Raw genomic sequence first — 557,500 nt, 5'->3', positions numbered from 1 at the left:
TGAGCATTCTGTACAGCATCACACTCTGAAACAAGTAAGGGCGTATACATTTTCAAAGATGTTGTGAAATGTGTGCAGTATTTATTAAAAACCTTTCTAGAAGGTGGAAGTATATAATTGAAAATATTGGTTTGCATAGCTTTGAGTGATGTATATTTGCTTCTAACACCTTTTTAAAGAGCCCTACACCAATATCCCGTGGATTGTCGGGGACCACACGAGGTGTCCTGCATACGTTCCCAACTACGACCAAGCTGCCCAATGCAGCCACCATTGCCAACAGACAGGTTAAACCCGGAGAGCGTCCTCTGAACAAAACCAATCTTGCACCTGGAAACTGGAAAAAGACCTCAATGAATGCAGGTGAGCAATCCTGTATGGCCCCTTTATGCTTAATACTGACTTTATGTACAAGTGTAGTATACAGTCCTCCTCTTTGGAAATTCACATGACAGAGTCATGCTTTTTTTTTTTTTTAAATTACGATTGTAGCATTTTCTTTTTTTACTGTACTAGCCACTTTTTTTTTTTTTTTTTTTGATATTTCTGTTAAGTTTTCAAGAAAAGACAACACAATACACAGCACAGTGCCACGCAGGGCAACCACAAAACAAAGAAAAACAAGGGACAACATGTCACCCAAAAAAAAGAACCCCAAGCTCCAGCCAGTGGTCTTCATAAGTAAAAACAAAACAGGACAACCCCTTGAGGTTATTTCAACACAGCATCAAAAAGGCCCTTTAATGCAAAAAAACAGCTCAAAATAAACGAGCATGCGACAATAGCAGTCTTCAATCCCAAAGGAAAAGCAAGCTACTAGCCACCTTTAAAATTATTTCTCTTCATATTGCTTGTCTCCTGTCCCTTGGTGAAACATATTTAGAACCTACTTTCTCTCAACCTCTCCCCATATACATTTACATAAATGCCTTTTCTAGCTACATCAAACCATTTGGGAGATATTATAGAACTCTTGATCTCCTGTATAATTGTGCCTGAGGAAAGAACATTTTTGTTCTTAGTCTGGTCATTGCTGACAAGAACGGTTCTAGATTCAGACATTGCTGTGCATGGGGTCTGAAATGCTTAGAAATTTTTTTTTAATAAAGTTTTTCCCATCGTCCTGTAGACAGATATCTTTTCATGGAAAGGAATAGCAGTAAGAGAACACACACAGGTATTACAGGCAGGTCAACTTTTTCTGTCATATTTAATCAAAACAAGTGATTTTTAAAAAAAAAAAAAAAATATATATATATATATCTATATATAACTTTATTCCTGATTTCTAAGGATTTTTTTTTTATAACTGCATCAAATGGGTATAATTGTCTTCTATAGGGCAAACTACTAGTCAAAGAGTCATAGCGACACAACAATCAAAGAAACAATCAGTGGAGATGCACAGGGGTAAGCAAACAAGCAACTTCGTTGCTGCAACAAAGTTGCCTAAACATGTCGTGCAGCATTTGTGTCTTTTTATAAAAGAACGTTTTTAAATTTTATTGCTGAAAACAGGCCTACCCAGGGATCTGTTTGCAGTATGGGACAGGTAGGTGATTTTTACAAGGTTTTCTGGACACAGATATGGACCTCTGGTTATGGTAATCATTCAGTGTTTAAGTAAAGATTTTATAAACTTGATTAAAGATGTGGATGTTTGGAAGTTTTCAGTTCATCAGTCCTGAAAATGTAATGTGTCCTCTGTATAAGTAGATTTTTTTATTTTTTTTATTTGCAATCTCGGGCATGAATATTGGCACCTTTTTGTCCTTTTGATTTGATTAGGTTCAACTAAAATTACCCTTTTCTAATAGATAGGGAATGAATTTGTAGATCCTTCATGAAACTTGCATATCATTACAGCGCTAACACAGATAAGTTTACCTTACGTTTTTGTTTTTATCAATATCTAAAGGCATGCTATCAGCACTTTCTTTTAGTAACATTAAGAGGGATATAAAAATTTCGGCCCATGACAAGTTTGTGGTCATACAAACTTACCTCTAACATAAAATGTAAACACAGATACATTTCATACAATACAATCCCCCGAATATAATTCTGTTCTACTTTCATGAACATGGCAGTTTGGAATAAACTAAATACATTGCATAAACTAAATTTCATGATTTGAACTTGTGGGTACCCAATAAACTTAGTGGAACATTACCCATTGGAACTTGATAAAAATAAAGTATTTTAGCAAGGAACATACATTCCACATAAATAATTATTCTACTAAAGTTAGTGTGTGCTATATAAATTGCCTCCAGCATTGTTCCTGTTTCTTGTTGCTGCAGACTGCCATTTTGCTTACGTCCAGAGGTCCTGAACAGCAGTAAATCTTTAAGCTGCCAGCAGATGAGCCTTTACATATTCCGCACACTACCTAAACATAGAGAGCAACAGAGGGAGAGTGTATTACTGGATTTTATATCGTATAGGCACTTTTTTTTTTAATGTTTTAAATAGGTATGCCTCCAAAAGGGGCCAGCCTGAAGTCATCTAGCATAACCAGATTTTCTGATTAATATTCCTCTAAGTTTGAATAACTGCTTTCAGGTTGATGCATATACTAGGAACTTGTTTCTAATTTTTATGTGTATGTCGTGAGTTTTACCTAGACTGAAATTTGACCTTGCACATTGTGCTAAACCGCTGCAAGCAGAAGACTGTAGTAACATTTAGCCAGTCAAAGTGTCCGACTACACTCTTGATTCAGTGTTTCCACTGTTTAGCAACTAAATGTATTTTACATGCTTGCATATACAATAAATGTTTTCAGACATTTGGCCAGTATTTTTCTGTATTGTTGGAAGAAAATGTAGCAACTGAAATGCAAATAGTGCATTGCTTTGCAGAGGGATTTGTACCCAATGGCAAAGGCTAATCAACATTTGCCTAAATCTGACGATACTGTAGGTTTGCTTTTCAATATTTGGTACATTATCAGAAAGGATATACAGTTGTGCTCATAAGTTTAAATACCCTGGCAGAATTTGATTTCTTGGCCATTTTTCAGAGAATATGAATAACGCAAAATCTTTTCTTTCGTTCATGGTTAGTGTTTTTAGCTGAAGCCATTTATTAATCAACTGTGTTTTATTCTTTATAAATCATAATGATGACAAACTACCCAAATGACCCTGATCAAAAGTTATACATACCCCAGTTCTTAATACCGTGTATTGCCCCCTTTACCATCAATGACAGCTTGAAGTCTTTTTTTTTTTTTTTTGTGGATGAGGCTCTTTATCTTCTCAAATGGTAAAGCTGCCCATTATGGTAAAGCTGCCCATTATTCCTGGCAAAAAGCCTCCAGTTCCTGTAAATTCTTGAGCTGTCTTGCATGAACTGCATGTTTGAGATCTCCCCAGAGTGGCTTGATGATATTGAGGTCAGGAGATTGAGATGGCCATTCCAGGACCTTCATTTGATTCTGCTGTAGCCAATAACAGGTCGACTTGGCCTTGTGTTTAGGATCATTGGCATGTTGGACTGTCCAAGTACGTCCCATACGCAGCTTCCAGGCTGATGAATGCAAATTTTCCTCCAGTATTTTTTTAAAATGTACTGCATTCATCTTGCCATCAATTCTGACCAAATTTCCTGTGCCTTTTGTAGCTCACACATCACCCAAAACCTCAGTGATCCACCTCTGTATTTCACAGTGGGAATGGTGTACCTTTTTTCATTATAGGACTTGTTGACTCATCTTCAAATGTAGCGTTTATGGTTGTGGCCATAAAGCTCAATTTTGGTCTCATCACTCCAAATGACTTTGTGCCAGAAGGTTTGAGGCTTGTCTCTGTGCTGTTTGGCGTATTGTAAGTGGAATACTTTGTGGCATTTGCGTAGTAATGGCTTTCTTCTTGCAACTCGACCATGCAGCCCATCTTAAAGTGCCTCCTTCTTGTTATTTTATATTGAACACGTTTTCAGAGAGTCCTGTATTTCACCTGAATTTTTTTTGTGGGTTTTTCTTTGCTTCCCAAACAATTTTCTTGGCAGTTGTGGCTGAAATTTTAGTTAGTCTACCTGACCTGACTGTGGTTTGGTTTCAACAGAACCTCTCCTTTTCCACTTCTTGATTAGAGTTTGAACACTGCTGATTTGGTAATCTAAATTTCTTGGATATCTTTTTCTCTTTCCTGTTTTATACAGTTCAACTACCTTTTCCCACAGATCCTTTGACAATTCTTTTGCTTTACCCATGACTCAGAATCCAGAAACATCAGTGCAGCACTGGATGAAAGATGCAAGGGTCTGTCGGGAGTCCAGAAACTCATTGATTAAACACACACCCACACACAAACACACTAATTTACAAGCAAACAGATCACAGGTGAGGATGGTTACCTTTTAATAGCCATTCAAACCCCTTTGTGTCAACTTGTGTGCATGTTATCAGGCCGAAATCACCAGGGTATGTAAACTTTTGATCAGGGTCATTTGGGTAGTTTCTGTTGTCATTGTGATTTAAAAAGAGTAAACACAGTTGATTGATAATAAATGGTTTCAGCCAAACCCTAACCATAAGTGAGAGGTTTTTGTGTTATCCATCCTTCATATTCTTGGAAAAATGGCCAAGAAATCATAAATTCTGCTAGGGTATGTAAACTTGTGAGCACAACTGTATCTGCTTTCTAACTTCAGACAAGGCAATTTTATTCAGACTGACCATACTATATTTTGCACACGTCAAAAGTATTGGGACATCACTTCTGGATTTTTTACATGGAGACCGTGCCGATAATCGGACGATCCCTACTATGTATGTGTGTGTGTAAAATATATATATATATATATATATATATAATGTGTGTGTGTGTGTGTGTGTGTGTATGTATATATATATATATATATATATATATATATATATATATATATATATATATATATATATATATATATATATATATATAGTGGGTACGGAAAGTATTCAGACCCCCTTACATTTTTCACTCGTTATATTACAGCCATTTGCTAAAATCATTTAAGTTCATTCTTCTTCCTCATGAATGTACACATAGCACCCCATACTGACAGAAAAACACAGAATTGTTGCAGATTTATTAAAGAAAAACTGAAATATCACATGGTCCTAAGTATTCAGACCCTTTGCTGTTACACTCATATATTTAACTCAGGTGCTTTCCATTTCTTCTGATCATCCTTGAGATGGTTCTACGCCTTCATTTGAGTCCAGCTGTGTTTGATTATACTGATTGGACTTGATTAGGAAAGCCACACACTTGTCTATATAAGACCTTCCAGATCACAATGCATGTCAGAGCAAATGAGAATCATGAGGTCAAAGGAACTGCCTGAAGAGCTCAGAGACAGAATTGTGGCAAGGCACAGATCTGGCCAAGGTTACAAAAAGATTTCTGCTGCACTTAAGGTTCCTAAGAGCACAGTGGCCTCCATAATCCTCAAATGGAAGACGTTTGGGACGACCAGAACCCTTCCTAGAGCTGGCCGTCCGGCCAAACTGAGCTATCGGGGGAGAAGAGCCTTGGTGAGAGAGGTAAAGAAGAACCCAAAGATCACTGTGGCTGAGCTCCAGAGATGAAGTCAGGAGATGGGAGAAAGTTGTAGAAAGTCAACCATCACTGCAGCCCTCCACCAGTCGGGGTTTTATGGCAGAGTGGCCCGACGGAAGCCTCTCCTCGGTGTAAGACCCATGAAAGCCCGCATGGAGTTTGCTAAAAAACACCTGAAGGACTCCAAGATGGTGAGAAATAAGATTCTCTGGTCTGATGAGACCAAAATAGAACTTTTTGGCCTTAATTCTAAGCGGTATGTGTGGAGAAAACCAGGCACTGCTCATCACCTGTCCAATACAGTCCCAACAGTGAAGCATGGGGGTGGCAGCATCATGCTGTGGGGGTGTTTTTCAGCTGCAGCGACAGGACGACTGGTTGCAATCGAGGGAAAGATGAATGCGGCCAAGTACAGGGATATCCTGGACAAAAACCTTCTCCAGAGTGCTCTGGACCTCAGACTGGGCCGAAGGTTTACCTTCCAACAAGACAATGACCCTAAGCACACAGCTAAAATAACGAAGGAGTGGCTTCACAACAACTCAGTGACTGTTCTTGAATGGCCCAGCCAGAGCCCTGACTTAAACCCAATTGAGCATCTCTGGAGAGACCTAAAAATGGCTGTCCACCAACGTTTACCATCCAACCTGACAGAACTGGAGAGGATCTGCAAGGAGGAATGGCAGAGGATCCCCAAATCCAGGTGTGAAAGACTTTCCCAAAAAGACTCCAGGCTGTATTAGATCAAAAGGGGGCTTCTACTAAATACTGAGCAAAGGGTCTGAACACTTAGGACCAGTGTTAATTTTGGCAGCAAATTTCAATTTAGTTTTAGTCTTAGGACTAAAATGGCATTTTAGTTTTAGTCCTATTTTAGTCTTCTGCAAGTGTTTTAGTTTTAGTCGTATTTAGTCGACAAACTCCAGTATATTTTAGTCGACTAAAACGCCCTACATTTTAGTCTACTAAAACTCATTTTAGTCATCTATAATCAAATGGGTGTAGTTCAATTGTAATTTGTAATGCATTATTTAAGCATTTCTCTACAATTTCCAAACTCATTATATACTACTGCTGGTCCTGGAGTGAAAAATCTAATATGTTATTATTTAGGCTTTGAGCATGCACCAGTGTTAATTTTTGGCAGCAAATTTCGATTTAGTTTTAGTTAGTCTTTTGACTAAAATGCCATTTTAGTTTTAGTTGTATTTTAGTCATCTGAATTGTGTTAGTCGACGAAAACGTTTTAGTCGGTTTTAGTCGACGAAATTAACACTGCTTAGGACCATGTGATATTGTTGCAGATTTATTAAAAAAGAAAAACTGAAATGTCAACAATTCTGTGTTTTTCTGTCAGTATGGGGTGCTATGTGTACATTCATGAGGAAGAAGAATGAACTTAAATGATTTTAGCAAATGGCTGCAATATAACAGTGAAAAATTTAAGGGGGTCTGAATACTTTCTGTGTGTGTGTGTGTGTGTGTGTGTGTGTGTGTGTGTGTGTGTGTGTGTGTGTGTGTGTGTGTGCGCGCGCGCGTGCGCTTACAGACACCTGAAAAGTGTTTGGCCATATTGGATTGAGGAACCGTTCTATGCAGATAATCACAGATGGGAATATTTCTCTGCCCAGGCTTCTTTAGGGGTGAAGTTGATTAGTCAGGATCTCAGCCAATTTCTCTCTGGGGTTTTTGTCTTTGTTTAAAAAAAAAAACTCTTCCTGCCCTCTCTATGTAAACAGGTATGCACCTTCATACAATCTGAATATGCATGATTGTGGAATTACCTTTGATGGAAAAGGCAGTGTATCCATGGCTGGCCATTATTGAATATCTTTATGCATCTAGACTCTTCAATTCATCTTTCACAAATCTATTACAGTAGTTGTTAATGTTGCAGTGCAAGATACGTTTTAAAAAATGTTTGCTATATTTGAGAAGTGGTAACCAGTTTGTGTGGGGTGTAACTAAAAAAAATAAACATATTTAATCGAAGTGTCTGCTTTTTGTTACATTTTAGGAGGAACGTTAACCTTTGTTAACCCTGGCCTTGCTGTGCATAAGTCTACAGCTGTGGATCGCCAACGGGAATACCTCCTAGATATGATTCCTTCCCGCTCCATCACCCAGTCCTCTACGTGGAAATAATGAATACATCCTCCAGGAGTGAAAAAATAAAGACAAACATAAATTTAGTGAACATAAGACAAGAAAGGACTGTTTACCCATACTGTCCTTTCCCTCCATCCCACGCACAGAAGGATGAACTTGTTCCAACGCCTTTCCTTTACATTTTTACTACAAATACAAACCTTGATAGCAACCTGCAAGTAAGGTGTTGGGTGTGCTTTGGTCTAGAAAGGGGAGTTCACAGGAAAAAGAAAAGCCACTTTGTTTTTGTTAATTTTTAGGCTGGCTGGCAAGTGTCATGGATTTTTTTCATAACTTCCCTCATGCTCCCAAATTGTTTTTTTTTCCATTAATAAAAAAACTACTCTGACATAAAGAAGGCATCCGAGAGTTCTCGACAATGCAGTTGGAAGATTATAACTGGATTTTTGTTTCCCTATAAATTTGAGGCAGTATTTTTTTTTTTTTTTTCTTTTCGCTTGGCTGAATTGATCAGGTCCACTTCTGATTTTGGAGCAGAACAGATCCAGTCAGAACAAAAAGCATTTGTTAAATGCACCAAATATAGTTCTATTTAAATAGCTCTATTAAAAAAAATGTATGCCTCACAGAGTGTGTTGCTGTGGATGGCCCATTTGTATGACATTCATTATCTGAAGAAGGATATTTGAATACAGCTCTTTCTGCTCTAATCCAGTTTGCTTAGTTTTCACTGGACTTAAGCTTGTGAAGGGTTAGAGGACATTTTGTGGGGTTGATTCAGGCCTCTGTTTTAGGTAAACTGCTGCATTATTCTAGAATTGATTTTCAGGCTGTTTCAATGGCTGTCCTTTATTCCTGTCTACTGACTTTGCAAAAAATAAAAAAAAAAACTAGAAAAAAAAAATAATTGCAACAATAAAATGGAAAGCTGAATGGGACAGTCTTACGGTTTCCCTGTGTTCAGTTTCAGTGTAATCCAAGAAATGACCCCCCCTTTTTGCTGGTAAACCAGGTTTTATTTAAGACCATTGGAAGTGTCGGATTGGCAAAAAAGTAGTTTGTCAAATGCTAAATCCTCTCTTCCCTTTATTATGTTTATTTTAACCCTCTTTCTGTTGTGTGGATATCGGTTTAGATACTTTTTTGATATATGCAGTTGTTTAGTACTTTATTTTGTTTGTTTTTTTTTGGGGGGGGAGGGAATGGAAACCTATTTTTTTCCTTTTATTTGTATAAATGATAAACCATAGAATTTAAACTTGACTTTTTGTGTGTATGATGGATTAGTATGAGAGACTGATATATTTTTTTTCATTCCACAATGTAGGACTGTTTTCAGGGCAACTTCTCATTTTATCATGCTTTCCCCTCCCCACCATGTTTTGCTCCCACATAAAATCTAAGTAAAGAATAAGACACTCAGGTGTATTTGGGCAAACCTTTTTTAATATTCAAATAAACTGCAACTCCTGGGTGTTTTTTTTTTGGTGGGGGGGAGGGGGGGCTCTTATTTAAATTCAAATGCATAAACTTTGGAAATATTGCTTGTAAACCCATTCATTTGTCCTTAAAATGTTTCATGTTCAACTGTTGGATAAATGGCCTTCAAAGGAGAGAATCTTTTACACCACTTAGAGATCATCTGTTCTCCAAAGCTTCGACTCCTGATTTGAGGAGTACAAATCGTTTAACAAACAGTTTCTTGAATTTGTCAAATTAACAACCCCTCCTTTCATTTGCAATTTATTTTTTTTATATATATATATATATTATAATACTTCTAACCAAAACTATTTAAATTTGGGTGTTGTGTAATGAAGACAGTTGATGTGTGAATTTATACTTGCCATTGCAGCCCCAATATGAATTTCCAGGTCAGAAAGGTTTGCAGCAGATGCATTTTGCTGCACACATGCACTAGCTGCTTGCCAGCTGGCCCTGTTGGCAGTCCTGTGCCACCAGCAAAGGAAGCAAACCAAGATCGCTCAAAGAACTTTGTGCACTTGAGGTTCACATAAGGCTACAAAATAAAGTATAACTTTACATACAGGATGCCCTGCATCACCCTCCACCCAAAAAGGGATGGTTTTGGATGGAGGTTTTTTGTTAACACTGTTCTCCTAAAATTAGGAGTGCAGGTTTTTGACTTGTGGGAAAAGCATAGTGCGTGTGAGCCTTGCTAGAGTGTGTGGGATTTGGGGATGCCCCATCACTGATAGAACTAGCCGTTTCTATTTAATCACACTGGCCAGAACCGCATTTCTGAATAATATTAATAAATAACTAAGCCAACTCATTTTCTTTTTGTGTGGTTTTTCTTTTTACCATCATTTTATGGTCTCCATTTCTGAGTTAGTCCTGCATAAGAGATACTTTATTTTTAGGAAATATAAAGTTCTAGCCAAAAGAGATTTAGAATTTTTCATTCATTGACGGATACAGCTCCTCATCTTCATGACTATATGGGTTATACTGCCCTAATAAAGAAAAAGGACACTAGGCAGACAAACTTGGCTACGCCTATGGGGCAGTCCCAGAGGGTATACTCCTGCTCTCTGCTATAGGTATTCAGTTTTTTTTCTGCCTAGTCAGGAGTAAGGAGCTAGTTCCTTGCTGGAATCTCTGGTCCTGGCAATTTTTTCCTTTAGATTTAGTTTTTTCCTCTCTATTTATTTTGTTCATGTAAGATCTACAATTAAGTGCCGGACTGGAGCTACAAACCGGACAATCTAGATCCTTAAGGTCCCCCCAGCCCAAGCTAGGCTGGCCGCAGCATAGCCCCACTGGACAGGGGCTGGACTGCGAGTTAAATGGCTAACGAGGGCGCATACGAACTGGCTTCGGCCTGAGTCACAGCGTTTCCTCCTGGCCGACCGCACCCACATTATGATGGAGCGGTGGTTTGCCTCGGGCGGTGCCCACCCTGGTGTGGTAAGTAACTGTCCCCCCCTTCTATCCATGGAGGATTTTGGGGTGGACGTGGGCACCCTGGGAAGGTTAGAGCCCCAGGCTCCCCCCTTTTTCCAGTCAGTTTCCCCCTTTCTCGGTGGTCTAATACAGGCCTTTACCCCCCATCTGCCCCTCCCCCCGGGATGGACATACCTTTTTAGGTGGGGGGGGGTGTCCCGGTGGTGGTGCCCTCTTTTTAGGATCGTTTTTTTGGTGCTGCTGGGGTCCACCCTGGGCCGCCATTTTCTTGTAGCCTTTTAAGCTACAGATCGGCAGCCATGTTTGTGTAGCCTCAGGCACAAAAAATAGTGGCGGCCATGTTTTGGAGTCATATGGGTGGAGATTTGGCGGCCGGAGCCCTTCCTCTGCCCCTCAGCCTCAAGTACTGATCCATGGATTTTACTCTTCATGATCGTCGTATGGTGTGCAGTTCAGGTTGTGAGTACCTAGCCAGTGGTGGCGAGTCCTTTTGTGGAGTTTTCTCTTCCTCTCTCTGCTATTGCAGCGATAGTGCTCTGTGCTGTGCCTTGTGGTGTCGACAGCGCAGTGGGGTGTCCCTTGCAGTGCTTTACACTTCTTTTGTGTGGGTTCCCCTCTCCATTCACTACCTCATCCCTTCTCATAGGCTGTCGGGCCCTCCGGGTCCCAACAGCTGACTGCACTGACGGCGTTCCTGGAGTCCAAGGTAGATTTGGTCCTGGGCAAACGGGCCAGCAAGAAGCGTCTCCCACCTTCATCCATCTGTTTCCTCTGTCTCTTCACATCCAGATTTGGCTGCAGCGGATGCGAGTTACTCTTCGGGGTCTTTGTCCACACACCCTGCATGCTCTGATAGTGAAGAAGATTCCTCTGTTCCTCTAGCCGCACATGAAAGGGAGCTAGTGGATGCACTGATTGTATTTGTGTGGGAAACCTTAAAGATGGAGGATGTGTCTAATGCATCATCGGAGGTGCGGGTTACCTTTGGTACCCACAGGTCTTCAAAAGCGCAAAGGTGTTGCCCTTTCCCGTGACATTTTGACAATATGGACAGTTTCTCCTGTAGTGGACTCCTCGGTTTCCAGGTTGAAAAAAGCCACTGTCATCCCGGTCGAAGAGTCCCCGGTCTTCACAGACCCGACTGATGGGATGTAGGAGGCCTTCACCCGGTATATGTTCACTGTGGCTGGTTCGGCACTAAGACCGGTAATAACTATAGCCCTGGTGTTGCAAGCTATGACTAAGTGGGCAAAACTTCTACGCCGGGACCTGGAGGGGGTACAGCTCACCCCTGCCTTTACGGAGCTGGTGGCTCAGTTGGTCCAAGGGCTACAGTTTTGTCTGTGACACCTCTTTGGATTCTTTTTTGGCTCACAAGCGGCCTTTTCGTCCCTCAGGGTCTCAAGACAAGGGATCTAAGCCCTTCAGGGCCTCTGCCGGGGGTATTAACAGGTCTTGGTCCGGCAAGCCACGAGCGGGTTCTGCCAGACCTGCAGACACCCGCATATGGGGCAAAGGTACGTCTTTGCTGGTTCTTGGATCCATGCACCTCCCTGATCCAGGACAAGTGGGTCCAAAAAGTAATTTGCTCCGTTTACAAGATCGATTTTCGATCACATCCTCCGGAGAGGTTCTTCCCCACTTGTCCCCAGATCGTTTAGGGGATCTCGATGGGGCAGTGACAGACTTGCTACTTCAAAGGGTGATTGTTCCGGTTCCTGACTTTGGAACGTTTTCAGGATTTTTACTCAAAACTTTTCACAGTCCCCAGGAAGGAAGGCAAAGTGCGTCCAATCCTGGACCTTAAGGCGATAAACTGCTTTGTGCGGGTACTGAAGTTCCGAATGGATTCCATTCGCACGGTTGTGGCGTCCCTACATTAGGGGGATTTCCTCGTCTCCCATCAGCATCAAGGAGGCCTACCTTCACATCCATTATGTGCCGCCCACCAGCGCTTCCTCCGCTTTGCCGTGGGCGAGGAGCACTGTCATTTTGTGGTGTTACCCTTTTGGTCTCCCCTCTGCTCCTCGGGTTTTCACAAAGGTATTGTTCCCAGTGCTAGCATTGCTGCATCAGCGGGGGATAGCGGTACTGGGGTATCTGGATGATCTGCTTTTGTGAGCAGAGTCTTCTCCCTGCTCTGTTGGCCAACTTAGAGAATAATCTGAAAACTTGAGGGAATTTGTTTGGATTCTGAATCTTCAGGAATCTGCTCTGATTCCGTCCACAAGCCTGGACTATCTGGGTCTGACGCTGGACTCTGCCTCAGCCAGAGTTTCTTCCTCTGGAAAAGCTTCAGAAATTGCAGGAGGCAATTCAGCTTCTGCTGTCCAGCAGACGGTTATCTCTTCGGACTTGCATGCAGGTGCTGGGGCCTGATGGTGTCTACCTTCGAGGCGGTTCCGTTTGCACAGTTCCACATGAGATCTCTGCAAACTGAGATTCTGGTGAAATGGAACAAGGATCCTCAGTCTCTAGACAATCTGATGCTGTTGAGCCGAAATACGAGGGGGGGTCCCTGGTTTGGTGGCTTTGTTTTTCGGCATGTTGTCAGGGAAAATAATTTCTTCCCTTGTACTGGACTGTCCTTCCCATGGAAGCCAGCCTGTCTGCTTGGGGAATCTTCCTTAGCACAGTATGCTCAGATGGTGTGGACTCTGGAAGAGTCCAGGCTACCGATCAATGTACTGGAGCTGTGAGCAGTCTGGCTCATTGGACAAGTCGTCTCCAGGGGTGTCCGGTACAGATTCAATCAGACAATTCGACGGTCGTAGCCTAGAACAATTACCAAGGGGGCAGAAAAAGAGTCGTCTTGGTTCGGGAAGTAGCCAGCCTTCTCAGGTGGGCAGAACAAATTGTTCCAACACTCTCTGCTTTACACATTCCAGGGGTGAAAAATGGGCAAGCGGATTACCTCTGTCGACAGGTGTTGGACCAGGTGGAATGGTCACTTCACATCCGGAGGTGTTTCATCAGTTGTGTCTCCGGTGGGGTACTCCCGAGGTGGATCTGTTGGCCTCTCGCCTCAACAGGAAAGTGCAGAGGTTTGTGGCACGGTCTCGGGATCCTCTGGCCGAAGCCACAGACTCATTAGTGGCTTCTTGGAGACCTTCTGATTTACGCCTTTCCTCTTCTCAAGCTTCTGCCGAGGAAGAAGGCCTTACTGGTCTTGGTGCACTGATCTGGTATGGGTGGTTGCCAATGCCTCTTGGAAACTTCCGCTCGGGGAAGATCTGCTGTCCCAAGGGCTAATATTCCATCCTGCTTTACAGTTGCTGGTTTTGACGGCTTGGCTGTTGAAAGCCAGGTGCTGAAGGATAGAGATTTGTCTGAATCAGTGATTCCTACGCTGTTAAAGGCTAGAAAATCTACTAGTTTTACCGTCGTACTTGGAAGACGTGCATTCCTCAGAGTTAACCCTCACTAATTTTTGGTGACTCTGATCTTTGCTTTCCTCCAAAGAGGGGTTGAGCAGCACCTGGCCTGAGTACCATCAAGGGCTAGGTCTTGGTGGTTTTCTTTCAACTGCTGTTGTCACACATTCCCTGGTGTGTACCTTTTTTATCCAGGGAGTAAGACATTTGGTTCCTCCAGTGTGGTCTCCATTGCTGCCGTGGGACCTCAATTTGGTGTTGTCAGTTCTCCAGAAGCCTCCTTTTGAAGATATTCGGGACGTTCCCCTGCTTATAATATTCTAGAAGGTGGCCTTTTTGGTGGCTATCAATTCTGCGCGCAGGGAGTCTGAGCTGTCGGCGCAGTCTTGTCCACTTTACCTGGTGGTTCACAAGAATAAGGTGGTTCTTCGTCCATGTCAGTCTTTTCTTACGGAGGTAGTCTCTGATTTTTATTTGAATGAAGACATTGTGTTGCCTTCCCTGTGTCCCAGGCCTAAGCATCATAAGGAGGTTGCTTTGCATTCCCTGGATGTGGTTCTGGCAATAAGGGTGTACTTGGCAGCTACGGAGTCTTGTAGTAAGTCACTCACTATTTTTCCTCACGGATGGACCTCGCAAAGGGCTGGCTGCGACCATTTCCAGATGGATCAGACTGTGGTTCAGGCTTATTCCATTTAAGAGTCAGGTTCCTCCTTTCCCTCTTAAGGCACACTTTACTTGGGTGCTTAATGCCTCCTGGGCCTTCCATCATCGGGCATCAGTGCTGCAAGTATGCAAGGCGGCTACCTGACCGTCTGTGCCCACGTTCAAAATGTTTTATAAGGTGGCTGTGTTAACATCTGCAGATGCTTCCTTCGGCCGCAAAGTTTTGCAGGCTGCTGTTTAGAGGACTTGTCCTCTTTGAGGGTGTTTTTATATATTTTTTTTTTTTTTTGGGTAAGCTCCAGTTGTTGAGCTCCATGTTTTCGGGTTGTCTGTTTTGCCTTGGAAGGTTTTTTCTTACTGTTCCCACCCCTCATGTTTTGACTGCTTTGGGATGTCCCATATAGTCATGAAGATGAGGAGCTGTGTCCGTCAAACAAAAGAAAATGGGATTTTTGGCTTACCGTAAAATCAATTTCTCTGTTCATTGACGGACACAGCACCTGCCCCTCTATGGAGTTGGGTTTTTTTCTTCTGACACTGCTTGTAACAAAACTGAATACCTATAGCAGACAGTGGGAGTATAGCCCCTGGGACTGCCACATAGGCGTAGTTTTTGTCTGCCTAGTGTCCTACTCCTGTATGGGGCAGTATAACCTATATAGTCATGAAGAGGAGCTGTGTCCATCAATGAACATCATAGAAATGGATTTTACGGTAAGTCAAAAATCCAATTTTTCTTAACTGTACTTCAAAGGACACAGTTAATTTTTAGATCATGTTATGATCCACCTCCAGATGATTGCACACAGGCATATACCCACCCCTGCATGTGTGCACCCCTGGCTGTATGTGTGACTTAGTGCTATTTACTGCGTACAAGCTGTATGTGGGACTCGCATGCGCCTGAAATTTTCCCCACTGTGTGAGCCATGGTGTCCAGGTCTGTTGGCGCCCCTGGTTTGCATTGCAGGCCCAGTGAGATGGCGCTAGATGCTCCAATTCAGTGTGCAGACATACCTTGTTGCTCCTGCGCACGTGTGGTTTAGCCACGATGCTGTGAGTGATCTGTGATTCTGCCCTTTTTGCAACTGGACACCGATCAATGAGGGGCGTTTTTTTACACAACTCCACTCTTCTTGATACTGTCAGTAGTGCCTTTGTGAACATGGTAGATTTGGCATGAAATAACTCAGTTCTAGTTAGACTGTCTTCCCACCAACTCATTTCTGAGGTAACAGACAAGCTATGGCTCTGAATCGGCAACGTTTTTCATTTACCCCTTATTCATATTGGGAGGACGTAACTGTTCAAGTCGCCAACCGCACAGAAGTTAGAAAAGGAGAAAGTGTCCAAGGAAACAGAATCCTCCACAGCAAATGAATGCTCGAAGGAAAAAATCTTCATGCTCAAATATTCCCCAAATTTAAAGGGTCATGGTGGATTTACTCAGAGATGATCTGCAAGAATCTGAGGCAGTGTCTACTGACACAGACCAAGCGACTTGGGCCCTGTTCCCTCATCACAGCATTTGACAGCGGGACCCAATGGCTGCCGCTGCCATCAACCTGCCCAATGAGGAGGGAGACCGAGGCGAGAGCCGATGTTCTTGTCCACTTCGCTGGCTTGGATCGGGTATGAATAAGGGGGGCTCCTGCAGCACAGGTTTTTTACCTTTTAATGCAAAGAATACGTTAAGGTAAAAATCCTTGTGGCTTTAGAACCACTTTAACCACTTGCCGATTGCCTAACTGGTATAATACGTCATTACTTTGACGTTAAATACCAGGGTTATGGCTGCAGCTAGATGCCATAACCTCAGTATTTTGTCTTCTTTTAGGCACCGGTCTTTCAGATAAAAGTACTATCTGTGGCTGATTCGCTATGGTATCACTTTTTCAAAGCGACTGGAGATGTGCCTTCTCCTGCCGCTTTCCGGGCTTATGTTACCGATCGCTGAGCTTGGGGACCATCCGGCCCTGGCAGTGTCGCAGTGGATAAACGATGGCAAGATGGCCGCCACTCCTCTCAATGCCCTTGGAGGACCAGAGCGATATGACGTCCCTTACGGTTCTCAGACCATTTTTTCTTAAAGCAAAAGATGTGTGTGTGTGTGTGTATGAATGTATATATATATATATGTGTGTGTGTGTGTGTGTGTGTGTGTGTGTGTATATGTGTATATATATATATATATATATATATATATATATGTGTGTGTGTGTGTGTGTGTGTGTGTGTATATATATATATGTATCCCTAAAAAAAAATCCCCATAGGCGACACTTTTAAAAATTTTTACAGGTTACCAGTTTAGAGTTAGAAGTTCCAAGGCTCAAATTATTGCTCTCACTCTGTCGATCGCGGAGATACCTCATGTGTGGTTTGATCACTGTTTACAGATGTGGGTGCAACTTGTGTATGCGTTAGCGTCTGCGTGCGAGCTAACAGGGGATGGGGCGCTTAAATTTTCTTTCTTCTTCCTATTTATCTTTTATTTTTACACTGTCCTTTTTTAAAAAAAAAAAAATTTTTTTTGATCACTTTTATTTCTATTACAAGCAATGTAAACACCCCTTGTAATAGAAATAAGCATGATGGGATCAATTTAATGTGAGATCTGGGGTCAAAAAGACCTCAGATCTCACATCTACACAGTCATTTTTTTCATGATGGGGAAAAAATTGGCTCTTTAAATCCGTTGCTAGGAAGTGATGTATGACGTTTCTCTGGTCCTCCAAGGCCAGTCGAGTGAGGGCCATCTTTCCCTCACTCGACTTCTGCCTGAGGGGACAGTGGACTGGATTGTTTTTCCTGCTACCAACAGATCCGGTAAGCAGTAAAAAAAAAAAAAAAAAAAAAGAGGCGGGTGGGGGCATTTCTCCTGCTGCCCATAAAGTTGATCCTGTGGCGAATCCTCCGCTGGGACTACCCTTAAAGCAGACCGCCCACGTGTAAAAAAAAAAAAAAAAGCTGCTGCTATAATCCCAGTATTATCTGCTGCCGTAACCCTAGTATTAATGTCAAGTACTGATGTAGATACATGGTGGGCGGTCCCGGTCCATAAGTGGTAACGAGGTGTTGAGCAGAAATTAGCCTTGAGTACCATCTATGGCCAGGTGTTGGCCTTGGCGGTCTTCTTTTAGCGACCCCCTGGCCATGCACTTTATGGTGCGTTCCTTTATTCTAGGGCTTCATGGTCTGATTCCACCAGCGCGGATCTGAACTTAGTGCTTTCAGTTCTTCAGAAGCCTCCCTTTGAAAATATTCGGGAAATTCCCCTGCTTATGCTGTCCCAGAAGGTTACCTCCAGCTCACAGGGTGTCAGAGCTGGCGCCGGTTTCTTGTTGTACCCCCCTACTTGGTGGACCACAAGATAAGGTGGTTTTTCGCCAATGTCTGTTATTCCTTCCTATGTGAGTCTGATTTACCTTTGAATAAAGACATAGTGTTGCCTTCCCTGTGTCCCAGGCCTACGCATCCTGAGGAATTTTCGCTTTTTTTTTTTTTTTTTTACAGCACAAAAAAAAAAATTGCAGAGATGATCAAATACCACCAAAAAGCTTTATTTGTAGGGGGAAAAAAAGACATCAATTTTATTTGGGTACAGCGTTGCACGAACGTGCAGTTGTCAGTTAAAGTCATGCAATGCCGTATTGCAAAAACTGCCCTGGTCCTTAAGGAGGGGGATGAAACCTTCTGGTCCAGAAGTGGTTCAGGCAGATTGCTTCAGAGCAAAAGCTGTGGTCTCAGACCAAGATGGGTTCCTTTTGCTTATTTCAGAACGAAGCTTAAGCTAAAGGCATAATTTTAGGGAAAAAAAACCTGTACCCTCAAGCCCATTAAGACAGGCAACATGCTTCTGCAAAAGGTGGGACATCTGGTGCCTTGCTGGTTCCTGGATACTGCTGAGGTTTAGGTTGAAATTCTTGTATCCATAGACCACAAGCTGGCATTTCAAGTATTGCCACCTTTATTCTTCATAGCGTCAAACATGCTTATTTACGACAAGAGGAGCCTAGTTTTCTGCACTGGCCTTGTTCCACATTCAGGTACTCTTTGCCCTTGTTTTAAAACCAGAAAAGTTTAACAGTTACTAATACAACCTTTTCATGGTGCCCAAGCCAAATGGCAATGTGTGGCCTATTATACCCTGAAAGCACTTAAGTTTTTGCATGTTCTAAAGTTATGTATGGTTGGTGATTTACTTCCTGGTCTCTATGGCAATCAAGGATCTTCACCTCCCCATTTTTTCTGCCTCATCCAAATTTTGTGGTTGGGGAATATTTTCAGTTTGTGGCTGTACTCTTTGCCTTAGCAATGGTGCCATGAGTATTCAGGAAGGTGCTGGCCCAGGGAATCTCCATTCTTGGGTACCTGGTTCTGAGGCAGTAATCGTAGGGCCCTAAGAGGCCAATGTGCAACGCAGTGTAAGTCCTGTGGGACTTTGGCTGTGTCTTCTCTTCAAAATTCAACACTGGAATCTTTACAGTGCATGCCCCTTTGCTTCCTGAAAAGTTGGTTTTCTTTTTCATGTTGGTTCTCTTACATCCTTATGTTGGTATTTATTCTTTGCAGATGTGGTCTAATATTAGTAAGCTTTCAAAGGTGGAAACTGACATTCTGGTAGTCTAATATTAGTAAGCTTTCAAAGGTGGAAACTGACATTCTGGTAAAGTTTATAAAATTTATTGAAAGTCTCTAATTTTCTCATACATGAGGACAAAATATCCCCTAGTTAGATACTGGGATGTTGGAGGCTGTTCCAATCTTCACCTAATTTTCCTTAGGACCAGTCCATAGCTGAACGTGTTGGGGGGGGGGGGGGAACATGCCTGAACACTGAAGCACCTAAACGAGCTAAACTCCTTTTACAAATGCAGCTATTTGCAGGAAATTTTTCAGCTTTTTCCAGTGCAGATTACTGTTAGCTGCTGTCGGATACAAATGTTCATGTAAATGTAGCCTAATTCTGAAGGACTGGGTGCCAATGTGCCATGAGCATTGAGGAAGCACCTTCCTGCTACTGCTGATGGTTGCAAGTGTTTTGTGGAACTTGCCTTGGTTTGTGTCTGCTATTCTGGTGCTGCTCGCAGTATACTCACTGAGGTGCCCGACACTGAAGACCTGGAGATTAGTTCTCCACTAGAGTCTATGCTATTCCCCTGTCTTCCTATGCTCTGTTCGGTATGGCCATTTCTGCTTTGTCCCTGGTACATTCAGCTATGTGGGATTTTAATATGGTCAAAAAGCGTTACACTAGTTATAACTCAAAACATTAATAAACAAATACAGCATATTTGTGATCTACAAGTATTAACAAGTGCTCTAATCAGTGCAAATTATTATATGCCATAAAATTCTTTAACTAGCGGAGTTAGGGTTGTGTGGGGATATAGTTCTATATCATTTCATTGAGCATTTTATGGACCAAATAGAACATTTGATTGCTGACTCTGACCAAGAAGCCATAGGTACACTTCCAAGCCTTTCCTGACATCTAAATCAGATATTCCCACGGTCTCTGAGCTCTCAGCTGCTGAAACTGTTGATACCAAATCCTTAATGAACAAACCTACACTGAGAAAGAATTGTAATCTTTTGCCATTACTCCAAAATCTAAAGGCTGGTTTTGACTATCACTGTTGCAGTGGGCATCATCTTAAAATGTCAGCCTCTATCTTCTATTAGTGCTGTTCCCAGTCTTTGCTCTTTTAGGGGCCTCCAAGACTGTTCAGAGACCTTGCATGTGAAACTAATCTACCACACCCTAGCAGATTGGACCCAGACCATTAGAAGGGGCCTGATCAGTATTGGAGTTGATACCTTGATCATAGAGGGTTTTGAAGCTCACATCTGCAGCTTTAAACTACAATGTACTCATGTTTACTGACAGTAGACCTTTCGTAAACTGTGAAGGACAATTTGGATGGAGTGTTGGGCTGCATACTTGCTTGGTCTTTGAGGAAAAAGCATCTTGGAACTGTCCTGGGTATCTTCTTTAAAGTTGAACCAAACACACGGTTTAATTTACATTGTCCCTTCTATTTCTGTAGGTAGATAATGGCACTAATTATTTCAATAATGCAGGGAAACAGAAGCAGAAGGAGTTTATAGTCCTCTGCTGCTGGTCACAGGTTTAAAAAAAAAAAAAAAAAAAAGCCTTTGGAATACATAGTAAAAATAATAAACTGTTTTACATTGTCATACAAATATATTTTGGAAATCAATTCTTTATTATTTTGGCAATAACATGGTTTTGGATTTCTGACGGTTACAGACTCTCTTAGAATAAGAGGGAGGTGAAACCTCCAATCAAAATGCAATATCCCATGCCCGTTGTGTTTAGCTGGTTAGTGGGCATGGAGGAGGAGGAAGTGGGCTGTTATTTACAACTGTATATGCCCACATGTGACTTTGTAGTCACATGAGCTGCTCAGATGTGATGGGAAATGCTCAGCATGGAAACTTACTGAAAATTTAGCATGTGCAGAGCTGCCAGCACTCCTCGGCGAAAATCACTAGCTGAATTGGGGACTTGCCAATTATAAAGATTGTCCGTGTCACCATAGGATGATACTATGGACACTCAGAATACACCTGTGCCTAGTCCTATCATGTAAAGGATATTGGAAATAACAATTTCAAATGTACTGCGTTGGCATGACAGCACGACACCATGTCATAAGTTATATTTTTTATTCAAAAACATTATCAAGTTGTATTAAAGACATACACAAAGCATTGTTATAAAACTGTAACCTCAACCATTGTAAGTGAATCCCACCCTACCAAACATTTCAGAGTATCAGGTACATTCCAAAAACCGTGTGTTCTCAATAGAGAGCTTTATGGTAGAACTAGGTTTGGTAGTGTATTCCAACGGTGGTGGTGAGTTCACTTATCTACGCTAACATTCTCTACATGTTTCGCGCTATGGTGCTTCTTCTGGAGAGTATTGTTAATGTAAACGAATCACAATAGCAGAGGTCAGATACTTGTTGCACGATCTAATGGTTGATCCACATACATCAAAAATTATGCTACAGCGGTAGGTCAACGCGTGTCCACAGCCCAAAAACGGGTGCAGGTGGGGGGGATATTTGAGGTAAACTTTAAATCTTCAAGCCAAGGTGCTAATGTGAGGTTAGATAAATTGTATAAAGTATATAAACAGCGGAAGGTTTAGGCAAGGTACAGGCCTACAGACAATGTCTCCAGAGTCGGGTAAGGCAGTTCACTCTGTTTATAACTGGAAGAGAAAATCTTTCCCCTTTTTATATGCAACGGTGTAGAACTTGTAAGGCTTGCACTACTAAAGAGCTCCACCTTGTGGTGACCAGAGCAGGGGAAGTGCCAAGACAATATTCGCCTGAAATTTTTCCTGCCTAGTGCCCTACTCCTGTAGGGGGCAGTTTAACCCTACTGATATGCATCGGGGGACTGCGTGAGTCAATGAACGATTAGAGAAAAGGTGGATTCCCCCTATGGCAGGGGTCAGGAACCTTTTTGGCTGAGAGAGCCACGAACACCACATATTTTCAAATTGTAATTCCGTGAGAGCCATAAACTATATTTCAGGGGTCTGGAACCTTTATTTAACTAACGCAGTGACGAATTGTAGGGGGCAGTATAACCCTACTGATATGCATCAGAGTACTGTGTCCGTCAATGAACCTAAGAGAAAAGGATTTTACGGTAAGTTAAAAATCCAGTTATCTTACATCTCCAAGTCTTAAATATCTTGTTTCATCTCAGAAGTTCCAGCTAGATACCAACAGATCAGTTATAGCTTGCCTTCATCAGGGAGCCTTTCTGGTCTCTGTGGGCATTAAGGACATGTACAGCCTTTGCTTTGCTGTTAGCCTCCTTTCACTTCCAGTTTGCGGCCCTGCCTTTCAGCATTTCTTTTTCACCTTATATGCTTTGAAATAGTGAATACTTATCACCAGCAGACCATGGCTCTTCAAAAAAAAAAAAAAAAAAACAACAAAAAAAAAACCGTCCAAATGTGTATTAAAGCGATCATATCACCGTGTTAAAAGTGCAACAGTTTGGAGCAGCACAGTACCCCTTCATCAGGCATTATGATTAAGGGGTCCTGCATGGCTCTGAAAACTTTCACTTTTGCCATTGTTATATGATCGCTTCAATGAATAATTGGAAAATATTTTAAAGGTATATGGTGTGTTGGCAGTAGAGGCTTTGAGTATTGTTGATATCAGATTCCAGCTGGTAGTTGCTACATTAGCTTAGGGTTATGTCCAGAAACATATGTGACCTGAAAATTCTATGTGATCTGGGGTTCTTTAAGGTGCTGGCTCCTGAGCTATAAAAGTGATAATCCCCACACTAGATAAACTAAAATGTAATCCAAAAATTTACAATTCATGCTACTCCAATTATAGAAAGATAAAAAAAAAAATAGTGAACTACTGCCATGTGAAACCACATATACCTGTATCACCAGTAGAGCCACAAATCACTGAAATTAGTGATTCAAATATCAAACAACTCCCAAACTTAGTCTCTGTATAAAAATATACAAAATGCACAACATGAACAAGTGATCGTATGATTGTACCATAAATAATCCCTCTGGTGAAAAATAAGAGATCCAAAGAAATCAAAAAGAATCCAAAAAATAGCGAGTCTAGTGAAAACTTATTACATTTAAATCACCATAAAACTTCACCACCGTTGTGTGTCAGCACTTTCCACTCCTATTGGATGTTAACTCGCTAAATAATCCCCCCCCCCCTCCCCCAAACCATGCTCATAGTTTGGGCAAATACGCTTAAGTTAAGAACAGTATTGCAAAGTCCTTTTAGTAAGCCTGTTCGCTTCTCCACCCCTCTTGTGATAATTATCACTCTGTAAGGGTACATGGAAAAAAAAAAAAAAAAGAAAGGCTCCGCTAGTGTAACGTACTCAAGCATTTATTAAAATCCACTCACATGTTAAAACTTAATCATAGGCATTAAACATACAGTATCTCACAAAAGTGAGTACACTACTCACATTTTTGTAAATATTTTATTATATCTTTTCATGTGACAAGACTGAAGAAACTACACTTTGCTACAATGTAAAGCAGTGAGTGTAAAGCTTGTATAACAGTGTAAATGTGCTGTCCCCTCAAAATAACTCAACACACAGCCATTAATGTCTAAACCGCTGGGAACAAAAGTGAGTACACCCCTGAAATATGTCAAAATTGCGCCCAATCTGACGTTTTCCCTCCCTGGTGTCATGTGGATCATTGATGTTACAAGGTCTCTGGTGAGAATGGGGAGCAGGTGTGTTAAATTTGGTGTGATCGCTCTCTCTCTCTCATGCTGGTCACTGGAAGTTCAACATGACACCTCATGGCAAAGAACTCTCTGAGATACTGAAAAAAAAGAATTGTTGCTCTACCTAAAGATGGCCTAGGCTATAAGAAAATTGCTAAGACCCTGAAACTGAGCTGCAGCACGGTGGCCAAGACCATAGAGCGGTTTAAAAGGACAGGTTCCACTCAGGACAGGCCATGCCATGCCATGGTCGGCCAAAGAAGTGCATGTGCTCAGCATCATATCCAGGGGTTGTCTTTAGAAAATGGATATAGGAGTGCTGCCAGCATTGCTGCAGAGTTTGAAGGGATGGGGTGTCAGCCTGTCAGTGCTCAGACCATATACTGCATCAAATTGGTCTGCACGGCTGTTGTCCCAGAAGGAAGCTTCTTCTAAAGATGATGCACAAGAAAGCCCGCAAACCGTTTGCTGAAGAAAAGCAGATTAAGGACATGGATTGCTGTAACCATGTTCTGTGGTCTGATGAGACCAAGATAAACTTATTTGGTTCAGATGGTGTCAAGGGTGTGTGGCAGCAACCAGGCGAGTTCAAAGACAAGTGGGTCTTGCCTACATTCCAACATGATGGTGGGAGTTTCATGGTCTGGGGCTGCATGAGTGCTTCCTGCACTGGGGAGCTACAGTTCATTGAGGGAACCATGACTGCCAAGATGTACTGTGACTTACTGAAGCAGAGCGTGATCCCCTCCCTTCGGAGACTGGGCCGCAGGGCAGTATTCCAACATAACGACCCCAAACACACCTCCAAGATGACCACTGCCTTGCTAAAGAAGGTGATGGACCTACCAAGCATGTCTCCATACCTTAACCCTATTGAGCATCTGTGGGGCATCCTCAGATGGAAGGTGGAGGAGCGCAAGGTCTCTAACATCCGCCAGCCTGTGATGTCATCATGGAGAAGTGGAAGAGGACTCCAGTGGCAACCTGTGAAGCTCTGGTTAACTCCATGCCCAGGAGGGTTAAGGCAGTGCTGGAAAATAATGGTGGCCACACAAAATATTGACACTTTAGGCCCAATTTGGACATCTTCACTTAGGGTTGTACTCACTTTTTTTTTTTTTGCCAGCGGTTTAGACATTAATGGGTGTGTGTTGAGTTATTTTGAGGGGGACAGCAGATTTACACTGTTCTACAAGCTGTACACTCAATACTTTACATTGTAGCAAAGTGTCATTTATTCAGTATTGCAACATGAAAAGATATATAATAAAATATTTACAAAAATGTAAGGGGTGTACTCACTTTTGTGAGATACTGCATGTAATGGACATGCAATCTGGTCCCCATTGACCTCACCACCTCCAAGCTGGCTACAGATCATCATCCGGGAATCGTAACTGGCTCTCACTCTGCTAGTCTGGCTGCTGTACAGTCACGCCCCAATGCGTTTCGTCACTTCTGACTTTGGAACTAGCCTTGCTGCTCTCCCTGGGCAGCCCTGTTGTGGGTTACATAGATAACCTCCTATTGAGGGAACAGTGAACAAAGATTCTGGGGATAATGCACCCCTGATTGGCCCAGACCTTGCAGAGATTTGGCTGCTTCTTGAACCTTCAGAAAGCAGGGCTGCAATAGACTCACCTTTTTGGAGTATTAGGGTCTACTTTTAAACACTGCACAAGCAATTTTTCTTTCCCAGAAGAAATGTCAAACCACTCTGCTCCTAGCCTCAAACTCTTCAGTCTAGGTTCAATAGGTGGCAGATGAGTCAAAAATTCACCATTATTAGTGAGGGAAAAGCATTTGTTGTGGGCTTTATTTTGAATAGCTTGAATGCATGTTGAAATACATAAATGGGGCAGCAAAGAGAAGATTAGTTTAAAGCAGAACTACACTGCATCTATTTACCACAAACCAAAAACACAATTTAATTAATTTCTAATATATAAAAAGGCTTTATTTTGCTGAGAAATTACTTTAAAAAACATCCCTCTAGCATTTCTGGCTGTGGCTAAGAAAGTAAGGGCAAATGATTCATGTAGTATTTAATTCCTGGAATCCACATACCCTTAGCTCAGGCACATGGGCAGGAGCGTGTTCTTAGCTGACAAAACCCCTCTTCCCCTCTTGAAAACTCATGGGATGTATGACATATTTTGCATAGGAAAGAAACCAGAAAGTAACTAAAGAAATGGAGAAAAAAAAATAAGTTATAAGTAATACAATTCTATCTCTTTACTAGTTTTAGCAGCATAAGCAATACAAATAGTCAATTTTGATAGAGAGTGAAATTCGAATTAAATATTGCAGTATAATTGCAAGTAATGTCCATCTAGCAAAGTGGTTGGCTAGTGGAAACATGTTCTGCACATGTCATTAGGCGCTTCCCATGGACACCTGGAATATCAGCGTCATGTATCCCAGCAGTCCATGTGCGTCGTCTCATACCGAAATCTCGCGCTATTTCCCAACCGGAAATGACGCAAACAGGAGGAGTGCCGCGCGGTGGCATTAATGTGCAGGCGTGAGATTGGGAGTTGTATGCTGGGTAGCCAGCTGCACCTTAACCACTTTACCACCGGAGGATTTTGCTGTCTTCCGTCCAGGCCACTTTTTGCGATTCGGCGCTGTGCGACTTCAACTGACAATTGCACGGTCGTGCGACGCCGTACCCAAACAAAATTTACGTCCTTTTTTTCCCACAAACAGAGCTTTCTTTTGGTGGTATTTGATCACCTGTGCGATTTTTACTTTTTGCGCTATAAACAAAAAAAGAGCGTTTATTTTGAAAAAATAACAATATTTTTAACATTTTTTTATATGAAATTCCCCCCAAAAAAGATGTAAAAAACAATTTTTTAAAAATTTTTTGGCCAATTTGTTTTCTGCTACCTATGTTTGGTAAAAAAAATCGCTATAAGCGTATTTTGATTGGTTTTCGCAAAAGTTATTGCGTTTACTAACAAAGGGAAAGATTTCTGTCATTTTTGGTGTTTTTTTTTTTTAACGCGTAATGGCGGCGATCTGCGATTTTTTTTTTTTTTTTTTTTTTTTTTGCGGGACTGCGACATTGCGGCGGACAGATCGGACCCTTGACTGACATTTTTGACACTTTTGGGGGTACCAGTGACATTACTGCAGTAATCAGTGCTATATATATATATATATATATATATATATATATATATATATATATATATATATATATATATATATATATATATGCACTGTTACTGTAAAAATGACACTGGCAGGGAAGGGGTTAATTTTATTGGAGAGGGAGGGGTTAATGTATGCCTGGTGCTTACTGACGTGTGGGGGGGGAGGTGACTGAGTGAGTCAGGGACAGATCGCATGTCCAGCTATGCTGAACAGTCCGATCTGTCACTCCCTGTCACTATGGAGATCCGCCTGCTTGTGTTTACACAGGCGGGCGGATCTCCACACTAGATCCCTGGCGATCGGGGCAGAGCAGCGGCGATCGCCGCTGCTCCTCCCCTGGCCCGACTCCCGCTGTGAATGAAAACAGCGGAGCGAGCCTCCGGCGGCGCGCAAGCGCCGCCCAGAAGGGGGAGTGTCTGACGACGTAGTACTACGTCGTCAGACGATAACGAGCCCCTCTGCCGCAGTAATATTACTGTGGGCGGAGGTAAAGTGGTTAAGAGATACAGTAGGGCTCCAAATGCCCACAGTGGACATGGACCCTGCCAGCTTCCAAGATCAAGTTTATTTTTTTATTTAAATATAAATTGGAAGGACTACACTATATATATATATATATATATATATATATATATACTATGGTAATGTTACAGATAAAGTAACCAAAATTGCAGCAGAGTATTAAAAAAAAAATGACTTGAGGGAATAGGACTCTGCTGTAATAATTTCAAAGGGGCCTTAAATGTGCATCCACACTACAAACATGACTCTCAACGCACTGTGACGTACATACTAAGGGCCCTTTTACACAGCCGTTCCGCTCTGTGCACTCCGCTTTGCTCAGTGGGGGATCGCTCCGCTGATCCCCGTTGAGCAGGCGGATGACAGATCTGTTTCAGCTCACTGTGCAGAGATGGACCTGTCAGAGTCCCCCTGACCCCCCCCCCCCCTATGGGAGATCGGATGAAAATGGGCTGTCTGTCCTCATCATCCGATGCTCCAGATGGATGGAAAATAGTCACCATCCGTCTGGATTTGGCAGGCAGGATTGGATCAGATAGCGATGGTTGTCAGCGGACATGTCAATGGAGGGTCCGATCAGGTCCTCCTGAAAAAACTGCCAGGCGGACCTCATCAGAAGGCCCGTGTGAAAGAACCCTAATAGACAGTTGTGCTGTGTTGAGATGGAAAAAAAAAATAAATAGCTGGGACATATGTTTTTGGTATATGCACATATTTTGAGGGCTAATAAGCAAAGGGTGTGCACATGTAGAAATGCATGTGCAACACACTTGTCAAGTGACAGGAAAATACATGATACATGTATGCAATGCTCAAGCATAGGTGCAATAAAACCTAAAGTAACCTGTCAAGAGATAAATGCAGAGATTTGATTGCTTTTATCTTCATTGCCATTCATCTGTGTAAGTTGATAGGAAGGGCACTGAAGGACGTTACGTTATCCTACCTGAGCGCCAGCAGGAAGGAGATTGCTGAAACCGGAAGCAGGACTGTGTGCGTGCAGAGAGGAGAGGAGGAGGAGAAGGTGCTGCGGGGGAGCCGGTGCGGGAGATCTCCGGGAACCGAGGGGTCCGTTAACTGAAGGGGAGGATCATCTGAGCGGCGACAGAGGAGGACTAAAGGACTGAGTACCCCCCCACCCCTCAGAAGAGCGGCGGCGTCCGGGCTAGAACCCCCTCCCCCCCCTGTAAGGAAGCGGGCGGCGAGCGGACCGATAACCCCCCCCCCCCTTGTGCGGCGGCGGTGTCCGGTGCTAAGACCCCCCCCTTGTTGCGGGTGGCGTGCGGGAACCCCCCTCTCCCCACAGAGAGGAGCAGAGGAGACTAGCTGACAGGGATTGACCGAGGGAGGCGGGGTGCTGTGAGGAGACTGACTGACTCACCGTCAGGAACTGCTAGTGACACAGGCTTAAAGGGACACACACTAGGTAAGTAAGACTGGTGACTTAGATTAAACAGGGACTGAGGGGGTAGTGTAGTACCTGAGTATACTGTGAGTGGGTGCGTCTGACCGGGCTGCGACTGAGTGTTGTGCGTCTGACCGGGCTGCGACTTAGTGTTGTGCGTCTGACCGGGCTGTGCGACTGAGTGTTGTGCGTCTGACCGGGCTGCGACTTAGTGTTGTGCGTCTGACCGGGCTGTGCGACTCAGTGTTGTGCGTCTGACCGGGCTGTGCGACTTAGCGTTGTGCGTCTGACCGGGCTGTGCGACTAGTGTTGTGCGTCTGACCGGGCTGTGCGTCTTAGTGTTGTGCGTCTGACCGGGCTGTGTGACTTAGTGTTGTGCGTCTGACCGGGCTGTGCGACTCAGTGTTGTGCGTCTGAACGGGCTGTGCGACTTAGCGTTGTGCGTCTGACCGGGCTGTGCGACTTAGTGTTGTGCGTCTGACCGGGCTGTGCGACTTAGTGTTGTGCATCTGACTGGGCTGTGCGACTGTGTGCGTCTGACCGGGCTGTGCGACTTAGTGTTGTGCGTCTGACCGGGCTGTGCGACTCAGTGTTGTGCGTCTGACCGGGCTGTGCGACTTAGTGTTGTGCGACTTAGTGTTGTGCGTCTGACCGGGCTGTGAGATTGTGAGTGTTGTGCAACTGAATGTCAAGTGAGTGGAGCGGAATACCAGAGGGTGAGAAGGTAGCGTTAGGAAGCCAGGAAATAGCCACATAGGATAGACTTAAATCGCTGAATCCCCGTTAGATTAGATTAGTAGGTACAATGCCCGGCGGGTGTGGAGATGCGACTCGGTGTACATCTTGTGATATGTATGCGTTCCTCGGACATGTGATCGAGGGCGAATACAAATGCGCAAAATGTAAGCACGTTGCTTCCCTGGAAGCTCAGGTCCTGAATCTAGGGAAGCAGCTGGCAACACTGAGACGAATGTCCATACCGGAGGAGAGCCAGGATCGTACCAGTCAGGTGCAGACAGGGGTCTGCACAGAGGTGGGCGGAGTATCGGAGGTGCAGGCATCAGAGCAGAGTAGAGGGGTGACAGTTAGGAGGGGTAGAAGGGGACAAGGCAAGGAGGCTGATCCTGGGCTGGAGCACCCCAATAGATACGCCCCGTTGTGTGATGTTGGGGAAACCAGTCAGGGACCAGCATTGCTGGAGCAGAGGGACGCCCCTAGCTGCCAGGGGAAGAACACCTCCAGTGAGGCCGGGAGAAAGGGAAAGGAAAGACAGGTGCTGGTGGTAGGGGACTCAATTATTAGAAGGACAGATAGTGTAATCTGTGACAAAGACCGTGTGTCCCGAACAGTCTGTTGTTCGCCGGGCGCTCAGGTTCGGCACATCGCGGATCAGGTGGACAGATTATTGGGTGGGGCTGGGGAAGACCCAGCTGTCATGGTACACGTGGGTACCAATGAGATAGGCAGAGGAAGACGGAGAGTCCTAAACGATTTCAGGGACTTAGGCGCTAAGTTGAGGACTAGGACCTCCAAGGTAGTATTTTCCGAAATACTACCTGTACCTCGAGCCACACCAGAGAGGAAGCGGGAGATTAGGGAAGTTAACGAGTGGCTGAGGAGCTGGTGTAGTAAGGAGGGTTTCGGGTTCCTGGAGAACTGGGCCGACTTCTCAGTCGGTCACCGGCTCTTTGGTAGGGACGGATTGCACCTAAATGGGGTGGGTGCAGCCGTACTGGGTGCGAGGATGGCCAAAAAGTTAGAGGGGCTTTTAAACTAGGGAATGGGGGGAGGGTACAGATGTAGAATTAGCCAGTGGAAAGCAAGATTCAGAGGGCAGAAATGGGGGCATTAGCGGTAGGGTGTTCAGGGCTCCTAAACCCAGGGTGGGTATGGGGAAAAATCAAGAGAGCAGCCTAAAAACATCAAAAGAGGATAAATGTAACCGATCAAAATTACGAGGCTTGTATACCAATGCCAGAAGCCTGGCCAACAAGATGGGAGAGCTGGAGCTGCTGATGTTTGAGGAGGACTTAGATTTTGTTGGGATAACTGAGACTTGGTTTGACAGCTCCCATGACTGGATGGTGACCATTCAGGGGTATTCCCTTTATCGCAGAGATAAAGGTAAAAAAGGGGGAGGGGTATGTTTGTATATTAAGAACAGCGTACAGGTAAATATGAGGGATGATATTAATAATGGAGCTATGGACGAGGCAGAATCCCTATGGGTAGAGCTTCAAAGGGAAGGCACGGTGGGGAAGGTAATATTGGGCGTATGCTATAGGCCCCCCAACCAGAGGGAGGAGGGGGAGGCGGACCTCATGTTACAGATAGGATTGGCAGCAAGGATGGGAAATGTCATAATGGGGGACTTTAATTATCCAGATATAGACTGGGCAGAAGGAACTGCGCATTCAGCCAAGGCTCGGCAGTTCCTAAATATTTTGCAGGACAATTTCATGGGTCAGATGGTGAATGCACCGACAAGAAACAATGCGGTACTTTACCTACTGATTACCAACAATACAGACCTGCTCACGGATATAGAAATACGGGACAACTTAGGAAACTGTGACCATAGGTCAATTGGTTTCAGTATTAATTACAGTAATAGGAAACACAAGGGTAATATAAGGACACTGAATTTCAAAAGAGCCAATTTCCCTAAACTGTGCTCGCTGCTAGAAAATATCAAATGGGATAGAACCCTGGGGACAAAGAACACGGAGGAAAAATGGGAGTGCTTCAAGAGCATACTTAACAAGGGGATTGGCCAGTGCATTCCACAGGGAAATAAATTTAAAAGAGCAAAACTAAACCCTGGGTGGCTAAACTCCAACATAAAAATGTATATTAGAGCTAAAGAAAAGGCCTTCAAAAAATTCAAGACTGAGGGGTCATTGGCAGCATTTAAGCACTACAAAGAGTGTAATAAGAAATGTAAAGACGAAATCAGGGCGGCTAAAATAGAACATGAGAGACCTATAGCGGAGGAGAGTAAAAAGAACCCCAAGAAGTTCTTTAAGTATATAAACAGTAGGAAAGCGAGGCCAGAGCACATTGGCCCCATAAAAAATGATAAAGGAAAAATGGCCACAGAGGACAGAGAAAAGGCGGAAGTGTTAAATAATTTCTTTTCTTTTCTTTTTCAGTCTTCACAAAGGAATCGGGGGGGCTACACGAACCTTGCTTGTAAGGCCGAACTAAATAATACACCTCAGGAAGTGCCGCCATGGCTAACAGAGGATAGACTTAGAGCTAAACTAGAGAAACTTAACATAAATAAATCCCCGGGACCGGATGGCTTGCACCCGAGGGTTCTTAATGAGCTCAGCCAGGTGATTGCCAGACCATTATTCTTGATCTTTAAGGATAGTTTACAGACGGGTATGGTGCCAGCTGATTGGAAAAAAGCCAACGTGGTACCAATATTTAAAAAGGGGCCGAGATATATCCCGGGTAACTATAGGCCGGTCAGCCTAACATCAGTAGTCTGCAAAATTTTGGAGGGGATAAGGGACCACATACAAGACTTTAGTAATGAAAACGGTATTATAAGTAGTAATCAGCATGGATTCATGAAAAATCGTTCGTGCCAAACCAATCTATTAACCTTCTACGATGAAGTGAGCTGCCATCTAGAAGAAGGTAAGCCTGTGGATGTGGTGTATCTGGACTTTGCAAAGGCCTTTGACACCGTTCCCCACAAACGCTTACTGTACAAACTAAGGAAGGTAGGTATGGACCATAAGGTGAGTACCTGGATAGAGAACTGGCTCCAGGGGAGAGTACAGAGGGTGGTGATTAATGGGGAGTACTCGGACTGGGCGGGTGTGGAAAGTGGGGTCCCCCAGGGTTCTGTCCTGGGACCAATCCTGTTTAATTTATTCATAAATGATCTAGAGGAGGGGATATCTAGTACAATCTCAGTATTTGCAGATGATACTAAATTAGGCTTGCCAATATCTTCTATGCAGGATGTGGAAACCTTACAAGCGGACCTGAACAAAATAACGGGGTGGGCAACTACATGGCAGATGAGATTTAATGTTGAAAAATGTAAAGTAATGCACTTGGGGGCCAGAAACCAGAAAGCAAGCTACTCACTAGGGGGGAAACCTCTGGGTGAGTCTAGGATGGAAAAGGACTTGGGGGTACTGGTAGACAACAGGCTTGGCAGTGGCATGCAATGCCAAGCCGCCGCAAGCAAAGCCAACAGAATACTGGGATGTATAAAAAAGGGGATTCACTCCAGAAATAAAGAGATTATTCTTCCACTCTACAAGACTCTGGTCCGGCCACATCTGGAGTATGCTGTCCAGTTCTGGGCACCGGTCCTCAGGAAGGATGTGCTGGAACTGGAGAAAGTCCAAAGAAGGGCAACAAAAATAATTAGGGGAATGGAGGACATCAGCTATGAGGAAAGACTACAAGCACTGAACCTATTCTCTCTGGAGAAGAGACGATTGAGGGGGGATATGATATCAATGTACAAATACTGTACTGGCGACCCTAGCATAAGGAACAAACTATTCAGAGAGAGGAGATACAATAAGACACGTGGCCACTCACTAAAACTTGAGGAAAGGCGGTTTAACCTTAAAGTGCGTAAGGGGTTCTTCACTGTAAGAGCGGTAAGGATGTGGAATTCTCTTCCACAAGCAGTCGTATCAGCAGGGAGCATTGATAGTTTCAAAAAGCTATTAGATGGACACCTTAAAGACCACAACATACAGGGGTATACAATGTATGGTTAAAAGCAAACACACACACACACACATCATAGGTTGAACTGGATGGACTGATGTCTTTTTTCAACCTCACTACCTATGTAACTATGTAAGGGCCTTGTCCCTGCCAGTGCATTGCATTAACCCGCGCTTAGGGCTTGGTTACACCAGCCTGAACCTGCTATAATTCATATTATATTTCTTTCTCCACGTGCCCCTTCTCCTGAATTCTCTGTCAAGATCAATGGTCCAACTATCAGTCCTTCTACACATTCCAGGGTGCTAGGGGTAACCCTGGACTCTTGAACTGTCCTTTCAGGCCACATCCAATCCCTGTCCAAATCATGTCGCCTTAACCTCCGCAACATCTCTAGAATATGCCCCTTTTTAACCACTTTAGCCCCGGAGGATTTGGCTGCTCAATGACCATGCCATATTTTGCGATTCGGAACTGCGTGAATTTAACGGACAATTGCGCGGTCGTGCGACACTGTACCCAAATGAAATTGACATCCTCTTTTTCCCACAAACAGAGCTTTCTTTTGGTGATATTTGATCATTTATTTTGATCATTTATTTTTTGCGCTATAATTAAAAAAAGAGCAACAATTTTGAAAAAAAAAAACAATACGTTTCACATTTTTTTATATGAAATTCTCAAAAAAAGAAATTTATATATCACATTTTTTTAACATTTTAGGCCAATTTGTTTTCTACTACATATTTTTGGTAAAAAAAAAATCGCAATAAGCGTATTTTGATTGGTTTACGCAAAAGTTATTGCATTTACTAGCTACGGTAAAGATTTATGTAATATTTATTGTTTTTTTTTTATAGTAATGGTGGCAATCTGCGATTTTTTTTTTTTGGGGGGGGTCTGCGACATTGCGGCGGACAGATCGAACCCCTGACTGACATTTTTGACACTTTTGGGGGTACCAGTGACATTACTAGCTACGGTAAAGATTTATGTAATATTTATTGTTTTTTTTTTATAGTAATAATGTAAAGATGTTAACCGCGCTAAAGGAAAAGTACAGTGAAACAGCAGCAACTTCTAGTGTGACCATACCCTGTAGAATATTGTAAAAATAAGTTGCGCTATGATATGATCAATGGAGATGTAAAGTCCATACAGTCCAAACATAAAGTAAAGATGTAATCCGGAACCAGGAACCCCAAAGGGTATAAGCTTACCAGATTGAGGTAAGGTAAAGGCGGTTTCTTTGGATAAACTTGTCACCTTGATAGTAGATCCAGGTCCACGTGAACAATTAGCTCAATGGTCACAGGATCATGGAAGTAAAGGTAAAAGCGCAATAGCGTAAAACCTTACAAACTAATTTGATTAAACACCCCAGTGTTCGTGAAAAATGAATTATATTGTGTAAAAGAATAAACCTCCACCAATAAAATTGATCACTGATGACAGTGAAAAAAAACATGCAAAAATTAAAATAATGATGGGTACCCCTTACCAGAGGTGATAGAGGTATAAACCAAATTTATAAACGTGTTATAGCTGAAGTTGCCTCTTACCGGACAACATTGAAAGGAAGGCAAAAAGTGTGAGATTTGCGTGTTGAACCACCACCTTCTATGGCTAGATTCGCCTCTTACCATATGGAGTAAGGATTAAAGCAAAACGTGCAGATCACAATTCAGTTTGAACCCGGAGCCAATATCAAGATAAACCAATAGGGGTCACCTCTTACCAAATACAAGTAATGTTGAGCCTGTATGGTGATCAAGCATCCAAGGACCCGACTCTCAAACTGGGGTGCTGATTTCCTCAAATGGCGGAGGTATTGTCAGTGTTCACCCACGTAAAGAAAAGAAAGGCTCCCATAGCGTAAAACCATTAAAAATTTATTCTCAAATAAAATCAAAAAACTTACAGCAAGACCAGGAATGAGGAGCAATGTTTGTCAGCCGCCGGCCGGACGGCTTCGCTCGCCCGCACTCTCCGGTCGCAATCCGATGACGTCAGTACGCCGTGACCCGACGACGTTTCGTCACAGATGACGTTTTCAAAGGTTATTTTTTGCACTATAATTAAAAAAAGAGCAACAATTTTGAAAAAAAAAAACAATACGTTTCACATTTTTTTATATGAAATTCTCAAAAAAAGAAATTTATATATCACATTTTTTTAACATTTTAGGCCAATTTGTTTTCTACTACATATTTTTGGTAAAAAAAAAATCGCAATAAGCGTATTTTGATTGGTTTACGCAAAAGTTATTGCATTTACTAGCTATGGTAAAGATTTATGTAATATTTATTGTTTTTTTTTTATAGTAATGGTGGCAATCTGCGATTTTTTTTTTTTGGGGGGGGTCTGCGACATTGCGGCGGACAGATCGAACCCCTGACTGACATTTTTGACACTTTTGGGGGTACCAGTGACATTACTACAGTAATCAGTGCTATAAATATGCACTGTTACTGTAAAATGACACTGGCAGGGAAGGGGTTAACTTTATTGGTAATCAAGGGGTTAAGTGTGTCCCTAGGGGCGTGATTCTAACTGTCAGGGGGGCGTGGCTAGTGAAGTAAGCACAGAGACATGGATCCTATATAGCAGGATCGCATTGCCTCTGTGCTTACTTCAGGGAGAATGACAGACAGCTGTGTTTACATCAGCCGTCTGTCTTTCTCCCTCTCCTGTGGGAGATCGTGAGTGACCGGCGGCCATCGGAGCCGCCGGTCACACACGCTGGCTTCCCAGGGAACGAGCGGGGGCGGAAGCGCGCCGGCAGCGGCACGTGCTCACCCCCTACAGTCTTGTGGGCGAGCAACGTAGGTCTACGTCGCTTTGCCTGTAAGCAGCAGAGAGCCGCAGTAAATCTATGTTAGGCGGGGCGGAAGTAGTTAACCAACGACACCACCAAACTTCTAATTCACTCCCTGGTTATCTCTCGCCTCGTCTACTGTAACTCCCTCCTCATTGGATTACCTTTACATAGACTATTCCCCCTTCAGTCCATGATGAATGCTGCTGCAAGACTCATCCACCTTACCAACCATTCAGTGTCCTCCACCCCTCTCTGCCAATCCCTCCACTGGCTTCCTCTTACCCAACAAATAAAATTCAAAGTACTAACAATAGTTCTTCACCGCCATCCAAAACTCTGCCCCCAGCTACATCACTAACCTGACATCAAAATATCAACCATGCCATTCTCTTTGGTCCTCCCAAGACCTACTCTCTAGCTCCCATGCTCCCCTGCAGGATTGAGATGAGAGAGAGCTTCTCTCATCCTTTGGAACTCCCTACCCCAATCTGTCCGACTGTCTCCTAATCTATCCATCTTTAGACAATCCTTGAAAACCCTTCTCTTTAAACACTTGCCGACCAGCCGCTGTAGTTTTACAGCGGCAGGTCAGCTCTGTCCCGCGAAACCATGTACCTGTACTTCGCTTCGTGAGACAGCTAGTGGGGGCGCGCACATGTGCCGATTGGCCACAGAGGGAGACAATCAGCGGGTCCAGTGGGCACAATGTCTGCCAGGCACCCGCAATTGCTCCCCATGGAGAAAGAACGACGGACTGCTGAAGTAAACACAGCAGACCGCTGTTCTGTCAGTGATGAACACATTGATCCTGTGTTCCTCCTATTTAGGAAGCACCCCCTAGGCACACATTTAACCCTTTGATCACTCCTGGTGTTAACCCATTCCCTGCCAGTGTCAGTACAGTAACAGTGCATATTTTTAGCACTGATTACTGTAGTTATGTCACTGGTACCCTCAAAAGTGTCAGTTAGGTGTCCAATCTGTCCGCCGCAATGCCGCAGTCCCGCTAAAAATCACTAATCGCCGCCATTACTAGTAAAAAAAAAAAAAATAAACATACATAAATCTTTCCCCTAGTTTGTAGACACGATAATTTGTAAAAACAAATAGATTGATTTTTTTTTTTTTTTTTTTATACAGGCTTACCTGTAAAATACATTTCTTGAAGTATATCACGGGACACAGAGCCATAAATCATAACGTATGGGTTATATAGTCACCTTTAGGTGAAGGACACTGGCAACCAATCAGAATTGATGCCCCCCTATATGACCCCTCCCACAGGAAGTACCTCAGTTTTGTATCAAGCAAAGATCCCATAAAAGAGGGGAGGGACCTCTGTGTCCCATTATGTACTTCAAGAAATGGATTTTACAGGTAAGTCTGTATAAAAAAAAAAAAAGCAATTTTTCTTTTCATACATCACAGGGCACAGAGTCATAAATCATAATGCATGGGATGTCCCAAAGCAATGCATCTGAGGGGAGGGGGACACCAAAAATACCACCATCTGACCCCCCCAAAAAAAGGATTACACCGCTGCCTGCAGAACACTGCGGCCAAATGCAGATTCCTCCTGGGTCCCAACATCCACTCGATAGAAATGAGTGAACATATGCACCGACGACCAGGTTGCAGCCTTGCAAATCTGAGCCATGGAGGCTTGATGGCGATGTACCCAAGAGGTGCCTACTCCTCTGGTAGAATGTGCCTTTACAGAAAAAGGTGGAACTTTCCCTACTAAATCATACGCCTGAGTAATAACCTGGTGAATCCTAAATGAAATCAGATTTAGATGCTGCCAACCCTTTTCTGCGGCCTTCTGGTAGCACAAACAAGCTCTCGGTCTTACGAATCCAAGCTGTTTCCTGTAAGTAAAACTTAAGTGCACGCATTACATCAAGAGAATGCAATAACTGGAGGATCTGGAAAAATAGGAAGGTAGTATAATGTCCTAATTCAAATGAAAGGCGGACACCACCTTGGGCAAAAGACATAAAATTACCCCATCTTGATGAAATATCAAGAATGGCTCTTTACAAGAAAGACTTGCTAGTTCTGATACCCTTCTAGCTGAAGTTATTGCAATCAAAAAGACCAGTTTTCTGGTAAAAAGAATCAGGGGAACTTGCCCTAGAGGCTCAAAAGGCTGTTTTTGCAAAACTGGCAAAACCAAAATTTAAGTCCGAAGGAGATAATGGTGGCTTCGCAGGCGGAAGCAAACATAACATTCCCCGGACGATGGTCTGAACCAAAGAATGGGAAGTGATCGGTTCCTGGAAGACAACAGATAAGGCTGAAATCTTTAATTTGATAGTGCTCTACTTCTGTTTGAAGGAAAGCTAGGATTCTCCCGATTTATATAATTGCGGGGATGTAATTTCCTGGCCTCACACCAGGCAATGTAGGATTTCCAGACTGTATAAATGTTGCTAGAGACTGGTTTTCTAGCATTTATCAATGTATGAACTGCAGGTCCAGATACACCCCGCTCCTTCAAGATTAAGACTTCAATAACCAAGCTGTCAAATTTAGAGACTGTACAGCAGGGTGGAATATCAGACCTTGAGAGAGGAGGTCTGGACGCAGTGGAATGGCCCCAGGCCTCGTCACTGCCAATCTCTGGATTTGTGCAAACCAAACCCTCCTCAGCCATGCGGGAGCTACCAGAATCACTGGTTTGATTGTTGCTTTAAGCCACAGCAGTGGCAATGTCGAATTTTACCATGACAGGGTGACCCCGAAGCCTGGACGTCCAGAATTTGAAAGCCCGACTGACTGCTCGGATTTCCAAAATGTTGATGGGGAGACTTTTCTCTACCCAAGACCATTTCCCCTGGACAGTGGCTTCCTCCAGAATCTCTTCCCAGCCGGAGAGACTGGCATCTGTAGTGACTAATTTCCAAGTCACGGGAAGAAAGGATTTCCCTTTCTCTAGATTTCTGGTCAACAATCACCAATTTAGACTCTGACGTACTCTTAGTACCAGAGACATGGATCGGTCCACAGAATGAACCTTTCTGGTCCAGGCAGACAGAATGTTGTTCTGTAAGGGTCTGGCATTTAATTGAGCATAGGGAATTGCCTTGAATGCGGACACAATCTTTCCTAGTAACATCATGCAAAGGCGTATAGAAGGATATGTCAGCCTTACTATGGACCGAACCAGATCATTCAGGTCTGTGACCTTACTTGATGGCAAGAATATCTTTGCCTGTGCTGTGTCCACAAGAAGACCCAGATATTTCAGGCGCTGGACCGACTGTAATGCTAACTTTACCAAGCTTAGTATCTAACCCAGACGTTTGAGGAACTGCCCTGTCTGGAGGACATTTCGGCTTAGAGCCGAAGCCAATCGATCTATTAGTAATAGATCATCCAGATATCCTATTATAGATACCCCTCTGGACCTTAGAACAGCCAATACAGGAGCTAGGGTCTTTGTGAAAACTCTTGGAGCTGTGGCTAACCCGAAGGGCAGGGCCACAAACTGAAAATTACGGTTCTCTATTGCAAAGTGTAGGAACCTTTGATGAGCCTTGAATATAGGCACGTGAATATATGCATTCTTGATGTCTATGGATGCTAGAAATTTCCTCTCCCTGCAGGGAGGCTACAACTGAATGAATTGACTCCATACAGAAAGTACGAAAGTTCAGAAACTGGTTTAAAGCTTTGAGATCCAGAATAGGTCTTATATACCCGTTTGGTTTTGGGACTACGAACATGTTTGAGCAAAAACCTTTGAACTTTTCATCCTCTGGAACCTCTATTATTACTTTTTGAGCCTTCAGCTGGTCCAATGCCAGAAAGAGAGACCTTCTTTTTAGGGGACCTGTTGGTAAACCTGACCTTATAAACCGGGGATACGGTAACACCCGAAATTCCAATTTGTCAGCCTATGAAATTGTGGAGATAACCCAGTTGTCTTGGATCGATTTCAACCCAACCTTTGAGAACTTCCACAGCCTTCCCCCCACCCACGTGAGTGGGGGCGCCTCTTCACAGAGAGGGCTTAGTAGAATACTTGGCTGATTTCTGGGTCCAGGGCTTTTTCTGACCCTTCCCTGAAGTTGAAGTAGAAGCACTGGTATTATGAGTGCTGGGGATTTTGAAAGAAGGACGCTCGCTCTTCCTTTACGAGTAGCAACATACTCCCCCCCCCCCCCCGAGATCTTTTGGATATACTTATCCATATCATTATATAAAAGGCGTTCTCCCTGAAATTTTACATTGTAATTCCGAATACCAATTTTGTAACCAAATAATTCTGCGCATATGCACTGATATCAAACCAAATTGTGACATTGGCCTTATGGAGTCCATAAGAGCATCCACTGCAAAGCATACAGTGGGAGGTGACAGATCTTTCACAGACTCTCCTTGAGAAGGAACTGTCTTGGCCCCTCACTTAATACGGTCTTTCAAAGACTGACAAACTCCTATGGCTGCTACTGCTGGTTGTATCACAGAACCTGCAACCGCAAAAGAGGCTTTCAATAAAGATTCCATCTTCCTATCTGCTGCAAAGAATTTGCACAGAAATAGAAGCTTCCAGAGAGGGTATATTCTATTTCTTAGTAAACGTTTCCTCCATAGGATACAATAATGAAAACCTTTGGGAGGAACAGGAACAAAAATCCTATCAGGCTGGTCCCAATCTTCATACATTTCTTGCTCCAAAAGCGGATGTATGGGAAACGTCTGCAGACTATGAGTAGGGCGCAATGAGCCTAGAGAGGAAAAAGAGACTTCAGCTATCTCTAGGGGACGAAATTTGTATCCAGACCGGACCATTTCAGTAAGAGACTGAATAAAAAATCTCTGGGACTGTGAGGTAGACAGAGACTCCTCTGACCAAGACTTCTCGGGAAGTGGAAACCTCAGCTTGACCTTCCATAGGGTCACCATCAGCTACTTCTTCCACATTGTCTGCCCAATCCTGAACTGACCCAGGGGGTGGCTCAGGTGAGGGAGATCTATCACATTTCTTCCCTTGAGATGCTGCAATGATACCAGCAATCCTACCCTCAAGGCTGGCCAATGCCACAGCCAAATCGTCCTTAGGGAGGTAGGTTGCGGCAGAAGTACCAGGAGTAGCTACTATGCCTGACAACTGTAATGGCTCAGATTGGCAAGATGCCCCTGGCTCTTCAGGAGGAGTAGACACAGTAGAAACACGGCTAGGACCTTCAAGGCCTGGCGGTGGCATCACAGTGCCTTTTCCAACTGTGCCCCCCCCCCCCCATTGCTTTAAAGCAAGACAAACTTGAAACTTGAGGTACTATCTTGAAGTGTACTCAAGGCTAGTGCTAAGCTTATACAGCCTAATACACACAGCACTGATTATCCCCAGATACAGGACCTGTTTGTGCTAGTAACATAAACCCACAGTGACTCACGCAACCCAGCTGCTGCAGCTTTGTGTCCCTTTCAGCCTATGACAGAGGCTAGTGTGTTAGTGTGTTGAAGACAGTTCCTTACAGAACGCGCCCATTTATGCATGTGCAGCATGGTATGTGGCGTCCACATGCACGCCAATTGCGTTAGAACACGCCTTCCATGTGGTGTACTCCTGTACTTAAAGGCAAAGATTCCTGCGCACGTGCGAATAGGCCTGCACCATAGACTTCCGATCAAGGCAGAGACAAACGTGGACGCTTATGCGCCAGGGCAAACACAAAAACCATCTAGGGTAAGAGCAGGTTAGGCTGAATCTTGTTTGTCACAGCTGATACTATTGAAGTGGTCAGCTCAGGATAAAACACAATGTGAAACAATAGGCAAATAAATAATTATTTAAATCAAGCTTTGCAACGAGATGTAACTTGTAAGCATAACATCCACCTCATGGATGGATACATATGGCACATGGTCTCTGTTATCTTTTAAAAGGAACAGTGCATAAAATATTTACATTTTGCAATTATGCCAGCAAGTTTTACCTTTAAGGTTTGCTAAATAAGTATTTTAAAATGGACCTACCAGTCCTGCTGCAGGATTCTGTTTTGAAACAGGAATCCAATCTTCACCCATCACTGCGAGCTTTGTCTTGGCAACCTTCAAGGACTGGGTCCCCTATATAAGAGAGGCCATGGCCTTGGACCTGTAGAGCACCCTGCATGGAGCACCTTTGGGGTTTGGTATTCCAAGGGTCCGGATCCCAGGGTCCAGCGCCTAAAAAGAACAGCATTACAGGCAAAACCTCGTATCTGCTTTCGGAGGCTCAGGTACCATCTTTTTAGTCCATTGACTGTTTAGGATGGATCTGATAGCTTAACCCCTTAGATTCAATGATCTTTGATCGGGGTAAATAGCATAATATTCTGTGTTCTTTTGAAGAGAAAATAAAAAAAAATGTGGAGACTCTCCACAGTGACCATCACCTTTAGACACTGGCGAAAAAATGGAGGTACTTCCTGTGTGGGAGGGGTTATATGGGGGGCATCAATTCTGATTGGTTGCCAGTGTCCTTCACCTAAAGGTGGCTATATAACCCATATGTTATGATTAATGGCTCTGTATGAAAAGAAATACACTTTTTGGGATTTTTTTCCCCAAAGAATATGTATCAGAATACATATTGGCCTAAATTGATGAAAAAATTAGATTTTTATTTTTTTTATTGGAAATAAAAAATATTGTTTTTCAGACTTGTCGCACTTTTTTGTTTATAGCGCAAAAAATAAAAATCGCAGAGGTGATCAAATACCACCAAAAGAAAGCACTATTTCTGGGGAAAAAAGGACATACGTTTATTTAGGTACAGCGTCGCATTACTGCGCAATTGTCAGTTAAAATAATATACTGCTGTATCGCAAAAAATGGCCTGCCCATTAACCTCCCTAGCGGTAATCCCGAGTGTGGCTCGGGGTTAATTTTCAGTACCAAAAGCTGTAACCCTGAGCCACACTGGTTTACCCAGTAGTGAAACTTACCTTGTCCCTTTTGATCCCCTGAAGTCCTCCCGCTGTGTCCTCTGGCCGATGCTGCCATCCGTCTTCCAGTTTCCCTTCCCTGCGAGCACTGTGAGGCAGGGGGCGGAACCAGGTGGGAAATTCAAAAAAAGTACACAAAACATGACATGATACATTGTAATCTGTTCGGATTACATTACTGTATCAAACCATTTTACCTCAGTTTTGTCCCTAGTGCTTTGTCCAGTGCCCTGCCTGCCCTTTTACTGTTTTATTCCTTTTATTTTTATTAATAATTTTTTATTAATTTATGAATTTAATTTATTAATCCTTTCTATTCACTTTTACTATTTTTTTCCTAAGAATTACAGGCCTACAATATAAAACAACAGATTTCCATGAACAACAATGTACTGCTTTGACATTCAAAAATACTGACATAATCAGACAGCCAGGGAGGTTAGGGGGTAAAACCTTCCGGTCCTTAAGTGGTTAAAGAAGCCTATCCGATTTCTAACTAATACACTGTTTCACTTGTTCCATCAGCTCATCCCTCATATTACCTTTTTGTATCAACTGACCCTTCCCTTAGATTGTAAACTCTAACGAGCAGGGCCCTCTGATTCCTTTTGTACCAAGTGTATTCTAACTGTAATGTCTGCCTTCATTTTGTTAAGCGCTGCTCAAACTGTTGGTGCTATATAAATCCTGTATTATAATATAAATACCAATATAATGCACATATGCTGGTGTGCATTGTGTGAGGGTGGTGCAATTCATTGTTAAAACAAATTCCACTGTTTTCATTTTTGTTTTTTTATAGTTTTTATAATAGACTGACACTTCATTCAGCTCTATGCATAATAGCATGTTGCAACACATTGTGGTGCTTTCTAATTGCATTGTTATATCCTGTTTTCTCTGTGTCCCTTGCGCTGAGCCTGCATTGATCAATTGCTGATCAACAAAACTCAATGCACCTGGTGTGAATGAGCTCTAAGCCCACATTCACACTGAGGGCGGGTTTGAAATTGTGCGAGTTCAGCTGAATTTGCACGATTTCAAACCGGCATTTCAGTTTGATTTGAGAGACATCTGTGCCGGTTCATGCACAGTCTATTGAAATCGCCCCCCAAAGTCGCCAAAAGTAGTGCAGGAACTACTTTTGGGAATCGGTGCAGCGCCGCACCGATTCGGATGTTGCCGGCAATAGGCTCTGAATAGGCATGTGATTTCACATGTCAAATTGCATGTCAAATCTGCCCAATGCGAACGGGGTGTAAGGCTGGGTTCACATATATATGGAAATTGGATGTGTTTTACACTGCATCCAATTCGCATAATGTGAGTGTGACCGGCTTTCAATAGATCCGGTTCATACCTGGGAGGGCTGTAGTGCGAATTTGAAAAGCGTCCTGTGTGTTTTTGTGTCCGGTTCAAATGCAAATTCACTATTTTTGTTAACAGTATTGCACAATTTGCACTATTTTTTATTTATTTTTTTACAGGGTAGCAGTGGCGTAGCGTGGGGGGTGCTGGGGGGGCCAACCACACCGGGCGCAAAATCTGGGGGGGCGCAGTGTCACGCTGCCATTTAAGAGCCCACTCAGCCATCCTGAACAAGCCCTGCATGAACGGCAGGAGGCTGATATCAGAGCCAATGTACAGCTCCATATGGAGGGCAGGACTTTGTTAACCCGCAGGTGATTGGTTGCTAGCAACCAATCACAAGCTAGCTACCTGGAAAAGTTGTGCAGATCCCGCCCTCCTTCCAGAGATGTCCTGCTTCTGATGTCAACTTCATGCTTGCCGCCGTCCATGCAGAGCTGTCCAGCTGCTGTCCGCTCTGTGAGTAATGTGGATTGTGGAGGAAGCTGAGGGTGCTGCGAAGGGGGAGCTGAGGACTGGAACCTGAAGATGGAAGGGAGCTGAGGACAGGAATCTGAAGATGGGGTAAAGCTGAGGACAGGAATGTAAAGGGGTAGTGGGGGACAGGAATGTAAAGGGGTAGTGGGGACAGAAATGTAAAGGGGTAGGGTAGTGGGAGACAGGAATGTAAAGGGGTAGTGGGGTGAGGACAGGAATGTAAAGGGGTAGTGGGGGGACAGCAATGTAAAGGGGTAGTGAGGGTCAGGAATGTAAAGGGGTAGTGGGGGGACAGGAATGTAAAGGTGAATGGTGGACAGGAAAGTAAAGGGGTAGTGGGGGACAGGAATGTAAAGGGGTAGTGGGGATGAGGACAGGAATGTAAAAGGGTAGTGGGGATGAGGACAGAAATGTAAAGGGGTAGTGGGGATGAGGACAGGAATGTAAAGGGGTAGTGGGGGACAGGAATGTAAAGGTGTGGGGGGGGGGGGTGAGGACAGGAGTGTAAAGGGGTAGGGGGTGAGGACAGGAATGTAAAGGGGCAGGGGGTGAGGATAGGAATGTAAAGGGATAGGGGGTGAGTACAGGAATGTAAAGGGGTAGGGGGGTGAGTACAGCAATGTAAAGGGGTAGGGGGGTAAGGACAGGAATGTAAAGGGGTACTGGGGATGACAGGGATGTAAAGGGGTACTGGGGATGAGGACAGGAATGTAAAGGGGTGGGAGGGTGAGGACAGGAATGTAAAGGTGAAAGAGAGGTGATATAAAGGGGGCTAAGGACAGGAATGCAGAGGGGGGGCTGAGGACAGAAATGTGAAGGAGGAGGGGCATGATATAAAGGGGCATAAGGATAGGAATGTAAAGGGGGGGCATATGAAGGTGGGCTGCTGAGGACAGTAATGTGAAGGGGGGGAGGATATGAGGCTAGCTTTATAACATTGCTACCTGTATTCTGCATGTAGGCAGCCCATTCATTTCATTTTGTGCAATTGTCAGTATAGTAATTAGGTCGGTCAGTGTAGTGATCAGGTTGGTTAGTGCAGGAATAAGATTGGTCAGGTAGGTCTCTGTAGGTGTCAGTATAGTAATCAGGTAGGTCTGTGTAGTGGTCAGCTAGGTCAGTCAGGGCCGTCTTTACCGCAGGGCAAAAGGGGCATTTGCCCAGGGCCCTGTCATTGTTGGGGGCCCAAAAAGCTGCTGCCCCTGGAGCCTTGAATAGTTCTGCAGCGGTCAATTGAGCTGTCCCGTCCTCCCCCGTTTGCTGTTGCACAAGACAGGCACTGCGAGAGGAGGACAGTTGCGGGCTGTATGTGTAAGCTGTCTCGGCTGACAGGGAGTGAGGCAGAGCGTCTCTCCGTGCTTCCCCCCCCCCTCCTCCTCTTTTCAGAGAGTTACAGCGTGAAGTGTTGTGGCTGGTCTGATAGGCGGAGACTGCAATGTGTGTGTTTGGAAAAGAGCGCGAGCACACACATAACAGAACTGTGCAGAGCTGAAGAAGATTGAAGAAGAACACAACATTCCTCCTCAACTGTGAGTCAGACAGTGCAGTGCCTCAGCTGCCGGCAGATTTCTTTACAGACTCGATGTAATGGGGACAAGGAGAGAGCAGAGTGAGTCAGACTCACTGACTGTCAGTACTATTTGTAGAGTCAGTGGGGAAGAAAAAGACAGATTAGACTAGAGAAAATGAGGGGATGCCTGCCCTGGGATGCTAGAGAGGAGCAAATAGTCTCAGCAGTGCCATAAAACAAAAATTCTATCCGGAAGAGAGATAGGGAAGTAGCTGTCTCTGTATTTTCTCCCTGTTCCTTATCTTCCGCTGCAGGCAGCATCTGACTGCGAGGAGGAGAACTGTGAGTGGAATGGGGTGAATTTGTGAAAAGAGGTGAGAACTGTAGGGGGGGGGGGGGGGTGCAGAGACTGGGGGGAAGGGATACAGATGTGGCTGATGACATTTGGGGTACTAAAATGTTTTCACGCTGTGAATATTTCCCCAGATCTAGCTGCCTGCATGACATGGGACATCCTTTAGAACAGACAGGTTAGCTAACTAAAGTGAGAGAGTTTTATAATGGTTAAACTTCAGCTTTAAAACCATGTTGCCTCATATTAAAGGTTTAAAACTGCCATTTATTTTCCTGTAATCATTTATTCTCCTGAATATTTCCACGCAGAACTGTCTTGAGAAAGCCACACAATTTAGGAACCCATAAAAACATGATTTGGCTTTGTAGCATTCTATGTAAACTGGATAAACGAGTGTATTTATTCAAAATAGAAAAAAAAAGTGCAGATCTGTTTGATTTCCAATCCAATTCAACCCTGTGACACACTAAGCTAGTTCAATGGTTTTCATTTTCAGTGGCTGTGGACATGGGGTGTACAGAGGTGGCTGTGGATGGGGGGGGGGGGGGGGAGTGGAGGCAGCTTTGGACAGGGGGGGGTACAGAGGTGGCTGTGGAAAGGGGGGTGACAGTGGTGGCTGTGGACAGGAGGGGTACAGAGGTGGCTGTGAACAGGGGTGAGGCGGGTACAGAGGTGGCTGTGGACAGGGGGGAGGTGGCTTTGGACAGTGGGGTACAGAGGTGGCTTTGGACAGGGGGGTGAACAGAGGTGGCTGTGGATGGGGGGGTGGGTTCAGAGGTGGCTGTGGACGGGGGGGTACAGAGGTGGCTGTGAACAAGGGGGGAGTACAGAGGTGTCCGTGGACAGGGGAGGGATACAGAGGTGGACAGGGGGGGCACAGAGGTGGCTGTGGACAGGTGCGTGAACAGAGGTGGCTGTGAACAAGGGAGGTACAGAGGTGGCTGTGAACACGGGGGGAGTACAGAGGTGTCAGTGGACAGGGGAGGGATACAGAGGTGGACGGGGGGTACAGAGGTGGCTGTGGACAGGTGGGTGAACAGAGGTGGCTGTAGACAGGGGGGTACAGTGGAGGCTGTGGAAAGGGGAGGGGGTGAACAGAGGTGGCTGTGGACAGGGGGGTACAGAGGTGGATGGGGGGGTACAGTGGTGGTGTCTGTGGAAAGGGGGGGGTGGCTGTGGACAGGAGGGGTGGGTACAGTGGTGGTGGCTGTGGACAGGAGGGGTGGCTGTGGATGGGGGGTACAGAGGTGGCTGTGGATGGGGGGGATATAGAGGTGGCTGTGGACAGGAGAGAGGCAGTGGTGACTGTGGAAAGAGGGGGTGGCAGCGGTGGCTGTGGAAAGGGGGGGGGGTGACAGTGGTGGCTGTGAACAGGAGGGGTGGCTGTGGATGGGGGGGTACAGAGGTGGCTGTGGACGGGGGGGGGGGATACAGTGGTGGCTGTGAACAAGGAGGGTACAGAGGTGGCAGTGAACAAGGGGGGTACAGAGGTGTCCGTGGACAGGGGAGGGATACAGAGGTGGCTGTGGATAGGGGGGTACAGAGTATGTGGTTGTTTTTTGGGGTAGACAGCGAAATTGCATGGGGAGGAGGGCCCAAGATAATGCTTGCCCAGGGTCCAAACAATATTAAAGACGGCCCTGAGGTCAGTGTAGGTGTCAGTGTAGTGGTCTAGTAGATTTGTGTAGGGGGCGCAAATTACTTACCTTGCCCCGGGCGCTGACAACCCACGCTACGCCACTGCAGGGTAGTACTTTACAATGTATGGAAGTGATGTTACAGTGCATTGTGGTGTGCTGAGATGCATATGCAATTTTCCTTCCTCTCTTGCAGACAGGTAAGGTTTGGGTTGACATTATGATTCAAATGAATTGCTTATACTGTACCAGCCTCTCAACCAGGGTTCCTCCAGAGGTTGCTTGTGTAATGAGCGATTTATGCCTATCAGATAAGAAGCCTGTGTAACATTGATCTTTTTAGCTATCAGTGAGGGAGAGATTCTGAACAATCACCATAAACATAAGAAGCTTTCTTCCCACTGACCATCAGGCTAATGTAGTGTGAGCTGTAGATGTATAAAGCCTAGTACACACGCAACGATTATCGGCCGACCGATCGTCCGTCTTTTGTCCAGAGTGGTGTTTTGTTGGTTGGAATGTGCCTAGACTGCACACGAATTTTCTCGCCCGACAAAATTCCACTTCAGAAGTGATGTCATGTGTTGGTTTGCTTTCTTTGTGTTCTTTCTTCTCTGAGCATGCCCAGTCTTGCTCATTAGATTTTTCCCTGTCGAAATCTGTACTGACTGCACGAAAATCGGCCATGTTTTGACGGCGGCCAAAAATTTTATAGCCTGCACACCAGATTTTTTTTTCGGCCGAAAAGTCGGAGTCGGTTGTCGGAATCATCATACTAACAAGCTGAAAATCGGCAGATCGGTCGTCAGACAAAAATTCCCTGCCGATTTTCGACGCGTGTGTACGAGGCTTTAGCAGGGTATCGTTCACATATTGACATCCCGGATCACGGGCAGAATCACCGAGATTCCTGTCACTTCCAAATTACACCCCAAACGCACGATTTTGCTGCACTATGAATCGCGGTAAAATCGTGCAAACAGAATTGCGGGACGCCTGTCGCTCATAAAAAGTACAAGAACTTCTTTTGGGCGACAGGCGTCCTGCGATTCTGTTTGCGCGATTTTACCGCCATTCGTCGGGCAACAATCGTGGAAAAATCACGCCACGTTTGGGGTGCCATTGGAAGCGTCGGAAATTGCACGGGCGTCCCACAATTTGCCATGATTCAGAATTGCAGCGATTCTGCCTGTGATTCGGGACATCAATATGTGAAAGGAGCCTTAAGCCGGCCATACATGAATCAAAATTTGGCCAGTTCAGCAGGGACCGGACGAATTTGAATGGCCCCCTTAACCAGTTTACGACCGCTCGACGCCGATGTACTGCGGCAGACAGCCGCTCCAAGGCAAATCGCTGTACATGTATGGTGCTCGCTCTCGGGAGGCTAGGGGGCGAGCGCCGTACATCTCATCAGCGGGGAAGCCGATGCAGTGGGCAGACAGCTCCGATTGCCGCCTGACACCCACGATCGTTCCCCGCTGAGAGAGGACGGGCAGCTGTTGTAAACACAGCTGACCGTTCTTCTCCCTGAAATGATTATAGAGCCCATGTGATCCTTCTATATAGGATCACATGTCTCTATGGTCATTTCAGAAGCCACGCCCCCCCCCAGTTAGAATCACTCCCCTAGGCTCACATTTAACCCCTTGATCACCCATAATGTTAACTCCTTCCCTGCCAATGTCATTATTACAGTAACAGTGCATATTTTTAGCACTGAATGTCATACAGCAGAATGTGAAAAATGTATATATGTATTGTCGCTCTTTTTTTGTTTATAGTGCAAAAAATAAAAATTGCACAGGTGATCAAATACCAACAAAAGAAAGCTCTATTTGTGGGAAAAAAGGACATCAATTTCATTTGGGTAAAGTGTTGCATGACAGCGCAATTGTCCGTTAACGCAGTGCCAAATCGCAAAATAGGGCCTGGTCAGGAAGGGGGCAAATACTTCCAGTCTTAAAGTGGTTAAAGAAAAATTATACAGAAAAAATGGTCATGTAAACCCACAAGTGCTTTTTTTTTACCAATATTATAGCTTATTATTGGCTTTTGACATTTACAAATGCAGCAATTTAGAAATTAGATGAAATATTTAGCAGTATGAAACCCTTTTTGAAAGATAAATAGTGCATTTTATATACAACTATTAAGATCAGACAAAAATGAGAGACAAATGAGGTGAAAGAGGGACAGAGAGTCAGCATTCCAAATCAGGGACAGTCCCTTTAAATTAGGGACAGTTGGGAGCTATGTATTCTGGCACCAGTCAGTATCCCTGATCACCGCCACACCAATTACATGATAAGGTTGTACTGCATTGGTGAAAGTATGGAAAAAAAAAAAAAAAGGATTTTCAATACAGAAATGTTAGCTTACTGAAAAGTATGTGCATGTAAAGTTTGCACTCAATACTTGGGCGAGGCTCCTTTTGCATGAATGACTGCATCAATGCCACAGATTCTCTATGTTGTTTAAGTCAAGCGAGTTTGCTGGCCAATCAAGCACAGTGATACCATGATCTTTAAACCAGGTATTGGTACTTTTGGCAGGTGCCAAGTCCTGCTGGAAAATTAAATCAGCATATCCATAAAGCTGGTCATCAGAGGGAAGCATGAAGTACTCTAGAATTTCCTAGTAGAGGGCTGCACTGACTTAATAAAACACAGTGGACCAACACCAGCAGATGACATGGCTCCCCAAATCATCACGGATTGTGGAAAAATTTGCATTTCATTTGAAAACCAAGGTCCTAGACTCTGGAGGAAGAGTGGAGAGGCACATAATTGCATGAAGTCCAGTGTGAAGTTTCCACAATCAGTGATGATTTGGGGAGCCATGTCATCTGATGGTGTTGGTCCAAAACACAGTTTTGTGCGTTAGACAAAATGTCCATTTCTTTTGCACATTTAGGGTGCGATTAACCCAAACATTTGCTGCGATTTTACTGTGTTCCATAATCATGGGCAAAATCACGCAATCATGAACGCCCAGAGGTAAACGTTGTCTTCATATTATTTTTAGCCAATAGAAAGCCATTTACTAGGGGGGAAAAAAAACATGCATTTTTGTGTACTTTTCCACACATTCACACATTTTCTAGGCACTCCTGTTAAAGTCTATAGAGGTCAAAAACTGCTTGTAAATAAAAAGGAGCTCATATACTATTTTGCGCTTCAAACAATGCTACGTTTAGGAGCGGTGAACAGGCACAACTGAATGCCATGGGGATTTTGTATGTTGAGCATTTTTGGAGCTTTAAACTACAAAGCACTCAGCCTTAAACTACAAAGCACTCAGGTGCGAATGGGCACTTAAAGGTTGTGGATAAGTTGCTGTATTGCATCATTTTTTACAACCCACCTTCAAACAGATATGGTTCCACTCAAGTGGGAAAACATTTCTGTGGCCAATTTTTAACACGACATGCCAAGTTTGACAGGCTGCATTGCCTGTAAATGAATAGGACAAAACAAAAAGAAACTCTCCCATGTAAATGAATAGGACAAAACACCTTGCTCACAGTTGCGGCGTGGTTTTACAATGCAAAAATGCTGTTTAGCAGTTTAAAAAGACAAAAAAAAAAGGTGGCAGTATCCCTTCCCGAACGCCTGCTAACCTCTTTTCACTGTCCTCAGAAAAGTGATCAACCACAAACAGCTTTTCAGGGGGTGGTAAAGACTGCCAGTGTGAAAGGAGCCTTAAGCTGGCAATACATCAGGCTGAATGAGAAAAACTGAACCGACTGCCATGTTCACACAATGAAGGTGGATGAGGGAATCCTCCCTCCATTGCTGCGCTATTGTATTCTGAGAGTGGGGAGACTCCCCCACTCTCAGAGTACACAGATCAGTGCTCCATTTCTTTACTAAAAAAAACAAAAATATTGTATATACAGGTCCCTCTCAAAAAATTAGCATATTGTGATAAAGTTCATTATTTTCTGTAATGTACTGATAAACATTAGACTTTCATATATTTTAGATTCATTACACACAACTGAAGTAGTGCAAGCCTTTTATTGTTTTAATATTGATGATTTTGGCATACAGCTCATGAAAACCCAAAATTCCTATCTCAAAAAATTAGCATATCATGAAAAGGTTCTCTAAACGAGCTATTAACCTAATCATCTGAATCAACTAATTAACTCTAAACACCTGCAAAAGATTCCTGAGGCTTTTAAAAACTCCCAGCCTGGTTCATTACTCAAAACTGCAATCATGGGTAAGACTGCCGACCTGACTGCTGTCCAGAAGGCCATCATTGAAACCCTCAAGCAAGAGGGTAAGACACAGAAAGAAATTTCTGAACGAATAGGCTGTTTCCAGAGTGCTGTATCAAGGCACCTCAGTGGGAAGGAAAAAGTGTGGCAGAAAACGCTGCACAACGAGAAGAGGTGACCGGACCCTGAGGAAGACTGGGGAGAGGGAAATGCCAAAATGCCTGAAGTCCAGTGTCAAGTACCCACAGTCAGTGATGGTCTGGGGTGCCATGTCAGCTGCTGGTGTTGGTCCACTGTGTTTTATCAAGGGCAGGGTCAATGCAGCTAGCTATCAGGAGATTTTGGAGCATTTCATGCTTCCATCTGCTGAAAAGCTTTATGGAGATGAAGATTTAATTTTTCAGCACGACCTGGCACCTGCTCACAGTGCCAAAACCACTGGTAAATGGTTTACTGACCATGGTATTACTGTGCTCAATTGGCCTGCCAACTCTCCTGTCAGAATTAATTAATAATAATTAATAATATCTCGCTGTGCCTCCATTATGTCAGAATGTTTATACTGCTCTGAATATAACAGTGTCTATTTATGGTTAATAATAAGCAAAGATCTGTGTGAAAGGAGAATCTCAACTTATTCCATAAATCAATATGTAGCGAATTTTTTTTATTGATTAATTTCTTTTTAAAAGCATATACCAATCTTAGTGAAAACAGTCTACAGTATGGAATATATAAAAGTTTATTCACGAGACATGTAATCACGATAAATGATCAAACTTGAGATGACACCAAAAAAAAAAAAATAACTTCACAAAAATACAAACTTCAAACAATAACTGCAATATGATGTGTAGCTCAATAATGAAAGTGAAACTGAAACAAAGTTAAAGTGAAACGAAAGCAAGATTACCATTTCCCCAGATGTAGTAGAAACCATATTTAAGTATACTATACAATCAGACCACAATTGTCTGCGCAATCACACGGCCGAAAGTCATTCCACTGCAGATGGAGTGAGAATAAGCCATGCAAAACGGAAGACTAAATTCGCAATAATGCGCTAAATCTGATATTAATAAAAATGTTATAAAAACAAAAATCATCTCTTTAGAGCAAAATCTACATATGGTTTATACGGCTGGGATTGTACTTTCGTTACCTTTTAAATATGAAATGTAAAACATTTAAGGCAGTACATAAACAATATTGAATAATAATCAAATAAACAGCAAGGCATATTTACCATATTTAAAATAGCCGCTAGCTTAGAATAGTTGTTACCAGGTTCCTTAAGATGGCTGCTTTTCCAAGATGGTTGCCAATTAGGGAGGAGCTTCGTTTGGCGTCCCTCAAAGGTTCAGATACATGGTAGAACGAAATGGAATCTGTGTAGATGAGTCTACGCATAGCTGTAGTAGTGTGTATGTTGTATGTGTGATGTATATTGGGCAAAATGTGATGTGTCATGTGTCTCTCTCATTTGGGTTTTTATATGGTATAGAACAAAGGACTATTAAAATTACCATAAGTTAAACCCAGAGGGAGTAACATGATCATCATTGGTTGGAAGATCTTATTCATTAACTGGTGATGTCATAGGGTGACACCTCTTGGTGAACCAGTATATTAAAATTAAATAAGATTTCTCCATTTAAGACTATTATAAAACAACATGCTTTCATCTATGACATGTCCATTTCATATCCATTTAATATCCACCAGGTATCTGAATAAAGATTAATCTTGATAACACCATTCTAATATTTAATATATCTTATTTAAAATATATTGGATTTTACTTTTTAACCCAAGACTTCAATTAGTAGCAGTCAGCAAAAATGGCAGTATTGCATTGCTCTTTAGGTTCAGTATGTAGCAATATTTGCCTACAAATAAACTTCAAACCTTATATTGACCCAGAGCTTACAATCCAGACCTTCTAAATTAAACACCTGGCAAGGCCAGAAAAGTTTTATGATGCTTTCTACATCTTACAATTTACAAATGTTTACTGAAGTCTGTCTTGACATACAGAGATGAGTCATCAAAATCAGTGAAGTTAGAAGTTAGCAAAATATGAAACAATTATAATATATAACGGTCTTCTTCTATGTATGCTAGTTATATATATATTTCAGTGTTAATATTCCTTTACATATAAGATTATAATATATATCTTTAAATCTTATTTTAAAATGGATCTAAACACAGAAAAATACTGACTTGTTTTATGATCCCACACAAACAATATTACCTTGGAATAGTGTCTTAGACCTTATCTTAAAGAAAGTCAACAGACTATTTATTACCTTAGGTCAACACAGCATGTCTGGGGTAAACCTGTTTAAGAATTTCCTGAACAGGCACTTTTAAAGGAAATTTAACCTTTCAGTAACCTGACAAAAATGGATGTCATAGCTTCATATACAGAGCAAAATATAACATTTCATTTTCTTCTTATTAAATTTAACATCCCCAAATAACCCTGACACTCCTGACCTGAACCCCATAGAGAATCTGTGGGATGTTGTGAAGAGAAAGTTGAGAGACGCAAGACCCAACACTCTGGATGAGCTCAAGGCCGCTATCGAAGCATCCTGGGCCTCCATAACACCTCAACAGTGCCACAGGCTGATTGCCTCCATGCCACGCCGCATTGAAGCAGTCATTTCTGCAAAAGGATTCCCGACCAAGTATTGAGTGCATAACTGAACATAATTTTTTGAAGGTTGACTTTTTTTTTGTATTAAAAACACTTTTCTTTTATTGGTCGGATGAAATATGCTAATTTTTTGAGATAGGAATTTTGGTTTTTCATGAGCTGTATGCCAAAATCATCAATATTAAAACAATAAAAGGCTTGCACTACTTCAGTTGTGTGTAATGAATCTAAAATATATGAAAGTCTAATGTTTATCAGTACATTACAGAAAATAATGAACTTTATCACACTATGCTAATTTTTTGAGAGGGACCTGTGTGTATATATATATATATATATATATATATATATATATATATATATATATATATATATATATATATATATATATATATATATATACAGTATTTGAAAATTGATTAATCCTAATGTACTGAAGGATAATCTTATTTTCTTAGATACTGAATTTTGGGTTTTCACTAGCTATAAGCCATAATCATCAAAAATAAAATAAAGAAATGCTTGAAATATATCACTCTGTATGTACCGAATCTATATAATATGAGTTTCACTTTTTGAATTGAATTACTGAAATAAATTTACTTTTTGATGATATTCTAATTTTATGAGATGAATCTGGTATACATGTTGCGGTTTGCAAGTGGTTTACTGGGATTATGGCTGAAGATATCAGCCATAACCCCGGTATTGTTTTTTTTTCAGCCAGCGGCTGGATTTCTCATGAAAGCAGTCTGAGCAGCTCATGAGCCACTGGAACGCTTTCAGAAGTGGCAGGGGTGACGTCTCCCCCCTCCCCCTCCTGCCGATCTCTGGTGTTTCTTGGGCTTCCCATTTCTTCCAGTTCGCCTGAGGAACGATCTGACAGTGCCGCTGGGTGGCTACACAGGCACTTAACGAACAGATCTGCTTTGATTGCCTCTATGGCCTTGGAGGACTTGAGTGACGCCATGACGTCACTTCCGGTCCAGGCTAGAAACAAGTTTTTTTTTTTAAAGCAAAAGATCAATTTTTGTTTAACTTTTGCTTTTAAAAGTAAAAGAGATTTGGGGTCCTTTTTTTTTTTTTGTTCCAAACAATGATTTGGGGTCTTTTTACACACAGATCTCTCCATATAGAGGACCTGTCATCCCTATTTCTAATACAAGGGATGTTTACATTCCTTGTAATAGAAAAAAAATGATAAAAAAAAATCAAAAAATAAATGGACAGTGTAAAAATCAAAAAGCAAAACAAATACAAAAAAATGAAAACGCTCCTAATCCCTCAATGCTTGCTCGCAGAAGTGAACGTATATGGACGTTTCACATGCATATGTAAACGATGTTCACACCACACATGTGAGGTATTGCTGTGAACGTGAGAGCAATATTTATAGTGCTAGACCTCCTCTGTAACTCTACACAGGTAACCTGTAGAGGCGTTTAAAGCGTCACCTATGGAGATTTTTAAAGGGGATCTTCACAGCACCTAAGTAAGGCCCCTTTCACACGGGCTTTCTGATCGGGCACATCTGTCAGTTTTTCAGGCAGACCTGATCGGACGCTCCATGCACCCCAATGGAGCAGCGGCTATCAGCAGTGACATGTCTGCTGACACCCGCTGCTATCTGATCCAATCCTGTCCATGAAATCCAGACGGATTGAAACCCTATTTTCCATCCACCTGGAGGATCGGATAGGATAGGATCGAATGAAAATGGACAGGCTGTCCATTTTCATCTGATCTCCCATAGAGGAGAGCAGGGATCTGACAGGTCCATCTCTGCACAGTGAGCGGAGACGGACCTATCATCCGCCTGCTCAGAGGGGATCGGCGGATTGATCCCCCGCTGAGCAAAACGGAGTCTGCCGGGCAGAAAACCCCTGTGAAAGGACCCTACCACAAGCTAAAAATACTATTTAATTAATTTTTAATATTCACAGCCAACTCCTCCATCCATCCTTTTCTCCATTCTTTATTTTGGTGAGAAATCTCCTTGAAAAACACCCTCTAGCGTTTCTGGCCGTGATTCATGTAGCATTCAGTGGCAGCCTGTGCATAGGGGGCGCCAGGGCGCCGCCCCCCCTAAAAGAAAGGAAAAAAAAATTACAAAAAGAGCAATAAAGTTTAAAAAAAAAAAAATTGTGTTCGCCGGCCTATGTGGAGGCTGTGTGTGGGGGGGGGGGGGTGGGGTTTACGACCCAGAAGAGGCGCCGATTGGCTGCCTTCTGGGGCCGTAACCTGGGCGCAGGTCATAGCGCTAGGACACCCCCACTTTCGTGATATCCTGGCTGTGATTGGTCCAGTCTCCAGCCTGGACCAATCACAGAGGACATCCCGGGTGACGTTGCGTGGGCAGCGGGCGGCGGAGGAAGAACTGAAGAGGACGTCCGGTCTGGCGGAGCGCCAGGGAGTCGGGACGGTAACGGGCGGCGCGCATGGAGGACTCGGAAGACAGCACCAGAGGTAAGTGAAGTCTCAGGGAGGAGGGGCACGCACGCACCCACGCTGGTCTCTGCTGCATGAAGGGGGCATATATACTGGTCTCTGCTGCATTGAAGGGGGCATATATACTGGTTTCTGCTGCATTGAAGGGGGCATATATACTGGTCTCTACTGCATTGAAGGGGGCATATATACTGGTCTGCTGCATTGAAGGGGGCATATATACTGGTCTCTGCTGCATTGAAGGGGGCATATATACTGGTCTCTGCTGCATTGAAGGGGGCATATATACTGGTCTCTGCTGCATTGAAGGGGGCATATATACTGGTCTCTGCTGCATTGAAGGGGGCATATATACTGGTCTCTGCTGCATTGAAGGGGGTATATATATTGGTCTCTGCTGCATTGAAGGGGGCATATATACTGGTCTCTGAAGCATTGAAGGGGGCATATATACTGGTCTCTGCTGCATTAAAGTGGGCATATATACTAGTCTCTGCTGCATTGAAGTGGGCATATATACTGGTCACTGTGCATTGAAGGGGGCATATATACTGGTCACTGTGCATTGAAGGGGGCATATATACTGGTCACTGATCATTGAAGGGGGCATATATACTGGTCTCTGCTGCATTGAAGGGGGCATATATACTGGTCTCTGCTGCATTGAAGGGGGATATATATATACTGGTCTCTGCTGCATTGAAGGGGCATGTATACTGGTCACTGTGCATTGAAGGGGGCATATATACTTGTCTCTGCTGCATTGAAGGGGGCATATATACTGGTCACTGTTCATTGAATGGGGCATATATACTGGTGTCTGCTGCATTGAAGGGGGCATATATACTGGTCTCTGCTGCATTGAAGGGGGCATATATACTGGTCTCTGCTGCATTGAAGGGGGCATATATACTGGTCACTGTGCATTGAAGGGGGCATATATACTGGTCACTGTGCATTGAAGGGGGCATGTATACTGGTCACTGCATTGAAGGGGCATATATACTGGTCACTGCATTGAAGGGGGCATGTATACTGGTCACTGCATTGAAGGGGGCATGTATGTTGGTCACTACATTGAAGGGGGCATATATACTGGTCTCTGCTGCATTGAAGGGGGCATATATACTGGTCTCTGCTGCATTGAAGGGGGCATGTATACTGGTCTCTGCTGCATTGAAGGGGGCATATATACTGATCTCTGCTGCATTGAAGGGGGTATATATATTGGTCTCTGCTGCATTGAAGGGGGCATATATACTGGTCTCTGAAGCATTGAAGGGGGCATATATACTGGTCTCTGCTGCATTAAAGTGGGCATATATACTAGTCTCTGCTGCATTGAAGTGGGCATATATACTGGTCACTGTGCATTGAAGGGGGCATATATACTGGTCACTGTGCATTGAAGGGGGCATATATACTGGTCACTGATCATTGAAGGGGGCATATATACTGGTCTCTGCTGCATTGAAGGGGGCATATATACTGGTCTCTGCTGCATTGAAGGGGGCATATATACTGGTCTCTGCTGCATTGAAGGGGCATGTATACTGGTCACTGTGCATTGAAGGGGGCATATATACTTGTCTCTGCTGCATTGAAGGGGGCATATATACTGGTCACTGTGCATTGAATGGGGCATATATACTGGTCTCTGCTGCATTGAAGGGGGCATATATACTGGTCTCTGCTGCATTGAAGGGGGCATATATACTGGTCACTGTGCATTGAAGGGGGCATATATACTGGTCACTGTGCATTGAAGGGGGCATATATACTGGTCACTGTGCATTGAAGGGGGCATGTATACTGGTCACTGCATTGAAGGGGCATGTATACTGGTCACTGCATTGAAGGGGGCATGTATGTTGGTCACTACATTGAAGGGGGCATGTATACTGGTCACTACATTGAAGGGGGCATGTATACTGGTCACTACATTGAAGGGGGCATGTATACTGGTCACTGCATTGAAGGGGGCATGTACGCTGGTCACTGCATTGAAAGGGGGTCTGTACTGTGGGGTTTGTGCTAGGGGGCCTGTACTGTGGGGTTTGTGCTAGGGAGCCGTGCTGTGGGGTTTGTGCTAGGGGGTTTGTGCTTGAGGGATTTGTGCTGGGGGGGTCTGTACTGTGGGGTTTGTGCCACTCTCAGTCAGTGTATCCCATAATGGGGTGTCTCTCACAGTATATCCCATAATAGGGCCCCTGCTCCCTATTATGGGATATACTAGTACTGATGGACCCCTTAATATGTGATATATTGGGAGAATTTGTTCACGCAAGCAAAATACAGGGGACAAAATGGGTGAAGTCTATAAGGGGTGGGGCTTCTTAGAAATGGGATGGGTCAAAATGGAAGGGCGGGTCTTGCGCCCCACCATCCTAAAACTTCACCACCCGCCACTGGTAGCATTTACTTCCTGCCCTTAGCTCAATTATGCATGCAGGAGAGTGTGCTTAGCTGCGAAAACCCCTCCTCCTCTTCTCCTGAAGACTCCTGGGATGTATGACATCATTTGCCTAGGCAGGAAACCAGAAAGCAGACATCCCAAGTCCCCTGCATTTGGGCTGTGGCACCCTGACACCCGCGCGATATCCTGGCTGTCAGCCGCAGCAGCCTGAGGCCATATCCCCAAGCATTACTGAGAAGAACGGAGCCAATGCTTCCTGTATAGTTTCGGCTACAGTCACAGGCGGAATCAAATGCACTCGGTTCTGCTCTCTATTGCAGCTGAATGCTTCCTCCAGCGCCGCTCCTGTCACACTCTGTTTGTGTCTCAGAGGTGCCAGCATTACACACCATCAGTACCAGCCAGCTGTAATCGCCCTCAGTACCCACCATTAGTAGTAGCCAGCAGTACCCACCAGCTGTACCAGCCAGCGGTACCAGACAGCAGTACCCACCAGCAGTCCCAGCTAGCAGTACCAGCCCTGGAGGACAGCCAGCAGCAGCCACCAGCTATACTCACCTGTTTTTTAATAACTAGTTGTGTTCTATCATAATAAAATGTAATTTCCTTGTTCATACATATATGAACAAGGACATGACATTTTCTGGCTGCCTAATGGGCCATACACACTATACAACTGGCTTTAGATTTTTTCCTTTAGATTTACCAAAACCATATAATATGAGGTCACACCTAAACACTTTCAATTTGCAATCAGGCAGGCCCTTGCACTACATAGTTGAAGGTAATGCCTCGTACACACGCAACGATTGTTGGCTGTGAATTTTCGGCCACCCTCCGATCGGGCCGATTATCGGCTTGTTAGTATGATGCTTCCGACAACCGACTGCGACTTTTCGGCCGAACAAAATCTGGTGTGCGTGCTATAAAATTTTTGTTGGCCGTCAACAGAACGGCCGATTGTTCGTCAGTCAGTACAGATTTCGGCAGACAAAAATCAGATGAGCAAGACTGGGCATGCTCAGAGAAGAAAAAACACACGGGAAGTAAACCAGCACATGACATCACTTCTGAAGTTGGTTTTTGTTGGCCGATAAAATTCGTGTGCAGTCTAGAGCACATTTCAACCAACATAACAACACTGGACAAAAGACGGCCGATCGGTCGGTCGATAATCGTTGCGTGTGTATGAGGCTTAAATCTAAAGGCAATCTAACCACAAAAGTTGTATAGTGTGTATCCAGCTTTAGCCACATGTGCTAGGGGTGCAACTAGCCCTCAGCACATAATTGTAAGTATGCCAGCATGTGCAGTGTTTCTAAATCCTACCTCTATAACCACTTCAAATCACTGAAGTGGTAAATGTGTTTAGAGTGTTTCTTTAATATCTCTCAGAAGTAAACCTCTGTATACTGAAAAGAAAAGGGGGAAGAGATCTGTCACAAAATGTATGTCTGGTTGCCTCCATCCCTAAATGTGTATTGTGGAAAAGGGGGGAAAGTGGGACTTTAAATGAGTTTTGCAACCAGGCATATCTGTTTCCAAATGAGTATCATATAAAGCCCCTACACAAGGAGGGGAACCCAACAAGAGCTGACATAAATGTACAGATATGAAGAACCATATTTATTAATCACATATATAATTAATACAAAACTGGGGATAATGCACTCATTTCATGTACAATAAAATCCATAAAATTAATAGGTTACATCTGACATCAATTTCTCTATAGATACAGGGTCTGGAAACATGAGATACTTGAAAACGGCTGAGTAAATATAGGCTCTACGCGTTTCGTGGACCTCCGTCCACTCATCAGGAGCTTGAAGAAAAACAGTATCTAAAATACATAAAAAATCTCAATTATACCAAAAATATTAGGGAAAAAAAAAAAAAGAAAAATAGGGAAAGGAGAGGAAAAAAGGGGGAATACATTTGTATGGAATGGGCACTACCTGAGATGGTGTCACATATCCAGAAGTATTCCAATTGGGAAAAATGAAAAACGAAGTTTGATCCGAGAAATGCCTGACCCGGGGCTGAGGCACAGACAACATCCAGCACGCGGGGGAGAAAGAGCAGTAACGAGGTGAAGAGCCAGTGGGTGGTTGATAATGGATGTTTTGGAATCAAAAGAATCTACAAATATATAAACGCTTAATTTGTTTGTTATATGTTCCTTCAAAATAAGGAAACGAATTGATCTGAAAACCACCACCAGATCTTGTTGAGACATAATAAAAACCAAAGAATGTGGGAAACATTACCAGAAAAAGTGAACATACAAGGTAAAGAAGGGTGCAGAGAGAGCAGTAATACAAAGCTGCATGTCTCCAAGTGAGAAAAAAAGAAAAAAAAAAAAAAAGTGAAAAAAGTGGTGGAAAAGTAGCCTAACCACAAGAGGAAAAATAGAATAGGGAAAAGAGTGAGGGGACAAAGAAACAAGAGGGGTGCATGTCTGTCCCATAATGGAAGGGAATGCAAGAAAAGTGCATATTGAGAATGATATGAGTTAAACCAGAACCAGAAGGATACATACCAACAGGTGCACCTCCACAGTGGGAGGATAGGAAAAATTAGATGGCAATGTGAATTGAAATAACCCAGCTGCATGTCCCCGATGGGCGAGGATGAGTCCATGCCAACGCCATAATGGCGTCTGGTCTATATAGGCGGAAGTCAAACCTCCCACAACCGGTCAGCTGACCGGATGTTGGTCGGAGAGGAACCGCCACAGACGCAGATGAAAAAAGCGTAACCATGGAAATATGACGCCGACAGGCGCCAACTCCATGGTGAGCAAATTATGGCGCCGATGGTTGTAGCACAGCCCGACCCCCAACCTGGATGCGGGGAGGCAGAGGCAGGTGCAGGGGAGGAGCGGCTAACAACCATCGCAGCCCCGGAACCGGAACCCCGGACCAGTCCCCGTGATTCAGGTCCACTCTATAATGGGGACAAAAAATATAAGGAAGCTCAAAGGGCTATAAAAACAATTGTAAACAGGGAATGAAAGGTATAATGAGAAACAAAAATGGTATTGGACTGAAAAGCTTAAAGTGGCAGACCTCTTCAGTAAACGGGTGTCTTCCACCCAAAATATTTGCAAAAAAGAAAAGGGGGAAGAGATCTGTCACAAAATGTATGTCTGGTTGCCTCCATCCCTAAATGTGTATTGTGGAAAAGGGGGGAAAGTGGGACTTTAAATGAGTTTTGCAACCAGGCATATCTGTTTCCAAATGAGTATCATATAAAGCCCCTACACAAGGAGGGGAACCCAACAAGAGCTGACATAAATGTACAGATATGAAGAACCATATTTATTAATCACATATATAATTAATACAAAACTGGGGATAATTGTCACGGAACCATGAACCAGGCGTACAACAACAGATAAGTGAAAATAAGAAGGCTTTATTGAAAATCAAGCTGTAAAGCAAAAGTCCAAACGGATGGCAAAACCGAAGCAGAGTCTTTGCGAAGCCAGAGGTCAGGAGCCAGGAGGGTAGTCAGACGAAGCCGGGATCAGGAACCAGCAGGGTAGTCAGACGAAGCCAGGATCAGGAACCAGCAGGGTAGTCAGACGAAGCCAGGATCAGGAACCAGCAGGGTAATCAGACGAAGCCAGGATCAGGAACCAGAAGCAGCAGCAGTCTTAGAAGCATGTGAACACAGGAGGACCAAGCAAGGAACTGAAGCCACAGACCTCCTATATATAAGAGCTAGGCATCCAGCTCCTCCCAGTGGGAAGGAGGAGCCGCAGAGTGGGAGGCTACAAGAAACCCAGAAACCAAGATGGCCGCCAGCACATGTCAAACGAAGGAGAACAGCAAGAAGGTAAGACCATGACAGTACCTCCCCCTCAAGGGCCCCTCCTCCGCGGAGTAAAGAACGGTTTCTGAGGGAAGCGTGCGTGGAAGGCACGGAGCAAGGCAGGAGCATGGACATCTGCGGAGGGAACCCAGGAACGCTCCTCTGGACCATAACCACGCCAATGAACCAAAAACTGCACCCGACCACGGACCAGGCGTGAGTCCAGGATATTGCTCACCTCATACTCCTCAGATTGCCCACTTGGACCGGACGAGGCCGAGGAACCGAGGAAGTGAAACGATTACACACCAGTAGCTTCAACAGGGAGACATGAAACACGTTGGAGATCCGCATGCCAGGAGGAAGCGCAAGGGCATAGGCTACCGGGTTTACCCTGCGAAGCACTCGGAAGGGACCAACAAAGCGAGGCGCCAGCTTGGGAGTGGGCACTCGAAGGTTGAGGTTGCGGGTGGACAACCATACACGGTCTCCGGCCTGGTAGGAAGGAGCAGGCGCTCGTCTGCGATCAGCCTGGAGTTTCTGGCGCTGCGCAGAGACCTCAAGGGACTTCTGGATCTGTACCCAAGAAGCACGTAGGACGGAAAGGTGATCCTCCACAGCCGGAATATCCTGGGGAGAGAATACCTCCGGTAACACGGCAGGTTGGAACCCATAATTGGCCATGAAGGGAGACGTCCCAGAGGAAGAGTTCACCGCCGTGTTCCTGGCAAACTCAGCCCAAGGCAGGAGGTCAACCCAATTGTCTTGGTGATCAGAGACATAGCAACGAAGGAATTGCTCCAAGGCCTGATTGGATCGTTCTGCGGCCCCATTGGACTGAGGGTGGTAGGCCGAGGAGAAGGAGAGATGAATCCCCAACTGGGAGCAAAAGGCGCGCCAGAACCTGCACACAAACTGACTCCCCCGATCCGACACAATCTCCTTGGGCAAACCGTGCAACCGGAAAACCTCCCTGGCAAAAATTGTGGCCAACTCCTGTGCAGAGGGTAACTTCTTGAGAGGAACACAGTGGCACATTTTGGAAAACCGATCCACAATCATGAGAATGACCGTATGGCCTCGGGATGCAGGGAGGTCCACAATGAAATCCATCCCCAGGTGTGACCATGGGCGCTCCCCGGTAGCTATGGGTTGCAGAAGGCCCAACGGAAGGTGCCGAGGGGACTTACTCTGGGCACAAACGGAGCATGCCGCTACATATGCGGCGATGTCGGAACGTAGGGAAGGCCACCAGAACAGACGTGAAACAGCCCAGGACAGCTGATTCTTTCCAGGATGCCCCGCGGTCTTGGAGTTATGGTAGGTTCGCAACAACCGAGTGCGCAACTCCTCAGGCACAAAACATCTGCCGTTGGGTCTCCCAGAGGGAGCACCAGATTGAGCCGCCAAAATCTGCTCACCCAGGGGAGAGGTCAGGCTGGTGCGAATGGCGGCCAGGATCTGATTCGGAGGTATGACCGAAGTCGGAATCGACTCCTCCCTGGACAGGTCGGAGTACTGCCGTGATAAGGCATCCGCCCTGATGTTCTTGGAACCGGGTAGGTAGGAGACCACGTAATTAAAACGTGACAAGAACAGAGCCCATCTGGCCTGACGTGGTGTCAATCTCTTGGCCTCAGAAAGGTAGGTCAGATTCTTGTGGTCCGTCAGGATGAGGACCGGAACCACCGAACCCTCGAGCAAGTGCCTCCATTCTTTAAGAGCCTGCACGATGGCCAATAACTCCCTGTCACCAATCTGATAGTTGCACTCCGCGGAATACAGTTTCCGGGAGTAAAACCCACAAGGAAGCAGAGGACCCTCTGGTGTTCTACGCTGAGACAGAAGGGCGCCTACTCCCATCTCAGACGCGTCCACCTCGAGGACAAAGGGCAACCCAGGGTTGGGATGCGACAGAATCGGAGCCGACACAAAGGCGGACTTTAGAGCCTCAAAAGCTCGGATGGCCTCGAGCGGCCAGACCTGGGAATTACTGCCCTTCCTGGTCAGATCCGTGAGAGGCTTGGCTAGCATGGAAAAGTCCCCGATGAACTTCCGATAATAATTGGCGAAGCCCAAAAAGCGCTGCAGGGAGCGAAGACCACTGGGCTGGGGCCACTGTAAGACAGCCGAAACCTTCTCAGGATCCATGGAGAACCCCTCAGCGGAAATGATGTAACCTAAGAAGGTTACCTGGGATCGGTGAAATTCGCATTTCTCAAGCTTACCGAACAGCTTGTTCTCTCGTAACCGTTGCAACACTCGTCTGACATCCAGAATGTGGGTCTCCATGGATTCAGAATATACCAAGATGTCATCCAAATAGACCACCACACACTGCTGCAACAGGTCACGGAAAACATCGTTGATGAATTCCTGAAAGACTGCGGGCGCATTGCACAACCCAAAGGGCATAACTAAGGATTCATAATGACCGGTCCTGGTGTTAAACACGGTCTTCCACTCATCGCCCGCCTTGATCCTTACGAGGTTATATGCCGCCCTCAGGTCGAGTCTGGTAAAGACCGTGGCCCCTTTAAGGCGATCGAACAGCTCGGAAATCAAGGGTATCGGGTAAGCGTTCTTGATCGTGATGCGATTGAGACCCCTGTAATCGATGCAAGGCCTCAACTCACCGCCCTTCTTTTTCACAAAGAAAAATCCAGCCCCTGCCGGGGACGAGGATTTGCGAATGTGTCCGCGTGAAAGCGCCTCCTTCACGTACTCCTCCATGGCCTCATTCTCCGCTACCGACAGTGGATAGACCTTGCCACAAGGAGGAACGGCACCAGGTTGTAACTCGATGGCACAATCGTATGGGCGGTGCGGAGGGAGGGCAACCGCGCGCACCTTATCGAATACATCCCGGTACTCCTCGTATTCAGGAGGCAACAGAGAGTCCGAGGAAGTACACAGCAACTTGACAGGCCCATGGATGCAACTAGCCCCAAACTGTGGTGACCACGAGAGGATCTCGGCCGATCTCCAATCGAAAGTCGGATTATGCTTCTGGAGCCAGGGGTACCCCAAGACCACCGAGTAGTGTGGAGACGAAATAACCTGGAAGCAGACCGACTCTCTGTGAACGGCACCAATGGCTATCCCCACTGGAAGGGTCTCATGAGTCACGTGTGGGGGCAGAAGGGGTCTGCCGTCTATCACCTCAAGAGCCAGTGGAGAACCTCGGGCCTGCAGAGGAATGGAATTGGCGGCAGCGAACACACTATCAATGAACAAACCACCAGCACCAGAGTCCACCAACGCCTGGGTCGTCACTGAGCCCCCGACCCAGGAGAGGACAACAGTGATCAGTGGTTTGTCAACACGGGAAACCGGGGACGAGGAGACTCCACCCAAGATCTGCCCCCGACAGGATCTCAGGTGCGAGCGTTTCCCGGACGGTTCGGACATGCCAACCGAAAATGCCCACCGAGACCACAGTACATGCATCGGCCCTCGCGTCTCCGGAGTACCCTCTCCCCCTCGGACAGGCGAGCAAAGCCCAGCTGCATGGGTTCATCCCCAGCCAAGTCATCCCCAGGAGGAGTGGGAGGAGAGGGAGGCACGGGTGGGACAGCAAAGGTAGGCGCCAATCTGTTAGGAGGCCTCCGCAGACTCTCCTTAAAGGAAAGTCTCTCCCTGAGTCTGGTGTCAATCAAAATCAGGAAAGAAATAAGAGACTCGAGCTCCACTGGTAGGTCCTTAGCTGCAACCTCATCCTTCAAGGCATCCGAGAGACCATGAGAGAAAGCAGCGACCAGAGCCTCATTATTCCAGCCCACCTCTGCTGCCAGGGTACGAAACTCAATGGCGTATTCAGCTACGGATCGTGAACCCTGTCTGATGGACATAAGGAGCTTCGCAGCAGAGGCAGCACGAGCCGGCACATCGAATACCCTCCGAAGAGAAGCAACAAAACCGGAAAACTCGGCAACCACCGGATTGTTGTTCTCCCATAAAGGGCTGGCCCAGGCCAAGGCCTTGTCCGAGAGCAGCGAAATTAAGAAGCCCACCTTTGATCTCTCAGTAGGAAAGGCATGTGGCAGCAACTCGAAATAAATGCCCACCTGGTTGAGGAAACCTCGACACTGAGTTGGCTCTCCCCCAAAGTGCTGTGGAAGGGGGGCACAACCGGTCATACCCCGAAACACCGCAGGCGCAACAACAGGTGTCAGGGTAGACTCTGGCGCAACAACCGGAGCGGCAGTAGGAGCGGGTCCAGGAGCGACAACCGACCCATCGGCAACGGGAGCGAAATGAGCCGTGCGTTCAAGCAGGATTTGCAACGCCACGGCGAACTGACCCAACAGGTGATCCTGCTGATCAAGTCTGGCAACCAGCGTGGGTAGCGAGGATGGCCCTGTACCGTCAGAATTCATGGCTTGGTCCTAATGTCACGGAACCATGAACCAGACGTACAACAACAGATAAGTGAAAATAAGAAGGCTTTATTGAAAATCAAGCTGTAAAGCAAAAGTCCAAACGGATGGCAAAACCGAAGCAGAGTCTTTGCGAAGCCAGAGGTCAGGAGCCAGGAGGGTAGTCAGACGAAGCCGGGATCAGGAACCAGCAGGGTAGTCAGACGAAGCCAGGATCAGGAACCAGCAGGGTAGTCAGACGAAGCCAGGATCAGGAACCAGCAGGGTAATCAGACGAAGCCAGGATCAGGAACCAGAAGCAGCAGCAGTCTTAGAAGCATGTGAACACAGGAGGACCAAGCAAGGAACTGAAGCCACAGACCTCCTATATATAAGAGCTAGGCATCCAGCTCCTCCCAGTGGGAAGGAGGAGCCGCAGAGTGGGAGGCTACAAGAAACCCAGAAACCAAGATGGCCGCCAGCACATGTCAAACGAAGGAGAACAGCAAGAAGGTAAGACCATGACAATAATGCACTCATTTCATGTACAATAAAATCCATAAAATTAATAGGTTACATCTGACATCAATTTCTCTATAGATACAGGGTCTGGAAACATGAGATACTTGAAAACGGCTGAGTAAATATAGGCTCTACGCGTTTCGTGGACCTCCGTCCACTCATCAGGAGCTTGAAGAAAAACAGTATCTAAAATACATAAAAAATCTCAATTATACCAAAAATATTAGGAAAAAAAAAAAAAAAGAAAAATAGGGAAAGGAGAGGAAAAAAGGGGGAATACATTTGTATGGAATGGGCACTACCTGAGATGGTGTCACATATCCAGAAGTATTCCAATTGGGAAAAATGAAAAACGAAGGTTGATCCAAGAAATGCCTGACCCGGGGCTGAGGCACGGACAACATCCAGCACGCGGGGGAGAAAGAGCAGTAACGAGGTGAAGAGCCAGTGGGTGGTTGATAATGGATGTTTTGGAATCAAAAGAATCTACAAATATATAAACGCTTAATTTGTTATATGTTCCTTCAAAATAAGGAAACTAATTGATCTGAAAACCACCACCAGATCTTGTTGAGACATAATAAAAACCAAAGAATGTGAGAAACATTACCAGAAAAAGTGAACATACAAGGTAAAGAAGGGTGCAGAGAGAGCAGTGATACCAAGCTGCATGTCTCCAAGTGAGAAAAAAAGAAAAAAAAAAAAAAAGTGAAAAAAGTGGTGGAAAAGTAGCCTAACCACAAGAGGAAAAATAGAATAGGGAAAAGAGTGAGGGGACAAAGAAACAAGAGGGGTGCATGTCTGTCCCATAATGGAAGGGAATGCAAGAAAAGTGCATATTGAGAATGATATGAGTTAAACCAGAACCAGAAGGATACATACCAACAGGTGCACCTCCACAGTGGGAGGATAGGAAAAATTAGATGGCAATGTGAATTGAAATAACCCAGCTGCATGTCCCGATGGGCGAGGATGAGTCCATGCCAACGCCATAATGGCGTCTGGTCTATATAGGCGGAAGTCAAACCTCCCACAACCGGTCAGCTGACCGGATGTTGGTCGGAGAGGAACCGCCACAGACGCAGATGAAAAAAGCGTAACCATGGAAATATGACGCCGACAGGCGTATACAACCTCTGTATACTGATTGCATTTCATGTGATCATCCACTAGTTGTGTTAAATTGGTGGGGGTTGGGGGGGGGGGCGCAGAGTGCCACCTCCTTGAGATTAGTTTTTGCAATTTAGGATGTCGAAGGCCCCTTTCACACATGCGGACCGTTCAGATCCGCCTGTCAGTTTTTCAGGCGGATCTGAACAGATGCCTCATGCATCTCTATGGGGCAGCGGATGTCAGCAGAGACATGTCCGCTGACTTCCGATCCGATCCTGCCCGTCAAATCCGGACGGATGAAAACCCTATTTTCCATCCGTCTGGTGGATCGGATGAGAATGGACAGGCGGTCCGTTCTCATCCGATTCCCCCATAGGGGACAGCGGGGATCTGATACCTCCGTCTCTGCACACAGAGCGGAGACAGAGCTGTCATCCGCCCGCTCATCAGGAATTGGCGGATCGATCCCCCGCTGAGCAGAGCGGCTCCGTCGACAGAACGGAGCTGTGTGAAAGGGGCCTAAGGAAGTAACTGAGGAAATTAAAAAAAAAGTTTAAAACAAGTAAATATACTTGGACATTTTGAACAAAAAGGAGAGATTGTTTTTGATACCAAAATGTCCTCGTACACCTATAATTTATTATTTGCCCAAGATCCATAAGAGCCAAACTTCCCCCCCCCGGGGCGTCCCATAGTCAGTGTCATCGACTCTGTGACGTCCCGGGTGGGGAAGTATATAGACTTTTACCTGCAACCATTGGTTCAAAAAATGCCCTCTTATGTTCGGGACAGTAGACATATCATAAATTTACTGTCGGGTCTGGTTCCTACGGAGAACATGTGGATGGTCACTGCCGACGTATTGTCGCTTTATACTATCATCCCACATGATCTTGGTTTGGATGCTGTGTTCATGTTCTTAAGAAGGGATTCAGTGCTACCTTCGACACAGATTGACTTTATCATGGAGCTACTAAACTATGCGACCAAGCATAATTACTTTTGGTTCGGAGGCCAATTTTATAGGCAGGATACTGGCGTCGCCATGGGCGCCAAGTATGCTCCATCATTGGCCAATCTGTTCATGGCCCAATGGGAGGAGGATGTCATTTATGCCCATGCCAGGCCACATGTCCTGCTGTGGGCTAGATATATCGATGACATCCTCCTCCTGTGGGATGGGAATAAGGAGGATTTAATTTCTTTTTTAGATTCCCTAAATAATAACTGCAGAGGAATTGTTTTAAATTATGAGTTGAGCCAGACAGTCATCAACTTTTTAGATCTGTCCATCTCCATCAGTGAAGGCTCTTTTGTTACCTCTACGTTTTTCAAAACCACAGACCGCAATGCATATATACCAGTGGACAGCTGCCACCACAGCTCTTGGTTAAGAGCTGTACCCAAAGGTCAATATATGCGGATTTGTCGCAACTGCTCGAACGTGGCGGATTTTGATAGACAGGCCCAGGTTCTCACGGAGAGATTCGTTGCCAAGGGATATGATCCTGACTTTCTCCGTGGGTCCCTGGAGCAAGTTAGCTCAATGGACAGATCTCAATTGTTGATCACGCGTCCAGTTGTAGCACAGAATGACTATACATCTAGTCCCTCCTTTACAACTACTTACTCCAAACAAGCCATGGACATCAAAAGGTTGATTACACGACATTGGCACATTTTGGATAATGATCCAGTTTTACATCGAATTTTACCAGAAAAACCCAGAGTCATCTTTAATGGTACTCCTAATTTGTGGGATATGCTGGCCCCGAATGTTATAGAGGCCCCTGCGGCACGTTCCACCTTTCTAAATCATCTAAATGGTTTCTATAAATGCAATAGGTGTCAGGTATGCCGCTTAAACCATATCAAATGTAAAAATACTAAGACCTTTAGATCCACTAGCACTGGGAAATCTTTCAATATCAAACCTTTCATTTCCTGCACGAGCACTGGGGTAGTTTATCTCCTCCAGTGCTCGTGTGGATTCCAATATATAGGAAGGACCAAGCGTCCACTGTCAGTGCGTTTAAATGAACACATAACTAATATACGTAAGGGGTATGATAAACACTCGGTGTCCAAACATTTTTTGACCAATCATAATAAAAACCCTTCTAATGTTACATTCTTGGGCATCGACAAATTTAGTACTAAATGGCAAGGGGAGCCTTTTGTGAGGGGCCTTTCTAGGTTAGAAATGGCCTGGATATACAAAGTCAAGACGTATACGCCTTTTGGAATGAACGTCGACACTGATGTGAATGCATTCATTAATAATTCATAACATCTCTGATAAGCATTTGGTCCTCCTTTTTAGACCTTCTTAGATTTTTGGGATTTTTGGAACCTTGTTTTTTGAACTCTAGTTAAGAAGTTCACTTTAATGGAGATTGTAGGGGAGATACCATCTAGTACCCCACTTGTAACTGTGTATTTAATTGTTAGTTCAATACAGTTTTTTATCTAGGTTTTAAATTTGCACGTACATTTGACCTAGTACAGGATGTATCTTGAATTTATATTAATCACTATGTAAGGGGTGTTCTCCGTGAGACCTGAGAGCCTTGTTTGCCCACAGTAGTTCTGTTATGGTAATAACATTACTTTGACATTGATATGTGGTGCATAATCCCTTTACCCATATATATAATTGACAATGGGATATTACTCATTTGAAAATCCGGGTCTATTCATTTAAACCCTTTTGATTAGTTGAATATGGCGGTCTAGTAATTCCCAGACCTTAGTTAAGATGGCGACATGGGATTCAGCTCTTGAGTCGCGCGGGGAGGATCCTCTCCTCGGTGTGTTGTTATAAAAGAGGTGGCGTCAGTGCGCCGCCCGTACCTTGAGAACGTCAGTTTTTGACGAAACGTACGTCGGTCGCGGCGTGCTGACGTCACCTCTACGAGACGCTCAGGCGGGTGTTTGAAGCTGTCCGGCCGGCAGCTTTGATTCAGCGCTACTTTTCGTGCTTTCTTGTAAGTGCATTTCTTTTAATTTGTTCTTAAAATAAATGGTTTTACACTATGGGATTCTCCATTATCATTTATATGTGAACACCGAAGCCTTATTTGCGGGTCAGCCTCATTGAAAAAGGGACCGGACCATTCACAGGGGACAGTGTCATCCGGATGTGGGATATATGCATTTACATTGCCTATTTCTGGTAAGCGGGGATATATGGTGACGGTCCTAACGGGGTCACGAGTTCATTTGAGTTGGTTACCTTACACCTGATATACCTGCACAAATCCAGTAATTAGATTGTGATTATGGTGGTGGCTCATCTCACGGTTTAATATTCCATTCATATGGGATCTGCCTCATTTACTTTTTATTCTGGTAAGCTGCCTATGATGGTGGTGGTTTCTATCAGCACTTTCTTTTACTGACACACACGGGAGTGGTTATAGCATATTTTCAATATACAGTATCACGCTATGTTTTTGTATTTGTTTTTTACTCCAACATCCACATAATTGTGCTCCTGGGTCGGCTACCGTTGGTGAGGAATCCCCCACAGATCTTCATCCGGCTTGGCCATATATGCTCAAGGCTCACAATACTGCTGCATCTGGTAAGCAGTAATTACACTCATTGTTTGCACCTGTGGATTTTCGGTTGAAGTTTTGGACTTTTTCTGTTGATTCAGCAATATTTATAGATATTTTTGGGACTCTTTCTGGACATATTATCACATATGGTTCTTGTCACTCAGCGCAGCTTCCCTCACTTATTGTTTTCTTTGATGTTTGTCACATATTAAGTTGCTGCTATTCTTTTTCTTTGATATCTAGCGCAGTTTTCCCCTTTTTCCATACTTTCCTATCTATTTATTAATGCTAGCAGCATAAGGATTAAAAATAGTCAATGTTGACTTGGAGAGTGACTTTAAAGAGGTTGTAAACCCAAATTTCTTTTTTTTCAACCTGAAAGAGAAACACATAATGAGCTAGTATGCATCGCATACTAGCTCATTATGAAATACTTACCTTAGAACGAGCCCCCGCCGTGCCGCCCGCTTACCTCTATGACGGGCGACATGTTTAGTCGGCATCCAGGCATCTGATTGGCAGGAGCCGCGGTGACGTCACTCCCGCGCACGCGCGTGGGAGCTGACGGTCACGGCACGTGGCTCTGAAGGAGCGGCAACAGTGGCCGTTTCTTCAGAGCGCATGCGCCAGTGATGTCACTGGCTGCATGCAAAGTAAATATCTCCTAAACAGTACATGTTTAGGAGATATTTACAGTACCTATAGGTAAGCCTTATCATAGGCTTTCCTATAGGTACAACTTGCAGAGGAGGGTTTACTTCCTCTTTAAGTGCCATAGTTTGTCACCATTCCACAAGCGTGCACAATTTTAGAGTGTGACATGTTAGGTATGAATTTACTCGCCGTAACATTATCTTTCACATTTTACAAAAAAATTAGGATATTGTTTTTTTCTTTTCTTTTAATTCATTAAAGTGTATTTTTCCTGTTTGCAAAACCACTGCGTAAAACACCGTTTGACACAAAAAAAAATTGCAACAATCGCCACTTTAATTCTCTGCTAAAAAAAATGTATAATGTTTGGGGGTTTTAGGTAATTTTCTAACAAAAAATACTAATTTAAACATGTAACCAAAATGCCAGAAAAAGCCTGGTCTTCGAAGGGTGAATTTGTAAAGCCAAGCTTTGTGGTCTTTGTACATCTTCAAGATAATGTCATAAATGTATTAATAAATGTATTTATATATATTTATTATTATATATTTATATGTATTATTAATGTATTAATAAATGTATTTATAAATGTGTTTCACCTATTTCAGTTGAAATGATGTTCTAACGTTAGAGGAAAAGTGGTCGTCGGGTGAAGCGAGCAGTTCATTCAGAGAATAGCGCCGCGAAAGTCTGCCACAACAAATATGGCGTCGGAGCTCGGACGCCGGCGTGACGTCCTTTGGTCACGTGACAGCGTCAGGTTCCCGATAGGCTCGGCCTCGGTGCTGTGCGGTGGGGAAGATGGCTGCGTCCAAGGTGAAGCAGGACATGCCCCCTCAAGGGGGGTACGGCTCCGTGGATTATAAAAGGAACCTGCCTCGTCGGGGCTTTAGCGGTGGGTGTCTGGGAGCAGGGTGTGAGCCTAGAATAGAGCTGGTGGGAGGGTGGCATTGCCTGGCCTAGGGTCTCTCCTCTACTAAACTCAGGCTGGTTACTAAAGATAGGGTAAACACAACAACATGGCATAATCTTTCTGGTATTAGCTGTGCTTTTCTGTGCTGTATTTTGGTAATGGTGACTGTAATCTTCCATGGCACAGACACTTGTATGTCTTTCATTAGGCTGCTTCCACACCTGTAACCGAAATGTGTGTTTCTGTCTGCATGTTTGCGCATTTTGGCACTCCTTTCCTAAGTGTAAAAATCATATATATTTTTTTTTCCTAGAAAATTATTTAGATTCCCCAAATATATATATATTTTTGTTGCAGCAGAGACCCTAGGGAATAAAATGGCGGTCGTTGCAACTTTTTATGTTCCAAGGTATTTGCGCAGCAGATTTTTAAATGCAATTTTTTTTTTTTTTTTCATGGAAAAAAAAAAAAACCCCACTAAAGTAAGCCCCATTTTTTTGTATAATGTGATAGATGTTACACCGAGTAACGTGTCAAGCTTTAAACTGCGCACGCTTGTGGAATGGCACCAATCTTAAAGCGGAGTTCCACCCTAAATTTATACTTACCTCCATCTTCTCGCTCCGGGTCACCTGAAAAACAAATGGATAATCACAATTTTTTTTTTTTTACCTACCTGGTTTAGAAGAAAATATACTTACCTTATTTCCTCTTCCTCCCCTCGGCGGCCACGGCGATTCATCACTTCCTGGCTTGCAATGATTCCTGGGAGCTGAACGTCATCGCTCCCAGGAATCAATGCACCTGCACCGGCCCCGACGTCAGTTCCGGTGCAGGCGCCGTCATACCTTGCTAAACAGCTTCTGGGCATGCCCAGAAGCTGTGCAGGGATGACGCTGCCGCACCGGCAGTAACGGCGGGGCCGGTGCAGTGCATCGTGGGACCAAAGAAGAAGGAAGAGGACGCAGAAGAGGACGCGCTGCCTTCAGCTGCCCACACCTGAGATGGCAGCGCTGGACAATACATTTTCAAGGTAAGTATTTCTCCTAAAAGGTAAGTGCAACCCGGGACAGATCAGAGGCTAGCCATTGTGGAATGTACTAGCCCTGACTGTCCCGGGGGTATTTTTATTAAGAAAAAACTTTTCCCAGGGTGGAACTCCGCTTAAGTTTTTCCTAGACTATCCTAGACTATGCTTTAAAATGTATTTTTTTTTTTGCAGGTTAGCTGTTACAGAGAAGGTCTTGTGCTAGAATTGTTACTCTCACTCTAACATTCATGTCAATAATCATAGGGGTGGTTTGAACACTGTTTAAATATGTGGATGCGATTAATGTATGCGAGTGCTTATGCATGCGGGGATGGGGGGCGATTTACCTATTCATTTTTTTTTTTTTCTATTATTTTTATACTTTTCCTTTTAGTCTGTGTTCACACTGGGGGTGGCTTCAAAGTCACCCGACTCTGAAGCCGCCCATGCAGTGCGACTTCAGCAGGGCTTGCAAACGACTTCTCTAATAGAAGTCAATGCAAGTCACCCCCAAAGTAGTGCAGGAACCTTTTTTCTAAGTCGGAGCGACTTGAGTTGCTCCTATTAGAACGGTTCCATTGCACTGAATGGAGCACGACTTGTCAGACGGCTAAGTCGCCTGACAAGTTGCTCCAGTGTGAACCCAGGCTCAATGTTTTTAATCACTGTTATTCCAATTGCAAGGAATGTAAACCTCCCTTGTAATAGGAATAGGGTATGACAGGTCCTCTTTACAGAGAGATGTGGTGTATATAAGTCCCCACATCTCTCCTCCAGGCTGGAAAGCCTGAGATCTCCCCCAGAAAAAAAAACAATCTCCGGCTTTCCAGCTAAAAACCCGGCAGTGTTTATATCTGCTGGCGCTGGAAGTGACCTCTGAAGGTCAGAGATGGCCGGGGGACCATCTGGTCCTCAGTCAGCTCTATGGTAAATGGCCGATTCATTCTTCTACTTTCTGATCGCATTGGGCAGGCCAGTAGAAGCAGATGTCCCTCCTGCCGCCTGTAAAAACAATCAAGTAGCTGAACAGCCGCTATGATTGTTTTTACATTGCAGGGAATCGGCTGCAGAAAAGAAAACCTATCTGAATGATGCCTGCAGCTGCATCATTTAGATATCTCCACTCAAGTCCAGGATGTCATATGATGTCCTACGGGCGGGAAGTGGTTAAAAATCCCAGTTCCATTATATCTTAATGGTACCACAGCAGTTCAGTGCAAAAATGTACTTGAGCTTCTTTGATGTGGTTGCTGTGCAACAGGCAGACCATTGAAGTCATTTGGCTGTCATCATGCAGAACGGGACGTGTTGCTAAAATCAAATGTGAACATAGCCCTAAAAACTAAAATTATTGGGAACACCTTTGCTTACTAAAGTGTAACTTAGCCCCCCTTATACACTAGTGGGCTTTAAAGCCCAGTACACACGTGCTGAATGCCAGGCGACTTCAGCTGCTTTAGTAGCAACTGGCTGACATTCGGCCCGTGTGTACGGCAGCCGCCGGTCCCACAGGTCTGAAGGTTAATGACTGGAAAAGGTCTGCCTACCGAAGTGTTCTGGTGGGGGGGCATCCCTCATCCCTCTGTCAGAACACAAAAGCACAGCAGGGGGGGGGGTCGCTGTACTAACATCAGATTGCTAGTAAAGCAGCTCTGACCTGTACTGTCAGTTTTTTACAAACAAAAACTAGTAGTGTGTACCAGGCTGTACCGTTGGTTCCCAGCCATGCATTTTTTTTCCCAGTGCATTATGCAGAAACTCACTACAGTCCTAGGTTACCTATGGATCTAGTTTTAAGTGGGTGCATTTTTTTAAAAGGGTCAGGGACTTTTCTTACCGCAGCAGATTGCGTTTTGTGTGTAACAGACTTCAATGGACCCGCACCATAAACACAAAAGATTTGTGATGGGATTTTCTTTTTTTTTTCTTTTCGACAAAAAAAAGTATGAAGTTCTGTTCACTGAGTGCGATTTTACAAACTCTGGCACTCAAGTAACATCAAAGTAGTGCAGGAACCTGTGTCCAAAGTAACATGTTAGGAGTAAATGTTAAAAGAGAAGTATGGGGTTTAGCTTTTTTTTCCCCGGTTATACTTGCCTAGGTGGATGCAGCATTGGTGCGATGCTGCCTATTTTCCCCAACACCTCTAAACTGAGAACCAAGAGATCAAGCACCGCCGATCGCTCGGTTCTGACCGCTCCCTGAGCACAGAGCTGCTGACTGTCAGTTGGCAGTTCTGCTCTGCTCCCTCCTCGCTCACTGAAGCGCTGAGCTGTGGAGGGGTGGGGAGCGGCAGGTTCAGCCTCAGCGACTCTCTGAGAGGCTGAGCCCGGTGTCGGTCCAGGCACCTGGTGGATCCCAACTCCGTGGTCGTGATGATGCGGTGCCTGGACCAACATCTGTGACATCAGCAGCAAGCGGAAAATGGGTCACAGGAGTGCAGAACGTACTACACTCCTGTGACCCATACATGTGCAGCCAAACAAGCTCTGGCTGTACATCACCTTAAGGTTAAGGGCTAGGGTTAAAGTTACTAAAACCTTGTTTTTTTAACAAAAAAAATAAGAAATATGTTATGCTTGCCTGCTCTGTCCAAAGGTTTTGCACAGAGCAGCCCAGATCATTTTCTTCTGGGGTCCCCAGTTGGTGCTCCAGGCCCCTCCTCTTTAGCTTTCTGTGGGGGCACTTGTGCATGCTCACTTCATTGTCACAGACAGCAGGACTCGGCCCCTCTCCCCAGTCACATCTTTTGATTAATGACAGCAGGAGCCAATGGCTCCCGCTGCTATCAATCTGCCCGAGGAGAGAGACAGTGGTGGGAACTGCTGCTCTTGTGCACATTGCTGGATCTGATTGGGCTCAGGTATGAAAATTGGGGGGGGGGGGGCAGCAGCAGCCCAAAAGATTTTTCACCTTAATAAAAATAAAAAACCTTAATGCTTTAGAACCATTTTAAGGTTAAATGTTAGGCTTAAGGGCTAGGGTTAGCAGGAATTGTTAGGGTTAGAACTCTACACTTACTGCTAACCCTAATAATTACTCCTAACTCTAAAACTTAACCTTTAACTCAAACCAAAGCTCTTAACCGTAATATTTAATCATAACATGCGACTTTGGACCAAAAAAGGTTCCTACACTACGTTGATGGTACTTGAGTGTAAAGTCGCACTACATGAATAGAACTGTCATACTTTCCTGTTAGCCAAAAAAAAAAAAAGCAAAACGTGTGTTTAAAAAGGCATCAACCGTAGCCTGCCCTGCATAGATGTGAACCTAGCCCTATCATGCTTTTCCAGGTTGACCAAAGAGCATGAAAATGTTATAGAAGTACATGTAGTTAAATAAATGAAAACTGTTCCCCATTAAGTCATATGTAACAGTTCACACTGCAGGTGTGCTACACTTTCAAAAGTCCTGCATGCTGTATCTTTGCTACAGTTTTTCAAAAGTGCATCAAAAAGGCACCTTCCACTGTAAGTCAATGGGAATGCATCAAAAATGCATTAGTGTGAAAGGTCCCTGAAGGCAAAAAAGTTATTTGGATAGAGTGGAGAGGGATTAGAACATCTGTCAGGTTTTTATTGCTGTCTGTGCACCCGTTAGGAAGATTCACCTTCTCTACTTGTCCTGCTTACTGTTCTCACCAAAAGCAAAAGAAAATCCCACATTTTTGGCTGTCCCCAAACGGGAATATAGGGGAACACTAGTTCTGGTGACCTTGAGGACAATCAGCTTTTCCTTCACTTCCTGTTTTGGCTATGGGACAGGAAGTGAAGGGAAATCTTAATGGGACGCAGATGGCTACGAAGCAACTGACTGGAGTTATAGCTTTCTCTTACTCCATCCAAAATGGAAAAAAAAGGTTTTGCCCTTTGTCTCACGCTAAGGCTGGATTTACACCTGTGCGTTTTCAATCAAAATCAAGGTAAATGCATCAAAACACTCATTTTTAGGAGTTCTCATTGTCACGTTTTGAATGAAACATCAGTGCATGTCATAATGCATATTCATGTGCCAACAACCTGTGTCTTGATATGATTAATCCCTTGCCGACCAGCCGCCGCAGTTATACTGCGGCAGGTTCCCGCGAATCGCTGTACCTGTACGGGGGTCCGCGGAAGCGATCCCGGGGACAGGCTCACACTCGCCAGCGGGGAAGTCGATCCACGGGGCCAGCGGCCGCCATTGCCACCTGGCACCCGCAATCGCTCTCCGTGAAGAGAGAACGGCGGTCTGCTGTTGTAAACGCAGCAGACCACTGTTCTCTCAGGAATCAATGCAGTGCTCCTGTGTTCCTCCTATTTAGGTCTCTGTATTGATTTCACAAGCGCCCCCCCCCCACAGTTAGAAAACACCCCCTAGGGACACATTTAGCCCTTCGATCTCAACTGGGTTAACCCCTTCCCTGCCAGTGTCATTATTACAGTAACAGTGCATATTTTTAGCCCTGATTACTGTAGTAATGTCACTGGTCCCCCCAAAAAGTGTCACAAATGTCAGTTAGGGGTCCACACTGTCTGCCACAATGTTGAAAATATATATATTTTTTTTTGGGAATGGTGTATAACAGAAAGTGAAAAATATTATTTATTTATTTTTTTTCCAGAATTTTTGCTCCTTTTTTTTTTTGTTTTTCAAAAAAATAAAAATCCCACACGTGATCAGATACCACCAAACGTTCTATTTGTGGGCGAAAAAAAGGAAATCAATTTTATTTGGGTACAATGTCACACGACTGCGCAATTATCCATTAAAATAACACAGTGCCAAATCGCAAAAAATGGCCTGGTCATTAAGGGGGGAAATCTTCCCGTCCAGAAGAGGTTAATACATTGATACCTTTAAAAGACTTAGGCCCCTTTCACACAGGCGGACCGTTCAGATCCACCTGTTTGTTTTTCTGGCGGATCTGAACAGTCCCCCCATGCATTCCTATGGGGCATCGGATGGCAGCGGAGACATGTCCGCTGACATCCGACCCGATCCGTCAATCTGGACGGATGGAAAACCTACTTTCCATCCATCCAGCGGATCGGATGAGAACGAACCGACGGTCCGTTCCCATCCGATTTCCCCCATAGAGATGCATGGGGAACTGACAGCTGTGTCTCCGCACACAGCGCGGAGACACAGCTGTCCTCCTGCTGCTCAGCGGGGGATCGGCGGCACGATCCCCCGCTGAGAAAAACGGAATCCGTCTGATGGACGGATAGTGTGAAAGGGGCCTTAGGCCCCTTTCACACATACGGTCCGTTTGTCCGTTTTTCATCCATCCAATGACGGATGAAAAATGGACATTGTATCTCTACGTGAAAACGGATGACAACGGATGATCATCAGTTAACAACCATTTTCATCCACTTCCGTCAATGGCCGTTTTTTTGAACAGATGAATGCCCTATTTTTCATCCGTCAAAAAAAACTGATCGGATGAAAAATGGATGACAACTGACGAAAAACGGATGGAAAACTGATACATTTTGACGTGACTGAACTGATGAACTGAACGGACCGTATGTGTGAAAGGGGCCTAAAGCCCCGTACACACGTACCAATTGTCGGGCCGCAAATATTCGGCCGCCGAACGATCGGCCGATTGTCGGCTTGTTAGTATGATGCTTCCGACAGCGCATTTTCGGCCGAACAGAATGTGTCCTGCAGGCATTAAATTTTTTGTACGCCGACAACAGAACGGCCGATTGTTCGCCAGTCAGTACAGATTTCGGCCGACAATCAGCAGATTTGCAAGACTGGGCATGCTCAGAGAAGGAAACAGACAAGGAAAGTTAACCATCACATGACATCACTTCTGCAGTCGGCTGTTGTTGGCCGACAAAATTCGTGTGCAGTCTTTTACACTTTTCAGCGGACAGGACAGCACCGGACAAAAGACGGCCGATCGGTACGTGTGTACGGGGCTTAAGTCTAAATTTCTAAAGGAGAACTTCACCTAATTTTAAACAAGCAAAAAATTGGGGGAGCAAACCCTGAACATGTATATCTAAAGCTGGTGCAGCTATGGACCAAGCAACATGTATATTAAAAAAGAATAGCGCACACATGCAAAAGAAATGACTATCAAATATGGAGACAATCCATAAATAAAAATGGGGATTTAGTCCCACCATATGGCCATATCGTGCTCAAGCCCACCACTACGTCAAAGTACCCCATTATCAGTGGGTCCTACACTATCCATAAAAAAGGGGTGAATCCAGCCTCTCTAACCCTTGGAGACAACACACCTTACTGGGAAAGATGTGCTAATGCACTACAAGGGACTCCTCCTATATCTACTTGATAGTGGACTCTGATAGAGTACAGGTGTGTGTGGTGGGTGGGATGCTCAACCTTCACCTAATTTTACATGGTCCTCTCTCCTGGTTGCTATCCCCAACCTCTTTATCGCTTCCTCTTGCACATTGCAAAAAATAGTAAACCTTTTTTTTATATTTCTTGACTTTGGCCTAGAGGCCAAATTGACACCTAAGCCCCTCTTCATACGCATATACTGTGTGTGACATCTCACAATGTCTCCTGGAATGTGTGACAAAGCCATACCAGAAGCCGTTTGTGAGGTGTCACACGTGTGCATGCACAGGGGCCTCTGGTAAACAAACCAAATCCATCTCTGCCGAGTTCCATAGATCTGGCAGAGCCTCAAGGTGTGTGTCTGTGCATGCATCAGTTTTCAATTAAAGATGGTGGCACTGGAGAAGAGGGATGAAGAGAGAGCTGGACGCCCCGGTGCCTTATTGAAAAAGTCTACTAATTTATGCTGTATTTCACCCAGTATGCATGTTACAGGCCAAACTGTATATTTTTAAAAGTACAATAGTTCTTTATTTTTTACTTTCTTGCTCCCCTCTGGGCAGTAATTTTAATAACTTATTGCAGAGTTTTTGGCAGGGAAAAAAAAATAGAATAAGTTGACACTTCCATGTGTGTGGAGAGACCTTTCTTTCTAGCTGCTGTTTCTCAGCTAACTACTATGTCAGATGTAGTTTACAGCACTAAGGCTGCATTCACATGTCAGCGTTTGGATCGCGGGCAGAACCGCCGCGGTTCCGCCCGCGATCCGGAGATTATTGCTCTTGTACTTCTTTGGAGCGTATTCCGTCCCGCGATTTTGTTTGCGCGTTGTTGCCGCGATTCGGCAGGCGGAAATCGCGGCAACATCGCTCGGCGTTTGGGGGGCTATTGCAAATCAACGGGCAACGCTAGGCGTCCCGCGATTTGCAATAAATCTCCGGATCGCGGGCGGAACCGCGGCGGTTCTGCCCGCGATCCATACGCTCACATGTGAACGGAGCCTGAGGCTTTTTTTCCAGGAGAACTGCTACCAAATGCAAATTTAGTATATGGAAACAAAGAGCACCAAGGCTGTGATTGGGAGCTGCTTTCCTGCATACAACCTCAAGACATGTATAGTTACAGAACTGAGCCTGAATTTAGGGAGTGGTTTTCAAACACAGCCTCAACATACAGTGCATTGAAAAAGTATTCATACCCCTTGAAAATTTCCGCATTTTGTCATGTTACAACCAAAAACATAAATGTATTTTATTGGAATTTTATGTGATCGACCAAAACAAAGTGGCAAATAATTGTAAAGTGGAAGGAAAATTATAAAGGTTTTTCAAATAAATATCGGAAAAACGTAGTGTGCATTTGTATTCAGCATCCTTTACGCTGATACCCCTAACTAAATTCTAGTGGAACCAGTTCCAGTCACCTAATTAGTAAATCGAGTCCACCTGTGTGTAATTTCTAATCTCAAAAGAAGTACAGCTGTTCTGTGATGCCCTCAGAGGTTTGTTATAGAACCGTATTGAACAAACAGCATCATGAGGGCCAAGGAACACATCAGACAGGTAAGGGATAAAGTTGTGGAGAGGTATAAAGCAGGGTTAGGTTCTAAGAAAATATCCCAAGCTTTGAACACCTCACGGAGCACTGTTAAATCCATCACCTGAAAAAAGAGTATGGCACAACTGCAAACCTACCAAGACATGGCCGTCCACCTAAACTGACCGACCAGGCAAGGATAGCATTAGTCAGAGCAGCAGCCAAAAGACCTATGGTAACTCTGGAGGAGCTGCAGAGATCCACAGCCCAGGTGGGAGAATCTGTCCACAGGACAACTATTAGTCGTGCACTCCACAAATCTGGCCTTTATGGAAGAGTGGCAAGAAGAAAGCCAAAAGAAGTCCCATTTTCAGCTTGTGAGAAGCCATGTTGGGGACACAGAAAATGTGGAAGATGGTGCTCCGTTCAGATAAGACCAAAATTGAACTTTTTGGCCTAAAAGCAAAACCCTGTGAGATCCTGTGTGGTGGAAAATCAACACTGCACATCACTCTGAACACACCATCCCCACTGTGAAACATGGTGGCAGCAGCATGTTGAGGGGATTTTTTCACCAGGGACAGGGAAGCTAGACAGAGTTGCAGATAGATGGAGCCATATGCAGGGCAATCTTAGAAGAAAACCTGTAGAGTCTACAAAAGACAATGACCCTAAACCTACAGCTAGAGCTACAATGGAATGTGTCAGAATGGCCTAGTCGAAGTCCAGACCTAAATCCAATGCGATGCATACTAGCTCATTATGTGTTTCTCTTTCAGGTTGTAAAAAAAAAAAAAAATGAGTTTACAACCTCTTTAAGGCAGACATACCTTGCAAGCAGAGATGAGTTTGTACGTGCCCGATCCCGCCAGGAATTCGACACTGCACTCCGCTAATCACAGGCAGTGAGACATTTCCAGATCCGCAGCTGTACAGATCGGAAAATGTCTCACTGCCTGTGATTAGTGGAGTGCAGTGTCGACTCTCTGGCGGGATCGGGCACGTAGCAACTTGAACACGCCTGAGCGCATCTCTACTTGCAAGTAAGTCTCCCATCTTCTTCCAGTCTTCTACAGGGTTCAAAGTCTTTTGCCTCTTGACTGGCCATATGGGATGACATACCTCGTGCGCATGGGAATTACTTTGTCTCAGCACACTACCATTCTGAGATTATACATCCAGCTGCAGAAGGGGCAGCATTAAAACTTTGAGGGTCTGGTGGGAGGAGCAGCTGGCCGGACAAGAATCTTATACAGTGTTGGATTTTTCCTATGTTTACTCTGCCTTGAACACTGCAGTACTCAAAAGTAACTGTGTTGCTTGTCTAAAAAATACTAGCCAGTAGCCGTCCTATAATAGAAGATGCAGAATTTTTATCTCTCCAGTGTCCGAGAGTGAAATCTTTGCTCCCTTAGAGAACTAGGAGCACCTTTGCTATCTTGACACTTTTGAGTTTGTTGGACAGTGTGTCCCCTGCTGGGCACTGACTTTTATGTCATTGCTGTGGTCAGTAGTGACACAGGGGTGAGCGGGAGGCACCACTTTGCTCAGTGTCAGGTAGCAGCAGTACCTGTTCCTCTGAAAATGTGTAAATGTTTCTAAGCACCAGACAGATATGTATTTGGCTTATTCCATTACAGGTAATCATTCTCCAATAAAAAACATTTGGACCTGATATGAAGATCTGTGGTGTGCTGGCAAATATCTACAGTTATTCCATTACAGGGTGCTGCTTATTGATTTTCTTTTATATGAAATATTTCCAAGTCCATTGAAGTGTGCATAAACACATTTTGAGTGATCTAACCTCTGCATGCTCATATTCAGTTTGTTTTTCTGATTCTATCTGCACTTGCTTTTGTGTGAATTGTTTCATGTGCATACTTACTATTTTTAGCCCACTCCAGTTCGGCCACATGACCCCCCTATGTCAGGGGACAGTGACTGCAGGGGAGAGGAGAGATTGCTCGACTAGGCTATCTGGGAGCCGTGACCTCAATCATAGACTCCCATGCCCCCTCCTCCCCCCTGCAGCTGCTACTGACTGACACAAGGGAGATTTCTTTCTTTTTTTTTTTCTTTTTCTTCCTCTGCTAAAATACAGCCCATTAATTGTAATGTGCCTGTACACACAGGTGCGTAAATGAGCGTCGTGCATTCTTCAGTAAAAACAAAATAGAAAAATCAGCATTTTTTTTTCTGTAAATTACACCTCATGCGCTCAAATGTGCGCAAACGCCCATTTACATATAGTACAGAACAAGAACGTGAGAGTTTTCACGCATTTGCATGAAAATACATACCAAAAAAAGTAGACGCTAAAACAATAGTATCTTGTGCAGGAGGCCTAAATGTTAAGGTGGAATTTTTCTTGAAAGAAACAGCAATGTTAAATATGGGCACCAAAAAAGGTCTCTGTTCTTCAGATGAGTCTCTGCAGAGCCCCTTGGATTCTAGTTTCAGGCTGTTTAGAGAGCTTTAACTCTCACAAGTTAAAACTGGTCATCCATTTACTGTTTCTAGCAACTTGAAAAGGCATTTAGACCCGATGTACAAACGGCATAGGATTGAAGAAACTCTATGGGGGTTCATTTTAAGATTAACATACTGTACATGCAGTACTTTTTATATTCGCTATCTTGTTTGCTCTTAAAGTGGAAGCTCAACCATAACCTAACAAACTCTAAACTTACTCCTAGCCACCATAATCTAATCTATCTAATCCTGTAAAGAAATCGCTATACATACCTTTTCTGTAGCAAATCTGGTCCAGTCTCCAGCGAAAGATGCTGTGTGCAGGAGAGAACAGACAACGGCTGTTAAATGCCTGGGAAGTGACTCTACCCATAATTACTACGGGGCTTCTGTTGTCGGCTACCTCTTCTGCACATGCCTACACACTGAGGCCGCCACTGACAGCTCAGCATGGGACCGGAGTGGCTGCAGAACAGGTAAGTATAGTGATTTCTTCTTTACGGGGTTAGGATAGACTAGGTTTGGAATGTGGCCGCAAGTAGGTTTAGAATCAGGTAGTTTTGGCTGAACTTCTACTTTAGGCTTAAATGGCCATCCTAAAAATAATGCAAAAGAGTTCTGTCACTTGTATCACACGTATCTTTTCCTGAAACAATATATATAGCAGCTGGTTAGAGATTTTTCCTCTTAATGCCCAATATGGACACCTTATTGAGATCTTTGCTTATAGAATGCAAGCACATACTTTCATCAAGCAGTTCTTGCCTATGTGAGTGTAATATTTTGTCTAAAGCGTTATAGAGTATTGTAAATAATATCTCCCTTTTTTTAATTTTTTTCAGGTTATACTATGTTTGCTCTGGGCATAGGAGTCATGATGTTTGGATATTGGAGCATTGGCAAGTGGAATAGAGAAAGGAGGTATGTGAAATTCTGTAGACTGCTGAATCTTTAAACTAAAATGTATGCTTTATTATATGCTTCCTCTGAGTCGGTGTTAATTTCGTCGACTAAAACCGACTAAAACGTTTTCGTCGACTAACACAATTCAGATGACTAAAATACGACTAAAACTAAAATGGCATTTTAGTCAAAAGACTATAACTAAAACTAAATCGAAATTTGCTGCCAAAAATTAACACTGATGCATGCTCAAAGCATAAATAATAACATATTAGATTTTTCACTCCAGGACCAGCAGTAGTATATAATGAGTTTGGAAATTGTAGAGAAATGCTTAAATAATGCATTACAAATTACAATTGAACTACACCCATTTGATTATAGATGACTAAAATGAGTTTTAGTCGACTAAAATGTAGGGCATTTTAGTCGACTAAAATATACTGGAGTTTTAGTCGACTAAATACGACTAAAACTAAAACACTTGCAGAAGACTAAAATAGGACTAAAACTAAAATGCCATTTTAGTCCTAAGACTAAAACTAAATTGAAATTTGCTGCCAAAATTAACACTGCTCTGAGTCCTATTTACAGTCAGAAAACAAAAACAAATCAATAGAAATAGCACATAAAGGGGTACACAAAATACAATTATTTAAAAAATGAAATGCTTGGGAGACATTTGGGAAGAAAATGCAGAAACCAGGAGGGGTGTCCAAAGTGATGAAATGTGGATATGGGATAGCTGAATGAATTTGGGAGAGTCTAAGCACCATTCAGTAATGTGCTTTTATACGGCTGACTCAGTCACTGGATGTCATCTTATTTTTCATTTCCACGCTCATCTTCCAGGACAGTAAACTTAGAGATGATTTGGTTCCTCCCTCCTACAGGAAACACAAGCATAAAAAGACCATATCTCCTCCTTCCTTTTTTTTTTTTTTATATACATAGTAAAGCAGGTAGCCATTATATTTCCCTTTTGTAATAACTGTAATCTGACGTCTATTTTTTTTTCCTCTCTTTAAATCCAGACGACTATACATTGAAGATCTAGAGTCTCGAATAGCACTGATGCCTTTAATCCAGGCAGAAAATGATAGGAGGTAATTCCTTTATCTGTACTCTTTCCCAATATAGACATTCTATGCCTATCTGTGTACTACTTTAAAGAAAATGTTATATCAGTTAAACCTATGTTGGCAACCATTTCAGCCTCTAAACTATAATATGTGCATCAAAGGGTAAATGTGGATAGGTTTTTTTGTTGTGTGTCTGAGCCCTTCCTGCCTCCCGTTGCACTTGTTGAAACTCAAATGAAAGTTGGAATGACCTTCCCACTCTTTGAGACTTCATTAAACTTTATAAGCGTGTGATATCTGTAACAAAACAACTTTGTGATAATGCAGTTATGTGCCTTATACTAGACCTAGGAAAGGATTTGGTGAATAGCTTTAGAGGCACTGCCCCCGAACTAGGATGCAATACACATTAGGCAGGTAATTATGGCTTGCATCAGTGCTTTATCACATGGATGTTTTGCTTTGCAGCAAATTCTCTTTATGGTGAAGGATATCACTTGGAAAATCTGTGTTGCTACTTAACCTCTTGCCAACCACCCGCCGCAGATATAGGTAGCTTGGCTGCGCGAATCATCATACCCATACGTCGCTTCTTTGGAGCAAGAAGGTAATTCGCAAGAGAGGAAGCTAATCTGCGGGGCAGGCGGACACTCGCGATCACTTTCCGGGGAGACAGAACGGCGGTCTGCTGTCACCACAGGACTCCTGTGTTCCTCCTATTTAGGAACATAGGTCCCTGTGTTGATTCTATAAGCCCATACCTCTCACAGTTTAGAAAACACCTCCTAGGCATACATTTAACCCATTGATCGCTCCTGGTGTTAACCCCTTCCCTGCCAGTGTCATTAGTACAGTAACAATGCAAATTTTTAGCACTGATCACTGTAGATATGTCACTGGTCCCTCCCACAAAAGTGTAAAAAATTTCAGTTAGGTGTCCGATCTGTCCGCCGCAATGTTGCAATGTTGCAGTTCCACTAAAAATCGTTGATTGCTACCAATACTAGTAGAAAAAAATTAAATAAAAATGGCAAATCTTCCGCCTAGTTTGTAGACGCGAAAACTTTTGCGCAAACCAATCAATATATACTTCTTGGGATTTTTTTTTTTACCAAAAAATGAGGCAGAAATAACAAATTGGCCTAAAATGATGAAAACATTAGATTTTTTTTTTTTTTTTTTGGGAATGTTCTATAGCAGAAATTAAAATATATATATATATATATATATATATATATATATATATATATATATATATATATATATATATATATATATAATATTTTTTTTTTTTTTTTTAAATTTCCGCAGTTTTTTTTTTTTTTTGTTTTTGTTTTATAGCGCAATAAAAAAAAAAATCGCAAAGGTAATCAAATATCACCAAAAGAAAGCTCTGATTGTGGGGAAAAAGGGACCTACATTTTTTTCTGGGTACAGCGTCGCATGATGGCACAATTGTCAGTTAAAGTAACGCAGTGCTGAATCTTAAATAATGACCTGGTCATTAAGGGGGTTAAACCTTCCAGCCCTTAAGTGGTTAACTAAATACTGCTAATGTGTGAATGTGAGTGTGTCCCGTACATGGGATTCAGCTTTTATAAGAGCAGTGTGTAAAACAAGCTAGTAAAAGGCATTTGAAAAGCTTACAACAAGCTGCTTGTGGCTTTGTTTCAGTTTGGGAACGGTTTTAAGACAGATATTTGGAGTGCTGACGGTCACTTTAAACAGGCCGGTAACAAGAAGTGCTGAAATGTACTAAAAGCCTGTTAAACCCATCTAACAGCACTAATGTTAAGATCTGTGCTTACTTTATCCAAACTACAGCTGAAGATTTCTTTAAAGGGTTCAGGAAGGTCGGTTGAAGCATAAGAACTTTGCAAATGCTTTGTAAAAGACTGCTGTACAACCTGCTCCAGTAAATGCTGAAGCAAATCTGTATAAGGTCATAGATGTGAATCCTTTGCACAGTATACCTTAATGCTGGTCTGGAAAAATCCTGGTCACCATAGCAATGAAAAACACCTCTCTGGCAACCAGGGGTTAGAAGGGCTTTAAATGCAGTTTTGTTGACTGCAATTACACAAGCAGCCACTTGATGGCACCTAATAGAAATAGCATTTCATCCTAATAGAAATAGCATTTCATCACTGAACATTCCTAAAACGATAACCTGTCTTGCAGATTACCAAGGACCAATCTCCTATCTACACGTGTCAAACAGTGCAGAAAATGTATAAATGGAGAAATATAGAGCCCTTTCCTCAAGAAGGTTTATTTGTAACCAATCATTTATAATACTATGGTAATATAAAATAAAACCTCTTTAACCACTTCTCCTCCTTAGGTGGACGTCCTATGATGTCCTGAGTGGTTAAATCTGAATGATTCCTGCAGCTACAGGCATCATTCAGACATCTTTTTTTTTTTCTGCCGGCGATACCCTGTACTGTAAAAGCTGCTTGCTTGTTTTTACAGGAGGGGACTTCTACCGGCTCGCCCTTGCGATCAGCAAATCAGAGCCTGAATCAGCCCGCGGCAGCCGTAGGAATAGATCACCGGCAATCTCTGTGACCTTCGGAGGCCGGGCTCGACTTTTATATATCAAGCTTTCCAGCCTAGAGGAAAGATGTGGAGTCTTAAAGACCCCAGATCTCTCTGTAGAGATGACCTGTCATGCCCTATTCCTATTACAAGGGATGTTTCTGTTCCTTCCTATAGGACTAAGGGCCCTTTCACACGGGCGCTCCGTATGTCCGCAAATCATCCTATTTTTTTGCGGATGATTTACGGACATAATGTAAGTCAATGGCATTGCGGATGTCAGCGGAATACCATCCGCTGACATCCGATTTTCTTCCTTTCAGTTCTGTTCCGTTTTTTTGGAACGGAACAGAACCCTATTTTTCCTCCGTTCAAAAAATGGAAAGGAAGCAAAATCGGATGTCAGCGGTGTCATCCGCTGACATCCGCAGTGCCCATAGACTTACATACGGATGGGATGATATGCGGATATCCGCTCCGTGAAAAAAAAAAAAAGTGCCGGAGCGGATCGCAATGCGGTCCGCTCCGTGTGAAAGAGCCCTAAAAGTGATCAAATAAAAATTTAAAGGGGAAAGTATAAAAAAAAAAATGTAAAGCATCCCCATGTGCTCGCACGCAGAAGTGAACGCATACGTATGTTGCCCCCACATATGTAAACGCCGTTTAAACCACACGTGAGGTATTGCCGTGAACGTTAGAGTGAGAGCAACAATTCTAGCTCAAGACCTCTTCTGTAACTCTAAATTGGTAACCTGTAAAAACATTTTAAAGTGTCGCCTATGGTGATTATTAAGTACTGAAGTTTGGTGCCATTCCACAAGTGTGCGCAATTTTTAAAGTGTGACATGTTAGGTATTTATTTACTCGGCGGAACGTCATCTTCCATATTATACGAAAAAAAAAAAAACTAGTTAACTTTAGTGTGTTTTTATTTATTTATTTTTTTTTTTTGGTTAGAATTCATGAAACCCTTTTTCTCCCCAAAAAAAGTGTTCGAAAAATTGCTGCGCAAATACCGTGTGACATAAAAAGTTGCCAAGACCACCATTTTATTCTCTAGGTTATCTGCTAGAAATCATATATAATGTTTGGGGATTCTAAGTAATTTTCTAGCTGATTTCTACATCTGGTAGAGGAGTGCCAGAATTGGCTTGGGCTGGAGGTGGTTGATAAAAAAAAAAAATCACTTTGTGTCCCATTGCCCAGGAGACTTCTGTAGTTAAAAAAAATTTGCAGAATGTTAAATGATGCTTTGGTTTTAGATTTAATGGTCGGAACATTTACATAAGACATACATTTACGTTATTTGTTTTAGAGGTAAATAATATTTTTATTGGTTAAATGATTAGTGAGGCAAATGTTTGAAGATAATTCTGGACTTCTTAGGAATGACATCTGGGTTTCATGTGGTTTAGTATCCATATGGTAGATGGGCTGGTGTTCAGGCATCATCAAGTATGTACCCATTTCCCCCCACATATGCACACTGCAGACACAACATTTTTTTTTTTGCCTCCGATCTATATATGCATCTATACATGCACTGATACAGCCACCATATCGTGGCAATATGGCAGCAAGATCCTGCCCATGTTGGAGTTACTGGTCTGTAATCCCCAGGCATTTGTGGGATCTCCCTGCCATATTGGTTGCATCACAGCACATGCGTGGTAGTTGAAGGGGCCAACCCCGGCTGCCAATATCCTGTCATCCCCAGCCCTCACCCTCAACCCCAGCCTTGCCTTTCTGGAAGGGGTACACTTAAGCTAGTATGTACAGGTGCATCTCATAAAATTTAGAATATCATTAATCAGCAATTCAGTTCAAAAAGTATATAGATGCGTTACACAGTGATATATTTTAAGCATTTCTTTCTTTTTAATGCTTGATGTTTAAGGCTTGCAGCTAGTGAAAACCCAAAATTCTGTATCTCAGAGAATTGGCATACTACAGAAAACCAAAAGAAAAAAGGATTTTTAATACAGAAACATTAGCCTACTGAAAGGTATGTCCTTGTACAGTAAAGTATGCGCTCAATAATTGGTCAGGGCTCCTTTTGCATAAATTACTGCATCAATGCAGCGTGGCATTTAGGGCAGTTAGCCTGTTACTCTGCTGAGGTGTTATGGAAGCCCAGGTTGCTTTGATATCAGCCTTCAGCTTGTTTGCATTATTGGGTCTGGTGTGTCTCATCTTCTTGACAATACCCCACGGATTCTCTATGGGGTTTAGTTCAGACGAGTTTATTGGCCAATCAAGCACAGTCCAATATGTTTAAGCAACCAGGGATGGAGACGCCTTGCTTACAGCTTGGTGCCTCATATAAAGTCCCACCGTGCGATTTTCGTGCGTTTTTGGTGGATGCCGTTTTGATTTGACCTTAGTGTTTTCCGTATACAGGGATGGAGACCAATAGCATGACCTGCTTGTCTCACAAAAAGTCCCAAAAGGAAATTAGGGATTTCAAAGGCAGTGTGCTTTACAGGCCATGCCCCATACATAAAATCCCTTCCTATCTATATGCTGCATCCACCAAGGGGATGGAGGTGTAATGCTTTTCAGCTGGTCTTTTCCAGTTTGCACCATGGTTATAAACCTATTTATTTGAGTCTTTGAGACAACAGCCAGTTGTGGATGGGGATGGGTTGGGGGAGGTTGGGCTGTCTCCCTCTCACCTGTTCCCCCATCCATCCATTAGCGGCCATGTGCCTCCAGTGCGAGGACACTAAATTAAGAGTGTAGGACTGCAGATATAACAGGGTGCCGTGAAGTGGCTCTGCAGCTTTCACATGCGTTTGCAAATGTGTGTCAACTAAACCCCTGTTCTTTGTGCCAAGAGACAGGTCTATTTGGTTGGTGACAGACTGGAGGGTGAGTACATCAGACTGGGGGCTGGCTGACTTTCATGCACCTCTTACAATCCTTCAACCTCATTTTGTGTTTTGTTATAGGGATGGAGACGCCGGGCAACACCAGCTTGGGTCTCATATAAAGTCCCACCTAGTCCAATATGTTTAATCAAGCACAGTGAGACCATGATCATCAAACCAGGTATTGGTACTTTTGGCAGTGTGGGCAGGTTCCAAAACCTGCTGGAAAATGAAAATGAAATCAGCATCTCCATAAAGCTGGTCAGCAGAGGGAAGCATGAAGTACTCTAGAATATCCTGGTAGAGGGCTGTGCTTACTTTGGACTTGATAAAACAATGGACCAACACCAGCAGATGACATGGCTCCCTAAATCATCAGACTGTGGAGAATGTAGCATTTCATTTGGAAATCAAGATCCCAGAGTCTGGAGGAAGAGTGGAGAGGCACATAATCCAAGTCGCATGATGTCCAGTGTGAATTTACCACAGTTAGTAATGATTTTGGGAGCCATGTCATCTGCTGGTGTTGGTCCACTGTGTTTTATCAAGTCAGCGCAGCCCTCTATCAGGAAATCCTAGAAAATTTCATGCTTCCCTCTGCTGACCAGCTTTATGGAGATGCTAATTTTGTTTCCCAGTTGGACTTGGCACATTACCAAAAGTACCAATACCTGGTTTAACCATCATGGTATCCCTGTGTATGATTGGCCAGCAAACTCGCCTGACCTAAACCCCATAGAGAATCTGTGGGGTATTGTCAAGAGGAAGATGAGACACCAGATCTAACAATGCAGACGAGCTGAAGGCTGATATCAAAAGCAACCTGGGTTTCCATAACACCTCAGCGGTGCCACAGGCTGATCGCCTCCATGTCACATCGCATTGATGCAGTGTTTCATGCAAAAGGAGCCCTAAGTATTAAGTGCATACTATACTGTACATGGACATACTTTTTAGTAGGCCATTTCTGTATTAAAAATCTTTTTTTTTTTTTTCTTTTTTTAATTGGTCTTATGTAATATTCTAATTTTCTGATACACAGAATTTTGGGTTTTCACTAGCTGTAAGCCATAATCATCAAAATGTAAAAAGAAATGCTTGAAATATATCGCTCTGTGTGTAACGCATCTATATAAAATGAGTTTCACTCTTTTTTAAATGAATTATTGAAATTAACTTTTTGAGGATATTCTAATTTTATGAGATGCACCTGTATGTATTCCCTGCCTGTTTGGTGGCAACTCCCTTTTGGATAGTGTGAAAATTATAGTGAATAGGATTGTTTCGTCTGCACACAGTTTTGACCTCCTGTAACTGCTTTTCTTTTAAAAGGGTGCTACGGACTTTAAGAAAAAATTTGGAAGAAGAGGCAGTTATTATGAAAGATATCCCAGGCTGGAAGGTAGGAGTGAAATTTTCTGAGTTTATCTTGATTTCTTGACTGCGCCAAGCAGAAGTGGAAGGCCGCCTTGGGTGCTTCAGCAGAACAAGGGCACGAAATGGCAGCTCATGCAACTTATGCTGCTAAAGTAGCTCACAGCTCATGATGTGGGGGAGGAATACTTGCTGGCTTTTTTTCCTTGGGTGCTAAAGGATCCAGTCCCAGCATTGAGATTATGGGTTTGACTTGAAATTGAAATGTGAACAAGTAGTGTTCTCTTTAAAGGCAATGTGTTGCGTTACAGTGCACAGTGGTGACATGGGGATAAAAGGCTTAAAGCGCAGTTCCACCCAAAAGTGGAACTTCCGCTCTTTTGTCCTCCCCCCCTTCGGCACATTTGGCACCATTCAAGGGGGAGGGGGGTACGGGTACCTGTTTTTGACAGGTTCCCTTCCCCACTTCCGTGATACGGCGGCGCAGGCGCCAGCCCTCAGAAGTTCGGCTCCCTCCTCCGCCAATAGGAATGCGAAGCGCACTTCACGCATGCGCAGTAGGGACCCTGTAGGGTCTTTTTTTTTTTTTCAAATATTTTATTTTATTTTGAAAGGAGAAACGGAAGGCAAGGCAGCCAGAATGTACACGTGTCAATAAAGTGCAACAAGAACCAGTACAAAGAAAAAAAAAAACTGAGCATCGAAATAAAATATCGGGACAGTTAACATTTCAGTGCATATCGTGACCAACTAGCCCACCCCTGCAAACAGGGGAAGGTCCACCTCAGTCCCATAGTCCCACCAGTGGCTAAACATAGTATAGAACATATTGACAACCCATTACTGAAAAAGAGAGCCCTCCCGACCGTTCCTCCCTACCCGGAACCAGAGGTGGAAAAGGGAAAGCAAAGAGAGAGAAGGTAGGGGTAGGACCGAATTGGTAGAGTGGATGAAGAAAGAGACACAAAACAAAAAAAAAAAAAAAAAGGGGGGGGGGGAGAACCCCCTGCATGGACCATCTACCCGGTGGCCCCCGGCCTACAATTAGTCACACATCAGCGACTTCCCTTTAGGGTCTGTTTTTTTATCTTTTTGCATTGGTAGTGAATGTAAAAAAAAAAAAAAAAAACTGATGAGCAGCTAATGAAAAACTAATAGCACTTTATTCTGTTTTGACACCACTGAACTGTTGAAATGAATGGTCCGTATGTGTGAAAGAGGCCTAATGCTTTGTATTTATAGTGTTGCTATGAATAATAGAAAAACTTTGTACAATATATTCAGTTAACTTAAACCAGTAAATCGAGTACAGTGCTAAATGATTTATCAAAACAAAATTGGGTCTTCATATGCTTAAGTGTTTGTGTAAAATAACCCGGGGAGTTGGTTTTTCTTTACTTTTTTTTTTTTTTTTTGCCTTGTTATGACAAGGTCTGTTTTTTACATGTGATGTTTCTTTGACAGGTTGGCGAATCAGTTTTTTATACAGACCGCTGGGTGCCCCCCATTTTAGACGAGTTGTACAACCTGCGCTCCGAAGAAGATTTTGATAATGAAAAACATGGTTTCAAGTGGTATGTTTGAACCCCTCTATCTTGGCTGCAGTTGTAACAAAAAAATAAATCTTCAATTCAGATACTTGGCTCTCACATCTTTCATTGCATATTTACACATAAATGTTGGTGACTTCTTGGGGCTTATCATTTTTCTAGTTCTTCAGAGTCCAGCACTAATATATGCCAATATACTTCAACATAATGGATTTACCACTCCCAACAGAAGAAATTAGTGAAACCTCAGTAAGCTTCCCTCTGTGTCCGTGTCTGTTTATTAGAGCTGCACCGAAAGTGGTGTTTTCGGCATTTTGCCAATAGAGAAAAAGGTGCTCATAATAGGGCTGAAAACACATGTGATTTTTTTTCATAGGTCATGTAACTCAAAATCTGCATCTATAACGTAACACGTTTTGTGCATTTTTCCTGTGTTTTTAATGCATTTCAATGGGGAGGTGTGTTCTTGGTGCGCCCCGGTAAATTACTTGAGATGTACTAAATAAACACAGTAAATAAAGTATATGGCAATGAAGCCTACCAGCTGATCCTTAAGGTGTAAACAACACCCTTAGATGAACCAAAAAAACAGAAGAGCATTTAGTATGTATTAAAAAAAAATAAGCAACACTAGAGCACCAAATCACTCATGGGTTAAGTGACATACAATAAATGATGAATCTAACAATGCTGACTAATAGATAGTGAATCCCAACCACCACTTATTATGCACAGTGGATATAGTGGTGATTGGGATTCCCTCCTAGCAACTTTTTTTTATCTACTTATTCATAAGACACAGACTTTTGCATTACAGACTGGTTTAGTCATCTATTAGTCAGCATTGGTAAATTCATCAAGCTCTTTATTGTATGTCACTTAACCCATGAGTGATTTGGTGCTCCAGTGCTGGTTATTTTTTATTTTTTCTGTACATACTAAGCGCCCTTTCTGTTTTTTGATACATATAATTTAAAGGGTTGCATTTTTCTTGAGCTTTTCTTGCGCTAAATGTGCTGACAATAAATTCATATTTATTGAAATTAACAATATTAATTAAGTCAAATATAATCCAACTATATAAAAAAAAATATATAATATAATATATATATATATATATCTCTAAAAACTGTCATTTTCGGTTTCGTCCAAGTGCATCCTGAATTTTTGGTTTCTAGCCATGTGGGTGTATGTGTGTATATATGTATACATACATACATACATTTTTTTTTTTTTTAATTATTATTCACTAGCCACTTTATTAGGTACACCTTGCTGGTACTGGGTTTAACCCTCTTTTGCCTTCAGAACTGCCTTAATGCTTCGTGGCATAGATTCAACAAGGTAAGATTTTGGTCCATATTGAAAATGATAGCATTACGCAGTTGCTGCTAATTTGTCGGCTATACATTCATTATGCGAATTTCCCATTCCACCACTTCCCAAAGGTGCTCTATTGGACTGAGATCTGGTGACTGAAGGCTATTCAAGTACAGTGAACTCAATTGTCATGTTCAACAAACCAATTTGAGATGATTTAAGCTTTGTGACATGGTGCATTGTCTTGCTGGAAGTAGCCATCAGAAGATTGGTACACTGTAGTCCTAAAGGGATGGACATGGTCTGAAACCATACTCGCGTAGGCCGTGGCATTTAAACGATGCTCAATTGGTACGAAGGGGCCCAAAGTGTGCCAAGAAAATATCCCCCACACCATTACACCACCACCACGCGCCTGAACCGTTGAAACAAAGCAGGATGGATCCATGTTTTTGTGTTTATGCCAAGTTTTGACCCTACCACCTGAATGCCGCAGCTGAAATCGGAACTTATCAGACCAGGCAGTGTTTTTCCAATCTTCTATTGTCCAATTTAGGTGAGCCTGTGTGAATTGTAGCTTCAGTTTCCTGCTCTTGGCTGGCAGGAGTGGCACCCGGTGTGGTCTTCTGCTGCTGTAGCCCATCTGCTTCAAGGTTCGATGTTTTGTGCGTTGCATACCTTACAAAAAGGTAGAGCCAATGCGCTATCAATGGGAAAAGACTGTGATTGACGTAACAAATGTCAGATGAAAGGTGTAAAAAATCACCAATGATGAGAATATAAATAAAAATAGAAGAATGGAAAGGATGCTGCCAATTTTACAGTGTCACCACTATAAGAAAGATAAGGTAATAAGAAATAAATCTGCGCTCCTTTTACAGAGTGATGGACAAAAGAGTAAATGTCATATATCAAGGGTGCTAAAATGAGAAGCACACTAAGGATATCAAGATGCAAAGTGAAGGCAATATCTGTGCAGAGAGCACAAAATATGTGCAATGAAGCCAAACAGAAAGGCTAAATAAAATGTGACATCAGTGGCAACTTCAAATGTAGTAAAATAATGTTCAATAACATAAAAATATTCAGCAATAAATGCAAAAACGATAAAAGTGCTCAAGTGCAATAAATATTATATCACAGAAAAAAATTATATATGGGCCTAATAATGCTAGGTGAAATGTGCCACCGATGAATTGATATAAAAATATATGAATATATAGCAATAAATGCAAAGATGATAAAGGTGCTCAAGTGCAATAAATATTATATCGCAGAAATAAAGGTTTGAATCAAGGGTTTTCATGGATGGGACCAATTACACATCAGAGCACCAACATCCCCATTGATCAAAAAATGTTAGGGTGTATGGACTGTGGGACTTTTAGGGTGCTCATACATAATAACAGGAAAACAGAAGGCACAAGGATGGTACCAATATATATATATATATATATATATATATATATATATATATATATATAAAAGATTTAAACGTTAATTACAAAAATATACAAACATCTAACAAAAAGAAATATTCAATATATGTTTACTACACTTTAGTTTTCAACCGGTTTTGCCATGTCGGCTTCTTCAGGGAAACGCAGAAATTAGTCTAACTCAGTGGTTCTCAACTCCGGTCCTCGGGACCCACCAACAGGCCAGGTTTGCAAGATAACTAAATTACATCACAGGTGATCTCATTTGCTGCTCAGTGATTGCAGTATTCTAGCCTGCATCCCCCAAGGTAATACTTAAAATCTGGCCTGTTAGTGGGTCCCGAGGACCGGAATTGAGAACCACTGGTCTAACTGGTAAACAGATAAGAATGTGATAAGTACTGTGAAACATTATTATATACATAAATTAGTTTTACAACAGTCTCCATCAAAAGAAGTTATGTCTTAATGCTGCAGGTTATATTCATTCAATCAAACATGCAGAAACAAATAAAGGTGTCCATACCTGTGGCATTGAACACCGGGGTAACCATTGAACAATGTATGTGAATCTACTTCTGAGGGCCACTGGCATCAGCTGGGTGTGCAGAACAATTCCACCGTAATGGGTCTCCCGCAGAAAGGATATTTGGCCAGCAGGGTAAAAATTAAGCCTATCAACAGTAGTATTATATCAAAAAAATGAACCAACAAAACATATAATAAAGCAGCAGATGCCTGGTCCCCCATAAGTAGACCCATCGATGTATGAGATGCAAAAAACTACTTATGGAGAGTAAAATTAAACATTTCTGCATGAAGTTGAATATACAGTTGTGCTCAGAAGTATAAATGACTTGAGCCAAACACTAACCATGAGTGAAAGAAAAGTTTTTGGGTTATCATTCATATTCTCAGAAAAATGGCCAAGAAATCATAAATTCTGCCAGGGTATGTAAACTTATGAGCACATCTGTAGCTGCATTGATCACAGCAAAATATCTTACAGCAATAGAATACACTAACCTATTTATTTTTTATTTATTGTGGTTTACCATTGCAACATATGAATAAAATCAAAAGGTGATAATGTAAACATTTTTCTGCAGCATCAAAATATCACCACAGGGTACATACAGGGACACATAATATACAGCTTAAATACCGTGATACTCATTAAGGTTGGTGATAAAGCTGTCCTCTCACCAGAGAAGGGAAGGAGGGGAAAAAAAAAAGCTGAATCATATGCTCGGTTTGAACTTTGGCAAGTTGTCTTCACCATGTCTAAATGCCTATAGTTGCTGCCATGTGAATGGGTGATTAGCAATTTGTGTTACCAAGCAATTGAACAGGTGTACCTAATAAAGTGGCTGGTGTGTGTGTGTGTGTATATATATATATATATATATATATATATATATATATATATATATATATATATATATATACACACACACACAGTGCCTTGCAAAAGTATTCGGCCCCCTTTTGCCACATTTCAGGCTTCAAACATAAAGATATAAAACTGTAATTTTTTGTGAAGAATCAACAACAAGTGGGACACAATCATGAAGTGGAACAAAATTTATTGGATATTTCAAACTTTAACAAATAAAAAAACTGAAAAATTGGGCGTGCAAAATTATTCAGCCCCTTTTACTTTCAGTGCAGCAAACTCTCTCCAGAAGTTCAGTGAGGATCTCTGAATGATCCAATGTTGACCTAAATGACTAATGATGATAAATAGAATCCACCTGTGTGTAATCAAGTCTCTGTATAAATGCACCTGCACTGTGATAGTCTCAGAGATCTGTTTAAAGCGCAGAGAGCATCATGAAGAACAAGGAACACACCAGGCAGGTCCGAGATACTGTTGTGGAGAAGTTTAAAGCCAGATTTGGATACAAAAAGATTTCCCAAGCTTTAAACATCCCAAGGAGCACTGTGCAAGCGATAATATTGAAATGGAAGGAGTATCAGACCACTGCAAATCTACGAAGACCTGGCCGTCCCTCTAAACTTTCAGCTCATACAAGGAGAAGACTGTTCAGAGATGCAGCCAAGAGGCCATGATCACTCTGGATGAACTGCAGAGATCTACAGCTGAGGTGGGAGACTCTGTCCATAGGACAACAATCAGTCGTATACTGCACAAATCTGGCCTTTATGGAAGAGTGGCAAGAAGAAAGCCATTTCTTAAAGCTATCCATAAAAAGTGTCGTTTAAAGTTTGCCACAAGCCACCTTGGAGACTCACCAAACATGTGGAAGAAGGTGCTCTGGTCAGATGAAACCAAAATTTAACTTTTTGGCAACAATGCAAAACGTTATGTTTGGCGTAAAAGCAACACAGCTCATCACCCTGAACACACCGTCCCCACTCTCAAAAATGGTGGTGGCAGCATCATGGTTTGAGCCTGCTTTTCTTCAGCAGGGACAGGGAAGATGGTTAAAATTGATGGGAAGATGGATGGAGCCAAATACAGGACCATTCTGGAAGAAAACCTGATGGAGTCTGCAAAAGACCTGAGACTGGGACGGAAATTTGTCTTCCAACAAGACAATGATCCAAAACATAAAGCAAAATCTACAATGGAATGGTTCACAAATAAACATATCCAGGTGTTAGAATGGCCAAATCAAAGCCCAGACCTGAATCCAATCGAGAATCTGTGGAAAGAACTGAAAACTGCTGTTCACAAATGCTCTCCATCCAACCTCACTGAGCTCGAGTTGTTTTGCAAGGAGGAATGGGCAAAAATTTCAGTCTCTAGATGTGTAGTGTTGAGCGAACACGGACTGTATTATTCGTGTTCGTACCGAATAATTGGATTTTTTGTACCCGAACACGGACACGGACACTTTACTGTATGTTCGGGTAAAAATCCGTGTTCGGTCGTTTTATTTCCGGGTTTTGCATGCTTTGGCGCTCTTTTCATGGCGGGCTTTCAACAGCCAATCAACAATCGTTTAACTGGTGTGCCTTAAGCCATCCCAGCCATGCCTGCAAATGTCTCAGTAGCTGTGATTGGCCGTCTGAAGCATGTGACCAAGTCTTTATAAGTTCGAGGCAGCCGCAGCGGCGTCATTATGCTGCTTAGATTCAGGGACAGAGCACACATCAACGTGCTGGCTGCTGATTAGGGAAAGATAGGCAGGAAAAAACCATTTGTGTCCGGATAGAATTGAGGGACAGGTCGGAGTGTTTAGGCAGGGCGAGTTGTAGGCATTTTAGGGATAGAGTCTGCTGAATTATAGGGTCAGTGTCTTCTACAAACTACAATCGATATTGCTGTGTGGGGGGTGGGGTGAATCTGCACTCAATCCTGATCTACGATCTCTTCTCAATCCTGTTAGGGACAGAGTCTGCTGAATTTTAGGGAAACTGTGTTCTACAAACTACAATCGATATTGCTGTGTGGTGTGGGATTGGAGATAGGCAGGTGTCAGTGATCCACATCCATTTTTCTGTGTGTGAGCTGCAGTGAACACAATCTTTTTGGGCTGCAGTGAACACAATCTTTTTGGGCTGCAGTGAACACAATCTTTTTGGGGTGCAGTGAACAAAATCTTTTTGGGGTGCAGTGAACACAATCCTTTTTGGTGTGCAGTGAACACAATCTTTGTGGGGTGCAGTGAACAAAATCCTTTGTGTGGTGCAGTGAACACAATCTTTTTGGGGTGCAGTGAACAAAATCCTTTTTGGGGTGCAGTGAACAACATCCTTTTTGGGGTGCAGTGAACACAATCTTTTTGGGGTGGAGTGAACAACATCCTTTTTGGGGTGCAGTGAACAAAATCATTTTTGGGGTGCAGTGAACAAAATCATTTTTGGGGTGCAGTGAACACAATCTTTTTGGGGTGCAGTGAACACAATCTTTGTGGGGTGCAGTGAACACAATCTTTTTGGGGTGGAGTGAACAACATCCTTTTTGGGGTGCAGTGAACAACATCCTTTTTGGGGTGCAGTGAACACAATCTTTTTGGGGTGCAGTGAACACAATCTTTGTGGGGTGCAGTGAACAAAATCTTTTTGGGGTGCAGTGAACACAATCCTTTTTGGTGTGCAGTGAACACAATCCTTTTTGGTGTGCAGTGAACACAATCTTTGTGGGGTGCAGTGAACAAAATCCTTTGTGGGGTGCAGTGAACACAATCTTTTTGGGGTGCAGTGAACAACATCCTTTTTGGGGTGCAGTGAACACAATCTTTTTGGGGTGCAGTGAACACAATCTTTTTGGGGTGGAGTGAACAACATCCTTTTTGGGGTGCAGTGAACAAAATCCTTTTTGGGGTGCAGTGAACAAAATCATTTTTGGGGTGCAGTGAACACAATCTTTTTGGGGTGCAGTGAACACAATCTTTGTGGGGTGCAGTGAACACAATCTTTTTGGGGTGGAGTGAACAACATCCTTTTTGGGGTGCAGTGAACAACATCCTTTTTGGGGTGCAGTGAACACAATCTTTTTGGGGTGCAGTGAACACAATCTTTGTGGGGTACAGTGAACAGAATCTTTGTGGGGTGCAGTGAACACAATCTTTGGGGGGTACAGTGAACACAATCTTTGTGAGGTGCAGTGAACACAATCTTTGTGGGGTGCAGTGAACACAATCATTGTGGGGTGCAGTGAACTCAATCTTTGTGGGGTACAGTGAACACAATCTCATACTTCTGAAGGTTTGAGGGTGCTGCCTGTTCCATACTCCCCCTACTCCTCATCTAGCCTTTTAGGGGTACAAACAATAGTAATTGGGGCCTAGTGTGGTTGTGTACGTGTGATATACATACACTTTTTTGGGATCATATTTTCTATTCCGCTATTTAATCAAAAACCTTTGGGGATCAGTTAAATTGGGGGATAGTCTGTGTTGGTACGTGTGAGAGAGATCCACCTTTCCAAGTTGTTGGGGTTCATCTCATACTTCTGAAGGTTTGAGGGTGCTGCCTGTTCCATACTCCCCCTACTCCTAGCCTTTTAGGGGTACAAACAATAGTAATTGGGGCCTAGTGTGGTTGTGTACGTGTGATATACATACACTTTTTTGGGATCATATTTTCTATTCCGCTATTTAATCAAAAACCTTTGGGGATCAGTTAAATTGGGGGATAGTCTGTGTTGGTACGTGTGAGAGAGATCCACCTTTCCAAGTTGTTGGGGTTCATCTCATACTTCTGAAGGTTTGAGGGTGCTGCCTGTTCCATACTCCCCCTACTCCTAGCCTTTTAGGGGTACAAACAATAGTAATTGGGGCCTAGTGTGGTTGTGTACGTGTGATATACATACACTTTTTTGGGATCATATTTTCTATTCCGCTATTTAATCAAAAACCTTTGGGGATCAGTTAAATTGGGGGATAGTCTGTGTTGGTACGTGTGAGAGAGATCCACCTTTCCAAGTTGTTGGGGTTCATCTCATACTTCTGAAGGTTTGAGGGTGCTGCCTGTTCCATACTCCCCCTACTCCTAGCCTTTTAGGGGTACAAACAATAGTAATTGGGGCCTAGTGTGGTTGTGTACGTGTGATATACATACACTTTTTTGGGATCATATTTTCTATTCCGCTATTTAATCAAAAACCTTTGGGGATCAGTTAAATTGGGGGATAGTCTGTGTTGGTACGTGTGAGAGAGATCCACCTTTCCAAGTTGTTGGGGTTCATCTCATACTTCTGAAGGTTTGAGGGTGCTGCCTGTTCCATACTCCCCCTACTCCTAGCCTTTTAGGGGTACAAACAATAGTAATTGGGGCCTAGTGTGGTTGTGTACGTGTGATATACATACACTTTTTTGGGATCATATTTTCTATTCCGCTATTTAATCAAAAACCTTTGGGGATCAGTTAAATTGGGGGATAGTCTGTGTTGGTACGTGTGAGAGAGATCCACCTTTCCAAGTTGTTGGGGTTCATCTCATACTTCTGAAGGTTTGAGGGTGCTGCCTGTTCCATACTCCCCCCTACTCCTAGCCTTTTAGGGGTACAAACAATAGTAATTGGGGCCTAGTGTGGTTGTGTACGTGTGATATACATACACTTTTTTGGGATCATATTTTCTATTCCGCTATTTAATCAAAAACCTTTGGGGATCAGTTAAATTGGGGGATAGTCTGTGTTGGTACGTGTGAGAGAGATCCACCTTTCCAAGTTGTTGGGGTTCATCTCATACTTCTGAAGGTTTGAGGGTGCTGCCTGTTCCATACTCCCCCCTACTCCTAGCCTTTTAGGGGTACAAACAATAGTAATTGGGGCCTAGTGTGGTTGTGTACGTGTGATATACATACACTTTTTTGGGATCATATTTTCTATTCCGCTATTTAATCAAAAACCTTTGGGGATCAGTTAAATTGGGGGATAGTCTGTGTTGGTACGTGTGAGAGAGATCCACCTTTCCAAGTTGTTGGGGTTCATCTCATACTTCTGAAGGTTTGAGGGTGCTGCCTGTTCCATACTCCCCCTACTCCTAGCCTTTTAGGGGTACAAACAATAGTAATTGGGGCCTAGTGTGGTTGTGTACGTGTGATATACATACACTTTTTTGGGATCATATTTTCTATTCCGCTATTTAATCAAAAACCTTTGGGGATCAGTTAAATTGGGGGATAGTCTGTGTTGGTACGTGTGAGAGAGATCCACCTTTCCAAGTTGTTGGGGTTCATCTCATACTTCTGAAGGTTTGAGGGTGCTGCCTGTTCCATACTCCCCCTACTCCTAGCCTTTTAGGGGTACAAACAATAGTAATTGGGGCCTAGTGTGGTTGTGTACGTGTGATATACATACACTTTTTTGGGATCATATTTTCTATTCCGCTATTTAATCAAAAACCTTTGGGGATCAGTTAAATTGGGGGATAGTCTGTGTTGGTACGTGTGAGAGAGATCCACCTTTCCAAGTTGTTGGGGTTCATCTCATACTTCTGAAGGTTTGAGGGTGCTGCCTGTTCCATACTCCCCCTACTCCTAGCCTTTTAGGGGTACAAACAATAGTAATTGGGGCCTAGTGTGGTTGTGTACGTGTGATATACATACACTTTTTTTGGATCATATTTTCTATTCCGCTATTTAATCAAAAACCTTTGGGGATCAGTTAAATTGGGGGATAGTCTGTGTTGGTACGTGTGAGAGAGATCCACCTTTCCAAGTTGTTGGGGTTCATCTCATACTTCTGAAGGTTTGAGGGTGCTGCCTGTTCCATACTCCCCCTACTCCTAGCCTTTTAGGGGTACAAACAATAGTAATTGGGGCCTAGTGTGGTTGTGTACGTGTGATATACATACACTTTTTTTGGATCATATTTTCTATTCCGCTATTTAATCAAAAACCTTTGGGGATCAGTTAAATTGGGGGATAGTCTGTGTTGGTACGTGTGAGAGAGATCCACCTTTCCAAGTTGTTGGGGTTCATCTCATACTTCTGAAGGTTTGAGGGTGCTGCCTGTTCCATACTCCCCCTACTCCTCATCTAGCCTTTTAGGGGTACAAACAATAGTAATTGGGGCCCAGTGTGGTTGTGTACGTGTGATATACATACACTTTTTTGGGATCATATTTTCTATTCCGCTATTTAATCAAAAACCTTTGGGGATCAGTTAAATTGGGGGATAGTCTGTGTCGGTACGTGTGAGAGAGATCCACCTTTCCAAGTTGTTGGGGTTCATCTCATACTTCTGAAGGTTTGAGGGTGCTGCCTGTTCCATACCCCCCCTACTCCTCATCTAGCCTTTTAGGGGTACAAACAATAGTAATTGGGGCCTAGTGTGGTTGTGTACGTGCGAGATACATACACTTTTTTTGATCATATTTCCTATTCCGCTATTCAATAAAAACCTTTGAGGATCAATTGAATTGCGGGATAGTCTGTGTCGGTACGTGTGAGAGAGATCCACCTTTCCAAGTTGTTGGGGTTCATCTCATACTTCTGAAGGTTTGAGGGTGCTGCCTGTTCCATACTCCCCCTACTCCTCATCTAGCCTTTTAGGGGTACAAACAATAGTAATTGGGGCCCAGTGTGGTTGTGTACGTGTGATATACATACACTTTTTTTGGATCATATTTTCTATTCCGCTATTTAATTTAACTGGGCCTCCATGCGAGACCTGTGTGCCTTGTTGCGCTGTTTTGAGTACTCCACCAACATGGCCAGTGGCAATGACGCCGTTCTCAGCTTAACTATCCCACTTCTATGCCTCCTTGAAAAAACAATTCGGGCGATGATGGAAGAGGATGTGGCACAGGATGAGGAGGAGGAGGAGGATGAAGAGGTAACATTTCCAAGGCTTTCAGGGCAGTCATTCGCAAGGGGCTCCGAGGGTGGGTTCCTGCACACGCAAACGCCAGGGACGCAATTGTCCAGCAGGGGCACAGTTCTGGAGGATGAGGAGGATGAGGAGGAGGAGGAGCTGGAGGAGGAGATGGAACCATGTTCACAGCAGGGTGGCACCCAGGCCAGCTCATGGCCATCACTGGTGCGTGGCTGGGGGGATACAGAGGACACGGACGATACACCTCCCACAGAGGACAGCCTTTCGTTGCCTCTGGGCAGCCTGGCACACATGAGCGATTACATGCTGCAGTGTCTCCACAACGACCTCCGAGTTGCCCACATTCTAACTTGTGCTGATTACTGGGTGGCCACGCTGCTGGATCCCCGTTACAAGGACAACGTACCGTCCTTAATTCACTCACTGGAGCGCGATCGCAAGATGCGCGAGTACAAGCGCACGCTGGTAGACGCCATGCTGCTGGCATTCCCATCTGACAGCGGGGCCACAGTGGAAGCACAAGGCAGAGGAGGAGGAGGAGGAGGTCGCCAACGCAACCAGGGCACCGCCAGCACCTCAGAAGGCAGGGTTAGCATGGCCGAAATGTGGAAAAGCTTTGTCAGCACGCCACAACAAACAGCAGCACCAGCAGCTCAGATGGAACGTCTTAGCAGGAGGCAGCATTTTACCAACATGGTGGAGCAGTATGTGTGCACACGCCTACATGTAGTGAATGACGGGTCTGCCCCCTTCAACTTCTGGGTCTCCAAATTGGGCACATGGCTTGAGCTTGCCCTTTACGCCTTGGAGGTGCTGGCGTGCCCTGCAGCCAGTGTATTATCTGAACGGGTATTTAGCACGGCTGGGGGCGTTATAACAGACAAGCGCAGCCGCCTGTCCAGAGACAATGTGGACAAGCTCACGTTCATTAAAATGAACCAGGCATGGATCCCACGGGACTTTTCCGTACCTTATGCAGAATAGCAATGGATACCGACCTTACCCACCCATTGTTCCATTTTTGCTCTTTCTCACTCTTTTGGGGTGTACCCTCATTTAAAATTTTTGAAAAGAAGCAGTGTTGGCTACCTCGTCCTCCTCCTCAGGGCCAGATTAATGTAGGGGCTATTGGAGCTGCAGCTCCAGGCCCCTACCTTTTATATAGGCCCCGGGTTGGCCATATTCACTGTTACCGCTCTTCTGTCACTTGTAAACACAGAAGTCTGGCTTCTATGCTCGCTTCCCCAGGCAGCACCCTCAGAACCTCCCCACACAGCGTGAAGGCCGGACAAGGAGGGACAGTTGGCGATGCATGGATGTGTTTATGGGCTTCAGAGACAGCATCCCATGTTGAATTAGGCATGCATGGCTGCACCCTTCCTCCTCTGGGTGCATGGCAAGGCACGGCCCTTAAGGCCCTTCAAAATCCTCAGCACCAAGCCCATGATGCTGTTAATCCGGCCCTGGTCCTCCTCCACCGCCGCTTCCACCTACACCGCCCATAGGTGTGCGCAGCCTATTGCATTAAGGTGTGCACCCCAAAGTTGAAATACACATGCATGTGTTTGCCAGCAGGGAGAGTAATGTATCGGGGCCATGTACCTGTAGGCAAGGAGAAATAGAGCAGAGCAGGTCCCAGGGAGATCTTTCCCATCTCCTCACTGGCAATGCTATGTGCCCTAGGTGATTAGGGTGTGCCCAGGCACACCCAGCACACCCTGTGCGCACGCCTATGTCACCGCCACATCCACCACCACCTCAACCTCCCTCCTACTCCATATGGGCCTCGTCCTTCAGAGATGAAGAAGAACATTGTTTTATTTTTCTGTTTTTTTTTTGTTGTTTTAAGTTATTTCCCTATCCACATTTGTTTGCAGAGCACTTGCCATGCTCTTAATTACGTTTTGCTGCCATTTGCAGCACTCTAGCCCTTTCCTTTGGTGTTTTAGAGCCATTTTAGTGCCTTAAAGTTCGGGTCCCCATTGACTTCAATGGGGTTCGGTGTCCGGGAAAAGTTCGGTAAAAGTCCGGGACACGGACCCGGACTTTTTTTTAAAGTTCGGCCGAACCCGTCGAACACGGACATCTAGGTGTTCGCTCAACCCTATAGATGTGCAAAACTGATAGACATACCGCAAGCGACTTACAGCTGTAATCGCAGCAAAAGGTGGCGCTACAAAGTATTAACTTAAGGGGGCTGAATAATTTTGCATGCCCAATTTTTCAGTTTTTTATTTAACAAAGTTTGAAATATCCAATAAATTTCGTTCCACTTCATGATTGTGTCCCACTTGTTGATTCTTTACAAAAAATTACAGTTTTATATCTTTATGTTTGAAGCCTGAAATGTGGAAAAAGGTCGCAAAGTTCAAGGGGGCCGAATACTTTCGCAAAGCACTGTGTGTGTGTATATATATATATATATATAATATGTGTACACATTACTCTTTTTTGTACATGAAATTAAGCCATTTAAAATGTACTTTATAAGCCAACAACAAAAATTTAAACTTGGCGCTGCTTCCACAAATCGCATATAATATATATAATATATAAAGTGCCAGTGCATCAAATATAGTCCATTAGTTCAAACAAAGTGCCAGTGTTCATGAATTCTTCTAGTGAAATTCAAGGTGCCACTCCGTGCTCCCCTCCTGAAATCCCCACTTGCCAACAGTATGGTTCAAACAAGCATGGTGTATGTCTTTAAGCAAAGTATGTAGATATGGCTTTCAGCAAGGTTGTAGTATAAAATCTTTGGATGGCAAAAAAAAAACGAGGTTATTGCACCTTTCACTATAGCAGCAGCATTTTTTTTTTTTTTTTTTTTATATTTCGGTTCACGTAATGACACGTTTAATAGGTAGTTGTGATGTACAACCGTAGCGCGGGTATACCTACAACCTTTTTCAAAATTTACTTTATTGTAGTATACCCTCAAATCTGCTCCATCAACCATCGCATTTCAAATGCATTCTTCCTCAAAACATGGAGGCTAATCAGTAAATTTTCTGATGACCAAATTTTACTAAATTTGCTAAAAGCCAGCAGCTAACCACCCTCCTCCTTACTCTGACATGTGCAAGGAACTATGACATGACTTTAACAGGTAAGGCTGTGTAGGGTTTTTTTTTCTTTTTAATTGTGGTCTGTGATTAAAGACCTATTGATACAGAGGTTTCCATTTTTGATTTTTCACTGCGAAATATTGGGTCCACTTTTAAACTACCTCAGCTCTTTTCATTCATCCATGCATTCCAATAAACCTTGCAAATATAATCAGTGTAAACTAGGGGTTTTCAAACTCTCTAAGCAAAGGACGAGTTTACTGTCCTTCAGGGTTTGGGGCAGACTGGACTGTGGTCAGTGAAAGCATGCAATACCCCATCATTAGGAGGAATAGTCCCCTTTTTCTGATATCGGTGGGATGAGCGGTTGTTCATCGGTGTGAGAGGAGGAGGAGTAGTGCCCCAGGGTGCAGATAATGGCAAACAAAGGGCTACATCCAGCCCCCGGGGCCGCAGTTTGGAGATCAATGGTGTCAACATTGGTTGTCTACAGCTACAGTGCAGAGCCATAATAAAAAATTTGTAAAAAATACCAGTATAAAAAATGAAATAGTAAGTAAAAGGTAGAAAGAGAAACCAGAAAGGCATCTTTTCAACATTAATTCAATGTCTTCAGTTGCAGAAAGCATGCAAAATCTCACAAATAATCATAATTACTTCTGTAAACTGTTTGGTAATGTCAAGATCAGTCTAATTTTCTCATGGATGCATACAATCTTCAAATATATTATATCTGTGCCCAACATAGCTTACACAAAGCAAAACAACATGGAATTACTATTGCAGGTAGCAGCAAAAGTTTTTCTGCCGATTTATGTTATGCTGAGGAGAAAGACCTACATGATTCCTGGACAAATTAGAAATTCTCATAAAAATGACTTAAATCTATAAAGAAAAGCGCACGCAACCTCGGGCAATAACGCTTTAATAAATTACTGTCGGACCATTGTGAACAAAAATGTTCTTTAATTTGTTTTGCAATTACAGATCCTCCTTATATTTTCAAAAGTTACCACTAGATGACATCATCTGTGACATGAGGGGCGGGTCTCCTGATGAGGTCACCAGGCGGCCACGCCCACAATGGCTATATAACAAGCTGCAGAGACCGGCATAATCACCGGAGACATTGTCGGAGGAGGACTGGAGAAAGAAGAAGAGCAGAAGAGTAGACGGCAAAAGCGCAGAAGACCAGAAGAGCGGAGGGGGAGAACACCGGATGAAGATTTTTAATAAACTTTCCAAAACGTCTCCTGTCGTTATTTACATACACTGCCTTTTATGGGGTGATGGGTAGGGGTACAGTGTACCCCATACCCATTCACATAGGGAGAGGGATCTGGGGGGCCCCCCTTGTTAAAGGGGGCTTCCAGATACCGATAAGCCCCCTGGCTGCAGACCCCCACAACCACCGTCCAGGGTTGTGGGGATGAGGCCCTTGTCCTCATCAACATGGGGGCAAGGTGCTTTGTGGTGGGGGGTGCAGAGCTCCCCCTGCCCCAAAGCACCAACACCCCCCATGTTGAGGGCATGTCGCCTGGTATGGTGGGGGGGGGACGGTCGCTCGCTTGTCCCCTCCCCCTTCCTGCCCTACCGGGCTTGCATGCTCAGATAAGGGTCTGGTGTGGATTTGGGGGGAACCCCACGCAGTTTTTTTTTTCTGGCGTGGGGCTCTCCTCTAAATCCACACCAGACTCGAAGGGCCTGGTTTGGAACCTGGGGGGGCCCTACGCTGTTTTTTTCCCCCATTTTGGCGTGAAGTTCCCACTCAAGATTCTCAGAGTGCAAGTCGCACCGCAAGTTGGATCATCCGACTTGCGATGCGCCTTCCATTCAAATCAATAGGCTCCCATAGGGAACCATTGATTTTGAATGGAGGCAGAAATAACGCTGCTAAAAGCAACGTAGTCGAACGTGCAATAACACAAATGGAAAAAGCTACTAAAAGCACGTTTTTACAGCTGCTTTTTCCCGGTGTCAGAACTAGCTTTGCAGCACGTTTTTTCTAACGGGCCGTGTGCATGAGGCCTTAAAAAAAAAACTAACTATGCTTTCTAACAGGAGGTAAAGTAACATGTTTGACAGTACTTTTACTTTGAATAAAATAGTGCAACGACAAACACGGAGGCTTTTAATTTTAATTGAGCTTGTTTTATTAAATCTAAGTAAAGCACATATATCTGTAGTGTTTTCTTATCTCTATCCAAAGCTCTAGGTGTCGTTTCTCTCTGTCGTTTCTTCCTGTTATCAGCATGTGGCACTTCTGATAAGTTTACCAACGCACAACATAACTTTGTGAACAGGGAGGGAGCTCAGCGCAACAGCTTATCTAATCTGAACACAACTCTGCATGTTCGGTTATGCCTGTGTAGTGTGTGAAGGGGGGGGGGGGCTGAATGTGTCCCTTTCTTCCAATCAGCTCTTAGTGTATAGGAGCTGTAACTGCAACTCTCAACCCCCTGCTCTGTGATACTGACAGATGCATAAGGATTTTATCACAATTGTGCTCTTTTGAATGGATTTGTTTAATTTCTGTGTATCCCTTAAGGATTTCTGTGTATCCACTTCACTGGGTATATGAGAGGAATTACAACCACTTTAACTTGGTTATTTCCTGCCTCTGGCACCCACATGGTTAAGGCAGTTTCCAGTCCTGCTGTGTTCAGTTCCGTTGTTTAAATGCGTATGATGGGGCACAATATAGTTTTTTGCCTTTATTGACATTACATCATCTGGTCTTTGTAACACCAGTGGTTAGAGCGACTTCCAGTTCCAGCAAGTTACATCCAATCCAGTTCTTGGAGCGCAAATGGTGGGTTGGCAAGCCACTTTTCCAGTCTGATTATATGCAGGGCCGTCTTTACCGCAGGGTAAACCGGGGGCAACTGCCCAGGGCCCATTCTTTATTGAGGGGCCCAAAGCAGCTGCCGCTTGAACCCGCACATTGGATGATGCAGAGCGTACGGAGGCTGCATTCCCGAGCAAGCTAGCAGAGAGGGGGCGGGACTGGGAGCTCCACTGATGCTCTGATCCCCGCCCCATGCATCCTGTATGTTCGATCAGAGCGGCTGTAGGGAGAGCAGTGATCGGAGAGGGAGCCCCGCCCCCAGACCTTTGTATTCCCCTGCCAGTTTAGAGGGGGTCAGCATCAGTGGAGCTCCCAGTCCCGCTCCCTTGCTGTATCCTGTCTGGTAGGATTAGAAGCGGCCCAGTGGCGGAACTACCAGGATCACAGCAGTCGCACTTGCGACTGGGCCCTGGTGTTCCGCCAATGTGGGGGGGCCCTAAGACCCGGCATCTCCCCCTGTAGATTCGGCCGTTAGTTCACTATTCAGTAGGGGCGGAAGGGGGCAATCGGCAGCTCTGCGGTGCCCGTGAGCCGTGGGATCTCCCTCCGGCTAGCAGTTAACTTTCCTTTGTATGGAGAGGGGAGGGGCCTCTGTGGTTGCCAGCTGTCTCGATCTGCGGAGCAGAAGACTAGAACACTTGCTCCTACTTCTGCAGAACATCCCCGAGGTGGAGCCTGCTGAGGCATGCATTTTGATTGGGTTGGACTCTGGGAGGGGGTGTGGCCAGCCTCGAAGTTGATGGTGCCCAGTCCATGTTCTGGTGCAGGCTCAAGCTGCATGGAGAGAGAGACCCTGTGAGAGACTGCAGCGCACGGTGGAAGATTCCAGGTTGAAAATGTGCAGCAGGTGACGCTTCTCTAAGCAGCAAAATGTGACCATATGGAGACCCTGAGATTCCCTGGATTTCAGTTAAGAGCGAAGGTGTGCACACCTCCACCCTTAACCAAAATCCAGGGAACCTCAGTGTCTCCACCACCAGCCAATGTAAGGTTTTGTAGTCAGTAATCAACATTACAGATTTCATTGATTATTATTGTGACCTGGACTACAAATGGAGATGTTCCTAATATGTATAAAGATGTAAACAATTGCTAAAGTCACCATATATTGGACTGCTTTTTTTATTTATTGTTAATGTGAACGTGGATATTTATTTGGGTTTATTATGATAGTTTATAATAAGCTACAATAATAAATCAAAATAAATATCTGTATGTTCACATTACCATGAAAGTAATATAAAAGTACAGTCACAGTATATATGTTCACTTTAGCAATTTTTCACATCTTCATGCATGTTATGATAATATCTCAAATAGCATCCTAATGTCCTAGTGACAATAATAATACATGCAGTATAATCGCTAGCCCTGGGCACTCAGAAAATGTGCTCCAAATCTCTCATGGGGTGTCCTGGGACCCAAGTGATGTACATGTCACAAAATTTAAACAGTAAACTTTAGATACAAGGAAAGCTTCCCCCAACAAATAAATATGTTAATAGACGCTTCTTGTAGAACCACAGCGAAAATAAATGAATGCCCCGTCCCTAATTAAAGTACATACCCCGCCTACAATGGCTTTCTGGACATGCAGGAAACCAGGATGTCCCTAAAAAATATTTTTTAAGTGTTGGCAACTATAGGGGCCTCTGACCATGGCAGATATTGGCTTCAGAATACAAGTCGCTCTCCTTGTACACTGAAGCCAATACCTGCCCAGGTCAGAGGCCCCTACCCCTCTCCACTGTATAGACTCGGGAAGTGAACTGCTAGACAAAGAGAGATCCTGCAGCTTTTGGGCACCACAGAGCTGCTAATCGCCCCCCTCCACTGCATAGTGAACTGCAGCTAAAGTGAACTGAGATGCAGGGGGAGATGTTCAGGTGAGTGGCCATGGGATGAAAGTTGGGGGTGGGATACAGAGATGCACTGGGGGTTGGAGGTCCACGTCAAGTGGGTACAGAGCAGAGATGTGGCAGGCCCCTTTCACATTGACGGACTGATTAGGTCTGCCTGTTTGTTTTTCAGATGAATCCGATCCGTCTATCTGTTGCTCTCTGTGGAGCAGCGGATCTTAGCAGACATGTGTCTGCTGACACCCCCTGCCATTCAATCCAATCCTGTCTGCTAAAAAAAGATTGATGGGGGTCCATTCTCTATCCATCCGGTGGATCGGATCAAATGACAGGTGGCCTGTTTCTATCCAACAGCTCCATAGAGAGCAGCTGGCTGTCCGTGTCCACTCTGCATTAGCAGAGCAGACATGGACCTGTCATCCCTTTGCTCAGCGGGGATCTCTCCGCTGAGCAAGCAGATCCCACTGACGGGTGGGTGTGTGTGTTTGTGTGCTGGGGGTTACAAAGGCTTGCTGGGCATGTGGAGGCATACTGGGGGATAAAGAGGATTCTAGGAGGTGTGTGGGGGTACGGAGGATGCTGGGAGGTGCAGAGGTGTGTGGTAGGTGCAGCAGGTGTCCGCAGCCTCTGACATCTGTACCATGTCCGCAGCCTCTTACCCCTCTCCTGTACCATGTCCGCAGTCTCTGACCCTCTCCAGTACCATGTCCGCAGTCTCTGACCCCCCTCCTGTACCATGTCCGCAGTCTCTGACCCCCTCCTGTACTATGTCTGCAGTCTCTGACCCTCTCCTGTACCATGTCCGCAGTCTCTGACCCTCTCCTGTACCATGTCCGCAGCCTCTGACCCCCCTCCTGTACCATGTCCGCAGCCTCTGACTGTCGCTTGTACCATATCTGCAGTCCCTGACTGCCTCCTGTAGTATGTCTGCAGTCTCTGACCATCTTCTGTAGTATGTCTGCAGTCCCTGAGACTCTCCTGTAGTACGTTTACAATCTATGACCCTCTCCTGTAGTATGTGTATTAATGTGCCGCTTTACTTGCGCAATTATTTGGGATTGCTCAGTCAGTGGTAATATTGTGCAATTAGCTGTAGCAATCAATAATCAGTTGACAGTAGTGATCCGCTGTAATCTCTAGCAACCAATCAGTGCGCAGCAATAATGTGCAGTAACCTTTAGCAACCAATTGGCAAGCAGAAATAATGTATTGTAACCTCTAGCAACCCGCCTGTGAGCAGTAAGGATAGACTGTAACCTCTGGCAACCAAATGTAATCACTGCATGATCTGCTGCAGTAAACTGATTTTGAGTCTACCTGCTATTTTTATGTATGTCCCAAGTACGGAGGTGGGGGGGCCCAAGAAAATTTTTGCCCAGGATCCAATCAATATTAAAGATGGCCCTGATTATATGTATAGCATGGTGATGGTTACTGGCCACGCGCCTGATGTCACCATGTGATGAAACTCCGTTACGGAGTTACTTGATGTCATCACGCTAAAGACTGTGGCCATCATGTTGAGAATTTGTCTTGCACTATACTATATGCATATCAATTCTGCTATTATGGGCGTGTATTATTTTGTTTTATAAATGTTGAGTTTTTAAACTACACCATGAGCCTGTTCTGTTTGCCTTTTATAAGTGGATTTTATTATGGGAGTCAGATACCTTCAGACCGCTAGTGAGGAGCAAGTTCCAGGCACAAGCGAAAGTGATCCAATTGAACCTGTGTGGACGAATGAGGTCTGGCGGAACTGTGGAACCCTGGATGTGTTTGAGGTTGGAAGCCTCTAAATAATGCTATTTGACCATTCGATACATAGAGGGTCATACAGTGCCTTGCAAAAGTATTCGGCCCCTTGAACTTTTCAACCTTTTGCCACATTTCAGGCTTCAAACATAAAGATATAAAACTGTATTTTTTTTGTGAAGAATCAACAACAAGTGGGACACAATCATGAAGTGGAACGAAATTTATTGGATATTTCAAACTTTTTTAACAAATAAAAACTGAAAAATTGGGCGTGCAAAATTATTCAGCCCCTTTACTTTCAGTGCAGCAAACTCTCTCCAGAAGTTCAGTGAGGATCTCTGAATGATTCAATATTGACCTAAATGACTAATGATGATAAATAGAATCCACCTGTGTGTAATCAAGTCTCTGTATAAATGCACCTGCACTGTGATAGTCTCAGAGGTTCGTTTAAAGCGCAGAGAGCATCATGAAGAACAAGGAACACACCAGGCAGGTCCGAGATACTGTTGTGGAGAAGTTTAAAGCCAGATTTGGATACAAAAAGATTTCCCAAGCCTTAAACATCCCAAGGAGCTCTGTGCAAGCGATAATACTGAAATGGAAGGAGTATCAGACCACTGCAAATCTACGAAGACCTGGCCGTCCCTCTAAACTTTCAGCTCATACAAGGAGAAGACTGATCAGAGATGCAGCCAAGAAGCCCATGATCACTCTGGATGAACTGCAGAGATCTACAGCTGAGGTGGGAGACTCTGTCCATAGGACAACAATCAGTTGTATACTGCACAAATCTGGCCTTTATGGAAGCGTGGCAAGAAGAAAGCCATTTCTTAAAGATATCCATAAAAATTGTTGTTTAAAGTTTGCCACAAGCCACCTGGGAGACACACCAAACATGCAGCGCTGTATCTAGGCCGACAAGGCCCAGGCCTAGGGCGGCACTTTGCAGGGGGGCGGCAAAAAAGCCGCCCCCCCTGCACAAAACCCCCCCCAACCCGTTCTCACGGGACCCGGGTACCGGCGGCAACGTTCTGTATCCTTCCGCGGCCGCCGCCCGCCGCACACAAGCAGTCCCAGGCGGCCGGCGGCTTGAAGTAATCAGACTTGCGGCTTGTCTTTCACTGCAGCTGCTGAAGGGGCGGCGTCGCGGCGACGTACTTTGCCAGGGGGAGGGACAGTGTCACGGTCCCCATAGATGCTGCGGCCCTAACTTCACCTAATTTAGGTGGCGGGACGGAGCCTAATTCTCCGCCCACCCTCCTCCGCGCGGCGCCATCCCTGCCCTGGGGTGCCCTGCACAGTTTTGCACGAGAGGACGAGGAGAGAGAGAGACAGCAGGGGATAGAGAGCAGTCTCAGAGCACGGAGCAGAGGAGAACCCGGGAACCCCCAGGCAAGGACAGCAGGAGCAGCGAGCAGGTACTGTAAAATTAACTTAAATGTAACTGTGCTGCAGCTGTGCACTGACTGCAGTACATTTTAACAGAATGTGAACTGTTTAATGACGTTGCATTGTGATTTCATCAAGTGTTTCATGCATGCTGAAATCAATGAAAAATCATTAAACAGTTTACATTCTGTTAGGGTTCATGTACTGTAAAAAAAATGGAAAAAAAAAATGAAATCTAAAAAAAAAAAAAAAAATGTACTGCAAAATATGCTCTAATTACTATGCTGCCTGTATCTTGGCCTAGGCCAACAAGGCTGTTCTAGGGATTTTTTGCAGCCCCCCCCCCCCCGCACAAAAAAGCCCCTGCCCTCCCTGACCTGTCCCATGCTGCCTCCCACCGCCACAGGCTCCACATTACTTAAAATAACTGGATCTGATAAAATACACAAATATGAGATTATTAAAATCACATAAAATCACATCCATAAGAATCCATAAAGTCCATTAATAAAGTGCATAGAGCATTTCAAGGTGTATTCATGAGGAGTCCAAAGTGCAATCATGCATGATCAATGGTGTGAATTATAGGTCCACCCTTGCTTGCCACCACCTGTCCAGGCACTGAAGGTTTGGTGCCAGCTGATTGGAAAAAAGCCAACGTGGTACCAATATTTAAAAAGGGGCCGAGATATATCCCGGGTAACTATAGGCCGGTCAGCCTAACATCAGTAGTCTGCAAAATTTTGGAGGGGATGATAAGGGACCACATACAAGACTTTAGTAATGAAAATGGTATTATAAGTAGAAATCAGCATGGATTCATGAAAAATCGTTCGTGCCAAACCAATCTGTTAACCTTCTACGATGAAGTGAGCTGCCACCTAGATAAAGGTAAGCCTGTGGATGTGGTGTATCTGGACTTCGCAAAGGCCTTTGACACCGTTCCTCACAAACGCTTACTGTACAAACTAAGGAAGGTAGGTATGGATCATAAGGTGAGTACCTGGATAGAGACCTGGCTCCAGGGGAGAGTCCAGAGGGTGGTGATTAATGGGGAGTACTCGGATTGGGCGGGTGTGGAAAGTGGGGTCCCCCAGGGTTCTGTCCTGGGACCAATCCTGTTTAATTTATTCATAAATGATCTAGAGGAGGGGATATCTAGTACAATCTCAGTATTTGCAGATGATACTAAATTAGGCATGCCAATATCTTCTATGCAGGATGTGGAAATCTTGCAAGCAGACCTGAACAAAATAACGGGGTGGGCAACCACATGGCAGATGAAGTTTAATGTAGAAAAATGTAAAGTAATGCACTTGGGTGCCAGAAACCAGAAAGCAAGCTATTCACTAGGGGGTGAACCTCTGGGTGAGTCTAGGATGGAAAAGGACTTGGGGGTACTGGTAGACAACAGGCTTGGCAGTGGCATGCAATGCCAAGCCGCCGCAAGCAAAGCCAACAGAATACTGGGATGTATAAAAAGGGGGATTCACTCCAGAAATAAAGAGATTATTCTCCCGCTCTACAAGACTCTGGTCCGGCCACATCTGGAGTATGCTGTCCAGTTCTGGGCACCGGTCCGCAGGAAGGATGTGCTGGAACTGGAGAAAGTCCAGAGGAGGGCAACAAAAATAATTAGGGGAATGGAGGACATCGGCTATGAGGAAAGACTACAAGCACTGAACCTATTCTCTCTGGAGAAGAGACGATTGAGGGGGGATATGATATCAATGTACAAATACTGTACTGGCGACCCTAGCATAAGGAACAAACTATTCAGAGAAAGGGAATACAATAAGACACGTGGCCACTCACTAAAACTTGAGGAAAGGCGGTTTAACCTTAAAGTGCGTAAGGGGTTCTTCACTGTAAGAGCGGTAAGGATGTGGAATTCTCTTCCACAAGCAGTCGTATCAGCGGGGAGCATAGATAGTTTCAAAAAACTATTAGATGTACACCTTAAAGACCACAACATACAGGGGTACACAATGTACGGTTAAAAGCAAACACACACGCATCATGGGTTGAACTGGATGGACTTGTGTCTTTTTTCAACCTCACTAACTATGTAACTATGTAACTATGTAACCATTGATCATGCATGATTGCACTTTGGACTCCTCATGAATGCACCTTGAAATGCTCTATGCACTTTATTAATGGACTTTATGGACTCTTATGGATGTGATTTTATTTATTTATCTCATATTTATGCATCTTATCAGATCCAGTTATTTTGAGTAATCACATTGTATTGGCACTTGGCAGTGTTTTATATTGGGAGGTCATCACCATCCCTGTGCTACTGAAATTCCAGTTCTTTTTTGGTGAATTTTATTTTACATGCTGTGAAATTATTAGGCCCCTTTCACACTATCCGTCCGTCAGACGGATTCCGTTTTTCTCAGCGGGGGATCGAGCCGCCGATCCCCCGCTGAGCAGGAGAATGACAGCTGTTCTCCGCACTGTATGCGGAGACACAGCTGTCAGTTCCCCATGCATCTCTATGGGGGAAATCGGATGGGAACGGACCGTCTGTCCGTTCTCATCCGATCCGATCCGCTGGACGGATGGAAAATAGGGTTTCCATCCGTCCAGATTTGACAGATCGGATCGGATGTCAGCAGACATGTCTCCACTGCCATCCGATGCCCCATAGGGATGCATGGGGGGACCGTTCAGATCCGCCAAAAAACGAACAGGCGGATCTGAACGGTCCACTGTGTGAAAGGGGCCTTAAACTGATGAGGCTGTACTAATGGGCACTGATGACGGTGTGTGATGGGTACTGATATGCCATCAGTACTGATAGGAAGGGGTGTGGCCTTGACAGGAAGGGGTGGATCATAGTTAAATTAGGGGGTGCACGAGATTAGTCAGGCCTAGGGCAGCACAAAACCTAAATACACCACTGCAAACATGTGGAAGAAGGTGCTCTGGTCAGATGAGACCAAAATCAAACTTTTTGGCAACAATGCAAAACGTTGTTTGGCATAAAAGCAACACAGCTCATCACCCTGAACACACAATCCCCACTGTCAAACATGGTGGTGGCAGCATCATGGTTTGGGCCTGCTTTTCTTCAGCAAGGACAGGGAAGATGGTTAAAATTGATGGGAAGATGGATGGAGCCAAATACAGGACCATTCTGGAAGAAAACCTGATGGAGTCTGCAAAAGACCTGAGACTGGGACGGAGATTTGTCTTCCAACAAGACAATGATCCAAAACATAAAGCAAAATCTACAATGGAATGGTTCAAAAATAAACATATCCAGGTGTTAGAATGGCCAAGTCAAAGTCCAGACTTGAATACAATCGAGAATCTGTGGAAAGAACTGAAAACTGCTGTTCACAAACGCTCTCCATCCAACCTCACTGAGCTCGAGTTGTTTTGCAACGAGGAATGGGCAAAAATTTCAGTCTCTCGATGTGCAAAACTGATATAGACATACCCCATGCGACTTACAGCTGTAATCGCAGCAAAAGGTGGCGCTACAAAGTATTAACTTAAGGGGGCTGAATAATTTTGCACGCCCAATTTTTCAGTTTTTTATTTGTTAAAAAAGTTTGAAATATCCAATAAATTTCGTTCCACTGCATGATTGTGTCCTACTTGTTGTTGATTCTTCACAAAAAATTACAGTTTTATATCTTTATGTTTTAATCCTGAAATGTGGCAAAGGGTCAAAAAGTTCAAGGGGGCCGAATACTTTCGCAAGGCACTGTATTTTGGTAAGAGGGTTTGTGTGCTCACTAGTCGTGGGTGTGGGAGGATAACCCTAAAGTCTGTTTCTCTGGACACATCAGAGGTGGTTACGATACCTGGACTGTTTATGGGACTTTTTAAATATTTAACCTGTTCCCTACCGTACTATAGCCAAAAGACTGCTACATTGCAGCTCTCCAGTTCTGGCAGGATGGCCTCCTGCATGCCCCTTGGGGCATGCATCAGGCACGCTCTGTAACGACTGTGTCCTTGGGCCTTAGCTGATCACTGATCAGGCTAAAAGGCCAGTCACAGCAGGCCTTTATCATGTGATCAGCTGTGTCCAATCACAGCTGGTCACTTGTAAACAGACTTGCCAGTGTAACGTTAAAAAACCATACCCCGTGGAGAAACCATACCATCGTCACTTCCGGTCTGAAACAGCTGAGCAGCGCAGCAGTGCGCATGCTCAGAGCCCCGGATACGTAAATGAACATGAAAGAATTTGACAAGTGCGCATGCTCGGTGGGCATGAAATTCTCACGGCACTGTGTCTAATGTAATACTTGCGGCGGGTACATTAAAACACTTCGGCTGCAACATAAATCATCTCCTCTGCTATCGCTGTAACTTCCCTCATCTCCGGTAATAAATATAAAATTGTGTATGTACCTAGACAGTAATAATGTAGTATATATTCCTGACATGTTTCGCCACTAGGGGCTTTGAAGACCAGTACTGATATAACTGCTTTACCAAAAGACATAATATTCAATCAATGATATGGTAAGTTGTACAATATAATAAAATACAGTCATATACAAATAAGAAAATTGTTGGTTTTCACTCTGTTCAGCCATCTCATGCTTACCCAATAAGACCCCTGATTGCCACTGCACAGTGCTGGGAAGGAGGCGCTGTATGGCCACAGGATATACACCACGCTATAATAAACAAATATTCTTAAAATAAATATTAATACACAGCCAATGGCCTGGTATTATACTCACACAGTGTAATTATTAAAGTGATTGTAAGGTCTCTTTTTTTTTTTTCCCCTATAAAAATAACAAACATGGTATACTTACCTTTTTCCGTTGCAGGGGATTTGAACAGAGTAGCCTGGAACCTCCTCTTCTCAGGGTCCCTATTCTTCTCTCTGGCCCTTCCCTCCTGTCCAGTGCCCCTACAGCAAGCAGCTTGCTATGAGGACACCCGAGATGAGTCACAGAGCCCTGACCCAGCCCTGTCCTCTCTCTCTCCTGAATAGCTGGCTGACTTTTGACAGCAGCAGCAGCCAATGGCACCGCTGTTTTGTCTCAGCCAATCAGGAGGGAGAATCTCGGACGGCTGTGACACTCTTTGACATCGCTGGACAGAGAGGGACCTTAGGTAAGTGTTAGGGGGCCGAGGGGGGCTGCCGCACACAGAAGGTTTATTATCTTAATGCATTAAGATGAAAAAACTTCTGACTTTACAACTCCTTTAAAGGTTTAATCGTCTGATTTCTCAGCCAAGACTGATATCTGGTGCAAATAAACTGAAAGGAGGGATAAATAGGTTATATTGTAGGATGCCACATACACTATGTTACTAAAAGTATTGGGACAACTGCCTTTCCACACAGTAACTTGAACGGTATCCCAGTCTTAGTCGGTAGGGTTCAATTTTGAGTTGGCGTACCCTTTGCAGCTATAACTACTTCAACCCTTCTGGGAAGGCTGTCCACAAGGTTTAGAAGTGTGTTTTTGGGTACATAATGACATGGTTGAGCAAGTTTGGGGTGGAGGAACTTGACTGGCCTCAACCCGATAGAACATATTTGGTGTGAATTAGAGCGCAGACTGCGAGCCAGGCCTTCTCCCCCACATCAGTGCCTGACCTCACAAATGCACTTCTGGAACAATGGTCAAACAGTCCCATAGAAAAAAACTGAAACCTTGTGGACAGCCTTCCCAGAAGAGTTGAAGCTGTTATAGCCGCAAAGGGTGGGCCAACTCAATATTGAACCCTACGGACTAAGGCCCCTTTCACACATGCGGACCGTTCAGATCCGCCTGTCCGTTTTTTTGGCGGATCTGAACGGTCCCCCCATTTTCCATCCGTCCATCGGATCGGATGGGATCGGATGAGAATGAACCGACGGTCCGTTCCCATCCGATTTCCCCCATAGAGATGCATGGGGAACTGACAGCTGTGTCTCTGCACACAGCGCGGAGACACAGCTGTCCTCCTGCTGCTCAGCGGGGGATCGGCGGCTCGATCACCCGCTGAGAAAAACGGAATCCGTCCGACGGACGGCTAGTGTGAAAGGGGCCTAAGAATGCAAGGCCATTAAAGTTCATGTGCATGGAAAGGCAGTTGTTTCAATTCTTTTGGTAATAGTGTATAAAAGGACTTCGAGCATCTGCCACAGCTAGCTCTGCATAATAGTTGGAAAAGAAGGGCAATAATCTTCTAGATCTATTCTCATATATATCATTAGCACACTCTCTTATTTATTAGTTTTTGAACCCAGCAAAAATGCCTGGGTCCAGATAACCAAGTTACACATAAACTACTCTATCAAATTAAAGCCCCGTACACACGTACCGATGGTCGGCTTACAAATGTTCCTCTTTTCTCCCCGGGATGTCGGTGTCTGCTGAAAAGTGCAAAGACAGCACAAGGACAGCACAAGAATTTTGTCCGCCGACTGCAGAAGTGATGTCATGTAATGGTTAACTTTCCCTGTGTTTTCTATTTTCTGAGCATGCCCAGTCTTGCAAATCTGCGGTCTGTCGGCCGAATTGTGTACTGACAGGCGAACAATCGTCCGTTCTGGTGTCGGCATACAAATATTTTCATGTTTGCACGAAAGACTTTTGTCCGCGGATTGTGCGCAGACATCTGTCGGAGGCACCATACTAACACGCGTACAATCGGCAGATCCTTCGTCCACCGACGTTTGTATGCCGACGATCGGTACGTGTGTACGGGCCTTAAATATACCCAGTTCCAGGGACAGCTATCAACATCCACATCCTAATGGTATTGCATCCAAACAAAAAATAATAAAAATCTCTCAAGGGCCAAGAGGCACAGGACTTTTAAAGATGTGGAACTATCATTGAGTTGAGCACATGCATATCTCATAAAAGGTTATGCTTTAGGCCCCTTTCACACATGCTGTCCGTTTGTCCGTTTTTCATCCATCCGTTGACAGATGAAAAACGGACATCAATGCATCTCTATGTAAAAACGGATGACAACTGATGATCATCAGTTAACATCCGTTTTCATCCGCTTCCTTCAATGTCCGTTTTTTTGAACGGATGAATGCCCTATTTTTCATCCGTCAAAAAAACGGATCGGACGAAAAACGGATGACAACGGATGAAAAACTGATGTCAACTGATGACAACGGATGAAAAACTGATGTCAACTGATGACAACGGATGACAACGGATGAAAAACGGACGACAACGGATGAAAAACGGATAACAACTGATGAAAAACGGATGAAAAACGGATAACAACTGACGAAAAATGGATGAAAAACGGATAACAACTGACGAAAAATGGATGACAACTGACGAAAAACGGATGAAAAACGGATGAAAAACTGATACAATTGACGTGACTGAACTGATGAACTGAACGGACCGTATGTGTGAAAGGGGCCTTATTGTACACATAGTTAAAATACAAACAAATTGTAAAAGCATTAGGCCCCTTTCACACATCAGTTCAACCACGTCAAAATGTATCAGTTTTCCATCCGTTTTTCATCCATTTTTCGTCAGTTGCCATTCGTTTTTCGTCAGTTGTTATCCGTTTTTTCATCCGTTTTTCGTCAGTTGTTATCTGTTTTTCATCCGTTTTTCATCCGTTGTCATCAGTTGTCATCCGTTGTCATCCGTTTTTTGTCCGATCCGTTTTTTTGATGGATGAAAAAAAGGGCATTCATCCGTTCAAAAAAACAGACATTGACGGAAGCGGATGAAAACGGATGTTAACTGATGATCATCCGTTGTCATCCGTTTTTACATAGAGATACATTGATGTCCGTTTTTCATCCATCAACAGATGGATGAAAAACGGACAAACGGACAGCATGTGTGAAAGGGGCCTTATAGTTTATACAAACATACTGTATATTAGACAACGTGGCTCAATGTTACAACTTGAAAGTGTATCATGAGGCCAGTGTTTTGCTTCATATTAGACAATATTCCAACGTGTTTTGCAGAATATATTTGCTTCTTCGGGGAATCTTTTTATATATGATTATATACCTCTAAAGATTATCAAAGTTAAAAAAAAAATCAATTAGGTTGAGTAATTTTGTCTATCTACATGTCTATGTAGGGTAGCTATCTCTTTTGCTGAATTGATCAACTGACTAAATGATTGCATCACGCTATATTGTTGTAGATGGTTTTCTGGCATATTTAGTACTGTGGATTATGTATCCCTATTTATTGAGGCATGGGAGGATGGGTGCTGGCTATTGGTACCGGGTAAACATATAGGGCACCCAGGCTGCTGGGAGAACCTGTCATCTCTCTCCCAGTTTACTCGGTTAGAGGGGATTCCCACCTCCAACCACGAGTGGTACTGTGCACTGCTCCGGTGGCTCCGGGTGGAAGGCTCGTCGCTAAGATCGCTGGTATGCACCGGGCATAATACCTTTTTAATAATTTAATATATATCGCAAAAATATTTTTTTTATCAAAAAAGATTTAAAATAATTTTTAATTTTTTAATGTATTTTCCATAAGGAAGTAATATGGGGTTCACATCACCGCTTCTATATACCCCCTTTCTCTAAATCATTTAGTGTCTATTGGGGTTCACGTCTCGACCTTAATTAAATCTCTTCCCCTTTTCTATTTAATATATATTAATATAAAAAAAAATGTATATTTTCAATTTTTTTTTTTCCCAGAAGAAATCAATATAAGGATTGGTGTATTTATTTACCCTCTGATTTTATTAGCTAGTGTATTTTTTCTTTTCTTTTTAGGTTTGGATTTAATTTTAGATATCCATATGAAATATATCTAGGTATTCAATTTAGTTAGGTATGCCTAGTTTTTATGTATTTAAACAAATTTTAGATAAGCTTTGTGATTTTATTATTGTACAGAATTATAAAGTCTCAAGACTTCACTTCCGGGTTCTTATTTTAATATTTACATATAAACCTCTTATTAAAGGACAGATCAACATATATATTAATATTATTAAAGCTTGGACTACAGTAATATGGCTGCCGGGATGCCTGGTTCGTCCCATATTGAAGTATATATGATGTTGATTAATGGCAGGGCATAGTGTTGTCGGGTGAGGATTTCAAAGATGTCCGCTCGGCCATTTCCGTCTTACACACTATTTAAGATCCGTTACTACCTGCTCTTCCTCTGTATCTCCTGAGGAAGTCACGTGACCTGTGACGTAACGCGTAGGGTGGTTACAAGATACTGGAAGTGGCGTATCGGGACACGAATGGAGTGTCCTTTCTCTGAAATCGCTGGCTAACATACTAAAATGTGAGTGGTTTTAATGTTTTACAAATAAAGTTTATGATATGCTACACCATCATGGCCTTTCTTTTCATATGATCTGAAGCCATTAGGACCGTCTAAAGTCTAAAGTCTAAATGTTAATGGTTCTCCACTTCTCTACTAAACCCTGGGGAAAGAAAAACGGAGCATACACAGAAGGATTCCAAGCCATCCAGTTCCCAATACCTACAGGCTTTGCTGATTTTAGCTGGAGGTGAGCAGTTAGTGCACACATAGGTGTCATCACTGAAGAGCATCCCTGATCACTAAAATTCTGGTGGAGGATCTTAATAGATGATATAAAGGTTTCACTATTAAAAGAAACCCATTTTGAAGAGTTCACTGTTATTCTGGATTTGTTTGGACACTTAGCACAAACATTTGCAATTTATGTATCTTTCATTGTGTATTGATTTATTTATTGAGATAATAAATGAATACTGTATGATTGTATATTTGCACAGATCTGAATAAATGCACTTTATCCAAGTTTAAAAACATCCTTGGTATATAGTATTTGTCCAGCACATTATGCACTTTTGTTAATTATTCACCATCACACTGAAGCACCTTTTTATTGATACAATATTTGTTTATGTACGTTTTTTTTATTGATTTATACATGTGTGGGTAGTATGTATATTGGAGCACACTTGCTTAACCTCTGAAAATCCTAGGAGCGCAATACAATATTTTTTATTTATATTCATTTATACTGGTTGGGTAATCAGTTCAGTATTTGCAGCACCTGTGAAGGATTTAATTTCATTAGTTTTATTTATAATCCAATGGCGCAAGAGTCACCTATTTATATTATGCACCGGGCATGCACCTCAGCCTGAATGCCCACGCTGGATATGACAGATGGGGCCTTAGTGACCCAGTCATGTCGGGTGGGACTGCGCACATAAGCAGGGATGGAGAGCACAGCAGATGCACTTGGCTCCAGCGGCGGCTCCGACATACAGCTTTTCTGCAGTTAAAGGTAGGCTTCACAGGAAGCACTTAGTTTGGTTCTGCTGATGAACTGGAATGTGAGTTATTGGTCTGTATCAATATAAAGGGTATCCTGGCTGGGAGGTTTATGTGGATGGCAATTAGATTTGGATCGGTGGTGTATTATGGGGGTTGTTGCTTCTTCCTGGTTACTTGGTGGTGTCCCCTGGTCATTTATGGTGTTGTAGTGATCACGGATGGGGTCTTGAGTGGTAGGGATGGATGTGGTGGGGTGGGATTAGGACACTGCTAGAAGGATGCCAGTAATTATGATGTGGTGGATTTGTGGTTGTGTGGGGGGTATATGGTTAGGTATATGTGGTGAGTGAGGTTGGCTATGTAGTGGCTTTGGGGTAAGTTGGGTTAGGGTTGATTAGAGGGTAGTTGTGTAGTGGCTAAATCTGGGTCTAATTAGGTTTTATTTACCCATGGGGTGGGACAGGTCCATTGGATTGATTTTATTTTTGTGATAATGGGTTGAGTGGCTTCTGATGTGGTGTTGTGGTATGTTTTTGGGGGGTATGGGAGGATGGGGTGTGGAAAGGTATATGTAATTGCATGAGTGAAAGTGTGTGTGGGGGGCGAGGGTAGTGGGGCGGTTAGGATGATTGGTATAGATTTAAGTGAGAATGGTGTTCATCCGCATCCCCTTCCTTTCCTCTTGTTCTTTCAGTGTGTAGTTAGCAAACACCATAGATATACAGTACCTATTTTACATATCTTATATTATATTGTAGCACGTGGATGTTGCAGGCCGCAACAAATACATATTCCATTTGGTGTGCAGTCCGGGGTTCATCCAACCTAGCCCCGGTTCTTATCGGGGGGGAAGTGGTCATGCCACGATCCTCCTTTCCTTGTATTTTGGGAGATCCATATATACACTTTATTGTTACAATGGGTGAGCACACTATTTTATCAATTGGTTATGGTTCAAGGTATTGTAATGTATATAAAAACTGAGTGTAGTATCATTTTTTTTCTTTTTTTGATCTTTGATAATCTTTAGACGTATATAAAAAGATTCCCTGAAGAAGCAGAAATATTCTGCGAAACGCGTTGGAATATTGTCTAACATGAAGCAAACGCTGGCCTTATGACACACTTTCAGGTTGTAACGTCAAGTGTTACAATATGTTTATATGATGTCCAATATGTTTATATAAACTATAATGTTTTTACAATTTGTTTGTATTTTAACTATGTGTACAATGAAGCACAACTTTTTATGAGAATATCATGTGCTCACACATAAACTACTCATCATATAAACAGACAAAGCTGCCAAGCAAAAGTGTAATTCCTAGAATATGCTACAAAAGATGTTTGAGCAACACAAAGTGTTCAGTTAATACAATATTATCAAGGCCAGACTGCTGTCTATGTTACCCGTAAGGATGTGATTGTATGGTGTAGGTCGCCCTCGTGGCTCCAGCAGAATGGCGGAGCTCCCAACTCCCAGGATTCTCACCTCTTTCCATAGAAGTCGATGGGCTTGCTTTGCTTTAGCTCTCCCCATGTTGGCCGGAGGAGGATGGAACAGCATAACATCAGTATCTCAGTAGAGGGGGAGAAGAATCAAGGGCAATGTCTCCATCTCCATATTTTGCACCTACACAAGTTTTTTTTCTTATCCTTCTTTTGACCTGTTGTCACATGGGCCTGTTGGCATTTGTGGCTGTGTTGCCCACTGCTCAGTTGGATTGTTTTTGGACATCCCATGGGCTAAGCTACTGATCCTGTGTCCTGAAATATATGATTATTAAAATTTTTGTTTTTGTAGAAAAATAATTTTCTTTAATTAAATTACAGGACAAAGTTCCTTCCTTTCTGTTCCTTTTAATTCACTCCCTATTGCTTTATAGTGTAGCGCTACCCCCGCAGCCAATCAATGGGTATTATCACATCGCCAGGTGCACAAACTCTTCCACTGGTTATCTCCAGTGATCAGTCTAGGCAATTCGTTTTTTTGTTTTATTTGGAGAACTTGGATAGGGGAATTAGTAGAATACTCCAAATTAACTATTCACAGGTCAGGACAACTCTCTCAATAGAACTGTGTAGCAGATTATCAGTAGGACCATACAGTAACTGTACGGAATGAACAAGTCCCTTAGTAAACTTTGCCTCTTCAAGACACAAGCCAGTGTCCTCTTTAGCTTGCACCCAACAGCTGACTTCTAGCACCCAGAGTGGAATTTAGCAGCACAAGTCCCAGGAATCCCCTGTGTAGGGTCTGTACTCACAAGGCACCTGAAGCACCTGTGGCAGCCTTCCTCAGCAGTACCAGACAGGATCCGTAGACACATCCTCCCTCAGTCAGCTCTTACAAGAACTATGGATTGCAGCTTCAGTTTTTCAGGCTCTCAGGACGCCCACCTGAAGCAGCATGGCTGCCTGCGCTGAGGAGGGGCAGCAGACCCCTCCCCACCTGGATGTCTCTCTCTAGAGGAAGACCCAGAGTAGCACATGTGCTCTTCAGATATAAATACGGTCACCCAGCAGGCCTTGGGGCACATCCCCTTCTAATTGGCCAGGACTGTATAGACATCTATGCTCTCATCTGCAAGGTCTTCTCCCACTGTCCAGTACATCCCATAGCTACCAGACCAGTGTGAAACTTTCAAGACAGCATGACCCACACCAGAGCACACACTGAGCAGACTCTACCAATCAATCACAGCTCTCTGTTAAGCAGACAGCATATAAATTTGCCTAGCTGTCTCCTCTGTTAAGCAAAGAAGCCACAATTTATATACACTTACTCTAGCACCTACCTAGGAGGGCGCTACATCCGCCCACCCCCAATAATAGGTCATGTCCTAAGTGGCCTGGGCAGCCGACCCTACAATAATGCTTGTACCAAAAATCTAAGCGGAGTATGCCACAAACTTGGAAAGGGGAAAAGGGAAATAACAAATTAACAGGGTCATGGGGAATACCCCAAATGTGGCTAGTATGTACAAATAAGTTATAGTGAAAAAATATGACATCTGCTGTAAAAAAAAAAAAAAAAAAATATATATATATATATATATATATATATATATATATACACAAGTAAAGGCATAACTCTTCCTAGTGTACTTTGGTTTGTGCACTCCCCAGCAAACAAAACAAATGTTTGGTAGGGCAGGATAATCAACCACAACCTTACTAGCTATAATACAGTATGCTACAGTGGGATACCTCCGCTGAGGCATAGCAGCTCCTTACAATCCTGCAAAGGTAAAGAGAAAAATATGCACAGTATCTCACAAAAGTGAGTACACCCTCACATTTTTGTAAATATTTTATCATATCTTTTCATGTGACAACACTGAAGAAATTACGCTTTGCTACAATTTAAAGTAGTGAGTGTACAGCTTGTATAACTGTAAATTTGCTGTCCTCTTGAAATAACTCAATACACAGCTATTAATGTCTAAGCCACTAGCAACAGAAGTGAGTACACACCTGAGTGGAAATGTCCAAATTGGGCCCAAAGTGTCAATATTTTGTGTGCCCACTGGCCACCATTATTTTCCGGTACTGCCTTAACCCTCTTGGGCATGGAGTTAACCAGAGCTTCACAGGTTGCAACTGGAGTACTCTTCCACTCCTCCATGACGACATCACGGAACTGGTGGATGTTACAGACCTTGCACACCCTCCATTTGAGGATGCCCCGCAGATGCTCAATGGGGTTTAGATCTGGAGACATGTTTGGCAAGTCCATCACCTTTACCCTCAGCTTCTTTAGCAAGGCAGTGGTCGCCTCGGAGGTGTGTTTGAGGTCGTTATCATGTTGAAATATTGCCCTGCGGCCCAGTCTCCGAAAGGAGGGGATCGTGCTCTGCCTTAATGAACTGTAGCTCCCCAGTGTCGGCAGCACTCATGCAGCCCCAGACCATGACACTCCCACCACCATGCTTGACTGTAGGCAAGACACACTTGGCTTTGTACTCCTCACCTGGTTGCTGCCACACACGCTTGACACCATCTGAACCAAAAAGGTTAATTTGGTCTCATCAGACCATAGGACATGGTTCTAGTAATCCATGTCCCCTTAGTCTGCTTGTCTTCAGCAAACTGTTGCCGGCTTTCTTGTGAATTACCTTTAGAAGAGCCATGCAGACCAATTTGATGCAGTGTGCGGTGCATAGTCTGAGCACTGACAGCCTGACGCCCCTCCCTTTTAAACTCTGCAGCAATGCTGGCAGCACTCATACACCTATCTCCCAAAGACAATCTCTGGATATGACGCTGAGCATGTGCACTCCACTTCTTGGGTCGACCATGGTAAGGCCTGTTCTGAGTGGAACCTGTCCTGTTAAACCGCTGTATGGTCAGTTTCAGGGTTTTGGCAATCTTCCTATAGCCTAGGCCATCTTTATTTAGAGCTACAATTCTTTTTTTCATATCCTCAGAGAGTTCTTTGCCATGAAGTGCCATGTTGAACTTCCAGTGACCAGTATGAGAGAGTGAGAGGAATAACACCAAATTTAACACACCTGCTCCCTATTCCCACTGAGACCTTGTAACACTAAAGAGTCACATGACACTGGGGAGGGAAACTGGCTCATTGGGCCCAATTTGGACATTTTCACTTTTAGCGGTTTAGACATTAATGACTGTATTGGGTTATTTTGAGAGGACAACACATTTACACTGTTATACAAGCTGTGCACTCACTACTTTACATTGTAGCAAAGTGTAATTTCTTCAGTGTTGTCACATGAAAAGAATAATAATAAATAAAATATTTACAAAATATGAGGGGTGTACTCACTTTTGTGAGATACTGTACATGTTTTTATACATCCTAGACAACTAACAGTGGGAACATCATCCCCGCAGAGGCGATTCTGTGAATCCTGCCCCCTAAGGGCAACTCTTGAAACTTTGTCTTTTTGTGTTCCTGCAAAATACAAAGTAAACATCCTAACTAATCTGACTAGCTAGGCATGTTCAGCAACCATTTTGAACTATAGCATTTAAGGCAGAAATGCAAAAAGACCCTTATAACCTCTTCCGGACCGCCCCCCATGATTTTGCGTCAGCATCAGTAGCCGGGAAAAAGATCCGGTCCTCTGAGGTGCTGTGCAGGAGGTGGAGTGAAGGCAAGATGGCCCCCACTTGAGTCTCGGAGGACCGGAGCAACGTCATACGTTATTTCCGCCCAACGCTCTTAACCACTTATGGACCAGAAGGATTTGACTCCTTAATGAACAGGCCATTTTTTGCGATTCGGCATTGCAGTACTTTCACGGAAAATTTTGCGGTCGTGTGACACTGTACCGAAATAAAATTGATGTCCTTTTTCTCTATCGTTTATCGACAGACGCAGCTCCTTATCTTCATGACTCATAGGGTTATGCTCCTCCTTCTAGGAATAGGCACTAGGCAGGAAAAGAACGTAACCATGTCTATGGAGGCTGTCCCTACAGGCATAACCCCTCAGACTCTGCTATCATCAGTTTGTTCTGCCTAGTGTTAGGAATAGGACCCAGCTCCCTGCTGGGACTTCGGTCTTAGCTGTAACAGGGAAAGTTTGTGCTTTTTTATCTTTTAACAGCCAGCTGTGGTTTTGCACTGGATAATCTAGATCCTTAAGGTCTCCGAGCCTGGCCAACAAGCGTGAGCAGGTTATAGTCCAGAACTAGGCCTTGACACGACAGTGCCCCGATGGATGGGGGTGAGCCTGCGAATGAACAGTATCGACCTGGAACGCACTGAGTCGCAGCTTCCCCTTGGCTGACAGCACCCCCATCGCAGGTGGGAGGTAATCTGTTTCAAAGTCTCACCCACCTGGTACCATGGTATGGTGAGTAAAATTGTCCCCCCAAAAGCTTCTTCCTCAGTGTTCGTTTCCTTTTTACACTGATCAGGCTGCATTCTCTGTGGTCAGATACGCAGGTGTCTTTTGGCTCCCGCAAATGCCGTAAATTGGGCAAGATATGCCCTTGTCCAGAATTGTTTCATACTATTGTGGATAAACAATGGCGACGCATTAAACACATGTTGGTGGTGCCTAAGCGTTTTGCACGCCATTATCCTTTTGCAGAGCCGGTGTTTAACAGGTGTACTGTACCACCGAAAGTGGATTCTCTGGTGGCCAGGTTAAATAAAGCAACTCTGGTACCGGTGGAAGAGTCTCCAACCTTTCCGGAAAAATATGAATATGTGAATAGACGGGTGGAATCCTTGTACCCCCAATTACATGTAGTAGCAGGTAACATGTTAAAGGCTACCTTTATGAATGTTTTAGTAGCGCAGACTGCTACTGAATGGGTGAAGTTACTGAAAAGTAACTTGGAAATAGTACGACTGGAACTAATAGACCAGTTGACCCAAGCCCTGGTATTCATGTGTGATATGTCTCTGGACTCACCTTTGTTGGTGGTCAGGACGCCAGCAGTGGGGATTGCTATTAGGCGCATGGTAGGGCTAAAATGCTGGTTGGCTTACCAGGTCTCTAAGAAGGTTGTGCCTGATCTTCCTTTTACAGGGGAGAGGCTGTGTGGATCCTCCCTGGACGAGTTGATTAAAGGTATCACGGGGGGTAAGAGCACTGATCTGCCCCAATCCTCTAAGGGCAAAGCGTCGCGTACTAGGCGGGGGCCTTCCTTTACTGCTCACAAACTTCTTTTTCGTGCCTCCTGGTGGCAAGAAAAAGGTAAACCGTTTAGGTCTTCTGGGGGTTCCAAGAAGCCATGGTTGGAAAAATCTAAGTCCAGCCAATCTGGACCTGCAGACAAGTCCTCGGCTGCATGAAGGGGTGCCCTCACCCAAGTCTGGGGTAGGGGGAAATCTTCGATTCTTTCAGGAACCCTAGACCTCCTTTATCCAGGACAAATTGGTTTAAAAACTGATCCGATGTGGATGCAAGATCGAATTCCGGTCACCTCCATCGGACAGGTTCTTCCCGTCCAATCTTCAATTATCCCCAGTCCGGTTAAGGGACTTGCGAGGGGCGGTACATGACTTGCTGTCGCAAGGAGTGATTGTGCCGGTTCCCTCTAAGGGTGTCAAGGACGCATATCTACACATCCCTATCTATGCTGGACACCAGCGGTTTCTACGCTTTGCGGTAGCAGAGGAGCATTATCAAATTATGGCGTTACCCTTTGGTCTTGCCTCCGCTCCCAGAGTGTTTACCAAGGTACTAGCACCGGTATTAGCATTGCTGCACCGGTGGGGGATTGCAGTACTGGGGTACCTGGACGATCTCCCGTTGAGAGTGGACTCTCATTCAGCCTTGTTGGGGGATCTGACTCCGGTTCTCAGACTGGATTATCTGGACTTGACTCTGGATTCAGCCTTGGCAAGGGTTTTTCTTCCCCCAGACAAGCTGCAAAAGTTGCGGGGGGGGGGGGGGTTTAAATTGTTGTTGGACAACAATCAGTCCTCTCTATGAGTTTGCATGCGAGCCTGGGGCCTGATGGTTTCGACCTTCGAGGTGGTTCCCTTGCTCAGTCCCATACAAGGCCTTTGCAAAGGGAGATTCTTGTAAAATGGAACAAGGATCCAAAGTCCTTGGATTCTGTGATTCGGTTGAGCCACAACACAAAATCTGCTCTGTTGTGGTGGATTCAGTCTCCACCACTGTGCCAGGGCAAGTCCTTCCTTCCGTTGTTTTAGACGGTGGTAACCATGGATGCCAGCCTGTTGGGCTGGGGCAGGGTGCTGGAGAAGCTCTGTGCCCAGGGTAGCTGGACGATGGAAGAGTCAAAACTTCTGATAAATGTTTTGGAGCTCAGAGCGATAAAGCTTTGTCTGAGTCATTGGAGGACTCGTCTGCAACGTTGTCCTGTTCGGATTCAATCAGACAACGCAACCGCTGTGGCTTACACCAATCACTAGGGGGCACCAAGAATGTTTTGGCGGCCAAGGAGGTGGCCAAGATTCTGGCCTGGGCGGAAAGCTTTGTTCCAGCCCTCTCTGCTGTACACATTCCAGGTGTGGAAAACTGGCAGGCAGATTACCTGAGTCATCAGGTGTTGGATCAAGGGGAGTGGTCCCTACACCCTGTGTGTTCGGTGGGGGACTCCCAAGGTTGATCTGTTTGCCTCTCGTCTCAATAAGAAGGTGCAGAGATTCATAGCCAGGTCTCGAGATCCTCTGGCCGCCGCCACAGATGCACTGGTGGCTCCTTGGGGTCAGTATTGGCTGATTTATGCATTTCCCCCATTGAAACTCCTGCTGAGGCTTCTGGGCATGATAGAGGTGGAAAACATTCCGGTCATTCTGATGGCTCCATGGTGGCTCCAGACTGACTTCGCTGGTCTTGGTACACAGACCTGATAAGGCGGGTCGCCGATACCCCTTGGAGACTTCCTCTCAGGGAAGATCTGCTGTCTCAAGGTCCGATCTTCCATCCTACTTTACAGTTGCTGGCCTTAACAGCATCGCTGTTAAAAGTTAGGTGTTGAGAGATATGGGTCTTTTTTACTCTGTGATTCCTACACTCTTGAAGGCTAGTAAGTCAACTTCCAGGAAGATATACCATCGAACGTGGACATCGATGGTGTGAATCGCTGAAGGTGCACCCTTGCTTGTTTTCGATCGCTATGGTTTTGGCCTTTTTGCAGAAAGGGGTTGAACAGCGGTTGGCTTTGGGTACTATCAAAGGCCAAGTTTCCGCTTTGGCTATATATTTTCAACGCCCGGTAGCCACGCATGTCCTAATCTGGCCTTTTATCCAGGGAGTGCGCCATATGGGTCCTCCGAGGCGATCCCCGTTACCTCCTTGGTGTCTAAATCAAGTGTTATCTGTTCTTCAAAAGCCTCCTTTTGAAAAATGTCGGGAGATTTCACTGCTTTCTTTGTTTCAGAAGGTTGCCCTCTTGGTTTGCGATCACTTCTGCCCGCAGTGTATCTGAATTGGCAGGTTTGTCTTGCCGCTCACCTTATTTGATGGTACACAGGGATAAGGTGGTACTTCAACCTAATCAGTCGTTCCTTCCTAAGGTGGTTTCTGATTTTCATCTGAATGAAGACTTTGTGTTGACTTCACTTTGCCCTAAACCTCAGCATCCTAAGGAGTATGCCTTGCATTCTTTGGATGTGGTTCCGGCGATCAGGGTTTATTTAGAGATCACTGCGTCCTTTAGAAAATCAGACGCTCTTTTTGTCCTTACTGATGAACCTCATAAGGGATTGGCTGCATCTGCTGCAACCATTTCCAGATGGATTAGGCAGACGGTGGTACAGGCTATTCACTGAGGGGTCAGGTTCCTCCTTTCCTAGTAAAGGCTCATTCTACGAGAGTGCTGAGTGTCTCTTGGGCTTTTCGCCATCAGGCGTCGGTGCTGCAAGTTTGCAAGGTGGCAACTTGGTGGTCTGTGCATACGTTCACAAAATTCTACAAGGTAGATGTGTTGGCATCCGCAGATGCTTCCTTTGGCCGCAAGGTTTTGCAGGCTGCAGTTTAAAAGAGAACTCTGTTTAGTTTCTCTTTGAGGGTTCAATTTTTTCCAGATGAGCTCCAGTTGTTCCTAGTTGAGCTCCATGTTACCTGGTTGGCTAAGTTTAGCCATTGGGGGACTTACATTTTGTTTCTGCGTTGTTTGCCACCCCTCATGATTATACTGCTTTGGGACATCCCTATGAGTCATGAAGATAAGGAGCTGCGTCTGTCGATGAACGATGGAGAAAATTGGATTTTTGTAAGAACTTACCGTAAAATTATTTTCTCTGAAGTTAATCGACAGATGCAGCACCGCTCCTCTACTTCTGAGGTATGGGGTTTTTTGTCTTCTAAACACTGCTTGCAACTAAACTGTTTGATGATAGCAGAGTCTGAGGGGTTATGCCTGCAGAGACAGCCCCCATAGGCACGGTTACGTTTTTTTTCCTGCCTAGTGCCTATTCCTAGAAGGAGGAGCATAACCCTATGAGTCATGAAGATAAGGAGCTGCGTCTGTCGATGAACTTCAGAGAAAAGGATTTTACAGTTAGTTCTTACAAAAATCCAGTTTTTCCCCTAAAATAGAGCTTTCTTTTGGTGGTATTTGATCACCTGTGCGATTTTTATTTTTTGCTCTATAAACAAAAAAAGAGCGACAATTCTGGAAAAAAAAAACAAATATATACATTTTTCACATTCTGCTATATAACATTCCCAAAAAAAAAATTAAAATCAAAATTTTTCATCATTTTGGGCCAATTTGTATTCTGCTACATATTTTTGGTAAAAAAAAATCACAATAAGCGTATTTTGATTTGTTTGCACAAAAGTTATCACGTCTACAAACTAGGGGAAAGATTTATGTAATTTTTATTTATTTATTTTTTTACTAGTAATGGTGGCGATCTGCGATTTTTAGTGGGACTGCGACATTGCGGCGGACAAATTGGACTCCTAACTGACATTTTTGACACTTTTTGGGGGACCAGTGACATTACTACAGTAATCAGTGCTAAAAATATGCACTGTTACTGTAATAATAACATTGGCAGGCAAGGGGTTACCCTAATGGGTGATCAAAGGTTTAAATGGGAGCCTAGGTGAGTGTTTACTAACTGTGGGGGGAGGGGCTTGTGACATGATCATAGAGACCTGTGATCCTATTTAGAAGGATCACAGGCGCTCTGTGATCATTTCAGAGTGAAGAACAGTCAGCTGTGTCTCTCTCAGCGTGGAGCGATTGCGGATGCCCGGTGGCTATCTCGGCCGCAGCCCCATGCATCGGCATCTCCGCTGCCTAGTGAGGGGCACGCCCCCCAGCACCAAGCGCGCGACCGATGTAGGGCTATGTAGGTTCATGCAGGAGGGTCAGCCTGCTGCAGTAAATGTGCGGCGGGTGGTCCAGAAGCAGTTAAAGGGCCCATTTTTTTTTTGCTTTTAAGTGTAGATGTGAGACCTGAGGTCTTTTTGACCCCAGATCTCACATTAAAGATGACCTGTCCTGCTTATTTCCATTACAAGGGATGTTTTTTAAAGGGACAGTGTAAAACAAAAAATAAAAGGTGATATAAATAATAATAAAAAAAAATTGAAACGCTCCGTCCCTCCTAGCTCACGCGCAGAAGCAAACGCATACGCAAGTCGCGCCCACATATGTAAACTGTGTTCAAACCACACATGTGAGGTATCGCAGCAATCATTGTGAGAGCAATATTTCTAGCCCTAGACATAACTCTAAACTTTTAACCTGTAGAAATGTTTTAAGCGTCACCTATGGAGATTTTTAGGTATTAATGTTTGTTGCCATTCCGTACGCAGTTTTGAAGCATGACATGTTGGGTATCTATTTACTCAACGTAACATTATCTTTCACATTATAGAAAAAATTGGGCTAACTTTACTGTTTTCTTATTTTTTAATTTAAAAAAGTGTTATTTATCTTTCATTCATTGATGGACACAGCTCCTGATCTTCTTAACCATTGGGTTATACTGCCCCCTACAGGAGTTGGACACTAGGCAGAAAAAAGTCTGGCTATGCCTATGGGTAGTCCCAGAGGGTATACTCCCTCTCTCCGCTATAGGTACTATGTACTGTATAGATAGTTTTTTTTCTGCCTAGTCAGGAGTAAGGACCTAGTTCCTTGCTGGGATCTCTGGTCTGGCAATTTTTTATTTTTGATAGAATTTTTTCTCCCGTTTTTTTCCCGAGAGATCTACAATCAACTGCCGGACTGGGCAATGGGCTGGATTAACTAGATCCAGTGGTCACCTAAGTCTGGCCAGCGGGAACAAGTGTCTCCATTCTTTGAGAGCCAGGATAATGGCCAAGAGCTCTCTGTCTCCAATCTCGTGATTGCACTCAGCTGGAGACAGCTTCTTGGAGTAGAACCCACAAGGAAGTAAGGGTCCTTCACGTGTCCGATGCTGAGACAGGAGGGCACCTACTCTGCTTTTAGTTCCAGAGCTGTTGGCATTGTCTCTGCAATGCCCTGTCTTTAAAGAGTAGCTTTATGAATTAGCCATTTGGGCTGAGCACTGGGAGCTACCTCGTTATTTGCACTGCTGAGCACCTTTGATATTCTTGCTTCTGACAGTTTTACCACAGATGGTGTTAAGTCTGAGGGACTGGCATCATCCTCTGGGTGGAGTGTCACACCTGCTCCACATTCTTTTTTTTTTTCAGTGTGACTGACTTCAAAGGTTCTAAGAGTGCTCTGACTCCTTCTCTTGCAGAGTCGATTTCTGTTCCCCATGCGGCCTTAAAAGAGGTTGGGTTACCAGTTGCAGTCACCTACTTTGATTGTGACTTTTCTCTTTCAGACTGCATGGAGCCTTCATTGATGTAGTATGTATTACTGTGCATGTGAATAATCAGCTTACTGTCCTCGGTCTTTCAGAGCTCCTACAGCAGCCACCTGCTACACCTGCTCTCTAGACATTCCTCTTAGAATGAATTGATTGAAAACACCCCAAAGTGTTGTGGAACCTGAGCGCCTTCTGGATTTGTTCCTATTTGGAACGAAATTTAAAAAATGTTGGTTTAAACCCACTGTGGATCTGACAGTGACTCACCTTAACAGGATAAGGGTTAGACCAGTAGAGGGCAATCTTAACATAAAGGATTCTACTGAAAAACAGCTAAACTCTCTCTGCCTTTTGTCATATTCTAGCTGTGACCTTAGTTTGTCAAATTGAGGGGGATTGGTTAAAATCCCTCAAAAGAGTCAGTCTGACCATGAGAGTGAGGATAAAAAGCAGACGACAATCAATTGCCACACCTAAACCTGAGCAAAAGCTTTCCCAAAATTTTGAAGTAAACTGTCATCAGAAATTCTATTTAGTGTTTTTTTCCATACATTTTTTGTTTGAGAACCATTCAACCTCTAAATTCTTGGCCAGATACAAAACCTCAAAAAGAAGAAAGACTAATAGGAAGAAAACAAAACCCAAAAAGAGAGCACATACAAATCATGCAACCGTAGTTGCCTCCAGTAAATACAACAACCAAAGCTTTTTTGGATCTTTGTAACAGTGAACTGTATAATGCTAAAATCTGTTCTCTTTTAGAGGTTGAGGATAGGGTTTGGTTTAAGACCATAGGTGTGATATAGACTCACGGGGTCAGTTTGGCTTGTGAATGGATGGCGTGGTGTAATTGTAGTTATTGAAAAGCGCATTTATTGGGTAGACCAAATTCCTCTTTCAGAGATTTATAAACTTACAGTAATTGACAATGATATAGTTGTGGGATGTAAAGAAGGCCTTGCATGGACCATCTGTCAAAGCCCTGCAGTTTCAATAATTCAAGGTTAATTGTTCCATGTAGTTTAAAGACTTGTCAAACCATCAACTCTACAGTTTGCCATCTTAGTGAGACGGTCAACAACTACCAAGATATCGGTCATCTCTTCGGAGGGATTAAGATCAACCACAAAGTCCATAGAAATTGATTGTCCTGACGGAACAGAGAGTGTCTTACTGCATGCAAAGGTCAAACACAAGGTCTCATAGTTCTTAAAATCTTTCTTGTAACCAGGCCACCAAAAGGAATGTGATAAAAGTTCTTCTGTCTTAGAAACCTCAAAATGCCGAGTAACTTTAGAGTCGGGCTTCTACCAGTTCAAACCTGTTCTTGTATTCAAGGTTATTATCCTTAGGAGGTTGATTGGGAAGAAGGTCATTCTCATACCCCTCTTAATGTCTTGGAACTTGTGGCCCCTAGCAGGGCCGGACTGGCCTACCGGGATACCGAGAAATTTCCCAGTAGGCCGGCAAGTCCCTCCTGCCCTGGGGCTGTAAACACCTGAAAAAAAAAATGGCCGCGGCTGGCCCGAAATGCGCACTGTGCATGCGCCGCCACCGCTCGGGAAAGCCCGTACATGTTCGGCTATTCCCGTGCATGCGGCGCACGCGCGGTGATGTGTTGGCGCCGGGCGGCGACATTTTTAAATGTAAGGCTCCTTTGGTCCACAAGGTAAGCAAGACTTCTCCGTAGGAGATTCTCCTGTACCATGCCCGCAGCACTGCATCTCCTGCACTATGCCTGCAGCCCTGCATTTCCTGTACCATGTCCACAGCCCCTGCACCATGCCGGCAACCCTGCATCTCCTGTACTATGCCCACAGTCCTGCATCTCCTGTACCATGTCTGCAGCCCCTGCACCATTCCCACAGCCCCTGCATCTCCTGTACCATGCCCACAGCCCCTGCAACCCCTGCATCTCCTGCATCATGTCGGCAGCCCCTGCATCTCCAGTACCATGCCTGCAGCCACTGCATCTCCTGCACCATGCACGCAGCCCCTGCATCTCCTGCACCTTGCATGCAGCGCCTTCATCTCCTGCACCATGCCCACAGCCCCTGCATCTCCTACACCATGTCCGCAGCCCCTGCATCTCCAGTACCATGCCCGCAGCCCCTGCATCTCCAGTACCATGCCCGCAGCCCCTGCATCTCCTGTACCATGTCCGCAGCCTCTGACATCTCCTGCGCCATGCCCGCAGCCCCTGCATTTCCTGCACCATGCCTGCAGCCCCTGCATCTCCAGCACCATGCACACAGCCCCTGCTTTATCTGCACCATGCCAGCAGCCCCTGCATCTCTGCATCTCCACTACCATGTCCGCAGCCCCTGCATCTCCTGTACCATGTCCGCAGTCCCTGCATCTCCTGTACCATGCCCGCAGCCCCTGACATCTCCTGTACCATGTCCGCAGCCTCTGACATCTCCTGTACCATGTCCGCAGCCTCTGACATCTCCTGTACCATGCCCGCAGCCCCTGACATCTCCTGTACCATGTCTGCAGCCTCTGACATCTTCTGTATCATGTCCGCCGCCTCTGACATCTCCTGTACTATGCCCGCAGCCTCTACATCTCCTGTATCATGTCCACACTTTTACCACTTTTAACCGGAAATTGCTTATATATACATATATACAGTATATATGAAGCACTACATGCTTTCATATCTGTCTTATCTATATATAATACACTCTTCAAATGTGCTTTAAAAAGGGAAAACCATGCATTTATGAACAAGAAAATAATGCTGTTGGGTCGGTATAATAATGCTATGTGGCTGGTATGAAATTATTTCCAGGGCTGAATTTTATTCCCAGTCCGGACCTGGTCCCTAGGAAGTTTTTTTGAGGCAGGATTATACATTCAGAGTTGCCTTCCTGGAGAGGCCCAGACAACAGCCTTAATAAGATATTGGCCTTACCATTCCTTGACCCAGGTCGATGTAGGATAATAACATTGAACCTGGAAAAGAATATAGACCAATGTGCTTGTCTAGAAGACAATCTCTTGGCAGAATTAATGAATTCCAAATTTTTATGATCCGTGAGAGCAGTTACAGGATGATTAGCCTCTTCCAGCAGGTGGCTCAGAAAAGATTTCCTTAATTGCCAGCAACTCTTTATTCCCACTGTCATAATTCATTTTGGCTGAAGACAAATAGAGTTGTAAACTCTTTTTTAATATTTTTTTAAAAATAACAAACAGGTTTATACTTACCTGCTCTGTGCAATGGAATCACACAGAACGGCCTCTTCTCGAGTCCTCCGCTGGTGCTCCTGGCTCCTTCTCTTCTTGGTGTGCCACCATGGGAGACTGCTTCATATCGCGGCACACCTGCAGACTCAATCCTGAGCCACACTGTCTGCATCTATAGACACAGCGAAGCTTGACACCACCCCTCCCTCCCTTGTCACAGGATTGGGCTGACAGCGCCAAAATCCAATGGCTTCTGCTGTTCTCAGCCAAGCGTGTGAGAGAAGGGAGAGAGCTGCTTCAGACAGGCACAACACTGGATTGAGTAAGGGATCAGGTAAGTATAAGGGGGGAAGGTGGCATACTGCTACTGAAACATTTTTTTAACTTAATGCAAGGAATGCAATAAAGTAAAAAATGTTTAGGCTTTAGAACCACTTTAAACAAGAGAAATAAGTGCAAGGATGAAGCCTCATCTTTTTACTTCTCTGCTTAGAAAATATAGATCCCATGACAGAGTCCGAAGCATCTACTTCCATGAAAAAAGGAAGTTCAGGATGAAGATGTACCAATATTGGTGCAGAAGCGAAAAGAGTCTTTAGCTTACTAAAAGTAGTCTGTACCTCAAGTGACCACACAAAGGGTGTCCCTTTCTTTTTCAGCTGCATAATTGGTGCTGTCACCTTAGAGAAGTTTCTCATTCATTCTCTCTAGAAGTTGGCAAATGCAACAAATCGTATTTCCTTAGCATTTCTAGGGGGTAGGCCTATCCACCACTTCTTCTTAAGATCCATGGTCACCCCTGCAGAAATAATGTATCCCAAGAAGTAGATCTGGGTTCGTTCAAACTCGCATTTCTCCAGTTTTATGTAAAGTCAATTTTTCTTTAACCTTTCAAAGACAGTGCAAACACGCTTATGTTTCTCCTCCAGGTTATCAGAAAAGATGAGAAAATCATCTAGATAAGCAATCACAAACTAGTTCAACAGATCTCGAAAAAAAATTAATTGATGAAGTGTTGAAATTTTGCAGGGGTGTTACAAAGGCCAAAAGGCATAACCAAGGACTTGCATTGCATACAGTATCTGGATCTAAAGGAGGTTTTCTATTTGTCTCCTTGATGAATAGGAACAAGATTATATGCCCTACATAAGTTTAATTTTGTAAAGACAGAACTAAGTCTTTACAACATTTCAGTGATTAATGGATATGGATAACAGTTTTTAATAGTGATTTAATTCAAGTCCCTGTAATCGATGCACGGGCGCAAGGTGGAGTTCTTTTTTAAGAAAGAACAGGGCTATCCCTGCAGGAGACATTGAGTGTCTAATAAAACATTTTTCTAAATTCTCATTAAGCCAGTCCCTGAGCACCTCTAATTCAGGTTCTGACAGATTGAAAAGGGGTGACCAAAAGGTATTTCTGCCCCTAGAAGTAGTTCAGTTGGACAATCACATGGGCAATGAGAAAGTAGTTGATTGGCATTATTTTTATCATCACAGACATCTGGGAACTTATGGTATTATGGAGACAGGTTGTCATATGACGGCGTAGTTACAACATCAACTTGTGATTCTATGATTGGTGGAGAACTTGTTTGAAAAAGTTCTCTACAATGTTCCACGCAATAGGGGGATGTAAAATGTATAGTGCATGCTCCCCAGTTAATGGAGGGATTATGGGTACAAAATCCAAGGTATGCCCAGAAGGACAGGAATTTCTTCATATCGATAGGGGCAAATGTACTTCTTGTTTGAATATTATTGCTGTAAATTGAATTATACAGTATGTCCATAAAATTCCCCTGGCCCCGGAGTCCCGCATAGCGGAGCAAGGAATTTCAAGGCTCTCGGTGATAAGTTTGATAGGGATGGGAATTTACCTGGTATGTGCACGGTCATGCAACACTGTACACTGTATAAAACTAATTTTTTTTCACACAAATACAGCTTTCTTTTGGTGGCATTTGATCACCACTGGGTTTTTTATTTTTAATATATAAATGAAAAAATACTGAAAATTTTGAAAAAAAAAATCTTTTCTTTTGGCTATAAAACATATTTAATAGAAAAATTGAAAAAAACTCTAATTTCTTCATAAACTTGGGACAGAATGTATTCTGCTACAAACTATGTTATATATAAGTATTAAATAGGTGGGAGGAAGGAATCTCAAAGGAATCAGTAGTTATCCCAAAGGAATCAGTATTTAAGACACTATTCATGTCTGGTACCACATCCTATATGGGAATATATAAAAAAAAACAATTAAAGGACTTTAGTGGTACCAAAAGCGAGTAGAGTAAAATCTCAAGTTTTTATTTATACAAATATTAAAAAAATATGATAGTATTAAAAATCTACTAATTAAAATTTTTTTTCAACAAACTTTAGAAAAAAAACAAACAGATTTTTGGTTCACTTACAGCGGGTAAAATAAGTATTGAACGCGTCACCATTTTTCTAGGTAAATATATTTCTAAAGGTGTTATTGACATGAAAGTTTCACCACATGTTGGTAACAACCCATGCAATCCATACATACAAAGTAACCAAAACAATTAAGTTCACAAATTCAGTTATGTGTAATAAAATGGAGTGACACAGGAAAAAAAGTACTGAACAAATGAAGAAAGGGAGGTACAAAAGGTACAAAAGGGCGTGGAAAGAGAAGACACCAGCTGAAATCTATTAGTAATTAGAAAGCAATCTTGCCCCTTGTCAGTGCAAATGAATTTCAGGTGGTTCAGTCTCAACTAATGGCCTATAAAAAGGTGTCTCATTACCAAAGTGTAACACAAGAAACATCTCATGAGGGGTAAAAGCATAGAGCTCTCTTAAGACCTCTGCAACCTTATTATTGCAAAACATACTGATTGCATTGGTTACAGAAGGGTTTCTAAACTTCTGAATGTTCCAGTAAGCACTGTTTGGGCCATAATCTGAAAGTGCAAAGAACATAATTTCACCATAAACCTGCCATGACCAGGTGCTCCTCGCAAGATTTCTGACAGAGGAGTGAAATTAATTATCAGTAGAGTTGTCCAAGAGCCAAGGACCACGTGTGGAGAGCTTCAGAAAGACCTGGAATTAGCAGGTACAATTGTTTCAAAGAAACAAAAAAAAAGTAATGCACTCAGCCGCCATGGCCTGCATCCGCGCTCACCACACAAGACTCCATTGCTGAAGAAAAAGCATGCTGAAGCTCATTTAAAGTATGCTGCACAACATTTAGACAAGCCTTCGAAATACTGGGAGAATATAGTCTGATCAGAAAAGAACAAAATTTAACTCTTTGGATGCCACAATACACACCATGTTCGGAGGTCAAATGGCACTGGACATTACCCAAAAAACACCATACCAACAGTGAAGTTTGGAGGTGGGAACATCGTGGTGTGGGGCTGTTTTTCAGCATACGGTAATGGCAAACTTTATGTCATTAAAGAAAGGATGAATGGAAAAATGTACCAAGACATTCTTGATAAAAATCTGCTGCCATCTACCAGGATGATGAAGATGAAACGAGGGTGGACATTTTTGCAAAACAATGATCCAAACACAAAGCCAAGGAAACTCTCAATTGGTTTCAAAGAAAGAGAAAATACAGCTGCTAATGGCCCAGCCAATCACCTGACTTGAATCCAATAGAAAATCTATGGAAAGAACTAAGGATCAGAGTTCATAGAAGAGGCCCACAGACCCTTTAAGATTTGAAGACTGTTTGTGTGGAAGAATAGGTCAAAATCACACCTGAGCAATGCATGTGAATAGTTGTTCCATACAGGAGATGTCTTGAAGCTGTCATTACCAACAAAGGATTTTGTACGAAGTATTAAATACATTTCAGTTAGCGTGCTCAATACTTTTTCCCTATGTCATTCCATTTTATTACACATAACTTTATTTCAGAACTTACTTGTTTTGGTTTATTTGTATGTATGGATTGCATGGGTTGTTACCAACATGTGAAAATGTCTTGTCAGTTTGGTGACGTGACATGTTCAATACTGTTTTTACCTGCTATATATTGCAATATATGTTTAAACCTGCCAACTGTCAAAGTAATGCCTCTCTGGCCAATCACTACTCTTGTTTTTCTTTTTTTACTTTTCCAGAATAAAGTAGAATTATGAGCTCATTTTTATTTCCTATACATACAAAGAAAAGCTCAATTAAAAAAATTCCAAGCAAGTTTTAACCAGTCATTTTTATGCTATGCATTTCAATTTTTCTTGTGTTTGTGAGAGCTTGAAAACAAAATCAACTTGACCAAAATCACTCCTAATGCTCATTTCTAATGCTTATACTGATATTTTACGGGTAGGAAAAATTCCTCTTTAGTTTTTACTCATGATTGAGGTAGTACAGGAAGGACAAGTGTTGATGGACTTTTGTGCCTTTCCAAAACTGTGTCTCCCCCATACGAGTCAATAGGATGCTATTGAAGCTTGAAATGGGCAAATACGCTGGTTATGGATTCTGATTTGATATCACAAGTGTCTTAAACTGACAAAAGCACATTTGTCGTCATACCCTTATTTATCAGTACTGGTCTATACTGACCAATAGACTCCATTCACAGAGCTAACACATTGTAATGTTCTGGTACCTTTGGTACCCTAATTCCACTTTCCTTAGTGTATGCGCCCCACCATTCTCTTTTGGTAAGGTGCGCATACACCTTTAAGACCGATGCTGTCATCATTGAGCGCCGCAGGAGCGGCTATTTCAACCGCCGGCGGTCTCACTAACATTGTTCGTTCAACGCCGCATAACCTGCCTTGAAGCTCACATGCTTGCAAGCATACCTCGCTGTCGGAACCTCGCTGCTGATCCCTGTATCCCGCTACCGGATCACCCGCTCATACCGAACCTCTCTACTACTGCTTGCTACTAGTGATAAGTACCCCGCAGGGGAATCCTCCATAAACCTTCATACTAAAGCTTACACTATCTAGCTCTGCATACTAAGGACTGTTACTATCATCTGCACTATCTAGATTGCTAGCTCTTGAGCCTATTAACATCTATCCTTGCACTGGGTTAGTCTCTCCTGTATGTCATCTGCTATCCTATCATCTACTACCATACATGTTTGCTAACCTATCTGCATCCTACCTGTTACCATCTCATTCTCAAGAACATTCCTCTCAAGTGTCTGTCAACTATTGTCTCTACTTAAACCTGTCTCTTCAGCCTATCACCACTATACTACTATATACATAGATCACTCCAGGAACATCTTATTGAGTGTGTATATTTGTATGCTGAATCAGAGACTATCCACAGTGATGAGTCTTGGGAGTTGGGATTGGTATCTCAGCGTTTCTCTACATGACTACTGAGTGGAGTATTTCTGCAGCTGCAAATCCACATTGTTCAGAAAACGCAGGAGCGTTACACACATCAGGATAGGGCTTTCACTTGTCGTTCTTCCGACACTGAAAGCGTGATTTGGGCATCTCGTTCACCCCTAAACAGGTCGATAAGATCTTAAAACGTACTCACAAGGCCTCCATGGCTAACAAATATTAGGAAGTGGGCTATAAGATCCTAACTAGATGGTATAGAGTCCCATCTGTGCTGCACAAGATGGATGCCGGGACCCCAGACAGTTGCTGGAGGTGCGGGGGGGGGCGATGATACACATCTTCTGAGCCTGTCCCTTTCTCAGGGGCTTCTGGGACAAGGTTGGGTCGGTCGTTCGGCAGCTGACTTCGGTCGAGGTGGGAGACGACCCTGCGTTATGTTTACTACACTTGACAAAACGCCCGGTTCGAAAGTACAAGAAGTCTTTAACCATTCAGCTCCTCAATGCTGCATAGGCTTGTATCCCAGCTATGTGGAGGCAGACACAACCCCCCACGCGCTCTCTATGGTTCTCTAAAATCAATGAGATTCATCGCATGGAGGAACTGACGCCACCATCAAAAACACAGAAGAAACCACCTGGGACCTATGGAGACCATGGGTATATTTTACTGGCACTGACGCCTACCTGCAAGAACCCGGTTGATAATATAGTGTCCCTTGGCAATTCTCGGGGGCCCTGTCCTGGCTGCCTCGCCCTGGCCTCCCCCCCTCTCTGCTCCCTTTCCTCCCTTCTCTTGTCTCCCCTCCCCCCCTTCCTTCCCCTCCTCCTCTCCCCTGCTCTGCCTTACCTCTGTCCTACTGTTCTTTCCTTCTGCCTCATTTTCCCTCTGGGGGATTATCCCTCCCTCTGCCTAATGTTTCATATGTTACTCCCCTATGGTATGTCAGAGTGCGTCCCCCCTGGGACGCAGTGACGGGCCGCTTGGGCCCGCAACCTTCAGTCTCCACGGCACCTGACTCGCTTAACGTGCACCCCAAGTACGCCCGTTTATGTTTAGCCAATGTTCCTTTTATTGTATCTCCCATTCGAGTTTGCATTACATGTACCTTATGATGACCCAACCTGCTATCATTGTCTGACCCATATCTGTACATTACAATTGTTGTCATTGCTGGTTGCGTACTTGTCAATTATGGTTTTTGAACTGTTTGGTACTATTTCGTAAATAAAGAAATAAAAAAAAAAAAAACACATCAGGATAAGGGTCATTTTATATATTAAAAAAATAGCAGTTATTTTCAGATGAGCCCAATGCAATAAAAAAAATTACAGTTACACGGCTGAAAATAAAGATGCCTATCCTTGTGTAAAATGCTAGCAGTGTAAGTATCTGAATTTGAGTTTGTATCAGCCTCTTTCAATCCCTGTACAGCACAGCTAAGAGAGGTGGAGGGAGAGCCCATCGGTGTGTTGCAATGCAAGAAGCACACTGGTAGGAGGAGAGGGCTAAGAACCAAAGAGATGAGCTCATCAGCATGCTTCTTCCCCTTTCACTCTGCAGTCACAGGGCGGGAGTGGGGAGGAGACCTGTAAGTTAAAGTAATGCATTTGGTAAAGAAGGGCTGAACACTCCCTTGTTCGATTCGCACCAGAACTCCTGAACATAGAAAACGTTCTGACCCGAACTGCGAACCCTATTAAAATCTAGGGGACCTGAACTTGAAAAATCAAGAGTCCCCATTTTGAAGGCTTATATGCAAGTTATTGGCCATACACAAGATATGGGGGTCCGGGTACTACCCTGGGGGACATGTATCAAATGCAGAAACCTTTTTGAAAAAAGATCTTTTCAGAAGAAGATTTTTTCAGGAGCAGTGATTTTAATGATGCTTAAAGTAAAACAATAAAAAATGAAAAACGAATTTAAATATAGTGCCTGGGGGGGTCCCCTTAGTCTGCCTGTAAAGTGGTGCATCAGCACGTGGATAGAACCTGCTGCAGCAAAACTGACATTTCTAAAGAAAGAAAAGTTAATGAAATGACATTTAAATTGCTAGCAATAGAAAAATGTTTAAAAGAAACGGCTTGGAAGTGCCCCCCTCCCAATCCATACCAGGCCCTTCAGATCTGGTATAGATTTTAAGGTAAACCCCATGCCTAAATGAAAATAGGTTAATTAAAAAAATTTCCCAAAAGTTCCCCCAAATCCATACCAGATCTTTATCCGTGCATGCAGCCTGGCAGGTCAGGAAAGGGGGGGGGGAACAAGTGAGTGCCCCTCCTCCTGAACCGTACCAGGCCACATGCCCTCAACACTGGGGTTGCTTTGGGGTGGGGGGCTCTGGGGTCAAGGGCCTCTTCCTGAGAACCCTGGGCAGTGGTTGTGGGGGTCTGTGGGCAGGGGGCTTATCGGAATCTGGAAGCCCCCTTTAAAAAGTAGTACCCCCTACCCAATCACCTAAAAATAATTAATAAAAACAGGAGGCAGTTTTTGACAATTCCTTTATTAAAAATAAAAAAACAATGTCCCCGATGTAGATTCATTGTCAATCATGTTGCCGACGGCACCGCTGAACCCGAAAAAGAATAGAAAAATGTTCCACTGTCAACTAAGGCAAACTGCCAAATGACTGGCTTGCCGTTTGACAGTTCCTAAATAGGTAAGCGTGGGGCCACCTGGCGACATCATCTGGTGGCATTGCCCCCTTGTGACGTCACCGATCCAGAATTCACTGATCAGTGACGTCAGAAGGGGATGGTGCCACAGGGGACATTGCCAGGTGGCTCCATTCCTTACCTATATAAGAATTCATATATATAATGGCTTATTAAGCAATTGGCATTCAGCGTTTTGCCTTAGTTGATTGAAGATCTTTTTTTTTTTCTTTTTTCAGAGTAGGCGGCAGTGGCGTGTTTGACGATGGATCCACATCGGGGGCCATTTTTTTTTCTCTTTGTTTTTAAATACTTTTTGACAATTTTTTGGTGAATGGGTACCCCATACTCATTCACATGGGGGGGGGGGGCTGGATCTTGTTAAAGGGGCTTCCAGATTACGATAACCCTCACAACCACCACCCAAGGTTGTCGGTAAGAGGCCCATGTCTCCATCAACATGGGAACAAGGTGCATTATGGTGGGGGGGGGCAGAGCACCCCCCCTGCCCCAAAGCACCCCCCCATGGTGAGGGCATGTGGTCTCGTATGGTTCGAGTGGATGGCCCTCGCTCCTCTGTCCCCTTTCCTGGCCTGCCGGGCTGCATGCTCGGATAAGGGTCTGATATGGATCTTGGGTCTGATATGGAGCTGTTAGTAGGGAAGCCCATTGACAGCTTATGACTCATCGGTTGGTAAGGACCCCGTGGCCGGCCTCCTGGCCCCGCTCCTTAACAACCAACTTTTTACAAAGCTTTGCCTAATCAGGGCTTAGAATGCACTGTGCACCCGCCAAACGCCCTGCAAATTGGGGTGTTCACTGAATGGGCGAACAGGCAACCTGACCAGTACCATCTTCCTAATCATCTATTACTTTATCCAGATACTCTTTCTATGGGGTCGGCGAGACCCAATAGGCTGCTATGAACATTTACTGTCAATGACTTCTGAAAGAATGCAAAGGATTTACTACAGAAAGGTCATGAATGAGGTAGATAAACACACCCTTCAAAAAAAAAAAGTCCAAATGAATTTATTGATGTTGCTTCAAAGACAGCCAACGCATTTCAGGGGTCAAAGGAACTCCCCCTTCATCAGGGCTCTGCAGGGAATTGTGGGCACTTCTTCATCAGTGCAGATATTGGCAGATCCATGTACTTGTGTAAATCAGGGTTGCACCGATACCTGTATCAGTACTCTCACTCGTGAAAATGCTCTGATACCCAAAACCAATACTTTGCAGGGCCATTTGAGTGCATACAAAATGAATGGGCACAAATCGCAATGCAAAGAATCACATGCGGTTTGAACAGGAATGCGGTGTGATTCCTGTCCGAATCGCATGCAGTTTCCCGCACCACTCCTGTGTGAACCTAGCCTCATCATAGTGATTTTTGGGTTCACACAGGAGCGGTGGGGAAACCGCATGCGATTCGGACAGTAATCGTACCACATTCCTGTCAAATCGCATGCTATTCTTTGCAGTGCAGTTTAAGCCTATTAATTCTGTATGAATTGAAATCTCACCGCAAAGGTCTTGGAATCGGCGATAACCATCTGTTTTCGGTGCAACCCTAGTGTAAACATCCAAAAGCATTGATACTGCTGCTGGGCACCACCCACCATCTTGGATGTGATGTCAGCAGCCCCATCAGAATCATAGTTGACGCTCAACTGATACTATATAGCATTCCCCTTCCATCCCTTGGCTCATAGTAGTTCAAGTTGGACGGGGGAGGGGGGGGGGTGGGTGTAGGAGCTAGACACTCATAGATGAGGAGAGACCTCTGCTAGGGGATTGACTCTTTGGGCTATTTCACACAGTCAGCCAAAAAGACATGTCTTTACTGCCCCCTGACCTCCCAACTAAATTCTACTGTTGCAGCCTGATGTTCTGTACACATGCTACGACCCCTGCAGCTTTAACCTGGCATGGCACCACCTGTCAAATTCACTTAATAAAGTGTTACTAAACCCAGGACCCTGCATTCACTTAATCTGGTCTCCCACAGCACACAGAACATTAAAATGCAATTATTTTAGTAAATATAAATACTTTTCATATAGTATAAAGCAGTCTTGTGACTTCTATTAGTGTCTGTCCGAGCACTGGTTAAAGCTTGTAGGAGGAGTTTTCATTTTTCATACAAAAAAAAAAAAACACTCTAGCAGTACACACCAAACTGAGCTTGTGCAGAGTGCCTCCAAGGACTCTGTTCTATCAACAGATGGATTGGGGACAGTAAAAGAAGGGGATGATCAGAGAAGACAGGATCAAACAGCCTTTTTACACAATGCGGGGGATTAACCCCTTTGGTTCCACAGTGAGTATAACAAGCATTGATACATATAAAGCCTGATTTTACTGTAGTGAGTTTAGTAACACTTTTTCTGGTTCAAACATTTTATTGGAGAACAAAGTAAACAGGTAACAACAATTGGTAAACAGAGTGACAAGATAAATACAAGCCAGATGCGCTTAACAAAACAACGGCTACAATAACCATGGGTCAAACTTAGGAGTAGGTGGAGAAGAGGCAACCAGGGGGGCTGTGGCTAGGACTCTGCGACCAGCGTAGCCAACCCATAGGCACCCCATAAAGGGAACACTCTGTGCCCAGGTGGGGAGGCGCGGCCAAGCAGCAGACGAAGCAAGGGTGAACAAAGCCCAGTAGCTCAGTAGCACGTGAGAAGAAATAAATGGGTGCGATAATCCACATGGTAATGCAACTAGACGGGGGAAACAGAGGATACAATAAGTAAAACCAGGAAAAGCAGGCCAAACCAGGGAGCCTGCGGGGTGCACTCTGTAGTTCATGACAGGCTCAAACAGGTGTGTTGTTGGTGCCAGAACAAATCACGTAGGGAGGTGGAGTAGGAAGAAAAGGGGGGGGGGGGGGAAGGAAGGTTCGCTATTTCCTGCAATGAACAGGAAATAGTAGCCAATAAGCCTCAGGTTAACATCAGGGCAGTAGGAGGGAGGTGTCGAAATTGGAGGGAAGAAAATGGTCAACCCAAGGTTGCCAAAGTTTACTGTACTTGTCTATTTTATCTATTAGAACTGCCTCAATTTTCGCGTGTATCATGGCGGTGGTGACCCGCTGCTTGACCTCAGGCAAGGAGAGGTGCGGGGACTTCCATACTCTTGCAATGGTTTGTTTGGCTGCCGTGGTGACTTGGAGGAATAGTTTGTGCTGAGATTTAGATACAGGGTCTGGCTTCACATTGAGTAACGCAAAGAGGGGGTCAGGTGCGATTGATTCAGCCATCAAGGTAGAGAGGATTTGGAAGACAGCTTGCCAGAAGGTTTTTACTAGTCCACCAGATGTGCATGTGTGTGCCTGCCTCCAGGCAGCCTCGGAAGCATGTGGAAGAGTGGGAGGGTAGGAATTTCGCAATACGTGAGGGTACCAAGTACCACCGCATCAGCACTTTGTAATTGGTTTCCAAGGCAATTATATTTTGGGAGGCTGCTTTTGTCACTTGCCAGATCTTAGCCCAGTCCTCAGTATCTAAGGAGGACCCCAGATCTTGTTCCCATTTAGCAGTATAAGTGGGAGGGGTGTTGTCAGGGGAGTCTGTGAGATTAGAGTACAGTTGGGAAATGAGGCCCCGGGTGTGCGGGTCACGGTGGCAGGTATGTTCGAAGGCAGTCATGGTGGGCAGAGAAGAGTCAGTGCGGATGCAATTGGCGTAAAAGTGTTTTAGTTGGAGGTAGCAGAAAATCTCAGAGCTCTGTAGGTGGTGGGACTCACAAAGCGCAGAGAAAGGTTTAATGTTGTCGGATGCTATCAGAGTGTGTGCACGAAGTAGACCAGCTGACGTCCAGTGTCGGAAGGACGAGGGGGATTCCCAGGCCAGGAGAAAGGATGGGTTGTGTAGAAAAGAAAGCAGCGGGTTGTGTGGAGATTGTAGCTTGAATTTGAATTTTAGGGCGTCCCAGAGGCGTAGGGAGTGGCGCATGACGGGATTAGAGATGGACCTACGATCGGAGTGAGTAAGCCATAACAAGTTAGCTACAGAGAGGGGGTCGCATTCAACCGTTTCCAGGGATACCCGAAAAGGGACTTCACAGGTGGCATGCCACTTGGGCCAGCTGGGCTGCCTGGTAGTATTTGGTAAAGTGTGGGAGGCCAAGGCCACCTCTGAGTTTGTGGAGAAAGAGTGTTCTGCGGGGTATTCTAGGTCTAGACTTGCCCCAGACGTATGTGAAGGTGCGTCGCTGAAGCTGGCGAAGGTAGTAAGAGGGGACATTAATCGGGAGCACCCGGAAGAGATACAGAATCTTAGGCAGAATGGCCATCTTAGCGACAGTGATGCGCCCCATCCAGGCTAGGGGTATGGAGGACCAAGATGCCATCAAGTTCGTGAGATAAAGACATTTGTAGAAGCAAATAAAAGGGAAGGGGGAGACGGGAAGGGGGAGGAGGGAAACATAGACACTAGCTAGCAGAATATTAGCATGCATAAAGAAAGGGATGTATTCCAGAGATAAGACCATAATCCTTCCACTTTATAAAACTCTGGTCCGACCGCATCTGGAGATCTGGAGTATTCTGTCCAGTTCTGGTTGCCAGTCCTCAGAAGGGATGTGTTGGAGCTGGAGAAAGTCCAGATAAGGGCAACTAAACTAATTAGGGGGACCTTTATTATGAAGAGCGTCTACAATCACTTGATTTATTCTCCCTGGAGAAGAGACACCTGAGGGGGGACATGATAGCAATTTTTAAATATCTCAATGGGGATCTCAGCTTAGAAAAAAAGCTGTTTATTACAGTCACACACACCTACACAGGTTGAACTGGATGGACTATTGTCTTTATTCAACCTCACCTACTATGTAACTATGTAACTATGTTTAGTCGAAGGGATTGCATGAGGACTCGGGGGCATACAATGCGATTAGAGGAGAAGCGTTTTAACCTCAGGCAACGTGGGGGGTTCTTTACTGTTAGGGCTACAAGATTGTGGAATTCTCTACCACAAGAGGTGGTTTCTGCGGGTAGTATGGTGGCTTTCAAAAGACTATTGGATGTGCATCTCAAGGATCAGAACATTCAGGGGTATATGAGATGATTACAGCCACACACACCTACACAGGTTGAACTGGATGGACTATTGTCTTTATTCAACCTCACCTACTATGTAATTATGTAAGGGGTCCAGGAGGCATTCGATAGGCATAGATTCAGTCCATAGAATCAACAGGGGGTGGTAGCGGAGATGCATGGCGACTTCTCTTCGGGGTGGTGGAAGTGGAGGAGGTCGGCTTCAAAGGGCATCCGGAAGCCGAGCGTCTGCGTTGCGGGGGGGGGGGGTGCAGGAGTGGATGGTGGGGAAAGCAAATGGAGATCTTGAAGGAGACGCTGGAGTTCTGAAGTGGTCTTGCAGGTGTGTTTGCGGCCTTGGTGGGTAACGCGTACAGAGAATGGAAAACCCCAGGAATAAACAATATGGTGCTGTTGGAGGGTTTGCAGCAGGGGTTTAAATTCTCTGCGTTTAACGATGGTAGCTTTACAGAGATCTGTGAAGAGTTGGTAATCATAACCCTGAAATTGGAGTGATTCCTTATGCCTGGCTGCCTGCAGGAGCTGCTCCTTGGTTCTGTAATAGTGTAATTTCGCTATTATGTCCCTGGGCGGGCCATCATGTTTGCGCGGGGCCAGAGCCCGGTGGACCTGGTCCATTTCAAGGCGTTCCAGGGGGATTGAGGGAGAAAGCTCCTGGAAAAGAGCAGTGACAGTGGATTGGAGGTCCACCACCGTCTCAGGTATCCCTCTAATCCTGATATTAGAGCGTTGGGCCCTATTTTCTTGGTCCTCCAGTTGGAGCTGCAGGGTCTGATTCTCCTCCCGGAGGGCTTCCAATTCCTCAGAGTGATTGGAAACACATTTACCTCAAGGTCATCCGTTCTGAGTTCCAGCTCGGCCGTGCGTTGGCCCAGTTCTCTGATCTCCCTGGTGAGCTTATCAGTTATTTGGTCAGACGTTTGCTTCAGGGCCTTTTGAAGGATAAGCTCAAAGTGTTGGAGGAGACCGGGATGTTGGGGATCATACGGACCAACCCCTTGGGTATGTGGTATATCTGAGTCCGATTCACCTTCGTCAGGGTGGAGCTGGGAGAACCGGGCGATCTTGGAGGAGGCGGCGCGGGATACAAGTGGTGGCGCCATTTTGGAGGAGGCCCGTACTAGGACGTCCCGGATATTGCGGCTTTTAAGCTTAGATTTTGCGCCTCCAGAGACCATGCTCAGACTATGGGTGTTTATGGGAGTCGATGGGACAGGTGTGGGCAGGTTAGGATGCGGCTGGTCACCGATGCTAGCGGCGGGGTATTGCTGGTCAGAGTGGAGCTCAAACAGACATGTCCGCCCTGCAGAGTCCGCGCATGCGCACCCACGTGGTCACATATGTCATACTATTGTCCACAAGTGCTTAAAGTGATAGATGGTCTGTTAGGGCAGCAGGTGTTCTCTCTCCTTCCATGTAAAAGAAGACACTCCAAGCAGGCTATAATGTAGAGAAGTACGGATAGGAAGCTTGGTGACACTGTGGGAGGTGGCAGCTTCCCATGCAGAGCAGAGAGGTGTTTGTGGCTAGGGTCTGCAGAGTGTCAGCAGTGATGGAGCAGTCTGTGCAGGGAGAGGAAGGGCTGCCGTGACTGTGGATCGGGAGTAGTGAGTCACTGGGGGAGCTGGGAGCAAGCTGTGTGGAGAAAGGCTGGTTCTAAAATGGCGGCTGGCCGCAGTAGGCTCGAGCCAGGATGTGATCAAAAATGTAATTCCCTGGAGGCGTTGGGGTACAGTGGGGGACCCAGAGGGCCTAATCCGGCCAGATAGATGACAGATGGCAAGCACAGTCAGTCAGGCAGGCACTTACTAGGGCGTGGTGGCGGCGGTCCCCTTTATAGGCCGCGGGTCTCGCCGCGGGTCAATCCGGCCTCCTGCTGAGGAAATGGTGGCAGTGCCAGGGGCCTCCAGGGGTGCCCAGTCAGAGGGGATGGTGTGGCCCACAAATCAAGCCCTCAAGGGCGCGGATGGAGGCAGATGAGAGCTCCGGCGGTCCGGAGCGGTGGCGGCAGGTTCTGTGTAGGCTGCGGGTCCCGTCGCGGGTCAATCCGGCCTCCTGCTGCGGAAATGGTGGCAGTGATGGGTGCCTCCAGGGGTGCCCAGTCGGAGGGGATGGCTCAGCCGACATAGCAAGCCCTCAGTGGCGCGGATGGAGGCCGATGAGAGCTCCGGCGGTCCGGAGCGGTGGTGGCAGGCTCCGTGTAGGCCACGGGTCTCACCGCGGGTCAATCCGGCCTCCTGCTGCGGAAATGGTGGCAGTGCTGGGTGCCTCCAGGGGTGCCCAGTCGGAGGGGATGTTTTAGCCGACAAGGCAAGCCCTCAGTATCGTGGATGGAGGCAGATGATACCTCCGGCGGTCAGGAGCTCCAGGGAGAGCGTCTAGCGCGGTCTACTTCCGGGAGCGGGGTTGAGTTTAGTAACACTTTAAGGTGAATTACAGTAGTTGCAGAGCGGTACATTTGTACAAGATCCCCTTTGTGATTTAAGAAAAAAGCAGATATTCAGGAAGTGACAGGACCACCTTCTGAATGCCTGACAGTTGCTGCTCCACCGCTCTCTGAAAAGCCATCCAAAGCAGATTGCTTTTTAGAAGGTGGTAGACACCGAAACCATCTGAAAAGGCTCTTTTAACCGCTTGCCGACCGCCGCACGTCGTCAGTCAGCCCCTCACAGGCAAAGCGACGTAGGGCTACGTCGCTAGCCTGTGAGGCTCTAGGGAGCGAGCGTGCGCCGCCGGAGGCGCGCTCCCGCGCGCTCCCGCGCGCTCCCGCGCGGTCACGGATCCCCCCGCGCGGTCACGGATCCCCCCGCGCGTGTGCCTGGCAGACCCGATGTCCGCCTTACACTCGCGATCGTCCGTTATACCGTTACACAGTTAGAAACACGCCCCTAGGACACACTTAACCCCTCCCTCTCCAATACAGTTAACTCCTTCACTGCCAGTGTCATTTTTACAGTAACAGTGCATATGTATAGCACTGATTACTGCAGTAATGTCACTGGTAACCCCAAAAGTGTCAAAAATGTCAGTCAAGGGTCCGATCTGTCCGCTGCAATGTCGCAGTCCCGCAAAAAAAAACGCAGATCGCCGCCATTACTCGTTAAAAAAAAAAACAACAAAAATGACAAAAATCTTTCCCTTTGTTAGTAAACGCGATAACTTTTGCGCAAACCAATCAAAATACGCTTTTTGCATTTTTTTTATCAAACATATGTAGCAGAAAACAAATTGGCCGAAAATGTTAAAAAAATTTGATTTTTACATTTTTTTGGGGAATTTCATATAAAAAAATGTGAAAAATTATTGTTATTTTTGCAAAATTTACGCTCTTTTTTTGTTTATAGCGCATGATCAAAAAATTTGCACAGGTGATCAAATACCACCAAAAGAAAGCTCTGTTTGTGGGAAAAAAAGGACATCAAATTCGTTTAGGTACATCGTCGCACGACCGCGCAATTGTGCGTTAAAGTCACGCAGTGCCGAATCGCAAAATAGGCCCTGGTCAGGAAGGGGGTAAAATCTTCCGGGGCTTAAGTGGTTAAAGTAGTCAAATTTGCTAAATAGCTTAGAGCCATATTGCAAGTTGTTTAAAAATGATAGGAAAAACACTTCAAGTTAATGTTTTTAAGGCCTCTTGCACACAATACTCCTGTTTGAGCATCTCCTTTTTCAGCCGTTATTTTAGTCTTATTGAAAAGTGCGCATTTACGAGTATTTTCGCGCATACGCGTTTGCGCAAATTCGTGTAAATTTGTGCCTCTGAATATGCACATTTTTTTTTCAGATCAACAGTATTATATTGTGTGCGTTAATTTGATCGCATTTGCGCATATTTGCACGCAAATGCGCGCATTAGGCGTAAATTACTGTCCATTTTCTATTTTGTTCTTACTGAAGGATAAGCAGCGCTCATTTACGCGCCTGTGTGCATAGGCACATTAGAATGAATGGGCTCTATTTTAGCTCATAAAAAAAAAGCTGTACTGAGCATTTTTAAGCTGCAGTGTGCAAGGGGCCTAATACTTTATTTTTCTGTTCTTTTACCTGCAATGCGTTAAGGTTGGTGAGAGGGTCTTTTAAATCAGCGAAAGTGGTGTCACTGCTGGCTGTGCTGTCTGGCAAAGGAGTATAAATTAGCAGCTGGAAAGTTCACATTCACTATATTGTCAAAAGTATTGGGACGCCTGTCTTTACACACACATGAACCTTAATGGCATTCCAGTCTTAGACCCTTTTCACACATGTTCAGATCCGCCTGTCAGTTTTTTAGGCGGATCTGAATCTGCATCTGCATCTCTATGGAGCAGCGGAGACATGTCCGCTGACATCCGATACGATCCTGTCCGTCAAATCTGGAGGGATGGAAACCCTATTTTCCATCTGTCTGGCGGATCGGATTGGATGAGAACGGACAGGGGGTCTTTTCTTATTTGATTCCTCCATAGAGAACAGCGGGGATCTGACACCTCCGTCTCCGCACACAGATCAGAGACGGAGCTGTCATCCGCCTGCACGGAACGGAGCCGTGTGAAAGGGGCCTTAGTCAGTAGGGTTCGATATTGAGTTGGCCCATCCTTTGCAGCTATAACAGCTTCAACTCTTCTGGGAAGGCTGTACACAAGGTTTAGGAGTGGGTCTATGGGAATGTTTGACCATTCTTTCTAAAGCACATTTGTGAGGTCATGCACTGATGTTGGAGGAGAAGGCCTAGCTTGCAGTATCCGCTCTAATTCATCCCAAAGGTGTTCTATTGGGTTGAGATCAGGACTCTGTGCAGGCCAGTCAAGTTCCTCCACCCCAAACTCGCTCATTCATGTCTTTATGAACCTTGCTTTGTGCACTGGTCCAAATCATTTGGTGGAGCAGGGATTATGATGTGGGGTTGTTTTTCAGGGGTTGGGCTTGGCCCCTTACTTCCAGTGAAGGGAACCCTTAAGGTGTCAGCATACCAAGACATTTTTGACAATTTCATGCTCCCAACTTTGTGGGAACTGTTTGGGAATGACCCCTTCCTGTTCCAACATGACTGTACACCAGTGCACATAGCAAGGTCCATAAAGACATTGATGAGCGAGTTTGGGGTGGAGGAACTTGAGTGGCCTGCACAGAGTCCTGACCTCAACCTGAACACCTTTGGGATGAATTAGAGCAGGCCTTCTCATCCAACATCAGTGCCTGACCTCACAAATGCGCTTCTGGAAGAATGGTCAAACATTCCCGTAGACACACTCCTAAACCTTGTAGACAGCCTTCTCAGAAGAGTTGAAGCTGTTATAGCTGCAGGGTGAGCCAACTCAATTTTGACCCCTACAGACTAAGACTGGGATGCCATTTAAAGTTCATGCGCATTCAAGGCAGGCCTCACGATACTTTTGACAATTTAGTGTATATTTCTACTGTGAGTTTTGTTTTCTAAGCATATATTTAGCAAGCATGAAACTGATTACCACATCCATCAATGCTCAATTGGCAAAGAAAGCAAATATTTTTCAAGCTGTATGCAGTCTTCAGCGGGGGGTTCCCATTTACATTATCTGATGTCGGCAGGTCCACTACATTTATGAATATTAAAGAGAACCCAGTATGTTGCCATTACTCTGTATAGTGCCAAACAACGTATTCCAGCTCCAAAAGTTAATGATCCATCTGTCAGCTTTTGAGGCATTCGTTATTCTTATTTTGTCTATGACCAGTTGTAGCATATCACATATTCGTATTAAACTGCTGAAGGCTTACTGCAGAAGGCATGGAAGAGTCAGAGATTTTTTTTTTCTGAGGGGGTTAAATAATGATGAAGACTGGGTACCTGCAAAGAAGATCCAATCCGATGGAATTCATACACTGCCGCTAGCTGCTGACTGGCTGGTTTGTCTCCCCACTCACAGGCACACAGAGACACTCAGCTGTGTACAGCTAGAGCCAGAGAGACACCGAGGATAGCCACAAAGCAGGAAAATGAGCAACTCAGGGTTTGAAACCAAGGATGGACAAGAGCCTTTACGATATATCAGGTAAGGCAATTGCCATCTGCCATCTTAATATTTTATTATTCTGAAATCTAGGAAAGGTTGGCTGCTGGAAGCTAGGAAATAGGGTGTGGGTATAGAATACGTTCTAGAACAGTACTGTTGACTTTATGTAATATATTTACCAATCAACGTATGATTCTTTTGCATCTGAAATACACATAGATCCCATAGCTTTTGTTCTGGCCAACATGTTTCCTCTGCGTTGTATTTAATAATGTTTTTCTACTGTTTAAATTCAAAAGCATTAAGTATCATCGTCATGCTGAGCTGTCGTGGCGAAGGGAACAATACCACAATTACTATACAAGTGTCATGGAAATAAATAATTGAGCCGTGCACTCGGGGAGTTCATACTGAGATGATCTGGGAAATGATTGCAGAGCTTTTGTGTCAACTCGGCTGTGACTCTTTCGGGCTTTAGCGTAATGATCAACTTTTCTTTAGTAGAAATGAATCCATTTTACGCCTACCACTTGTCACAGCTCTCCCCAAAATACACGGAGTAAGAGATAATGTAAACCAACTTGTGCCAGGTACTCTTGTCAGGGGGAATGTGGGAATCTTACAGATGACGTCCTTAGAATATATAAGAAACTAGATGAAGATACATCCCACGAGGATTCGTTGATAACTCAAAAATATTTTGTTGGAAGGACTTATCCTTTTCTACTGTAATGGAAGTTATTTGCTAATTATCTTGTAGGGTTGGTTTTGATGTACTGACATGATAACTGGACAACAGAACAAAGAACACAGCATAAACTTTAATTGGCACCAAAGAATGACGAAAAAACCCTTGTTATTTTTATAAGGTAGCCTCTTAGATTGGCTGTCACCTGTCATAACTGAGGCTCCCATCTAGAAGAGGAGGATGCCATTGATAAATATCTGGGGAAGGTGCTAGTTTTGAAGAAATGTGCCTGCTGTGCGTAACGCTGTAGGGATCTGTTCCACCACAAGACTAGAAACTCTTCTGGCTGTGACAGGTTAAAGATATTCTGACAGGTTTCCAATAATTGGGATTGGAAATTTATGTCAGCTCCTTGGTGAAAAGATCTTTTGGAGGACTTCTAGTGAATGATCACTGTTCAGAATGTAATTTGTGGGATAATATAGTGTAATTATAAGAGCTTTTTTCCCTCTTCTGTTTTAAACATGGTTTAAAAATGCCCCAGTTTGGTTTCAGTAATCCCTCTTCTGTTTTTTAACCAGACAAAAAGATAATTTATATCAACTATAAATTAAGAGGATTAACATACAAATGGCTCAAAAAGTATCTCCAGGCAAACAGCTAAAAACAGCTGGGATACATATTTAGCAGTAATCTCTTATATACATACAGTATACAGTATTTCCTTTCAGTAATCTTGTCTGGTTAGTCCCAAGATTTACACAACCCTGCCAGACAAGACAGTCAGGTTGGCGCCCTCACATTTCTTTACTTAAGCTTAGTAGTACCTTTCAACACCAGCATGTCATTTGCCAATGCGGGCGAAGCAGCATATTGATAAAGTTATCTCTCTGCTTCCCTCAGCATGTATCCATGCAGCAGAGTCGATTGGCTCACAGGGTTGTCCCTCCCTTTTACAATCTTGTTGTTGCTGTTCAAAAAGTTATGATACATTTACACTGGTAATTAGGGTCAGAACGAATTGTAGCATCAGGAATCAGAGATCCCTTTTGCAGCGCTTAGCAACTAGGTGCTGCTGCCAGCCCCGTTCACTATAATGACAGGTCGCCAGAGGCTGCAGGTATTTGCGGCAGTCTGCACAGCCAGCATATAGTTACATAGTTTTTCTTTTTTTTTTTTTTTTTAAACAAGGTTTGGTGCCTCAAGCCAAGGGGGTGGGATTTTCAGGGCCCATTGAAAACGATAGAGTAAAATATTGGTAGTTTATTGGAGAAAAAACATAAGTAATAAACAATACTTTGGTTGTGTGTATGGGTTTGAGGGAGGATACCAAGGGAATCCTCGATATCCTCCCTCAACAGACCCTATGCTGTATGCAAAGCAAGGACTGACGGAGAGATATTTTTTGTCACCACATCACCTTGTCACTCTTTCTTACCTGACTTCACCACCACTTATGGGTCTATAACCCATACACACAACCAAAGTATTGTTTATTACTTATGTTTTTTCTCCAATAAACTACCAATATTTTACTCTATCGTTTTCAATGAGCCCTGAAAATCCCACCCCCTTGGCTTGAGGCACCAAACCTAGTTTAAAAATTTTCCCCAAAGATGTTGGCTACACCTACTATTAAGGCTTTCTGGGATCCCCACACAGCTCTATAGTTATATAGTTAGTCCGGTTAAAAAAAGACACAAGTTCATCTGGCTCAACCAATAAAAAACAAACAAACAGTAATGAAAACCCAGCCATACAATCCCATATACACAATCCTATACCCCCAGTTGATCCAGAGGAAGGTGAAAAAACCCCAGCAAAGCATGATCCAATTTGCTACAGCAGGGGAAACAAAATTCCTTCCTGATCCCCCAAGAGGCAATCAGATATTCCCTGGATCAACTTTACCTATAAATATTAGTACCCACTTATATTAAGTACACCCAGGAAAGAATCCAGGCCTTTTTAAAGCAATCTAGTGAGTTGGCCAGAACCACCTCTGGAGGGAGTCTATTCCACATTTTCACAGCTCTTACGGTGAAGAAACCTTTCCGTATTTGGAGCCGATATCTGTTTTCCTGTAGACGTAAAGAGTGCCCCTTGTCCTCTTTGTTGACCTTAAAGTGAACAACTCAACACCAAGTTCACTATATGGACCCCTTATGTATTTATACATGGTGATCATATCCCCCCTTAATCTCCTCTTCTCAAGAGAGAATAAATTCAGTTCCTCTAATCTTTTCTCATATCTGAGCTCCCCCATGCCTCTTATCAGTTTGATCGCCCTTCTCTGCACTTTCTCCAGTTCCCCGATATCCTTATTTAGAACTGGTGCCCAAAACGGAACTGCATATTCAAGATGAGGTCTTACTAATGATTTGTACAGGGGCATAATGATATCTCTCTCTCTGGAGTCCATGCCTCTGTTAATACAAGAAAGGACTTTGCTTGCTTTGGAAAGTGCAGCTTGGCATTGCATGCTATTATTAAGCTTATGACCTACCAGAACACCCAGATCCATCTCCGCTATGGATTCCCCAGTTCTACTCCACCTAGTATGTATGATGCATGCATATTCTTCCCCCCAGGTGCATAACTTTACATTTGTCAACATTAAATCTCATTTGCCACATAGTTGCCCAATGTAAAGTGCATTGAGGTCAGCTTGTAAATTGGAGACAAAAGTTATTCCACTGCAAAGCTTGGTGTCATCTGCAAAGACTGAAATGCTACTTTTAATCCCAGACCCTATATCATTTATAAAGATATTAAAAAGTAAGGGTCCCAACACTAAACCTTGGGGTACACCACTGATAACCTTAGACCATTCAGAGTAAGAATCATTAACCACCACTCTCTGAATTCTATCTTTTAGCCAATTTTCTATCCATTTACAAACTGATCTTTCCAAGCCTGTAGACTTTACCTTACATATTAGCTGTGTGTGGGGAACTGTGTCAAACGCTTTTGCAAAATCCAAGTATATTACGTCCACAGCCACCCCTCTGTCCAAGGTTTTACTTACCTCCTCATAAAAAGAAATCAGGTTTCACAACTTCTGTCTTTCATGAATCCATGCTGTCTGTTGCTTAAAATATTTTTTCCAGCAAGAACTCATCTATGTGGTCTTTTTTTAAACTCTCCAGTATCTTCCCGACTATAGAAGGTAGACTAATAGGTCTATAGTTACTTGGCAAAGACTTTGATCCCTTTTTAAATATAGGCACCACGTGGTACTATTCCAGTCCTTAACGAGTCCCTAAAAATTAGAAACAAAGGCTTTGAAATGACAGCGCTCAATTCTTTTAGAATGTGTGGGTGGATGCCATCTGGTCCAGGCGCTTTATCCATCCTTATTCTGTCAAAATATTTCTGGACCATATCACTTTTGAGCCATTGTGGATCATTTGGGGCTGTGTCAATACCATCCTCATTATGGTCATGAGCTCCCCCATGCTCCTTTGTATACACAGAGCTGAATAAAGTATTTAATCAATTTGCCCTCTCTTTGTCCCCTGTCTACCACTCCTGATTTTTTTGTAAAGGGCCTACATGCTCAGACCTAACCTTTTTACTATTATTATATTTGAAGAATTTTTTGGGGTTTGTCCTACTATCTTTTGCAATCTGTCATTAATTTTGAATTTTTGCATCCTTGATTTCCTTTTACATATTCTGTTATATTCTTTGTAACAATTAAACAATGATAGTGTTCTTTCATTTTTATATTTTTTAAAAGCTCTTTCCTTTTTATTTATAGCTTTTTTTAACTTTGGCCGTGAGCCACATAGGTTTTTTATTTTTTTAGTCTTTTAACCGTATTACCCATGGGAATATACTTTGCAGCAAGTTTGCATAAAGTCTTTTTGAAAATTTCCCATTTCTGTTCTGTGCTCATTGATGCCAATATTCCCTCCCAGTCTAAATCCTGGAGAGCAGCCCTCATCCTTGGAAAATTTGATCTCTTAAAGTTAAGTGTTTTTGTATTTCCTGTATGCGTTTTAAATGATTTATGATTAAATGTAATCATATTATTGTTACTGCTACCCAGATGTTCTTTTATATGAACATTATTAATAAGCTCTGCATGGTTTGAGATTACCAGGTCCAACAGAGCATCATTTCTAGTGGGGGCCTCAATAAACTGCACCATAAAATTGTCTTGTAAGAGGTTTATACATTTTTGCCCTTTAACAGTTCCAGCAGTGCCATTACTCCAGTCAATGTTTGAGTAGTTAAAATCCCCCATTATTATTACTGTCCCAGCCCTTTCAGCCCTTTCTATCTGTGCCAGAAGTCTCCACCTCCTCATTGATAGTGGGTCTATAACAAACTCCAATGATAATCTTTGTATTACGTTTACCCATGTACATTTCAACCCATACTACTTCAGACAGCACACTCTCCATCAACTAGGTCCTCTTTCACACTCACTTTGAGTGCAATCACCTCAGGTAATCACTGGTTGTGTAGAGAGCCGACCTGTCATTATAGGGCCAGCAGCCACACCTAGCCGATAAGAGTTGCAGCAGGAATCAGAAGATTCCTGCCGCTACAATACGCACCAGCCCCAATCATCAATGTGAATGTAGCCTTAAGCCTAGTAAACACAGGCCGAATGTAGGGCAGCATCGGCTGGTTTAATGGAATGGAATATTCAGCCCATGTGTACAACAAGCTTCTGTCAAAGGGGCATGACCAAAAAAGGTCTGCAGATCAGCTCCTGATCAGTGCTCTCATCCAATGGCTAACAGCGCTGACCGGAGTGTTCTAGCTGGGGGCCGTCCCCGTCAGAACACAATAGAACAGCAGTGGAGATCGATGTACTAACATCTGATAGTTAGTGCAGCGGCTCCTCCTGAGCTTTCAGTTTTTTTTTATTCAGCCCTGCAGGATTGAATGAAAAAAACTATTAGTTTGAATGAGGCTTTATGGTATGTTCACACCAGATGTGGTGGGACTGCGTTGGACATCTATTCCAGTCCCACTGTACGACAAGGCAGAAGCCCCTGTCTCCTTATCTGCCTAGTTCACACCAGTGTGTTGCGGTGGTGTGCAGGCAGTATGCACTGAACAAAAGTACTGCATGCAATCCACTGCCTCACCCCGCATGAAGGGCAATTGCACTGTATGAGATGTTTGTGTGATATTTCACTAAATTTCTTTATAAAAAAAAAAAAAAGGAAAACGGTGTGATGCTCCGAGATCAGCGCTGAATTGATCCAGCCTGGATACACCACGCATCAGCCGCTTTGTTTCAACATATCCTTAAAAAAGACTGATATGCACCAGGTCTTAGTTTAAATATTATACGTTTTTAAGTGATATATTAAGTGGCGAAAAGCAGACCTACAAAAGTTGAACAGTTAAAAATTCAAATGCTTCTGATCATTCCATTAAGAACAGTTGGATACTACGGAGATGCAATATTTAGCTATCATTTACACTGGACGGTAAATGTTGAGTGAACTCCCCATAAATGTGCAGTGTCTGCTTACCCTATCAGCAGAAAACAATGTTGATTCAGGCAAAATTTTCCAATCTATCTATTTGATGCAACACTATTTAAAGGCAACTATTATGTGATCATTTGTACCCATTGGTTGTCACAGGAAATGTTCCCATCATGTAACAGTATACACAATGTTTGGTGATTACCTTGATGCTCATGTAATACAATGTCATGGATGTTATTCCTTTGTCATATAACTGGACCCTGAAAATCTGTTATTTCATACTTCATTCTGTTTTAAATTAAAAAAAGTAGAACCAAACAGCAAATAATTCACTGTGTATTGCATAGTGGAGTAGGACATCCTACTACCATACATGCACAGACAACCAATTTTGCCTCTGGCTTCTCATTACAGTTACTCTCTTGCTTGCTCTAAGTAAATATGCACAAATGTTATGTTAAAGGAAAAAATTGGCATTTAACTGTGGCTCATGTTAAACAATACATGTTTGCAATCATCGTTAGTCATGCATACAGTAAAACTCCCTTTACCCATGTGCATCAAACATTAAAAAAAAGCAAAATCATATAAAAGTACTTAAGTGTGTTTAAAAACCTAAATGCAGAGATTTACCAGCACACTGTGAAGTCTAAAAAAGGCCAACTCCTCTACTTAGAGATTCATGTCATACAAACCTAACCAATCTGACATATTAGGGGCACACAGGTCCTCTTGATCAAGGTGACATCAAAGCGCATATACGGAACCTTTATAAAGGGGACTGCATGCCCCTGAAACATGACATTGGTTCTTTTTGTTTGTATGACAAACATCTACAAGTTAAAGAAATGTCTTTATTGGACTTTATGTTGTACTGGCTATTGTCCGCATTTCATTTTTACTTCATCCCCATGGCCCATGCACCAGAATACATCTTGGTATATAGATTAAAGTGGTTCTAAAGGCTAACTATTTTTAATGCATTCCATGCAATAAGATAAAAAACATCCCACTATTTCCCCTGTCCAAACTCTTATGTCTATCAATCCAATGCTGTCTGGGCTGCAGCTCCTCTCTTTTCACAGGCTACACTGGGAGCAGTGAGAGCCATTTGCTCCTGCTGCTGTCAGTTAAATCCTGTGAGAAGGGAGCAGGGGCGTGGCTAAGCTGCACTGTGTGTGTGTCTATAAACACACACAGCCCGGCTCAGGAGCATGCTCGCACAGGTCGCCTTTACCACATGGCTTGCTATGGGGGCACTTGTAAAAAGAAAGGGGGACAGCGCCGGTGGGGGACTGCCAAAGCAGAGGTAAGGGACCGGCTCTGTGCAATATTATTGTACAAAGCAGGTAAGTATAATCTCTTTATAATTTCAATAAAACAAATTGCCTTTACAACCACTTTAAGGTTGTGCGATGCACTTGTATTTAAGATTATTTAAAAATTTGACATAGACCTCCGCAATGTATATAATGAAAAAAGCTTAAACAGAGGATAGCTTCAGTGTAACCTGGTAGACCCAGAAATGTAGGCAGCTGAAATTACGAACATCTTTTATAATGGCTGGCTTCATTGACCAGTAGCCTCTTGACTACAAGTAGACCAGGGAAAAGTTGACTTTTTTAGGAAAAATTGAGATGCAAATATTTCTGAATGCACTGCTTTTTGACAACCTCTGCTTGTGCGTTGTCTCATTTGATACTCAGAATTGCCCAGGTTCGTAACATGTTTGTCCCCAAGTTGCTGTAGTCCTGTGAACCATAAGCACTAGCAGTCAGTACATACAGTAGTTTTTCAGCTCCTTCAGCTATTCAGAGAGATTTTATTGCACTGATTTCTAAAAAAAAAAAATATATGTTACCGATACTTATTTTACATTCACTGTTTCGCCGTGGCAGTAGCTATACTTGAAATCCAAATACTTAAAGAGGCACTTCACTCTCCCAATCAACATTTATTATTTTTAATCCTCATGCTACTAGCATTAGTAAATAGATAGGAAAGTATATAATATTTTATTGTTTTAAACTTTTATTTACATTTCTTTAGTTACTTCCTGGTTTCCTGCCTAGGCAAATTATGTCATACATCCCAGGAGTCTTCAGCAGGGCAGGAGAGGAGAAGGGGTTTCCCCAGCTAAGCACACTCTCCTGCATGAATACTTGAGCTATGGGCAGAAAGTAAATGCTGCATGAATCATTTGCCCTTACTTAAGATGGCCACAGCCAGAAATGCTAGGGGGTGTTTTTCAAAGTGATTTCTCACCAAAATAAAGACATAGATGGATGGGGGAGTTTGCTTTGAATATTAAAAATGAAATAGTATTTGAAAATTATAAATAGTGTTTTTAGTTTGTGGTACTCCGATGCAGTGAAGATCCACTTTAACCACTTTACCACCGGAGGATTTTGCTGTCTTACGTCTGGGCCACTTTTTGCGATTCGGCACTGTGCGAATTTAACTGACAATTGCGCGGTCGTGCGACGCTGTACCTAAACAAATTTGACGTCCTTTTTTTCCCACAAACAGAGCTTTCTTTTGGTGATATTTGATCACCTGTGCAATTTTTACTTTTTGCGCTATAAACAAAAAAAGAGCGTAAATTTTGCAAAAACAACAATATTTTTCACATTTTTTTATATGAAATTCCCCCAAAAAAATGTAAAAATCAAAATTTTTTAACATTTTTGGCCAATTTGTTTTCTGCTACATATGTTTGGTAAAAAAAATCGCAAAAAACATTTTTGGTGTTAACAAGTAATGGCAGTGATCTGCGATTTTTTTTTGCAGTACTGCGACATTGCGGCGGACAGATCGGACCCTAGACTGACATTTTTGACACTTTTGGGGTTACCAGTGACATTACTGCAGTAATCAGTGCTATACATATGCACTGTTACTGCAAAATGACACTGGCAGGGAAGGGGTTAACTTTATTGGGGAAGGAGGGGTTAAGTGTGTCCCTAGGGGCGTGCTTTTTACTGTGATTGGACATGGCTACTAGTGTAGGAACAGTGATCAACGGTCCTACATAGTAGAACCGTATGATCACCATTCCTACACAGGGGAGAATGACAGGCGGCTTGTTTACATCAGCCGCCTGCCTTTCTCCCTCTGCACCGACGATCGCCGAGTGACTTTGCTCTGAACAGTTTAACCATACATTTGTTTTTTTTGCTTTTGAAAACTGGCAAATTGATTTTTAGCACAAATAACGTTTACCTTGTGTACTATACACTCTATACATCAAAAAATAAATGTACTACACCTAAAAAATGAATTGATCAAAACATACAGTAAGTCTCTAACTTATCCCTAAACTTAGAGGAGGGCGGGGGGGGGGGGGGTAATTTTCCGTTTAGGCCAGTACAAATCATTTATTTTTGGCTGGTGACCATTGGAGGAGGTACTGCCCCATTCAGATATTAACAGTAATAGCTGTCAGGCATTCTATAGCTACAAAGAAAGTCAGTGCTAAATGAATGTAAACTGTGATATGTGCTGTTTTCATCTGTTAAAAAGATCTGAATGCCAAGAATTATTTGTGCTGATTACATGTTATTATTTCCAATGTTTTTTTTTTTTATGTGAGTTCCTATAATTTTATCTTGTTCAGTGCATAAAGTACTTATTTGTTACATCCATTACATGGTGTTACAATGACACATATTCTTTAGGACAATACCTACTTTTCACCATGGCCAGCAATCACTGCTGTACTCTGGCACTCTATTGGCACTTTTTCACTGCAAGTACTGGCTCGGCTCCACTCGGCCCTGCTTGGCTCTGCTTGGTTTTCCACTGCATGGTATCGCATGGTATGTTGTTGGAACGGTTCGGTACTGTTTGGTACGGTTTGCTTTTCCACTAAAGTAAAGTGGGTGGGATAACAACGATTCTCTGACCAATCAGTGGCTAGTAGTGACAAACAGTCAAGGCTGCATGCAAAGGATTGTGGGATATGGTACCGGTACAGCCCTCTTGGAACCACAACTGAGGTGGTACTGTTTAAGCGAGCCGTACCGTTCGGTTCCATGTAGTGGAAAAGGGCCGCCGTACGGTGCCGTACCAAATCGTTCCAACATGCGGTACCATGCAGTGCAAAAGCGAGCCAAACCATTCGGTTCCATGCAGTGGACGTAAAGTGGTTAAAGAAGCTATATCACCAGAAGAAAAAAAAAGCTTGTTAAGTCTCTCAGGGTCCCTGTGTGCATAGCACATAGTAGAAGATAAAATAAATCTTTCTTTCTGTCATTGCTAGCTGTAGCTCCAGCCCTCCTGAAGCTTGAAAATATTGGCATTCTCATGGGAAGATTTACAGCCAGCACCACCTCTCAGTTCTTCAGTGTCATGTCTTCTCATTTTTCCTCTTTAGTTTACACTGCATAGAAAAAGCATATAGGGTGTTCCCATATACGGCCCTTAGTCTGTATGGGTAGAGAATTCACTCAAGGGGTAAATCTCTTCCACAGGGTGACCGTTGATCAGGCTTAACAACGATATGGAAAAAAAAAAAAAAGCAGGTGCGTCATCTGCCCACAGTTCATGGACTTGTTACCTCTTTGACGTCCGGACTATCGCACGGCTGCCTCCTCTTTGCGCCCCCGCCTCCTATCTACTATACCGGACATGACGTCAGGCCGTACCCGATGGTACTGACCTCTAACCAGGAGGTACCCGGAGAGAAAACGAAGGGAGAGCGCTGCATGAGGGACGCCAATACCGGCATACCCGGTCATGTCGATATAGAGGTACAGATACCCCCGGACCTTTCCTGCATCCATAACTCCTTCATGGTAAACTAGAAGATTTACTACTTCTTGGCTTACATTTGTTACACTTTTCATGGCCTTGATTGGATGTTGCTGCTGATCTGAAGGCTGACTTCTCTGCCCCTCTACTTGTGCCATCTAACACCTGCAATCTATGGTTAAGTCCATCCCAACATCAGCTCTCCCTCAATGAGGCCTTTGAGTGCAATCTAATCACATCTTTGATGTTTTTTACATTTGGGACTTCTGCTGGATTTACCTGCTCTAGTCTTTAGTCATCGACTACTGGCATTTTGGGACTGCAATACCGAGCCTTACATGTCATCACAGGTCACTGTGTATCTTATACCAGCCTTTTGCAGTTAATCTGGTTGGAAGAGTGTCCATGTCATACTGTTTGTTTGTTTGTTTTTAAATCCTTTTATTGTTATCGATGTGCCAAATTTTTTCACATGTATATGATGTTTCAATTCTTTTGGCACAAGTGCCTAAATAAAGTTTCCACATAGAATTTTTTGAATACTATTCCAGTGGTGCCCTTTGTTGATCTCTTTACTGTGGAGGATCCTCTATCTTCCACAAATCTTTTTTTCCATACTATTCAGGAGAGACAGTGGAAACTGTCAGCTTGTGTATCTAATTATTGTACCTAGAGAAAAGGGCTTCCATTTACAAAAACACAATCAACAACAACACAAGCCAGGTACTATGCTAGGCTGTCGCTGAAAAATGTGGTAGCCACTGTGTGCTATTGTCAGCCTGTGTTTTTGTGAGTGAAAACCATTTTTTGCAGCTGTAACAGTGGCGGCCACTCCTTAGGGGCGTCGCCCCCTAATCCATGCGCCCAGCCCCTAATCTACATGTTGGATGCCCGACGCATGGATTTCAATGGGTTTTTTTTTTTTTTTTAAGTACATGATTAGAACCTGAGGCTCTAATTGGCTTAAAAAAAGGTGGGCTTGGGTCGCAGAGCATTGCTCTCTGAGCCCACCCAGTTGTGTGACTTTAGCAACTTATTATTCGCTAATGTCTTCCTGCTTCTCCTCCCGGCCAATTAGTCCTAAGACTCTCTGGCCATTTGGGTCTCAGGACCTACTTCTGTTTGGCGGAGAGGAGAAGCAGCAGCCCAGGTCTTTTCTCGGGAAGCGGGAGCGAGTAGCAGCAGGTGGAGGGGCAGCAACAGCCTCTTTAGGCTTCCAGGAGCCCTACCCCGGATCCAGCACTACCTCGTCATCAGCCTCCTAAGGTAAAGCCACTGATCGCTGCCTTCCTGTCCGTCGACTGCGGCGGAGGGGGGTGGTAGTGTGAGTGAGGGGGCCAGGTTTGTTTGCCACCCCCCAAATGTTGAGCACCAGCCGCCACTGAGCTGTAATCATTCGCAACACAAGCTGACAGAGTTTCCACTCTTGGTGCCCTGAATAGCAGGCTGCAGGTCCAGACTCTGTGAATATTAAACAGCAGAAATTAGTAGACAGCACGGCTGAGTAATGACTGGCAGCTTAGGAGGAAGGGTGCATGGGCTGCGTGGGCTCTGCATTCACTGCCTCTCACTCCTCCCTCCTCTTGAGCTGTCACTCAGAAGCCCATCTCTGTTAATCTTTGTTGTCAGATGACTAGATGGGTGGGCAGGGTTAGTTTTCCAAGAAAAAACAACAAAAGATTCCTCTTAAACCAGCACGCGGGGTGGATGGCTACAAACCACCTGAGGCATACCTCGGAAAAGTTATAAAAATGTCTATGCCACGGTTTGTGATAAAAATATTTATTGTAAAATCAGAGTCAAAGGATTCCAAAAATGGAAAGGTTTAAAAATATGGCTGACAGACAATCAATGTTAAACATCATGCTTAATATTTGTAGCACCCTACAGGTAGTTGCTAGGTAAAATATATAGTGGGCCTTGTCTGCCTAACAGCAGGGCTGTGATTTGTTAGGTAGGGTGTCAGGACTTTCAGATGTGCCTGCTGAGGGGAGAAGTATCCCCACTGGCTCCTGTGAGAGGCTTCTCATAGGGCAGTGTGGGAAGCCCAATAAGGGGACACATCCCAGCTTGTAACTACCCCAGAAGGCAGATTAGGCTGCAAAGGATTCTGGGAGTGGGTATAAGTTTGGGGGGAAGTGCGTGACAGGTTGTCTTTGGTGGAAGCAGAGTCCCAGGAAGGAGAGTGCGGCTGTCTCTCCTCCTGTCTGACTGTCTGAGGAAGGTGGATGTCTCGGGGTGTCGCCTGAGTATCCAGAGAGTGCTGAGTTGAGCTGAGGGGATCCGGTGTGCCGAGAGCCTGCGGAGAGAGAGAGGGGTCCAGTCCCAGGAAAGCCTACACAGGTCATGAGTACTGAGGATTGCCCCTGGGGTTCGCCTGAAGTGTTAGAAGGGACCGCTCCGTAAGAGGTTCTGGGATCCAGTGTCAGCTAACTGTAAAGGGGGTGCCTAGGTAGAGGACCCTGAAGTTGTAAAGGGGGTACCGGCAGTCTGGGCCCTGAATTGTACAGAGAGTGTCAGTGAAGCGACAGTTACACAGAGTTCTACAATATACTACATCAAGCTGTACCAAGCAGGGGACAGTATTTAGTGACTTCCACAGCACAGCAGTGTCAGGAGTTCTACAGCTTAGTCTTGGATCTACAGGACTATAGGTCGGGGATTCAACACTTCTTCAGCTACACAGAGAGTTCTCAGAGTCAGTGAGTGTTGGCTGGCGCCGGCTGGCATCAAGGTAGTGCCAACGGGCATTTTTCAGTAACAAAGTCCCATGTGTAATTAGTTGGAGCTGCAAGGAGTATCCCACTCATTCCCTTCTCCCATCCCCTTTAAATCAAATAAAAAACCACAAACAAAGATGCCGGAGTTGTCGCTACTTCAGTTGTCACACCCAGGGCCGCAGCTCACATGGGCTGGAGAGAGTACTGGTTCTAATGGCATACCCACATCAGGCCACAGGCCTGGATACCTTGCTACATATTAAACCTCCATCTCACCCAAACCTCAGCAGGCAGACTCAGGCATATCAGGGCCAAAAGGTGTGTAGGTGCCAAATGTCACATGGGCATCCACCCAATGGAAGGGATAACCCGTAAGGGTCAGTGATGTTGGGAGGCTCCCAACAGACCGGGCAGAGGACCCAAACTGACGGATGGTGCAGCTGGTGTAGACGGGCGGCGCACTGGATATGACGTTACCAACACAGAGCGATGTTGGACTGACTCACCACAACGAGGCTTGGGATGGAACGCAGATGCGGTGGTAGAGCAGATGGAAGGCTGTCAGCAGGCTGTAATCATGAAAATGATCGGGCATTCCCCTTTATCAAATCATAAAGGCCACGTCTGAAACACGTTGTCAGCCTTCTGAGGTTTGGGCGAGATCGAGGTTTATAATCAAGTATGATGTTTAAAATTGATTGTCTGTCAGCCATATTTCAACCCTTTCCATTCTTGGAATCCTTTGACTTTGATTTCACAATAAATCTTTTAATCACAAACCGTGCCATAGGCATTTTTTCCGAAGTATAGCTCAAGTGGTTTGTAGCCATCACCCCCCCAGCGCTGGATTAAGAGGAATCTTTTGTTGTTTGTTCTTTTGCACAACACCGTTTGGAGCCTTAAATAAGTGCCTCAAAAACGGCCCTCTTCATTGAAATGAATGGAACGCGCCTAAAAAGCACTTCCAAAGCGCCTCAAAATGGTCCTTGAAGCAGGTTTTGGGTCACGTGTCCTTAAAAAAGTGCACCACTAACACCTCCAAAGTGCCTTAAAAGCACCTGAAAAGCGCAGCAAAAGCACTGCAAAAGTGCTCAGCGTTTTATGGGCAGTTTTCATGCGCCCTCGTGTGAAAAGGTTTTTAGGGTTAGTATTCCAACACTACAGCTCAGTAGCCCCTGCATGAATTTAGATGTGGGCAAGTGTTTTGCTAACCTGATCACCTGGGAGGTTTAAAAAGCTTTATGTTCTTCTGGTGATAAATCTTTTTTAACCACTTTACCACCGGAGGATTTTGCTGTCTTACGTCCAGGCCACTTTTTGCGATTCGGCACTGTGCGAATTTAACTGACAATTGTGCAGTCATGCAATGCCCTACCCAAACGAAAATTACGTCCTTTTTTTCCCACAAACTGAGCTTTCTTTTGGTGGTATTTGATCACCTGTGCGATTTTTACTTTTTGCGCTATAAACAAAAAAAGAGAGAACGTTTTGAAAAAATAACAATATTTTTCACATTTTTTTATATGAAATTCCCCCCCCAAAAAATGTAAAAATCTAAATTTTTTATCATTTTTGGCCAATTTGTTTTCTGCTACATATTTTTGGTAAAAAAAATCACAATAAGCGTATTTTGATTGGTTTGCGCAAAAGTTATTGCGTTTACTAACTAAGGGAAAGATTTCTGTCATTTTTGGTGTTTTTTTTTAACGAGTAATGGCGGCGATCTGCGACTTTTTTTTGTGGGACTGCGACATTGCGGCGGACAGATCGGACCCTTGACTGACATTTTTGACACTTTTGGGGGTACCAGTGACATTACTACAGTAATCAGTGCTATAAATATGCACTGTTACTGTAAAAATTACACTGGCAGGGAAGGGGTTAATTTTATTGGAGAGGGAGGGGTTAATGTATGCCTGGTGCTTACTGATATGTGTGGGGGGAGGTGACTGAGTGACACAGGGACAGATCGCAGGTTCAACTATGCTGAACCCTGCAATCTGACCCTGCCTGTCACTTAGGAGATCCGCCCGCTTTGTTTACACAAGCGGGCGGATCTCCACACTCGATTCCCCGACGATCGGGGAAGAGCGGCAGTGATCACCACTGCTCCTCCCCTGGCCCGACTCCCGCTGTGACTGAAAACAGCGGGAGTGAGCCTCCGGCGGCGCGCGCGTGCCGCCCACAAGGGGAGGAGTCCAGCGACGTTGATCTACGTCGCTGGACGATAGCGAGCCACATTGCCGCAGTAGCAGCAATGTGAGCGGGGGTACAGTGGTTAAAGACTGTAATAATTTCCACTTGCTTTGTTTCTTCTGGCAGCCTCTGAACTTTAAGTGGCTTTAGGACATAGGGGATGCAGGAGATGCCGAGAGGAGTCAGAAGACTCACTACATTTTAAAGCTTAACTCCATGTATGGTTTTTATTGCATAGTTACTTGTTCCAGCTTGGACCGAATTAAGTATATACAGTATATTCCATACCTGTGGGACCACTGTGGAAGCAGAGAATCATTGTAATATTCAGCATTACTACAGTGATCGCAGTGGTCCTCTTTGTCCTGCTCGGCGTGGCCTCCATTCACAGAGCACCTTGTATTTTTTCAATGAATACAAGGCATTCTGTGATTGGAGGAGGTGGAGAGGCCAGACAGTGATGTCATAATCTCCAATTACAATTCACTAAAAAAAATACAAAGAATAAGGTAGACGCCAGCCTTGCTTTAGCAAATAACCCCATTTTTAATACGCAGAAGGGCAGCACCTGGAAGACATTGGCACAAACTATGATTCTCAGCTTTCACAGCAGTCTCAGAGTTATGAAATATGTATACCTACATTGATACAAGCTGGACCAATGTAATTATACAATAAAATCCTTACCAGGAATTTATCTTTAGGAAAAAGAAAAAAAGAAAAAAAAATTATTCTTTCTTGTTTGTTCATCTGTACGGCCAAAGAATTGCTGTGAATAAAAAGTAGTAGAGGGTCTTTTTCCTCCAACAGTACATTGTAGCATTTTTTTAAAATAAAATAATGACACAATACAAGGATTTGAACTTATTATAAATAGATGCATAATATCTAAATTTAGCCCTGACAATATGGCAACTGTCAAATCGCAATGTCCATTTCCTAATCAGCAATTTGGGAGTAAGCCTCTTGCTCATCAGTATGGTACCAGGCATGTAATTTCCTAGATAATTTCTTCTACTTGGTTTGATTGCAGATACACATTATATCCTAGACTATTGCACAGGGTAGATGCAAATAAGCAGAGCAGGAGGCACACATGAGGGAGACCTAGCTCTGATTATATGCATTGATACTGGTATCTTACAACAGGGGCTCTGTGGTTGTGGATCTTGTTTTATTCATATTGATCAGTTTCTGCTCAAAGTTCATGTCATAAACAGTGCCTTGAAAAAATTATTCATACCCATTGAAACTTTCCACATTTTGTCATGTTACAACCAAGAACGTAAATGTATTTTAATTGGATTTTATTTGATAGAATAACACATAGTGGCACATACTGGAATTGTGAAGTGGAAGAAAAATTATAAATGGTTTTCAAAATGTTTTACAAATAAATATCTGAAAAGTGTGGCGTGCATTTGTATTCAGCCCCCCTGAGTCAATACTTTGTAGATCCATCTTTCGCTGCAATTACAGCTGTAAGTCTTTTTGGGTATGTTTCTTCCAGCTTTGCACATCTAGAGAGTGAAATTGTTGCCACAGTCTTTTTGCAAAATAGCTCAAGCTCTGTCAGATTGGATGGAGAGTGTCTGTGAACAGCAATTTTCAAGTTTTGCCACAGATTCTCAATTGGATTTAGGTCTGGACTTTGACTCAGCCATTCTAACACATGAATATGCTTTGATCTAAACCATTCCATTGTAGCTCTGGCTGTATGTTTAGGGGTGTTGTCCTGCTTGAAGGTGAACCTCTGCCCCAGTCTCAAGTCTTTTTCAGACAAGTTTTCTTCTAAGATTGCTTTGTATTGCTCCAGGCATCTTCCCTTCAAGTCTGACCAGCTTCCCTCTCCCTGCTGATGAAAAGCAACCCCACAGCATGATGCTGCCACCACCATGTTTCACGGTGGGGATGGTGTGCTCAGGGTGATGTGCAGTGTTAATTTTCTCGGCACACGTGGAGTTTTGCTTTTAGGCCAAAAAGTAAAATTTTGATCTTATCTGACCAGAACACCTGAACATCTACTTCCACATGTTTGCTGTGTCCCCCACATGGCTTCTCGCAAATTGCAAATGGGACTTCTTATGGCTTTCTTTCAACAATGGCTTTCTTCTTGCCACTCTTCTATAAAGGCCAGATTTGTGGAGTGCACAACTAATAGTTGTCCTGTGTGCAGATTCTCCCACCTCAGCTGTGGTTCTCTGCAGCTCCTCCAGAGTTACCATGGACCTCCTGGCTGCTTCTCTGATAAATACTCTCCTTGCCCAGCCTGTAAGTTTAGGTGGGCGGCCATGTCTTAATAGGATTGCAGTTGTGCCATACTCTTTCCATTTTCAGATGATGGATTGATGTTCAAAGCTTGGGATATGTTTTTATAACATAAACCTGCTTTTAAAATTCTCCATAACTTTATCCTGACCTGTCTGGTGTGTTCCTTTGCCTTCATGACGCTATTTGTTCACTAAGGCTAGCCATACACTATACAATTTTCTTGTTCAACTTTCCTTTAGATTCACCAAAACCATGTAATATAGGGTCAAACCTAAACACTTTCAATTTGTATGCAGTCAGGTAGGCCCTTGCACTACATAGTTTAAGGTAAATCTAAAGGAAATTGAATAAGAAAATTGTATAGTGTATGGCCAGCCTTAGGTTCTCAAACAAACCTCTGAGGGCTTCATGGAACAACTGTTTTTATACTGAGATTAAATTACACACAGGTGGACTATATTTACTAAATAGGTGACTTCTAAAGGCAATTGGTTCCACTAGATTTTAGTTAGGGATATCAAAGTAAAGGGGTCTGAATACAAATGCACATCACACTTTTCAGATATTTATTTGTAAACATTTTTGAAAACCATTTATCAGTTTCCTTCCATTTCACAATTATGTGCAACTTTGTGTTGGTCTATCACATAAAATCCTATTAAAATACATTTACGATTTGGTTGTAACATTGAAAATCTCAAGGGGTATGAATACTTTTTAAGGCACTGTAAATGTGGATATAGCACCATGGTTATGACTTTGATGTTATGGCACTGTCACGGGTAGCATCTATTTGGCTCTGCCGGCATGACATGATATTTTTGCAGTGATGTAATGTAAAATGACAATCACAATTATAGTCCTCCTTCTAGAAATTTGAAGGGTATATTAAAATCACTCTCTGCAATACTAATTTCACACTTTCTAGTGGTATACTTCTAGCTTGTCTTCCAGCAGCTTTTCACCTCCAGGCATACCACACATTCCCTGGATTCATGAAGACTGGCACAGACAGATTTTGTTAGTGTCCTTCATACATTCTAAAAGTGGTGCAGCATGCACCAAATTCAAGTACCTGCACACCATAGATCTCTAGAATGGGTCCAAAGCTTTATTCAGCGATCACTATATTACAGCAGAAGCAATGTTTCGGAGCCTTGCAGGACCCCTTCATCAGGCATGTGACGATGCGGTCCTGCAAAGCTCCAAAATGTTGCTTCTGCTTTAATAATGTGATTGCTGAATAAAGCTTTGGACCCATTCTGGAGATCCATGGTGTGCTGGTGACATTTTCTCGCTCTGTCTTCAGTTCCAGCCGATGATCACTACGCCACCCGCCTTCACACAGCCATTTTTTCAGGAACGTGTGTTCGGAATTGTACATTGGACAACATTCATGTTCCTGTCTAGAGCTTATACTGTAATTTGGCCCATGATGCACCACTTTTAGAATGCACACGGGATGCTTTGGCAAAATCTGTCAGCGGTAGTTTCTCTCTCTTTATGCCAAAAGAGAATAGGTCTTAATTGGATATGAGATTTGCAAACAAGTGACCAAGGCGCTGGACCATGAATTCTTAAAGTTTATTTATTAAGCATTAGCTAAAACTTACATGGATGTCTTGGACCACAGTGGAGGAGGTGAGGGGGAATCCACAGACTGTCACAGCACAGATTAGGGGGAGACAGTGGCCTGGGTAGTGTTGACCACAATGCTCTGTGGATCTTCCCCAGATCTTTTATATCAAGAGCTGCGGATCATACACTGGAACTTGTGTTTTCCATTTTTAAGAAACTCTATGACAGTTGCTAATCCTCTGCAACCTTTTTACTGCTATTTTAAGAGTTAACAGTTGCTTATCCCTCGCAACCTTTTTGCAGCCACTCCATATTCATGAATAATTCCTTCCAGCAGTCCATTGTGAGCGCTTGAGTTAGTGTCTAATGGCACTTTTGTTTTTCAAAAGATATGAACTGTTGGTATTTCATTTTGACTTTGGTGCATTCATTGTGCCAAAATGTAAAAATTTAAAAGGTTAGGTGTCGCTTTTTCGAGTCACTGACAAAGCTAAAAGTGTCGCAAATGCTTCAAGAAATTGGTGCAATATAATATCAAGAGGGATTAACGCCAGAAAAGTGGTGCAGCAGCATTACTAACCCCCCCATTGTCTTCCACTCAATTCTGTCATCAGCCAGCTACATCAATATCCACCAAACATAACCAGGTATAAACCAGTGTTCAGCCCTATGAATTGTAAATTGCTGTTGTTCTGAACCTAGACCTTAGGTGGCAAAACAAAGAAACTAATTCTGTAACTTCTTCACTTTGGGATATGAAAAAATAATGGCTTAGGCTGGGTTCACACTGGTGCGAACACAGAAATTGCATGTGATTCGCACTGCATTGCTGTGCGGATCACATGTGATGTCTGTGCAATGCGAATTCAGCCATACACTTTGTATGGCTGAATTTGCATCACATTCAGACCAAAATGGTTCAGGACCCTTTTTTTGGTCCACACTGAAATTGGATCGCATTGATGTTCATCTGATTCCTGTAAAAGCAAACCTTACCAGTCCATGCGGAGATCCTGGATATCAATCGTAACATCCGGAGTGAGCCTTCTGCCTCGGAAAGACTGTGTGTAGTGCGCCTGCGCACGTTCCAGCCGTCGCCGCACACCCTCTGCAGGGCCGGATCGAGTAGCCGCTCAGTGTAGATGGCAATGTGGATGCACAGAGGGGAGATCCCCGATCGGGACCCTAAGCATGACACCACTGAGGTTGCCAAGGACAACGCATTTCGGAGGCGTGGCCTCCTTCTTCAGGTCTCGACCCCCTAAAAATTGCCCTTACACTTATATAACAATGTAGTGGCTCCTCCCCTCAACAATTCTTCAAGGGAAATGGCCGAAAATAACCCATTATCAGGGGCAATTAAAAGGAAGCAAGTATATGCAACCATAAAGACATATTCTAACTTCGATTATCATATCAGAACATGTGAATAAATATAAATATCAATTATAAAAATGAATAATAAAAATAAAAATAAAATATTATGCAATATAAAATTCATAACACTGTAGAAAAAGCCCCCCCCCCCCCCAAAAAAAAAGCCAGATGTAATATACCTCAAAATAGATCATAAAACAATTAATGTGCGTATATGTATCTCAACACGCACCTGCATATTTATACTAGGTGCGTGAAAGAATCACACACACACACATATGTTTAACAAAAAATTATTTAAAGATTCCTGTACCATTTCACGGTTCGCACTGTGTTTTGCAAACAGATCTGGGGTTTCATTAAGGTTACATTGACACCCACAGCAGTTTGCAGATGTCAGTGTGAACCATCTGCGATTCAGGTGTGATGAAGGAACCCGCACAGGATTCGCAAGGATTCCCGCATCGCACCAGTGTGAACCCAGCCTTAAGGTAGAATATATTTGCCAAACTAGTTTCTGGCATCTATTTTGCACAACTAATTTTTTAAAAAGGCAAAAATAGTTGTTTGCATTACCATCCTCCACAAAATCCTGTTCTATGTCACTTTTGTGTATAAGGAGGTCTATCCATAGATACTTCTGTGTGTAAGCCTAAATATGCAATTACTGTCAACCCTGGTCCTTCAGCTGGCTCAGAGAAAAATCTTTTAATTCTGAAAAATCTATGAAAAGCTTGAATATAAAGTGAAAGATAATCTAATTTTGTAGCATATAACCGAATAATGTTTCCAAGCAGGCAAGACTATATAAAGTATCCAGAAATGTCTACAGTACAGCAACAAATAGCAGCTAACCTTCCATTGGTCCAGCTGCCAGAAAATGCCACAGTTTTTTTTTTTGTTTGGCTGTTGTATGTTTACTGCTTATATCTGCTTTTTGTTAAATATGTACCCATGAGGAAAGATAGAAAAACAAGAATCCCCATTTCCTATGGTCCATGTGCCCTACAAACTAGGTTGTCATCTTCAATAACTTAATTTTGCAATCAAGTTGGCCTATGGGGGATCATAGACATTCTGTCAGCCGTCAAATGGCAGACATAGATTGATGGAGACTGATGTGCAGTAATGAGGTATTCTTCTCTCTTTAACATTGATCAGTGTTGCTCTGCTGGCATATCCCACATTGAAGAAAAATATATTTCCAATATATTTAGGGAAAAAATTTTAGAAGTATATTGACCATGGCCAAAATTGTAGCATTTCAAATATATTTCCAATATATTTGGGAAAAATAAATTAAAAATGTTTTTTTTAAAATATATTTTAAATATATTTTTCTTCCATGTGGGATATCTCTACTTTTTTAGTATCCCCTGTTGCACCATGCTCACTAAGGACTTGCATGGCACCTACCAGCTATTTGTAGCTGCTCCCAACTTGTTTTTCAGTGGTACAATAACACAATCTTATAAGCCATGGACAGAAGGTTTTGGTGATGAAGCTTTCAGTGCTCTCACTCCCCATCACTTATTACAGATTTTTTTTTTTAAATCAGGAAAAAGTTTATTGAAACAACATAATGTCATTCAGAGCATACATTCAAATTGGAAACGTGACTAGAGACCGCTTGTATACATCTCAGTGAGCAAAAACTGTACAAAGATGTCAGGATACGACATAAAATCAATCGGGCATATCCATAACAATACATATTGTACCACACTAATTAATTCCAACTTAACAAATCTCTTAAGGAGTCTTTCTATTACACGATTAGAGATAAGGGGATTAGAGAATAGGGGATAAGCCTGGTGCAGCTACCCAGTTGTCCCATACTTTATTAAACTTTGTGGCGCACCCTAGATGTTGAACGATGAATTTTTCTAAATGTGTGACCCATGCTGTCAATCCACTCCTAATGAGTTGGCGAATGTTCCAACTTCCAGTGCTGCAATATAGGATTTCTGGCTTGGAATATTGCTCTGCCTGTGGCAGCCTTAGAGTGATCTGTAAATTGGGGACTATCAAGTATGCCTAGTCAGCATATTTTGGGGTCTAAGGGCAGGTCTACTTGGAATACCATATTTACGGCATCTAGAAGAGTGGTCCAATACCTAAAGTTTTAGACAACACTAGAGCATATGTATAAGACTACCCAGGTCCCTACTGCATTTACAGCAAGTAGGAGAATCAAGCAGTCCCATAGTATGCAATTTGTTGTCGGTATAATGGACCCGTAAAATATTATAGAATTGTGAAAGCCTCTGGAACTCATTTAGGTAGCTTAGATGGACCGATTCTAAGACACTTTCCCATTGTTCCTCCTCAAATGTTCTGACATCTCTTTCCCATTTCTCCATGACTTTGCATTGATAGTCCTCCAGGTGGGCCACAAGAAACATCCTATAACATTGAGAGATGAGACATTTAAAAGTAGATGTATTTTGAATAAGATGGAAAATAGGGGTAGAAGACAGGTGCTAGTCGCAGGAGGGGCCCTTTACAGCTACTGCATGTTTAAGTTGTAAGTAATAGAAATACACTATATTACCAAAGTATTGGGACGCCTGCCTTTACATGCACATGAACTTTAATGGCATCCCAGTTGGCCCACCCTTTGCAGCTATAACAGCTTCAACTCTTCTGAGAAGGCTGTCCACAAGGTTTAGGAGTGTGTACATGGAAATGTTTGACCATTCTTCCAGAAGCGTATGTGTGAGGTCAGGCACTAATGTGGATGAGAAGGCGTGGCTTGCTGTCTCCACTATAATTAATTTCAAAGGTGTTCTATCGGGTTGAGGTCAGGACTCTGTGCAGGTCAGTCAAGTTCCTCCACCCCAAACTCGCTCATCCATGTCTTTATGGACCTTACTTTGCGCACTGGTGCGCAATCATGTTGGAACAGGAAGGGGCCATCTCCAAACTCCTCCCACAAAGTTGGGAACATGAAATTGTCCATAATGTCTTGGTATGCTGACGCCTTAAGAGTACCCTTTACTGGAACTAAGGGGCCAAGCCCAACCCCTGAAAAAAAAAACCCACACCATAATCCCTCCACCACCAAATGATGTGGACCAGTGCACAAAGCAAGGTCAATAAAGACAAGGATGTGTGAGTTTGGGATGGAGGAACATGACTGGCATGCACGTCCAGACCTCAACCTGATAGAACACCTTTGGGATGAATTAGAGCAGAGACTGCGAACCAGGCCTTCTTGTCCACATAAGTGTGTCACCTCACAAATGCGCTTCTGGAAGAATGGTCAAATATTCCCATAGACACACTCCTAAACCTTGTGGACAGTCTTCCCAGAAGAGTTGAAGCTGTTATAGCTGCAAAGGGTGGGCCAACTCATGATTGAATCCGTCAGACTAAGAATAGGATGCCATTAAAATTCATGTGCATATAAAGGCAGGCATCCCAATACTTTTGGTAATACAGTGTATATAGAATTTGTTAACTGGAACCTAGCCTGCAGCTCTTGGACGGGGAGCTGCACTTCAGGGATGGCTTCATTGTGTCAGATAGGGGCATAACTACTAAAGCCCTGCTTATACATATTTCTAACTGGTCCTAACACTTATCCCTATCTTCCACACTAGTTTTAACCCTAAAGAGCATGCAAACCCTAATAATGAACTTCTCTTATTTTGTCCCATTGGTCTGTTAAATATACCATTAAAAGCCATTTGTTAAAGCTGTTCAAGTTAAAAAAACAAATAGTTGATTCTGCCAGAAATCTTGTTAACTGAGCTCTCTTCATTGCATGGTTACCAGCTGTCTCTGAGGATTCAAGCAGTATTCCATAGCCTTGTTCAGGGGTGACAATGTTGTTTCTCCATAGATATAATGTGCTGAGTGAGTATACCCACCCTAAGAAAGGAAGTGTGTTGATGGCAGGATCAGCAGGTGAAAATAAAGGGGAAAAAATACTGGAAAAAACAAATGCAGCCACCACAGCTGCAATTTGTTACATTTTTTTGGGGGATGGAAAGTTAGACTCTCTGGAAAATCTCTACAATGCGAATTCAAGCAACAAAAAACATTATTTAATAAATCAAATGGGGAAACCAGCTCCTAGGAAGCTTATGTGTAAAAACAATTAATCACCAGAAATGCAGCCGCTGAACCATAGCAAAAGCTATGTGGCAAGTAAGGAAAATAAATTAGGCGCAATATCTGTGAAAAAATTGTATGACGAGAAAAAAAAAATTGTATGATGAGAAGAAAATGGTGGTGGTGAATAAATATGGGATGGTAGTGAAATTAATATAAAACAAAAAAAGGCTAAAGCAAATGTATGCTAATTATAAGTGCTAGTGCTTAAAGAGGTTGTAAACCCATTTTTTTTTTCTCACCCTGAAAGAGAAACACATAATGAGCTAGTATGCATCGCATACTAGCTCATTATGAAATACTTACCTTACAACGAGCCCCCGCCGCGCCGCCCGCTTACCTCTATGACGGGCGACATGTTCAGTCACCCAATTCTAAGGGTAGTGGTGCGCTTCAGGGATAGGCTCTAATGAATTTCTATTTGGGTTGATGGCAGTGATGTGTACAATTCTTACTATCAAAGTGCTCCGCGTAATAAATATAAAATATATATTTTTAAATAATTAGGTGATAAAAGTGCAAATGTATTAAATCAATCAATGTCGAAAATATCTTAAAATAAATAATTATGAGTACGGTGTGTATCAATACATAAATAAATAAATAACAATCGGAGTGTTACTTCTTTACCAGTGATATCAATAGATAAATAAATAAATTCAGTGTTGGTCTTAAATCTGATTCATAAATAAAAACACATATATATTGTGCTCAAAATAAAGTGCTCCATGCAATTTTCTCTTAAAATGGTGCTAGAAACAATATCTGTGAATACTTCAATTGCGATCCTTCAAATATAAATATTAAAATAAAATAGTCCAAACAAAATATATAAAGTAATCCAAAAGTGGCTTGTGTGAATACGTTCCTCTATTATATCCGTGCTTAGCTCATGCGATTTAGTGACTGTGATCTCCTTCACCTTGTGTATCACCTCTGAGTGCTCTAGCCTCTCACCTTATAGGCAAGATAAATTTGCCTTTTGGTATCTATCCAGGCTCAACGAAAGACGAAAGACTCACTTTCTCTCAATCCCGGTCCTTTCTTGCTCAATGGAGCTGCTTTCTTGTTTCGATCGTTTTTTATATACTATCCTCTATGTCCGGTCTTTGGTGTGCCTCAGAGACAAAGACTATTCATGGTGCAGTATATCCAACTCATTTATTAAAATATAAGAATTTACACTTACAATTTATGCATGTTGCTTCAGCATGTAAACAAAAAACCAGCCGCCGCTGTGGAGATCGGGCTCCGTTGTAACGTCACTTCCGGCTCCTCCTACGCGTTACGTCACGAGGTCACGTGACTTCATCAGGGAGTGGTTATCGCTGGAGTGACGTTCATTAAATAGCGGCGAAACCGGATATGCACCGGCCGCCATTTTTTAGTGTTCTATTGTATTGCTTATTGGCGGAAGTTCTCCTTCGGCCATTTTTTGTTTTTCTGCCCGCCCATTCAGTGTACTACTAGGAATAGCTTATTACCCACCCCTTCCTTAACTTGTGATGTTCACTAGCAGCCCGGAAGTGGGTTAGAACTTAGCTCAATTCCGTCATTTTAAAACTTCAATTTATATAAACAAATACATTAAAAACAAGTTAAAAACAAAGAGTCTCCATAAAAACTGAATTTTAATTGTATCTGGTAATAACTATGTGTTTGATCAATTTTGTTGATCAAAAAAAACATGACACAATCATGTTTTAATCAAACACATAGTTATTACCAGATACAATTAAAATTCAGTTTTTATGGAGACTCTTTGTTTTTAACTTGTTTTTAATGTATTTGTTTATATAAATTGAAGTTTTAAAATGACGGAATTGAGCTAAGTTCTAACCCACTTCCGGGCTGCTAGTGAACATCACAAGTTAAGGAAGGGGTGGGTAATAAGCTATTCCTAGTAGTACACTGAATGGGCGGGCAGAAAAACAAAAAATGGCCGAAGGAGAACTTCCGCCAATAAGCAATACAATAGAACACTAAAAAATGGCGGCCGGTGCATATCCGGTTTCGCCGCTATTTAATGAACGTCACTCCAGCGATAACCACTCCCTGATGAAGTCACGTGACCTCGTGACGTAACGCGTAGGAGGAGCCGGAAGTGACGTTACAACGGAGCCCGATCTCCACAGCGGCGGCTGGTTTTTTGTTTACATGCTGAAGCAACATGCATAAATTGTAAGTGTAAATTCTTATATTTTAATAAATGAGTTGGATATACTGCACCATGAATAGTCTTTGTCTCTGAGGCACACCAAAGACCGGACATAGAGGATAGTATATAAAAAACGATCGAAACAAGAAAGCAGCTCCATTGAGCAAGAAAGGACCGGGATTGAGAGAAAGTGAGTCTTTCGTCTTTCGTTGAGCCTGGATAGATACCAAAAGGCAAATTTATCTTGCCTATAAGGTGAGAGGCTAGAGCACTCAGAGGTGATACACAAGGTGAAGGAGATCACAGTCACTAAATCGCATGAGCTAAGCACGGATATAATAGAGGAACGTATTCACACAAGCCACTTTTGGATTACTTTATATATTTTGTTTGGACTATTTTATTTTAATATTTATATTTGAAGGATCGCAATTGAAGTATTCACAGATATTGTTTCTAGCACCATTTTAAGAGAAAATTGCATGGAGCACTTTATTTTGAGCACAATATATATGTGTTTTTATTTATGAATCAGATTTAAGACCAACACTGAATTTATTTATTTATCTATTGATATCACTGGTAAAGAAGTAACACTCCGATTGTTATTTATTTATTTATGTATTGATACACACCGTACTCATAATTATTTATTTTAAGATATTTTCGACATTGATTGATTTAATACATTTGCACTTTTATCACCTAATTATTTAAAAATATATATTTTATATTTATTACGCGGAGCACTTTGATAGTAAGAATTGTACACATCACTGCCATCAACCCAAATAGAAATTCATTAGAGCCTATCCCTGAAGCGCACCACTACCCTTAGAATTATATGATTTACTGCCTTAGTAACAGTCCCAGTGGCGCTGCAGCAGGGAGTCTCTAGCCATCTCAGACAGCGCAGGGATCACACACACCCCCCGATGTTCAGTCACCCGTCTTCCAGGATCGCGGCATCCGGCCATCTGATTGGCCAGGGCCGTGGTGACGTCACTCCCGCGCGGGAGCCGACGGTCACGGCACGGGGCTCTGAAGGAACGGCACCAGCGGCCGTTCCTTCAGAGCGCATGCGCCAGTGACGTCACTGGCTGCATGTAAGGTAAATATCTCCTAAATTGTACTATAGGTAAGCCTTATCATAGGCTTACCTATAAGCCTTATCATAGGCTTACCTATAGGCTTACCTACAACTTGCAGAGGAGGGTTTACTTCCTCTTTAAGTGCAAACATATATGCTAATAAGCACCTGAAACCAATTGCTTGGTTTGTATGCAAACTTAAGGTGCTGGTTCTTCAGTGCAATGGTGTATACTTATAAACAATAATATTCATAAACCCAAAAAATTACCAATCAGCAGAAAATAATTATATCACAAAAATATCTTTTGTGTACAAAAAGTGCAAGTGCAAAAAAGAAAAAATGCAAAAAATGCGAGCATTAGTAAAATACTAAAACATATTTCTCAAATTTAATAATCTCATATCAAACAATTAAAAATAAAGTCAATTGAATAAAGTTCATTATTATAATCCTCCCGTGCAGAAAAGTGCCAATAGTGCTGAAAAATAAATAAATTCCAAGGTGCTTGTGATGTGTCAGTGAGGATCCTTCCACCACAGTAATTAATGCCTGGGTAAACTCACCAGATATATTGATGGTAAAATTATAAACCAGCAATCAAGCTTTGTTCACACTTTAATGAATCCTTGACCTCCTCTCTCCTTGGTCACCGCAGCTCAGGTTTAAATTAGTGGAATCACATAGAGGGATAAAGAGGGATGCCACACATAGCGTTACACTGCATAATAAGACTATTTTATTTGTAAAAGATAAATTCCATAACACTCACAAGGATGGTGTCTACCAGACACTAGGGATCTGTGCTGTGTAACATTAATCCTCTGCTCAAGCCGTCCGTGAGCAGGGATATATGAAGCAGTTCCTTTCCAATGATTGAGCAGTGCTGTCTCAGTGTCCTGTAAGCCACGCCCTACCGGTTTCGTCACCTGACTTCTTCTCGGGGCGGTCAATCATTGGAAAGGAACTGCTTCATATATTCAGAGCACACAGGGTCCCTTCAAGACTGCTGCCACCGGGCAACTTCCCTCACCCATTCTTATTTAAAATGCTTAGTTACAAGGATTGAAATGCCATCCTCTCCAAAGCTAAAAATTTGGGAGACGCACTTGTGATTGACAACTCAAAGGTCTCACCGTTTCTGGACTTTTCTGCCGAGGTCCAAAAACAAAGAGCCCAGTTCACAGAGGTGAAGAAGTGTCTCCATGCTTTGGATTTACAATATGCTCTACCCTGCTCACCTCCGTATAGTGGCTAAAGGCCCACTTTTTTTGAAAAGCATGCTTTGGTGCCGCAATGACTGGATAGAGAGGAACACTCTCTCCAGGAGGAAGCAGCAAAATGTCAACAAGCCATCTAACTTTTTGCAGACATGCTGATGTTATCTTGCTCACCTACCTACGCTATGTTTCTGCCCATGGTTCTCCTAGTAAGGTAGACTCACCCAAGTGTCTGGTAAAATAATTCAACTTTTGTTACTGACTTCCACACACACTGTGCGACAGTAAGGTCGACTCTACTGTGCAGGTCAGTTTTTTCGGTTCCCCTGTTGATCGTCCCAAGTGGACGACTCATTTTTCAACTGTTGTGTTGGCGGACCCTGTTGGTCCATATGTTTTTTCAATATTCTGTCTAGAAGCCAGCAAGAGTCTGGCCACAGATCTTTTGTTGTTCTATGGGAAGACATGGATTATCAAACCTTAGACTTGGGATTCCATGGTGTGTAATGCTGAATCATTGCCGCACTATCTCTCTCACCTACCTATTTGCTTGTTTCCCATTTGCCCGAAGGGGTATTGCACACCACCACAATATATGTCCTTTTATGCAAAGCGTTTGCAGGAAACAGTTATGCTTGTGGTGGATTTTAATGGCACTAACATGAGACAGATTTTTTATATTTAAAAAATCATCTTTTATTTTACAACATTAAAACATAGTAGGCGCCCAAGACAACCACATTTGAAAGAACCACAGATTATGTGATAACAATGTCCTTATAGGGTTTATATGTGAACACCTATCTACATTCAATCCATTGATTGAGGCAAGTATATCCTTGTTGCTGGTTGGTCGACGCATTTTGCAATGTGCTTTGTGGACCAACAGCAGGTGTATCACATTCTGGTAATATGCATTGCAGTAAGCAGTAATCCACCGCAAGCAGGACTGTGTCCTGCAAACGCTTTTCATACATATTGATATATTAGGATGTGGCACCGGTAAAGGTCTGTTCCCCCTTTTTTTGTCATATGTCCTTTAATATTTTTCTGTCTAAATCTCACGTAATCTTTTGTTGGAATGTCGGGCAATAGAGTGAAAAGGTTGGCAGTATTCGATACGGCAAAATATTTGGGCTCCTGTGTGATTTGCTTACAGGTGGCCACCTCTCATCTGACCATATCTCTCAGTTTTCCTCACAACTGTTTAGCAATCAATTTCGCTCTACCTATTCCTCCTACCCTAGGGTTGAGAGTACGCTGATTCCTCAAGGAACTCCCTTTTCATGTGCACTCTCAGTCATTGATACTCATGGTCATTGTTTTTCTGCTTTGTAACCTACAAGGATTATTGGTGAATATCTACATCCCCCCTCTCTTCCCTGCAGAAGAAGTTCTTAAGACCCATGCGGGCTTCACGTAACTCATCACCCGAACATTTCAGCACTTATAGTGGGTGATTTGAACTAGATTTTGAGTTCGACAAATTTTCGGACATTTCTTCTAGAAAGCTGACTTTGAGGGATCAAACCTCTTTCGCTAGATTTCTAGTAGAGATGGGACTACAGGATTTATGGCGATTACAAAATCCTCATTTCAGAGCACATTCCTATCAATTGGCTTGCCAGGTCTCTCTAGGATTGATCTTGGTTTCAGTAATGAGGAAATGCTCCCCCTAATCTCTACGTCTCAATACCAGCCTATTTTTTGGTCCAGGTTACAATTTCTGGCCCCTCTAAATGGTACTATTGGAAAAACTTGACTATGTATTTGCACCTTCCAAGTCTATACAAAACAATAAACATTTTGGCAATATGACAATGCTTATAAACTAGCTTATGTACAAAAGCAGCAATATGATTTACTTCACAAATCAAAATCCAAAACATGCAGTCACTACTGCATGATTACACAAAAATTTAGATAATTTATCAGCAAATAACAGTGTCTAAATTAAAACATTATTAAATTTAACAAGTTTATAAATCACAACTTATAAAATAGAATTCTAACTGACAATAAATAAAATAGAAGTCACATTGTTGCTTTGATGTGCAATCTGGTTTTGTATTTGTAATACTGTATACCCTAATGACTAAGGATGCTAGTTTTAAAAGAATAAGCTTTTTGTTATACTTTTGTAGCACCCTCCAATGTAGGTGCTAGGTAAAATATAGTGGGCTTTGTCTGCTTATCAGCAAGGCCATGTTTTCAGCTAGGCTGGCATGTGTTCCCAGATGCGCCTGTTGTGTTGGGGAGTCTCTCCACTGTGTCCCAATGAGGGCTTTCATTGGGCAGTGGAGGAAACCTGACCAATAGCACACCAGGGCTTGTATCCATCCTGGAAGGGCAGATTCTGCCACACAGCATTCTGGGAGAGGGTATAAGTCTGTAGGGAGCACATGACAGATTGTCTTTGGCGGGAAGCAGAGTCCCAGGAGGGAGGTGACGGCTGTCTCTCCTCCTGTCAGGAAGAATCGGGTGTCCCAGGCGGCTTGCTTGAGTGGACACAGGGCTGAGCTGCAGAGAAGGATCCGGTGTGCTGAGGACCAGCGGAGCGTTGGGGTCGAGTTTAAGGAAAACATTCTGAGTCGTGAGTAGTGCAAACTGCCCCTGGGGGTCTGCCTAGCAGAGGGGACCACTCTGGAGTCGGTCAGAGGGATCCAGGAGCTAGCTAGCAGGTACAGGAATATAGTAAAGGGGGTTCCAGAGATTACCCTGAAGAGTAAAGGGGGTGCCAGCGGTTGGGCCCTGAATTGTAAAGTATTAAGTGTGTCAGCATCATTGCTAGTGGCTACTTCAGTCAGAGAAGACTACAGGGAGCAGTGCACAGGACTTTTGAGCTGTGAGGAAATATCAGAAGTCAAGTTTCAGTTCACAGACAGCAAGTCAGATTTACAAGCGCCAGTAAGGGTTGGTCGGCATTCAGCCGGCGCCAAGACAGCGCTAGATGGCAAGTGTCCCAATTCTGCACCTAGTTGAGCCAGGGGAGTATCCCACTCATTCCCTTCTACCATCCAAGTTCCTACAATAAACCTAAAAACCAAAGATGCCGGACTGTTCATCTTCTCAGATCTCACACTTGGGCAACAAGCTTAAATGTGCTGTTGGTGTTAACGGTAACCATGGCAGACCCATATCCAGCACTGATGCTGGAAATACTGCTACACTTTTAATGATCAAAATAAAGGTAGACTTTAAAGGGAACTATCTTGGTGCCAGAGGTTTCTACTAGTTCAGCACATGTGCAGGAGCTGTAAGCTGTGCACCCTGAAATGCTGCTAAAGGAGATAAGTGGTCCAGGTGCGGTGAGCTGTCTGGCCAGAAAGGGGAAGGAGGGGAAAGACCCAACAGTAGTCCTTAACCCTCAAAAGAAAAAAGAGGGAACAATCTGCGGTGTTCTCCTTAAGCAAACTTGATTCAAACAATTATGACAAAAATATGTAAAGGTATAAGCAATAGGCAGGTACTAAATGGTTCTAAAAATTGACAACGTTGTAAAATTCAAAACACATACCTAGGGATCTCACTACAACCGCACATCACAATCAGAATGAGTCAACCAACTGTGCAACAGTTGACCGTGAGGAGAAATACTGGGTCTGAGAGGGTCCTGGGAAAACCCTAGGGCAGTGATGGTGAACCTTGGCACCCCAGATGTTTTGGAACTACCTTTCCCATGATGCTCAACTACACTGCAGAGTGCATGAGCATCATGGGAAATGATTGTCATCCTAAGAGGGAACACCTTTCCCTCTTCTTTTCTCCATAACAAAGGGGGCTGTTCTGTAGTCCTTAGAGAATGCTTGGAAGAGTAACTAATAAGAGTGCAGCACAGGTTGAGTAAAAAGGAGTTTATCAGCTCACATGTTTTCTAGTAGGATCAACACATGGACTTACTGAACAGATACAGGCGCATCTCAAAAAATTAGAATATAATCAAAACAAATTCTCTATGGGGTTTAGGTCGGGCGAGTTTGCTGGCCAATCCATTACAGTGATAACCATGATCATTAAACCAGGTATTGGTACTTTTGGCAGTGTAGGCAAGTGCCAAGTCCTGCTGGAAAATGAAATCAGCATCTCCATAAAGCTGGTCAGCAGAGGGAAACATGAAGCGCTCTAGAATTTCCTGGTAGAGGGCTGTGCTGACTTTGGACTTGATAAAACACAGTGGACCAACACCAGCAGATGACATGGCTTCCCAAATCATCATTGACTGTGAAACTTCACACGGGACCTCATGCAACTTGGATTCTGTGCCTCTCCACTCTTCCTCCAGACTCCGGGACCTTGATTTCCAAATGAAATGCAAAATTTACTTTAATCCGAAAAGAGAACTTTGGACCCCTGAGCAGAAGTCCAGTACTTTTTGGCTTTTCACAAGGAATGCGACAGTTGTAGTCCATGTCCTGGATGCATCTGTATGTGGTGGCTCTTGAAGCACTGACACCAGCCGTAGTCCACTCCTTGTGAATCTCCCCAAAATTCTCGAATGGGCTGTGCTTCACAATCCTCTCAAGGCTGAGGTTATCCCAGTTGCTTGTGCACCTTTTTCTACCACCCTTTTTCCTTCCACTCAACTTTCCATTATATGCTTGGATACAGCACTCTGAGAACAGTCAGCTTCTTTAGCAATGACATTTTGTGACTTACCCTCCTTGTGGAGAGTATCAATGACTGTCTTCTGGACAACTGAACCAGACAATTTAAAGTCTCAGGAAACCTTTATAAGTGTTTTGAGTTAAATAGCTGATTAGAGTGTGACACAATCAGTCTACAATATTGCATTTTTTCACAATATTTTAATTTTTTGAGATACTGCATTTTGGGTTTTCACTAGCTGTAAATCATAATCATCTAAATTAAATGAAAGAAATTCTTTAAATATATCACTCAGTGTGTAATGAATTTTTAGAATATATGAGTTTCACTTTTTTAATTGATTTACTGAAATAAATTAACTTTTTGAGGATATTCATATTTTTGCAGATGCACCTGTATAATACTACTTTTAATGGTGTATTTAACGACCATGGTCTAGATTGCATTTGTGGTTGGAGGGCAGTAAACACAGGCAGTTGAGCTGCATCTTTAACCCCCTTTTGCCATAAGCTGCAGTCTTGCAATGTGTTGTGGCTAAAATGAACCCCTCTGTTTGCAGTATTGCCTGGCAAACGCAACTCATTCAAGTGAATAGGGCCACGGGCATATGCATAGAGTTTCTGTGGGGTTATGTGGCTTCTTATGTGTTAAAGCAGGCAGTGGGGAGATTACATAATTCTTCCTCATTGCTTGTAAAATTCCCTCTGAAATGCAATTCACTGCGGATTGCCATTCAGATGGCAAATGCAAGTGTAAATGAGCTCTAAAAGAGAGCAAATAAGGGAAGTTCATTGTTAGGGTTTGTTTACCCTTTAAAATAAAGGATATTGTCCTCTTTTTTTCTATCCTGCAAAGAGATTAATGAGAACTAATATCTGCCATCTGTGAACCATACCTCAATTACCTTTTAAATTAGATTGAGTAAGCTAAGTGGTAAGGAAGAATAGGAGAGCAGAGTCTATATTTCAGGTAGAAGTTTCTGGGTGGAGATGCATTTTGTACCTTTTGTAATCTACAACCTTTTTGGGGATATCAGTTTCTGAAAAGATCCTGAAGGTCTTGTATAAGCAAATAACAACATTTATTTCAGAGTAAAATTGTATATATAGACTTCATGCACCAAGCTCCTCTGCAGAGATATAGGGGGGGATTTACTAAAACTGCAGCATGCAAAATCTGATGTAGCTCTACATCGAAACCAATCAGCTTCTAGGTTGTATTGTCAAAGTCTAATTGAACAAGCTGAAGTTAGAAGCTGATTGGCTACCATACACAGCTTCATCAAATTCTGAGTGTTTCAGTTTTAGTAAATTTACCCCATAGCATCTCTATTTGTTATTGCATAGGGGATCACTCTTTTGTTGCTACTGCAATACTCTCATGACAGCAAACATGTACTTTAAAGGGTTGTACAGGCAAAATACAAAAAAACGCTATCAAGTGGTTGCAAAGGGTTAACAGTATGGGAGGAGATGTGTGTTTCGCTCATTAATGCTTGTTCTTATAATGTTGCTTTTTAGACCTGTCATTAACTGGGTTTGCATCCGGCCATTCTTGCTGCAGGCAATGATTCACTTGAAAAGTCATGAAGAAGAGGCTCCATTCTGTTGGGAATATTGAGTCACCCAGGCTGCATCAGTTAACCAATCAGGGACCAGATTACAAATCTATTTACTGTGTGCAGCACGGTCCAGTAAAGGTAGAAGTGCTGGTTTAAAAGCAACTTGACTTAAAATCCTGGCATTATACTGAAACTTGCTGTAAGATAAAGTATCATTGGTCAGAATTGAGTATTTAGCCTGCAACAGCTTCCTTAAAGCGGAGTTCCGGGCACGAAAAGTTTTTTCAATAAACATACCCTCGGGACAGTCAGGGCTAGTACATTCCACAATGGCTAGCCTCTGATCTGTCCCGGTTCGCACTTACCTGCAAGAAGAAATACTCACTTATAAAATTTCTTCTCCAGTGTTGCCATCTCTGTTGTGGGCAGCTGAAGCCGGTGCGATCCTCTTCTGCGTCCTCTTCCGTGTCTTCTTCTCCCAGAATGCGCCTGCACCGTCCCTCTCGTCACTTCCGGTGCGGCGCCGCATTCCTCCACAGCTTCTGTGCATGCCCAGAAGCTGTTTAGCAGGGAATGCGGCGTCGCCCCGGAAGTGACGAGCGGGGCCGGTGCCGTCGCATTGATTCCTGGGAGCGATGACGTTCAGCTCCCAGGAATCATCGCAAGACAGGAAGTGACGGCGGAGCCACGGCACAGAGGGAGGAAGTGGAGAATAGGTGAGTATTTTCTATCTACAATTACAGGTGAGTAAAAAAAAAAAAATATACCTAACTATCCAATTCCTTTTCAGGTGAAGAAGATCCAGCGGATGGGCACAAAATCGATTAGGTCGATTTTGTGCCCGGAACTCCGCTTTAATTTAAAAAAAAAGAAAGAAGAAAAAAAGACCCGTTATGATTAAAATAGTTCTTTTAACTTATGGGCTTTGTGCTACTGATTGATAACATCTTATCTTATGTAACCAATATTGAACGCTGAGATGGACCAAAGAAAATTATTATACTGTTTTGTACTTAACTGTTATTTTGAAAACTTAAAAAAAAAAATTATTGGAAAGAAATATAGTTCTTTAAGGCCCCTTTCACACTTGTGCGACCTGAAAGTTGCACGACTTTGCCATGACTTCAATGCGACTTGAAGCAATGCCTGTGTAAACTTGGTGTCAAGTTGACCTCAAGTTGCATCAAAGTCAGACCAAAGTAGTGCAGGGACTACTTTAAAGTGGCACAGATATAAACGGTACTTATTCATATATAATATATATATCATATATCATGGGGTACGACCTGCCATGTGACTTTGCAGTCCCAAGTTGCAGAACAAGTTGTAGAAGCGTGAAAGGGGCCTTAGGCCCCTTTCACACTTGGGAGTGCATCGGCGGACTCAGTTTTTCTCAGCGGGAGATCGATCCGCCGTGTGGAGAAAGAGTTGTCAGGTCCCCACTGTTCTCTATGGGGAATGGGATGAGAACGGACCGCCTGTCCGTTCTCATCCGATCCGCTGGACGGATGGAAAATAGGGTTTCCATCCGTCCAGATTTGATGGACCGGATCGGATGTCAGCGGATATGTCTCTGCTGACATCTGATGCCCCATAGAGATGCATGGGGGGACCGTTCAGATCCGCCTGAAAAACTGACAGGCAGATCTGAACGGTACGCTAGTGTGAAAGGGGCCTTAAAGCCTGCTCAGTCAAGGAAAAAAATCCCTTTGCTTGAATATTGCTTCCACTCACTCAGCCTATACTACGGGAAATAAAACATGGTCATTTTGTTTTCTTCTAGCATTTCCTGCAATAGTTACAGTATCAAGACAAAATATGTGAGCCCCTTGGAATTTACTGGTTTTCTGCAGGGATTTGCCATAAAATGCGATCTAATCCTCATCTAAGTCAACAATAGACAAACACAATGTGCTTAACCACTTCCAGACCGCCCACCGCGTATTTATGTCGCTACTTTGACGCTAAATACCGCTGGTATGGAAGCAGATAGCTGCCATACCCCGGTATTTCTCTACGTGGCCAGCGGCCCTCTTTCACATAAAAGTGGTCCCACCTGCAGATTAGCCGCAAGATCACTTTTATGGGCGGCAGGAGAGGGGCCCACACCTCTCCTGCCGCCCATAAAAGTGATCTTGCGGTGAATCCGCAGGATCACTTTTATGGGCGGCAGGAGAGGGGCCCACACCCCTCTCACTGCTTCCTGCTTGTTTTCCCTGCTTACCGGAGCTGTCCGTAGCAGGGAAAATGATCCGATCCTTCTGGGTCCCAGGCAGGAAGTCGAGTGAGGGCTAGATGGCCCCCCCCCCCACTCGACTCTATGGCCTTGGAGGACCGGAGCGACATCATACGTTGCTCCCGCCCAACGGCCTTTAACCACTTGCCGACTGCCTAACGCCGATCTACGTCGGCAGTCAGCCCCTCACAGGCAAGGTGACGTAGGGCTACGTCACTAGCTTGTGAGGGTCTAGGGAGCGAGCGCGCGCCCCCGGAGGCGCGCTCCCGCGTGGTCACGGACCCCCCCGCGCGTGTGACCGGCAGACCCGATGTCCGCCGGTCACTCGGCGATCGACGGGGGAGAGGGAGAATGTCAGGCAGCTTGTGTAAACAAGCCACCTGTCATTCTCCTTGCTGTTAAGACACTGATCACTCGGATCTAGTATGTAGATCCGTTGATCAGTGTCCTTACAGCTGAAGCCACAGCCAATCACAGTAGAAAGCACGCCCCTAGGGATACACACAGCCCCTCCCTCCCAAATAAAGTTAACCCCTTCACTACCAGTGTATTTTTACAGTAACAGTGCATATATATAGCACTGATTACTGTAGAAATGTCACTGGTAACCCCAAAAGTGTCAAAAATGTCAGTCAAGGGTCCGATCTGTCCGCCCCAATGTCGCAGTACCGCAAAAAAAATCGCAGATCGCCGCCATTACACGTTAAAAAAAAAAACAACAAAAATGACAAAAATCTTTCCCTTTGTTAGTAAACGCGATAACTTTTGCGCAAACCAATCAAAATACGCTTTTTGAGATTTTTTTTACCAAACATAGGTAGCATAAAACAAATTGGCCGAAAAAGTTAAAAAATTTTGATTTTTACATTTTTTTTTTGGGGAATTTCATATAAAAAAATGTGAAAAATATTGCTATTTTTGCAAAATTGGTGCTCTTTTTTTGTTTATAGCGCGTGATCAAAAAATCGCACAGGTGATCAAATACCACCAAAAGAAAGCTCTGTTTGTGGGAAAAAAAGGACGCCAAATTCGTTTAGGTACAGCGTCGCACGACCGCGCAATTGTCCGTTAAAGTAACGCAGTGCCGAATCGCAAAATACCCCCTGGTCGGAATGGGGGTAAAATCTTCCGGGGCTTAAGTGGTTAAGGGCCTATTATTTTTTTTTTGTGTTAAAAAAATTACTTTTGTTTTCTTGCTTTTTAAGGGTAGATGTGAGATCTGAGGTCTTTTTGACTCCAGATCTCACATTAACCACTTAAGGACCAGGTCTATTTCTGACACTTGATGTTTACAAGTTAAAATCAGTATTTTTTACTAGAAAATTACTTAGAACCCCCAAACATTATCTATTTTTTTTTTTTTTTTAGCAGAGACCCTAGAGAATAAAATGAAGATCGTTGCAATACTTTGTCACACTGTATTTGCGCATCGGTCTTACAAATGCTATTTATTTGGAAAAAATACACTTTTTTAAATAAACAAAATAAGAAAACAGTAAAGTTAGCCCAATGTTTTTCTATAATTTGAAAGATAATGTTACGCTTAGTAAATTGATACCTAACATGGCATGCTTCAAAATTGCGTGGAATGGCGACAAACATTGGTACTTAAAAATCTCCATAGGCGATGCTGTAAAAATGTCTACAGGCTACCAGTTTAGAGTTACAGAGTAGGTCTAGGGCTAGAACTATTTTTCTCACTTTAACGATCGCAGCGATATCTCACAAGTGTGGTTTGAACACTATTTACATATGTGGGGGGAACTTACATATGCATTCGCTTCTGTGCGCGAGCTCGGAGGGACAGGGCACTTTAGATTTTTTTTTCTTATTTATTTTACCTTTTATTTCTAATTTTTACACTGTCCCTTTAAAAAAAAAAAAAAATTTGGTCACTTTTATTCCTATTACATGGAATGTAAACAGTGCACCCCTTGTAAGAGAAATAAGCAGGACAGGTCCTCTTTAAAAAAATTCTACATCATTTTAAGATTGTTGTTCATAAGAAGCAACAGCTGACGTGAACCATAACTTGCAATAAGGAGGTCACTGAAAACATACGATCAAGAGTAGTTGATCTGCAAAAGGCTTGAAAGGGATACAAAGCAATCTCAAAGTGTTTAAGCATTCATCGCTCGACAGTTATACAAATTGTCTATAAATGCAGACAGTTTAGTACTGTGACTACTGTTCCTAGAAGTGGGCACCCAGCCAAGATGACTCCCAAGGCACAATGCAAGATGGTCAGTTAGGTAGAAGAATGCATCACTGGAACTGGCAAACATCCCTGCTCATGTGTCTACAATACCTAAGTCTTTGAACAGGCAGAGTGTCCATGGCAGAAAACCACAGAGGAAGCCACTGCTCTTAAAAAAACATTTCTGCATACTTGAAGTTTGCCAAAGAGCTACTTGGCAAACCACAACACTACCAGGAAAATGTTTTGTGGACTAATGAAACAAAAGTTCATTTGTTTGGAAAGAATACTCAGCATTATATATGTTACATAAAGGGCACAGCTTACCAACAATCAAAACACCATCCCAACAGTGAGGTATGGTGGAGGGAACATCATGATTTGGGCTTGCCTCAAGGCCTGGACCACTTGCCATTGTTAAAGGGAAAATAAATTCCCAAGTTTACCAAAGTTTCCTACAGGAGAGTGTCAGGGTGGCTGTCTGCCGGCTGAAGCTTAGTAGAAGTTGAGTAATGCAAAAGGATAATGACCCTAAGCAACAAAGTAAATCCACCCCAGACTGGCTTCAGAAAAAGAAAATGCACCTTTTGGAGTGGTCCAGTCAGAGCCCAGACCCTAACCCCAAAGAGATTCAGTGAATCTACCTCACGAGAGCCATTCACCAGACATCCTACAAATGTGTCTCATTTGTGGTTGCTTGAAGTCATTGCTGCCAAATGAACACCTACTAACTCCGGAGTTTCACTTATTTTTTCCTCCAGCACTGTGTGTGTTTAATGGATGTGTTGAATAAAAACTCTAGAAGTTAGAATTGTTTGTGTGTTATCAGTATAAGCATATTATGTTTGTTCATTGTTGTGGCTTAGTTGAAGATCAGATCTCATTTTATGGCAATTACTCCTGTAAACCTGTTAATTTAGTGGAGTTTCGCATACTTTTTCTTGCCACTGTATATGATGGCTAACACCTTATATAACATGATAAATCCATCTCCAGCTAGATAAAATCACTGAAAATGTATGCCCATGATAAAAACCACATTCAGCTCATCTCTACAATATACAGGTGCATCTCATAAACTTTGAATTTCATCAAAAAGATAATTTATTTCTGTAATTCAATTCAAAAAGTAAAATTCATATATCTTATATAGAAACTATATAAAAGTGCAGCGCTAAATAATATATATATATATATATATATAAAAAAATCGTGAAAAAATAATAGAGTTCATAAAGTCCACAAAATGACAGTAGGAAAATCCAAAAGAAAATCCACATTCCAACAAAGTGTTCAAGTGAAGGTACTGGAAAACTGATATGGAAACAAAGATGTCCAGATGACAGAAGTCACCAATGTGACAAACCCATCACCACGGATGAAGATATTGCACTTACCAGAGGTTATGGACCCAGGTACCATATAGTAAATGGGTCATACAGGTGGGGATGGTCAACAACGATATAGAGACCCCAATTGCTCAGGAATCTTCTAACGAGATATCCAAAATATGTCACCACACTTTGAGATCTGCAGGTAAACAGCATATGTAGCATGGAATGATTACAGTAGGAAAGAATACGCTGATGTGTTTTGTCATACATGACTTCCTCATAGGGCTGATATATATCTAATAGGGCTGCGGAATATAATCGAAAGATCGATGTATCGCGATTCGACCCTTCGCGATTCTGCATCTATGCGGGCTGCCGGCATAATCGATTAGGAAATGACGTCATCAGCCGCGGCCACGCCCTATCGCGCAAGGGAGAAAAAATCACAAGATCGGCAGCTGATTGGTGGGTTAGTGGCGGGAGCTTAATAAAAAGGCTCCGCCCCTCCCCTTCCGTCTCTTTGACCCGGGCCGAGGCGCAGCAAGACATCCCCCGCGTGTATCGGCGTCCCACCTGCGGCCTTGCAGCCAAGAAGCCAGCCAGCCAGCCAAGCCAGAAGCCAGTCCACACTCCACACACAGGAGCGAGGAGCCCCAAGTGCGTCCCTATCGCAGCCAGCCAGCGCCGCCAGCCTCACCTCACCGTAGCCAACAGGCCCAGCCGCCACACCACTGCCAGTGACCCCAGCCGCCCGCCACAGAGCCCAGAGAGCAGCACAGCACCTGTCCTCCTCTGCAATGCAGTGCACAACAACAACCCACACAGTCACACAGCAGGTATGTAGTCCGAACAAATAATTGTGTAATCATTCATGGGGGTCTCGTCTGTATCTCTGGGGGATGTCTGTGATGGGGGGGGGGGCCTGGGACAGGGGACGGTCGGTCGGGGCCCGGGGGTACTGTTCTGCTGCCTGTGGCAGTCTGGCAGCCAGGGAGCTCTCTCTGAGTGTCAGTGGGGGCCTGGGGGTCTCTGTCAGTGTCAGCTGTGGGGGTCTGGGCAAGGGGGGGACTCACTCAGTGTTTGTCAGTGCTGTGGGGGATTGGGGAAGGTGTGGGACATCCAGGTCTCTGTCAGTGTCAGCTGTGGGGGTCTGGGCAAGGGGGGGACTCACTCTCAGTCTCTGTCAGTGTGTCAGGCTGCAGTGTCAGCTCAGCTGTGGGGGGAGGGGGGTCTCTGTCAGTGTCACTGTCACAGGCAGCTGTGGGGTAAGGGGGGGCCCCGGGGGGTTTGGCTCAGTGCATGCATAAGGGAGTCTGACAGACAGACAGACAGTCATATTTTATGAAAGATGTTGCTTGGTTGACTTGTTGCGGCTTAGTTTACAAGTTTTTATTTTTTATTTTTTTTTAAACACTAACAGAGTTTGGCAACTTACGTCATCCGTCTCCGTCACATACGTGGTAGTATGGTGGTAATGGCAGAAGGAGAAAAAGATCGAGAGATAAAAAATGCACCTAGCGTTTTAAGAGCAAACATCCGGGCACATTTCGGATTTTACGAACACACAGGGAAGCGTGAGTTGGACAAGACACACGCCGTATGTAAAGCCTGTCACACAAAAATTAAATACCTAGGGAATACTACGAACTTGAGAAACCATGTTAGCCGTTTTCACTCTGAGTTAGTAACACCTGTCGCCACCAGCAGTGCCACCACTGCCAAGGAAAGACTGCTAGACCAAGATCAGCCAAGAATTGATGCCATACTGTCAACTTATCCGCCCAACTCAGAAAAAGGGAAGAAACTAACCAAAGCTGTGGCAGCTTTCATCGCCAAGGACCTACGGCCTTACTCAGTTGTGGACAACGCCGGGTTTCGCTACCTTGTGAAGACGCTAGAGCCACGTTATAAGATCCCATCACGCAGTCACTTTACAGAAAACGTTATACCTGCACTCTACCATGACACCAAAGCTTAGGTACTTGCGTCAATGAACCAAGCCAGTCGAGTCGCAATAACGTGTGATTCATGGACTTCAGTCACAACGGAGTCCTATGTTACAATAACAGCACATTACGTTACTAAGGACTGGCAGGTCTTGTCACATGTGTTGCAAACAAGAGCCATTTATGAGTCTGACACAGGTGCTCATCTGGCAGAGCTACTGTCTCATGTCGTGGAAGAATGGCAGCTATCTGATAAATCTGTAGTGCTTGTGACCGACAACGCGGCGAACATGATAGTTGCAGCTCAAGTTGGTAAATTTCCTCATGTTAAATGTTTTGCCCATACACTCAATCTTGCATGTCAGCGGGCACTGAAAGGGGCCACGCTCTCCAGGCTTCTCGCCAGAGTGCGACGAATATCCACATTCTTCCATCGCAGCACTAGAGCAAGCCACTGTCTAAAAGAGAAACAGAAATGTCTGGGCCTGAAGAATCATAAGCTAATAACTGATGTGCCAACGAGATGGAACAGCGCATATGACATGGTCGAGAGGTTCTTAGAACAACAACCTGCAGTTTGTGCCACCTTGCTGTCTCCAGAAGTCAGAAAAGGAGAGTCTGATCTCTGCACTCTCAATGAAACAGATGTGTCAAATGCAGAGGACGCTGTGAGTGCATTAAAGCCAATGAAGGATGAAACCTTGCTGCTGTCAGAAGAGCGCAACCCAACAGTGTCTCTCATTGCCCCTCTAAATGCACAACTGCTCCAGAGCATGACAGACACCATGGGAGACACAGCCATGACCCATGAGATCAAGAATGCCATCAAAACAGATCTCCTGAAGAGGTAGAGCAGTGAGGCAGAGAAGAAGATCCTTCATACAGCCTCTGCACTGGATCCTCGCTTTAAAGGACTGCCTTTTATTCTCACAGAGGAGGAGAGATCGGAGATATACAGAGGAGCAGTGGCGGAGCCAGAGGGCTAGCTGGGGTGGCAATTGACACCCCAGACAAAGTGCTTGCCACCCCTGTTGCCACCCCGCTCGCGCTCGCTGAAAATATACACTTATAAGTAGTATTAGAACGAGTGGGAGCCTGCAGCGCCTAGTTCTCCTGTCCTGACTGCAGAGTCGGTACAAGAGGTGGGCGGACCTGGGCGGAGTGTTGAGGGGGGGCGGGGAGCTTCAGCTCCTTCTGCATGTAAGTGACAGGCATGGTTGACACTTGACAGTGGTGATCTGGGCAAAGTTGTTGCCAACTGTCCCCGCCCACTGGTTTGCCCTCCACCTGCAGTGCTTGCTTCTGTATTCTTTCTTCATTCTGGGTCTGGTCTCGGCATTTTCCGACAGCTTCTGTGTTCGCCTGTAGCTCCGCCCACTATCTGTAGCACTTCCCTAGAGTTTGTGCTACGGGTCTGATAGGTGGTGGGCGGGCCGTGGGCGGGGACAGAAGCAGTCAGGAAATGGAGACCTGGAATGATGAAAGCATACAGAAGCAAGCACTGCAGATGGTGGGCGGGGACAGATGTCGTCATGCTGGGACTAGACCTGATGTGAGAACACTGACTGTAGTATTACAGGTAGAGTGCAATTTTGGTCTGCTATTTTTACCTGAAATGATTGGAGAATCAAGGAGTACTCAGTGGACCTTTTAATAGTTCTTAAAGTGACTTTGTGCTATTGGATTAGTTAGGATTAGTTATGTTGGAGGCACTGTGCTTTATTCATTTGCCTACTTACTATTAGGGCTCATTTACACTTGCAGGCATGCCGCATGGCTGAGCCTCATTTTCATTCTCACTCCCTTCCTCTCCCCTAGGCTGCAAAGTGTTCAGATGCCACAGTCATGATGCTTTATATTGAGGCTGCAGGAACAATGCCTGTATTTGCATTACAGCTGTGCTGCATTTAGAGGATTAAAACAGGTGATGAGGAGGTGACATATCACCTCCATATTTCCTGGCACACACCTCTAAAAAGTCATCTCAGCAGTCCTTGCCACATGTGTAAACAAGCTCTTACTGCTAATTCAGTTGTACTTGACAATATTTGAAACCTACTGTATTATCTTTTTTTTTAATAATGATGTCTTTTAACCACTTTACCCCCTTAATGACCAGGCCATTTTTGCGATACGGCACTGCATTGCTTTAACTGACAATTGTGCAGTCATGTGATGCTGTACCCAAATAAAATTGATCTCTTTTTTCCCCCCATAAATAGAGCTTTCTTTTGCATATATTTGATCACCTCTGCTGTTTTTATTTTTTGCGCTATAAACAAAACAAAAAAAAAACTATTTTGAAAAAAAAAATCATTATATTATCATTTTAGACCAATATGTATTCTGCTACATAATTTTGGTAAAAAAGATCCCAAAAAGCGTGTATTGATTGGTTTGTGTAAAAGTTATTGTTTCTACAAACTATGGGATAGATTTATGGACTTTTTCTTTTTTTTTTATTAGTAATAGCAGCGATTTTTAGTGGGACTGCGACAGTGCAGCGGACAAATCTGACACGAAGTGACACTTTTGGGGAACAGTGACACCAATACAGTGATCAGTGCCAAAAATATGCACTGTTACTGTACTAATGACACTGGTAGGGAAGGGGTTATCATCAGGGACGATCAAAGGGTTAAGTGTGCTATTATGGAGTGCTTTCTAACTGTGGGGGATGGACTGACTGAAAATGGGTGAGATCTGTGTTCCTGATTAGTAGGAACACAAGCTCTCTCTCAGTCTCTCAGTCATGCGTCCCCTGGAGCCCTTTTACAATAACCAGATTTTGCGCTTTAGGGCCGGTCTGCCTTAGTAAATGAATGTGGGGCAGCCCTTAAGTGGTTAACATACAGTATATACACAGTAAAATCACTATGCAATAAATGTATATCAATTCCAGATATGTGTAATGGAAGCTGCACTGTGGGGTGTTGCGTCTAAGACGCGCATCATCCTTAGTGCTGAGCAAGCAACTATATTGCTATATTGCACGGTGATTTTCTATGTATGCTATAGCACATTGTTCTCACTATTAGGCCTCATTCATACAGGGCATACTGCGGTCTGCGTTTGAGGCTATGCATGCATATCAAATTGAGAGCAGTGGCCTTATTTTAGTGTTTAAGCACTTTTTTTTATTATGTAGTCTATATCATTTGTCCTTTTAACATAGCAGCTAGAAATAATTTTATAAAAGACAGGAGCACAGACTTTAGTTTTTTTGCCTTTTTGTTTTGTGAAATGTATTGGCAAACAAGCTGGATTTTTAATATAGAAGAGGCATACTATGTCCCTTCCTTACCTTCCTGTACAACTTGAACTATGAGCTGAGCCCCTCAGTCACACCTCAGAGTGGGGCACAGACCACCCCTCTTTCTGTCTCCCCTTGTATGTGGACATATCAGATAACCAGAGAGGGGAAGACGGAGAAGCTGCCTCCATGCCCAGCGGGTGCCAGACTGAGATAGGAACTGTAGGTACACATCAGCACAGGGGGGGCGCAGTTTGCCATCTCTGCCCTGGGCACTGAATGACCTTGTCCCAGCACTGCCTGACTGACTCACTGAGACTGTCTGAGCGCGGTGAGCAGCAGCAGCGGGCGGGGCCGTGAGTCGCTGCACAGCTAACCAATCATGTATGCCGGCACACCTGTGCCGCTGCTCACGACGTGATTGGTTTGCCTGTGTGTGTGAGAACTAGCTGCGGGCCGGCATGTCACGTGGGATGGATGTGGCAGGCTGTGTTCTTCACTTCTTCTTCTACCTGAGTGTAACCGTTACCTTAGGTAAGTCTCTCTGGTGGTGGTCTCAGCGCCCTCTACAAATGGCAGTGATGTGGCCCTCAGAAATACCCAGCACAGCAAATAAAATCACAATGCCACATTCAATATACTGATTGCAGTTCTGTCACTTTCTAAAATTTGCAATGCTCAATTTTGCTTTTCCAAATAATCCAGGTGCAAAGTGCAAAGGCAGACAAAGCTGTTTGAGTTAGCTGGTGCTTCTGTGCCTGCTTTAACCCTCCCAAATACTGAGCACAGCAAATGGTATTAGTGCCCCAGCACCCCTTGTGCTATCGGTGCAGAAGCAACCTGCAGAGTTAGACAGGTAGCAGGCACTAGGGGGTACTCTGCAACATTACAAACCCCCCAGCACAACAGGTAGCTGGCACTTGGGGGTCCCCTGTAACCCTGCAAATACTCCAGTACAGCAGGTATCTGGCATTTTGGGGCCCACTGTAACCCTGTAAATACTCCAATACAGCAGGTATCTGGCATTTTGGGGCCCACTGTAATCCTGCAAACCCACCAGCACAGCAGGTAGCTGGCACTTGGGGTTCCCCTGTAACACTGCAAATCACTCAGTACAGCAAGTACCTGGCACTTGGTAGTCCCCTGTAATTGTACAAATACTTAATACTTAATACTTAATACATATATAATTGTGTACATTTTGGAAAATAAACAACTTTAATTTAATCTATATACATTTTGTGGAAAATAACTTATTTTTAGTGGAATCGAACACTTTGTATATTGACCCCCCAAAATAATACCTTGCCACCCCTTTGCCACCCCTGTTTTAAAAGTCTAGCTCCGCCACTGCAGAGGAGTGACTGAGGAGGCTGCATCTTTGGAGGTAATTAGAATTTCATCATGTTTCCTGCCAGACAGCTAGAAGCTCAGCTACATTGTGTTGTGTAATAACATGCCCTGATTCACTGATGTGGTGTGGGAAGTGGAACTGTATGGTATGGATTACCGTGCAGTTTTCCACACCTCATCAATGAATCACACTCTTAGTCAGTTCAGCTCTATACTATTATCTTTTGTTCAAACACACAGATTACATCTAATAGAAGGACAAATGTGGATGAAGTGCCTAGGGAAAAAGCAACTGTGGAAGAAGAAACAACACCCATTGAGGACAGCCATTCTCCTCCCAAAAAAAAGGCCACAACATCGCTGCTCATGACTTTGCTGGGGCAGTCTTTCACTGATGGTGCAATAGAACCTAAGACCCCCTATGCCAAGGCAGAAGACGAAATGGAAAAATATTGTAAAGCCCCACCTCTGCCTCTCACTGAGGACCCTTTAAAATGGTGGCGTGAGCATGAGGTCATATTCCCCCTCCTCTCTCAGCTGTCAAAGCACTACTTGTGTATCCCAAGAAAAGGGAACTTTGCCTGTATTACTTGTGTATCCCAGGTACAAGTGTATCTGCAGAGCGGGTTTTCTCTACTGCAGGAGATGTTATAACAGCGAAAATAAGCAGTCTTAAACCTGAGCATGTGGATCATCTAGTGTTCTTACAGAAAAACCTACATGTTCCCAAATGCTAAGCACTGAAATAATTACTAATTCATGTTTTTAATGAATTAGTAATTACTAATTCAGTCTGCCGCCAGTCACCAGTCAGTCACATCACCAGTCTTGTTTTATAGCTTTATAGCACTGATGGTTTGTTTTTGAAGATTGTCCTGTCCAATGTGTCCATTTCCAATCCATAATCCGTTCCGTTGCTTCACACTAAAAGTGTCTAGGCAAGTAGGCAGGGGTTCATTTAACCCTCAACCAAATAAATAATATTAAAGTGTATTTTCTTCTAGACAACTGACTGACACCAAGCCAGCCACGGTGCAGCATTATAGGAAGGAAAATCATTGAGAGAAATAACTTGTACATTTGAAGCTTAACCTCGAGTAAATCTTATCTTATTGGATCACAAATAAATACACCAATTGTGGATTCTTGTGTAATATACTATATTTGTGAGTTTGTGAATGTGACCCCCATAGGATTTCCTCAAGGTTAAGCTTCAGTTTACAATTTATTCTCTCAAGGATTTCCCTTCCTCTAATGGTGGCTTGTTGGCTAGCTTGGCTTCAGTTACAGATGTAATCGACATGGTAGAGTGCTGCTTAGTTCAGTGCAGGTAAAGTTTTCTTTCTGTAACGTGACTGACTGACTGTCGTGACAACTCAAGAGCTTATAACGCAGCTCTAGCATTAACTCAACACACACACACATAGTGTGTGTGTGTTGAGTTGATGCTGAGGCTGCGTATAAGCTTTTGAGTTGTCACGAGTCATGACACACACACACTGTGTTTAGTTGACTGGCAATGGCAGGGGCAAACACAATCGCAGTGAACCTGGAACATTTTATATTTTTTACAGCTTTTCTGGCACTGGAGAGATGGAGAATGGCTTGTTTTCAAAAATGGTCCATTCACATAAGTGAATTGATAATTATTTAAGCTTAAGCTTATATTTGTATAACTCCCCTCTAGCAGCCATCAACTCACTTCACTTGAGTTGACTGGCAGTTGCAGGGGGAAACAAACATCACAGTGAACATGGAAGTTATGCAGCAGTGCACTATTACCAGGTTCACCTTTGATATTTGCTACTAGTCAGGAAGTGCTCTGTTTTGTAGAGGACAGGTTATGGCACACACCTGGAATTTATTGCAACGCATGTCTGTCTGCTGGTCTGTTGTACTCTGTAGCAATAGCAACAGAGGCGGCTCTAGGCTTTAAGAGGCCTAAGGCAAAACTTGGACATGAGGCCCCACTCACGCCCATTAATTCAAGCACTAAAAATTAACTGTATAATTTGCATATATTAAGAGCCTTAACCTTTGTACTATAAATTCACAGTGTCTAGAATTTTCTCCCCCAGCCATCCAGGGGCCCTCTCCTCCTCCCTCAGCCACCCAGGGGCCCTCTCCTTCTCCCTCAGCCACCCAGGGGCCCTCTACTTCTCCTTCAGCCACCCAGGGGCCCTCTCCTCCCTTAGCCACCCAGGTGCCCTCTCCTTCTCCTTCAGCCACCCAGGGGCCCTCTACTTCTCCTTCAGCCACCCAGGGGCCCTCTCCTCCCTTAGCCACCCAGGTGCCCTCTCCTTCTCCTTCAGCCACCCAGGGGCCCTCTCCTCTTCCCTTAGCTACCCAGGGGCCCTCTCCTTTTCCCCTAGCCACCCAGGGGCCCTCTCCTTTTCCCCTAGCCACCCAGCGGACAACAGACACCTGGCAGCCGCAGTGAAGGGACTGTAGCACACTGCTGCAACTTTTATATCCGAGGATTTAAAACAATCTTTTACTTGGGAGATTTCCCTGACTGCGCCCTTCTAAATGTTGTCGCTCCGCCACTGGCCGCGAGGCCCCTGTAGGTGCGAGGCCTTAGGCGACCGCCTAATTTGCCTAATTAGAGAGCCGCCTATGAATAGCAAGTGTAGGGGGTTCCCTCAACCAAACAAATACTAAAGGTAAAAGTGTATCTAGACAACTGAAGGCAAGCCAGGCAGCCACGGTACAGGAAAGGACATCCTTGAAAGATTAAATCAATCATACATTGAAGCGTAAAACCTTGATTAAATCTTTACTGGATCACAAATACACACAAACCTGACCTAACCTATATGCCTTGAGTTGTACCAGTGTGCCAATGCCAAACCTTTCTTCAGTTCTCATGATTCTGATGCAGACAATCGTGTTGTGTGTTTTTTTGTGATCCCATGAAGATTTACTCAAGGTTTAAGCTTCAGTTGATGATTTACTCTGTCAAGGGTTTTCCTTCCTCTAATGGTGGCTTTGGCTTGGCTTCAGTTGGGTTTAATCGTGGTAGAGACAGAGACTGTCTGCAGGACAGGTAACGTTTTCTGTAAAGTAAGTGACATAAAAGTGACATAAGTGAATTGATAAGCTTAAAGCTTATATTTGTAACTCCCCTCTAGCAGCCAATCCATCAACTCACTTGAGTTGACTGGCAGTTGCAGAGGGAAACAAACATCACGGTGAACATGGAAGTTATGCAGCAGTGCACTATTGCCAGGTTCACCCTTGATGTTTGCTACTAGTCAGGAAGTGCTCTGTTTTGTAGAGGACAGGTTATGGCACACCTGGAATTTATTGCAATGCATATTCACATAAAAGGATTTATATATAATGTTTTGTGGGAATTTATGATGACCATTTTCACAAGAATATTAGCTTGGCTGGCTGGCTGGCTGGCTGGCTGGCTTCTTCTATCTTGGCTTGCCTTTAAAGTACAACTATAGGCAAAACTTTATCCAAAATCCAAAAAGTTTTGCCTTTAGTTGTACTTTAAATGGTGGTAGGCCTGGCTTATATTAATATTTTCTTTTATGAAGCAGTAAACTGCACTACTACAGTTTTTTACTAATTTTACTGTTACTTCTAGTAAAATACTAGTGTTGTTGTCTGTCTCTGCTATGCTGTTTGCATTTTCAGACCTTCCTATATGTTTGCAGTGCAAGTGCACTAAAGTATGCAGGGCTTGCAGGCCATGACAGGGTCCAGGAAAGTGTCCTTTGAAGCAAATGAAAATAAAAAGGATTCTTTTATTTGTGACTGCTTGATTGTTTGTTTTTTTTGACAAAGTTTTGAAAACCATTGGGCAGTGGGCTGGGCATGGGCATTGGGCAGTAATCGTGATGCATCGTGATGCGACCCTAATAATCGTAATCGCATCGAATCGTGAGGTAAGTGAAGATGCGCAGCCCTAATATCTAATATAAATGCGTTACACACGGAGTGATATATTTCAAGCATTTCTTTCTTTTAATTTTGATGATTACGGCTTACAGCTAGTGAAAACCAAATATTTAATATCTCAGAAAATCAGAATATTACATAAGACCAATAAAAAAAAGGATTTTTAATACAGAAATCTTGGTTTACTGAAAAGTATGTCCATGTACAGTATAGTATGCACTCACTACTTGGTCGGGACTCCTTTTGCATGAATTACTGCATCAATGCGATGTGGCATGGACGTGATCAGCCTTTGGCAATGCTGAGGTGTTATGTCGCAGTCCCGCAAAAAAATCGCAGATCGCCGCCATTACTAGTTAAAAAAACCCAATAAAAATGGCATAAATCTTTCCAGTAGTTAGTAAACGCAATAACTTTTGCGCAAACCAATCAAAATACGCTTATTGCGATTTTATTTTTTACCAAAAATATGAAGCAGAAAACAAATTGGCCTAAAATGTTAAAAAATTTTGATTTTTACATTTTTTTGGGGGAATTTCATATAAGAAAATGTGAAAAATATTGTTATTTTTTTTTTAAATTGTCGCTCTTTTTTTGTTTATAGTGCAAAAAGTAAAAATTGCACAGGTGATCAAATACCACCAAAAGAAAGCTCTGTTTGTGGGAAACAAAGGACATTAATTTAATTTGGGTACAGCGTCGCACGACCGCGCAATTGTCCGTTAAAATCATGCAGTGCCGAATATGCAGCTCGCAGCTCGTTCCCGCATCGCACAGGTGTAAATCGTCGATAGACGTCGTCAATCTCTGACGAAACGCGTCGGATGGAGCCTACGGCGACGCATGCCACACGAGGAAGACCATTTTGCTGGTGGGATACGCGAGCACCCAACCATAGAAAGGTGGATTTGCAACGCTCTCTATTAGCGGCTGTCTAGTAAGTGTAATTTTTATCCTTTGGGGCCAATAAACTTGAAAGCAGTATACACTATGAGGTGGTGTTTTGTTTCCTCCTATGGGGACCCCGTAAGGATTTGATGACTGCCTGCTTCATTGATATGATCGAGTGAGGAGGAGTGAAGGATCCCGGCTTCCCAGGGCTTGTGTATCTAGCGCTTTTGACCTTTGTGATAAGGGGCATTGGGATCTGGTAAGGATCAGTGTGTGCGGGTGCCCGGTGGTGGTTTCCCTCAATGAGGATCTTCACTTCTCTCCTTCTGAAGTTTTCATTATATATCCATGCGGAAGACTTAAGAACTGTTGCATGCTATCCACAATTGTTAAAGACGTTTTGTGCAGACAATAACAAGATTAGCGCCACATTTTGTATCCATTGCCATTGATCTTTCCATTTCTAAAGATTTGTGTTGGCTGCTTTTCGCATTTTATGATTTTTATGATAGTACACATTTTAGCGCAGCAATATCATGTTATAAGGTGTAAATCGGGACTAAATGACAAAATGATCCTTAACTTTTCTTTTTCAAGCCCTCCATGTTTATATATTTTATATGTTTATTTATCTCAACGAAGGTGAAAAGAGAGAATAATAGTATGAGCATAATAGCGATACAAGGGGGATGGGAAGGGTAAGGTTGATCATGGTGGTTGAGTGCCTCCCTTTGTCTATTGTTTTTCATTCTACTTTATTTATCTATTTATTTTTATTTCCCCGGTTCAATATGGAGATAAAATCATGTCACAGGGGGGAGAGAGAGAGAAACTTCTTTCCCTCCCCCCCCACCCCCTTTTTTTTTTTTCAAGGAGGGATGGGAATTGGGGGGCAGGTGGAGAGGAGGGGTAAGGAGAGGGGGATGATATAAGTTACAACAGAGAGATATGGAAAGGAAGGTATGGATAGTATCAATACTATAGTGACAGATTCAGTAATGAAGGAGTAAAGGAGAAAGGGAACAGTAGAGTGAAAAGGAAATAAACAGGAAGATAAGGGAAATGCTATGAATATGGGGGATTACCTAGAAAACCAAGCAACACTGGTGAATTTTTAATTTGAAATAGTGTTCTATTTCCCCTTCTCTTCATTTTTTTTTTGTCTGGCCTAGGGTCGGACTGAGAGTAAAGGGTCATATGCTGTGTACGATATTATTTGTATGAAAAAAGTGGGTCGGAGTGGAAAGTAGGGAGACGGACTCGCATTCGTCCCTCTCCTACGTACTCTCTCAAATAGGTTGCGCACTGCTGTGGCTTGCCCAGTACATTTTTTTTTTTTTGTGGCTTGCCCAGTGCGTTTTTTTTCTCGCAGATTATCTGCTATTTAGATTGAATCCCCTCCCCCTTTTTTTTTTCCTCCTTTTCTTTTGATTTTGTTCATCTATTTTCTCTTTTTTTTCTGATTAGTATTCTATTTTTCGTTTTTTTTTTTTTCTCTCTCTCTCTTGTTTCCATATGGAGACGCTGAAGATATTCCCCCTTAAAGCCAAAGGACTTAATATCCCTGAAAAGCTTAGGGTACTGTTGACTGATATTAAACGGCAAAACGTGGATATTGCTCTTATACTGGAGACTCACTTTAGAGAGGGCAGGCCTCCGGGACTTAAGAACCGATTTTACCCTGTAACCTATCACTCTACTAATATAACTGCAAAATCTAAAGGGTTGTCAATATTGGTTTCTGCTAGAGTCCCATGGACCCATCAGCAAACTTTGCAGACTGTGCATGGTAGGTTCCTGTTTGTAAAGGGCAAAGTAGGGGATGTCACAGTCACTATAGCTACAATATATAGTCCAAATGAGAATCAGGATAGCTTTATCAAACGAATCTTAACCAGATTAGAATCTTTCACAGAAGGACTGTTGATTGTAGGTGGTGACTTTAATATCCCATTGGCCCCTGTGGTAGATACATCAGCAGGGTGTTCATCAGTACCCCATAGTCTTCGTAAACGGGTTATTCAAGCACTACATGACTCTCAATTAATAGATGTGTGGCGATTGCAACACCCCAAGGAAAGAGATTATACTTTTTATTCTACACCACACGGTACCTATTCGTGAATCAATTTTTTTTTTATCCCACACCGCCAATTACATTTGGTTGAATCCACTGGTATTACATCAATTACATATTCAGATCATGCAGCCATCACATTAACTTATATCTTGTCCGATACTACTCGTTTTGGCACACGGTTTTGGCGATTAAATGAAAGCTTATCCCATCGGTAGTGGAAGAAGTAAATAAAGAGTTGAAGGCCTTCTTTGATACAAATATAATACCAGAATGGGATTTGGGAGTAGTGTGGGAAACGCATAAGGCAGTTATTAGAGGTATACTGATAAAACATGGGGCATATCTTAAGAAAATCCGATGTGAGACCCTTAAATGGCTCCTTACTAAGATACAGGAATTAGAGCAAACTCATAAGCAGGGAAGAGATTTAAGTGTAGAGCAGGAATTATTTTTAGCACGTAAACAGGTTACAGATTTATTATATTATAAAGCAAAGGCTGATCTACAAAAGTGCCGGCATTTTTCCTATATTTCTCCGAATAAATGTGGGAAGATCCTGGCGAAAACAGTAAAAGAGCAACAGCAAGCAACATACATTCCTACTATTTTATCAACAACTGGGCAGAAAGTTACACTCCCTAGGGATATTACTCGAGAATTTAATATCTTTTTTTCATCATTATTTAATTTGCCAGAGCAACAAATATCTTTATCTCAAATGGAAGAGTATGTCCGTTTATCATGTATCCCGCATATCCCAGCAGAAGCACGGGGAAATATAGATTCCCCTATTTCATTAGAGGAGTTAAGTATAGCATTAAACTCCTTTAAACATGGTAAAGCCCCAGGTCCTGATGGTTTTTCGATACAATATTATCATACTTTTTTTCCATTATTAGGTGAGCAAATGCTCAATTTCTTTAACAGACTGGGGCTTACAGCCTCATTACATAGGGATACCATGAAAGCTTATATATCCCTTGTTCCCAAGGAAGGTAAAGATCCAGGGCACTGTAACAGTTATAGGCCAATTTCACTTCCTAATACAGATTTGAAGGTGCTAACTAAGATACTAGCTCTACGCTTAGTTAGCACCTATTTTGAAACACTTGATACATCTGGCCTAAGTGGGTTTTATATCAACAAGAGAAGCTAGAGATAACACGACTAAAGTCTTAAACTTAATACATACTGTCTCCAAAACAGCTATACCTAGAATATTTCTCAGCACAGATGCTGAGAAAACATTTGATCGTATCAATTGGAGCTTTATGTTTACAGTATTGAGACAAATTGGGTTGGGAGATCAAATGCTATCATGGATATCCCAGATATACTCATACCCTATCGCACAAGTAAAAGCTAACGGTTTGTTGTCGGACTCATTTCAGATAAGGAATGGCACGAGACAGGGATGTCCACTGTCACCCTTACTATTTGTGTTATCATTAGAGCCCTTTTTGTGTCATGTACCGTCAAACCCAGATATCTCAGGGATACGTTTACAGGATGATGAGTACAAAGTATCGCATATGCAGATGACCTGCTTATTTCCTTGACTAATCCCCTTGATTTCAGCTCCGAATCTCATGCGAGAATTTGAAATTTATGAGAAGCTTTCCAATTTGAAAATTTATTTCACTAAATCGGAGGCCATGGGTATCCAGCTGTCAATTAAGATGTCGAGGCATCTACGACAGGTACTCCCATTTCAATGGTCTGACAAATCCCTCAAATATCTGGGTATATATATACCCGCGGTATTAGATATGACGTATGCAATTAATTTCCTCCCATTATTGTCACAAATACGGATACTTCTAGAAAAATGGAACAAGGGCTTACACTGCTGGTTTGGGAGATGTAATTCTTAAGATGTGTATTCTCCCAAAACTTTTATTTTTGTTTCAAGCATTACCGATTGTGGTTCCAGCAGCCTTTTTTAGGAAAGTCTATTCATTATTTATAAGATTTGTATGGTCCAACAGGAAATCTCGTATAGCTCGTAACCAACTTACACTGCCTAAGGAGTTAGGGGGAGTGGCACTCCTTGACGTCCTAAAATACTATCAGGCAGCCCATCTAAGCAGATGGATAGATTGGTGGCGACATACCTATCTTAAGTTGTGGATACAAATTGAGCAACAACAGAGTGATTGCAATCTAGGAGGTGCACCTTGGTGTCATAGGTATCTCCCCCGGGAAACTTTGAAGCATCCCACAATTGGGGCGACAGTACGGGTGGCATTTACTATTATAAAACAGACACAGTTGACTACTACTACGAATTCCCCGCTGCTCCCAGTTATAGGAAATCCTGCTTTCTCTCCAGGGATAACGTATCGCCCATTACGGGAATTGGGAAATAGAGGGCATTATCAAGTATCTCATTTTGTGTGAAAACAAGTGGCCTATCCTCATGCAACTGACTAATGAACAGGGGCAATTCAGTTTACCCTTTTGGAATGCAGTACAGTTGCTACATTTTTTAAGTACCTTACCACTCCCGGAAACATTTGATAGAAATCTTACGTGCTTTGAGGACTACTGTTCAGGTAGTGAGGTCTTAACCCACCCTCTATCTCGAGTCTATGACCTATTGTCAAGGACTTCAGAAAATGCACGGTTATCATGCTTAGATAAGTGGGAAAGGGATTTAAATCTTACATTTACACAGAAACAAGAGTAGGCTATGTATAATCTTGTATTAAAAATTCCTGTCTGTACCACAACCCAAGAAACCAATTATAAAATTTTGGTAAGATGGTACCGTGTCCCTTCTCTTCTCCATAAATACTATTCACATGTCTCAGATAGCTGCTGGAGATGTGGAGAAGAGTCGGGAACACTCCTACATATTTTTTGGTCTTGCCCCAAACTAAGAGAATTTTGGGAGGCTGTCCGAGAACTGGCACATGAATTTACAGGCCTTGAGATCCCAATGGACCCAGCTTTGTTTCTATTGCATGTTTCGGATACCCCTCTGAGAGGATATAAAACGTCAGTTGTATATCATATATTAAATGTAGCTAAATTGTGCATTCCACTGAGATGGAAATCTCAGTCACCACCTACTATTAGGGACTGTATATGTAAAATTGAAGATACTAACAAAATGGAAGATTTACGATTCACAAGACTACATAAAAAAGGAATGTATGAGAAGACTTGGGGCCCTTGGAACTCCTTCATCTTCTCAGAGAGAGGACGAAACATGCTTAGTCAGGGGAAGGCTCAAGTCTCAAAGCCATAGGCTGGTAAATGGGAGAATAACAATTTACATATCTATAACCCCCTTCCCCATTAAATGGGGTCCGGGGTGTCTCCTCTTTTTTTTTTTTTTTTTGTTATAAAGAGGAGGGGAGGAGGGGGAGGGAGGGGGGGAGGAGGGAAAAAAGAAAAGAAGAGAGAAAAAGGAAGGCATAATGAACAATATTATCAATGCAGGAATTGTATAACTTGTTTTATTATTTTTGAATGTTTGGTATGTCAGATTGCATAATGAAGGACAATATCTTAGTATCCTGCTGATATAGATATACTGTTTTTGAGCGTTTATATGCTTATCTTTTGTTTTTGTTTCTGAGAGAGACATGACTGATTGTTGATGACTATGTAGTGATGTAATTATTTTGATGTGAAATGTCAGTTTCTTTTTGTTTTTGTTTTTCTCTTTCTTGAATGAATAAATAAAATATTTGAAAAAAAAAAAAAAATCACGCAGTGCCGAATCGCAAATCAGGCCCTGGTCTTTGAGCAGCCAAATCCTCCGGGGCTTAAGTGGTTAAACACTTCCCACGAATCGACGTAGCTCTACGTCAGCTCGGAGAAGTGGTTGTACTGGGGTGATGCCTGCAGCTAGAGGCATCATCCCAGTACCATTTATTAGAGCCGCCAGTTGGCTTTCAGGTGGTAACGATGCAGCTCGGGAGCCGCTCGGCCGTTACCCCAGCGAGTGGGAGGGGACACCTCCCACCGCCTTCTGCGGCTCTGCCCGGGTCTCCCGTCCCACCGGGAGACCCGAGCAACCAGCCGGCATGTCTGCTGACCGGTTGGATGTCCGCCGGCCACTCGCGATCTCCCTGTGGAGAGGGAGAAAGGCAGGCGGCTAATGTAAACAAAGCCGCCTGTCATTCTCCCTGATGTAAGAACAGAGATCATATGATCCTGCTATTTAGGATCGCATGTCTCTGTGCTTACATCACTAGCCACACCCCTTTACAGTTAGAAGCACGCCCCTAGGGACACACTTAACCCCTGAATCACCAATAAAGTTAACCCCTTCCCTGCCAGTGTCATTTTTACAGTAACAGTGCATATGTATAGCACTGATTACTGTAGTAATGTCACTGGTACCCCCAAAAGTGTCAAAAATGTCAGTCAAGGGTCCGATCTGTCCGCCGCAATGTTGTAGTCCCGCAAATAAAATCGAAGATCGCCGCCATTACTCATTAAAAAAAAAACACCAAAAATGACATAAATCTTTCCCTTAGTTAGTAAACACAATAACTTTTGCGCCAACCAATCAAAATACGCTTATTGTGATTTTTTTTTACCAAACATATGTAGCAGAAAACAAATTGGCCAAAAATGTTAAAAAATTTTGATTTTTACTTTTTTTTCTCAGGAATTTCATATAAAAAAATGTGAAAAATATTGTTATTTTTTCAAAATTGTCGCTCTTTTTTTGTTTATATCGCAAAAAGTAAAAATCGCACAGGTGATCAAATACCACCAAAAGAAAGCTCTGTTTGTGGGAAAAAAAGGATGTCAATTTTATTTGGGTACAGCCTTGCATGACGGCGCAATTGTCCGTTAAAATCACGCAGTGCCGAATCGCAAAATAGGGCCTGGTCAGGAAGGGGGTAAAATCTTCCGGGGCTTAAGTGGTTAAAAAACTGTCAGTATTCAAAAATGCCAATTTCGGCATTTCTAATCGATCCCTCTATAAAGAGTACCTGTCAATGCCTATTACTGTCACAAGGGATGTTTACATTGCTTGTGACAGCAATAAAAGTGATCAGATTCTTTTTTTTAAAAAAACTGTGCTAAAATTAAAAAATAAAATAAATAGGAAAAAAAAAAATTATTAAAGCGCCCCCGTCGCCATGAGCTCGCGCACAAAAGAAAACACATACAGAAGTCGCGCCCGCAAATGAAAGCGCTGTTCAAACCACACGTGAGGTATCGCCGTGATCGCCAGAGCGATAGCAATAAAAAAAGAGCTACTCTGTAACTCTAAACTGGTGACCGTTAAAAAATATTAAATTGACGCGTATGGAGATTTTTATTGACCGTAGTTTGGTGCCATTCCGCGGGTGTGCACAATTTTAAAGCGTAACATGTTAGGTATCTCTTTACTCGGCGTGACATCATCTTTCACAATATAGAAAAAATGGGCTAACTTTACTGTTTAGTTCTTTTTAAATGCAGTAAAATTTATTTTTTCCAAAAAAATAACGTTTGCAAGACCGCTGCGCAAATACAGCATGACAAAAAATATTGCAACGACCGACATTTTATTCTCCAGAGTCTTTGCTAAATATATATATATATATATATATATAAATATATATATATATATATATAATGGTTGGGGGGTTCTAAGCAATTTTCTAGCTAAAAATACAGATTTTAAATTGTAAACAACATGTGTCAGAAATGGGCTAGGTCCAGAAGTGGTTAATGATCATGGTATCGCTGTGCTTGATTGGCCAGCAAACTTGCCTGACCTAAACCCCATAGAGAATCGGTGGGGTATTGTCAAGACGAAGATGAGAGACATCAGACCCAACAATACATATGAGCTGAAAGCTACTATGAAAGAAACCTGGGCTTCCATAACACCTCTGCAGTGCCACAGGCTGATCGCCTCCATGCCACGCCGCATTGATGCAGTAAATCTTGCCTAAGAAGCCCCGACCAAGTATTGAGTACATACTATACAAATTTTTTGAGATACTGAATTCTTGGTTTTCACGAGCTGCCTGGAAGCCATAATCATCAAAATTAAAAAAAAGAAATGCTTGAAATATATCACTCTGTGTGTAATAGAATCTATATAATTTTTGAGTTTCACTTTTTGGATTGAATTACTAAAATAAATGAGAACAGCCAGGTTTTTTTAATGCAGACGAGTCATCCTATGTCTCTTCTGCATAAAGTTTCTGTCCACATACGCATCTTGATGCACAATTTCGGCATTTGCCAAAAATAAAAAAAGAAGTATGGCCAAAGTTTTTTTTCCTTTAATCAATTCCCGTGCATGAGCCAACCAAAACGGGCAAAGATCGAAACCTAAAGAAGACCAGCCAAAGATGTCAGCAGTCATGGAGGGAGCTCTAGGACAATGCATCGCTGGAATGGAGGTAAGTATATAGGCTGCCCCTGGGTTACAAACAAGATTGGTTATGTAGGCTTGCTCTTAACATGTTACTAAACCCAGGACCCTGCATTCGCTATATCTGGTCTCCCTCAATACAGAGAACATGGAAATGCAATAGTAATTTTTTAGCAAATATAAACGGCTAAATACCTTTTCTCATCTGCAGTTAGAGCAGTCTTATGACTTTTGTCAGTGTCTGGTTAAAGCTTGGGGGAAGAGTTTTAATTATCCCCTGATTTAATTATCCCTCATATGAGGCAGCAGGACCCCTGACCCTCTGTCTGGACAGTGCTGATTGGCCCTGTGCTGGTCACATACACTCTACCAAGAAAAAAAAAACTCTCTAGCAATACACACCAAACTGAGCATGTGCAGCTTTCCCCCAAGGCTCTGTTCTATCAGAAGATGGATTAGGGACAGTGGAAGTAGGGTAGCATCAGAGAAGACAGAATCAAGCAGCCTTTATACACAATGCAGTGGATTAACCCCTTATAACCCCTGTGATTATAACAAGCATGCTTTACTTCATATACAGACTGATTTTACAGTTGTGGGTTTGGTAACACTTTAAGTTGAATTTGTATGTAAGTTGGAACAGGTCCATTTTTTTAAGTGTAACTCCAGCCCAAAAATTAATTTTTACATTTTTTAGGGAGGGGTTAACACCCCTGTAACGTTTGTTTTGCTGTCTGTGCCTCTGTTCAAAATATTTCACCCCACTTTCTGTCCCTATGACAACTGGATTATGAAAATGTTGGGTTGTGATGGAAACAAGGATCGTTGATAAAGCTTCAGTGGAGACACCTTTTTCCCATGAGAACTCATACAGGACTGAATTTCCCCTCCTAGGGGTAGATTTACTCTCACTTCCTGTTGTCTCCCTCCAGTAGTAAGTTTCGGATGGATGTTACTTGGGGACTGCCTGTAGTTTTTACTTCTAAAAGGATACCGCGCAGGTAAATGTGCACGTATTTCAGAAATTTACTGAATGTTGTTTTTTTTTTTTTTTTGTAGCCTATGCATGCACTTTAAGGTAAATCTGCCATAAAAAAAAAAAAAAAAAAACATTGGCCCCCATTGCAGTAATAATTTATGATGTTTGCCTTTGGACTTTATGAATTACAAACTCAAACAGACATGAAATGCTAGAAAGTATTGAAGTCAGTGCTTCGGTATGACAACCAAGAAACCAGCTTTCTCACAAAGAAAATCAGCAATGAGAGCTTCTCTGTTTCTCATGACATGTTTCCTCTACAGCTTCATACCTACAATTTATATATATATATATATATATATATATATATATATATATATATATATATATGACCCAAATTGTACCTCATAATGGGTTCATCGATCAATGCTATTACATTTTCTTAATAGCATACATAATGATTCAGATTTGCTTTTATACTTGATATTTGGTAAAATAACTGTTTCATTGTCAATTGTCATTAATTGTGACAAGAGTGACAGTGATGCACAGGTATGTTCAAGTAATTTATTTTCATAAAGAATTGAGCAGGTATATACTTTGCCTCTTAGATGTGATTGATGATACACTACATAGTTGTCATGCATGTTTATTGCTAGGATACCGCAGCAAGCCTGAAGGACAGTTCCGAATGGGGCATGCCACACAAAAGGGTGCCATGGCCAACAGTGATTGCCAAAATTCATAGTCCTTGCAAAGAAAAAGCAAAGCCCTTAAATGGCACCCAAATGTATCAAAATCTATAGTCATTATTGAATCATAAAATCGCTTAGTAACTACACCATGCAGGCATATTTACTAAGGAACAGCTGAAAGATATGTTTGTCACCAGCCATGCTGGTAAGATACGTGGATTTTTCAAAGTAGTAGTCTTAAAAAATACCTTTTCACAAAAAAAAATCAAAATAAATTGCAGGTAAAGGCAGAAAAAATCAAGTATTTTAAATGCATACTTGCACATTTTTTTCCTTTTCATAAATTATTTTTATATACTTGCAATGTGCCTTTGAACTTGTTAAAAAATTCCCTAGCACAGCCTCAGCAGAGCGGCCTGAAAATAGGTAAGTCCACATATCTTTTTTTACACAGGTAAGTCAGAATAGGTAAACATATTTAAAAAGTAAATCCGCGCAAACAGAGAAAACAAATCATTATGTGTTATGTTATACACTTGGGAGGATCCTTCATGCTTAACACGCCCCCTTAGAAGTTTTTATTTAATTATTTTAACATAATTTTTATAGAATGTTTACGGACATTCTGCCACAAGATGGCACTGGGAACAGGCCTCTCAGTGCTCTGGACAGGACTTTTATATTAACATATTCTGCGTTTGATACCTCCCCTTTGAGTGATTAGTTGTCCAATCATGGCGATCCTCCCGGGTCCCTTGGTGTATATATTAGCGTGGTAGTGGCATGCGTGTATGCCCCTGATTACGTCACGTATGATGAAATGCATTTGGCAGAGCTACGCACACCCGCTACCACGCATGTGCGGTCGATGTTGGCCATCTTGATTCTTGGACAAACAATTGTCGCCATTACATGCTTGTTTTAAGCCTCCATAAGTCAGTGTTATTTTTTGACTCTTTTTACTCAATAATAATTTTTTAAGCATTATAATGCTATGTTGGCCATTTCTTGTTTACATGAAACCTTGGTCTCCCTGGTGTATCCATCACAAAGGGAGGCCAATGTATATCTATACATTTTATGGTGCCATTCATCTGGCTGGAGGGAAGGATATCCCAGTGATCTGGATCTCGACTTTAACCATTGTAAATAAAGCGAATGAGACCGCTTTATAAAGAGTCACTTTATACATGGTAAGCACAGTGTGAGTTCATGGGCTGGGTGACACCTCTGCTATTTTTCCCATCACTATCCACGGAATGTGGGATTTCCCATCTTTATCTCTTTAAAAAACTTTAACGGGACTGGCATTATATGGACTTTAATAGGTTTAATATATCAACAATTGTTAGCACCGCACTTTTGTTTTTATTAGTCAGAATAGGTGATAGGAGGGGGAAAGGAGAATTTTTGCTAGACTAGGTAGGTTTATGCTAGAATTTAACTTTACTTTAACCTCAGAACATCACCTCTATTAAATCCTCTGCCAATATTTACATATGCAAGGAATCTGTGGGATGGGCTATTATTTCTAGAGTACCACATCCAGTTTATTGAGTTATTAGTACAAAATCTGATTACCATAGTGGAGTTTTAAGATATTCCCATGTTCCCCATGATTAAGCTCCAAGGGGCGGGGTGAAATAGTTTGGGGGCATGGCCTGGCTGGAGTCCCGCTATTCATCTCACTTCATGCACATAGGTTTGTTTCATGATGTGTGGCTTATGGAAATTTCCTTGGACTTTTAAGATACCCACACATTACACTGTTTAATATAAAAAAAAAAAACGAATAATATATTAAAATGTATTTTCTCTATCATTCATTGACAGACGCAGCTCCATATTCTTCTTGACCATTGGGTTATGCTGCCCCCTACAGGAGTAGGACACTAGGCAGGAAAAATCTTTACCATGCCTATGGGGCAGTCCCTGCAGGCATACACACACTCACTCTGCTAATGGATTCAGTTTGTTTCTGCCTAGTTTCGGAGTAGGACCTAGTTCCTGGCTGGAGCTTCAGTCTTAGCTTGTCTTTTTTATTTTAAAGAGAACCTTTGTTAAAAAATTTAATTTTTTAGCTAGTTATGTTCCTGAGAGAACTGCAATCAACAGCCAGACTGGGTTTCAGACTGAATAGCCTAGATCTTTAACCACTTTAAGACCGGAGGATTTTCCTGCTCTACGTCCAGACCACTTTTTGCAACTCGGCACTGCGTGACTTTAACTGACAATTGTGCGGTCATGCAATGTGGTACCCAAACTAAATTTACGTCCTTTTTTTCCCACAAACAGAGCTTTCTTTTGGTGGTATTTGATCACCTCTACGCTTTTTATTTTTTGCGATATTAATACAAAAAGAGCGAATATTTTGAGAAAAAATGACATTTTCAACTTTGTCTTTTCAAAAATATCCAATATACTCAATTTATGTCATATATTTTGGCCAAAATGTATTTAGCTACATGTCTTTGACAAAAAAAATCTCAATGAGCGTATTTTTATTGGTTTGTGCAAAAGTTATAGCGTCTACAAACTATGGTGTAAATACTGAAATTTAGCCAGCTTTAATTTCTTACTGCCTATCTCATTTCATGAAGTGCTAAAATCGCAGGGCAGTACAAAACCCCCCACATTACCACTTTTTGGAAAGTAGACATCATAAGGAATGTCCTGAGAGGCATGTTGAGCTCATTGAATATTTCATTTTTTTCGTCACAGGTGTTTAAAAAATGACTAAAAAAAACAAACATTTTTTTTTTTTTACACAAAGTTGTCATTGAAATGATATATTGCTCACACATGCCATGGGTATATGTGTAATTACACCCGAAAATATATTCTGCTGCTTCTCCTGAGTACAGAGATACCACATATGAGACTTTTTGGGAGCCTAGCTGTGTACGGGACCTCGGAAACCAATCCCCACCATCAGAATTTCAAAGGGCGTACATTTTTCATTGCATTTTCTCACTACCTATAACGGTTTAGGAGGCCCTGAAATGTCAAGATACCACAAAACCCCCAAATGACCCCATTTTGGAAAGTAGACACCCAAGCTGTTTGCTGAGAGGCATGGTGAGTCCATGGAATATTTTATATTTTGCCACAAGTTTTGGGAAAATTACAATTTTTTTTTAACACAAAGTTGTCACTAAAAGATACATTTCTCACACATGACATGGGTATATGTGGAATGACACCCCAAAATACATTCTGCCGCTTCTCCTGAGTATGGGGATACCCCATGTGTGAGACTTTTTGGGAGCCTAGCTGTGTACGGGACCCCGAAAATCAATCACCATCTTCAGGTTTTCTAATGGCGTAAATTTTTGCTTTTACTCCTCACTACCCATCACAGTTTCAGAGGCCCTGAAATTTCAAGATAGCACAAAACCCCCCCAAATGACCCCATTTTGGAAAGTAGACACCCCAAGCTGTTTGCTGAGAGGCATGGTGAGTCCATGGAATATTTTATATTTTGCCACAAGTTTCGGGAAATATATTATTATTTTTTTTGTTTTTTTACACAAAGTTTTCACTAAATGATATATTTCTCACACAAGCCATGGGTATATGTGAAATGATACCCCAAAATACATTCTGCTGCTTCTCCTGAGTACAGGGATACCCCATGTGTGAGACTTTTTTGCAGTCTAGCTGAGTACAGGACCCCGAAAATCAATCACCACTTTCAGGCTTTCCAAGGGCGTAAATTGTTGATTTCACTCCTGACTACCTATCACAGTTTCGGAGGCCATGAAATGCCAAGACAGCACAACCCCCCAGAAATGACCCCTTTTTGGAAAGTAGACACCCTAAGCTATTTTCAGAGAGGCATGTTGAGTGTTTTGCAGATCTCACTTTTTGTCACAAAGTTTTGGGAATTGAAAAAAGAGGAAAAAAAATGCATTTTCCTGTTTTTTCTTCATTTTCCAAAAAAAATTAGAGCAGCAAAATACTCACCATGCCTTTCAGCAAATAGCTTGGAGTGTCTACTTTGCAAAATGGGGTCATTTGGAGGGGGGGGGGGGGGGGTTGTGCCATCTTGGAATTTCATGGCCTTCAAAAGTGTGATAGGTAGTAAGAAGTGAGATCAACAATTTACGCCCTTAGAAAGCCTGAAGGTGGGGATTGGTTTTCCGGGTCCTGTACGCGGCTAGACTGCCAAAAAGTCTCACACATGGGGTATCCCTGTACTCAGGAGAAGCCGCAGAATGTATTTTGGGGTGTCATTTCACATATACACATGGCATGTGTGAGCATTATATCATTTACTGACAACTTTGTGTAAAAAAACAACAACAAAAAAAAATAATAATTTTCCCGAAACTTGTGGCAAAATAACGGAAAATTTATATCAATACTTACCGTAATTTTCCTTTCCTGATAGAACTCCATGGCAGCACACGTATGGGTAGGCTCCGCCTCCTCTCCTACCCTATAGGACCCCACTCCCATAAATTTTTGCTCCAAGCCAGGAGCCGTGTTCCATATATAGACTACTCCAGCAGATGGGAGGGAACTCCTGCTGCCATGGAGTTCTATCAGGAAAGGAAAATTACGGTAAGTATTGATATAAATTTTCCGTTTTCCTGACAGACTCCATGGCAGCACACGTATGGGAAATAACTAGCCATACACACCCGGGTGGGCAACTGCTGGTCAAACAGAAATAGGTTTAATTTGCACCGTCAACAGACAAAATTTTTAAACCAAAATCAACTGAGGATAAAGAAGCAGGTTCAACACAATAGTGTGACATGAAAGTGTTAATTGAGGCCGCTCTGCAAATGACATCTGGTGCAACATGAAGGGAAGCCGCCCAAGACGTAGAAATCCCTCTGGTGGAATGCGCCGTCACCACTTCCGGAGGAGCCAGTCCCTTGGCTCTATATGCCCACTGGATGGTCTGAACTATCCAGCTAGAAATTGTTCTGGAAGAAGCCCTCTTGCCTCTGTTCTTTCCATAAAAGAGAACAAATAGATAGTCTGACTTGCGAAAGGAAGCTGTGAACTTCAAGTATGTTTGAAGGACTTCGCCCACATCCAACGGATGGGTACTCTGGTCATCTTGAGACTTGAATGTAGGTAAAACAATCTCTTGGTTGACATGAAAAACTGAATTTACCTTCGGATTGGACCCTAGCATAGGGACCAGGACGACCCGATCAGGAAAAAATGTCAGAAAAGGTTCTTTGCAACCCAGGTCACTAATTTCAGAGACACGTTTAGCCGATGTGATGGCTACTAAAAAGGCCGTCTTCATAGACAGATTCTTAAGGAAGAAGGAATCTCCATGTTCCAAAACTGTTGCTGAGAGAAACTCAAGGACTAGTGGAAGGTCCCATTTGGGGAACCTGGGTTTCCTGGGAGGTCTCATTCTTGACGCACCTCTGAAAAACTGCCGGACCAGAGGATGTTTTGCCCATGAGGTCCCCGTGAAGGCAGAGATTGCTGAGATCTGTACTCTGAGAGAGCCAACAGCCAGAGATAGGTCTAAGCCTGTCTGGAGGAACCCCAGAATATGATGGATCTTAGGATTAGTGATGAAATCTGACTCATTAGACATGTAATCCTCAAACTTAGACCAGATCCTCTCGTAGACTTTGTTGGTGCCCGGTCTCCTGGCACTCATCATTGTGGACATTGCCGCACTTGGACAGCCAAGAGCTTTTAGTCTTTCCCTCTCAAGGACCATGCCATGAGATGTAACTGCGCTGGGCATGGATGCAGCACTGGACCCTGAGATAGAAGGTCCGACCTGAATGGCAGGGGAACAGGATCCCGAAAGCTCAGTTGGAGCAGCAGAGGAAACCAGGGCCTCCTTGGCCAAAACGGAAGAATTGCTATGACTTCTACCCTCTCTCTCCTGAGTCTCTGCAGGAACTTGAATATCACTGGGACCGGGGGAAAAGCATATGCTTTGTGGAACTTCCAGTGGTCCGTCAGAGCATCTACCCCGTAGGCTTGGGGGTAACGCCATCTCGAGTAGAATTTTGTCAGTTTGGCATTGTTTGGAGAGGCAAACAGGTCTACCTCCGGAAGAATCCCCAGAGAGATGACCCACTTGAAGGTTTCTGGATGAAGAGACCATTCGTTGTTGTCTAGATTGGTTCTTGACAGAAAATCTGCCTGAACGTTCTGGACTCCTGGAAGATAAGCAGCTGATAGATTGGAAAGATTCCGTTGGGCCCATGCCATGATCGGTTTCACTTCTTCCAGAAGGGAGGAACTGCGGGTGCCCCCTTGCCTCTTGATATATGCGACTGCCGTCGTATTGTCTAGCCGTAGAAGGACCGAGGACCCTTTCACCAAGTGACGGAAGGCCATGATGGCACGAAAAGCTGCCCGAAGCTCCAGGACATTTGAGACCAACCCGAGGGTGGGAAAGTCCCACCTGCCCTGGGCCACCTCTGACAGGCAGTGCGCACCCCAGCCCGTCTGGCTGGCATCCGATGTCACAACGATCCAAGGAACGGGAACGATCGAATGACAATTCAGGAGATTTTCCCGTTGTAGCCACCAAGACAGACTCGCCCTCATAGAGGATGTTATCCGTACAGGAGTGTCTGGATTCCCGGAGCTCCATTGGCGGAGGAAACCGATTTGAAAGGGCCTCATCCTCCACTGTGCCCACTTGACCATGGGGGCCGTGGAGACCATGGTCCCTATTATTTTCAGACACTGTGATGCCCGAAGATAAGGGGTTGACATTGCCGGTTGTATTCTGCTGCGGATCACCGGAATCTTCTCCACTGGAAGAGAGATGGTGCCTCTGGAGGTGTTGAAGAGTGCCCCCAGGAAGATCAAGGATTTTGTCGGATCCAGATGGCTTTTCTCCAGATTCAAGAGCCACCCGAATTCTTGAAGGGTGGAGATTACCTGAGATCTGTGTTGCAGAATCTGTGCTTGGTCTTGAGAAAGAAGAAGCAGATCGTCTAAGTAGTGAAACAGTCGGATCCCTTTCGATCTGATCAGAGCTACAATAGCCAGTAAGATCTTTGAAAAGACTCGAGGTGAGGTGGTAAGCCCGAAAGGGAGACAGGTAAACTGGAGATGCACTTGACCCACGGCAAAGCGAAGAAACTTTTGTAGTTCTGCTGCCACTGGGACATGGAAATAGGCATCTTTTAGATCTATGGAGATCATCCAATCTTCTGGTTGCACCACTTGGCGGATAGTGAAGAGTGTCTCCATCCTGAACCTCTCTTTCTTTATGAAAGAGTTCAGATGAGTCAGGTCTATGACCGGCCTCCAAGAACCGTTCTTCTTTAGAACCATGAATAGAGGTGAATAAAGGCCTTGAAACCTTTCTTCGGCCGGAACTGGGATGACAGCACCTTGAGAGATCAGGGAATCTACGTATGACTGAAGAATTGACTTCTTTTCTTCCACGCGAGGTAGAGCCATAGGGATGAACCGCAGAATTGGAGTTTCTTCGAAAGACCAAACGTGACCATGAGACACGGTCTTGACGGTCCACTGGTCTGTAATCGAGGCTGCCCAAACGTGCGCAAACTGACGTAGACGAGCGCCTACTCGCAACGCTTGAGCAGGCCTGATATCAAAAAGACTTTGTGGTCTCCCGACCACTGGAAGGTGTTCCCCTGTTGAACTTCTGACCTGTAGGTTGAGATCTTTTCCAATTCTTTCTGAACTCACGTCCAGGCCTGTAAGAGCGAGCTTCTCTGGATCGATCCGAACTTGGTTTGTGCTGAAATCTTCTGTGGTCAAGCAAACGGCGATCCTGAGGGAGGAAACCTGATTTACCACCAGTGGCACGGGTAATGGCACTGTCCAGTTTGTTGCCAAAAAGGGACGCACCCTCAAACGGAATCCTGCACCAGGCTTGTTTGGAAGCAGGATCGGCCAGCCAGGGACGTAACCATAAAGCACGTTTGGCCGTGACAGAAGAGAGCATGACCCGCGCCACCAGGCGAATGATATCAATGGAAGCCTCTCCCAAAAAGGCCGTTGCCAACCTTAGTTCATACACAGCCGAGCTTCTGGCTGCTTCCTCTGAGACACCTTGCAGTGTGGTCTCCACGTTATCTACCCAAGCCTCCATAGCTTTGGATGTGGCTGCAAGGGCTAGGGCTGGCTTGCAGGTCATACCAGCTAACAGATAGATCTTTTTGAGATCCGTATCAATTCGTCTATCCAGACCATCTTTAAATGAGACGGAATCTTCCAAAGGTAGGGTAACGTGTTTGACTAGCCTCATCAAGGCTGCGTCTATTGTAGGTGCAGAATCAAGATGCTTCACTTTGTCGGTCTTAAAAGGATATAACCTGGAAAATTTGGACGATAAGGAATTCTTTCTTTCAACTCCATGCCATTCGTCTGTAATGATTTCCCCCAGCTCACTCAGAAAAGGGAAATGATCCCGTTCTTTCTTGAGATGTTTAAAGTATTTCTTCTGTTTTGCTGGGGAGTCTGCTGGCTCTTCCCACTTTAACGCCTCTTTTACCGCTCTCACTAGCGGAGAGATCATGGCAAAATCAAAACCTGAACTTTGGTCTTCTAGGTCATCCTCACTTTCAGAGGAATCCGAGAAGCGACTAGGCTGGGAAGTGCCTGGCTCTACGTCTTCCCTCTGAGGGAGAACTGGAGTATCAGTTGTATGACCAGACAGCCGGTTGGGATCCCAATCCCTTAAGGATTCTTGCACGATCCGCCTGACCAGGGTTTCCACTGGTGGATCTGGGACTTGTTTTTCCTTGATTGCCCGAGAATAGCAGGCATCACACAAGGATCTATCCTCAGGGACTACAGCCCTACAACCCCAGCAAGATTTGTGTGCGGGGCGGTCAGCATGGCGGGAAGACCGGCTTGGACAATCATCATGGCGCCTAGACCTAGACCTGGATCTATGGTGCCTGGATTTGGATGATGCATGGTGATGGCCTGAAGGTGATCTATCCTTTGATCCCGATGCAGGACGTTGGTCAGACCTAAAAGGGCTGAAAACAAAGGAAAGAAAAGCTCAGGCTACAGTAAGCCAGCTGGCAGACAAGCGAGAGTTAAAAGCTAAAGCTCACCTGTTGCGCAGGGACTGGCCACCGGGGGGCGGTGAGGCATCCATTGCAAATCACAGCGAGATAACCTGCAATAGGAAGGATGTAAGAACTCAATCTTACCTTCCCATAGCCGCCTTTCCCCTCCCCCATTCAAGCAGGACTGACCCAGCACAGGACTTACCAAACACAGGCAGAGACACAGCGTGGGGAGGCCGCCGCAAAAGCCCACAGACATCCCAAGAATGACAGCTCCATCAGCTGTTTAAATTTCCCGGGAGCCGTAAAGCCACGCCCCCCCCGACGCCACCGCGTCATGGAGGACCGGAAGTGGCGTGCGCACATGCGCAGACCACTTAGGAACCAAGCCTCGCAATGAACACCCAACTGGGAATCAGGAGGCAGGGGAGGAGCCGAGAGCGACGGCCTGGAACGCAGGAGCGCTCCAGCCGCCATACTAACCAGGAAGCAAAACGATGTAAAATATAAAAGTAAGCAATACATTACCACCAATACCGACAGAAGGACCTGGAACGCTCCTCAACCGGAGACTAGCGTGTGCGTCAGGGCATAAGGGCCTCCCGCTAGTAGCAAGGATGTTTGGCCAAGCGATGCAGCCCACCTCTCATTCAGGATTTATGGCATCTTCCGGCATCATTTCAAATTGCCCGGGTCCACCCAGTAGTACTGAGATTGCTGGACTAAGGTAGAAAGGCATCATCCAGGAAAGCCACACGCCACCAGGTATGTAAGAAAACGCATCCTATAAGGTAAGACTTCTCTTGCGGAAGGAGGACAAAAAAGGAACACGGCTCCTGGCTTGGAGCAAAAATTTATGGGAGTGGGGTCCTATAGGGTAGGAGAGGAGGCGGAGCCTACCCATACGTGTGCTGCCATGGAGTCTGTCAGGAAATAAACTATTCCATGGACTCCTCATGCCTCTCAGCTAATAGCTTTGAGTGTCTACTTTGCAAAATGGGGTCATTTGGGGGGGTTTTGTGCTATCTTGAAATGTCAGGGCCTCTGAAACTGTGACAGGTAGTGCAGAGGTAAAATAAGCAATTTACGCCATTAGAAAACTTGAAGATGGGGATTGGTTTTTGGGGTCCTGTACGCGGCTAGACTGCCAAAAAGTCTCACACATGGGGTATTCCTGTACTCAGGAGAAGCAGCAGAATGTATTTTGGGGTGTCATTTCACATATACCCATGGCATGCGTGAGTAATATATCATTTAGTGACAATTTTGTGTAAAAAAAACAAACAAAAAAAAAGAAATAATAATTTTCCCGAAACTTGTGGCAAAATATAAACTATTCAATGGACTCACCATGCCTCTTAGCAAATAGCTTAGAGTGTCTACTTTGCAAAATGGGGTCATTTGGGGGGGGGGGGGGGGTTTGTGCTATCTTGAAATTTCAGGGCCTCTGAAACTGTGACAGGTAGTGCAGTGGTAAAATCAGCAATTTACGCCATTAGAAAACCTGAAGATGGGGATTGGATATTGGGGTCCCGTACATAGCAAGGCTCCCAAAAAGTCTCACACATCTCTGTACTCAGGAGAAGCAGCAGAATGTATTTTGGGGTGTCATTTCACATATACCCATGGCATGCGTGAGCAATATATCATTTAGTGACAACTTTGTTAAAAAAAAAAAACACTAATTGTCATTTTCCTGAAACTTAGGGCAAAATGTAAAATACTCCATGGACTCAATATGCCTCTCAGCAAATAGCTTTGGGTGTCTACTTTCCAAAAAGGGGTCATTTGGGGGGGGGGGTGTTTGAACAGTCCTGGCATTTTATGCTCAATCTTAGCAACACATCTCCCACTCTTATAACCACTTGAAAACCAAGCCTTTTCTGTGACTTTTTCTTTACATGAAAAAATATTTTTTTTTTACAAGAAAATTACTTTGAACCCCCAAACATTATATATTTTTTTTAAAGCAGAGGCCCTACAGAACAAAATGGTGGATGTTGCAATTTTTTCTTGTCACACGGTATTTGCGCACACATTTTCAATTTTTGCGTAAAAAAAAACACTTTTTTTATATTTAATGCAAAAATACACTATGTAATTACTAATTGTTTGGTAAAATTTAAAATATGATCTTATGCCAAGTACATAGACACCAAACATGACACGCTTTAAAAATTGCGCACGCCTGTGCAGCGGCAACAAGCTACGTACGGTTTTAAAAGCCTTTAAAAGTCTTTACAGGTTACCATTTTGGACTTACAGAGGAGGTCTACTGCAAGAATTACTGCCCTTGACCTGGCGTTCGCGGCGATACCTCACATGCATGGTGCAATTGTGGTTTACATATGACACTAGACCAACGCTTGTGTGCGCATTTGCGCGCAAGCACGGGGGGACAGGGGGGGCTTGATTTTTTTTTATTTGCTTTTTTATGTTATTTTGATACCTTTTAATTTCATTTTTTTTTTTTTTTTAATCATTTTTATTGTTATCACAGTGAATTTAAATTTCCCCTATGATAGCAATCTGTAGTGACAGGTACTCTTTTTAAAAAAAAATGGGGTCTTTTAGACTCTAGATCTCTCCTCTGACCTTAACGCATCTGACCACACCAAAATTGGTTTGATAAAATGCTTTCCCAATTTCCCAACGGCGCTGTTTATTTCTGGCGAAACAGAAGTCATGAATTGCTCGTAGCTTCCGATATCTTAGGCCATAGAGATGATTGGAGCCATTCTCATCTCCAATCAGCTCTATGGTTAGATAACTGAACCACCGACTGCACTCTCGGGTTAACCGGTGGGACAGGAGAGCCCGAGAAAAACCATGGAAGGCGGCGGAAGGCAGCAGGAGGGGGGGTCCCTCCCACTGCATGTAAAAGCAGTCTAGCGGACAATTATCTGCTAGGATTGCTTTTACATGTAAGCCAGCCGCTGGCTGTAAAAAACGATACCAAGATGATGCCTAAATCTGCAGACATCATCCTGGTATTACCACTCAAAGTCCAGCAACGTACCAGTACATTGCTGGTCCTTGTTTGGCATATAGTGTAGGTTTTTTTTTTTTCATGCAGCCTATGGGCTGAACGAAAAAAAAAAGAACCTAACAGAAATCAGCACAGGAATATTGTGTAGTATTACTCATCATTAACCGCCCAAACAACCACCCACTGAATTTAATGATGGGAATACATGACAGTATTCCACGTATACCTAAATAGTATTTTAACTGCAGTGCTGAAATCAGAAAATCACCACAGCTGTTGCCAGCAAAGGTATCCATATATGCTGAGCGCAAACGCTGTTTGTGTCAGAATATATAAAATCAATGTGGCAGCCGACGAGTACCTGCAAGAGAAACAGGTTAACAAAAGAATGAAAAACAAACAAAGTACAGTAAAAGTCCAGTAGGAAGTGTAGAAAAACATAAAAAATGACTGGCACGACAACTGTTTTTGGCTTTTTTATGTTTTTATGTATTTTTTTTTTTTTCAAACGTCGAGTTCCAGGTTCCAGGTTAGGGTCTCTCAAAATGACGATAGCCATCGAACATCTTTTGAGACCCTGTGTAAATGTTCCCTAAACTGTGCCGTGCTGTACCCTACGCTAATAATCCACTAGTGTGTGGTAGCGACGGAAACAGTCACCGTGGCAAAGACCAGGTCGGTCAGGACAGTCGGGACAATAATTCCAGGGGGCCACGCCTAAATCCGCGCTTGCTGCAGACACGGCATCTTTTTTGGGGGTATCGTTGGGTAGGGGTACTCGGGAGGAATTCCGGAAAATGCCTCTCATGCAGCCGGCTCATTGCATCTGGTTGGGTAATTTGGGCAGGAGCACCAGCTGGATACAGAAGGGCTCTGATTATCTCTTCTTGGAATTGAAAGAAGGATAATGTTCCGGCAGACGCTTTGTAGAAGACAAAAGCGTTGTAAATAGCCAACTGAAATAGGTATACAGACATTTTTTTGTACCAGCGTCTGGCCTTACGGGCAATTAAGTACGGTCCCATCATCTGGTCATTGAAGTCCACCTCTCCCATTTTACGGTTATAGTCGTGGACACAGAGGGGCTTCTCAACAACAACACCGGTGACCATAGTAATTTGGACTGCCGTGTCTGGGTGAATGGAGGACAGAACGAAAACGTTCCGTTTGTCCCTCCAATTCACTGCAAGCAATTCATCGCACCTCAAGCAGGCTCTCTCCCCCGAGCTCAGTGGGGCATTTACTAGCCGTTGGGGGAAGCCCCGGCGATTAGATCGCACGGTGCCAAAAGCGCCAATTTGCAATTGAAAGAGGTGTCTAAAAAGTGGCACGCTTGAATAAAAATTGTCCACGTACAAGTGGTACCCCTTTCCGAATAAGGGGGACACCAAGTCCCAAACTATCTGGCCGCTGCTCCCTATGTAGTCTGGGCAGTCGGAGGGCTCCACAGAGCTATCTTTTTCCTCGTAGACACGGAAATTAACTGTATAGCCTGTGGCCCTGTCACACAGCTTATACAACTTGACCCCGTATCTGGCACACTTGCTGGGGAGATACTGTTTTTTGTGGAGCCAATCATATTCAGGGTCTCCCCCCGAGGACGACAGAGTTCATTGTCGTTGAAATGTATGAACCGAAATATTTGTTCGTATCGAGCCCTGGACATAGCAGCAGAGAACACGTGCATTTGATGAATTGGGTCAGTGGACCAATATAACCGCAATTCATTCTTTTTTGTAATGCCCGTGTTGAGGGAAAGGCCCAGAAAGATTTTAAAATCGGGAATCGTAATAGGATTCCAGGCGAATGGTCTGGCAAGGGGTGAATTTGGGTTGGCGGCGATGAATTGTTGAGCGTAATTGGTCCACAATAGATCTGAAAAGATCTTCAGTGAAAAACAGCTCAAAAAAGTTAATGGGATTAAAACCAGCTGTTTCCACTTGGATTCCGGGTTGGGCAGTGAATGGGGGAAGTACTGGCGCTGTGGAATCTGTGGGCTGCCAATTAGGAAATGCCAGCGCTTCAGGGAGGACACTATGGGCTCTACGGGCCTGTCTTCTAATACACGGTGGCTGCGGGCCACTACTCGTGCTAGCCACCACACCAGCTTCAACTGCACTTATGGGACTCGCCACGTCACCAAGTGATACTGCAGTACTGGTTGTACTAGGTCCAGGGTGTACTAGGCCGCTCGTGCTTGCCAGATCACGAGAAGTGTGAGCGGCACTATTACTGGCACTCTGCTGCATACGAGAAACTTCCGGTTCTTGCATCTCAGCAACTCCAGAATGGGGTCGGGTACGCCTGACCTTAGCAGGGACCTCTCTGTCGCCGGAGCTCTCTGTCAGGGAGCCGCTGCTGTCATCAGGTTCGTATACTGACCCTGATTCTGCCAGTGAGGCTTCCCCATCGCTCTCATCTGACATGGCCAGTATACTAAAAGCCTCTGCACTATTGTACCAATGTTTGGACATTTTAGTAACTAAATTTACCGGTACAGTAGTGTGACTACTAGGACTTCTAGGACTATTTTGTCGCTACAACAAAAAACTGCTAGTGCTAGCAGAGATCAGGCCTGACTCTGCTAACTGTTTTGTGTGTTGTGTTTTTTGGAAGTGTCAGTAATCTATTGATTACTACACTTGCCTGGGTAGGGTGGGTTGGTCAGAGGGGCTAAACGCAGGTGCTAGCAGGAATCAGTGCTGATTGTGCAAACACTGCGTTTTGGGAACACTAAACTATGGGGACGCTAGTATAGTTCTGATCAGATCAGATATTGATCTGTTCAAACACTATACTAGTAATGGAGGTGTGTGAGTGTGTGTTAGTGTACTTGACTCTAACTGACGCTAAATAACGGTGGTGTAGTGGGACCCTGACGCTAACTAGCCTAAGTTGTGTCACCCGTGACACTAATACAGTGATCGGTAATCACTGTATATAGTGAACACTGTGAAAGGGCAGTGAAGGGGTTAACTGGGGGAGATCAAGGGGTTAAACCTTTATAGGGGATAGATGGCGGGTGGCCTAAACCTATTTGGGCTTAGCGCAAATTAGGGTCACAAGTGACACTAAATACAGTGATCAGTAGTTATCTGATATACTGTATATATTAGTGCACTGTGTGATAGGGAGTGAAGGGGTTAACTGGGGGAGATCAAGGGGTTAAAAGTTTATTAGGGGATAGATGGCGGGTGCCCTAACCCTATCTGGGCTTAGCGCAAGCGCAAATTAGGGTCACAAGTGACACTAAATACAGTGATCAGTATTTACCTATATACTGTATTTAGTGCACAGAGTGCTTTTTTTTCATTCTTCAGGTTTCATTTTTCTTCTAAACACTGCTTGCAACAAACTGAATCCTATAGCAGAGTGAGTGGGTGTATGCCTTTTCCTGCCTAGTGGCCTACTCCTGTAGGGGGCAGCATAACCCAATGGTCAAGAAGAATATGGAGCTGTGTCTGTCAATGAACTTCAGAGAAAAGGATTTTCCCTTAATTCAAAAATCCTGCTCTGTCCATGTACAGATACATATCCCCTTCCAACACCCATTAGCCCTCATAATATTCAAGATTAAATACATATGGTCAATTGACCCATTACATCACTATGTCCATAGAACCATAGAAATCTGCTAACAATGTGAAGTGGAGATTTTTTTTTGTTTTTTAACGCATTTCCGGGAAATTATTTGACTTTTCAGTAGCACAGTACAGGGAAACGCTATAACAAATATGAAAACTTATAATTACTGTACTGTATTTATACATAATAAACACCCATATTTTATGCATAATCTTGTTACATCTTTCTGTGCTTTTTAGTTTGTGCAGACATGTTATCGCCAAAAGAAACACCAAGGGTGAGTGCAGGGGAACAAAAGAGACATCTGGCATGAAGAGTTGTTTTTTATAGTGACCAGACTTCTGCACAATTACAGTTTTTCATCTTCTGATTGCTGCCTTAGGCAGAAAAAAATCTGGGAAGACTCTACCGCTCTAATGCTTTACAACAGTGCATGTTTAAGGTCAGCAGATCCCCATAATGAACAGCATTTAGTAAAGAGCTTTAGGGGATATTTTTCAGGTTAAAAAATGAATATTCCCCAAAGATAATAGTAAAACGAGGAGTATATTTTGTACCAACAGACGTGCATGCTTGTGTAGTGGAATCTGTATCTTCATAAACTACCTGGATTCTGTTTTAGGCTAATGGTCCTCCATACTACTTTTAAAATGTTTTATGAAGTGTCCAAATTAATATTCTGGGTCTGTCATGTATACCTACTCTTTTAATAGGAAGAATAATTTATATAGAAAACCAAATGGGTGCATGCAGTCCTTAGTGCAGCACCAACATAGGCAGTAGTGATTCAATGGTACGACACATGCTCCTCATTTTAAAAAAGAGACCAGAATCACTTCTTGTTAGTTAAAGAATTAAGGTCCTCTTTTAGCTAGGATGGTTGATGAAGGAAGTTAAATTTAGGGAAATATAATAGGCCTTTTGAACACCTGCTAGATAAAGACTGATGGAACTGTGAAGCTGCACTTAGCAGTTCCTCTCCTAAGTCTCCCGTGATTGAATCCTAATTTTTTAATTAGCGTTCAATGAATGTGTCGTAATTATCATTTCCAGATGCTAATGGAGAGATTTTATGCCTGTCAAATGGAAACATCCGCGACGCATCTGGAAACCGAAAGAGATACAGTATGGCAGGAATTAGGAGCTAACATGATGGAGGGCAGGGTAAATTCTCTTATTACAAAATCACAGTGTCGCAGCTGCTTTTCCTTATATATCTCGTTTCAGTTTATATATATATATCTATATCTATCTATTTATATATATCTATATATCTATATCTATCTATATAACAATGATAGTAAAAGATTCGGCGCTGAATGAATATAAAACTGGACCAGCAGCTAACACTCAAGTGTAATCCAACACCCTCAAAAAATAAATAAAATACTAGTGTAGCGCAGTCCGGTATCTGAAAATTATGACAATTAAATTAATTCTTAAAACGTCACAAACATTTTAAAATGTATAGCAGTAAAAAAAAGTTCATAAAGGTAAAATTCAAAGATGATAGGGAGAAAAACACACAGTCCACTGGTGATCCGGTGAAATAATTAATATGTGTGACTTGAGTGCTCATAAAATCCCATCACCCGGCATTCTCTGCCTCTCACCTCCAGAACTTGACCCCACAGGGTCTAAAAGCATAGATCAATCTCCACGAAGATCAGCCAAAATGATAATTAACAGGACCAGATCGATACCTCCAGCATACCGATGTCTCAAAACCACAGAGGATAATCTTTCCCAAAATGCTCCACAACATAAGGGTAAAAAGAAACAATCTAGTGCTCTCTGTTGCGATAATCACATATTTATTGCTCATAGTATGATATTGCACTTACATTGTGTCCCGGTTTGTTTAGCAAAATAATAGCAGAGTATGCAGCGTGCTGTGAGGTGTCTGGCTTCCGCGTTGTATGACCGTCAGACCGAGTGACCAATCCCCCGTACGCGTTACGTCTGTTGGGCATAGACTTCTTCAGCGGGGATGCTGATAGGTCAGTGGTCCGGCTCTTTAAGCTTGACTTGGGCGGCGCCTATTTCGTCATGTCCGGCGTTTCACCATCGCCATGGAGACCAAATGGTCTCTCAGGACAGGAAACGGAAAGGCGGGCACGGTCATAATGTAAACAATAGCAAAGCCACAAATATGTGTATTGCTATGGGAACAAGCGTTCTCCGAAAAAAACGATCTAAAATAAAAACGGCAGCAATCTACATAATGGGAAAAAAAGTTTAAACCACTTCCTCATGTAATTTACTGGCCAATTAAGGATTCACCTTATACTATCAATCTCTGATAATAATAATGGTCCATCGGACCTGGCGGCCATACTATTGACCAGGCACTAGATGGCAGCATACTGCATATTCTGAGGACAGCCTATATCAAATACAGTGATTTATGTGAAAAACCAATTAACATGGTTATTAAAAATACATATAAATACAATCAAATTTATTATAGGATAAAACTTTATGCTAAAAAATATTTAAATAACATACATATAACAGTTAATTGAATAAAATGACCATAAAACTCATCTGTCAGAAATAAAACAATTAAGATCAAAATCAACATTTAAGCCCCAAGGAGTTAAAACCTTCGTCTCATAGATCCAAAAGGATTCGCGGCGACTGAGTTGTCTAATAAAATTACCACCCCGCCAATGATAGCTGACTTTTTCGATGCCCCAAAATTTTAAGGTGCTAGGGTTCTTATGATGGTAATTTTTAAAATGTCTGGATACACTGTGGGTAGTGAGTCCCTTACGTATATTATTTACGTGTTCTCCAACTCTTACATGTAAGGCTCTTGAAGTGCGACCTATGTACTGTAGCCCACAGTCACACTCTAGCATGTAGACTACGCCAAGCGTAGCGCATGTTATCAAATTTTTAATGCTGTAACTTTTTTGTGTGACCGTGGATGTAAAACTTTTTCGTTTTTTAATGTTTTTTCTACAGCTTTTACACGTTGCGCACTTTCCACAGGCATAAAAACCTGCCAGAAAAGGAAAAATGCCATTGTTTTTTACCCGGGGTGGATTAATTACTCCTGGAGCCACTTTATCTCTTAACGAGGGGGCTTTTCTGTAAATAAACTTAGGCTGCTCAGATAGGACAGGACCCAAGATCCTGTCTTCTTTGAGAATAGCCCAATGTTTACGTACAATTTGTTCCACTTTTTTGTGTTGAATATTGAAATCTAAAACAAGTCGAGACTGTATATCAATTTCCTTAGATCCGGAATTCTCAAGGAGGCGGTCTCGATCTGTGTTCTTAACCCATTCAAGTTCTTTCTTTATATCATTTTTATCATATCCCTTTTCTAAAAACCTTCCGGTTAAAGTGTCTGATTGTGCAATAAAATCCTCCTCTGAGGTGCAGTTACGCCTTAGGCGTGTAAACTGTCCACGAGGTATGTTGCACAACCATTGTCTATGGTGACAACTATCCAAGGGGATAAAAGAGTTTCTGTCAGTGGGTTTAAAATAATTCTTAGTTTTAAAACCACCATCAACTTTATAAATTTCCAAGTCTAAAAACACAATATTTTCCTGTTGTATGTTCCACGTTAAAACAATGTTTTTTTCATTACTATTTAATCTGTTCATGAAGGCCTCCAAACTAATCATATCTCCTTGCCAAACCATGAACAGATCGTCGATGTAGCGACGATAACAAACCAGTTGGGGGGGTAAGTCAGCAAAAACAGCTTGTTCCTCCCAGTGGGCCATAAAGAGATTGGCCACACTGGGAGCAAACTTAGCCCCCATCGCAACACCTTTGACTTGTAAGTAAAAACTGTGGTCATACCAAAAGTAGTTTTTATTCAAACAAAACTTTAGACTTCTTTGAAGGAACCTAATTTGTTTCCTGGATAACTGTGTTTGTAATAAACCCCACTTCACTGCACAAAGAGCATCGGAGTGGTCTATTATTGTGTATAAGGATCCAACATCTGCTGTGATCAATATACACTCAGATGTGCTGGGCAACACGTTGAGTATTTGAATAATGTGTTTAGTGTCTTTAAGAAAGGACTTAGTCTTGCGTACAACAGGCTGAAGGAAAAAATCTATGTATTGTCCCAATCTGGCCGTGATGGAATCAATTCCATTAACTATAGGACGGCCAGGTGGGTTTTCCAATTGCTTGTGTATTTTGGGTAAAAAATATATTATAGGCCTCCTGCAAAATAAAGGGTCCAAAAATTGGGCTTCCTTGTGAGTAAGGACTCCACTTAGTTCACCTCTAGTCGTTAAATTGTGTAGTTCCTCTTTATATTCTAACATAGGGTCCTTTGATAGGATTTGATAGGTGGAGCGGTCACTCAGGAGTCTTAACATCTCTTTTTTATAATAACTACCACTGAGTACCACTAGCCCACCCCCTTTGTCTGCCGGGCGGATGACAATATCACTCCGGTTTTCTAAGGAGGCTATACCCCGTTTAACACATAATGGGTCATAGGCTTTTTTGTATCTCAATTTCTCAAGATCACTACACACCATATGTTTAAAGACCTCAAGGTGCTTTGTGTCCTGACCTGGTGGATTGAAAGTAGATTTATTACGCAGAGTGGAATGATGGAATGAGGAGGAGGATGAGTTTCGAGTAACAGGATTAGATAAAAAATATTTTTTAATGCTCAACTGTCTCGTGAATTTCTGTATATTTACGTAGGTCTGGAATTTATTTAAATTCCTAATGGGTGCAAATTTTAACCCCTTATCCAGGACTTTCAATTCATCATCTGTAAGGGGAATCCCACTCAGGTTGTAAATACCTGTCTATATATCTATCTATATATACTGTGTGTGTATATACTGTATACAGTATAGCATTTATTGTGATTTTAACATGATAAACTAGGCTTAATTTTAAAAGGAGATAAAAAAAAAGAATGCTTGCATGACTGTAAAAGGGCATGCATGGTTGCACCAATCGAGATCCACAATCTTTGACCCTATACAGCAAGTCATACATTGATGTTTATTGCATACTGTGTGGTCCCAGATTGAGGCGTGTGCTCAACATCCAAACAATGCTGCTTTGTACCTTCTGTTCTGGTAAGGTACACTGGCTGGAAAAAAATGTGACAAGCACAATGATTGCTCTCTAAGGAAAGAAATGCACATCTGCTAAGAAAACCAGGAGGTTAAAAATATGCTATGCTGCTCAACAAAGAAAAGGGCATAAAATGTAATTATAACTGGAAAGTCCATTGCAATGGGCAGTAATTTAAACTCTGCACTCATGCTTGCCATGTCCGCAGCATGCGTATCTTTGCATGTGCATTATGATTCCCCCGGTACACAGATTTTTATACATTTGTGGATTTCAGCATTTGACTGAAAAAACTCAAGTGAATTTTCTGCCTGCGTTCTGATGTGGTTTTTATAAGTACACAATAAATGCTGCACTATGTGAATACTAAATGACTGTATAATCACAATATAACAAAATAAAATATTTAAAAGTGCATACATATAGTGAAATATTGTCCAACATATAGTGAAATATTCAAGAAAAAAATGGGGGAGCAAACCCTGAACATGTATATCTAAAGCCAGTGCAGCTATGGACCAAGCAACATGTATATTAAAAAAGAATGGCGCACACATGCAAAAGAAATGACTATTAAATATGGAGACAATCCATAAATAAAAATGGGGATTTAGTCCCACCATATGGCCATATCGTGCTCAAGCCCACCACTGCGTCAAAGTACCCCATTATCAGTGGGTCCTACACTATCCATAAAAAAGGGGTGAATCCAGCCTCTCTAACCCTTGGAGACAACACTCCTTGCTAGGATAGATGTGCTAATGCACTACAAAGGACTCCTCCTATATCTACTTGATAGTGGACTCTGATAGAGTACAGGTGTGTGTGGGGGGTGGGATGCTCAACCTCAAAAGTCTGGTCAGACCGAATACATAATAAACAAGAAAAAAATGGGGGAGCAAACCCTGAACATGTATATCTAAAGCCAGTGCAGCTATGGACCAAGCAACATGTATATTAAAAAAAGAATAGCGCACACATGCAAAAGAAATGACTATTAAATATGGAGACAATCCATAAATAAAAATGGGGATTTAGTCCCACCATATGGCCATATCGTGCTCAAGCCCACCACTGCGTCAAAGTACCCCATTATCAGTGGGTCCTACACTATCCATAAAAAAGGGGTGAATCCAGCCTCTCTAACCCTTGGAGACAACACTCCTTGCTAGGATAGATGTGCTAATGCACTACAAAGGACTCCTCCTATATCTACTTGATAGTGGACTCTGATAGAGTACAGGTGTGTATATATAGTGAAATATTGTCCAACATAAATGTGCAATCACCATATAACAACTAAAGAGTCCATGCAAATGATTGCTTGCAAAGAAAATATAAAGCAAAAAAATCAATCAAAAAAACACACACTGCTTGATCCACCATGCAATTTCTTCACAGTTCAAAAAACCAATAGTGTGCCACCTCGATGTGCTCCCCCCACCAGGAGTATTCTCACCTGGGGTAATGTGATCACCGCAATTAAGCGTGATCCAAACCAGCTTTTTAGCCCACTATTGGCTATATCCAACTTTTCCAACCTCCTTCTAGGCTCTTCTTTTTTACGGATGGTAGTATCCCGATTATAATGAATGAAAGATAAAAAAAAAAACAATTGTGCTGATACCCTTTTAAAATTTGCATTTATTAAAAAAGATCACAGGGTACTCACTCTTTACAGGTACTTGCAGCACACCAAATCAACACAAGGGTTCACAATCTGAAGATACATAGTTTTTGGGACAATCAGTGTAAGCAGCAGTCTCACAGACAAACCTAGCCTCCAGCTCCATGTTGATTCCTAAGTGTCGTAACCGTCCTGGCCCCTCTCCTACGCATATCGACACAGGGTCACGAGTCTTCCTCAGGGGGAATTATCATGGCTCATTTTTGAGGAACCAAATTGCGGCATAAATTGATAAAAAATACCTTTTGATTTCCATTGCAACGGTTCTGATTGAGGGCAATCACAATTACAATCACTTGGTTGCTCAAAATTGGCAAATTGCTGTGGATAGTTCAATGCCACATTGTCATTATAGCCATGTGATAACTGACGGAAAGCTTTAAAATTAACCAAGCGTATGGCCAGTATATGAATGCATTTTCACAGAGAACGGGTTGTTGTTTCTCACACATTGCAGTGGGATTTTGTTAAGAGAGGTGCAGTTTAAGGTTGAATTTGAGGAATTCAGCTTCTTTCTAAAAAGTGAAGGCACACTGTAAGTTAAGTCCAAAGAGGAGCATGACATCTTCTGGACTTATCTCTATTATTTATATCTGACAGATTTATTGTACTACTGGAAGAAGGCTATTGCTGTGAGATCCTGATGCTGATACTTTTGATCTCTGCATCTTCAACAGTAGAGTCTCTGGTATGGTCGGGGTGGACATAGCTGCTCTGTGCGCTTCTCTCCTCTCAGATCCTAGAGTGTCTCTCCAGCAGAGAAAAAAACTTGTTAAAAGGAAATAATAGAGATAAGCCCAGGAGATGTCATACCCCTTCTTGGACTTAACTCATAATGTGCCTTCATGTTTTACAAAGTGGTTTTATTCCTGGAATTCAGCTTTAAATATATACTGTATAGTGCTCCCTGTAGTTTTCCATTAATATTCCAATACTTATTGAAAAGAGATTGAATTACATCTGAACAGAGAAGCATGAGGAAAAATTAGTTTTGTTTTCACGGGTACAAATTGCAGCTTCTAACGTTATTAGAATATTGGCAGGAAGTTTCACACATCTATTTTAGGTTAGCATTTAAAATGTCTATTTTAAACCATTCAATTTAGGATAAAAGCATAATACTCCTGATTGCTTATTTCAAATTTATAGAAAGTGCAACTCCAACTTTTTATTTTACCTCCTCCCTTCCTCCCTTAAAATATAACTAAAGGCAAAACTTTTTTTCTGTTTTGTTCATTGATGGACACAGCTCCTGATCTTCTTACCCATCGGGTTATACTGCCTTCTACAGGAGTAGGACACTAGGCAGAAAAAAAGTCTGGCTACGCCTATGGGCAGTCCCAGTGGGTGTACTCACTTTTTCTGCTATAGGTACTCAGTTTTGCCTAGTCAGGAGTAAAGACCTATTTCTGTGCTGGGATCTCTGGTCCTGGCAAATTTTTTCTTTTAGGTAGATTTTATTTCTCCTGTTTTTTCCTGTTAGATCTACAATCAACTGCTGGACTGGGCAACGAGCTGGATAATCTAGAACCAGTGGTCACCCCAGTCTGGTCAGTGAGTGCGCGCAGACCTCAGCTCTGCGCTAGGTCGGCCGTGACATAGCCCCACCGGACGGGGGCTGGCCTGCAGGTTAAATGCCTTATGAGGTTGCATACGAATGGGTCTTGGCACAGTGTCACAGTGTTCATTCTGGCCGACAGCCCCCCCATTTCGATGGCGAGGGGTTCTGTCTTGAGCGGTATCCATCTGGTTCCTGGTATGGTGAGTTGCTGTCCCCCCCTCTCCCCCTGGAGGGATTTGGGGTGGACATGGGCCTCTCCATGGGGCAGTCCGACCCCCGGGTTCCCCTCCTTCCCATCAGGCACCCCCTTCATCTGTCCCCCCCCCATGCTACCCCCCTACTCTTATGCTGGAACTGTGTGAGGGGTCTTTTCCACCTCCTGGGGTGGGGGCTATGCTGTTGATGAGGGCAGGGGGGTGCGCCGCTGGTGACCGGACGATCGGCTATGTGGGGGGGGGCTGTACCTGGTGGGGGCTCCAGCCAGGGCCCCCCCGTCCTGCCTGGGCCTGTCCTTGAGGCCTAGGGATCCCTCCTGGGTCCCTGGAAGCCTTATGGTGCCGCCATTTTCTTGTAGCCTGTGTGTTCAATGCATAGCAGCCATGTTTGTGTAGTCCGGCGGCCATTTTGTGGTGGTTTGCCATTAAAAATAGCAGCAGCCATGACAGTGGAGCCCTCTGAGTGGCAATTTCAGCAGTGGGAGCCCCCCCTCATCCCCTGGTGCTGACTCCTGGATCCTTTCGTTTCCTGATCGCTGCTCGTGCAGTGCAGATTCTCCTGGTAGCTGCAGTGCCTGGTTTATGCTGGGTGATGAGTCTGGGTCCTTTCCCTCTCTGCTGAGGATCGATTGGTGCTCTGTGACTGGCAATTGGTTGGTGCTGCCAGAGCGGTGGGGGTTGTCCCTTAGCAGTGTTTTTACACGTTTTTGTGGGGTCCCCCTGGTGACTCATGGAGTCTTTGGAGCACATCTCTCCACCTGATCCCCTCTCTAGGGCTAGGGAGCCCTCTGGGTCCCATCCATCCATCAATGCACTGACGGCAGTCCTGGAGTCCTTTGTGTCCCGGGTGGAAGTGGCTTTTGGGTGACAGGCTGGCATAAAGCTCCCCCTGCCTTCCCCTGCCTCATCAGATCCTGAATCTGATTTGGCGGCCACAGATGTGGGTCATTCTGCTGGGTCTCTCGACCATGCGGCCTAAATCCTTATATAGTGAGGAGGATTCCTCCACTTCTGCAACCGTGCATGAAAAGGCGCTGATGGATGCATGAATGTATCTGTGCTTGAGACTTAAAGTTGGGGGAAGCAGCTGCGGCTGCAATGGAGGAGCAGGTTCCCTTTGGCACTCACAAGCCATCCAGAGTGGCAAAGGTGTTCCCTTTCCCCTCCTATTTTGACAGAATTGTCACTAAAGAGTGGGGACAACAAAAGCGTCCCCTTGGGGTCCCTAAGCGAGTTGCTAAGCAATATCCATATAAGGAGTCCCTTCATAAGACCAGTGGTGGACTCTCCAGTTTCCAGATTAAACAAAGCAACCATGATTGCGATTCAAGAGTCCCCGGCCTTTAAGGACCTGGCTGACAAGAAGGCGGAGAATGTGGCCCGCAATTTGTACACCCTGGCTGGTTCGGCACTGAGGCCGATATTCCTCATTGCCCTGGTGTCGCAAACTCTGACCGAATGAACTAAGCATTTGCGCTGTGACCTGGAGGGGGAGTAGCTCCCCCCTGCCTTTGTTGAGCTGGTGGACCAGCTGGTCCGGGGGCTGCAGTTTATCTGTGATGCCTCTTTGGATGCGGCTCCCCTAGTGGCTCAGCTCTCTGTTTCGGCAGTGATCCTTCGGCGTGTCCTTTGGCTCAAATGCTGGTCTGCGGACCAGACTAAAAGGCCTAACTTTTCTTCCCTTTCAAGGCGATCGCCTGTTTGTGTGCCACCCTGGATGACATCATTAAAGGTCTCACAGGGGGGAAGAATACCTTTCTTCCGCAGGCTACTAAGGGCAAGGACCCTCATTGTAGATGTGGGTCCTTCTTCTTAGTTCATAAGAAGTTTATTCATCCTTCAGGGTCGACTGACAAGGGATCGAAGCTCTTCGGGGCCTCCTCTAGAGGATCCAAGCGAACTTGGTCTGGCAAGTCAAGAGCGGGCTTCTCTAGACTGCAGACAAGATTCCTTCAGCAGGAAGGTGCTCCCTCACCCGTATCTGGGGTGGGGGGACATCTTCGCTGGTTCCCGGACCCGTGGACTTCCCTGGTACAAGACAAGTGGGTCCATGAGGTCATACGGTCCAGTTGCAAGATCGAGTTTCGTTCTTTCCCTCCGGTAAGGTTCTTCCTTCCGATGTGTGACTGTCCCCGGTCTGCTTACAGGCTCTTTTTGGGGGGATGCAAGACCTTTTACTTCAAAGGGTGATTGTCACGGTTTCGACTTTAGAACTATTTCAGGGGTTTTTACTCAAACCTGTTTACAGTCCCCAGGAAGAAAGGCAAGGTGCATCCAACTCTGGACCTCAAGGCGCTGAACTGCTTTGTGTGGGTGCAGAAGTTCAGAATGGAGTCCATTCACATGGTGCTGGCTTCCCTGCATCAGGAGAGGAGCATTATCAGTTTGTGACATTAACATTTTTGTCTCGCCTCTGCTCCTCGGGTCTTCACGTAAGTGTTGGCCCCCAGTGCTAACATTGTTACGCCAATGGGGGTTTGCGGTACTGGACTATTTGGACAACCTCCTTCTGCGAGCAGAGTCTCCTACTGCTCTGGTGGAAAACCTGGAAATCACCATACAACCTTTGAGGGCATTTGGCTGGATTCTGAATTTTCAGAAGTCTGCTCTGGTTCCGTCCACAAAGCTGGACTATTTTGGTCTGACTCTGGACTCGGCTTTAGCCAGAGTACCTTTTCCTCTGGACAAACTCCAGAAACTGCAGACTGCAATTCGTCTCCTGCTGTCCAGTAGATGGTCATTCCTCCAGACTTACATGTGGGTGCTGGGCCTTATGGTGTCTACCTTCGAGGCGGTTCCTTTTGCACAGTTCAATACGAGGTCCCTGTAAGGGAGATTCTGGCCAAATGGGACAAGAATTTGCAGTCTCTAGACAATCATATATGGCTGTGCCGGGGAACATAAGAGTCCCTGACATGGTGGCTTCATTCTCTGGCACTTCGTCTGGGAGAAATCATCCCTCCCCTTGTATTGGACAGTGGTCACCACAGATGCCAGGCTGTCTGGCTGGGGAGGCGTCCCTGGCAAAAATTCTGTTTAGGGGATCTGGACACTGGAAGAGTCCAGACTATCGATCAATGTCTTGGAACTCCGAGCAATCAGACTGTGCCTGGAATATTGGACGAATCGTCTTCAGGGATGTTCAGTGCTCATTCAATCATACAATTCCATGGCCGTGGCTAATGTCAATCACCAGGGGGGCACAAGAAGTGTCCTGGCAGCTCTGGAGGTAGCTGTAATTCTAAGGTGGGCAGAACAGTTCGTTCCAGCCCTCTCTGCCATACACATTGCAGGGGTGGAAAACAGTTAGGCGGATTACCTCAGTCGGCAGGCGTTGGACCAAGGGGAGTGGTCCCTTTATCCAGAGAAGTTTCATCAGTTGTGTCTCTGGTGGGGCATCCCCAAGGTGGATCTTTTTGGTTTCTCGGCTCAACAGAAAGATGAAGAGGTTTGTGGCTCGGTCACGGGATCCTCTGGCGGACACCACAGATGCGCTGGTGGCCCAGTGGGGTCAGTATAGTCTGATTTATGCCTTCCCTCATCTCAAGCTTCTGCCAAGACTTCTACACAGGAACGAGGCAGAATGGATTCCAGTAATTTTAGTGGCCCCGGATTGGCCTCGCTGAGCTTGGTACGCCAATCTGGTGTGGCTGTTGCAGACGTTCCTTGGATGTCTCCTCTCAGGGAGGATCTGCTGTCCCAAGGGCCAATCTTCCATCCTGCTTTACAGTCACTGGCTTTGATGGCTTGGCTGTTAAATGCCAGGTACTGATGGATAGAGGTTTTGTCTGAGTCAGTAATTCCAACGCTGTTAAAAGCTAGGTGGTCTACATCTAGGAAGATCCACCATCTTACGTGGAAGACTTAAATTGCGTAGTGTGAGTCTCTTGGGATTCATCCTCGCTCTTTTTCAGTGGCTTGGATCTTGATCTTCCTTCAACGGGGGGTTGAGCAGAAACTGGCCTTGAGTACTATCAAGGGGCAGGTGTCGGCCTTAGCAGTCTTCTTTCAACGACCCTTGACCACATACTCCCTGGTGCATACTTTTCTTCAGGGAGTTAGGCACTTGACCCCTCTAGTGCAGTCTCTGCTGCCATCTTGGGACCTCAATTCGGTGCTCTCAGTCTTCCAGAAGCCTCCTTTTGTGAATCTTCAGGAGATTCCCCTGCTTGCGCTGTTGCAGAAGGTGCCCTTTTTTTCGTGGCTCACAGGATGTCAGAATTGGCGGGGTTATCCTACAGTTCACCTTACTTGGTGGTTCACAGAGATAAGGTGGTTTTTCGCCTCTGTCAGTCGTTCCTTCCTCAGGTTGTCTCTGATTTTCATTTGAACTAAGAAATTGTGTTGCCTTCCCAGGCCAAAAAATCCAAAGGAAATTGCTTGCATGTCTTGGATGTGATCTGGGCAATTAGGGTGTACCTGGCAGAGTATTTTAGGAAGTTAGACTCACTATTTGTGCTCACGGATAAACCTCGGAAAGGGTTGTCTGCTTCCTCTGTGACCATTTCCAGATGGATCAGACAGACAGTGGTTCAGGTCTATTCCATCAAGGGTCAGGTTCCTCCTTTCCCTGTCAAGGCACATTCTACTTGGGTGCTCAGTGCCTCACCAGCTCATTTTCCATTGGAGTACCAGGAAGAGAGGAAGGAGCACATCTCAGTAAGGGAATATCGACAGGCCCCAATTTTTTGACCATTTGGTAAGAGACTCACCCACCTCCTATTCAGGAGGTGTGGGAAGATATTCACCTATTCCTCTCCCTCACACGAGGTTCTTATCTTTGGATTTGGCTGTCTTTGTGCCCTTTTACAAGATAAAAAGAGTGGTTTCTGGCTGTCACCTGAAGCACTGTTTTTTGTTTCATTCACCTTTATCCACTTCAGAATTTCCCGGACACTTGTCACTTCAATTTGGACTTTATACTTATCTGGGACTTTTTCACTTTTGTGTTTTTGTGCACTATTATTATACAGTATTGTTTCAGTGTATCTGCACATTCATTTGGTTTATACACGCAACTGTTTGTTGCATATATATTATTTATTGTTGGCTGTTGATTCCAGCACATTATAGTGTTCCTTATTTGCAGAACACCATCACACTTGTTTAGCGCACCAGATTTCACTTTCACTAAATTAGGGTGTAGCTGGCAGAGTCTTTTAGGAAGTCAGACTCACTAGTTGTGCTCACGGATAAACCTCGGAAAGGGTTGTCTGCTTCCTCTGTGACCATTTCCAGATGGATCAGACAGACGGTGGTTCAGGTCTATTCCATCAAGGGTCAGGTTCCTCTTTTCCCTGTCAAGGCGCATTCTACTCGGGTGTTCAGTGCCTCCTAGGCCTTTCGTCATCAGGCGTCAGTGATGCAGGTTTGCCTCCATGTCGTCGGTGCACACTTTTACAAAGTTCTGTAAGTGGATTTGTTGGCATCTGCAGATGCTTCCTTTGGCCGCAAGGTTTTTGCAGGCTGCTGTTTAGAGGACATGGTCCTCTTTGAGGGTGTATTGTTTCAGGTGAGCTCCAGTTGTTTTGTTTGAGCTCCTATTTTACCTGGTTAAAACACGAAAAAAAGGGACCCCCCAATGGGACTTTTTAGGCAAAAAGAAAGGTAAGCATTTAAAATAAATATAATTATTTCACATATAAAACATTGTCAAAAATACAAAACACAATAATAAAAGCCATTGACCATTAGTGCATGTACACGTGTACCATAGATTCAGTCAGAGGAGCCATAGAAGTCAAGGGATGTATATATCCAACACCAAACTAGGTTCACACTGATGCATCTAATCCAACATGTTTCAAAAATTAAAAATTCCTTCTTCAAGGGAAAACTGGGAACACGGTACTTAGGTCTAAGTCTGCAAGAAAATATTCCTCGAATTAGACTTACAGATGCCCCATTGTGAACCGTTCACAGCCATATCCAATGTGAGGCCTGCAAAAGGAATGAGGAGCCCTATCATGTGCAAATAGATATATACACATGGGGGTGGGGAGGAGCACGAGGCACGCTTTTGTGGCAAATTGTATGTTAGTACTGTATCTAAATCATGCCTATGCTACCTAATTGAAAATTGGAGCACAGTGTGTAGTAATTAAATAGTTAGCGTTGATCACGTCCGTGCACTATTACCTGATGTTTCCTCATGACTAGGTTGCCCAAGTGATCCCCCAGCTTGGTGGCGTCAGGCGCCACCGCACACGCGCAGCGGCGTCCGACATCATTAGGCCGCCAACAGGCATAGAGAGGCTGGGTCACAGACTGATGGCGGGGGTCATTGAACGCGCATGCGGGCCGCACTGTCTGACAGCAGCGGTCCACGTAAGAGCAATGCGGCTATGATACCTTTCTTTCTGTCTAAAAAGTCCCATTGGGGATCCCTTTTTTCGTGTTTCATACTGACAGGGATGTGGCAGATAGTCATTGGGACAAATACAACACTGAGCTCTTTTTTTCTGTTTCTCTTTACCTGGTTGGCTATAGTTAGCCTTGGGAGTTTCTTTTTTCCCTGTTCCCACCCCTCATGTTTAACACTTATTTGGGACGTCCCAGTGGCTAAGAAGATCAGGAGCTGTGTCCATCAATGAACAAAAGAGAAAATGGGATTTTTGACTTACCGTAAAATCCATTTCTCTGATGTTCTTTGACGGACACAGCACCCACCCCTCTGTGGAGTTGTAATTCTTCTGACACTGCTTTTAACAAAGCTTAGTACATATAGCAGAGAGAGGGAGTATACCCTCTGGGACTGCCCATAGGCGTAGCAAAACTTTTTTTCTGCCGAGTGTCCTACTCCTGTAGGGTGCAGTATAACCCAATGGTTAAGAAGATCAGGAGCTGTGTCCCTCAATGAACATCACAGAAATGGATTTTATGGTAAATCAAAACTCCCATTTTTCAGTTTTAGATGGAATAGAACACCTGTCAGTTTTTATTTTTGTCTGTGCTCCTGTTAAGGAGATTCACCCTCTCTGTTTGTCCTGTTTACCATTATCATTGAAAGTGAAAGTAAAAGAAAATAATGAGGACATTTTTCAATGGGGATATTAGTTCTAGCAGGGGAGGACTGGGAAGGGGGGCAGGGTGGCAATTGCCCCCCGGGCCGCTCTGATTCTGAGTAAAAAGGCCGCACTAAGGGCTGGATTAATGTTGGGGCCAGACACTGAGTAAGAAATAGCAAGAAAGGGGGATATTTGGCGCAAGCAGAATGCCAGTGATCCTAGGGCAGTCTATGCTGGGCTGGGAGGAGGAGGGGAAGGAGGGTTTTTATAGTTCCAGTGAGAGTCCAAAAGGTTCTGGTCCACTTGGATGGCTGCTGGCGGTTGAAGAGAGAAGCAACTCTGTATGAAATACAAGGGGAGAGAGAGACCCAAAGCGCCGATCTAAGTGTAGCAGTTTAAAACCCTTAATGTAGGATAAAAGCAATATAACTCACAAGAGTGAAGTGGTAACAGGCATCAAGTTATATGTGGAGGTCCTGGGCATTTCACATCCAGGGGGTCCCTTGGAGTTCTTAGCAGAACTGGTCCTGGTGCAGGGGAGCAGCGGTCTCCTGTGGGGGACAGGAGACAGTCCTGGTACATAGCTGCAGTGGGTTGCTGTTCCGCGTGTGGAGGGGCCGTGACATCACTTCCTGGTGTGCAAAGCCTAGGACAATCGGCGATGCATTGCGGAGCATGTGCTCCTTTTTCAGGCCCCTCCACATGCGGAACAGCAACCCACTGCAGCTATGGACCAGGACTGTCTCCTGTCCCCCACAGGAGACCGCCGTTCCCCTGCACCAGGACCGGCTCTGCTAAGGACTCCAAGGGACCCGCTGGATGTGAATTGCCCAGGGCCTCCACATATAACTTGATGCCTGTTACCACTTCACTCTTGTGGGTTATATTGCTTTTATCCTACATTAAAGGTTTTAAACTGCTACACTTAGATCGGCGCTTTGGGTCTCTCTCTCCCCTTGCCAGACACTGAGTACAGCTGCTGGTCGCCGCTACACAATGTTATATTTGCAGAGCTGCAGCGGAGCGGTATGAGTGTGCAGAGTACTCCACTGCACCCAGTCGGCACAATACTAACACAGTCACTTCCCTGTCAGGCATAGTGATCTCTGCCTGACAGGAGCTTCCTAGGCCCTGGCGTAATGTCATATATTTTTTGGTAAACTTCCTTTGTTGCTATTAACATTTAATAATGTTACCACATTGCATCATGTTTGTCTTGCTTCATAACATCAATATCCATTATAAAACCAGATGGGCATGAATGGTGAGCTGATTCGATGGTTCAATGGGCCACTTGACTGGACTTGCCCTCTAGGCCTAAGGCTGCCAGCCCTCCCATGAGTTCTAGTGACCTGGGGGTTCTAAAGGAATTTCCCTAATTTGTAGGGGTTTCCTCTCACTTCCTGTTTGGCTATGGGGCAGGATGTGAAGGGAAATCTCCACAAGGGGGTTATAACCCTCCCTTACTCTATCCCCCAAAAAAAAAATGTGCATATAGTTCTGCTTTAAAGTGCAAGTAAACTTCCATACATAACTTTTACCTATAGGTAAGCCTATAATAAGGCTTACCTATAGGTATCGTGAATATGTCCTAAACATGCACCATTTAGGAGATATTTACATTACATGCAGCCACTGACAACACTGGCGCATGCGCTTTGAAGGAAAGGCCACCCATGCCATTCCTTCTGGGCCCTGTGCTATAATCGGTGGTTCCCGTGGACATGCGCAGGGAGTGACGTCATCGAGTCCACGAACCTGGAAACAAGAGGGGTGAAAATGGGAACACCTGCAGCTCTGGGATCTCGGCGCTGGAGGGCTTTGTTTTAAGGTAAGTTTAACATAATGTGCTAGTATGTGATGCATACTAGCACATCATGGCTTTACCTTGCAGGGTTAGAAAAAAAAAAAGTCTAGTGGTTTACAACCGCTTAAAGTCACCCTGGCATTTTTGTTAACCCAGGTATATAATCCAGGAGTTACTCTATATTACCTGCCTTTACAAGCACATGAAGTTTAATGGCATTCCAGTTTTAGCCTGAAGTGTTCAGTATTGAGTTGGCCCGCCCTTTCCAGCTATAACAGCTTAGACTCTTCTGGGAAGGCTGACCACAAGGTTTAGGAGTGTGTCTATGGGAATGTTTGATGATTCTTCCAGAAGTGCATTTGTGAGGTCAGGCACTTATGTGGACAAGAAGGCTTGGCTTGCAGTCTACACTCTAACTAATCCCAAAGGTGTTCTATCAGGTTAAGGCAGGCCAATCAAGTTCCTCCACCCCAAACTCGCTCAACCTTGTCTATATGGGCTTTGCTTTGTGCACTGGGCCAAATCATTTGGTGAAGGAGGGATTATGGTGTGGGGTTGTTTTTCAGGGGTTGGGCTTGGCCCCTTAGTTCCAGTGAAGGGAACTCTTAAGGCGCCAGCATACCAAGACAATTGGACAATTTCATGCTCCCAACTTTGTGGAAACATTTTTGAGATGGCCCCTTCCTGTTCCAACATGACTGCGCACCAGTGCACAAAGCAAGGCCCAGAACCGCTAGCAACCAATGATGCACTTGCAGCTGCACACAGCAGGAGGAAACCGCCTCTGTGTGGAGCTGCTCCATCACCTATGTTTTCCAGCTCTTCCAGCTTCTTATCTCGAGACTACTCCTGCTGGCCTACCGGGTAAGGTAAGAGAGTCTTCCTGCCACGAGACTGCTCCCACCTGGTATTATACAAATAACCACAGCATATTCATGGCTCTTGCAGAATACACAGTGCTCAGCGCCTGAGCTGCTTTAGTGTGTGTCCAGGTGTCCTCCTGTCACACTGCTCCCTTCCTTTCAAACTGTCCCCCTCCTGTCACACTACCCCACTCCTGTCACACTGCCCCCCACCTGTTACAGTGCCCTCTTCCTGTCACACTGCCCCCCTCTTGTCATACTGTCCCCCCCTGTCACCCCACCCCCATCCTGTCACACTGCCCCCCTCCTACTGCCCCCCTCCTGTCACACTGCCCCCTACCTGTCACACTGCCTCCCTCCTGTCACAATGCCCCCCTCCTGTCACAATGCCCCTCACCTGTCACCCTCCCTCCCTCCTGTCACAGTGCCCCTAGCTGTCACACTGTTCCCCCCCTGTCACACTGCCGCCCCCTCCTCTCACAGTGCCCTCCACCTGTCACACTGATGCCCCTCTGTCACAGTGCCCTCCACCTGTTACACTGCTGCCCTCCTGTCACACTGTCCCCCAGCTGTCACAGTGCCCCCCTCCTGTCACACTGCCCCCTTCTATCACACTGCTTCTAACCTGTCACACTGCCCCACTCCTGTCACACTGCCACCCTCCTGTCACACTGACACCCTACTGTTACACTGCCCCCCACCTGTCACACTGCCCCTCACCTGTCACACTGCCATCCTCTTATCACAGTGCCCCCCTTCTGTCACAGCGCCTCCTCCTATCATACTAACCTTCACCTGCCACACTTCCCCCCTCTTGTCACAGTGCCCCCCTCCTATCACACTGCCCCTCACTTGTCACATTGCTTCCCTCCTTTCTCAGTGCCCCACTCCTCTCAGACTATCCTTTCTCCTGTCACAGTGCCTCCCTCCTGTCACAGTGCCTCCCTCCTGTCACACGGCCCCTCTTTTGTCAAACTGCTGCCGTCCTGTCACAGTGTCCCCCACTTTTCACACTGATGCCCTCCTGTCACTGTGCCCTCCTCTTGTCACACTGCCCCCCTCTTGTCACACTGCCCCCCCCACCTGTCACAGTGCCCCCCTCCTTTAACACTGCCCCCCTTCTGTCACATTTCCCCCCACCTGTCTTACTGCTCCCCACCTGTAACTCTGCTCCTCTCCCATCACAGAACCACCCACCTTTCACTGTGCCCCCCATCTTGTCACACTGCCTCGCACCTGTCACAGTGCCCCCCTCCTGCCACACTGCCCCTCTTCTGTCACACTGCCCCCTTCCTATCACATTGCCCCCTCCTGCCACAAGGCCCCCTCCTGTCACACTTCCCTTCTCCTGTCACACTGCCACCCCACCTGCCACACTACCAACCACCTGTCACACTGCTCCTCTCTTGTCACACTGCCCCCCATCTTTCACAATGCTCCCCTCCTGTCACATTGCCCCCCTCCTGTCACAGTGCTCCCCCTCTTGTCACACTGCCCCTCTCCTGTCACTCTGCCCTCCCACCTATCAAAATCCTTGTATCCACCCTGTGCACATGGAAGGGCTTTGTACAGCACAGACAACACAAAAAATTCCCACGCACACTTAGGCCTTTTTCACACAGCTTTTAGCAAGTTCTGTTGAAGGTTTTAAAGTACCATTAAACTCCAGTTTGAAAATTCTGTTGACTGTCACTTTAAACAAGCTGCTAGCAGGCTTTCAACAAGCTTCAAGAAGTGCTAAAGCCTACTAGCAGCTTATTTCAAGTGGCTATTAACACTCTCATTAGGATCTGTGTTCAACATTTACAAACTGGAGCTGAATGGTGCTTCAAAAGCTTTAAAGAAGCTTGCTGAAAGCTCTGCAAATTCTTTGCCAAAGCTTGCTGTTTTCACTGCTCTTATACAAGCAGAAGCCCATGTGAAACAGGCCTTACCAGCTAGCCTGCAAAAAGAAAAAAAACATTGTCTAAAAATTTGCATTAAAAACAGAGATTTTAGTTTGTAAATGTAGTGTTTACCCCCAAAAGAGCTGCTTGTTATGACGGTTCTTTGTCCTCTGCCACAAACCTATAAACTGCTCCATCTCTTCCAAGTTATCTGGTTATATTACAGAGTGCTGCAAACACCTGTTTGATCTTAGGTATTAGTATACTACCACAACTACACTTCCCTGCCTAAATGAAAGTCGCCACAGAAAGAAAAAAGGTCACACACACTTTAATATTTCATTGGACCGACTTTAGCTTTGATTACGGCACGCATTCCCTGTGGCATTGTTTCGATAAGCTTCTGCAATGTCACAAGATTTATTTCCGTCCAGTGTTGCATTAATTTTTCACCAAATGATGGGAGAGTCGGACCACTGCACAAAGCCTTCTCCAGCACATCCAAAAAAGATTCTCAGTGGGGTTAAGTTCTGGACACTGTGGTGGCCAATCCATGTGTGAAAATTATGTCTCATGCTCCCTGATCCACTCTTTCACAATTTGAGCCCGATGAATCCTGGCATTGTCATTTTGGAATATGCCCATGCCATCAGGGAAGAAAAAATCCATTGATGGAAAAACCTGGTCATTCAGTATATTCAGGTAGTCAGCCGACCTCATTCTTTGGGCACATGCAGTAACTATCCAATAGGATAGTTACTGCGTGCTTAGTTTAGTTAGTTGCATAGTAAATTCCAGGTGGCGACTTTTTTTTGGCCTGGCAGTGTATATTAGCATATAGAATTAGACACCAGGCTACTTTATTGCAAATTGAAAAGTCTATTATTGCAAGGCAAAAATAAAAGGGCAATTCATGAAAGCAAAAAAGGTATAAAGAAAGCAAGAAAAAATGCCAGTGGCGCACAACCACAACCCAGTAATATCAATTGTTAGAGTTTAAGGGTTAAATAGGACAATAGAGTAAACACAGAGAAGAGGTGACAACATGGCTGGATGAATCAGCTTGAAGGGCTGGATGAGCTAAGCTCCATGTATAGCAGCGGATAAATTAGGGGCATATATGCCCAAGTGGGTGTCAATTTTTTGCCCATGCATATTTATTCTGCACATTCTATCTGCTAATGTTATTTATTCATAGGCTTGAATACTGTAGCTCCTGAAAAAAATTAATAGAAAGATTGCCGTGTTTCTGTCTTATTGATCTTATTAGCACAGCAGTGAATACTTTGTTCAGATATAAAAGACTGGTGTAAAACTTATATGTAGTTAAGTTTGTAAATTCTTTAGATCAGTGTTTCTCAACTCCGGTCCTCAAGGCACACTAACAGGCCAGGTTTGCAAGAAAACTGAAATACATCACAGGTGATATAATTTGCTGCTCAGTGATTGCAGTATTCTAGTCTGCATCTCCCCAAGGTAATACTTAAAATCTGGCCTGTTAGTGTGCCCTGAGGACCGGAGATGAGAAACACTGCTTTAGATCCTGTGTTGGTTCTGCAGCTGTCTGTGGTATATATTGATGTATTTAACTATGGATATTTGTGAAACAGAAAAAGTTCAATCTGCAACACCTTGTATATTTATTAAGAGGATAAAGAATTTCTCAAGGAGACATCAAAATGACAAGAATCACGTTTTGGATCTTTGGATAGTGGATATTTGTGATCATGTTATATATTAAAAAGCTGATTTTGGGGAAAGTGTTTCACTGCCCAGTAAATAGGACTGGCAGATATAATTTTAAAGGCACTTTTAGACATTTGAGCTTGAACTAATTATATTTATAGTTGGATACTGTCACTTTGGAAAGATATTTTACAGAGGTGGATTGTCCCATTGAGACTGCGGTCGGAAGTAGCACCCAAGGATTTTTGAATGACTTAGATTCAGATGGAAATGGGCTAAGTTTTTTAACCGCTGTGGAAGAGAACTCCTTGCAGTGTTACTTACTAGAAAAGGAAGAAAATTAGTTGAAGAAGGGATTAAAGAATTTTAAACCAAATTGAATCCTTTTAATCAATTACCAGAATATGGGGAATTATCTAAATCTCTACAGACTAAACTAGAGAAAATGGATCAGGAGATTAAATTTAAGAAACAAAATACATTTATATGTGATAGTATAGATTTTCAGTGAAAGCCGCTCTATAAACCTCAAAGTAAGAAAGGAGTAGTGACGTCGACCACAACCTGTTCAGAAAGAGAAAATAACAGTAAGTTCAATACAGTATCCCACTATTTGGGCTGCTAAAAGAACGGAGACAAGTGAAGAAATGAGTGAGGTTTTACAACCTCCAGAACACCCATCGATAGGTATTTAGTGATTTGGATAGCGATTTTTTTTAAAAATTCCTAATAGGACTATTGTAGGTATCTCCCCCAAAACACAAGTCCTCTAAATGGGGGCAAACAGTAAACTATACAGTCCACATTTTTAGGGAAAGATTACAACAGACCTCCACTAAAATCCCACCATCAGCATTGAGGGGAATTGGGGAGATTCCCACTAGGCATGAAAGAATCCAAAAAAGAAAGAAATAATTTTGGAAATGGAGTGTGGATTGGGTATAGGGTGGGTAGGCGTCAGAAAAAAAAGAACGATGTTTTAGCAGAAGGCGTTTTTAATTTAAGTGATGTCATTTTAAACATGGACAGAATTTAGGTTTACAATTTACTCCAATAAGTACGTTAAATAAGTTTAATATGTATATTAATGTTAAACATATTTGCAAATTGAACATCAAAATTATTATTTTTTTAGTGAGGGGATTCCTACCAGTAATGCCAATGATATCCCTGTGAATGAATCTTATATTTCTACTGGATGTAAAATCAATCAATTTTTAATGCACCTAATATTCCAAACCAGATTATAAACATTTGTGAATAAATGATGGAGGAAGATATATATATATATATATATATATATATATATATATATATATTTACACACACACATAATCTCACAAAAGTTCCATTATCCAACATCCAAAACTTACATTTGTCAATACACTCAGTATCTCACAAAAGTGAGTACACTCCTCGCATTTTTGTAAATATTTTATTATATTTTTTCATGTGACAACACTGAAGAAATGACACTTTGCTACAATGTAAAGCAGTGTTTCTCAACTCCGGTTCTCAGGGAACACTAACAGGCCAGATTTTAAGTATTACCTTGGAGAGATGCAGACTAGAATACTGCAATCACTGAGCAGCAAAATATCACCTGTTATTTCAGTTTTCTTGCAAACCTGGCCTGTTAGTGTGCCTTGAGGACCGGAGTAGAGAAATACTGATGTATGGTGAGTGTACAGTTTGTATAACAGTGTAAATTTTCTGGTAGCAATAGGTGTATAATGAGAATCTAAAGGAGGCTCACATAAGGCTCCCCCTTTCTTTTTCCCATACATGATCCGAGGTGTCTGGTGCTGCTTTTGCTGAATTGAAGTCCTGATTTTATATCAGAGTTTGGGCAATCCGGAGAGCGATTACCTGGGATTCGTTTACCACATTGTGGAATTATATCCCATTTAAGGCGTTTCTTTTCCCATCCCGTGGTGAGTTTTTACTACCTAGGGGGGCACGTTTTTTGAGGTGTGGTGACGGTGGTCCACCTAAACAGGAAGCGCCACTGGGTGTTCACGGGCTTGCACTCCAGGATCCTATTCAATATATGAACTTTATCATTCAGCATTTGCGGATATTACTCACTTTGAATGGACATTATTTTGCAGAGAATAATATTTGATGCATTGTTTCTATACACAAGTTATTTCAATTAGCGCTGCTAGTGTATGTGAGCCTCCTTTAGATTCTCATTATACACCTATTGCTACTATTTGATTTGTATAGCGGCTGCTTTGTATTTAGATTTTTTATTTTATATTAGCGCTGGGTTGAGTGGGTGTTTTTATACTTACTCCTATTATCTAAGTGTAAATTTTCTGTCCCCTCAAAATAACTCAACACACAGCCATTAATATCTAAGCCGATGGCAACAAAAGTGAGTACACCCCTAAGTGAAAATGTCCAAATTGGGCCCAATTAGTCATTTTCCCTCCCTGGTGTCATGTGACTCACTAGTGTTACAAGGTCTCAGGTGTGATCGGGTAGTGTGTTTTAAATTTGGTGTTATCACTCTCACTCTCTCATACTGGTCACTGGAAGTTCAACATGGCACCTCATGGCAAAGAACTCTCTGAGGATCTGAAAAAAAAAAAGAATTTTGCTCTACATATAGATGGCCTAGGCTATAAGAAGATTGCCAAGACCCTGAAACTGAGCTGCAGCACGGTGGCCAAGATCATACAGCGGTTTAACAGAACAGGCCTCGCCATGGTCGACCAAAGAAGTTGAGTGCACGTGCTCAGCGTCATATCCAGAGGTTGTCTTTGGGAAATAGAGGTATGAGTGCTGCCAGCATTGCTGCAGAGGTTAAAGGGGTGAGGGGGTCAGCCTGTCAGTGCTCAGACCATATGCCGCACACTGCATCAAATTGGTCTACATGGCTGTGGTCCCAGAAGGAAGCCCCCTATAAAGATGATGCACAAGAAAGCCTGCAAACAGTGTCATGGATATGCAATAATGTCTGGTGGCTTACCTGTTCCTCATGTCTGCATTAAGGGCCAGACTCTTCCTTCTGGCTGCTTTTATCATCTCTACTTCCTGTTCCTGACCCGCCCAGGTCATCACAGGAAGCCTATATTAACCAGCGCACTGCAGGCCTGCCTTGCTGTTCAACAGTATTAGTTTCCTGTTTCCTGTTTGCCGTGTGCTTGTAACTACTCCTCTGTGTACCGACTTTGGCTTGCCTCTGACTTTTCCTGCTTGCCTGTTACCCTGACCTTTGGCCTGTACCTTGACTACCCCTGTCTGCCTGTTACCCCGACCTCGGCTTACCCATCACCATTCTGTGTGTCCTGAGTGGCTGCTTCCCTTCACTCCCTACGGAGCGTGACCTGGGGGACCCCAGGGGCCGCGACCTGGGCCCAGTTGCAGCGAAGTCCATCCTCACCACTAGAGGCACTGGTGAACACCTGCTGGGTCTTAGACTCCGCGCCCTGGGGAATCTTGGGTTCACGTTCCGGTCCATCCGCAGCAGTCTGCTATAGGGTTCACTACCTTGCGCTGCGCCCCTGCCTCCAACAGGGTGCAGTTGTCACCTGGCCACAGGTGACCTGACAGTTTGAACAGCCATGAACCCGGCTGACGTGCCGCTGCCCCCAGATGATCCATTACAGAGCTTAGTTCACAGACTCGAGACGCATGAAACTAAATCAGACTCAGGTGATGCGATTCCTACAGGATCTGGCTTCCCGCTTTGAACAGCTTCAGACCTCGTTGGGGACCCCGAATCGGCAACCCCAAGAACAACCAGTAGCTGGGCCTGTCGCGCCAGTCACAGATTCGCATCCGCTGCAACTACCTCCTCCAATCCGTTTTTCTGGAGACTCCAAGGCCTGCAGGGGATTTCTTAGCCAATGTACCATCCATTTTGAGCTTCAGCCGCAAAACTTCCTGTCAGATCAGGCAAAGGTAGCCTATATTATTTCCCTCCTTTCCGGCGAAGCTCTAGCCTGGGCTGCCCCCCTATGGGAGAAGGATGATCCGGTAGTTTCCAACCTGCCCGACTTCTTGAAACTCTTTCGTAACATCCTTGAGGAGCCAGCTCGGGCCTCTTCAGCAGCTAGTGCTCTTTTACGTCTCCGCCAAGAATCCCGTTCACTGGGACAATATGCTCTCCAGTTCCGTATCCTCTCAGCTGAATTGAGCTGGAACAATGAGGCCCTGGTCGCTACCTTTTTGCATGGCCTCTCTGACCGAGTGAAGGACGAATTAGCGGGAAGAACCATCCCCGTCGGTCTGGACGATGTCATCTCTTTATGCAACCAGATCGATATTCGTTTTCAGGAGAGGTCCATAGAAAAAAGACGCCAACACTCCCTAGGTCTTAGCCAGTCTGAGCTCCCCTCACTCCGTCCCACGGAGCATCCTCTGCCTGTTGAGGAACCTATGCAGCTGGGCCGGACCAGACTTACCCCCGAAGAACGTTCTAGATGCAGAACTTTGGGCTTATGCCTCTATTGTGGAGGCAAGGGCCACCTTCGTGTCTCCTGTTTGCTTCGCCCGGGAGACGCTCGGGTAATACATTTAGAAGGTGGAATGTTGGACCCAGAAACATCACCTTCCCGTATTCTTCTTCCAGTGTGCCTCCACGTAAGCACTTATCCTCAGTCGACCCTTGCATATCTGGATTCCGGGGCTGCCGGCAAATTCATGGATTGGAGAACTGCTTGTTCTATGAAGCTCACCCTTTCACCCCTCTCTACGCCGCTGGTGGTCTCGGCAATTGTTGGCACTGTTCTCCCAGGGGGCCCTATTCGCTTCCAGACGCTACCCATTAGCATGTCAGTAGGGATTCTTCACCAGGAGTGGATATCCTTTCTTATCCTACCCAAAATCTCTAACCCCATTGTGTTGGGCCTTCCTTGGCTACGGCTTCACTCTCCCCATGTGGACTGGGCCTCTGGGCGGATCCTGGCTTGGGGCCCCTCATGTTTCTCATCATGTCTTTCCAAGGTGACCCCAAAGGAGAGAATTTCCGTTGCCACCACATCTGTATCTTCTGACCTTCCCGCTGCATACAGCGATTACCGAGAAGAAATCAGCTGACGTGCTTCCTCCCCACAGGTCTTTTGACTGTGCCATTGACCTTGTTCCCGGGGCAACGCTGCCCAGGGGTCGTACCTACCCATTGTCCATCCCAGAGACCCAGGCCATGTCTGAGTATGTCGCAGAGAATCTTGAGAAAGGTTTCATCCGGAAATCCTCATCACTTGCAGGAGCAGGGTTCTTTTTTGTCACCAAGAAGGATGGTACCTTGAGACCCTGCATCGATTATCGAGGCTTAAACGCTGTTACTATTAAGAACCGATACCCTTTACCCTTAATATCTGAACTATTCGATAGGTTGAAGGGTGCCTCCATTTTCACCAAGTTGGATCTCAGAGGGGCGTACAACCTAATTCGAATTCGAGAGGGTGATGAATGGAAGACTGCGTTTAACACTCGGGACGGTCACTACGAATACCTGGTCATGCCTTTTGGGCTGTGTAATGCCCCAGCTGTGTTTCAAAACTTTGTCAATGAGATCTTCAGGGACCTGCTGTACCAGTTTGTTGTCATCTATCTGGATGACATTCTGATCTTTTCGGAAAATCTGCATGTCCATAGAAACCATGTCCGCACTGTACTCCAGCGCCTTCGAGAGAATAATCTCTATGCCAAGCTGGAGAAATGTTCCTTTGAATGTTCTGAGGTCCTATTTCTAGGATGCTTTGTCTCAAGTTTGGGCCTTCATATGGATCCTGGGAAGGTCTTAGCCATTACCAACTGGCCCCTTCCTGCTAGTCTTAAGGCCACACAGCACTTTCTTGGCCTCACCAATTACTATAGGCAGTTCATAAGGAATTACTCTTCCATTGCTGCACCTATTATCGCCTTGACCAAGAAGGGTGCTAATGCCAAAGTCTGGCCCCCCGAAGCTGTCGCTGCTTTTCATGATCTGAAACAGGCCTTTGCCTCCGGGCCTCTCTTGAGGAGACCTAATCCTGGGGATGCTTTCTTTATTGAAGTGGACGCTTCTTCAGTGGGGGTGGGAGCTGTTCTTCTTCAACTCTTTGAGAAGAAACGTCAACCATGTGCGTTCTTTTCCAAAAAATTTTCTCAGGCAGAGAGAAATTATGCTATCGGTGACCGGGAACTTCTCGCAATCAAATTGACGCTGGAGGAGTGGCGTCATCTTTTGGAAGGTTCTCCTCACCCCATAACGATCTTCACAGATCACAAGAATTTACAGTACCTACAGAATCCTAAACGTTTGAATCCCAGACAGGCCAGGTGGAGTCTTTTCTTTTCCCGTTTTAATTTCACGATTACGTACAAACCTGGTTCCTGTAACGGTCGGGCTGATGCACTTTCTAGGTCCTTTGACACTTTGGACGAGGAGTCCACTCCTGAACCTGAGCCGATCATCCCCACGTCATGCATTATTGCCCATTCTACCACCCTGGACTCGAAGATTCCTCCTGGTAAGACCTTTGTCCCCACTGAGCTAAGAACTAAGATTCTTCGTTGGGGGCATGATTCCAAGGTGGCAGACCACGCAGGGGTTCTCCGCTCCTTCTTGCTCATCAGCCGTCACTACTGGTGGCCTAACCTCCGCTCAGAGGTCAAAGACTATGTCAAGGCTTGTCATGTCTGTGCTCAGTCTAAATCCTCCACACAAGCTCCTGCTGGTCTCCTCATGCCTTTGCCCATTCCTAAGGAACCCTGGGCTCATATTGCCATGGATTTTATCACGATTTCCCACTGTCGGACGGTAATACAGTCATTTGGGTGATAGTCGATCGGTTTTCCAAGATGGCTCATTTTGTTCCCCTTCCTGGTCTTCCTTCTGCTCCTGCTTTGGTTCCCATTTTTATTCGAGAAATTTTCCGCCTCCATGGGGTTCCTTCTCACATTGTTTCCGACAGGGGCATTCAATTTACATCTCGTTTCTGGAGAGCCTTTTGCAAATCCCTCAATATTGCCTTGGATTTTTCCTCTTCTTACCATCCTCAATCTAATGGGCAGACGGAGAGGGTTAATCAGGAGTTAGAGATTTTTCTTCGCACCTTAGTCTCCGCTCATCATGACGATTGGTCCTCTCTACTTCCGTGGGCGGAATTTTCCCATAACAATCATGTTAATACCAGTTCGCAGAAAACACCCTTCTTCGCAGTTTATGGAAGACATCCTCAACTTCCGCTTCCCATGGCCTGTTCTTCGGATATCCCAGCATTGGCTTCAGCTCAGGAGTCCTTCAATTCTATCTGGAGTGACGTTCATGATTCCCTCCGGGCAGCTGCCGACAAATTCAAAGGCTTTGCTGACCGCCGCAGGCGTAAACCACCTTCTCTTCAGCCAGGGGACAAAGTTTGGCTCTCCACTAGGAACATCAAGCTTCGAGTGCCTTCCCTGAAGTTTGCTCCAAGATTTATTGGTCCATATACCATAATTTCTAAACTGAATCCGGTTTGTTTCAAACTTCAGATCCCCAAAAGCCTCAGAATTGCTAATTCCTTCCATGTTTCCCTTCTGAAGCCTTTAGTCCTCAATAAGTTTTCTCGTCCTTTCCCTACCATGGCACCGGTCTCTGAGGATAATCAGGAATACGAGGTCAGTCAAGTTCTGGATTCCCGACTCTGTAGAGGCATTCTTCAGTACCTTGTTCATTGGAAAGGCTTTGGTCCTGAGGAGAGATCTTGGGTCCCTGCATCGGAGGTCTTTGCACCTCGTCTCTTAAAAAGATTTTATCTGAAGTTTCCCTCTAAACCCGGGTCCGGGCGGGGAAGGGGGAGGCCTCGTAAGAGGGAGGGTACTGTCATGGATATGCATTAATGTCTGGTGGCTTACCTGTTCCTCATGTCTGCATTAAGGGCCAGACTCTTCCTTCTGGCTGCTTTTATCATCTCTACTTCCTGTTCCTGCCCCGCCCAGGTCATCACAGGAAGCCTATATTAACCAGCGCACTGCAGGCCTGCCTTGCTGTTCAACAGTATTAGTTTCCTGTTTCCTGTTTGCCGTGTGCTTGTAACTACTCCTCTGTGTACCGACTTTGGCTTGCCTCTGACTATTCCTGCTTGCCTGTTACCCTGACCTTTGGCCTGTACCTTGACTACCCCTGTCTGCCTGTTACCCCGACCTCGGCTTACCCATCACCATTCTGTGTGTCCTGAGTGGCTGCTTCCCTTCACTCCCTACGGAGCGTGACCTGGGGGACCCCAGGGGCCGCGACCTGGGCCCAGTTGCAGCGAACTCCATCCTCACCACTAGAGGCACTGGTGAACACCTGCTGGGTCTTAGACTCTGCGCCCTGGGGAATCTTGGGTTCACGTTCCGGTCCATCCGCAGCAGTCTGCTATAGGGTTCACTACCTTGCGCTGCGCCCCTGCCTCCAACAGGGTGCAGTTGTCACCTGGCCACAGGTGACCTGACAAACAGTTTGCTGACGACAAGAAAACTAAGGACATGGATTACTGGAACCATGTCCTGTGGTCTGATGAGACCAAGATAAACTTATTTGGTTCAGATGGTGTCATACGTGTGTGGGGGCAACCAGGTGAGGAGTACAAAGACAAGTGTGTCTTGCCTACAGTCAAGCATTGTGGTGGGAGTTTCCTGGTCTGGGGCTGCATGAGTGCTGCCGGCACTTGGGGAGCTACAGTTCATTGAGGGAACCATGAATGCCAACATGTACTGTGACGTACTGAAGCAGAGCATGATCCCCTTGATTCAGAGACTTGGTGACAGGGCAGTATTTCAATATGATAACAACCCCAAACACACCTGCAAGATGATGCAAGATAAAGGTGATGGACTGGCCAAGCATATCTCCAGACCTAAAACCTATTGAGCATCTGTGGAGCATCCTCAAATGGAAGGTGGTGGAGCGCAAGGTCTCTAACATCCATCAGCATCGTGATTTCATCAAGGAGGAGTGGAAGAGGACTCCAGTAGCAACCTTTGAAGCTCTGGGGAACTCCATGCCCAAGAGGGTTAAGGCAGTGCTGGAAAATAATGGTGGCCACACAAAATATTGACCCTTTGGGCCCAATTTGGACATTTTCAATTTGGGGTGTATTCACTTTTGTTGCCAGCAGTTTAGACATTAATGGCTGTGTGTTGAGTTATTTTGAGGGGACAGCAAATTTACACTGTTATGCAAGCTGTGCACTCACTACTTTACATTGTAGCAAAGTGGCATTTCTTCAGTGTTGTCACATGAAAAGATATAATAAAATAATCACAAAAATGTGAGAGGTGTACTCACTTTTGTGAGATACTGAGTGTATTGACAAATGTAAGCCTTGGATGGTGGATAATGGAATCTAAGACCACTCTTCATGCAAAAAACGTTCCAGTTCTCGAAGAGATGTCAGAGGCGGAAAACAAGCTAGAACCTTGTTCTCCAAAATTCACCATGGTGGCTCTATGATATTGGGGTCCGGTGATGGCGGCTCTCAGAAAAGGTGCGAGACTTTGTCTGCAAGCTTGTCAACCACGATTTGATAACACACGCTGTGTGAATAAGAGCATTATGGTCTTAGAAAATAGCACTGTCTTAGGGAAACAATGTCTGCACCACGGGGGGGGGGGGATCACATAGCCGGCCATAATTTGTGCATAGTCGCTGGCAGTGACTCTACCTTTTAAGGTGATAATGGGGCCTCCAGATTACCAAGATATGGCTGCTCAAACCACTGGCACAAGACAGTCCTGGTCGTAAGCTTGGAATGTGGTGGCCACACATAAACCCATCTGGTGGTTGGGAACAGTGTGAAGCTCGATTCATTGGAACATATTACAGTCTTTCATTGATCAATAGTCCACAATTTTTGGGTGGTGCACCTCTCTCTCCTCTTCTGAGCATTAATATCGGTCACTAGTGGTTTAGCAATTGCAGCTCACCCATGAATGTTTTGCTCATGGAGTTCCCTCCATACAGTTTTTGTTGACATGGGCTTTGGAAGACAGAGCCTGAGCTCTGCAGTCACTTTTTCAGCAGTTGTTTTCTTATTCCAGGTCACAATCCTGAGCAATGTCCTTTTGTCTCTTTCGGTCAGTTGACTATGTCGACCGCGATTATGCATATCAGACAATGTTTTCTTGGAAACTGTATATGCCGTCATAACCTTTGATACTGTACCTCGCGACACTGCAAATAAATTGGGAAATCATTTATATTTATATTTATAGAGGCACTAGCTAAGCGTTCACTGACAATTTGACAATTTGCCCTCTTTGAAATTACTCTGTATTATGCATAGGGTGAATGATGAAAGTGAGGTTTCCCACCTGTTAGCTAAGTGTCTCATCATGCAGCGGAAGCAAAAGAATGTTTTTTTTTTTTTTAAATCAGAGAAAAGTTTATATGAAAAAAAAAAACAAAGAAAACAAGGTAAGATAGGTACAAAAACATGTACAACATAAAATAACACATCTCCAGTGCAGGCCATAATCAGGTATTTAGAAACATACCCCATAACAGCTTGCAATTAGGGCTGAGCGAACCCGGACTGTATTGTTCACGTTCGTAACGGACTTTTGGGTATTCGGTACCTGGACCCGAACCCGGACATTTCACTGTATGTTTGGGTACTGTCCGTTGTTCTGTAACGTTATTTTAATGTTTTGGCGCGGTTTTAATGGCGTGCTTTCAACAGCCAATCAGCAAGCGTTTAACTAGTGTACCCTAGAAGCCATCACAGCCATGTCTAGTAATGGCATGGCTGTGATAGGCTAGTGCAGCATGTGACCCAGACTCTATATAAGCTGGAGTCACACAGCGCCGCGCATCACTCTGCTAATACTACTGTAGGGAGAGGTTCCTGACTGCTGCTGCTGAGGGACAGATAGGACTTTACTATAGGTCGAGGCTGGAGAGATTGCTTGTAGGGAAAGCATAGGAGGAACAATTTTCTTTATCATACAGCGATCTACATTGATTTGATTTTGTGGGGTGCAGTGAATGATGTTTTTGCCAGGAGGGAGAGATAGCAGTTTACTGTAGGGCTAGGCTGGAGAGATTGCTTTTTAAGAAAGCATAGATAGGAGCAATCTGCTTTAATCAGACAGCGATCTACATTGATTGTATTGTGTGGGGGTGCAGTAGAACGATCTTTATGCCCTGACCTGTGCCAAGTGAGGAGGAGAAGGGAGAAACAAAAAAATGTTATCAGTCTGTTAGGCGTGCGGTGCTGCACATTTAATGCAACCTCAGTGCATATGTGTGTGCTTAATCTGCATTTAAAAAAGAAAAAACATTTTTCCTTCATATTTAACTTTAAAGACTGTATGTCAGACAGACATTGCTTTTCTAACCTCCTCTTCAAAAAGCACCAATGTGAGGGGTAAATAATTCTTTTACAGTATTAAGGTAAAAAAAAAATATTTTTCAGTTTTTCATTCAAATGGGTTTTTTGCTTTTTTATTCAATAGCGGAATAAAACAACAGTATTCAACCTGGCTGTTAGGCGTGCGGTGCTGCACATTTCATGCAACCTCAGTGCATATGTGTGTGCTTAACCACTTTACCACCGGAGGATTTTGCTGTCTTCCGTCCAGGCCACTTTTTGCGATTCGGCGCTGTGCGACTTTAACTGACAATTGCGCGGTCGTGCGACGCTGTACCCAAACGAAATTTACGTCCTTTTTTTCCCACAAACAGAGCTTTCTTTTGGTGGTATTTGATCACCTGTGCGATTTTTACTTTTTGCGCTATATACAAAAAAAGAGCGTTTATTTTGAAAAAATAACAATATTTTTCACATTTTTTTATATGAAATTCCCCCCCAAAAAAATGTAAAAATCTAATTTTTTTTAAATTTTTGGCCAATTTGTTTTATGCTACCTATGTTTAGTAAAAAAAAAATCGCAATAAGCGTATTTTGATTGGTTTGCGCAAAAGTTATTGCGTTTACTAACTAAGGGAAAGATTTCTGTCATTTTTGGTGTTTTTTTTTAACGCGTAATGGTGGTGATCTGCGATTTTTTTTGCGGGACTGCGACATTGCGGCGGACAGATCGGACCCTTGACTGACATTTTTGACACTTTTGGGGGTACCAGTGACATTACTGCAGTAATCAGTGCTATATATATATGCACTGTTACTGTAAAAATGACACTGGCAGGGAAGGGGTTAATTTTATTGGAGAGGGAGGGGTTAATGTATGCCTGGTGCTTACTGACGTGTGGGGGGGGAGGTGACTGTGTGACAGAAGGACAGATCGGATGTCCAGCTATGCTGAACACTCCGATTTGTCAGTCCCTGTCACTATGGAGATCCGCCCGCTGTGTTTACACACAGCGGGCGGATCTACAGACTCGATCCCCGACGATCGGGGCAGAGCAGCGGCAATCGCCGCTGCTCCTCCCCTGGCCCGACTCCCGCTGTGAATGAACACAGCGTGAGAGAGCCTCCGGCGGAGCGCGAGCGCCGCCCACAAGGGGCGGAGTCCAGCGACGTAGGTCTACGTCGCTGGACGGGATCGCGGCACTTTGCCGCAGTAGCCTCCATGTGAGCGGGGCTAAAGTGGTTAATCTGCATTTTAAAAAGAAAAAAAAATGTTTCCTTCATATTTAACTTTAAAGACTGTGTGTCAGACAGACATTGCTTTTCTAACCTCCTCTTCAAAAAGCACCAATGTGAGGGAAAAATAATTATTTTACAGTAATTAGGGTAAAAAAATTATTTTTCAGTTTTTAATTCATACATTACAGTGAGATACACCCATTGCATACTGTTGTATTGCGCCGTGCAATAAAAAAAACGATTTAGGGGACAAAAGAGTTTATTGGTGCCCTGTCCACATATGTTACAGTGACATACACCCATTGCATACTGATGAAAACGAATTTATGCAGCGCTAGCTCAAATAAAGTGTTAAGTGCTGTGATATAAATGCAATATTCGATATTCCATAAAGTGCACACTAAATAATCAGATGTAAAAAGTGCTAAGTGCTAAAAATATCTATGCAATAACAAATAAATATTATAGTGCATAATATACAAGTAGGTGGTTAGAAATAGTCCAAATAAATATTCAGTGCTTGAAAAAAGTCCTTAAAGTGATCCAATTAAGGTGCCAAGGTGCCAAATAATTAAGGTGCTTGCAGAGTGATAAGGTGCCCCTCAAGGTTCCCCACTCACCAGATTGCAGATAACTAAAGACCTTCAAGATTATTGCACATTGCCCGGGATCTTTAAAGGACCAGAACTTCTCCTATGTAGCCTTGAAACTTTTTGGGTCAGCTTCCGCTTCCACCGTTAAACAAAAGAATGGCCATACATGGTGAAGTAAGTATGAGCAATTTTATTCCCAAAAAATATTCAGATGGGTACTCACAAGCATGAATAGGAATCAGGCATATACAAGGAACTCGTGCGGCGCCGCTCTCGGCGTGCGTTCCACACACAGGAAGTTCCTGACCGGAAGTGACGTTCGTTTTGGTCCACAACCGGAAGTGCGTCAACGCGTTTCGCCGTCAATACAGCGTCTTCAAAGACATCACTTCCTGTTAGCGGAGGCTCTTTATATCGTAGCCTCTCGGTGCTAATTTCCGGAATCTTATTGTTTAAACTTTATCAATCGATCATAAACCATTAAACTTATCCAATGGCATTATTATAGTGGAATTACTCATCTATAACCTTTGTTATTTGATTAATATATCTATAATATTCATGAACGATTGATACGTCCGGGCATCACTTCCTGTACACAAAGCTTATTTAACCCATTAGTAATCCTGCTGTTTTACAATATTAAAAACATCAAAAACATAAATATTTTATTGTGTTAACCATTATATGATTATTCAATTTTATTACTAAGTTTATTGATAATAATAAAATCATTAAAATTAATCTTAAATTTAAAAAAATAAACATTAGAAAAATATATATGATATAGAAAAACCTGTAGAAAATATTATGATAATATAAAAAAACCTGTAATATAGGAATCATATTTCTATGAATATTGGGACAATTAATATTTTAATAATATGATATACATAAATCATTAAAACCATTATATAAAAAATTAATATATAATCTTGAGTTATAAAAAAATATAAATATATGTGGAGAGGAAATATGGTCATTGGAGGAATATAATATTATAATAGTATATGTAGTCAGATGTAAATTTCTATACTAAAACTAATGGATAGAGAGTTGATTAAAAACAGTTAAGAGGAAATTATATATATATATGCATTTTAACCTATTAAGGGAATAAGAAGTATTTTGGGAGGGCTACCAATTGGATAGGAAACAATTGACATCTAAGTCTACGTTCAATCCTTTGGGTTTGAGTGTCTCCAAGCGATGGATCCACTGGGTCTCATTTTGTGACACTGCTTTTTTTAGGTTGCCCCCCCTCCAGTGGGGTTCTATTTTGTCTATGGCACAAAAGGACAAAAGGGTGGGGTCACTATGATGGAACAATTTGAAATGGTAGGAAAGACTGTGGTTTTTAAACCCTTTCTTTATATTGGAGACATGTTCTCTCAATCTCACCTTCAGTTCCCTAGTGGTCCTACCCACATATTGTAGTCCACATGGACAAGAGAGAAGGTAAGTCACATGTGTGGATGAACAAGTTATAAATTTGTTGATTTTATACATTTTACCATTAGAAAATGATTTAAAATTCATATTTTTCCTTTTTCTAAACCTAGAGGTGCGGCAGATCATACACCTGCCGCAGCTAAAGAACCCATTTTGATCCCAGAATGTGCCTATTTTTTTAGGTGGATTAACCACATTATGTGCTAGTTGTAATCTGAGGGTTTTAGGCTTAGTATAAATGAACTGTGGTTTTGAGGGAAGTAAAGTTTTAAGAACATTATCTTTTAATAAAAGGTGCCAGTGCTTTTTTAAAATCTTCTCCATTTGGGTATGCTGTCTTGAAAAACTGGTGAGGAATGCCATACTATAATCTCTATTAGTCTTTTCTTTTTTCTTGAATAAATCCTTACGTTCAATATTTTTAACTTTTTTCTTGATTTTCTCCAAATCTCTTTTCTTATATCCCTTTTCATAGAATTTATTTATGATTACTTCTGCTTGTTCATCGTAATCACTTTCTTTGTCGCAATTCCTTCTTATCCTCATTAGTTGACTACTAGGAATTGTATTGAGCCATCTGGGATGGTGGCAGCTACCTATGGGGATATAGCCATTGGCATCCACTTCTTTAAAATAGGTTTTTGTAAAAAGTTTATTAGAATCTTTAAAAATACAAAGATCTAAAAAATTTATACCTTCCAAACTATTTGTGTGGGAAAAAGAGATGTCATATTTGTTGTTGTTCATAGATGATAAAAATTGATCTAATGTATTCTGGGTACCCCTCCATATAATAAAAATGTCATCTATGTATCTCTTATAGGTAATGAGTTCCTTAGGTCTGTTTTTAAAAATTTGTTCACTCTCCCATTTCCGCATAAATATGTTTGCTATGGAGGGAGCATATTTTGCTCCCATGGCAACTCCTTTCCTTTGTCTATAGTAATCTTTCTCATGCCAAAAAAAATTGTTGCTCATTGCGAGGTCAAGTCCTTGTAGTATAAATTCCTTTTGTTTCGTTTTTATTTCCGTCTGGTCCAGGGCCCATTTTGCTGCTTGTAATGCATGATCCTGCTTGATGTTTGTATAGAGGGAGTTGACATCTACTCCCACTAGAATGTCACTTTCCTCTATTTTGATATCTTTTATAATTTCCATAAGGTGTTTGCTATCTCGCAGGTAAGCCAATCCTTTCTGTGCTAGCGGCTGAAGAAAACAGTCCAGATATTCTCCCAGATGTGATAAAAGGGAATCCACCCCGCTCACAATGGGCCTGCCAGGTGGATGTTCCTTGTTTTTGTGTATTTTGGGCAGCTGGTATATTACCGGTACTCTGGGTGCATCTGGTACCAGGTACCTACTTTCCTTCTTGTTAATAATATTTTCTTGGCGTGCCCATTTTATAAGTCTGGTAAGTTTAGCTTTGTATTTCTTAGTAGGGTTCCCTTTTAATTTTTCATATGTCTCAGGATCATTAACCAGTCGGTTTAATTCATTCAAGTAGTCATTTTTATTTAGGATTACAAGGCCGCCTCCTTTGTCTGCGGCCCGTATTACTATATCTTTTCTTTTTTCCAATAATTTAAGACCTCTTTCTATGTCTTCTTTTTTCCTGGAATTTTTTATTTTCAGACTATCCAAATCATTTTCTACCATAGCTTTAAAAACATCTAAAAATTGATTGTTTAAAATTTTGGGGTTAAAAACAGATTTGTTTCTCAATTGGGTATAAGTGAACTCTCCTAAGGGTGCAGTGTTGGATGTATTCTTTCCTGCATAATATTTTTTGATATTTAATTTCCTCACAAATTTTTGGAGATCGATATAGGTATCGAATTTATTTAAATTTTTTTCTGGCGCATATTTTAATCCCAAACTTAAAACTTTGAGTTCATCCTCTGTAAAAGTGGCAGTGCTCTCCACATATATTTATATTTTTTTATAACTCAAGATTATATATTAATTTTTTATATAATGGTTTTAATGATTTATGTATATCATATTATTAAAATATTAATTGTCCCAATATTCATAGAAATATGATTCCTATATTACAGGTTTTTTTATATTATCATAATATTTTCTACAGGTTTTTCTATATCATATATATTTTTCTAATGTTTATTTTTTTAAATTTAAGATTAATTTTAATGATTTTATTATTATCAATAAACTTAGTAATAAAATTGAATAACCATATAATGGTTAACACAATAAAATATTTATGTTTTTGATGTTTTTAATATTGTAAAACAGCAGGATTACTAATGGGTTAAATAAGCTTTGTGTACAGGAAGTGATGCCCGGACGTATCAATCGTTCATGAATATTATAGATATATTAATCAAATAACAAAGGTTATAGATGAGTAATTCCACTATAATAATGCCATTGGATAAGTTTAATGGTTTATGATCGATTGATAAAGTTTAAACAATAAGATTCCGGAAATTAGCACCGAGAGGCTACGATATAAAGAGCCTCCGCTAACAGGAAGTGATGTCTTTGAAGACGCTGTATTGACGGCGAAACGCGTTGACGCACTTCCGGTTGCGGACCAAAACGAACGTCACTTCCGGTCAGGAACTTCCTGTGTGTGGAACGCACGCCGAGAGCGGCGCCGCACGAGTTCCTTGTATATGCCTGATTCCTATTCATGCTTGTGAGTACCCATCTGAATATTTTTTGGGAATAAAATTGCTCATACTTACTTCACCATGTATGGCCATTCTTTTGTTTAACGGTGGAAGCGGAAGCTGACCCAAAAAGTTTCAAGGCTACATAGGAGAAGTTCTGGTCCTTTAAAGATCCCGGGCAATGTGCAATAATCTTGAAGCTTCAGACCGGCACCTAATCCTAGCCTCACCTGGAGCGGTCTACCCTGTTTGGACTTTGCCAATAATCTTGAAGGTCTTTAGTTATCTGCAATCTGGTGAGTGGGGAACCTTGAGGGGCACCTTATCACTCTGCAAGCACCTTAATTATTTGGCACCTTGGCACCTTAATTGGATCACTTTAAGGACTTTTTTCAAGCACTGAATATTTATTTGGACTATTTCTAACCACCTACTTGTATATTATGCACTATAATATTTATTTGTTATTGCATAGATATTTTTAGCACTTAGCACTTTTTACATCTGATTATTTAGTGTGCACTTTATGGAATATCGAATATTGCATTTATATCACAGCACTTAACACTTTATTTGAGCTAGCGCTGCATAAATTCGTTTTCATCATATTTTCCTAACATTTTCTTAGTGTCTGCAGCAGCTGCGCATTATTGCATTCCTTCATATTTAATTTTCACGTTGTGTAGCGCGGGTTTAATTTTTGTTTTTTACATTTATACCCATTGCATACTGTTCTATTGCGCCTTGCAATAAAAAAAACTATTTAGGGGACAAAAAAAAGGTGGTTGCGGCCCTGTCTGCATATGTTACAGGGACATACACCCATTGCGTACTGTTGTATTGCGCCGTGCAATAAAAAAAAAACATTTAGGGGCAAAAAGGTTTATTGCGGCCCTGTCCGCTTATGTTACAGTGAGATACACCCATTGCGTACTGTTGAATTGCGCCTTGCAATAAAAAAACTATTTAGGAGACCAAAAGAGTTTATTCCTGCCCTGTCCGCATATGTTACAGTGACATTCACCCATTGCGTACTGTTCTATTGCGCCGTGCAATAAAAAAAACTATTTAGGGTACAAAAGAGTTTATTGCTGCCCTGTCCGCATATGTTACAGGGACATACACCCATTGCATACTGTTCTATTGCACCGTGCAAAAAAAAAAACTATTTAGGGGACAAAAGAGTTTATTGCTGCCCTGTCCGCATATGTTACAGTGACATAAACCCATTGCATACTGTTCTATTGCGCCGTGCAATAAAAAAAAAACATTTAGGGGCAAAAAAGTTTATTGCGGCCCTGTCCGTATATGTTACAGTGACATACACCCCTTGCGAACTGTTGAATTGCGCCTTGCAATAAAAATAACTATTTAGGGGACAAAAAAAGTTGATGGCGGCCCTGTCTGCAAATGTTACAGTGACATACACCGATTGCGTACTGTTGTAATGCGCCTTGTAATAAAAAAAAACATTTAGGGGCAAAAAAGTTTATTGCAACCCTGTCCGCATATGTTACAGTGAGATACACCCATTGCGTACTGTTGAATTGCGCCTTGCAATAAAAAAATATTTAGGGGACCAAAAGAGTTTATTGCTGCCCTGTCCGCATATGTTACAGTGACATTCACCCATTGCGTACTGTTCTATTGCCCCGTGCAATAAAAAAAACTATTTAGGGTACAAAAGAGTTTATTGCTGCCCTGTCCGCATATGTTACAGGGAAATACACCCATTGCATACTGTTCTATTGCACCGTGCAAAAAAAAAAACTATTTAGGGGACAAAAGAGTTTATTGCTGCCCTGTCCGCATATGTTACAGTGACATACTGTACACCCATTGTATACTGTTGTATTGCGCCGTGCAAAAAAAAAAAAAACATTTAGGGGCAAAAACGTTTATTGTGGCCCTGTCCACATATGTTACAGTAACATACACCCATTGCGTACTGTTGTATTGCGCCGTGCAATAAAAAAAACTATTTAGGGTACAAAAGAGTTTATTGCTGCCCTGTCCGCATATGTTACAGGGACATACACCCATTGCATACTGTTCTATTGCACCGTGCAAAAAAAAAAACTATTTAGGGGACAAAAGAGTTTATTGCTGCCCTGTCCGCATATGTTACAGTGACATAAACCCATTGCATACTGTTCTATTGCGCCGTGCAATAAAAAAAAAACATTTAGGGGCAAAAAAGTTTATTGCGGCCCTGTCCGTATATGTTACAGTGACATACACCCCTTGCGAACTGTTGAATTGCGCCTTGCAATAAAAATAACTATTTAGGGGACAAAAAAAGTTGATTGCGGCCCTGTCTGCAAATGTTACAGTGACATACACCGATTGCGTACTGTTGTAATGCGCCGTGCAATAAAAAAAAACATTTAGGGGCAAAAAAGTTTATTGCGGCCCTGTCCGCATATGTTACAGTGAGATACACCCATTGCGTACTGTTGAATTGCGCCTTGCAATGAAAAAATATTTAGGGGACCAAAAGAGTTTATTGCTGCCCTGTCCGCATATGTTACAGTGACATACACCCATTGCGTACTGTTCTATTGCGCCGTGCAATAAAAAACTATTTAGGGGACAAAAGAGTTTATTGCTGCCCTGTCCGCATATGTTACAGTGACATACTGTACACCCATTGTATACTGTTGTATTGCGCCGTGCAAAAAAAAAAAAACATTTAGGTGCAAAAACGTTTATTGTGGCCCTGTCCACATATGTTACAGTAACATACACCCATTGCGTACTGTTGTATTGCGCCGTGCAATAAAAAAAACATTTAGGGGCAAAAAAGTTTATTGCGGCAATGTCCGCATATATTACAGTGAGATACACCCATTGCATACTGTTCTATTGCGTCGTGCAATATAAAAAACTACTTAGGGGACCAAAAGAGTTTATTGCAGCCCTGTCCGCATATGTTAGTGACATACACCCATTGCATACTGTTCTATTGCGCCGTGCAATAAAAAAAACTATTTAGGGGACAAAAGAGTTTATTGCTGCCCTGTCCGCATATGTTACAGTGACATACACCCATTGCATACTGTTCTATTGCACCGTGCAATAAAAAAAAAACATTTAGGGGCAAAAACGTTTATTGTGGCCCTGTCCGCATATGTTACAGTGACATACACCCATTGCGTACTGTTGTATTGCGCCGTGCAATAAAAAAAAACATTTAGGGGCAAAAAAGTTTATTGCAGCCCTGTCCACATATGTTACAGTGAGATACACCCATTGCGTACTGTTCTATTGCGTCGTGCAATATAAAAAACTATTTAGGGGACAAAAGAGTTTATTGCTGCCCTGTCCACATATGTTACAGTGACATACACCCATTGCATACTGTTCTATTGCGCCTTGCAATAAAAAAACTATTTAGGGGACCAAAAGAGTTTATTGCAGCCCTGTCCGCATATGTTAGTGACATACACCCATTGCATACTGTTCTGTTGCGCCGTGCAATAAAAAAAACTATTTAGGGGACAAAAGAGTTTATTGCTGCCCTGTCCGCATATGTTACAGTGACATACTGTACACCCATTGTATACTGTTGTATTGCGCCGTGCAAAAAAAAAAAACATTTAGGGGCAAAAACGTTTATTGCAGCCCTGTCCGCATATGTTACAGTAACATACACCCATTGCGTACTGTTGTATTGCGCCGTGCAATAAAACCATTTAGGGGCAAAAAAGTTTATTGTGGCCCTGTCCGCATATGTTACAGTGAGATACACCCATTGCGTACTGTTGAATTGCGCCTTGCAATAAAAAAATATTTAGGGGACCAAAAGAGTTTATTGCTGCCCTGTCCGCATATGTTACAGTGACATACACCCATTGCGTACTGTTCTATTGCGCCGTGCAATAAAAAACTATTTAGGGGACAAAAGAGTTTATTGCTGCCCTGTCCGCATATGTTACAGTGACATACTGTACACCCATTGTATACTGTTGTATTGCGCCGTGCAAAAAAAAAAAAACATTTAGGGGCAAAAACGTTTATTGTGGCCCTGTCCGCATATGTTACAGTAACATACACCCATTGCGTACTGTTGTATTGCGCCGTGCAATAAAAAAAACATTTAGGGGCAAAAAAGTTTATTGCGGCCATGTCCACATATATTACAGTGAGATACACCCATTGCGTACTGTTCTATTGCGTCGTGCAATATAAAAAACTATTTAGGGGACCAAAAGAGTTTATTGCAGCCCTGTCCGCATATGTTAGTGACATACACCCATTGCATACTGTTCTATTGCGCCGTGCAATAAAAAAAACGATTTAGGGGACAAAAGAGTTTATTGCTGCCCTGTCCGCATATGTTACAGTGACATACACCCATTGCATACTGTTCTATTGCGCCGTGCAATAAAAAAAAAAACATTTAGGGGCAAAAACGTTTATTGTGGCCCTGTTCGCATATGTTACAGTCAGTGACATACACCCATTGCGTACTGTTGTATTGCGTCGTGCAATATAAAAAACTATTTAGGGGACAAAAGAGTTTATTGCTGCCCTGTCCGCATATGTTACAGTGACATACACCCATTGCATACTGTTCTATTGCGCCTTGCAATAAAAAAACTATTTAGGGGGGACCAAAAGAGTTTATTGCAGCCCTGTCCGCATATGTTAGTGACATACACCCATTGCATACTGTTCTATTGCGCCGTGCAATAAAAAAAACTATTTAGGGGACAAAAGAGTTTATTGCTGCCCTGTCCGCATATGTTACAGTGACATACACCCATTGCATACTGTTCTATTGCGCCGTGCAATAAAAAAAAAACATTTAGGGGCAAAAAAGTTTATTGCGGCCATGTCCACATATATTACAGTGACATACACCCATTGCGTACTGTTGTATTGCGTCGTGCAATATAAAAAACTATTTAGGGGACAAAAGAGTTTATTGCTGCCCTGTCCGCATATGTTACAGTGACATACACCCATTGCATACTGTTCTATTGCGCCTTGCAATAAAAAAACTATTTAGGGGACCAAAAGAGTTTATTGCAGCCCTGTCCGCATATGTTAGTGACATACACCTATTGCATACTGTTCTATTGCGCCGTGCAATAAAAAAAACTATTTAGGGGACAAAAGAGTTTATTGCTGCCCTGTCCGCATGTGTTACAGTGACATACACCCATTGCATACTGTTCTATTGCGTCGTGCAATAAAAAAAAACTATTTAGGGGACAAAAGAGTTTATTGCTGCCCTGTCCGCATATGTTACAGTGACATACACCCATTGCATACTGTTCAATTGCGCCGTGCAATAAAAAAAACTATTTAGGGGACAAAAGAGTTTATTGCTGCCCTCTCCGCATATGTTACAGTGACATACACCCATTGCATACTGTTCTATTGCGCCGTGCAATAAAAAACCATTTAGGGGCAAAAAAGTTTATTGCGCCCCTGTCCACATATGTTACAGTGACATACACCCATTGCGTACTGTTGAATTGCGCCTTGCAATAAAAAAACCTATTTAGGGGACAAAAAAAGTTGATTGCGGCCCTGTCTGCATATGTTACAATGACATACACCCATTGCGTACTGTTGTATTGCGCCATGCAATAAAACCATGTAGGGGCAAAAAAGTTTATTGCAGCCCTGTCCGCATATGTTACAGTGAGATACACCCATTGCGTACTGTTGAATTGCGCCTTGCAATAAAAAAAACTATTTAGGGGACAAAAGAGTTTATTGCTGCCCTGTCCACATATGTTACAGTGACATACACCCATTGCATACTGTTCTATTGCGCCGTGCAATAAAAAAACTATTTAGGGGACAGAAAGATATTAAATTGCGGCTTAGTCTGTATCTGTACGTGTGAGATACACTCGTTGGATACTGTTGTTCTAGTCCGCTATTCAATAAACACCCATTTAGGGAAAAAATATTACATTGCGGCTTAGTCTGCATATTTTACTGTGAGATACACTCGTTGTATACTGTTGTTCTAGTCCACTATTCAATAAACACCCATTTAGGGAAAAAATATTAAATTGTGGCCTAGTCTGTATCTGTACGTGTGAGATACACCCGTTGTATACTGTTGTTCTAGTCTGCTATTCAATAAACACCCATTTAGGGAAAAAATATTAAATTGCGGCCTAGTCTGTATCTGTACGTGTGAGATACACCCATTGTATACTGTTGTATTGCGTCTTGCAATAAAAACCCATTCCAGGGAAGATACAAAATTTCATAAATATGAGGAGAAGGTCAAATAAGGGATGTGGCCTGGGTCGTGGTGTTGCTGGTGGAGCTCCTGTTGCAAGGAGAGGATGTGGTTGATCTGTGCCAGCTACATGCACAGGTGAAAAACCTTCCTCAGCTGCGAGTAGAACCTACAGCAGTATTTGGCAGGGCCTAATGTGCCTCTACAAAGGTTGAGGCCAGAACAAGTACAGGCGATAGTAGATTGGGTTGCTGACGGTGCCTCCAGTTCCTTCACATCGTCTCCCACCCAGTCTTCTGCTGAAAGGTCAGAGTTGGCACCTGCAGCCGATGTCCATCAAACTGTCACCTTACCCCCTTGCAAATCAGCCAAGCAGTCTGAGCCTCAATTCATGCAGCAATCTCTTCTTCTTTTTGATGACTCTGTTAGCATGGTTTCCCAGGGCCATCCACCTAGCCCTGCCCCAGAAGTGGAAGAGATTGAGTGCACCGATGCCCAACCACTTATGTTTCCAGATGAGTACATGGGAGGACCATCGCAGCATGTCTCGGATGATGACAAACACAGGTGCCAACTTCTGTGGAATTCCGAATTGTGGAGACCGACAAGGGATGCAGGGGTGAAGACTGGGTGGAAGACGATGTGGAGGACGATGAGGTCCTCGACCCCACATGGAATGAACCGCATGCAGGTGACCTGAGTAGTTTGAAGGAAGAGACGGTGGTCGCACAGAGCCACCAGCACAGCAGAAGAGGGAGCAGGGTGCAAAAGCAGAGCGGCCGTGCCATAGACACTATGCCTGCTACTGCCCAATGCAGCAAGGGACCGAGCACACCAAAGCCAGCTCACAGGAGTTCCCTAGCATGGCAGTTCTTCAGACAATGTGATGATGACAGGACACGTTGTGCAATCAGAGCCTGAAGCGAGGCATAAACCTTCTCAACCTGAGCACAACCTGCTTGACCAGGCATCTAAGTGCAAAGCACGAGCTGCAGTGGAGTGCACACCTGAAAAACAAAGAAAGGTCTCTGGCTCCTCCTGCTTCCTCTTCTGCTGCTGCAGTCTCGACCTCTTCATCTACCTCTGTAGTGACAGTGGCACCTGCCACCCCGCAAACAGAGGATCCACCAGCAACACCACCACCTGGGTCACCAACAACCATCTCCACAATGTCCCGTGGAAGCGTTCGGCTTTCTATCTCCCAAACACTGGAGCGGAAGAGGAAGTACCCCCCTACCCACCCGCGATCCCTTGCCCTGAATGCCAGCATTTCAAAATTCCTGGCCGGCTGGTGGAGACGCAGAGTTTTAAGAGCCTTATGGCGGTGGCTGTCCAACAGTACTTCGTGCCCAGCCGCCACTACTTTTCCAGGCAAGCCATCCCTTCCCTGCACAACCAAGTGGGTGACAAAATCAGGTGCACTGCGCAACGCCATCTGTGGCAAGGTCCACCTAACTATGGATACGTGGACCAGTAAGCACGGTCAGGGACGTTATATCTCCCTAACAGCACACTGGGTAAATGCAGTGGCTGCTGGGCCTGAGGCAGATAGCAGTTTGGCGCATGTCCTTCCACCTCGAGGATTGCAGGGCGCTTCAGTTTGCCTCCTGTTCCTAACTCCTCCTACTCCGCTTCCTTATCCTCTACCGCCTGCTCTTCCGGTCAGCGTAACACCTTCACCACCAACTTCAGCACAGCCAGGGGTAAACGACAGCAGGCAGTTTTAAAACTTGCCTGTTTGGGTGAAAAACCACACACCGCGCAGGAGTTGTGGAGGGGCATTGAACTGCAGACCGATGAGTGGTTGCTGCCAGTGAGCCTCAAGCCCGGCCTGGTGGTGTGCGATAACGGGCAAAATCTCATAGCAGCTCTGGGCCTAGCCGATTTGACACACATCCCTTGCTTGACGCATGTGCTGAATTTGGTGGTGTAGAGGTTCCTTAGAAATTACCCCGATATGTCAGAGCTGCTGCACAAAGTGCGGGCCGTCTGTGCGCACTTTTGGCGTTCTCACCCTGCTGCTGCTCGCCTGTCAGCGCTGCAGCGTAACTTCGGCCTTCCCGCTCACCGCCTCATATGTGAGGTGCCCACAAGGTGGAACTCCACCTTGCACATGCTGGCCAGACTGTGCGAGCAGCAGCAGGCCATAGTGGAGTTTCAGCTGCAGCACGCACGCGTGAGTCGCTCTGTGGAACAGCACCACTTCACCACCAATAACTGGGCCACCATGCGAGACCTGTGTGCCTTGTTGCGCTGTTTTGAGTACTCCACCAACATGGCCAGTGCCGATGACGCCGTTCTCAGCTTAACTATCCCACTTCTATGCCTTCTTGAAAAAACACTTCGGGCGATGATGGAAGAGGATGTGGCACAGGATGAGGAGGAGGAGGAGGATGAAGAGGTAACATTTCCAAGGCTTTCAGGGCAGTCATTCGCAAGGGGCTCCGAGGGTGGGTTCCTGCACACACAAATGCCAGGGACACAATTGTCCAGCAGGGGCACAGTTCTGGAGGATGACGAGGATGAGGAGGAGGAGATGGAGGAGGATATGGAACCATGTTCACAGCAGGGTGGCTCCCAGGCCAGCTCATGGCCATCACTGGTGCGTGGCTGGGGGGATACGGAGGACACAGAGGATACACCTCCCCCAGAGGACAGCTTTTCTTTGCCTCTGGGCAGCCTGGCACACATGAGCGATTACATGCTGCAGTGTCTCCGCAACGACTGCTGAGTTTCCCACATAGTAACTTGTGCTGATTACTGGGTGGTCACCCTGCTTGATCCCCATTAATTCCCTCACTGGAGCGTGATCGGAAGATGCGCGAGTACAAGCGCACACTGGTAGACGCGCTTCTGGTGGCATTCCCACCTGACAGCGTGGGTACAGTGGAAGCACAAGGCCAAGGCAGGGGAGGAGGAGGAAGAGGTCGTCAACGCTACCAGCACCTCAGAAGGCACGGTTTGCATGGCCGACATGTTGAAAAGCTTTGTCAGCACGCCACAACAAGCATCAGCACCAGCAGCTGATATGGAATGTCTTAGCAGGAGGCAGCATTTCACTAACATGGTGGAGCAGTATGTGTGCACACGCCTAGACGTACTGAATGACGGGTCTACCCCCTTCAACGTCTGGGTCTCCAAGTTGGGCACAGGGCCTGAGCTTTCCCTTTACACCTTGGAGGTGCTGGCCTGCCCTGCAGCCAGTGTATTATCTGAACGGGTATTTAGCACGGCTGGGGGCGTTATCACAGACCGCCTGTCCAGAGCCAATGTGGACAAGCTCACATTCATTAAAATGAACCAGGCATGGATCCCACAGGACTTGTCCGTACGTTGTGCAGAATAGTCATGTATACCGGCCTTACCCAGCCATTGCTGGATTTGATCTTTCTTACCCTTTGGGGTGTACCCAAATTTAATTTTTTTTTATTAAAAACCAAAACCAGCGTTGGCTACCTCGTCCTCCTCCTCCACTGCCGCCGCCGCTTCCACCTACACCGCCATATCCACCGCCATATCCTCCGCCACCTCAACCTCCTACTCCATATGGGCCTCGTCCTCCTCTTACATCATTCAAGATGATTATTTTTTATTTTTCAGTTTTTTCTGTTCCACATTTGTTTGCAGGGCACTTGCCATGCTCTTAAGATGATTTTGCTGCCATTTGCAGCCCTCTAGCCCTTTCCATGTGTGTTTTAGAGGCATTTTAGTGCTCAAAAGTTTGGGTCTCCATTGACTTCAATGGGGTTCGGGATCGGGACAAAGTTCGGGTTAAAGCGGAGTTCCGGGCACGAAAATGTTTTTTCACTAAACATACCCCCGGGACAGTCAGGGCTAGTACATTCCACAATGGCTAGCCTCTGATCTGTCCCGGTTCGCACTTACCTGCAAGAAGAAATACTCACTTATAAAATTTCTTCTCCAGCGTTGCCATCTCTGTTGTGGGCAGCTGAAGCCGGCGCGATCCTCTTCTGCATCCTCTTCCGTGTCTTCTTCTCCCAGAATGCGCCTGCACCGGCCCTTCTCGTCACTTCCAGTGCTGCGCCGCATTCCTCCACAGCTTCTGGGCATGCCCAGAAGCTGTTTAGCAGGGAATGCGGCGTCGCCCCGGAAGTGACGAGCGGGGCCGGTACCGTCGCATTGATTCCTGGGAGCGATGACGTTCAGCTCCCAGGAATCCTCGCAAGACAGGAAGCCGCGGCACAGAGGGAGGAAGTGCAGAATAGGTGAGTATTTTCTATCTAGAATTACAAGGTGAGTAAAAAAAAAAAATATACCTAACTATCCAATTCCTTTTCAGGTGAAGAAGATCCAGCGGATGGGCACAAAATCGATTAGGTCGATTTTGTGCCCAGAACTCCGCTTTAAGTCCGGGTCACGAACCCGGACTTTTTTTTCAAGTTCGGCTTAACCCGCCAAACCCGAACATCCAGGTGTTCGCTCAACTCTACTTGTAATCCAACCAATACCCAGCTATATTCCCAACTTAACTGATAGATTAGTAGAGGATGAGGAGACATACTAAATTGAAACAAAAACTAATGAAGTTAGATTACAAACATTGTTAGATTTCTGTACCAAAATAAGCTAGCTACTTTGTACCATCTGTATGCAGAGTACCCACAACATACTACCTTCTTAAAATACATATTACATGCAGCTCCAGCCCTCATGTTCTTTGTGGTGTCTGTCAGAAATAGCAGAATTGAAAACGGATCACTCCCAATTAAAGCCTGGTACACACTAACAGTTACAATTGAACTGACCGCTCCGGTCAGAGCCGCTGTACTAACCATCCGACGTTAGTACAGCGATCTCCCCCACTGATCTATTGTGTTCTGACAGGGTGATCCCCCCCCCCCCCACTAGAACACTTCGATCAGCGCTCTCAGCCATTGGTTGTTGATTTTCCAGCATGCTAGTCCGACGGAAGCCGGCCAAAAACCTGGCTTCTGTCAGACCGACTGACATACACACGGGCCGAATCTCAGCTTGTTTTTTTTTTAACCGGCCGATGTCTCACCAACATTCGGCCTGTGTGTACGGGGCTTAACAAAAGGGCTTGCCCCTTTTGTTTAATAGGAGCAGTGTCTGCTCCATTTTTTTTTTATATTTAGAAGACTGATGCAAGCATGGTGTCTGCATCACTCTTCGTTAATTTCTCCAATGATGAATGGGATTGAATAGTTAACTGCTAGATTGGGTAAGTTTATTGACATGTTTTGCAATTCTTAGTTCTTACTACTTCAGCCTTTTTACTAAATACAGGCAGTCCTCGAGTTATGAACAACATAGGTTCTGTAGGTTTGTTCTTAAGTTCAATTTGCATGTCAGTTTTTAGCAGGTTCATTTTTTAAGTGTAACTCCAGCCAAAAAAGTTTTGGATACCATAGGGAAGGGTTAAATAGCCATGCAGTGATGTGGGATTGCTGACAGGTCTGCCAGACAGTAGGTGGCAGCAGGGTGGCAGCAAAATGGCTGCTCGGCAGTTTCTGGGATCAGTGGGACGCTGCCTCTGTTCTTAAGTACGAGTCATATGTAAGTCAGATGTTTGTAACTCAGGGACTGCCTGTACATGATTAAAAAAAAAATTATATGATCCAAACAGGATATTTGTGGAAGATGTACGTTCATTATATACAGTTATCAAGCATAAGGAAAGTATTGATTTGATTGGCTGGTGAATTATTAAAGGGATGTCATGACAACAAAGGAAATTTATTGTGGAATGTTTGGATTTTGCCTCACGCCATCATTTTTTGTTATAATCAAGCCTTTTTTTTTTAAATATTAAAGTTTATTAGGCTTTTAAAAAAATAACAGTATACAGAAAGGTAAATAAAGTAAAACACAAGACCATTTAGAAGGCACTTGGCATTAAAATAGCAGACGGTCACACTACAGCTGCACCCCTAATCAAGCACTTCTTTTTTCCTAAAGATGGGTGTGGTGATGGGGGCAAAATTTGTCCCCAGCATTGCAAACCTTTGTATGGGTCATTGGGAAAAAGAATACATTTTTGGTAGGCCTACTTTATTAATTTGAAGATGTTTTATAGATGATGTGTTTACAATCTGGAAAGGTGATAAATCACCTTTACATTTTTTGAACTTCATTAATGAAAATGATAAATATGATTAAAGATAACATTTACATGTGAATATGATAGAACTAGCATTCATTGCTTGAATTTCACCATTTATGATCATCACGATTGAAATAAATACTTATTTTAAAAAACAATTTGGAATTCATACATTCCACTAAAAATAGTTGTCACCCTCCGGTTTGGCTGTAGAGTTTCTCTAAAGGGGCAGTTAAAAAGTCTTAGAAGAAATTGTAACAGAATTTTTGATCCAAAAACTATTACAGAAAGGTTTTAATACAAAAGATATGATGATAAGATTAGGTAAGTAATGTGGCACAAATTGAAAGGAAGTTAGGAGTCAGAAATAAAGAAGAAAAAAAAGAACATAATTTAACTAATACCAATTGGGCATTTATTACTGATTTTATTGTCTAGAATATGTAAATAGAGGAAATCCTAAAGCGTGATTTGCCTATACTGAAAAAAAAATAGGATTTTAGGGCCATTAATACCTGAAAAGCTAAAAATAATATACAGGCAAGCTTCCTTCATAAGAGATAGGCTGGCTCCTAATTTATTAGATCCCCCTAGTGGGGAAAGACGTTCTGTTTCTTTTTCACAGTAATTCACATAAAATGCACAATACTTCTATTTTCTATGTATTTTTCATGAAATGTACATGTTACTATTTTACGTGTAAGGCTCGGTTCACACTATGGCGACACGACTCCTTTGGGGGCGACTTGTGCATTACCATGTACCACGACTTCGGAGAGACTTGCAGGGACTTCACATAATGGAAGTCTATGCAAGTCGCTCCGAGGTCACCCCGAAGTAGTACAGGACCCTTTTTATAAGTCGGAGCGACTTGTGTCGCTCCTATTAGAACGGGTCCTGTAGCGGTCAATGGACCGCGAGGGAGCGCGACTTGTCAGGCTGACAAGTCGCCTGACAAGTCGCGCTAGTGTGGACCGGCTCTTACTGTTCATTTTTCTAAAACATATTTTCTTGTAAATGTCCTTACAATACTGCTAGCAACATTTTAGCAAATAGCTCTGTGCAAAGGTCAAAATGAGAATTGTTCTATTAAAAAAACAAAAAACAAATTGCACCTAATTCATCAGCATTTTACCTGTGTTTTAAATGTACATTAAAATGTATGAAAACAAAGAACTGCGAATGCAGTGTGTTGTATAAGCTGATTTAACCCCAGACCTTATTTTATTTCAATAAAACATTCATGTACAAATGTTTGTTGGTTGTTGCAGCTGAATAAAGTGGCATGGGAGTGAGGAAAGGTGACTTTATCCGGCTTCAAAGTGTGGGAGTAAGAGAACCTTTTACTTTGCCCTGCAGGGGCAAAAAAAGACTAATGGTACTGACCTGTAATACAAATGGGGCACTCTTAGTATAATAATTTGAAATCTTGTGAACTTTTTGTATACTGGAACTCCAGTTGTCCCACAGATATCTACTAGAACTGTTCATCACCACATCTAAAGTTAAATCCTTAGTGCTACATCTTCTTGCATTATGGTAGCTATCCAAAATAGTTTATATATTTTCATATAGTCTATGGAAGTTCAAATATTATGTAAGACTCTTTCTCTTAGGTAGTTTAGGGTGACCCCCTAGAATCGGATAGTGTAGCAGTCTATAATTTAACAACTCAGGGCAGAAACCTTGGCTTATTGTAGGATGGTAAGAAAGTTGGGCACCAGTCAAATAATTTTCTTGAATTTATTTGCTCAATACATTCTGAAGAGAGGGTTAAGAATAGGGTTGAGCGAACCCGGACTGTATTGTTCGGGTTTGTACCGGACTTTTGGGTATTCGGTACCCAGACCCGAACCCGAACATTTCACTGTATGTTCTGGTACTGTCCGTTGTTCGGTAATGTTATTTGATGTTTTGGCGCGGTTTTCATGGCGCGGTTTCAACAGGTGCAAGGCAGCCAATCAGCAAGCGTTTACCTAGTGGGCCCTAGAAGCTATCACAGCCATGCCTACTAATGGCATGGCTGTGATTGGCCAGTACAGCATGTGACCCAGAGTCTATATAAGCTGGAGTCACATAGCGCCGCGCGTCACTCTGCGCAAACTATACTAGTTTGGTGTACAGCCACCTTTATTTACACAGAGCTTCAGCTCAGCTTGGGTGCCCCCATAGCAAGCTGCTTGCTGTGGGGGCACTCAACAGGAGGTAGAGGCCAGGAGCTCCAGCCAGGGACCTGAGAAGAGGAGGATCTGGGCTGCTCTACCACTTCACAGAGGAGGTAAGTATAAAATGTTTGTTATGTAAATGAAAAAAAAAAAAAAAAGACTATACAATCACTTAAGGCCAAGTCCCTACACATAAAACCCTAACCAGAGAAGTCCATGCCACACGCCTTCTCCAGTCTGGTACTTTTGCTTGCAATCTTCATCAATCAAGTGTAATAATAAACTCGAATACATTAGACCTCTATATTGTTTGACTAAAACTTTAAACTGATAATGAATTCATACATTAGATGAGAAAGCTTAGCCATTGATGTAGTGACTTTTTAGCCAATAAAATTATGATTTGTGTGGCTCCTCTGAAGTTTTTTTTCATGCATAAAGCATGCAAAAAGAACAATTATAAATCAGCTCTTTAGTTCAAGAAAAATCTGTTGAAGTAACTGCAGACTTAACAGCATTTGTCATTGATGAACTTGAGATCAGCTGTCACTGAAAAAATGTTTTTCATACAATCCTTTAACATTTAAATAGCACTTTAAAATATAAAATCTGGAAAACTATAGCATGACAAATCATATAGGTCGGCTGCAAGACACTGGCTTTCTTAAAGTGGAACTTCACTCTCTCAATCAACATGGACTATTTTTAATCCTTATGCTTTAAGCATTAGAAATAGATAGTATATCATTTACTTGTTTTAAACTTTAAAATTTCTTCAATTACTTCCTGGTTTCCATGCCTAGGCAAATGATGTTATGCATCCCAGGAGTCATCAAGAGAGGAGGGAGGGATCTCAGCTCAGTCTATGCCTGAGCTAAGAGCAGATGGATTCCAGGAAGTAAATGATACATGAGTCATCTGCCCTTACTCAAGATGGCCACAACCAGAAATGCTAGGGAGTGTTTCTCAAAACGATTTCTCAGCAAAATAAAGCATGGAGACATAGATGGATGGGGGAGATTGCTTTGAATAATAAAAATGAATTGAATAGTATTGTTGGTTTGTGGTGTTCAGATGCAGTGCAGTTCCACTTTAAGTAATGCAGAGAATGTCAGATGCTGACGATTCTACCCGATATACCTCTGCAAGAGACTGAAGATTTGAGGCACTGGTTACGGAACAGGTAAGTATAAAACTCCATTGTTTGCAAGGTATTTTATTTATATATTATTAGTGACCGAGCCACTTTAAAGGTCACTAGAGCAAAATGGATTCTATTGCTGACCACCTAAAAATGCCAGTTTCCTGGCTGTCATGCTGGCCTTCTGGCTTCAGTTGTTTTGTACCTCTGATCTGAAAAAATATTAATGACTTCTGACTTTTCTGAGAGTTTCCTGATTTTTTTTTGGGTTGCTGATTAAAAAGTACAGATTGGGGTCAGCAAAATAGTTAAGCAACTAGCATTTTCAGAAGGAGATCAACAATGGATGCCCACATAGTTCTGTCATAGCATACTATAATGACAAATTCCCTTTAAAGAAAAAAAAAAACAAAAAGGATAGCAGCTGTCTGAATTACAGTCCACTAAGCACTGTATGCTCATGAAGATGGCAGCTGCTACATTAGGCTTGTGACAGGTTCAGTTCATGGGCCATGGCTTTAACAGTCAAATATGTGGAAGAATAAAAAATCTAGGAGATCACGCCTTCTGCAAATATCATAGCTGTGAGAAGTGGGGGGTGTGAATAGACACATCATGGTTTGCAATGACTCCCAATGACAGGTTCACTTAAATCATTTCAGCTTCTGGACCAAAGCAATTTGTACATTACTACTATGGTCCTGCTTGCTTGGCCTTACGTTAGTTATTACTTATGGTAACAAAGTAATAAATACATTGACTTATTTGGGAAAAATAGTCTTTTGCAAAAATTATTTTATTTTCTATGGAAAGATTTATTAACAATGAAATAAACATACATAAAAATGAAAACCTGTTTTTTTTTTTTTCCTTTTTTCTAGTGTTAAGTGGGGTACACACTATAAGAAAATCGGGCGAACGATCATCCAATTTTACTCGTTGTTTCACAGCAAATCGGAACCGATGATCGAAAATTCGTATGAAAATTCTCGTACGACAAAGGCATTTTTTTTTTCGTTTATTGTCTCTGATCATGCGCAGTCTTTCTTTTCTGATTTTTCTTGTGCGAAAATTGTACGAAAATGGTACACATTAAATGAAAATCGTTTGTTTTTTCTGTAAGAGAAAAATTTGAGTTTGTCCCTTCGAGAATGTTCATACAAAAATCCAGAATCGGCTGTCGAAAGTTGTGTGCACACTACAAAAATCGTACGAAAACTCTTTGGACGAAAATGTTCTTATAGTGTGTACGAGGCTTTCGTTTTAAAAAGATTTTCTTAACCACCTGCTGACCACTCATAAAAATACACTGCAAGCGGGAGGGAGGTGCAGGCTCGGCAATGTACATTTACTTTGCCAGCTTTCTTCTGGGTTTGGAGTGCGTATGCGCACATTTCTGCTGACCCGTGCTATGATTTTGGACACAGCACGGGTTTGGCAGCAGATTTCAGCCAATGATTTTGTCTGACACCTCTTGATCGGCTGTGTCCAATAACAGCACAGAGTTCTGTGTTTACAAACACACAGAACTCTGTGTACAGAGAACAGCAATCTGGCTGTTTCTTCTGCCTGAAAAGCAGGAAGAAAAAACAGCCAGATCAGTAAGTATAAGCAGCATACATGAGACACAATACACTTTAGGCACACAGTTAACCCCTTGATTGCCCTTAGATGTTAAACTCTTCCCAGCCAGTCTCATTAATACAGTGTACAGTATTATCACTGATCACTGTATTAGTGTCACTAGTGAAGTCAGCATCAGTCATCAGTTACTGATTGTCCCAGCCACAATATCACAGTCACACTATAAGTTGCTGATCACCGCCATTACAAGTATAGCATTTTCAAAATGTTCAGTCTTTTTTTTTTTTTTAATATAATACAAAATAAATTACCCAGTGATGATAAAATACCACCAAAAGAAATCTCTATTTGTGTGAAAAAAAGAATATACTGTAAATTTCATTTGCATATAGTTTCGCATGACTGCGCAATTACCAGTTAAGTGGGTAAAATCTTCAGAAGGTTAAGTAGTTAAAATGGTTGTAAACCCTTACATATACCCAGTGAAATGACTTGCCTCAGGTGATACAAAGAGATGAAACAAAATACTCTTACATAAGTTGTACCTGTTTATCAGCTGTCTCCTCTTCTCACCAGCTGTTCAAAGTGTAGGTTTTTTCTTTACAGCTTGCCTGAGCTTTCAGGGGGCAGGGAGCTGAAGTCACACTCTGTAGAGCTCAGTGAGGAGAGCTGAGAACTGATTGGTTGGAAGGGACAAACCCGCCTTCACACAGCACACAGAAACAGAGCTTGCTGTCAATCACAGGCTGTGTGCTAGCTCTCCCTCCCTGTCACCTTTTTAACTGTCGGTGTCAGGAAAACCTGCCAGAAGTGATTTATGCAAATAGCTGAGGAACAAGACAACAGACAGAAAGGGATCTATGGTCTCTTTGGCTGGGCTCCATTGTGCAGTGTTCATACCTTCTGTTTTCTGATTTGCTAAGAACGTTATTGAACTTTTTATGACATTGTTGGTATGTTTGTAATGCAGTGCTCATTTACTCAAAGACCTGACAAGGCTTAGGTAGCTGGAAAAGTGATCTACAGCCAGGTGAGAGGCCCTTCACTGTCAGAACCAGTGTGTGGGAAACCAGGCAGGGGCCAAATAGCACAGAGCTTCTACAGAAGACCCAGCTACTGTGGGCAGCCCCTCTCCAATTGTTATCAGAGTGCTTCTTTTTCAGTGGTATGATCCTTTGTCCTTGGATCCACCTATGTTATCAGAGCTACCATGGACTTCACTGAGAGGGATGCTGTTTATGAGGACAATCACATGTTGAATCTAGTTCATTACATTTGACAAGAGACAATTGATTACATATCTGAAATTAACAATTGCAATGACAATCATCTTTAGCTGTGTTCAACTGTTTTACCGAAGTAGTGATTCTCTACTTGTCTCTCTGTTGTTATAGAGTCTTATATAGACTATGGTGTGATGCAGCAACCATGTTACCATGATTAAGTCACAGAGACATTGCTGTGAATGAGTCCATGTTTGTGCAGCTTTCATAATCAGATTCTTCAATGTATGCACATTTTTTCCCACGCTGAACCTGTTTTGCATTGTTGCTTCTACAAGTTTCTCTCTGTCTGATCATTAGCTGATTACATATTGTGCTAAGTACCAGGTAATTTATTGTCAGCAGGTCAAAGAAGCATTAGGCAAGCGAAGGTAAGATCATTATTTGCTGCTGGGGACCTGGAATCTAAGTAACCTTTTACCTTGTATGGGAAAACAGATTTGCTTTAAAAATAAGTACAGGCATAGAGAACAAATTATTCTTAGTATCTAAATTAGAAGATCTGCTAGTTGTCTTGCCAGTAGCCCCCTCCATGTTCAAATCTGTTAAAAATTTCTATTTCCAAATCCAACTAGCTCAATAGAGGCCAATAGCATGATTAATAACTAAAGAGATAATTATCTTGTTTAGGCTGGAGATGGCTGGTTGCTATGGGGCATTATCTGTTGTACATCATCACTCTTTCATACTGTCTGCCTTAGGGCCTATGTTTATGGGCTTTTGTCTATAGGGATGCAAAACCTACTTGAAGCAGGTCAACTGCAATTCAAATGCACCTCTCAAACAATTCTGAATGACCCCAGAAGCGTCTCAAACTGATGCCGTCGACACTAGCCCATCTTAATTAACATGCCCTAATATGGTGATGTGCAGTTGCTGAAAGAATGGTCACATATTAGAATTTCTTTTTTTTTTAAATATTTAAAGCGGTGTTGAAGCTGGTGAAAAAAAATTAAAAGTCAGCAGCTACAAATACTGTAGCTGCTGACTTTTAATATATAGACACTTACTTGTCCAGGGACCCCACAAGGTCCGCCCCCCAGACGATTTTCAGATCGGCTGCAAGGTGCTGCTGCCACAATTCTTTGTAAGGGAAACCGGCAGTGCCACTGGGCCGTATCCCGCAAGTAGGGAAGGGTAGCTGTCAAAAACAGGTACCCGTTCCCTTCTCCCCCCTGAAGGGCGCCAAATGTGGGACCTCAGGGGGGAGGAAGCAGATGAGCAGAAGTTCCACTTTTGGACGGAACTCTGATTTAAGGCTTTCTTCACACTTAGGCCTCTTTCACATGGCTGTCCGCTGTTCTTTGTCAACAGGGGATCTGTAAACAGATCTCTTGCTAGTTGAATTAGAATGGGACGAATGCCACTCTTGTGACATCTGTGTCCATTCTGATTTTTCATCTCTCTCTCATGATGGAGTAAATACAGACCCATGCAATCTCAATGGGTGAGCAGATAAGCATTGATGTGTGTTAGTTTGCATTGGTGGTCATCTGATCCATCCCATTTAGGTTTGCAAAAACGGAAAAGGACACAAATCTTTTTTCATCTATTTTTGCTGAAGTGAATGGCCCTGGATGTGGGCAAATGAAAACACATCTTTGTACATCCATGCATCTATAGTGATACATTCTAGTTAATCTAGAATCATATTAAAAAAATTGAACACTCATCTGAAAGAAGTTATAAGTGGCAATATCGCACAGTAAAACACGTTACTACAATGAATGGTAACACACAACACTTTGTGTGGTGTGTTGTGGTGCCATTAAAGTGTTTGTGATCTAAAAAAAAAAAAAAAAAAAAGGATCCTGTTCCTTTAATGCATGAATAACAACACAGTGCTTGTGCTGTGTAGTTAGCCTCCCCCCCCCGTATCACCTAAAATACCTGGCTGATCCTGCCTGGTTCTGCCCTCCCCTCTGTACACTGACCATGGTTTATCATGGCTGCTGAGCCCTGACACTGTGGTCAGTTTACGTTCCTCCGTCAGCCGCTGTATCTCCTTTGTCCTCTCCCCCCTCTCCCTGCCTGTCAGCTCTGTGTGTGAGCCGCCCCTCCTTTCCCCTTCTTGCACTGTTCTGAGCAGTATAAAAATGACTGCTCACAATCACTGCCAGCTCCTCTGCTAGGATAACATGCAGTAAATAATGTATGCCGTTTTTTTAAATTCTTCTTCTAAATACCTTATTTCTTGTCACCGATCAACGGTCACGTGACCGCCCATCGCTCTCTTCCTCCGATGTATGTGCTACAGAGGGTGGTCACATGACTGCACAGCAAATGTCAGAAGGAGATCTCGGCCCCTCCCTCTGTAGTACATACATTACAGGAAGAGAGCGACGGGGGGTCACGTGACCGCTGATCAGCGAGAAGAAATAAGATATTTAGGAGAAGAATTTGAAAAAACGGTATACACAATATACTACATATTATCTTAGCAGAGGGGCTGGCAGTGATTGTGAGCACAGCCTTAACAACACTTTATTTAGAATTTCTCCCCAAATCAATAAGTACAGTAAGTGCCAACAGCCCTATGATGCAGAGAATCACAAGGTCTGTTTTTTCAAAATGAAAGGGCTGCCTAGCACAGTGCATGTCCATACTAAATAAATTTACATATGCTGAATAAGCAGTAAGAGTACTTTAAATCAAGCTCTCATTTACCTCTGTAGCTGTAGGGCGTTGTGTATAAATTATTCTTCAAAGTTAACAACAGGGGCAGAGAAATGTTAGTTTTTTCCTAATACTTTCTATTGCAGCAGAATTTTGGTAGCCTTACAGACCTCCAATGTAAACATATGTGTGCAAAGAGCTGCGCATGACTGATCACTCAGCCAGTGATTACCTGTGTCCCACCACGAACATCTTTCCTTAGCTACAGGTAATCATTGGTTGTGTGAACAGCTGCGAACGGTAAAAGATAGTTGTGGCTGCCGATAGCCTGTCATTGCATTGTATGCAGCTCTTTGTACACACCTGAATCTTGCCCCTTGAATTCACAATGTGTGCCAATCGCATTGTGTAAATGAGGCCTAAAACTCACTTTAGAATCTTTATGTTCTTTGATAATCTTTGAGAATGAATTCATTCACAATAAAAGCAGCTAGAGAGGTGGGGATGGGGATCAGGGATTTAAAGCTCTTTTCCGTCTTGTTAGCAATATGTAAATAGTTTTTTGTTCATAGGCATAGGTGCAAATTAATGCACAAGCTGTAACACATTGCAATGAAATTCAAAAGTGTGAAGGGAGCCTAGAAAAACAAAATAACTCATTGCCATATGTCTGTACTTCTGAAACAAAAAACATGATTGATTTAATATGTAAGACATGTACAGAAAGAACTATAAATCATTAGTTCAGTGTTTTACTAGGTGAGCTAAGAAGCTGCTTTTCCATTTTCTGTGATGGAAAGAATTGGATCTCTCATGGCTGTTCACACTCACTTTGGACATTACTGTCATATTCAGATCACCAGCATCAGAAGAAACAAGAGAAAAATCTTTTCTTGTCTGATTCATCTTGGACTCTTATACAGGTATATTAGTCTTCCTTTCGGAAGTCTAAAAAAAGCCCAAAAACATTTTTCTAGCTTTGATCAGGCAGCAGGTGCCAAGAAGTCAGTATCCGTATAATAAGATATATGCATAGAGAAAGAGAGAGGGGGAAAGATGTGTGCTAATTATATATTCAATTTCCAGGCATCACATAGTGAAAGACGGAGAAAGGAAGCAGTTTCCATTCAGCTATCTCCGGCTAAGAGACAGGGCTCTGCATGTGAGCGGTGAAGGAGGGGGGTCCAGCTTCCCATGTATATTTAGAGGGAGAAAAGCCTGTTTAATATGCATACTATGTGACATCTGGTGCATCACAGTAGGCTTATTAGGTAACCTTGTGAAATACAGTATTGTCTTCTTAAACAGCAGGTATTTACATATCATCACTTCCTCCCAAATTTAAAAAAAGGGATAAGGGATTCATTTCTCAGTGAAAGAAAAAGCACACATTATACTGAACAACCATCCTAAATAGGAATGAGTAAATCGTGATTTGTGGTGAATCAAGTCTTATTTTGTTTCCAAAATCAATTTGAATTGCTCTGCCGTTGCATGCTTGTCAAGGTGACTGCCATGCTTACTCATATTGTCCAGATCTCTTCCTAACTAAGGAAGTGGATTTCCTGTCCACAGCTGCAAGCAGTCAGCATTGGTGATGTGACATTTATCAGCACTCCACTGTATAAAGGTTTGGCCACAAAACCTGGTTGGCAATTTAGGAGGAGGCAGAAAAATACCAACGATAGAGGCCTTGCTGTGGCAAAGCAACATGTGTATTTTAATATAGGCAGAGGTGGACAGCTGTGATACTGCATCTAAGGCCCTATTTACTAGGGCTGCACATCTTTACTTACCTCACGATTCGATTCGATTACGATTATTAGGGGAACAATTCGATACGATTTGATTCCACGATGCATCACGATTACTGCCCAATGCCCATGCCCACTGCCCAATGGTTTCCAAAACTTTATATAAAAAAACAAACAAGCAATCAAGCAGTCACAAATTAAAGAATCATTTTTATTTTCATTTGCTTTTAAAGGACAGATCCCTGGACCCTGGCATGGCCTGCAAGCCCTGCATAGTGCACTGCAAACATATAGGAGGTCTCCTCAGGGATGTGATAAATACATGGCGGTGTATGGAGGTCTCCTCAGGGATATCTGGGATGTGATATATACATGGCGGTGTATGGAGGTCTCCTCATGGATATCCGGGATGTGATATATACATGGCGGTGTATGGGGGTCTCCTCAGGGATGTGATATATACATGGCGGTGTATGGGGGTCTCCTCAGGGATGTGATATATACATGGCGGTGTATGGGGGTCTCCTCAGGGATGTGATATATACATGGCGGTGTGTGGGGGTCTCCTCAGGGATGTGATATATACATGGCGGTGTATGGGGGTCTCCTCAGGGATGTGATATATACATGGCGGTGTATGGGGGTCTCCTCAGGGATGTGATATATACATGGTGGTGTTGCACCACCATGTATATATCACATCCCTGAGGAGACCCCCATACACCGCCATGTATATAGCACATCCTGGATATCCCTGAGGTGACCCCCATACACCGCCATGTATATATATCACATCCCTAAGGAGACCCCCATACACCACCATGTATATATCACATCCCGGATATCCCTGAGGAGACCCCCATACACCGCCATGTATATATCAAATCCCTGAGGAGACCCCCATACACCGCCATTATATATATATATATATATATATATATATATATATATATATATACAGTGGGTACGGAAAGTATTCAGACCCCCTTAAATTTTTCACTCTTTGTTATATTGCAGCCATTTGCTAAAATCATTTAAGTTCATTCTTCTTCCTCATGAATGTACACATAGCTCCCCATACTGACAGAAAAACACAGAATTGTTGACATTGTTGCAGATTTATTAAAAAAGAAAAACTGAAATATCACATGGTCCTAAGTATTCAGACCCTTTGCTCAGTATTTAGTAGAAGCTCCCTTTTGATCTAATACAGCCAGGGGTCTTTTTGGGAAAGATGCAACAAGTCTTTCACACCTGGATTTGGGGATCCTCTGCCATTCCTCCTTGCAGATCCTCTCCAGTTCTGTCAGGTTGGATGGTAAACGTTGGTGGACAGCCATTTTTAGGTCTCTCCAGAGATGCTCAATTGGGTTTAAGTCAGGGCTCTGGCTGGGCCATTCAAGAACAGTCACGGAGTTGTTGTGAAGCCACTCCTTCGTTATTTTAGCTGTGTGCTTAGGGTCAATGTCTTGTTGGAAGGTAAACCTTCGGCCCAGTCTGAGGTCCAGAGCACTCTGGAGAAGGTTTTTGTCCAGGATATCCCTGTACTTGGCCGCATTCATCTTTCCCTCGATTGCAACCAGTCGTCCTGTCCCTGCAGCTGAAAAACACCCCCACAGCATGATGCTGCCACCACCATGCTTCACTGTTGGGACTGTATTGGACAGGTGATGAGCAGTGCCTGGTTTTCTCCACACATACCGCTTAGAATTAAGGCCAAAAAGTTCTATTTTGGTCTCATCAGACCAGAGAATCTTATTTCTCACCATCTTGGAGTCCTTCAGGTGTTTTTTTAGCAAACTCCATGCGGGCTTTCATGTGTCTTACACTGAGGAGAGGCTTCCGTCGGGCCACTCTGCCATAAAGCCCCGACTGGTGGAGGGCTGCAGTGATGTTGACTTTCTACAACTTTCTCCCATCTCCTGACTGCATCTCTGGAGCTCAGCCACAGTGATCTTTGGGTTCTTCTTTACCTATCTCACCAAGGCTCTTCTCCCCCGATAGCTCAGTTTGGCCAGACGGCCAGCTCTAGGAAGGGTTCTGGTCATCCCAAACGTCTTCCATTTGAGGATTATGGAGGCCACTGTGCTCTTAGGAACCTTAAGTGCAGCAGAAATCTTTTTGTAACCTTGGCCAGATCTGTGCCTTGCCACAATTCTGTCTCTGAGCTCTTCAGGCAGTTCCTTTGACCTCATGATTCTCATTTGCTCTGACATGCATTGTGATCTGGAAGGTCTTATATAGACAGGTGTGTGGCTTTCCTAATCAAGTCCAATCAGTATAATCAAACACAGCTGGACTCAAATGAAAGTGTAGAACCATCTCAAGGATGATCAGAAGAAATGGAAAGCACCTGAGTTAAATATATGAGTGTCACAGCAAAGGGTCTGAATACTTAGGACCATGTGATATTTCAGTTTTTCTTTTTTAATAAATCTGCAACAATGTCAACAATTCTGTGTTTTTCTGTCAGTATGGGGTGCTATGTGTACATTCATGAGGAAGAAGAATGAACTTAAATGATTTTAGCAAATGGCTGCAATATAACAAAGAGTGAAAAATTTAAGGGGGTCTGAATACTTTCCGTACCCACTGTATATATATATATATATATATATATATATATATATATATATATAAAATCACACAATAAACAGTCCAAATGTTGATCCCATGTGCAAATAAGAATAGCAGCCAAAAGGTGTGACTTCAAGATGTGCATACAGTGATGGTGGCACCCTCCAAACCCCGCAGTTGGCCTCACAGGATATGAAGAGGGAACTCCTCATTGTGTAGTAGGTTTCAAAAATCCAAATTCATTGAAGAGATTACAAATATTGCAAATACAAAAAACATTCAAGCTGTCAGGCTGTCTGCCGAGAACCGTGCCGCTACCAGAAGTGTACCGAGCGGCGTGCATTGCCATCAACTCTTTTGGGCTCTCTGGCTGGGAAGGCCGCGGCCGCCCCAAACCCTCCCGGGACCAGAGCACTGATTGCTCTGCTCTCCTCCTCTCCCGTGAGGAGGAGCTCCGGCCGCCGCCGCCACTCTCATCAAGCGCCAGCACCGCCATGACACTTCTGTACTGACAGACAACTCCCCCCACCCCCGGAACTGATGTCATTAGCTAATCGTTTTTGCAGTCACCCCGAATCGATGCAAAATCGCGAAGGGTCGCATCGCGAGGCATCAATTCGACGATTATATTCCGCAGGCCTACTATTTACACCTGAATCCTTTGAGGCTCGAATCTCAAAACACTTAACATCCAAAATCCCATAGTTTTCATTTGTTTCTGTTTGCACATGAGCATAGCTTGAGACTTTTGAGTTACAAGCATAAAATGTTACTAAACCCACAGCAGTAAAATCAGTCTGTGACTGCAGTAAAGCATGCTTGTTATGTTCACTGTGGAACCTAAGGAGTTAATCAGCCGCATTGTGTAAAAAGGCTGTTTGATCCTGTCTTCTCTGATCCTCCCCTTCTTTTACTGTCCCCAATCCATCTGCTAATAGTACAGAGCCCTAGAAGGCACTCTGCACATGCTCAGTCTGGTGTGTATTGCTAGAGAGTAATTTTTTTTTTTTGGGGGGGGGGGGGGATGTGATCAGCACATGGCCAATCAGCACTGTTCAGACAGAGAATCAGGGGTCATGAGGCTTCATAGGACAGTCAGAGGAGAATGAAAACTCCTCCTACAAGCTTTGACCAGTACTCGACAGGGCACTGAGAGAATTCACAAGACTTGTATATACTGCTGATGAGAAAAGGTATTTAGCAGTTTATATTTACTAGAATAATTGCATTTCCATGTTCTGTGTACTGTGAGAGACCAGATATAGTAAATGCAGGGTCCTGTGTTTAGTAACACTTTAAAGGATAACTCACCTTCAGTAATGTGACATGTTACACCCTTTTTTTAGAATGCAGCATATTTCTTGCCAAACATTTTTTATATGTTTATTAAAGAGGTTGTAAACCCCCCTTAATGACTTGTGCCTATAGGTAAGCATGTAATAAGGCTTACCTATAGGTACTGTAAATATCTCCTAAACTTGCACCGTTTAGGAGATATTTACATTGCATGCAGCCGATAACGTCATCGGTGCATGTGCTCTGAAGGAACAGCCACCCATGCTCCAGATTCTGTCAGCTCCCATTTTCGTAAATTCCACTTAATGAATTGAAAATGTCTGTCCATCCAAAAAGTTTTTTTTTCTTAGCTTTTGGATAGAGCGGTGATGGGCTAAAATTACCCTAAAAATGAATAAACCCATCCCATGGCATATGTGGGAAAAACATGGAGGAAAACTGGATGACCTGTTATTTTGTGGTTGGGAAAATGTGAAATTGGGATCTAGAAAAGGTGATTTAAATAACAGACTGTTAAAAAAGAAAGCGGAGTCGATTTTCCATCTAGGGACATTGAGTCCTAATGGATTGAATGAAGGCTTTACATTTTCTTTATTAAAGAAGGAAGAAGACAGAGAGGTAGTGATTTGGTTTGTAAGCTCCCCCTTAGAGTAGAGTCATAAATAAGTGTAAAAATCTGTATAAAAATTTGTATAGTGGAGTATTAGAAGAGAGGTAAAGTGGTTGCAGTTGTGGTAATATTCTCTAGAGGGCGCTAGAACAGTACTGTATATGGGTTTCCTAAGGGATGTATGGAAGTCAATAACGCAAAAACACAAAGAAAACACAAAAAACAAAACACTTTAGAGAATATGCACTGAGCACTTTTATTTTGGTGTATCCCTGATGATGCCGCAAAATAGGTGGTGAAACATGTTGGGTTTTGGGAAATCTCTTTTGCACTAAACACTTTTTTCATTTTTATTTTTTATTGGGGATTTGCCAGGACCTATGAACGAAAACTCCTACAGAATTTTGTGGATGGTGGAGGAGGAAAGGTTTTAGAGATTTGAACAGGCTGGAATCTGGAGCAGTGGCGTGTCGGGTTTCAGGGAGGTCAGCTAAGCCCCTCAGTATTCAATGACTTTGTTTAGAAATAGTCCAAGCCCCAGTAGACAGTTAAAGTATGCCAAAAACAGCAGTCATCCCCTATACCCCTACTGTAAGAGGTAAGGTTGTTCACCTTCTATAGGAGTATTTTCCTCTTCCAATATTGAAATAATGACCTGTTTATGATAACTATATGGCGTAATCCGATGATGAGATATTTCTATTTATATATATAATTACATAACTGTTTCTGTGGGATTCTGGCATATCCTTAAATTAAAAAATAAAGTATGTGAGACACTACACGACCAATATGCAGAATTTGATTGAAAATATCTGCATACTCTGAAAGGTGCAGACATGGCATAAAAAGGTGCAAGCTAGACACTATATGCATTAGTATGGGGTAGTACCCCTGGTTACAGAGTATATTAATTATTATGAGGTAAAAATCTTTACTAATTGCAATGTGTATTAGGCACTGAGGACACTAGCGTGGACCTTTTTGTGCTTTTTCAAATAATCCTAGTTTTGAAGATTCTAGGAATTGAGTTTAAAATGGCTTTTTAACAATCATTTACACAATTACCTAATCAATTCAGTTCCTTTAAAACCATTTAAAAATTAATTTATTACTCCTCCTCCCTTTGACCCCTCCCTTCCTCCCCCTTTCCTCCTCCTCCCTTCCTTTCCAATCTCCAACAAGTTAACTTCCTAGCCTTCATGCAACATAATGACTATCTCTTTACAGTGTTCAATTTCAGTATGACCTTATTTTGCAGCCTTACATCTTATGAACCTGCTTCCATCTATGTATCCATTTGAAGAGTATTCCTATGCTCCCTCTCTGTTATTCCTAAAAAAATTCAATAAAAACCCACTAAAACCCACTTTGCAGTGGATTGGTGAGAATTATGGGCCAGTTTAATCGTCACTAGTTATAAACAAGACGGACATTTACATCTGTATGACATATTAAAATAATAGAATAGAGCTTGTTTTTGCTTCTCTGGAATAACTTGAAATTTAAAATACGTATTTGGTAATTAACCAATGGTTTAAGAACCCATTACAGCATTAGTGGTCAGTTTTGTGATATATGGACCTTAAAGTGGTACTAACCCCCCCACCCCAATTTTATTTGTTTTCCTTTTACCTGTAGTGCTGCTGCATTCTCTTTAAAACACATACTTTCTTTGAGTCCAGTGTTTTCCCGCTGCAACCTGCTGTTTGGATCCTGCCATCTTGGTCCTCTTCAGCTGGCCACTTCCTCCAGGTACAGACAGCCAGCTACCGATGATTCGCCAGGTCTGTCCTCCACTACCCCCATCTGCTTTAAGTGCCCGATCCTGCAGCCTCCATGGAGATGTACTTACTCTAGACACAAAGGAAAAAACTGCATTGCTCTAAGTCCCTGCTGTATTCCTCTGGTCAGCCTCAACACTGGGTGCCGAATTTATGAGCTCATCTTGCTCAGCATAAATGGCAAATACAAAGCTACACTTTCATAAAGTCTTGGTATGAAGTTTAATGAAAGCAATTGGCTTCCAAAATAGTCCCTTCCCTAAGCCCCAGACCTCTAGCATATTTCACCCTAATTGTGCTTCTTTGTAGAGGCACTTGTATGAATGAGCCCAATTGGGGTGAAATACTATAGAGGGTGTGGCTTAGGTCAGGAACAATTTTGGAAGCCAACTGATTTGAATAAACTTCGTATACATAGCTACATAGTCTGGTTGAAAAAAAGTCCATCCAGTTAAACTAATAAAGGGAAAAATTGTCCAATTTGCTCCAGCAGGGCAAAAAATTCCTTCCTGATCCCCCGAGAACCAATTGGATATTCCCTGGATCAACTTTACCTATAAATGTTAGTATCCAGTTATATTATGTACATTTAGCCAGGCTTTTTTTAAAGCAATCTACTGAGCTGGCCAGAATAGGGAGTCTATTCCACTTTTTCAAGGCTCTTACTGTGCAGAAACCTTTCTGTTTTAGGAGATTACATCTCTTTTCCTCTAGACATAAAGAGTGACCCCTTGTACTCTGTGATAACCTTAAAGTGAGTACCTCAACACCAAGATCAATATATGGACCACTTATGCATTTATTCATATTGCTCATACCTCCCCCTAATCTTAATCTTCTCAAGAGAGAATAAATTCAGTTCCTCTAATCTTATCTCATAGCTGAGCTCCTCCATGCCTCTTATCAGTTTGGTTGCCCTTCTCTGCACTTTGTCAAGTTCCCTGATGTCCCTTTTGTGAACTGGTGCCCAAAACTGAACTGCATATTCCAGATGAGGTCTTACTAATAGTTTGTACAGGGGCAAAATGATATTGCTCTCTGTGGAGTATAGCCTGTGTGCCCGGAAGCCACGGTTATGGGCTGGTAGGCAGTCTGGGCAGGGAGCCACGGCTTGCGGCTGTCCCCACATGTCGGTCCTGACCAGCGAGTGGCGTCGTTCTGGGAGGTGGGACTTCCAGCGGCGGTGTAGCAGCATGGGTTCCGGCTGCTGGATCGCATGGGTCAGTGGGCGGGTCGAAGGTCAGTGTTTTCACTTCCGGTCACTGGAGCATAGGGACGCCGGAAAGCATCGATTTAAAGCACAGGGAGTTATTTTACATTCCACTGTGCACTCTGCATCTGCATAAAATAGAGGAGAGGGCTGCAGAATCGGTGGAAGCAAGGGCTACAAACCCCAGTTAGGCCCAGGTAAGAGGGGTACAGTGGTGCCTCTATTCTTTACTATTGGCCTTATTTGTTGTATTTTTTTCAGTAAAGCCTCCAGTGGAAACGTGCTCTGTGAGTGCTGTGATAAACTGTTCTCAGCCTTACAGTTTGAGCTAGGACTCTGTCTTTTGGTGCTGGCTGGTTTAGTGCCCAGGGGGTCTTTCGTTTTCTCTGAGGGTCAGTATCAGTTCACTTTGGGGGTTTTTTGTCCCAGCTGTTAGGTGATTGGTGGCCTTTCTTGTTTTTGTTTGGTTCCAGGGTTAAAGCCACAGTTAAATCTAAAGGATCTCCCTCAGTTTCAAGAAAGTGTCCTTCTTGCAAGGCCGAAACCATTGTGCAAAACCTGCATAGCAGATCATGTCAAAGAGGAATATTCACAGCAATGTAAAGATTTGTTTTCATCTGTGAAAGAGTTAACCGATACTTTAGGCTCAGTCCATTCCTTGTTAGTCAAAGTCCCAGCAACGCAGACAGATTCTCAGAAAAGTACTTTATCTAGCTCCTTGGCATCCACCTCAAAGTTGGCAGAGGCCAGCGACTCGGAGGGAGAAGGGGCAAGTACACTTACAGATGATGAGAAGGAAGACATTAGTAGAGCATCCGGATATAAGTTACCTTTAGAGGAAGTAGATGATTTGCTCAAAGCAATCTATACTACTCTCGAGATCCAGGAAAAGAAGGTTCAACTCTCCGTACATGACAGAATGTATCAGTGACTGGATGAATCCAAACACAGGGTATTCCCAGTTCATAAGGTTCTGTCAGAGACAATTAAAAAAAGAATGGAAAGATCCTGAGAGGGTCCATTTCTTCTCCAAGACCCTTAGGAGAAGGTTCCCTTTTGAAGATGATAAGGCCCAGGGTAGACTCAGCCTTTTCTCACGTTTCTCGTCGCACAGATTTGGCGTTTGAGGATATGGATGCCTTTAAGGGATGTAATGGACAAGAGGGCAGATTCACTCCTTAAAAATGCATGGGATTCCACCTCATCCAGCCTTAAGCTGACTATGGCATCCTCAGTGGTTGCCAGGAATTTGGAATGCTGGTTAGAACAGCTTAAAAGGCACGTAGAGTCAGGGACATCTAAGAAAGATTTACTCAAGTCCTTCCCAGTACTGTTAAAAGCAGTCAAATACAGTATATGGCTGATGCTTCTGCAGAATCAATCAAAATGTCTGCAAGATCTTCAGCTCTGGTCAACGCAGATGGGCCAGATTCACAATTTGGCTTAAAACATGGTCAGGTGACTCGGCTTCCAAGATCAAGTTGTGTGGATTACCGTTTTCTGGGGATTTCCTGTTTGGTGCAGATCTGAAAACAGTCCTAGATAGAACAGCCGAGAGGAAGAAAGCTTTTTCCTCTGAAAAGAAACAGTCTCCCAAGAAAAACTTTCATTCTGTTCTTCAGTCCCAGAGAGGTAGGGAACAGGACCAGAAGACCAGGTGGCCCTCTCAGAGGGGCAACGGAAGAGGTGGGGTTCTTTTCAGAACCCCAGATCAATCCACCAAAAGCAAATGACAGCCTCCGCCCGGTAGGAGGAAGGTTATCAGTTTTCCTCTCACAATGGGAGCAAATAACCTCAAGTCCCTTCGTCAGGAACATCGTCACCCAAGGATACAACCTGGAGTTCCCTGAAACATCCCCAAGCAGATTTTATCTCACCCCTCTCCCAAGGAACAAAGAAAAAGCTTCTGCAATGATGTCCCTTTTTTCAGACGCTGATCCGGAGAATCCACATTGACATTGGTCGTCTAACATTGACAGCTTGGTTTCTGAGGACGATCTCTTAAGGGCCAGGGGAAACTTATTACCACCCTCCTTTCTAGTAGAAAAAAGGTGACCAGGACTATCTACACTGAACTAAATTATAAATGCAACACTTTTGTTTTTGCCCCCATTTTTAATAAGCTGAACTCAAAGATCTAAGTCTTTTTCTATTTACACAAAAGGCCTCTTTGTCTCAAACATTGTTCACAAATCTGTTTAAATCTGTGTTAGTGGGCACATCTTCTTTGCCAAGATAATCCTGATTAGACAGCATGATTACTGCACAGGTGTGCCTTAGGCTGGCCGCAAAAATAAAAGGCCACTCTAAAATGTGCAGTTTTATCACACAGAACAATGCCACAGATGTTGCAAGTTTTGAGGGAGCGTGCAATTGGCATGCTGACTGCAGGAATGTCCACCAGAGCTGTAGCTCCTGAATTAAATGTTTATTTCTCTACCATAAGGTGTCTCCAAAGGTGTGTCAGAGAATTTGGCAGTACATCCAACCGGCCTCACAACCGCAGACCACACCAGCCACATCAAGCAGTTTCACCTCCAAGATCATCTGTGACCAGCCACCTGGACAGCTGCAGCAACAATCGGTTTGAATAACCAAAGAATTTCTGCACAAACTGTCAGAAACCATCTCAGGGAAGCTCATCTGCATGCTCGTCGTCCTCATCGGGGTCTTGACCTGACTGCAATTCTTCGCTGTAACCGACTTGAGTGGGCAAATGCTCACATTCGATGGTGTCTGGCACTTTGGAGAAGTGTTCTCTTCACGGATGAATCCCAGTTTTCTCTGTACAGGGCAGATGGTTTGCTGATGTCAACATTGTGAATCTAGTGGCCCATGGTGGCGGTGGGGTTATGGTATGGGCAGGCGTATGTTATGGACAAACAAACACAGGTGCATTTTATTGATTTGCATTTTAAATGCACAGAGATACTGCTATGAGATCCTGAGGCCCATTGTTGTGCCATTCATCCATGACCATCACCTCATGTTGCAAGGATCTGTACACAACTCCTGGAAGCTGAAAACATCCTAGTTCTTGCATGACCAGCATACTCACCAGACATGTCACCCATTGAGCATGTTAGGGATGCTCTGGATCGGCATTTACGACAGTGTGTTCCAGGTCATGCCAATATCCATCAACTTCGCACAGCCATTGAAGAGGAGTGTACCAACATTCCACAGGCCACAATCAACAACCTGATCAACTCTATGCGAAGGAGATGTGTTGCACTGTGTGAGGCAAATGGTGGTCACACCAGATACTGACTGGTTTTTGGACCTCCCCCCCCCCCCCCCCCAACACAGTAAAACTGCATATTTTAGAGTTACCTTTATTGTGGCCAGCCTAAGGCACACCTGTGCAATAATCACACTGTCTAATCAGCATCTTGATATGCCACACCAGTGAGTTGGATGGATTATCTCGGCAGAGAAGTGCTCACTAACACAGATTTAGACAGATTTGTGAACAATATTTGATAGAAATAGGCCTTTTTGTGTACAAAGAAAAGGTCTTAGATTTTTGAGTTCAGCTAATGAAAAATGGGGGGAAAAAACAAAAGTGTTGCGTTTATAATTTTGTTCAGTGTACATGAAGGTGTGGAAGAAATATAATTACTGGTGTTCTTTCAAGGGACTTCAAGTTAAAAAATATATTTTCAGTTTTTGAATTCCTCCATGAAGGAATGGAGAAGGGGCTGGCAGCCAGCACCCTAAGAAACCCTAGTGGCGGCTCTTTCAGTTTTTTTTTTTTTTTTTGAGAAAAGATTATCGCAAGAAGCTTTGATTATTAGATTTTTTTTTCAGGGCTTTAGCACAAAATAGGCCAGTACAGTAGCCCTTAAAGTTTTTCCCAAATGGGATTTGTCTCTTGGGTTACAAGGATTCACCAAAACTCCATTTGAACCTTAAGAGAAAACATCTCTGAATAATTTAGTTCTTAAGACAATTTTTCTGGTAGTGATCATGTCAGCCCAAAAAATCAGTGAAATTCAGGCCTAATTCTCAAAACGGATCCGGACTTTCTTCCTAAGATGTCTACGTATTTTCATCGTACTCAGGAAAAAGTTCGACCTACTTTTTCTTTGGCTCTCGCTAACGCTAAGGAAGAGGTCTTCCATACTTTAGGCTTGAGAAGATGCCTAATACTATGTCTATCCTTAACCAAAGAATTTAGGAAATCAAATGCATTCTTCATAATCTTCACAGGATCCCACTAAGATGAAAAGGCCTCTAAGAGTACTCTAGGAAGTGGCTTAGGTGGGCAATCAAAGAAGCCTATATAGCCCAGGGGAAAGAACTTCCTGAGGGTATTGCTGCTCATTCTACAAGGTCAGTGGCAGCTTCTTGGGCCAAAAAGGCCGGTGCTTCACCTGAACAAATCTGCAAGGCAGCTACCTGGTCCAGCTGTTCTACTTTCCTTAGCCACAATAACGACCGCCCACCGCAGATATACTGTGGCAGGCAGCCGCTGCTGGGCAAAGTGACGTAGGGGTAGGTCACTCGCTCGTTCCCTGGGGAGCTAGCAGAGGGATAAAGACAGACATCTGTCATTCTCCCTGATGTAAGCACAGAGGCTATACGATCCTGCTATGTAGGATCGTATGTCTCTGTTATTTTCTACTTTCCTTAGCCACAATAACGACTGCCCACCACAGATATACTGCGGCAGGCAGCCGCTGCTGGGCAAAGTGGCGTAGGGGTAGGTCACTCGCTCGTTCCCTGGGTAGCTAGCAGAGGGAGAAAGACAGACGTCTGTCATTCTCCCTGATGTAAGCACAGAGGCTATACGATCCTGCTATGTAGGATCGTATGTGTCTGTTATTACATCACAAGCCACGCCCCCCACAGTTATAATCCCACCTCTAGGGACACATTTAACCCCTTGATCACCAATAAAGTTAACCCCTTCCCTGCCAGTGTCATTTTGACAGTAACAGTGCATTTTTATAGCACTGATTACTGTAGTAATGTCACTGGTACTCCCAAAAGTGTCAAAAATGTCAGTCAGGGGTCCGATCTGTCCGCCGCAATGTCGCAGTCCCTCAAGCAAAAATCGCAGATCGCCGCCATTACTAGTAAAAAAAAAAAACAATAAAAATGACATAAATCTTTCCCGTAGTTAGTAAACGCAATAACTTTTGCGCAAACCAATCAAAATATGCTTATTGTGATTTTTTTTATCAAACATATGTAGCAGAAAACAAATTGGCCTAAGATGTTAAAAAATTTAGATTTTTACTTTTTTTTTTTTTGAGAATTTCATATAAAAGTATGTGAAAAATATTGTTATTTTTTCAAAATTGTCGCGCTTTTTTTGTTTATAGCGCAAAAAAAATAAAAAATCGCACAAGTGATCAAATACCACCAAAAGAAAGCTCTATTTGTGGGAAAAAAAGGACGTCAATTTTGTTTGGGTACAGCATTTCACGACCGCGCAATTGTCCGTTCAGTCCATCGGGTCCGCCGGTCACACGTGCGGAGATGTTAGGGAGCGAGCGGGGGCGGGAGCGCGCCTCCGGCAGGTGCGCTCGCCCCCTAGAGCCTCACAGGCAAGCAACGTAGATCTACGTCACTTTGCCTGTGAGGGGCTGACCGCCGACGTAGATAGTCGTGCGGCGGTCGGCAAGTGGTTAATAGGTTTCTGCTCAGCAATATGAATGAACTAAAAGGATTACTTTCTCCCAGAAATAGTAAAAACCATATAATCAAGAATATTTTATCAGGCAAAAACATCTGCGATTTGCGTACCCAACAGTTGCTCCTCTGCAGTTGGAGTGAGAGTTAAACTATGTAAAACGTAGAACTGGGTTGCTAATACAGCACCAAAGAATGGTAAAATTTAGAAAAATAAAAATAAAGTTAAAGGAAAATTTACAATGGCTGTTACAACTGGGGAATATATTCTAAATATCCTGAGCACACAATAATCAGAATACCAATAATCAAAAATCAATAAAACATATTTAGCCTTCCAAAATGGCTGCTGGCTCACAATGGTCATGACCAGAGTTTCCTAAGATGGCTGCCTTTCCCAAAATGGTGGCTGGTTAAAGAGGAGCTTGTGTCTTGCGTCCTTCAGGTTTTTCAGAGGCGTGATCATGAGGGTGTGAAATATGATGGAGTTTGATGGATGAAGTATGTGGATCTGTGTGTGTGAGTGTAAGTGTGAGTGTCTGTCAATGTAAGTATCCCTATGTCTTGTCTGGGTTCTCCTATATACTGTTTTAGGACAAAAAGACCATAAAAATTATAATAAGTCTAGCCCAGAAGGTGGAACTTCTTCCCATTGGTTGAGGTAGATAATAATTAACTTTTTGTGTGATCAGGCAGTTACCTCTTTTTTTACCACCATGTATGTCCTGGAGCAAAAATATGTGGTAAAAATTAGTATAACTAATTTGTAGTAAAAATGTCCATTTTCTCATGGTACAGCCATGGCCATTTGATATTTCTAATATATATCTCTGTAAGGTTCAGATCTGATAACGCCGTTTAATACAGTATATATATTGATTAGGAATAACTGATTTACCTATATACTATATATTTCACATTTTGTAGAACTATATGAATACATATACAGTTATAGTATATATATTGCTACACAATAACTTGTATATGTAAACTTTTCTACACATGGGATATTTCCAATCATAATATTATCTACTAGAGGATTATTATGCTAGCAAACAATGCAATCCTGATTTGGGATTGGATATAAAAAATGGGATATAGTCTGATCATCATACACTACTATATATTAGATATAATGTAATTTTCAATAGAATATCGTCCATATAACCATCATTTCCATATCCCCTCTTGGTATATGATGGACCATGGAAGTTGTAGATACTTATGATCATATTCCCAAATATTTTAAAATAATGTCTGAGTAGTATGAGTTGGTGACAAGAAAAGAAAAAAAAAATCTTTCTTTCTATTGAGGGCTCTCTGTATATAACTTTCCCAGAGTTGAGACAATGGTCTGGTAATTGGATAACCCATTTTACTGCTGTCTCTTTGAGGTCCGTTAGGAGATGTCCTTATATGTAAACCTTCCTCCAAGGTTGTCTCTTCTGGGATAAGCAATTCATTTGGCTGTGTTTTCCAGAGTATTATATTCAAGGCTCTTCAAATACAATCTCTTTCTTTATGTCAAGGATTATTAAACAACAGCTTACCAACCTTCAAAAAAAAGCAAACAAAACATGACGTTCTATCTGAGGAATCTCTGTGAATGCCTTGAGTCTAACCCTATTTTTGGGGCTTATTCAGTTCTTAACCACTTAAGCCCCGGAGGATTTGGCTGCTAAAAGACCAGGGGGTATTTTGCGATTTGGCACTGCGTGACTTTAACGGACAATTGCGATTGTACCTAAACAAATTTGACGTCCTTTTTTTCCCACAAACAGAGCTTTCTTTTGGTGGTATTTGATCACCTGTGCGATTTTTTGATCATGCGCTATAAACAAAAAAAGAGCGTAAATTTTGCAAAAATAACAATATTTTTCACATTTTTTTATATGAAATTCCCCAAAAAAAAAAGTAAAAATAAATTTTTTTTTAACATTTTCGGCCAATTTGTTTTATGCTACATATGTTTGGTAAAAAAAAAAACGCAAAAAGCGTATTTTTATTGGTTTGCGCAAAAGTTATCGCGTTTACTAACAAAGGGAAAGATTTTTGTCATTTTTGTTGTTTTTTTTTTAACGCGTAATGGCGGCGGACAGATCGGACCCTTGACTGACATTTTTGACACTTTTGGGGTTACCAGTGACATTTCTACAGTAATCAGTGCTATACATATGCACTGTTACTGTAAAAATACACTGGTAGTGAAGGGGTTAACTTTATTTGAGAGGGAGGGGCTGTGTGTGTCCCTAGGGGAGTGATTCTTACTGTGATTGGCTGTGGCTTGAACTGTAGGATCACTGATCAACGGTCCTACATTGTAGAACCGTGTGATCAGTGTTTCTACACCGGGGAGAATGACAGGTGGCTTTTGTTTACACAAGCTGCCTGACTTTCTCCCTCTCCCCCGACGATCGCCGAGTGACCGGCGGACATCGGGTCCGCCGGTCACACGCGCGGGGGGGTCCGTGACCGCGCAGGAGCGCGCCTCCGCGGGCGCGCGCGCGCTCCCCAGAGCCTCACAGGCTAGCGACGTAGACCTACGTCGCTCTGCCTGTGAGGGGCTGACTGCCGCAGTAAATATACTGTGAGCAGTCGGCAAGCTGTTAAATCTCCAAATGCAATTATGAAAAATATGTCTATTTCTTCACAATAGTTCTGACAGGACCCAGTGGGACCTCCCTCCTAGATTGTAAGCTCTGACGAGCAGGACCCTCTAATTCCTCCTGTATTGAATTGTATTGTAACTGTACTGTCTGCTCTCATGTTGTACAAACTGTTGCTGCACAAACTGTTGGCGCTATATAAATCCTGTATAATAATAAATAATAATAATATACTGTCATGTTTGAAGATTCAGTTTGATTTCAAACTAGTTTAGATTATCAAAACTAGCATTAACCCTATGACTGCTGTTATGACAGATCTGCTCTGCTGTACTGTAAGCACATTACTGTGTATGTTTTTTTTTTTTTTGTAGCTGTTCACTGAAAACCTGGATAATTTTTTCTATCTATTCTGGTAACACTCAACTCTGTTTATTTGGACCTAGCCTTAGATACCCCTACAGCTCGCATAGTATGTCAGTAAATCTAAGACACAACAGATACACATTGTTCCTCTTCATCTAACCTTTACATTGTAAGAGATGCTCTAAATAACTCTGGGTATCGGTGAGGCAGTTTCCCTGGTAACTCTGTAATTACCACATACAATCACGCAGATGACAATTGCAGTGGCGAGGGATAGCTCCCAGAGGTGTATTGCTACATCTGTATCTATATCTGTCAGTCTACATGTTATACTGTACAGACATGCATATGGTGCACATGGCCACATAGATAGGGAGCAGATGTGACAAACTGCCTAATTTGAGTGGATGCTCTGCGTCCCTGAAGTTACAGTTGATTGTACAATGTTACAGTGAAAAGACCTCAGCAGGAGAGAAGTATAGAGAAAATTAGGTCAGGCCATTAACACGGACATACTGACTTCACAGGTTTTTTTTTTTTTTTAAAAGAAATCTACGATGGATGGTAATACGTGTAGCCGTAATCACTTGAGATGAAAGTTAGAAATAATCAGTGGCCTGAAGCAAAAAAAAAGTGTTATCTAAAAACTACAAGTATTTGGTCTGTATGTATGTTTACTGGGGTTTTACTCCTGAGCATAGGTGTGCGTAGCCTATTGCAATAGGGTGGACTTTGAGGATTGACTTTAAAGCTCAAACACACATTCGTGTATATATACAGTGTATGTGTGTATATGTATATATATATATATATATATATATATATATATATATATACACACACACACGCGCAGAACCTGTGTGAAGGAGCCCTTCTGTTTTTTTTTATCTGTTTTACATTTTTCATTTTTTGTACATTTTTGTAAATTATTTGTTGCATTTTATTTGTTTTACATTTTTTCACAATGCTTTTTGGGGGGCCGTAGTGAAATATCAGGGGTCTAAATAGACAGAGACGGAGAATGGGACTAAGGAAACACATTCCCCAGTTCCTTTTTGCAGCCTCAGCTACACAGAAAGACCAGGAAAAGCTCTGCACAGCCTTCGTGTTCATTCATAAACTTAAAGCGTAACTCCACTTTTGTTGAGAAAAAAACATTCCCCTCTGGGTGATCTCTGTACATTGCAAGGATTTTAACAAACTTTGTTGCAGATTCCTACCTTTTGTTATTCTGAAGAAATCATTGTTTGGTCCTTTGTTCCTCTGTGCTGAGTGGTTCAAATGGGAGTGGTTTTATAATTATCTATCAGCTGTGGCACCTGCAGGGCTCTAATGAGGAAAGCTGCTAGGCCTGCATCCCTTTAGACGTGTTCCTATTGGGAGTAGCTCACCAAAAATGACATTTTTGTTGCATGTGATGCCAGAAATCTGACTGTATCCTTGGCAGATTTCTGGGAAAATTGGTGAGCCAATCACACAATTAGGAAATGATGTTTCTGGGGTGTGGTCAGTACACATTCTGTGTACAGAACACCTCCAGGTAGCCATATTGCAATGCAAATTCAAAAAATTACAACAGCTGCAGATTGAAAAGGAAAGGTAATTTTAATAACATTCAATTACAATATGATTTGTATCTCAATTGTATCACTATATTGTTTTTTCTTTATTTGCTATTTTTTTTTCCCCACAAAAGTGGAGTTACCCTTTAAGCATAGTAAAAACAGCTATGAATGATCACAGTGAGTGATCGGTACCAATAACTCACTGTGGTAATTCATAAAAAGAAGGGGTCATTTTTACTGGACCCTTCCCTGCTCTCCATCCTGAAGATCCCCCTGTGTGTCCGCAGCAGCTGGCAGGAGAGGAGGGAAACCGACAGCGCTGTGGGGGTGAGGGTTACTAGTTCTAATGCACACAAGATGAATAGGGTGTGCCCAGGCACACCCAGTACACCCTTACGCACACCTATGCTCCTGAGCAACATACTGAATAATGCATTATGCATACTTTTGCAGGACAGTTCCTTAATTTTGCTAATTGTTTGTCGCATACAGTACCTGTATGAGGAGCCTGAGATTATGAGGGTGGCCTCTTAGACAAGTCCCATCCAAACACTCCTGAAAGCTTGGACAGGGGCTGCAAGGGCAATGGAAGGGTGTTGGTGCCAGAAAGCTGGAAATGAAGACTTGAACTTGGAAGTGCTAATATCAAATAAGCCGAAGGACAGTGGAGAATGCACCCAAAATTTACCAATTCCAGTAGTGATCAGAGCCGGGCCACAAACTGAGTTCCATAACAGTCGAGCAGGAAGGCAGCAAATTAGAATAGGATCAAGACCAGGGATGAGCAGAGATTGGCAACGTGCTGGCAGTGAGCTACAGAATTGGTAGGCAAAATCTTGGTCAGGAATCCAGGTCAGGGGCGGATAGCCCACTGTCCTGTGTTTGTTCACCTAAGGGCTTCGATTTCCATATTGCTATTCTGGGTCACAGGGAACTAAGCTCATTTTGAAACCAAAAGGCAAAGCCTAATAAAATATATATAGAACAAAATTCCTTGCCTAGTAACTGACAGTGGATAGGAGAGTGGAGAGGGCACCTAGAATATACCAATTCCAGCAGTGAGCAGAGCTGGGTCACAAACCGAGTTCCAAAACAATCGAGCAGGGAGGCATCAAGTTCAGGGACGAGCAGAGATTGGCTACATGCTGGCAGTGAGCTACAGAATTGGTAGGCAAAATCTTGGTCGGAAGTCCAGGTCGGGGTCAGATAGTCAGCAAACATAGAAAGCCAGGAAAATAATAGGATTATACAGGTTCAGGGTAAAAAAAAAAAAAGAAACTCAGGTTGTAAAACCATTCTTAAATGATCTCATGCAGGGCCCAGTTGCAAAAGCCCACTAGGCACCAGTATCTATGGTGGACGTGCATGTCAATTTATGTGCATGCTGTGTGTCCCATGGTCCTCTGTGAATGCATGCGCGCACCATTGCATGTTTAGTTAGGTCCCTGTGCCTGAAAGCATGTGTGTGTTTATGTGCATGAACCTTATGGCTAACATGGCCTTTCTGATGGTTGCTATGATGTTCTTGACAAGATGACATTGTCCCATGTCCCATGTCCCATGGGATGTCATACTAGGGAGGGGGGCAACATACAAATTACCATTGCTGATGGCACAAAGGAATGCATCACCATTTCTTCCTATCAATAGAATATGTCCTTTCGATTTTGTCAGAATAAGACAAAATTTTGTCAGAGAATGACAGCTGTGACCAAGTGCATCTCTATTATAAGGAGCGAGAACATAAAAGAACATAATGGTATACTGTAGTCTAGAGCAGTGGTAATCAACCCTGGTCCTCAGGACCCACTAACAGGCCAGGTTTGCAAGATAACTGAAATACATCCCAGGTGATATAATTTGCTGCTCGGTGATTGCAGTACTCTAGTCTGCATCTCCCCAAGGTAATACTTAAAATCTGGCATGTTAGTGGGCCCTGAGTACCGGAGTTGAGGACCACTGGTCTAGAGCACTAAACTGTAACAGTAGTGTGGTCATAGGTGTGTGCAGCCTATTGCATTAGGGTGTGCACCTCAAATGTATTAAAACATGGACGGTGTTAGTTGGGCAATGAATGGAGTCAGTAGAGCAGTGGACTTGTCAGTAGGGCAGAGGTTGGTGTTAGTAGGGCAAAGGTTGGTGTCAGTAGGGCAGTGGACAGTGTCAGTAGTTTTTTATTTTTATTATTTTTTACAATTTAGGAGGGGGGGGGCTTTGGTGAAAAATCAGCAGGGGGAATCTGCGCCGTACGGGGTGATTAGGTTGTGGCCAGGCTGTGAAAGGAGTATACAGATGAGAGCCTATTTACAGAAGCAGTACAAATATGTGTGAGGTGATTTTATACGCAAGGCGCTTATACCAGGGGGATTTTAGTTAGTGAGCAAAAAAAAAAAAAATCCCGCTCTAACGTTATACATGGTATATCAACCCATGACAACTAACGGCGTGAGTCCCAGATTCCTAGGTCAGGTCCTTATTGTAATTCTACAATCTAGAATGAATTTGCATAGTATGAATGCATACAGTATTAATATTACCTGCAAATGATAGTGTGACTCTGGAATACTGATGTATCAGTTTTATCGAATAAATCAGTCGTGTTCATCTGAGAGGCATAAAAACTAATTTTTTTATTTTTCGAAATCTGATTTGCTGAATTATGGTATTTGCTTTCGGATGAATAACCTAGGGGAACAATCAGATTATGAGATGCACGTTCAGTGCAAACCCTGGCGTGTTTTTTGACATGTTGAGGCCCACTGACCTGTGTTTGATCACCTTAGGGCTTCCATTTCCATATTGCTATTCTGGGTCACAGGGAACTGAGCTCATTTTAAAGCCAAAAGGCAAAGCCTAATAAAAGATATATATATAGAAACAAAATTCTTTGCCTAGTAACTGATGTCAAATAGCTTTTCTGCTTTGCTGCTTCTGTTTCCCAGAGCCATTCTGTATCCAAGTGCTTATAATCAAGTTATGGTAGCTTCTGATATAAATTTTATTTTACGCTGCATGTAGTCTGTGAAGCCAGGCTTTGCTGCTACTAGCTTTCTTTTTCCAAGGGGTGGATATACTGACTGTGCATCGAAAAAGTAGTGGTGTATCTGTATGAAGGGTCTAGCAGCCAAATGTTGAGCCCTATTGTAGACAGAGCAGTCCATGTTTAATGTAGGCAAGCAGTGGCTAAGGCTCGATTCACACCTATGCATGTTGCTTTTGAGTGATTCTGCTGTGCTTTCTACGTTATTTTTTTACCGCGATTTTGCCCACATTTTACAGCAATTTTGCCACATTTTGCGTTCTTTATGCTTTTTTTTTTGGGGGGGGGGGGATTTGTTGTTGGGCAGATTTAAAAATGCAAAATGCAAATTGCAGCAAAATCGCAGTAAAAGCACACTACATGCTTTTCTGCAGCTTCTCCATTGAAGTCTATTGAACCAAAAAAAGCAAAAAAAAGCACTGTTTTGCATTTTAAAAAGTCCCCTGCACACTACTGCTCCATTAATACCAATGTATTTTTTCCTGCTTTTTGCAGAAATGCAGGACATTTTTTTAACATGGGTTCCTATGGAACACGTTCACATCGATGCATTTTGTTGCCTCTGCCCTTTTGGAAAGGGTAAGCCTGGGTTTACACTATTGCAAATACAGACATAGCATGTGATTCGCATTGCTGTGCAGATCACATGCGATGTCTGTTCAATGAAAATTCAGCCATACAGTTTGTATGGCTGAACTCGCATTGCATTCGCAAGAAAATGCTGCAGGAACCTTTTTTTCCCTGCACTGGAATCGGATCGCATGGGTGTTCACACCCATGCGATCTGATTCCTGTCCGAATTCACAGGTCGCTCTGCAATCTGCGAACCAATCTGACGGTGTCATTAACTTTGTATTGGCACCCACAGCGGTTTGCAGTGGGCAGTGTGAGCTGCCTGCAAGCGAGATGTGATGCGGGAACCCGCACTAGAATCGCGTTGGTTCCCGCATCGCAGTAGTGTGAACCCAGGCTTACCTGGAGGACAGCAGTAGCATTAGGTTGAATAAAAGGTGAAATCAGTGTTTTATTAAAAAAAAAAACATTGAGCAAAAACTATGCCTATGATTCTATAAACCAAAATAAATGACTGTACCGATGATAGTCATTACTACTCTGGATGAAAGTTCCCTGAACATTCTGTTGTGCTAAGCTTGGAACTGTCAGTCTAATGATAAAAAACATGTAATTTAAAAAATTTAATTAAAAGCTTCATACCCTCGAATAACCGAATACAGAATTTGATTATTCAGCCATGGTCCCTGCTGTGCGTGTGCATGTTTAGAATGAAACATGAATGTTTGCCCATAGCTGTCCTTAACTTGTAATCTGATTTATTTTATTTATACTTACTGTATTTAAGATGAATTAAGTGGCACAATGCAATATCATTATTCTATTTAATTACTGGCTTCTACAGTGTAGGATTCGGTTTGAAACTCCTACTTACTTCCTACCAATGTTTTCCTTTTTCTTTATTCCTACAGATATTTTCAATGCTTTTGTCACATAATTATTAAAACTAGTTTTGGCAGCGCCATTTGGATAAGAAGTCTAATGCTACATGAGGTTTAAGCCCCAGTTCACACTGCCGCGGCTTGTCATGTGACTTGAGAGTTCAAGTCGCGCCCCATTAACGGCATTGGAACCACTTTAATCGATGCGACTCAAGTCGCTCCGACTTAGAAAAAGGTTCCTGCTCTACTCTTGCATGACTTCAACATGATTTGCATTGACTTCTCTTAACCACTTAGTGACCGCCACTGGCGGCACGCTCCCGCCCCCGCTCGTTAGCTGGGGAGCCAGTGCGTGTGACCGGCAGCTCCGATGGCCACCGGCCACTCGCGATCTCCCTCCGCTGACAAGAGAAGGACAGACGGCTGATGTAAACACAGCCGTCTGTCATTCTCCCTTAGATGATCACAGAGGCTATGTGATCCTGCTATATAGGATCGCATGTCTCTGTGATGATCTCACAAGCCACGCCCCTCTACAGTTAGAATCACGCCCCTAGGGTCACATTTAATCCCTTGATCACTAGTACAGTTAACCCCTTCCCTGCCAGTGTCATTTTTACAGTAACCGTGCATATTTTTAACACTGATTACTGTAGTAATGTCCCTGGTACCCCCAAAAGTGTAAAAAATGTCAGGGGACCGATCTGTCCGCCACAATGTCGCAGTCCCGCAAAAAATCGCAGATCGCCGCCATTACTAGTAGAAAAAAAAAAACAATAAAAATGACATAAATCTTTCCCGTAGAAGAAACGATAATAACTTTTGCGCAAACCAATCAAAATACGCTTATTGCAATTTTTTTTACCAAAAATATGTAGCAGAAAACAAATTGGCCTAAAATGTGAACAAAATTAAAATTTTTACTTTTTTTTTTTTTTGAGAATTTCATATAAAAGAATGTGAAAAATATTGTTTTTTTTTTTTTTTTTTGTTGCTCTTTTTTTGTTTATAGCGCAAAAAATAAAAATCGCACAGGTGATCAAATACCACCAAAAGAACGTTCTATTTGTGGGAAAAAAGGACGTAAATTTTGTTTGGGTACAGCGTCGCACGACCGCGCAATTGTCAGTTAAAGTAACGCAGTGCCGAATCGCAAAATAGGGCCTGGTCATTGAACAGCCAAATCCTCCGGTCTTAAAGTGGTTAAAGAAGTCATATGCAAGCCGCGATGAAGTCACGCAGGTATGTTGGATTTGAAGTCGCAGCAGTGTGAACAAGGGCTCAGGCTGGTAATGGCTAATGGAGCCTCCTTGAGGCACTGATTTTCCCCTGTGTTTAAAAAAAAAATTAGCCATTAAACATTGATCTATCAGTGAAACCTGCTCTGTAAAAAATAGGCAGTGCTGGGTACTAATTTGAATCATTCAATGCAGATGAAGCTGCCCCTCCAAAGATGTATATACTGCATAGAAATAGCCTTAGGGCCAGTTCACACTGTAGTGATGCCAGACATTGCATGCGATTCCCCCTCGCATTGCTGTGCAAATCACATGCGATGTCTGTGCGATGCAAATTTAGCCATACAGATTATACGGCTGAATTTGCATCGCTTTCAGACCATACTCATGCAGGACCCTTTTTTTGGTCTGCACCAGGATCGGATCGCTTGGGTTGCATGTCCGAATTGACAGTTTGCACTGCGATATGTGTACTAACCTGGGGGTGTCATTAACTTTTTTATAGACACTCCCAGCTGTTCGCATATGGCAGTGTAAACTGCCTGCGAGTCGGGTGCAATGCGGGAATCCGCAGTGGATTCGCAGGGTTCCCGCATTGCACCAATGTGAACCGAGCCCCAAGCCTATGTTCGCATTGGTCTGTTTTCAGATTTTATTTCCATCATTGACACTTTCAAAATTACAGAAAACAAAAAAATGTCGTCTGGAAAAGTTTGGCCACCCTGCAGAATTTATAGCATGCACTGCCCCCTTTGCAAGGTGTAACGCTCTGACTATTTAGGTCAATGGACTGGATCTACAGCTGCAGAGTTCCACTCAGTAGTCTTGTAGAGAAATGTTAAATCACCTGATCCAACTCTCTTGACTCATCATAGTGGTTCAGCCTGGTTCAGTATGCACAGGTACAAACACTCAGTAAGTGATGTTATGAGAGTGATAGGTACTAAATGCAAGTAGCAGTGATATGATACACTGTCGGTATAGGTTCTGAGGAATGGTAACAAGTGGTGATGAATAGTAATCTCAAGAGCTAGCAATCTAGTACATTCAACAGGTGTAAATAGTAGTAGGCAAGATGTACAAGAGATGGTAAGCTAGTTCAGTAATGCAGGTTTAGGTATTAGCAAGCAAGATGTATGAGAGCTAGCAATCTAATTCAGCAATGCAGGTAGTAGATATTAAAGAGCAAGATGTATAAGAGCTAGCAATCAGTTCAATAATGCAGGTAATAGATAGCAAGCGTTGTTGATAAGGAGGGGTCCCCTGTGGGGTACTTATCAATAGCCAGGAAACAAATAGGAGTAGAGCGAGGTAGCGAGGCTCCGGTCAATCCAGGAATGGGGTGTGTCACTGGAAGATTCGGCAGCGTCAGGTTAGGCATCTATCAGGAGCGGTTGCACGAACGATGTGTGAGTGCAGACCGTCAGTTGAAATAGGCGCCCTATGCGGCGCCTGATGATGACGTCAGCGCTGTGAATCATTACCACACCCATATGCGTTCCACCTACCTGAGTAGTGGAACGCAACCCGGAAGTAAAGAGGCAGAAAGGCATTGAATATACCAAGGATCTTACAGTACCCCCACCGTAAGGCCGGCTCCAGAAGGCCTACAAAGCTGGCTTCTCAGGGTGTTTGATGTGAAACCTCTGAGTAAGTCTGGAAGCATGAACATCTGAAGCATCTAACCAGGTGTCATCTTGAGGTCCATAGTTTCTCCACCTGACTAGATATTGAAGTTTCCCTCTATGGATTCGAGAATCCAGAATCTCTCATACCTCATACTCTTCTCCTCCTTCTACTTGTACCGGAGGTGGAGGCAAGGTGGTAGATCTAATCTCCTGATTAGGTATGTGAGGTTTTAGTAGAGATACATGGAATATGGGGTGTATCTTTAAGTCCATCGGTAATGTAAGACGGACTGCAGATGTTCCAATGAGTTTTTCGATCGGGAAAGGCCCCAAAAACAAAGGTCCAAGTTTTTTGCTGGGGATTTTCAATCTCAGATTTTTTGTGGATAACCAAACAAGATCCCCAACAGTATATTGGGGAGAAGGTCTTCTACGGAGATCGTAGTACCGCTTCTGCTGGCTGTGGGCATGAGAGATGGTGGTGTTGAGTAAATCCAATGAATCCTTTATTTGTGTGAGGTAGTCAGTGGCTACCGGATTACTTGAAGGTAAAATACGTGGAGGAAGGAGTGTGGGATGAAACCCATAATTAAGGAAGAACGGACTTTGCTTGGTAGTACTGTGGGTTGCATTATTATAAGCAAATTCTGCTAGAGGAAGAAGATCCGCCCAATCATCCTGTAAATAAGAAGTGTAACAGCGCAGATACTGTTCGATACATTGGTTGACCCGTTCAGTTTGTCCATTAGTTTGTGGATGGTAAGGTGAAGTAAGCTTTCGCTCAATACGTAATATATGGCATAAGGATTGCCAAAACTTGGAAATAAATTGTGAACCCCTGTCTGATATAAGAGTGTTTGGGATTCCATGGAATTTGAATACATGTTTAACTAATAGTTCCGCTGTTTCCTTGGAAGAAGGTAGTCTGCGAATGGGAACAAAATGTGCCATTTTAGTCAGATGGTCCACTGACACTAAAATGGTGGTAAATCCCTTGGAAGGTGGTAATTCCACTATAAAGTCTAGGGACACAACTTCCCATGGAACTTTGGGTATGGGTAAACTGCAGAGTAATCCGAATGGTTTTGAAGTGTCGGATTTAAACCTAGCACAGGTGTCACATGAGGAGACGAACTTCTGTACGGATGTTTTCATTCCAGGCCACCAAAATTGCCTGGTGAGCAGATTTAATGTTTTGGTCATGCCCATATGTCCTGCCATAGGTACATCATGTGATAGTTCCAGGGTCTTAGAGCGAACATCAGGAGGTATGTAAAGTTTATCATCAAAGTAGAGAAAGCCTTCTGCATCGGAATGTAAATGAGGTGGTGGTGAGTCCAATCTTAGACTATGCAGAATCTCTTCCTTCAAGGAACGAACAACGCCCACGATACGATCTTGTGGTATTATAGGACGTGAGGGGATTTCTACACAGTTATCTTCAGTTAACCGTGATAATGCATCAGCCTTCTTGTTTTTCTCTGCTGGTTTGTAGGTCACTAAGAAATTAAATCTTAAAAAGAATAATGACCAACGAACTTGCCGATGGGAAAGTGTTTTATTGGTTTGAAGGTATTGGAGATTCTTGTGATCAGTATATATGAGTATTGGTAACCGAGTGCCTTCAAGCAAATGTCGCCAATTTTCAAGTGCCAATTTTATGGCAAGTAGCTCCTTTTCACCCACTGGATAGTTGAGTTCAGGGGCACTTAGTGCTTTGGAAAAGAAAGCAACTGGGTGTAGAGGAGACGTACTTGTTGGTCTTTGAGAGAGAACTGCTCCTACGGCCATATTGGATGCATCCACCTCTAAGATGTATTGTAAAGATGGGTCTGGATGACGTAATATGGGAGCAGATGTGAAACTTGTTTTTAATAGGCTGAAAGCTTGATTAGCGTCTTCAGACCATTTGTACGTATTTTTCACACTTGTGAGTTGAGTTAATGGTCTTACGATGGTAGAGAAGTTTTTTATGAATTTCCTATAGAAATTTGAAAATCCAAGAAATCGTTGTAATGCCTTACGAGTTGTTGGTATAGGCCAATCTAGAATACATGATATCTTGCTTTTATCCATCTGGATGCCGTTTTTTGATATGACGTATCCCAGGAATGGAACTTCTTCCATATGGAATAAGCATTTCTTCAATTTCACATATAAATTGTGTGAAAGTAATCTAGCAAGAACAAGTCGCACATGTCTTACATGTTCAGACAACGATTGTGAGTAGATAAGTATATCGTCCAGATATACCACAACACAAACATCAAGTAGATCCCTGAAAATATCGTTTATGAATCGTTGGAATGCTGCGGGAGCGTTGCATAATCCAAAGGGCATTACCAGGTATTCAAACAGTCCATACCTGGTTCTGAATGCCGTCTTCCACTCATCCCCTTTACGTATACGGATGAGGTTATATGCACCTTTTAAGTCCAACTTAGAAAAGTAAGTGGCTCCACGCACCTGTTCGATCAGTTCAGGGATTAAAGGTAAAGGATAGCGATCCTTTATTGTGATGTTGTTCAATTGCCTATAGTCAATGATAGGCCTAAGGCTTTGATCCTTGTTGCGGACAAAGAAAAGTCCTGCAGCTGTGGGAGAGGTAGAGGGCCTGATAAACCCCTTAGCTAAATTCTCATCCAAGTATTGCTTGAGATGAGAAAGTTCATCCTGAGATAGAGGGTATACATGTCCAAAGGGTAATTTACTGTTAGGGAGTAGATCGATGGAACAATCATAGTCCCTGTGTGGAGGCAACGCTTGAGCATTTTTTTCAAGAAAAACTTCAGACAGATCCTGATAACATGGTGGTGGGGTTTGATCGGACAGCATAGAAAGGACATTTTGGTAGGATTGGATTTTACACGTTGTTTCACAGTAGTGAGAAGGGAAAGTCAGTGTTCGTGTTTTCCAATCGATGTTAGGTTGATGCAAGTGTAACCAGGGAAGTCCCAGAATAATTGGGAAATGTGGTGAAGGTTAAGCCCCGTACACACGTACCGATGGTCGGCATACAAATGTTCCTCTTTTCTCCCCGGGATGTCGGTGTCTGCTGAAAAGTGCAAAGACAGCACAAGGACAGCACAAGAATTTTGTCCGCCGACTGCAGAAGTGATGTCATGTAATGGTTAACTTTCCCTGTGTTTTCTATTTTCTGAGCATGCCCAGTCTTGCAAATCTGCGGTCTGTCGGCCGAATTGTGTACTGACAGGCGAACAATCGTCCGTTCTGGTGTCGGCATACAAAAATTTTCATGTTTGCAAGAAAGACTTTTGTCCGCGGATTGTGCGCAGACATCTGTCGGAGGCACCATACTAACACGCGTACAATCGGCAGATCCTTCGTCCACCGACGTTTGTATGCCGACGATCGGTACGTGTGTACGGGCCTTAACACATCGAAAATGTTTGTCTCAACATGCATCTCATTTGCAGTAACTAGAAGTGCTTGAGTTTGTTTAGTAATTGGACCAGAAGATAATGGAACACCATTAATTAAACTAACGGAGACAGGTATGGATTTTGAAATAATAGGTATTTTATTTAAAGCAACAAAATTAGTGTCAATGTAGTTCCCACAAGATCCTGTGTCGATCATAGCCTTGGTAGTGATCCTATTTTGGTCCCACTGCAAAATCAATTGAATGAAAAGATAGGGATTAGATAAAGAAGTCGTTAACCCCCCTAATGATATATGTGAAAACTCACCCTCTTTTTTGCGGACAAGGGGACAGACGCTTATTAGATGATCAGCTGAAGCACAATACATGCAAAGATTCGAATATTTTCTCCTAGCTCGTTCAGCAGTTGATAGTGGAGAGCGTATGATCCCTACCTCCATAGGAGTAGGTTCAGAAGATGAAAAACGAGAAGGATTGGGTGGTGAGACTCCCGTTTTCTCAGCCTTCCTTTCTCGTAATCGTCTGTCAATGTTGATGTTAAGCTGTATTAAAGCATCCAAGGTGCCAGGTAAATCCACCCGGGCGAGCTCGTCCTTTATGGCTTTGGATAGACCAAGCCTGAACTGGGTTCGTAGAGATGCGTCATTCCACCCTGAATCAAGGGTCCATCTCTTGAACTCCACTACAAAGTCCTCAACAGGTCTCCTTCCCTGTTTTAAGGCTCTCAGTTGACTGTCAGCAGTACCTTGCCTTTTTGGATCTTCATAGAGGCGAGAGAATTCTGCTAGAAACGCAGGATATGAGTTGAGAATAGGGTCATCTTTCTCAAAAAAGGAATCTGCCCAGGCCCGTGGATCACCTGACATATAAGAGATAGTAGTACAGACTTTAATGCGGTCTGTATTATAAGTGCGAGGTTTTAAACTGAAAAGCAATTGACATGCGTTTGTAAACTCACAAAATTTTTTCCGGTCACCAGTGAACACTTGTGGAGGGTTTATCTTGGGTTCACGGGGTTGAGCAGCAGTAAGTTGTGATACACTGGCTACCTGTTGTTTTAAGGTATGATTTTCCTTTTGTACTTCAGTGATGGTATGAACTAATGTTTCTACCTTTTGAGTTAGGTGCATGACATGAGTGGCCATATCTGCTGGATCCATTTTTTGGGTTCGTGCAATCTGTAACGCTCTGACTATTTAGGTCAATGGACTGGATCTACAGCTGCAGAGTTCCACTCAGTAGTCTTGTAGAGAAATGTTAAATCACCTGATCCAACTCTCTTGACTCATCATAGTGGTTCAGCCTGGTTCAGTATGCACAGGTACAAACACTCAGTAAGTGATGTTATGAGAGTGATAGGTACTAAATGCAAGTAGCAGTGATATGATACACTGTCGGTATAGGTTCTGAGGAATGGTAACAAGTGGTGATGAATAGTAATCTCAAGAGCTAGCAATCTAGTACATTCAACAGGTGTAAATAGTAGTAGGCAAGATGTACAAGAGATGGTAAGCTAGTTCAGTAATGCAGGTTTAGGTATTAGCAAGCAAGATGTATGAGAGCTAGCAATCTAATTCAGCAATGCAGGTAGTAGATATTAAAGAGCAAGATGTATAAGAGCTAGCAATCAGTTCAATAATGCAGGTAATAGGTAGCAAGCGTTGTTGATAAGGAGGGGTCCCCTGTGGGGTACTTATCAATAGCCAGGAAACAAATAGGAGTAGAGCGAGGTAGCGAGGCTCCGGTCAATCCAGGAATGGGGTTTGTCACTGGAAGATTCGGCAGCGTCAGGTTAGGCATCTATCAGGAGCGGTTGCACGAACGATGTGTGAGTACAGACCGTCAGTTGAAATAGGCGCCCTATGCAGCGCCTGATGATGACGTCAGCGCTGTGAATCATTACCACACCCATATGTGTTCCACCTACCTGAGTAGTGGAACGCAACCCGGAAGTAAAGAGGCAGAAAGGCATTGAATATACCAAGGATCTTACACAAGGCTGAGACCTGCCAGTGTCATGGATTGTTCTCAATCATCTGGGAAGACCAGGTGAGCTCAATCTCAAAGGTTTTAAATGCCCAGACTCATCTGACCTTGCCCCAACAATCAGCACCATGGGATCTTCTAAGCAGGTGTCTAGAAAACTGAAACTGAAAATAGTTGACACTCACAAAGCTGGAGAAGGCTATAAGAAGATAGCAAAGCATTTTCAGATGTCAATATCCTCTGTTCGGAATGTAATTAGGAAATGGCAGTCATCAGGAACAGTGGAAGTTAAAGCAAGATCTGGAAGACCAAGAAAAATATCAGACAGAACAGCTCGCAGTATTGTTAGAATAACAATTCAAAACCCATGTTTGACTGCACGATCCCACCAGAAAGATCTGGCAGACACTGGAGTTGTGGTACACTATTCCACTATAAAGAGATACTTGTACAAATATGGTCTTCATGGATTAGTCATCAGAAGAAAACCTCTTCTACGTCCTCACCACAAAAATCAGCGTTTGAACTTTGCAAATTAACATATAGACAAGCCTGATGCATTTTGGAAACAAGTTCTGTGGACCGATGAGGTTAAAATTGAACTTTTTGGCCGGAATGAGCAAAGGTACATTTGGAGAAGAAGGGGCACAGAATTTAATGAAAAGAACCTCTGTCCAACTGTTAACCATAGGGGTGGATCAATCATGCTTTGGGGTTGTATTGCAGCCAGTGGCACAGGGAACATCTCACGAGTAGAAGGAAAAATGGATTCAATAAAATTTCAGCAAATTTTGGATGGTAACTTGATGCCATCTGTGAAAAAGCTGAAGTTAAAGAGAGGATGGCTTCTACAAATGGATAATGATCCTAAACAGCGTTTACAAGCTGTGATACTTGCCAAAGAGGGCAGTACAAGATATTAACTCTGCAGGGTGCCCAAACTTTTGCAGACACCATTTTTTTTGTTTTCTGTTATTTTTAAAGTGTAAATGATGGAAATAAAATCTAACTTTTGTTGACATATTATAAGAATGTCTAATCTGTAATTTTATGCCTTTTGGAGATTTTTCCATCTTTCCTTGGCTTCTTTATGCACATTAATACACATTTTTACCTGGGGTGCCCAAACTTTCGATCCCCACTGTATGTCACTTTTAAAAGGAGTTGTAGCAATGGCCCATTACAGGCAGGGACTCGCAGCCTCTATACTTGGAGATAGGGTGACACAGCAAAAACATTTCCAGCACTTCCTCCCGTGGTCACTGAGTCCAGCACCACCTCTTCAGGCACCGCCAGCCCACCTGGCTGAAGCTACCACATTCACTAGCCCTTCTGCCTAACTTATCCACAGTCCTCCCAGACTGAACACTCACCAGCCCACCCGGCTGACTTCTCAGAAGATCTCCCAAGCATCCTGACCTGCTCCTGCTGTCCTCTCACTTGCTCCCGAGCCTCCAGGAAAGGATTCCTCCACGTGTTGTAGAGGGTCCCTCCAGCATCCAGGCCCGAAGTCACCCCCCCAGACTAGGAGGCACTCTCAAGGGTCACAGACACCCCCCAGCACTCCATCTCCATCTTCCACCTGACTGCCCCTGCTTGCATGACTAATGTCTATTTATGAAGAGGCCTGCCCTCTTACAGCCCTTTTCTGCTGGCGATTGGCTGGGGCCCTCATAAATAATTTAAACAGCCCCTCCTAGCTTCCACCCACTGCATCTGGAAGCTTCACCAAGTTTCCAGAAAGCAGAGGGAGGCACCAGAAGAGCTGTCTGCTGAGTCATCCAGCCTCTATGAGTCACTTAACCCTGGCCCAGATTCAACCCAGGCCTGGCTCTAAGCCAAACCAATTTTCCTACACTAACAAACCTATTTACATCTAGCACACTAGAGGGTTATTACATGTATTAACCAAGAAAGGGGTCTCTGACAGTTTATCAAAATATGGTTCCCCAGAGTGCCCAAAGAGGCATCTAACTCTGCTTGGCACTTGCATAGCCATGTGACCCTCCTATTCTGCCTGCCCTGGTGGTCATTATCCTCTCTGAATGTTTTCAGTTTTGAATGTCCCATGACTCATCAAACAGAAGGCAGGATTTCTCCCATGAGAAAACAGTTTTTTCCTTTATGCCCAAATTCTTTTAGCACACCTTACCGTGACATGCCTAGTTGTTCTGTTGAGTCAGTCTTTTAGCCTTACTCCAAAGAAGACATTGTTTCTATACAGTACACTGATGATAGTCAACTGGCCTGAACCAGCTATATGCAGTTTGGAATAAATGGCTCTATAATATTAGTTTGTATCTGTACTTTAAACCAGCAAGTTCTTGATGTGCAGTTTGGCCTTGGGGGCAAAAAGAAATAATTTGAAAGCCTCTGCCCATTCCTTAAATGTAAATGTGTCTGCTATGGGACCTGGGGGTGGAAGGGGACCTCATTAGGGAGGCTGTTGAGGCTAATTAAACACAGAAAATATGTGTTCATATGACAAGAATGCAGTAATGTACTATATCATTAAGGGTTGGAGAGACTGCTGTTAATGCAGACCCTAAAGGTGACAGCCAAGAATGTCTTATGTAAGACAAACACACAGGAGGAGTCTTTAGGATGGTCATTAGTCCTGAATCTACAAAAAACACAATATGTCCCAAGCGCTGAGCTCTGTGGAGACACGCACCATGCACTGCCCAAGGGCCATTTCCATGCAGCCGTCAGAGAATGTACACACATTAACAGTGACCACAAGTCAACGAATCCTATTTGGATTGGTATGAATGTCCATAAACCCTGAAGGTATATAGCAAAATATGGAATGTAAGCCAGAAGTAAAGGCTAAAAAAATTGATTTATTGTTCATAGTATACAGTTAAAAACCATCATAGTCAATACAATAGCATGCTGGTGATTGTAGGTATAGGTGGGCTAACATCCACTGGGTCCGGTAGGCAGGGGAACGGAAGGGGTGCCTCATAGCATGTTGCAATGTACCGCGGGCCCCAAACACTCTACTTTGAGTCGTTGCTACTTAAAGTCGCACAGATATGAATGGTACTCTTGGAAATCATAGAGTACGACTTTTCAAGTTGTACAAGTGTGAAAGGGACCTAAAGGCAGACCTTTTAGCTAACTTAGGCCCCTTTCACACGGTTGGACCAATCAGGTCCGTCTGTCAGTTTTTTAGGCAGACCCGATTGGACCATCTATTGCCCTCTATGGAGTGGCGGACATAAACGGACTGATCCAATCTGATCCGCTAAAAACAGAGAGATGGGGGATCCGTTCCCCATCCATCTGGCAGATCACATCAGATGCTAGTCAGATGTAAATGGACAGGTGGTCTATTTACATCTGACCGGCTATAGAGGAGAGCAGGCTGAGCAGGTGGATCCGCTGGCAGAGTTTGCTCATGTGAAAGAGCTCTATAGTGCTGGGAAGCCTTTGTCTTGTATTAAATGTATTTTTAGGCCGTATGCACACCGGACATGATCTAAAAGCCAGTAGAAAGCTTTAGCTGTGGAAGGAGTTTTTCAGTTTTTTTACAGTTTTTAGCGTTTTTCAGCAGTTTTAGCTTTTTTTTTTTCAAAACCCACTAGTTCTGGGTTTTTTTCCAGCCAGAAAATGCCCCTGTCAAAAACTGCTAATAACAGCCTATGTGTGCATGGACACATAGGATAACATGCTGGGGAGTTTACTGGCTGTGGAAAAAAACGTCTGACGCCAAAAACAGCAGCTGTAAAAACGCCCAGTGTGCACGAGGCCTAATAGTGCTGGGAGGCCTTTGTCTTGTATTAAATGTATTCTTAGGCCTCATGCACACTGGGCGTTATCAAAACATCAGTAGAAAGCTGTAGCTGTAGAAGGAGTTTTTCAGCTTTTTTGCAGTGGCGTTTTTCCAGCGTTTTTTAGCTTTTTTCAGCTTAGCATTTTTTAGCTTTTTTTTAGCAAAACTATTCTCCCACAAAAGCTTATGGCTTAAGCCGCATTTTTCTGCGTTTAGTGGCTTTTTCAGCTTTCATCAGAGTTAGAGCGTTTTTACAGCTAAAAAAATCCTCTCAAAGCCCACTAGTTCTGGGGTTTTTTTTTTCCAGCCAGAAAATGCCCCTGCCAAAAACTTCTGATAACAGCCTATGTGTGCATGGACACGTAGGATAACATGCTGGGGAGTTTATTGGCTGCAAAAAAAAAAAACGTCTGACGCCAAAAACAGCAGCTGGAAGAACGTCCATTGTGCATGAGGCCTAACAGTGCTGGGAGGCCTTTGACCTATAGTAAAAACAAATATAAAACATCTGTGTAAAAATCTATAAAATAAAACAAATTGTTTCCAGACTGCAATACTTTTCTTTTAATAGATACTTTTCAGTCTTTCGTAGACTTATTACAAAAACTCCCGATACAAAAGCTTTCCTAGTTCAAGACCCCGTACACTGTAAAAGTGCTTGGGGACATGAACACAGACATAAATATAAATAAAATTGTTTTTCACTCAGGAGGGAGTTATGTGCGTAATCTGCTGAAACCTTGTTAAGGCGTGTGGGCAGTAATGTCATTAAAAGCTCATTTCGCAGACACTGTGACACTTTCTTAAATACATGGCTAACCACTGGCTTGTTTTAACCCCTAGGAACCCTCATTAATTCTGTTTGTCTCTTGTTCTTATGTAAATTATCTTTCTATTGCATTTTCAAAGGAGAAAGAGTAAACACAAAAGTTTTAAAGATAAAATAGGCAACATAATCTTATATAATATTACATAAAAAGGCAACAAAAAACAACCAAATGCCCATACTGTTGCGATGCCATAGTAACAGAAATATGTTGAGGCACAATTTTGTATTTCAGCATGTACTGTATTTTAGATACGAAATTAAAAAGATGGGGGAGGGGAGGAAATTGATCAAAACTGGAACAGACAGAATCTTGAGCAGCTGTGCATGTCAACCATTCAGCTTCTATCCTTAGCTTGTTCAGGTAAAGTGGTTGTTAACCATCACATATACCCCAGTGAAGTGACTAGCATTAGGTGATACACAGAGATCAAACAAATCCTCTTATATAAGTTGTAGCTGTGTATCTGCAGACATTTCTTTTGTAGATTGTTCTAAAAACACACAGAAGAAACAATTTCTCTTTTGTTCTACGAGCAGGGGGCAGGGATGCAGCTCTAAGCTCTGGAAACTGGAAGGAAGAGAAACACTCCCCTTCACACAGTATGGAGGACAACGCCCCCCCCCCCCCACAGGATACGGACGGGAAGGCGGCGATCAGAGGCCTCCTTACCTTAGGAGGCAGATGGTAGGGCTGCTGCTCCCCACTCCAGGGCCATTGCTTCCCCTCCTAAGACTCACTGGCCTAACGGGTCTCAGGACTCGCTTTCTGATTTGCCAGGATTGGACAGGAGGAGAATCAGGAAGACAATTGCGAATATTAATTCGCTATTGTCACACAAGTGGGTGGGTTTGGGGCGCAGTGCTCTGCACCCCGAGCCAACCCTTTTTTTTAAGCCAACTAGAGTCTTAGGCTCTAATCATGTGCTTAAAAAAATAAAAAAAAAACTCTTGTAAATCCATGCATCTGTAGATTAGGGGCAGGGCACATAGATTAGGGGGGCCCCTGCACCCTGTATGTTTGGGCTGCCTCTGGCCTAAAGTGAAAGAATAGCTGAGCGGGAGCACTGTTATTCTGAGAGGATGTCACAAGTCCTTTCTTTCATTCATGTGCCTTGTATGTGCCTTAGGGGGTGCACAGACACATGATCTGTGTCCCGCTGTATCCACTGGACACAGCGGAATACATATCATTGTACCGGGCTGCTGTGCATGGGCCTGGTACCATGTGATAGCTGTGATCATCACTGCAACAAAAACTAAATAAACTCTTATCCCCAGAGCAGCAAAGTGTGGTATGTGCTATGGTATGTGCTATGGTGACATTATACTGCTCTTGTGACAGTAATGTAAAAGAAAAAAAAAATGTACAAAAATAAAAGAAAATTACAAAATTCATCATTACCTTGGGTTGTCTGCTTTCCAAAAAGGGGTCATTTGGGGAGTATTTATCCAATCCTGGAATTTTAAGGCCTCAAGAAATTAGACCATCAGTACATCAGGATTAATACATTTTTAAATATATATACCATAGACTGTAGACTCTATAACTTTCACACATTGTAAATAATAAACACTGAAAGAAATGTAGCAGAATACATTTTGGCCTTAATTTATGATGAAAGATTATTTATTTGAAAAATTTTAATAACAGAAACTAAGAAAAACATGCTTTTTTTAAATGTTTAGTACGTTTTTGTTTATATTGGAAACGGATAAAGAACCCGGTGGGAATTCAATACCCCCAAAAGAAAACTCTATCTGTCCCAAAAAAAATGCAAAAAATGTAATTTGGGTACAGTGTTGCAATTCAGTCATTGTAAGTGTGACAGCATTGAAATTTGAACATTGGCCTGGGCAGGAAGGGGGTAAAAGTCTACGGTTTTGAAGTGGTTAAACAAGGTTATGAATTAAAATATCAATCCAGATTTTTTTAGTATGGGGGTAGCTTTCCTTGCTTGATTTTGTTTTATTTTTTTAAAGTAGACATAGAAATAAAGTTGAATTCTGGGTATATATATATATATATATATATATATATATATATATATATATATATATTTATAATAGAAAAATAATGCAGCCCTGTATTTTATACATCATCTGGGGTATGATGTCCAAGCAGATGAAACGCGTCGGGTTGACTCCAGTCTATGCTGCTGCCTATTGATGTTATATACAGATCCAGTCTGAAAGCGCTTTTTTATCTACTTCACTGTAAGTGTTCTGAACTTTTCATAAATACCTTCTGTTTATGGTTTTACACTATGTGGAGTTTTTTGTGATGACTGATGACTAATCCGTTATGGGAGATTATTCATCTTGAGGGCTATATTCTCTGCATATATCCGGATTAATGACAGTTAATAGAATTTTTCCAATCCATGAAAGTGTGAAGGGGATTGGTGTGAAGGGCCATATTGGGTATATATACACCAACGCATGAGTTGACTCAAAGTGAGTCCACTCACTCTGGTAAGCCTCCTTATATATATTGGTGGTGGATGGTGTCACATAAACGTTAGTTTATTCTTCTTTGGAGCACATCTTTGAAGAATTTTGGTTTCATACCCACTTCATTCAAAAGGACTTTTTGTTCATACTCACTTTTGCAATTTAAGTTATGATGATGTATCTTTATGTATACGTATTTTTCATAGTGTTATGAGTTTTTCACTAATTATCACATGTCAGTTATTTATTAGCGCTGCACATTATATCTATACCCATATATTGTTTGCACTGGTTCAAGTGTTGTGCCGGCTGCTGTCCTTCTTTTTTTGGACACTAACGCGGTCATTTCTCTATATTTCCTGCTATACTTAACCACTTGCCGACTGCCGTCAGTATATTTACTGCGGCAGTCAGCCGCTCCTGGGCAAACCGACGTTGTACTATGTTGCTCGCCCAGGAGCCTGTAGGGGGTGAGCGTGCACCGCCGGAGGCGCCCTTCTGCCCCTACTCGTCCACGGGCATCCTGGTCTTTGCCTGCCTCCAAAGACCCCAAAAAAATGCCCAAAAAAACCGCCTGCTGCAAAAACACACCTGGGCGTTTTTGTAGCTGGCGTTTTTTTGGGCATTTTTTTGGGGTCTTTGGAGGCAGGCAAAACATCTGAACTTCTGTGTAGGGTTATATGTACACACACGCTTATATGTATTTATACACATACACACATATAGGTGTTATAGCAGAGAAGCCATATGGGTGTTAATTATTTCATTAGCGCAAGCATAGTGTTCTGCTACTTTCACATCTATATATGTGTATGTGTATATATACATACATGTGTGTGTGTGTATATATATATACCCATACACAGAAGTTCTGATGTTATGCCTGTCTCCAAAGACGCCCAAAAAATGCCCAAAAAACGCCAGCTACAAAAACGCCCAGGTGTGTTTTTGCAGCAGGCGTTTTTTTTGGGCATTTTTTTGGGGTCTTTGGAGGCAGGCAAAACATCTGAACTTCTGTATAGGGGTATATATACACACACACTTGTATGTATTTATACACATACACACATATAGGTGTTATAGCAGAGAAGCCATATGGGTGTTAATTATTTCATTAGCGCAAGCATAGTGTTCTGCTACTTTCACACCTATATATGTGTATGTGTATATATACATACATGTGTGTGTGTATATATACCCCTACACAGAAGTTCTGCTGTTATGCGTGCCTCCAAAGACGCCCAAAAAATGCCAGCTACAAAAGCGCCCAGGTGTGTTTTTGCAGCAGGCGTTTTTTGGGCATTTTTTTGGGGTCTTTGGAGGCAGGCAAAACATCTGAACTTCTGTATAGGGGTATATATACACACACACTTATATGTATTTATACACATACACACATATAGGCATTATAGCAGAGAAGCCATATGGGTGTTTATTATTTCATTAGCGCAAGCATAGTGTTCTGCTACTTTCACACCTATATATGTGTATGTGTATATATACATACATGTGTGTGTGTATATATACCCCTACACAGAAGTTCTGATGTTATGCGTGCTTCCAAAGACCCCCAAAAAATGCCCAAAATAACACTTGCTACAAAACCGGCAAGGTGTGAAAATAGCGGAGCCATATCCCTGTTCTATATTAATTCTAATACAAAACAAACTTTTTTTTTCTGGTTCTGGACATGCTACAGAGCTGAAACTTCACAGGTACACTTTTTAGACCCCCCCAGACACTAAATCCAAAGAAATCTCATTTTTTTTTTCAATAATTTTTTCAATAATTGGCTCTCTATCAAAAATGACAATTTTTAAGAACTTTTTTTGTGTGATTAATAGTCCCTGGGGCATGACCCAGAACCCTAGGCACTTTTTAGGGGCATTTATTGGGTTTTAGGGCTTCAAAAATTGTGTTTTTTGATTACCAAAGTTCGGGTCCCATTGATTTCAATGGGGTTCTGAAATCCGGGCCGAACTTTCAGGAAGTTCGGGTGTTCTGGTCGAACTGAACTTTTGAAAAGTTCGATCATCCCTACTATTCACACCCCCCACAGTAAGAAACACGTCCCTAGGGATACAGTTAACCCATTGATCACCAATAAAGTTAACCCCTTCCCTGCCAGTGTAATTTTGACAGTAACAGTGCATATTTATAGCACTGGTTACTGTAGTAAGGTCCCTGGTACCCCCCAAAGTGTCAAAAATGTCAGGTAGGGGTCTGATCTGTCCACCGAAATGTCGCAGTCCCGCAAAAAAAATTGCAAATCGCCGCCATTACTAGTTAAAAAAAAAACAATAAAAATGACATAAATCTTTCCCGTAGTTAGTAAACGCAATAACTTTTGCGCAAACCAATCAACATACGCTTATTGAGATTTTTTTTACCAAAAATATGTAGCAGAAAACAAATTGGCCTAAAATGTTAAAAAATTTAGATTTTTACATTTTTTGGGGGGAATTTCATATAAAAAAATGTGAAAAATATTGTTATTTTTTCAAAATTGTCGCTCTTTTTTTATTTATAGCACAAAAAATAAAAATCGCACAGGTAATCAAATACCACCAAAAGAAAGCTCTGTTTGTGGGGAAAAAAAGGATATCAATTTCGTTTAGGTACAGCGTCGCACAACAGCCCGATTGTCCGTTAATATCACGCAGTGCCGAATCGCAAAATAGGGCCTGGTCTTTGAGCAGCCAAATCCTCCGGGGCTTAAGTGGTTAACACTGTGGGTGATGAGTCCACTGCTTTGACCAAAATCAATGGAACCACTCTAATCCATCCAGAAAGTCTTAAGCCCTGTACACACGATCAGATTATTGTACAAAAAATACCGCTTTTGAAGCGATCGTTAGTACATAGCTTTGGTCCAAAATTTCCCAAATGGAAAAAAAAAAACACGAAAATGTTTCTTGTACGATTTCAGATAATACGGTTTTTGTTTAATCAGTACAGTTTTCGTCCAAAAATACAATAAAAATACATACATCACTTCCGAATTTTTATTCTGTTCTAGAATTTTCACCACTTTAGTAACCCATTGGTTTTCAATATTGTGTGTACTAGGCTTTACAGACGAAAGAGGAACAGGGATTTTAAATTTACCGGCTGGGTGGGCAGGTGTTATTTCACCTTTTCTGTGAACTGAAACAAAACTGAAACTTTATTTTTTTTATGCAATCAGTACAAGTACCTAAATGTTATCTGGTATTGCAGTCCATATACATATAGTAGAGCTCTTACTGGGAAAGTGTCCAAGAGAGCTTTTCAGTCCAGTCCAAAAGTGCAGTATCAGTTTCTCCTTTCACTGTCCAGTCACAGGCTAGGGAGGAAGGAGAAGACCTGTAAGTGTTAAACTGGCCATACGTGGAAAGCAGGGACCAAGCAAGTTTTAATCCATGTATAGGCAGGGAGGTTGTACAAAAGTTGATCTACTGATTGACTTCTGTACAACCACCATGTCGTTTTTTCTCTACTCAATCAGCGCTGCTGGGTATAGCCTGAAATGCTTATCAGTGTATTCTGATGGCAGGGAAGTCCCCCTGCTGTCAGAATAGAATAGCTCAGCGGGCAGGATTCCCCCATCCACATCGAGTGTGTGGATGGGAGAATCAGGTCAGTTTTTTTCGTTCAACCCGTTGGTTGAACAAAAAAGAAAAAAAAAAAACTGATTCTGATCCATCTATGGGCTGCCTTACTGAACTACAGCAGACAAAAATCAGGTCTTCTGCCCTGCCAAACAGGGCCGAGCCATGTGGAAAAAATGTGTACATCTCAGAGCTGAGTGGACACAAAAACAAATAGGTTGGTTATACCGCCTTAATATATTGTATGTATTTAATTGTGTATTTAGCTGTTTGCTTGGAGTTCTGCTTTTGTTTTTAGACACTATTCTTTAACCAGTTCTGGACCGGAAGAATTTGCCTCTTTAATGACCAGGCCATTTTCTGCTTTATTTTAATGGAAAATTGCTCGGTGATGTCCTTTTCTTCCCACAAATAGAGCTTTCTTTTGGTGGTATTTGATTACTTCTGTGATTTTTATTTTTTGCTCAATAAGCAAAAAAATAGCGACAATTCTGAAAAAAAAAATATATATTTTTCACATTCTGCTATATAACACCCCCCCCCCAAAAAAAAAATAATATTTTTTTTTTTATTCTCTAAGGCCATTTTGTATTTTCCTGACAGACTCCATGGCAGCTGGAGTCACACGCACGTAAGCTGCCATGGAGTCCATCAGGAAAAGAAAATTACGGTAAGTATTTGATAGCAATTTTCCGTTTTCCTGACAGACTCCATGGCAGCTTCCGTGTAACTCCAGCTGCCATGGAGTCCATCAGGAAAGGAAAATTACGGTAAGTATTTGAAAACAATTTTCCGTTTTGCTACATATTTTTGGTAAAAAAAAATCGCAATAAGCATATTTTGATTGGTTTGCGCAAAAGTTATCGCGTCTACAAACTAGGGGAAAGATTTGTAATTTTTATTTATTTATTTCTACTAGTAATGGCGGCGATCTGTGATTTTTAGCGGGACTGCGACATTGTGGCGGACAGATCAGACACCTAACTGACATTTTTGACACTTTTGGGGGGATCAGTGACATTACTACAGTAATCAGTGCTAAAAATATGCACTGTTACTGTAATAATGACACTGACAGGGAAGGGGTTAACCTAGGGGTGATCAAAGGGTTAAGTGTGAGCCCAGGGGAGTGTTTACTAACTGTGGGGGGGATGGACTTGTGAAATGATCATAGAGACCTGTGGTGCTCTTTGATCATTTCAGAGAGAAGAACAGTCAGCTGTGTTTACAACAGCTGACCGTCCTTCTCTCTCAGCGGGGAGCGATCACCAGTGCCCGGCAGCAGTAGGGTCTACATCTAAGATGATCTAAATTACTTTTCCCAAGCTTTAACTCATGGTTATACTTACTTACCGTACTGATCTTTGTTTGATTTTTCTGTCCCTATTTTGTAACTTTATCCCTCTGTCTGTCTTTCTTCCGTAGTCGACCATATTTTGGCCTCAACTACTGTATGAGACATTTCCTTCCCCAAACAGGATATTGCTCTAATCCTGTGAGAATAGCTAGTTCATATGGGTTATTTGTTAACATTAAAGTGTTTGTTCAGGCTGAAGGTTTTTTTTATGCATGAAGGTAAAAAACCATCTCTGTGTAGCAGTCCCCCCTTAAAGCCTCATACACACGCAATGAATTTCCGCCGACCGGTCGTTCGTCTTTTGTCCAGAGTGGTGTCTGTTGGTTGGAATGTGCTCTAGACTGCACACGAATTTTGTCGTCCGACAGAATTCTACTTCAGAAGTGATGTCATGTGTTGGATTGCTTTCTTTCTGTTCTTTCATCTCTGAGCATGCCCAGTCTTGCTCATAAGATTTTTCCCTGTCGAAATCTGTACTGACTGCACGAAAATCGGCCGTATTTTGACGGTGGACACATTTTATAGCCTGCACACCAGAATTTTTTCAGCCGAAAAGTCGGAGTCGGTTGTCGAGAGCACCATATTAACAAGCCGAAAATCGGCAGATCGGTCGTCGGACGAAAATTCCCGGCCGAATTTCGACTCGTGTTTACGGGCCTTTATACTTACCAGAGCCCGATCTTCCTCCAGCCCTGTGCACGAGAGCTTTGGCTCTCCAGGGATTCTCCCTCCTCATTGGTTAAGACAGTGGCCAGTGGCTACTGCTGATCTCATTCACAGCCATGGCTCAGGAACGAGCCTGCTCAGGTGCCCCCATTGCAAGCTGGTTGCTATGGGGGCACTTGGCAGTAGGGAGATGCCAGGAGCACCGGCGGGAGACCCCAGAAGAGGAGGATCTGGGCTGCTCTGTGCAAAGTATGTTTTGCAGGTAAGTATGACATTTTTTTTTTCAAAAGTTTGACTTTAATATCACTTCAACTGGTAGAAAAATAAAGGGTAAGTCCCCCTATGCATCTTGGAGCAGGTTACACTCTTTAGGAGCAAGTTGAGGGTGCTACTCTGGGTTTTATTGCTCCTCCGTTCTGCTGTTAATACCACTTTGATCACAGCAGTGCCTCCAAATGTAGCCCTCTTTGGGGGGTTATGAGAGATGCCCCCCTCAAATAGGATATTGCACTAAACATATAGGTAAATAAGAGAACCAGAACTTTCAAAAGTTGTCAGTGCCTCCACCCAGGACAGGACCTCTATGAATGGAGGGGATTCTCTCCATGGGAAATGAATCAGTAATCTAATCAAAGTAATTGGAAGCAGAAGAACTACTGCGAACATTATATACCATTACCAAAATCATATAGATGCACATCATTATAAAAATAATACAAGCTTTTTATAAAAAAAAGATTCACAGTGCTTTTGTTATAATCTTTGTTTTTATCTCAATAAAAACCAATTGTTTAAAAAATAAAAAAAAATAAAAAAGATTAAGCATAGATTAACCACTTGCCTGCTGGGCACTTATACCCCCTTTCTATTCAGCTTTCAGCGCTGTCACATTTTAAATGACAATTACTCAGTCATGCAACACTGTACCTATATGAAATTATTGTCCTTTTTTTCACACAAATAGAGCTTTCTTTTGGTGGTATGAGGAAAGATGGTATGTGTTTAAAAGGAGTGGTCTGTCATGTCCAATGCATATTCAAAAAGCCAAGATTGTGTACAAAACTGCACTGGCTACCCCTCATGGACTTTAAAAACAGACCACAATTGTAAAAAATACCCTTCTATTATAAATAAAATGTAAAAAGGAAAAAAAAAAACATACAAACATTACAACAGTATACAAAATAGATACAGATAAAACAGCTGAGTACCCATTACATCACACCACTGGGTTTTTTATTTTTTGAACTATAATGAAAAAAAGATTGAACATTTTGTTTAAAAAAAATGCATTTCTCTTATAAAGTTTTGCAAATTAGTAATTTTTCTTCATAAATTTTGACCAAAATTTTTACTGCTACATTTCTTTGGTAAAAATAACCCACATCAGTGTATATTATTTGGTCTTTGTAAAGGTTATAGAGTCTACAAGCTATGGTGCCAATCATTGAAAAATGATCCCACCTGATGTACTGACGGCCTATCTACGTTTTTGAGATACTAACAAGCAAGGACAGTACAAATACCCTCCCCAAATGCCCCTTTTTTTTTAAAGTAGAAATTTCAAGGTATTTAGTAAGAGGCATTGCAAGTTTTTCGAAGTTGTCATTTTTTCCCACAATTCTTGCAAAATGAAGCTTTGTTTTTTTTCTTCTCAAAATTGTCATGTTAACAGGTTGTTTCTCTCAATTGGCATATACTTGCAACTACACCCCAAAATACATTCTGCTACTCCTCCTGAGTGTGGCAATACCACATGTGTGAGACTTTTTCACAGCCTAGTCACATAGAGAGGCCCAACATGCAGGGATTACCATCAGATGTTCTAGGAGAATAAATTACACATCTAATTTCTTAAAAAATGTTGTGTCTTTAAGGTAGGTTATACTACCGAGATAGAATAGAAAGAGTACCTACATCCCAATTAACAAATCAAAAAAAACAAGGACTAGAGGTGTCCTACCACATTGTTTTGAAACATGTTGGGCTTTTGTTGGTGGATCTAGCCACTACGGTGGGTCATTTGAGGTCTACTAGTAAATGAGCAAATTGATTTTAAAAAATAGTTCAATATCTGTAATGTCTGTGTATATTTGTCCGTTTTTTGTATAATGGATAAACTGGAATAAAGCTTGTAATTTTTTATATAACTGTTTGTCTAACCTGTTATTAAGTATCATAAAAATCCCCCTATGTAAGCCCTCAATTTGGCCACAATGTGGTAGGACACCTCTAGTCCTTGTTTTTTTTTACATCTAATTTCTTGACTAACTGTCACACTTTTGAAGGCCCTGGAGCACCAGGACAATTGAAACGCTCACAAAATGACCCCATTTTGGAAAGCAAACACCCGATGTATATTCTATGAGGCATAATGAGTATTTTGAACGTGTAATTTTTTTTCCAGTTTTTGGAAAATGTGGAATGAAAATGACAATGCATTTTTTATACACATTTTTGACGGGCGCTGATAAGGATCCACTGATAGGGTAACACTGATGAGCACTCACTGAAGGGTACTGATGTGCACTATTGGGCACTGACGAGAACTAATAGGGCACTGTAGTGGCACTGATGATCACTGTAGTGGCACTGATGAGCACTTACTGAAGGCACCTTAGGGCGCTGATGAGCACCGATAAGCACTCACTGATGGCACTGATAGACACTCACTGATGTGCACTGTAGGGTACTGATGAGCACTGTAGTGGCACTGATGAGCACTGTAGTGGCATTTTAGGGCATTTATGAGCACTGTAGTGGCACTGATGAGTAGTGTATGTATGTAAATAATGTCAGAATTGACCTGGGGTTCAAGTGGGTAATACTCTACATTCTTAGATGCATTATTCTACATATTTAGATTTATGAGCACTGTAGGGCACTGATGAGCACTGTAGTGGCACCATAGGGCACTGATGAATACTGTCGTGGCACTGTAGGGCACTGATGAGCAATGTAGATGCCCTCCCAGAACTATCCGGCCATACTGTAGCTGTCATTCGGCTATAGCGCGGTCAGTAAGTGGTTAAGAACAGTACATAACTCTCAATATACAAACAGATATTGTCAGCAAAGGGCACAATCCTGATGAAATTATGCACATATACCCGGGTAGATATAATTTTTTTTAAAGAACTACCTCCAGATAAATGTTGCAACAATTTCCCATTGCAGGGGCCCCTGAGCATGATGCAGCTTCTGTCTTTGTATAACAGACTTGAAGACAAGATCTGTGATGGTGAAGAGACCCTCCAGCCCTTATCCAACCAGTCTGAAGCGTATTCCTAGTCCTAGATAGCAGAACTCTATACTATCTTAAAGAGGTTGTAAACCCCAATTTTTTTTTTTCAACCTGCAAGAGAAACACATAATGAGCTAGTATGCATCGCATACTAGCTCATTATGCAATACTTACCTTAGAACGAGCCCCCGCCGTGCTGCCCGCTTACCTCTATGATGGTCGCCCGTCTTCCGGGATCGCGGCATCCGGCCATCTGATTGGCCGGAGCTGCGGTGACGTCACTCCCACGCACGTGCGTGGGAGCCGACGGTCACGGCACGGGGCTCTGAAGGAACGGCGCCAGCGGCCGTTCCTTCAGAGCGCATGCGCCAGTGATGTCACTGGCTGCATATAAGGTAAATATTTCCTAAACGGTACATGTTTAGGAGATATTTACAGTACCTGTAGGTAAGCCTTATCATAGGCTTACCTATAGGTAAAAGTTGCAGAGGAGGGTTTACTTCCTCTTTAAAAGCTTTCATCAATGCTCTATATTTTTTAAATGATGGCAGGAGTGTGTCCTATTTCTTTTTTACCACAGAAAGTTGAAATGATAATGTTCAGCTATTCTACCACTGATACGATCACAGTAGCCATGATGCATTGTTTATTTTGTGTGGTTGTTTTAACTGAAAATAATTCTATTTGTATGCTTAGAGGCCAACCACATAAAAAAAAATACTGTTTCAGTTGTGGTTGTTGGCAATTTGTACAACATGCCGGTTTCTTATATTTCTCATGATCTCCAGGGGTGAGACATCCACTCCAAAATTCCCATGTCTGTCCAGTTACTACAGCCATTACAAAGCTAAATTATGGTGCCACACGCCCTTGATTGATTCTCCATTATGTAGATTAAAGAAGCTGGGGACTCCAGCTGCTAGACACCCCTTTTCTTTTCAGAAGGGATGGGGATGTATACTAATGCAGGGACATGTCACCCCTGAAGCGTGAAATATTTAAGCCAGCAGACAAGGTAGAGTTTTTATAACATATGCTTCTTGCATTTAATTTCCGTGATAATATTTTATATATTCAGCACTGGTAAATAAATCTAAGAATGTAGAGTAATAATCACTAGAACCCCAGGTAAATTCCGGCATTCTTAGAACCCACAAACATTATATATATATATATATATATATATATATAGAAAAAGTCCACAGTTATTGCTGCACATAAGATTTATTGGAAAAAATTCCATAAAGTACAATTCAGTACATCTTAGAAGTATTTCACATAACAGTTTCGGGCTGGTAGGATAGCGCCCTTCTTCAGATAGAAATACACGTGTTAGTTATACACACACTTATATATGTTTCAACAGTAATTAGGCATCCATTCAGCCATCAATTAGCAATTAGGGCAACACAGACTTTTTCAATTCATTATTTAAAAGGCTAGGATGTGGCTACATATAGCGAGTCCATTCCTCAACACATTGTCAGTAGTATCCAATAATTAACCTATTAATAGAAGAACACATCCTTATAATGATAAATATGTGAACAATTACAAATAATTTGTCTCATTATATCCTCCCATGTCCAACATCATAATCCTACATAATACTAGGTTGCAGAAAGCAAGTATATATGCAAAAAAATATATAAAGAAAAAATATATATACAAACATACACGAGGGATAAAATATATCCAAACAAATACATATAAAAAAATAAAATATATAAAGAAATGTGCAGCTAGAAAATACATACAAAAAAACCTTATTATACAATTAAATATAAATCTAGTTCTGAGTTTAACCCTTTAGGCTGTAATGTATCCAAAGAGTGAATCCATTAAACTTCTCGTTTTCTGAGAAGCAATTCAGGATTACCACCCCTTCTAGTTTTTTGCACCCCATCAATAACCATAAATTTCAATTGGGCCACTGTATGTCCTTTTTCTATAAAGTGTCTAGGAGGGGTAATTGTACCAATTTATCCCTAATAGAGTATTTATATCTGGCAATGCGATCTTTCATTTTTTGGATTGTTTCACCAACATAAAGTAAGCCACATGGGCATTTAATAATATAGATGACTGACATGTATAATGCCTTTTATCTTAATATTGTGTCCTCTATGTGGGTGTGTGAAACGTTTCCCCTTAATCATCGAGTTGCATTGTATGCAGCTTAAGCATGGGTATGAGCCCATGTTTTGTAGCCCTAAGAATGTCCTTATGGGGCTAGGTGTATTTTGAGGGGACAGCAAATTTACACTGTTATACAAGCTGCACACTCACTACTTTACATTGTAGCAAAGTGTAATTTCTTCAGTGTTGTCACATGAAAAGATATAATAACAAATTTACAAAAATGTGAGGGGTGTACTCACTTTTGTGAGATATTGTATCTATATATATATTTTCTTTATATAATTTTTTTGCATATATACTTGCTTTCTGCAACCTAGTATTATATAGGATTATGATGTTGGACATGGGAGGATATAATGAAACAAATTATTTGTAATTATTCACATATATATCATTATAAAGATGTGTTCTTCTATTAATAGGTTAATTATTGGATACTACTGACAATGTGTTGAGGAATGGACTCGCTATATATGTAGCCACATCCTAGCCTTTTAAATAATGAATAGAAAAAGTCTGTGTTGCCCTAATTGCTAATTGATGACTGAATGGATTCCTAATTACTATTGAAACATATATAACTGTGTGTATACCGTAACTAACACGTGTTAGATGTATTTCTATCTGAAGAAGGTTGCTGTCATACCAGCCCGAAACTGTTATGTGAAATACTTCTGAGATGTACTGAATTGTACTTTATGAAATTTTTTCCAATAAATCTTATGTGCAGCAATCCCTGTGAACTTTTTCTATATATGGCCAGTGGGACGGCATAATTGCACTTGCACTGAAGCATTGAAACAAACACTGCCATGCTGTTCACCACTTCTGAGATTGAATTTATATATATATATATATATATATATATATATATATATATATATATATATATATATATATATATATATATATATATATATATATATATATATATATATATATACGGTATCTCACAAAAGTTAGTACACCACTCACATTTTTTAAAATATTTTATTATACAGTGCCTTGCGAAAGTATTCGGCCCCCTTGAACTTTGCGACCTTTTGCCACATTTCATTCTTCAAACATAAAGATATAAAACTGTAATTTTTGTGAAGAAACAAGAACAAGTGGGACACAATCATGAAGAGGAACTAAATTTATTGGATATTTCAAACTTTAACAAATAAAAAACTGAAAAATTGGGCGTGCAAAATTATTCAGCCCCATTACTTTCAGTGCCGCAAACTCTCTCCAGAAGTTCAGTGAGGATCTCTGAATGATCCAATGTTGACCTAAATGACTAATGATGATAAATAGAATCCACCTGTGTGTAATCAAGCCTCTGTATAAATGTACCTGCACTGTGATAGTCTCAGAGGTCCGTTTAAAGCGCAGAGAGCATCATGAAGAACAAGGAACACACCAGGCAGGTCCGAGATACTGTTGTGGAGAAGTTTAAAGCCGGATTTGGATACAAAAAGATTTCCCAATCTTTAAACATCCCAAGGAGCACTGTGCAAGCGATAATATTGAAACGGAAGGAGTATCAGACCACTGCAAATCTACGAAGACCTGGCCGTCCCTCTAAACTTTCAGCTCATACAAGGAGAAGACTAATCAGAGATGCAGCCAAGAGGCCATGATCACTCTGGATGAACTGCAGAGATCTACAGCTGAGGTGGGAGACTCTGTCCATAGGACAACAATCAGTCGTATACTGCACAAATCTGGCCTTTATGGAAGAGTGGCAAGAAGAAAGATATTTCTTAAAGATATCCATAAAAAGTGTTGTTTAAAGTTTGCCACAAGCCACCTGGGAGACACACCAAACATGTGGAAGAAGGAACTCTGGTCAGATGAAACCAAAATCGAACTTTTTGGCAACAATGCAAAACGTTATGTTTGGCGTAAAAGCAACACAGCTCATCACCCTGAAAACACCATCCCCACTGTCAAACATGGTGGTGGCAGCATCATGGTTTGAGCCTGCTTTTCTTCAGCAGGGACAGGGAAGATGGTTAAAATTGATGGGAAGATGGATGGAGCCAATTACAGGACCATTTTGGAAGAAAACCTGATGGAGTGTAATGTTCTGGTACCTTTGGGTACCCTAATTACTCTTTCATAAGTGTATGCGCCCCACCATTCTCTTTTGGTAAGGTGCGCATACACCTTTAAGACTGATGCTGTCATCACTGAGCGCCGGACTGGATGGCTATTTAGATCGCCGGCTCTCACTCACATGTGTTCGTTCAAACTGCTTTGTGCCTTGATGCTAACCTGTCTTGAAGCTCTCATGCTTGCAAGCATACCTCGCTGTCGGAACCACGCTGCGCTGATCCCTGTATCCCGCTACCAGATCATCCGCTTTTGCCGAACCTCTCCTCTGCTACATTGCTATTAGTGATAAGTACCCCACAGGGGAAACCTCTATAACTTTCATACTAAAGCTTACACTATCTAGCTCTGCATACTAAGGACTATTACTACATCTGCATTATCTAAGATTGCTAGCTCTTGAGCCTACTACCACCTGTTCTTGCACTGGGTTGATCTCTCTTGTATGTCCACCTGCTACTCTGTCATCTGCTACCATACATGATTGCTAAACCTATCTGCATCCCATCTGCTACTATCTTACTTTCAAGAACATTTCCTTTCAAGTGTCTGTCATCTACCATCTCTACCCAACCTGTCTCTTCAGCCTATCATCACTGTGTTACAATATACATAAGTCACTCTAGGAAACATCTTATTGAGTGTGTGTATTTACTTGCTGAATTGAGATCATCCACACATGATGAGTCATTGAGAGTTGGGAATGGTGTCTCAGCGTTTCTCTACATGACTACTGAAGTGGAATATTTCTGCAGCTGAAAATCCACATCATACATAAAACGCAGATTGAACGAACCACAAATGGATTCAGCAGAAATAACCAGATGACACAATTAAAACAGCAAGTACCTGCGTTAATACACGCACTTGCTGAATTAAAAGAAGACAATCAGGCTCTGTCGCAGCAGGTAATTAGACTGACACAACTTACCACTGCTCAGTCCCCTGAACCCAAAATAAATCCTCCTTTGGTATTTACAGGCGATCGCAAAAAATTTCGCGAATTTAAAAACGCATGTGAGTTACTTTTCTTTCTAAAACCCCGTACCTACCTTACTGATCACATTAAGGTTTGTACTATTATTTCTTACCTAACAGGCGATCCTCGGGCCTGGGCAGACTCTCTTTTTGAGAAAAGCGACCAGCTTCTCAACTCCTATGCCTTGTTCCTAGCAGAACTCACTGGCCTATATGATGATCCCAATAGGCAGAGTACTGCCGATCTTCAATTAAGATCCTTGAAACAAGGTGGGAGACCTGTAGAAGACTTTGTCGCAGAATTCAAGAGATGGACCCTTGATTCAGAATGGAATGATGCATCTCTGAAATCCCAATTTAGGCTTGGCCTATCAGAGGCCGTTAAAGACGAGCTCGCCCGAGCGGATCTGCCAAAAACCCTGGATGCATTGATACAACTCAGTATCACCATAGATAGAAGACTACGAGAAAGAAAGGCTGAGAAAATGGGAATGCCATTATCCAGTTCTTCTCGGATTTCGGCCGTTGACCCCGTTCCTATGGAGGTAGGAACCATACGCCCACCTCTATCAACTATGGAAAGAGCCAGAAGACGATCTGGTAATCTCTGCTTGTACTGTGCATCCCCGGATCACAAGATAAACGTCTGTCCCCTAGTCTACAAAAAGAAGGGTGAGTGTTCACATGTCCTCCTAGGGGGATTGACAACTTCAATCACTAACCCTTACCTTTCTGTTTGCTATAATTTCTTGTGGAAATTATATTGACATACGTTTTGCTGCTTTAAATAAAGTTCCTATTATTTCTAAACTTAAACCTGTCTCAGTGAGTCTTATTAACGGTGTTCCTTTATCCTCTGGTCCGATCACTGATCAGACACAGGCACTCCTAGTCACTACTAACGGGTCTCATATGGAGACCACTACCTTCGATCTAATACCTTCACCCCACTTTCCCATTGTTTTGGGACTTCCCTGGTTGCACACACATCAACCAACCATAGATTGGAAGGAACGGACCCTGACCTTCCTCTCTTGCTATTGCGAGGGTACGTGTAACCTCCCGTCTTTCGGGAAGATCCTGTCTGTGGTGACAGATGAGATTGCACCACTATGTTATCAGGATCTCTCTGAGGTTTTTCTTGAGAAAAATGCTCAAGCACTACCTCCCCATCGAGACTATGATTGTAGCATTGATCTACTCCCAAATAGCAAATTGCCGTTCGGTCATGTTTATCCTCTTTCACAGGATGAACTTTCCCATCTCAAAGACTATTTGGATGAGAATTTGGAAAAAGGTTTTATTAGACCTTCCACTTCTTCCACAGCAGCAGGACTCTTTTTTGTCCGCAATAAGGACTCAAGTCTCAGGCCTATCATCGACTATAGGCAATTGAATGCTATTACAATAAAAGATCGCTATCCTCTACCGCTTATCCCTGAGCTCATTGAGCAGGTGCGTGGAGCTACCTATTTTTCAAAATTGGACCTGAAAGGAGCATACAATCTCATTCGAATCCGTGATGGACATGAGTGGAAGACTGCATTCAGAACCAGATACGGATTGTTCGAATATCTTGTAATGCCATTCGGGCTATGCAACGCCCCTGCAGTTTTTCAACGATTTATAAACAATATTTTCAGAGACTTACTAGATGTCTGTGTTGTGGTATATCTGGACGATATACTTATATATTCACGATCCCTGTCTGAACACATAAGACATGTAAGACTAGTATTATCGAGATTGCTTGCACACAACCTTTATGTGAAACTGAAAAAATGCTTGTTTCATAAAGAAGAGGTACTGTTTCTAGGCTACATCATATCCAAAACAGGAATCGAGATGGACATGAGTAAGATATCCTGCATTCAGGATTGGCCTACCCCAACCACACGCAAGGCGCTACAGCTATTCCTTGGATTTTCGAATTTCTACAGGAAGTTCATTAGAAACTTCTCTGCCATTGTGAGACCCCTCACACAGCTCACTAGCATTAAAAAACCATTCAAATGGTCAGATGAAGCAAATAAAGCTTTTCACCTGTTAAAGACAAGGTTTACTTCTGCTCCCATACTACGCCATCCAGACCCATCCCTCCAATACATTCTGGAAGTAGATGCGTCAAACATGGCAGTAGGAGCAATACTCTCCCAACGACCAACTCACACTTCACCACTTCATCCAGTCGCCTTTTTTTCTAAATCCCTAAGAAGTCCAGAGATAAATTACCCCGTGGGTGAAAAGGAACTGCTTGCTATAAAATTGGCTCTGGAGAATTGGCGACATCTACTCGAAGGCACCCAATTACCAATACTTATATACACGGACCATAAAAATCTCCAATATCTTCAGACTAACAAAACTCTCTCGCACCGACAGGTACAATGGTCACTATTCTTTCTAAGGTTTAACTTCCTAGTGACCTACACACCTGCAGATAAGAACAAAAAGGCGGATGCACTATCACGACTAACTGAAGAAAACTACTTCGAAATCCCTTCCGTTCCTATAATACCTCACAAACGCATTATTGGAGTTGTCCGTTCCTTGAAGGAAGAGGTTTTGCATGGTATAAGTTTGGATTCACCCCCACCACAACTAAATACTGATGCAGAAGGCTTCCTCTACTACAACGACAAACTTTACATACCACCTACCATACGCACCAAGATCTTGGAATTATCGCATGATGTGCCTATGGCAGGACATATGGGTATGACAAAGACTCTTAATCTGATTACCAGGCAATTCTGGTGGCCTGACATGAAAACGTCTATACAAAAATTCGTCTCTTCATGCAATGTCTGTGCCAGGTCAAAAATTGACACTACGAGACCATCCGGTCTACTATGCAGTCTACCAATACCCCAAACTCCATGGGAAGTTGTGTCCTTGGACTTTATAGTGGAATTGCCTCCTTCCAAAGGATTTAATACCATCTTAGTGTCAGTGGACCATCTGACAAAAATGGCACATTTCATTGCTATTCGCAGACTACCTTCGTCCAAACAAACGGCAGAACTCCTGATGAAACATGTCTTTAAGTTACATGGTATCCCAAAAACTCTTCTGTCTGACCATGGATCACAATTTATTTCCAAGTTCTGGCAAGAACTATGTCACATACTACGGATCGAGCGGAAGCTCACTTCTCCTTACCATCCGCAGACCAACGGACAGACTGAAAGAGTCAACCAATGCATCGAGCAATATTTACGTCGTTACACTTCTTACCAACAGGATGATTGGGTGGATCTTCTCCCTCTGGCAGAATTTGCCTACAACAACGCAACCCACAGTACGACGAAGCAGAGTCCGTTCTACTTGAACTATGGGTTTCATCCCTCTATTCTTCCACCACGCATCCTTCCTTCAAATAACCCAGTAGCTTCAGACTATCTTACCCAAATAAAGGACTCTCTGGGTTTGCTTAATACTACCATTGCACACGCTCATAGTCAACAAAAGAAGTACTATGATCTTCGCAGAAGACCTTCTCCTCAGTACGCTATCGGGGACCTCGTTTGGCTCTCAACAAAAAATTTAAGACTGAAAATCCCTAGCAAAAAGCTTGGACCTCTGTTCTTGGGACCTTTCCCAATCAAGAAACTTATTGGAAAAGCTGCAGTACAGCTTACATTACCAATAGACCTCAAAATACATCCCATTTTCCATGTGTCACTACTGAAGCCCCATGTTCCTGACCAAGGAATAAGGCCTACTATCCCACCTCCTCCTCCTGTACAAGTTGAAGGTGGAGAAGAATATGAGATAAAAGAGATTCTGGATTCTCGTATCCACAGAGGAAGACTTCAGTACTTGGTTCGATGGAAGAACTATGGGCCCCAAGACGACACCTGGCTAAACACCTCTGACATACATGCCTCTAGATTAATCCGCAATTTTCATGCGAAGTACCCAGACAAACCAGCTCCAGAGGCCTTCAGGAGCCGGCCTTTAAGAGGGGGGGTACTGTAATGTTCTGGTACCTTTGTGTACCCTAATTACTCTTTCATAAGTGTATGCGCCCCACCATTCTCTTTTGGTAAGGTGCGCATACACCTTTAAGACTGATGCTGTCATCACTGAGCGCCGGACTGGATGGCTATTTAGATCGCCGGCTCTCACTCACATGTGTTCGTTCAAACTGCTTTGTGCCTTGATGCTAACCTGTCTTGAAGCTCTCATGCTTGCAAGCATACCTCGCTGTCGGAACCACGCTGCGCTGATCCCTGTATCCCGCTACCGGATCATCCGCTCTTGCCGAACCTCTCCTCTGCTACATTGCTATTAGTGATAAGTACCCCACAGGGGAAACCTCTATAACTTTCATACTAAAGCTTACACTATCTAGCTCTGCATACTAAGGACTATTACTACATCTGCATTATCTAAGATTGCTAGCTCTTGAGCCTACTACCACCTGTTCTTGCACTGGGTTGATCTCTCTTGTATGTCCACCTGCTACTCTGTCATCTGCTACCATACATGATTGCTAAACCTATCTGCATCCCATCTGCTACTATCTTACTTTCAAGAACATTTCCTTTCAAGTGTCTGTCATCTACCATCTCTACCCAACCTGTCTCTTCAGCCTATCATCACTGTGTTACAATATACATAAGTCACTCTAGGAAACATCTTATTGAGTGTGTGTATTTACTTGCTGAATTGAGATCATCCACGCATGATGAGTCATTGAGAGTTGGGAATGGTGTCTCAGCGTTTCTCTACATGACTACTGAAGTGGAATATTTCTGCAGCTGAAAATCCACATCATACATAAAACGCAGGAGCGTTACATGGAGTCTGCAAAAGACCTGAGACTGGGATGGAGATTTGTCTTCCAACAAGACAATGATCCAAAACATAAAGCAAAATCTACAATGGAATGGTTCACAAATAAACATATCCAGGTGTTAGAATGGCCAAGTCAAAGTCCAGACCTGAATCCAATCGAGAATCTGTGGAAAGAACTAAAAACTGCTGTTCACAAACGCTCTCCATCCAACCTCACTGAGCTCGAGCTGTTTTGCAAGGAGGAATGGGCAAAAATTTTAGTCTCTCGATGTGCAAAACTGATAGAGACATACCCCAAGCGACTTACAGCTGTAATCGCAGCAAAAGGTGGCGTTACAAAGTATTAACTTAAGGGGGTGAATAATTTTGCATGCCCAATTTTTCAGTTTTTTATTTATTAAAAAAGTTTGAAATATCCAATAAATTTCGTTCCACTTCATTATTGTGTCCCACTTGTTGTTGATTCTTCACAAAAAATTACAGTTTTATATCTTTATATTTGAAGCCTGAAATGTGGCAAAAGGTCGAAAAGTTCAAGGGGGCCGAATACTTCCGCAAAGTTCCATTAAAGGGAACTCTTAAGGTGTCAGCATACCAAGACATTTTGGACAATTTCATGGGAACAGTTTAGGGATGGCCCCTTCCTGCTCCATTATGAATGCCTTGCTCACAGTTTATGCTCAAATTCATCCCAAAGGTGTTCTATTGGGTTGAGGTCAGTCAAGTGCCTCCACCCCAAACTCACTCATCCATGTCTTTATGGACTTTGCTTTGTGAACTGGTCCAAATCATTTGATAGAGGAGGGATTATGGTGTGGGGGTGTTTTTCAGGGGTTGGGATTGGCCCCTTAGTTCCATTAAAGGGAACTCTTAAGGTGTCAGCATACCAAGACATTTTGGACAATTTCATGGGAACAGTTTGGGGATGGCCCCTTCCTGCTCCATCATGACTGCGCACCAGTGCACAAAGCAAAGACATGGATGAGCGAGTTTGGGCTGAAGGAACTTGACTGGCCTGCACAAAGTCCTGACCTCAACCCAATACAACACCTTTGTGATGAATCAGAGCGGAGACTGCGAGCCAGGCCTTCTGGTCCTACATCAATGTCTGACCTCACAAATGTGCTGTTATAGCAGCAAATTGTGGGCCAAGTCAATATTGAACACTACAGACTAAGACTGGGATGCCATTAAAGTTCATGTGCGGGTATAGGCCTCCCAATACTTGACAATATATATATATCAGTGGCGTACCTAGAGCATTTGGCACCCGGGGCGGATCCTATATCTGGCACCCCCCCCCCCCCCCCCCCGACTTTAAAATGTAAAAACACACACAAAAAAATGTAATGTTTTCAAGAATATTTTTTGCACAAATTTCACAGCCCCCCATCACAGTGCCCCTTGCAGTCTGCCCTCCATCTCTCTAATCACAGTTCCCCCTTTTGCACTCTCTGCCTCCCCTGCACAGTCCTACCTTCAGCATAGATAGATAGCTAATATTAGCAATGTGTTTAAGTTTGAGTAAGAGATTGGAGACTTGCTAAAGGAGATATTCAGAGACTACAGACAGGATACAGTAGATGGTCAGAGACTGCAGACGTGATACAGGAGATGGTCAGAGACTGCAGACATGATACAGGAGATGGTCAGAGACTGCAGACATGATACAGGAGATGGTCAGAGACTGCAGACATGATACAGGAGATGGTCAGAGACTGCAGACATGATACAGGAGATGGTCAGAGACTGCAGACATGAAACAGGAGATATTCAGAGACTACAGACAGGATACAGTAGATGGTCAGAGACTGCAGACGTGATACAGGAGATGGTCAGAGACTGCAGACATGATACAGGAGATGGTCAGAGACTGCAGACATGATACAGGAGATGGTCAGAGACTGCAGACATGAAACAGGAGATGGTCAGAGACTGAGGACATGATACAGTAGATGGTCAGAGACTACAGACATGATACAGGAGATGGTCAGAGACTGCAGACATGATACAGGAGATGGTCAGAGACTGCGGACATGATACAGGAGATGATCAGAGACTGCAGACATAGTACAGGAGATGGTCAGAGACTGCAGACATGATACAGTAGATGATCAGAGACTGCAGACATGATACAGGAGATGATCAGAGACTGCAGACATAGTACAGGAGATGGTCAGAGACTGCAGACATGATACAGTAGATGATCAGAGACTGCAGACATGATACAGGAGATGGTCAGAGACTGCAGACATGATACAGGAGATGGTCAGAGACTGAGGACATGATACAGTAGATGGTCAGAGACTACAGACGTGATACAGGAGATGGTCAGAGACTGCAGACATGATACAGGAGATGGTCAGAGACTGCAGACATGATACAGGAGATGGTCAGAGACTGCAGACATGATACAGGAGATGGTCAGAGACTACAGACATGATACAGGAGATGGTCAGAGACTACAGACATGATACAGTAGATGGTCAGAGACTACAGACGTGATACAGGAGATGGTCAGAGACTGCAGACATGATACAGGAGATGGTCAGAGACTGCAGACATGATACAGGAGATGGTCAGAGACTACAGACATGATACAGGAGATGGTCAGAGACTGCAGACATGATACAGGAGATGGTCAGAGACTATGGACATGATACAGGAGATGCTCAGAGACTGAGGACATGATACAGGAGATGCTCAGAGACTACAGACATGATACAGGAGATGCTCAGAGACTACAGACATGATAGAAGATAGAAGAGCACTAGGGGGGCCGGAGAGCACAGACGAAGCAGAGAGCACTGGAGGTGCTGAAGGGCACGGTGGGGGGGGGGGGAACTGGAGAGAATTAAGAGAGGGTTTGGAAAGCATTGTAGGGGGGTTGGAAGGTGCAGGGGGTGGATTGCACTGGGGGGGACAGGGAGCACTTGGGGGGGCGAGCAGGGAAAACCAGGGGGATGGAGAGCACTGGGGGGACAGGGAGCACTTAGGGGGGTGGGAGAAAGCACTGTGGGGAGTTGAAGAGCATGGGGGGGGCTAAAGAACAGGGGGGGTCTAGTGCACTGGGGGGAGAGGGGCTAAAAGCACTGAGGGAGGGATTAGGAGCACTGGAGGAGGTTAAGAACTTTGGGGGGCCAGCAAAAGAAGTTTTATAGGAGGGGGATGGGGCAGCTGCATATAGATGAATTGATCTTTCCCTATTCTTCCTGCAGGAGGAAGAGGAGGAGAATCAGTTATTCAGCAGGAAGCTGCAGGAAGAATAGAGAAAGATGAATTCCTCTATATGTAGCAGCCCCATCCCCCTCCTATCCAGCACACACTTTTGCAATGGGCACTCACCTTCTTCCCGCTGAGGCTCCGCCCCTTATTCCCGCCGTGGCTCCGCCCCCTTATTCCCGCCGCGGCTCCGCCCCCTTATTCCCGCCGTGGCTCCGCCCCCCACTAGCAGCACGGACTGAAGGAGCTGCCAGCCACTGCAGCTGCCTTCACACTGCGGGATCTGTCTGACTCTGAACACACCGGGCAGGACACCGGCTGACACCCCCCAGTGAGTGGCACCCGGGGCGGGCCACACCCCCGCCCCCCCCATTGATACGCCACTGATATATATATTTATATACATGTCACACTTTGAAATTGTGGATTGGCAACAAAGCACAGTACCTAAAAATCTCCATTGGCAATACTTTAAAAGCATTTACAGGTTAGCAGTTTAAAGTTACATAAGAGGTCTGGCACTAGAATTATTACTCCTATTTTGATGTTCTCGGTGTAGCACTGCCCCTTGGGGGTTGCTTGTAGTTGTATGTTGTTCTGTGCCGCTTTGACCCTGTGAACTGTTCAGCCCTCCTGACACTCTAGGTTCAGACATGTTGTTCAGACACCTTTAAATGACACACTGATACAATGCAGATCTGTTTTAACTCTTTAGATTTGCTTCTCTTAAAAAAAAAAAAAAGGCTTAAAGGAAGTATTAATCAACTAGGCCCTGGGTAAACAGCCAAAGCTCAGTTGAAATAACACTAAAGAACAGTTAAATAACCAGTTATAGTAACAATTACACCAATATACACAGTATCTTACAGTAAGTGAATTAATTTTCTCAGAAAGCTATACATTTCTATATGAAATACTCCTACTAAAGAGGAATCCCAGGCAGGCCTATAATACCTGTATCCTAATGAGAGATGAGGTAATCTAGATACCAGTAGCGTGTCCCCTTTAAAAGCAATAAGATAACAATGTTCAAAATGCAAGGCCTTGCTCCTATCTTCACCGGCAGTTGGAGCTCAAAGAACAAATTATTCCCAAGTGTAGTACACTGTGAGACAAGCAATGCAAGATAGCTGGTTCTGATTTATGATGATCCACTAACTGATCCAAGTGTAAGGTGTCTGTATACAGTGTTCAAGAGATGCTGTAGCAGTTGATAACTGGACTTTTAGCAAGTACTCTCTCACCAATCCTGATGACCCTCTTATAACTCCTGGAAGAACAAGCAAAATCAACTCCCCACGCTGTGAGAAACTGAGATGGCTGTACTCTGCTGATTCAGTGAGTCCCGCTGAATCTGATTCAATCAGCAATGCTGCAGGGATGTCTGCGATGTAGCGGATGTCATCTGTCCCGCCTGGGCTGAGTCTGCAGACAGCTGGGTGGCATGCAGTAGGCCGCAGTCCTCTCTCTCTGCGGCGGACCGATGCACACATGATGAATCCAGGGAAGCCTGAGTGCGTGGGCCTGGTCAGCAGATCCCTTTATAGTCTCTCCCACAACTCTCCCCTGGAGCAAATTGCCTGCTTGGAGGTGTGGTTCAAAAACAGTTCAGTAGTGCAGTAATATCCTTCCAGAAAACTATAGTTCCCACAATGCTTTTCTTCCAGTTTCAGGAGTATGATGCATGAAACCAGAGACACACACAGAGACAGTCTGAGGGAGCAGAGAATAAGTCTGCAATGTCAGAATTGTAGTCTGCTCCCGGCTACATTGGAGATACTTCAGGTGTGTGGTACGATCACCGTTTATAAAAGCATGCGGGATCTATGTGCGCATTCACCTTTCCACATGAGCAGGGGGGGACGGGGGCGCTTTAAACATTTTTGATTAACTTTTTTGCTATCACAAGGGATTAACAACATCTGTTTAGGTACCTTCTTTCCATGGTTCCTTTTCCTACCCCTCCTTTTTTTTTTACCAGTGTCCAATTTTGGTACACAGATCCACGTCTCTATTGACGCATTAATGTTTTTTGATGGTTTACATATGCCTCTGTGCTGAGTGGGTCTGATGGGAGTGGTTTCAAAATTATCTGTCAGTTGTGGCAGCTGCAGGGCTCTAATGAGGAAATCTGCTGGGCCTGCATCCCTTTAGACGTCTTCCTATTGGGAGTATCTCACCAAAAATGATATTTTTTGTTGCAGGGGATGCCTGAAATCTGACTTGTATCTTAGGCAAACTTCTGAGAAAATTGTTGAGCCAATCACACAAGCAGGAAATGATGTTTCTGGGGTGTAGTTAGTATACATTCTGTACAGAACAGCTCCAGGTAGCCATATTGCAATGCATCTTCAGAAAATTACAGTGGCTGCAGATTAAAAAGGAAAGGTCATTTTTAATAACATTCATTTACAATATGATTTGTGTCGCAATTGTATACGCTACATTGTTTTTTCTTTATTTGCTATTTTTTTCCCCCACAAAAGTAGAGTTACCCTTTAAGCCAAGTCACGATCTTGTTATGTCTCCCTTCTTAGGGGGCCCTGTATTTGTACTCAATTTGGGTGATTTATTTAAACTGTAATCTATTCTACAGATATGAGTATTAGGCAACCATTTATGATGTACATTATGGTGGCAATTAGAAGTAAATACATTGCTTACTCCATATTTGCTACCATATTTGATACAGTTAAGCAAGTAAACAATTCATTATAAGCTGGTAGAAATTAGAATCTTTTATAGCTGAGAATGTAATTTATTCTTATCAGTTTTGTAGCTCGTTTGACAGTCTTCAATGAATTTAACATTGCAGCTAAATTAATTTGTCTTTTTGATGTTATGTTGATCTAATATTCCCTCCCTCGAGTTTGGTAGAAAACATGATTCCTACTGCTGCAGAAAGAACGCTGGTTGGTCTCGCCAGGAAGGCTTTTGCATTTCTTATGAAAAAATAGACCCCCACCCATCTCTTTTTGGAAAGGATTAGTTGAAGCACAGTCTCCCCTCCCCCCCACTCCAAAAACTGTAGCTTTTTAATGTTAGGACCTTCCTAGAATCCAGCGATGTCTGCACCCCAGCCGATGTTTCTATCGGCTGTCAGGTGCTGCCACCACCATTGCCGGTAAGGGAACCCGGCAGTGAAGTCTTGCGGCTTCACAGCTGGTTCCCTAATGAGCATGCGTGAAGCGCGCTACTCTCTCTTACTAGCCTGGCAGCAGGCGAAGGAGGAGGAGAGGGGCCAAACTAGTGATGTACCTCACAGCGGCGAGGTCCGACGGAAGTGGGGACAGGGTACCTGTCAAATACAGGTACCTGCTCCCCCCTCCTCCCCCTAAAGGTGTCAAATGTGGCCACGGGGGGAGGAATCAGGTAAGTGGAGTTTCTACTTTTGGGTGAAACTCTGCTTTAATAGTCTTCTGCTTTATAAAGATACATACAGTATCTCACAAAAGTGTGTACACCCCTCACATTTTTGTGAATATTTTATTATATCTTTTCATGTGACAACACTGAAGAAATGACACTTTGCTACAATGTAAAGTAGTGAGTGTACAGCTTGTATAACAGTTTACATTTGCTGTCCCCTCAAAATAACTAAAGAAAAAGCCATTAATGTCTAAACCGCTGGCAACAAAAGTGAGTACACCCCTAAGTGAAAATGTCCAAATTGGGCACAATTAGCCATTTTCCCTCCCCGGTGTCATGTGACTCCTTAGTGTTACAAGGTCTCAGGTGTGAATGGGAAGCAGGTGTGTTAAATTTGGCATTATCACGTTCACTCTCTCTTACTGGTCACTGGATGTTTAACATGGCACCTCATGGCAAAGAACTCTCTGAGGCTCTGAAAAAAAGAATTGTTGCTCTACATAAAGATGGCCTAGGCTATAAGAAGATTGCCAAGACCCTGAAACTGATCTGTAGCCCGGTGGCAAAGACCGTACAGCAGTTTAACAGGACAGGTTCCACTCAAAACAGGCCTCGCCATGGTCGACCAAAGAGGTTGAGTGCACATGCTCAACGTCATATCCAGAGGTTGTCTTTGGGAAATAGACTTATGAGTGCTGCCAGCATTGCTGCAGAGGTTGAAGGGGTGGGGGGGGGTCAGCCTGTCAGTGCTCAGACCATACGCCGCACACTGCATCAAATTGGTCTGCATGGCTGTCGTCCCAGAAGGAAGCCTCTTCTAAAGATGATGCGCAAGAAAGCCCGCAAACTGTTTGCTGAAGATAAGCAGACTAAGGACATGGATTACTGGAACCATGTCCTGTGGTCTGATGAGACCAAGATAAACTTATTTGATTCAGATGATGTCAAGCGTGTGTGGCGGCAACCAGGTGAGGAGTACAAAGACAAGTGTGTCTTGTCTACAGTCAAGCATGGTGGTGGGAGTGTCATGGTCTGGGGCTGCACGGGGACAGGGGAGCTACAGTTCATTAATGAAACCATGAATGCCAACATGTACTGTGACATACTAAAGCAGAGCATGATCCCCTCCCTTTGGAGACTGAGCTGCAGGGCAGTATTCCAACATGATAACGACCCCAAACACACCTCCAAGACGACCACTGCCTTGCTAAAGTAGCTGAGGATAAAGGTGATGGACTGGCCAAGCATGTCTACAGACCTAAACCCTATTAAGCATCTGTGGGGCATCCTCAAATGGAAGGTGGAGGAAGGCAAGGGCTCTAGCATTCACCAGCCCTTGATGTCATCATGGAGGAGTGGAAGAGGATTCCAGTGGCAACCTGTGTAGCTCTGGTGAACTCCATGTCCAAGAGGTTTAAGGCAGTGCTGAAAAATAATGGTGGCCACACAAAATATTGACACTTTGAGTCTTATTTGGACATTTTCACTTAGGGGTGTACTTTTGTTGCCAGCGGTTTAGACATTAATTGGCTGTGTGTTGAGTTATTTTGAGGGGACAGCAAATTTATACAAGCTGTACACTCACTACTTTACATTGTAGCAAAGTGTAATTTCTTCAGTGTTGTCACATAAAAAGATATCATAAAATATTTACAAAAATGTGAGAGGTGTACTCACTTTTGTGAGATACTGTATGTAGCCTGGTCGCACGGCTGATATTGTTCAAACTGTTATTTGTTAATAAGGGTCTGCAAAGAGAGTGACTTTGGAATTATGGGAGATGTAGTTCTTGGAAGAGCCAGGATCATAGACTGCTAGAGAGAGGGAGACTCTTCTCCCAGGGAGCAGTGGGGCACCCGCAGCCTGCTGGGGGTGCCTTTATAAAGGGGGGCGGGATCGAGTTTCGCTCTCTTGCCTCGAGGACAATGTGCTGTAAAGAAGGGGAAGAGCTGCTGCTGATCGCAGAGGAGTAGGCCAGAGGCCTAGTAGTGGACACCGGAGCTGAAGCGGGTGGTGTGAGAGTGAGGAGAAGTCTCGGTAGTGTGACCGAGCGGAAGGTCACCCGACATGCTGAGGAAGACGCTGAGCAGAGTGGAGCCTGGTGGCAGCGGGGAGCGGAGTTCCCGGTTTGGGTGAGAGACATCTAGTATTTACATTTGCACAAATCACAGACCTAGGCTGAGTCAGGGCAGGACTGCCAAACTGTTTGCTTAGAAAAGGCCATATGGAAATATAGTTATACCACTGGACACTGCAGTCACGTATATAGTGCGAGGTGGGTGAACTAGGCCTTAAGCCCTCTGTCCTGTCCCAGGCTGTTAGTCTGTTGAGACACATCAACATCTGTTTTACATTTGTTTCTGTGGATTACAATTATTGACTACTCTGGGGATTACAGTTCATCATCATCATCACCTTTATTGGATTACAATTACTTTCCTTTTGTTTTGAGGATTGTTTGAGGATTCCTTACCGGTAAAGACTAGTGAGGCCTCACTCTTCAGGAGACTATTGCAGCTCAGTATAAAGGGGGCCCCCGTTAGTACACAGAGTGCACTCTGATAGTAGATCCAGTATTGTTACATTGTTTATTCTACATTAGTCATTAAGTGTAGTTATTATTTATCTGTGGTCACTCTCTAAGTATACTAAAACATTCACATACACATATATATGTGTGGCTTGTGTTCCAGATCCTGAGTGCTGAACTACACTCAAATCCTTGGTTGGGAACTCAGGATCTACTTCATTGTTAACCCTTGCATTATCTATAAGTCTGTCTGCATACTTTTGTTTATTCCTATTTCAAAAGCAGTAAACTTGTTCTACACTGCAATATTTGTGGTCTTAATTATTCATTATGACAGAACCAATAGTGTCAGTTGGGTTGGAACCAGCGCAGGGCGAAAGAAGTGAAGAGGATACCCATGCAATAAGCCACCCCCATGGGGGCAGATCTACATGTATGTGAATAGAGGTTGTTCTAAGAAATATGAAAGGGTTTGGTCTGAATGGTTAGTGGATCCCGCTACAGCATCATCATGACTGCTACCTACACAACCGTGGTCACGTCTTCCTTGAGTTTCTCCTTCCTCAATTGGGACCTAGCCTCTCATGGAGTATTGGCTCCTACCCAGTGACGGTGCTATTTTGTGTTTTACATCTCTATTTGTTGCAATAATCCTTCTACTAACCACACCTTCCTAATTCATGTGCTACTCATGCATGCATTTGTCATCTATGAGTTACTCTTGATTTAGCCCCCCTGCATGGGTAACATGCGCTTTTCATAACTTAGTTTGTTTTTGTATATTTTGATTGTTTTGATTTTGTTTCTTGTTCTCTTGTGTATGTGAAGAGAACTTCAATGAACACATTTTCAAAAAAGTTAAAAATTCCCTCCCTCCCTGAATCAGAGATTTTTACCACTGTAATGTGGCATACTTAGTATGAAAAACCCAAAACAATTGCACATATGTGGATCAGTGAAGTGATATCAGTGAAGTGTTTGCTTTTTTTTGTTTAAAATACTAATATTTCCATACTGTTTTTTTCGTTTGAGTGATAGTATCTTGGTGCTGCTCCTGTCCTGACCACTGGAGGGGAGTATTGCATTTAAAACATGACTACTAGTGATAGCCTTCAATCTGAAAAAAAAAATGGAACACCTGCAATAGTATAGAGAGCAAACTCCATTACAGTCATAGTTTAATCACAACTGTATCAAGTTTTTTTTTTTTTACTTGAAGCTGTTTCAAAATGATTTTTTTTGCACTTACATATTTGTTATTGTCAAATATCTGTATTCTTGTATGTATAAATCTGTGATGTCACTCTGTAGTTTAGGATCAGAATCAGATCCATGTAAACTATTTAACCACTTCAGCTCTGGAAGGTTTACCCCCCCCCCTTCATGACCAGGCCATTTTTTTGCGATACAATTGCGCGGTCGTGCGACGCTATGCCCCCAAAAAAAGTATGCCCTTTTCCCCCACAAATAGAGCTTTCTTTTGGTGGTATTTGATCACCTCTACGTTTTCTTTTTCTTTTTGCGCTATAAACAAAAAAAGGGCGTCAATTAAAAAAAAAAAAAAAGAAAAAGCAATATTTTTTACTTTCTGCTATAAAACACACCTAATAAAAATTTATAACAATTTAAATTCTTCATCAGTTTAGGCCAATATGTATTCTACATATTTTTGGTAAGAAAAATCCCAATAGGCATATGTTGATTTGCGCAAAAGTTATAGTATCTACAAACTATGGGATATTTTTATTTATTTATTTATTTTTACTAGTAATGGTGCCGATCAGAGACTGCGACATTGCAGGGGACAAATCAAACACTGACACTTTTTGGGGACCAGTGACACCAATACAGTGACCAGTGCTAAAAAAAAAAAAAATATGCAGTGTCACTGTACTAATGACACTGGCAGGGTAGGAGTTAACATCAGGGGTGATCAAAGGGTTAAATGTGTCCCTAGGGAGTGCTTGCTAACTGTGTGGGTGTGCTTGTAGTAGGGGAAGACAGAGATCGGTGTTCCTGCTTAGCAGAAGCACAGGATCTCTGTCTTCCCTTGTCACAGAACAGCGATCTGCCTTGTTTACATAGTCAGACCACCACTCTGCCCCTGTCAGGAGACCTGGCAGACATTGGGTCCTCAGGATCTCCCAATTGGCTCCCGCTGTGTCCAATCACAAACAAACCCGGAAGTACAGGTACATGATTCTGCCTGTAGGATAGTAGTGGGTAAAATGAAATGTTTGTGTAGCAGGATTCCCAGCCGTTGTGCTGGATATGGGTATACAAAAGTACCCTTATGTATGCTCCCTTTAAGTGCGAGTGCTGAGACAATGATCAGTCCAGTATCTTCGGGTTTTTTGGTTTATTTGAGAACTTGGATGGGAGAAGGGAATGAGTGGGATATTCCTCTGGCTCAACTATGCACAATTTTCTAGGGACAACTGGAAAAGCTTCTTGCCGTTGACTAGATGCGGGGCTTGCTGCCTGTTATCTCCAAACTGATTTTGGACTGCTTTCTCACTTACAGAAGTCTTTTCTTTAGCTCTCTAAGCACTCCTTGCTGAGGTAGCTACTTGTACTGCTGCGCTGCTAAACACTTCAGGGCCCACACCGGCACCCTCTTTCTCTCTATTTTCTTTAGGGCTTCAACACTGGCACCCCCTTTCTCTCTAAACCTTCTGCTCAGGTTAGCTGGCTCCTGGATCCCCTTGACCTTCTGGAATGGTCCCCTCTGCTAGGCAGAACCCTGTGCAGTTCCCTCAAAACTTCTGCCCAGCAGCTCCACTCGGTCCACAGCACTCTGGATCCCTCTCTGCAGCCCAGCTCAACCTTTGTCCTCTAGGCCGACCGCCCAGGACACTCTCTCACTTGTGCTGACAGGACGAGTGACAGCTGTGACCCTCCTCCTGGGACTCTGCTTCCCGCCAAAGACACTGCATCATGTGCTCCCCTCAGACTTATATCCTCTCCCAGGATGCTTTGTGGCAGATTCTGCCCTCTTAGAAGGATACAAGCCCTGGTGTACTATTGGCTAGGTTTCCTCCACTGTCCAATGAGAGTCCTCATTGGACATAGTGGGGAGACTCCCCAGACCCAACAGACACTCTGGGAAACACATGACAGCCTAACAAATTAATCAGGCCCTCCTGATATGCAGACAGGGCCACCCATATGCTTCTTCCTAGCACCTACCTAGGAGGGTGCTACATCTGAAAAAAAGGACTGATAAAAAAATGTAATATAAATTGCTCCAAGAGACATTGTCAAGTTAATATTAATATTGCTGCACTAAATAGGTTTAGAGCAATGGTATTGTTTAACAAAATTGAAAATGGGTTGGTTAATTCACCATTTTCTAGATACTATTCACAGTTCTTAGAATGAATTATAAATATTGAACTATTTCTGCTTTCTGCATAGATCCAGGGTATCAATAATATGGCAAACCGTAGTGCTGTATGTCAGGCATTGTGATCCTTGACGTCTCCTTGGGGCCTCATCCCCACATCCCCATACTGTCACTAAATGATAGATACCCAGGTTTGTTTACCAGCGGATATCTGTTATTTGGTCATGGTAGTGCTTCCTCAGTTAAATGACAGATCCCTGACTGCTATTTCTAAACATAAAATGTCACTTTTAAAGGAGTTCATTGTACTGCATCCATAGCTTCATAGGCAGGATTAAGGCATCCAAAAAGCATGATATTTAAAGACTTTGTATTTTTAAAGTTGACCTTTAAGCCACATTAAAAGACCCCCCTCCCTGTTATTTTAAAGTATAAGTTCACCTTTTATAAAATAATAATAATAATAATAATGTGAGTTTATTATTGTTTTTACACTGCAGCCTTTAAACTCACAATAAGCAGATTGTTGTTAAATGCCAAGGTTCTGCAGACTCTCAGTCAGCTGCCTGCCCGTACCTCCTGTACGGCAGACCGTTACTGGAAAGTAGGAAGAATCACTGAATTATGGAATCATTGGGAACTACAAGTTGTCTGCCGCAATGAAAGACATTAGTTGTAGTTCATTCAGTCATAGGAAACTGTGAATTAAGGATGCAGTTGTGTGGGTGCACAACCATGCTGGTTTCAAAAAGTCACAGCAGGTCTAGGAAGAGTCTAGATGTTTGCACTTGTTCTCCTTTTTTTTTTTTTTTCATTATCCACCATCCGAGACTTTAATATTTGTCAATTTCCAGGAGAAATCATGCCGTCTTGGATGCAAAAGACGGTCTAACACCATATTGGGTAACAATTTAGTTATTTTACCATACTTATTTCTATATTTTTGTCCAACCCCTGTACATCATTAGTCAGCTACCATATCCATGATAATACAAGCAAGTGGATCCTGATGAAGCAATTCAGCGAAGCAAAACTTGTTGATCCACCATGTGTCTTTAGCATGTTCATGTTTATCATACAGCTGACTGATGGATTTTGTGGGATATGGTTTTTCATTATTTTATTGTTCAAATAAAAAATTGTATTTTATCTACAGTGCCTTGCGAAAGTATTCGGCCCCCTTGAACTTTGCGACCTTTTGCCACATTTCAGGCTTCAAACATAAAGATATAAAACTGTAATTTTTTGTGAAGAATCAACAACAAGTGGGACACAATCATGAAGTGGAACGAAATTTATTGGATATTTCAAACTTTGTTAACAAATAAAAAACTGAAAAATTGAGCGTGCAAAATTATTCAACCCCTTTACTTTCAGTGCAGCAAACTCTCTCCAGAAGTTCAGTGAGGATCTCTGAATGATCCAATGTTGACCTAAATAACTAATGATGATAAATAGAATCCACCTGTGTGTAATCAAGTCTCCGTATAAATGCACCTGCACTGTGATAGTCTCAGAGGTCCATTTAAAGCGCAGAGAGCATCATGAAGAACAAGGAACACACCAGGCAGGTCCGAGATACTGTTGTGGAGAAGTTTAAAGCTGGATTTGGATACAAAAAATATTTCCCAAGCTTTAAACATCCCAAGGAGCACTGTGCAAGCGATAATGATTGTGTCCCATTTGTTGTTGATTCTTAACAAAACATTACAGTTTTATATCTTTGTTTGAAGCCTGAAATGTGGCAAAAGGTCGCAAAGTTCAAGGGGGCCGAATACTTTTGCAAGGCACTGTATATGTATATTAAATTTATTGACACATAAAAAATACCCATTTTCCCTTTCTTCTTAATGGATCGACTGGAAATTATTTTCTTTTATTATTATTCAATTGGGAATGGTGCCAAGATTGTCCCATTGAGTTTCTCTACCTCTTATATCAGGCCTGGGAATGTGATCCCCTGCCCACTGTCACAGAGTGGGGAGCAGTGGTGGCGGGAGGTGTGAGTATAGGAGCATGTCACACCCTAAATATGGGTGTAACATGTAACATGCTTCTAAAGGTGAACTTATCCTTTAAACAGCTTTCAAATTGGCCTTTAATGGCAAGGAGATGGCAGAATTAGGCTCTAATAAATTTCAGTGAGATTCAGCTCAATGTTTGAGTTTAGTACATTTTTTCCTGCAATCCCTGAACCTCAGATGAATCAAGCTTTGCCTTTTTCATGCTTTCCTTTTGGAGTCCAAGATAACGTTTTTTTGAATCTCCAGGATTTTTCTGCTCTTACACACTTCCCTAGTGGGGAAACTTGGTATTAATAATCCAGTTGGTGAAGGCTAAATGTTTTGTTTATTTTGGGTACACTCCTGGATTGTCTACTACTTATACATACACTGGGGTTGATTTACTAAAGGCAAATCCATTTTGCACTGTAAGTGCACTTGGAAGTGCAGTGTGTGTAGATCTGAGAGGAAGATCTGAAATGAGGGGAAGCTCTGCTGATTTTTATCATCCAATCATGTGCAAGCAAAGATGCTCTTTTTATTTTCCTTGCATGTCCCCCCCCCCCCCCAGATCTACAGCAGCTGCACTTCCAAGTGCACTTACTTGTAGTGCACAGTGGATTTGCCTTTAGTAAATCAACCCCAATGTGTAGCTTTACTGTATTATTGATGGTTTTACCTATGATGTGATCTGATTGGGACTGTAAAGAACAATCGTTTGATTCCATATTCGTGTGTAATACATAATATGCTATATGTTAGATATTTCAGCTCCACATATGTAAAAATTGTCATTCCTTCTATACTTCAACACTATGTCATATGCTGCACTGTAATTACCCAAAACTTAAAGTGGATGTAAACCCCATTCATGAAATCTGAGATATGCACATATACCTGTAGTGTTTACCTATCTCTCTCCAAAGCCCTAAGTCCTGTGTCTTTCTGCTGCTCCATTCCTCTGTTATCAGCATGATAACTTCTGACAAGTTCTCTGACACAGGAGATAAAAGCAGCTGGAAGTTTTGTGTCAGGGAGGTAACTTAGAGACAGATAAGCAGAGAGATTGTCTATTCACAGCACAGCTCTGCAAGTTTCCTTATTCCTCTGCCTATGTGGAGGGGGGGGGGGGGGCGGTGTGTGCCGGTCCTCCAAACAGCTCACACACAGTGTATGCCCAGACTCCGACACCACCCACTGCTGAAATAGAAAGAAACATTTCTAACACGAGCTGCACTTTTTAAAGAATATATAAAGCTGAAGACAGCAGATATACATGAAAACATTATGTAGGGAGATTTGTTTCATTTCGATGTGTCATTTGAGGCTGTTCACTTTACTGGGTATATGTGAGGGTTTAACCACTTCAGCCCCGGAAGATTTTACCCCGCTTCCTGACCAGGCCCTATTTTGCGATTCGGCACTGCGTTACTTTAATGGATAATTGCACAGTCGTGCGACGCTGTACCCAAACAAAATTTACGTAATTTTTTTCACACAAATAGAGCTTTCTTTTGGTGGTATTTGATCACCTGTGTGATTTTTATTTTTTGCGTTTAAACAAAAAAAAAGCGACATTTTTGAAAAAAGCAAAACAAAATGTTTCACACTTTGCTATAGGACATCCCCACCCCCAAAAACATATATTTTAACATTTTAGGCCAATTTGTTTTCTGCTACATATTTTTGTTAAAAAAAATCGCAATAAGCGTTTTTTGATTGGTTTGCGCAAAAGTTATCGCATCTACTAACTACAGCAAAGATTTATGTCATTTTTATTGTTTTTTTTGTTTTTTTTTTACTAGTAATGGCAGCGATCTGTGATTTTTTGCAGGACTGCGGCATTGCGGCGGACAGATCTGACCCCTAACTGACATTTTTGACACCAGTGAGATTACTACAGTAATCAGTGCTAAAAATATGCACTGTTACTGTAATAATGCCATTGGCAGCGAAGGGGTTAACCTTGTGGGAGATCAAGGGTTAGGGTTATGTGAGCCTAGGGGAGTGATTCTAATTGTATGGGGGTTGGGCTTCTGAAATGACCACAGAGACATGTGATCCTATATAACAGGATCACATGGGCTCTATGATCATCCCAGGGAGAAGGACGGTCGGCTGTGTTTACAACAGCCGACTGTCCTTCTCTCTCAGTTGGGAACGGTCATGGGTGTCAGGCGGCATTCAGAGCGGCCTGCCCACTGTTTCGGCTTCGTGCTGATGAGCGGGGGCGGGATCGTGTGCCCCCTAGACTCCCGAGAGCGAGCGCCGTACATGTACGGCGATTTGCCTGGGAGCGGCTGCCTGCCGTAGTACATCTGCGGTGAGCGATCGTAGATCGGTTAATAAAAATTAAATTGCTCAATATCGAAGGGTGGTAAGTGAAGTGTTTTCTTTGTTTTGTGTAGTACTGCAATGAAAAGAAATGTGAGTATGAGTATGTATCAGTATTCACAGACAGCGCTTGTTCTTATTAATGTCTCCCTTAAGAAAGCCCCCCTTTCAATCCAGCTGGCATAGGAAATATAAACACAAGAATCGTGCACCTGGTGCTCATGTGTACAAGCGCAACATTAGGCATCTCTGATATATATATAAATGTATTCCCAGATCTCCCTCTTCCAGTACAGACATAAGAGGTTAACAGCTTGTGTTGAATTTGCTATTCAGCCCTAGGCATTTCTTCAGTCCAGTAAGAAACACAGCAGTTGTATTAGATGAATAAAGCGTGGGTGTGTTTATCACATATGCAAATAATCTGTTTACATAAAATGATATTTAATTAAACAGTTACCATAACTCTGATTTCTTGGTGAATGTGATATTATACTTCCAGTATTAATTGTAGTATATTACTCATAATCGTTTACTTAGCAATTAATCATTATTTATGTGCAAATGTGTTGGAGACATTGAATATGAAAATGTCATTTTTGTCAAGGAGTTTTTTGCCTTTGATTGTCTGGCTTTACAATTTGTGTTCTGTTTCTGATTCTAAAGAAAAGAGAAAAGTTCCACTTTTTCTATAGCAATAAAGACCAAAGGGTCTATATGGTAAACATAACTCTTTCTAAAAAAAAAAATAAAAAAAAAAAAAAATTATGTTTTCTTGGCTAGGTACCCACTGGTGGATCAGAACAGCCCCCCCCCCCCCCCCAAGGAGTGGCAGACTTTATTGGTACCATAACATGTAGCAGGTTCTTGATGCCATGTTTTGATGGAGTTTGTACTCCTAATAGTGACATGTGGACCTAGCTGTGTCTTAAATTATTTTACCTAAGTCACTGGGTATTTATGGACAGTTAAAGTAAGAGTACTTGAATGGCATACCCTAACTGATTTTTAATACAGTATATGTGTATTACTAATGGGAGATATCTGCAGCTTATATAGGGATTCAACGTATGAGGGGGTCTTTTTGGGGGACCAACCCTTCCTATTATTTGTTGTCCCCACACTTGGAGTTGTTGGGGGTTTCCATTCTCCATCTGTGGCACTTCTGGATAGTGATATTTGCTATCGTATAAGGGGTAGGTACCTCAAGCCTAGGGGTAAGGGGGACTTTATGGGCAATGTGATAGGAAGTAAAACGAAATGCAGACAATAGTAAAAAATAATCGTGTTTGTTTACTGTATAGCAAGCATTATATATACAGTACAGAACAATACGGGTGAGGGGTTGTAGACCCCTAAGTGAAGAAGGTGATAAAGGTAATGAAGAAGTGACAAATTGTGAAAGTTGTGACTTTATAAATGGGAAGCTTCTCTCTGTGGTTAGAGAGTTTTCCTATGTTCGCGTCCCAACGCGTTTCGGCTCGTTCCTGGAGCCTTTTTCAAGGGTATAAGTCACACTTGTATCTGTGATCATCATATGAATGGTCATGGTTACAAATTGGTGAATACCATTGATTGGTAAATCCAACAGTGGTATTTTCAAAAAAATGATACATACATTCATGTTTTGCCATAAGCGGTGATGCCGTCCCTCAGAACAGCGAGAGCGCGAGCCTTGTAACCTGCAAAGTATTGATTGAGTTCAGGTGAAACGTGTTAGTCTTTAAGGGGTGCTATGTGTATTGAATGGACTTAGACTTACTAACTGTGTCACAGGTTTCTTAGAGCCCCTATTGGCCGGATAGAACGTCAGGTAGTCCCATCCGAACGATGCTCTGGTGTCTGCTATATCCCACTCCGGATTGGAACTGTGTGTCCAGCCTGGAGGTGTCTGTGTACAAATTTGTTAATGCTGAATATTTGGAATTTTAGAGTAGTTTGGGGGTATACATATAGTACAACAATTGTATCTGAGCCCTTTCTTGGTGTGTACACACCAAGAAAGGGCTCAGATACACGTTTCACCTGAACTCAATCAATACTTTGCAGGTTACAAGGCTCGCGCTCTCGCTGTTCTGAGGGACGGCATCACCGCTTATGGCAAAACATGAATGTATGTATCATTTTTTTGAAAATACCACTGTTGGATTCACCAATCAATGGTATTCACCAATTTGTAACCATGACCATTCATATGATGATTACAGATACAAGTGTGACTTATACCCTTGAAAAAGGCTCCAGGAACGAGCCGAAACGCGTTGGGACGCGAACATAGGAAAACTCTCTAACCACAGAGAGAAGCTTCCCATTTATTAAGTCACAACTTTCACAATTTGTCACTTCTTCATTACCTTTATCACCTTCTTCACTTAGGGGTCTACAACCCCTCACCCGTATTGTTCTGTACTGTATATATAATGCTTTCTATACAGTAAACAAACACAATTATTTTTTACTATTGTCTGCATTTTGTTTTACTTCCTATCACATTGCCCATAAAGTCCCCCTCACCCCTAGGCTTGAGGTACTTACCCCTTATACGATTACGTTAGGGACGGTGGCAAACCCCATACTATCCAACAGGTAGATAAGGATCAACCAACCCCCAGTGATATTTGCTATATCATACCCTTGTGGCCTCCTGATCCCTACATTACCTGACAATGGCGTACCTGTTATAAAAAGAGCATTATCCATTTGTGTAAAAAAGTTGAACCGATGTATGGCATAGGATAACACAAAGATACCTGTGTATATATATATATACAGTGGCTTGCGAAAGTATTCGGCTCCCTTGAACTTTGCGACCTTTTGCCACATTTCAGGCTTCACACATAAAGATATAAAACTGTAATTTTTTGTGAAGAATCAACAAAAAGTGGGACACAATCATGAAGTGGAACGAAATTTATTGGATATATTTTAAACTTTTTTAACAAATAAAAAACTGAAAAATTGGGCGTGCAAAATTATTCAGCCCCCTTAAGTTAATACTTTGTAGCACCACCTTTTGCTGCGATTACAGCTGTAAGTCGCTTGGGGTATGTCTCTGTCAGTTTTGCACATCGAGAGACTGAAATTTTTGCCCTTTCCTCCTTGCAAAACAGCTCGAGCTCAGTGAGGTTGGATGGAGAGCGTTTGTGAACAGCAGTTTTCAGTTCTTTCCACAGATTCTCGATTGGATTCAGGTCTGGACTTTGAGTTGGCCATTCTAACACCTGGATATGTTTATTTGTGAACCATTCCATTGTAGATTTTGCTCAGATTTTGGATCATTGTCTTGTTGGAAGACAAATCTCCGTCCCAGTCTCTGGTCTTTTGCAGACTCCATCAGGTTTTCTTCCAGAATGGTCCTGTATTTGGCTCCATCCATCTTCCCATCAATTTTAACCATCTTCCCTGTCCCTGCTGAAGAAAAGCAGGCCAAAACCATGATTCTGCCACCACCATGTTTGACAGTGGGGATGGTGTGTTCAGGGTGATGAGCTGTTTTGCTTTTACGCCAAACATAACGTTTGGCATTGTTGCCAAAAAGTTCGATTTTGGTTTCATCTGACCAGAGCACCTTCTTCCACATGTTTGGTGTGTCTCCCAGGTGGCAAACTTTAAACGACACTTTTTATGGATATCTTTAAGAAATGGCTTTCTTCTTGCCACTCTTCCATAAAGGCCAGATATGTGCAGTATACGACTGATTGTTGTCCTATGGACAGAGTCTCCCACCTCAGCTGTAGATCTCTGCAGTTCATCCACAGTGATCATGGGCCTCTTGGCTGCATCTCTGATCAGTCTTCTCCTTGTATGAGCTGAAAGTTTAGAGGGACGGCCAGGTCTTCGTAGATTTGCAGTGGTCTGATAATCCTTCCATTTCAATATTATCGCTTGCACAGTGCTCCTTAGGATGTTTAAAGCTTGGGAAATCTTTTTGTATCCAAATCCGGCTTTAAAGCTTCTCCACAACAGTATCTCGGACCTGCCTGGTGTGTTCCTTGTTCTTCATGATGCTCTCTGCGCTTTAAACGGACCTCTGAGACTATCACAGTGCAGGTGCATTTATACGGAGACTTGATTACACACAGGTGGATTCTATTTATCATCATTAGTCATTTAGGTCAACATTGGATCATTCAGAGATCCTTACTGAACTTCTGGAGAGAGTTTGCTGCAGTGAAAGTAAAGGGGCTGAATAATTTTGCACGCCCAATTTTTCAGTTTTTTATTTGTTAAAGTTTGAAATATCCAATAAATTTCGTTCCACTTCATGATTGTGTCCCACTTGTTGTTGATTCTTCACAAAAAATTACAGTTTTATATCTTTATGTTTGAAGCCTGAAATGTGGCAAAAGGTCGAAAAGTTCAAGGGGGCCGAATACTTTCGCAAGGCACTGTATATATTTATATTTGGTTAGTCAGTGGTTTACTTTTTTTTGGTTTGTTTGGCTTTTTTTTATTTTTGTATTATGCTGCTGTATGTCCATACAAATCAAATGTAGGTGAACTTTTTTATTACTGTTTTTAATTCTATATAAATGTAATATTTTTAGACAATTACAAGTGTTTTTGTTCCATTAAAGTCTAACATTCCATGGACGTGGGTGGGTGGGGGGTACTGTTTTTATGTATATACCTAATGGAAGTGGTTCCCTGGCCTATATATTTGAGTAGTAAAAAATAAGTGGATACTTGCTACTGCAATATATGTAGAAGGGGTACACATACAACCTTCATTCTTCAGGATGGTGGTAACACCTACAACAGCTATTTTTTTTTTTTTAATTCTTTATTTAAAGGTATGCCATGAAAAATAAGGAACAACAATACTACTAACATTTGCATGATAGTAATAGAAATGTAGACTACGTAGTACAGGGAACAACCTTGTGTAAAACATACTATCACAAAGCATAAACATATAGTGTAACCTGGGTTCGTATGTTGTCTTTTCGTCCATACTTATTCATTCATGTGCAGTATTGCTGTAAACAAGAGTTCGTGTGGAGGCTACAACAGCTTTAACACTAAACACATTCACCATTCTGCTGCTCCTTTTCAGTTTTAAAGCTGCCATAAATCAGGTCTTGTTCTAGCTGGTTAGAACACACACAAGTAGTTCTATATTGAGTTTTTACTTTAATTTAATGTGGTCCTTTGGGTGAGTTGATTCCCTTCCTCAATTTAAAAAATGCTAGCAGCTAAAAATGAAAAAAGGGAGCTTGGCAAGTGACAGTAAGCACTGGAACAAAGATCTAAACATCCTAGCCTGGTGATGATGTTGGATTCTGAAAGCTTCAAGAAAATTGCTTGAAGGTTGCTGGAAGCTTTGAAAAAGCTCTGTTAATGCTTTCTGTTTACGCGGCACTTATACTTGCACAAATTTGTCATAAGGTAAAATATGTCTCAGATGGAGGGTGACACTTTTTGGCTCATAGTATGTATACTTCTTCTAGGCCAGTATTTTTCCTCACTGCAAGTGGCATCCATGCCCTTGAGCAAGTATGCAGTCTAGAGGTCAGGAAATGACAGCTTCTACCAAAGTCGTCTCATGAAGAAATTTTGCTTTGGGACAGATATACCAATGTTATAACTGCCTAATTTAGATGATGTGAAAGGAAGCACAAACAATAAATTGTTATTTCTTTTTCTAGTAAACAGGAAGCAGAAGCCTTAGAAACAGAATTACTGGAAGATTATCGTTTTGGGAAACAGCAGTTTATCGAAATACTGGGGCACAGCTGTGCAATGGCGGTAACTAAGGTATGTTGTGTCAACAGAACAAAGCAGATGTGTTTCTGTACTTTTTTTAAATAAAGTTTTATTAATTTGTCATCCATAAAAAAACAAGGCATAGTTCACAAAACAGTGCATTTATTAGGACATTGTGGAAAATTAGTCTTTCAAACAGTGAAAGTAAATCACGTGAACAAGGGGACACAAGTGAAAAAAGGGGAAGGGTTGCTCTGTATAAAAAGAGGTAACTAACTGAGGTATGGCCTGTTTTAAACCAGTCTTCACTTGTCTACATTAAGGCCTCATGCACACTTGGGCTCTTGTAAACATTTTTTCCCCAGCAGAAGAAAAGCCGCTTCAAAAACGCACCCCATACAGTGGTAAATTTTTGGCCTGTAAGGGTTGCTCAGCAACCAATCATTGTTTGTGAGATCAATGATATGTCCAGTCCAAAGTTTTATTTATGAATCCTAATAGTATTTTCTAATGACTCGGAAGCTCATACCTCCATTGGTTTTTAGTGCTGGTTGGGACTTAGAGTTGGATTTGGGGCTTTTTATCTTTACAAGATATAATTTATGAACTTTAGGGATCTGATCAACCTTATGCATTGTGAAATTGGCATCATCTAAATAAACAAAATACAAAGTAAAACATTAATTTTGATGAGTCCAGTGCAACCAGACCAAAACAATTTAGGGTTACCCCTTCTGCATAGTTTGCATACAATCTGGTTGTAAGGGGGCTGGGAGTTACGTCTAAAAAGATTTTCGTACTAAGCTGTCAATTGCTAAGTATTTAAATGTTTCCTCTCGCAAAGCAAATGGTAACTGTGATTGTAGGTGGGAGACCTTGGAGGGGGAGAGCCTGCTGTTAAAATGTCAGAATTACAGTAAGTTGATTTTGAAATTTAAGAAGAGGCTGAGTCTATTGAATCAGTGCTTTAGTATGGGAGAATTCATGCTGGGTTACAACGCAGGTGGACAGTTTTTAGACAGTTTTTAAACAGTTTGTTCTATGCACAAGCCTAATATTTTAAATTTTGGAGTATTGTGGCTAGGAAAGGCTCAAGGGGCATAACTAAGAGCAGAGGGACCAATAGACAATCATAACTGTTGCTGAGGTAAAGTAAGCCTATTCATTCTATGTAGCTGTAGGGTGCTCATAAAAGGCCGTAATCCTTGGGTGTATGTTTATGTCCAGGCCAATGTGTTGCAAAATCAAGAGCTTAAAAGACAGTCTACATGGTTAGATGCCTTTTTGCCATTAGTGGATAGAGGAAGTTAGGGTACTTTGTATATTTAAGCATAGTGAGTAATTAACATTGATCACAGGGAGCAAGGCTGGGCTTCCCTCCCTTAAACAGAGCCAACTTGGTCTAAGTAAATCCAAGAGGGTAAGAATGAATTGAGGTGAGAGGCTATAATCTTTGTATTTATTCTTGTGCTGATATTAATCAGGGCAATTGGGCATTTCAAGGGTGAATGACTTGGTCAGGTCTGGTTTACACTGCTGCGACTTCAAATTCAACATCCCAGCGCAACTTCGGCATGACTTGCATACGACTTCGTTAGCAGAAGTCAATGCAAAAAGTCAAACCAAAAGTAGTTCAGGAACCTTTTTTTAAGTCAAAGTGACTCAAGACTCACTATTAGAACGGCTCCATTGTACCTAATGGGGTGCGACTTATCATGCCACTTGTGCTCTCAAAGTTGGAGCACGTCACACCAGTATGAACTGGGTCTAAAAAAAGGAAGTAAAGAGACAGGATCTAATCAAATAGCTTATAGTATTTACCCGTGTAGCCATCTGGGTGTCAGGGTGCCAGGAAACCAGACCACACGGGGATGCAGGTAAATAAAGAAGTTTATTGGAGCAAACAACAATAAACGCACAGCAATAGTGGGGAAGTGAGAGCAGGAACAAGCCGGGGTCAAGACCAAAAGCGGGTAGTCATCCAAGCTGGGGTCGAGTCCAGAAGCGGGTAGTCTGCCTATGCCGGGTCGTCTGCCGATGCGGGGTCGAGAGCCAGGAGAGTCGTCAGCCAAGCCAGGTCATACACGGAGGAACACAGAGAACAGAAGACTGCTAGCAGGGCTGCACCTTGGAGCACAAACACAAGGGCATCAGATGATAGATATAGTCAGGTGTGCAGCATCATCACTGTGCAACACGCAGGCAGCAGGCAAGTGATGATGCAATCTGAATTTATAAGAGGCAGCAGTCTGCACATGTCCAATATGGGTGCCAACAGGAGGGCAAGGTAAGACCTTGACAGATACATCCAATAAAAACTATAGTGTAGTATATCACATAAGGGACTACTTTATTAAAACAAGATTACTATGTATTCATAAGAAGAGTGCACTCTCGAATCCAGTGCACTGAATACAGATGCTTGTTATATATATATCAGGACATTGCCCTCTTAAGTTAAAAACATCCGTCCAGTGGAGAAGTTAGAATGGCCGCTAGCCAACTTCCGGGCATGCTGATGTCACATGGCTCCACCCCTGAAAGGTTTCATCATGTGACACAGTGACTTCTTCTTGATTTCCCTATGAAGAAATCACTGTCACGTGGCGAAACGCGTCAGTGGGTGGAGCCACGTGATGTCAGCAAGCCTAGGAGTTGGCAAGCGTCCATTTTACATTCTCCACTGGATGGATGTTTCAACTTAAAGCGGAGTTCCACCCAAAAGTGGTCCTGACCCCCCGACATGCCACATTTGGCATGTCATTTTTTGGGGGGGGGAGCGGGTACCTAGTTTTGACAGGTACCCGCTCCCACTTCCGCTCGGAGCGCCGCGTCGCCCTGAGCGGAAGTTCTCCTCTCCCCCTCCCTCCCTGCAATCTTCTGGGACACGTCAGAGGTCCCAGAAGATTGCCGGCCAATCACGGCGCGCAGTGCGACTCGCGCATGCGCAGTGGGTACCCGGCTGTGAAGCCGCAAACTGTAACAGCCGGGTGCCCACAGCAGTGATGCCGGCGCCGAGGGAGAGGATCGAGGCTTCCGGCGGCCGCATCGCTGGACCGTTGGACAGGTGAGTAAATGGCTGGAACTCCGCTTTAAGAGGGCAAGCACTTTTATATGTGTAATGCTATTTTAATATCTGCATGATGTATAGATTCATACTATACTGATTTTAGGTATTTGGCACATATTTTTTGTTGCACTGCACTTTTTTGTTATGATTTTTTCTTTGAAAAACACATCTTTGTTGTATTCCATGTAGATAACGTTTTTTTTCTCTTTCTTTTTTTGCCAGGTGTACCCACTGAAAACTCTTCCTAAGAAGCAACCAACAGTTTTGATTATCTGCGGTGCAGAGGAGAATGGTGCTATTGGCCTTGTCTGTGCTCGACACCTTCGTACTTATGTAAGTGATTTGAGTGGATTGGTAAAATCTGCCTGATAATGTGAAAAAATTAAGGTTCTCTATTTTCTTTTCTTCTTCATTTTGACATTCTAAGTTTAACTTATTGGAACTCATGCATACAAATGGATATAGAGTTAAATAAAAAATGGTTTGCTGCCTCAACACCTATTCATCTGTCTTCTTTGGTTTACTCAGGCAAGCTCTCCACGTTCTTTTGTTGTTGCTAAAGGGGTTGCTGTTAAACCATGTTTTCTTAGCCATAATGGACCTTGTTAGGTGCATTTAACACGGGCAATGTAGTGTGGCATACACGGAAAGGCAGGAGCTCCTTCAAAATCTGTTGGATACACTAAATCAGACTTCAAACAAAGGCATTTAATTCATTACATATTCTGTCAAGAAGAGAATGTTCTCTCTAATCCGTTTAAATGTTCTTTCCCTTCTGCTCTTCCTTTTACGTCCATCTTACCTAAAGTACAATGCATTCATTTTTTTTGTCTTGTCATTTAAATTATTCAACTTTTTTGTAAATTGTTAATGTCTGTGACACATGCTGCTTATCTGGACACATGGGGCAACCATGCTTGGCACAGCATAACCAACAAACACACCTGGGGTTTTAGGGAGCAGGTGCAGTCTCTCTCTTGTCCCAGCTGAGAAATTATGTTTTTAGCATGGAAGGCACTACACCAATTAATCACATTATCTTTACTAAATTATTTACCACTTTGCTACTGCACTCTAGTCAGATCTGCCACTGTTTAATCTGGTGTTTGGGAGCTAATAACTCACGCATTTCTTCCTGCATCTAAAGGTTGGCAACTCATCATGATATTTACTGTATAGTTCTCCATCAGCTACATGGCTGATGCTTTGCTATGCCTAATGATACTTCTTAAAAGCATTTTTATTTTTCACATACTTTTATTAGCAGTAGCTGACAGAATTGCGTACCGGTGATAGAAATTACAGCTACGGTCCATTAGAAGCCCTTGTTTTGCTGAAGTATGTGCAATATTGTACAGTGATGGAATGTATTATACAAGCAGTCAACATCTTGATGGGGGTCACAGGTAGTAAAACACTATCATCAAGACTGAAAAACAAAGCGTCCCTGTATACAGCCCTGTACCATGCAGAGTTTCAAAAAAACTATTCACAGTAAATATCTTTTGAAACAAAAGAGCAACCAAAACATTAGAGTGACAAATTGTTAAAAGGGGTTGTCGTTGTCATGTACCCATTGGAGAGATCATTTCCCTGGTGTCGATTTTTTTAGCACTTATAGGAAGCAGTGACATCGCCCCCTCTGACATATGACACCCAGGACTAGTGATTGTCATATGCACCCCTATACCAAGATGAATCAGGTATTTAGAATAGCCCGAAGCAAAAAAAAAAATAAAAATAAAAAAAGCGCAGGGCCAACAGGACAGGGTAAGAAGGCAAGGAAAGGATTCATTTAAGTAAAGAAAGTTTTTGCCCCTTTGGGATTGGTGGGCTTCAGTGGGGGGGACTGGGGATATCAAGTAGGAGGGCTATAAATCTTCTCTTCATCTTGGAAGAAGACACGTGGAGGAAGAACGTTCCCGCCCGCCCGCACCTGTGAAGGTGCAGTTATTCCTTAAGTGGTAATCTTGCCATGGCGGTTGGGGTCTTTGGAGGCATTTTAAAATCTGCTGTGATTATTATATGGGGACCCATCTGAGGAAAGACAGTTAACGGTGGCTTAACTAGTAAGCTAAACTGAGAGGTATCTGAAGAATGTTGAGGTTGTCCCCGAGCCGGTGCGGTGCGGCTGGGGACCATGGAAGTAGTTATGCAGATACCAACATGGATATTTGATAATTAGGGCCTCTAAAGATCAGCAACCTTATGTTTATTGTTATGTCTATTGTTATTGGATTATTTAATGTTGTTCCTGTTTTTAAGGAACGTTTGTTTTATTTAATTGGGTAATAAATGGTGTCTTGGTTGTTATTTAGTTTAGTTGGGGGTATTAGAGTGTTATAGGCCAGTGGCCTTTATTTCTGGGGGGTGCTGATTACATCTATAGTGCCTTAAGCCCGTACACACGCGTCGAAAATTGGCAGGGAATTTTCGTCCAACGTCCGATCTGCCGATTTTTGGCTTGTTAGTATGATGCTTCCGACAACCGACTCCGACTTTTCGGCCGAAAAAAAAATCTGGTGTGCAGACTATAAAATTTTTGTTGACCGTCAAAACACGGCCAATTTTCGTGCAGTCAGTACTGATTTCGACAGGGAAAAATCTTATGAGCAAGTCTAGGCATGCTCAGAGAAGAAAGAACACAAAGAAATCAAACCAACACATGACATCACTCCTGAAATAGATTTTTGTTGGGTGAGAAAATTTGTGCGCAGTCTAGGCACATTCCAACCAACAAAACACCACTCTGGACAAAAGATGGACGATCGGTCGGCCGATAATCATTGCGTGTGTACGGAGCTTAAGTCAAGTGCTGGCTGAGCTAGGGGTGTGCAAGATTTCACAGTCACTGTCTCTTGGCCTATTTAGGGCAAAGTGACAGTGTTTCTTTATGTTAGCTGTCTATATTTCCAGAGAACATTTACCATTCTTACATATTGAGAGAACAATGCATTTTAAAGGTTTTTATTTTATTATTCTGTTTCATTTATTGTGAATAGTGTTTGACAACAGTGGTTGAAGCAGATCTGCACTGGGGAAAATAATTATTTGATCAACTGCAGATTTTGTAAGTTTGCCCACTTACAAAGAAATAAAGGGTCTAAAATTGTTATCACAGGTCTATTTTAAATCATAGAGACAATATATCAACCAAAAATCCAGAAGAAAAACATGATACAAATGTTAAAATTTGAGTTTTAGTTCAGTGAGTAAAATAGGTATTTGATCCCCAAGCAAAACATGACTTAGTACTTGGAGGAGAAACCTTGTTGGTAGGCCAGGCACAGAGGTAAGATATTTCTTGTAGTTGTTTACCAGGTTTGCACACATTTCAGGAGGGATTTTGGTCTGCTCTTCTTTACAGATCTTCTATAAATCTTTAAGGTTTCATGGCTGTTGCTTGGCAACTCAAAGTTTCAGCTCCCTCCATAAATTTTCTATAGGATTAAGGTCTGGAGACCTCTCCATGATCTTAATATGCTTCTTCTTGAGCCACTTATTTGTTGCCTTGGTGGTATGTTTTGAATCATTGTCATGCTGGAAGACCCATCCATGACCCATCTTCAGCTTTCTAGCTGAGTGAATAAAGTTCTTATCTGAAGTTTTTACAATGCATGGCCCCGTCCATTGGCCCCTCAATATGGAAAAGTCACCCTGTACCTTTAGCAGAGAAACCGCCCCAAAGCATAATGTTTCCACCTCAGTGCTCGACTGTAGGGATGGTGTTCCTAGGGTCATAGTCAGTATTTTTCTTCCTCCAAACACACCGATTCGAGTTAAGGCCAAAGAGCTCAATTTTGGTCTCATATGACCACATAACTTTCTCCCAATCCTTCTCTGAATCATTTAGATGTTCATTGGGAAACTTTAGACGAGCCTGTGCATATGCCTTCTTGAGGAGGGGGACCTTGCAGGCACTGCAGGATTTCAATTTATGGCGGCGCATTGTGTTACCAATGGTTTGTTCAGTAACTGTGGTCCCAACTGCCTTGAGAATTTTTACAAGCTCTTCCTGTGTAGTTCTGGGCTGATCCCTCACTTTTCTTATGATCATCAATACCCCATGAGGCAAAATTTTGCATGGAGCTCCAGACCAAGGGCGATTGATTATTTATATTGATTGGTTATTTTTTCTTTCTTCCAAATAATCGCTACAGTTGTCTCCCTCTCACCAAGCTTCTTGCTGATGGTCTTGTAGCCTATTCCAGCCTTGTGCAGGTATACAATCTTGTCCCTGATGTCCTTTGACAGCTCTTTGGTCTTGCCATGATGGTGAGGTTTAAATGGAAGAAACAGATTCTGTGGACAGGTGCCTTTTATACACATAACTAGTCGTTAGGAGCACCTTCTTAAACTGACAGGACTAATCTGTGTATCACAGGAGCACATACAGGCACTGTAGACAATCTGTGGGAGACATAATTATTGACAGGAGATCAAATACTTATTTTATACACTGAAATGCAACTCAGTTTATAACTTTTGTTTCTTTTTCTGGATTTTTGGCTGATATTCTGTCTCTATCATTTAAATTATACCTATGATAACAAATAGAGACCATTCATTTGGTTGTTAGTGGGAAAACTTACAAAATCTGCAGGGGATCAAATAATTATTTTTGCCACTGTATATACAGGGACACTTTGTTTTCAGTTTTGAGTGTATCATAATTTCTATGCAGCATGACTAGGGACTTATGTCAGTGGGCTGCTTGCTTGCTTCAATCGGCCTTCGCATTGCCATATAAGTCTATAGGAATGAAAAAGCAGCCAAAAGTCCAAAGGAGGTAAACTGTTGATCAAAAGTACCTCTCAGTATATTTTGAATGATATTCTAAATGCCTAAGTGTCATAAGCCTCACAAAATAATGCCATCAGCAAAAGCCCAGGCCCTTAAACTATTGTAATGTATAGTGGGGTACACACTAGTAGAAAATCTGCAGAAAATTCCCGTCCGAGGTAAAATCGTACGATTTTCAGCTAGTGTGTACACAACTTTCAGCAGCCGATGCCGACATTTTCAACGAAAAAAAACGGAGGGACAAACACCAAAATTTTTATCGTCCGTCGACAGAAGACCAATTATCGTTTAATGTGTATGCAGTATGTCCACGAAAAATCGGATACGAAAGACCACGCATGATCTGAAGTTGCTGACGACCTGGAAGTCTAGGAACAAATATCCCAAAAAAAAAAAATCGGACAAGAAATTTTGTGAACATTATGCACTCTCAACTAAAAACTGTTATGACCGCTGAGCATGAGAGAGAAAAATCTGAGGATATTTAGTCCAATTTTCGTCAAGTGTGTACGAGCCTTAAGCCAGAACAAACCCCACCTGAGTAATTCAGTCACCTTAGTCCAATCACCATGAATTGTGTCAAGGCAGATGCTGATTGTCCAAGAACAGCGTTAGGTGTAAAAGTTTGTAAAACCACCCTTTTTTGTTTGCATAATCTCATCACCATAATGCCATGTTCTGGGTAGGAATTAATGGTTCAAATTACATGACTAAGGGTGTGAATTGCTGTCAGCTTGTTAGAGATTCCATTGTAGCATGGCAACAAAGGTTATGCTCCCTGATTGGTGGAAAGTTCTCCCCAAAAGAAAGGGCAATTGTTGCTGATATGTGAGGCCTGCCATGTGATTGCTCAGTGAAGTCCAAAGTCCAGGGAGAATTCCAGTGCTCTGGGAAACTTTATTTAAAGTTTAATGTGGAGAAAAACTGCTACATGGTAAGCAATACATTAGCCAGAGTTGAGAAACACTTTTCCCCTAAAGTAAAAGACTGGTTTGATGAGCAAGATATTAAGTTCTGCGTTGGAGAAGATTTTAGTAAAAATTCCTGAACATAAAGTGCAAAATGCAGTGAGCATTGGCGTCGTATTGTGGAAAAGGTCTGAGTGTTGAATTTGTTTCCTTCCTAAAAAAGGGGCTTATTGCTGTTTCTGCTTTAGGAATAATGCACAAACATGGACTCTTCACAGCAATGTCACCATGACTCAATCAGGGGGACATGTACCTGTATAGCATAGTCTCTAGAAGACTCTATACCACAGAGACTCTAGCTGAAAATCACTACTTCAGTAAAGCATTTAAAGCGGAGTTCCGGCCTATTTTTCAACTTTGCATTTTCTGTTGGCATAAAATAACCTGAAAAAGAATTGGATAGTTATTATTATTTTTTTTTTTTTGCTTCACTTACCTTATTTTTTCAGAAAATTACCTTACCTTCCTTCCACTTCCTCCGTCTGTGGCCGCGGCCCCACAACGTCACTTCCTTCTTTGCATTGACTCCTGGGAGATGAGCGTCATCGTCATCGATCCCAGGAGTCAATGTGCCTGCACCGGAGTCACTCATCACTTCCGGTGCAGGCGCATCATTCACTGCTGAATAGCTTCTAGGCATGCCCAGAAGCTGTTCAGGGATGACGCGCCTGCCCCGGAAGTGACAAGCAGGGCATTCTGGGACTCCAACGTCACCGAAGAGGACACGAAGAGGGACGCTCCGGCTTCAGCTGCCCATACCTGAGATGGCAGCGCTGGACAAGACATTTTCAAGGTAAGTATTTCTTCTTGCAGGTAAGTGAAACAGGGGACAGTTCAGAGGCTATCGTTGCTTAAATGCACTAGCCATGACTGTCCCGGGGGTATTTTTAGGTAAAAAAAAATGTTCTGCCCGGAACTCAGCTTTAAGAACACAAACAGCTACTTGTGATTATCCTCATAAACCGCACCCTTTTTAGTGAAGTCTAGTGTTTATCTCTGTAACACAGGCAAACAGCTGGAGGGATCCAAGGTTCAAGGACAAAAGGTCATCCCACTGGAACTGAAGTAAGTTAGTAGCAATTGGGAAGGGAGCTCCCACAGTAGGTGGGTCACTTTCCCAGCTACCTCTGCCTCATCAGGAGTTGCTTTCTGAGCTGCTAAGGGAGGGAAGCTGATGAACATACTGCATCTACCCTTGGTATGTCTAGGATACCAGAGAATTGAGGAAAAATGAATTAAAGGGGTATATGCCTGCATCTCAGCATTTTGCTTAAATGGCTATTCTGCTGCACACCTACACTTTAAACAGAACATTAATCTATTTTAAAAAAGACACAACCAATTAGGATGCTTGGCATATCCTGAACAAAGCTGTTTATAAATGGAATACCAGAACTGTATATGTATTGAAGCAGTTTTAAACTAAGGGAAGGTCTAAACTTCCTCTGAACCAAGATGCAAGTCAGATCAGCAGCTACAGGAAGTTTTTAATGGACATTATTGCTGCTGCTGCAAAATGTTCTTTCAGTTTCCAAAAATAAGGGCTTACATACTAAACTGTGAATGTTTAAACAATGTGTTAACTGCATGCATACTTGCAATTGTTTTGTTTCTGTGGTATTGATTTAAGCATATTATCTTTTCTTTATTAGGTCTAAGGTTAAAATCACATTTTAAGAAACATTCATATTGTCAATTTATTTAATAGGGCATTATGGCCACTGGACATATTTCCTATGATACTAAGTGCCATCTGGTAGCCTTACTGTGGTATTTTCCCCATTAATACAGTTTTTTAAAGAATACCATTTGTACTACAGAGAATATAGCCTGAAAATATTAAAATTTGCCATAATCTTACAGAACAAATTTAAATTGCAGTTACAATGGACAAACAGCTATGCACATTTTTTTCATTATTACTGTACACTCCTATTATTTAGAAGCCAAAAGTTACTTTAGAAAAGCAAAAAGCTGTGAATGGGTATTAGTACTTGAACGTGTCTACAGCAGCTTTGCCAAACAAAGCATTATCCATTATATCGTTAGTGCTCTACTTCACCCTTTCACTGTTTCGTGATTTTTAAATTTGATTTAATGTTTTTGCATACTTAGCACAATTTTGGACTGAGGATTACTTAAACATTGTTTTGGGGGGCGGGATTCACTAAATCCTTAGCAACACTTTTCTGGTGGTATGGTCCCTTTCAAAATGTCCTGCTGAAAATTAATTCATGAAAGTTTTTATGACAGTTTAATTACCAGTTTCAACAAGTACAGCATATTCAGGTAGGTCCAAATTGCGTCATGTTTACAATGTGCAAAGGGCTGCAACAAATTAAAAAATAATTACCTACAGTGGACAATGATACTGCAGATAATAATAATGGAGGTAACTAATGTAGCACCCTCCTAGATAGGTGCTAGGATTAGTTAGATTTAGTGCTGGCTTACTGTGTTCAGTTGAGCTGGGAGTGTTTTCATGGGTAAATTTAGCTTACCCCGCTATAACCGATATGGTTGTAATCATTGCGTTTGGTGAATTTATTTGAGCTCACTGTAACCAGTGTAGCTGAATAATTAGGTCAGTTCAGTGTTCTCAGTTGCTGCTAGTATGATAGCTCCCTCTTCTTTCCAGAGAGCTGTTTGCTGCCTCCGCAACCACAGTCACTCTGACTGTGATTATTCGTATTCTTTGCTATTAACTCATCTTTTAGCATGCAGCCACAAGAAGAGGGAGTCCTTGTTCCCCTGAAACACGTTGGCTCGATGTACTTGTTTCTAGGAATGCACAGATACCAGTATCAGTATCGGTGCCGATACCAGGCATTTGAGTGAGTATTGGTTCTCGCCAAGACTCTCCAGATACCAAAACTGATACTTTGTGGTGCTGAAAACTAAACAGATGATAACATTAGGTAAATAGATCACAAGCCCATGCAGGGAGATGGTAGTGTGCCAGTGAGGCACTGTGACTCACGGGTTCCATTGTTGACTCTGCTAAGCCTGGTGGAGTGAACGGCTACTTTTAACCAAGGAGCTCCTGGTGGCAGGTGGTGAGCTGACGAATAACAGATCATTTGGCTCTCCCTCGTTGTTTGACCGCACAGTACTATCTTCATAGTGGAGCACTTCCGCTCGCTCCCGGCGTTCCCCCTGGCCGGCGGTGACGAGCCCTTACTGCAGCTGTCACTTAAGCCCAGGACACATGGCGGTAAAGGTGGTGGTTAACTCAATTACAGGTTCGTAAAAGAGATTTGGCAGCTTTATAGCTGTCCAAATCACATTCATGTGAACACTGGCTGCTATAAGTAAAAATGTAAACAATATATAGCAGCTGGATCTGCTATCTGTTTACATGCTGCCTCTGCGGCCAACTTAACAGTTATGTCCTCAATAGTTTAAGAAGATCTAAACCCAAAATCAATTTTCCACTGTGTTTGGCTTCATTCCTCACTATATACAGTTTCTTAAGCAATTCATTTTTGTGAAAATGTCTTACCTGCCTTCCTGCCAGTGGCAGCACTTACTGTTGCAGGCTGATATCCCTAATCTCCTGCCTTGTAACTAGCAGAAGCGTTTTCAGCCTGATATGCAAGTTTGTTTAGCTGCCTGTTGGGCTGCCTACTTGGTAGGCTGTCCAGTGGCCAACTAAAGAGGTACACTAACAACGATACTGCTAATTGCGAACCAGTGGCTTAGCATTGACAGCATGCAACAGGGCGTGCTGTTACTGGGAGAATCTACAGGTAAAAAACATTGCAACATATATGCAAAAACTATTTGTTCAAGAAAACTTTATACAGTGAAGCATGATGCCAAACATACTAAAAAAAATTGATTTAGGGTTTCCATATGCATTACGTGTAAGTTCTCTTTCAGTTTTTAATGTAATTTGAATTATTTATTTTCATGTTCATATCTAAAGAATACATATAAAAAAAGATTTCCACTAACGACCTGCATTTTAGCTTTGCCTGTATTCAGAAACAGAAAAGCAGATACTCTAGCTGGCAGACTTTTCCAAACACATAGCATTCCAGTCTCTTCTGCCACACAGACAGATTCTAAAATAACTATGGTGTGATCTTATGTAATGATAAAAAAAAAGAAAAATGCAAAAAGTGAGAAAAAAACTCAGATTTATTTAATTTTCCACCTAGTAAAGCAGTTGGGCACGTGAAAAATTTTCATAATAAAATTTCAACTTGAGTTATAGGTTTCCAAAACTGCTTCTGAAATGTAGTACTGTACTAGTATAAAACATACCTTGACCACCCTGCAGATATGTGAAGCAGTGGATCCCTGTTGGGGCAATTTTGGAGGCCATCCGGGGCTACTAGGGGACCCATGTCACCTACTTATTTACTTATTTATAATAGGTACACACAGTATATAGTACCAACAGTTTACTCAGTGCTTTACATATATAATGTACAATGTACATTTACATCAGTCCCTGCCCATACCACTGCTGTTGGATCTTGGGCTTATGTGGTACACCCCCAGAAATGTTACTTTGTCTTAATCATACTTTGTACACCCAGGGCTGCTCTGCCTGACAAAATAATTGAAATCAGTTGTTGCATTGCAAAAGCTCATGTGTATATGTAGCCTACATTATTCTAAACACAGCAAAATGTAAACAAAGGGTTTGGGAAACAATAGGATATTTGTAAAAAGCAAAGAATTCTGCACTTAGATGTAATTATTACTAGTAAGACAGCAGCCAGCACTACAGGTACTAATATTAACACAGTGAAAGTTATAGCAAAGTGCAACACTAATAAAAATATCAAGATTAATTACATTTACATGTCATCAAATATGTAGTGAAAACTAAAATCACCAACAAATAAAAGGGTCCAAACCGTTTAGAGTTCAGAAAAAATTGTGTAACAAGTAATTTAAACAAATGAGCAAATACATATATGCACACGGTAAATATTACTTACATATAAAAGCTCCATCAAAAAAAAAAAAATATATATATATATATATATATATATATATATATATATATATATATATATATAAAAAAAAGAGTCCTTGCACTGTGCAAAATAAAGAAAGTGTGTGCGACAATCCACCTCAACGGATGTGCAAACAAGTATCCTGAGTGCACACTTGATGAGTTCCCTGCAGAAACCTTTTCTCCTTAGAAACAGGAGAAGAAAGGCCTTCACCTGAACACCACTTGTGTATATAAGTTAATTTTACAGCAAGAATAGCAAGACCACCTATGATGGATGGTCTAAACACGCTCATAATATGATTTCTGCAGTAACGGAACCACTAGATCTCCAAAAGAACCTTCAATGCATTACTCAGATAGCATCCACCGAAAAAGTCAAAGACAATAGAAAACTCTAATTTTATTTGTGTGTAATATTTATCGTATGCATTTATTTATTTGCACATTTGTTTAAATGATTTGTTGCACAATTTTTTCTGAACATGAAATAGGATATTTGTGCCTGAATAAATTATGGGGCTATTCTGTACTGTACCAAATATATTGGTGCGCACCATAACAATTGATCTGTAATGGCTGTAATGGCATATCTCTTTAGTTTTCATTAAAGAGGAACTGCAGTCTGCTCACATAATTTGTAATAAAAACATCCTTGCCAATCTAAAGCTTCCTTCCAACCACTTTGCATATTTTTTTATATGTACTGTGATTCTGTACTTGCCAAATATGCTGCAGAAATCTCCCTTCACCAATTCTGGCTGCAGCCATTTTAACTATGGGCAGCTGAAACTGCTGCCTGTTCACTTCCTGGATTTCATTTACACAGACACACAGAGGCATATATATATATATATATATATATATATATATATATATACACATATATATATTAATTAGATAAAATTGCTGCACTATAAGCATAAACATAAAACCTAAATTAAAGGTTTAAAAACAATAAGTGAAAAGCAGCTGACACAAAAAGACATGAAAACAATATCTTCAGGTAACAATGTGGAAGATGGTGTCGCGCTAATGACAGCATAAAAGTTTAACTGACAGCACGAGTCCCATGTGCAACAAAAGTCCAAATCAATCCAAAGAGGTGCAGAGAGAGGAGGATCCACCACCAAACAGAGTCACTGAATACTCTTACCAGCTACTCAGACCCACCAGGGTCACACAACGCCCAAAGTACTGATGTAGATCACAACAGGTAAGATCCAATAACCCCAAACACCTCCTGCTGCTGCGGACTGGAATCCACTCCACCGGACCTTTGCTGCACTTAGAAGACATAAACAAAGGAGAGTGAGAGAGAGCTGTGCATGATGTCATTAGCCTAGGCTAATTACCAGCCAAGAAAGAGGAAGTGGGCTGTATAAAGTATTTACTGGCAGAAAAAATGCTTAACTATCCAAAGTTAAAACAACAAGGGGAGAAGATTTAAAAGTTGAAAAGATGAAAAAATGACTAAAGAGCCGCTTTAATGTTACATGTCAACACCACAATTGAACTGTGTGAAACTCTCAACTGTTGAATCTAAAGTATTTGTGTAATAAGCAACATATGATGTGCACATATATAGATATACAGTAAATAAATATATATATAGTTTTTTTTTTTTTGTTTTTAGTTTTTCAAATATTAAACCCTAATTGTTCTACTTTAGGACTATGAACCTACAATCTTCTACCCTAAGAGATCACTTGATAATCTGTACAAAGACTTTACAATTCAGTGTGAAAAGATGGATATCCCCTTTCTATCCTACCTTCCTACAGAAGTAAGTGCTTAACATTCTAATTCAGAAGTGTAATCAAATAATTTGGAACTGAATGGGTTGTTGTTCGTGTATCTTAGGCAGCTACCAAAGTATGTGTTCCCTTATATAATTACTCTAGGAAACAATTGTAACAATGGAGAAATAGATAAGAAGCAGTTGCTTGGCCTGACTAGACGATGCTCATGCATTAACATTGTTTTTTTTAAATAAGGACTTATGCCAACTGGCATGGGCTTGTATCTATGGCACCGCTTTAAGGCAATTATTTACTTCTTTTAACTTCCATTTGACCAAACACAACTATGTCCATTATGTTTTAGTACTAGAATCTGACACTGTATATGCCAAGTAGCTTCTAGCTAGTACTATGATACAGGACACTCTGCCTCTGCTGTGAAGTAGGTTGACACTATTGCAGGTGTAGGGATGCATGTAAACCACACATGTTCCTGCACCCACAGCCAAAATGCGCTGCTGTTTAGAAAATGTGCAGGGGTGCCATCAATTCTTAATGAGATTCTAACACATTGGAAAACATGGCACATTTTCCCATGCAGCTATAATTTCAGAAATGGTCAGGGACCTTTTCCCTGTCTTTCCCACAGGCACAGCAGCCCATTCAAATGAATGGGCTGCTGTGCCCATGATGCCCCCCAAAGCAAATGCACACATATGAACCTAGGCTAATTGGTGTTTCTATTATCCAGCTTGTTGTGCCTCAGTGCTGTGCTTACCAGCTCCAGTGCTCCCTGCTCCCATTGGAATATAGTGAGCTAAAGACAGCATATGGCCATAAAGTTTAATGACCAGTTGCTATGTCTGTTTTCAGCTCAGCATATGCACCAGAAGCAGTTAACACTGTTGATTTACTAAAACTGGGGAGTGCAAAATCTGGTGCAGCTGTGCATAGTAGCCAATCGGCTTCTAACTTCAGCTTGTTCAGCTTTTTAAATAAAACCTGGAAGCTGATTGGTTTCTATGCACAGCTGCACCAGATTTTATACTCTCCAGCTTTAGTAAGTCAACCCCACTGTGTTGGCCTCTGACAAGCTGGTCATGTTATACAAGCTGCACACTCACTACTTTACATTATAGCAAAGTGTCATTTTTTCAGTGTTGTCACACGAAAAGACATAATAAAATATATACAAAAATGGGAGGCGTGTACTCACTTTTTTGAGATACTGTATATACAGTGTGTTTACAGTGTGTTCAAAAAGGAAAAAAAAAAACCTAAAACTCTTAACTGAACTGTCATGCCATCAAATGTCTGGTGTCATAACTGATCATATGTGCAGGACCACATATGCAGATCTAACAGAGGCTAAGATGGCATCTTCTTTGGATCTAAAGAATAGAAGGGTTTAGTTCTGCTTTAATCCCCATCCTCAGCTGAACATAATCACTTTCCCTTCGCTACCTTGCTTTTGCATTCTTTCGTCTAGAGCTGGTACTGTCAGCTATTGGGAGCATCTGGCTTACTTTCCTTCCTCTCATCTGTCTTAGCCCATGGAAGCTTCAAGGGATTTCTCTTTTCTTTCTCTTTTCTTTCTCTTTTCTCCCCTAGTGTCCTAATGGAGTGGTAGGAGAGCAAAGGTTAGATACTGTATGTACAGCTGAGAAGAGCGGCACTTGGTTGAGCCTGTGATTTTACCCTTCATGAGCCCAAAGTAAAATGTGAAAAGCAATGTGTGATTTCAATCGCACATTAACTTCTTCTTTGTGTGATAAATGCCAGAAGCAGTATTGAAATAATCTAGCTGCTGATAGAGAACAAAGCACAAGATATCTTGAATAGAATTATTCAGCAACAGTTAGAGGACCTTGGTGCATGGTGCCATGTAATTGCAGAAGGCTTCTAAAATTTTCAGTGAGAAAACTCAAAAGGTGAGCTGTTAACTTGTTTGAGCATACATACTGTATGTCACAAAAAAAATCACTGCATCGTGCAAAGAGATAAAGGTGATCCTAAAAAAAAAACATTGAAGGAGCTCCAAAACTGTAGCCTACATTGTAGAGTATGTTTAGCTTCTTCCGGTGTCTCTTTGCACCTAATCAGGTGTTTTACTATTTGCAGGTGACATATAAGCCATCAATAATGCATCCATAAAAAAGTTATATTCCTAATTGACAAAAATGATTCCTTCTGTTATTTGTATTAGCAATTTGAATAAGAAACTGGTACTTTGTTTTCTGTTCTATAGGTGCAGTTAATTAATGATGCCTACAATCTAGTGGTGGACGCAGTGCTGGGCGTTGAGGCAAATAGTGAAGAAGGTAAAGAGCCATGGGCAACTATTTTGGGAATAATGAAACAGATAAAAATACCCATTATCAGTCTGGATATTCCATCAGGTGGGTAACTAACACCATTTTTTTTCCAACATCAGAGTTCAATGTACAGTAAAATCTTGGATTGAGAGCATTCTGCAAGACAAGCAAAATAATTTTATACATTTTGACTTGAAAAACGAGTGATGTCTTGATATACAAGCAGCGTCACGTCACAACTGGGTAGAAAAGAGAAGAGGGGCGCCTCTAAGTGTAGAGATATGGTTACATTTAATGAAGGTTCAACATTTAGCAACTCACATGGTTGATGATTAAAAGAGGCACATCTAAGTATGCAGGCATCTGGGGTAAAGCTGTCCACATAGACCGTCCTCCGCACCACCATCGACATCATACCTTCCACACTTCGCTGCACGAGGGATTCAAGCCTCGCTTTCATATCGCTATACCGCAGGGTAGTCTTCCCTGTCACAATTGCAGACTGACAGCGGTGAGAGCCGGCGGTGAGGTGGATAGCTTTACCTTGGATGCCTTCATTCTTACATGTGCCTCTTTTAATCATCAACCATGTGAGTTGTTGAATGTTGTACCTTCATTAAATGTAACCATATTGCTACACTTAGAGGAGCCTCTCTTCTCTTTTATACTCTGTAGCTCCTGCTGGATTTTGCTTTTAATCCCCTTGTGGAGGCTGTCATTTGTGGATGGACATTTTATGGTTACACAGCCTATCACATTGCTATAATATTTTAATATGGGACTTTAAACTGTAGGACTTCTGAATAAATGGTTGTAGAGGAATCATCTGAGTTTCCATAATTTCTTATTGGGAAATTGGCTTTGATATAAGAGCGCTTTGGATTACAATCATGTTTCCAGAACGAATTATGCTCGCAATCCAAGGTTTTATTGTATATGTTTTAATATTCACATTTTTATAACAATGTTTCAGCTACATACTGTGGTTGCATCATAGCATGCATGAGTTCTTAAAAGTCATGTGTATAAAAAGGTATCGCCAGTATAATTATTAGTCAAACATAGGGCAGTTGTACCTTACATCTGGTCCTCATACAGTATCTCACAAAAGTGAGTACACCCCTCACATTTGTGTAAATATTTTATTATATCTTTTCATGTGACAACACTGAAGAAATGGCACTTTGCTACAATGTAAAGTAGTGAGTGTAAAGCTTGTATAACAGTGTAAATTTGCTGTCCCCTCAAAATAACTCAACACACAGCCATTAATGGCTAAACTGCTGGCAACAAAAGGCAAGAGCCAAAGATGCGCAGGACCCTTTTCCAATGCGGACCATGGCCGTCCCGGAGCTGTGTAAACAGGCTCCATTGAGAGCCAGTCACAATCTCTTGTCATGTGAATTGGATGCGGAGAAACTCGCATCCAATTCACATAAGTATGAACCCAGGCCTAAAGCTGCTCCACATAAATAAATAAAAAAATGGTAGGAAATATATATTTTTCAATTGAAGAACAAAATATTAGGTCCCTTTCACACAGGCTTTCGGACCTGGTCCGCCTGTCAGTTTTTCAGGCAGACCTGATCGGATGCTCCATGCAGCCCTATGGAGCAGTGGATGTCAGCGGAGACCTCTCCGCTGACACCCGCTGCTATCCGATCCTGTCTGTGAAATCTGGATAGATCAAAACCCTGTTTTCCATCCGTCTGTAGGATTGGATCGGATAAGATCGGATGAAAAACGGACAGGCAGTCCATTTTCATCTGATCTCCCATAGAGGACAGTGAGGCTCTGACAGCTCCATCTCTGCACACAGAGCGAAGACGGAGCTGTCGTCTGCCTACTCAGCAGGGATCAGTGGATCGATCCCCGCTAAGCAAAACGGACTCCATCGGGTGCACCGCCCGTGTTAAAGGAGCCTTAGTCACAGAAAAAACACTACCATAAATAAAGGTAGATTTCTACAACAGTACAAACTATTATTTTCTCAAAAATGCATGTGAACTGATGATCATCAATATGAGGCCCTCTTACCTAACTGTACATATAATAATAGTGATGTGCTGCATATCAGGAGGATGGTCAGAAGGAGAGATCAGTGAAACCGCAGAGAGGGATATAGAATCCCCAGTAAGGTCTATACAAAAAAGAGGAAACAATGAACTCATAGTTGCCAACATTTAAAAAAAATTTCCAGGGACACTTTGCAGCACAGCTATCAATTACCACACCCACTTCCCGGAAGCTCCGCCCACTCTGCATAATTAATCTCGCCTACTTATCAGATTATAGAGTCTACTCCAATATAGAGAGAATTACAGGAGATTAAAAAAGGGAATTTCAAAATTAAGGCCAGAGTAGCAGAGTTGGAATAATTCTCCCATTCACCTGCGCTACTTCTGCATAACATTTATGGGCAGCCTGATTAACAGGCACTTCCAGGGACAATATAAATTACCTGGGACAGGCTCCTATTTGCAGGGACTGTCCCTGGAAAAAAAGGGACAGTTGGCAAGTATGTGAACTGCGAGTAAAAAACAAAAAAATATAAATGTATTCGCTATGATCCATGTAAGGCAAAGATTTATTATATTGCAGCTTAACAATTCTTAAATGTGATGGCTGCATTAATTTCCTTTTTTAAACTTTCTTTCTGCTATGTGTCTATGTGCAGAATGTGTCTGTTTACATGGACGAGACAAACCATTTCAAAGTGGCAGAGGTGGATAAAATGTTCAGCTTTTATCTATGCATGCAAAACCCTTATCCCAAAAGGAAAAAACAGGTCACCGTAACTGATGTAGGACTGCCCCCTAGAGGACTGCTGTTGATTGACACTTTTGGATTCCCCTGGGATACCCGTAGCAACTGCATGCAGAATTCTTAGCACTTTACGTTCTTGGCTCAGTCAATAATCAGTCTAGGGGTAGATGCTTTTGTTGTTTTTATTTTATATTGGAATGGGAGAAGGGATGAGTGGGATACTCCAACCTTGAACTATTCACAAAATCTGAGGACTCCTACTTGAGGATGCGGCAAGGCCACTACTTCATCCTGCCACTTGAATGAAGCTTAAGTAAATGTTCTTGTTTGTATTTCTCTTCAGGGTACTCCCCAAGTGCCCTCTTTCTCTGTATGAGCCGACACCCGTCCACTGACTGCACTACCCAGAGTGGTCCCCTTCCTGGGCAGACCCCCGGGCAAGATCCTCTGTACTCACGATACTGCTTTCCAGGTTCTCACAGTTTCCCAACTCCTCAGTCAACTCTCCTGGAACTCCGGATTCAGCTACACACTGTAGGTTCACCAGGCCGACTGCCTGTGACCATCACCAACTGCTACAGAAGACCCCTTTTGGGACTTTGCTTCCCTCCAAATACCTCTACCTTATGTGCCCCTGGCTTTTTATACCCTGCCTCACAATGCACAGACAGAGACAAACAGTCTGTGCCAATCCCTGGAGCTGTATCAAAAACCTGTGTGTCATTGGCCAGGTTTCCTCCACTGTCCAATGTGCCTCACCATTGGACACAGTGGAGACACTCCTTCAGACCAGATGAATCACACACTGGACTCACTGAGCAGACCTACTTTCAGATCCTGCTCCCTGTTAAGCAGAGAGAACATAGAATGTACCTGCTGCTCCTCTGATAGGCAGACAGAGAAAAAACTATACTCACTCTCTAGCACCTATCTAGGAGGGTGCTACTCTTAATATAAAGCGTGAGCTAGAGTTTGACTTCAATTTTCAATAACCATGCCCCGGACGACGTCACATATGACAAAACCGGTCGGGCGGTACCTGATGCTTAACCACCACGCCCCTTGTAGCCTGGCTTGTACACCACACGCGGGATGCCACGGATTTTACATACTGTATTGATGCGATTCTTTTACCTACTGGATGTAAGTGCAACCTTTAAATAAATACACTGCTTATCTTTACTGGTTTACACTATGGCTCTTCGTGTCTCTTTTCCCATATATGTGGCTTACTTTTGCTTGGGCCGTGTTTAACCTGACCTGGGAGAGATTGATTGCCCCACTTAAGATCCTACTAAGAGGAGTGTTCAGATATATATCTCAGCGTATGTGGCCTGGCCATTGATTTGGGGGCCGTTTTTCTGGTAAATTTCTGGGGATTTCTGGCCATTAAAGCAGATTTGTCACGGGTGTTTTTCCAGTTATCTTCTTCTTGGGAATTCAACGTCTTCCTTTTTACCATTCACTCTGGATCTTGCGTATACACCTTTGGACGTTTGGACTTTTCTATCTTATATGCACATTGATTATTGATCATATTTGCACTTTTTGGTCACTTTATTAATTTTGAGTTGCACCAATTATTGTGTTATTTTTGTTAACCACTGTATATTAATTTAAACACATGGTTCATTTTTTATGTTAGCGCTGCACTATTTATTTTCCATTAGTGTATCTAAATCTGCTCATAAACTGCCCAAGAAAATTAAGACTGGGTTCACACTATTGCGAATTGGATGCAGGTTTCCCTAGTCTAGTTTCCCCGCAAGCAGCTTGCTATGGGGGCACCCGAGCTGAGCTTCAGCTCCGTTTGTCCATTCAGGAACAGAGCTGCCATTCGGCCCCGCCCCCTCTCTCTCATGATTGGCTAACTGACTTTAAATGACATCAGTGGGAGCCAATGGCAGCACGGCTGTGCCTCAGCCAATCAGGAGGGAGAGTCCCAGATGGCCGAGGGACTTGTGGACATCGCTGGTCAGAGATGGGGCTCAGGTAAGTATTAGGGAGTGCTGGGGAGGCTGCTGCATACAGAAGGCTTTATATCATATTGCATAGAATGCATTAGGATAAAAAACCTTCTGACTTTACAACTACTTTAAGTAGCAGAGGGAGTTGTTAATCAGTTTCAGATGCTCTGGTGTTAATAAAATTAACAGGTGCACTAGATGGGCAACAATGAGATAACCTCTAAAACAGGAATAGTTTTACAGGTGGAGGCCACTGACATTTTTCTTCCCTACTCATCTTTTCTGACTGTTTTTCACTAGTTTTGCACTTGGCTAGGGTCAGTGTCACTACTGGTAGCATGAGACGATACCTGGACCCTATAGAGAGTGCACAGGCAATCCAACTCCTCCAGGATGGTACATTAATACATGTCAATGCCAGAAGGTTTGCTGTGTTTCCCAGCACAGTCTCAAGAGCATGGAGGAGATTCCAGGAGACAGGCAGTTACTCTAGGAATCAGGATGAAATCCTTAGACCCATTGTCAAACCCTGCACTGGTGCAGTGGGTCCTGGGTTCCTCCTGGTGCACGACAATGCCCAGCCTCATGTGGCAAAAGTATGCAGCCAGTTCCTGGAGAATGAAGGAATTGATACCATTGAATGTCCCCCACACTCGCCTGACCTAAATAGAAAACCTCCGGGACAATAAGTTTCGGTCATCCAACGCCACCAGGTTGCACCTCAGTCTGTTCAGGAGCTCAGTGATGTCCTGGTCCAGATCTGGGAGAAAATACCCTAGGACACCATCCGTCGTCTCATTATCTGCATGCCCTGATGTTGTTAGGCATGCATACAAGCACATGGGGGCCACATACATTTCTGAGTACTAGTTTGAGTTGACTCAATGAAATTTAAGCATAATGGACTACCGTGCTGCATACATTTTTCACTTAGATTTTTGGGGTCTCTTTGAATTCCGCCCTCTGTTTATTTTTTTTGAGCAGTGTACATTTTACACCCCCCCCCCCCCCCCCAGACTGACACTGCTGGTGTGCCTCCTGTGCCTGTCCCTTCAGGGTGTTGTCTCACTAATACAGGAGGTGTGTTACTGGCAAGATCATCAAGATCATCAGGTGAAAACAGGGTAAAAACTGATGCAGCCACCACATCTAATGATTGGTAAGCTTAGAATAAATTTTTGGTTTTGGGGTTAATACCACGTTAAAAGATGGTTACATTTTGCAACTAAAAAAAACTTATTTTATATACATGGGTTTAAAATGGCCCCTTTTTACATTTAGTTCAACCAAAACCTGTAAAACTAAAACCTACATCTCCAGCACCAATAACCAAAGGTTGATTCAGGGGAAGGCAAAAACCCCATTAAAAATATAGTCCAGTTTGCCCCAATAGGGAAAAGAAATCCTTCCTGATCCCGTATGGCTACTGGATGCTCCATGGGGCTACAGTCTACAGTGTAATTTCTTATATAAATAGGCAGACATTTTGATGAATGTCTATATTGCCCACCATGTTAGCTTGGACTATATCAATTGTATTTTATCCATAAACAGCCACTGTGACACTTGAAACCATTTGATAAATCAGGTGTAAAATATATATGATGCCTCTTCACATAGTGCATGCTAAGTCACAAAAAATGAACTTTTGGACATCCACAAAAAAAAACTTTTAGTGAATAAGGGCTTATTAAAAAAAAAAAAAAGTTCATGTAAAACATGCAAAAACAAGAAGTGCAAATTTATTTGTATTCTTTAGTAAATCAGGCTGAGTTAAAAAAAAACAATTGGTCTCTGTTTATGTGAACTTCTGATATTTCCAAGCAGTTTCCTTGTTCTGAGCATGAATTTGCTGGTGGTGATTTCCTAAAAGGGAACATTTTTATTTTTGCCAAAACAACTTAAAAAACATCAATCTTGTGCAGAGGATCTTTTTTGTTAAACTAGAATTTCCTTTTCATATGATAGGAGGATTTAAAGTGAAAGCGATTGTATACCCCGCTTGGTGATTTTTACCTACAGGTAAGTCTATAATAAGGCTTATCTGTAGGTAAAATGAATATCTTCTAAAGCATGCGCTCTGAAGGTTTGGCGTATTGTGCCGGAACTTCAGAGCTCCTTGCCGGAACAGAGGGCTCCCCCACGCATGTGCGGGAATGACGTCATCGTGGCTCCGGCCACTCACAGTGCCAGAGCAACAAACCTGGAAAAATCGCAGAGGGAACATGTCAGGAACATGTCATGTGACCGGGCGCCGCTGCGAGGGGCTTTGTTCTAAGGTAAGTATGTCATAATGTGCTAGTCTTTCAGGTTTTTTTTTTTTGCGGTTTACTACTGCTTGAATACTGCTAAACTGCGCTTTGAAAATGAACCCCAAGGAGTACTAAAAATGTTATGCAGACATGCTATTTATGTGTGTTCCATAGAATTGTATAAAGCATTTTGTATTATTTTCTGTAGCCTTAGCAAACAAAAATGAGATTTTTCAACTTCCCTTTAAATTATTCATCAAAACATTTTGGTTACAGTTTTAAATATGAATGAACAGAAAATCAAGATTAAGATCACTTGGTCCAAACGGACTACTTTAATAAACTACTAAATTATAATGTTTAAAGTTTTTCTTTCATATGTAACCTTTTTTTATGAGCATTAACCACATGCAGTACAGAGAAATGTGGGTGGTGGGATATTCTGTTTATGATTTGCAGCTCTGCGCCACGGTGAAATTAACCACTTGACCTTTTTCAACCTGGGGTGCCTCCTGGGTTCTTCAGGGGTGCCTTAAGCAAAATGCCTAAAAATTGGCAGTGAATTACACAAAGTCAAAAGGTTTTTATTATGCAGCATGAAACGCATGGGCACCACGCGGACCAGCCACTGGCATCCTAACAACCAATGATGTCATTGGTTGATAACGAGGACGTTGGGCATCTGAACAGCATACTTATTTGCCCCCTCCTCTCTGGGGTCACGTTAGCAGAGGGGGAGAGGGGGGGAGAAATAAGGAGTAAAAAAAAATGCTAGAATACTAGACAGTACCAGTGTGCAAAGAGGAATAAATCACCTCAAATGTTGGGTGGCCTATGTGTTTGGATGCTACTGTGATATGTAAAACTATTAGTAGTGCCTCGGGATTGTGCATAATTTTAAAGGGTGCCTTGACAGAAAAAAAAGGTTGAGAAACACTATTTTAACTGAAATACAACACTGTACCCCAAAAAAAACTGTATATGTCATTTTTCCCCCAAATAAAGCTTTCTTTTGGTGGTATTTGGTCACCTCTGTGGTTTTTATTTTTTGCGCTATAAACAAAAAAAGACCGTCAATTAAAAAAAAAAAAAAAACAATATATTTTACTTTCTGCTATAAAACACATCTAATAAAATAAATGTAAATAATCAAATGTCTTCATCAGTTTAGGCCAAAATGTATTCTGCTACATATTTTTGGTAAAAAAAAATCCCAATAAGCGTATATTGATTGCTTTGTGTAAGAGTTATAGCGTCCAAAAACTATGGGATATATTTCTGGAATTTTTTTTTTTTTTACTAGTAATGGTGGCGATCAGCAATTTAAAGTGGGACTGCGACATTGTGGTGGACAAATCGGACACCTAACTGACACTTTTGAAACTTTTTTGGGAACCAGTGACACCAATACAGCAATCAGTGCTAAAAATATGCACTGTCACTGTACTAATGACACTGACTGGGAAGGGGTTAACTTCAGGGGCGATCAATGGGTTAAATGTGTGGCCAACATGTGCTACTATGTACTGTGTGTGCTTTTTTTTACTAAGCAATGCAGGAATAAAAAAAAAAAAAAACGCACACTGCTGCTGTCACTGGCCTGTGTTTGTTTACCTACACAGGGCTCTCTTCGGTAATGTCCAAAGCTAATCATTGGGTGCTGGCGACCAATCAGCAGCCGGTATCCGCTGATAGTTGTGCTGCAGCCAATTGCAGCACAGTCGGGGTGGCGGGGGAACGCGGGTGTGATCCTTACCCCGGCGTGTAGATCATGACACATCCTTCAGACACAGCTGATCACAGATTGGGGCAAAGAGCCAATTACAGTGATCAGCTGTGTCCAATCACAGCTGATCACAATGTAAACACACTGGCTGGTTATCTGCATTCCTTTCCTCACGCTGTCACAGCACAAGGAGAGAGTCAGTAATGAGCTAGTGTGAAAGGGGACATCTGCACTGATATTTAGGGCACTGATCATAAGTGTCCTGATAATCAGTGCAGCCCCAACGGTGCCCATTAGTGCTGCCAATCAGTGCCTCACTCATCAGTGCCCTTCATTGCCACCTATCAGTGCCGCCTATCAGTGCCGCCTTATCAGTGCTGCCCATTAGTGCCCATCACTGCTGCCTATTAGTGCCCATTAGTGCAGCCTCATCAGCGCACATCATTGAAGGGGAAAATGTACCTGTTTGCAAAATTTTATAAAATGTTATAACAGAAACTAAGAAAAATCAAATTTTTTAAACTTGTGGTCTTTTTTTTATTTGTTTAGCAAAAAATAAAAAAACCCAGTGGTTTAAAAGAAAACTCTATTTGTGTGAAACAATTATAAAAATGTCATTTGGGTACAGTGCTGCAGTGTGACAGTACTGAAAGCTGAAAATTGGCCCGGGCAGGGAGGGGGTAAAAGTGCCTGGTAGGCATGTGGTCAATACCACTTTAAAGTTTGAAAGTAGGTAGCAGTAATAAAAATGAGCAAACTGTTTTGCTCATAAGTTTTAGGGAAAGAGAGTTATGGAGGCATGAAAAATTTGTATAATAAAGTGTTTAGTAAAGCATAATTCAAAGGCAAACACTAGACATTTTACACATTTAGACATTTAGAGGTTAAGAGTACAGGTCACTGTTAGGAGATTGTTTTTCTGTACCTCATTTTTATGGCTTTGATGGGACTCTCTAGAGTAAGGAGCTATGAGATGAGAGGCAGTAGACGTGATGTCATGTGAAAACACTTCACTGCCCATCTGCATCTGGAAATCCATTCAACAACAGGAAGAAAGAATGAACTGAGGGGATGAATGAAAAAATGTCAGCATGAAACAGTTGATGGTTTCTTCCATCTCTTTCTGTCTACATTCTACTAACCACAATCAGAGTAATACCCTCCTACTGTCCCTTAAACAGAAGCTTATGTGTCCGGCGTTTATGATGATGGCTAATCCCTAATTGTGTAGTTATTACTCCTGGATAGTTATCATTTATATATTCTAGACTGTGCATGGAAATTCACAAAATTCATTGGTCAACAAATGTCTTTGCTCATGCTGCTGAAATTGAGTATCTATCAAAGTTTTTCGCTTTGATATTGCATTGTTAGTTATTGGTCAATAGCAAGCCCCAACATCTTTGTGATGTCTGTTTCATCCTGATACAACAAGTTATTTCAAGATTGGTGGTAGGAAGCGTTACAGCTAGTCATCTTGTTAAACCGCTTGGCTATGTCTTACCTCTATCCACAGGTGGACAACCTGAGCTTCTTAGGAGCAACTGTCTGATGTGACATTTTAATGAGGATTGAAACATATAAGGATAGGATACATATAAGGATAAGGACATATAAGGATTCTTCCTTCTCATTGAAAAAAGCAAGGATGGTAGCAATTGTGTGTGCTTCTTCCCATTAGAAAAGTAATTTAGTAATTGGTGCTGGTGCAATGGAGGCCAAGCAGATGTCTCCCCACCAGCTGCTCTTGGGAATACATCTGTCTGTCTCAGCCTAGCCCAGTTTACTTCCCTCTGCTTGTAAGGGAGATCCTATACATGTTAGCCTGGCCTTCAAGAACTGGACCTACACCTCAATGTAAATTTGTATGATGAGGATTTTAACCTCAAGTGCATAGCTTTAACCTCTTTGAGCTGGTGCCTCCTGGCCCTTTAGGAGGTTTACTATGCCGGAAGGCGGGGTGGGGTTTATGGTCATATGACCGCCATGATTGGGTGTCACAGTGTTCACATTTTTTGAAAGCTCCCCATCTCAAGCAGCGTTCATTAACTTTCCGTTAGCTGCCAGTAACTGTACCACCAATCCAAGCAAATAGTTGCTTGAGTTTAGTAGCTTTTGGCGTTTTTTAGGAGCTGCTGCGGGTAGGAAAAGTTCAACCACCCTCAACTTCCCTCTCCTGAATGCAGAAGAATCACTCTTAGGATAGGAATGTTTTGACCTTCGGCCGCAAAATGGCTGTAAAATAATGGCGTGAATTTGCTGTATTTGCATTTTCCCGAGGCCGGTGGTCAAAGTAGGCTATGTGCACATTTAGCCTTAAACTCTACAAAGTCTTCAGGCTCCAGAACCCATTGCGGGATTTACTAATCCTGGAAAAAACCACAAAGCCAGTTTTCTCCACTTTTTTGGGTTGCACACTGGGTTAGTTTTTCTGGCTGGCAGCACTAGGGTTGTCAGTTTCAATCCCATCCACGACACTACCTGCATGGTAGTGATTGCATGTTCCACCTGAAAATGCATGATTTTTCTCAGGGTACTTTGGTGTCCTCTCACACTACAAAGACAAGCTCTTTGATTATTTGGCTCCTGTCTAAATTGGCCCCAATATGTGTATATATGAAGGTGGGTTAGGGATCTTAGACTGTAAGTTCCTTGAGAGCAGGGACTGATGTGAATGTACAATATATACTGTATGTAAAGCACTATATACAGCAAATACCTATCTAAATATGTTTGCACTATATAAATACCAGTAAAAAAAAAATCATTCTCCTCTCAAAACACACATCCTTGAGCCCCTCAACCTGAATGGGTGAGAACCCTTGGTAACATCTAACCCTTCTGACACTGTGACATAACCCTGTCTTGTCAGAGGAACACACATGGCACTTCTTATTACTGTGTCCTGCCTAGGTCTGGGTCATTTTATTGTTTTGTAGATTCATCAGTGTCCCATGGGACATCAGAGAATAATGGGCGTTAAAGGCTTCCCTCATTCTACACTCAACTTACAAAAGCCACTTAAGTAGATTAATATTTCTGGGCATTGGACATGCAGTGACAATGCCATAACCCTGTGAAGGAAACACACGTATAAATTGTTGCAGGGGCTATCATTTGTCACTGCTTCCTGCTTAGGTTCAGATAGAGTGCAACTCCAGGGAACACATAACGTTAATTTGTAAGCTGCTAATGCTATGCAGGAAGCAGTGACAAATGTAGATGAAAGTGTATCCGTATAGTCAAAATATTTTTTATTTTTTGGTTTTGGATACAATGGAACAGCTTAAAAGCCCTGTCGGGTTTTTACTGCTGTGCAGGACTTTGTTAGAGTGATTTTCTCTTACTGATACCCAGAGACAGCCTTTTACCAAACAGCAAGTGAAGGAAACTCTCCAATTGCAGTTTAGACAGAAGTAAAAACATTTTTTTAACCACTTGCCGACCGCCGCACGACTATCTACGTCGGCGGTCAGCCCCTCACAGGCAAACTAACGTAGGGCTACGTTGCTTGCTTGTGAGGGTCTAGGGAGCGACCAGTGTATTTTTACAGTAACAGTGCATATATATAGCACTGATTACTGTAGAAATGTCACTGGTAACCCCAAAAGTGTCAAAAATGTCAGTCAAGGGTCCGATCTGTCCGCCGCAATGTCGCAGTACCGCAAAAAAAATCGCAGATCGCCGCCATTACGCGTTAAAAAAAAAAACAACAAAAAATGACAAAAATCTTTCCCTTTGTTAGTAAACGCGATAACTTTTGCGCAAACCAATCAAAATACGCTTTTTGCGATTTTTTTTACCAAACATAAGTAGCATAAAACAAATTGGCCGAAAATGTTAAAAAATTTTGATTTTTACATTTTTTTTGGGGGGAATTTCATATAAAAAAATGTGAAAAATATTGCTATTTTTGCAAAATTGACGCTCTTTTTTTGTTTATAGCGCGTGATCAAAAAATCGCACAGGTGATCAAATACCACCAAAAGAAAGCTCTGTTTGTGGGAAAAAAAGGACGCCAAATTCGTTTAGGTACAGCGTCGCACGACCGCGCAATTGTCCGTTAAAGTCACGCAGTGCCGAATCGCAAAATACCCCCTGGTCGGAATGGGGGTAAAATCTTCCGGGGCTTAAGTGGTTAAGTAGAGGAATGCTAGATCCCCTGACAGCATTTTTATTAACTGTGTCCCTGGTGCAGATTTTCCCTAATTTCCTCTTATGAAAAAGGTGTACCCAAAACAGAAAGTGAGGGGACTTTGCTCTGACAAAGCCCTGGATAGCAGAAAAACCTGACAAGGTTGCTGACCGCTCCCCACTCTATCCAAAAAAATTGTGATAGATATGCGTTAAGGCCTCATGCAACTGGACGTTCTAAAAATGTAGCTGTAGCTGTAGAATAAGTTTTGCAGCATTTTTGCAGTAGCGTTTTTTTAACGTTTTAAAGTATGTTTTTTAGCTTTTTTTTTTAGCAAAACTATACTCTCACAAAAGCTTATGGCTCATAAACACTGATAAATGCCAAATAGCCAAGTTTTTTACCGTTTTTGATCATTAATCAGTTAGAGCATTTTTATAGGTAAAAAACTCCTCTTAAAACCCACTAGTTTCGGAGTTTTTTTTTCCATCCAGAAAACGCCCCTGTCAAAAACTGCTGATAACAGCCTATGCCTATGTAGGATAACCTGCTGGGGAGTTTACTGGCTGTAGAAAAAAACATCTGACGCCAAAAAGAGCCGCTGTAAAAACGCTCAGTGTGCATGTGGCTAAAGGAGGCCAGGACTAGGAAAAATTGCCATTGCTGACCTCCTCCTGAAAATGCTAATTGCCTGGCTATCCCTGATGGTAATAATTTGAGAGATTGAACTGGAACAGGCAGGCAAACTGAGGTCAAAACCCATAATGTGCATACGTATTGTAGGTTAGTGACTCAGAAAGTGCCGAAGACACTGCATGAGCATGACAGTCAAGCAACTAGCATATTTATCAGCAGAGGTTAGCAAGAGGTCTCTCCACATTTTCTCATTAAAGATAAGCAGTCAGTGCCTTGTGTTTCAAGCAATACCTAGATATAAAAACAGAAACCCACAGTTGGCAGTCTGACTCTCTGTATGCAATCCAAGGATTCAAGTTCAAATGAGTTTAGAATACAAGTGAATGTTATATGGACATATTTGTATTTATTGATGAGTGTCTCTGTTTTCCAGGCTGGGATGTGGAAGCTGGAAATACTGAAGGCATCAGTCCTGAGGTACTCATTTCCCTTTCTGCCCCCAAGAGATGTGCCATCCAATTTTCTGGGAAACATCACTTTGTTGCAGGGAGGTTCCTGCCCTATGATATACAGAAGAAATTTGAACTGAACCTACCAAAGTATTCTGGGACAGACTGTGTGGTGGAGATTTAGAATGAAAAATCAGTTTTTAAATCTGTCAATAAATGTGTACATTTTCTGTATTGTACTGAGTACAGTGTTTTTAGTTATGTGGGAAACTGTGACTTGTCTTTGAAAAGCTTACATCTCTCTGTCAAAGGTAAACTTTATTGGCTATAGGCCATTTTTATTTTTAAATTGTATATATTTTAAACTGATATTTTATTTTTTTTCATACTGTTTACATAAAATCGATATTTAAAAAAAAAAAATATTACACACGGCACCTAAAACACTGATCATTATAGATTTTGTATGAAGCTGTTTCCCTTCAGATTGTCTATCTGATTGAATCTACATATGGCCCATTGGGGGGATAAGTCACTCCTATTCAGTTTTGTGTGTATTATTGAGCTTGAGCTATAGAGTTTGATAAACAATGGGTTACAACAGCAACAGGACCAAGGTTAACAACTTGAAAAGGAGGAGTTCCACCTGTTAGGTGGAAAAGTAAAGATGAGCTATTCACATGCAATAGTGTATATACAGTGGGTAAAATAAGTAATGAACTTGTCACCATTTTTCTAGGTAAATATATTTCTAAAGATGCTATATTGATATTCATTTTCCCCCACGTCGGTAACAACCCATGCAATCTATACATACCAACCAAAACAAATATCTTTAGAAATTAAGTTATAAAAATAATACAAATATATATATAATAAAATGGAAAGACATAGAGGTGCAGAAAAATTGGGCCTTGGGTGTTGGTGGTGCCTGAACACCATAACCAACCCCTCACAGTTACTCTTTCTGGGCGCAGGAACGGGACCTGCTGGTATGAATTTCATACAAATTTGAAACCACATGTACTTGTCATACAGGTTCCAAATATTGGGCCTTTGGTGTTGCTGGTGCCTGCACACCGTAACCCCTCACAGTTACTCTTGCTGGGCACAGGGCACAGAGACAGGGCCTGCTGTTGAAAATTGCATACGAAATTTAAATTGTATGCACCTGTCATACAAATGCAGAAAAACTAGGCCTTGGTGGTTGGTAGTGACCTAAACCAAAAACATAGTTGGAAGCTAGCAGAACCAAGGTTGAGGAATAGGATAGGCAGCATACGCAGTCTTCAAGGGATGGCAGACCCCTAGCAAATTCAATCAGTTACATCAGCATCAGGGGCTTGATAGCTGTTGTTGATCCAGGACTGATTCATTTTGATAAAAGTCAGCTGGTCAACAGAGTCTGTGGACAAACGCACTCTTTTGTCCGTCACAAAACCTCCAGCAGCACTGAAAGTCCATTTGGAAAGCACGCTGAAAGCAGGACAGGCCAGTAGCTCCATTGCATATTGAGCAAGTTCTGGCCAGTGGTCCATCCTCAAAACCCAGTAACCCAGTGGATGCTCAGCTAGAAAGGTCTCCAAGTCTGCTCTTGCGCCTAGATAATCATGCACCATATGATGGAGACACTGCCAATGGTTGCTTAAACCTAACAGCCCTGGGTGCTGCTGAGGGCTAAAGAATTGTTTAAAGGCATCGGTCAGCCGGCTGTCTTCTCCACCGCTCCTCCTTTGGCTGAATGATGCTTCAGAAACACGTCCAGAGAATGTTAACCTCCCAGTGTCTGGAAACTTTTTTTAAGTCCTCCTCAAGATGTTTCATCCTCTGCTCCCTCTGCGAAGGCAGGATGAGCTCTGCAACTTTACCATTGTAACGTGGATCAAGAAGGGTTGCCAACCAGTAATTATCCCTCTCCTTGATAGCACAAATCCTATGGTCCTTTTGCAGGCTTTGCAGAATCAGGGAGCCCATGCAATGTAAGTTGGAGGAGGCATGAGCTTCTGAGTTCTCTGGGTCACTAAGGATGACATTGTCAGGAGCAACCTCTCCCCAACCACGTACATCTCCTGGGGTTTCTGGGGGATCAAAACCATCCCTTGAAGACTGCTGTATGCTATCCTCTACATCCATGCTGCCACAATCCTCCTCCTACTTTCCCTCTCCCTCCTGTGTGTTTTGTGTCTCTGCAGGCATGATATCTGCATAAGGGGGCTTCGTGAGGAAAGGAAGTCCTCCTCTTCCTTCCACTGTTCTGCCTCAAGTGCCCTGTCCATGATTCCCCAAACGTGTGCTCCAGCAGGTAGACTAGAGGGATAGTGTCACTGATGCATGCATCATCCCGGCTCACCATCCTTGTGCCCTCCTCAAATGGTGACAGGACGATGCATGCATCCTTTATCAAAAGCCACTGGCATGGCGAAAAAAAGCCAAGCTCCTCTGACCCTATCCTTGTGCCATACTCACACAGGTACTCATTGATGGCCCTCTGCTGTTTCCACCTGGTGGGCATGTCACAAATGAGGCGGTTGGTGGGCAGGTTAAATTCCCGTTGAATGTCAGATAAGCAAGCACTGGCATTGTATGAACGCCGGAAATGGCCACAGACTTTTCTAGCCTGCCTCAGGAGATCTTGGAAGCCAGGGTATCTGGTCAAGAAATGCTGCACAACCAGATTCAGGACATGTGCCAAGCATGAATCATGTGTCAAGTGTCCCTGACGGAGTGCGGAGAGAAGGTTGGTGCCATTGTCGCATACAACCATTCCTGGCTCAAGCTGTCGTGGCGTCAACCATCTCTGAGCCTACCCCTGCAGAGCTGACAGAATCTCTGCCCCAGTGTGACTCTTATCCCCTAGACAGACCAACTGAAGCACAGCATGGCATCTTTTAGCCTGACTGCTTGTGTAGGCCCTTGAATGCTTAGGGAGCACTGCTGCTTAAGAGGACAATTGAGCAGAAGAGGACATGGAGGAAGAAGAGGAGGAGGAGGTGGTGGAGTAGCCAGATGTGGCAGAACCAGTACCAGCTTTATGGAGGCTGGGGGCCAAAACAAGCTGCAACACAGAACCCTGTCCTGCATCCTTCCCAGCTACCAGCAGAATTACCAAGTGCGCCGTGAAAGAAAAGTAACGTCCCTGTCCATGCCTGCTGGACTAAGAGTCAGCAGTAATGTGAACCTTCCTGCTGACTGCTCTGTCCAACGAGGCCAAAACACTACCTTCCACATGATGGTAGAGAGCCGGAATGGCCTTACGTGAAAATAAATGCCTTTTTGGTACTTGCCACTGTGGTACAGCACATTCCACAAATTCGTGAAAGGGAGCAGAGTCTACCAGATGAAAAGGCAGCAATTGTAATGCTAGCAATCTGGCCAAGCTAGCATTAAGACACTGAGCATGTGGATGGCTGGGACAGTATTTCTTTCTACGGTTCAGCAACCAGGGTAGTGAATTTTGCCTGCTGCTCAAATCAAGTGGTGGTGTACTGCTAGCAGATTGGGTGCAAGTCTCTGTGGCACTCATTGCTATAACATCATCCCTCCCAATGCAGGTATTTGTGAAGACATGAGGTATAGGGTTAGATATCCCAGAGGAGGAGCAAGGTGCATGAAGTATGCTTGTTTTGATCTTGTGGCTCTTTCACGTGCTGTTGCCAACGGACTGCATGGCAGGTCGTCATAAGCCTTGTCAAGCATGTGGTGATTAAGCGGCTGGTGTTCTGGCCACGCTTGATCCGCTTCAGACAAATGTTGCAAACAGCAACGCTGTGGTCTACTGCACATGTGCTTAAAAAAGCCTACACTAATGAACTTTTTGGAAGTCCACGGGGAGTTTGCAGCACTCTGCACCTGTGGAGCTCTGTGCTGAGATGCAATAGGTTGACGACTCCTATGGCAGCCCCGGGAGCACATCCTGCCTCATTGGAGTTGTGTCTCCTCCTCCTCCCCCCCTCACTTTCCTCCTCTATCCTGTCAGGCACCCAAGTGCAGTCAGTGACCTCATCATCCCCTCCCTCCTCATAACTGGAGCAAACTTGGCAGTATGCTGCAGCTGTGGCAACATGACTGCTAGTTTCTTGTCTGTCATTGTCACCCCCTCTCTCTAGGCTCACGTTATTCCCTTCACCAACCTGCGAACCAACATCACAGCTTTCAAATTGCTGCGCATCCTCCAGCAGCATGCTACTGACACTAGGATCGAATAGTTCAGGTGACTCCTCCGTGCATGATGTTTGGGCGGCAGAAGGAGTAGCTGTGGAGAAGAAGCCTGTGGAACAGGCTGCTTTGGCAGCTGCAATGGAAGGCAAACTAGTGTAAGCATGGGTGGCAGAGGACAAGGAGGATGAGGGCGGCTTATTGATCCACTCCACCAACTCTTCTACATGTTGTGGCTGAATAACACGGCCAGCACTGGACAAAAAGAACGGGCATGCCACCCCTGCAGAGGATGCACTATGTCTGTGACGAACACTTTTCACTGTGGACACAGATGCTGCTTGCCCTCTTTTCATGGCCTGTGACCGTCTGCCTCTCCTTGTTGGCCTTTCTGACTTGATGTGGATTTTGGGGAGGTTTTCTTACTGGTTGATCTCTCTCTCTCTCTCTCTATATATATATATATATATATATATATATATATATATATATAAATAATGCACTGCTGATATGTGTTGAACTGACCGATAGATACTGAATGGCCTGATATCTAATAAACTGTTCTATATAGAGATAGAGATCAATATAGGGTATACTAAACTGACTGATAGATACTGAATGGCCTGATATCTAAACAATTGTCCTATATAGAGATAGAAATCAATATATGGTATACTAAACTGACCGATATATACTGAATGGCCTGATATCTAATTAATTGTCCTAAATAGAGATCAATATAGGGTATACTGAACTGACTGATATATACTGAATGGCCTGATATCTAATCAATTGTCCTATATAGAGATAGAGATCAATATAGGGTATACTGAACTGACCGATATATTCTGAATGGCCTGATATCTAATCAATTGTCCTATATAGAGATCAATATATGGTATATGGTCTATGGTATATACTGCATTACTGAATATACTTCACTATCTGATCTCTTAACTTAAAACAAATCTCTCTCCCTGCCTAACTCACTGCTAGCAATGTCTCTAATAAGACTACTAAACTGCACTGTCTGATAAACTGCAAATTACTCTCTCTCCCTGCCTCAAACACATTCCTCTCCCTGTCTCAATCACTTGCTGTCTCGCCCGCACAGTTACACTGAAAAATGTTCCCTCCTTTTTCCTATCCTGCCCAACCTATATAAAAAAAATGTGTGTGTACTTTCCTTTTTAAGTTTGCTCCGGTCTGGTCATGTAATCCTACAGCTCTGGCTCCCCTGTGTCAGTGAGAAGCTAAACTTAACGTTTAGGTAGGTATTTTTCTGTAATGCATTCCTTTGGTCAAAATATGCTGCAACTGTGGCTCTCGGACACCACAACAACAGACATATTTTACACTATCCACCCATACTGTAAGCTCAAAATACAATCTTCTCCTAATATTCATATATTTTTCCAATTTAATACAGTTATGAAAATGTGTGAATCTTGGGTGAAAACATTAATAGTCTCTTTGGTACTTAAAATGCCCAGCTATAAAAACTTGCTGAAATTTTAGAAAATCCGTAAGTCTGTGAATAAAAAAAAATCTTATATGATAGGAATTGTTTTAGAAATATATCTACTTTATGGAGTGGCTCCACATATTAAACCATATAAATATTTAACATGTCCGTGCCATATATGTAAGTCTGACAAGAATAAAATATTAATATGGCTACTATCAATCAAAATAATACAAATGATACAATAAGGCAGGGTCATGTGCTTTGTTTCAAGTTGAGATTCAGGGGACATATAATTTGCATAAAATATCCTTGCATCTGAAACTGTCAGTTGAAACAAGAAATGTAAAAAAATTATTTTGAAAACAAATGGAGCCTAAATGTATACCAGGAAAAAAAAATCTTTGTAATACATTCACCTTTTCCCATCTAATAAGCTCAAAACTCATAAGCCCTGTTTTGGGCTCACAACATAGCAATTTTGTGAATGGAGTAGTGTCATTTCTGCCAAGTTGCCTTTTGCTAAACTACTCAAACCCACCCCTATCCTATTGTCCACAACATAGAGACTTATCATTCTGTAGTCCCATGAAAAGAAATAGGGGGACTATATTGACCCCTTGCGAAGCCTCGGGAAGTGTGCACAAGACACAGGGCAGCTCTGAATTTTTTGCATAATTGCACTTATTGAACAGATATAAAAAAAAAAAAATCTTTCAGTGGTATATTTTACAGACAAATGAGAGCAAATTGGAAAAGTTAATTGTTAGGGTTTACAGACACTTATAAAAAATCCACTGATTAGAAGGAAAAAATCCTCTACAGGTCAGTTATATTGGTATGGAAATTAATGGGGTTTGGAGCATAGAAATTCACTCAGTGCGCTGAAAACTTGAAAAGGGCACTTGCAGATATTAATAAATGGCAAGCGCCATTAATCCCTTGTACTGGAAAGAACAATGTACAGCTCTTTTGTATAAAGAAAACCAAGTGCACTCGGCGACAAAGAGAGAGACAGGCACACGCTGTATCACGGTCGATGTCCATAGGAGCAGTCCTGCTCAAGGCAGTGCTCTTGTTTATTTTATAGTCAGAGAACAAGGGGGGCTTACAGGGGAAGTGGCGTCAACACAACCAATCACAGACATGTATACTTTCAAAAAGTACAATAGGAAAGGGGAGTGCATGTTTATGGAGAAACACGGTAGTGTGCATGAGTTTCCAACTGTCAAGTGAAAGCGAAACAATGACTAAAAATGTCTGCCAAACACTATAGTGGATTCTCATGGACTCGGCCACGCCAATTCATAAACATGCACTCCCGTCATAATCTGTTAGAGTGAATCCTATGTAATATAGTTCAAAAACCATATTTGATAGTGATTATGCTATTATTCCAGTAAATGAGACTAAATCATGCCGATCAGACATAATAGAAAGCTACCAGCCATTATTCCAGCTAAAGGGCAGATATTTACCAAAACGATAATAATTCCACATCACAAACATATCTCCGCCAGTGAATACCGGGGCCCCAGCTGGCTGATATACATTTGCGCGGTGGAGTTCCCATCGCATCGCATTGCCATGGAACCAGACCAGCGTTCGCTCCAGCGGTAGCCGCTCAGAGAGCCAACCGTTCAGGGAGCTCAGGTGAGTGGTATGCAGTCTCCATTTAATAAAAGGTTTCCACAACTAACAGTCTTTCCTCAATGCCAGTTAAATCCATTATTCGACTGACACTGGGAGACATACTGGCAAGTTAATAAAACACTTTTCTGAAAAATGTCCACAAAAATATTAATAACATTTCCACAACAATATACATTGCAAAGATTTTAGTCATTCCAGCTTTTTTACTTGCAGTTTGAGGTGAAGGATACATAGTTACATAGTAGGTGAGGTTGGATAAAGACAATAGTCCATCCAGTTCAACCTGTGTAGGTGTGTGTGGCCGTAATTATCTTGCATACCCCTGAATGTTCTAATTCTTTAGATGTACGTCTAAGAGTCTTTTGAAAGCCACCATACTTCCCGCATAAACCACCTCTTGTGGTAGAGAATTCCACAATCTTGTAGCCCTAACAGTAAAGAACCCCCCCACGTTGCCTGAGGTTAAAACGCTTCTCCTCTAATCGCATTGTATGCCCTCTAGTCCTCATGCAATCCTTCCGACTGAATAGCTTTTTTTCTATGCCGAGATCACCATTGAGATATTTATAAATTGCTATCATGTCCCCTCTCAGGCGTCTCTTCTCCAGGTAGAATAAATCAAGGGATTGCAGACGCTCTTCATAATTTAGGTCCTCCAACCCCCTAATTAGTTTAGTTGCCCTTCTCTGGACTTTCTCCAGCTCCAACACATCCCTTCTGAGGACAGGCGACCAGGCAGCTGCCGCTTGACATTGCATGCAATTGCTTAGTCTATCCTCTACCAGGACTCCCAGATCTTTCTCCATTTTTGATTCCCCCAAAGGTTCCCCCCCTAAAGTGTATTGTGCTTTTATGCTTTTAGTCCCCAAGAGCAAAACCTTACACTTCTCCACATTAAACCTCATTTGCCATGTCGTTGCCCACTCCGTTATTTTGTCCAGGTCATTCTGTAGGATATCTGCTTCATGCTGTGCAGTTATTGCCCTGACGAATTTTGTGTCGTCTGCAAAAACTGATATCGAACTACTGATCCCGTCCTCAATGCTGTTTATGAATAAATTGAACAAGGTTGGTCCCAGGACTGAGACTTGGGGGACCCCACTTACCACCTCAGACCAGTCTGAGTATGTGCTATTTATTACCACCCTTTGGACATGCCCTTTTAGCCAGTTCCGTATCCAAGAGCAGACCTTGCGGTCGATGCCTTCAGACCTTATTTTATAAATTAAGCGCTTGTGGGGAACTGTATCAACTGAAGCAACAAAGCAAACCAGCGCCTCTAGATTTTTATCAAACAAAATGTAAAAGTTAGGTACACTTCCATTCAAGGCTATAATAGAAATGTCTTCATGGAAGTTTTTTGGAGCTGTGAGCATAGTACAACTTTTTTTCTGCTGCACATGTGGTTGGATTACGTACTCAAAGGACTGAGTGTTTAATTTATGTGGTGACCCATCAGTGGTAGGGTAAGTGCCTTCTATAGTTGTAACTTTCATCATAACCACTTCCCGCAAAGCCCCAGTTTTCTTTTAATTGGCTATTTACGCCCAGGGGGCATGATCACTATTATTAGCGGTCACAGTGGTTGTCTTGCCAATTGTACACATGAGCCAAATGTCAGCTTGTGTGTATGTCAGCCATTTGGCTGGTTGCTGTCAGATGTGTCAGCTGTCAGATGGAAAACCAGCAGCCAACAGGCTCCCGGTCATCGCTCTCAGCTAATGGCTGAGAGTGCTGAACAGTGTGTTCTGGTGGGGGTCCCCCTTTCAGAATACAACAGCTCAGCAGGGTAGATCGCTGTACTAACATTGGATTGTTAGTACAATGGCTCCGACTGGAGCTGTCAATTGTTTTAAATTTTTTTAGTATATACAAGACGTCAGTCACTGTACTGGGATGCAAATGTACTGTGTGTGTAAGTTATCCACTTGCCGTCCGCCCCCATGCAAATCTACTGTGGCAGGGCGGCTTGGCTGCGCATAATCACGTAGATCTATGTGATTATGTGCATGCGGTGTCGGCAGCGCGCGCCCCGCCGGAGCCGCGCTCCCGCTATGATTGGACACAGCGGGAGCCAGACCATGGGAGGAGCGGGCACGATTTTTTTGTTTATAGCGCAAAATCAAAAAACCACAGAGGTGATCAAATACCACCAAAAGAAAGCTCTATTTGTGGAGAAAAAAGCACATCAATTGTATTTGGGTACAGCGCCGCATGACCAATTGGTAGTTAAAATAACAGTCCTGAATCGCAGAAAATGGCCTGGTCATTAAGGAGGTAAAACCTTCCAGAGCTGAAGTGGTTAAAGCCCACCTTTTTTTACTGCTACATATTTGCATTATGTGGGTGGCAAGAGGTTTAAGACACACTGTCACTTAGCCCATTAAGAGCAAAGTGACAATGTCTGTGTCTCCTTTTTCTGACCATTGATACTTACCTCTCCAATGGTCCATTGCTGCTTCTTCATCTTCTTCAGCCAGTGTAAAGTATTACATGCTTCTAGCTATGGGGAAGCATGCAACTTCCTTTTCTGAGACAGAGCTTGGGGATAGTAACCAATCACTTACCTGAGTACTGTCACATGATAGAGGGGATGATATCAATGATCTCCTGAGGGTCTGTTACCAGCCAACACAAGCCATTTTGGTGCCAGCTGCAACAGAAGGAGTGGGCATTATCACTATGCCCTCAATCAACAGAGTAGATAATCACATAAGGGGGTAATGACTCTTTGGGGAAAGTTCTTTACTGAAATGAAGCCACGTTTCATTTTTATGTTTTTGAGAAGATTTCTTGTATGTAGCGATACTGTATACAAACCATGCACAGGTTAGGGACACCATGGAGCAGTCCAAACGGGTTTGGCACTTTTTGAAGCATGATTGTAAACAAACACAGTTCAATGCAGAAAGGCTTTGTACAGAAAGTTCATAGCATTAACAGAACAAAGCTTCTTCTCATCCAAGCTCCAAGCTAAACTTAGGTCAGTTCCTGACTAAAAGGGTGCCCCCTATTGGGTTCACTACAACACACAAGCAGCACTTGTAGCTTTTTAGTGTTCTGTTAACACTAAAAATCATCCTCTGAAGTGTTACTAAACCCAGGAGCCTACATTCCCTATATCTGGTCTCCCACAGTACACAGAAAATGGAAATTCAATAGTTTTAGTATAAATATAAACTGCTAAATACCTTTTTTTACATCAACAGTTAGAGCAGTCTTGAAACTTCTAACAGTGTCTGGTTAAAACTTGTAGGGGGAGTTTTCATTCTGCTATGATTATTCTATCAGGCTGCAGGACCCCTGACCCTCTGTCTGGACAGTGCTGATTGGCCCTGTGCTGATCACATGCACTCTCCCAAGAAAAAAAAAACTCTCTAGCAATACACACCAGACTGAGCATGTGCAGAGTGCCCAAAGGCTCTGTTCTTTCCGGAAATAGAGTGGGGACTGTGGAAGAAGTGGAGGAACAGAGAAGACAGGATCAAAAAGCCTTTTTACACAATGCAGAGGATTAACCCCTTAGGTTCCACAGTGAGTATAACAAGCATGCTTTACTGCATATACAGACTGATTTTACTGTTGTGGGTTTAGCAACACTTTAACTCATTAGCAGGTTCTCACAGCAAAGAGAGCAGGAGAGCCCTAATCATCTGTCAGCTCATATGTAAAAAAAAATCCTGTTGTTAGGGATACAAGTGGTAGCCTGATGGCAGAGGAAGGCCCCACGTGTGCTGGAGGGCGGAGCTTAGACGGGACCCCCCAAGGTAAGTGACACAGGCTAACCTGAGGTGCGGAATCTAAGTATCCACCGGTTTTCGCCAGGGCCTCTAGTGGTGAGGATGGACTTTGCTGCGTGTGGATACCAGGTCGCAGTCCTCAGGGTCGCCCCACCAAGGGAGAAACCGGTCAAGATCCGAAGGCAGATAAGCAGACAAGGGAGATCCGAGAGAATGGTCAAACAAGCCGGGGGTCAGGACGGGCAGCAGGTAAACAAGGTCAGGAACAAGCCAAATGTCAAACGGATATCAAACAGGTAACAGGAAGCAGGCTTCAGGAACACAGGAAGAGCTGCAGACAAGACAGCGAAGACACAGTGCTTCTGAGCTGTTTAAATAAGGCAGCCTGTTTGCCAATTACTGCAATTATAAAAGGAATAGGGGTGATGGCGCTGCCTATATAATTTAGATATAATAAAAAGCTGTGCTGCAAAGTGCCTTAAACTAAAAGCAATAATGTGTAATATTCAAACAATAATATATTTCATAAAAACTTCATTTAAGTGCAAGTGCAAGGTATAAAAGTGCCTGCAGAAAGATTAGAAAGTGACTGGTGCAATGATGTATGAGCAATAAATAATATATAACATGCAATATTAATGTGCTAAAAAATATATAATACTATATAAAGTGAGCTGTTCCACTAATACCACGTGTTGGTATGGGGAATAAAAAAGTGCCAACAGAGCAACAATAGAAAAAAGTTATTTTTTTAAAAAATACAGCTTGCAATGTCCAATAAGAAAGATCCAGTAGAAAAGTCTATTTCATGTGCGGTGACTTCAAGAGCAATAAAAGTGACAACACTCGGAACAAACCGACACTCAGGTGGAAAGGTGACCCCGTGGTGGGTGGTAAGGTGCTGGGATTCCTTTGATAAAATTGCACACTTACCAGAGACACCCACCCCACACAGGGGTATAGAGCGGGTGTATTTATGGGTCTGGCAACCTAGCGGTATCCTCCTATCCCTGGGTGGAGGGCGTGTGCCGAGGATCAGGCTGGTCCTGGTATGGATGTGCCCTAGGATGGTCCCCTGTGTGCCTTCCTGCCTAGGTATATTCCGAGGGATCCACTCAGCTCCACTCCCGATATTTAAACCAGAAAATAAATGGTGGACATAGTGTAATTCCGCGATATGCTTTATTGAGCAGAAATTTGAAAAGGTACTCACATTAAACAGGAAAAAAACGAGCGTGACTGTATTGTCCGAGCGCTTGCGATCCAAGCCTCGTTCCCATATAGGTTTACCGGAAATGACTTGACACGCTGTACGCGTTTCGTAGCTTGTACGTCATCAGCAGCGTCAAGTCACGTCCGGCAAGCTTCCCTTAAATATGTATGCGGTAACCAGGCAACCATGATAGAGCTTCCTGATTTGTTGTGCAGTCCGGGCGGACTACGTAAACATGGCGCCTGCTAGAATGAAAAAACTATGTATAAAGCAGAGATGACTCCGTCCGAATATATTAAAAAACTCTTAGCGAGGCGATATATATAAAAATCAGTGTAAAAGGGTTCCTGGTCATGCATATACATATTTCCGGAAAAGTAATATACATTCGGTATTCGAATACATAAGAAAGTTTATATATAAACATCAATACATGTCGATAAAAATAACTGTTAATAAAATATGAAATATAAAGAAATAAAAAATAAAAAATGTAAAAATATATATAGGAAAAAGATGAATGTAAAGAATATAAAGCATGTGAAAATATTAAAACGGGGGGGGGGGGGGGAAGTGTAGAAGACGGGTATATGTAGTTTTAAACTGTGTTTACGATGGGGAAATTAATTGGGAGACATCTAGTGGACATGGGCAGAACTACACGAAATAGTGTCAATAAATAAATATATTGAATTCACATGATTTTAAAAATATATTAAATATTTTAAAAGGAATATTAAAATGTATTAAAATGTTTAACTAAGAGGCGGATAGGAACTGCATGGGGGTAAAAGTGTTGCAAATATCTAGTGTTAAATCTAATAAATGTAATAATCATATGTGGAATTTATTTCCATATGGCACGCACAATTTAAATGAAGTTACACTAGGACGTCTCACATGTATGTGTCATGTCCCAATATGTCACAAATGTTAACTAGATCTAAAAAGTATTGAATAATCCCAAGTTGCACAGATAAAAATGAATACTAAAAATTAGAAATAAAACAATTTAAATCGATATCTAAATTTAGGCCTTTAGGCTGTAGTGTATGTAATCTATAGATCCATAAAGTTTCATTTTTGGAGATCTTTCTTGTTTTGTTGTCTCCTCGCCAATGTGCGGATATACAATCGATGCCACAGAAAGTGAGGCCTCTAGGGTCCTTATTATGCTTCTCCGCAAAATGCCTAGACAGGCTGTGCTTAGGAAAACCTAGACGGATATTTTTAATATGCTCTCTAATTCTGACACATAACGGTCTGGTGGTCCTACCCACATATTGTAAACGGCAAGGACATTCCACCAAATATGTAACATGGTCTGTCTGGCAAGTAATAAGTTTATTAATATTGAAATTTTCCCCTGTTGTTCTCGATTTAAATTGTAATATTTTCCTCGGTTGTTTTGGGTTAGTCTTACAGGCCAAGCATCTTTTGCACCTAATGAACCCCTTAAGGTCTTTGAACATCTTCACTGGTTTAGGTGGATCCACCACGTTGTGCACCAATTGATTTCGTAGTGAAGGTGCCTTTCTGTATATAAACGCAGGTTTATTGGGTAGCAATTTGGAAAGGGTCCTGTCGGATTTAAGTATAGGCCAGTATCTCTTGATGATGCGTTCAGTCTCTCTGAAATTTTTATGGAATCCTGTAATGAAAGCCATTTCTCCTCTCTTGTTTGTACGATTCTTTTTGTTTAGCAAATCGTCTCTATTCATTTTGGATATTGTTTCTCTAGTTTTGTATAATTTCTCTTTGTCGTATCCTTTTTCTACAAATCTATCCAATAGGATTTCTGATTGTGTTAAAAAATCTTCGTGTTTATCACAATTCCGTCTCATTCTTATGAACTGGCCTTTAGGTATATTCCCTTTCCAATTGGGATGATGGCAACTATTAATAGGTATATATCCGTTTCTGTCTGTGCTCTTAAAAAAAGTTCTACTTTTTAAAACATGTTCCTCCTTAAAAATTTGCAAATCTAGAAAATTGATCGATTCTTGGTTCCAGTTGCCGGTGAACTTTATTCCAAAAGGATTATTATTAAGTATTGCAAAAAATTCTTTTAAAGTGTCTTCAGTGCCATTCCAAATAATTACAATATCATCTATGTAGCGTTTGTAAAAAACCAACTCTGGAATATGTCGCCCATAGACACACGTTTCCTCTAGTAAGTCCATGAGTAAATTAGCAACACTCGGTGCATATTTGGCTCCCATAGCCACACCTTTTGTTTGCAGATAGTATTCTTTATTATGCCAAAAGAAATTGTGTGACATTGCCAATTCTAATCCCTCAATAATATATTCTATCTGTGTTTGTTTTAATTTACTATGTTGATGTAATGCCTTTTTTACTGCCCGTAGGCCATCTGATTGGGTGATGCTTGTATATAGCGAATTCGCATCTATAGTGGCTAGGAAGCACTGGTCTGTGATGGGAATGGATTTTAAATCCTTAATAAGTTCGGAGCTATCTTTAAGATAGGATCTACCTTTTTTGACTATTGGTTGTAGATAAGTGTCTATGTATTCACCCAGTCTTGAGAACAGTGAATCTATGCCACTTACTATAGGTCTACCGGGTGGATTCTGTGCGTTTTTGTGGATCTTAGGTAAATAATATACCACTGGTATCTTATTCGATTCAGATATTAAATATTCTCCTTCTTTTTTATTGAGTATTCCTAGTTCCTTCCCCTTCTTCACGTAGTCTTTAAGTTTCTTTTTGTATGTTTTGGTAGGGTTGCTTTTAAGCTTTTTATATGTGTCAGGTATACTAAGAAGGTGGCTCATTTCGGCTTCATAATCAGATTTGTTCAAAATGACCAGGCCACCCCCCTTGTCTGCGGGCCTGATGACTATGTTTTTCTTTTTCTCTAATTTCTTTATGGTGTGTTGGATGTAGTTGTATTTTCTTGGATTGGTTTTTATCTTACGTAGATCCGCCTCTACCATTTGTTTGAACGCACTAATGCATTCTGCTCCCGGTACTTTAGGGTTAAAGAGGGATTTATTCCGTAACCCTGAATGCTCAAATTTAGAATTGACTGATGTTTGCGTGGAACCTTTCAGGCTAAAATGCTTCTTTATTTTGAGTTTTCTTAAAAACTTGTGCAAATCTATAAAAACTTCAAATGGATCCACTTCTTTATTTGGGGCATATTTAAGACCAAGATCTAAGATAAAAAGTTCATCTGAGGTAAAAACAACATCAGTCAGATTAAAAATGCCCTGTCCTAAAATTCGCGTCTTCTTTTTCTTCTGGCCTCCTCTCTTCCCTCGTGTACGTCTTCGTTTTCCCAGTATTGGTTCTGGTATTGTGGTCTCAAATATCCTGTTTGTTGTTGACCTCTCCATGTCCCTTGGTATCCTCCTTCTCCTCTGGGTGGGACCGGCCTTCGATTCCTGGGGTGGAAAGTGTTCCAGTTGTTGAACCTTTGGGGGCCTCCCCAGCCTTGCCTTCCTTGTGGTCTTGGCCATCTTTGAGTTTGTTGGAAGCCATATGGTGGGGGTCTTGGGCGGGGAATAGATTTGATCTACCCAGGAATTTAAGGAGACCAGATACTAGATCCTCTCCCTCTCAAGGACCCAGGTCTAGACCTTCTATTCTTAATACACCAAACTCAAGATTTCAGATTCCTACATACAATAGGTATTCCCCTTTGGAAAGAAGAGAATCCTTCACACCCAATAGGGAAGGCAGAACGCAATATCAAGAACCTAGAAGTTTTTTTCGGGGGGGTCCCCGCCCAAGACCCCCACCATGAAACGGGGCCGAGCTTGCAGTGTGTATGGATGACATTGGGGAGGAATCAATACTCACAGAAATAATTATACATCAAGCGGAGAAGCAGGGCAAAAACTATCCTTACATGCCTGAAAACTACCATCTAGCGGTGAGTAGATAACCAAAGGGGGAGACCCCGAACAAAGCACAAATCAAGCACTTTAGCACCTGTATGAGTTCAAGTGAAAAGATTCATCACGGCAACACGATGATATAATGGACATTGAGCCATATATTTATTTTCACCAATACTACAGCACTTTATGAGTTTTATGTATTGTATTATTTATTTAATTTATATGAAGTATTTCATTATTCTATTATTTTATATGAATTTTTGATATATTTATAAACTAATTTAAGCAGCGCTGCAAATCACAGTTTTACACAAAGGACCCTAGAGGCCTCACTTTCTGTGGCATCGATTGTATATCCGCACATTGGCGAGGAGACAACAAAACAAGAAAGATCTCCAAAAATGAAACTTTATGGATCTATAGATTACATACACTACAGCCTAAAGGCCTAAATTTAGATATCGATTTAAATTGTTTTATTTCTAATTTTTAGTATTCATTTTTATCTGTGCAACTTGGGATTATTCAATACTTTTTAGATCTAGTTAACATTTGTGACATATTGGGACATGACACATACATGTGAGACGTCCTAGTGTAACTTCATTTAAATTGTGCGTGCCATATGGAAATAAATTCCACATATGATTATTACATTTATTAGATTTAACACTAGATATTTGCAACACTTTTACCCCCATGCAGTTCCTATCCGCCTCTTAGTTAAACATTTTAATACATTTTAATATTCCTTTTAAAATATTTAATATATTTTTAAAATCATGTGAATTCAATATATTTATTTATTGACACTATTTCGTGTAGTTCTGCCCATGTCCACTAGATGTCTCCCAATTAATTTCCCCATCGTAAACACAGTTTAAAACTACATATACCCGTCTTCTACACTTCCCCCCCCCCCCCCCCCGTTTTAATATTTTCACATTCTTTATATTCTTTACATTCATCTTTTTCCTATATATATTTTTACATTTTTTATTTTTTATTTTTTATTTCTTTATATTTCATATTTTATTAACAGTTATTTTTATCGACATGTATTGATGTTTATATATAAACTTTCTTATGTATTCGAATACCGAATGTATATTACTTTTCCGGAAATATGTATATGCATGACCAGGAACCCTTTTACACTGATTTTTATATATATCGCCTCGCTAAGAGTTTTTTAATATATTCGGACGGAGTCATCTCTGCTTTATACATAGTTTTTTCATTCTAGCAGGCGCCATGTTTACGTAGTCCGCCCGGACTGCACAACAAATCAGGAAGCTCTATCATGGTTGCCTGGTTACCGCATACATATTTAAGGGAAGCTTGCCGGACGTGACTTGACGCTGCTGATGACGTACAAGCTACGAAACGCGTACAGCGTGTCAAGTCATTTCCGGTAAACCTATATGGGAACGAGGCTTGGATCGCAAGCGCTCGGACAATACAGTCACGCTCGTTTTTTTCCTGTTTAATGTGAGTACCTTTTCAAATTTCTGCTCAATAAAGCATATCGCGGAATTACACTATGTCCACCATTTATTTTCTGGTTTAAATATCGGGAGTGGAGCTGAGTGGATCCCTCGGAATATACCTAGGCAGGAAGGCACACAGGGGACCATCCTAGGGCACATCCATACCAGGACCAGCCTGATACTCGGCACACGCCCTCCACCCAGGGATAGGAGGATACCGCTAGGTTGCCAGACCCATAAATACACCCGCTCTATACCCCTGTGTGGGGTGGGTGTCTCTGGTAAGTGTGCAATTTTATCAAAGGAATCCCAGCACCTTACCACCCACCACGGGGTCACCTTTCCACCTGAGTGTCGGTTTGTTCCGAGTGTTGTCACTTTTATTGCTCTTGAAGTCACCGCACATGAAATAGACTTTTCTACTGGATCTTTCTTATTGGACATTGCAAGCTGTATTTTTTAAAAAAATAACTTTTTTCTATTGTTGCTCTGTTGGCACTTTTTTATTCCCCATACCAACACGTGGTATTAGTGGAACAGCTCACTTTATATAGTATTATATATTTTTTAGCACATTAATATTGCATGTTATATATTATTTATTGCTCATACATCATTGCACCAGTCACTTTCTAATCTTTCTGCAGGCACTTTTATACCTTGCACTTAAATGAAGTTTTTATGAAATATATTATTGTTTGAATATTACACATTATTGCTTTTAGTTTAAGGCACTTTGCAGCACAGCTTTTTATTATATCTAAATTATATAGGCAGCGCCATCACCCCTATTCCTTTTATATCCAGTGCATAGTCTCCGGACTATCATCCAGGGAGGCTGCAGCCTATTTTTAGATATATCTATATATATATATATATTTTATATTTCATACATTTACTACATATTTTTTATTTATTTATTTATACACACATTTTTTCACTTAATTATCTATCCACTTAATCCATAGCGCGGAAGTTCTCATTTTTCTTATATCTACATACCTCTTTGGGGTATGACTAACTCTGCAGCAATGGATCTATTTGGATATGTCACTAACAGAGAGATTAACATAGAAGATATTTTTAATCAAGAAACAGTTGCCAATAGACATGACATGGAAGGTTTATTTAAACAACTTAAACATGCATTAGAAAAACAGCTCAGAGTATGGTGGGACATATCCATCCTTAGAATGTATATTAAAGAAAAAATCACCCCTAGGAGACTGAGATGGGATGTGAATCCCAATGATGGGTTAGATGATGCCTTATTGGCAGATGAGTGGTATGTCTTTTTTAATAGGTGCGAGACAGAACTTCTGACACTTATTATTAAAAGGAGACAAGTGAAATTACGGAATATAGAAACGAATATCACCAATTTAAAAACCGCACTAACACCATACGCAGAGCTTAACGAATATAAGAATAAGGAGAAAGAATTACATTCCTACATCAATAAGTATGATACAGCATTGCAGTTAAAGAAACAGAAAAAATTTAGCAGAGACGTTAACGATTACAAAAAACATAAAGTATATAAATGGCAATCAAGAGAGGTGGAAGAAATGGAAATTCCCGCCACACCCACTATCCCATCGTCAATGGAGTCATCAATAGATGATGGAGAATTTGAGGAGGAACCAGAAACACCTGTTTCTGTTACACCTCAAGTCGTCTCTTTCAGACCTAACAGAGAACATAGAGAATTGCAATCCACCCCACCCCAGAATAGATTTGATCTACCCAGGAATTTAAGGAGACCAGATACTAGATCCTCTCCCTCTCAAGGACCCAGGTCTAGACCTTCTATTCTTAATACACCAAACTCAAGATTTCAGATTCCTACATACAATAGGTATTCCCCTTTGGAAAGAAGAGAATCCTTCACACCCAATAGGGAAGGCAGAACGCAATATCAAGAACCTAGAAGTTTTTTTCGGGGGGGTCCCCGCCCAAGACCCCCACCATATGGCTTCCAACAAACTCAAAGATGGCCAAGACCACAAGGAAGGCAAGGCTGGGGAGGCCCCCAAAGGTTCAACAACTGGAACACTTTCCACCCCAGGAATCGAAGGCCGGTCCCACCCAGAGGAGAAGGAGGATACCAAGGGACATGGAGAGGTCAACAACAAACAGGATATTTGAGACCACAATACCAGAACCAATACTGGGAAAACGAAGACGTACACGAGGGAAGAGAGGAGGCCAGAAGAAAAAGAAGACGCGAATTTTAGGACAGGGCATTTTTAATCTGACTGATGTTGTTTTTACCTCAGATGAACTTTTTATCTTAGATCTTGGTCTTAAATATGCCCCAAATAAAGAAGTGGATCCATTTGAAGTTTTTATAGATTTGCACAAGTTTTTAAGAAAACTCAAAATAAAGAAGCATTTTAGCCTGAAAGGTTCCACGCAAACATCAGTCAATTCTAAATTTGAGCATTCAGGGTTACGGAATAAATCCCTCTTTAACCCTAAAGTACCGGGAGCAGAATGCATTAGTGCGTTCAAACAAATGGTAGAGGCGGATCTACGTAAGATAAAAACCAATCCAAGAAAATACAACTACATCCAACACACCATAAAGAAATTAGAGAAAAAGAAAAACATAGTCATCAGGCCCGCAGACAAGGGGGGTGGCCTGGTCATTTTGAACAAATCTGATTATGAAGCCGAAATGAGCCACCTTCTTAGTATACCTGACACATATAAAAAGCTTAAAAGCAACCCTACCAAAACATACAAAAAGAAACTTAAAGACTACGTGAAGAAGGGGAAGGAACTAGGAATACTCAATAAAAAAGAAGGAGAATATTTAATATCTGAATCGAATAAGATACCAGTGGTATATTATTTACCTAAGATCCACAAAAACGCACAGAATCCACCCGGTAGACCTATAGTAAGTGGCATAGATTCACTGTTCTCAAGACTGGGTGAATACATAGACACTTATCTACAACCAATAGTCAAAAAAGGTAGATCCTATCTTAAAGATAGCTCCGAACTTATTAAGGATTTAAAATCCATTCCCATCACAGACCAGTGCTTCCTAGCCACTATAGATGCGAATTCGCTATATACAAGCATCACCCAATCAGATGGCCTACGGGCAGTAAAAAAGGCATTACATCAACATAGTAAATTAAAACAAACACAGATAGAATATATTATTGAGGGATTAGAATTGGCAATGTCACACAATTTCTTTTGGCATAATAAAGAATACTATCTGCAAACAAAAGGTGTGGCTATGGGAGCCAAATATGCACCGAGTGTTGCTAATTTACTCATGGACTTACTAGAGGAAACGTGTGTCTATGGGCGACATATTCCAGAGTTGGTTTTTTACAAACGCTACATAGATGATATTGTAATTATTTGGAATGGCACTGAAGACACTTTAAAAGAATTTTTTGCAATACTTAATAATAATCCTTTTGGAATAAAGTTCACCGGCAACTGGAACCAAGAATCGATCAATTTTCTAGATTTGCAAATTTTTAAGGAGGAACATGTTTTAAAAAGTAGAACTTTTTTTAAGAGCACAGACAGAAACGGATATATACCTATTAATAGTTGCCATCATCCCAATTGGAAAGGGAATATACCTAAAGGCCAGTTCATAAGAATGAGACGGAATTGTGATAAACACGAAGATTTTTTAACACAATCAGAAATCCTATTGGATAGATTTGTAGAAAAAGGATACGACAAAGAGAAATTATACAAAACTAGAGAAACAATATCCAAAATGAATAGAGACGATTTGCTAAACAAAAAGAATCGTACAAACAAGAGAGGAGAAATGGCTTTCATTACAGGATTCCATAAAAATTTCAGAGAGACTGAACGCATCATCAAGAGATACTGGCCTATACTTAAATCCGACAGGACCCTTTCCAAATTGCTACCCAATAAACCTGCGTTTATATACAGAAAGGCACCTTCACTACGAAATCAATTGGTGCACAACGTGGTGGATCCACCTAAACCAGTGAAGATGTTCAAAGACCTTAAGGGGTTCATTAGGTGCAAAAGATGCTTGGCCTGTAAGACTAACCCAAAACAACCGAGGAAAATATTACAATTTAAATCGAGAACAACAGGGGAAAATTTCAATATTAATAAACTTATTACTTGCCAGACAGACCATGTTACATATTTGGTGGAATGTCCTTGCCGTTTACAATATGTGGGTAGGACCACCAGACCGTTATGTGTCAGAATTAGAGAGCATATTAAAAATATCCGTCTAGGTTTTCCTAAGCACAGCCTGTCTAGGCATTTTGCGGAGAAGCATAATAAGGACCCTAGAGGCCTCACTTTCTGTGGCATCGATTGTATATCCGCACATTGGCGAGGAGACAACAAAACAAGAAAGATCTCCAAAAATGAAACTTTATGGATCTATAGATTACATACACTACAGCCTAAAGGCCTAAATTTAGATATCGATTTAAATTGTTTTATTTCTAATTTTTAGTATTCATTTTTATCTGTGCAACTTGGGATTATTCAATACTTTTTAGATCTAGTTAACATTTGTGACATATTGGGACATGACACATACATGTGAGACGTCCTAGTGTAACTTCATTTAAATTGTGCGTGCCATATGGAAATAAATTCCACATATGATTATTACATTTATTAGATTTAACACTAGATATTTGCAACACTTTTACCCCCATGCAGTTCCTATCCGCCTCTTAGTTAAACATTTTAATACATTTTAATATTCCTTTTAAAATATTTAATATATTTTTAAAATCATGTGAATTCAATATATTTATTTATTGACACTATTTCGTGTAGTTCTGCCCATGTCCACTAGATGTCTCCCAATTAATTTCCCCATCGTAAACACAGTTTAAAACTACATATACCCGTCTTCTACACTTCCCCCCCCCCCCCCGTTTTAATATTTTCACATTCTTTATATTCTTTACATTCATCTTTTTCCTATATATATTTTTACATTTTTTATTTTTTATTTTTTATTTCTTTATATTTCATATTTTATTAACAGTTATTTTTATCGACATGTATTGATGTTTATATATAAACTTTCTTATGTATTCGAATACCGAATGTATATTACTTTTCCGGAAATATGTATATGCATGACCAGGAACCCTTTTACACTGATTTTTATATATATCGCCTCGCTAAGAGTTTTTTAATATATTCGGACGGAGTCATCTCTGCTTTATACATAGTTTTTTCATTCTAGCAGGCGCCATGTTTACGTAGTCCGCCCGGACTGCACAACAAATCAGGAAGCTCTATCATGGTTGCCTGGTTACCGCATACATATTTAAGGGAAGCTTGCCGGATGTGACTTGACGCTGCTGATGACGTACAAGCTACGAAACGCGTACAGCGTGTCAAGTCATTTCCGGTAAACCTATATGGGAACGAGGCTTGGATCGCAAGCGCTCGGACAATACAGTCACGCTCGTTTTTTTCCTGTTTAATGTGAGTACCTTTTCAAATTTCTGCTCAATAAAGCATATCGCGGAATTACACTATGTCCACCATTTATTTTCTGGTTTAAATATCGGGAGTGGAGCTGAGTGGATCCCTCGGAATATACCTAGGCAGGAAGGCACACAGGGGACCATCCTAGGGCACATCCATACCAGGACCAGCCTGATCCTCGGCACACGCCCTCCACCCAGGGATAGGAGGATACCGCTAGGTTGCCAGACCCATAAATACACCCGCTCTATACCCCTGTGTGGGGTGGGTGTCTCTGGTAAGTGTGCAATTTTATCAAAGGAATCCCAGCACCTTACCACCCACCACGGGGTCACCTTTCCACCTGAGTGTCGGTTTGTTCCGAGTGTTGTCACTTTTATTGCTCTTGAAGTCACCGCACATGAAATAGACTTTTCTACTGGATCTTTCTTATTGGACATTGCAAGCTGTATTTTTTAAAAAAATAACTTTTTTCTATTGTTGCTCTGTTGGCACTTTTTTATTCCCCATACCAACACGTGGTATTAGTGGAACAGCTCACTTTATATAGTATTATATATTTTTTAGCACATTAATATTGCATGTTATATATTATTTATTGCTCATACATCATTGCACCAGTCACTTTCTAATCTTTCTGCAGGCACTTTTATACCTTGCACTTGCACTTAAATGAAGTTTTTATGAAATATATTATTGTTTGAATATTACACATTATTGCTTTTAGTTTAAGGCACTTTGCAGCACAGCTTTTTATTATATCTAAATTATATAGGCAGCGCCATCACCCCTATTCCTTTTATATCCAGTGCATAGTCTCCGGACTATCATCCAGGGAGGCTGCAGCCTATTTTTAGATATATCTATATATATATATATATTTTATATTTCATACATTTACTACATATTTTTTATTTATTTATTTATACACACATTTTTTCACTTAATTATCTATCCACTTAATCCATAGCGCGGAAGTTCTCATTTTTCTAATTACTGCAATTAGTCTGCTCTAGAGGTTAACCCTTTGCATTGCAGAATCATGACAGCACATCAGTGTGCTCAGGAAGCATTCCTAACATTGCCCCCCCCCCCTTAAAGGCAACCTCCGGGTGCCCAACAAACTGCTTTTCTGAGGATGGGCAAGAAAAAACGCCTGGATCAGGTCTGCGGCATGAATGTTACTCTCAGGTTCCCATGAATTCTCTTCCGGCCCATAACCCTTCCATTTAATAAGGAACTGAAGCTGGTTACCTCTTTTCCGGCAATCAAGTACAGCCTCAACTTCGTACTCCATGTCGCCATCCACCATCACTGGTTTCGGAGGTCCAGGGCTTCTGCCGGGGAAGGCGTCGGGAACTACGGGTTTTAAAAGAGTGACATGGAACACAGGATGGATCCATAGGGTATCAGGTAAGGATAGCTCATAGGACACGGCATTGAGTCTTCTTTTAACGGGGAATGGGCCGATAAACCTGGGAGCCAACTTCTTGGATGGGCATGCCAAGCGGAGGTTAGCTGTGGATAAAAAGACCTGGTCACCTGGTTGGAGAATCAGTTCTCCCCTCTTTTTCCCATCAAAGATTCTTTTGGACGCTATCTGAGCCTTGGCCAAGGTGTCCTGCAGAAGTTTGTTGTTACTCGTGAAGAAGTCAATGGTGACCTGAACTGCGGGCACTCCGGAATCAGATGGGAAGTCGGGCAGAAAGGAAGGATGAAACCCATAATTGGCAAAGAAGGGAGATTGCCCGGTGACAGAATGTCGTGAATTATTAAAGGCAAATTCCGCAAATGGTAGTAATGCTACCCAGTCGTCCTGGACGAAGGTGGTAAAGCACCGGAGATATTGTTCCAGGGTCTGGTTCGTTCTCTCTGTTTGCCCGTTCGTCTGCGGGTGGTAAGCTGAAGACATAGATAATTCAATTTTTAGTAGCTTACACAAGGCCCTCCAAAAGCGGGACGTGAACTGTACCCCTCTGTCCCAGATAATGTTCTTGGGTACCCCGTGGAGTTGCACGATCTCCCTAATAAAGACTTCTGCAGTTTCTTTTGCAGAGGGGGTACCTTTGAGGGGTAGAAAGTGGGCCATCTTAGTAAGCCGGTCTACAACCACAAAAATGGCGGAGCACCCGGCCGAAGGTGGAAGTTCCACGATAAAGTCCATGGCGATAGTTTGCCAGGGCCGGTCAGGGATGGGGAGTGGTCTGAGGAGACCCCACACCTTACTTCTGGTGGTTTTACTCCTGGAGCAAGAAACACAGGAAGACACATAACTTCTGCAGTCTTTTTCCATCTCAGGCCACCAGAAGGTGCGTTGCATGAGGTCAAGGGTCCTATGAACACCAAAATGGCCAGCCAGAGGGTGGTCATGGCAGGCAGCTAGAACCGAAACTCTGACTCCCTCCGGGACAAAGATTTTGTCCTTAGCCCACAACAAACCATCCTTGCGTGACAGGGGTATCCCAGGTGGACCGGAAATGTTGGCAGAGGCTTGCTCAAGATGGGATTTCAGGCTAGTGAGCAGGAGCAGGAAGTTTTTCTCTGACAGGATAGTGTCAGGTACCAAATCTTCTTTAGGATTATCAAACATCCGGGACAAGGCATCCGGTTTGACATTTTTCGACCCGGGCCGATAGGTAATATGGAACGAGAATCTGGAGAAGAAGAGTGCCCATCGGGCCTGGCGGGGTCTAAGTCGCTTTGCAGATCTTAAGTACTCAAGGTTCTTATGATCGGTAAATATAAGAATCCGGTGTGATGCTCCTTCCAGTAGATATCTCCACTCTTCGAGAGCGGCCTTAATAGCCAGGAGTTCCCGGTCCCCGACATCATAATTTTTCTCCGCGGGAGAGAGTTTCCGGGAAAAGAAGGCTATTGGGTGAGTTAAGTCTTTAGTTCCCTGTCTTTGGGAGATGACTGCCCCGACCGCAACTTCCGATGCATCTACCTCCAGGAGATAGGGTAAGGCAGGATCCGGGTGACTCAGGATAGGGGCAGAGGTAAAATGTTTTTTAAGAACCGAGAAGGCGGACTGAGCTTCTGGGGTCCACTGGAAGCGGACATTCTTCTTAGTAAGGTGAGTAATAGGGGCTATGATGTTGGAGAACCCCTTAATGAACCTCCTATAAAAATTGGCAAAGCCAACGAAGCGCTGTACTCCCTTTTTGTCTGATGGAGGTGGCCAGTCCAGAATGGCAGAGACCTTCTGAGGATCCATCTCTATTCCATCTGTGGAAATTATTAACCCCAGAAACGGGATACTGTTCTGTTCAAAAACGCACTTCTCGGCCTTGGCGTAGAGACCATGCTGGCGAAGGCGACCGAGGACATTTGGAACGTGCTCGCGATGCTGCTCTAGGGATGTTGAGAAGATTAGGATGTCATCCAAGTATACGATGACGAAGATATCCAACCAATCCCTGAAGATGTGGTTCACAAAGTGCTGGAACGTGGCAGGAGCATTACAAAGGCCAAATGGCATTACCAGGTATTCGAAATGTCCGAATCTAGTGCGGAAAGCAGTCTTCCATTCGTCGCCCTCTCGGATGCGCACCAAGTTGTACGCCCCACGAAGATCCAGCTTAGTAAACAGGACGGCAGATCTGAGTCTCTGAAAGAGTTCGGGGACTAGAGGAAGGGGATAACGGTTTTTAATAGTAACTTTATTTAAATCCCTATAATCAATGCATGGTCGGAGGGTGTGATCCTTCTTCTCTACGAAGAAGATACCTGCCCCTGCTGGAGAGGTAGAGGGACGGATGAACCCCTTCTTCAGACTTTCGTCTACATAGTCTTTTAAGACGTCCAGCTCAGCCACGTTCAGAAAGTGGGTAAATCCGGCCGAACGGGATTTCGGCTCCTGGGAGCAAGTCGATGGGGCAGTCATATGGACGGTGGGGGGCAAGGTCTCTGCTCCCCGTTTGCTGAATACGTCCAGGAAATCATGATATGCTTTGGGCACCACAGAACATACATCAGGTTCAGATTCAAGACAGAACAGAGTCTTGGGGAATTCAGGAGGAGGGGGTAGACAGGAATTCTTGCAGTACAGAGATGGAAACTGGATGGTGCCTGTGATCCAATTGACTTGTGGGTTATGTGCTTGCAACCATGGTAATCCCAGGATAATGGGAAATAAGGGGGATTTGATAACATCCAAGCTAATCAGTTCCTTATGGCCAGAGGAGGAGACCATAGGAAAGGGAAAAGTTTCTTGGGTCACGGGCCCGGATTTGATGTGGGAGCCATCAGCCAGGAAGATGGTGAGGTCCTGGGTCTTGAGCCGGAGAGGTACACCATGTTGCAGGGCAAACGAGCGATCAATGAAACAACAGCAGGCTCCCGAGTCAATGATTGCTGTAACTGGGACGGGTCCTTCCGGAAGCTGTAATGACACAGGAAAGGCTAGGTGGAAGGAACTGGTAACAGATGCCACACAACTGGATGGTGAGGCCGGCAGGAACTTATGGTATTTTGCCGGGCAGGAGCGCACATAGTGGCCAGCTTCACCGCAATACAGGCACAGGTTACCCAACTGGCGACGGCGTCTCTCCTCCGGGGACAAAGCAGGCCGTATGATCCCAAGTTGTATAGGTTCAGGCGTATCTGAGGCAACTCCAGCGGGAGCGGGGTTGGTAGGAGCTGACCCAGCGGAAGAAAAGTATGCAGGAGGAGCAACTGGTAGCGTCCAGGCTGGTCTGAACTGCTGCGGAGATCGTTCTGCTCTGTGTTCCCGTAGCCGCCGGTCGATTTGAATGACCTGGGAAATCAAATCTTCCAAGGCGTCGGGGACACCTACCCGCGCCAGCTCGTCCTTCAGTCCTTCCGACAAACCGAGACGGAACTGATACCGGAGTGCTGCTTCGTTCCAGGACGTATCGGAACTGAGGCGGCGGAAGTCAGTGACGTAGTCCTCTACGGGCCTGCAACCCTGCTGGAGAACATGAAGCGCAGCTTCTGCGGTGGAGGATCGCTGCGGGTCATCATAGAGCTGTGCCATGGCCTCAAAAAATTACCGTAAGGAGTTTAAATGGGGGCTGCCCTCTTCAAGGAGCTGATGAGCCCAGGACTGGGGTTCGCCTAGGAGCAGGGAGATAACAAACCCCACCTTGGTGGTCTCCAAAGAAAAGGTTTGAGGTTGCAGGGAGAAATACAGCTGGCAGGCATTGCGAAATGCGCGGAATTTACTGCGATCCCCGGAATATTTTTCTGGAGCAGGAACTCGAGGTTCTGGTGGCAGCATCACTACGGTAGGGCCAGAAGCAGGTCCAGAGGGTGCTGCAGCAGGAGAGGAAGCAGATAATACAGGAAGATCCCCCTGAAGTGTCGTAGAACGCAGCCGTTCCTCTAGCTGTGTGTAGCCGTCTTGAAGCGACTTTACGGCTTGAGACAGGGCTGCGAGGTGTTGGCAGATCTCTTCCAACGGTGAGGCTTCTCTTGCAGGCTCCGTCATGGCTGTCTTGTACTGTTAGGGCTACAAGTGGTAGCCTGATGGCAGAGGAAGGCCCCACGTGTGCTGGAGGGTGGAGCTTAGACGGGACCCCCCAAGGTAAGTGACACAGGCTAACCTGAGGTGCGGAATCTAAGTATCCACCGGTTTTCGCCAGGGCCTCTAGTGGTGAGGATGGACTTTGCTGCGTGTGGATACCAGGTCGCAGTCCTCAGGGTCGCCCCACCAAGGGAGAAACCGGTCAAGATCCGAAGGCAGATAAGCAGACAAGGGAGATCCGAGAGAATGGTCAAACAAGCCGGGGGTCAGGACGGGCAGCAGGTAAACAAGGTCAGGAACAAGCCAAATGTCAAACGGATATCAAACAGGTAACAGGAAGCAGGCTTCAGGAACACAGGAAGAGCTGCAGACAAGACAGCGAAGACACAGTGCTTCTGAGCTGTTTAAATAAGGCAGCCTGTTTGCCAATTACTGCAATTAGTCTGCTCTAGAGGTTAACCCTTTGCATTGCAGAATCATGACAGCACATCAGTGTGCTCAGGAAGCATTCCTAACACCTGTGGACAGCTGCAACAACTAATAATGAGTTCTGGTTACCAGGTAAGATATGGACCAAGCAAGGGAGGCTTTATCCCGCCTAAAACTCTACAAAGTCTCTGGGGTCCAGGACCCAGAACAGGACTTTTTAGGATTATGCGAAAATAAATATAAATTCACAAACAGGTGACATGCATGTCCTACGTACCAGGTGCTGGAGACAAGCAGCCTCTAATCTGCCAGGTTGAGGTCCAAAGATTCACCAGACTCCAAACGTTTCTTGCTCATATAACAGATTTCTTTATTGTCATCACTAGAGTTGAGTGGACACCTGGATGTCCATGTTTGGTGGGTTCGGCCGAACTTGAAAAAAAAGTCCGGGTCCGTGACCCGGACTTTTTCCGAACTTTACCCGGACACCGAACCCCATTGAAGTCAATGGGGACCCAAACTTTTAGGCACTAAAATGGCTCTAAAAAACCAATGGAAAGGGATAGAGTGCTGCAAGTGGCAGCAAAATGTAGTTAAGAGCATGGCAAGTGCTCTTAAAAAAAATTCCCCTTTAAATTTGTAATTTTTAAATAGCAGATTAGAACTGAACTCTGTAGTAAAATATAGCTGAATGCTGCACACAACAGACTGATAAAAAAATGTTTTTTCTCCCTCCTCCTCCTCCTCCTCAGTGGTCTCAAGTGAGGGCAAAAAGATCGTTCACTGCACCACCCCCCACACAGCAAAATCGATGTAGATCGCTAACGGACGATTGTTCTGTCCTGTGTCTCTTAATCTCTCCCTGCCTAATCTCTCCAGCCTGTCCCTAAAATGCTCAAATATCTTTCCCTGCCTACACTCCGACCTGTCCCTGCATTCTTTTCGGGCACAATTTTTCCCTGTCTGTCCCTAATCAGCAGCAGCCAGCACGTATGATGTGTGCTCTCTCCCTACACTACAGCAGAATGACGCACCGCGCTGTGTTTCTCAAGCTTATAAAGACATGGGTCACATGCTTCAGATGGCCAATCACAGCTACTAATACATTAATAGGCATGGCTGTGATGGCGCACACCAGTTAAACGCTTGTTGATTGGCTGTTGAAAGCCCACCATTAAAAGCGCGCCATTACATACAAAACAGGAAATAAAATTACCGAACACGGATTTTAAACCCGAACATACAGTAAAGTTTTCGGGTCCGGGTAACAAAAATCCAATTATCCGGTACGAACTCGAACAATACAGTCCGTGTTCGCTCAACACTAGTCATCACATCAATCATGATTGCACCTGATGAACAACCAGGAGGCTTGAAACTGTTATGCATTTCACAAGGATGTATGTCATGACCAGGGGCGTACCTAGAGCATTTGGCACCCGGGGCGGATCCTATATCTGGCACCCCCCCCCCCCAGGCGCCGAACTGCCCACACGTGTAAAATGTATGGAGACCCCTTTACATTACACAGCCCCCTTACCCCTGGACCCCTTTACATTACACAGCCCCCGTACCCCTGGATCCCTTTACATTACACAGCCCCCGTACCCCTGGACCCCTTTACATTACACAGCCCCCTTACCCCTGGACCCCTTTACATTACACAGCCCCCGTACCCCTGGACCCCTTTACATTACACAGCCCCCGTACCCCTGGACCCCTTTACATTACACAGCCCCCGTACCCCTGGACCCCTTTACATTACACAGCCCCCTTACCCCTGGACCCCTTTGCATTACACAGCCCCCGTACCCCTGGACCCCTTTACATTACACAGCCCCCATACCCCTGGACCCCTTTACATTACACAGCCCCCATTGGAACCCTTTACATTACACAGCCCCATCCCCCATACAACCCTTTACATTACACAGCCCCCCAATATAACCCCTTTACAATACAAAGCCCCCACCAATAGAACCCCTCTACAATAAATCCCCCCATAGAACCCCTATACAATACAAAGCCCCCCCATAGAACCCCTATACAATACAAATCCACCCTCCCCAGAAGTACCCCTTTACAATACAAAGCCCCCCCTCCAAAGAACCCCTTTACAATACAAAGCCACCCCCCTCAAAATAACCCCTTTACAATACAAAGCCCCCCCTCAAAATAACCCCTTTACAATACAAAGTCACCCCCCCTCAAAATAACCCCTTTACAATACAAAGTCACCCCACCCCCCTCAAAATAACCCCTTTACAATACAAAGCCCCCCCGCCCCCCCCCCCCCACTACCTTTTAGGAGGAGAGCGGAGGAGGAGGAACTGTTTAAAGCAGAGAGGATGGGAGAGAGACTCACTGTCACTCCCGAGCCCTGAATACAGAGTGATCGGCGCCTTGGGGGGAACTGCAGAAGTTACTGTGCTAGTTAATGAGCAGGTGATTGGTTGATAGGCGGACCTAGCAACCAATCGCCTTCTCATTAACCAGCACAGTAAACTGAGGCAGCGCCGATCGCTGTGTATTCAGGGCTCGGGAGTGACAGTGAGTCTATCACATCCTCTCTGCTTTAAACAGTTCCTCCTCCTCCGCGGCGGAAGCAGTCTGGCGGCCGGCCCCGGGTGTCACCCTGGTTTTCCCTGAAACCCCCCTAATGTGTGGCACCTGGGGTGGACCGCCCCCCGCCCCCCCTATTGGTACGCCACCGGTCATGACAATAAAGAGATCTGTATTATAAGCAAGAAACCTTTTGAGTGGGATGGCTGTTTGGAAACATATATAATATTATTATTATTATGCAGGATTTACATAGCGCCAACGTTTTACAATATAAAGGGAGACAATACAGCAACAATCTAGTTCAATACATGAAGGTTAGGCGTGCCCTGCTCCTGTGAGCTTACAATCTAAGTATTGAATAATAAATGATCCAAAAGCAAGATTAGGATCCTCTAATAATGGTTACAACAGGTGTGCAGCCCCAGGAGCTCAGGCACAAGAGATCTCACCAAGAGAATCCCTGAGACATACAAAATTGGCAGAAGGCCTAAGCCTCGCACACACAATGAGATTATCGGACACATTTTCATCTGTTTTTTTGTTGCATGCTAGTCTCATATGGAAAGTGAAGAGGTTACTTTCATATGAATATTCTTGCACAACAAAATTCAACTTCAGAATTGATGTGTTGAATTATTTGTATGTAGCCCTGCCCCCTTGGGGGTGGCTTGTTGAATGGGCATCCTCGTCACCTCTTACACCCTGAACCTGCTCCAACCCATCTGACACTATCAGTTCTGTCATGGTAAATAATTGAGACCACAAAGGTTACAGTGAATAAACAATTTACTGCTCTTTTGGATTATGAAGTAGAATCAAAGTATTCCAAAAATGTTTTAGAAATAACACAATAGTGGTAAAGGAGAAATGATCTTGAGTTCCCAACCAAGGATTTATGCCTTTTAGCTCAGCACTCAGGATCTAGAACACAGGCCACACATACATACACAAATAAATGTGTATGTATGCTAAGAGGACGGTGTTCTGCAACAATGAACAATGCTTTAACTAACAAATGTGGTTAGAGAGTGACCGCAGATAAAATTACTATACTCAATAACTTAAATGCAAGGTAAACAGTGTAATGCTATAACATCAACTAGCAGAGTGCACTCTGTATGCTAACGGGGGCCCCCTTTAAGATGAATTGCAAGCGTCTCTTGGAGAGTGAGGCCTCACTTATCTTCACCGGCAAGGAATCCCACAATCCAAGGAAAGTATTTGTAATCCAACAAAGGAAGGGAGGTTGAACTATGTTCCCCAATGCAATAGCAGTTGTAAGCCACAGAAAGGCAAATACAGTTTATCCGTTGCGTCACAACAGATTAACAGCCTGGAACTGGGTTGAGGGCTAAAGGCCTGGTTCACCCACCTTGCACTATATTTGTATCTGCAGTGTCCAGTGGTTTGACTGAGTGTCAGAATGGCCTTATCAGAGTACCCAATCTGTTCGCCCTCCCCAGAATCAGTCTAGGTCTGTATTGTAATAGAGATGTAGATGCTGGATGTCTCTCACCCAAACCGGGAGACCCGCTTCCCTCTGCAACCAGGCCCTGCTCTCATCAGCGTCTTCGTCCGCCTGTCAGCAACCTTCCAGTCGGCCACGCCACCGAGACTCCTCCACACACTCACACCGCCGGCTTCACTCCGGTGTCCACCACTAGGCCTCGGCCTAAGTTCCTGCGATCCGCAGCAGCTCTTCCCCTTCTTTCCAGTACGCTGTCCTCGAGGCAAGAGAGCGAAGCAAAGTCCCACCTCCCTTTATATAGCCACCCCCAGCAAGCTCCACGCATCCTGTTGCTCCCTGGGAGAAGGGTCCCTCTGTCTCAGCAGTCTATGATCCTGACTCCTCCCAGGCTACATCTCCCATAATGCAAAAATCACCATCTTGCAGAACTTCAATAATAATAACAATGTGAATAAATACCAGCCATGCGACCCGGCTACATGTATGTATTCTTTTATTTCCGAGCATGTGTAGTCTTGCTCTTACGATTTTTTTCGGACGAAAATTGTACTAATTAAACGAAAATCAGACGTTGTGTTCACGTATGCTAAAAATCTTATAGCCTGCACATCCAGCTTTTGTCATACGAAAATTCCTCATCGGCTGTCGAAAGCACTATCGATCCGAAAATCCGCAGATCGGACAAAATTTTACTTCCGATTTTCTTATCGTCTGTACTGACCTTTACTCTCCGGCATCTAGAAAATACTGAATTATCAATTTTGGGGAGAATGACCTTTAAAAGTTAAGTAAGAGTAAAGTTGCAAGGTTGCAGAGAAGAATTTAGATTGGAATTATCGAATGAAAGAATGAAATAATTATCTGCATACTTTGAAAAATATTTGTTTAAAAAGTAAAAGTTAAATCAGCATAAAAACCTGTCATGTAAGATTATCATTACTGTCATTTCTTGTTAACCTTTACATCTCTCAGACTTAGGCTTCATTATTTCAAAAGTAAAATTGAATTCAGTAATTGAAAGCTTTAGTGACTGCCATTAATTACTGGTAAGAATACGTGACTTGAATCACATTAAATTACTCCTACAGAGGTGTAAACAGAAAATAAAACCCACAAGTCTTGTAAATGTGAATCTGTTATCTGGCATGATGTGAACTTCTCTAATGTGACATATTTGTGGAACTGCATAAACAGACTATATGGGTCTCATCTCATGTCTAGCGATGTAAAATCTTCTTGGTGCTGGTAGCAATACATTATTTTAAAAGATAATGACAGCTCAATCGTCATTTTGCATTTATGGTATGACAAATCATCCAACTTAGCCCACAGGTGAGGAGGTTGCTTTCATGCTGGCTTTTATTCTTCTTTTTAAAAGCTGCCCGACATACTATATTTAGCAGTGGCGGCTGGTGCTCAAAATATTTGGGGGGGCGCAAAAAAAAAAATGTAATAGGTATTGCTTTGCGGCAAAAAACGATGTAAAAAATTGCGTGACTTAACAAACAATCATTAGGTTGGTTCAATATTGACCAACGTGTCCCCATTCAATGCACAGTGACCAGCATGTCCCCCATCAATGCACAGTGACCTGACCAGCATGTCCCCCATCAATGCACAGTGACCTGACCAGCATGTCCCCATTAATGCACAGTGACCTGACCAGCATGTCCCCAATCAATGCACAGTGACCTGACCAGCATGTCCCCGTCAATGCACAGTGACCTGACCAGCATGTCCCCATTAATGCACAGTGACCTGACCAGCATGTCCCCATCAATGCACAGTGACCTGACCAGCATGTCCCCATTAATGCACAGTGACCACCTGACCAGCATGTAACCCATCAATGCACAGTGACCACCTGACCAGCATGTCCCCATTCAATGCACAGTGACCTGACCAGCATGTCCCCATCAATGCACAGTGACCACCTGACCAGCATGTCCCAATCAATGCACAGTGACCTGACCAGCATGTCCCCTTTAATGCACAGTGACCTGACCAGCATGTCCCCCGTCCATGCACAGTGACCTGACCAACATGTCCCCATTAATGCACAGTGACCTGACCAGCATGTCCCCATTAATGCACAGTGACCTGACCAGCATGTCCCCCGTCCATGCACAGTGACCTGACCAACATGTCCCCATTAATGCACAGTGACCTGACCAGCATGTCCCCATTAATGCACAGTGACCGCCTGACCAGCATGTCCCCATTAATGCACAGTGACCACCTGACCAGCATGTCCCCATTAATGCACAGTGACCACCTGACCAGCATGTCCCCATTAATGCACAGTGACCACCTGACCAGCATATCCCCATCAATGCACAGTGACCACCTGACCAGCATGTCCCCATTAATGCACAGTGACCACCTGACCAGCATGTCCCTATTAATGCACAGTGACCACCTGACCAGCATGTCCCCATTAATGCACAGTAACCACCTGACCAGCATATCCCCATCGATGCACAGTGACCACCTGACCAGCATGTCTCCATTAATGCACAGTGACCACCTGACCAGCATGTCCCCATTAATGCACAGGTCATGTCATAGGTCATGTCACAGTCATGTCACAGGTCATGTTACAGGTCATGTCACAGGTCATGTCACAGGCATGTCACAGGCCATGTCACAGGTCATGTCACAGGTCATGTCACAGGTCATGTCACAGGTCATGTCACAGGTCATGTCACAGTCATGTCACAGATCAGGTCACAGGTCATGTCACAGGTCATGTTACAGTCATGTCACAGGTCAGGTCACAGGTCATTTCTCAGGTCATGTCACAGGTCATGCCCCAGTCATGTCACAGGTCATGCCACCTGCTCTTGGGCTGGCTCACTCGACTGGACCGACTGCTGTGCTGTGGGCTGCTGAAGACGGGAGACATGACGCTCCTGGGTCCGGAGAGACAGCTCCCCCACATGGTGCTCCCCCACATGGTGCACCCTGACTTCTCCGGGCACTGCTGGCAGCTCCTCTTTTGCCGATCCCTGGAGGTGAAGAAGTGACAGGATGTGATCCTCCTGCAGAGCGCAGACTGAAGTTTATTCTGTGCCAGCAGCTGCAGCAGGGCGGGCAGCCTCACGTTGTGAATGATTGGTCGGCTCGATCGAATCGTGCAGAGATAATCTGCGATCAGACTCAGAGATCTGACCGCAGATTATCTCTGCACGATCCGATCGAGCCGACCAATCATTCACAACGTCAGGCCGCCCGCCCCACTGCAGCTGCTGGCACAGAATAACCTTCAGTCTGTGCTCTGCAGGAGGCTTACATCCTGTCACTACTTCACCTCCAGGCTCCTCGGTACTGCACTCTGCTCTGGGCTCCCTTTCAGCGGGGGCTTCTCCTGCGTCCTCCTCGGTCCTCCCGGCTCCCGGCTTTGTCCTCGGCGGCGATGACTGTCGACGCCGTGGTCCTCCCGGCTTCGTCCTCGTCGGCGGTGATTGGCGAGTGGCGACTCCTCGGTCCTCCCGGCTCCCGGTTTCGTCCTTGGCGGCGGCTCTCTCTCTCCTTTCCTGTGTCCTCTCTCTGGCGGGAACGGAAGGTGATCGTGACGCCGGGGCGGTGCACCGCGCCCACGCGTCACATCACCAGGTCCATGTCCTGATGTGATTGGTCCAGGCTGGAGTCTCGACCAATCACAGCCCGGACATCAGAAAAGTGGGGAGTGTCGGGCGCATTGCTCTGCGCCCCGATGACCCCCAGAAGAGCACCAATCAGCGCCTCTGCCAGCTGAGGGTGGTGTCAAAACCCCCCCCCCCCATACCCAGCACTAGGTACGGCGCCCCTAGTGGGCAAAAATTTACAATTTTTTTTTTTTATTTAATCTTTTTTTTTTCTTCTTTTTTTTTGGGGGGGGGGGGCAGCGCCCCTGCGCCCCCTATCGGCCAGCCGCCACTGATATTTAGTTCTTAAAGCTGAACATCAGGGGGATAAAAAAGGCACAAATTAGTGCAACTTTTCCCCCAATTTTTATGCTAGCATTATCAGTACCTGAATTTGTCCTAAATTAGCCACTTCCACTTTTGTTTATGGCAGATCTCAGACCGAGGATTAAGAAGCTACAGATCAGGTGTGCTGCAGTGCAAGGAGCATGCTGAAAAGAGGAGAAAGCAGAGTGACAGAGAGGTAACCTCCTCAGTGCACTGCTTCTCCTTTCCTTTACTGTCATTGGGTGGGAAGCAGACCTGCAGATGAAAGTAAAACTGCAGCAGAGAAAGATCAAGTTCCCTCTCATGCTAGCTCCAATTGTGCTGTGTGATGGCAGAGCTGTTAAATCTCAGAAAAGGAACAGCAGAAAAATCAAAAACTTTGGCAAATGAAACAACTCTCATATACAGTATGTATTTAAAGCGGAGTTCCGGCCTTAAAAATAAAATTTAGATAAAAATACCCCCGGGACAGTCAGGGCTAGTGCATTTCAGCAATGATAGCCTCTGAACTGTCCCCGGGTCCACTTACCTTTTAGAAGAAATACTTACCTTGAAAATGTCTTGTCCAGCGCTGCCAACTCAGGTGTGGGCAGCTGAAGCCTGCGTGTACTCTTCTGCATCCTCTTCGGTCCCAGAATGCCCTGCAATGGCCCCGCTCATCAGTTCCGGCGCAGGCGGGTCATCCCTGCACAGCTTCTGGGCATGCCCAGAAGCTGTTTAGCAGGGAATGATGCGCCTGCGCTGGAACTGACGAGCGGGGCCGGTGCAGGCGCATTGATTCCTGGGAGCGATCACGTTCAGCTCCCAAGAGTCAACGCAAGAAGAAAGTGATGGCTTTGGCCGTGTCTGCAAAGTATATTTTCTTTAAAAACAAGGTAAGTGAATAAAAAAAATTTAATTAATCAATTCTTTTACAGGTAATTTAGAGGAAGCGGACAGAGAAAAATACATTTTCAGGGTGGAACTCCGCTTTAATTTGGATATTTAGCTGTTTGCCCATAATTTAGCTTTAATCACTTCTGGACCCGGAAGATTTTCCCCCTTAATGACCAGGCCATTTTTTGTGATTCGGCACTGCGTTATTTTAACTATCAATTGCGTGGTCGTGCGACGCTGTACCCCAATAAAATTGATGTCCTTTTTTCCCCACAAATTGAGCTTTCTTTTGGTGGTATTTGATCACCTGTGCAATTTTTATTTTTTGCGCTATAAACAAAAAAAGAGCGACAATGCTGAAAAAAAAAAAACAATATATTTCACATTCTGCTAGATAACATTCCCAATATAAAAAATGTAAAAATCTAATTTTGTATTCTGCTACATATTTTGGTAAAATAAGTGCCAATAAGCGTATTTTGATTGGTGTGCGCAAAAGTTGTTGCATCCAATAACTAGGTTAAAGACTTATGTCATTATTATTTATTCTATTTTTTTTTACTAGTAATGGCGGCGATCTGCGATTTTTAGCGGGACTGCAACATTGCAGGGGACAGATCGGACCCCTAACTGACATTTTGGACACTTTTGGGGGACCAGTGACATTACTACAGTAATCAGTCCTAAAAATATGCACTGTTACTGTAATAATGAGACTGGCAGGGAAGGGGGGTTAACCCATGGGCGATCAAAGGGTTAAATGTGAGCATAGGAGGTGTTTTCTAACTGTGAGGGGGATGGGCTTGTGAAATCAACACACAGACCTGTGATCCTAAATAGGAGGAACACATGAGCTCTGCATTGATTCCTGAGAGAACAAACAAAGGTCTGCTGTGTTTACAACAGCAGACCGCTGTTCTCTCTCCACGGTACAGCGATGCGCAGGAACCTGCCGACCAGCCGCTGTATATCGACAGCAGCTGGTTGGCAAGTGGTCCCCTAGGGCTTCAGAGCCCAAAGGGGACCCTCTGCTTCTACTCCCACCTGCTACCCTCCAGCACCAAATTCCTGCTCCAGTCCAGCACCCCTCTTTTCCAGGCTTGGAATGGTTTCCCCCCTTATCTGTCAGCTCGGTGCAGAGTCACCTCCTGCCTGGTAATCAGCCCACTCACCTCCAGCAGAATAGAATAATTTAACAGTCAGCGCTTCGGTGTGCCCCCATTCTGCCTATTGGGCCCTCTCTACAGTGGCGGAACTCCAGGGCCGGTTGCAAGTGCAACTTTTGCGACCCTGGTAGCTCTGCCACTGCATCATATGACTGGACTGAAGATATCAGAAAAAAAGGTTAGTGCCCTGATAAAAAACAGAAAATGGCAGCAGACATGCTTTTCTACATGTATGAATTCTAAAGTTTAGATGACATCTATAGTCACAGAAATACATTTAAATTTTTTAACATCAGAACTGCTATAGCAATATAAACAATATGAATTGGTAGGGGGTGCGCTGATTGGTGAAAATCTGCTACCAGAAAAGGGAAATAAATAGGGATGAATAAAAAGGTGCGCTAATTCAAGGTGATGTATACATATAAAATTATGCAAACAACTGGTGCTGGTGTTTAAATGATCCAACAGTGATATATAGGTATAAATATATAAATGGATGAAAATATAATATAGCTGGTGCACAAATAAAATAGTCCAACAGTCCAAGGTGAAAAATGCCTTCGAATCTGTGGTCAAAATGCTGCTAAATCAAGGAAAAATCAAATAAAATCAGTGGACAACTGTGATATCCCTCTACCTGGTGAATTTCCTCCTTACCCAGCGGAAAATAGGTAAGTGCAGTAAATAAATCCAAAATAGTTCAAAATAGATTATCAGTGATCACGTGAAGAGCATATTTTGAACTATTTTGGATTTATTTACTGCACTTACCTATTTTCCACTGGGTAAGGAGGAAATTCACCAGGTGGAGGGATATCACAGTTGTCCATTGATTTCGTTTGATTTTTCCTACACCTTGATTTAGCATAATTTTGACCACAGATTTGAAGGCATTTTTCACCTTGGACTGTTGAACTATTTTATTTGTGCACCAGCTATATTATATTTTCATCCATTTATATATTTATACCTATATATCACTGTTGGATCATTTATACACCAGCACCAGTTCTTTGCATAATTTTATATGTATACATCACCTTGAATTAGCGTGCCTTTTTATTCATCCCAATATAAACAATAGTTATTGTTGGCAATCTAAAATAAGCTTACTTGAAAAACCTGCTTTCATGGCATGGCTGTCTGCTGGACATCTTTTTCCACATCTTCCTGGATTCCCTGCATGCTTTGCAGCTTCTTCTCTGTTGTTTACTTACATTTTCTAAGGACTAAGCTCATGGTACCTTGCTGCCTGCCAACAGTGATTCCTGTGCTGACTTTGTCTTCTAAAATTCCTCTTCTCAGCACCTCTGTAGTTCAGAAGGCCGGCTATGTGAAATATGTGACACAGAATTCAAGGAAATAAATGTACGGAATTCTTTAACCAATTTCCATCTGGCTTTTGCATATAAGTGGTTGGACAGAGCCTTCCTTGACATTGGTGGACGTACCCGTACATCCTCCTGCATCTGTGCCTTGTGCGTGCCCATAATGAAATTAGTCCTGTAACATGTGATTGCTGTGACCAATCACAGTGATCACACATGTAAACAAAGGCTGCATGATGATACTGTAGTAAGTACTCTTACTGTAGTAAAAGAAAATCAAAAATAATCACTGTGACGGGTGTCACTTTGGTTGGGGGGCCCGTGGAACACAGCTTACCTTAGAGAGGTTGGGAAATCCCTCTCTCAGCCCCCTAGGCCCCTCTTATGTGTAAGCCACCTGTGTCTATTAGGGACACAGGGTGACCAAGGAAATGATGGACAGGTACTTAATGGACACTGAGAATATAGTTTGGATTACTTCAAATGGGACAATAATATTTATCAACCATATATCTCAAGAAATATATGAAGACTATTCCTGGCCTCTTTGATTCTGAACATGTTCAATGAAAGAGCGAATCACATTGGCCTCTGTTCCATGTTACAGGCCTAGCTGCCTATTGCCAATAAGAGACTGCTTCACACAGTCAGACTCATAGCAGGTGCTAATATCATCAGCTCAACCACCTGTCTTCCACACATTGTTCAATATGCCAATTTACTCACCTATTGTCTACTGTGGGTTCAGCGTTTATACTTAGGATAATGTGTAATGTATTTTGTTTTAGCCTTGTTGCAGTGCTGAGTAATTAACATGTTAATTATAATATTGTCTAGATGTGGATTCCCATTCACCTATTGCTTCTGCCCAGATGGCTAGGTAATTAGTTCAGGTTAATTGTATTTATGTACACAATTTCCTCTGCATAGCATAATGTAATCAGGCACCTGACCTTGTAGGGTAATCTGATCAGGAAGGGGATGTCCTCCTGTGAGGTATATATTCGATGTGAGCTTGTTCAATGAAAGTTCCAGAACTTATACAAGCTATACTTGGCTAGTTTTGTATGGGGCGGCTAAAATATCTGATATCTAATCAAGACTGAAGGAAGTGGTATTCTGACGGAAGCCCACAAACACGTTGTGGGGTCGCAATTTCGTTAAAATTACTATGATGACATTGTGACAATTTACTGCTCTCTCTAATGATCCCTACACCCCAAGGCATGGTTTGCGTAACTATGACCGATGATTGTCATTGCAAGGCTAGGCACTTGACTGAGGTAGGAGAAGGGTAGCACAAAACAATTGGACCCAGAAGGACAATCATATAAATTCATCTCTGTATATAAACAAAGTAAATTATTCCAACTTTTTTTATACCGTTAGGCTGTCTATAAGATGCAACAATATTGTAGTTTTGCTATCCAAGCAGTTCTTGGTTGTGCTAACAAATGTCTGACACAGATCAGACTTTGCAGCAGCCTCTCACCGTGTGATGTACTACACCATTACAATGTTGCAGCTTCTTGCGAGAGAAGACTGAGGAAATGCCTTCCTGTGCCTGCAGCAGACTGACATAATATCAGCCTGTAAAAGTCAGGGATTTTTTTAATGCACACTTGTAAACCTACTGAGTGTTCCACTTTAAAAATAAATATTGCTTAGTTCTTAGAGACAACTGCAATAAAATAGTGTTTTAAAGGTATTTTTTTTTTTTTAGAATAAACTGAAATTAGTAGCTGTAGTAATGGGTGGAATTGTACAAAAGTATATGGCTAAGTCTTAGGTGACAGTGGATAAAAGTATGCAAGAGAGGAGGCAGTATTTTCCTTGGGTGTTTGACAAAAGTAGTGAACTTGTCTTGTACAAAAACAAAATTATTCAGAGAAAAGAGTATATAAAAAGAAAAAAAAATACATTTGTTCCTGAAAGAAAACACAAAGAGGATAATGTAAAAAGAATGTAAATAGCAAAGAGTGTGACAGACACATAATAGTGTTTTTTTGGGTTTTCTTTTTTTTTGCATTTTGAGTTGCCTCCAGTTCCACTCATACCTTTGCTGTTCTCCTATTTCACCCCTGCTTGGAGACCCCTAAGCTTGGGGCTGGAGAAAGCTTTATATTCAGCTACCCTGTGAAGCTTACTGCCAATCATTACTAGACAGAGCAAGAGCCAAATCCATCCACCCTATACTGGGCAGACATGCTAGCTTGCCGCTCTGCACTGCTGCTGTCTGTCCTTTTCTCTTCTGCATTCGGTAAGTAAAAAAACTTATATATATATATATTTTTTTTACATATACTGTATTCACAAGTGTGAATAACATAATACATATATATATATATATATATATATATATATATATATAATTTATTTACATTTTGCATGCTTTAATATAATGCAAAGTAGGTTTAAAAAAATATGTTTATAAAACCATGTCTTTTATTTTTATTATATTTGGTGATCATCAATGTTGGTACTGTTTATACTGTTTATATTACACAAACACTTTAGAAGTTTTCCTATTGTCACTAGTTTTTCTTTACATAGTTTCCTAATGCAGTGTCCAGTATTCAGCAATATTTTGCATTGTCAGTTTAGTAATTACTTGGGAATTATTTTGAAGTAAAGAACTGTTGTATGTGAGATATGGCTAACAATTGTGAATGTATAATATCTGTAAAAAAAGGCAATGACATATTTTAATAACAGCAATGATTATGATAATAAAGAAAGGTTATTTGTAGCAATGACTGTACAACTACAAACCCAAGTACCACTGCTACCATTAAACCTCTATATCAGTGGTTCTTAACCTTGTTGGAGGTACTGAACCCCACCAGCTTCATATGCGCATTCACCGAACCCTTCTTAATTGGAAAAATAAAATATGATTTACTGAGTCTAGTCTCGGGAGGGGCACTGCCAGAAAATAAGGTGTTGTTTACAGAACTGAATTAAATGTATCATACAAAGTAAAATGTACAGAGGTCAGTAGTATGTAGGGCAGCGTACAGAGGTCAGTAGTATGTAGGGCAGTGTATAGAGGTCGGTAAGATGTAGGGCAGTGTACAGAGGTCAGTAGGATGTAGGGCAGTGTACAGAGGTCAGTAGGATGTAGGGCAGTGTACAGAGGTCAGTAGGATGTAGGGCAGTGTACAGAGGTCGGTAGGATGTATGGCAGTGTACAGAGGTCAGTAGGCTGTAGGGCAGCATACAGAGGTGCTGTAGGGCAGCGTACAGAGGTCAGTAGGCTGTAGGTCAGTAGTGAGTAGTTTGTAGGGCAGTGTGCAGTGCTCAGTAGTTTGTAGGGCAGTGTAGTGAGGTCAGTAGCATGTAGGGCAGTGTATAGGGGTCAGTAGTTTTTAGGGCGGTGTAGAAAGGTCAGTAAAATATAGGGCAGTGTATAGGGGTCAGTTGATTGTAGGGCAGGATAGAGTGGTCAGTAGGTTGTAGGACGGTGTACAGAGAATAGGGCAGAGGACAGGAGTTGACAGGACAGAGGATAGGACAGTGTACAGGGATCAGTAAAGCCACACACCAGGGGGCTGGGAGGGCACACACCGGGGGAGGCTCAGGAGGGAACACACTGGGGGGGGGGGTCAGGAGGGCACACACCGGGGGGTTATGAGGGCACACACCAGGGGGTTGGAAGGGCATACACTGGGGGGAGGGTCAGGAGGACACACACTGTGGGGGAGGGTAGTGAGGGCACATACCAGTGGAGAGTCAGGAGACCACACACTGGGTGTCAGGAGGGCACACATCAGTGGTTGGGAGGGCACACACTGGGGGAGCCAGGAGGGCACACACTGGGGGGGGGGTTGGGAAGGCATACCATGGGGTATCAGGAGGGCACACACTGGGGGGGGTTGGGAGGACATACCATGGGATGTCAAAGAGGGAACACACTGGGGGAGGTGTTGGGAGGGCATGCCATGGGGTGTCAGGGGGGCACACACTGGGGGGGAGGGGTTGGGAGGGCATACCATGGGGTGTCAGGAGGACACACACTGGGGGGAGGTGTTGGGAGGGCATACCATGGGGTGTCAGGGGGGCACACACTTGGGGGGTTGGGAAGGCATACCATGGGGTGTCAGGAGGGCAAACACTGGGGTGGGGGGTTGGGAGGGCATACCATGGGGTGTCAGGAGGACACACACTGGAGGGAGGTGTTGGGAGGGCATACCATGGGGTATCAGGAGGGCACACCCAAGGGGGCATTCACAATGCTTTATTGAGCTAAATGAAAAGGACATGCATTTCTTTGTCAGCTAACAGCACCTCTATACTAAGCTGCAGTAACTCAGCAGACTAAAGCCCCATACACACGCAAAGATTGTTGGCCGTAAATTGTCGGCCAACGTCCGATCGGCCGATTGTAGGCTTGTTAGTATGATGCTTCCGACAACCAACTGCGACTTTTCGGCCGAAAAAAATCTGGTGTGCATGCTATAAAATTTTTGTTGGCCAATAACAGAACGGCCGATTGTTCCTCAGTCAGTACAGATTTCGGCAGACAAAATCAGCAAGACTGGGCATGCTCAGAGAAGAAAAAACACACAGAAAGTCAACCATCACATGACATCACTTCTGAAGTTGGTTTTTGTTGGCCAACAAAAGTCCAGTGCAAGTCTAGAGCACATTTCAACCAACAAACAACACTGGACAAAAGACGGCCGATCGGTCGGCCAACAATCTGTGCGTGTGTACGAGGCTTAAAGCCTCGTACACACGCACCGATTGTTGGCCGTGAATTTTCGGCCAACGTCCGATCGGCCGATTGTCGGCTTGTTAGTATGATGATTCCGACAACCGACTGCGACTTTTCGGCCGAACAAAATCTGGTGTGCATGCTATAAAATTTTTGTTGGCCGTCACCACAACGGTCGATTTTTCATCAGTCAGTACAGATTTCGGCAGACAAACATCAGATGAGCAAGACTGGGCATGCTCAGAGAAGAAAAAACACACGGAAAGTTAACCAGCACATGACATCACTTCTGAAGTTGGTTGTTGTTGGCCGAGAAAATTTGTGTGCAGTCTAGAGCACATTTCAACCAACACAACAACACTGGACAGAAGACGGCCGTTCGGTCGGCCAACAATCGGTGCGTGTGTACGAGGCTTTAGCATAGAGGTGCTTGCAAACTAATCCACCATGTACAGCTAGCTGAGCCTACCACCAGGAACATTCACTCGGCTCCCTCTGCTCAGCTGCTCACACTTCCCTCTTCCAGGCGGGCGCGATCTCCGTGGTCAGGTACATCCCCATCCCGCCCACTCAAGCAGCAAGCAGCCTTCAGGAGATAGGCTGGAAACCTGCTGGGGGAGGTACAGGGGGCAGAGCGTCAAGTGTCTATGTGTAATGGCTGTGAGTTGTCCCGATCGCAGCTCTGATTTCCCGGGGGGGTTGGCCTCACAATCAGTAATATTTTCTCGGGGGGAGCAATTGCCTCGTTGCCCCCCCGCCGAACCCCTGAGACTGACTCACCGAACCCCTGGGGTTCGATCGAACCCAGGTTAAGAACCACTGCTCTATATAGTATATAAAAATAGAACAAACAATACATGGCTTTACATTTTCTTTTTTTTTTTGTTATGTGTCAGGTAGACGGCCTAAACATTGCTAGATAGATAGATAGATAGATAGATAGATAGATAGATAGATAGATAGATAGATAGATAGATAGATAGATAGATAGATAGATAGATAGATAGATAGATAGATAGATAGATAGATAGATAGATAGATAGATAGATAGACAGACAGATAGATAGACAGGTTTCTACCTAAAGTGTTACTAAACCCACAACAGTAAAATCTGTATATGCAGTAAATCCTGCTGGTTATACTCACTGTGGAACCTAAGAGATTTCATCCTGAGAATTGTGTAAAAAGGTTGTGTAAACCTGTCTTATCTGATCCTCCCCTTCTTCCACAGTCCCCATTTCTTTTCCTGATAACACAGAGCCTTGGGGGCACACTGCACACGGCCAGTTTGGTGTGTATTGCAAGAGAGGTTTTTTTTCTTCTTGGGAGGGTGCATGTGATCAGAACAGGGCCAATTAGCACTTTCCAGACAGAGGGTCAGGGGTTCTGCAGCCTCATAGAACAATAGGACAATGAAAACACCTTCTACAAGCTTTAACCAGACACTAATAGAGGTCACAAGACTGCTATATACTGCTGATGAGTAAAGGTATCTAGAAGTTTATATTTACTGAAACTATTGCATTTCCATGTTCTGTGTACTGTGGGAGATCAGATCTAGTGAATGAAGGGTTCTGGGTTTAGTAACACTTTAACCAGCTCCGGAAGGTTTTACCCCCTTTCTGACCAGGCCATTTTTTACAATACAGCAGTGCATTGTTTTAACTGACAATTGCGCGGTCGTGCAACACTGTGCCCAAGTAAAATTGATGTCCTTTTTTCCCACAAATAGGGCTTTCTTCTGGTGGTACTTGATCACCTCTGCAGTTTTTATTATTTGCGCTATAAAAAAAAAAATGATATTTTTTACTTTCTGCTATAAAATATATCCAATAAAAAAAATGTAAAAAAATCCTAATTTTTTCAAAAATGTAGGCCAATATATACTCTGCTACATATTTTTGGTAAAAAAAAAAAAAACCCAATAAGCGTATCTTGATTGGTCTGTGCAAAAGTTATAGCGTCTACAAACTATGGGATAGATTTAGGGACTTTTTATTTTCTTTATATTTTTTTTTTAATGGCGGTGCCCCAAATCTTGTGCATATAAACACGTACAGGTATGTGATTTTGTGCAGCCAGGCCGTCCTGCCGCAGTATAGATGCGTTAATCGAAAAGGTAATCTTATTATACTGAATTTATACTTTTGATCTATGATGGGAGTTATAAATAAAGCTGTTTTTCTATTTCAACCACAGTGTCCCCTGTAGTGACCTTCTTGGTAGACACTAGTCTTCCTTTTTAGTATGCAGTATATATGCGGCAGGCAGTCCGGAAGTGGTTATAGGGATATTAAGCTCAAAAAGGAAAAAAAAATGCTGACAGGCAGGGTTTTTATGACCTCTCTGCTATAAATGCTTCCCCCTGCCTATTAGCAGTAATGTACTCTGAGCCCTGCATGCCCAGCTCAGAGTACATTTACAGCACACACTCTTTTAAGAAGCGACTCCTGTGCGCATGTTCAGGACTGATGTCATTGCAGCCCGGTCATTCAATCGGCCAAACAGAGCTGACCCAAAGGAAGCCCGGGGGGAAGATGGAAGCACCTAGGGCACCTGGAGGGTATCCTTTGACAGGTGAGTCAGTCATAATATGATAGTATGTGGTGCACACTAGCACATTATAGTATAAACCTACAGGCGCTCCTTTTTTACATTTTTTTTTTTGAGGAGTTTAATTCCGCTTTATTGTGGAATTTTCTGCTGAGCTGTTAGTAATACCAATTAGGCTGTTAGAAGGTATTAAATCCTAAATCCAGGAAAAAATGTAAAATATTGCAGCTTACAAGTCTTCAGATATGGTGGCTGAATTTGTTTTCTTCTCAATTTTTTTGTACCTAGTGACCCTGAAAGTAATATACTTCCTTTATTAGGGTGACAGGGCACTCACTGTACTGTATTAATGGAGGGGGGGGGTTGTCTAGGACAGGAGTGCAGAACATCTCTATCTCTTCTCTATAACATGGGGGAGGTGTTTTATAGTCCATGTAGATAGCTTGGAGCAATGATACAAATGCAGAACAGGCTGATCACACAAGACAGGGGTGTTTTATGAAATCAGTGGGCCTGTGTGCAAGATCATAGGCTGGGCCCCATTATTTGAATGAAAAAAAAAAAAAAACATTATGCTTAGTGAACTGTGTCAAAGAGTGGGCATGGTTTTCATTGTGGCTGGCGTTTTGCTAGGGTTGTAAAAGACCTGCAAGGCGCTTGTGCACCGGAACTGGAGTAGTAATGTGATTGCAGCGAATGGTGAGCATAGCTAAATTGTGTTAACAGCGGGAAGGGCATAAAGCCTTCTTGTACCCATAAAATATGCTTATATTGCTGTGCCAAAAGCAAGAGTCTTTCATTGCATATGATTTTATGTACACTGAAAATAGTCAGAGAGCTAACACTTTATCTGAGCCAACCTTATAGAAGAACTTCATAAGAATAGTCATGAACTGCTTAAAGTGGTTGTAAAGTCAGAATAATTGTAGGGCCTGTACAAGGAGCCATAGCTCCGAGGGCGTAGCCTGCCTGCCTGTCCGACTCTTCCATCTGGTGACATAATTTCTGCCTGCGTTCCACGCTGGTTTGTTTCCTGGTGGCCACAGGACAATCAGAGGAGCTGCATCTGAACACCACAGCCCCGTGGACATCATGATACTCCAGGGATGGATTGGAATGGCCTTCTCCCCTCTCTCCACTTTGATGAGCCTGCTTCATGCTTACATCCTATAAGTGTATTTTAACCTGTGTGCAATAAATGCCTTTAACCTCTACGCTTAGGTGTCACTTCCTTATTCTCTCCCTTCTTGTCAGAATAATCATAAACTGCCATCTCCTCTGTTTTATCAAGATATAAAGTACTGTGTGCCCATTTTTTTTTCAATTCTAATCTTAAATACCTTCTCTCACAGCCCCTCCATGCTGTCCCGTGTCCTCCTACTTTTTCCTTCCCCGATCTAAGGAATTCAAGGGGAAGGGCTATGTAGCACTGCCCCCGCAAGGACTGCTTGATATTCACTCTGTGGGTTTCCCCTGGTTACCAGCACATGGGCATAAGCAAAGACAATTGGCTCTCACTTCAATAATCAGTCCAGGGGTATTTGGTTGTTTTTGTGGTTTATTGATAAATTGGGGATAGGAGATGGAAATAGTGGGATACTCCAACTTTAACTATTCACAGTGATTGAGGACTCTTATCTTCTCTGCTGTACTATGGATTAGGAACAGCCAGGCTGCTGATTCATCCTGCCACTTCGGATGAATGTGGATTAAGCCTAATTTTCTTAAAATGACTTGGTGAACAGCTAGTTATCTTCAGGACACTCTCCCTAGTATCCTCTCTCTCTTCTTCTGCTGACACTGACTGTCCTACTAGCAGGGGTGGCCCCCCTCAGTCCAGGCCTCTTGACACGAGTCCCTGTACTCACAATACTGTAGTCCCAGGGTCTCCAGTGTCTACCCTCTCAGTCACCTCTCCAGGACCTCTATCGGCTCACACACAGGCTTCAGAACTGACAGGCAGGGAGGAAGGAGGAGAGGACTCAGAGCAGAGAGTGGGATGATGGAGGCACGTACACTGACCACAGTATCATGGATCAGCAGCTATGATTACCCTGGTCAGCAAACACAGGGGGACACAGGAACAGGCAGGATCAACCAGGTATTTTACAGCATAGAAAAGGGCAAAGTGCACAGCACAAGCACTAATACTATTGATCATGCCTTAAAGGAACAGAACCTTTTTTTCCCTTTTAGGATTACAACCGCTCTAACTATCAACAACCATTGAGACAATGAACACTTTGGTGAGAACTTGAAGTATGTAATGTATAATATAGTGTATATAGTGCAGGAGTAAAAATGTCTTCATCGTTTCCCCCAACTTTAGTCTTCAAGGCCCCCCCCCCATCCTCAGGCCTCACAGTCAACCCACTCTCACGTTTCACATTCCCCCCATCCTCAGGCTTCACAGTCCCCCCATCCTCAGGCCTCTCATTCCCCCATCCTCAGGCTTCACAGTTACCCCCATCCCTAGGCTTCACAGCCCCCATCCACAGGCTTTACAGTCCTCCCATACTTAGGCTTCACAACCACCCAACCACAGGCTTCACAGTCCTCCCTTATTTAAGCTTCCCAGCCCCCCATCCTCAGGCTTCACAGTCCCCCCCATTCTCAGGCGTCACAGCCCCCCCCATCCTCAGGCTTCTCATTCCTCTCATCCGCAGTGCTCTCAGTCTCCCGACATCCTCAGGCTTCAGAGCCCCCCTATCCTCAGGCTTCGCAGTCATCCCCCCATCCTCAGCCTTTTCATCCCCCCATCCTCAGTCCTCCTGCTTTCATTACAGCTTTCTTGATAGGACTTCTGCCACAGTTCCACGCTACATTATCTTAACTGATGTGTCCCAATAGCAAAACAAGGGACATTCCTCTTCACGCAAGAACTCAAGCATCAGCAGGAGCCTTTGGCTCCTGCTGCTGTCAATCAAAATCAGTGAAGAAGTGGGGGCGGGGCTAAGCCCCGCTGTGTGTGTGTCTATGGAGCGCAGCTCACGAACAAGCCGACGCATGTGCCCCCATAGCAAACAGCTTGCTATGGAGGCACATGAAGAGGAGGAGGAGCCAAGATCGCCGGCAGGGGACCCAGAAGAAGAGGATCAATACCGTTGCACAGAGCAGGTGAGTATACTGTAACATAGGGAAAGCCGCTCAGGTGAGGCACAGATATCCAGGTGCTGGTCGGATCCGCCGTCCAGTGATCAAACTTCCAAAGAGAAAAAGTGACCGCACCCAGAGATGAATGAACTTGAAGTGTTTATTCCCATTCATAAAAGACAACGGTGCATCGAACAGACATGGACACGGTTGACATGTTTCACGACTCTGTAGGTCGCTTACTCATAACCAATAATTGGAGATTGGTGAGAAGATCTTTATAGATTAACAGAAAAAGTCAATAGACACGGGTCTCGGGTGATGGACACACCTAAGACTTAACGTGAATATGTTGCACCTGTAGATCTCTCGCCTCAAACCAATTAAGCAAAGACAAAATTGAACAACACGTCAAAACACACTCTAAATCAGTGCCAAAAAAAATAAAAAAATGTCTTAATCACAAATAAAATTAAGAACCCTGACAATTGTGTAAAAATATATATAGTGACATCTCCCAAAAAAAACATAAATATATAATCTCAGACACAAATGAATGTGAAAATGAAGGAAAAATATATATGTAGTGCTAAGGGAGATATGTTGAGAAAAAAAAGATTTTTTTCATTAATTATATATATTTTTCACTAATTATATAATTTAAATAAGGGTGAGGTAATCATGACTTCTTTATTTACCATATAATACATATATATTTATATGTGTCTTTTTTGGATATATTCTTTGGTAGTACGTCAGTGTTTGAAACCCTTTTCTTACATATTAAATTGATCTTAAACAATATTTTTTTCTCAATTTTTGAGAATTTCACAACAATTTATTAAATGGTTGTAGATGATAGCACACTTTATGTCAATTATGCACTGATTTCACTTTATATTAACATTGTTTGCATCTCACACATTCACACCTAATTATGCATATGTTTGTGTATATATATATATATATATATATATATATATATATATATATAAATATATATATATATATATATATATATATATATATATATATATATATTTTTTTTTTTTTATTGGGTTTCATATCACACATTTATATACACTTTTTCTTTGTGTCATATCATTTTATTTTATGATATATTCGTATATACATTTTTTACTTTACTTACATTCATCTTTTTTCACAACGGTTGTTCATATATTTTTCACCGATTTTTTGATAGCCCATACACCAGTTCACTTCCATGATCGTTAACATGCAATATATATATTTTTATATATTTTTTCACATTATTGTTTTACAAACACATTTTTTCCAATATGCTTTCATCATCTCCCTTAGCACTACATATATATTTTTCCTCCTTTTTCACATTCATTTGTGTCTGAGATTATATATTTATGTTTTTTTGGGAGATGTCACTATATATATTTTTACACAATTGTCATGGTTGTTTATTTTATTTTATTTGTGATTTTTTTCTTTTTTGGCACTGATTTAGAGTGTGTTTTGATGTGTTGTTCAATTTTGTCTTTGCTTAATTGGTTTGAGGCGAGAGATCTACAGGTGCAACATATTCACGTTAAGTCTTGGGTGTGTCCATCACCCGAGACCCGTGTCTATTGACTTTTTCTGTTCATCTATAAAGATCTTCTCACCAATCTCCAATTATTGGTTATGAGTAAGCGACCTACAGAGTCGTGAAACGCGTCAACCGTGTCCATGTCTGTTCGATGCACCGTTGTCTTTTATGAATGGGAATAAACACTTCAAGTTCATTCATCTCTGAGTGCGGTCACTTTTTCTCTTTGGAAGTTTGAGTATACTGTAACACGTTTGTTATTTTAATTAAAAAAATTAACCTTCATTTACACTTTAACATTAACACTCTCTAAAACTGAGCTGGTAATATTCCCTCCATGACTTTTCTATCAAAATTAGTTATGCAACCATCAATCCCTCCCCTCAAGCCAGGGTACTAGGTGTAATCCTGGACTCTGACCTGTCCTTTCAGCCCCAAATCCAATCAATTTCAAAAGCTTGTAGACTTCACCTCCGCAACATCTCTAAAATTCGCCCCTTTTTAACAACTGAAACCACCAAGCTACTCATTCACTCCCTAGTTATTTCTCGCCTCAACTATTGCAACTCCCTTCTCATAGGCCTACCACTTTATAGGCTATCCCCTCTTCAGTCTATCATGAACGCTGCTGCCAGGCTTATCCACCTTACCAACCGTTCAGCGTCTGCCTCCCCTCTCTGCCAATCCCTACACTGGCTCCCGATTGCCCAGCGAATTAAATTCAAAATACTAACCACAACATACAAAGCCATTCACAACTCTGCCCCGAGCTACATCACCAATCTTGTCTCCAAATATCACCCAAATCGTCCTCTCCGCTCCTCTCAAGACCTCCTACTCTCAAGCTCCCTTGTCTCCTCCTCTCATGCTCGTCTCCAGGATTTCTCCAGGGCCTCTCCCATCCTCTGGAACGCTCTACCTCAACCTGTACTGCTATCTCCTACTCTAGCTGCTTTCAGGCGAACTCAGCCTCTTCAGGGAAGCCTATCACATCGCCAACTAATCTGCCTTCAGCTCATTCCCTACTCTTACCTCTTGTAACACCTGCCCCACCCCATTAGATTGTAAGCTCTTCTGAGCAGGGTCCTCTAAATCCTCTTGTATTTTATTGTATTGTATATGTACTGTCTCCCTCTAATATTGTAAAGCGCTGCGTAAATTGCTGGCGCTATAGCAATCCTTATTAATAATAATAATAACACTTTAACACACTGTCCCCCATTGGGTAATTTCTCTTCCTGTCCTACAGACGCAACAGACTCTGAGATAAAAATCACTCCAAAGTAAGAGAACTGCTATCTTTTCATAAATGTTTTCTATTTTTTGCATGCACCTGTATGCTGTACTGTTTATGATAGTACTACTATACACACGAGTACAGCAGCGCACAGCCATGCATGTCAATAACACCCTGTATTCTACACCTGTGTGCCCGGGTGGAGGAAATACGCTGACTATAATACTGAATGGTCTTAACTGGCCCATGTGCAAGAGCCTTAAGGATGTTGATTTTTTTAAAAATGATCTTTCTACTGAACATTCTTTAATGTTTGTCCACAACAAAGGGTGCACAAAGACTAGACCTGATTAAAACTCGAGAACACGATTTTGTATAACTTACAACATTATTAAAGCTTACATTAAATTCTATCATATACTGTAGGTCCATGTACTGCCCATTCAAAAATAAAAAAACAAAATAAAAACATTAAAACACGTGCACCAAACATTTTGCTATGGTCTCCCTATATTGTTATGTTTCTCGAGGGTGTTGATAACCTTAGCTATTCACCCTAGCTAATGCTTCCATTATGGCCATTGTATTCATTAAGAGCGTGGATTCTTTAAGGGTAAATATACAGAGAAAATATAATGTCTGCAATGAAATCATAAAGGTTTGTTATAAGGCAGTTTACATAAACGACTACGGCGTAATTCAAATGCTTTTACAAGCTGAAAAAGCAAAATAATAGAAATTCTTACAAAAATGATTACAACTGTCCATACATCACATGGAAAATGGACGCGGGTGGTCCAAGTAAAGCAGGCAGATCTGTAACCACATTCAAAGTCAGTATAATACAAAAGTGGTCAATGAACCAAGAAAAAGACAATGCTACTAGATTTGGTCATGTCTTTTTTCTTGATTTATTTATCAGCAATATACGTACATACAGTATCTTACAAAAGTGAGTACACCCCTCACATTTTTGTAAATATTTTATTATATCTTTTCATGTGACAACACTGAAGAAATGACACTTTGCTACAATGTAAAGTAGTGCGTGTACAGCTTGTATAACAGTGTAAAATTTGCTGTCCCCTCAAAATAACTCAAACACAGCCAATAATTTCTAAACCATTGACAACAAAAAGTGAGTACACCCCTAAGTGAAATTTTCCAAATTGGGCCCAATTAGCCATTTTACGTCCCCGGTATCATGTGACTCATTAGTGTTACAAGGTCCCAGGTGTGATTGGGGAGCAGGTGTGTTAAGTTTGGTGTTATCGCTTTCACTCTCTCATACTGGTCACTGGAAGTTCAACATGGCACCTCATGGCAAAGAACTCTGAGGATCTGAAAAAAATAATTGTTGCTCTACATAAAGATGGCCTAGGCTATAAGAAGATTGCCAAGACCATGAAACTGAGCTGCAGCACGATGGACAAGACCATACAGCGGTTTAACAGGACAGGTTCCACTCAGAACAGGCCTCACCATGGTTGTCCAAAGAAGTTAAGTGCATGTGCTCAGCGTCATATCCAGAAGTTGTCTTTGGGAAATAGACATTTGAGTGCTGCCAGCATTGCTGCAAAGGTTGAAGGGGTGGGGGGGGGGGGGGGGTCAGCCTGTCAGTGCTTAGACCATACGCCGCACACTACATCAAATTGGTCTACATGGCTGTCATCCCAGAAGGAAGCCTCTTTTTAAGATGATGCACAAGAAAGCCCGCAAACAGTTTGCTGAAGATAAGCAGACTAAGGACATGGGTTACTGGAACCATGTCCTGGGGTCTGATGAGACCAAGATAAACGTATTTGGTTCAGATGGTGTCAAGCGTGTGTGATGGCCACCAGGTGAGGAGTACAAAGACAAGTATGTTTTGCCTACAGTCAAGCATGGTGGTGGGAGTGTCATGGTCTGGGGCTGCATGAGTGCTGCCGACACCGGGGAGCTACAATTCATTGAAGGAACCATGAATGCCAACATGTACTGTGACATACTGAAGCAGAGCATGATCCCCTCCCTTCAGAGACTGGGCCACAGGGCAGTATTCCAACATAACGACCCCAAACACACCTCCAAAGTGACCACTGCCTTGCTAAAGAAGCTTAGGGTAAAGGTGATGGACTGGCTAAGCATATCTCACAGACCTAAACCCTATTGAGCATCTGTGGGGCATCCTCAAATGGAAGGGGAATCAGCGCAAGATCTCTAACATCCACCAGCTCCATGATGTCATCATGGAGGAGAAGAAGAGGACTCCGGTGGCAACCTGTGAAGCTCTGGTGAACTCCATGCCCAAGAGGGTTGAGGCAGCGCTGGAAAAAATTGGTGGCCACACAAAATATTGACACTATGGACCCATTTTGGACATTGTCACTTAGGGGTGTACTCACTTTTGTTGCCAGCGGTTTAGACATTAATGGTTGTGTGTTGAGTTATTTTGAGGGATCAGCAAATTTACACTGTTATACAAGCTGTACACTCTCTACTTCATGACATCACTTCCGGTTACTGAAGTCTTAAAGGTGCAAGATTTTAAAATAAATGACAGTATTCAAAACAGCCCAACTTAGCGTTTTGAATCCTTTCAAGTGCAAAGGAGAGTTTTGGGGTCTTATAGACCCCAGATCCCTCCTAAAGAGTAGCGGTTAATGCCTATTACTGTCACAAGAGGTATTTACATTCCTTGTGACAGCAATAAAAGTGATCAAATAAAAATGTAAAAAAAATAAATAAATAAATAAAAATAAAATAAATAGGACATTTTTTTTAAAGCACCCTATGCCTCCGTGTTCGTGCGCAGAAGGAAACGCATACGCAAGGTACGCCCACAAATGTAAACAGTGTTCAAACCACACATGGGAGGTATTGCCGCAATCATTTGAGCGAGCAATAATTCTAGCACTAGACCTCATTCGTAACTCTAAACTGGTAATAATTAAACATTTTTAAAGTGTCGCCTATGAAGATTTTCAGGTACCGTACTTTGTCGCCATTCCACAAGTGAGCGCAATTTTAAAGCATAACATTTTGGGTATCTTTTTTACTCTGCGTAACATCATCTTTCACATTATACAAAATTGGGCTAACTTTACGTTTTTTTTTTATTTTTTTTTTTTATTATTATTGATGAAAGTGTATTTCTTCCAAACAAATTGCATTTGAAAGACCGCTGAGCAAATACAGTGTAATAAAAAATATTGCAATGATTGCCAAATTATTATGTGGGGTCTCTGCTAAAACAATATATAATGTTTGGGGGTTCTAAGTAATTTTCTAGTAAAAAATACTGATATTAACTTGTAAACAACAAGTGTCAGAAAAAGGCTTAGGCATTAAGGGGTTAAAGTGTCACTAAACCCACATCATAAAAAAACTCTCAATAAATAGTGTAATACATGCTGTTCATACTCACTCAGTCACTATAAGATCCTTTTTCTGCAAAAATCCTGGCTGATCCTGCTGTTCTCTATCTCTGCTTTCTGTTCATGTCCCCAATTCAGCTAGGGATTTTGCAGCTGTGGTGGCAGCTTTGCACATGCTCAGTTTTCAGTGAGTTTCTATGCTGAGCATTTCCTCCCTATCGCATTTGAGATGCCCATTTGACTTCAGAGTTACACATGTGGGTGTATACACTCTGGTAAATAACAGCCCAATCTCTCCCTCCTCCTCCATGCCCACCAGTTAAACACAATGGGGGTGGGATATTTCATGTAGGTTGTTGGTGGCTTCACCTCCCTCTTATTCAAAGACACAGGCTGGAGGGGCATAACACAGCCTGTGACTAGCAGAAGTCCGCCCACACCATGTTATTTCCATGAAACAATAAACATTTGACTTTGAATATTTATTTGTATGCCAATTTCAAACAGTTTCCTGATATTATTTATTCAGTTTTACTTTGTATTCCAAAAGCTGTTTTTTTTTTTTTTTTTTTTTTTTAATTTTGAATATGTGATCAGAAGCAGAGCTCTACAAGCTCCTCCTGCTTATGTTTCCTTGCAGACAGGCTGAGAAAGAGCTGGGTCATGTGACAGCTGTATATCAAACAGGAGAAAGGTACTCAGATGTTTGTTTGTTTTTTAATGAAAATTATTACAGTGCCATCATCCACATACAGAAATAGAAGGGACAATGTAAATTAAACAGTGGTAATTTAGTATCACTTTAAGGATAGTAAGGGGGTTAGGAAGTTAGGTTGAAAATTTGTTGGATTGAGGAGGACTGGGACTATAATATTAATATGTAGAGGAACTGGGGGAAGGGCTGAACGACTAGGGTTAAGGGAGTAAGACACAGACACACTAAGGCTCCATTCACACTTGTGCATGGAACTTTGGACATCAAAGTCCCATGACAAGACATTCTCTATATGTTCCAATAATAACCATTCATATGTGTGCAACTTAAAGTTGCAGCAACTTCAAAGTAGTTCATGTACTACTTTGGTCCGACTTTGATACAACTTGAGGGCCATAGACTTCCATGTTAACCCTCAAAAGTTGCATGAAAGTTGTTTCTGAATGTTATACAATGCAACAGTTGTGCAACGGTTGTCCATTATCACTGATCAAAGCCAAAGTCGTATCCAAGTTGCACTGATCCAAAGTTGCATTAACGTTGCGTCAAAGTGTCATCAAAGTTGCACTCCAAAGGCGGCGCAACTTTGGAGTCCTACAAGTGTGAATGGAGCCTAAGAGGACAAGGGGGAAGCAGAGAGTAATATGAGGAGGAGAATGATAGTATCAGTAAAAAACTATTGCCTCTCTTTCCACTCAAGCCATCAGATGTTTGCCTTTATCTGAATATGTAAACATGAGAAAATGTTGCAATGTTTTGCGGAAAACCTCCAGGGTATTATTTTATGAGTGGGTCAGGTCTTCCTATCCCCTTATATTGTCTACCCTGTTAATCCACATATTGATGGAGGGGGGAAAATTTGTTTTTTCTAACAGACCGGAGAACATTTGGGCAATGGTGATCACAATACTGTAATATTTGAATTAGTAATTAAATGAAAATTGAACAAGGAGCCTTGAAAAATATGGACTTTAAAAAAAGTCAAATAAAAAAAAAATGCTACGAGGCGGAGTATTTTGGCAGATGAAACTTTGCATGTCTCTTCTGGTAGCTCCTATCAATTTCTTTTAGTGTGTCCTGCCTGTGGTGCCGTGTATTCTCCAGTCCCATTCTCCATCTGTAAGATGCTGAGAAAAGAGTTGGGATCCGGGAGGACGTAACGTCACTGTGCATGCAATGGAGTTACTGCTTGAAAAAGTAGCTAAGATACTAGTGGTGGTGGTGATGGTGAATGAATATTAGGGGACAGATCTGAACAGTCAGTGTCAAACAAGTGTTTGCTGGGCATTCTTAAAGTGTTTCTAAAGGCAGAAGATTATTTTTACCTTCTGTGTGCAGCAGTCCCCCAGCCCCCTAATACTTACCTGATCTCCATCGCGATCCAGTGATGTGCACTAGAGCCTCAGCTCTCCGGGCACCCTCCCTCCTCATTGGCTGATACAGCAGTGGGAGCCATTGGCAAGAGTGAGGGGCCAGGAGTGCCGGTGGGGGACCCGAGAAGAGGAGGATCAGGGCTGCGCTGTGTAAAACCACTGCACAAAGCAGGTAAGTATACCATGTTTGTTATTTAAAAAAAAAAAAAACATTGCCTTTAGACTCCATTCACACTGCCTTGACTTGTCAGCCTGACAAGTCGCGGTCCATTGACTGCTACAGGACCCGTTCTAATAGGAGCGACACAAGTCGCTCCGACTTAGAAAAAGGGTCCTGTACTACTTTGGGGCGACCTGGAGCGACTTGCATAGACATTCATTGTATGAAGTCCATGCAAGTCACGCCGAAGTCATGGTGCACAGGACTTCACTTCACAAGTCGCCCCCAAAGTAGTACAGAGTCGTGCCGCTTCAGTGTGAATGCGGTCTTAATATCACTTCAAACATTATAGCAAATGGAGCTTACAATCAATGCAACAGTTAGGCTTTAAATAGCAGTTGTAGATTGGGAATATGTACTCTTCAAAGACAGGGGGAAAAAAAGGAAATGGTCTAAAATATTTAAAATAAATACTTTATCAAGCACATACCTTTTAGCCTAGGTTTACAGTGAGGCCAGTTTAAAAACGTGCGAGTTCAACTGAACTCGCAAGATTTCAAACCGGCATTTTCAGTCCGACTTCAGGGGCGATTTCACAGACACCTCTGTGGGTTTCTGCACAGAAGTCTATTGAAATCGCTCCCCCCCAGAAGTCGCTAATAGTAGTAAAGAAACTACTTTGGGGAATTTGTGTGGCGCCTTAAATGGACAGTGCCATTGCCGGAATTTGGCTCCGATTTGACATGCAATTTGACATGTCAAATCGCATGTCAAATCGGCCCAATGTGAACGTTGGCTGAAACAATTTACTTGGAATAAATATAGGATATAGGATGCTGACATTGTATAATAGGTCCCTAGGTAAGACATAAAGCATGTACATTCTTCAAGATTAGAGAAGAGGTCTCATTATAAATATATTTTCTTCAAAACGTGGATCAAAATGGGAGCAAGTGCTACTTGCCCATGATCCCCTGGGGGATTCAACAAAGACTTTAAAGTTGTGGTGATACTACTTTAGGTTACCTAAAAATGTACTAAAGGAATTCTGTTGAATTTTTCTCAACAAAACTGGAGTTGCAGTTTAAAAAAAAAAAAATTTTATTAAAGTAGATCTAAATTGTCACAAAAGATTGCTCAGTTTTTAAGCTCATACACATTACGAGTAATTAGGATCATATTATTTTTTATTAATTAAATTTCCCTGTTCTTATCCTGCACTGTGCACATACTGTAGACTCTAGATATGAACTTTCTGCACATTCCAGAAGTGGATGAACATCACAGATTTACTGTGTGTTGGTAGAGACGCTTGTAGTCCAACTTGGGAACATGCAGTAATGGGTGACAATGCTCCAACTGAATTAAATAAGGGTTGTCACTCTAGGAAAGGAATTGCCTGTGGATACTCGTTGCTGATAGGATCACTGGGTATGATTTAATATACAGCAGGAAATAAAAAAATAGGATTAAACTTTTTTTTTTTTGCATTGTAGAAATACATGCAACAGTACATTTGGTTTAAGCGTTTGGGTTTAGACCCAATAAAACATTTTTACAAGTATATCAGCTCTAGGAGATAAAATAGAGCAATGTTTCCCAAACTGGCCTTCAGATCACACTAATGGTACACATATTGTAGGAAACAACCTCACATGGACAGATGGGGCAGCTGACATGACAGAAATATGCTGACCTCTCCTTTTCAAAATAGTATGTTCTCTGGTGTCATGCTTTTTCTGTGGATTCAATTATTCCAGAGTCACTGGCCCAACAGGTACAGAGATAAGGAATCCTGATACCTTTCTGACAAGTAATGACAGCATGCGGGCCGCATCAGCACTGCAATCAGAGGCAGCAAGGCAGTTGGCATTTTAGAAGCTGTTCAACAATGGCATCTGACATACTTTTCCAAAAAATATATACTCTAACTATGTACTGTATGAATATTCAGAAACCTCAATCAGGTGGTTGGACAGGTTTTGGAATAAAACTACATAACTGTAAATGACACAGTAAAAGCAAGGTCTTAAATGTATTCTATATCGTTTTGCAAAAAATGTTGCCAGTGTCAAATAATTTGAATGAGAGAGGTAATCAGTCCCCCCCCCCCCTTTCCATTTTAATATTTCATGTCTAAACCAATTGAAGGTAGAGCACAACATATACAAATCACATAGACCCAATGGCATCCATTCCCTTGTGCTGAAAAAAATGGTGGTTCTCAACTCCTGTCCTCAGGACCTACTAACAGGGCAGGTTTGCAGGATAACTGCAATACATTACAGGTGATATAATTTTCTGCTCAATAATTGCAGTATTTTAGTCTGCATCTCTCCAAGGTAAGGCCCCTTTCACACATGGAGTTCGTCAGGCGTACTCCGTTTTTCTCAGCGGGGGATCAATCCGCCAATTCCCCGCTGAGCAGGAAGGATGACAGCTGTGTCTCCGCACTGTGTGCGGAGACACAGCTGTCAGGTCCCCGCTGTTCGCCTGTGTGAAAGGGGCCTAATACTTAAAATCTGGCCTTTTGGTGAGTCCAGAGGACAGGAGTTGAGAACCACTGTTCTAGAGACTTTAAAACTTATTGAGTCACTTACATATACAAATATGCAGATCAGGTGTTGTTCCAGGTCATTGATTAAGAAATTAGTAGAGCTGAAGGCAACTAGGTAAGGAATATTTTTAGAAGGAGGTCAGCAATTGTAGCATTCAAATTTCTCTAAGGACAGGATTCCATTAAGCCTAGTCATTTGCAGACCACCTTTTCTAACCAATATGACTCAACATTGTGTATGGAAGGTGTTCTGCCATTGTTTAGGAAGGGCAAAAGGATGTAACTGGGAAACAATGGACAAGTAGTGCGGGCATCTGCTAAAGTATGTGCAAAATCTGCTAAAAAGCTACTAAGATATTATATAGAAAATATATATGAAAACCTAACTCTGGCCTCAGGGTTTCTGTTCCCCTAGTATTCCCCCATCAGGTTAAGGATCTGGTAGCCCCAATGTGCGGTTCCGCGTTCCAGCTGCTTACACCGGACGCCAGAGCACCTTCCCCGTCATCAAACACTTCCTTAGTGGACGCCGTATAGCCACGCCCAACGCGTTTCGTCATTTCCGCCAGTGTCAGAGGGACAGACGGGCAGTCTCGTTAGCAGTTCTATCACTGGCACTTTGTCACTAGCGGCAGAATGGCCTGTCTGACATCAGCCTAAAAGTGGAACTTCACTCTCTCAAAACATGAACTATTTTTAACCCTTATGCTGCTAGCATTAGTAAATAGATAGGAAAGTATATCATATCTACTTGTTTACAATTTTGTTTTTTTACATTTCTTCACTTACTGCTTTTTGGGCCTAGGCAAATGATGTCATACATCCCATGAGTCTTCAGGAGGGAAGGTGGGGTTTCTCAACGAAGCCCCCCCCCTTTTTCCTGCATGCCGGAAATAAAGGCAGATGGATTCCATCAAGTAAATGCCTCTTACTCAAGATGGTTACAGCCAGAAATGCTAGGGGGTGTTTTTTTAAGTGATTTCTCAGCAAAATAAATCATGGAGACATGGATGAATGGGTGTGTGTGCTTTGAATATTAAAAACAAATTGCATTTTTGGTTTGCAGTGGTCATATGCAGGGTAGTTGCACTTTAGATTAATTGCAGTGTATATTTTTTTCAACTTAGTTAATAATGTAATTGGAATTTAGTCTAAGGACCAGTTCACACCACATGCAGTCCAGTGCGTTTTTTTTCTGCATCAAAAACGTATGGATAGTAGGTTATATGGTTTTCAATGGCATAGTTCACACCAGTGCGGTCAGTTCAGGTTCGTTCCAGTTACAGGAAAAAAAAAGTAGAACATGCTGCGTTTTTTCTGCACTAGACTGTACTGGAACACGGTAAAAGGCATCAAAAATGCACTGGAACACACCTAAGTGCAACAAAAATTCACCGGAACACATATGGACATTTCTATATTATACATTTCCGATTTGCTGTGACACAACGAGGAAAATCGGACGATCATTCGCCCTATTTTCTTATAGTGTGTACCCCACTTTAGAGTTTGAATTTACCAAATATTAATTTAGAGTTAAGAAAAAAGAGAGGAAAAAATGTACTGAACTGAATCAAAAGCACATCAAAACCACACTTGAATGCATCAAAAACATGTCAAAAACTAAGAATACAGAAAAGCATCCGGAACACATTGCAACGCGTTTCTATGGTGTGATCTGGCCCTAAGACAGCTTGTAGTCTGTTATTCTCATAAAGGTTGCCTGTTCATAATATTGTTACATATTTACATAGTTAGGTTGAAAAAAGACACAAATCTATCTGGCTCAACCAATAAGTGACAAAATATACACACAATTTAAGGCTCGTACACACTATAAGAAAATCAGGCGAACATTTTCGTCCAAAGAATTTTCGTACGATTTTCGTATTGTGTGTACACAACTTTCTACAGCCAATTCAGAATTTTCCTATGAAAAATCTTGAAGGGACAAACTCCAAAATTTTTATTTTTATTTTTTAAACGATTTTCGTTTAATGTGTACCGCTTTCGTATTATTTTTGTACAAGAAAAATCAGAAAAGAAAGACTGCGCATGATCAGAAACAATAAACAACAAAAAAAAGCCTTAGGCCCCTTTCATGCATACGGACCGTTCATTTCATCAGTTCAGTCACGTCAAAATAGATGAAGTATTTATCCGTTTTTTCATCTGTTTTTCATCCGTTTTTTCATCCCTTTTTCATCCATTTGTTATCTGTTTCTCATCTGTTTTTCATCCGTTTTTCATCCATTTTTTTTTACATCCACTACCAATGCAAAAACAGATGAAAACTGACCGTTTGTCAGTTTACATTCGTTTTTCGTCCAATCCGTTTTTTTGATGGAAGAAAAATAGGGCTTCCATCCGTTCAAAAAATGGATATTGACAGAAACAGATGAAAACATATGTTAACGGATGATCATCCATTGTCATCCGTTTTTCCATAGGTATGCATTGATGTCCGTTTTTCATCCGTCAAAGGATGAATGAAAAATGGACAAACGATCCGTATGTGTGAAAGAGGCCTTTGTCGTACGATAATTTTCATACTAGTTTTCGCTAATTGGTTCCGATTTGCTGTGAAACAACTAGGAAAATCAGACGATCATTCACCCGATTTTCTTATAGTGTGTACCCCACTTTAGAGTTTGAATTTACCAAAGTATAGGGAAAAACGGAAAATTCCTATCATACTTACCGTAATTTTCCTTTCCTGATAGTCTCCATGGCAGCCTACGTGTGGGTTAACCCCGCCTCCACTCCAAGGGTATAGGACCCCCCTCCCATAAATTTCAGCTCTCAGGTACAGCAGGTGTTCCATATCTTAGCCGAATCCAAGACGAGAGGGTGGGTACTCCGGCTGCCATGGAGACTATCAGGAAAGGAAAATTACGGTAAGTATGATAGGAATTTTCCGTTTTCCTGTCTGTCTCCATGGCAGCCTACGTGTGGGAAATAACTAGCTCACTCCACACGGGTGGGAATGCTTTAGCAAAGAAAATTTTAATTCATGCTATTTGCAGACAAAACAGTCAAACCAAAATTAACTGAGGACAGAGAAGCAGGCTCTACACAATAGTGGGTCATAAAAGTATTGACTGATGACCACGAAGCCGCTCTGCAAATCACATCTGGAGCCACGTGCCGCGAAGCCGCCCAGGAAGTAGAGATACTCCTTGTAGAGTGCGCCGTCACCGCCTCCGGAGGAGCCAGCCCCTCAGCTCTATAGGCCTGTTGGATAGCTGCCACTATCCATGAAGCGATAGTCCTAGATGAAGCAGGTTTACCTCTGTTCTTTCCCCAGAACAGGACAAAGAGGTTGTCAGACTGCCTGAATGGTGCAGTTGCTTGAAGATAGGCTTTTAAGGATTCTCCTACATCCAACGGATGAGGATTGGACTCATTAGATGAACGGAAAGTAGGCAGGACAATCTCCTGATTCTGGTGAAACACTGAGGTGACTTTCGGATTTGAATTCAGCCTGGGTATCAGTACTACCCGATCCGGAAAAAAAGTCAAGAATGGTTCTTTACATCCGAGAGAACTTAATTCAGAGACCCTTTTAGCCGAAGTAATGGCTACCAGGAAGACAGTTCGGATGGTCAGGTCCTTGATAGAAGAAGAGGAATCTATGCCCGATTTGGAGAGGGCATTTAGGACAAGAGGTAGATCCCATTTCGGGAACCTAGGTCTTCTCTGAGGATTGAGCCTGATTGCTCCTTTGAAAAATTGTTGAATTAGTGGGTGTTGGGCCCACATGACCCCGGAGAAGGCCGATAAGGCCGAAACTTGAACTCTAAGAGTTGCCACTGAAAGGGGCATATCCAGACCAGCCTGAAGAAAACTTAGTATTTCTTGAATCCCAGGGACTGAGGAAGACATACCTTCAGGATATGCAGACTCCATGAATCTTGCCCAGATTCTACAGTATACTTTATTAGTACTTGGTCGTCTAGCATTCATCAAGGTGGAAATGGCTGTAGATGGGCAGCCGAGCGATTCCAACCTTTCCCTCTCAAGAACCAGACCGTCAACCGGAGAATTGCAGGACAGGGGTGCACTGATGTTCCCTGAAGAAGCAAGTCTGGTCTGAGGGGAAGAGGGACCGGGTCCCGGTAACTCAGTTGTAGGAGCAGCGGAAACCATGGCCTGTTCGGCCAGAAAGGCGCCACCATCACTATCTCCACATCTTCCGCTTGAAGTCTTTGCAGGAATTTGAGAATGATGGGTACTGGAGGAAAGGCGTAAGCCCTGCTGAACTCCCACCTGTCGGTTAGTGCATCTGTCCCGTAAGCTTGAGGACACTTGCCTCTCGTGACATACTTCTCCAACTTGTGGTTGCAAGGGGAGGCGAACAGATCGACTTCGGGAGATACTCCCAACGACAGAATCCATTTGAACGACTCCACATGGAGCGACCATTCGTTGTGGTTCAACTGGACCCTGGACAGAAAATCCGCTCGAACATTCTGTGAACCTGGGATGTAAACTGCCGAGATGTTTACTAGGTGAGTCTGGGCCCAGGACATGATCGGGTCTAATTCTCGTAGCAGAGAGAGACTCCGTGTCCCACCTTGTCTCTTCACATAAGACACTGCCGTGGTGTTGTCCATCCGAATCATTACAGATTTCCCCTCTAGCAGGTGTTGGAAAGATCGAAGACCCTGGTAGGCTGCTCGGAGTTCCAGTATATTGGAGACTGGAGTGTGTCTCTGAAAAGACCATCTCCCCTGTGTCATCTCTGTCAGACAATGAGCCCCCCAACCTGAGTTGCTGGCGTCTGTTGTGATTATAGTCCATGAGACTGGAACCAGAGAATGACAGTTGAGCAGATTCCTGCGTTGCAGCCACCAAAGAAGACTGTATCTCATGCTGGAGGAGATATGAATGTACTGATCTTTCTCTTCTGTGTTCCATTGTTGTAGGAACCCTTTTTGGAAGGGCCTCATATGCCAGAGAGCCCATTTGACCATTGGAGCCGTGGACACCATGGTGCCAATGATTTTGAGGCACTGAGAGGCTTTCAGCCGAGGAGAGGAAAGAGCCGGAAGGATTCTCTCCCTCACTACCGGTATCTTCTCTAATGGGAGAGAGATTGAATTCTCGACGGTGTCGAATTGCGCCCCAAGATAGACTAGGCGCTGAGTGGGCTCCAGCTGACTCTTTTGTAGGTTTAGCAGCCAGCCAAACTCTTTGAGGGTCGATATGACCTGATCTCTGTGTGCCAATAACTGATCCTTTTCTTGAGACAGAAGCAGAAGATCGTCTAAGTAATGATGTAGACGTATACCTTTCAATCTTATGAAGGCTACCACTGCTAGAAGAACTTTGGTGAATACTCTGGGTGAGGTAGACAGGCCGAAGGGTAGGCAAATGAATTGCAGATGCTGATTCCGAACACAGAAGCGAAGATATTTGTGGAAGTCGGTTGCCACAGGTACATGAAAATACGCATCCTTTAAATCTATTGAGGCGAGCCAATCTCCCGGCAGTACTGCCCTTTGAATAGTTGAGAGTGTTTCCATCTTGAATTTTTCGTTCTTTATGAACTTGTTCAGGTATGTGAGATCTATAACAGGTCTCCAGGCCCCGTTCTTCTTCTGGACTAAGAAGAGGGGTGAGTAAACCCCTTGAAATCTTTCTTGTTCCGGAACCGGAGCTACCGCTCCTTGAGCCACCAAAGCGTCTACATAGGCGAGCAAGACTTCTCTTCTCTCTTCTAGACAGGGTAAATGAGTTGAGATGAATCTTGGAACTGGATCTGCCAGAAATGACCATTTGTGGCCTGTAGAGACCGTCCTGACGGTCCAAAAGTCCGTGATTGAGGCCGCCCAGACATGCTGAAAATGGAGAAGACGTGCCCCCACCTGACATGCCTGGACGGGCCCAATCTCAAAAAGATTTAGTGGAATCTTGTCCAGCAAGCGCTGGATTTTTTGATGACCTCCGAGTAGAGGATTGACCACCTCTCCAGTTTCTTCGGAAATCTCTATTAGGCTTGTAAGAGCGTGCATCTCTTGATCTCTCCGTGTATTGCCTCCTAGGTTGAGGCTTCTTCTGACCAAATAGTCGTCTGTCTTGCGGGAGGAAACCTGACTTTCCGCCAGTAGCCTTGGCAATGGCGCTGTCTAGTTTGTTTCCAAAAAGGGAAGTACCCTCAAAAGGGATCTTACACCATGCCTGTTTAGAAGCTGGATCTGCAATCCACGGGCGAAGCCACAAGGCCCTCTTTGCTGTTACTGAGGATAGCATCGATCTGGACAGAAGACGCAGAACATCAATAGATGCTTCTCCTAAAAACACTGAAGCCAGCTTGAGTTCGTGAATAGGGGAACTTTCTACGGCTTCTTCCGAGAGACTTCCAAGTTTGGATTCTATATCGGAAACCCAGACTTCCATGGCTTTAGACATTGTTGCTAATGCCATCACAGGTTTGCAGGCCGCGCCGGCCGTCACAAAGATCCTCTTTAGGTCCAGATCTATCTTCCTATCCAAAGGGTCTTTGAAAGAGACCGCGTCATCTAGTGGCAAAGTGACATGCTTTGCTAATCTTGTAACTGCCGCATCCACAAGAGGAGCAGATTCCAGACGGGCGACATCTTCAGGTTTAAAGGGATATAATTTCCCAAGTTTGGAGGATAAGGAAGACTTACTATCCCCTTTACTCCATTCTTCAGTAATCACCTCTTGTAATTCAGAGAGGGAAGGGAAGTTGATACGCTCCTTACCAAGGTGCTTGAAGAACTTCCGCTGCTTTTTCTGAGGAGACACAGGATCCTCCCATCTGAGAGCTTCTTTAATGGCTCTGATCAGGGGTGAAACTAGGGCGAACTCAAAGCCGCCTACAGCCCCTTCTTCTTCCGAATCACTGTCAGATGACTTTGCAGAAGTAATACTCGGTTGAGAGGGGCCTTGATCTTCCTGCACTTCCCCTGGAGAACTGGATGTGGTGGGACCAAGTGGTGGGACTGTACCCCATTCTTTCAGGGACTGTTGTACTATTCTCTTCACTAGAGATTCCAATCTTTGATCCTTTTGCCCCCTCTCACCGGCTGCATGAGCAAAACATGGCTCACATAGGGACTTGTCCTCCGGGACATGCGCCCCACAACCCCAACAGGCTCTCTGGTGTGTGCGGTGACTCTGGTATCGTGTATGGTGTCTGGGGGAGGAATTAGAGCGTCTCCCTTGCTGCCTACTCCCTGATGGAGATTCACGGCGTTTAGATCTGGAGGATGAACTCCCACGAGGTCTGACAGGGTCTCTTTCTTGTGGTAAATCAGGCCTGGGAGAGCTGATGGAAAAAAGAGAAAATCGGGGAGACACTGGATTTAGCCATGACCTAGGGACCAGCAAGCCCTCCCCGCCCCCCCCTCTGAAAAATGCCAGCACCCACCTGTTGTGAGAGGGCTGGCCACAGGAGGGCGGTGACGCAGGATCCATACTTCAGGCCAAACAACCAGACTGATCAAGAAAGGTAATACATATCAGACACCATGTCAGTGATACATTGTGAGGTGACAACCCTCCGCCCCCCCCCCCCCCTCTGCAGTCAAGTCTCCATTGCACATACCTGTAGCAAGGAATCCAGAGACACTGGGAAGCTGCCGCAACGCCCACAGTACATTCCCAAAGTACAGGGGAATCGTCAGCTGTTTAAATCTCCCGCCGGAATGACGTCAGCGGTGATGCGGCCGCGATCGCTAATGCGCATGTGCGAACCAAGCCTCGACTTCGCTCGCGGCGCACTGCGCATGCGCGGGACCACGAAGCGTCTACCGATTGGACGCTAGAAGCAGAGGAGGAAGAGGAAGGGTTTGTTGGAACGCAGGAAGGGTTTGCTGGAACGCAGGAAGCGTTCCAGCGCCATTGGGCCAAACAAACAAATTGTACAGTGATAGGAAAGGAGACAAACAAAGTGTACATAAATAACAAATACCGCTGCCATGAAGGGAAGCAATGCGAATCTTCAGACCCATGTCAGAGAATGCCAATCAAGCTTCAGTCAACCGCAGAGAGCAGGGGATTTTAAATGTCACTCACCCGCCCGTGGCTGGGCTCTGGACATGCAGACACCATCCAAAGTATCCTAAGGTAAGCTGGACGTAGTAAGACATCAGAAGTGTAGGTCCTTGGAGGAGGACAAAAAATGAACACCTGCTGTACCTGAGAGCTGAAATTTATGGGAGGGGGGTCCTATACCCTTGGAGTGGAGGCGGGGTTAACCCACACGTAGGCTGCCATGGAGACAGACAGGAAATCAACATTGTATTTTCTAGCATATGATGGCAATGTGAGTGATTGTAAAACAGTTGTCTTTACATACGCTTTGGGAAAAGCATAAACATAAACTCTAATTCCCCCTGTCCTAATATAACTAGCAGTACTGTAACCTTGACCCTCGTAAAGAGAAAAAAAATTTAATTGAATAACAGTTGAAAAAGCAATGGTCTGTAGCAAGCCATAGAAATCAATCATGGATCAATCACTTGCCTCACTGCTGTAATCTAATAGTAGCTTATGGTGTCTAGTGGAAAATCTCATTAAACCTTCCTTTTACCCACTAACACACAATACAGCACAATTCACCTCTGTATCCTCTCTGTACTTACACAGTAGTGAATGGTAGTGTTTTTTTTACTTGTGTGACAAGCTTCAGAGCTACAACGGTGTGCTGTATTGTCATGTAAAAAGTCATCCTGCTTTATTAACTCCTTATTCACTAGAGCCCTGGGTATTCTGTGGCACCTTTATGTATTTTTTCTGCATTGAACTGTATCAGATTGCCTTTGTTTGATGTATGCTGACATCTAGAAGCGGTTTTGGACCACTGTAACTTGCTTGCTATGTGATTTGGTTTCTCTTTCTATCTAACCCTACTGTTTAGAGCTAGTTAGTTCAGTCCTGGCTACAGCCTCCCTTTTTCTTCCATGCTCCCTCCGTCAGTGTTAGTACTTAGCAGAGACAAGGCTTGGGAAAGTCTTCATCTTTCTACGCTTTAAAATACTGGAAAAATATCCTCTGTACTACAATTATTTGAAATAAAATTAAGTTGGATTCTGTGTCTTGTTGAATTATACAGCCTGTGGATGGTGCCAAGCCAGCAGTTATCCATAATATTCAGATAGACACTGTGCCTTTGTGGGTTTCCTGTGGGTACCCTGGTTTCCTCCCACACTCCAAAGACATGCTGGCAGGTTAATTGGCTCCTGTTTAAATTGCCCTAGTATTTGTATGTATGATTGTTAGTTAGGGATCTTAGATTGTATGCTCCATGAGGGCAGGAACTGATGTGAATGTATAATATACCGGTGCATCTCCTAAAATTTAGAATATCATCAAAAAGTTAACTTATTTCAGTAATTCAATTCAAAAAGGGAAACTCATATATTTTATATAGATGAGTTACACGCAGAGTGATATATTTCAAGCATTTCTTTCTTATATTTTCATGATAATGGCCTACAGCTAGTGAAAACCCAAATTTCAGTTTCTCAGAAAATTACAATATTACAGAAGACCAATAAAAAATAGGATTTTTAATACAGAAATGTTGGCTTACTGAAAAGTATGTCCATGTACAGTATAGTATGAACTCAATACTTGGTCCGAGCTCTTTTTGCATGAATTACTGCATCAATGCGATGTGGCATGGAGGCGATCAGCCTGTGGCACTGCTGAGGTGTTATCGAAGCCCAGGTTGCTTTGATTGCGGCCTTCAGATTATCTGCCTTGTCGGATCTGGTGTCTCTCATTTTCCTCTTGACAATACTCCACAGATTCTCTATGGGGTTTAGGTCAGGTTTGCTGGCCAATCAAGGACAGTGATACCATGACCATTAAACCAGGTATTGGTACTTTTGGCAGTGTGGGCAGGTGCCAAGTGCTGCTGGAAAATAAAATTAGCATCTCCATAAAGCTGGTCAGCAGAGGGAAGTACGAAGTGCTCTAGAATTTCCTGGTCGAGGGCTGCACTGACTTTGGACTTAATAAAACACAGTGGACCAACACCAGCAGATGACATGGCTCCCCAAACCAATAGGGACTGTGGAAAATTTTGCATTTCATTTGGAAATCAAGGTTCCAGAACCTGGAGGAAGAGCAGAGAGGCACAGAATCCAAGTTGCATAAGGTCCAGTGTGAAGGTTCCACAGTCCTTGAGGATTTGGAGAGCCATGTCTTCTGCTGGTGTTGGTCCACTTTGTTTTATCAAGTCCAAAGTCAGCGCAGTCCTCTACCAGGAAATTCTAGAGCATACTTCATGCTTCCCTCTGCTGACCAGCTTTATGGAGATACTGATTTCATTTTCCAGCAGGACTTGGCACCTGCCCACACTGCCAAAAGTACCAATACCTGGTTTAATGATCATGGTATCACTGTGCTTGACTGGCCAGCAAACTCGACTTGCCTTAAACCCCATAGAGAATCTGTGGGGTAGGGTACTGTCAAGAGGAAGACATGAGACACCAGACCCAAAAATGCAGACGAGCTGAAGGCCTTTCAAAGCAACCTGGGCTTCCATAACACCTCAGCAGTGCCACAGGCTGATCGCCCGCATGCCATGCCGCATTTATGCAGTAATTCATGCAAAAGGAGCCCCAACCAAGTATTGAATGCATATTATACTGTACATGGACATACTTTTCAGTAAGCCAACATTTCTGATAATTAAAACTAGCAGGATGAAAATTAATTGAAACTAGCAGAACTTTTTTCTCGAATGAATGAATTTCTAACAGTGTATGTGGTTTTTATTTGGAAAAGTCCATTCTTTCCAAAATAAAATGTTAAAAGCAAACAAAATCTTTTGAATGACATTTGAATGTTCTGAGAACTTTTGTACACATTTTCTTAAGACCACTTTCACGCATGCGGACCTTTGACTTCAAATCAACCAGAAAATAAAGTTAAAGGCAAAAAAATCCCAATACATATAAAATAAAGATAAATAAAATACACCTTCCATTCCAGACAGCCGTCTGGAATCTTTCCACTATAACATTTTTCAAATGGACAGTGTGGCATAAGATATGGCTATCCTGAGAGCTGCTAGCAAGCCTGAATCTCATTCTTGCACTGACAAGTGTCATAAATGTATGAGAGGTACTTCTAAAGAAGTGATGTTTGAACATGACATGCAATCATGTTTCTTCATGCAAGTCTGTAATTTTCTTGCTTTAGCGCATTGACAGTAAAAGTTTTATTACAAGGTTTTACATAACAGTGATCCTAGTTCTCTCCTCTGTCATTTTAAAAAGGAAAAATCTTCTCATTGATTGTTGCAGAGTGCCAGGAGCTTTACACACTGCAGTAAAACGTAAGGAGATCATGTCTGAATTCTATTCCTTCCGAGATAAAAGTTTTATTTTTTTTTTAGGAGTTAAAGGTGTAAAAGGTATTCTTTTTAAAACAAGCTGTTATCTGAATATACAGTGACTTGAAAAAGTATTCAAACCCTTTGAAATTTTCCACATTTTGTCATGTTACAACCAAAAACGTAAATGTTTTCTATGTGATAGACCAACACAAAGTGGCACATAATTGTGGAAGGAAAATGATAATTGCTTTTCAACATTTTTTACAAAAAAATATGTGTGGCATGCATTTGTATTCAGCCCCACTGAGTCAATACTTTGTAGAACCACCTTTCACTGCAATTACAGCTGCAAGTCTTTTTTGGGGATCTACCACTCTTGCACAGCTAGAGATTTAAATTTGCCCATTCTTCTTTGCAAAATAACTCTATATTTATGTCAGATTTATCTCAATAATAATGTCAGATTGGATGGAGAGCGTCTGTGAACAGCAATGTTCAAGTCTTGCCACAGATTCTCTATGCGATTTAGGTCTGGACTTTGACTGAGCCATTCTAACACACGAATATGCTTTGATCTAAACCATTCCGTAGCTCTGGCTGTATGTTTAGGGGTGTTGTCCTGCTGGAAGGTGAACCTCCACCCTAGTCTTAAGTCTTTTGCAGACTCTAACAGGTTTTCTTCCAAGATTGCCCTGTATTTGACTCCATCCATCTTCCCATCAACTCTAACCAGCTTCCCTGTCCTTGCTGAAGAAAAGCATTCCCACAACATGATGCTGTCACCACCATGTTTTACAGCGGGGATGGTGTGTTCAGGGTGATATGCAGTGTTAGTTTTCCGCCACACATAGCGTTTTGCTTTTAGGCCACAAAGTTCAGCTTTGGTCCCATCTGAACAGAGCACCTTCTTCCACATATTTGCTGTATCCCCCACATGGCTTCTCATAAACTGCAAACTGGACTTTTTGACCCTCATGGTCTTTTGTACAATTTGTAACATGGGAAAGATGCCATCTAGGTGATCTGGATTTACTCTCTAATTGTATAGTCACTAGCTAGATAGTTGCACAAACTGCAAACGGGACTTCTTATGGCTTTCTTTCAACAATGGTTTTCTTCTTGCCACTCTTCCATAAAGACCAGATTTTTGGAGTGCACGGTAATAGTTTTCCTGTGGACAGATTCTCCCACCTGAATTGTGTATCTCTGCAGCTTCTCCAGAGTTAGCATCTGCTTCTCTGATTAATGCTGTCCTTGCCCGGCCTGTCAGTTTAGGTGGACAGCCTTGGTAGGTTTGCAGCTGTGCCATACTCTTTCCATTTTCGGATGATGGATTGAACAGTGCTCAATTAGATGTTCAAAGCTTGGGATATTTTTTTATAACCTAACCCTGCTTTAAACTTCTCCACAACTTTATCCCTGACCTGTCTGGTGTGTTCTTTGACCTTCATGATGCTGTTCGTGCACTAAGGTTCTCTAACAAACCTCTGTGAGCTTCACAGAACAGCTGTGTTTAAACAGAGATTTATTTACACACAGGTGGACTCTATTTACTAATTAGGTGATTTCTGAAGGCAATTGGTTCCACTGGATTTTAGTTGGGGGTATCAGAATAAAACAATTTAAACCATTTATCCTCTTTCTTCGATTTTACAATTATGTGCCACTTTACGTTGGTCTATCACATAACATCCCATTAAAATATATTTACGTTTATTGTTGTAACATGACAAAATGTGGAAAATTCAAAGGGGTATGAATACGTTTTCAAGGCACTGTGGCTGCAGTCTGTACTCCTAAACAGCTTGCTGTTCCTTCAAGTACACTCAGCATTGACTTTTCCTAACTCTTCTTTTTTTTTTTTTTAATCAGAAAAGTTTTATTAACCGCTTTTGGACCGCCTGCCGCAGTTTTATGGCGGCAGGAAGCCCCTCCTGCGCAAACCGTCGGTCGCGCACCTGCAGCTAGAGGGCGAGTCCCTACTCGTCAGTGGGGACTCCGATGCACGGGGCAGGCAGCTCCGATTGCCGCCTGCCACCTGCGATCTCTGTGTAAACACAGTTGACCGTTCTTCTCCCTGGAATGATCACAGAGTGCCTGTGATCCTTCTATGTGGTGTAGCACCCTACAGGTAGGTGCTATGTAAATGCATAGTAGGCCTTGTCTGCCTAACAGCGGGGTCATGTTTATTTTTAGTCAGGTAGGTTGTTATGGTTCCCAAGTGTGTCTTCTGAGAAGGGGAGTCTCACCACTGGCTCTGTTGGAGGCTTCTGATAGGGCAGTGGAGGAAACCCAATCAGAGATATGTTAAGACTTGTATCTACCCCAGAAGGCAGATTCTGTGTTCCACTATTACTCTGAGGGTGCAGGCGTGGGTTCAATGTGGGCAATGTGGCGATCTGCTGCTCAGGGCAGAGAAAAGTTAGAGCCGTCCTAAGAAACTCACTGTTCTGTGGGAGACAGGCCTCAGGACGTGACCGGGAACGAGTCAAAGTTCCTCCGCGGAGCCAGGAGGGGCATGTTCAGACTCATGATGCAGCTGGAGGCCCTGCCAGAAGTCAGTGGGCCTACAGTCTGTGGGAAGGGAGTTCGGTCGCAGAGTTCTGTAGGGAGGGGAACGGCATCTACCCAAACAGTTAGAGAATGGCCAGAGAGACCTACCCCAAAGACCATAGTGGGACCCGCCCCCATAAATATTCCGCAGTCTGGAAAGACAGAACTGGTGCAAACATCACCTACCAGCATCAGCAGTAAGGGTGAGAGGTGCCCTGTAAGAACTGATTCCCCATCCTTCTACATGAAATATGGACCATTGGAAGAAGGGATGGATGATTGGGGATCAATCGACGAGGCTGGAAGAAGCTCCCCCAGTCCAGAAGTGATTGCGCCATTAGACCAGGAGGCCCAGGAGGCTATTGAGAGGGGGGAACTGGCTCAGAAATTGGGGTTCTGCAACGTCTACGTTAAAAGGGGCCCAGACCTCACTCCTCCAAGAAATATTGCTTGGGCCAGAGACCAAAATACAGCGTATGAAGAGATGATACAGAGAATATGTACCCCTTTTTCTCCACCAGGGAGAGGAAAGCGGAGACCCCTTCCCCGATTGTCTAGGATGCAGTGGTGGATGCAGAAAAAGGTTGCATTGGAGTACGGGTATGACTACCCTTATGCACCAAGGGAAGTAATGCTGTTAGTGGAGAAGTACAGGGACTTTTGGTGCGATAAACTAATTTGGGATTACCTGTTATTCCCAAAGCCTTACCGGGACTCTCCATAGGAGGGGCTAAAAGAAAAAAAGTTAAATAAAGTAAAAGTCCAATGGTATTACGGGCGCTCTATCTACATAGATAGGGTGAAGGTCCATCGCTCAGATGGGTCAAGACATGCTTGGTCCATCTGGGTCAAGAATGAACAATGGGAGTATGTGCAAGTGCCCCACCCTGAGTACTACATCTGAGGATTGTCATCCCATTCAAAAGGAGGAGATTCAGGAGCAGAAAAAAAATTGAGTGGCCGGCTGGCTACCACAACTGACCAAGGAAACTTTTAAAGTGATATAATGCTGAATTCAAGTTTACAAGTATTTGAAGTTTAAAACAGACCCCTTGGGCCATCGGGCCAGGGTCCTTAGAAAAGTCAAGTGTTGTGATGTCAAGCCTTTTGGGACCATTGGGTCCGCGTCTTTTGGGAAATTATTTTTGTGTGCTAGGTCCCTTGGGCCATCGGGCCAGGACCTTTTGTGGATTACAAATGGCTGTGTGGGACTTCATCCACAGTCTTTACAGATGAAGATGTTACTACAAAGTTCAAGGTCCAAGAACTTTGGTGGGGAGTGCCCTGCTGGACCCCTGTGATGTTTCCCTGACTCAGCAGGACTGTAGGATATGAGAGACTGTGACCTGCCCTGTTTCTTTTCTGAAGTGCTTGGAAGGACAGCAGAGGGCGCTGTACTTCACTTCAATAAAAAGGACTCTGTCTAGACAGCTAGTGTTAGGGGACAAATTCTTCTGGATAGAGGGGGACCCCGGCGTGTCAAGACACTGGTTGGCAGAGGCAGTCAGTGAGGGAGTGGAAAGGTCGCCCTACATCCAATGAAGGAGGGTCTTTCCACTCAACTGTTCAGATAGTTATGCTTGTATTTCATATGTGATGTAGTTGACTAACTTTTGCTTCCTTCTTCTCTATACAGGTGGGACCACCTTAGAGTTAGACAGTCAAGATGTTTGCATTGTATGTTTCTTTGTTGTTCTCCATCAGTTTATTTGGTGGGGGGTGCATTAGTTATCATGCACCTTAAACTGTGTATCATACATGTACAGCAGAGTGTAAATATAAATTTTTTCACGCTAATTTATTTGTAAATTCGTTTTTTTTTTTTTTCCCCCTCTCCGGGTTTGTGGGATACTCCTTATTTTTTTTTTTTTTTGGCAGAGTTTTGATAGGAGGTGGCTGCCTCAGAGCCAGAGGGACCTGACTCATTTTGGTGTGGGGGTGGGTGTAGCACCCTACATGTAGGTGCTAGCTAAATGCATAGTAGGCCTTGTCTGCCTAACAGCAGGACCATGTTTCTTTTTAGTCAGGTAGGTTGTCATGGCTCCCAAGTGTGTCTTCTGAGAAGGGGAGTGTCCCCACTGGCTCTGTTGGAGGCTTCTGATAGGGCAGTGGAGGAAACCCAATCAGAGATACTTTCAGACTTGTATCTACCCCAGAAGGCAGATTCTGCCACAGAGGATTCTGGGAGAGGGTATAAGTATGAAGGGGGCGCATGACTCGGCGTCTTTGGCGGGAGCAGAGTCCCAGGAGGGAGAGAAAGGCTGTCTCTCCTCCTGTCTGAGGAAATGGATGTCTTGGGGTGTCGCCTGAGAATCCAGAGAGTGCTGAGTTGAGCTGAGGGGATCCGGTGTGCCGAGAACCAGCGGAGAGCGAGAGGGGTCCAGTCCCAGGAAAGCCTACACAGGTCGTGAGTACTGAGGATTGCCCCTGGGGTCTGCCTGAAGTGTTAGAGGAGACCACTCCGGAGGAGGTTCTGGGATCCAGTGTCAGCTAGCTGTAAAGGGGGTACCTAGGTTGAGGACCCTGAAGTAACAGAGGGGGTACATAGTCAGTGGACCCTGAAGAGCTAAAAGTGTAAAGGGGGCGCCTGCACTTTGGGCCCTGAATTGTACAGAGTACCAGTTGAGAGTTGCAGCCATACAGGAATTAACAACAAGCTACCTCAAGCCAGTGCAAGGCTGGAGGGAGTAGTCAGTGACTTTGCAGTGTCAGCAGATCCATATTCTACAGTCCTGGGTCTTCTGGACTTAAAGTCAAGGATTCAGCACTTCTTTCAAGTTACAGTGTGTTCCAAGCGTCAGTAAGCGTTGGCTAGCGTCGGCTGGCGTCAAGGCAGCGTTAACAGACATTTTTCTTGATAAAGTCCAGAGTTGTACTTAGTTGAGCCTAAAGGAGTATCCCACTCATTCCCTTCTCCCATTCCCTTAAATACAATAAAACCACAAAACAAAGATGCCGGAGTTGTCAATGTCTCAGTTCTCACACCCATGAATCTGGTCTTCAGGGGGCCTCATTCCATTCCGCCCGTTACTGTTCCTATGCGGACAACACTTGCGGTATGGAGGCAGGCTAGAGCACAATTTGCCATTTGGCCACACACCCCATTGTGGGGCAATCCTAATCTTTTTCATTTACTGTATATGGTATACCAGAACCCCAACTCTGGGCTAGATATGGGATTAAAACACTACAACACATTATGTCTAGCGGTCTTGTTCAATCTACCTTATTATATTTTTTTTCGTTCTCTACAACTTTGGTATGCGGTAAGGGCCAAGTGTCCAACACAGATTTACACCCTAAAGAACAGCTACTTGTGTCAGATACTCTGACCCAACCACTATCCGCCTTGTAAGGGGCTCTGGTCCAGGTACAATTACCCCATATGGCTTTCCTTTTCACCTCATGGCAGGAGGATGTTCCTACAGTTTTTGACAAAGATTGAGATTTACCAATATGCAAAACAATCCTCCTGCGCTAGAGTGAAAAACCAAACAAACAAACAATGGGGGTAAAAAAGAGGAACACTTCCAATGGGCTTAGATGGATATGACTACTGGTCTTGCTGCCCCCTCAGGACCAAGGGTATCCGAAAACAACTGAAAAACAACAAAAGAAAGGGGCGCATCGACCTAGTGCATTACCACTAAAAATGTTTATTAAAATAGTATAAAATAAGCATTATACTCACAAACCAGATGTGAATATCGCACATAACAACATGTTCAACATAAGGTCTCCAAAGTTGCCAGGGTACTACGTGATGCTGGATGGCATGCTGTGTACTGCATGGAAAACCGCTGTGGCTAGGCTGATGCGTTTCGAGGGTGAAGCCCCTTCCTCAGAGCCAAAGGATGCTGCTGAACATGTTGAACATGTTGTTATGTGCGATATTTACATCTGGTTTGTGAGTATAATGCTGATTTTATACTATTTTAATAAACATTTTTAGTGGTAATGCACTAGGTCGGTGCGCCCCTTTCTTTTGTTGTTTACCATTTACCAATGGTAGAACCCATGTGTCCCAAGTGCGTTATAGACCTAGGTACCTTTTATTCATGTAGTGTGGATGTGTCCTACATTATAAGATTTTTGGAGAGGTGGTTCAGATTGTTAATGCTGTGGGACCTCTTGCTCTGGCAGCTGATCCTCTTATTTTTCTCCTCTGCATTACTGATAATATTGAGACCTCCCGCTATCCTAAACTATTTATTTTCTTTACTGCCTTTTACGCAAGGAGGGTGATTCTGTTAATATGGAAATCTCAATCTCCTTCTTATGTGCTTAGGTGAAAGACTGCAATTAATGAGGTGCTGCTTTTGTATAAAATGAACTATGCCAACTGTAACTACCCCAAAAGACTTGATTTAACTTGGACTAATTGGGTTGATGCCCAAGGTTTGACTATATGAAGTATTAGTCCATGCTGTCCTATTATTGCAAAGCTCTTTTTCAGAGATGTTCTAGTCTCCTATTTCTTTAAAGGTGAGCTTTAGAATTCTTTAAAAAGCCAGGAAGATAACCTTTCAAAGTCATGTGACAAGCCTCTCCTATCAGGGAGTTTTCCCTGCTGCCTAAAAAGACAGGTCAATGATCATTTAAACCACATCAGCTGGAGCAATTTAAAACATTTTCACATATACTGTATGTAAAAATGTGCAATTTTTGGTAGTAAAATTACTTAGAACCCCCAAATATTATATATTTTCTGTAAGCAAAGGTCCTGGAGAATAAAATGGTGGTTGTTGCAAAATATTTGCACAGCCATTTTTAAAGCTCATACATTTTTGTTGCACACAAACACATTATAATACCATTTTTTTTAAAATAAAAGATTTTGTTGTACTGACTTTATAGATAACAAACATAATATTACAATTAAAATTTGCACGCCCGTGAAATCCCAACAAACTATGGTTCCTAAAAATCTCCACAACTGACATTTTCAAAGCCACTGTATGGTATGTTAAGTAGCATTACAGTTAACAGTTACACATGAGCTCTGGTGCTAGAATTATTGCTCTCACTGGTGTTCGCAGTCCTACCCCACATGTGTGGTGCAATCACCATTTACGTATGTGTGCGGGACCTACGTACATGTTGGAATTTGTGCATGACCATGGGGGATGGGGGTGCTTTCATATTGTTGTTGTTGTTAATTTATTACAACTATTTTAATAAAATATATTTTCTTATACTGGTTCTTTTATTTATTTTTTGTCTTTTATTAAATTCATTATTATCACAAGGGGTGAACAACATCCCTTTTGATAGCTGGGGCAGTGACAGGTCCTCTTTATGTAGAGATCTGGGATCCATTAGACCCTTGATCCTCAGCCCTCCAAAGCAGACATAAAATCCAAGATCAGTTTGATTAGCTGCTTCACTGGCCAGCAACGGCCAGTTAACAAAGAACTGAAACCGGAAGTGACTAAATTCTTATTGCTTCCGGTGTAACGTGAGAATTACCTACCCCGTGAGAAAAACCTACCCTCGTCACTTCCGGCCAGAAACAGCTGAGCAGCGCAGCAGTGCGCATGCTCACAGCCCCGGATACCTAATGGAACAGCTGAGGAGCTGACTAGTGCGCATGCTCACAGCCCCGGATACCTAATGGAACAGCTGAGGAGCTGACTAGTGCGCATGCGCACTAGTATGAAAAGATCACGGTGTACCGTGAAATAAACCTACCCACGCGGCGGTTACATAAAACAGCTGTGCTGCAATATGAGTCATCTCCGCTCCTGTCCCTGTCACTTCCCTGATCTGGGATAGTAAATATAAAAGCGGCTCTCGGCTCCGTCATTTATGTTTTCATACACCCGCCGCCGCTTTTATATTTAGTTGCCGAGATCAGGGAAGTGACAGGGACAGGAGCGGAGATGACTCGTATTGCAGCACAGCTGTTTTAATGTAACCGCTGCATTACATACAGTGCCGTGCACCGGAAGTGACGAGGGGTAGGTTTTTCTCACGGGTAGGTAATTCTCATGGAACACCGGCTTCATTCATCACAGAGGAGGAGGTGGAACAGATGTTCCCTCTCATTCTCTGTTGACAGTTGGCCTGACAGTTTGCAGCAGTTCTGGGCTCCCTGATGGAACAGGAAAGGCCGGGAATGGCAGCAGGCGGTGGCAGGAGGAAAGGGCCCCCTTCTAAGCCCTATAAAAGTAGTCGGTGGCTGTCCATCTGCTTGGTTTACTTTTACGTGAAAGCCCATTCCAAGCCAGCTGCTAGTTTTGATACCAGGATCATGACCGCTGCTGGTCCATTCCCTCTGGTGGATGGAGGGCAGGTATAACAGTGGCTGGTCCATAGTCTGTAAATGCAGCTTCTCTTGCAGCCATGTCTGTAAATGTATGCAGCATGGGCTATACCGGCCTTTTTCAACCAGGGTGCCTTAGAGTTTCTTTAGGGATGCATTGGCAAAATGCCTAAGAATTGCTCAAAAATGGTATGTAAGCCAGCGTGTGGGAAGGCTGCCTTTTAGTTACACCAAATCACAGGTTTTCATTGTGTACTATATTTCAACCTTCTAGCTGCCGCTGTCCTAACGTCCAATGGCATCAACATTTCATTAGAAGGATGTCAGTTGCCTGCATAGCATTCTTGTTTGACCCTCCTCTGCCCCTCTCCATCCATGGTGGGGTCACATTAGCTGGAGTAATGGAGAAACATTGGAATACTAGTCAGTACCAGTTTGCAAAAGTGTATTTGCTTAGAAAGAATAAATCACCCCTAACGTTGGGTGTCCTACTTGAACTTGTGGATGTTGCTGCATTATGTAAAACTATTAGAATAGTTTGTACATTTTAGAATAGGGTGCCTCGAGACTATCCATCATTTTTAAAGAGTGCTTTAAGATTGTACATAATTTTTAAAGGATGCCTTAACTGAAAAAAGGTTAAGAAACACTGGGCTAAACTACTGAACAGAAAAGTCAGCATTAGTCCAAATTTCCGACAATTGGTGACATATAAAGGTTTTAAAGTAAACCTTCTTGGCTGCTTTTGGGCATATTTGCATATCTTACCTCCCAACTTTTCAAAATTAAAAATGGGCACAAGACCTCAGTGCTTCCAAACCAACCCCAATGTCATCACATCACATACCTCCCACCCATATACTTTTGGAATAGAAAGAATTGTAACTGTTGCTAAAACATTGTGACTTTTTAGGGATGATTAGCTATAAAAGCAAAACAAGCCTTCCTTCTATTTTTCTATATTTATTATTTTCTTTGTGGTTGCTGTTTGCAGATAAATCAATGTCCTTGATTGCACTCATATGTAGAAACTATACTGTTGAGTTTAAGAGACGTAATATAATCATACTTTTTGCCCCATTGGTATGCCTTGGTTTACAGGGATGATGACAGTAAACATCTTATCCTTTTCTACAATATTATTTATAATACTATTTTTCACTGTACCTCGTTATTGCAGAACGTGGCAAGTTGCCTGTATCAATGAATAGGAAATCCATTGTACTGAAACAGCAGAAAGAAATCCTGGATCTGTCTAATGGATACAATTGTATACAGTCAGTTAGGGAATAAGATATGTTTATTTAATGCTAATCCCTTTTTTAAAATTTGGCTTAAAGTGGAATGGCATTTGGTTTTCCTGCATTTGACCCATACCATTATGCTCTGATAGAAATGTTATACTATAACTTGCAAATTGAAGTGTTTAGGGTAGAAGCTAATGTAAGCCATTCCATCTCCACATGGTATGACTTGCTTTCGCAGTGGTTTCACTGACTATCTACAGTAATCCCAAGAAACTGAGTATGGTCCAGAAGCTGTCTGTGTTTTTATATGTCAAATTAGGGATGTGGATGCCAAATATTTAAAGAAATAAAACATAACTTCTATATTAAATACAGAATTACAAGCCTTTCCACTGAGGGAATACTTCAAGCCCTAAAATAAAAGATAGATAATCAGCGCAAACATACCTAAAACAGATATAAAAAATTGCCAACTGAACACTTTAATGCCAATACACAATACCTCAATAAAATATCCAATCAAATACAATTGTGAAGCACAAACAGCTAATAATAAATAAACATATCTCTAAAGTTCATACGTGGGTGACGTCATGCGTGGCTCCTCCCCCGTACGCGTTATGTTCTGGGAGTCCCTGCTGATGAAGTCCCGACATAAAATGTACAGGGGAGGAGCCACGCATGATGTCACCCACAGCCATCTTTCTGGTTTGATGTACTATCTTGGAGAGCACGATATATGCACTTGTTACAAGTGCTGGATTTGTAAGCTTGACTGACCACCGGGGTGGTACATATTCCTCCATTGAGGAAAGTGCATATTGACCATCTTGATTTCAGGGGTTTTATAAATGAGGTGAGTGGCCAATAATGTCCTTGGTGGAGGTGTTACACTTATTTTGGCACTTCCATGCTTAATTTGGATGCATATCTTAACAGCGGCTGATGCTCCTCAATTCATCTATTGATTAATGTATATGAACTTTGGAGATATGGACATTTTTTATTATATCATTTTTTTTATTAGCTGTTTGCACTGCACTATTGTATACGATTGGATATACTTAAAGCCCAACTACAGGAATTAGAAAAAAATCTTCCCTTGCAGTGCCCCCCCTCTTCCCACGCACTGCAAGGGATAATGCTCATTATGTCTATGTGTGATGTAATATGGAGAAATATTTACCTTAACCACACTCCATCAAGCTCCTTCCAGTAGTGCATCTGGACCCCTGCAGCCTCCTCTATAAACTGCACACAGTAGCAGTCATACACCCACACCTAAACATACAATGCAGGGTGTGCCTGTTCCTGTACCCTATAGACATAACAAGCTAATTTAACCCGAAAGTGTAGTTTTTTTCCACAAGGGTAGATTTTTCTCTAATTCCTAAAGTGGAACTTTACATTTGTTTTCTATATTGTTGACATGGGTTAAAGTGGAAATAAAGGAAAAACTTTTCATTTTGGATTGCGTAAAGAAAGGTTACAACCACTGTCCTTTTTTTCCATGAATGTGTCCCATTGTAAAGCAAAAATTAGTGCAGGGCTATCAAATATGGTGCAACCCATACATATGTGAAATAACAATGAGGTATTAAATGAATAACACTAAATAATTAGGTGAACATAACAGTCCATAAAGTGATGAATGTGAATCTAAAAAAAAGGGCAAAAGAGTTCCAGAAAGGTGATGTCAAAGCGGAAGGCTTGAATCCCAAGGAAGAGACAGGAATACACCCGTGATGTATATATCAAAGTGGCAGCTTACCAGAAGCTGAGGCCTCCAACCTAATGGAATGGCCAAACATGCTTGGATATCAATCCGAGTGAATCGTATCCTTCATGGACCAGGGAGACCAAATGTGTTCCACTACACCATATAGAATGTTTGAACTCCAGACGTAGTATCATGAATGTGTAGGGGGAAATAAGGTGCACATAGCGTAATCCTGTTTTATATTACACACAAAAATTTATTGAAATTGCACTTACAATAGGTAATCTGCATGAAGGCACATCAAAGACAGAAGGCAAAGCCGCGGCATCCCGCGTGTGTGGAAGAGCTGGCGTCTAGGGGGCGTGACAGTCGTGCGTCCGGTACCGCCCGACCGGTTTCGTCATACGTGACATCGTTATTCATTTAATACCTCATTGTTATTTCACATTTGTATGGGTTGCACCATATTTGATAGCGCTGCACTAATTTTTGCTTTACATTGTTTGATTTACAATTAATCAAGTGTTTTTCAGCTGCTTTCACCACTATCAAATTTATATAATTTTATTTATCAACTCATTTGTAGCGCAGGATATTTTTGGATTTGTAAATGTGTCCCATTGGGAGATTTCCCTTTACTTCTAGATGAGCCCTCTGCATACTGCAATACACCGTTTCCAGCAAAGTAATTCCTTTCTGGCTACTCCCTGTTCTGCTCTGCGAAATGAAAATGCTACAGTGCCAATATGAGGCAGATAGACACAAGTTGTAGGAGAGCTACAAGGTCCAGGTCTGGTCACTGACCTGCAATATAATAGAAGTAAGATATACCTGTGAATGTGGAAAAAGTCTGCATCACAAGTAAAAAAATCTTCCTGGCAGTCCAATCCTCATGGAGACCAAATGGACAGATTAATTTGGTCAAAGCCACATCTGAAGTCGCACCGAAATGCAGCTTTGAAATTGTGCAATTTCAGAAGAAGTCACATGATTTCAAAGCCGCAGTCAATGTGAACGGGGGCTAAGTCTTTCAATATAGACACTAGTTCTGGTGACCCTGGTGACAACCAGGGATTCCCTCACTTTGGAGGGATTTCCTCTCACTTCCTGTTTTGACTATGGGACAGGAAGTAAAATATGCCTGTTTTCAAATCCTAATAGCTTCCACGTGTATATAAACCATCAGGTGCTAAAGTGGTTCAACTTGGTGGAAACCTACAATGGTCCATTTCGGGTTGTTGCATGCACAGATGTCTATTCAAGTCACATTGGAAATAGCCAAAAGTAGTGCATGTACCATTTTTCCAAATCGGTGTGGCACTGCAAAGTCGGTGTCGCACCGACTTGAACAGTTCAGTTTTCAGCAATAGGATGCGACTTGTCATGCAATTTGACCTGTCAAATTGGGAGACAAGTCACTCCAATGTGAACAGGGGTTACTGTTATGGGAACAAACCAAAATTTGGGATTTTTTTCACTTTTACTCTCTATAATAAAAGTAAACAGCACAAACGGGGGGGGGGGGGGGGGGGTTGAATCTATCAGGATAACAGACAAAAATAAATAAATAAGGGGCGTTCTAATCCATGTTCACTCTATCCAAAACAAAAAAAAGGCTTTGCCTTAGTTATACTTTACTATAGTGCACAGCATTTTTAAGGGTCAGTCAACCTAAAGCTCTTTTAAAAGATGTTGAAAAATCAAACTAGCTAACGATTTGTTTTACCCCTTTAGGCAACTGCAAGATAAGATCACTGCATTTGAGTACTCATGTTTGCACACCTGTGGTAACAATTATAAGGGGCTCTAACTGTATTTTTATTCATTGGAGAATGCAATAAGAGGAGCAATAGCACTCTTTCTGGTACAGGAGAATTGAGACTTTATGATGGTTAGAAAGTAAGCAGAGGACCACTGCTGAAATTATGAAGATCCTAACAGACTCCCTTTGTAGCTAAAATATTACTTTTAGTTGTGCAGAGTTTTAAACATATAGTTCTTACATTTATTTCAAGATAAAGCTAACTTTAGATAAGCCATTACCTAAATCGATTTGGCCATTCTATATCAGTTTGTGCAGAACATTGTACATACCAGTCATTTACATGTCTGATTTTTAAAGGCAGCCCTACACATCAGAGAGTGATTGAATGTATAGACATGGTTTGACATTCTTTAGGCATCTGAATCCTACTATTACCAAGAGGTTTGTCACATACCTGAAAGGAGACCAAGATGATGGGGGCTGCCTTTCTTGTATCCTCTGCTCAAGTGCCCTTGAAAATGAGACAGCTGGTTCTAAGGAACAGGAGGAACACAAGTGCTGGAAGATATTTCTTGCAGAACCTCAGACGTGAGAAGTCGATCACAAAGATAAAATACATTGGCAGGCAGGCAGGCAACAGAGGTATACATCAAACTCTATTGCTGAATCTTGGAGTAGTGCGAGCAGGCACTTCCCTGTAGCATAGAGAAGAGTCAGAGGCAGAAGCAAAGTCATAGAGCAGGCCAAGGTCAGCAACGAGTGGGTACTACAGTAGCTAATCAGAAACCAGATCAAGGTCAGGGATGAAGCTGGGGTCAGAAACTGGTTAAGCAACAGCACAGGGCGGGATCCAAAATCAGGTCAGAAGAAAGCTGGGTCGGTAACAGGGGCATGTACAAAACACAGATCAGGGATCAAGCTGAATACCAGTCAGAACTGACACTCAGACCTTACCTAAATAGGCTGCTTGGTGCCAGTACTGACCCTGGGTATGCATACATATCTGTACACATGCTGTAAAGCATGTGCCCAAACATGCACCACTCCTGCATGCATAAACTACGTGCACAGAGCCGCGAGTAAGGATGCAAGCATGTACAGGTGCCTAAGTCAGCAAATTAACAGGTATTCCAATTCCTGTTTAGCCTATTGAGGTTGAAGATGCAAAGCTGTGCTATAGACACTTCTGGTCACAGCTTTTTAAGGAGCAAACACAATAAAATGCACAAGACTTTCAAACTGCCCTTTTACTTCTTCTCCATCTAGCCTCCACTGGCAGTGTCATGATGTAATCAACATATACATGGCTCCCCATCCAGGGGTAAATGTTGTCATCTAATGTTTTTGGCCATCTCAAGCTCAGTGATCTAGATATCTAAAATATCCTAACCACAACTGGAAATACTGTTGCTTGATTTGTGAGTATTATATTTGAGGGAGGGGTAGCTTGTTTTTTTTAGGTAGCAATAGATATGAATGAGAAGGGGGGGGGGTGCATGGAAAGGGGGGGTGCATGGAAATCATGTTATTGGCAGTAAAACAGGCAGTATGTATTTTAGCATTTCAGGTTCCAAGTACCAAGGGCTGTTTGGCTGGAAAATGTATTACTAGCTCCCTCTGCCAGCCAAATTTAATTACTAAGTCTGTTTTCTGGTTTTCCAGTATTGTGCCCTGCACTTTTCAGTATTTTTGGTTGGCAGGATAAGGCCTACCAGCTTCCAAGAACTTTAAATTGAGTCCATGTGTTCCATATATATAGATCACCGGTATCCAACTCTTTTGAAATCTGTCTTATATCTCAGGTGCTACAGACTGGACCTCTTGGTTTAATGTAGACCACCCAGGAGATGATGGAGATTTTGAAACCATAGAGGCTATTCGCTTCTACTACCCACATCGTTTGTGCCTCAGACCGGTTGCCATTGAGGCCAGAACAACAGAATGGGCTACACCAACGGACACAAAGGAAGTTGTACACACTGATCCAGAGAAAGGCTTCTGGTGCATCAACAAAGAGCAACAGAAAGGCTACAACTGCTCTAACTACCATGTTCGGTTTCAGTGCCCACCTGGTAAGTAGATAATCTAGAATACTCAACTCTTCCTTTGTATCACTAAGTTGTCATTCTCATGAGTAGGGCAAAAATGTGAGATAATAAAACCATGTACAGTATCTCACAAAAGTGAGTACACCCCTCACATTTTTTTTTAAATATTTTATTATATCCTTTCATGTGAAAACACTGAAGAAATGATACTTTGCTACAATGTAAAGTAGTGAGTGTACAGCTTGTATAACAGTGTAAATTTTGGTGTCCCCTCATAATAACTCAACACACAGCCATTAATGTCTAAACCGCTGGCAACAAAAGTGAGTACACCCCTAAGTGGCAATGTCCAAATTGGGCCCAAAGTGTCATAATTTTGTGTGGCCACCCTTATTTTCCAGAAATGCCTTAACCCTCTTGGGCATGGAGTTCACCAGAGCTTTGCAGGTTGCCACTGGAGTCCTCTTCCTCTCCTTCATGATGACATCACGGAACTGGTGAATGTTAGAGACCTTGCACTCCTCCACCTTCCGTTTGAGGATGCCCCACAGATGCTCAATAAGGTTTAGGCCTGGAGACATGCTTGGCCAGTCCATCACCTTTACCCTCAGCTTCTTTAGAAAGGCAGTGGTCTTCTTGGAGGTGTTTATGGTCGTTATGTTGGAATACCTCCCTGTGGCCGAGTCTCCGAAAGGAGGGGATCATGCTTTGCTTCAGTATATCACAGTCAGAGATGTATAGTAACTAAGTAGAACTACTTCACTACTGTACTTAAGTACCGAAAGGCAGTATCAGTACTAGAGTAACATTTTTTTCTCCTACTTCCACTTTTACTTCACTACATTTTTTCAATGATTTCAATACTTCCACTACAATATTTTTTTTTTGTGCTGCATAGTTACTCGCTACAATTATAAAAATTGCCACTGGTAGAACAGTAGATGGCAGGTTTCATGAAGCTCAAAACATGTGTATTATCAGCGCATACGAAAATAAAAGCTACTGTATGTATAAATAAAAGCTGCATTTGAAATAATAAAAAACAATATGATGTTCAAACTTTTGACTTCTTTCTTTAATGACTACATAACACAGTACTTGTACTTTTACTTTCAGTACTTGAGTAGCAATTTTTTTTCAAAACTACTGGTACTTTTACTTTCAGTACTTGAGTAGCAAAATTTAAAAAAAAAAAAACTACTTGCAATACTTAAGTACATAAAATGTTGAATACTTTAGTACTTCTACTCAAGTCACTTTTTGATCGAGCACTTCCACTTCTACTCAAGTCACTTTTTGATCGAGCACTTGTACTTTTACTCAAGTATGGGTTTTCGAGTACTTTATACAACTCTGGTCACAGTACATGTTGGCATTCATGGTTCGCTCAATGAACTGTAGCTCCCCAGTGCCTGCAGCACTCCTGCAGCCCAAGACCATGACACTCCTATCACCATGCTTGACTGTAGGCAAGACACACTTGTTTTTGTACTCCTCACCTGGTTCCCACCACACATGCTTGACACCATCTGAACCAAATAAGTTCATCTTGGTCTCCTAAGACCACAGGACATGATTCCAGTAATCCATGCCCTTAGTCTGCTTGTCTTCAGCAAACTGTTTGCGGGCTTTCTTGTGTATCATAATTAGAAGAGGCTTCCTTCTGGGATGACAGCCATACATGCAGACCAATTTGATACAGTGTGCGGCGTATGGTCTGAGCACTGACAGGCTGAACCACCCCCACCCCTTCCACCTCTGCAGCAATTTGATACAGTGGCATTACTCATAAGTTTTTTTTTTTTGTTTTTTTTCCCAAAGACAACCTCTGGATATGATGCTGAGCATGTGCACTCCACTTCTTTGGTCGACCATGTTAAGGCCTGTTCTAAATGGAACCTGTCCTCTTAAACCACTGTGTGGTCTTGACCACAGTGCTACAGCTCAGTTTCAGGGTTTTGGCAATCTTCCTATAGCCTAGGCCATCTTTATGTAGAGCAACATTTCTTTTTTTCAGATCCTTAGAGAGTTCTTTGCCATGAGGTGCCATGTTGAACTTCCAGTGACCAGTATGAGAGAGTGAGAGCGATAACACCAAATTTAATGCACCTGCTCCCCATTTACACCTGAGACCTTGTAACACTAACGAGTCACATGATACCGGGGAGGGAAAATGGCTAATTGGGCCCAATTTTGACATTTTCACTTAGGGGTGTACTCACTTTTATTTCCAGCAGTTCAGACATTAATGGCTGTGTGTTGAGTTATTTTGAGGGAACAGCAAATTCACACTGTTATACAAGCTGAACGCTCACTACTTAGCAAAGTGTCATTTCTATAGTGTTGTCACATGAAAAGATATACTAAAATATTTACAAAAATGTGAGGGATGGACTCACTTTTGTGAGATTGTATCTACATTTATATCATTGTTTTACTCAAATACAGGTCTTTTTTTTTTTTTAAAATAGGTGCAGGAACTCTACTACAACCCCCAACCCCCCCCCCCCCCTTCCCACGTTACCACCCTCCAAACCAACAGTGGGTGGGGTCAAATTTTACTAACAATGGTGCAGAGTTGGGAGGGGGGGGGGTGTTACAAACAGAGTGCAGAGTTCAGGGGTGTGCTACCTGAAGAGTTCAGGCATGCCCTAATGTACATAGTGTAAAGTTCAGCCTTTTTCTACAGCTGCTTACCTTTGCATCCCCATTCCTCATCTTACTTTCACCCCTCTTAAGCTCTGACCTCTGCTTGCAAACCCCCTTCCACTGCCCCCATCTTCTCCTTTGTGTTGTTGTTTTAAGCTGAAGCACCAAGCCAGCTCTAGTACCTCCCCACACACTCTTTCACTTGCAGGGACATCATCCAGTGAGGGTGACAGGATCTGTACTGAACCACGGACACCTGCATCTCCCTTGTCCCTATCCTGCACTCAGTGGGAGCTGCTCAGGAGATCAGATCTGTGGGAGCCGATGGGAGACAAGCTGCCACTTGTAAACACAGAAGCTGGACTTAAGCCCCGTACACACGTACCGATGGTCGGCTTACAAATGTTCCTCTTTTCTCCCCGGGATGTCGGTGTCTGCTGAAAAGTGCAAAGACAGCACAAGGACAGCACAAGAATTTTGTCCGCCGACTGCAGAAGTGATGTCATGTAATGGTTAACTTTCCCTGTGTTTTCTATTTTCTGAGCATGCCCAGTCTTGCAAATCTGCGGTCTGTCGGCCGAATTGTGTACTGACAGGCGAACAATCGTCCGTTCTGGTGTCGGCATACAAATATTTTCATGTTTGCACGAAAGACTTTTGTCCGCGGATTGTGCGCAGACATCTGTCGGAGGCACCATACTAACACGCGTACAATCGGCAGATCCTTCGTCCACCGACGTTTGTATGCCGACGATCGGTACGTGTGTACGGGCCTTTACAAGTGATAGTGGTGAGCAGGGAGCAGAAGGCCTGAGCCAGAGGTAGTGGAACGGAGTTCCACCAAGTTCCAGCTGAAAAAACCCCTGCTCAAATACAATAGTGTATCTAAAGCCATTTTTATTTTTTTCGTTTTTAATAGCGTTTGAAAGGTTTTTTATTGCTGTCTGAATTCCTGCTGGTGGGATTCTCTCTTACTATTTTTTTCTGGGTGGCTATTATCACTGAAATAGAAAGCTATAAAGAATAGAAAGCTAAAAAAATGTAAATAGTAATTGGACCAGGAGGTAAAAAGAAGTCTTCCAATGGGGACATCTGCCTAGAGTGGATTTCCATTCTTTGTGCAAAGTTTTCCTCTCATTTTTCCAGGACAGGAAATGAAGGGAGATCTCCCAATGGTCCACAGAGAAAAACTTGCAGTGATTTTTAATAATTTTAGCTCCATCCAAATCAAAAAAGTTTGGGCTTTAGATATATTTAAATAGTTAAAGAATACACAGGCTAAAAAAGTATATTTTCTGACTGCCTCACATTATAAATGTGATACTGTAATGAATCATACTGGAGACAGAAGGTTGCAGCCATTGGCACGGCAGTAGCACTGCTGGCTATCAGTGTCAGATGAAGTCCAGTGCCAAACCCAAAATCTGATCAGTTCAGCTCCTAGGTTTTATAATATGCAACACTAAGTATAGGAGTCACATAGCATAGTTTACTTTTAAACTGATCTTGTGCCATAGAAGGCCCCATCCTTATGACTTGATCTATCTACCATGAAAAGGGAAAAACAAATAAAAGAAACATTTGAGGAAAAAGCTACAAAAAAGTAAAGAAAAACCCAATTTGTTCGAATCCCCTACAAAGTACAGATAATACAAATTGGCAAAAGACAAGGGAGAAACACACAACCGCAAGCGGGGTTTGCGCTTGTGTGTTTCTCCCTTGTCTTTTCACAGTTTCTAGATAACAAGTTCCCCCTTGCTTGCACAGCAATACCTCCATAGAATAGTTACTTATTAATTAGCATTTTGGGCTACCCACACGAACTGTTTTTAACCGCTTAAGCCCCGAAAGATTTTACCCCCTTCCTGACCAGGCCCTATTTTGCGATTCGGCACTGCGTGATTTTTAACGGACAATTGCGCGGTCGTGCGACGCTGTACCCAAATGAAATTGACTTCCTTTTTTCCTACAAACAGAGCTTTCTTTTGGTGGTATTTGATCACCTGTGCAATTTTTACTTTTTGCGCTATAAACAAAAAAAGAGCGTAAATTTTGAAAAAATAACAATATTTTTCACATTTTTTTATATGAAATTCCCCCCCAAAAAAAAGTAAAAATCAAAATTTTTTAACATTTTAGGCCAATTTGTTTTCTGCTACATATGTTTGGTAAAAAAAAATCCCAATAAGTGTATTTTGATTGGTTTGCGCAAAAGTTTTTGCGTTTACTAACTAAATGAAAAAATTTTGTCATTTTTATTGTTTTTTTTTTTTAACGAGTAATGGCGACGATCTGCGATTTTTTTTTGCGGAACTGCGACATTGTGGCGGACAGATCGGACCCTTGACTGACGTTTTTGACACTTTTGAGGGTACCAGTGACATTACTACAGTAATCAGTGCTATACATATGCACTGTTATTGTAAAAATGACACTGGCAGGGAAGGGGTTAACTTTATTAGTGATCAAGGGGTTAAGTGTGTCCCTAGGGGTGTGCTTCTTACTGTAAAGGGGTGTGGCTAGTGATGTAACCACAGAGACATATGATCCTACATAGCAGGATCGTATGATCTCTGCAGTTAGATCAGGGAGAATGACAGGCGGCTTTGTTTACATCAGCCGCCTGCCTTTCTCCCTCTCCACGGGGAGATCGCGAGTGACCGGCAGACTTCGGGTCCGCCGGTCACACGCGCGGACATGTTAGGGAACGAGCGGGGGCAGGAGCGCGCCTCCGGCGGCGCATGCTCGCCCCCTAGAGGCTCACAGGCTAGCGACGTATTACTAGGTCACTTTGCCTGTATGGGGCTGACCGCCGCAGTAAATGTACTTGCGGCTGTCGGCAAGTGGTTAAGAGTGTGTGTTGTAACACATATTCAAATATTGTGTGTCATTCATTGTTTCCATTGATTTTTTTTAATCTTTTTGCCATATTGATTTTTTTATATACTACCTACTTACAGCAGGGTTTTTTTTAAGGCTCCATGCACACTAGCATTTTTTAAGCTCCTAGAAGCTGTTATTAGCATGTGTTTCTGCTCCTATAAGCTAAATAGTGTTATCCTATGTATCAATGCACACTACTTTAGGCTATTAGCATTTCTTGAGCTTCAGCATCTTGGAGCAGAAAAAAAATGTTTTTGTAGAGTTTCTTGAAGCATTTTTCCAGCAGAAAAAAAAAGATGAATGCTCCTAACTGCTTCTAAATGCTACTAAAATGCTACTAGACGCTTTTTGGAGTTTTTTTTTTTCATGTACTGCAAAAAAAGCTAATAAAATGCTAATGCTTCTAAAAGCAAAAGCTTCTAAAGGCTACTAGAAGCTGGCACAAAAATGCTATTATCAGTATTTTTCATCCAGCATTTTTTTTCTAGCTTTTTTTGAGCTTATGAAAAATGCTAGTATGCATGGAGCCTAACTGTTGTGCGCTGTGGGTTGTTTAAGCTATATTAGCCCCTTCAATTTTTTAACCAGATTATAATGATTACTTACTATGGTTGACAATAGAGCTGATTGTGAAGGGGTCACTGCTTATGCATAGTGAGCCAGTTTGAAAAACCGGTGGGTTGGAAAATCAACAAGTTTTACATTTTTTTATTCTCTTGAATAATAGTATATGCTAAATGTCCATATTTGTCCAAAAAAAAAAAAAAAAAAAGAAAAATCTTGACGATTGCGATGAGAGTCACTTTGGTTGGGGGGCCCGTGGAACACAGCTTACCTTAGAGAGGTTGGGAAATCCCTGTCTCAGCCCCCTAGGCTCCTCTTATGTGTAAGTCACCCTGTGTCTAATAGGGGCACATGGTGACCAAGGAAATGATGGACAGCTACTTAATGGACACTGAGAATATTGTTTGGATTACTTCAAATGGGATAGTAAGATTTATCAACCTATCATATCTCAAGAAACATATGAAGACTGCTTCACATAGTCAGACTCATAGCAGATGCTAATATCATCAGCTCAACCACCTGTCTTCCACACATCATTGAATATGCTTATTTACTCACCTGTTATCTACTGTGGAGATGTGTTTACACTTATAATGTGTATTGTACTCCAGGAGCTTGATCACGGAAGTCTGCTAGTTAATTGGCTCAGGTTGATTGAATCACTGTCATCTATTAGAATACTGTTTGTGTTGGTTGTTCCTTAGATAATTAGTTTAGGTTAATTATATTTCTGTACACAATTTCATCTGCATATGATAATGTAATCAGGCACCTAACCTGGTGGGGTAATCCAATCAGGAGGGGATGTCCATCCTGTATATATTCTGTGTCAGCTTGTTCAATAAAGGTTTCAGTTCTATACAAGCTAAGTTCAGGCTAGTTTTATATGTAGGGGGGCTTTAATATCTGATATCTATGTTCAAGACTGGAGGAATTCGTATACTGACGGTAGCCCAAAAACACATTGTGGGGTCGCGGTTCTGTTACAACGATTCTTGGAGATTTACTAAAACTGGTGCACTCACAATCTGGTACAGCTGTGCATGGTAGCCAATCAACTCCTAACTTCAGCTTGCTCAATTAAGCTTTGAAAATAGGGCCTCATGCACACAGGGCATTTTTACAGCTGCTTTTAGGAGCGTCAGATATTTTTTTTATGCAGCTTACAAATGCCCCTCCATGTTATTCTATGGCCTCATGCACACACAGGCTTTTAGGAGCTGTAAGTGGCAAAGGCGTTTTCAAGCTGTAAAAAAAAACCCAAGGCCAATGCGTTCTGGAGCAGCAGCGTTAGGCTGTAAAAACATCTGACGCGCCTCACCGTTAAGCCACATCAAGCATTTTTAAGCTGTAGTAGTTGGATTTGAGAGTGGAAAATAGAAAATTGCAGAGAAAGGCTGCCAAACGCTAACGCTGCTAAACGTGTTTAAACACACATTAACGCCAATGCAAAACGCTTCTAAAAGCGTGTTTTTTACAGCTGCTTTTTCCTGGCGTTAGAACTGGCTTTGCAGCTCGTTTTTTCAAATGCCCTGTGTGCATGAGGCCTAAAACCCGGAAGCTTTTTGGTTTCTATGCAGAGGTCAACCAGATTTTGCACTCTCCAGATTTAGTGGACTTCCTAAAACATTTCATAGAATCAAAAAGGAGAAAAGCTGTCTTCATATAAAGGGGTACTTTTCATGAATCATTGAAAAAAAAAAATGAAATAAAGATGTGAAGAGAATGGAATGCAAATATAACCAATAAGGCTCGATTCACACCTATGCATGTTGCTTTTGAGTGTTTCTATAGTGCTTTTTGCTGTGCTTTCCGCGTTTTTGGACACACATTTTTGACGCGTCTTTGATGCTTTTTTACGTTTTTTCTTTTTTTTGTTGGGACAGGTTAAAAAATGCAAAACACAAAATGTGTCAAAAATGCAGGACTTGCGTTTTTAATGCATGCCCTTTGAAGTCTATTACATGCAAAATGCTGCATTTTTTGGGGAAAAAAAGTCCCCGCCTCTTTCCAAAAATGCAGATGCATAAAAATGCATTTATGTGAACGTGTTCCATAGAAACTCACGTTAAAGAAATGAAATACATTTTTGCAAAAAGCATGAAAAAACGCATTAGTGTGAATGGAGCCCCAGACTGTGCAGGTAAGAAATAAATGAACAGTTGTATTGGCTCTAGAATAACATGATGCACACATACTGCACCAATCAACACTTCACGATTTACATCTTGTACTAATGTCATTTTGTACAGTGACGGATCTGCTGTACTGGTCACACTGGAATCCTTGGAGTACCTGCTCTCCGACAAGCTGTGAAGGAATGGGAATCCAGATAAGAAGACGCTCCTGTATCAATGTGCAGCCTGCAGTTACACTGAGCCTGCAAAAATGTTTGGGAGCAGCTATAGAACGAAGGGTCTGTGTTTCCTCCTCGTGTGTTGGTGAGAATCATGCCAATATAGTGTAATGATCCAGATACCCACAAAACGGCCAGGTACAGTTGCTTGCCTCCGTCCAAAATTCACGTGACACCTTTCTCCAGTGATACCAGACTAGATTTTTAGCAGACAGCTCCTCAGTCAGCTCTTTGTAGCTTCAGCAGCCAGGCCCTCAGGTCACCCACCTGGGGCCTCACTAACAGCAAGCACATGGCAGCATTGCCCTCCAGGCTGGACCTTCCCTCTGCAGGCAAAGACCCAGGAGCTCTGTATCTCAGAGTATTTATACAGACTCCCAGCAGCCTCCAGGGCCTTAATGCCTGGAATTTAACAGGACTGTAAAAAATGTCATGCTGCTATTTGCATTGCTTCACACCTATGTTCCAGAGAGTTCTTTCGTTTTCTGGAAAGCAGAAGAAACAGTCAAAACTAGCAGCAAATGAAACACTAAGTAGACCCAACTAATCAAAGTCAGCTGAACTGGTTACAGTGAGCACAGCTAAATTTACCTGGCACAACAATTGCAGCCACACTGGTTACAGTGAGGCAAGCTAAATTTACCTAACAAAACACACAGCTCCACTGAACACAGGGAGGCAGCACTAAATCTAACTAAACCTGGGGTTTTACCAAGCAAAACACACTGTACACTAACTCACTTAGTGTTACGTCACTAGCATGATGTTATTATTTAGTGTTCAAATGTTATCTAGGAAATGGAGTTAAAGTATATCTACTGTAAACCTAAGAATAAAAATGTAATATATTACAGTTTACTAGCCCTTAGATGTTGTGGATTCATCATAGGCTTTATATAGACACCTAATCATCCTGTCAGGAACACATTTCCTGTTCTAGTGTGCTTGCTACCGATTTGGACTACAGAACACCTCGTCTTTTCATCTCTATAACTTATGAGGGGTGTTCTCAAGTTCACAGAAGAGAACTGGGCAGAGCACAGGAGGTTACAGGCTCACTGAATGTCTGGTAAGACTAACGGGTATATTTTTGCACTTTCAAACAGATACAATATCTCACAAAAGTGAGTACACCCCTCACATTTTTGTAAATATTTTATTATATCTTTTCATGTGACAACACTGAAGAAATGACACTTTGCTACCATGTAAAGTAGTGAGTGTACAGCTTTTATAACAGTGTAAATTTGCTGTCCCCTCAAAATAACTCAACACACAGCCATTCATGTCAAAACCTCTGGCAACAAAACTGAGTACACCCCTAAGTGAAAATGTCCAAATTGGGCCCAATTAGTAATTTTCCCTCCCCAATGTCATGTGACTCATTAGTGTTACAAGGTCTCAGGTGTGAATGGGGAGCAGGTGTGTTAAATTTGGTGTTATCGCTCTCACTCACTGTCCTGTCGTCTAATGAGACCAAGATAAACTTATTTGGTTCAGATAGTGTCAAACATGTGTGGCAGAAACCAGATGAGGAGAACAAAGACAAGTGTGTCTTGCCCCCAGTCAAGCATGGTAGTGGGAGTGTCATGGTCTGGGGCTGCATGAGTGCTGCCAGCACTGGGGAGCTACAGTTCATTGTGGGAACCATGAATGCCAACATGTACTGTGACATACTGAAGCAAGGTATGAACCCCTCCCTTTGGAGACTGGGCTGCAGGGCAGTATTAAAACAAGATAACAACCCCAAATAAACCTCCAAGATGACCACTGCTTTGCTAAAAATAGCTAAGGGTAAAGGTGATGGACTGGCCAAGCATGTCTCCAGACCTAAACCCTATTGAGCATCTGTGGGGCATCCTCAAACAGAGGGTGGAGGAGCGCAAGGTCTCTAACATCCACCAGCTCCGTGATGTCGTCATAGAGGAGTGGAAGAGGACTCCAGAGGCAACCTGTGAAGCTCTGGTGAACTCAATGCCCAAGGGGGTTAAGGCAGTGCTGGAAAATAATGGTGGCCACACAAAATATTGATACTTTGGGCCCAATTTTCACTTAGGGGTGTACTCACTTTTGTTGCCAGCAGTTTTGACATTAATGGCTGTGTGTTGAGTTATTTTGAGAGGACAGCAAATTTACACTGTTCTACAAGCTGTACACTCACTACTTTACATTGTAGCAAAGTGTCATTTCTTCAGTGTTGTCACATGAAAAAATATAATAGATTATTTACAAAAATGTGAGGGGTGTACTCACTTTTGTGAGATACCCAATACAATTATTTTGTTATACAGTATATTTAACAGGACACACTGTAGCAAATGAGAGGTAAGCTGTAAGGGTCTATGCACACTAGGCAGCAGAGAAAAATGCAAGAACTGCTGGCAGAAAAAGCAGCATAAAAAATGTTCCTATGGAGTGTTCAGGTGCATTTGTGTTTATAAGCCTTTTTCTCAAAAACGTACACTTAAAAATGCACCATGTTTACACGCGTCAAGCATTTTTCTGCCCAAAAACTCCTCTCAAAAATGCACTTGTGATGGGTTTTTTCTTCAGCCTGTAAACACTACTCTACAAATATGCCTGTAAACACCTAAATGTGCAAGGACACATAGGCTAACATAAAATTGCCTCTACAGGCTGAGGCTGAAAAAAAAAAACCCCCCAAATGCCTGTAAAAGGTTCCAAGCACACTAGGGTTTTTTAAAGCTCCTACACGCTATTACGAGCATTTTTTTCTGTTTCTAGAAATGAATAGTGTTATCCTTTGTGTCCATGCACACTTTTTAATGCTAGAAGCATTTTTTTCAACTTCAGCGTTAAGAGCAGAAAAAAAAATTGTTTTTGTCCAGTTTTTAGGAGTGTCTTCCTAGCAGAAAAAAAATGCTGAACGTTCAAAAATGCTTCTACACACTCCTAACAGCTTTTTTCAAACGTTTTTCTTTTTTTATGTATTTTAAAAATGCTACTAAACCGCTAACACTCCTAAATGCTCCTAAAAGCTTCTAAAAGCTACAAAAACATTTTTATCAGCATTTTTCATCCAGCGTTTTTTTTACTTATAAATGTGTGCATGAAGGCTAAGCAGCGTGTTTTATGCCCATTGTGCCCGAGGCCTAAAGGTTTATATACATTTTAAAAATCCCTTTAGTCTACTGTGATGCTTTATCCAGAACCCAAAGTGTTTTTACTAAAATATTTGCAACAAAGAATGTGCTGTTATAGTATTAAAATTGATGGAAATAAACTTGATGGAAATTATTAATTGTAATATATTATTCCATCTGTTTAACAGGAAGATGGTCTTCTTGGAGTGCTTGGACACCCTGTACAAAGACATGTGGGGGAGGGAAAAGTGTGAGACGCCGGACCTGCTCCAGTAAGACAGCTCCATGTTCAGGGCGTTCCTTCCAAATTCAAAAGTGTGGAAGAACTCCTTGTAGAGGTGAGGAAAATATCACTGAGAACAATTTTAATTTCAATTTTTTTTTGCAACAAAAAAAAAAAAAAAAAAAAGAGGGGCATGTCAACAGAATATGCGACTTATGTAATGTTTACTATACAATTAGAGATTTTCAGTATTCCCACTATCACCCTGCATTGGCCATTGAAATAAAAGAGCTTGCATTCGGTAAGAACATACAGTGCCTTGAAAAATTTTTCATACCCCTCCAAATTTTGTCATGTTACAACCAAAAACGTAAATGTATTTTATTAGGATGTTATGTTCACCTTCCAATTAATTAATTAATTCCATTAAGGTTTACCTTCCAGCAGGACAACGACCATAAACATACAGCCAGAGCTACAATGGAATGGTTTAGATCAAAGCATATTTGTGTGTTAGAATGGCCCAGTCAAATTCCAGACCTAAATCCAGTTGAGAATGTGTGGTAAGACTTGTAAATTGCTGTTCACAGATGCTCTCTATCCAATCTGACAGAGCTTGAGCTATTTTGCAAAGAAGAAAGGGCAAAAGTTTTACTCTCTCTAGATGTGCAAAGCTGGTAGAAACATACCCAAAAAGACTTGCAGCTGTGATTGCAGTGAAAGGTGGTTCTCCGAAGTATTGACTAAGGGGGGCTGAATACAAATGCACTCCACATTTTTCACATATTTATTTGTAAAAAATGTTGAAAACCATTAATCATTTTCCTTTCACTTCACAATTATGTTCTACTTTGCGTTGGTCTGTCACATAAAATTCCAATAAAATACATTTACGTTTTTGGTTGTAGTTTGGCAAAATGTGGAAAATTTCAAGGGGTATGAATACTTTTTGCAGGCACTGTATGTCCAACAAAAATGGCCACAAAGTGTTTGAACAAAACTTTACATTATTGATGCCCATTAATATTCCCTGATGGCTATCTTTAGCATCAAATTAAAGGTTACATTCCCTTAACCACTGCACAAACTGTCGAAGTCAAGTCAAAGTGGATCAAAAAGTATTGCTGCCTTTGGTCATCTGCATCTGCCTCTGTCTAAGAAATCTGTTTAATAAAATTTATAAAGCATGTGTATCCACATGCTAGAAATACAGTAGATGTCTGCATTGCTCAAATTTCAGTCATCGTTATTGTAGCAAAAGATAGGGAATGGGAGATAGTATCTTACTGGATCTTGTGAGTTAACGCGCACCATTTTCTTCCCTTCAATTTATTTTGTTTTAGTATGAAAGTTCTATTATGTAATTTAATTGACTAAACTTAAATTATTAAAATATTAAATGTATTATACATATATTGTACATTTATTTTATAATATAAAATATTACATTTATTAAAACATTTTTTTCATATAAATGAACATTCTAAAGCTGCCACACTTAGATTTAGATTTATAAGCTCAAATTGTGCAGTTCTATTGTCTATCTAAATGAAATTAAATTTAATTAATTGCTTAGGTCGCTATGCTTTTATTTGATCTGTTAGATTAGTGAAAATTGGAAAAAAATATTAAGTTTGAGGCTCCATCTAAACATTTCATCTAAATCATATCTAATCAGGTAGGTCCTTGCACTGTATAGTCAATTGTGAGTTTTGCTGATCTAACTTTCCAGATGTAATGAAAATGTTGCCTTTGCTTGAGCAAAGTCCCAGATATCTATTGAAGGTTTTCTCCTTTTTTTTCAACAGGAAATTCAGAATTGTGCCCTGAGTGTCATTGCAGCAATCACACTTTATTGGGTAAAATCCAGAGCATACATGGCTTTGTCCTCCACAACGCCAAGGTGTTCATGAATAAGAAGATTCTGGGTGCAACAGACCAACATGGCTTGTTTATGGTAAAAGGAGTCTGCATGGATACTCCCTCAAATATCACTATAAAGATGGATGGATTCTCTTCTGTAACCTTGCAAAGCATGAGGAAAGAGCCTAAGGTCTCCTATTTTGAAACTGCTTTAAAGAAATTGGGTAAATCAGATGCATAGATATACATTTATTAGAAGCTAGATGATTCAATAATGCTGTGCAAAGAACAACTCTGAACTAAATAGTACAGCAACCTATAACAACCAGATATATGAGTACTTAAAGTGTCACTAAACCCACATCATAAAAGACTATCAATAAATGGTGTATTACATGCTGTTCATACTCATTCAGTCACTATGAGATTAGTTTTCTGTATTATGCAATAAACCTGGTTGATCCTACTGCTCTCTATCTCCCCCTTCTGTCCAAATCCCCAGTTCAGCTAGGGATTTTGCAGAGCAGTGTTGGCAATGGCAGCAAATGTACATGCTCAGTTTTCAGTGAGTTTCTATGCTGAGCATTTCCTCCCTATCACATCTGAGCAACCCATGTGACTATAGATTCACACATGTGGATGTATACACAGTGGTAAATGACAGCCCACTCCCTCTCTCCTCCTCTATGCCCCCTAAGCAGCTAAACACAATGGGGGCAGGATATTACATGTAGATTGATGGAGGCTATACCTCCCTCTTATTCTGAAACACAGGCTGGAGGGACGTGACACAGCCTGTGACTGGCAGAAATCTGCTCACACCATGTTATTGTCAAAAAAATAAAGAGTTGATTTCAAATATATATTTGTATGACAATTTAACCTCTTCATGATTGTGCTATAACCAGTATTATTACAGCGTAGTCGCACATTGACAGGAGGGTGTCATATGATTCCCCCCGTGATCACGCTTCTCACGCACCCCCTGCGCATTTGCAAGCATCTGTGATAGCCGTGTACTTGGGGCACAGCTGATCACAGATCGTGGTAAATAGCCAATCAAAGTGGCTCTTTACCACGTGATTAGCTGTGTCCAATCACAGTGTAAACAGTATTTGCCGGATATCGGCATTCCACACCCCATGCTGACAGCTCGTGAGGCAAGCCAATAACCCACAAGACCACACAGGGGGCATTTACACTTATAATCAGGGCCAGGGGAAAAACTAGGGGGGAGGGGGCAGTGGCGGGGCACATGCCCCAGGCGCCAACTTGAGAGGGGTGCCAAATTGTCTGCAATGCTGACACTAGCTAGGGTTTGGGAGGTTGGATGGGGCTGGATTGACCTGGCTGAGCCGCTGAGCTGCATTCACACCACCCACTATTCTGTGAGTCCGCACTGCCCGGATCGCAGGGGAGCCAGGTTCCAGCACCTAGGGGTTCAGCCTGCTACATTGCTGTCTTGAAGTCAGTTCTGGACAGGAGGGGTGGCGGGGGCAGCATTTGCTAGAACCAATTGGCTGTATTGTCCTCCTGTAGCCACTGAAAGCCAGATTGAGCCATCGGTTCTAGTAAATGCTGCCCCCTCCGCCCCTCCTCTCCTCTCTTTCTGCTGCCTGGGTCCACCCTGTCCTTTCCCCCCGCAGTACTGCCAGCTCTTACCGCTCCCACTGACTGCTGCTGTATGTGTCAGGATGGAGAGGGGTGGGAAGGGGCTGGTAAACATCCTTTTTTGAATATACAGTGTGAGTGATCTGTACTAATTACTCACTCTGTTTATTAAAAAACTGAAGCATAAAACCATGTTGTTTACTATTGTGCAGTTTGTGAATGAACGGGAAGCTGATCAGCACAGAGGACTTTCCATTCATTTAGTGATTTAGTGGAGGCTGCGGAGAAATGAATTGTGGAACCTGTGTTCAACTGGCTCCAAAATTTGTAAAAAAAATAAACTAATTGTAAAAAATAATAAAAAAATAAAATAAAAATAAAAAATCAATGACACCATCCACTGCCCTACCAACACCATTCTCTGCCCGCTGACTGCTGCTGTATGTGTCAGGATGGAGAGGGGTGGGAAGGGGCTGGTAAACATCCTTTTTTGAATATACAGTGTGAGTGATCTGTACTAATTACTCACTCTGTTTATTAAAAAACTGAAGCATAAAACCATGTTGTTTACTATGGTGCAGTTTGTGAATGAACGGGAAGCTGATCAGCACAGAGGACTTTCCATTCATTTAGTGGAGGCTGCGGAGAAATGAATTGTGGAACCTGTGTTCAACTGGCTCCAAAATTTGTAAAAAAAATAAACTAATTGTAAAAAATAATAAAAAAATAAAATAAAAATAAAAAATCAATGACACCATCCACTGCCCTACCAACACCATTCTCTGCCCTACTGACAAAATCCACTGCCCTACTGACACCAAGGGCCGCCATCATGGGGAGACAGCCGATATAAATGTAGGGGGCCCAGGCATGCCAAGGGGCCCGGACAGGCCAGGAGAGGCAGCGGTGGGTACAGGGGCTGTGTGGTGCACAACAGGAGACAAGTCTGCAGCTTCTGCTGCTCTGTGTCATTGAGCTCACACATGAAGCTAATTACTGCTACCTCTGGCTACTTCCTGCAAGTGCACCCCTTGTTTGTGTGCTGCTTGAACTGTATTCTGCACTGTGATTGGCTGCAGCTCCTCTGAGTCTCAGTGACATTTGTCAGCTTTGTGCAAATGAGCTGGGACTAGGCAGACCTCCTTTACAAGTAGGGGCTGTGAAGGAAAGGAAGGGGGCTATTTGAGTATAAGGAGTGGCCAGTTGTGAGGGGGGACTGAGTGTATACAGGTGTAGGGGGGGGGGGTGAGTGCATATAGGTGTGAGGGGGCTGAGTGTGTACAGGTGTAAGGGGGGGCTGAGTGTGAACAAGTGTGAGGGGGGCTGAGTGCATACTGGTGGGATGGCCAGTAGGCGGGTTTGTTAGGATGGCCAATGGGCAGGCCCTGGGGAATGTGTTGGTGAATAGACCAGGGGGGTCCAGGCCTAACATTGTGAAAGGGGCCCAAAAATTTCTGATGGCTGCCCTGCTGACACCAACCTCTCTTCCACTAACACCATCCACTGCTCTACTGACACCATCCACTGCTCTACTGATAACGTCCCCTGCCTACACCCGCTGTTAACTTAATACACACACCACATTGCTGCTCTGCTTGGGGCACCCAAAGGTGTCCCAGGTCATTTACAATCCTATAATGTATACTAATAAAAAAAAAATATTGGCGTGTGTTGATAAAGTGACCAGGATTGGCTTGAACAAAAAGTGGCAACTCTAGTTGCCACGCTAGAAGAAACCAGCAGGGCTTTATGTGGAGATTTCAAGCCTTAGCCCCACAGTGGCACTGCCAGGAAGGAAGAAGGGCACACAGAAGCAGGCCTTAATAAAGACTAGCTTCTTGGCTCACTTCTTCTTTCCTGGCGGCGCCCGTTCTAATCCACTAATGAGGCTTGAAATCACTATTAACAAAACTTTTATTATTAATACCATCCCTCTGCTTATCGTATTTATTATGCTCCCCTCTCTGGGCAAGGGGCTGGGAGTGTATGGATGGAGTACTTCTCTCTTGGGTAGATGGGGGGGGGGTTGAACTGAGTCTTTGCCTGGGGTGAAAGAATGTCTAGCTGTGTCACTGATCCGGGCACTGAAGATCAGTGCCTTGATTATCAGTGCAGCCCCAACAGTGCAGCCAATCACTGCTTTAAACCAGTGCCAATTATTTCTACCAATCAGTGCCCATCAGTGCTGCCTGTTAGTGCCCATCAGTGCTGCCTGTCAGTGCCTATCATTGCCGCCTATAAGTACCCATCTGTGCCATCTATCAGTACCGCCTTATCAGTGTCCATCAGTGCTGCCTCATTAGCGCACATCAGTGAAGAGGAAAAATTACTTATTCACAAAAGTTTATAACAGAAACTAAAAACTTTTTTTTTTTTTTAAATTTTCAGTATTTTTTTTTGTTTGCTGCAACAAATAAAAAATAAATAGCTAAATTAAGACCACCAGAAGAAAGCTCTACCTGTCTCACTGAAAGCTGAAAACTGGCCTGGGCAGTAAGAGGATACAAGTGCCCAGTAGGCAAGTGGTTAACTGTTTATTTGATATTAATTAGTTATTTTTACTCCAAAGTAAATTGTTACTTGATCTTAGTGAAGAGGGAGAAGATAGGTTTATGTTTGAAGTCAGCAAAGTTTCACCTCATTCACTAAGCTAAGTGAAAATTCACTTAGCAAAGTAAATATGCTCTCTTCCTTGAAGGGTTGGATGTCTTTTATGCAAATGTGAAAAGGTGTGGCTCCAGAACTTTTAAAGTAATTGTAAAGTCTCTCTTTTTTTTTTTTTTCGTTAAAAGAAAAAAACATGTAATACTTACCTCCTTTGTGGAGTGTTTTTGCACAGGGCAGCCCAGATCCTCCTCGAATTTGGTCCCTCTTCTGTGCTACTGGCCCCTTCCTCCTGTTGAGTGTCCCCACAGCAAGCAGCTTGCTATGGGGGAACCTGAGCTGAGACACTGCTCTGTGTGTCTATTCAGACACGGAGCTATTGCCCGACCCCGCCCCTTTTCTCTGCTCATTGGCTAATTGATATTGATTGACAGCAGTGGGAGCCAATGACGCTGCGCTGCTTCCTCAGCCAATAAAGAGGGGAGTACCGGGCAGCTGAGACACTCAGGTAAGTATTTGGGGAGCTGAGGGGGGCTGCTGCACACAAAAGGATTTTTGTCTTAATGCATAAAATGCATTAAAATAAAAAATCCTTCTGACTTTTCAACCACTTTAAATTCACAATCGGGGTTTCAAGATAGCCCAGCAAAAAAACAGGAAGAAGGAAAGCCCTTTAAGCCCACATTTTAGCTTTATATTATGAAGTGGTTAATGGAGGGGGTGTCGTTTTTATAATATTTCCGATAAAATAATGTTTTAAACTATTGTTGCTATTTTTTTTAACTTTGAACTGAGTGAATGGGTAAAGTATCCAAAGCCTTTATAACAGACATTAGCTGAAAATACAAAATAATGATATATTCCCATAAATCCCATAAACAGATAGTTAAATGGAAACTATTCTCAGCTGATGTAACTGTATTATAGTACTTATAATAATTAGTTTTACATTTTTTTCAGAAAAACCATACATGATACAAAATCCCTACTCAAAAATCAGAAGAATAGGACACAAAGTGACCCTGTGCTGTGAAGCAACTGGAAATCCAGTTCCCATTAAATACTACTGGTAAGAATAAAAAGTATTTGTTAAAATACTACAGAACAGCTGTAGCCAGAACAATGCTGAATAGTGCACAGATACTGTGTGTCTAAAACAACAAATTAAAAATTATTATTAAATGATTATTATTATACAGGATTTATATAGCACCAACAGTTTACGCAGCGCTTTACAATATAAAAGAGAGACCATAGAGTTACAATACAATAAAATACAAGCGGTTTAGGAGGGCCCTGCTCATAAGAGCTTAAATCTAAAAGGGTTGGGCAAGTGGTTCAAAAGATTGTAACTGTGGGGGGATGAGCTGATGGAAGTGATAAAAGATTAGTTGGAGGCATGACAGGCTTCCCTGAAGAGATGAGTTTTCATGGGTTGCCTTAAGGCAGCCAGAGTAGGAAATAGCCAGACAGATTTAGGTAGAGAGTTCCAGAGGATGGGAGAGACTCTGGAGACGAGCATGGGAGTAGGAGACAAGGGAGCTTGAAAGCAGGAGGTCTTGAGAGGAGTGGAGAGGATGGTTTGGGTGATATTGGGAGACAAGTTTGGTGATGTAGCTCGGGGTAGAGTGGTGAATGCCTTTGTATGCGGTTGTTAATATTTTGAATTAAATTCGCTGGGCGATCATAAAGCCAGTGTAGGGATTGGTGGAAAGGGGTGGCAGACACTGAGCGGTTGGTAAGGTAGATGAGTCTGGCAGCAGCATTTATGATAGACTAAAGAGGGGATAGCCAATGGAGAGGTAGGCCTAAGTGGAGAGATTTGCGATAGTCAAGGTGAGAGATAACAAGGTAGCTAATGAGTAGCTTAGCAGTTTTTATTAGTTAAAAAGGAGCGTATTTTAGAGATGTTACAGAGGTGAAGTCTTTAGGCTTTTTACAATGACTGGATTTGGAGCTGAAAGGACAGATCAGAGTCTAGGATTAAACCCTGGCATGAGAAGAGGGATTGATGGTTGCATTATTGATCATGATGGAAAAGTCATGGAGGGGGATTCGGGCAGGGGGGAATATTATCAGTTCGATTTTAGAGAGGTTTAGTTTAGGGAAGTAATGCGCCATCCATGCTGATATGTCAGTTAGTAAGTAATGCGAGAAGAGACTGAAGGAGTGAGGCGAGGACTAGACAGATAGATTTGTGTGTCATCGGCGTAGAGATGGTATTGGAAGCCATCAGAGGTTATCAGGTCAGAATCTTGGACACATGCCTTGGAATCCCCAGATCAGCTTCTAATCCTGGCACTGTCAGCTGCCGATCTTTGTTGATTGCAGCCTGTACATGTTAAACATTCCCAGGTGTTCTGCTTGTTGCGTGTGTTTCAGAACATGGATCACTTTCAATAGATTCTCGACCATTTTCAAAGTATTTGTGCCATTTTGCGCTGCACTCATTGCATTGTTGCCGAAAGCCTTCGGAATCATCCAAATAGTTTCCATGGAGGAATGTTTAAGCATAACACAACATTTGATGCAGATTCATTGCTCTACTTGCTCAGTGATTTTGAATGCAGCGATGACAGTACACATGCTCAGCTTCTAGTGCCCCACTGACTAGTACAGTGAAGTTGTCATTGTTCACGCGTGTGCATTCCAGTGCACTCTCCTTGGCTGCCAAGTTACTTAATGTCGTGCAAACCATTCTCATTATATTACCAGTGTCTGGACTGACCTCGTATGGAGTCCATCAAAAAGTGCAAGAAAGTCTCAATCCTCCACCATCCAATTTTAAGTGGCTGCCATTCTTTCAGTGTATGTGCTCACACTGACACCCATCACAATGGACACTCACCAGACAAGAATGCTACAATGAAAGAAGCCAATATAGCACAATCAAGTGGTTGAAAAAGTTACCCTCTTGTCTACTCTTATTCAGCACCTCTTCCCCAAGGGGATCCTGTGCCCAATAGCAGATGTAGTTGAAAGCTGTATTGGATAAAATTCAGTCCATTGCTACCCCCACATAATGTTCTCTCCAGAACTAGATGGAGCAGCCTCTAGTTGATGTACCAACCTATTGCTCTGTAAGCAGCCTAATATCACCATATGTAGACAGAAATGGTTTTTGCTGTTTGCTCACTTTAAGGTGTGATACAACATAGGAAAGGCCGTAGAAGGAAATTATTATCTACGGAAAGGTGACAAAGAGAATAAGGCAGGCCATAGATGATACAATTTTCTTTCCTTCAACCACGGTTAGCAGGAAAGAAAATCACTTAATTCCCCCGTCAGCACAGTCAGTGTTTGGGGAATCCTTTTTGTGGAGCTATTGTGTTCTCCCTGCAGGGGGGTGTGGAGAGCCAACCCTGCTGGAAGAACACAGTGATTATTGCTAGCAGCTATAGCCTCTGGCAATAATCACATCCTAAAAATCCGACAGGCTGGTTCTAACCAAGTTGATGGATGGAGCACTTGGGCACAATCTGCCCTCTCATACATGGTTCGAATCACGGCTGGTCCCTGCTGAGATTTTAACAGTCCATTACCAGCTTAACAGTGTGTTGCCCCTGGATCAGATTACATGAAAAGTGTTCCTTCTCAGTCAGTTTATCTAAGGCTAGGTTCACACATATGCGGTCATAGCAGCCTATTCATATGAAAGGGCTTCTGTACCTGCAAGAAATGCAGAGAAATGATCCCTGCACCTTTTCTAAAACTGCAGACACACAGTAACTGCATGATGCTATGCATTTCCATGCATGGGAAAACGCACCAAGGTTTCAATTTGCTATGTAAACAAGCCATTTGCTGTTTGCTTTTTTGAACCCTCAGTTCACCCTCAGGATCATGTCAAAGCCGTTTGCACTTTAAAATCATGAATTGTACCTTTGTTTTCATAATAATGCAGCCACAAGAATGCAAACCAACAAAATAAAGGGTCAATCTGCTTCACATGGCTATATGTTCACAGAAATACCTCCTGTATAAACTAACATTCATAACATAAGGATGATAATAACTGGATTTTTGCCAGGGATATATGTGCTAAATGAGTCATTGGTGTATCCATCTTAGTGTTCCTTTTGATTAATCCATTGATTTAATGAACAAGCCTTCTAATTTCACTCAACACTTAGTATTTAAGAGTAACTATTCGTGTTACTGAATATTTTTCTTTCTATTACAGGTATCACAATGGAACATTGCTGGACAAACACACACTCAAGTATGACAAAAGTTTAACTTTAAGAAACATTCAAGCCACACATGCAGGGATGTATCAGTGCAAAGCAAGCAATGGAGTGGGGGTTATCAGGTCCTCTGTAGCCCATCTAAAGGTCGTAAGTAAGTAACCAATGAGTATAGAGTGTCATAAATTTTGCAACAATTATAACTTTTTTTTTTAATTTCAATTATTTTATTCTAGGTAAAAGTGAATCCCTCTGTAACAAATCCCCAAATGAACATTTCATCAAGCTACCAATAGATTGTTTTCAAAATAAAACGGGCTCTTATTACTACAATGTAGGCAAGTGTCCGAACACACAATGCATGGACCACTTAAGCTCAGATCTCCAGTGTAAAGATAAAATAAACTATTGCTGTGGGGTCAAACAAATGAAGCTACGAGAGGTGAAGTGTCCAGGATACATTCTCCCTGTGATGGTTGTTGTAGAATGTGGCTGTGCTGAGTGCTCCCGACATAAGATTATGGTTCGCGGACGGGTGACTGCATATGACACCGGGGAACCACTTCGGTTTGGGCAAATCTTTTTGAGTGGAGAAAACAAGGGATTTACTGGCTATAAAGGTGATTTTACTCTAGAAGTTCCAGAGGGAACTAAAAGATTGGTAGTTACATTTGTGGATCGCCAGGAAAAATTTGTTGAGACTACAAAAGTTATTCCATTTGATCCAAAAGGAAATACTGTCTATCAGGATGTAAAAGTAATGAGAAAAAAAGACCCAACTGATCTGAATCCTGGAGTGACCAATATAATTTCTCTAGGAGATTTACTTGGGGAGGACCCCATTGGTGAGATTATAATACCACCAAATTCTTTCAGTAGGACTTCTGGAGAACCCTACAACAGTACTGTTAAGGCCAGTTTAACTTTCTTGGACCCCAGAAACATCAGCTCTGCCTTTGCTGCTTCAAGTGATTTAAATTTTGTCAGCAGAGATGGAGATATTTCTCCTCTTAGGACCTATGGAATGTTTAATGTGGACTTTAGGGAGGAGAGTACAAATTCCCTGCTCCAGACTGGAAAAGTGGAGGTGAGATTGGATGTAGAACAAATTAAGATGCCTCAACATGTCAAAGAAATGAAACTCTGGTCCCTAAATCAACAGACTGGTCTCTGGGAAGAAGAAAGCCATTTTAGGTTGGCAAGTGGGGACAAAAGAAGAAGAAGGGAAGAGAGGTCTTTTTTAATTGGACAATTGGAAATACGAGAGAGAAGGCTTTTTAATTTGGATGTGCCAGAGTTTAGGAGATGTTTTGTCAAGGTACGGACTTTCATGAACGAAAAATTTATGCCTAATGAACAACTAGAAGGTGTTGTTGTGACACTAATAAATCTTGAACCTATGCCAGGATTTTCATCAAACCCTAGAGCATGGGGTAGGTTTGACAGTGTGGTAACAGGTTCAAATGGAGCCTGCCTCCCTGCATTCTGTGATGCTGTGCAACCAGATGCCTATTCTGCCTATGTCACTGCTACAATGGGTGGTGAAGAGCTTGAAGCTGCCCCATCTTCTCCCAAACTAAATCCCAATGTAATTGGAGTGACCCAGCCTTATTTATCTAAGCTAAATTATCAACGAACTGATCATGAAGATACTGCTGGTAAAAAGACAGCTTTTAAAATTAACCTGGCTAAGCCAAACCCAAACAAATTTGCAGAAAACCGTGGCCCCATCTATGTCTACAGAAACTTACAAGGTTGTGAAGAGGCTTCTATTTTGGATAATCACTTCCGTTTTTTTAGAGTAGAAGAGGATAAATATGAGTATAATGTTGTACCCTTTGAGGAGACAGACTTGACTTCATGGATTGGTAGCTACCTGTCTTGGTGGCCAAACCCACAAGAGTTTCGTGCCTGCTACATTAAGATTGCAATACAGGGACCACAGGAATATATGGTTAGAGCACGAAATATCGGAGGGACTCACACCCACACAGTAGGTCAGCTATATGGGCTTAGAGACAACCGGAGTGTAAGGGACCAGGAAGTGGAAGGTAGTTCAGCTGCCTGTCTAGAATTTAAGTGTAGTGGAATGCTGTTTGACCAAAATTTAGTAGACCGAACTTTAGTCACTGTAACACCTCAAGGAAGCTGTCGTGTTACAAAGATCAACAGACTTCTAGAAGAATATCTCAGTCGTCATCCACCACTTGCACTAGGAAACAATACTGAAACATTTAATATGTTGGCTCCAGTTGACCCACTGGGGCACAATTATGGAATTTATACAGTTACTGATCAAAACCCACGGCTGGCAAAAGAAATTGCTATTGGCAGATGTTTTGATGGTACTTCTGATGGTCTCTCCAGGGAGATGAAATCACAAGTGGGTATTGCTGTCACTTTTCGTTGCCAGGAGAAACCAGTCACACGAAATAGCTTCTTCCAGCGCTTACTTAACAATCCCAGTGAAACACTCCGTGAGATCCGGCAGCGCATGCAAGAAAATGAACAAAGAGGGACACCTGCACGTGTTGTGCCTTATCCTGCTCTTCAGTCACCATCTTTTAGTCAATCCAGGAAGCCTTCAGTCAGTCAAAGAAGACAGACAATGTCACAGTCAGGATGAACTTATTTTTTACAATGCTGAGATTGAGTTAAAGTTTTCTGAACTTAAAGTACCCAGTTACTTCTGATAATATATTAGGGCATCCCAAAAGTGAAATGTACAGTTATAGGTGGCTACATATATCTTGGGGACTTATGCATCAAGATTTACCATTTATGTCTCTTTTAAAGTCCTGAGGATAAAAACACATAAAATATTGGTGGTTTAGCTGACCAGCAACTACTAAAAACTTTAAAATATCAGTTTTTGGGTGCGCTGACACTTTAATTTAATAAATACTTTGATAGGAATCAGGAATGTTAAGCCAATTTCTTTATCCATTTATCTTCAGAAATTCTAAACAGGTCAGTACTCACATTGAAGTAATCTATTGTTTACATGTGTAGCAGTCACTTGCATGTTGTCTAAGCTGTCTTCCAAACTATCCTAGGACTCCAAACCTAGGCCACTATAATATGCAAATGTTAATCTCATCTAAAAAGTTGTCATGTAGCCCTATCCCTTCCTGACTACCACTCCTCTCTGACCAGCAATGTAAAGGTGGAATGGGGTGAACCAGGTCCTGACTTGACAGGGGAAATTGAGTTTTCATGCTAGAATGCAAGGTCTAGATCTGTCCACTGACATCTGGAGTGAAGTGCTATGAATCAGAGTCAGAATACTCACTTACACCACATTACATGTGATGTCAGATTCTAAAGGCTGAAAATACAATTGCATTTAGTACAAGATTAAATAAATATTCATGTATTCTTGAGCTCACAGTCACAGCAAGACAAAAAAAACACAGCAGAGAAAATCAATTTTGTATTACTGAGCCAAAATGTATTTAACTTCAGAAACTAGTAGATATGAAAGTTCCACTTACATAAGTAAGCAGCACAAGCTTTCTTGGTCTTCCACATGTGGGGCTGGGTCATCTTAGCCTTGCACGTGGGGGTACCTTTTGTGCAGAGTACTCTCTCCAATGATCGGGACCAGGCGGAGACTGCGGTCGTGTGAAAAAATCTAACATTAAAGCAGTTTCCCGATTTAAAGATCCTCAAAAGGTGCTGTCCTATTTTACTACACACTGAAACTTGGTAGATGTTACATTAGAAGGGATGTACTAAACCTGCGCCCACTCCACCAGCCTAGGGTACCTCTGTTACCTAACTCCCTGTAACAGAATGGGGTCCTGCTGAGCACATAGCACAGACCACATGCATGCACTCTTTAACTCATTTCCAGATCTCGTGAACAGGCCACAGATCTCCATAACAGGGGTTGGATCTGGTTGCTATCAGATACTGACCACTAGAGAGGGAGCCAGCATATCGACCCCCTCACTACTAGAGGACCTGTCACCTTACCAGGTATCAAGTTAAATGACTGATTGTTTGATGTCTTGAAATTGTACTTGATCACTTTCCTTGATTCTCCTTGTCTTGCCAGGTTATCCCATGGTAGTGGTGTTTTTTTCATACCCCTTAGTGCCTTACAGACCCTGGTTCTTTAGATATGCAAGAACCAATATGCACCCATTTGAATAACTTCAGACCAGGCTCAGAACAGTAAATGTAACTTTACTAAACAAGTTGCAGCATAACAGTTCAATATAAACAAAAACTAAAACGAACTACAGTAGTGTGGCTGCCAAAGCATACCTTCATTGGATAATAGTTAATTTCGGTAGTCTCTATGGCTTGGATTTCCTCCTCAAATCCCAGTGCCTTCAACGGACTGCAATGAGCAGCAGTCCCAGTACCACGAGCCGTGAGCGGGAACTATACCAACCAAGGGCCAGTGATGCTGGACCTCAGCATTATCCCTTTTTTATAGCATCAGTGGGCTGGCTGGGACCAAAAAGCCTGGAAACTGAACTTACAGACTTACTCCCTTCCCCCAGCCTGGGCCATTCTCTAACTCACTAAAACCAACATATTTAAAACCTGCCTACACAAAGGTGATAACAACCAGAGTAGGGCACATGACTTTAGCTTAATGGTAAATGAAAAATAAATGAACGATGAAATGGAAGCAGCAACTTTTTATTACTTGTGTTGGTTTCACTGTATGCTTTACAGTTTTTGTATTTCTTCTTTAAACATCGATATTGAAGGTTATGATACTTGTGGTAATAAAAATCCACTGGATAACTGGAAAAAGTGCCCCTTTTTATTTACCATGTTTTGACATGGAAACTTAGTTTGGTGTTTTAAAAAAACATTTTAAAAATGTTTTTCTTAGCTTCTGTTATAAAATTGCCGTCATTTTTTTTTTTTTTTTTTCAGAAATTTAGGACAAAATGTTTTCTGCTACATTACTTTGGTAAAAATAACCCAAATCAGTGTACATTATTTAGTCTGTGTAAAAGTTAGAGTCTATAATCTATGGTATAATTATTTATATATATAATATACATATACTCAGTATCTCACAAAAGTGATTACACCCCCTCACACTTTTGTAAATATTTTATTATATATTTTCATGTGACAACTCTGAAGAAATTACACTTTGCTACAATGCAAGGTAGTGAATGTACAGCTTGTATAACAGTGTAAATTTGCTGTCCCCTCCAAATAACTCAACACACAGCCATGTCTAAACCGCTGGCAACAAAAGTGAGTACACCCCTATGTGAAAATGTCCAAATTGGGCCCAATTAGCCATTTTTCCTCCCCGGCGTGATGTGACTTGTTAGTGTTACAAGGTCTCAGGTGTGAATGGGGAGCAGGTGTGTTAAATTTGGTGTTATCGCTCTCAATCCCTCATACTGGTTCCTGGAAGTTCAACATGGCACCTCATGGCAAAGAACTCTGAGGATCTGAAAAAAAGAATTGTTGCCCTACATAAAGATGGCCTAGTCTATAAGAAGATTGCCAAGATTGCCAAGAAACTGAGCTGCAGCACCGTGGCCAAGACCATACAGTGGTTTAACAGGACAGGTTCCACTCAGAACAGGCCTCGCCATGGTCAACCAAAGAAGCTGAGTGCACGTGCTCAGCGTCATATCCAGAGGTTGTCTTTGGGAAATAGACGTATGAGTGCTGCCAGCAATGTTGCAGAGGTTGAAGATGTGGGGGGGGGGGGGGGGTCACCCTGTCAGTGCTCAGACCATACACCGCACACTGCATCAAATTGGGCAGTCGTCCCAGAGGAAGCCGCCTCTAAAGATGTTGCACAAGAAAGCCCGCAAACAGTTTGCTGAAGACAAGCAGACTAAGGACATGGGTTATTGGAACCATGTCCTGTGGTCTGATGAGACCAAGATTCCACAAACAAAGTTCAAGCGCCAGTCCTACATGCAATTTCCATGTTGTATCATGACCCCCAAAAGATATATAAACTGGTGAAGACTATACTCCAAGTGCGCCACGGTCGCCTGATCCTTAACACAGGATGGTGTATGCAGACAGTTAAACAAAAGAGAAGGATGGAGCTCAGGTGTGCACTTGTGATGGGAAAAGTACAAATGTTGACCTTAGAGAATGGTCTTTGTAATGGGCCTCAAAAGTTTAATGAACACATACAATAAAAAATAATAAATCAATAAAAGTACTTTCAAACCGGACCCTGGACCCTCTGGATCGTGCACGTAGGACTCGGCTTCCACTTACGCATTGGCCCCGGTTCAGTGTAGCGGCCGCACACAGAACTGTGTGAGCCACTACCATCGGAAGTTCCAGCCTTCTATCAGGGAGCACCTTTTTTTCATCTGAGTCACCTGATGTCATTGCGAGTCCCACTATTATCACCAGGGATTCCCAAAACTCCCTATGGAGATCCAGAGGCTCCAGGGTCCAGTTTGAAAATACTTATTGATTTATTATTTTTTATTGTATGTGTTCATTAAACTTTTGAGGCCCATTACAAAGACCATTCTCTGAGGTCAACATTTATACTTTTCCCATCACAAGTGCACACCTGAGCGCCATCCTTCTCTTTTGTTTAACTGATGAGACCAAGATAAACTTATTTGGTTCAGATGGTGTGAAGCGTGTGTGGTGGCAACCAGGTGAGGAGTACAAAGACAAGTGTGTCTTGCCTACAGTCAAGCATGGAGATGGGAGTGTCATGATCTGGGGCTGCATGAGTGCTGCCGTCACTGGGGAGCTACAGTTCATTGAGGGAACCATAAATGCCAACATGTACTGTGACATACTGAAGCAGAGCATAATGCCCTCCTTTCAGAGACTGGGCCATAGGGCAGTACTGTATTCCAACATGATAAACAACCCCAAACACACCTCCAAGACAACCTTGCTAAAGAAGCTGAAGGTAAAAGTGATGAACTGGTCAAGCAATTCTCCAGACTTAGACCCTATGGAGCATCTGTGGAACATCCTCAAATGGAAGGTCTCTAACATCCACCAGCTTTGTGATGTCGTCATGGAGAAGTGGAAGAGGACTCCAGTGTCAACCTGTGAAGCTCTGGTGAACTCCATGCCCAAAAGGATTAAGGCAGTGCTGGGAAATAATGGTAGCCACACAAAATTTTGACACTTTGGGCCCAATTTGGACATTTTTACTTAGGGGTGTACTCACTTTTGTTGCCAGTGTTTTAGATATTAATTGCTGTGTTGAGTTATTTTGAGGGGACAGCAAATTTACACGGTTATACAAGCTGTACACTCACTACTTTACATTGTAGCAAAGTGTTATTTATTCAGTGTTGTCACATGAAAAGGTATAATAAAATATTTACAAAAATGTGAGGGGGTATACTCACTTTTGTGAGATACTGTGTGTGTGTATATATATATATATATATATATATATATTTGTATACACTGCTCAAAAAAAATTAAAGGAACACTTTTTAATCAGGGTATAGCATCAAGTCAATTAAACTCCTGCGGGTTATGATCTGGTCAGTTAAGTAGCAGAGGAGGTGGTTAATCAATTTTAGCTGCTTTTGTGTTAATGAAATTAACAACAGTTGCACTAAATGGGCAGCAGTGAGACAACACCCAAAACAGAAATGGTTTTACAGGGAAGGACCACTGAAATTTTGTTCCCTACTCATCTTTTCTGACAGTTTTTCACTAGTTTTGCATTTGGCTAGGGTCAGTGTCACAACTGGTAGCATAAGGCGATACCTGGACCCTATAAAGGTTGCACAGGCAGTCCAACTCCTCCAGGATGGCACATCAATACGTGACAATGCCAGAAGGTTTGCTGTGTCTCCCAGCAAAGTCTCAAGAGAATGGAGGAGATTCCAGAAGACAGGCAGTTACTCTAGGAGAGCTGGACAGGCCCGTAGAAGATCCATAACCTATCAGCAGAACCTGTATCTGCTCCTTTGTGCAAAGAGGAACAGGATGAGCACTGCCAGAACCATACAAAATGATCTCCAGCAGGCCACTCGTGTGAATGTCTCTGACCAAAAAATCAGAAACCTACTTCATGAGGGAGGCCTTAGGTCCTGACATCTTCTAGTGGGTCCTATGCTCACTGCCTGGCACCTTGGAGCTTGATTGGCATTTTTTATTGAACACCAGAATTGGCAGGACCGCCACAGATCCTTTGTCCCAGACAAAGGATCAATCCATTACCCAGTTCATGGAAGTAGTATAAGATGCAGGTAAAAGCAGATTCTTAAAATATCATGTAGTAATATGTCTTACCTAGAATTAGCATTAAATCTAGCAGTCAGACAAAGGTATCCTCCAAATCTGAAGGGATGTCTGGGCTGTCAATAGTATTAGCCTTCAAAACAGGTTTCCCTAAAATTTATTTTTTAAAGCTACAAGCTGAAAGTGGTTCTAAAACCAAAACATTTTTTACCTTAACACATTCCCTGCATTAAGGTAAAAAACGATTTAGGACTTTCTGTGCCCCCATTCCCCTCAAAATACTTACCTCACTGCTATGCCCGGCAGCAGTCTTTTCTCCTTTCACCCTTTTCACACATGGACTGAGAGGCAGCAGTGGGAGCCATTGACCATTCAGTAACAGGGGGTAGGTCCGAGCCGCACTGTGAGATGCACATCTGCCCCCATAGCAAGTGCTTGCTATGGGGGCAGATGGAGAAGAGGAGAAGCAGAGAGCGCCAGCAAGAGAACCCAGAAAAGGAGGACCATTTCACAGAGCAGTTAGGTAAAACATGTTTGTTACTTTAGGAAAAAAAGGCCTTTAGAACCACTTTAACCAGTTCAAGGCCCATCCTGCCATTTATCTCATACAATGAACATTTTTTTTGCTAGAACATTACTTAGAGCCCCCAAATATTATATAATTTTTAAGCAGAGACTCAGAATTAAATGGTTGTTGTTGTAATTTTTTATGTTAAACAATATTTGCACAGTGGTTTACCAAACACAAATTTTCAGGAAAAAATACAGTTTAATGAGTTTTAGTGAACACAAACACAATATGATACCGCCTATTTTGTTAAAACATAAAAGATGATGTTAAGTAAATAGATGATGTTAAGTAAATAGATACTCAATATGTCACGCTTTAAAATTAAGTCTGCCTGCGGAATGGCGCCAAACTACGGTACCTATAAATCTCAATAGACAACCCTTTAAAAGCCTTTACAGGTTTCCAGTTTAGATTTACACAGGAGGTCTGGCACTAGAATTATTGCTAATGCTCTGATGTTCATAGTGATACCTCACATGTGAGGTGTGATCTTAATTTACATATGCGTGTGTTCGCCTTTGCACGTGAGCTAGGGGGATGGGGGGTGCTTTAAATTCTTTACAGTTTGTTTTCTAAAATAGTTAACACTGTACCTTTTATATTTTTTTTTTTAACATTTTTATTGCTATCACAAGCGATGAACAACATCCCTTGTGATAGCATAGGCCACAACGAATCCTTTTTATAACTGCAGTAGATCTCCGACTGTGATCAATGCAAATGTATTATTAGCGATATAGTTGGGGGGAGTACCGCGCTTTAAAGTGCTTAATACAACATAGATAAAATTATATACATATGTGAAAAAGTGCCAAAGTGCTTCTTAAATAAATTATGTGTCTCAATGTGCAAAATAAATACAATCCGATATAAATCCTTCAATTAATATAATAGGTGATAAAATGGACTAAACTAAAATTGATCTTAGTAGAACCAACTATATCAATACAATATATAGTGAAAACATGTATATAAAGTTATAAGTCCGTGACCTTTTCAAAATGTAATAATGTGCTCTAAATAGGTGATATCCAATAAAGTGCTGAAGTGTCCTTAAAATAATTATATAAATATATAGCGATCAACAAAATCTTCTTTATCCAAATTTGGCATGCAGGTGCTCTTTCGTGCGGTGCCCACTAGGTGTCCTAAGCGCTCACCTCACTGCTCCTTTAAAAGAGCCTTAAGTTGTATGCCTCAGTATGCTGTTCCTTCCTCCTTATTGGCATATATGTACCATTATGAATCCTCGGTTATATCTCCCTTGTATAAACAGCTATATTCCAGGGGATATATGCGGTCCTTTATATCTCCAAAAAAATCAAATTGGGCCAAACATGGTGAAGTACGTCCCATAAATTTTATTAAAAAAAGGTAAGAGTAACACTCACATTGCGTTGCGTCTTGTTTCTAGCATAACAAACATTCCTTTGCCGATACGTCACTTCCGGTTTGGCTATCCTACGCGTTACGCTGCGTACCCCTGGATCCCTGGAAGAAGCTGCATGGGTACGCAGCGTAACGCGTAGGATAGCCAAACCGGAAGTGACGTATCGGCAAAGGAATGTTTGTTATGCTAGAAACAAGACGCAACGCAATGTGAGTGTTACTCTTACCTTTTTTTAATAAAATTTATGGGACGTACTTCACCATGTTTGGCCCAATTTGATTTTTTTGGAGATATAAAGGACCGCATATATCCCCTGGAATATAGCTGTTTATACAAGGGAGATATAACCGAGGATTCATAATGGTACATATATGCCAAAAAGGAGGAAGGAACAGCATACTGAGGCATACAACTTAAGGCTCTTTTAAAGGAGCAGTGAGGTGAGCGCTTAGGACACCTGGTGGGCACCGCACGAAAGAGAACCTGCATGCCAAATTTGGATAAAGAAGATTTTGTTGATCACTATATATTTATATAATTATTTTAAGGACACTTCAGCACTTTATTGGATATCACCTATTTAGAGCACATTATTAAATTTTGAAAAGGTCACGGACTTATAACTTTATATACATGTTTTCACTATATATTGTATTGATATAGTTGGTTCTACTAAGATCAATTTTAGTTTAGTCCATTTTATCACCTATTATATTAATTGAAGGATTTATATCGGATTGTATTTATTTTGCACATTGAGACACATAATTTATTTAAGAAGCACTTTGGCACTTTTTCACATATGTATATAATTTTATCTATGTTGTATTAAGCACTTTAAAGCGCGGTACTCCCCCCAACTATATTTATCTGAATTGTGTAGGTTACCAATTTTAGTACCTGCGGCATTAAAGGTGTTATATTATATTGTAGACAACAATTAGAGAGACAGCGTGAGAATTTCACCAACCTTTTATATTATTAGCGATACTTACAAGAATGCAGTATTTCTTTTTAGAAAAAATACTCATATTATTGACTCTGTTTCTAACTTCTGATGATGACTGTAAAAGCTCCTCACAAATTACAATCTGATTTTTCAATCTGCCAACAACTATGTAATGCAAGGTTCTGCCTGGTTGGATACAAATAATAGGTGCCTTTGAGCCGGCGCCTCCCAGTCCTTTAAGGGGTTTCTGATGTCAGTAGACGGGGCGGGGTTTATGGTCATGTGACCGCTATAATTGGCTGTCACAGCGGTCACATGATCAGAAAGCTCCCGATAACAAGTAGCGATTGGGAGCTTTCCGTTAGCCACCGGTTCAGGGCGCCTGCTCTCAGCACAGCTGTTGCTTTATACCCTAATTAGCAGAGTAAGTATACTTCCTAAATGGAAACTATATTGGTTTTCTAGATTGTAACAATAAACTGGAATATCTGGAAAACATGTGTAGCTTATCCAAGCTGCTTCTTCAGTTCTAATGAGTGTCGGCAATATACCACAGCCTTTATATCCACACAGGTAGCACAGAAAATCCAATCGCCATGGTATGAATCAAGGTCAATGTTGAGTGTCCAAGAACAGAATGAGGTGTGAAAGTTGTGAAACCACCCTTTTCTAGTTACATAATCCCATCATTGATGTCACGAAGTCTGCAAAGGGTCCATGTAATCCATTACATGACCGGAGCTGTGAATTTTCAAATTGCTGGGGTGGAGATGTGAAAACAAAAAAAAGATGAAATAAATATATATATATATATATATATATATATATATTTTTTTTTTTTTTTATATATATATATATATATATACATACTGTACATACAAACACAGGTAGCATTTGTCACCCAGCAATCAACAGATCATTCTTGTAAATTAACATTATCTTTTATTTTAAATGATATACTGTATATACATGAATTATGAGATAAAGATTGATTAACAATAAATACAACATTAATATATATGGAATGGATTTGTGGACCATACAGCATTCATTAAAAAAATGCATAGAACCTGGTGAGTATTAAAAAAAATCATATGTTGCTGATGAATTTTTATGACCTATTGCATATGTTACATGTCCTTTCAAATGTGCTTTATCCTGGGGCTATCCTACAGTACTGATGACATGACTATAAGTGCTCTTTCACACGGACGTTCCGTATGTCCGTAAATCACCCCATCCGTCTGCGGGTGATATACGGACATAATGAATGTCTATTTGGATTGCGGATGTCAACGGATGACCATCTGCTGACATCCGATTTTCGTCCTTTCATTTCTGTTCCGTTTTTTGGAATAGAACAGAACCCTATTTTTCTTCCGTTTAAAAAACGGAACGGATGCAAAATCGGATGTCAGCGGTGTCATCCGCTGACATCCGTAACGCCCATAGACATACATTATGTCCGTATATCATCTGCAAACGGATGGGATGATATGCGGACATACGGACCGGATGACACAAGTGTCATCCGTGTCCGTGAAAAAAAAAAAAATTTGCCGGAGCGGATCGCAATACGGTCCGCTCCGTGTGAAAGAGCCCTAATATGACTTGTAACTCTGGGCAGCAGCTGCATTGTAATGGGAAATATGAGAAGCAAAGTGATCTATTGGTTATGCACAATCAAATTTCTAAAGCATTTATTCATAAAACAAAAATGTATGTTTATAGTGTAGTATACTATAAACAGGGCTGCTGTAAGAAATCACAGGGCCCTGTACAGTCTACATGATGGGACCCCCCCCCCCCCCTCAGAAATAACAAAATAATATCTTCACAAAAAATACAAAAATACTCTAAAATTCCCTGACTGTGTTCAGTTATCAATAGACACAGGAACAATCAGTACTGATTTCTCACTGTGTTTATTCAGTAAAGGAAGGGCCTGATAAAGTTCATATTTTCTGGCCTGTTCCCCACCTCTCAGTCCTGAGACATCCCCCTGTGTACCCGCAGTGCCTGGCTGTAGAGAAAACACAGGAGGGCACACAGAGGGGATCAGATGTGGTCAGGACACAGAGGGGGATGGGAGGGCGGGGGGTATTTACAGGAACTATGCACTGTGTCTCTCTCCCTCCAGCAGCTGAAAGCCAGAAGGGCAACCTGCTTTCAGCTGCTGCAGGCCTAGGGAGGGCTGCACAGTGCATAGTTCCTATAATTGTCCAGCCTCACATTGCGGGTCCCCCTGAGTTACCAGCACACAGTCCTAGCAAATAAAGTTCACATTTTTTCCCCCCTCTTTAGCTTGTTCCAATAATCAGTCCAATAATCAGTCCAGGGGTATGTGGTTATTTTTGTTTATTTGATAATTTGGGGATAGGAGAAGGAAATAGTGGGATATTCTATTTTAACTATGCACAATGTTAAGGACTCCTGTCTTCTGGTACAGTCAGGCTGTTGATGCACCCTGCCACTATGGATGAATTTGTGATTGAGTTTCTTCTCCCAAGACAACTCGGTGAATAGACATTTATCTTCAGGACACTCTTCCTAGCATCCTCTTTCTCTCGACCTGCTGACACCCGTCCACTGACTATCCTACACACAGGGGTGGCCCCCCTCAGGTCAGGCCCATTGATACGAGTCCCTGTACTTACAATACTGTGGTCCCAGGGTCTCCAGTGTCTCCCCTCTCAGTCAGCCTTCCTGGACCTCTGGTTTTATCTCCTCTAAACTGTTCAGCAGGCCCTCAGGATGACCTCCTGAGACCGCATGGCACCTCTACAGAGGATGAGGCAGCCGCCCCCTCCCTCCGGGACTCTGCTCTTCAGCCAATCACCAGGACTGTATGAAAAGCCTATGCACCCATTTGTTAGGTTTCCTCCCACTGTCGAACATGGCTCCCTATTGGACCAGGGTGAAACACTCTCTAGACTGAATGAGTCACATGATCCTGCTCTCTGGTAGGCAGAAAGCATCATAGATTTACCTGTAAGCAGACAGAGCTCAAAACTATACTCGCTCACTAGCACCTACCTAGGAGAGTGCTACACTCACCCCCCCCTCGCCAAATGAGCCAAACGAGCCATGTCCTCACTAGCTCTGGGCAGCCGCCCCTACAGAAATTCCTTACACAAAAATCATATGGAGTATCCCACAAACTTGGAAAAGGGGAGAAGGGAAATAACAAATGTACAGGGCCATGGGGCAGACACCATATGTAGCCAGAAGATACAATAAATTACATGAAAAAATATATGACCATGCTGTACAAATATTCACACATTTATGTACACATACCAGGTGCATTTAGACCAATACACCCCCCGCCAAACATAAATCTGCTTAACAGGTAAAAGCATTACCCTGTCTGGCTAACTAAGTACAATATCTACATTTGCATCAAATTTATATTGAATAATGGAGGGCTTATCCAGACCTGGAAGTCTCAAGCAAACCTGCAAAGGAAATAGAGTTAAGCACAAATGAATACATTGTTACCTACTCACGGTGAGACTGCCCTCTCCTCAGAGGCGACCTTCTCACCACCTTTTCATCTCTGACTATAACATTCTTGTAGAGATCTTCATTACTCCAGGCCCCCTAAGGGCACGCTTGACTCGACGTTCTGTTGTCATACCTGAAATAGACAACAAACAGACCCTACCAAGCTAACTATATAGCACTTCACCATTAGTTCCCTCTGAGAACCATTTTGTTGACTAAATAATAGGCACAGTCCCTCTCAGACACCAGGGCACTGACTCTCTCTCCTTTTATAGTCAGAACCCACAAGTTCAGAATGAAGAAATGCAGAGTCTACCTGACTGGTGTTCACAGTGTCCTCTCCTTCTGTAACACCAAGGCAACATATCTTCTTCTGTGACAAGCCATTTTGCTAGAGCCTGAGCAAACATGTCCAACTTGTGAGTTTTGCAAATTTCTTCAAGGGGTCCTTCACTCTGGCATCCCCTTTTCTGAAGAGACAATGAGCCACTACCTTCTTTCTCAAGGTAGCAACCCAAAATTCTTTCACCCAGCCCACTGGCCTAACAGGATCTTGACAAAGTGTCCTTTGAGCAAAGTATCTTTGTAAAGTGTCCTCCTCTTCTATACTTCCACCATCCCGGCTTGTTGGCCCAAATTTCTTTGCAACGTGTCTTTAATTGCAGCTAATGATCCTGGCTCATTGGCCTAAAGGATCTTGATGGAACATCTAGTGAAATATGGCTTATTGTAGCAAACTAAGGTACAGAGCTAAGTGCCAATGAAGTTCTCTGTACAGGAAGTCTTTGTGGGTTGGAGGGTTGGCCCTCTTTTGAAAATACTACACAGTGATAGCTGTTCTGTTGATTCCCAACCCTTTTTTCAAGGATAGAAGGGAAAGGGGATTTGGAAATAGGGCTTCCGGCCCTAACAAAATTTTTTCTTCCTGTAACTTCTCTTCGGGCTCTCCAGCCCCTTTTCAACAAACTTCCAGGCTAGCCAGCCTTGTAACATAGCAACTCCTACAGGGGTGGAAACTCTGCATCCTCAGCCATAGTATTCAGCATGGGGCACCCGAACGGTCTTCCTTGTAGATTCCTTAACCCGAACAGCCCATGCCTGGCCTGTTCCGTCTGGGTGGTGAACTTACACACAGTCTATGTGGATGGACCGCCCCAGCTTCCAGTTAGCCTCCACAGAAAGAAAGATGTCCCACAGCTCAGGCCTCTTCCGGTTGCGATACGGCTTGGGGATGTACAGAAATTCCCAAATCACTTCATCACACCATCCTTCTCTTCTGGCCTCGATCTCTTCCATGATCTCCTGGCATAGGGGTAGTCATACCCATACTCCAGGGCCACCTTCTTTTGTATCAGGCGCTGGCATCTAGAGAGCCTGGGAAGCTTCTTTCTGTCTCCTCTCCCAGGTGAGGCATATAGAGTCTCCTTCCTCCTTATGAGATTAGCGTAGGCATCATTCTGATCCCGAGCCCGGGTGTAGGTGCAAGGTAGGGACAAATCTGGGACCTTCGTGGCATAGGCCTCACAGAACCCTAAGTTCCTGGCACACTGCATACGCACCACAGCCTCCTTTGTCCCATCATCGAGTGAACTGGGACTTGCAGAGTTGCTTCTCTTCTCTGTTTCCCAGTCCCATTCAGTCCCCTCTTCAGATTTCCATACATCAATACCCTCTTCCAAGCATCTAAACCGATGTTGGAAACGGGGTGACCCTATATCACTATATCAATGGCTCCAACCTCTTCTTCACTGAACACACAAGAAGACTCTCTCTCAGGAGCCAATTGATTCCCCTCTGCCATGTTGGGAGCAACGGGTTCCGCCTTTGCAGGAATTGCTGGCCCTTCTTCTGGCCACGACTCGGCCTGCACAATCCGTGTGCATCTCACCTCCGAAATGTGAGTCTCCCTGGCCTGGGTTACAGGAGTGTAAGTCTGTGCCACTGGTCCCGGGCCCCAGCAGTGCTCTTGACACTCCTCTTCCTCTGCCCTCAGGGATCCCCATCATAGGCACCAGCAATTCTGAATCCTGCCTCCCAGCTCACACTCCCGAGCCGACAATCACTCCGCACCGCCTGCACTAGCATGTCACCGCAGTGCCCACACTAACTCCATGCCCACAGCCGCATGGACAAATTCAAGCATCGGCTACATACCAGCCTGAGATGCTCCTTGTCCCCTCTGCTGCATAGCGCCAGTCTCCAGATGGGCACCAATTGCACTCCTGTATCTCACAGGATCGAATCTGGTGATTCCGTTTGCTCTCCAGGTACTCCGCCAACATGTGGGATAGCCCCTGCGCTCCGACTAACTCCAGGATCCACCATCTTGCTCCTCCACATACGTGTCTGCTCCTCAGCTACACCTAATGGTGGAAGTGATGTCTCAGCTCTCTTCCTCCGTTTCGATTGGCAGCTTCCAGGCTAGCTGACTCTCTGGCGGCCCCTCCTGTAAGGCAGATCTCTTTAGTGCGCGCTTTTTCACACTGTGCTGTAACCCCTTCACTGCTGCTATAACTCTGCTCAGTCAGCACGAATGTCACTACGTTGCAGACTGTGCCGGACACACACACACATCTGCCTCCTCCATCTGTACTTGGGCCTCAGTTGCACTTCTTTCTTCATAAGCCAACTGATCTCCCACACTGCCAGTGAAAATTGTCCCACTGTCATTAATTGCATGGCCAACACTTTTCTCCACAGTACATCAACCCTTGAAAGTACACTTGCACCGACTACTGTAAAGCACTTTACTTGGAAAAACATACAGTTTCTTTCGTAAATGTGCATTCGTTGCCCATAGCAACCGCTGCTGCAGTCATGACTTATCAACACAATTTCACTGATCACTGTAGAGCAGACAATACTTTCTTCACTGACACTCCAGCACATTACTTAGAAAGACATGGCATTATTTGATGCGACTGGTTGGCCGTTGCCGTTAGCAACCCTTGCTGTAACCCAGGGGTACATCCCGGGTGATGCCCCCCAAATGTAGTACTGCCCCCGTAAGGACTGCCAGATATTCACTTTGCGGGTTCCCCTGAGTTACCAGCACACAGTCCTAGCAAATACAGTTCTCAATTTTTCCCTCTTTAGCTTGTTCCAATAATCAATCCAGGGGTATGTGGTTGTTTTTGTGTATTTGATAATTTGGAGATAGGAGAAGGAAATAGTGGGATACTCCATTTTAGCTATGCACAATGTTGAGGACTACTGTCTTCTGGTACAGCCAGGCTGTTGATTCACCCTGCCAAAATGGATGAATTTGTGATTGAGTTTCTTCTCCCAAGACAACTCGGTGAATATACATTTATCTTCAGGACACTCTCCCTAGCATCCTCTTTCTCTCAACCTTCTGACACCCGTCCACTGACTATCCTACACACAGGGGTGGCCCCCCTCAGGTCAGGTGCCTTGACACAATTCCTTGTACTCACAATACTGTGGTCCCAGGGTATCCAGTGTCTCCCGTCTCAGTCAGCCTTCCTGGACCTCTGGGTTCAGCTCCTCTCAACCGTTCCACAGGCCCTCAGGATGACCTCTTTAGACTGCATAGTACCTCTACAGTGGAGGAGGCAGCCGCCCCCTCCCCCGGGACTCTGCTCTCCAGCCAAAGACCCTGCAGCATATATGCTCCTGGCTTTTATACAATATCCTAGAAAGCACTGAGGCGACCTGCCCTCTGCCAGTCACCAGGACTGTATCAAAATCCTATGCACCCATTTGTCAGGTTTCCTCCCACTGTCCAACAGGCCTCCCTTTTGGACCAGTGTGAAACACTCTATAGACTGCATGAATCGCATACTGAGCACAACGAGCAGACCCCACTAACAGATCCTGCTCTCTGATAGGCATAAAGCAACGTAGATTTACCTGCAGCCCCTCTGGTAAGCAGACAGAACTCAAAATTATACTATACTATACTCACTAGCACCTACCTAGGAGGGTGCTACATATATAAGTGTTCGAGGAAGGTTGATGCTCAATAGGGTTTAGGTCTGAAGACATGCTTGGCCAGTCCATCACCTTTAACCTCAGCTTCTTTAGCAAGGCAGTGGTCATCTTGGAGGTGTGTTTGGGGTCGTTATGTTGGAATACTGCCCTGCGGTCCTGTCTCTGAAGAGAGGGGATCATGCTCTGCTTCAGTATGTTACAGTACATGTTGGCATTCATGGTTTCCTCAATGAACTGTAGCTCCCCAGTGCCAGCAGCACTCATGAAGCCCCAGACCATGACACTCCCACCAGCATGCTTGATTGGAGGCAGGACACACTTGTCTTTGCACTCCTCACCTACTTGCCGTCACACCATCTGAACCAAATAAGTTTATATTGGTCCCTTTAGACCACAGGACATGGTTCCAGTAATCCATGTCCTTAGTCTGTTTGTCTTCAGCAAACTGTTTGCAGGCTTTCTTGTGCATCATCTTTAGAAGAGGCTTCCTTCTGGGACAACAGCCATGCAGACCAGTTTGATGCAGTGGGCGGCGTTTGGTCTGAGCACTGACAGGCTGACCCCCCCCCCCCCACCCCTTCAACCTCTGCAGTAATGCTGGCAGCACTCAAATGTCTATTTTCCAAAGACAACCTCTGGGTATGACGCTGAGCATACGCACTTAACTTTTTTGGTCGACCATGACGAGCCCTGTTCTGGTTGGAAACTGTCCTGGTAAACCGCTGTATGGTCTTGGCCACCATGCTGCAGCTTATTTCCAGGGTCTTGGCATTCTTCTTATAGCCTAGGCCATCTTTATGTAGAGTAACAATTCTTTTTTTCAGATCCTCAGAGAGTTCTTTGCCATGAGGTGCCATGTTGAACTTCCAGTGGCCAGTATGAGAGAGTGAGAGCGATAACACCAAATTTAACACACCTGCTTCCCATTCATACCTGAGACCTTGTAACACTAGCGAATCACATGACACTGGGGAGGAAAAATGGCTAATTGGGCCCATTTTGGACATTTTAACTTAGGGGTGTACTCACTATTGTTGCCAGTGGTTTAGACATTAATGGCTGTGTGTTGAGTTATTTTGAGGGGGGCAGCAAATATTCACTGTTATACAAGCTGTACACTGACTACTTTACATTGTAGCAAAGTGTAATTTCTTCAGTGTTGTAACATGAAAAGATATAATAAAATATTTACAAAAAAATGTGAGGGGTGTACTCACTTTTGTGAGATACTGTATACACACAAACACACACACACTATATTCAGTAGGTTTTATGGCACTGGTTTACTTGTTTTCATATCTATTACCTATTCATCTAGCTATAAGTCATTTCCTCAGAGATAAATGACAACAGCCTTGTACTTGTCTCAAAAAGACATCAGGAAATGAGCTTAGAAGTATTTAATGACTGAACTGTGAAAATCTATCCTACTGGTTATGTGCAGAAGCCAAGCAGACATTCCAGATTTCTCCTGTGTCTTGGCATCTAAGCTAAGTATGCTGAGATATTAAACAGCACTTCTTACAGATGTGGAAGCCAAGGCTTTTCTGGTAGCTTTGGAGCACAACTAAAGGAGTCCTCTCATTAAAGGAAACCTTTATTTTAAAAAGTATGTAGGCTGCCTTTGGGAATCTCTCCTTTTGAAAATGCTGCATTCAGTGTTGAATTCAGACATCATTCTGCCTCAGGCACACATGAATTGGATTAATGTTTTGTCCAAGGCCTACCATTTTGTATCATTTACCATTGCCATTGTTATTGTTGAGATGATAAATTATTGAAATGCCCAATTTATTTGCACAGACATAATTCTATTTAGCTGTATGCTACACCAAACAAAGGAAGGGGGAGATGGCTGGATCTATAAAATCGTGTTACTCAATTAATACTGCAAATTTCCAAAGATTGACAGACAAGGGGACACAAACAAAAAAAGTGCTTGTGGTGCCCCATTGTACCCTGCTTCTTCAATCATAGGCCAGCATTAGTTCCTTTTGGAAAACACAGCCCTGGCTATATACCCTATGTGACCAAAAGCTAGCAGACAACTGATAAACACACCTACACTATATAGCCAAAAGTCTGTGGATACTCCACCAAATATAGAGCTCAGGTATTTTCAGGAAAGAGTACTGTTAAACAGCATACAAATTTAAGACTGTTGGGGCAACAGATTGGGGAAAGCCTTTTTTTGTTCCAACAGGACGGTGTCTTTGTGCACAAAGCAACATCCATTAGCCTCCCCAGAAGAGTTCAGATTGCAAAGAAGGTGCAGGAGAAAGACAAGTCAATACTAATGCCCATTGTTTCGGAATTGGATGTTAGTGACTTGGAACAAGAATTTAATTCACAAATTCTACATTACCCCTGGCTTCACTGGTTACATGCTTGTTTTAGGTCAACAAGTCAGAAAGAAGTGATGCCAGAGGTAGACAGCCAAGGTGCTCAGCATAGTGGCTTCCATAGTTCTTGCAGAAAAGGTTTCCTTTAAATGCAACATATTTATTTCCCAGTTCTGTCTCCTCTGCCAAACATTTTTTTAAATTCTATATTTATTTATTTCAGTGTAGATACAGAGAATTGAAATGGTAGCAAACAGGGATGTACTGTACATTTTATATAGAGCAGGGGTCGGGAACCTTTTTGGCTGAGAGAGCCATGAACACCACATATTTTCAAATGTAATTCCGTAAGAGCCATACACTATATTTCAGGGGTCTGGAACCTTTATTTAATATTCATATTCATGGGCCGCAGCTATACAGCGAGTAGATGGAGCCGTGTGAAAGTGCCTGGAGTCTGGTTGGGAAGAGAGCAGAGCAGGCAGGTATGCAATGAGGCCGGAGTGGTGAAGCGCCTGCAGGCCTGCGAGTGATGGAGGTGAGTATAGGCCCTGAGAAAATGGCGGCCGGCCGCTGAAGGCCTCAGAAGTGGATGTGAGATGTAGCTCCCGCGAGTCACCAGGTGTCAGAAGGGAAGGAGATTGTGTCTGTCGGGGCACAGGGAGCGGATGCCAGGTCTCCTTACCGGGCGGTTATTGCCAAGGCCCGCAGATGCACAGCACATGAGCCTGTGGTGGTACCGCGAGTAGGCCGCGGGGTCCGTAGCGCGGCAATCCGGTCACCCAGAGATGAACTGAGGGTAGCGGTTGGTAGCCCACAAAGTGTACCGTCGATGGGTGCAGAAATCTCCTTGGCACCTGGCACAGCTACACGGATGGCACTGGATTGAGTGTTAGACACGGCGGAGCTCTGGGACTACATGTCCAGCACGGCTCACATCCAGACATGCCCCCCTTTATTAAAGATTTGTCTGAGAGGCAGATGCAGTCATCAAAAGAGCCACGTCTGGCTCGCGAGCCATAGGTTCCTGACCACTGATATAGAGCATGTATAACAAAAAGCAAAGTCATAAACAAGTACTGTAAATATAGACACAACATGGGCAAGTAACCTGTGAGCACCATGTCAGACCTTCCAAAAAAAAAAAATAAAAAATGGGAGAGTTGGGGTGGTTACACAGCCGTAGGATCCAAAATATGTCAGTATGTCATGCAGAGGTCTAAAACTTAAAACTGAGAGAGGATAGAAAAGGTATAGGCAAGGAGCAAGAAGCAAGGGGACAGTGTTTATCTCATGAAGAAAACCACACCTTCTAGAATCCAGATTAGTTAGATCAAGGCATTGGGCTAAGATTTTTTTGAGACATAACACGCAAATATTGCTCCATGGTTGTAATATGTTACCAGGGTCTCTAGGTTGTCCTAAACTTCTCTTCTGATTTATGTAAGGTGGCGGAAAGATCTTCCATATAAAAAATCTAGTTCAATTTGATATGCCACATAAATTTGGTAAATGGAGAAGGCTGTTTCCATAGCAAGAGTATACGGTACATGCTCTTGCCACTTTTTACATGTGAGTGGTAACGGAATTGTCAAACATTTTTATTCTTTCCCATTGGCAATGTAGATGATCTGATGTTACTGTCAGTTTAGCAAACTCACGGAAGGATGTATGCAAGTTGCCAGCCACTGAGACACTGGAGAAAAAATGAGACTAGGAGACTCATGATAAATTGGGAGAGTGTGGTCATGCACTGTATGATCATTTTTTATATAATCTAACCACAATGAAAACAGCTATAATATGCCAAGCATAGTGGAGTTGCAGATTGCCCTGCACATGTCCAATGTCACCTTCCTACCAGTTAATGCCCAGGTACTTGCTATCTTAAAGCCACACCAAGGAAATGTTCTGTGAAAAGTTACCCAAGTCCTTTTGCACCACTAAATTAGGGCCAATTTAAGCAAAAATTTGCCCTGGGGAAAAAAAATGAAAGTGGGATCCATAAGCTAAAATTTTTACCTGGTAGCACGAATGTCCCTACAGAACTAGGGTCCAAAACTAAATAAGAAATGACAACTAAAATTTGAACAGTCAGATGTGGGTGAGGCAAGGTATGTATGTGTTTTTAAAGTAGGGGGTCAGTTACACAGAGATAAGACTTTAGTTTACTACGTGCCATATAACAAGATATGGTATCTCACAAAAGTGAGTACACCCCTCACATTTTTGTAAATATTTTATTATATCTTTTCATGTGACAACACAGAAGAAATTACACTTTGCTACAATAAAAGTAGTGAGTGTACAGCTTGTATAACAGTGTAAATTTGCTGTCCCCTAAAAATAACTCAACACACAGCCATTAATGTCTAAACTGCTGGCAACAAAAGTGAGTACACCAGTAAGTGAAAATGGACCCAATTAGCCACTTTTCCCTCACCGGTGTCATGTGACTCATTAGTGTTACAAGGTCTCAGGTGTGAATGGGGAGCAGGTGTGTTAAATTTGGTGTTATCGCTTTCACTCTTTCATACTGGTCACTGGAAATTCAACAAGGGACCTCATGGCAAATAACTCTCTAAAGATCTGAAAAAAAAAAGAATTTTTGCTCTACATAAAGATGACCTAGGCTATAAAAAGATTGCCAAGACCCTAAAACTGAGCTGCAGCATGGTGGCCAAGACCATACAACGGTTTAACAGGACAGGTTCCACTCAGAACAGGTCTCGCCATGGTCGACCAGAGAAGTTGAGTGCACGTGCTCAGCGTCATATCCAGAGGTTGTCTTTGGGAAAAAGATGTATGAGTGCTGCCAGCATTACTGCAGAGGTTGAAGGGGTGGGGGGCTCATCCTGTCAGTGCTCAGACCATACACCACACACTGAAAAAAATTGGTCTGCATGGCTGTCTTCCCAGAAGGAAGCCTCTTTGAAAGATGATGCACAAGAAAGCTCACAAACAGTTTGTTGAAGACAAGCAGAGCAACCTGGCTTCCATACCACCTCAGCAGTGCCACAGGCTGATCACCTACATGCCATGCCACATTGATGCAGTAATTCATACAAAAGGAGCCCTGACCAAGTATTGAGTGCATACTATACTGTACATGGACATACTTTTCAGTAAGCCAACATTTCTGTATTAAAAATCCTTTTTTTTTTTTTTTATTGGGTCTTATGTAATATTCTCATTTTCTGAGATACTGAATTTTGGGTTTTCGCTAGCTGTAATCATCAAAATTAAAAGAAAGAAATGTGTGCAATATCACTCTGTATGTAATACATCTATATAAAATATATGAGTTTCCCTTGAATTACTGAAATAAATGAACTTTTTTTAGGATATTCTAATCTAATTTTATGAGATGCACCTGTTTACTTCTTAAAGAGGAAGTAAAGTCCCCCCAAAAAAACGAGAAAAAGCCCTGTTAAGAGAAAGGCATAATGAGCTAGTATGCATCGCATACTAGCTCATTATGTAGTACTTACCTTAAAACGAAGCCCCCGCCGTGCCGCCACCTCAGCGACAGGACGGCGACATGTCCGGCCGTCCTGCTTCCGGGTTTGCGTCCTCCGGCCATCTGATTGGCCGGAGGCATGATTACATCACTCCCGCGCCTGCTCACGGCACTGAGCTCTGAAGGAACGGCACGGGTGGCCGTTCCTTCAGAGCGCCTGCGCCGATGACGTCATCGGCAGTATGCACTCTAAATAATCTCCTAAACGGTGCAAGTTTGGGAGATATCTATAGCACCTATAGGTAAGCCTTAATATAGGCTTACCTATAGGTAAAAGTTTGGAGGTGGGTTTACAACCTCGTTAAATGCTATCCTATTATTTGGAAAGATGTTTTTAGATACAAAGAAATACAATGTGCGATTCAAAAGCACTTCTATTGTTTTTCAGATGTTACCATTTTTAGAAGTGGTTATGAATGGTTTTGTAAGAGTTAACATATGGACCCTCAATGCCTTGCCATGAAAATAACTTACACTTCATTGCGGTTTTGCTGTGTGTTTACCTCACTTGTTCCAAAAGCTTTGATGCTGGACTGAACATGTGAAGTGTCAGTGTGGAAAATGTTTATTTTGGCTCAAAGCAGAAAACAAATGTAACACTGAAATATTTTAGGGGAGAGAAAAAAGTGAAGCTTATGTCTGATCAACAGAACAATTGTTCTGCCTGTTCTGGCTAGTACTGGAAAAAAAAACATACTGCCATTATACTGCTAGTAACCTGGTCTGGGAAATAAAGCATAATTTAAGGCAAATATTTTTTCTTAGTTTTGGATAGAATTGAGAGGGATTAGAGGGATTAGTATACTTGTTAGGTTTTATGCTGTTCGTTTCCCCAATTAGAATGATTCATCCTCTTTTTGTCATGTTTCCCAATATCACCTGACATAAAAGTGAAAGAAAATCCCAAATGTTGGGTTGTCATCAGATCCAAAATGAAAAAAAAAATCTTTTTACTTTATTACTGTCCTTCAAGTGACAATCTAACAGACACACATAAACCTCAGAACAAAGATAAGGATTTTTTTCAGAGAGGGGGGTAGAAAATTTAGAGTTAGGCGAACAGTTGGAGCCGAGCAAAAGTTCGCCCCGAACATCGCCTGTTCGCCCGTTTGGTGAACACCCAAATTTGCAGGGCGAACATCCCGCCGAGCACCCCACAATGCAATATGCACCGCATAGTGCATTCTAGGGCCTTGATTGGCTAAAGCAATGCAGGGTGCAGGGTTTTTCCCATTCAGGGCCCAGAGCACCGTCAGAGCCATGATTGGACAAAGTCACAATGAGTTGTAATGTGGGTTAAAGGATATTTAAACACAAGAACAAAAAAAAAATTAATATGTACCAAGCCACCAGTTCTTAGATGTGGAGGTAGGTTTTGTTTGCTTTATCCACTTACAGTATCTCACAAAAGTGAGTACACCCCTCACATTTTTGTAAATAGTTTATTATATCTTTTCATGTGACAACACTGAAGAAATTACACTTTGCTACAATGTAAAGTAGTGAGTGTACAGCTTGTATAATAACAGTGTACATTTGTTGTCCCCTCAAAATAACTCAAAACACAGCCATTAATGGCTAAACCACTGGCAACAAAAGTGAGTACACCCTAAGTGAAAATGTCCAAATTGGGCTCAAAGAGTAATATTTTGTGTGGCCACCATTAGTTTTCAGCACTGGCTTAACCCTCTTGGGCATGGAGTTCACCAGAGCTTCACAGGTTGCCACTGGAGTCCTCTTCCACCCGTCATGATGACATCATGATGCCCCACAGATGCTCAATAGGGTTTAGGTCTGGAGACATGCTTGGCCAGTCCATCACCTTTACCCTCAGCTTTTTTATCAAGGCAGTGGTCGTCTTTGAGGTGTGTCTGGGGTCGATATTATGTTGGAATACTGCCCTGTGGCCTTGTCTCTGAAGGGAGGGGATCATGCTCTGCTTCAGTATGTCACAGTACATGTTGGCATTCATGGTTCCCTCAATGAACTGTAACTCCCCAGTGCTGGCAGCATTAATGCAGCCCCGGACTATGACACTCCCACCACCATGCTTGACTGTAGGCAAAACACACTTGTCTTTGTACTCCTCACCTGGTTGCAGCCACACACGCTTGACACCATCTGAACCAAATAAGTTTATCTTGGTCTCCTCAGACCACAGAACATAGTTCCAGTAATCCATGTCCTTGGTCTGATGGTCTTCAAAATACTGTGGGCTTTCTCATGCATCATCTTTAGAAGAGGCTTCCTTCTGGGACGACAGCCATGCAGACCGATTTGATGCAGAGTGCAGTGTATGGTCTGAGCACTGACATACTGACCCCCCACCTCTTAAACCTCTGCAGCAATGCTGGCAGCACTCATACATCTATTTCCCAAAGACAACCTCTGGATATGACGCTGAGCACGTGCACTCAACTACTTTGGTTGACCATGGCGAGGCTTGTCCTGAGTGGAACCTGTCCTGTTAAACTGCTGCATGGTCTTGGCCACCGTGCTGCAGCTCAGTTTTAGGGCCTTGGAAATCTTTTTATAGCCTAGGCCATTTTCTGTAGAGCAACAATTCTTTTTTTCAGATCCTCAGGGAGTTCTTTGCCATGAGGTGCCATGTTGAACTTCCAATGACCAGTATGAGCGAGTAAGAGTGATAACACCAAATTTAACACACCTGCTTCCCATTCATACCTGAGACCTTGTAACACTAATGAGTCACATGACACCGGGGAGGAAAAATGGCAAATTGGGCTCAATTTGGACATTTTCACTTAGGGGTGTACTCACTTTTGTTGCCAACGGTTTAGACAATAATGGCTGTGTGTTGAGTTTTTTTGATGGGACAGCAAATGTACACTGTTATACAAGCTGTACACTCACTACTTTACTTTGTAGCAAAGTGTCATTTCTTTAGTGTTGTCACATGAAAAGATATAATAAAATATTTACAAAAATGTACTCACTTTTGGGAGTTACTATATATATATATATATATATATATATATATATATATATATATATATACGTGATTCTGCACTTCCGCTGGCGGGCCACTTCTGCTGTGATTACTCACAGCAGAAGCTGACCTTCGGGTGCCGAGCAATGGATGTCCGCCAGCACCCTCCGATGGTCGGGCAGAGACACAGAACAGAACTCTGCCTATGTAAACAAGGCAGAGCTCCATTCTGACAGGAGCGGGAAATTAGGGATTTTGTGGAATAAAATCCATCACTTCCCTTAGTTAAAGCACCTAACACAGTACAAAAAAACACTGGCTAGGCACACAGATTACCATTTGATCGCCCTAGATGTTTAACTCCTTCCCAGCCATTGTCAGTGACAGTGCAAATGTTTAGCACTGTATTAGTGTCACTGGTTCCCACAAAGTGTCAAAATTTTCATTTAGTGTCCCATTGTCCCCTCCAATATTACAAACAAACAGCCAAAGCCACCGTACCACTGAGTAACACACCCCCTGCATTGGTGGGAAGTTCCTTTGCATACGCCTTATGTTAGTAAGAGTTACCCAGTTCCCTGTGTTGATTTGTTTGGTTACTTTGTAAATACAAATTCTGTTTCATCAGGGAGCTAAGAATTTTAGTAAGGGAGTGTAGGCCTAGCTCCTTTAACCCATTCACCCTGGGCATCGCAGCTCATCTTTCCCTTTCTTCCAGTAATTGACAGTACAGTACACTACTACTTTTTTAAGTTGGACTTGGACATTTAAACACTTGCCAACTACCTAATGTACATTTACTGCAGCAAAGTGGCTCTATTGCACGAAGTCCCGCACCTGTACATCATTTCATTTAATAGCCACTAGGCGGCGCCGGTACACTGCTGGAGATGTGATTGCGCGCTGATTGGACAGAGGTGGAGCTACTCAGCGGGTCTGGGCGACCCGATGTCCGCCAGCCACCCACAAAGGTTCCTGAGAGAGGCAGAACGGAGGTCTGCCTAAGTAAACAAGGCAGATCGCCATTCTGACAGGGGGTAAGATAGAGATCTTGTATTTCTGCTAAGAAGGAACACGGATCTCTGTCTTCCTCCAGTCAGAGTTAGCCACCCACAGTTAGAAAATACCCCCTAGGGACACATTTAATCCTTTGATCGCCCTGATGTTAACCACTTCACAGTTAGTGTCATTAGTACAGTGACCTTGCATATTTTTAGCATTGATCACTGTAATAATGTCACTGGTCCCCAAAAAAGTGTTAAAAGTGTCAGTTAGGTGTCCGATTTGTCCTCCGCAATGTTGCAGTCCCGCTAAAAATCGCTGATCGCCACCATTAGTAGTAAAAAAATAATGAATAATGAAATGCAGTTAAAATAGCCCATAGTTTGTAGATGCTATAATTTTTCTGCAAACCTATCAATATATGCTTATTGGGTTGTTTTTTACTAAAAATATGTAGCAGAATACATATTGGCCTAAATTGACAACGAAATTAGATTTTTTACATTTTTTTATTGGATAGGTTTTATAGCAGAAAGAAAAAACTATTGTTTTTATTTTTTTATTTTTTTAAATTTTCGCTCTTTTTTTGTTTATAGCGCAAAAAAAACCCAGCAGAGGTGATCAAATACCACCAAAATAAAGCTCTATTTCTGGGAAAAAAAGAGCATTCATTTTATTTGGCCACAGCGTCGCACGACCGTGCAATTGTCAGCTAAAATAGCGGAAAACAATGGCCTGTTCATTAACCTTCCTAGCGGTATTCCTGAGTGTGGCTCGGGGTTAAATTTCAGTGCCAAAAGCGGTAACCCCGAGCCACACTTGGGGTACGGCTAGGAAGATCGCTGGATCCTGGAAGAGAGGGGAGGGTAATCACCTTGTCCCCAGGATCCAGCGATGTATCCCGGCGGTGTGCGGCGGCCGGATCTTCCTCCCGATGCTCTGTGCCCCGGCTTCCGTCTCCTGCGACGTGACGCTCGCAGGGGGGTGGAACCGGCAGCAAATTCAAATAGTAAAACACACCAAACACACTGCAGTTTTACTGTACTTTTTATGTATATATATATATATATATATATATATATTATGTATACATAAGTATATATACAGTATATATATATATATATACATACATTCATACATACTTATTTATAGTTATTTATTATATTATAATTTATGATTTTGTGTTTCAAACTTTATCGTACCCGAGATGTTATAAAGAAGAACTCACAGTAAAAAAAAAAAATCATATGTAAATAGTTGGTTTGGGCTGCTCATAATGGTACCGCTTTCAGCACCTAAAATCGGAAAGAATCATACCGCCAGGGAGGTTAAGGGAGTAAAACCTTCCAGGGCTGAAGTGGTTAAACACGGAGCAATAACTGATTGAATGACCACAATAAGGTTATATATTTCATACCACCTCTACTGCTGAAAGGCATGCAACAATGACTGACAGATCTACAATAATGTGTCTGGATATGGCGGGCCTCCCTTCCTGACAAAATAGGAATTGTCTGTGCCTGTGTATATACAGTATGCCTCTGTTCAAATAGCTTAGGTAGCATGAAAATCTCACAGTTTAAATATGACACAGTGCTTGTGGGTTTGGCAAAGAAGAGACGTGGGATTCAGAGACTGGCACTGTCAGTGCCAAATATCTCAATGGGCTACCTAATAATGTCCCTATTGTTTTATAAGGTTTCAGTGTAGACAGATGGATGGCCCATATGTCTACTATATACAGATGTCTGTGCTAATGAGGAAGACAGATCTTTCATTAGGGACTTTAGTAGTTATGGGAGAAATGAAGGGTATTTGTGTCACTTTAGGGATAAAATGAGCTCACAAATCTGCGAAAAAATAAATAAATAAATAAAAAATTGTATAGGACGTAAAAGAGACAGAAAATTATTTGTGTTCTTTCCCCTTTTTTATGTAATACAGTAGAATGACATTGTTTTAGTAGATATACATTATGTCACACAGAAAATTATTTGTGGTGGGAGTAAGGTGCTGGGTTCATAAAAACTCTATATGAAATGTGTCACCAAATATGTCTAGTTAAACCCAGTAGTATTTGTAGTGCCAGATAAAGATATAAGTAGATAAAGTATAGCAATGACACATATAAAGTTATAAATATATTCTTCCTCTGTGGATCATTCCAGTTAGTTCCTTAAAGCGCACCTTTACCAATAACAGTTTGATAACAATTAATATTCTTTAACCACTTGCCTACTGGACACTTTCACCTCCTTCCTTGCCCAGGCCAATTTTCAGCGCTGTCACACTTTGAATGACAATTGAGCGGTCACACAACACTGAACCCACACAATATTTGTATAATTTGTTTCAGACATACAGAACTTTCTTTTGGTGGTATTTAATCACCACTGGGTTTATATTTCTTGCTAAACAAATAAAAAAAGTCCACAAATTAAAAAATAAGATAAAATAGTTGCACTGATGGGCACTGATGAGGTTGCACTGATATGCAGCACTGATAGGAGGCACTGATGGGCACTGATAGGCGGTGCTGATAGGCAACACTGATGTGCACTTACAGGCAGCACTGATGGGCACTGATTGTAAGTACAGATGGGCACTGATTGGCAGAACTGATTGTAAGCACAGATGGGCACTGATTGGCAGCACTGATGGGCACTGTTGGGGCTGCACTAATAATCAGGACACTGATGACCAGTGCCCTGATTATCAGTGTAGATGTCCCACTGTGTGGATTGCTGTCAGCATGAGGAGAGGACTGCCAATAACCGACAAATCCTGTTTACACTGTGACCAGCTGTGACTGGACATAGCTAATCACATGGTAAAGAGCCAATGTGTTTCTCTTCTTACCCCAATCTATGATCAGCTGTGTCCAAAGAACACAGCGATCACAGTTATTTGCTGGTAAGCGGCCACTGCCTTATTTTATATTCAGAGCACCTGGATCATTTATCAGACAATATTCACAATGTGTCACTGAACGGAATTCCACATGTGGCTGATTCTGAATGTCCTTTATGAACTTATTTTTCCAACATTATTATTGGTTTGTAGACACGGTGTATAGGAATCCTTCACTTCATGTTTGATTCACAATTTCACATAATCACTACACCAGTTATTGAACTATTTATGTTGAAGATAATTATTTATTCATTATTTATTAATTTTATAAATACTTATTTAATTTATGCATATGTTTCCACTTTATCTTTATATTGAAGTTATTTGATGGTACCCATGCACTTTCAGGATAGCGCACTTTAATATATATTTTTCGATCACAGATCCCTGTCGATGCGCACCACAGTGAGTGCGTGGGAAGCGCGATCACGGGCGAAGTCAATAGGCGTCTTTCTGAGAAATGTGCTACCTCGCTGAACCCATCATTTAGCTATGGCATGGTCAGGAAGAGATTAACATACATTCCACATATACTGTATAATCATGATACCGAAATTAGTGTGTGCTGTAAATTGCCTCCAGTATTGCTCCTGCTTCTTGCTGTTGGAGGCCAAAAGCTGGTTGGCTATTAGTTGAGGGATTGCAGGTTGTTGTGAATATGCCTACTTTGGTAGTTGTCAGTCTAAGGATGTGATTACCTCTTACTTTGGAGTAATGTACAAAGTATATACTGTAAATAGGGGC

The 557,500-nt window shown here is 42.8% G+C and overlaps 4 protein-coding genes across 11 annotated transcripts in view; all 4 read left to right on the top strand.

Moving 5' to 3' along the window:
- Positions 1–7,977, top strand: part of GATAD2A (GATA zinc finger domain containing 2A) — a 146,726-nt gene extending 138,749 nt beyond the window's left edge. For 5 of the 7 annotated variants that reach the window (XM_082268075.1, XM_082268079.1, XM_082268077.1 and 2 more), the window contains 4 exons: positions 1–34; positions 180–363; positions 1,342–1,410; positions 7,567–7,977. The exon at positions 1–34 is cut by the window's left edge and continues 256 nt beyond it. In XM_082268075.1, coding sequence (XP_082124201.1) covers positions 1–34; positions 180–363; positions 1,342–1,410; positions 7,567–7,694 — 415 coding nt within the window. In that variant the 3' untranslated portion in view covers positions 7,695–7,977. The remainder of the gene's footprint in view (positions 35–179; positions 364–1,341; positions 1,411–7,566) is intronic. The other 2 variants (XM_082268078.1, XM_082268080.1) reach the window with 1 other exon arrangement.
- Positions 7,978–75,344: 67,367 nt separating this feature from the next.
- On the top strand, positions 75,345–97,247 carry NDUFA13 (NADH:ubiquinone oxidoreductase subunit A13). Its single transcript, XM_082244240.1, has 5 exons — positions 75,345–75,499; positions 87,713–87,791; positions 88,808–88,879; positions 95,599–95,668; positions 97,105–97,247. The coding sequence occupies exons 1-5, from the start codon at positions 75,406–75,408 to the stop codon at positions 97,222–97,224; spliced, it is 435 nt and encodes a 144-aa protein (XP_082100366.1). The 5' UTR covers positions 75,345–75,405; the 3' UTR covers positions 97,225–97,247.
- A 66,381-nt stretch (positions 97,248–163,628) lies between these two features.
- On the top strand, positions 163,629–415,067 carry YJEFN3 (YjeF N-terminal domain containing 3). Its single transcript, XM_082268216.1, has 6 exons — positions 163,629–163,817; positions 382,975–383,083; positions 386,325–386,435; positions 398,518–398,631; positions 400,836–400,986; positions 414,818–415,067. The coding sequence occupies exons 1-6, from the start codon at positions 163,762–163,764 to the stop codon at positions 415,015–415,017; spliced, it is 741 nt and encodes a 246-aa protein (XP_082124342.1). The 5' UTR covers positions 163,629–163,761; the 3' UTR covers positions 415,018–415,067.
- Positions 415,068–457,335: 42,268 nt separating this feature from the next.
- On the top strand, positions 457,336–528,255 carry CILP2 (cartilage intermediate layer protein 2). 2 transcript variants are annotated; one of them, XM_082245512.1, is made up of 8 exons: positions 457,336–457,441; positions 503,179–503,448; positions 511,776–511,964; positions 515,172–515,321; positions 517,015–517,293; positions 522,245–522,353; positions 525,468–525,625; positions 525,708–528,255. In XM_082245512.1, the coding sequence occupies exons 1-8, from the start codon at positions 457,387–457,389 to the stop codon at positions 528,095–528,097; spliced, it is 3,600 nt and encodes a 1,199-aa protein (XP_082101638.1). In that variant the 5' UTR covers positions 457,336–457,386; the 3' UTR covers positions 528,098–528,255. The 2 variants fall into 2 exon arrangements, with proteins under 2 accessions (XP_082101638.1, XP_082101637.1); XM_082245511.1 differs by lacking the exons at positions 457,336–457,441; positions 503,179–503,448; positions 517,015–517,293 and having other exon boundaries at positions 511,787–511,964.
- Positions 528,256–557,500: the final 29,245 nt, after the last annotated feature.

This window comes from Pelophylax lessonae (assembly GCF_965119305.1).
Source record: "Pelophylax lessonae genome assembly, chromosome: 1".
NCBI classification, from domain to species: Eukaryota; Metazoa; Chordata; class Amphibia; order Anura; family Ranidae; genus Pelophylax; species Pelophylax lessonae.
Note: the sequence above shows the minus strand (reverse complement) of the source record. Positions and strands in the feature narration are given on the sequence as shown.

Coding starts and splice junctions, on each gene's coding strand:
- NDUFA13 (XM_082244240.1), top strand. CDS start 75,406: ATGGCTGCGTCCAAGGTGAAGCAGGACATGCCCCCTCAAGGGGGGTAC. Junction 88,880..95,598: donor CAGGCAGAAAATGATAGGAG/GTAATTCCTTTA, acceptor TTCTTTTAAAAG/GGTGCTACGGACTTTAAGAA. Junction 95,669..97,104: donor AAGATATCCCAGGCTGGAAG/GTAGGAGTGAAA, acceptor TTTCTTTGACAG/GTTGGCGAATCAGTTTTTTA.
- YJEFN3 (XM_082268216.1), top strand. CDS start 163,762: ATGAGCAACTCAGGGTTTGAAACCAAGGATGGACAAGAGCCTTTACGA. Junction 383,084..386,324: donor GTGCAATGGCGGTAACTAAG/GTATGTTGTGTC, acceptor TTTTTTTGCCAG/GTGTACCCACTGAAAACTCT. Junction 398,632..400,835: donor TATCCTACCTTCCTACAGAA/GTAAGTGCTTAA, acceptor TCTGTTCTATAG/GTGCAGTTAATTAATGATGC.
- CILP2 (XM_082245512.1), top strand. CDS start 457,387: ATGCTAGCTTGCCGCTCTGCACTGCTGCTGTCTGTCCTTTTCTCTTCT. Junction 457,442..503,178: donor CCTTTTCTCTTCTGCATTCG/GTAAGTAAAAAA, acceptor CTTATATCTCAG/GTGCTACAGACTGGACCTCT. Junction 522,354..525,467: donor GTTCCCATTAAATACTACTG/GTAAGAATAAAA, acceptor TTTCTATTACAG/GTATCACAATGGAACATTGC.